General features: G+C 47.7%; 1 protein-coding gene across 4 annotated transcripts; it reads right to left on the bottom strand.

Moving 5' to 3' along the window:
- Positions 1-18,524: 18,524 nt before the first annotated feature.
- Positions 18,525-478,356, bottom strand: DDX42 (DEAD-box helicase 42). 4 transcript variants are annotated; one of them, XM_069634107.1, is made up of 20 exons: positions 478,236-478,354; positions 460,229-460,299; positions 459,724-459,798; positions 431,344-431,568; positions 399,283-399,433; positions 375,429-375,490; positions 352,899-352,935; positions 349,152-349,304; positions 322,164-322,268; positions 287,350-287,469; positions 283,910-284,086; positions 283,312-283,440; positions 267,777-267,876; positions 254,756-254,803; positions 233,274-233,371; positions 161,536-161,812; positions 131,983-132,209; positions 68,462-68,572; positions 67,917-68,018; positions 18,525-22,520 (listed from the first exon to the last, which is right to left on the bottom strand). In XM_069634107.1, exons 3-20 carry the CDS (start codon positions 459,780-459,782, stop codon positions 21,771-21,773), a joined length of 2,931 nt encoding a protein of 976 aa, XP_069490208.1. In that variant the 5' UTR covers positions 459,783-459,798; positions 460,229-460,299; positions 478,236-478,354; the 3' UTR covers positions 18,525-21,770. The 4 variants fall into 4 exon arrangements, with proteins under 4 accessions (XP_069490208.1, XP_069490207.1, XP_069490209.1 ...); XM_069634106.1 differs by having other exon boundaries at positions 21,626-22,520; positions 460,225-460,299; XM_069634108.1 differs by lacking the exon at positions 459,724-459,798 and having other exon boundaries at positions 21,626-22,520; positions 460,225-460,299.
- Between the last annotated feature and the right edge of the window lie 98,360 nt (positions 478,357-576,716).

Below are 576,716 nucleotides of genomic sequence, written 5' to 3' on the forward strand. Positions count from 1 at the left end.
CCCGAGGTTGATGCACCTCTGGAATTGGGGCCTCTGCCTCTATTCTTTCCGCGCTTCTGACCCCTCTGGGGGTAGTAAGTGGGGCTTGCAGCCGGTTGACTTGAGTTGAAGTTGCCCGTGCCAAAATTATTTTGAGCGGCGCTGGCTTGTCCTCGAAAGGACCGCCGAGAATTGCTGCCCCTCTCTGAAGAGGGTTTTTGGGAAATCTGGTGCAGCGACGTAATAGTCTCATGCTCCTTCTTGGCTGTCTCCAACGCATCGTCTACCGCCTACCGAAGAGGTTGGCCTCTTCTATGGGTTTGTTGATGATGGATGCATGGGTCTCAGGCCTGAAACCCGACGTGCGCAGCCACGCGTCTCTCTTTAGGAGAGTACCCTGTGCGAGAGACCTGCCTGCTGTCTCTGCGGAATCCAGGGTATTCTTTACAACATTTTGATTGGCAAGTTTGCCCTCCGAGACAATGGCGAGAAGCTTGGCTCTGGTTGGTTCCGGAACCTCCTAAAGGCCTTCCTGGAGTAGGTTCTATTGGGCGTCGACGTAGCTTGCTAGTAGAACAATTTACTTTCTTACCTGGTAACGTTCTTTCGATGGGATGGTCCGACGACGTATTCCATATCTATGACATGTAATCACCACAGCTGTGCTGCTTCGGAAACTTTTTCGGCGTCTGCGTCGATGACATCGATGCGCCGTCGTCGAGGACTCCTCCGACGTCTGACGTCATCCGATGTGATAAGTAGGACGCACGACGCCCATAGCCTCAGTTGTAGTTTTTTCCCCCAGAACGTGCGACATAAGTCAACTGCCAGTCAGACACAAAGCCTTGCGGAACGTAAGCTGCAATCGCAAAAGAAATTCTGCAGCGGGGAAGGCCGGGCGGGAGCGATATGGAATACGTCGTCGGACCATCCCATCGAAAGAACATTACCAGGTAAGAAAGTAACTTGTTCTTCGAGGGGATTGGGTCCTCCGACGTATTCCATATCTATGACAGACTCCCAAAGCAGTACCAAAGCAAGGAGGAGGGAAAGAATTTAGAATCAAAATGTAGAATAGCCAATCAAATAGCAGAGCAAAGGACCGCCTTGCCAAAGGCCAGATCCTGTGCTCGGATGGAATCAAGGGAATAGTGACGTACAAATGTATGTACTGAAGCCCAGGTGGCTGCATCACAGATGTTGCGAATAGGAACACCCCTCTGCAGGGCAGTAGACGCAGCCATACCCCTGGTAGAATGGGCCCGCAAGCCAGCCGGTGGGTCCTTACCCGCCAAACGGTAGCACTCCGAGATGGCCAAAATAATCCAGCGAGACAAAGTCTGTTTCGTCACAGCTTGCCCCAAACGCTTTCCAGCGTAACCAATAAAGAGTTGATCATCCACTCTGACCCGGGACATGCGTGAAACATAAAAGCTTAAAGCTCTCCTAGGATCAAGCCTATGGAGCCTCTCCTCTTCCTTACCAGGATGCGGAGGAGGATAGAATGCCGGAAGAACAACCTTCTGGGCCAAATGAAATTCCGTCACTACCTTCGGAAGAAAAGAAGGACGAACTCTAAGGACAACCCTGTCCTTGTGAAATACAGTGAAGGGAGGCTTAACTGAAAGTGCCTGTAACTCACTCACTCTGCGAGCGGAAGTAACCGCAACTAAAAACACAGTTTTCAGAGTTAACAGCCTCAAAGGGCAAGAATGTAAAGGCTCAAACGGAGCACCCATAAGAAACTTAAGAACCAGGTTTAAATCCCAACCGGGCACCAGGAAAGGTGACGGAGGGAACACATTAGTGAGCCCTTTCAGGAACTGTGAAATCAAAGGGATTTTAAAGTAAGAACACTCTTCAGACGAGCGCTTAAAGATGGACAGCGCCGCCAGGTAACCCTTAACGGTACCCACTTGCAAGCCCCTGTGGGCCAAAGAAAGTAAAAAGGACAGAACCATGGGGATGTCACATGCAAAAGGATCCACATTCTGAACTCTGCACCAGTCGCAGAACTTACGCCAACGGCAACGGTACAGAGACTTTGTTGCCGGCCTTCGGGCCGAAAGCAACACCTCCATCACGTCCTCAGGGAGGTCCCAATCCTTATACCTCAACCTTTCAGAAGCCAAGCGTGAAGGTTGAGGGATCTGACCTCTGGATGGAGAACCTGACCCCCCTCCCGTGAGAGCAGATCGTCTCGGTAGGGAATACGACGTGGAGGGCAGAAGGATAAGTCAAGAAGGTCCGGGTACCACGTCCTCCGAGCCCACGCCGGGGCAATGAGGATCATCCGGGAACCGAACTTCCGTAACCTCCGCAGCACTTGCGGGATGACGGGGACTGGAGGAAACGCGTACAGCAGCGGGAATGACCACTCCACCACGAACGCGTCTCCTAAGGCTCCTTCTGGAGGAAATTCCCGCGAGCAAAACCTTTCGCACTTCCGGTTGACACTGGAGGCGAAGAGATCCACTTGAGGGGTCCCCCAAAGGGTGAAGATCTCCAGGAGAATTCTCCTGAGCCAACTCCCACTCGTGAGAGATCGCGCTCTGCCTGCTCAGAGCGTCCGCCGTCACGTTTTCGGCTCCGGCCAGATGAACTGCCGAGATCGAAACTTCCTGCTGGATGGCCCAGAACTCGAGCTGCATCGCCTCTCTGCACAGAGGAAGTGACCCTGCCCCCCCCCTTTTTGTTGAGGTAGTGCATGGCCACTGTGTTGTCCGTCAGGATCAGGACATTCTTCCCTCGCACAGACGGCAGAAAAGCCTTCAGGGCTAGCCTGACGGCCCTCAGCTCCAACAGATTGATATGGAGTCTGGACTCCGACGGAGACCAACGACCGCTGACTGTCAGCCCGTTGGCATGAGCTCCCCATTCCGTGAGGGATGCATCCGTCACGATCGTCACCTCCGGCCAGGGAAGCCAAAATGGAGCCCCCTTCATCAAGTTGCCTTCGACGGCCCACCACAGAAGGTCCCGGGCGACCGAGGACGGCACCTGAATCGAGTCCGACATCCTGCCGGAGGACTGCGACCATTGCGTCTTGAGTGCCCACTGCAAAGATCTCATCCGCAGGCGAGCCTCTGGCACCAGAAGAATGCAGGATGCCATGAGGCCGAGCAACCTCAAGAACTCGAACGCTGGGAGCGTCTGGGCATGCTGAAACTTGTGACCATCTGCTGAATGTGAAGAGCCCTCACCTGGGGAGGAAAACACTGCCCCAGGGAAGTGTCGAGCACTGCTCCGATGTACTGGAGCCGCTGTGTTGGCGTTAAATGGGACTTCTTTAAATTGAGGGAGAAGCCCAGCCTGTGAAGGGAGCGACAGGTGATCGATAGATGATCCAGGACTTGCTCGGGAGAGCTCCCCCTGATCAACCAATCGTCCAGGTAGGGGTAGACGTGAATCCCCCCTTGCCTGAGATGCGCTGCCACCACCACCATGAGCTTGGTGAAAACCCTCGGGGCGGAGATCAATCCGAACGGCAGGACCCGAAACTGAAAGTGCGAGTCGCCAACCGCGAACCTCAGGTACTTCTTGTGCTTGGGATGGATCGGCACATGGAAGTAAGCATCCTTGAGGTCGAGTGACACCAACCAGTCCTGAAGCTGAAGGGCCTGGAGGACTTGAGAGAGAGTAACCATCTTGAACTTGTCCTTCCTGAGGAGTTTGTTCAAACCGCGCAAGTCCATGATGGGTCTCAATCCCCCGTCTTTCTTCGAAACCAAAAAATAAGGGGAATACCATCCCTTGTTCCTCTCCGCTACAGGCACCAGTTCTATGGCGCCTTTCTCCAGCAGGGCTTGAATTTCCTGCGCAAGGAGCGAATCCGGACTCTGCAAAGAGAGGTTCCCCGGTGGATTGTCGCGAGGCCTGTGCCGAAAAGGAAGACAGTAGCCGTGGGTTATGATCTCCAGAACCCACACATCTGAAGTAATGGCTTGCCACTCTACAAGATGCTGCGCCAGCCTTCCCCCAACCGGCGAACCATGGGACATGGCCTCACGACTGAGTGGGAGCGGCTGCGGCGTTACCTGAGGGCAAAGAGGCAACTGCCCGAGCGGCCTTGGCACCACGGGTACCCTGTCGTCCACCACTGGTACCCCTGCGTTGGCCTCTTTGACTGCCAGCTCCTCTCGCTTTATTGAAGGATGAGTAATAGCGAAAGGAACCACCCCTCCACTGCTGTCCCCTAGGACGAAAAGGCGGAGGTTGGCGAACCGCAGCGCCCAACGACTTTGCTGCAGCTTTTGAGGTCTGCAACCTCTCAAGGCTCTCGTCAGCCTTGCTGCCAAAAAGGTGTTCACCATCAAAGGGCATGTTGAGGAGCCGGGACTGCACATCAGGAGCAAACCCCGACTTCCGCAACCACGCAAACCTGCGTATCACGGTGCTCGCCGCCATGGACCTACTGAGGCATTCAGCCAAGTCCAGACCCGACTGAACGGACTCGCACATGGCATCCTTACCATCCTGGACCATAGCAAGGAAACCATCCCGTTCATCCCCTTCGGGAATATGTTCAGCCGCTAACGCAACACAGTTCCACAGAGTGTGCGTGAAACGTGACAAGGCACAAATGGAGTTGGCCGCCTGAAGCGCCATACCACCAGAAGAAAACACTTTCTTCGCCCAGCCATCAAAACGTTTGTCGTCCCTATCGGGAGGGATGGTAGGGTACGACGCCTGCTTTGCCGGGGCCGTGGCCGCCTGCACCACCAAACTTTCCGGAGTGGGGTGCCTGGTCAAGTAGCAGGGGTCGCTACTGGCTGGACGGTATTTACGCGACAAGGATCTGCCCACCGCCGGGAGACTCTCCGGAGCAGTCCAAGCCGCCGCCACCCTTCTCTGTAAAGCCATATGGAACGGCAGTACCGGGTCAGTTGGGGGACCAACATCAAGGATGTCCGTCAGATCATCCTGCACAAACTCCCCTGGGGGAGCAGACCATCCCAGATACTCAGACACCCTAGCCATAAGGCGCCGGTACGAGGAATCGGCATGGGAGCCAGGCTCAGGCCTACAAAATTCCACCTCCGGAGAGGTGTCCAGTCCACTGGCATCATGCAGTGACTGCCTCAAATCGTCAAACTGACTATGGCCCGAGACAATTTCATCTGGCACCTGACTAGGAACCAGGCCATCAGAATCCTCATCCGCCTCCGAAATATATTCCAGGTGGCGAAAAGGCACCTGAGAGTGCTTGCTCTTAACCAGAGCCTTCCTAGGGGGTACACCCGTGAAACGGGGCACCTCGACACGAAAGGCGTCGATGGCGTCGAGCGAATCAGCGCCGACGCCGAGAAAAACGGCAACGGCGCCTAGAGGATCGGCGTCGAGGAAATCGGCGTCGACGTCAGATGCAGCGCCTCCAGTATCGGCGGCGTCGACACAGCCCTCGAAGCCGGAGCCCCGAGCGTGTCCCTCGACGACCTGATCGTCGACGGCTTCGACGACGTCCTCGAAGCCGGAGCCTCGAGAAAGCCTGTCGACGCCCTCGACGCCTCAGACGTCGATGTCTTCCTCGAAGACTTCACAGGAGCACACGGTCTCAAACGCGTCGAGGACCGGGACCTGGAACGGGTACGGCGAGAACGAGCCTCCTTGTCCGAACGGGACCGCTCCCGTGACTCGTGCCGACCACTCTTGCGAGCGGCGTCTCTCGACCTCACACGGCCGACCCCACTCTGGGGCGCGGACGGCTGAGTACCCTGCGACTCAAGAATCGCCAACATTTTCTTCCCGAAGGAAGCCCACTCCTCCGGCGTCGCACAGCTGGCGGGGTAACCGACGTGCCGTGCAGAATCCTCGGAAGAGGACCGGGAAGGCGACCGGTGACGGCGCTTCCGAGAATGCCTCGAAGAGGCTGAGGAGTGGCGAGACCCACTCCTAGAAGAAGACCGACGAGACTTCCGACGATGACGCGGAGAGTCACCCCTCGAATCATCCGTCGAAAGCCCCGCCGACTTCGACTTCCGGGGCTTGGACACCCGACCTACCGACAACTTCTTACGTTCGTGTAAGGCTTTGGACGTGAGCGACTGGCAGTCGATACAGTCATCCGTGTCGTGGGCCTCCCCGAGGCAGCAGAGGCAGGCGTCATGCGAGTCAGTCACCGACATCTTGGACCCACACTCCCCGCACTTCTTAAAGCCCGGACGCGGGGTTGAAGACGAAGTGGAAGACATCGCCGAAGGACATTCACAAACGAACAGGTTCGAAGAACCAGAAAGAACAGAACTCCAAAGAGTCGAGGCTTAGAACCGAGAAACACGAAGCAACACGTTCGCGGAAAAAACAGAACTGAGGCTATGGGCGTCGTGCGTCCTACTTATCACATCGGATGACGTCGGAGGAGGTCCTCGACGACAGCGCATTGACGTCATCGACGCAGGACGCAGACGCCGAAAAAGTTTCCGAAGCAGCACAGCTGTGGTGATTACATGTCATAGATATGGAATACGTCGGAGGACCCAATCCCCTCAAAACGTCGTTTTATTGGCAACCTGGACGGTATAAGGAGCCGCCGACGTGACCCGTTTGCCGAAGGCATACAACCGTTTGGACTCCTTGTCCGGGGGTAACTCACCCGTGGCAAGGGGAACCCCTGCTCTCTTGCAAGTGTTGGTTACCACCAGCGAGTCTGGGATTGCGTGCCCTTTGATATAAAGCGGGTCGGTGGGGGAGGGCTGGAAAAGTTTTTCGACCCTTGGGTTCACAGCCCTAATCTGAGCGGGTGTGAGTAAGGAAGGGGCCAGCCGTCTCTTTACAGAGCTCAAGAGAGGGATAGACTGGCTTGCCGGAGGCTTGTCATTAATCATGTTTTCCGCAAAATCCTGTTCAGGCAATGCCTCAAGCGTGGCAATTTTAAAGAATTCCGCTGCTTTTTTCAACGTGTTGTTGAAAGCCATTTGATCATCCACCGGGGGAGCTTGTCGAACCAGTGTGGATGGGGGAGAGTCGAGGCAAACGATATCAGAATTGTGATCATCCTGCTGGGTGTCCTCCCAGTTGTCCGTTGCGCCTTGATCTTCGCCATAATTGTCCAGAAAAGAAGTCTCCTCTTCTGTATAGATGTCTCTATAAGTGTCCTTCTGGACATCTTCTTGATAATCAACATAGTGTTGAATATCTAGGTGTTGGGCAACTTGTGTTTGAGGGTTAGGGTCTACCCAAGCTTTTTTCGGCGGAGGTTGATCAGAAGCCCTGAAAACCTGCTCCAGTCGATCTATACCCCTCGAATTGCTCCGTGGTCCACTTGGATGACCCAAATGAACCCAACTGAGCAGGAACCGGGTCCTCCGCCCTAAGGCGTTGAGAGGATCTCCTCAGGGTGCTTGAGAGGGGTACCTGGCTCTCTTCGTAAGAGTCCTCGGGATCGTCTTCCAAAACCGTGGAAAACCTTTCGACGGATTGGCCCATAACTGTGGGCAAAACCGGTACTAGGCCCACCGCCGTAGCAATCCTATTGATGCTCTTACTGATAGTCACTGAATCTTTGGGAGACAACGCCTCCGATGATGGCTTCTCGGTTAGAGGCCTACTTGTAGTTTTTGGGCCTGCACGGGCCTTGGAAACCATGAAACTCGTTGAAGTTTCTTGTTCAGAAACTTCGGCGTGTGTAGTTTGGGGAGTAGCGCCTTTGTTATATTTGTTAAGCCCAGTCATGCGCTGCTGCGGATGCGGGGAAGGCTTCGGATCAGATCGATCCGATGGCGCTTTCGCCTTCTTCGACGAAGTTATCGATGAGGGCGCTTGGGTTGTGTGTTTTGTGCGGTGCGATTGTACGCCCCCGTCACCGGGTGTGGTCCCTGTAGCAAGACCGGAGTCGAGCCTGGAAGGGTCGGGGACGGGCGTGGCGGCTCTAGAATAGTCCGCCTCAAGGTCTACAACGTCCGTGTTGGACGTTTGGTCCTCCGATATACCGTCACTCTCGGCTGGTGTCGCGGCAGGGGAGGGAGGCTCCACGCGTGATATTCCGTACGCAGCCCACCGCTTCAACCGGCGCTCCTTAAGGGATTAGGTTTAGGAGTGTATACGCCGAACACCGCTTTAGTGCTCTAGGGGAAGACAAGCGACACAAAGTGTGCTTGTCTTTCCACGGATGTCTGACCCTTCACACAGGGCAGAATCTAAATGGAGTGCTTTCCATAGCAGAAATGAAGGGTGACCAGACCAAAAAGGAAAGCAGTGGAAAAGAGGAAAGACATAGCAGTATGGCAAACCCCGAGCCCACTCTCCCTACTGTGTAGGCCGGCCAGAAGGCCCGACCACGTGGAGGTCCGAACGCCGGATCTTAGGTGCCAGAACCCACAGCCGTAGATGGTTCCCCCGTAGTCTTCGTCGAAGATGTTCTTGATAGGCGAAGTGACTTAACGGGGATTAAACCGACAATTCGGTAAGATAAACAAAGTCTCATGAAGAGCTCCGCTATAGGGCGACCAGTTATCTGGGCGGAAAAAAACAATCTGAGGGACCTCGGCGCGTGAGGGATTTTGGGTACTACACACATCACGATAGGGATAGTGTTTCAGACACGCCTATGCCGACGTGCCCTTTCGGTCCCCCGAAAGACAAGATGCAATACTCCGCGGTTACCACCGGATGTCGGACCATATGCACAGCATGTGATTCTAAGCAGATTAACAAGCATCGGAAACTTTGATTTCTTTGAGATGGAAAGATGTCAGAATGTTAAATACGTTCTAGTGGTAGTTTGTGCATTTAGCAAATGGGTCAAAGCTTTCCCACTGAAAGATAACACTGCAATGTCAACAGCAAAAGTAATGCTAAAAGAGTACTTTCCCTGTTTTGGTTTACTAAGGGTAATCTGGTCGGACAATGGTTCACACTTTATAGCATCAGTCACCAAGCACGTGTGTGAGGGATTACAGATAAGAAAGAAAATGTCATTCTGCGAACCATTCGGGATTGACACAATGGTACCCTAAAAAAGAAGCTAGCAAAGATATGTGCACACAGCCAGCTAAAATGGCCTGAAGCCCTACCATTCGCCTTAATGTCAATGAGTACAACAGCCCCCAAAAAAGGGTCGAATCGAGTATCCATTTTTGGTAGATTATTGTAACCAGTTGACTCTAAACTAGCGTTTGATTCACAAACAGTTGCGAGAAGCGTTACCTGATTGATACCTGGGTCCTGCCACACCATTCGGCCTGGCTCTATGAAAGACTTCCGGCGAAAATCCAGCCTTGGAAAGGGCCACTCCAGGTCCTATTGGCCACCCAGACTGCTGTGCGTGTAGATAGGAAGAAACATTGGATACATGCAGCACATTTGAAACAAGTACCTTTGTCCTTGCCCTATGACAATGGGTAAAGGAGGGGTTTGCCGATTCAGAACACAAATACATCCCTCAACACATACCTTTCAGTGACGGAGAATGCACAAACCCACATTTTAAGCAGCCAGACGTTTAACCTTTGCCAACCACCGTCACATTGTTTGAGGATCACTGCGTGCACGGAGCGTCTAGATAGTCTTTGGAAATAGCTAGGGAAGGACTTCTTGCAAGTAGGAAAGTATGGTATTTTTAAAGTACTGCACCCACAAGAAACCAACAATATTCCCTCCATACCGCCCAAAGATGTCTGGAGGTAGAGGAGGGCAGGGAAAAAATAAATAAAAAGACTACAAGCAAGATCAGCCATGTGGTCAGGTGCCACCCATGGATGAACTTTTAAAGCCTACATCGGTGAGTCTTTAAAAACCTTTGTATTTTCTTGTTCAAAACATGCAACTATGCGTCACACCGTAATGGTTAACATTCCCCAAATCCCCCCCGCCCGCTTCCCCTCACTCCCTTTGTGACACAGGCACGGCTGTAATGTCTCCAGGCTATTTCTTTTCACATTGTTCTTCACCACAAATATGATAACATTAGTCTCTCTATCGCCCATGTGTGGCGCGGTATCTGCAGCTTTTTTTTTTAAATGTTGGGTGTCACTGCTATTTTGGGTGATGCAACTCAATTCTGTAACCTTACCAGTCCATGTGCCTATCTGGAGGATCATTTTCTTTGGCTCCACGGCATGGTGCCCTTTGGGTGCATTCTGTGTCGTGCCTTTTAGGTAGCCCTTAACCATTACCCTGCATTCCTCCTGCCCCCATCCACGTCAGAAACAACCTACCTGCTTCCTGCCCCCCCTCACATAACTCCCCCCACCTAAACTATCAAACTGCAGTGTGTTTGCGTATTGGGGCGTTGAGGGCAGCCCGTGTGCTCCCTTTGGCGGTGGTCATTTCCAGTCTAACCAAGGCCACCGGCCTATGTCCTCAACGTCCTAACGTGAGGACTTGTTGTAAATATCTTGTAGCTTACAATTGTAAAGGGTACAGCTTTAAAATCAAGGAGTGCTGTGGTGACACCTCCCCGCCCCACCACGGATCTGGTATGTTCAGTGTGAATTGTTCTGGGGCCTCAGAGGGGGTGGGCGCGTGGGCATGGTAAAAAAATAACGTTGAGCCATTATGCTGTACACAAAGCTTTGCAGGGTACATCATGGAGTAGCTTATATCCTTTTTCCGGAGCATGTTTTTGACCGGTTGGAAGGTTTTCTGTTGATCTTCAACTGCTGGGCTGAAGTCCAGGAAGAGTCGTACCGTGGAGCTTCCCGATCTCAGCTCTTTTTCCCTTGCTACCCTGGGTATAGTCTATCTCTGTAGCGGAAGATTCTGGCAATGTGTGGGCATTCTGGGGTTCCTGGGGGTGAGGTGGGTGCCGCCGGGCCAGTGATCGGTGAGCATGTTCTACAAGAAACATTTGACAGTGTCGGGTTCTCCAGGATGTCTACCAGGAGTTCTACATATTTTTTCATATCTTCTACTTGTGTGGACTCCGGAACCCTCATAATGCGAATGTTATACCTCCTAGAACGACCTTCCAAATCTTCACTCTTCGCCATTTCCCGTTTCACGGATTGTTGTAGGGTGGCCATCTCACTCTGCAGGGCTGCCATTTTATCCTCCCCCTCCCAGATTCTCTGTTCAGCTTCTGCCATACATCTTATCTATCTGCATTGCAGAAATGTCCACCTTGCATGTAAGCGCATTGATCTTCGCTCCCAGGCGGTCTGTTTTTTTTTTTTGTGCCAGTGTCTGGTTCAGAGCCAACACATCCACCTGCGCCGTTGGTGGTGTTCAGGGAGAGGGGGTGATTGGCTGTGCTTGTTCGTTGCGGGCAAATTGATCCATCTTCGCCTGCTTTTTGGGTTGACCATGTTGGGGCTGGCCAGCTAGGCGTCTAAGTGGCGTTATGTTATCTGGGCTGGACAGTGCGCTGGTCCCTGTCACTGATGGCGCAGGATGTGTTCCGGGCATTCCTGCTGCTGGGGACACTCTTGCAACCGGATCTAGGGTCGGTCCGCCTCCCCGGTGGGTTTATTTGTGTATTCTTTGTCTGTTTCCTAGTGGCTGACAACTTGTGATGTGGGATATGACCCAGGTGCATCCCTTGCACCCATGCAGCGTGCAGACTGACCCCCCCTCCTCCCCCTGATGAGTGGGCTGGTGTTCGAAGCCCGTCCCAGGCCCTTTGCAACAATGTAGTGTGTGTCCACAGTATCGGTTGTGCCCATGGACAAGGTTCTAGCCAGTATGGAGGGGGTGCCGAGGCAGGCGCCCATGTGTGTGCAGCCAGAGGTATACCCACTGCGGCCCACTCCCTCTGCCCCCCTCTACATCCACTATTCTCGCACAGATTTCTCAGCTCACCAGCCTGGGCTATCCGGCCCACTGGTCAGGTCTGTTTATCACTTGGGGAAGCCCCCTGCGGGTGATATATATATATACAGAAATGCCCAAATTGCTGGCAGGAGTGCAGTGTTGTCCTCAGCGGGCCGGGCAGCTTTATGGTGACCCAAGTATTTGGTCCAAACGTTGTGGTGCAGCTTTATGTGTGCTGTTTTACACACTGTCACGGGCTGGGCCCCAGGGGGAAGGTTTGGGCTTTCCTTTCCCAGCGCGTGGGGTTTTGTTTGGCTCCCTGGCACAAATGCCCTTTCCGCAACAATTGTTATAGGCGTCGAGGGGGGATGGTTCTTTCTGATCCCAGGCGGTCCCCCACCAAGCATATGTCCCACGGTGGCAAGGTTGCGGCTCAGAAGGGGGTGCTTCGCAGTGATATGGCCCACTGGAGCAGAGGCGGACCCATCCCTTGGTGGTAGGTCGTAGGGGGGGATGCAGGTGGGCAACCAGTCTTCAAGTCAGGGGAGGGGGCCTGCTCGGGCCCCCCCCCTCCTCATCCCCCAAGCGGGGCCTCACTCTCCGCCACGTCCCCACCAACATGAGTCACAGTAGAGGTTCAATACGGGCAGTCGCTGGGACAAGGAGGAAGCGGGGGGCATCCCAGCTGTCTCAGGAGGTATAAACCACCAAGCCCAGATCGCCGCTTCCACGAGGGGGGAGGTCGGGGCCCACGCTCACCACTGACATATGGCACCTATAAGAGCTCCACTCGCTGATCTCTGGCAGGTCCGTGCTTTTGTTTCAGGCAGGATCACCCCTAGGCTTTGATCAGATCGTTGCAGCATTTGGGGGTGTACCATCCACTTCAGCCACCACAGCCGATGCCAGCACGTCGCATGGAGGAGCTTGCTGTCCACGCTTTGGTATAGGGGGTGATTTGTAAGCTGCTGTCTCCGAACGCCAGGCTGCTCCTCCCCCACATGGGGATCAGGCACTTCCCAACGGTCCAAAAGTATTAGAGCTCAGAGGCTGCGATTCTGCTCGACAGTGCACCGGGTGCCACGACCACTCGCACAGCGATCCCACTACTTTTCATACTTGGTCAAGTGGCACGGATCAAGGATGTTGGAAAGGATTTATGTGCCATTGTCGGAGCCTCTCAGGCAGCAGCCATCTTTGTCAGCCGTGCAACAGCACCCCCTATATCAGTGAGTCTTAACAGACACTGAAAGACTATGCCTCGTTTTGGGGTACACAGAAGCGATGAAATGGAAAGTATTGCCACTGGAATGAGCAGGTCCAAAGGATTATGGTCAACTAGAGATAAATGTGTGATTATAGCTATTGTGGCATGCATCGTACTTATATTAATGCAGGTTTTAGGTTTTCTGGAGCACTCACACCCACTTGGCTCACTATTGCCCACGGTGAGCTCCACTACTAGGTCTCCTTTCTAAGTACACATATACACATTTCGTCCCCTTGAACCTAGAGTGGTATCTCAATAACACCTTCATAATACTAAATGATACTCGTGCAATACTGAACAAAACCAACTGTTGGGTATGTTCCCACCTTCCACAACACAGTGAGAAAGGGTTTGGTTGGTACATACATCCTCTCCCATTGTCGACTGCTTGCTATGCATCCTTTATGGCCATGTTTTTTGGTAGATGGAATGACAGTAGTACAGGGAACCTTGATGGAACAAATATAAATATGTTTGATCAGCAGGTGCTACCTTTGGGATGCTCAGTGTTTGCTAACAGGAGCACTACCAACACTGCCTCTACGAAACGCTCAGACTGGAATTCTAGGTCATACCAATCGATATTTTGAATGTCACCAGTAGGGAATAGGGAAGTAACTCCTCCAGCATACACAATTAACAAAAATCCTGCCACGGTACCCTTTTGTCTAAGGAAGGTTCTAGGTACATATGACAAATGTATGAATACTGCAGTTTTGGTGAGCGAAACAAGGCCCTTGTACATGGAGGATCAATTTACTTTGTCTGTGGGATGCAAGCATATCCATGGTTACCCAAATATTGGAAATTAACATGTTACTTAGGAATATTGTTACCAGGGGTTTACTTGACATCAACTTCAGAAATATTGAAACACCCTCCTAGGAGGGATATCTATGATGGTACAACTGGTCAAATATTAGGGGATGTGTCAAAAATGATCGTTCCCTTTTAGGGCCCGGCGATAAACTCCTGAGACATTAATATATATATACTTCTTACAAACTTCCTACACCCTGATTGATGTGACTTCAATCACAAGGATAGTAATGTCATTTATATATACTTTGCCGATTCGTAGGTTTGCAGGAAGGAAAAGGTTAAACAGGTTCTCAGTTAATGTGAGGACAACTAAATGATCCAATGAAATCTAGACAAGCCTTTCCCAGCAGTAACAGTTCACCACAAGCTACCACCTATGAGAGACAAACAATATCAAAATGGACTACAAGAGTATTCAGGGAGTCGGGACAACCAAAGTCAATATGACAACAGGCTATGGAGCTGAGGCACTTTTTAGATTAGAAACAGTCTCGCACAAATTTAGAGAGTTTGTACAAAATCACTTAAGCCAATGCAATTCCTAACTGAGAAAAGGACAGCTAAATGACAATGAGGTAAGTACTCCAAGTCTAAACAGTACCTCTGGTTTGAAGAAGACTGGTCCAGCTGGATTCTGTCTTGCTACAGCAGTGCAGACCCTGTGTTCCTGAGCCTCAGTCGGGGGGACAAGAGAGGACATCTGGAAGCCTCCTGCGGCGGTACGTGGGAGGTCGTTGGCAGCTACGGGCTCTTCAGTTCAGCTGCACTTTGCGGTTTCAGCACTTAGTAAACAGCACCATCACAGATACTGGTTGGGCTTCCTTCACTCTTTGGATCCTGCACTCTGGTGAGGGGACTCGAGCTCTGTTCATTCTGCTTCTGGAGGGTCCCTAGGAGACTCCTGGAGCTTCTTGCTGGATTTCAGACGTTTCACTCAACTACAGAAAACTCGATCCGTGGCACTCAGTTCTTGCAGCAATGAAGAAGTACAGCCAGTCGGGGAAGATGGTCCAGTGGAATCGTGTCAGGGTTAGTTGGTCCCATTAACTCAACGGGAGAAGTCCCTTCCGGAGATTCTCTGTCAAATTGAAAAAGGAGTTTCAGCACAGCAGCCAGGCTTCACTGGGCAATCCAATGGTCCAGGAGGATGCAGCAAACATTATTCACGGTTTCTTCGTCGGGTCTTTCACCCAGTGGTCGACTCTGCCACTAGTCCCAGAACCCTTGCCTTCTAAGCAAGTTTCTCCCATTCATGCACAGCCTAGGCTGTCAATCACAGCAGGGTGGCTGTCCTGCAAGGACAAACGGACAGCCAGCCTTTCCAGTGGTCCCTTACATCCTGCCTGTCCAGACACACTGGAGCTAGAGGCGGGATTCAGGAATGAAGCCCACCAAAGGAAAACCAAACAAGGGGCTCAAATCTGCCTCGCCGCACACAGTAAAACCCAAAAATGGTCACCCATGTGTGCTGTACTGCAGCTGAGTGTTTAGCCTGCGGTAGAAAAGCACAATAGTAGGAAACATTAAACCACTGCCACCAGCCATTTAAAGTAGTGAAGGTAACAAACATGTTACATGAGAATGTAGGAAAAGGGGCTACTAGATAACCCCTGAGCACTCCACATAAGATGGTGTGTGATGGACCAACAAAGAGAAAAGGTACGTAAAGTCAATTTCACTTTACTGTTCTCGGGAACGGTAGTTCACCAAAGAAAAGGCATTTAAACCTTATGAGAATCTAAAGGATTTCTCTGGGACACTGCCCTTAAGGTGCTGTATGTCGCCATACAAAATGTAGATGCCTATGGAGTTTGTCAGACTCCAAAAACAGTTAACACAAAACCCAAATCAGGTCAAAACATGCAAGCATGAGAAAAAGGTCTCACTCATGCCAAAGTTAAGATGAAAAAGTCCTAAGTCCAGCAAAAGAGGCGGGGGTCTCTAAAGTTGGAGAAATTTAGCATTAAAATGAAAATTCTCCTGAACAATGCTAATGTTAAAGCATATTGATACCGCACACTATGACCACCAGAGTGGTCCCCTGGCGCTCTGGCGGATCTGAAAGGAAAAGGGAGTGGGGTTGGTTAGTAGGACTGAGTGGGAGAACAGCAAGAGAGCTGTGATGTGCTGTTGGCAGCTTCAGTTTGCTTAACACCATTCGCGGAGTTTAAATGTGCTTTTCGGTTGGTTGCAGTCATATGCTGCTGTGCGAGACTGTTTTGTTGTTGCGGTGTAGTGAAGTGAGTGAAGTTTGTTGTGCTTGGCGGTATGGTTGTGTTTGGTTTGCGTATGAGGGGTCTATGCAGACGGGTGAGATTTTTCAGTAGGGTTGGTTAATGGCATCACTATTTAGATGTGGAGCATGTCAAATTTCCAAATTCTGTCTAGAAGTGACAAGATTATCTACTTCTAAGGCAAACCAGCACCCTAAATAATTTCAGAACTGACAGTGATCGCCCAGTGCTCTTTTCGACGACTGGGACGCTTGTGGAAGATTAAGGCATCAGAAAACCAGCTCCCCAACGCCAATTCAAAAATATCCATTATATCTAGTGCGTGCTTTGCTGGTTGGGAACTCAATCCATCACACCACATTGGAACATGCACCCGTCCAACGAAATAACCTAGCCACAAGCACTGCATTTTAAAAATAGTTGCACATTTTTAACAATCAAGTGCCCGTTTGAGGTTTATGTTTAGCATGGTGCAAATAATGCTATGGGCGACCATAGAAATACATACAAATGAAAGATTCACACTTCCAATCAAGAATGCAAAATAATTTACATAGATGCACATTGGGAGACGTAGACAGAGGTGCTTGGCCTACGATCGTCTCAACAGCTTCACATAATGCCCACTCATTTATGATATGATAGTTTATTTATATAGCGCCTATACACGTGTTTCCAAGCGCTTCAAGGCAAGGGAGGGAACAAGGGAAAATACAACCACATTCTTACAGGCCATGACCAGTAAGGATGTGAAATTAACTATCGTACTCGGCCTAATGACATTTCAGATATTGCAAGTACTAAGACATAGATAAGGAAGGGAGGGAGGGGGGAGAGTGGGAAGGAAATGGAAACAGACAGGCGACTACCATACTAGGCCTGATGACATTTCTGGTAGAGCCAGAGGAAAACAAAAGGTGAGGGAGAGGGGTGCAGAAAGGGAGGGGAGGAACAAAACAAGCGACTATCATACTAGGCGTGACAACATTTCAGATAGTGATGGAGGGACACTAAGGGGATGGAGGAGCGACAGACGAGGTTGCTATCATACTAAGTCCAGGGACAATTCTGATAGAGTAAGTGCATAGAAGAAAGTAAGGGAGAGGTGAGGGGAGGAGATAGGAAAAGGGAGAGGTGAGGGGAGGAGAGAACAGAGAGTAAGCAGTCAAAAAGAGTAGAGAAGCAAGAGGGGAGAGCGAATGCGAATAGAATTGCAGAAGTCAGTAGTAACACAATGTTGCAAGCCAGGATACAAGATGAAGATGGGAAGAGCATGATTCAGGGCCACTATGAGTGCAAAGATGCAAAGGAAGTCCAGCATGAGAATTGAGAAAGGGTGATGCACCGTGAATCAATGAAGTCCATAAAAGTAAAATCCAGCATTGGCCACAAGACGGTGAAACCAGAATGTATCAGGAAAGACTCCTGTGTGCAGGGAGGAGGTGGGGGCACAAGAGAACAACACGGGGGGACCAGAGAGGGTGGGGATGGCCTGTGGGGACAGAGGGTGTAAACACATGTTGGTGCATGCTTACCTGCTGTCTTAGCAGGGGGTCGGAGCCTGGATCCTCCTGGTCCGAACAGGTCCAAACAGGAATTGCCCTTCTCTTTGGACCCCGGGAGAGAGACGACCTTGATCCAAGAGTTAAGAGCAGGAAGGAAGAGGCAGGGCTAAGAAGGTGGGTAGTGCTTAGTCCAGGTGACCTAGATCCACTTACACCAGGTGACCTAGATCCACTTACAGCAGCTCCCCAGCTGCAAAGGAAAAGAGGCTGGAGGTCTCCTTAAGTAGGGAAAAGAGCGGCAACCAGGAAGGCACCAGGTGGGCGGGGCTTAGGCCAGGTGACCTAGATACACTTACACCTGCTCCCCAGCTACCTGATCCAACACGTCTACACGGCGCAAAACACAAACTGAATAGAAGTTTACGATTAGCCAACTCAATTGTACTCACTTGGCCAATTTCAGAAATGGTAAGTGACGCCTGCTTGCAACAGACACCCTAGGAGAAAAAGGTAAAACAAGGCTGCAGAGGTAACAGCTGTTTAGCGAGTTTAAGTAGCGTGGAGGTAGATGCGGGAACACAGTGTGCAGTATTGGTAGCCTCATGGACCGTGGACAAGCCCAACTTGGACTTTTTTGCCTCTATTTACAGACCCCAGTGTGTCCGGAACATTAAACGAGTCACACATTGCATGAGCATGTGACCCAGATTGAGCCAGGCAGAGGGGCGCTGGGAAGCCGGTGAAAATGGGGGACCCGGGAAGGTTGCAGGCTGCATCCCTCGCTCCTAAACCTGAGAAAGCACACTTTAATCCCCACCTGCGTGCAATTTCCCCAGCCCCGCAGCTGCTCAGCTTGTTTACCTTTCATCCAGTCCACCACTTGCGACAAGGTCCACTTAGTGACTAAAGTCAACAAAAGCCTTAGGTTTTGGGGTGAACAGAAAACTCAACTTCGCTTGGGATAATATGAACAGACGCATACATTTGGACGCATGCAATGCACAAAATACAGACACAAGGTAAGACTACTTGTAAAACATTTACTGAATCAAGCAGAAAATAGGCAATGCACTTTTGATTTAAAAATGTCAGTCACACAACCAAATAGAGCTTTTAGATTTGTTTTATATTAACAAGATGGGCAATGGTACTACTATTCAACATGAGCTTTCTTAATATCAGTGCACCACCCACTACAGCAAGAACAGAACAAAAACTATGTGCACTATATACTCAGGACAATCGGCAATAAAAAGCAATTCCTTTGAATAATTGCTTTCTTTTATTAGCTGTACACTCATCAGTTCGTTTAGAGAAATTGCACTACATAGTGAATTGCCTTTTCATAACTATTGCATGGGAGCTATTTTTTGCCAAATGGATAGACTCATTTCCAACTAACCAAAGCGGCAGTATGGCAAGTTTGACCTATCGTTTAGGAGAACCTCGGCACAACAATGATCCCTGGGGGAAGCGCCTTTAAACCACACAAACTATTTGGCTCGAGGAAGTAGCATGAGTCTTGGATTGCATCACAGTCTGCTCTTAGTAGTGAAAGACAATGATGAGATGGACAGAAACCACCACTTTAAATATGCACAATGGCTCCACAATACACATGAAAGTAACCAACAGAGATCTAAACCTGCATCTGCTTATGAGTGCGCCGGGCAAGAGCATACATTTTCATATACAATTGCAAAAAGTGAGTGAGCTCAGGAACACAAAGGGACCAACCACTGTCTAACAGAACACATCAATGGGAAAGAGCTGATACTATGAATACTCTTGCATCCATGAAAACTAGTTGAGCCTGGCAGGGATTTGGGGTCATAATATAGTGACCTACAAGTAGAAAGTGACAGGCGCATTCGAAAAACCCAACAGTCCAACTACACACCTAACTCCTCCATTATCTTAAAATGTTTTCATATTCGACAGAAAACAGTAAGGCTCTTTAATGTTAACCTCTAAAATGTATCACTTGAGAAGACATGCTTCTGCCACCTTTGCTTTGTCGTTAACAGGAGTCCTTTTGGATGAACTCTAAGCAGCTTGAGCAGAGCAAGATGGTGATGGACAAAGAAGAGAGTCGAGAACAACATTTTAACTAACGTAATGGCAACACATGCTTACTTAACCTGAGCTGCAAACCACTACCAAAGCAGCAAAGAGACATTTTGCACACTGTACCCACTATAAAGGTAAACAGCAATAGGTTGACCAGCAGACTAGCATGAAGTAATAGGTCTGTACTGTCTGCCAAGGTTTGAGAATGAGACAAAATTGCAATGCTAGTTTGTTAGATGTGAACAAAATGTGTTGGCTGGTCATAGGATGTCATACATCTACAGTAAAGAAACCTGTATGACCGTTAAAAGTGAGCATAACGTAGAAGCATTCCAAGTGAACAAAGATGCCAATATGGATGTGGGTCCAAATATTACTGTCTTCAGATTACATACAGGCTGTCTACCTACCAGTGTGTACGTACATGAGCGCATGTGTCTGTCTAATTTAGATAGCTGACATGGTGTGGAGTGCAGTTCAATAAGGACAGTCCTATGCGCCATTGCCTCAATTATTTCTTTTTTTTTTAATGTAATAACTAGTATTGCACATGGCCAAGTTTTAAGACCAGCCTGTCCATTCGTTCTTCTATTGGGGATTGCCTCTAGCATTAGCTTCATAAATGAATACTCCAGAATGTTTTTGCCTTGGACTGCAGGAATGTAATTTTGCCTTAGACTGTGGTACTGTCAACCTTCATCAGAAATTACAACTAAAATAGGGGCAGCTTAAAAATGAGAGGTTCCAGTAGGTGACGGGGAGAAAAAGCATACATTTGCAATGCAACACTGGCTTGATGCCATCACCAAGGACTCAATTTACCTGTTCCGTAATGGGCTTTGGTTGGTTGCGCAGTGATGGCCCAGGTGTCGGAAATGAACAAACAAGGGCAAGTAATGTAATTAGGATGCCATCAGACGAGTGGTATGAGTGAGGGTCATGACGCAAGGTGTCGTCTTTCGTCTCAGAAGATGGGGAGGAAGTCGTCATGCTCGGTCTGTTTTTCTTTAAATAAAACAGTTGAAGTATTGTCTATCAGACCAATAACAATCATGGCCTGGACTGAAGGATAGTATGTCCAATCTAACATGGTGTAGATGTTTGCCTCTTTGCTGGCACAGAGCAGTTTCAAGTACCTGCCACACAAGAACTAATCCTAGAACAAATCAACTACCTCCCATTCATCACTGTGGCCATAAAACACTTTTGCTGGTTTCATCCAGTTTGATTTCTGATCTTCTACAATGTAGAACCTTAATGAGATTGCAGGGAAAACCGTTTCCTGGAACCTCACAAGCAAGCCAAAGATGGAACATTCAGGATCGTACTCTTCCCTGCACCTACTCACTAAAGATGAGCAAAACATGTTAAGAGAACTTTAAGCATTGCATGAAGGTTTCTGTATGACAATTACACACAGACACGCATACATATCTGAATTAAGGAATTATCTGGAGGAAGCAAATAAATCTTCAAAGCAATAACTAATACATGGTTTCCCCATCAATTGTTTAACCTTACGTTTGAAGTGTGCACTCTGTCAGGTGGCATGGATGAAATGGAAGTCTGAGGAAATCGAGTGGCGCTATTAACAGAGGAGTGACGCTGAACACTAAGGCCCCATCTCAACATTAGAAAGTCAACGTGTGGACATTTATGCAGAGATGTTCATGTGTATTTACTGTATGGTAAATAAGGTTGGGAAATAATGCATCGCTTTGTTAGGAACCTCTGACTGTTGCCACTTGCGATCATTCCCCTAGGAGCAAAACTAGAAAATCGTTACATAGAAAAAGAACAGAACAATCTTTAACAGAGGCCAAGTCTGCTTCAAAAATGGCATCCAATGCTCTTGGGTATATATTTCAGCAATGGTCAGATTTCCAGTTTTTGGGGAGTCAACATAAGTGGCAACTGGTTAATTACATCTGTATACTGCCATGGTTTTCTTTTTATGTAGCTTTTTAAAAACATCAAATCAGAAGTGGTAGAAAAATTCGATCTTTCACATACAATTCGGGTTTAGCATGAAAAACAATTCCACAATTACCCCACATAATATACCTGCCCCCATTGCATCAGAGGAATGCCCAATTACTACATATCGGTCTCTCTGGTCAAACCACCAACAATAGTTACTTATGAACCATCAGTCAAGAAAAGTAAATCTACCATTTGACAAAATAACTTAATAAATGTGGTTTAGCTGTCCCATCGACTCTTCTTGCGTTTGGGCGCATCAGGAATGATGAAGTCTTCAGGTTTGCTGTCCCGTTTACTGCTGCCTCCATCCTTACGACTATCACCATTTCGACTTTCGCCACCACTTCGACCCTCGCTGCTGCTTCGGCCTTCACTACTACTTCGTCCTTCACCGTGCCTGCTGCTGGAATGGCGGCCCTCACTGTGTCGATGACCTTCTCTGTGACGACTGCTGCCGTCTCCATGACGGCTACTGTCTCCGTGACGGCCGCTGCTGTCCCCATGGCGACCACCATCGCTGTATCGCTGGCTGTCACGGCTACTTCGGCTCTCACTGTGTCGATCACGACTACTACCACTTTCTCGCCCATCACAGCTCATGTCCCGACCACTGCTGCTCTCTCGACCACTGTCTCGACCACCACTGCCTTCACGGGAGCTGTCCCGCCCTCCGCTGCCCTCACGAATACTGTCTCGATTATTGCCAACAGGATTCGGGATGGTGTAACCTGGAATGCCCATTGTTGGGTAGTTTGTCGGCACACTGCTCAAAGTCCCTGTACTAACAAACCCTGACATTGGCTTGGCTGCTTTTGCAACTGGGGTCGCTGGATTTGTTGGCGTCTGTCCAGGATGAGTTGGTATGGAACTTAAGCTGCCAGCACTGGTCCATCCAGTTGCATTGGTTGGAGTGTTTTCTGTTTTGGGGTTATTCATGCTGGCGGCAATGAAGTGTGTCTTGTACTGGGACTGTAAATAGAAAGAATAACCACAAATCACATTACGAAAATGAACATAATAGGAGAAAAACATTAATCTCTTCACAGACTATCAAAAAATATACCATTATACAAAAGAAAAGAAAAAGTTACTGGCATGTAAGGAATAACTTGCTTAACTGCAACTCCTGTTCTGCAACATTGGTATTTTTCAAAGATTCAAGTGCCGTGAAGATTCCCAGTCAGGCTGGGAATCTTCAGTAGAACAAGTTACTTACCAACTGGTGACGTTCTTTCGACTGGATGTTCCTCCAACGTATTCCACATCTTTGACATGTAATGTACACAGCGGTGCACTTCGGAAACTTTTTCAGCAGAGGGCATCCTGCGTCGATGAGGTCGGGTCAATGTCCCTCAAAGGCCTCCGTCGAGGGCGACGTCACTGGATAGTACAAATAGGACGCACGGCACCCGTAGCCTCAGTTACGTTTTTTTCCCTCAGAACGTGTTGCACCAGTCTCTTGCCTGCTTGACTGTACTTGTGGAAATGGAAGCTGCAATCGCATCGGAAATTCTCCAGAGGGGCAGGCATGGAGAGCGATGCGGAATACGTTGGAGGAACATCCAGTCGAAAGAACGTTACCAGTTGGCAAGCAACTTTTTCTTCGAATGGATTGTGTCCTCCAACATATTCCACATCTTTGACAGACTCCCAAAGCAGTACCAGTAAATGGAAGAGGGAAAAGAATTTAGAGTATGCAATTAGAGGGCTGTGGAAGTAGCCACGCCCCTAGTGGAATGAGCTCGCAACCCTTCAGGAGGGTCCTTACCCGCCAATCCGTAACACACTGTAATGGTGAAGATAATCCATCTGGACAAGGTCCGTTTGGTAACAGCCTGGCCCAATCGGTGTCCAGCATATCCTACAAAGAGTTGATCGTCCACTCTGACCCTGGACATCCTAGAAATGTAAAAGCTCAGACCTCTCCTAGGATCCAACCGATGGGAGTTGCTCCTCCTCCTTACCAGGATGAGGAGGAGGGTAGAAAGATGGAAGAACCACCTTTTGACTCGATATTCAGATACTACCTTAGGTACCCAAAGTACAACCCTGTCCTTATGAAACACAGTAAAGGTTGGCTTAGATTAAAGTGTCTGCAATTCACTCACTCTGCGAGCGGAAGTAACCGCAACCAGGAACACAGTCTTGAAGGACAGTAATCTCAAAGGACAAGAGTGCAAAAGGTTCAAACGGAGCACCCATGAGAAATTTCAAAACCAAATTGAAATCCCAAACTGGCACCTGGAAAGGAGCCGGCGCGAATACATTAGTCAGTCCTTCAAGAAACAGAGAAATCAAAGGAATCTTAAAGTAAGAACATTCTTCAGACGAGCGCTTAAAGATAGACAACGCCGCCAGGTAACCCTTAATGGTACCCAATGGAAGGCCCCTGTGGGCCAAAGAAAGTAAGACAAAACCATAGCAATGGAGCACTGAAAAAGATCAACATTGTGACCTCTGCACCAGTCGCAGAATTTAAGCCAACGGTACAGGGATTTTGTTGCAGGCCGTCTGGCCAAAAGCAACACCTCCATCATGTCATCCGGGAGGTCCCAATCCTTATACCTCAACCTTTCAGATACCAAGCGTGAAGGTTGAGAGTCTTCACCTCTGGTTGTAGATCCTGCCCCTGCGCGCGAGAGCTGATCCTCTTGGTAGTGAAGACGGTGTGGAGGTCAGATGGACATTTCTAGAAGGTCCGGGTACCACGCTCTCCTGGCCGAATGAGGATCATGTGGGAACCGAACCTCTGTAACCTCCACAACACTTAAGAATGAAGGGGACTGGAGGAAACGCGTATAGCAGTGGGAATCACCAATCCACCACAAACGCGTCTCCTAAGGGTTCTCTTGGCGGAAATTCCCTTGAGCAGAAACTCACGCACTTCCGGATGACACTGGTGGCGAAGATATCCACTTGTGGGGTTCCCCCAAAGGGTGAAAATCTCCTGAAGGACTTCCTGAGCCAACTCCCACTCGTGAGAGATCGTGTTCTGCCTGCTCAGCGCATCCACCGCTGCATTTTCGTCTCTTGCAAGATGAACTGCAGAGATCGAAATTCCCTGCTGGATGGCCCAGAACCATAGCTGCATTGCGTCTCTGCACAACGGGAGTGACCCTAGCCCCCCTTTTTTGTTGAGGTAATGCATGGCCACTGTGTTGTCCGTCATGATCAGGACACTCTTCCCCCGTATAGAGGGCAGAAAAGCCTTCAGGGCTAGCATGATGGTCCTCGGCTCTAACAGATTGATGTGGAGTCTGGACTCCGACGGAGACCAATGACCGCTGGTGGTCAAGTCGTTGGCATGAGTGCCCAATCCTGTGAGGGAAGCGTCCGACACTAGTTACCTCCTCCGGCCACGGTTGCCAAAACGGTTCCCCCCATATCAGGTTCCCTTCGTTGGCCCATCACAGAAGATCCTGGAAGAACGAGAGTGGAATCTGAACGGGATCAGACATCTTTCCTGAGAACTCTGACCACTGCATCTTGAGAACCCATTGCAGGGATCTCATCCGCAGCCTGGCCTCTGGCACCAGAGAAATGCAGGATGCCATGAGGCCGAGCAACCTTAAGAGTTCAAAAGCTGGGAGACTCTGGGCATGTTGAAACTTGTCCATCTTCTGCACAATGTGATGAGCCCTCACCTTGGGAGGTAAGCACTTCCAAGGACGTGTCTAACACAGCCCCGATGTACTCTAGCAGTTGGGAAGGTGTCATATGCGACTTCTTGAAATTCAGGGAGAAGCCCAGCCTGTGGAGGGTGAGACCGAGGCGATCCAACGCTTGCTTGGGAGAGCACGCCCGGATCAACAGGTCGTCCAGGTAGGGGTAGACGTGAATACCCCCCTCACCTGAGATACGCTGCCACCGCCACCATTAGCTTGGTGAAGACCCTCGGGCTGAGGTCAGTCCGAATGGCAGGACCCGCAACTGAAAGTGCAGGTCGCCAGCCACAAACCTCAGGTACTTTCTGTGCTTGGGATGAATCGACATATGAAAGTAAGCATCCTGTAGGTCCAGAGATACCAATCGATCCTGAAGTTGAAGGGCCTGGAGGACTTGAGAAAGAGTAACCATCTTGAACTTGTCCTTCCTGAGAAGTTTGTTCAACCAACACAAGTCCATGATGGGTCTCACCCCCCCGTCTTTTTTCGGGTTAAAAAAATAAGGGGAATGCCATACCTTGTTCCTCTCCGCTACAGGCACCAGTTCTATAGCGCATTTCTCCAGCAGGGTTAGGATTTCCTGTGCAAGGAGCTAATACGGAAGCTTCAAAGAGAGTTTCCCCGGTGGATTGACGCAAGGCCGCTGAAACAAGGGAAGACAGTAGCCGTGGGCAATGGTATCCAGCACCCACGCATCTGAAGTAATGCCTCGCCACTCTTCGAGATGCTGAGACAGTCTGCCCCCAACCGGCGAACCATGGGACATGGCCTCATGACTGCTTGGAAGCGCCGGCGGCAGTGCCTGAGGGCAAAGAGGCAGCTGCCTGAGCGGCTCTGGCAACACGATTTCCCCGACCAGCACGGGTACTTTTTTGCTGGCCCCTTTAACTGGTGGCCCCTCTCGTTCTACCAAAGGAGGAGTAGTAACGAAAAGAACCTCCCCCCATTGCGGTCCCCTAGGACAAAAAGACGAAGGTTGACGCACAGCTGCGCTTAAAGATTTAGCCGCAGCTTTCGAGGTCTGCAACCTCTCAAGGCTCTCGTCAGCCTTGCTGCAAAACAAATGTGCTCCATCAAAGGGCATGTTGAGAAGACGGGCCTGCACATCCGGAGCAAAACCCGACTTCCACAACCACGCAAATCTGCGTATAACGGTGCTCGCAGCCATGGATCAGCTAACACTGTCGGCCGTATCCAAACCCTACTGAAGGGATTCGCACATGGCATCCTTGCCGTCCTACACAAGAGCAAGGAACCCATCCCTTTCTTCCCCCTTGGGAATGCTCAGCCGCTACGGAAACAGTTCCACTGGGAGTGTGTGAACCTTGACAAGGCACAAGTGGAGTTGGCCGAAATTGAATGCCATGCTCCCGCCAGAAAATACCTTCCGGGCCCAACCGTCTAAGCGCTTTTTGCCGCTTTCTGGAGGGATGGTAGGGTACGCCGCCTGTCTCGAGGTGGCAGTAGCCGCCTGAACCACCAAACTCTCGGGAGTGGGGTGAGTCGATAAATAGCTGGGGTCGCTAACGGAAAGGCAGTATTTCTTTGTCAAAGATTTATTAACAGCCGGGAGAGATTCTGGGGACTGCCAAGCAGCTGCCACCCTTTTCTTTAAGGTGAGATGAAATGGTAAAACCGGGTCAGAGGACAGACCTTGATCTAAGAGGTCCGTAAGATCATCCTGCACAAAGTCTTCAGGAGTACTGGACCACCCCAGATACTCTGAGACCCTAGCCATGAGCCTCTTGTATGAAGACTCTGCATGAGTCCCAGGCTCAGGCCTACCAAATTCCACTTCCGCTGAAGTGTCCAACCCACTGGCATCATGGAGGGTGGGTCTGCCTCAACTCTTCCAATTGACTATGTCCAGAAAAAGGTGGAGCTTCATCAAGTTCACCAAAGTCCTCAAACTCAGACCTTTCTTCCTCTTCATAAATGTCAGCCAGAGGGAGTTGAAATCTAGGTCTGGTGACAGACGAGGGCCTGGTGTCCAAAACGGGCCTCACAGACTTTGCCGTAGCCTTCCTAGGAGGATCCACCACATTGCGGTACTCCAAAGGTAGATTGCGGGCAAAAATACCTGAAGGCGTCAAGAGCGCCGAAGGCTTCGATGTCGAAAGCGTCGACAACCTTGATGTCGTGAACGCTGATGGCTTCGGCGTCGACACCGGTGCCGACAGCGCCGTGGGCTGATACGATGGCAAAGTGTCTACGTCAGAGTCGGACGGACACAACGCCGGCATCGAACCCTCAGTAAGTTGCTGCGGGCTCACTGGGGACGAGGACCGAGACATAGAAGCACGTCTCTTGCGACTTTTCGAATCCTTGTCCATACGGGACCTCGAAGGCTCCCGATGCGAGTCGCGTCGTGGACCCAAGCCCGAAGACGTGCGAGCCACGGTACAAGACCGATCCTGGAAGGCGCAACCGGACCAGTGCCCTGCGATTGAAAAATCGCTAACATTTGTTCTTTAAACGCAGCCCATTCCTCCGGAGTCGAGGAATTCGTCGGGCATGCTACCTTCCTCGAAGCACCATTCTCCGAGGAAGACTGGGAAGGCGACCGGTGATGTTGCTTCCTACAGTGCCGGGACGAGGAAGAAGAATGGCAGATACCACTCCGGGACAGAGATCCCCGGGACTCCTTCCGACGTGGAGAGTCACCCCCTCGAGTCGTCGGTGGAAACCCCCTTGGATGATTTGGATTTCCGGGACTTAACAGGCTTAGAGCCCCTACCTACCTGGAGCTTCCCCTTCCGCAAGGCCGTGGCAGTCAGCGACTGGCAATTCGAGCAGTGGGCAGTGTCGTGCGACTCACCCAGGCACCACAAACAAATGCGATGCATGCCGGTGATCGACATTTTTGACTTGCAGTCCCGGCAGGTCTTGAAGCCAGACCGCGAAGTCGGAGGGGTCGAAGAAAAAGACATCTCAATGATAACACAAGGCATGCCGAGTTTCACAAAGCAACACATTGACAGAAAAAATGGAACTGAGGCTAAGGGTGCCGTGCGCCCTATTTGTACCATCCGGTGACGTCGCCCTCGAGGGACGTCGCCCTCGAGGGACATCGACCCGACGTCATCGACGCCCTCTGCTGAAAAAGTTCCCGGAGTGCACAGCTGTGGACATTACATGTCAAAGATGTGGAACACGTTGGAGGACACAATCCATTCGAAATAGCAGTTTGAACAAACTGAAACTGGGTCCCTTTTGTGCTCTAATATAGTCACATTTAGGTCATACTGTCCACAGCCAATAGGACCATGTCCCTTAGCTCCTCCCCTGTCGGTCATCTTCAAATTCTGGCAAGCTCACGTGAGTGGCAGTATGAGCCAAAAATAAATAAATAAATAAATAAAGCAGACGATAGAGGTGTAGGCAGATGGGTTGGATGTGAATCTATCAAAGGTACCAATGCTTGAGAACAGGAGTTACAGGTAACTTATTCCCTCTCCAGCATTGGATCTTTCATAGATTCACATGCTATGAATAGATTACAAAGTAGTATAAAAAAAAACAATAACTACGGGCAGAGGCGAGCTCCATAAATAAACTTACCACTGCATGTTAGGACAGTTTTACTAAAGAGCACCCCAAAGGACTGTATAAGAGTATCCGTGGGCAATATAGAAACTCCAAATATAAAGTCTGTACCACTCAAGGTAATGGTAGTGTGGCAGAGCAGCCGGTTTGTTAGGGAGAATTCTCAGAAATGTGCTAATTCCTCTCTACCTTAGAGACCCCCAGCACCTTTGCTGGATTTTGAGGACTTACTTTTTTTTTGTTTTAAACTTACATTTGTATTGAATTTTGTAAAGTACAAGCAGCTCAATTGCTGAGCAACAATAGAGGGAGTTCAAAAACAGTAATATATAAAATAGATGCATCAACAAATTACAAGAACGTCCATGAAGATTACACCTGCTTCTTAATTCCCCATATCCCTGTTTCCCACCCCCCGCCTAGGTTGAACACTATTAATAGTCCAAGGTCACATCACTCACCAGGGTCGGACTGGGACATGAAATAGGCCCGGTCACCCAAAAAAAAGTGGTCCATGCCTCGCCTCAAAAAATTGGCCCACTCCTCGCCTCACAACCCTTGACCTCTGATGACATCACCAGAAGGGATGCCATTTGACCCCACCACAAAGTGACTTCCCGGGAGCGATGAAACACGACCTTTCACTCCTTGACAAAACAGGAAGTGGCATCAAATAGCATTGTTCCTAAGTACAGTAAATTACTGTGAATTCAAGCAGATGTCCAGAGCTAAATGATGTTATGTTAGCACTTACGCTTAAGCTGTTTTTAATAGAACAAATGTGCAAACAATATCACCCAACCTGTGTTGGTACTCATCTATCGACCTAAGAAGGATGAACGGCTTTTTGAAAAGAATTTTATTTTTATTTTTTAAACAAAATATTTCTTCCAAACCGGCTCAGGCATGGCCAGAAACCAGCCCCCACTCCCCAGGGACGATTTAGGCCCGGCCACGGCCTGAAAGGCAGAGGGGCCAATCCAACCCTGTCACTCACTAGTAAGGGTGCTGCTTACGAAAATGTTCCAAACATTGAACGAACATGAGGCGAACAGTTTATCTGGTTGGCAAAAGTAATGGCAGTTTTCTAGGTTTAACAGGATGTTGTCAGTGTCCTGATATGGTCAAGGTGTCTCAGGGTGGTTCAAGGTATGTGACACAAAACTCTGTGCAGGCCACTTCTGTTGCGATACGGTCTCCATGAAGGGCAGCCATCAAGCTGTCCATGTGAAATGACATGCATTACCGTAAAAGCATTTCTGATTGTATCTGCTTAGATTCACATGCTGTGCATATGGTCTGACATCCAGTGGTAACCGCGGAGTATTGCATCTGGTCTTTCAGGGACCGAAAGGGGACGTCGGCATAGGCGTGTCTGAAACACTATCCCTATCGTGACGTGTGTAGTACCCAAAATCCCTCACGCGCCGAGGTCCCTCAGATTGTATTTTTTCTGCCATGAGGAAGCCCAAGGCTAGTGAGTGAGTACATGAAGAGAGAAAGTAGTAAGAAGTCTATGTTCCTTCCACCCCGAGCGGGGAGGCAGGGAGGGCGCATGTGAATCTAAGCAGATACAATCATTAGAAATGCTTTTACGGTAAGTAATGCATGTCTTCTGATGCTTGTTAATCTGCTTAGAATCACATGCTGTGCATAGACTAGCGAGCAGTGGCCAGAGTTGGAGGTGGGTTGTGAGAAGGAACAGTAGAAAAAAGATGTCTTAGTACTGCTTGTCCCACCTGAGAATCAGACCTAGAATGAGTGTCTAGGCAATAGTGTTTTGTAAAGGTATGTACAGAACTCCAGGTTGCCGCTTTGCAAATGGACTCTAGGGGAACATTTGCAATGAATGCTATGGATGCCTCAGTGCCTCGAGTAGAATGTGCTCTAGGCTTGAAGTGCAGTTCTCTCTTTGCAAGAGTGTAACATAGTGTGATGCATTTGACAATTCACCTTGATATTGCCGATTTAGAGACAGGGTCCCCTTCTCTACCTGCTGCCACTGAAACAAAGAATTGTTTAGTTTTCCTTAGTGGTTTAGTTCTATCCATGTAGAACATGACTGCCCTGCGCACATCTAGTGTGTGAAGGCTTCTTTCGGCCATGTTAGTAGGTCTCTGGAAGAACGTGGGTAGTTCGATTGACTGGTTCACATGGAACTTGGAAATAAATTTCGGCGCAAATCTGGGATGTGTGCGCAGAACTACCTCATCTTTGTGGACTGTAACAAAGGGGTCCAAAACCGAGGGGGCCTGTAGTTCGCCAACTCTTCTGATAGAAGTGATAGCTACTAGAAAGGCTGTCTTGTAAATCAGGTCTTTCAGACTAGCTTTATGCATAGGCTCAAAAGGGGTCCCATGAGCCTAATTAAAACCACATTTAGATCCCACTCAGGGGCTGGGTGAGTGATAGGGGATAAATTCTTTTAACCCCTTCCATAAAGGCTTTAATCACAGGTATTTTCCACCACGACACCTTCTGCTGTGACGTGGTGTAGGCTGACAACGCCGCGTGGTGAACCTTTAAGGAATTGAAGACTAACCCGGAGACCAACAGATGGGTTAGATATAACACAATGTGTAAAGGCGAGCAATCGGTGGGATTGACGCCTTTGGAACTGCACCAGATGACAAAACGTTTCCATTTGCTGGCATAGCAATAACGTGTGTTAGGCTTTCTTGCCTCCCTCAGTATTTCCATGCATCTTTGAGGGAGTTGCAGATGTCCAAACTCTATGACCTCAGGAGCCAGGCCGCTAAGTTCAGAGTTTGTGGGCATGGGTGCAGAGTCTCCCCCTGTCCTGAGACATGTTGTACGGGCAGGGCAGCTTGACTGGTGGGGAGAGGGACATTTCCATCAGGTGCGCGAACCAAGGTTGGCGGGCCCACATTGGAGCCTCCAGAATCATGGCGACTGGTTCCTGGTGCATCTTGTGTACTATCTTGTTCAGAAGGGGAGTCGGGGGGGGGGGGGGGTCGTAGACAAATTTCCCCGACCAAGTTATCCAGAGACCGTTCCCCCTTGGATCGGTTCTGGGGGTAACTGGAGGCGTAATCTTGGCATTGGGCATTCTCCTGAGTAGTGAACAGGTCGATCTCTGGAAACCCCCATTCTGCAAAGACGTTGGATTCAGTGTCTTTGTGCAGTCACCATTCGTACTCTTCTGGCAGAGGAAAATCTCTGCTGAGTACGTCTGCCAGAAGATTGAGTTCCCCTGGAACATGTTGGGATATCAGGAACATCTTGTGTTTGAGAGCCCATATCCAGATGTTTTGGGACAGCTTGGATAGCCCTGGAGAGTGAGTGCCCACCTGTTTGTTCAGGTAATACATTGTTGTTGTGCTGTCGGTTAGGACCAGCACTGTCTTCCCTTGCAGTTGCTCCTGAAAGGCTTTCAATGCTTTGAACACTGCTAGTAGCTCCAGTAGGTTTATATGGTTGGACGCTACCTGAGAGGACCACACACCGTGCGCTGTCTGTTAAAGCAGGTGAGCACCCCCCCACCCCGTGAGAGATGCGTCTGTCATGAGAGTGGCTTCCACTGCAGAGGTGGTGAAGGTTTTCCCCTTCAAGAGGTTCTCCCTTGACCACCACTGCAGAGAGAATGAGGGCTGGCGAGACAACTAACAGATCTTCCCATTGTCCGCTGGCCTGACACCACTGGCTGTTGAGCCACTCTTGCATGGGACGCATTCGCAGCCGCGCGTGGGGAACCAAGTATATGCATGACGCCATCATCCCTAGCAAACGCATAGCTTTGCGTACCGTCACCTCTCGTCTGGCTACATACTGAGGAACCTGAGAGAGCATGTTCTGAACCCTCTCGCTGGAAGGGAAGACTAGACCGTCTTCCGTACGAATTAGAGCCCCCAGGAACTGTTTTACTTGGCTGGGGACTAAGCTGGATTTCTTTTCGTTGATAGAAAATCCCGGGCTGAACAGTAGGTCTACTATTTTTTGGGTGTTCGAAAAACAAACGAACGAGTCCCCCGTGATGAGCCAACGTTGAGTTAAGGGTAAACTGGAACTGAAAGTCTGCACAGGTGTGCCACTGCCAGGACCTTCACCCTTGGCGCCGAGGCTATGCCGAAGGGAAGTACCTTGAACTGGTAGTGTTTGTCCTGAATCACGAACCTTAGGAATTTTCTGTGCGCTGGCAGAATTGAAATATGAAAGTATGCATCTTTCATATCCAATGTCATGAAATCCCCCTGTTTTAGCAATGTGATCAGCTCTTGCAGTGTTACCATGCAAAACTTCTGGGGCTTTAAGAACTTGTTCGCTGGGCGCAGGTCTCGAACAGGACGCATGGCGAGATCCTTTTTGGGTACAAGGAAGTACACTGAATAGATACCCTTGTTTACCTGAAGAATCGGGACGGCTTCTATGGAATCCTTTTCCCAGCAGTGCTTCCACCTCTCGGATCAGGATCTGCAGATGTTCCGGTGGAAGGCGTCAATGTTTCGGCGGTCTGAACTGTGGAGGTCGGGCGAATTCCACGCCGTGGGCGACCGTCTTTAAGACCCACTGGTCTGAAGTTATCCCCTCCCATGGCTTGTGTAAAGATGTTAATCGCCCCCCGACCGGGGAGACATGGGAGGGGACCTGGACTTGGTGGTCATTTCTGACCCGAAGTTGACGCTCCTCTGCTATTGGAGCCTCTGCCTCTATTCTTTCCGCGCTTCTGACCCCTCTGGGGGTAGTAAGTGGGGCTTGCAGCCGGTTGACTTGAAGTTGCCCGTGCCGAAATTGTTTTGAGCGGCACGGGCTTGTCCTCGAAAGGACCGCCGAGAATTACTGCCCCTCTGTGAAGAGGGTTTCTGGGAAATTTGGTGCAGCAACTTAATAGTCTCGTGCTCCTTCTTGGCTGTCTCCAACGCATCGTCTACCGCCTTCCCGAAGAGGTTGGCCTCTTCGATGGGTTTGTTGATAATGGATGCCTGGGTCTCAGGCCCGAAGCCCGACGTGCGCAGCCACGCGTGCCTCTTCAGGAGAGTACCCTGTGCGAGAGACCTGCCTGCTGTCTCTGCGGTGCCCAGGGTATTCTTTACCACATTCTGATTGGCAAGTTTGCCCTCCGAGACAATGGCGAGAAGCTTGGCTCTGGTTGGTTCCGGAACCTCTTGAAGGCCTTCCTGGAGTAGGTTCCATCGAGCGTCGACGTAGCTTGCTAGTAACGTCGTGTTATTGGCAATCCGGACGGTATAGGCCGCCGCCGACACAACCCGTTTGCCTACGGCATACAACCTTTTGGACTCCTTGTCCGGGGGTGACTCTCCCGTGGCAAGGGGAACCCCTGCTCTCTTGCGAGTCTTGGTCACCACCAGCGAGTCTGGGATTGCGTGTCCTTAGATATAAAGCGGGTCGGTGGGGGAGGGTCGGAAAAGTTTTTCGACCCTTGGGTTCACAGCCCTAGTCTGAGCAGGTGTGAGTAAGGAAGGGGCCAGCCGTCTCTTTACAGAGCTCAAGAGAGGGATAGACTGGCTTGCCGGAGGCTTTTCATTAATAATGTCCTCCACGAAATCTTGTTTGGGCAAGGCTTAAAGCGTGGCAATTTTAAAGAATTCCGCTGCTTTTTTCCAACATGTTGTTGAAAGCCATTTGATCATCCACCGGGGAAGCTTTTCGAATCGGGGTGGATGGGGGAGAAACGAGGCAAACGATAGAGTTGTGATCGTCCTGCTGGGTGTCCTCCCAGTTGTCCGTTGCCCTTTGATCTTCCCCATAGTTGTCCAGAAAAGAGGACTCTTCTTCTGTATAGATGTCTCTATACGTGTCCATCTCGACATCTTGATAGTCAACTTGGTGTTGGACATCTAGGTGTTGGACATCTTGTGTCTGAGGGTTAGGGTCTACCCAAGCTTTTTTCGGCAGAGGTTGATAAGCCCTAAAAAACTGCTCCAGCCGATCCATACACCCCTCGAATTGCTCCGTGGTCCACTTGGATGACCCAAATGGACCTAGCTGAGTAGGAACCGTGTTCTCCGCCCTAAGGCGTTGAGAGGATCTCCTCAGGGTGCTTGAGAGGGGTACCTGGCTTTCTTTGTAAGAGTCTTCGGGATCGTCTTCCAAAGCCGTGGAAACATTTTCGGCGGATTGGCCCATAACTGTGGGCGGAGCCGGAACTGGGCCCACTGCCGTAGCAATCTTATTGATGCTCTTACGGATAGTCACTGAATCTTCGGGAGACAACGCCTCCGATGATGCGTCGGCAGAGGAAATGCGTTTCGCGGCTCCAGAAGGGCCAGCGGATGGCTTCTCGGGTAGAGGCCTACTTGTAGTTTTCGGGCCTGTACGGGCCTTGGAACCCTTGGAATCCGTCGAAGTTTCTTGTTCTGAAACTTCGGCGCGTGTAGTTTGGGGAGTAGCACCCTTGCTATATTTGTTCTGCCCAGTCGTCATGCGCTGCTGCGGCTGCAGGGAAGGCTTCGGACCTGACCGATCAGTGGGCACCGCCGTTGGCGCTTTCGCCTTCTTCGACGATGTCGAGGACGGCGTTTGGGTTGTGTGCTTGGTGCAGTGCGATTGTACGCCCCAGTCGCCGGGTGTGTTCCCTGTAGCAAGACCGAACTCGAGCCTAGAAGGGTCGGGGACGGGCGTGGCGGCCCTAGAAGTGTCCGCCTCAAGGTCTATAACGTCCGCATTGGACGTTTGGTCATCCGACATGCCCCCTCACTTTTGGCTGGTGTTGCGGCAGGGGAAGGAGGCTCCACGCGTTACATGCCGTACGCAGCCCACCACTTTAACCAGCGCTCCCTAAGGGTGTTAGGTTTAAGGAGTTTACACGCTGAACACCGCCTTTCGTGGTGCTCTAGGGGGGAGACAAGCGTTACACAAGGTGTGCTCGTCTTTCCACGGATATCAGAATCTAAATGGAGTCCTTTCCATAGCAGAAGGGAAGGGTGACCAGACCAAAAGGGAAAGCAGTGGAAAAGAGGAAAGACATAACAGTATGGCAAACCCCGAGCCCACTCTCCCTACTGTGTAGGCCGGCCAGAAGGCCAGACCACGTGGAAGTCCGAACAACGGATCTTAGGCGCCGGAACCCACAGCCGTAGACGATTCCCCCAGAGTCTTCGTCGAAGATGTTCTTGATGGGCAAAGTGACTTAACAGGGAATAAAACCGACAATTCGGTAAGATAAACAATGTCTCATGAAGAGCTCTGCTATAGGGCGACCAGTTATCTGGGCGTAAAAAAACAATCTGAGGGACCTCGGCGCGCGAGGGATTTTGGGTACTACACACGTCGCGATAGGGATAGAGTTTCAGACACGCCTATGCCGACGTCCCCTTTCGGTCCCCGAAAGACAAGATGCAATACTCCGCGGTTACCACTGGATGTCGGACCATATGCACAGCATGTGATTCTAAGCAGATTAACAAGCATCAGAAATGTTCATTGCTAAAGCGATCCATTCTGATTTTGTTGGTAGAAATTCTCTCTTCCAGGAGGTGGCGAGACAGGCTCTCGCGGCCAGGAGTAAGCCGCTGTTCATTTTCTGGAGTTGGGTGACCTTGTCATCTTGCTCTTCTAAGCCAAACAGGACCATTAGAGGAGTCTTGTCCCAATGTACGTCACCTAGGTCCCTGATCCAGCTAAGGACTTCGTCCCAGTAGGTCTGTGGAGCTGGGCAGCTCCACCACATATGCCAAACGTCAGCCTTGGATCCACATTTGCGCCAGCAATGTGGGTCTACACACCGATACATTTTCGCTAACCGCACAGGGTCATATTGCCACCTGTGGAGGAGCTTGACACCATGGAGTTTGTATTGACAGGCTATGGATGTTTTCGCAGTTCTGTGCAGATTTGTGACCACATATTAGGAGGCAGCTCTCGCCCTTGATCGGGTTCCCATTTTCTTTTCAGGTTTTCAATTGAGGGATTGTTTACCTCCAGCAGCGTGATATACATGGCTCGTATTATACCACTGTGGGTCGTGCGCTTGTCCAGTATTTTCTCTAACGGAGGGAGTTCTCTTTGAAGCTCGTCCTTCCATTTCCTGTTCGTCATGATCCCTTTAAGTTGAAGATATAGGAATACAGGAAGTGGTTTCAGGCCTAAGGCCTCTTCGAGTTCTTGTATAGTTAAGAACTTCTCTCCTCTCCAGAGTTGACCTGCTCTTTCCAAACCTGCTTTGCACCAGGCTTGGAAGCGTTCTGGTTCAGGAAAATCTTCTCGGATACCCGGTACCCAAATGTGACCTAAAAGGTGAGCGCGACATTGTGACGCCGTTCATTCCTTTGCCTCGTTTCCACACGTACCATAAGGTGCCTAAAATGGGATGTTCCCGTATTCTTCGGGGGAGCTTCTGTCTGGGTACCTATAGACATTCCCCTACGGTTGCGGGCCAGAGATGATGGTTATCCAAGGCCACCCACTGCAGGTCTTTTCTTTGTTGGAGATGAGGAACCATGATTTGCAATTGGGCGGCTTTGTAATATAGTTGTATGTCAGGGAGTGCAACTCCACCGATGTCTTTTCGAAATTTTAAAAGCACGTAGGGGATTCTCGATTTATTTTTCCACAGGAATGCGAGCAATGAACGTTTCATCGTCGTGAAGAACGGGTTTGGGAGGTGGATTGGTAGCATCTGGAAAAGGAACAGCAGTTTAGGTAGAACTACCATCTTAAAGGCGTTGAGATGTCCCTGCCATGAAATTGTTAGTTTCTCACAGAGTTTTACATCTAGCTCTATTAGCTCAAGTAATGGGGGAAGGTTGGCCTCGTACAGGTCTTCAAGGGTGCGGGTGACATTAATGCCCAGGTATCTCAGAGTCGTCGTGCTGGTTTTCATGCCCAAGGGTCCGAATCGGGCCAGTGTGGCATCTCTGCCTCTGTCTAAAGGGAGGATAATTGATTTTCCAGTGTTTATTTTGAGGACAGCCAGTTGACCATATGCTCCAATCTCTTCTATGGCCGCTGGTATCGATGTGAGGGGATTGGTGAGGTGCAGGAGTATGTTGTCTGCGTATAGGGCGAGTTTGTATGTTTGACTTCCTACCGTGATTCCTTCTACCAACGCATTCCTCCTCAACTTTACGGCAAGCGGCTCCAGTGAAAGGACAAAAAGTATGGAAGACAGGGGGCAGCCCTGCCTGGTCCCTCTTTGCAGATCAAACCATCTTGAGTAACCTCCTTTCACTGCCACACATGTTTTCGGAGCAGAATAGATCGGCTGTATTCCACGGTGAGGATTTGGGCCTAGACCTATCTTTACCAACACCCTGTCCAGGAAGGACCAGTTTACCCTATCAAATGCCTTCTCGGCATCCAACGAAAGACACGTCGGGTCCCATCTCATTCCTCATTGTGTCAGCACCTTTTTCGGCCCATGATGAAGCCCACTGGGTCAGGGTGCACCGAAGCCGGTAGATGTTCTAATCTGGCAGCGATGACTCTGGTATATATCTTTGCATCAATATTAAGAAGAGGTATCGGGCGAGAAGAGCTGCAGTGTTTCGGGTTTCTTCCCTGGTGAAGACAGTTAGGAGGGCCTGTGCGAATGATGGAGGCGCTCTGCCCGTTACCATTATTCTATTGAATAATGTCGCCAGGAATGGGGCAAGGTGTTTAGAGAAGGTCTTATAAAAGCCTAGGGTGTAACCATCGTCGCCAGGGGCTTTACCGAGTTTCAAGCGCCTGATTGCAATTATGACCTCTGCCGTAATTGGGGTCTCGAGGGCCATGGTGTCAGCAGCCGATAATGACGGGAGATGGGAGTCTGCAATGTATGTTTGTATATTTTGGGTGGAGGGTATTTCGGTGTTTGAGTAAAGGCCTTTGTAAAAGGTCGCAAATGCCTCCTGTATCTCCTGGGGCGTGTGGATGTTCTTTGAGGGATGTTCAATGTCTAGATTTTCTACTTCTATTTCTTCAATCCATCGCTCAGCTGTTTCCGTAGTCGCGCTGCCAAGATAGCATCTGCTTTGTCTCCTTTTTCGTAGAATATTTGTTTAAGGAATTGCAGTTGGCGTACTACTTTCCCTTCTTCCAGAGCTTTTAGTTCTTCCCTTGGTCTTCTCGCTTCGGCCAGATGCTTTTGCCTCTGTGGGCCTCGACTGGGTGAGCCCTTCCGCCTCCCTTATTTTGTGCCTGAGATTTGATTCTAAGAGAGATCTTTCTCTTTTCTTCTGAGCTCCTTCTTTAATGAGGGCGCCCCTACACAAGGCCTTGGCAGCTTCCCAAATGGTCTCTTTAGAAATGTCTGGCGTGTCGTTCGTTATGAAGTATTGTTCGATCTCATGTTCAAGCTCTGATTTAAAGATTGGGTCCTTCCATAGGTGTTCGTTGCATCTCCACTTCGAATTGCAGAGCGGAAGGTCCTCCCAGTGTAGGTCTATTGTAACCATATCGTGGTCTGACCCAAGTGATTGGATGAATGCTGGAGTCAGGTATGACATCCAACAAACAGACACGTAGATGTAATCAATTCTAGTAAGTGTTGTGCTGCGTGGAATAAAAGGTAAATGCCTTTTTATCCTGGATGGAGGCACCTCCAGCTGTCTTTCAGTCCATAAAGCTCGAGGGTTTTGTGAATCTCTGCTATTTACTCTTTCCGTGAGTCAGGTTGTGCACAGAGATGTGTCCGTCTTTCTCAGTGTTCATCCAGGTGTTGAAGTCTCCACCTAGCACCAATATCCTTGCGCTTGGTTAATTATTCTTTCCGTGGTCCTTTGCAGAAATCTATTTTGACGTTGATTTGGGGCGTAGATAGTTGCAAGGGTGACCTGCTTACCTCCAATCATTCCGGAGACTAGGAGGGCTCTGCCATCTACGTCAGACCAGGATTCCATGATTTTCATGTGCAACCCTCTGCCTATCAGGATCCCAAAACCGGCTCTCCTGATAATATTCGAGCTCCAGTATGTGTGTCCGACGAGAGTACTAGGTAGATTGCGCTCTTCCCCTCTTTGGAACCTGGTCTCTTGTAGTAACAGGACATACATTTTTGATCGCTTGAGTTCCCTTGAGACGAGGGATCTCTTTGTTGGCGAGTTTAACCCCTTGACATTGATGGTGCATATTCGAAGGGTGCTGACCCTATGGGAGTTGTCTGATCCTGCCATTAGTTGTTGTGAAAGTGTTCACTTATTGGAGCACGTCGTTCGTGCGAAGTAAGAACAAAGCCTTCAAGTGTGAAAGTGAGCATTTCCGTGGTTGTGTACCTTAGAAGAGTGATGGTTGGACTCTGAGTTAGTCTTCCGTTTTCCCCCTCCCCTCCCTCCACCCCCTCCATCCCCTGAATTCCTTTCCCTGAAGGTGCCCGGTCTTCCTCTGTAGTGAGTTTTCGATGAATCCGAGCCACCGATGGGGTTTTCTGGCCTGACCCCCCCTATTTTGTATCACTTTGTGGGATGCCCCCATTTAGCCTATCAGTGTTTTCTGAGTGAGCTGGAGCATCTTATCGAGAGTTTGTAAGTGATCGAAGATTGTTCGGTTGTCTTGAGAGAGTATCTCTATTTCTGAAGAACTAAGCCCGAGGTCTTGGTATACTGTAATCTGTGCAGTGTCTAGACGTATGGCCCTCTTCACTCTGGCTCTCCAGTATACTAGACTTATTGGGTAATTGTGGAAGCGAACCAGTTTCGATTGTGGGCCCCCCTTGGGTCCGCCTGCTCTGTGCAATCTCTCGAGCTTAGTGGAGTCAATGGAATTGTCATCGAAGAGGAACGTGAGCACCCTGTGGATGGCATTTTTCAGATCACTTTCTGCTTCGCCTTTGACTTCAGGAATTCCAAAGAAGCAAAGTTTGTTTGGCCTTTCTCGATTCTCAGTCACCCATTTTAAGTAGCATGTCGGCTTCTCTGCGTTCCATCTCCGCTAGTCGTACATCCATCTGCATATCCATGTGCCAAGGGACGATTGATTATGTTCTAAGTCTTTAAGTCTATCCTCCATCAGGTCAATTCTGTTAATTTTGTCCAACTTGTTGGTTATATCTGCGCATTCCTCTTATTTCTTCAAGTAAGGCAGCAATGTCACCTCTTGTTGCCGTGGAGTCGTTACCACTGGATGCCGTTTTAGTCGCGGCAATTAGGATGTCATTTTTGCTGTCTTGTTGAAATACAAATTTGGCTTACTGGATCTTGAGGTTCATCGGCCACGGGGCTCAGTCACCATCTACCCACAAATTCAACGGTTGTTCACCTTCATGTCCCACAGGTGTTGTCCCGGGGATAGGTGGTCATTGGGCAGACGGTACGGGGTCCGACTGTAGCGTTGTTGACTTGGTTAATCTGTATGCTGGGGTTGTACGTGAGAGGCGGGCACACACCTCTATTCGTTGTCTACAGCCCCTACGTTCGCCTCCTCTGCTGTACAGGCTCTTGTCACTCTTGGTACGGTGGGCCACTGTGTTGCTGGGGGGTCAACTGTGGCGATGGGTGGTCGTTGCACCAGGGTCCGGAGGAGAGGGGGGGGGGGGGGGGGGGGTGCCTCCCACTGGGAAATGAGGCAAGTAGATGGTATGATCGCACTGGTGAGGGGCAGGCACTCACGCCTCTTCGGGGGTCACACAAACTTATTGTCTAGGCATGAGCCGACGTGATGTCTCCTACCTTCATACAACAGTTATCTGCTGCATTCAGAGCGATAATTGACAATATTGCGGCAAGGGTCCATAACACAGTTGTTCCAATGGTTGGTCAACAATATTGTTTGTGCGTGGTAATGAAATTCAGTGTCATGGGGCTCAGGGTTGTTCAGATTGTTTCAACAAGCAATGCAGGGTTCATATCCCTTGCACCTCACTTCCGTTTGTCTGTTTCCGCGATGTCAGTCAGCTCCCTTCACCGGGATTGCGTGGAGCTTTTCGTACAACCTGTTTGATGCGCGTCTCAGGTGCAGGCTTCAATGATAGTGCGCCGGCGTACCCTCTCCCGTGTGTTCTCGCCTCGGTGCAAGTCCTCTAGTTGGGCAGGTGGCTTGGTACGTGGTGCGGCCCACTGGATATGTTGATAGCTGTGCGTTGGGGGAGGAATCTGTCCTCCCTCCAAGAGCAGGGCCGTTGTTGTGGTACGTGTCCCACTCCCGCGTCCTGCTGTAGGAGTGCCGGCCTGTAGGAGACCACGGCTTTAGGGTGACACAAAGTCGCCTTAATATTGCACCTGTGAGCGGTGTGGGTCCGATGTGCCTCGTTTCATTCACTGTCACAGGAGTGGTGGGCCCTAATACCGGAGACAACCGTAGGATGCGGGCCTCATGAATTGTACCTGCGTGGCTGTTAGGGCTGGGAGGGCCTTCCTCTTTCGCGTCCAGCCCGTTTGGCTCTCGTGGGCTCAGGAGTCCTTCCCTCACCCAGACCAGGAAGGGGCTGAGGTGTTAGGACCGAAGCCCGCCCGTGCGTGGGTGGGTGTGCGGCGGGGATCGGTTTTAGAGTGCAGGGGGGGGCGTATCTAGGGCTGCAGGGTCCGCAACTCGGCCCGCGTTCAGAACACGCTCCATTCACAGTGTTCTGGCTCCGGTGCCGTTTCTCACTTAATACTGCCCCAATTTGGATCAGGTTTTTCACCCTGTGATGCTGTGGCTGTTCTGGCACCTGATTAACTGGTCAGAGTTCTTCCATAGGGGGCAAATGGGGGCACAATCATGTATTTGGGGGCCAACGACATGGAGAGGTTTTAGAGTGCTTTCTCCATCCGTGGGCCCCCTGGGGGCCGTCCGAGGACTTGCATGTTTTACCTGGACAGAGAGACCCTTTTCCCCCCCACTCATGTATTTTTGCTATGACTTGAGCACCGTGTTTTCTTTTGGTTGTGGAGCCTGACAAACTCCATAGGCATCATCTTTTCAGTGTACCACAGGGAAGTCTTTCAGATTTTCCAAAAGGTTTAAATACCTTCTCTTGGATAAACTACGGTTTCCAAGAGAAGTGAAATTGACTTTACTTACATTGCAACTTTCTAGACCCAGCACACGCTAATTTACAATAGGGTGATGGAGGGGTTACTTAGTATCCCCTTTGCCTAGTTTCTCGTGTGACATTTTTATTTACCCTTTCCTTGATGAATGGATGGTGGTAGTGGTTTACTTTTAACTACCGTGGTGTGCTTTTACCGTGGGCTGCGTTCGCAGCTGCAGTTAAGCACCCATGGGTGTCATTTTTGACAAAATGGCCCTGGTCTTCTTTTTTCACCATTCCTTTATGAAAAGGTTCTTCTCTGCGTGCCAAACCAGGTTTGGTCCCTTTGTTCGTTTGTGGCAGGATTCACGAGTGAAGCCCACCTCTGGCTCTAGTATGTCTGGCGGGGGCAGGAAGTGAGGGAGGTGCAAGCAACTCCCTGTGCTTAATCCCCTTGGTTACAGGAATACACCCAAAGGTGATTGGCAGGCTGAAGCTCCGAATTCGCCTCGACTAGAGAAGCTCTGCAAGGACGACTTCTCCCCTTGAGTTGGTGGGACCATTCAACTCCAAAGTAAGACACCTAGGCATCCTCTCGAAGGTGGTTGTATTTCCAATGCAGGTACTGCTGGAACCTGAGAGGAACACCAGATTGTGTGCATTGCTTTTAAGTTGGCCAAGAGCTCCAGGAAGATTCTCTTGACTCCCAGGAAGCAGGGCTGGCCAAGCCTGAGCCACCCCAACATGGGCTGGAACCCAGATGCAAGGAAAGCCCATCTCGACAGCCAAGAATCTGCAGTGTTGCTCTTTGCTGAGTTGCGAGAAGCTGAAACCGCGAAGTGCCACTGAATAGTAGTTGGTCCTTTTCTGTCGCCGGCCGTCCCGTTGCAGTGCAGGAGTCCTACAGACGTCCTCCCTCTTGTCCCCACAACTGAGGCCCAGGAATACAGGATCTGCAGAGCTGCACAGGAACATAAGCCAGCTGGAACCATTTCTTTTAACCAATGGTCCTGTACAGTCCAAGAGAACTTATCTCTTGTTGTGTAGCCTCGCTTGTTCTCAGAGGAGACTGGTCATGGTTGCTTCTGTAGAGTTGCTATCAGCTTCTTTATCTCATAAGCCTTATCAGCTTGTGGCCCTACTTTGATTTCTTCTTTTCTACAAAGACTTCTAAAACATTGTGCAAGACTTACCTACCTGCAAGAATTGCTTCAGCACACCTAGACTTTTGACCAATTGACTTTGGCCTGGCCTGGCCCCTTGAATTACTCTTCTTCCCTCCGAGTTTGTGTTTTGTCTTCGTTGCAGGAAGAGGTTAACTTACTTTGCATTGGGGGTTACAAAAAGTACTTACCTGCTTTAGAATATTTGTGAGTTTTATTCTAATAACCTTTTTCTTTGACATACTCCCAAGTATTGCTCTAAATGCAACAGTGATATATTAATGTCCACAGTGTCCTAGCTATTTAAGTCACCTGAGGGTGTAGGAATTGTCTGTGTGCCATTCCAAATGGGTATTTGCTGATTTGGAGAAACAAAGAGCTTATTTTGGAGTGTATTTGTGAGTTACTATTATATTGCCCCTTCTGAAGAAGGCTTACTCAAACTGATTGTTGAATTCATAATTGTTTAATCAAGAAACCTTGTAAGAGTTTATTTGAATATTTGTCACTGTGAATCTCGGTGTAACACCCCTACTGCTCACATTGACCCCTCTTCAGAGAAGCCTGGCTGCTCATCCCGCTACCAACCTGTGTAGTACAGACTTCTACCAAAGGTTGGGTTCCTATTGCCAGGTGGTCAGGGTCGTTGTAGTGCACCCAAAGGGTACTGCAAACAATCTTGCCCAAGACGGTTTATCTTAGTTGAGAGAAAGGGCTGCAGGAAGGTACAAAGCATGTAGCACACATAGGGTCCAAAGAAACACTTATACACTGATATATTGTAAAAATAATTGTTTATTGTATATATACACACAGGCAAAAGAGGATTCTTTAGACAGGTGAGTACTATTATAATTGAACATTATAAAAACCAACATAATGCTACTGGTAAGTAAACCATAGCATAGAACACTTAAAATGGCAGTATGCAATTCAAAGTGAGTAAACACCTATTTGTAGTACACTAACACTCTGCTTCAGGAATAATTCGGTTAACCCAACAATGATACTTTCTAGAAGAGTGGAACACAATTAAAAAAGGTAAGCAATAAATGTGCTCTACTTTTGAGAATGGCAGTATGTACTACAAAGGTGAGTAATAACTTTAACATTCTATTTCAGGAATAAACAGATACGTGCTTAACTTGCTATGTGTTGGTGCTGTAAGTACTTTCCTGCGCACAAATGCCTTATGCTTTAGCAGTCCTTCCCTAATCTAGGGCATGAGAGAGGCAGAAGGGGACACATGTGGTCCAGTGGCCAACAGTAAGCAGAATAAGAACATACAAACTAGATAAGAGTCCCAGAGCATATCTTCTTAGAACAAGTAATTACAGCACTTTAGAGTCGATAAAAGGGTTTACAGACTTAGTGAAAGGCTCCCTGCATGCCTCCCAGTGTTAGGCCGGGGTGAACGGTATGGGCGAACTCGCAACTACACAAATTAGCACCCTAGCAACACAGGAACGACACAACTAGTATTAACACAAGCAACACAGTACCCCAGCAGTGGAGATGTTGTTGCCGACAGATGCCTTCACGATGCAGCATATACAGGACCCGATCTGTGGAGTCTTGGTCTTCAGACAAATGAAAGGACACTGGATGGGAAATTGCAGCAGCAGCAGCCAAGAAGAAAGGCTCACAGCAAAGTATTCATCAGTGCTTCTTGTGGCTCTGATTTTGGCACCCTTTTCAAGGCACCAGATTAAGATTGGTTGTCTGATCGGTTCTCCTCGCTTTCTTGGTCCAGCATCTGGTGATGGGACTTCAAGGAGTGGAGTCTTACTTCTGGAGGTCTAGGAGGAGTCCACTGAAGTTTCAGCAAGATTAGTTCTTCGGAAAACTACGCACAGCACTCAGCCTCGAGGTTCCAGGGTATTCGCGGTTTGCAGCCCAGGAAGGTCACAGCTCGTCATGGGATGGCATGAAATGCAGGTCTTCTTAGAACCGATTGGTTCCACCAGTCCAAGGGTCGGAGTGGTCTTTGGGACTCCTGTCGCATGGATGAAAAGGGCAGCACAGACAGTGGTTACTCAGCAGGCATCTCTGGTCGCTAGAAGTAGCTACTTGAGTCTTCTCTTCTTCCTCAAAGTATTCAGGTCCAGTGGTCGACTTGTCTTCTGCTTCTAGATCCAGGCCATTTATCCAGGACCCCAGCCAATGAGCAGTGATGGTCCATTCAAACCTTGGTGGGTGGCTGTCCTTCCAGAACAGCCAGCCTCCCAATTGAAACTGGTTCCAGGTAGGCATGCCAGAAGACCAAGGACTGCAGAGTTTCAGACTCCTTCCTCGTTTCCTGTCTTCACAAACACTCTGGACCCTCAGAGGGCTTCACAAAGGAGTCCCGCTGAAGACAAAACCTGCCGTCCTGGGTGGGGGAGGTCCTGAAGAACCAAGACCGAACAAGCACAAAAGAAATGGCCAAAAAAAACAGTCACCATTTCGGGACAACAATGATATATGGCATTTATAACGCGCCTATACACAAGTGTTTCAAGGCCCGACGAGGCAAGGGGAGGACAGACAAGGATCCTTCTAGGCCAAGTGTCATTCAGATCGCGCAAGTGCGTGGCATGGGGGAAGGGACAGTGCAGTACACGAGAATAGATAACAAGTAAAAGTAACGGCCAGCAAGTGGCAAGGGTAAGTGCAGACATCAGGTGTCAGGTGCTGTTGGGGAGACTAGGGATACATAAACAGTCCCCAAGTGCGGGGGTTGCCAGACAGGCAGTGCAGGTATGTGAGACTGGCGGGGGAGGGACCTGGGCCTGATATCAGAGGGTGGCCAGTTAACCAGTGCCGATCCGGTTACAGCCAGGTGGTCAGCAGGGGAGAGGAGGAGAAAAAGAAGAAGCAAAGAGAAAGGTTTTGAGGTGCTTTCGGAAACGGAGATGGTTCTCAAGTTTAAGGGAGGCAGGGAGGCTGTTCCGGAGTTCCGGAGCGGAGAAGAAAGAGATCACCAACTCGCTGCTTCGAGAAGGGACTGACCCTGAGGGAGTTGGAGGCGGATGAGCGAACAGCTCGAGAAGGAAGATATTTAGGAAGAAAGAGTTAAAGGTATTGAGGCGCTGTGCCCCAGAAGGCCTTGTGGACAATGCATAGGATTTTGAACTTAATCCTCCCAGCCACTGGGAGCCAGTGCAGAGATTTCAGTCCTGGGGAGATACGATCCCTGGGCTTGAGGCCAAGGACAAATCTTGCAGTCCTGTTCTGGATGAGTTGCAAAGGGCAGAGAGTAGAGGCAGGCAGATTTAGAAAGAGGCTGTTGCAGTAATCCAGCCTAGAGAGAACCAGAGCTCTGGAGACTGAGCTTCTGAGGGAAGGAGAGTAAGGAACAAGTTACTTACCTGTAACTGTTGTTCTCCAGCATGGGTCTGGCATGGATTCACATGCTCACGAATATTCCCCGTCGTCAGGCCGGGAATCCTCGGTATAGAAAAAAAAACCAGTAATAGTTTCGTTTCTGATCTGTCTTTCTTAGTAGTAACCAATCACTGGTCTCTGGGTCATACTGCCCCCAGCCAATGACTGCCCTCTCCCTAAACCCCGCCTCTGGCAGCCATCCTCAGATTTGGTAGCACGTGAAGTGGCAGTATGACCAAGTGAAGAGCCGCAGAGGGGTAGGCGGGAGGGTTTGCATGTGAATCCATGCCAGACCCATGCTGGACAACAACAGTTACAGGTAAGTAACTTGTTCCTTCTCCAGCATGGGGTCTGGCATGGATTCACATGCTCATGAATAAGAGAATGCATAGCAGTACCCACAGGCACAACCACGGGAGGTGGCAACAGGCTCAACATTAAGCAATACAACAACTCAACATTAAGCATCTCTTACCTCCTCACCAGGCTCACCTTAGGCGAACAGGTTGCACAGCACTGCTTGGCCGACCCTGGGCTCCTCCCTGGAGTCCCGATCGACGCAGTAGAATCTTGTGAAGGTGTGCGTCGACCTCCACGTCGCAGCCCTGCAGACGTCCAGCAGGGGCACACCAGACAGGAACGCCGTGGTAGCAGCGATCGCTCTGGTCGAATGGGCTCTCGGACGGCCGGGCAGCAGTCGGTTTGCCAACCGGTGACAGTGCATGATGCAGCCGGAGAGCCATCTGGAAATGGAAGTCTTCGAGAGAGCCTTCCCTTGATTCACAGTCCCAAAGTTCACAAACAGCTGTGACGTCTTCCGAAAACTCTTTGTGCGGTCCACATAGAACTTCAGCGCTCTAGCTACATCCAGCGAGCGCAAAGTCCTCTCGGCCGGCGACGAAAGCGACGGGAAGAAAACTGGCAACACCAAGGGCTCGTTGAGGTGGAAGTCCGACGGCACTTTGGGCATAAAGGAGGGGTGCGTCCTCAGCACCACCCTTGTGTCATGAAAAGTCAAGTATGGAGGCTTGCAAGATAGAGCCTGGATCTCTCCCACTCGTCGTGCGGAGGTGATGGCCACGAGGAAAGCGGTCTTCCCTGACAGGAACTTCAAAGGCGCCAAATGCATAGTCTCGAATGGGGCCCCCATGAGTCTGGTCAGCACCACATTAAGCTCCCACGCCGGGGCAGGAGCCTTCACCGGCGGGAATTATCGGAATAGTCCCTTCATGAATTCTTTCACCAGGCGATGTGACCACAAGGACGCCCGTCCCGTAGTCCTGGTATATCGGGAGATTGCAGCCAGATGTATTTTGATGGAGGCGTGAGCCAGTCCAGCTTTGGCCAGCGACAGTAGGTACGGCAGTACTTGAGGGGCCGTAATCAGCAGAGGGTTAATCTTCTGTGCACAGCACCAGACAGAGAACCTCTTCCATTTATGTCCTCAGCACTTTAGAGTTGAGGACGCCCTGGCCTTTGCAAGAACCTCTCTGCAGTCGGCCGGGATGTCGTACCCTCCAAACTCTAGTGCTGCAGGTGCCAGGCCTGTAAGTTCAGCGACTCCGGGTTGTGGTGAAGAATGGCGCCTCCTTCTCTGGAAAGGTCTGCGTCCGTCGGCAGCTTGATTGGTGTGGACGTTGACAAGTCCAGAAGGTCCGGGGACCAGATCTGTCTCGGCCACGCCGGTGCGACGAGGATCATCCTGCACCGGGACCTCTTGAGCTGGTCGATGAGCCGGAGCAGCAACAGCAGCGGAGGGAACGCATAAATAAATAGGCCGTCCCAGGGGAACGAGAAAGCATCACCCATGCTCCTCGGCTGGGGGAACCTGTTGGCGAACCTCCGGCACTTGGAATTCGTCGCGAAGAGATCGATTTTGGGGTTCGCCCCATCGTCGGAAGAGTCGATCCACTTGATCCTGGCGTAGTTCCCACTCGTGGCACGAGCGCAGCTCCCTGCTGAGTGAGTCGGCGATCATGTTTTTTATTCCTGCCAGATGAAGAGGCACCAGGAACATCCGTTGGGGGACGGCCCAATGCCACAGCTCCTGGGCTTCATTGGATAGGGCCGGGGACCTGGTTCCGCCCTGCTTCCGGATGTAGAACATCGTGGTGGCGTAGTCGGTGAAGATCCTCACCACCTTGTCCTTGAGGGATGGAAGAAAGGACCCGAGGGCCCAGAACACTGTACAGAGCTCCAAGATGTTGATGTGGAGTGACTTCTCCTCTGGGAGCCAAAGGCCTCTCGCGTGAAGATCTCCGGAGTGCGCTCCCCAACCTTCCAGGGAGGCGTCCGTCGTCACTGTCACCTGGTGAGCTGGGGTCTGAAAGTCCGTGCACGCCGACAGATGGGAGCGGGTACCCCACCACCGGATCGCCTGACGGAACGTCTCGTTGAGGGATCCTGTCATCGAAGCTGCCACGTCGACTGGACCCAGCGGGCGTCAAGGAACTCTTGTAAGGGGCGCATCCGAAGCCTGCAAAGGCGCACCAGATAAATGCAGGAGGACATCATCCCGAGGAGGGACTTGATAGATCTTACCCTGGCTATGTCCGTGGCCAGCAGACGCTGTACCTTGCCCAGAATGGTTCTGGTCCTTTCCTCCGACGGCGAGGCCAGCCGCGCCACTGTGTCGAGCTTGGCTCCCAGAAACAGGGCGACTTGCGACGGAACCAGGTGGGATTTTGGAAAGTTGATGGAGAATCCCAGGTCCGTGAGCAGCTGGACAGTCTTCGCAGTGTGCTCCACGGCGAGCTCCCTTGTCCTTGCCCGGATGAGCCAGTCGTCCAGGTAGGGGTAGACGTGGATCCACTGCAGGCGCAGCCGCGACACCACCGGTGCGAGGCACTTGGTGAACACCCTGGGTGCCGACTTCAATCCGAACGGGAGGGCCTTGAACTGGTAGTGCCGCCCTTTGACCACGAACCTGAGGAACTTTCGGTGTCTTTTTAGAATGGGGATCTGGAAGTACGCATCCTCCAAGTCCAACAACGACAGGAACTCGCCCTGCTCCAGCTGTCCCAGCATGTGCTGGAGGGTGACCATATGGAACTTCTGTGCCTTGATGTACTTGTTCAGTAGTCGCAGGTCCAGGATGGGGCGCCATCCTCCCGTCTTCTTTTTTACGAGGAAGTACCTTGAGTAAACTCCGGAGTCCCGAAAGCCTCTTTGGGACGAGCTCGATGGCACCCTTCTTGAGCATCGCCCTTACTTCCAACAGTAGTTGAGGGACATGATTTTCCTTCCTGGCCACGGGAGGAACGTGAGGGCACTTCCTCTGAAACTCGAGGGCATGCCCTTGGGCCAGTGCGTCCAGCACCCAACGGTCGGTGGAGATGAACTCCCACACGCTGATGAACCTCGCCAGCCGGCCTCCAACCGGGGTGGTCGGTTCAATCTTGTTTGGAGGCCGCCTTGCCTCCTTGACCTCCCTGTCGACGACGACGGGCACCACCTGACTTGCCGCGTCCCTTCTAGGCTTCCTGGGACGAAGATCTCACCGCTTGGCGGTACGTGGAGGAGCCACTGCCGGATCCCTTGGAGGCACCTTGTCTGCCTCCGGAGCTCCGAAAGGACGGCCGTCGTTGGAGCACTCCCAGTGCCCGGGCAGTCTGTGTCTGTCTTGATGGCCTGAAGGGACTCATCAACCGCCTTCCCAAACAGGTTGTTCCCGTCGAAGGGCATGTCCAAAACCTTGGTTTGTACGTCCTGGCGGAAATCCGTGGCCTTGAGCCTTCCTCGTTGTCTCAAGCAAACGCTGTTGCCCAACTGACGGAACCCGGTGTCGGCGATGTCCGTTGCCACCGTGATGGCGTGGTCCGAAGCAATCTCCCCTTCCTGTAGAATTTCAAAGGCCTCAGCCCTTTTGGCGTCCGGAAGTCCGTCCAACAGAAGGGCGATTTTGAACCACAAATCCCGGTCTTAGCGGGCTACGATAGCCAGGGCATTGGCCGCCTTGATAGTCGTCGCTGCGGATGAGATGATCCGTCGTCCCATCGTGTCCAGCTTCCTGCCCTCGCCGTCCAGCGGGGAAGTTGATGTCCAGGCCGATGCACCCCCAGCTTTCTTCTTTGCCGCCGCCGAGACGAGCGAATCTGGGGTAGGTTGCGCCCGAAGGCACAAGGGGGCAGCGTCGGGGACCCGGTACTTCTTTTCGTACCGGTCCCTCTTTGCCGGCGCCGTGGCAGGGTTCTTGAGGAGGGCAAGCCCCTCATCCCAGATGTCATCAAGAAGCGGTACGGCGAGGACCGTCTTCCTTTTAGCCTTGCGCCGTTGGTAAAGGGACCCTTCCTTCTCTTCTGGGCAGAGCTGGAAGAGCTCGGATGCCCTGGAAATCATGGCATGAAAGGATCCAATCTCGTTGGGCGGGGACGCCCGAGCAGGGGGCGACTGGGGACACGTCCCGTCGTCGCCTCCATTGTCGTCTGTACCTGTCGTAGCCATGTCCGTGCCCGTCTCATCCCCGTGGGTAGTAGACCAGGGGGAAGGAAGAGCAGGTAGCAGAGGTGGGCGAGGTGGCGTAGAATGCGTCCTCCTCCTCTTATGCGGTGGACTTTCCGAAGGTCCTGGCTCCGGTTCCCCCGTCGGGTCTGGCTCAGGTACCTCCGTCAGGGGGAGGGGCAACCTTGTCCTCATCTCCGAGCATAAGGACTGAATCGCTGACAAAATGGCCACCGAAGTGTCCTGCGGCACCGGAAACGACGGGCGCAAGGGCTCTTGAGGAGCCTCGTCGGCGACAGTCGCTCTTGTCGTCACCCTCGCCGTCGCCCTCCCGATGGGCTGGGCCTCTTCCACGACTTCGATGAGCTCTTCAGAGGTTGTGTCCGTATCCACGATGGCCACCAGCCCCTCCCCCCCCTTTTCCAACGAGGACTTCGTGGGGGTCTTCTCAATGGGCCTGAAAGACTACTCCCTCCGCGGTGGCAGGGAGACTCCGGGTCCTGAGGTCGCCTCCACTGGTGTAGCCTCCACAGGCTGAGCCAGGGCCGCAGCGACATCCTCAATCGAGGTCTTAGAAGGGTGAATTAAGGCCAACGTCACCTTCTGTACGCCTGGGGCCTTCACCTTGTGGGGAGGTTCCGAGCCACGCTCCGCCTCTGCCGGAATCTTCGAGATCGTCCAGGGCCTCTCCAGAAGCTTCGCCGGGTTCTCGGACTTCCTCTTACCCGAGCCAGAGCGTTGGCTCGTGGTTGATGGCGCTGGGGAGGACGCGCCCTGCCTGGCAGCCAAGGAGCCCGACCGTTCGGCGCTCCCGCTGCCCTCGGACTTGCAGTGCTTAGCCTTTCGTTGGGCCCCCGTCGTCGGGGCGCCCTCACAGGACTTAGAAGACCGCTCGGACTTCTTTTTCTTCTTCTCGCCTGACAGGCTCTTCCCTTCCAGCCAGTTGGCGGGACGGAGGTGATCCTTCATGGTCCGCTCCGACATGTTCCCACAAAACGCAGTCCTTCTCCGTGTGCATCTTGTCCTCATGGAGACAGAGGCATAACGAATGCTCGTCCTCCTTGAAAACATTCTGAAGCTGGCATCCAGGCCTGAACAGCTTCCCGGGCGTCGAGCATCCTTTCTCCTGGGCCATGTCCGGGGTAGGCCTCGGAACTTCTGGAATCCCCCAAAAGCGGATGGAGCCTCCCTCTCTGGCGAGGAGATTCACGTCTGTCGGCAGTTTGACTGGGGGGGGTGGTGGTGAGGGAGGGTGACGCTGACATGTCCAGAAGGTCTGGGAACCAGATCTGCCTCGGCCATGCCGGTGCGACGAGGATCATCCTGCACCAGGACCGTCTGAGTGGGTTGATGAGTCGCAGTTGCAGCGGCAACGGGGGGGAACGCATACAGGAATAGGTCGTCCCAAGGGAATGAGAAGGCATCGACCATGCTCCCCGGCTGGGGAAACCTGTGGGCGAACAACCGGCACTTGGTGTTCGTCACCGTCGTGAATAGGTCGATCTGGGGATTGCCCCAACGTTGGAAAAGTAGATCCACTTGATCCTGACGCAGTTCCCACTCATGGCACGAGCGCAGCTACCTGCGGAGCAAGTCAGCGATGGTGTTCTTTATTCCTGCCAGATGGAAGGGTACCAGAAACATCCCTTGGGCGATGGCCCAGTGCCACAGATCCTGGGCTTCCTTGGATAGGGCTGGAGATCTGGGGCCTCCCTGCTTCTGGATGTAGAACATTGTGGTGGTGTTGTCGGTGAAGATCCTTACCACCTTGCCCTTGAGGGATGGGAGGAACGACCTGAGGGCCCAGAACACGGCGCGGAGCTCCAGGACATTGATGTGTAATGAACTCTCCTCCGGGAGCCACAGGCCTCTTGCGTGGAGATCTCTGGTGTGCGCTCCTCATCCCTCCAGGGAGGCTTCCGTCGTCAGAGTCTCCTGATGCGCCGGGGCCTGGAAGTCCATACCCGCCACCAGATCCGGTGGTGGGGCAGCCGCGCGCATCCCTTGGTGGAAGGTATCGTTGAGCGAGATCCTTTCTTCGAAGCTGCCGCAGCCTGCGTCCAACAGGCGTCGAGGAACTCGTGCAGCGGACGCATCCGCAACCTGCACAGACGCATGAGGTAGATGCATGAGGACCTCATGCCGAGCAGGGACTTGATGGACATCACCCTGGCCACGTCCATGGTCGACAGCCGCTGCACCTTGCCGAGGATGGCCTTCGTCCTTTCCTCCGACGAAGAAGCCACTCGCGCCACTGTGTCGAGCCTGGCTCCCATGAACAGGGCGACTTGCAACGGTACCAAGTGGGATTTCACGAAGTTGATCGAGAATCCCAGATCCGTGAGCCCACTCCAGAGCCCCGGAGCCTCTTTGGGACTAGCTTGATGGCTCCTTTCTTCAGCATCACCCTTGCTTCCAGCAGCAGTTGAGGGACTTGGTTTTCCTTCCTGGCCACGGGTGGCATGCAGGGGCACTTTTTTAGAAACTCGAGAGTGTGCCCGCGGGCCAGGGCATCCAGCACCCATCGGTCAGTGGAGATGGACTCCCACACGCTGACTAACTTCGCCAGCTGGCCTCCCACCGGGGTGCTCCAGTGGGGGCCCCCCCGACGCTACAGCCGGTTCAGTCCTGCTTGGTAGCAGCCTTGCCGACGAGATCCTCCTGACTTGCTGCGTCCTCTGTAGGCCTCCTGCGAAGAGGAGCGGGCCGCCTGGCGATACGTTGAGGAGCCACCGCCGAATCCTTTGGGAGGCACCTTGCTTGCCTCTGGAGTTCCAAAAGGGCGACCGTCGTTGCAGAACCCCCAAGGCCCAAGCCGTCTCCGTGTCGGCCTTGATGGCTTGCAGAGACTCGTCCACTGTCTTGCCAAACAGGTTGTTCCCGTCGAAAGGCATGTCCAGCACTCTGGTCTGCACGTCTTGGTGGAAATCGGTTGCCTTAAGCCAACCACGCCGGCGAAGGCAAACCCCGTTGACCATCTGGCGAAAACCGGTGTCGGCAATGTCCGTGGCCACTGTTATGGCGTGGTCCGACGCTATGTCGCCTTCCTGTAGGATCTCTTGTCGTCCGGGAGGAAGTCCAGCAGGGGAGCGATCTTAAACCACAGCTCCCTGTCGTAGCGGAACAAAAGAGTTGATGGCTGGAAGGTTTAGAATAAATCTTGACCTCTGGCATTGCTCTGGGCAACCCTCCAGACCATCGTTCTTCGCCTGCCAAGCCATTACAAAAGGGGAAAAACCATATGCAAATCAGGCTTGGTCCCACCCCCAAAGGGGTAGTCCAGCCCGAACTGCTAGGTCACATCCCTTTTGCACGAGACCACAAGCATCCCCAGACATGTTTCAGCCTTGTTGGGCAGACGTGGGTCCCGTGCCTGCTGGGCCTAGAGACCCAAGCTACTCCTCACTGATGAGCCCCAACAAGGGTGAAACATGTTTGGGGATGCTTGTGGTCTCGTGCAGAAGGGATGTGACCTAGCAGTTCGTCCTGGACTTCCCCTTTTGGGGTGGGGCCAGGCCTGATTTGCATATGGTCTTTCCCCTTCTGTAATGGCTTGGCAGGCGAAGAACGATGTTCTGGAGGGTTGCCCTGAGCAATGCCAGTGGTTAAGATTCAGTCTAAACCTTCCAGCCATCACCTCTTTGTTTTTGCCCTGTCGTAGCGGGCCATGATCACGAGGGCATTGTCCGCTTTAATCGTCGTCGCCGCCGCCGAGATGACCCGCCGTCCAGTTTCTTCCCCTCGCCGCCCGGCGGGAAGGTTGAAGTTGAAGCCGTCGCCCCCGCCGCTTTCTTCTTGGCTGCCGCGGAGACGACCGAATCCAGGGTCGGCTGCGCCCCAAGGAACATGGGGACGGAATCCGGCACCCGGTACTACTACTTGTACTGGTCTCTCTTGGGAGGAGTCGTGGACGGGTTCTTCAGGAGCGACCGCCCCTCGTCCCAGATGTCATCAAGTAGTGGGACCGAGAGGACAGTCTTCCTCTTGGCTTCACGCCGTTGATAGAAGAAACATTCCTTCTTCTATTCTTCAGGGCACCGCTGAAAGAGCTCGGATGCGCTGGCGATCATGGCGTGGAAGGAGCCAATTTCATCGGGTGGGGAGGCCCGAGGAGGTGGTGATGGAAGGCCCATCCAGTCGTCGCCACCGTCGTCATCCGTCCCCGTCGTGGCCATCTCCGTTCCTGTGTCATCCCTCGGATCAGGAGAAGGCGAAGAAGGCGAAGAAGGCTGGAAGGTGATTTCTCCTCCGCTTGCCTGGAGGGCTTCCCGACGATCCAGGCTCTGCTGGGTCGTCCGTTGGGGGTAAGGGCAACCTTGTCCTTCTCTCCGTACACAAGGCCTGGATCGCCATCAAGATTGCTCCCGAGTTGTCTTGTGACCCAGGTACCGGGCGCGACGGTTGGGGAGTGGAATCCTCCACCTCTACTGGCTCCTCGTCGGCACCACCGTCGTTTTCTTCGTCCACCTCGTCGGGATCCTTCCCGTGGGACCGGACCTCCTCGAACTTCTTGTTCAGTATCTTCGCGACTCCAGCCAGCTCCTTTGTGTCCGTGATGGCCGCTGCCCGCCCCCTCTTTTTCCACCCGGGGTTTCACGGGGGTCTTATCAATGGGCTGAAAAGAGGATTCCCTCTGCGGTGGCAGGGAAACTCTAGGCCCAGAGGTCGCCTCCACTGGGGTAGCCTCCACAGGCTCTGCCAGGGCCGCCGTGACTCCCTCTACAGAGGCCTTAGCCAGGTGAATCAGGGCCTTTGTGACTTTGGGCGTGCTTGAGGCCTTCTGCTTGGGGGGGGAGGGTCACCGCCTCCCCCCCCCCTCGGCTGTCTGTCGGGATCAACCGGGTCTTCTCCCGAAGCTAGCTTACCCAGGTTCTCCGATTTCCTCTTCCCCGAGCCAGAGTGTTGGCTCGTGATTGATGGCGTTGGTGATAATGCGCCCTGCCTGGCAGCCGAGGAGCCCGACCGATCGGTGCTCCCGTAGCCTGCAGACTCACGGTGCTTTGCCTTTTGTTGGGCCCTCGTCGCAGGAGCGCCCTCAAAGGTCTTATAAGACCGCTCAGACTTCTTCTCACTCACTGCTGGGCTCTTGCCCTCCAGACAGTTGGTGAGGCGGACACGCCGATCCTTCATGGTCCGTTCGACATGTTCTTGCAAAACACACAGTCCTTCACCACGTATGTTTTGTCTTCGTGAAGACAGTAGAGGCATCTGGAATGCTCATCCTCCTTGAAAACATTCTGCAATCCGCATCCAGGGCAGCTCCTGAACAGCTTGGATCCTGGCGTAGCTTTTCCCTTCGTCTTGGGCCATGTCCACGCGGGGTAGGCCTCAAGATCTTCCGGAATCCTCCAAGAAGCAAAACTCTACGAGAACTTCGCCATTGAGGGGCGTAGAAAATTCCAAAACGGGTCCCCGTTGACGGGAGTAGAAACAGAGCTTGAGGTTCGATTGACCAAAATAATGAGATTAAACTCTTTGAAAAATCGCAAAACGCAGTAAAAGCGCGAGAGCTATAGCACGAGGACTCCCAACACTTGAACGTGCGGTAAAAAAATCTGAAGATGGCTGCCAGATGAGGGGCTTAGGTAGAGGGCAGTCATTGGCTGGGTGCAGTATGACCCAGAGACCAGTGATTGGTTATTAGGAGAAAGACCGTCCAGAATCGAAACTGAAACTGATTTTTTCTTTACTGAGGATTCCCAGCCTGACAACAGGGAATATTCATGAGCATGTGAATCCATGCCAGACCCCATGCTGGAGAACTAAAAAATAATAAAAAGCCAATCTCCGGGCTATTATTCATATCACTTGTTCATTGGCTCTCTGAAGACTTTCAACTTGTCCAAAAACAAAATAATGCAAATATCTTATTGGTGCCATCATGCATTATCGACCACCATTCTTCTGCACATCGGGCTGGGTATTTGTCCAATTCTGTACCCATAGGTCTCGCTCTTTCATCTCATCCTAGGGCAGAAAAGAACTATATGTCTCAGCTTCTTCTTGGGAATTACAGAATCTACAGATAGAATTTTTTTTCTCAGCATCCTTAATATCATAGCAATCATTTCTTCTGTCCAGTGTATTCCGTCTAAACTTTAAAAACGTTGCTCTAATCCTATAAGGGAACTTCACAATGTATTCAGTCAGCACATTAAATTTTTTTGTTTTGCTTCAACAGGCGCATTTCTCATTCTTGTATGTTGGATTCTTTTGTCATTAGTTTCGATCCAATCTTGCTCATATTGTGTTTTTTTTACTGCATTCGGATTACACATTAGGCATTCTTTATCGGTGTTCAGCTGCTCTAGAATATCTTCAAAGGCGATTTTCCACTTGTTTATAAGGCTGACTCGGAATTTACAACATTGTTTAAGATCTTAAATTGCTGAATGTTATCGCCTCCTATCTCCTTTCAGTAGAGAGCGAATGAATTCCATATCACTATAGCATTAATAGAAGATAAGCTGATATCATATCCCATGCACGCTGTTGGAAAACCTTTTGGTAGTTGTAGAATCCTCCTCCAGATCACATGTTCGCATTGTGACCAGATCTCATAATCGCAACCAAGCAAGATCTTTGCTCCATAAATTAATACTGGAATAATTGTATTCCTATAAAAAGCGGACTACTGGAAGAAGCAAATAATTTCCATTTTTGTCAAGCTAGTCAGCTTGTGCAGCAAGCTGGTTGCATTTGGAGGCAATTTTATGCCCCATAGGTTCACGGTTAATACTTGAATTCATTGTAATTCCAAAGTATTTTGCTTCCTTAACAAGGTTCAAGATCTCCTTTCCCAACCTCCACAACGTTTTTCGCGCTTGTTTTCCTTCTCGATCCTTGTAGATTTTTAAGAACCAATATCTCAGATTTCTTCACATTAATCTCCAGTCTATTTTTTTCCAATATAATTTTTCAAGCTATTGATCTTTCTTTAGATGCCAAAAGGCGTCATGTCTAGGAGCATAATATCGTCTGCATATATCATTATGTTAACGTATCATTGCTTTTCGGTGGAAAGGAATGGACTTCTTCTATGGCCCTGCTAACATCTGAAATGAAGTTAAAGAGCGTAGCTCCTAGTGGACACCCTTGGTTCACGCCTCGCATTGATTTTATAGGAGATGTTACATGTCCCATTAGATCTAGACAAATTTGTATAGACCTCTCTGAATAAAGAGCTTTTATGGAAGCAATTAGACTTGGACAGCCTTTGTTGATCATTTTGGCCCATAGAAACTCCCTGTCTACACCATCAAAGGCATGGGACCAAGTCAATGAATGCAACGTATATGGGCGTCTTTTTCCGTATAGCTTCCATTTATAAAATATTCAAAACAAACAGATTTAAACTACAGCCCACGCCCTTGACGAAGCCTGTTTGCCTCATATCGGCAACACCAGCCTACTTGATCCAAGCTATTAGTTGTGATAGAAGTTGGGTGGCAAAGATTTTGCACACTACATCCAGTAGCACTATGGGCCTATAATTATTTGCCTCTAATCTTGAGCCCTTTTTAAAAATAGGCACAATTATGGCACGTTTCCATGTTTTAGATTCTAACAAAAGCAGATCTCATTCCTTCAAAGGTTTTCACCCTCTAACCCTTAACCCAACCATCTAAGTTCTTTAAACACTCACATACCCAGGTAGCCCAAGGGGTACCATTTGTCTTTTAGAGGGTCCTAAACCGCTTAAGGTACTGGGAAGGAGATTTCCCAAATCTGGCTATTAATGCCAGCTTCGCAGATTCATAATCCTCTCTCTCAATGGCACCGAACTCCAATACATCATCACAGCCATTCAGGGGGAGCCTAGACATGAGACAATGGATTACATCATTCCCACTGATTCCTTGAAGACCATAGGTGTATTCAAATATACCCAGCCAATCCAATGAAAAAGTTAATCTTACCTGGTAACGTTCTTTCGATGGGATGGTCCGACGACTTATTCCATATCTATGACAGTAATCACCACAGCTGTGCTGCTTCGGAAAATCTTTCGGCGTCTGCGTCCTGCGTCGATGACGTCGATACACCGCCCTGAAGGACCTCCTCCAACGGCCAACGTCAATGGATGCTATAAGTAGGACGCACGACGCCCGTAGCCTCCATTGTAGTTTTTTCCCCAGAATGTGTGGCACCAGTCTTCTGCCAGTCTGACCACACAAAGCCTTGCGAAAACGTAAGCTGCAATCACGTAAGAAATTCTGTAGCGGGGAAGGCAGGGAGGGAGCGATATGGAATACGTGGGACCATCCCATCTAAAGAGCGTTACCAGGTAAGAGTAACTTGTTCTTCGAGGGGATTGGGTCCTCTGACGTATTCCATATCTATGACAGACTCCCAAAGGAGTACCAATGCAAGGAGGGGGGAAAAGAATTTAGAAAACAAATTTAGAATGCCCAATCAAATTACGGAGTAAAGGACCGCCTTGCCAAAGGCCAGATCCTGCCCCCGGATGGAATCGAGGCATTAGTGACGTACAAAAGTATGTACCGAAGCCCAGGTGGCTGCATCACAGATGTTACGAATAGGAACACCCCTCTGTAGGGCAGTAGAGGCAGCCATACCCCTGGTAGAATGGGCCTGAAAGCCGACCGGTGGGTCCTTACCCGCCAAGCGGTAACACTCAGCCAAAATAATCCAGCAAGACAAAGTCTGTTTCGTCACAGCTTGTCCCAAACACTTTCCAGCGTAACCAATGAAGAGTTGATCGTCCACTCTGACCCGGGACATGCGTGAAATATAAAAGCTCAACACTCTCCTAGGATCAAGCCTATGAAGAGACTCCAATTCCTTACCAGGATGTGGAGGAGGATAAAACGCCGGAAGAACAACCTTCTGGCCTAAATGAAATTCCGACACCACCTCGGAAGAAAGGAAGGACGAACTCCAAGGACAACCCTGTCCTTATGAAACACAGTGAAGGATGGCTTAACTGAAAGTGCCTGTAAGTCACTCACTCTGCGAGCAAAAGTGACCGCAACCAAAAATACAGTTTTAAGAGTTAACAGTCTCAAAGGGCATGAATGCAAAGGCTCAAACGGAGCACCCACCAGAAACTTGAGAACAAGGTTCAAATCCCAACTGGGCAACTGGAAAGGTGACGGAGGGAACACATTAGTGAGTCCTTTCAGAAACTGAGAAATTAAAGGAATTTTAAAATAAGAACACTCCAGACGAGCGCTTAAATATGGACAGCGCCACCAGGTAACCTTTAATGGTACCCACTTGAAGGCCCCTATGGGCCAAAGAAAGCAAAAAATACAGAACCATGGGAATGTCACATGCAAAAGGATCCACATTCTTAACCCTGCACCAGTCGCAGAATTTACGGCAACGGTACAGGGGTTTTGTTGCAGGCCGTCTGGCCCAGAGCAACACCTCCATCACGTCTTCAGGGAGGTCCCAATCCTTATACCTCAACCTTTCAGAAACCAAGCGTGAAGGTTGAGGGATCTGACCTCTGGATGGCTAACCAGACACCCCTCCCGTGAGAGCAGATCGTCTCGGTAGGGAAGACGACGTGGAGGGCAGATGGACAAGTCGAGAAGGTCCGGGTACTACGTCCTCCGGGCCCACACCGGAGCAATGAGGATCACCCGGGAACCGAACCTCCGTAACCTCTGCAGTACTTGCGGGATGACGGGGACTGGAGGAAACGCGTACAGCAGTGGGAATGACCACTCCACCACGAACGCGTCTCCTAAGGCTCCTTTTGGAGGAAATTCCCACGAGCAGAACCCCTCGCACTTCCGGTTGACACTGGAGGCGAAGAGATCCACTTGAGGGGTCCCCCAAAGAGCGAAAATCTCCAGGAGAATCTCCTGAGCCAATTCCCCACTCGTGAGAGATCGCGCTCTGCCTGCTCAGAGCGTCCAGCGTCTCGTTTTCGTCTTCGGCCAGATGAACTGCAGAGATCAAAACTTCCTGCTGGATTGCCCAGAACCAGAGCTGCATCGCCTCCTTGCATAGAGGAAGTGACCCTGCTTCCCCCCCCCCCTTTTTGTTGAGGTAGTGCTTGGCCACTGTGTTGTCCAACAGGATCAGGACATTCTTTCCTCGCACATTCGGCAGAAAAGCCATCAGGGCTAGCCTGACGGCCCTCAGCTCCAACAGATTGATATGGAGTCTGGACTCCGACGGAGACCACGACCGCTGACTGTCAACTCGTTGGCATGATCTCCCCAGATGCGTCCGTCACGATCGTCACCTCCAGCCAGGGCAGCCAAAATGGAGCTCCCCTCATCAGATTGCCTTTGTTGGCCCACCACAGAAGGTCCCGGGCGACCGAAGACGGCACCTGAACAGGGTCCGACATCCTGCCGGAGGACTGAGACCGCTGGAGCTTGAGTGCCCATTGCAAAGATCTCATCCGCAACCTGGCCTCTGGCACCAGAAGAATGCAGGATGCCATGAGGCCGAGCAGTCCCAAGAACTCGAACGCTGGGAGAGTCTGGGCAAGTTGAAACTTGTGCACCATCTGCTGAATGTGATGAGCCCTCACCTGGGGAGGAAAACACTGCCCCAGGGACATGTCGAGCACCGCTCCGATGTACTGGAGCCTACGAGTTGGTGTCAAATGGGACTTCTTTAAGTTGAGTGAGAAGCCCAGCTTGTGGAGAGAGTGGCAGGTGACTTAGATGATCCAGGACTTGCTCGGGAGAGTGCGCCCTGATCAACCAATCCTCCATGTAGGGGTAGACGTGAATCCCCCTTTCCTGAGATGCGCTGCCACCACTACCATGAGGTCAAGCCGAACGGCAGGACCCGAAACAAAGTGCGAGTCACCAACCGCGAACCTCAGGTACTTCTTGTGCTTTGGATGGATCGGCACATGAAAATAAGCGTCCTTGAGGTCGAGAGACATCAACCAGTCCTGAAGTTGAAGGGCCTGGAGGACTTGAGAGAGAGTAACCATCTTCAACTTGTCCTTCCTGAGGAGTTTGTTCAAACCGAGCAAGTCCATGATGGGTCTCCATCCCCCGTCTTTCTTGGAAATCAAAAAATAAGGGGAATACCATCCCTTGTTCCTCGCTGCTACAGGCACCAGTTCTATGGCGCCTTTCTCCAGCAGGGATTGAATATCCTGCGCAAGGAGCGGATCCGGACTCTTCAAAGAGAGATTCCCCGGTGGATTGTCTTGAGGCCTCTGCCGGAAAGGAAGACAGTAGCCGTGGGCTATTATCTCCAGAACCCACACATCTGAAGTAATGGCGCGCCACTCTGCAAGATGCTGCGCCAGCCTTCCCCCCAACCGGAGAACCATGGGACATGGCCTCATGACTGAGCTGAAGCGGCTGCGCATTGCCTGAGGGCAAAGAGGCAAAAGCCCGAGCGGCCTTGGCACCTCGAGTACCTTGTTTTCCACCTCTGGCACTCCTACGGTGGCCCCTTTGACTGGCAGCTCCTCTCACTTTACCAAAGGATGAGTAATAACGAAAGGAACCTCCCCTCCATTGCTGTCCCCTAGGACGAAAAGGCAGAGTTTGTCGAACTGCAGCGCCCAATGACTTTGCTGCAGCTTTTGAGGTCTGCAACCTCTCAAGGCTCTCGTCAACCTTGCTGCCAAAAAGATGTTCCCCGTCAAAGGGCATGTTGAGGAGCCGGGCCTGCACATCGGGAGCAAACCCCGACTTCCGCAACCACGCAAACCAGCGTATCACGGTGCTCGCCGCCATGGACAGGCTTACGCAATCTGCCATGTCCAAACCCGACTGAACAGCCTCACACATGGCATCCTTGCCATCCTGAACCATGGCAAGGAAACCATCCCGTTCGTCCCCTTCGGGAATATGTTCAACTGCCAAGGAAACAGTTCCACAGAGTGTGCGTGAAATGAGACAAGGCACATATGGAGTTGGCCGCCTGAAGCGCCATACCCCCTGCAGAAAACACTTTCTTCGCCCAGCCGTCAAAAACGCTTGTCGTCCCCATCAGGAGGGATGGTAGGGTACGACGCCTGCTTTGCCGGGGCCGTAGCCGCCTGCACCACCAAACTCTCCAGAGTAGGGTGCTTGGACAAGTAGCAGGGGTCACTACTGGCTGGGCGATATTTTCGCGGCTAAGACTTGCTCACTGCCGGGAGACTCTCCGGAGCAGTCCAAGCCGCCGCCACCCTCCTCTGTAGAGCCATATGAAATGGCAGTACCGGGTCAGTCGGTGGACCAATGTCGAGGATATCCGTAAGGTCATCCTGAACAGACTCCCCTGGGGGAGCAGACCATCCTAAGTACTCGGTGACCCTTGATATAAGGCGCCAGTACGAAGAATCGGCATGAGAGCCATGCTCAGGCCTACAAAACTCCACCTCCGGAGAGGTGTCCAGCCCACTAGCATCATGCAGGGACTGCCTCAGGTCCTCAAACTGGCTATGGCCCGAGAGAATCTTGTCTGGCACCGTGTCAGGCACCATGCCATCATCAGAGCCCTCATCCACCTCTGAAATGAACTCCAGATGGCGGTAAGAAGGCACAGAACTGGAACCAAAGCCATGCTTGACCTTGGCCAGAGCCTTTCTAGGTGGTTCCCCCGAGCCACGGGGTACCCCCGTCGACACAGCCTCGAAAGGCATCGAGGGAACCGGCGTCGACGACAGACGCGGCGCCGACAGCATCGACGGCGTCGACACAGGCCTCGAAGACGGAGCCCCGAGCGTGTCCTTCGACACCCTGGGCGCCGACAACTTCCTTGGAGGCGGAGCCCCGAGAGAGTCAGTCGACGACCTCGGAGCCACAGGCGTCGATGTCTTCCTCGAAGACCTCACAGGTTCAAGCGGTCTCGAAGCGCGTCGAGGACCGGGACCTGGACCGGGCATGCCGAGGACAATTTCCCTTGTCCGAGCGGGACCTTTCCCGCGAATCATGACCACCTGAGTCCGAAGGCGTGCGAGCGGTGTCTCGGCTGATCACAACCGACCCCACTCGAAGGTGTGGACGGACCAGTGCCCTGCGATTCAAGAATCACCAACATTTTCTTCCCGAAGAAAGCCCATTCCTCCGGTGTTGCATGCTTGGTGGGGTAAGCGACCCGCCGATGGGCGGCGTCCTCGGATGAGGACGGGGAAGGCGACCGATGACGGCGCTTCCGGGAATGCCTCAAAGAGGCAGAGGAGTGACGAGACCGACTCCGGGACCGAGACCCACTGGACTTCCGACGACGACGCAGAGAGTCGCCCCTCGAGTCGTCCGTCGAAAGCCCTGCAGACCTAGACTTCCGGGGCTTGGACACCTTACCTACCGATAACTTCTTGCGCACCTGCAAGGCTTTCGACGTGAGCGACTGGCAGTCGACACAATCATCTGTGTCATGGGCCTCCCCGAGGCACCAGAGGCAGGCGTTGTGCGAGTCTGTGACCGACATCTTGGACCCACAGTCCCTGCACTTCTTAAAGCCCGGACGCGGTGTGGAAGACTAGGTAGACATCTTCACAAAGAAATCTTTCACAAACACCAAACAGGTTCGAAGAACAGAGAAAACAAACTCCAAAGAGTCGAGGCGCGCCGAGATTCCCCAAGCGAACATATTCGTGGAAAAAACGGAACTGAGGCTACGGGCGTCGTGCGTCCTACTTATAACATCCAGTGACGTCGGCGGAGGTCCTCGAGGGCGGCGTATCGACGTCATCGACGCAGGACGCCGAAAGATTTTCCAAAGCAGCACAGCTGTGGTGATTACGGTCATAGATATGGAATACGTCGGAGGACCCAATCCCCTCGAAACATCAAGTTTTGATTCATACATACTCACTGCTTCTCTGGGCAGTGAGAGGCCTCTTGGGACTTGCAGACCTAGAGGACCCTGGAAAGGAAGTAGATTCAAGAGACAGTCTTTTCATATCTATTTCATGTTGCATTTCCAACTCCCTGAGTTTGATGTCTTGATGTTTGGCTTCAGCGTTTAACTTTTTGAACTCCAACTCTAATCTCATTGTCTCAAGAGAAACATTCGGGGCTCAATGATGGATCTTGTGGTGTTCCAATGGAAATAGATGGAGACAAACAAGCAGGCCGTGGCAAAGAGGAGCTCTCTTCCTGATACTCCTCTACCTCCTCTTGCAGATTGGAGTTCGACTCTAAACTGTCATCCTCATCATCATTTTCCACATTACTTGGGATAGTAGGTATAACATGCCTACTACCCAAACTTTGGTGATTCTACAACCTTGCAATTAATTCACATGTCTTTCCTTTTACAGGCAGACTCCTGACTTTGCACATATCTTTCGGTTGATCTACTTTCAGAACAGTCAGGGCTGCCTCGCTGAAGTTATCCATATTTGGCATGTTACAATTGCTTGACATTTTGATGGAGCTTAGCCTTGTGGCTGGTTTAGTTGGACACAGGTACAGCAAATAGTCCATGTAACCACTCTACACAAAACCTCACCGCCTGCCACCAGCCATTTAAAGTAGCGAAGGTAACATACAAAAATGTTACATCAGTAAGTAGGACAAGGGGCTACTAAGTAACCCCCCCAGCACTCCACATAAGATGGTGTGTACTTTACCTACAAAGAGAAAAGGTAAGTACAGTCAATTTCACTTTACTACTCTTGGGAACAGTAGTTCACCCAATAGAAGGTATTTAAACCTTATGAGAAATCCAAAGGACTTCTCTGTGACACTGCACTGAAGGTGCTGTGTGTCACAATACACAATTAGATGCCTATGGAGTTTGTCAGACTCCAAAAACAAAAAAACAAAAAAAAACAGTCCAAATCAGATCAAAAACCCACGAGAGTGAGAAAAGGGTCTCACTCACTCCAGGATAAAAATTAAAAGTCCAGCAAACGACCTGGGGGTCTCCAAGGTCGAAGGGAATTACCACAGAATTGAGAATTCTCCCTAAAAGCCAGGCCTTCTCAGGATCATTCCACGTGTCATCCGCACGGCTTTGCAGGATACTTGGCTCCTCATCAGATCTCTGAAACACGGTTGCAGGACCTCTCTTATCCCAAATTGAGGTGAGCACCGAAACTCAGCCCAAACAAAAGATCTGCCCCAGTAGTGGTCCAATCAGGAACCACTGTTGGTGAAACGCGTGCATATACTCCAGACATACTGAAACCAGTTTGTGTATTAGGACCAGCCAGTCCCAAGCCAGTTCCTAGCTTACAACATATGGCATGCACTAGCCTGATAAAAGGAAGGCTTCCCCAGGCAAGTTCATGACTATAAAAGGAATTTCCTGACCTTGCAAAGCAGGAAGGCGGCCAACAAACAAAACGGCCAAAAGAGCAAGCAAAAGCATTGTGGCAAAACCATGTTAGGACACTGGCCATAGTTAGTGACAATAATGCAGAAAACGCGAGCGTTAACAAAAGTACAGTCAATATTGTGAAAAGGTAACTGCTGCCACTAGCTTGTTTTAGGCACATTTAAAATAACCAAAAATCCCTTTGAAGGTAATCGAGGGTGATGCAAAAGTATCCCAATTGCACTGTATTGGAAGATGCTATGTGCAATAGTAAAAAGTTACCCATAACAGAAACAGTCTGAAGGACTAGTCAGTTTCCACATAACAAGTGAACAAAAAGGCCAGTGACGTGAAGCTGAACCAATAGGGACAAAGGGCAAAAACGAAATGGTTGAGGGTCCATAAAATATGGAGGGAAAGTTGCTAAAAGAGAAAACTTTCCTATCCCTTTGGAGTAGAGAAAACTTTCCTATTCCTTTGGAGTAGAGAATTGGGCTGGGAAAGGTAACTGCTGAGGTGGTTCCTCCAGGGCTTCCTTTGAGTATCAACGAAGAGTGGAGCTTTGAAGAACCGCCTTTGAGATCTTAATTAGTACTTTTTGTTGTCCAAATCAGACAAGGGACCATGTCGTGCTCAGGGCCCGGTAACCTTGAACAGGTTTGCTGGCCACCTCTTTCCTTGTGGATAAAGGTGAACACCTTTGCTTTTCATTCTGGAAGTGCCTTTGAATGAATCGAATGACATGACGTGCAGTCCTACGTGTTGTGGCCTTCACCTAGGCAGTAAAGACCTATACAGCACAGGTCAGAAATGCACATCTGTCGCCACAGTCTTGAATCGAGGACTTCTATTAGACACGAAAGAAACACTTAATGAGAACCAAAGTGGGTGTTCCTAATAGCAAGCAGAGTGTGCAGAACAAAGGAACTGAGGTCACTGTGCCTCTATATATACAGCAGCAACATGTGTTGCCCGGGGCATGGAAAGAAGAAGTCCATTAGAACCAAGGATACTTTTACATTTGGGGATCATCTCATGCTGAAAGGCCAGAAGGTATTTCTTTATTAAAACCAATAACTGATATAATGTGCGGAAAAGCATATTGAAACAGCAAGCTATAAGCATCACAAACCTGAAAGGCTGCCTTCATGGCTGAGAGACGGTCTCCCATTGCTCCGGTTGAAGGTTTGTATGCCTCATAGTTACTCATCACTGTGTTGCTAATACCTCGCTCCTAGAAAAAAAGACCATTTTTTTTTTCAAAGAGGGTCAAAGACAAAGCAACTGAACAGATCACACAGTACCTGCAAGAGTGTTTGCTAAAAATGAAAATGTTCCGATAACATATGCAGGTAATTAACTGCACAAAACCCATTATCCAAATATTACATCCACTATGAAGACCAGGCAGTTGCAAGTGCTCAACAACCTAGAAACCCATAGGCTCATTTAATCTGACAGCAAGAATTGGATTGACTCCTTAGCTATTAAGTGCTCGCTGGGAGCTCATACTGCCTCAGGAGCTTTAACACTCAGATCCGAGCTGAACCATGGTTTCAACCAATGGAAGGTTTGTACTGAGCAAAGCATCAGGTTGTGATAAAGTGTCAGAGAATGATGGCATGAGGTGAGTTCAGGATAGGATTTTTTATAAAACCTTTAAAATCTTTTACTTACAGATGTGTCAGCTCCAAGTCCCGGCCTCTCTCTGTAGCCCAAGCCCCCTCCTCCAATGTTCAGCTTCTTGCCCTTTCCACCTTTGAAACGGGATTTGCGAAACCAGGCATTCTATAGTTCAAAAACAAAAAGGATCAAAAATATAAAAACACTTCATTTAGAAAAATGTCATGTTAATAGATCTATAGAGACAAGATAATTGACAATATGCGGGGAAGAAAAAAAAAAGTCACCGAATGGACTACTGTACATCCAGTCCAGAATCGCCCTTTCCTGCATAGTGTATGCGGGTCCCCTATTGGGATGGAATTGAAGTCTTATACAACGCAAGAGTACTTTCCACTTTAAACTGTGAAGGCTCGATGGGCACAGCATCAGGGCGTAGAACCTCACTGCAAGCCCTGTTTCAGTCCCAGCCGCAAGTCCCCCTCGTATCTGGAGGCCTAAGCAAACTTATTTATGGGGACTGGATGGAGAGTGAAGGAGGAAAGGGACTTATGGGCTAAGAGAATAATAGACACTATAATAGTGGCGGGTATAGCAGTAAGGCGTGACTTCTGGATATACGGTGTTTGTGCAATGGTACATTGAGTAACACCCATAGCACCCCAATCCAATTAGACAGTAGCACACTGGTTTATTAGCCCTCCACACACTCTAAGCAATGAAAATCACAGCTAAGCAGTACTACTAAACTCAATACTATAAGACATGCATTACTCACTGTAATAGCATTTCTGATGATTGTATCTGCTTAGATTCACATGCTGTGCATATGGTCCGACATCCAGTGGTCACCGCGGAGTATTGCATCTTGTCTTTCGAGGATCGAAAGGGGACGTCGGCATAGGCGTGTCCGTAAACGCGCCGAGGTCCCTCCGATTGTATTTTTTCGGCCATGAGGGAGCCCAAGGCTATAGTGAGTGAGTACATAAAGAGAAAAGTAGTAATATGTCTATGTTCCTTCCACCCCGAGCGGGGATGTAGGGAGGGCGCATGTGAATCTAAGCAGATACAATCATCAGAAATGCTATTACGGTGAGTAATGCATGTCTTCTGATACTTGTTAATCTGCTTAGAATCACATGCTGTGCATAGACTAGCGAGCAGTACCCGGAGCGGGTGGTGGGTTGTGAGAAGGAACAGTAGAGAAAAGATGTCTTAGTACTGCTTGTCCCACCTGAGTCAGACCTAGAATGAGTATCTAGGCAACAGTGTTTCGTAAAAGTGTGTACAGAACTCCAGGTTGCCACTTTGCAAATGGACTCGAGGGGAACATTTGCAATGAATGCTATGGATGCCCCAGTGCCCCGAGTAGAATGTGCTCTAGGCTTGAAGGGCAATTCTCTCTTAGTAAGAGAGAAACAGTGTGATGCATTTGACAATCCACCTGGAGATAGCTGATTTAGAGACAGGATCCCCTTCTCTACAAGCTGCCACTGAAACGAAGAATTGTTTAGTCTTCCTCAGTGGTTTAGTTCTTTCCAGGTAACATGACTGCCCTGCGCACATCTAGTGTGTGTAGGCTTCTTTCGGCTATGCTGGTAGGGTTCTGGAAGAAAGTGGGAAGTTCGAGGACTGGTTCACATGGAACTTTGAGATTAATTTAGGCGCAAACCTAGAATGTGTGCACAGAACTACCTTATCTTTGTGAATTGTAACAAAAGGGTCTAGCACAGAGTGCTTGAAGTTCGCTAACCCTTCTGATAGAAGTGATAGCCACTAGGAAGGCTGTTTTATAGGTCTGGTCTTTCAGACTTGCTTTATGCATGGGCTCAAAGGGAGATCCCATGACTCTGGTTAAAACCACATTTAGATCCCATCTAGGAGTTGGGTGAGAACTAGGAGGATAAATCCTCTTAACCCCTTCCATAAAGGCTTTCATCACTGGTATTTTCCACCATGACACTTTTTGTTGTGATGTGGGGTAGGCTGACAGAGCAGCCAGATGAACCTTTAGGGAATTGAAGACTAACCCAGTGTCCAACAGATGGGTTAGGTATAGCACAATGTGTGTGGGTGAGCAATCGATGGGATTGACGCCCTTGGAATTGCACCAGATAACAAAACGTTTCCATTTTCTGGCATAGCAATGTGTATTTGGTTTCCTAGCTTCCCCGAGTATGTCTATGCACCTCTGAGGGAGTTGTAGGTGACCAAACTATGACCTCAGGAGCCATGCTGCTAAATTGCTGCATAATAGCCGTTTTGGTGGCTATCTACGGTACTCCTACCATATGACGCTTTCCGTGCACTGCTGTACTGATTGATACCCTGGACTGTTATTAATGCATTTGAACTTGTGCCTTTCTGCATTTTAATCTACTGCCTTTTTGGCTCCCTCTGCCAAAATCTAGTCAGGGTACAGATACCTAGATACCTAAACACATTACTACCGCGGTTACTGCTGCCTTACTTTCTATGCACGCCACTGCATCTACAGTGTTCATTGTTATTATTGTTTAACATTGTGTGCAATTGCCTACAACAGCACCTCTACCTCAACCACCCTTTTTGTAGATTTGGTAGGCATCTGCTTCTAGACTATTAGGCCAACATGCCCTCCTCCCCCACTATTCTATTTGCAAGAATACTGCCCACCCTACTCTACCTCACATGCCACACCGGTGGGATAGTACCCAATTACACCACCGCCTCCCTCCACCACCCCAATCTTCACAACACCATGACTACGCCGTCCACTGCTCACCACAACAACCCTTACCTCAACAACCCAGCCCTATGGCTCCAACACTTTCCTTTCAGACCCTCACCAAACATACCATGTTCCATCACCCTGAGAAATGCCAGACTTGGCACGCGACTCACGCACGCCTCCCATCACTCTGTGTAACGCTCACCTGGTTCCCACGGGGGCGCTGGTCTAGTCTGGATTGCTGTGGCCTCTTCTAGCGTGATGCGCAGGACCCGGAACACCGATTGGACAGGACCTCCAAATCGTGCTTGCCTGGCCCGTAGGAATATCCTTCTGCAGATGAGAAAGGGGATTAACAGTCTGCAGAATAGTGTGCTAGCTCCCCCCTTTCCCCCTTCGTTCCTCTCTAACTTCCTTCAAACCCCGGTTTAAGCTCACCTTATGGTTTGGAAGGATGAACTCTCCATCCTGCTTCTGGTGCAGGGGCGCGCGTTCGTCCAGTTACTTCACTGGTTTTCAGAATGGCGCTGGCAAAATCCACTTCACTTTCCTGAGCGATGCACCGTAAGTATGAAAGTTCAAAGTTCAAGTGAGGCCCCCTTTATGTTGTCTTTCTAACCTGTGATCTGTCCTTTATTTCAGGTGCAGAATGAAGGCGATGCGTCGAGGGGTTAAACTGCCGAGGTGAGTAGTGATGAGGGCGATCCCTCTAAATATCCTTATTCCCCAGAAATGTCTCTTGTCCTTTCCCCATAGGGGCCGGGGTACGGTACCTGCCAACGGGGCGGCGCCGACCCGAAATGTGGAAGAAAAGCCAGTAAGTATTATGGCTGTTAATCAGGCTTTCCTTCTGTGTTCCTTCTGCTCACCTTTTGTTTCTTCCTCTCTCCCCTAGGTGCAGAGATGTGGCGTCCGATGCTGACAGCCGCGATAGAGCCGGGAGATGTCTCGAGGACAGGTGAGTGAAGCGTGGCGCTGCAGCGAGCAACGGGATGCTTTTAAATGTAAGTCTTTCTTCAGGGATGCTGGCGAGAAGATTCCGGATGCAGGTAAGAAGTTTGAAATAGTCCTTGGTTTTCACCTTTCTCTTCTCTTCCTTCCTTGCAGGTCTTCCAGGTTCGAGGCGGGCGTGGCTGGAGTCCAGGAGCAGGAGCAGACACGGTGAGCGTTAAGCTGCAGGAAGCAGAACAACGCGAAGCATGAGCTGCTGTCTGGGCGTAGCTTAAATAGCCTCCAAAGAAGTCCCAGGTATGTATCCTTCCCCAACTAGGTATGTATCCTTCCCTGGCCACACCCGAGTGAAAAAATAGTCCCTATGAAAAAATAGTCCCTTTCAGGTCTCAGGGAGGCCTGAAGCGTGCAGCATGGTCTGCATCAGGTAAGTGCACAAAACACCTCCCTTTATGAGCCTGGCGCCTATGGCGCCAGGACTGAGTCCAAAGAGCCCCTATAAGGGGCCGCTGGGCTTTTACCCGAGGGCATGATGCCTGCTTCCGGGGGTGCTGGGCCTGGCCTGGTGCTGCGGGGGTAGGCATCATGACACACTGTGCATCTTAACAGCCTCTGACCTCCACCGCATCCACACACTTGAAAAACCCATCATCACCTCACCCCAGCCTCCCTAACACTAGCAATATTAAGGGTGCATTAATCAATGTCAGGTCACTCACGGTTACCCTCGACCTCGACTTTATGGCTATCACCGAAACTTGGCTTCATGCAGCCTCTGGCCCACTTCTCTCCCTTGCCATCCCTCCAGGTTACAACACTATCAGACACGATCGTAACTCTAACCAGTCCAAAGGTGGTGGCATTGCCATCATCCATAAAAATGCTCTAAACTTCCACCTCTCCTCTGATAGTATTACTGGCACGCCTGTGTCGACGCCCAATTTCGAGTTTCGAAAAACAAACTGTAATACTCCGCAGCTTCCACTAGATGTCGGCCTATGCACAGCATGTGATCTAAGCAGATTCCACAAGCCTCAGAAATATATATATATAGGACAATGCATTCCTTACCGTAAAAGCATTTCTGATGGTTGTATCTGCTTAGATTCACATGCTGTGCATAGGTCCGACATCCAGTGGTCACTGCAGAGTATTGCATTTTGTTTTCCGTAGTCGAAAAGGGGACGTCGACAAGGCGTGTCTGTAACACTATCCCTATAGTGACATGCGGTGTACCCACAATCCCTCACGCGTCAAGGTCCCTCTGTTTGTATTTTGTCTGCCCTGAGGGAGCCTTCTAGATGTGAGTGAGTACAGAAAAGAGAGATAAAAGGATGTCTATGTTTCTTCCATCCGAGTGGGGAGGAAGGGCGGGCGCATGTGAATCTAAGCAGATACAACCATCAGAAATGCTTTTACGGTAAGTAATGCATTGTCTTCTGATGTTTGTTAATCTGTTTAGAACCACATGCTGTGCATAGACTAGAGAGCAGTACGTGGAGTTGGAGGTGGGTTGTGCGAAGGAACAGTAGAGAAAAGGTGTCTTAATACTGCTTGTCCCACCTGGGAATCAGCTCTAGAGTGGGCATCTAAACAGTAATGTTTTGTAAAGGCATGTACAGAACTCCAGGTTGCCGCTTTGCAGATGGACTCAAGGGGAACATTTGCAATGAATGCTATGGATGCCCCAGTGCCACGAGTAGAGTGTGCTCTTGGCTTGAAGGGTAGTTCTCTCTTAACAAGAGTATAACAGTGATGCATTGAACAATCCATCTAGATATAGTGGACTTTGATACTGCATCTCCTTCTCTTCCTGCTGCCACCGAGACAAAGAACTGATTAGTCTTTCTCAGTGGTCTAGTTCTTTCCATATAAAACATAACAGCTCTGCGCACATCAAGTGTATGCAGGCTCTTTTCTCCTAGATTTGAAGGATTTTGAAAGAACGTTGGTAGTTCTATTGACTGGTTGACATGGAATTTCGAGATGAATTTTGGTGCAAACCTTGGGTGTGCGCGTAGAACCACCTTATCTCTGTGAACCGTTACAAAGGGGTCTAGAACAGAAAGAGCCTGTAGTTCACTTACTCTCCTAATGGAGGTGATAGCTATTAGAAAAGCAGTCTTAAGAGTGAGGTCTTGAAGAGTTGCCTTGTGCATGGGTTCAAAGGGTGAACCCATGAGCCTGGGGAGTACCACATTTAGGTCCCAGCCGGGAGCTGGGTTTGCTATTGGAGGGTGTATCCTTTTTACCCCTCCAATGAAGGCTTTGATAACTGGGACTTTCCACCATGACACTGAGTTGGGAAGTGGTGTATGCAGAAAGTGCTCCTAGGTGGACTTTAATAGAATTGAATACTAGACCCGAGACCAGCAAATGGGTCAGGTACAGGACAATTTGTGTGGGAGAGCAGTCAACAGGGTTGATGCTTCTTCCTCTACACCAGATGACAAATCTCTTCCATTTGCTGGAATAACAGTGACGAGTGTTAGGTTTTCTAGCTTCCCTGAGGATGTCCATGCACCTTTATGGAAGTTATAAATGTCCTAATTCTATGACCTCAGGAGCCAGGCTGCTAAGTTCAAGGTTTGAGGGCATGGATGCAGTGTCCTGCCCTTGTCCTGTGACAGCATGTTGTACGGGCCTGGCAGTTTCACTGGTGGAGACAGACATCTCCATCAGATGAGCGAACCATGGTTTCCGGGCCCACATAGGAGCCACTAGTATCATGGTGGCTTGTTCCCGGTGCATCTTGTGCACAATCTTGTTGAGAAGGGGAGTCGAGGGAAAAGCGTAAACAAATTTCCCTGACCATGGAATCATTAGACCGTTCCCCTTGGACTGGTTCTGAGGGTACCTGGAGGCGTAATACTGGCATTGTGAGTTCTCCAGAGTTGCGAACAGGTCTATTTCTGGGCAACCCCACTGTGTGAAGACGTTGAGGATGATGTCTTCGTGTAACCGCCATTCTACTCTTCGGGCAGGGGGGAAATCTCTGCTGAGTTCGTCTGCTAGCAGATTGAGTTCCCCTGGTACATGTTGTGACAGTAGGAACATGTGTCTGAGAGCCCACTTCCAGATGTTCTGGGACAGCTTGGACCGTCCTGGAGAGTGGGTTCCCCCTTGCTTGTTGAGGTAGTACATGGCTGTGGTGCTGTCCGTGAGGACCATCACCGTCTTTCCTTATAGGTGTTCCTGGAAGGCTTTCAGTGCCTTGAACACCGCCAGTAACTCCAGTAGATTTATGTGCTTGGATGCTACGCTCGGAGTCCACACTCTGTGAGCAGTCTGATGGGATAGGTGAGCCCCCCCATCCTGTGAGGGATGAGTCTGTGGTTAGAGTGGCTTCCACTGCGGGTGTGGCAAAAGGTTTCCCTATTAGCAGGTTTTCCTTTGTCCACCAACGTAGCGAGAGAACCAAGGCCTGCAAGACCACCACTAGATCGTCCCATTGTCCGCTGGCCTGACACCACTGGCTGTTGAGCCACTCTTGCATTGGGCGCATGCGCAGGCGCGTGTGAGGTACCAAATAAATACATGACACCATCATTCCTAGCAAGCGCATTGCTTTGCGTACCGTCACCTCTCGACCTGCCACATATCGGGGGATCTGAAACAGCATGTTTTGGACCCTCTCGATGGAGGGGAAGACGAGGCCGTCCTTTGTTCGAATTAGAGCCCCTAGGAATTGTTTGATCTGGCTGGGGTCTAAGCTGGACTTCTTCTCGTTGATGGAGAAGCCCAGTTGGAACAAAAGGTCTACAGTCTTTTGGGTATTGGAGAAGCATGTTTCGTAAGAATCCCCTGTTATGAGCCAATCGCCGAGGTAAGGGTATACTGGGATGGACAACATGCGCAGATGTGCCGCTGCCACTGTCAGTACTTTCGTGAATACCCTTGGTGCTGATGCTATCCCGAAGGGTAGCACTCTGAACTGGTAGTGTTTGTTCCCCATCATGAACCTGAGGTATTTTCTGTGCGCTGGCAACATTAAAATATGAAAGTATGCATCTTTCATGTCCAGTGTTGTCATGTAATCCCGTGATAGCAAGGGGATTACTTCCTGTAAGGTTACCATGCAAAACTTTTGGGGTTTGACAAATTTGTTCGCTGGGCGCAGATCTAATACAGGGCGCATGGTTAGGTCCTTTTTGGGTACAAGGAAGTACACTGAATAAATACCTTTCGTTACCCGAGATAGAGGCACAACCTCTATAGCTCCTTTTTCCAGTAGCTGTTCCACTTCCTGTAGAAGGATGGCGAGGTGTTCTGGTGTTATGCGTCGTCCCCGTGGGGGTTTGTATGTTGGGGAACTGTTGAATTCTATACAGTAGCCGCAGGCTATGGTTGATAGTACCCAACAGTCTGATGTTATTCTCTCCCATGCTGGAAGAAACGATGTTAACCGGCCCCCGACCGGCGATGCATGGGAAGGGACCCGAATCTTCGGGTCATTTGCTGTTATTGGCCTGGGAGCCTCTAGGGGTAGAGGCTCCACCTCTCCCCTTGCCACGGCGTTGGCCTCTGATTGTACTGGCCACTATTACCCTGGTTAGAGGACCAGTTGTTGGCACAGTATTGTTGTTGTTGTTGATTCTGCTGCTGGCGTTGGTCACGAAAAAAGCGCTTATTGACATAGCCGCGTCTGTTAGGGGGCCTAGAAATCTGGTCAAGGGTCTTGATCGTGTCAAAATCCTTTTTAGTATTTTCTAGGGCCTCATCAACTGCCTTACCAAAGAAATAGGTATCCTCTATAGGTTTGTTGATCAGGGAAGCCTGTGTTTCAGGTTTAAGCCCCGAATTGCGCAGCCAGACATGGCGTTTGAGGAGTATCCCTTGGACTAGGGAACGCCCAGCAGTCTCTGCAGCATCTAAAGTGTTTTTAACGATGCTTTGGTTCACTAGTGTCCCTTCTGTGATTGTGGCCAGAAGGCGTGTACGCAGGGGTTCTGGTGCCTCTTCAGCGTCACTACGTAGCTTGCTCCACTGTGCATCTGCGTAGCTTGCTAGTAAAGAGTTATTAGCGATCCTTGCTGAGAAAGCGGCGGAAGCTGTGATTCTTTTCCCCAGGGCATACAGCTTTTTCCCCTCCTTGTCTGGAGGTGCCTTGCTGGTGGACAGTGGCACCCCTGCCCTCTTCCTTGTATAAGTTACTACAAGGGAGTCTGGTACGGAGTGGCCCCTGACGTACAAAGGGTCAGAAGGAGATGGACTGAAGAGTTTTTCTATTCGAGGGTTGACCCCTCTGACCAAAGCAGGAGTGGATAGAGAAGGGGCGATTCTTTTTACTGAAGCATTGAGTGGAATGGTTTGACAGACAGGGGGGTTCTCCTTAATTACTTTTTCCACAAAGTCAATGTCAGGAGAGGTCTCCCCTGAGTCTAATTCGAAATGCGCTGCTGCTTTGCACAACAGTGCATTAAACGTAGGCTGGTCATTTATAGGAGATGTGTTCCTAATAGGCAAGTCTTTGGGAGGAGTTAGGGTTATGGCATCAGGGTAAGAGTATGCTGATGGGGACTGTCAGGGGTGTGAGGTAACTACCTCTAGTTCTTCTCCGAAGCCCCCTGCACCTGTATCTGGATCTTCTTGAAAACCCTCCTCTTCTAGGTTTCGTTCTTCCTCTACACACCCAAAAATTCATCCTCTTCCTGAAAATGTTGTTCCTCTTCAGTGAGGTCATACACATCTAATTCCTCATGTGAAGGATTAAACAGCCTAGGAAATTTGACCCTGGGGTCCTCCTGGGGTTCTTCTCTTGGTCTTTTGGGTGTTGGTAGGTTTTGGTGTTCCATAAACCTTTCCATTTTCTCCATACAGAAATGGAGCCTCTCCAGAGTTTCATGGGGTACCCCTGAGTAGTCTAGTAGAGGAGGGGGGGTGGGGGGAGGATCTAACTTCGACATGGCATAGGCCGCCCACCTCTTGACTCTACGTTCTTTTAGAGTTTTGGGTTTTAAAAGTTGACAAGCCGCGCTGCCGTCTTCTTTATGATCGAGGGGCAAGCAACGATTACAGCGTTTATGCTTGTCCTTCCAGGTGTACTTGCCCTTGCAGCACGAGCAAAACCTAAAGGGTGTCCCTCTCCATAGCTGAGGCAATAATTTGTGGTGTTAACAACCCAGAGGGAAAGGGAAGGGAAAAGGAAAGGCATTCTCGAAGAGAAACAAGATAGTTCCACCCCCACTCTCCCTACTGTATGTTGGCCGGCGAGGCCAGGCCATGTGTTCGGCAGCGCCGAAGGATCTCCTCTGTCTCGTCTCCTCCGTCGAAGATCTTGTTCGGCGGGGAAACAGCTACGTCGGGGGGGGGGGGGGATCTATGTGTTAATGTAATAAGTCAGGACCAAGGTCCAGGAAATATGTTTTGCAATGTCCCTCGAGGAGCTCTGCGTAAAGGCGACCAAAAGCTGGGCGGAAAAAAACAATCTGAGGGACCTCGACGCGTGAGGGATTGTGGGTACACTGCACGTCACTATAGGGATAGTGTTACAGACATGCCTTGTCGACGTCCCCTTTTCGACTACGAAAAACAAAATGCAATACTCCGCAGTGACCACTGGATGTCAGACCTATGCACAGCATGCGATTCTAAGCAGATTAACAAACATCAGAAATATATATATATTCTGCTTGTCCTCTCATTGCTATTATTATACCTGTAAATTCTGTATTATACTTGTAAACTTTGTAATTATGGTTCTGTCTGTTTTTCTTATGTTGTAACTAAGTGATGTGCCCGGTTGCCCCTGGGCCTGGTGCGCTATACAAATAAAATCAATACAAATTCAGAATTTTTGGGTATGGGTGTAGGGTCTCCCCCCTGTCCCGAGACATGTTGTACGGGCAGCGCATCTTGACTGGTGGGGAGAGGGACATTTCCATCAGGTGAGCGAACCAGGGTTGGCGAGCCCACATGGGGGCCACCAGTATTATGGTAACTGGTTCCTGGTGCATCTTGTGCACTATCTTGTTGAGAAGGGGAGTCAGGGGCGTAGACAAATTTCCCTGACCATGTTATCCACAGACCGTTTCCCTGTGAATCGGTTCTGGGGGTACCTGGAGGCGTAGTCTTGGCATTGGGCGTTCTGAGTTGTGAACAGGTCGATCTCTGGGAAGACCCACTCTGCGAAGACGTTGGACACTGTCTTCGTGCAGCCAACATTCAAAATTTTTCGGGCAGAGGAAAATCTCTGCTGAGTACGTCTGCCAGAAGATTGAGTTCCCCTGGAACATGTTGGGACAACAGAAACATCTTGTGTTTGAGAGCCCATATCCAAATGTTTTGGGACAGCTTGGATAGCCCTGGAGAGTGAGTGCCCCCCTGTTTGTTTAGGTAGTACATAGCTGTAGTGCTGTCCGTTAGAATCAGCACGGTCTTCCCTTGCAGTTGCACCTGAAAGGCTTTCAAAGCCTTGAACACCGCTAATAACTCCAGTAGGTTTATATGGTTGGACGCTACTTGAGGGGGACCAAACTCTGTGTGCAGTCTGCTGAAGCAGATGAGCTCCCCACCTTGTGAGAGATGCGTCTGTAGTGAGTGTCTTACACTGCAAGGGTGGTGAAGGTCGTCCCCTTCAAGAGGTTTTCTCTTGAACACCACTGCAGAGAGAGAACGAGGGCTGGCGAAACAACTATTAGATCTTCCCATTGTCCGCTAGCCTGACACCACTGGCTGTTGAGCCACTCTTGCATGGGACGCATGCGCAGCCGCGCGTGGGGAACCAAGTATATGCATGACGCCATCATTCCTAGCAAGCGCATGGCCTTGCGCACGGTCACCTCCCGACTGGCTACATATTGAGGGATCTGAAAAAGCATGTTCTGAACCCTCTCGGAGGGGAAACGAAACCGTCCTTTGTCCGAATTAGAGCTCCCAGAAATAGTTTTATTTGACTGGGGACTAAACTGGATTTCTTTTTCTTGATTGAGAAACCCAGACTGAAGGAGATCTATTGTTTTTTGGGTGTTCGAAAAACATGCGTCCAACGAGTCCCTTGTAATGAGCCAGTCGTCGAGGTAAGGGTAAATTGGGACTGATTGCGCAGGTGTGCTGCTGCCACTGCCAGGACTTTGATAAACACCCCCGGCACCGAGGCGATGCCGAAGGGGAGCACCTTGAATTGGTAATGCCTGTCCTGTATCATAAACCTTAGGTATTTTCTGTGATCTGGCAACATTGAAATATGAAAGTATGCATCTTTCTGTCATGACCTTATCCCCACCGAGTGTTCACGGGGCCCTAAAGACTATTCGGTCCCCCTCAGATCCCTTGGAGCCAGTCCTGGCGTTGTTGGCATCGGAGGCACATGCTAGGACAGGGTTTCAATGGGCAATGGACAAGCATGGCCGCCCCCATGAGGAACTGCATTCGGCCGTCTAGGATCCAGGGCGGGGCTCGCCCCGAAGGCACCTGGGATACCTGCTGGCTATTTAAACCACGCCCGATGAGAGGCACATGCTTCGCGTTATTCTGCTCTAGCAGCGTGGCATTCACTGGGTCCTGCTCAGCATCCTGGCATGCAAGAGCGAGTAAAAGGCAAGAAGCATTGCCATCCTTACCTGTTCAGCGGCATATCTCCGGCAACCGGAATCGTCCAACGCTCACCATCTTCCTCAGGCACCATCTCAGACATTGTGTGAGCTTCTTACCAGTCCGTGAGGAAGGCCATCTTCTCCAAGACATTTTCCGCCCCCTTGGGTTCTGGAGAACCACTCATCTTCTATTCTTCTCGAGCTGCAAAACAATAACACAGGTTAGCCATTTGCAAGGATGCTCGCAGCGCCGCTTGGCATTTCGTCTTACCTTCTCGAACCCAGCTTTGGCATCCATCTCAGACTGACATCTGCAAGAAAAGGGGATGACGGTTGTTTGTGATTAAATCACTAAAGACATTATCCTCATCTTCATCTTCAAAGACTGACCTGAAAATACGGAGTCGCAGCCGGTCTGGACTCCGGCCCTCGCCAGTGAAGAAACTCGGCGGAATGGTGCCATTGACGACGCGCCCCTGCCCAGCGCGGCAGGATGGAGAGCGCATCCTTATAGAAATCAAGGCGAGACGTCCCAGGGGAACGGGAGGCGGGTTGCCAGGGAAAGAACAGTTAAACTTCACCTCCTGTCTTCTAGAGCCGACCCTCGACAGCATGAACTCCAGGGAAGGGGAAGGGACCAAAGAGCATCCCGGCCAGTCGAGAGGCGTCCCCGTGGATAAAAGGTGAGCGTTACACTTTCATGTCCAATGTTGCCATGTAGTCCCCTTGTCTCAGCAATGGAATTACCTCCTGCAGTGTTACCATGCGAAACTTCTGGGGTTTTATAAACTTGTTCGCTGGACGCAGGTCTAGAACAGGGCGCATGTGAGATCCTTTTTGGGTACAAGGAAGTACACTGACTAAATACCCTTGTTTACCTGAAGAATAGGGATGGCTTCTATGGCGTCCTTTCCCAGCAGTGCTTCCACCTCTTGATTCAGGATCTCCAGATGGTCTGGTGAAAGGCACCGTGAGTGCGGCGGTCTGAATTGTGGAGGTCGGGCGAATTCCACGTAGTAACCGTCTTTATGACCCACTGGTCTGAAGTTATCCCCTCCCATGCCATGAGGAAAGAGGTTAATCGCCCCCCCGACCGGGGTGACATGGGAGGGGACCTGGACCATTTCTGACTAGAGGCTGTGACTCCTCTGGGATTGGGGCCTCTGCCGCGTTTCTGATCCCTTGAAGGGTAGTATGCGGGGCTTCCAGATGTTTGTCCTGTGTTGAAGCTACCCGTGCCATAGTTGTTTTGGCCAGCACGGGCTTGCCCTCGAACGGACCGCCGAGAGTTATTACCCCCCTGGGAGGAGGGTTTCTGCGTAATTTGTTGCATACTTTAGGGTCTCATGCTCCTTCTTGGCCGTTTCCAAAGCCTCATCCACCGCTTTCCCGAAGAGGTTAGACTCCTCAATGGGTTTATTAATGAGGGAGGCCTGAGTTTCAGGTTTAAACCCTGATGTACGCAGCCAAGCATGTCTTTTCAGTAGGGTTACCTTGGGCCAGGGACCTGCCCGCAGTTTCCGCAGCGTCCAGAGCGTTTTTGATGACATGCTGGTTAACTTGTCTTCCCTCCATTACAATGGAGAGGGGTTTTGACTTGGTGGGTTCAGGAACCTCTAGGAGGCCTTCCTGGAGCTAGTTACATTGGGCGTCGGCATAGCTTGCCGATAGTGTTGCATTAGCAGCAATCCGCGTAGTATATGCGGCCGCCGACGTGACACGTTTGCCAAGGGCATACAGTCGCTTGGATTCCTTATCCGACGGTGACTCCCCTGTGGCAAGAGGTACCCCTGTACTTTTCCGAGTGGTAGTCACTACCAATTAATCTGGGACAGCGTGTCCTGATGTATTGAGGGTCGGAAGGGGAGGGGCGAATATTTTTTCGACTATTGGGTTCACCGCCCGAGTTTGAGCTGGTGACACCAATGAGGGGGCCACCCTTCTCTTTATAGAATTAAGGAGGGCCATGGCCTGGCTAGATGGAGGTTTTTCCTTAAGGATATCCTCTACAAAATCCTGCTCAGGTACAGCCTCTTGAGTGGAAATTTTAAAGTATTCAGCTGCTTTTTTCCAACATGGAGTTGAATGCCAATTGGTCATTACAGGAGAGGCCTGGCGAGCCGGGGTGGACAGAGGAGAATCCAGGCACAAAACATCAGTGTCCTGATCTTGCAGTGTCCATGGGTCTTGACCTTCCTGCTGGGTTTCTTCCCAGTTGTCCGTAGTATCCTGTTCTTCCTCATAACTTTGTAGGAATGAAGCTTCCTCCTCTTCATTATAAATGTCCCTATATGAGTCCATGTGGACACTTCCTGCTGAAAGGTAGAAGATTGATCTTCTTGAATTTGGAGGTTAGGGTCTACCCGAGCCCTTTTCGGGGGGAGGATGATCAGAAAAGCTGATAATCTTCTCCAGCCGATACATACATCCTTCAAACTTCTCTGTAGTCCATTTAGTGGACCCAAATGGGCAGAAGACCGGTGTTCTCCGCCCTACGACATCGAAAAGAGTCTCTTAGGGTGTCGGAAAGAGGTTCTTGACTATCTGTATACTCATCGTAAGAATCGGGATCCCAATCCGTCAAATCTTTTTCTGCGGCTTGTCCCAAAGGCGGAACCGGGTTAAGACCCACCGCCGCAGTAATTCTTTCGATGCTGCCTTCGATAGTTGCTGAATCAGCTTGAGACAGAGGTTTCGATGGTTTATTGGTGGTGTAGTACCTTCCGCGGCACTAGAGGGCCTAGCGGTTGGTTTTTCAGGTAGAGGCCTAGCCGTAGTTTTCGGGCCTACTGCGGCCTTCGGGACCGAAGCGTCAGATTCCGCGCTTCGGCGTGTAATATTTTTGGAGCAGCGCCCTTACTTGATTTAGATTGCCCAGTCGCAAGACGCTGCTGCGGATGCGAGGAAGGCTTTGGATCTGAACGATCCGAGGGAACCGGCAACATTTTCGGCAGCCCTGTTGGCGCTTTCACCTTTTTCGACATTACTGGACGTGGTGGGGAAGGTCTTTGCGTCCACACTATTGAAAGCATTAAACCACTGGGTACAGCAAAGTGGACGTCGTGATCCTTGGCAATCGGGTTTTGTGAAGGGGAGAGGCACAGCACTCAACATTTTCCTTATTAACTTATTGAAAGCCAGAACACAAAGGAACAAAAACCAAGGAATCTACATCGCATTTGTAGACTTGTCGAAAGCTTTCGACACCATAAAAAGAGCTAAACTATGGAAGAAAATGGAAAACTGGGAATGTCCGCAGTCACTGGTGGAGAACATCAAGGACTTGTACACGGACACAAGCATCAGAGTCAGACTGGATACAGCGGGTACACTAACAGACGAAATTCAGATAAAAATGGGCTTAAAGCAAGGATGCCCGCTGGCACCGGAACTGTACAACCTGTTCACATCAGATCTGGAAGATTCATTTGAGTCCACCTGCTGCTTTCCACCAAAAATAGCAGGAACGCCGATTGGGAGACTGCTTTACGCAGACGATATTGTCCTGATGGACCAAACCCAAATCGGCTTGCAAAGACAGCTTACATCATTACAGTCGTATGTGGACTCAAATGACCTGGTTATAAACCCAGAAAAATCAAGAATTCTGAAGTTAGGCCCAGGAGGTAATAAAGCCAGAAGGAAAAAACTAGGATGGAAGTCGAAGCATTCACGTACTTAGGAGTCTGTATAGACAACACGAAGAACAATACGCCAAGAATAGCTGGGCTAAAAAGAAAAGCAACCAATCTAGCTGCCCAAGGGAGAATTCTGCGTAAAAGATACTGCAGATTTACCTTATCACCTCTAATAGCCTTTTATAGGATGAAAGTGGTGCCAATACTAACATATGGGGTAGAATCACCAATCCCCTTACAAGCTCAAACATGGTCAATCCTGGAGGGTCTGTTTTGGAGGAAAGCTTTACAGCTGCCTAAATCAGCCCCAATACAGCAGATAAGAAGAGAGCTGGCTCTGACATCACTCAAAACAATAGTGGTATGGAAAACACTAAGTTTTTATCGGAAATGTCTTGAGGCAAACACTACGGGTGGATTTGGGGTGTTGAAAAAAGCCCTAAAAGATCAATCCGATGTAATCCTAACAGACTGGCAAAAGTCATGTAGAGGGATCCTAGTAAACCTCAGCGAGTCAGAGGATGACTTATGGATTAACCCAGACAAAACTAAAAAGAAACTATACATGGCAGATTGGATCGAAACCCAAGAGGATAACTGTAAATATGAAGGTTACGAAGACTTTTGGGCCCAGCCACGAAAACTGAATCAGATCCCGAGCTATCAGACTTTATTCCCCAATTGGTACTTCCGAGACCTTTTCCTGAGATTCAGATTGAACATTTTACCAACAGGAGAAATATTACAAAGAAGAAAAAGGCTGGACATCAGGGAAAGCTGCAGAATGTGCAAAAAAAAAAAAAAGGAGATAGAATCTCTGAAACACCTCATACTACAGTGTACCGGTTTAAGGAAAGAGCGAGAGCAGTGCTTGGGGGACATCCTTAGAAGCTACACGACAAGGAATGTCGATGAGTGGTGGAGGACTCTTGTAGAAGGAGAAAACATGAAAACATTAGCACTCATAAAATTAGTGATTTTAATCCTTAAGAAACCAGAGGAGATCAACAACATAACCCAGGACTAATAAGATGCTACCAAGCACTGCTACTAAGATACTGTATACCAAACGAAGAATCATGATGAAAGAACGGACATGCTCAGGTTAAAGGTTTCAAATAAGGAAACCACACAATCTGTTTAAATAAAATAAAAAAATAAACATTTCGACAAAGACGCCGAAAACGGTGTAGGGGTTGTTTGCTTAGTGTGATGTGCTTGTACACCCCCTGTCGCCGGGTGTTGTCCCTGTAGAGAGACCAGAGTCGGGCCTTAAAGGGTCAGGGACAGGCGCGGCGGACCCAGAAGTGTCCGCCTCGAGGTCTATAACATCTGCAACGGATGTTTGGTCAACCGAAGTACCGCCGTCCCTTTCAGCGGGTGTGGTGGTAGGGCGGGGGGGGTTTCACCCGCAACATACCGTACGCGGCCCACCGCTTTACACGGTGCTCCTTAAGGGTCTTAGGCCACAGGAGTTTGCAGGCCGCAAACCGCTTCTCGTCGTGCTCTAGGGGAGACAGGCATTACACGTCTTGTGTTCATCCTTCCAAGGATATCTGATCTACACTTAGGACAGAATCTAAAAGCAGTCCTATCCATAACTAAAGGGAAGGATGACCAGACCGAAAGGGAAAAGGAGGAAAGACATACCGACAATATGGCCACCCCGACTCCACTCTCCCTACTGTATAGGTCAGCCAGAGGGCCCGACCATGTGGAAAATCTGACCGCTGGATTTTAGGCGCCGAAATCCACAGCCGTAGACTAATCCCACGTAGTCTTCGCCGAAGATGTTCTTGGTGAGCGAAATGACTTAACGGGGAATAACCGACAAGTCGGTAAGATAAACAATGTCTCTTGTAAGAGCTCTGCTATAGGGCGACCAGTTATCTGGGTGGAAAAAAACAATCTGAGGGACCTCAGCGCGTGAGGGATTTTGGGTACACTACACGTCACGATAGGGATAGTGTTACGGACACGCCTATGCCGACGTCCCCTTTCGGTCCCCGAAAGACAAGATGCAATACTCTCTGGTTACCACTGGATGTCAGACCATATGCACAGCATGTGATTCTAAGCAGATTAACAAGCATCAGAAACCTATATACATTCACTCTTGGTGCTTGTTAGGAAAAGATCATTTTTTGCAACCTTCCCTGTAAGGTTTTCAATGGCACCCCATTCTTTCTGCTTTGTTTTTCATCCTAACCTGACTTTTTGAAGGCGAAGAAAGCATTCAGCTACACTTCCCTTGCCTTTTTGCTCCTTTGTTATTTGACAATTGACTAGTCCTTCAGACTACCAGTACTAGGAAACTGTTTCCCTTTCGAACCAATGTATTTTTTATTGCACACAGCACCTTATTGTGCAGTACAATGAGGATACTTTTGCATCAGCTTAACATTTTACACTTGGGATTTGGTTACTTTTATATGTGCCTAAAGACCAGCTGGTGGCAACAGTTACATTTTTATTGGTTTTCCTAGGTTTTCCTAGGTTTCCTGTGCACATGTGCGTTTTATGCATATGGTTACTGCTAGGGATAATTTTCATTTCTGTTCCCATTTCCTTTAACCTTAGAGACCCCCCAGCTCTTTTGCTGGACTCAGGGCTTTTTAATTTTGACTCAAGTGAGTGGGACTTTCTTCTCACTCATGTGTTTTCCAGACCATGATTTCCTGTGTTTTACTGTTTTATGCAGTCTGGTGAACTCGATAGGCATCTGCTTTTTGCATTGTGACACACACCACCTTTTGTGCAGTGCCGCCGAGAAGTCCCTTGGACTTCTCTTAATGTTTAACTACATTTTCTTGGGTGAACTACTGTTCCCAAGAATATTAAGATGACCCCGGTCTTACTTACCTTTACTTTTATGGGTTCAGCACACCACCCTATGAGGAGTGTTGGGGGTTATATAGTAGTTCCTTTAACCCATTCTTCGTGTAACATTTGGTTACACCAACTCACTTGAATGGCTGGTGGCAGTGGTTTCTTTTTTACTACCTGGTGACCTGTATCTGCGGGGTGATACCTCAGCGGTAGTGCAGCACCAAAGGGTAACCATTTTCACAAAATGATCCAGTCTTTTTTTTGCCATTTCTTGCTAGTTAGTTTCCTCTGGGCTTTTAGTCTGTTTTCATCAGGTTTGAGTCCTTCGTGTGTTTTGCCTTTGGCGGGCTTCAGCCCTGAAGCCCGTCTAGGCTTCATTGTGTCTGGAAAGGCAGGAAGTCAGGGAGGGTCCCGAAACCTCCCTGTCCTTTGCCTCTAGGTGTGGCCGAGTGAAACCAGTTCCAATTGGCCGGCTGAACATTGACAGCATAGGGCTGTGAATGAATGGGAATGTGCATAAAAAGCCAGGTTTTTGGGACTAACAGCAGAGTCAACCACTGGAGGACAACATCAGAAGCGTGGTAGAACAACATCTGAAGCAGAAGATGAGAGAAGATGCCAGCAGCACCCTCTTAGACCGCTATGTGCCCGGTGAAGCACTGCAACTGTCCTGACCCTGTTTTCAAATCAACAGGGAAAAACTTGTAAAGTACTTCCTCTGTTAGGCTGGTCGACCAACTAGCCTTGAGAAACTATTTTGGCACCACCCCCAACTTACTGTGACTTTCCAAGGTTGCAGAAGCCCAATACCCGGGGTACCTCGACCACCTGCGAGTGCATTGTCTTCCGAAGTCCGAATCAGGCCAGGATCTTCATGGGCACCCAGAGGACCATACAGAAGCAAGAAATCCACATCCAGAGTCCCCTCATCAGAGTCCAGGACCGAGGGATCAAGAAAATCCTAACCAGAGCTTTTTTTTCTTCTTTGGCGCCGAGAAAAATATGGCAAAACCACAAAGCCGCTGAATCGATGGCAAACCATTGCTGCACAGTCCCTCTGTCGAGTGCTGCCACAAGAGCCTGTCAGACGTCCGCTCTTTCATCACCACGTCCAAGGACCAGGAACAAGGGTCTGCTGCATTGTATCCAGCTAGAACGTCATTTCAAAGGTACTGTAGGGCTTGGGATACATCATCCTTTTACCATTTGGGGTGCCTCCCATCTTTGGGAGTGCGATTTAACCCTACACTAAGTTGACCTAAACTTTCCTGAACTGGCCTTACAGCTTGTGCTTTCTACGGGTCACTCCTCTGGAGTTGCTGTGATCTCTTTTTGAACACCGACTATTTAAGAAGAGCATCAGAACGTTGACGTTGCCCATTGACTTTGGCTGTCCTGGCTCCCGAAAGATAATAGACTGCCTGCATCGCTATCGCTATAGAAGAATCTAACTGTTCTTATAACCGATCAGTCTGTTCTGATCTAGCTGTAACCATTCCTTCCTTAAAATATCTCAATACTGCAAAGGTGTTACCAATTTGAAGTCCAGGAGGTTGGAGCAGGCTGCTCTTCATGGTTTCTTCTTCGGATGTTTCTTCCAGTGGTTCACTCTGCCTCTAGTCCCAAAACCCTCGCCTTTTATGCTAGGTTACCATTCATTCACAGCCTAGGCTGTAAATCACACAGCAGGGTGGCGGCTGTCCTTCCCGGACAGCCAGCCGGTCAATCAGGACTGGTTTCGTGCAGGCATACCTAGAGACAAAGGACAGGGGATTTTCGGGATCCTCCCTCACTTCCTGCCTTTCCAGACAGACTGGAGCCAAAGGCAAAATAGACAAAGGGCTCAAATCTGCCTCAACGCACAGAGTAAAAGCCAAGAAAGAACTCACAAATGGAAAATGGTGGAAAAAGAAGACGGGCCATTTTGACAAAATGGTTACCCATGGGTGCAGTACTGCAGTTGAGGGTTCAGCCTGCGGTAAAAAAACATTGGAAGTATAATGTAAACCATTGCCATCAGCCATTTAAATTAGTGAGGGTAACAAAAAATGTTAGGTGAGAAAGTAGGATAAGGGGCTAGTAGGTAACCCCCCCACTACTCCACATAAGATGGAGTCTGCTGGACCTACAAAGAGAAAAAGGTAAGCAAAGTCAATTTCACTTTGCTATTCTTCGGAACTGTAGTTCAAAGAAAAGGTATTTAACCTTAAGAAAAATCCAAAGGTTTTCTCAGTCACACTGCACTGAGGGTGTTGTGTGTCACTGTACAAAAAGATGATGCCTATAGCATGTCAGACTCCAAAAACAGTGAAAACAAAATCCTAATCAGGAAAAATCAAATGGAACAAGTTACTTAACTGTAACTATTGTTGTCCAGCATGGGATTCACATGCTTATGAATATTCCCTGTTGTTATGCTGGGAATCCTCAGTAAAAGAAAAAACAGTTTCACTTTCACTTACAAACTATTTCTCCTCTAAACCAATCACTGAACTCTGGGTCATAATGCCCCCAGCCAATGACTGCCGTCTTCCTAAACTCCTCCTCTGGCAGCCATATTCAGATTTGGTAAGCACGTAAACTGGCAGTACAACCAAGAAGAGCCGCAGAGGGGTAGTAGGGAGGGGTTGCATGGGAATCCATGCCAAACCCATGCTACAGAACAATATAGTTACAAGTAATTAACTTTTTCTGTCTCCAGCACGGGGTCTGGCATGGATTCACATGCTCATGAATAAAAAATACATAGCAGTACAACATTACACAACCACGGGAGGTGGCAAGGCTGAACAGAAGCAATTACTCTTAGCTTGGGAACAGGCTCACCTTCAAGTAAACAGGTTGCGTAGCACTGCTTGACCGATCCTGGACTCCCTGTCGACGCAGTATAATCTTGTGAAGGTGTGCATGGACCTTCACGTAACAGCCCTGCAGATGTCCAGCAGGGGCACACCAGACAGGAACGCTGTTGTTGCAGCGAACACTTTGGTGGAATGGGCTCTCGGGCAGCGGTCGGTTTGCCAACCGGTGACCGTGTGTGATACAGCTGCAGAGCCACCTTGAAATGGAAGCCTTGGGCAAGGCCTTCCCATGGCTCACAGGGCCAAAGTTCACAAACAGTTGAGACGACTTCAGAAATGTTTGCGTGCCACCTAGAGCTTCAGATCATGAGCACCTTCATAGAGGCGTGAACCAGCCCTGCCAAGGCCTAGTATGGAAGAATCTACTGGGCTGTGAACCTCAGGGGGGCAGAAGGGAGATCTGCAACCGGCACCACGTAGCGAAACGCTTCCACTTGTGCCTGTAGCACTTAAGAGTCGATGATGCTCTGGTCTTGGCAAGGACCGCCTTGCCTTCCGCCGGCAACTCGTATCCTCCGAACTCTAGGGCTGCAGGAGGCAAGCCCTCAAGTTCGGAGATCCTGGGTCATCATGCAGGATTGCGCCTCCTTAAGCAGATCCACGACTACTGGCAGCTTGACCAGAAGCGAAAATGACAGACTGAGAAGGACCGGGTACCAAACCTGCCTCGGCCATGCCAGGGCGATGACTATCATCATGCATCAGCACTGTTTGAGCTGATTGATTACTTGCAGCATGAGCAGCAGTGGAGGGAACGCGGATGGGAACAGGCCTTCCCACAGGAAGGAGAAGGCGTCCCATGTTCAATGGCTGGTGGAACCTCGCTGTCGCAAACAGATCGATATGGGGTGTGCCCCACTTGAGGAAGATTCAGTCCACCTGATCCTGCCGGAGTTCCTACTCGTAGCAGGAGCGCAACTCCCTGCTGAGGAAGTCAGTGATGGTGTCCGACTCCCGCCAGGTGAAAGAGGGTAAGGAACATCTCTTGGTTGATGGCACAGTGCCACAAGTCCTGCGCCACTCTGGAGAACGCTGGGGATCGGGTGGCCCCTGCTTTCTGATGTAGGACATTGTGGTGGTGTTGTCCGTGAAAATCCTCACCACTCTGCCCTTCAGGGATGGGAGGAATGACTTGAGGGCCCCGAACACTGCCTGCAGCTCCAGGATATTGATGTGGAGATCCTCCTCCTCCGGCAGACACAGGCATCTCGCATGCTTATGTCCGGTGTAGGCTCCCAGCCTTCCAGGGAAGCGTCTATGGGGACCTTGTCTCCTGGTATGGTCTTCTGAAATGGATGCCACACCACCTCATCGCCCGAAAGAACTTGTTGGGAGGAATCTCGTCTGTGAAGATTCCGGACACTTGCATCCAGCGGGCACCCAGGAACTCTTGAAGAGGTTGCATCTGTAACCTGCAGAGCCAGATAAGTTAGATGCACGACAACATGCAGAGCAGCGACTTGATGGACCGCACCGTGGCGGTCTTCAGCAACAACAGCCGCTGTACATTCCCCAGAATGGCTGCTACCCTATCGCCCGAGGGCGATGCCACGCAGGAGACAGTGTCGAGCCTGGCTCCCAGGAACAGTGCGTTCTGCAATGAAATCAAGCAGAACCTTGGATAATTCATGGAAATCCCCACATCCGCCAGCAGCTGGACAGTCCTTTCCATGTGTTCGACAGCTACTTCCCTGGTCTTCGCCCAGATGAGCCAGTCGAGATACGGGTACACATGTATCCCCTGTAGACGTAGATGGGCCGCCAATGGTGCTAGGCACTTCGTAAACACCCTGGGTGCTGACTTCAGGACGAAAGGGAGGGCCTTGAATTGGTAGCATCTTCCTTGCACCATGAAGCGTAGTTGGCAGAGCACGTGCTGCAATGTGACCATCCTGAATTTCTGTGACTCAAGGTACTATTTGAGACGCTGCGGGTCTAGAATGGGCATCCAGCCCCCGTTCTTCTCGACTAAGAAGCATCTGGAGTAGACTGAGTCATCGTGGAACTAGCTCTATCGCCCCTTTTCCTAGTATGGCCTGGTACCTCCTGCAGGAGCTGAAGGATGTGCTGCTCCTGCTGGGTCACCGAGACATATGCGGAGAATTTAGCTGAAACTCCAGGGTAGGTCCGTGTACAAGAGCGTCAGCACCCATTTGTCAGTGGAGTTCTTATTCCACTTGCTGATGAATCCCTGCCAGCCGGCCTCCCACCCAGGTGGGTGGGGGCCCGACATCCTGGCCGGTTCAGTCTTGCTTCGGCGCCGGCTTTCCGCCTTGGGGTTGTTAGGCAAAGTTTGTATGCAGTACCCTTTGGGACCACTACACACAACTAGGACTACAACTACAGGTGTAAGCAAAAACCAACCTTTGGTATAAGTCTCTACTACACCGTTTTGTGGTAGCGTTGCTGAGCAGCCAGGCTCATCTCAAGAGGGGAATGTGAACTGTAAGGATATTACACAGTCCTACAAATACAATTATCCAAATAAACAGACTCCAGGTTTCTTGGTAACACACTTATTAATGTATTAGTCAGTTATAAAACATTCCCTAGAAGGAGGCAATCTATATCACACACAAATCAGACCTTCACACTATCAGATTGAGGCATTTAAACTACTTTGAAGGAGGAGCAAAATGGCATTCAGAACATTTGAAGTAGGAGCAAAAAGGCATAGGTTGCTAAAACAAAGATTACAGTTACTCTTAGACAGTGCAGATAGTTTGAGTTTGCCAGAGGAGTCAATTCAATAGGTTAGGCCAAAGTCAATAGACAGACGTCTTGTATAGGATAGGCAGTTCTGGTAGTTAAACGGAAAAGTCTTTGCAAGAGTTCTCAGAAGTAGTTCGTAAAAGAAAGATTTGTATGTTGGGTCACAAGCTGACTAGGCCTGCAAGTTGCCAAATTTTCAAGCACTTTCGCAGTGAGCGGTAAGTTCTCTCGGTCTGGTTTTCACAGTACCTTACAATGAAAAAAACGATGCAGCTGAAAACTTCTGTTCCTGGCAGTTCCTGCAGACCTCGCCATTAACGAGCCTCAGTTGTGGGGACAAGAGGGAGGACGTCAGGGGACCACTGCACTGGGACCAGTAAAAAAAACCTGGCAAAGACATCTTTAATTCCGGTAGCTGTAGACAAGCACACAAACGGGTGTCCCTCTCCCTGGTTATTCGGTTTCCAGCAGCACTCTGAGGAAATACAACCAGCTCCGAGAATGGTATCCAGGTGGCTTACGGGTCGAGTTGATTTGTCCCACTAACTCAAAAGGGAGAAGTCGTCCTTGAAGGGCTTCTCTGTCGAGATGAACTTGGCGATTCGGACGAGCAGCAGGGCTTCACTGGGCAAACCAATGGTTCAGGAGTTGCAGCAGCCGTCCTCTTCCAGCTCGTCGTCGGTTCTTTCATTCCAGTGGTCGACTCTGCCTTCCAAGCCAAGTGACTCCCCTTTTATCCAGTTTCCTCACATTCATTCCTGCCTAGCTGCCACTCGCCCGGTAGGGTGGCTGTCCTTGCCGGACAGTCAGCCAGCCAATCACGCCAGAGTGCATTTGGGTCTCCTAGGAGACTAAGCACCGGGAGTTTCGTGCACCTCCCTCACTTCCTGCCCACCCCATACACTCAGGTACCAGAGGCGGTCTTCAGTCCTGAACAAAGGTGTAGGAACAAAGGCACCAAACCTGGTTTGGAGAACAGAGAAACTCTGGAAGGACCTTTCCAAAAAGAAATGGTGAAAAAAGAAAACAGACCTGTTTAAACAAAGGGGCTCAGACGCCATCTTGAAAAACATGGCTCCTGCGATTTAACACTACCGGTGTTCGCGGTCGGGAAAAATCATGGTAGTTCATTGTAAAACCACTGCCACCAGCCATTTCGAGAGGAAAGGGTAGCATTTGACTGCTACATGAGTTTCTAGACATAGGGGATACTAGGTACATCTCCAGCACTCTGTTGTAAGAGAGGGTGTGCTGTGTCTAGGAATTTGGAAAGACTAGTAAAATCAATTTCTCTTTACTTTCTAAGGGAAACAGTAGTTTATCCCAGAGAAGGTATTTAAAGCTTGGGGCAGCCTACAAGGCTTCCCCTGTGTCACTGCACTGAGGGTGCTGTGCGACACACATGAAAAGATGCCGCCTATGGAGTTGTCTAAAACTCCATAATCAAAGAACACAAGAGTAAAACACATTCAAAATACATGAGTGGGGGGAAAAAAGGCTCACACTCTCCAGGTTAAAAAAAGTCACAAAATCCAGCCAAGTTGCTGGGGGTCTCTAAGGTGAAGGGAATTAGCACATTTATGAAAATTCTCCACAACAGGGGGCGACAACTGCGCTAGCCACTTCCACCGAAAGCCTTTGAACGGCCTCTGTAGGCATCCTGGTATGTGCAAAGCAAAGGCTGACAGTATCACAAGGAACCTCCACCGAAACCCTTGCTCGACTTTCCGCCGGAAAGGTAGGGCAGTGTTGTTGAGAGCCCGAGGCATGAGCTCTCTCCATCAGTCTTGATGGCTTGTAAGGACTTGTCGGCGGATTTTCCGAAGAGGTTGTCCCCAAAGTGCATATCAAGTACCCTCAATTGGACCTCCTGGTGGAAATTGGTGGCCTTCAGCGACACTGTTCCCCCATCTGTTGGAAACCTGTTCCTGCGATTTCCAGGGTCACTGAAGGCATGGTTCGACCACTTCCCATCCTGGAGAAGGGAGATTACCTCCACCCACTTGTCGTCGGGTAGGAATTCCAGAATCGAGGCCCCGTCAGATCTGGCCAGGATCGCCAGTGCGTTAGCCGCTTAAACTGTCGATGCCGCGGAATAGATGACCCTTCTCCCCATAGCGTCCTACTTCTTCCCCTCACTTTCCGTAGGGACGGACGACGATGAGGGATTAGATGACATCTTCCTCAGAGCCGCCGACAGTCCAGCGACTATTGCGCACCCTGTACTTTTTCTCCAGCCGATCCCACTTGGCCGGAGCCATGGCCAGGTTCCTCAACAGGGCCAGGCCTTCCTCCCAAACGTCCTCCAGGAGAGGCACTGCCATGATGTTTTTCTTTTGGCTTTGCGCCTCTGATAAAGGAAACCTGTCTTTTTGGTCTCCTCAGGCGTTATCTGGAAGAGCTTGGATGCTCTGGTGACCATGGCATGAAATGACCCCACCTTATCTGGTGGCGATGCTCTCGGCTGAGGCGATCCGCCCGCCACGACGATGTCATCGTCAGTCATCGCTGGGGCAGTGTCTGTGTTGCTCATGGGGGGAGGTACGTGGCACGGGTGTGGCGGTTGATGTGGCAGTGTTGGGTAGCGCATCATCTTTTTCGCTGGAGGCTGATCTGGGGCCATCAGGACCGGAGGCATCCTTTTCTGAATTTCCAACCCCAACGTGTGCAGGGTGGAAAGGATGTCCAGCGATGCATCTCTCGGCAGAGTTGGGGCGGTAGGTCTACTAAGCCCTGCGTCTATTGCTGTGGTTGCCGTTACCGCCGCCGTCCCCCACGTCTTCCTGGATCATGTGTATGGACGCCTGGTCTTCCTCGTCCGAAGAAGAAACATCTGTGCCTTGGATTATAGCCTTCCCAGAGGTCTCCTTGCCCAGTCACCCCCTTTTTTGCATCCTAAGGGGTCGTATTCGGGCTTAGCAATGGCATCCTCTTTTCTATTGTCAGCTCCACCACCCCAGCCCAGGCCTCCTGCCTCGGCGTTAGGAATACTCTGGGCGCAGTCAGGGTTACCTTCACAGGGTCAGCCCCTTTAGCCTTCGAGAGCGCGGCTGCCACATCTCGATCGTCGAGTCCTGCGCCACATGGGCCTTCATTGGCAGGTTGGCTGCCTTTTCTTGCACCATAGGGGTCTCTGGATTCTCCCGCAGCTTAGCCAGGTTGGCTGATTTCCTCTGAGCAGGATCGATGGCTGGAGATGGCGGCAGATCGCTCCCTGCCCATCGTGGCACCCGCTTGCACAGCACCCCCGACGGAAACATACTTGCGGTGATTGACCTTGTCTTGGGCCCCCACGGATGGGGCTATGAGGGAGAATTCTCAGAAATGTGCTAATTCCTCTCTACATCAGAGACCCCCAGCAACTTTGCTGGATTTTGAGGACTTCATTTTTAACCTGGAGAAAGGGAGACCCCTTTTTCCCACCCTGCTGGGTGACTGAAAGCTAGGCTGGAATGAATAGGAGAAACCTGCATAAAAGGCAAGGCTTTTTGGCTTGTAAGGCAGAGTCGACCACTGGACAAAGAAATCTGAAGAACTTGAAGGACGCCTGTTGTAACTCCTGGACCGTTGATTTGCCCGGTGAAGCCGTGCTGCTACTCCAAATTCGTATCGACAGAGAAGCCCCTGCAAGGACAACTTCTCCCTTTAAGTTTGTAGGACCAATCAACTCCAAAGTAAGCCACCTGGACATCCTCTATGAGCTGGTTGCAATTCCACTGCAGTTGCTGCTGGAAGCGAATAGCCAGGGAGAGGAACACCAGATCGTGTGTGTGTTGATTTTAAGCTGGCCAAGCGCTACAGGAAGATCCTCCGGACTCCCAGGAAGCAGTACTGACCGAGCCTGAGCCCCAACAGAGTGCGGTACCACAGACGCAAGGAAAGCCCATCTAGACAGCCAGGAACCGCAGAGTTGCTATTTGAGGTAGACACAAGGAGCTGAGACACTGAAGTGCCACTTGTTTGAAGATTGCTGGTTGCAAAAAGTGACTGTCCCATTGCAGTGCAAGAGTCCCCAGACGTCCTCCCTCTTCTCCCCACGACTGAGGCCCAGGAACAGCAGGATCTGCAGAGCTGCACAGGAACAGACGTGATCTGCTGCACTTTTCGTCAACATAAAGGTACTGTAAAGTCTGAGAGAACGTACCTCTTGTTGTGCTACCTTGCTTGTCCTCGGAGACTTGTCTCGGTTGCTCTTGTAGAATTGCTTGCAGCTTCTCTACCTCACAAGCCTAATCAGCTTGTGGCCCTACTTTGATTTCTTCTACTCTACAAAGACTTTTTACACATTGTGAAAGACTTTCTACTTCTGCAAGAAGTGCTTCAGCTAACTGACTTTTGCTAACTTAACATTGGCTGGCCTGGCTCCCTGAATGATTCTTCTCTTTCTTGCTTATGTGTTTTGCCTTCCTTCCAGGAAAGGGTTAACTGATTTTGCATTGGGGGGTTATTTTGAAAGTGCTTACCTGCTTAAAGATAACTGTGTGAATGACATGCATTACTTACAACCATCAGAAATGATATTACAGTATCTGCTTAGATTCACATGCTGTGCATATAGTCCGACATCCAGTGATAACATCATAGTATTGCATCTTATCTTTCGGGGACCGAAAGGGGACGTCAGCATAGGCAGATCTTTAACACTATCCCTAACATGACGTGTAGTGTACCCAAAATCCCTCACGCACCGCAAGGTCCCTCCGATTGCATTTTTTCTGCCATGACTGAGTCCAAGGATATAGTGAGTGAGTACATAAAGAGAGAAAGTAGTAAGAAGTCTATGTTCCTTCAATCCCGAGCGGGGAAGTAGGGAGGGCGCATGGGAATCTAAGCAGATACAGCCATCAGAAGAACAAGTTACTTTCTTGCCTGGTAACATTCTTTCGATGGGATGTTCCGACGACGTATTCCACATCTATGACAGGTAATCACCACAGCTGTGCTGCTTTGGAAAATGTTTGCCGCCTGTGTCGATGACGTAGATACGCTGTCCTCTAGGGCCTCTGTCGAGCCGATGTCACTGGATGTTATAAGTAGGATGCATAACGCCCTTAGCCTCAGTTGTAGTTTTTTACCAGAACGTGTTGCACCAATCTTCTGCCAGAAAGACTACAGAAAGCCTTGCGGAAACGAAAGCTGCATTCGCATAAGAAATTCTGTAGAGGGGCAGGTAGGGAGGGAGCAATGTGGAATATGTCGTCTGAACATCCCATCGAAAGAACGTTACCAGGTAAGAAAGTAACTTGTTCTTCGAAGGGATTGGTTCCTCCGACGTATTACACATCTATGACAGACTCCCAAAGCAGTACCAACGTAAGGAGGTGGGAAGGAATTTAGAATTTTAGAACGCCCAATTAAATTGCAGAATAGAGGACCGCCTTGCCTAAGGCCAGATCTTGCCCATGGACAGAATCCAAGGAGTAGTGTTTGACAAAAGTATGGACAGAGGCCCATGTGACTGCTTCACAAATGTTAGGAATGGGAACACCCCTCTGCAGGGCAGTAGAGGCAGCCACACCCCTAGTAGAATGAGCCAATAAGCCCACCAGAGGGTCTTTCCCCGCAAAGCAGTAACATTCAGAAATTGTCAAGATAATCCATCTAGACAAAGTCTATTCAGTAACGGCTTGTCCCAAACGCCTTCCAGCGTATCCTATAAAGAGCTGATCGTCCACTCTGACCGGGGACATGCGTGAGATGTAGAAACTTAAAGCTCTCCTAGGATCAAACCTATGGTGCCTCTCCTCTTCCTTACCAGGATGTGGAGGAGGATAGAATGCCGGAAGAACATTCTGGCTTAAATTAATACGGAACACTGAAGGGTGGCTTAACGGATAGTGCCTGCAACTAACTCTGCGAGCGGAAGTGACCGCAACCAAAGACAATGCATTACTTACCGTAAAAGCATTTCTGATGGTTGTATCTGCTTAGATTCACATGCTGTGCATAGGTCCGACATCCAGTGGTCACTGCGGAGTATTGCATTTTGTTTTTCGTAGTCGAAAAGGGACGTCGACAAGGCGTGTCTGAAATATTATCCCTATAGTGAAGTGCGTTGTACCCACAATCCCTCACGCGTCGAGGTCCCTCTGTTTGTATTTTTCTGCCCTGAGGGAGCCTTCTAGACGTGAGACGTGAGTGAGTACAGAAAAGAGAGATATAAAAGGAAGTCTATGTTCCTTCCATCCGAGCGGGGAGGAAGGGTGGGCGCATGTGAATCTAAGCAGATACAACCATCAGAAATGCTTTTACGGTAAGTAATGCATTGTCTTCTGATGTTTGTTAATCTGCTTAGAATCACATGCTGTGCATAGACTAGCGAGCAGTACCCGGAGTTGGCGGTGGGTTATGAGAAGGAACAGTAGAGAAAAGATGTCTTAATACTGCCTGTCCCACCTGGGAGTCAGATCTCGAGTGTGCATCTAGACAGTAGTGTTTTGTAAAGGTGTGCACAGAACTCCAGGTAGCCGCTTTGCAGATGGACTCAAGGGGAACATTTGCAATGAATGCTATGGACGCCCCCGTGCCTCGAGTAGAGTGTGCTCTTGGCTTAAAGGGCAGTTCTCTCTAAGCAAGAGTATAGCAGAGAGTGATGCATTGAACAATCCATCTAGAAATAGTATACTTTGAAACTGCATCCCCTTCTCTTCCTGCTGCCACCGAGACGAAGAACTGATTAGTCTTCCTCAGTGGTTTGGTTCTTTCCATGTAGAACATGACCGCTCTGCGCACATCTAGTGTGTGCAGAGTTTTTTCTCCCAAGTTGGAAGGATTTTGAAAGAACGTTGGCAGTTCTATAGACTGGTTTACGTGGAATTTCGAGATGAATTTCGGAGCAAACCTTGGGTGCGTGCGTAGAACCATCTTATCTCTGAACGGTAACGAAGGGGTCTAGAGCAGAAAGAGCCTGTAGTTAACTTACTCTCCTGATGGAGGTGATAGCTATTAGAAAAGCAGTCTTAAGAGTGAGGTGTTTAAGAGATGCTTTGTGCATGGATTCGAATGGTGAGCCCATGAGTCTGGTAAGTACCACGTTAAGGTCCCATCCGGGAGCTGGGTCAGCTATCGGGGGGTGTATTCTCTTTACTCCCTCCATGAAGGCCTTTATAACAGGGATCTTCCACCACGACACTTTGAGTTGGGAAGTGGTGTATGCAGAAAGTGCCGCTAGGTGGACTTTAATGGAATTGAACACTAGACCTGAATCCAATAAGTGGGTCAGGTATAGAACAATATGTGTGGGAGAGCAGTCAATCGGGTTGATGCTTTTTCCTCTGCACAAGATGACAAATCTCTTCCACTTGCTAGAATAGCAGTGGCGAGTGTTAGGTTTTCTGGCTTCCCTGAGGATGTCCATGCATCTCTGCGGGAGCTGTAGATGTCCGAATTCTATGATCTCAGGAGCCAAGCTGCTAAGTTCATGTTCTGGGGGCATGGATGCAGAGTCCTGCCATTGTCTTGTGACAGCATGTTGTACGGGCAGGGGAGTTTCACTGGGGGAGATAGAGACATCTCCATCAATTGAGCGAACCATGGCTGTCGGGCCCACATTGGGGCCACCAGTATCATGGTCACTTGTTCCTGGTGCATCTTGTGCACCACCTTGTTGAGAAGGGGAGTCGGGAGGAATTTTAGAACCAGGTTCAAATCCCAACCGGGCACCTGGAAAGGTGATGGCGGGAACACAATAGTTGGCCCTTTGAGAAACTGGGAAATCAAAAAGGAATCTTAAAATAAGAACACTACTCAGACGAGCGCTTAAATATGGACAGCGCCGCCAGGTAACCTTTAATGGTACCCACTTGCAGGCCCTTGTGGGCTAATGAAAAAAAAAAAGAACCACAGGACTGGCAAATGAAAAAGGATCCACATTCTTAACCCTGCACCAGTCGCAGAACTTTCTCCAACGGCACAGGGACTTTGTTGCCGGCCTTCTGCCGAAAGCAACACCTCCATCATGCCTTCAGGAAGGTCCCAATCCTTATACCTCAACCTTTCAGAAGCCAAGGATGAAGGTAGAGGGACGACCTCTGGATTGAGAACCTGACCCCCCCACCCCCTCCCGTGAGAGCAGATCGTCTCGGTAGGGAAGACGGCGTGGAGGGCAGATGGACAGGTCGAGAAGGTCAGAGTACCACGTTCTCCTGGCCCATGCCGGAGCAATGAGGATCATTCGGGAACCGAACCTCCGTAACCTCCGCAGCACTTGCGGAATGACGGGGACTGGAGGACACTCGTTTAGCAATGGGAAGGACCACTCCACTACGAATGCGTCCCTTAAGGCTCCTCTTGGAAGAAATTCCTGCGAGCAGAATCTTTCGCACTTCCAGTTGACACTGGTGGTGAAGAGATCCACTTGTGGGGTTAACCAAAGGGCGAAGATCTCCAGGAGAATTCCTGAGCCAGCTCCCACTCATGAGAGACCATGCTCTGTCTGCTCCGAGCGTCCGCCGCCACGTTTTCGTCTCTGGCCTGATGAACTGCCGAAATCAAAATTTCCTGCTGGATGGCCCAAAACCAGAGCTGCATCGCCCCTCTGCACAGAGGGAGAGACCCTGCCCCCAACATTTTTGTTGAGGTAGTGCCTGGCCACTGTATTGTCCGTCAGAATCAGGACATTCTTCCCTCGGCTAGCCTGAAGGCCCTCAGCTCCAACAGATTGATATGGAGCCTGGACTCCGACAGAGACCAACGACTGCTGACTGTCAACTCGTTGGCATGAGCTCCCCATCCCGTGAGGGATGCGTCCGTCACGATCGTCACCCCCGGCCAGGGTAGCCAAAACCGAGCCCCCTTCATCAGATTGCCTTCGACAGCCCACCACAGAAGATCCTGGACGACAGAGGGCAGCACCTGAACAGGGTCCGACATCCACTGCAGCTTGAGAGCCCATTGCAGAGATCTCATCCGCAACCTGGCCTCGGGCACCAGAAGAATGCAGGATGCCATGAGGCCGAGCAACCTCAAGAACTCTAACGCCAGGAGACTCTGGGCATGTCGAAACTTGTGCACCATCTGCAGAATGTGATGAGCCCTCACCTGGGGAGGCGAACACGGCCCCAGGGATGTGTCGAGCACTGCTACAATGTACTGGAGCCGCTGGGCAGGTGTCAAATAGGACTTCAAGTTGAGGGATAAGCCCAGCTTGTGGAGGGAGTGGCAGGTGACTGACAGATGATCCAGGACTTGCTCGGGAGAGCGCACCCTGATCAACCAATCGATCAGGTAGTGGTAGACGTGAAACCCCCTTTCCTGAGATACGCTGCCACCACCACCACGAGCTTGGTGAAGACCCTCGGGCGGAGGTCAATCCGAACGGCAGGACCCGAAACTGAAAATGCGAGTCACCAACCGCGAACCTCAGGAACTTCTTGTGCTTAGGATGAATCAGCACATGAAAGTAAGCGTCCTTGATGTCGAGAGACACCAACCAGTCCTGAAGTTTAAGGGCCCGGAGGACGAGAGATAGTAACCATCTTGACCTTGTCCTTCCTGGGGAGCTTGTTCAAACCACGCAAGTCCATGATGGGTCTCAATCCCCCCTGTCTTTTCGGGATCAAAAAATATGGGGAATACCATCCCTTGTTGCTCTCCGCTACAGGCACCAGTTCTATGGCGCTTTTCTCCAGCATGGATTTGATTCCCTGCGCAAAGAGCGGATCCGGACTCTTCAAAGAGAGATTCCCTGGTGGATTGTTGCAAGGCCGGAAAGGAAGACGACAGCTGTGGGCTATGATCTCCAGAACCCACACATCTGAAGTAATGGCACGCCATTTTGCAAGATGCTGCGCCAGCCTTCCCCCAACCGGCGAACCATGGGACATGGCCTCATGACTGAGCTGAAGCAGCTGCGGCAGTGCCTGAGGGCAAAGAGGCAACTGCCCGAGTGGCCTTGGCACCTAGAGTATCTTGTTTTCCACCTCTGGTACTCCTACGGTTGCCCTTTTGACTTGGAGCTCCCCTCGATCTACCAAAGGAAGAGTAGCATCGAAAGGAACCTCCCCTCCATTGCTGTCCCCTAGGACGAAAAGGCGGAGGTTGGCGAATTGCAGCGCTCAACGACTTTGCTGCAGCTTTGGAGGTCTGCAACCTCTCAAGGCTCTTGTCAGCCTTGCTGCCAAAAAAAATTGTTCACCATCAAAGGGCATGTTGAGAAGCCGGACTAGTAAGTCAGGCGCAAACCCCGACTTCCGCAACCACGCAAATCTGCGCATCACAGTGCTCGCCGCCATGGACCGGCTGACAGTCTGCCATGTCCAGACCCAACTGAATGGATTCACACATGGCATCCTTGCCATACTGAACGAGAGCAAGAAAACCATCCCGTTACTCCCCTTCTGGAATATGTTCAGCCACCAAAGAGACAATTCCAAGAGTGTGAGTGAAATGTGCTAAGGCACACACGGAGTTGGCTGCCTGTAAAGCCATACCCCCTGAAGAAAACACTTTCTTCGCCCAGCCATCAAAACGTTTGTTGTCCGTATCAGGAGGGATGGTAGGGTATGACGCCTGTTTGCTGGGGTCGTAGCCGCCTGCACCACCAAATTCTCCGGAGTGGGGTGCGTAGTGAAGTAGCAGGGGTCGCAACTGGCTGGACGGTATTTTTTCGGCAACAACTTGCTCACTGCCGGGAGACTCTCCGGAGCAGTCCAAGCCGCCACCACCCTTCTCTCTAAAGCCATATGAAATGGCAGCACCGGGTCAGTGGGCGGACCTTGGTGAAGGATATCCGTCAGGTCATCCTGCAGAAAATCCACTTGTGGCGCAGACCACCCCCAAGTACTCGTCACTCTCGACATGAGTCGCCTGTACGAAGATTCAGCATGCGTACCAGGCTCAGGCCTGCCAAACTCAACCTCCGGGAAGGTATCAAGACCACTGGTGTTGTGTAAAGACTGACGCAGGTCTTCCAACTGGCTATGACCAGATAGCAGGTCATCAGGAACCTCATCAGGAACCAAACCTTCCTCAGACCCTTCATCCACCTCAGAGATGTTATCCAGAGGCTGGAATAAATTCCTGGATGAGGGCACAGAAAAAGGCTCAAATACAGGCCTGATTGACTTCTTCAGGGCCTTCCTCGGAGTTTCCACCGATGCATGGGGTACCTCTGGTAAAGCCTCCATAAAAGGCATCGACACAATCTGCGTCAAGCGTGGCTCTGATGGCTTCGACACAGGCGTCGAGGGCAGTGCCCCGAGCATATCCTTCGACGGCCTTGGCGCCGATGGCATCAATGACTTCCTCAGAGGTGGAGCCTCGAGAGTGTCCCTCGACAGGCAAGGCGCCGATGGCGTTGACGTCTTCTTAGAAGACCTCACAGGTTCAACCGGTCGAGGGCGTCAAGGACCGGGACCTGGAGTAGGCATGGCTAGAGCGATCTTCCTTGTCCGACCAGGACCTCGAAGGTTCCTGGTGATCGCGCCGACCGCCCGAGCCTGAAGGCGTGTGAACGGTGGTTCTAGCACATTCAATGCCGGCTTCTTTCGAAGGCACGGACGGTACGTAGCCCTGCGATTGGAAAATCGCCATCATCTCTGTACGAAATGTGTCCCATTCCGCAGGAGAGGAATGCTTGCTGGGACAAGCAACTCGCCGACGGGTGGAGTCCTCAGACGAGGACAGGGAAGGCGACCGGTGACGCCGCTTCCGGGAGTACCTCGAAGATGCAGAGGAATGGCGGGAACCACTCTGGGATCGAGACCCCCTGGACTTATGCCGACGACACGGAGAGTCGCCCCTCGAATCGTCAGTCGAAAGCCCAGCGGATTTCGACTTTCGGGGTTTGGAAACCTTACCTACCGACAGCAGCTTCTTTCGCTCCTGCAAGGCCTTAGACGTCAAAGACTGGCATTCGTCACAGTCATCGGTAGCGTGGTCCTTGCCAAGGCACCAGAGGCAGACGTCGTGCGGGTCCGTAAGTGACCTTTGGAACCGCAGTCCCGCCACTTCTTGAATCCCGACCCCGGGGAAGAAGTCGACTTGATAACTTCACAAACCAAGTTCGAAGAAACGATAGAAGCAGAAGAACCGAGGCGCTCCGAGATCTACGAAGCGCATACGTTTGCAGAAAAAACGGAACTGAGGCTAAGGGCGCCATGCGTCCTACTTATAACATCCGGTGACGTCGGCTCGACAGAGGCCCTCGTGGACAGCGTATCGACGTCATTGACGCAGGTGCCGAAAAGATTCCGAAGCAGCACAGCTGTGGTGATTACCTGTCAGATGTGGAATACGTCGGAGAAACCAATCCCTTCGAAATGCTATTACAGTAAGTAATGCATGTCTTCTGATGCTTGTTAATCTGCTTAGAATCACATGCTGTGCATAGACTAGCAAGCAGTACCCTGAGTTGGAGGTGGGTTGTGAGAAGGAACAGTAGAGAAAAGATGTCTTAGTACTGCTTGTCCCACGAGAGTCAGACCTAGAATGAGTGTCTAGGCAATAGTGTTTTGTAAAGGTGTGTCCGAACTCTAGGTTGCCGCTTTGCAAATGGACTCAAAGGCAACATTTAAAATGAAAGCTATGGATGCCCCAGTGCCTCGAGTAGAATGTGCTCAAGTCTTGAAGGGCAGTTCTCTCTTAGCAAGAGATAAACAGTGTTATGCATTTGACAATCCACCTTGAGATAGCTGATTCAGAAACGGGATCCGCCTCTCTACCATCTGCCACTGAAACCGTAAAATTGGTTTGTTTTCCTCAGTGGTTTAATTCTCTGAAGGAAGAACATGACTGCCCTGCGCACATCTGGTGTGTGTAGGCTTTTTTCGGCCATGCTAGTGGGATTCTGAAAAAGGTAGGTAGTTCAATCGAATGGTTCACATGGAACTTCGATATGAATTTATGCGCAAATCTGGGGTGCATGCGCAGAACTACCTTACCCCTGTGGACTGTGACAAAAGGGTCCAGAACAGAAAGTGCCTGTAGTTCGCCAACCCTTCTGATAGAAGTGATAGCCACTAGGAAGGCCATTTTATAAGTCAGGTCTTTTAGACTTGCTTTATGCATAGGCTCAAAGGGAGCTCCCATGAGCCTGGTCAAAACCACATTTAGGTCCAACACAGGAGCTGGGTGAGAAATGGGAGGATAAATCCTCTTAACCCCTTCCATAAAGACCTTAATTACCGGTATCTTCCACCACAACACTTTTTGTTGTGATGTGGTGTAGGCCGAAAGTGCAGCCAGATGAACCTTTAGGGAATTGAAGACCAACCCAGAGTTTAACAGATGGGTTAGGTATAGCACAATGTTTTTGGGTGAGCAATCGATGGGATTGACACCCTTGGAATTACACCAGATGACAAAACGTTTCCATTTGCTGGCATAGCAATACTGTGTGTTTGGTTTCCTAGCTTCCCGAGTATGTCCATGCACCTCTGAGGGAGTTGAAGGTGTCCAAACTATGACCTCAGGAGCCAAGCTGCTAAATTCAGAGTTTGTGGGCATGGGTGTAAGGTCTCCCTCCTGTCCTGAGACAACATGCTGTACGGGCAGGGTAGTTTCACTGGTGGGGAGAAGGGCATTTCTATCCGGTGAGCGAACCAGGGTTGGCGGGCCCACATAGGGGCCACCAATATCATGGTAACTGGTTCCTGGTGCATCTTGGGCACTATCTTGTTGAGATGGGGAATCAGGGGGTGGGGGGGGGGGTGGTCAGACAAATTTCCCTGACCATGTAATCCAGAGACTGTTCCGCTTGGAGTGGTTTTGGGGGTACCTGGAGGCGTAGTCTTGGCATTGGGCGTTCTCCTGAGTTGCGAACAGGTCGATCTCTGGGAAGCCCAATTCTGCAAAAACATAGGACACAATGTCCTCGTGCAGATGCCATTCGTATTCTTCGGGAAGAGGAAAATCTCTGCTGAGCACGTTTTCCAGAAGATTGAGTTCCCCTGCAACATGTTGGGACAATACAAACATCTTGTGTCTGAGAGACCATATCCAAATGTTTTGGGACAGCTTGGATAGCCTGGAGAGTGAGTGGCCCCCGGTTTGTTCAGGTAATACATGGCTGTAGTGCTGTCCGTTAGAACCAGCACTGTCTTCCCTTGCAGCTGCATCTGAAAGGCCTTTAGTGCCTTGAATACTGCTAATAGCTGCAGTTAATGTATATGGTTGGCTGCTACCTGAGGGGACCACACTCCATGTGCTGTCTGCTGAAGCAGGTGAACTCCCCACCCCGTGAGAGATGCGTCTGTCGTGAGAATGGCTTCCACTGCAGGGGTGGTGAAGGTTTTCCCCTTCAAGAGGTTTTCTCTTGACCACCACTGCAGAGAGAGCACAAGGGCTGGTGAGACAACTACCAGATCTTCCCATTGTCCGCTGGCCTGACACCACTGGCTGTTGAGCCACTCTTGCATGGGACGCATGCGCAGCCGCGCGTGGGGAACCAAGTATATGCATGACGCCATCATTCCTAACGTGCACATGGCTTTGTGCACCGTCACCTCCCGACTGGCTACATATTGAGGAATCTGAAAAAGCATGTTCTGAACCCTCTCGTTGGAGGGGAAGACGAGACCGTCTTCCGTCTGAATTAGAGGTCCCAGAAATTGTTTTGTTTGACTGGGGACTAGACTGGATTTCTTCTCGTTGACCGAGAAACCCAGAGTGAAGAGAAGATCTACTGTTTTTTGGGTGTTCGAAAAACACCTGTTGTAAGAGTCCCGTGATGAGCCAGTCGTCGAGGTAAGGATAAACTGGGACAGATAGTCTGCGCAGGTGTGCTGCAGCCACTGCCACAACCTAGGTAAACACCCTTGGCGCTGAGGCGATGCCGAAGGAGAGTAACGAATTGGTAATGCCTGTCCTCTTATGAACCTTAGATATATCCTGTGCAGTAGCAACATTGAAATATGAAAGTATGCATCTTTCATGTCCAATGTTGCCATGTAGTCCCCCTGTTTCAGAAGTGGGATAACTTCCTGTAGTGTTACCATGCAAAACTTCTGGGGTTTTATGAACTTGTTCGCTGGGCGCAGGTCTAGAACAGGGCGCATGGTAAGGTCCTTTTTGGGTACAAGGAAGTACACTGAATAAATACCTAGTTTACCTGAAGAATAGGGACGGCTTCTATGGCGTCCTTTCCCAGCAGCGCTTCCACCTCATGATTCAGGATCTCCAGATGGTCCGGTGAAAGGCGCTGTGAGCGCGATGGTCTGAATTGTGGAGGTCGGGTGAATTCCATGCAGTACCCGTGGGTGACCGTCTTTATGACCCACTGGTCTGAAGTTATCCCCTCCCATGACGTGATGAAATAACCAGGTTACTCACTGTAGTGACCACCTTACTCCTAGTCCATAGACGCCTTTCCTCCATACTTATGGGACATTCCTCCGTCCTGTGTGATGGGACCGGAGCACTTTGTAAAGCATCAAAACATCTTTGCAAAACATTTTTTGTCCTTCCTCTCCTACGCGGGGTACCATACGCGGCAGTAACCCTGCCCATCTCATCTCTGCCCCGCGCATCGCCCATCACCGCTTTTCCATCGCCAGGTCAGAGACCTTTAAGCAATAACAGAGGAACCTTATTAGAGGGGACGGCAGGCAGGCGTATGGAGGAAAGGGGACTATGGACTAGGAGTAAGGTGGTCACTATGGTGAGTAACCTGGTTATACTCCTACGTCCCGTCCCCTTTCCTCCATACTTATGGGAGATTCCCAAGCACTCCTTACAAGAACTAGTGGTGGATGGAAAACCCATTACTGAAAAAGTTCAACACAGCCTGACCAAACTGAGCGTCAGATCTAGAGCTTAGGTCGAGACCATAATGCTTACAAAAAGCCGACGGAGAGGCCCATGTAGCCCTTTTTGCAATGGTCTCCCAGGGGAAATATTTCTGAAAGGCAACCGCAGCTGCCTTGCCCCACACCAGGTGTGCATGAATACCTTTGGGAGGCTGCAACCCTTGGACACAGTGTAAGACTGATGCAAAACCGCAATCCATCTGGAGAAAGTCGCCTTAGAAGCCTGTCTACCTTGAGGATTACCAAAGGTCACAAGTAGTTAAGCGCTCCTAAATTCCGATGTTCTGTCTCAATAGAACTTAAGAGCCCTTCTAACATCCAAACAATGCAGAACCCTTTCCACGTCTGAAGCAGGGTTCGGAAAGAAGACCGGCACGGAGATTGACTGATTCAGATGGAAATCAGAGACCACCTTCGGCAGGAAGGAAGGATTTGTCCGTAGAACCACCTTATCCTTGTGGAAAATCAAAAACGGATGCTCCACTGACAAAGCCTGGAGCTCACTCACACGCCTTGCTGAAGTAACAGCAACCAAAAAAGACACCTTCCACAAAAGATGATTAAGGTCCACCGTGGCTATTGGTTCAAAGGGTTTATGGCACAACACCGTAAGGACCGCGTTCAGATCCCACGTCGGGTGCGGTTTATGAACCGGGGATAAAGGTGCATCAAACCTGCGAAATGTCTCCTAATCACTGGATTAGACAGAGAATAAGAGCATTGGTCTGGATAGGTAGGCGGATACCGCCGAAAGATACTTTCTGCATGACAAAACGTGAATACCCGACTCTGGTAGGTGAGATACGAAGGACAGCACAGTGTCAATCGTAGCCGTCCCTAGGTCTATCTGTTTATCTAAGCACCAATGACAGAACCTAAGCCATTTGCTCTTGTACTGAGACCTGGTCGAGGGTTTCCTGGCTGCCTGAATAATGTGCATGTTATCAGCAGTCAGGATGAGATGTTCCAAGGACCTGAACGATTGTGGGGAGGGGTGCCACAGCTGCTGATCGCCCTGGAGAAGCAGACCAGGAGTCACTGGTAGCCTGATCGTTGCACACGCTGACAGGTGTGGAAGTTCTGAGAACCAGAACTTGGCCAGCCACCATGGGGCTATGTGCAGAAGCAAACAGTTCACCATGTTCTTTAGCTTGCAAATCGTCTGAGAAATTAGAGGCAGAGGCGGGAAAGCATAGGCCCTCATGTTGTGCCAAGGAAACTCAAGTGTGTCCCCCAGAGAGGAGGCTCCCAGGCCGTTCCTTGAGGCATACAGGGGAAGCTTCTTGTTTGACGACGTCGCGAAGAGGTCCACCTCCGGTGTGCCCCAACGCAGGAAACTCCATGAGAGGATCTCTGCCTTCAGCTCCCATTCGTAGCTGACCATCGTCTGCCGTAATGTTCAGCTGGCCCGGGATGTGGACTGCTACCAGCCAGACACCATGACGAATCGCCCACTCCCAAATCTGGATGACAGGTCCACAAGCGGGGGAGACTTGGTGCCTCCTTGCTTGTTGATGTAATACAGTAATACACTGACACCACATTGTCCGTGCGGATACGGACCACTTTGTTGGCAATGACCGGTCTGAACGCTTTGAGCGCCAGGAAAATCGCCAGGAGCTCCAGATCTATATGAAGGAACTTGTCCTGAGGCGACCAAAGGTCAGAGACCTGAAGATCCAATGTCGCAGCCCACCCCAGTAGGGAGGAGTCCTTCGTGACCGTCACCATCGGGGTTGGGTCCTGAAAACCTGCACCCACCGACAGGTTGCTGAGACACGACCACCACTCCAGGTCCGTCCTCATGGAAGCCGGAATCAAAATCAACTTGGAGTCCGGATCCACAGCCTGACACCAGGAACTCCAAAGATCCATCTGAGTCCGCCTCATCTTGAGACGAGCGAGAGGTAGAGCCAAAACGCACGAGGCCATGAGGCCCAGAAGCCTCTGGAACCACCAGGCCGACATGCTCTCCGAATGCGCACACATCTGACACATGGCCAACAGATGCGCCATTCTGTCCCCGGTCAGGTAAACCCTGCAGTCGTGTTCCAGCGAAAACCCAGGAAAATCAAGTCCTGAGAGACCGTCATGGAAGATTTACGCCAGTTCACCGACAGCCCGAGATAGAACAAGATCTGGAGGAGAGACTGAAGATTGCACGCGGCTTTCAGCAGGCAAGGGCTGCGCAGGAGCCAATGGTCTAAGTACGGATACACATGGATACCCTGCAGACGAAGATGGGCCGCGATCACCGTCATCTTCGTAAAGACACGCGGTGCCGAGCTGAGGCCAAAAGGAAGCACTCGGAACTGGAAATGCTCCTCTCAAACAGAGAAACGGAGTTATCTCCTGTGTGGATTCCAGATCAGTATATGCATGTACACATCCTGAAGGTCCACCACGCTAAGCCAATCGCCCATCTGTAAAGAGGACTGTATCTGGCTGGGCGTGATAATCTTGAATTTCTCTTGGGGTAGGAAAAGATTGAACTGGGAAAGGTCTAGGATGGTGCGCAGGCCAGCCTGGTTGGGTTTGGGCACCCTAAACAGTCAGGAGTAGAAGCCCTCCCCTCGCTCCCCTTGGGGAACGGGTTCTACTGCTCTGAGGTCCAGCAACTTCTGAACCTCTGCTCAGAGGGAGGGCGACCCAGACTGCTGTAAAGGAGGGTTGAAGGGTGGGGTATGGGATAGAAGTAAGCGGAAGCCCACCCGAGTGACTGACGAGCCCCACCGGTCTTCAGTGATGGTCTGCCACGCCTCCCAATGAGACGCAATTCATCCTCCCACCGGGGTCTTGTGCGAGCACAGAGAACCTTCATTTGGCAGGTTTTTCGGTGGCGTTACCACCTGAACTTGAGGAGGAGGCTGAGGAACGGGAGAAAAAAAAAAAAAAAGAGTCTGTTGCTGCCTCCGGCGGGAACTCCCTGAAGGGGTATCCACTCTGCGGGATTTCCGATCTAGAAACCCCCTGAAACCAGAGGAAGGCCGGCTTTGTGACAACAGTCTCTGGGTCCTAAAAGGGGTTTTAACCAGGATGGACAAGGACTTGGCTGTCTGGGTGCTGTCCTTTGTTTTGGTCAGCTCCACATCCGTAGAGGAATGAAAAAGCTCCTTACCGTCAAACGGCAGGTCCAACACTTTGTCCTGCATCTCCTTTGAGAACTTGGTGGCGTGCAACCAAGCCTGCCGAGAGGTATAAACCCCAAGCATAAGACCTCGAGCCAAAGTGTCAACGTGATGAGCCGCGGCCTCCAGCAGATCCTGGGTCTTCCCTGGCATCCGACAATCTCGCCTTATAAGTCCTCCAGCTTCTCGACCGGAATTAAGTCCTTGAACTCCGACAGACCTTTCCACATCTTCATATTCGCCCCCGCTAACACCAGTTCTGCATTAGCCTGCCGTAGCTGCAGGGCAGAGTTTGCGAAAATCTTCCTCCCAAGGGAGTCGAGGAGCTTGTCCTCTTTCCCCAGGACCTGAGTAGCCATTGTAAAAGCGGATGCTGCAGTCCTGGACTGTAAAGTGGCTGCAGCCACCACCATGCGGGGGGGGGGGGGGGGTGGGAGTGTGGGGAGTGGGAGGACAAGATGCTAGGGCCACTTCTTCCGAAGAATGCAGCCTGTAGCACACGTCAATTTTCTTATTGACGAAAAGTCCAGAGTGTGGTTTCTCCCAGACTCTACGAACCTCAGCCAAAACATCCTTCTGCAAGAACAGGCCGGTACGCTGCGAAGGAAACAAGGTGAACGCCCGAAAGCACACCCTGCTGCGGAACGGGTGCCTCGGGCACTGGAACATACAATAGACATGTCCAGCAAACGGTCGTGAAAGGCTCTAATAGAGCGGGGCTGGTCTTCGCTGTCCTGATCGCCCTGCGCATCATCCGACAGATCAGGATCCTGCTGAACCACGTTGGGCACCGCCTTGTCCACCGGGGACAACGGAGGCAAGGGCGGATGGGTAGGGGGAGGCATCGCAGGCAAAGGCGGCGCCGGCAGAATCACAGGAGGCGCGAGTGGCGCCGCAGGCGGCATATCTCCCTAAAAAGACCCTTGAAATACTCTCATGGGGTCGGTACACATGAGTACCTGAAATTTGCCGGAAAAAGCGTCCTCCGGAGAAAGCTTTGGAGCCGACGGAGAAGGCCTCTCATGAGGGGGATAGTTCTAGGGATGCAGAGGGGGGGGTTGCCAAGCAGGCCCATCCCCAGCCCAGAGGTGACCACATAAATCAAGGGTGCCGAACAATTCGGAAAGTCTAGCTTAAAACAACATAGACAGACTACTACGCGATCGCTAGCGAGAGCCAGAGAGGAGGAAAAAAAAAAGGAAGAAATTCTTCCACAGATGCAAGTGTGTCCAGTCCCAAACGAGCAGAGAAAAGGACCGATGGGCGATGCGCGGGCAGAGCTGAGATGGGCGGGGTTACGGCCGCATGCGGTACCCTGTGTAGAAAGAGAGGAAGGACAAAATGTTTTGCAAATATTTTTTGATGCTTTACAAAGTGCTCCGGTCCCGTCCCACAGGACGGAGGAATGTCCCATAAGTATGGAGGAAAGGGGACGGGACGTAGGAGAGGATGTCAATCGGACACCCGACCAGGGTGACATGGGAGGGGACCTGGATCTGGTGGTCATTTGTGACCAGAGGCTGCGGCTCCTCTAGGATTGGGGCCTCTACCTCTGCCTTTGCCTCATTGCTGACCCCTTGAAGGGTAGTATGCAGGACTTCCTGAAGTTTGTCCTGTGTTGAAATTCCCCGTTTCATAGTTTTGACCTGCATGGGACTGCCCTCGAAAGGACCGCCGAGAGTTATTACCTCTCTAGGGTGAAGGTTTTTGTGTGATCTGTTGCAGAGTCTTAAGAGTCTCATGCTCTTTCTTGGCTGTTTCCATGGCCTCATCAACCGCTTTCCTGAAGAGGTGAACTTCCTCAATAGGCTTATTGAAGATAGAGGCTTGCGTTTCGGTTTAAACCCTGAAGTACGCAGTCAAGCGTGTCTTTTTAGTAGGGTCCCTTGGGCCAGAGACCTGCCTGCTGTTTCAGCCGTGTCCACGGCGTTTTTAATAACATTCTGGTTCACTTGTCTTCCCTCGACTACAATAGAGAGAAGCTTGGATTTGACCGGTTATGGAACCTCTTGGAGGCCTTCCTGGAGCAGGTTCCACTGAGCGTCAGCATAGCTTGCAAATAGCGTGGTATTATTTGCTATCTGCGTAGTGTATGCGGCAGCCTAGGTGACTTGTTTGCCTAGAGCATACAGCTTCTTGGATTCCTTGTCCGGAGGTGCCTCCCCCGTGGCCAGGGGTACCCTGCCCTTTTACGTGTGGTAGCCACTACCGGAGAGTCGGGAATGGCGTGCCCTCTAATGCATAGAGGGTCGGAAGTAGACAGGCAAAACATTTTTCCACTCTTGGGTTCACTGCCCGGGTTTGAGCTGGTGATACAAAGGAGGGAGCCAAACTTCTCTTGATGGAATTAAGGAGGGGAATGGCTTGGCTAGATGGAGGTTTTTCCTTAAGGACATCCTCTACAAAATCCTGCTGAGGCACCGCCTCTTGAGTAGAGATCTGAAAATGTTCAGCTGCCTTTTTCAACAGAGTTGAAGGCCATCTGGTCATCCACAGGTGAGGCCTGGTGAGCCAGGGTGGATGGAGGGGCATCCAGACACAAAACAGTGTCCTGCTCTTGATGTGGCAGTGTCCATGGGTCTGTTCCCTCCTGCTGGGTTTCTTCCCAATTCTGAGGCATAATGCGGTTCCTCTTCATAATTCTGTAGAAATGAAGCTTCTTCCTCTTCATTGTAAATGTCCCTATAGGTGTCCATGTGGGCAATGTCTTCATGCTGGACTGGGGCAGAAGGATGATTTTCCTGTTAGTGAGAAGACATTTGAGGTTTAGGTTCTCCACGAGAACATTTCGGGGATGGATAATCAGAAAAACTGATAATTCTCTCCAGCCAATCCATACACCCTGCAAATTTCTCTAGTCCATTTGGAGGACCCAGAAGGCCCTACGGGATTAAAGTGTTGTCTTCTGCCCTACGGCGCCGAAAAGAGGCTCTTGGCTATCTTCATAAGTATCCTGAGAATCGGGGTCCGAAACCGCATACGAAGATTTTTCCGCGGCTTGCCCCAGCGCCCCCGTAATCCTCTCGATGCTGTCTTTGATAATCGCTGAATCGGCGTGAGATAATCGCTCCGATGGTCTATCGGTAGGTATATTACCTTCCACGGCGTTAGAGGGCCTAGCGTTCGGTTTTTCGACTAGAGGCCTAGTCATAGCTTTCGGGGCTACCACAGCCTTCGGGACCGTCGCAGCGTTGGATTTCCACGCTTCGACGTGTGAGGTTTTTGGAGTAGCGCCCTTACTTGTTTTAGATTGCACAGTGGCAAGACGTTGCTGTGGATTCAGGGAAGGCTTTGGATCTGCGCGATCCGAGGAAACCGTCGAAATTTTCAACAGCCCTGTTGGCGCGCTCACCTTTTTCGACGAGGACGTTGAAACCGGTGTAGGGGTTGTATGCTTAGTGTGATGCGTTTGTATGCCCCTGTCGGCGGGTGTTGTCCCTGAAGAGAGACCAGAGTCAGGCCGTAAAGGAACGGGGACGGGCGTGGCGGATCCAGAAATGTCCGCCTCGAAGTCTATTACATCCGCAAAAGAGGTTTGGTCATCTGAGGTGCCCCTGTCACTCAGCGGGTGTGGCGGTGGGGGAAGGGTGTTCCACCCGCGACATACCTTAAGCAGCCCACCGCTTTACACAGCGCTCCTTAAGGGTCTTAGGCCAAAGAAGTTTGCAGTCCGCACACCGCTTTTTGTCATGATCTAAGGGGAGACAGGCGTTGCACGTCCTGTGTTCGTTCTTCCAAGGATATCTGCCCCTACACTTAGGGCAGAATCTAAAACTAGTCCTTTCCATAGCCAAAGGGGAAGATGACCAGACCAAAAGGGTGAAGAGGGGAAAGGAGGAAAGACATACCGACAATATGGCCACCCCAACCCCACTCTCCCTACTGTAAGGTCAGTCAGAGGGCCCGACCAAGTGGAAAGTCCGGCCGCCGGATCTTAGGCGCCGAAATCCTCCGCCGTAGAGGAATCCCCCACAGTCTTCATCAAAGATGTTCTTGTGACTGAAGTGACTTAACGGGGAATAACTGACAAGTCGGTATAAGATAAAGAATGTTTCTTCTGAAAGAGCTCCGCTATAGGGCGACCAGTTATCTAGGCGGAGAAAAACTATCTGAGGGACCTCGTCGCATGAGGGATTTTAAGTACACTACACGTCACGTTAGGGATAGAGTTATAGACATGCCTATGCCAACGTCCCCTTTCGGTCCCCGAAAGATAAGATGCAATACTCTGCGGTTACCACTGGATGTCAGACTATGTGCACAGCATGCGATTCTAAATAGATTAACAAGCATCAGAAACCTGTTTTATTCTGAACTCTTTTCTTTGACACTACTCAAGAATATTCTAAATGCAAAAGTGATGATATATGGTCAACAACACCCTAACTATTGAGGTCACCTGAGGGTGTAAGTAGTGCCTATATGCCATCTGTTAGGGAGAATTCTCAAAAATGTGCCAATTCCCCTTCACCTTAGAGACCCCCAGCAACTTTGCTGGATTTTGAGGATTTGATTTTTTTTACCTGGAGAGTGACCCTTTTTCCCAATCTCTCATGTGTTTTGAAATGCGTTTTTACTTGTGTTTTCCTTGGTTATGGAGTTTTAGACACCTCCATAGGCATCATCTTTTCATTTGTGTCACACAGCACCCTCCGTGCAGTGGCACAGGGAAACCTTTCAGGCTTTTCCAAGGTTTAAAGACTTTCTCTGGGATAAACTACTCTTTTCCACAGCAAGTAAAGTGAAGGAACAAGTTACTTACCTGTAACTGTTGTTCTCCAGCATGGGTCTGGCATGGATTCACATGCTCATGAATATTCCCCGTCGTCAGGCTGGGAATCCTCGGTAACGAAAAAACCAGTATCAGTTTCGTTTCTGATCTGTCTTTCGTAGTAGTAACCAATCACTGGTCTCTGCGTCATACTGACCACAGCCAATGACTGCCCTCTACCCAAGCCCCGCCTCTGGCAGCCATCTTCAGATTTGGAAGCACGTGAAGTGGCAGTATGACCAAGTGAAGAGCCGCAGAGGGGCAGGCGGAAGGGTTCGCATGTGAATCCATGCCAGACCCATGCTGGAGAACAACAGTTACAGGTAAGTAACTTGTTCCTTCTCCAGCATGGGGTCTGGCATGGATTCACATGCTCGTGAATAAAGAATACATAGCAGTACCCACATGCACAACCACAGGAGGTGGCAAAGGCTCAACATTAAGCATCACATCAAACTCAACATTAAGCAATCTTACCTCCTCACCAGGCTCACCTCAGGCGAACAGGTTGCGCAGCACTGCTTGGCCGACCCTGGACTCCTCCCTGGAATCCCGATCGACGCAGTAGAATTTCGTGAAGGTGTGCGTCGACCTACACGTAGCAGCCCTGCAAATGTCCAGCAGGGGCACACCAGATAGGAACGCCGTGGTAGCTGCGATCGCTCTGGTGGAATGTGCTCTCGGACGGCCAGGCAGCGGTCGGTTTGCCAACCGGTGACAGTACATGATACAGCCGGAGAGCCATCTGGAAATGGAAGCCTTCGAGAGAGCCTTCCCCTGATTGACAGGTCCAAAGTTCACAAAGAGTTGTGACGTCTTCCGAAAACACTTCGTGCGGTCCACGTAGAACTTCAGCGCTCTAGCCACATCCAGCGAGTGCAAAGTCCTCTCAGCCAGCGACGAAGGCGACGGGAAAAACACAGGCAACACCAAGGGTTCGTTGAGATGGAAGTCCGACGGCACCTTGGGCATGAAGGAGGGGTGCGTCCTGAGCACCACCCCCGTGTCGTGAAAAGTCAAGTACGGGGCCTTGCAGGAAAGGGCCTGGATCTCTCCTACCCGTCGTGCGGAGGTGATGGCCACAAGAAACGCTGTTTTCCACGACAGGAACTTCAACGGGGCCGAGTGCAGAGGCTCGAACGGAGGTCCCATGAGCTTGGTCAGCACCACGTTGAGCTCCCACGCCGGGGCCGGAGCCTTCACCGGCGGGAACGATCTGAACAGTCCCTTCATGAACTCTTTCACCAGACGATGAGACCACAAGGACGTCCGCCCCCTGGTTCTAGTGTACCGGGAGATCGCAGCAAGATGAATCTTGATGGACACGTGTGCCAGTCCAGCTTTGGCCAGCGTCAACAGGTCCGCAGTACTTGGGGAGCCGTAATCCTTAGAGGGTTAATCTTCTGTGCGTGGCACCAGACAGAGAACCTCTTCCATTTGTGTCCGTAGCATTTAAGAGTCGAGGACGCCCTGGCCTTTGCAAGAACCTCTCTGCAGTCGGCCGGTATGTCGTATCCTCCAAACTCTAGCGCTGCAGGAGCCAGGCCTGCAAGTTCAGCGATTTCGGGTCGTGGTGGAGGATGGCGCCTCCTTCCCTGGAGAGTAGATCCGCGTCCACCGGCAGCTTGATTGGCGGGGACGCTGACAAGTCCAGAAGGTCCGGGAACCATATCTGCCTCGGCCACGCAGGTGCGACGAGGATCATCCTGCACCGTGACCTCTTGAGCTGGTTGACGAGCCGGATTAGCAGTGGCAAAGGAGGGAACGCATAGAGGAACAGGCCCTCCCAGGGGAACGAGAAAGCATCGCCCATGCTCCTCGCCTGGGGAAACCTGCTGGCGAACCTCCGGCACTTGGAGTTCGTCGCCGTCGCGAACAGGTCGATCTGGGGTGTGCCCCACCGTCGGAAGAGGCGATCCACTAGATCCTGCCGTAGTTCCCACTCGTGGCACGAGCGCAGCTCCCTGCTGAGTGAGTCGGCGATGGTGTTTTTTATCCCTGCCAGATGAAACGGCACCAGAAACATCCTTTGGGCGACGGCCCAATGCCACAGGTCCTGCGCCTCCTTGGACAGTGCTGGGGACCTGTTTCCTGATGTAAAACATGGTGGTGGTGTTGTCGGTGAAGATCCTCACCACCTTGCCCTTGAGGGACGGAAGGAAGGACCTGAGGGCCCAGAACACTGCACGGAGCTCCAGGACGTTGATATGGAGGGACTTCTCCGTCGGGAGCCAAAGGCCTCTCGCGTGCAGATTTTCGGTGTGCGCTCTCCACCCTTCCAGGGAGGCATCCGTGGTCACTGTCTCCTGGTGGTCTGGGGTCTGGAAGTCCATGCCCGCCGTCAGATGCGTGCGAGTGCCCCACCACCGGATCGCTCGGCGGAAACTCTTGTCGAGTGTGATCCTCTCCTCGAAGCCGCCCGTCGTTTGGATCCAGCGCGCGTCCAGGAACTCCTGCAACGGGCGCATCCGGAGCCTGCACATGGGAATGAGGTAGATGCAGGAAGACATCATTCCGAGGAGGGACTTGATGGACCTCACCTTGGCCGCGTCGGAAACCAACATCCGCTGTACCTTGCCCAGGATGGACCTGGTCCTTTCCTCCGACGGGGAGGCCAGAAGGGACACTGCATCGAGCTTCGCTCCCAGAAACAGTGCGTTTTGCGCGGGTACCAGGTGGGACTTGGCGTAGTTCACGGAGAATCCCAGGTCCGTGAGAAGTTGGACGGTCCTTGCCGTGTGCTCCACGGCGAGCTCCCTCGTCTTGGCTCGGATGAGCCAGTCGTCCAGGTAGGGGTAGACGTGGATCCCCTCTCGGCGCAGCTGCGCCGCCACTGGTGCAAGGCACTTGGTGAATACCCTGGGTGCCGACCGTAGACCGAAGGGAAGGGCTCTGAACTGGTAGTGACGCCCTTGGACCACGAACCTGAGGAATTTTCGGTGCCCCTTTAGGATGGGAATATGGAAGTAGGCATCCTCCAAATCCAACGACGACAGGAAGTCGCCCTCCTCCAGCTGACCCAGGACGTGCTGGAGGGTGACCATCCGGAACTTCTGAGCCTTGATGAACTTGTTCAGCCGTCGTAGGTCTAGGATGGGGCGCCATCCTCCCGTCTTCTTCTTCACGAGGAAGTATCTTGAGTAAACTCCGGAGCCCCGAAGCCTCCTTGGGACGAGTTCGATGGCGCCCTTCCTTAGCATCGCCCTTACCTCCCGGAGAAGCTGAGGGACGTGAAGCTCTTTCCTGGCCACAGGGGGGACGCGCGGGCACCTTCTTTGAAACTCGAGCGCATGGCCCTGGGCTAGGGCGTCCAGCACCCAACGGTCGGTGGAGATGGACTCCCACACGCTGACGAAGCTCGCCAGCCGGCCTCCCACCGGGGTGCTTTGGTGGGGGCCCGACCCCACGGCCGGTTCAATCCTGCTTAGACGAGGCTTTGCCGCCTTGACCTCCTTGGCGACGACGGCGGGGTCCGCCTGACTTTCCTCGTCCCCTGTAAGCTTCTTGAGACGACGAACGGGCCGCTTGACGGTAGGTGGAAAATCCGCCGCCGGAACCTTTGGAGGCGCCCTTGCCTCCGCCGCTCCGAAAGGGCGGCCGCCGTTGCTGGAGAACCCCGAGAGCCCTAGCTGTCTCCGTGTCCGCTTTAATGGCTTGAAGGGAATCGTCCACTGTTTTCCCAAACAGGTTGTTCCCATCGAACGGCATGTCCAGGACTCTGGTCTGTACGTCTTGACGGAAGTCAGTAGCCTTGAGCCATCCACGCCGCCTAAGACACACGCCGTTGCCCAACTGGCGAAATCCAGTGTCGGCGATGTCCGTCGCAATAGTGATGGCGTGGTCCGACGCCACCTCACCTTCCTGCAAGATCTCCAGGGCATCCGCCCTCTTGTCGTCCGGTGGAAGTCCAGCAGGGGAGCCAGCTTGTACCACAGCTCCCTGTCGGCTATCGTAGCCCGGTACAAGGCGTTAGCCGCCTTAATCGTCGTCGCTGCAGACGAGATGACCCTGCACCCCATCGTGTCCAATTTCTTTCCCTCGCCGTCCGGCGGGGAAGTCGACGTGGAGGCCGCGACCCCCCCCCCCGCTTTCTTCCTGGCCGCCGCGGAGACGACGGAGTCCGGGGTAGGCTGCGCCCGGAGGCACAAGGGGGCCGCGTCCGGGACCCGGTACTTCTTCTCGTACCGGTCTCTTCTAGCCGGCGTCGTGGATGGGTTCTTGAGGAGGGCGAGGCCCTCATCCCAATTATCGTCCAGTAGAGGTACCGCGAGGACCGTCTTCCTCTTGGCCTCGCGCCGCTGATAAAGGAAACCTTCCTTCTTCTTCTCCTCAGGGTAGAGCTGGAAGAGCTCGGATGCCCTGGCGATCATGGAGTGAAAAGATCCAATCTCGTCGGGCGGGGAAGCCCGGGTGGGAGGAGACGACGGCAGATCCTCGTCGTACACCTCGTCGTCCGTACCCGTTGCGGCCGCGTCAGTCCCCGTATCATCCCCTCGAGTCATGGACGGGGAGAAGGGCTGAACGGGGCGCGACGGCTGAAAAGGAGGTGGAGGGTGAATCCTTCTTTTCTTAGGAGGGGGGCTGCCCGAAGGGCCTGGTTCCGGGTCCACCGACGGGAGTGGTTCCTCCACTGGTAACGGCAGTCTCGTCCTTATCTCTGAGCATAAGGACTGTATAGCCAACAAAATGGCCGCCGAGTTGTCTTGTGGCACTGGCAGAGGGGAATCCGACGGGCGGTCAGGGGCCCCGTCGGTACCCTCGACGATGTCGTCGTCTCCTGCGTCGGGATCCCTCGCGACGGGCTGGTCTTCTTCCACGCTAACGCCGTGGCTTAAGACCTCGATCAGTTCTTCCTCAGAGGTGGAGTCCGAATCCACGGCGACCTCCTGCCCCCCCTTTTTCTTCTCCGTCGGAGGTTTCACGGGGGTCCTGTCGATGGGCATAAAAGAGGACTCCGTCCGCGGTGGCAGGGAGACTCTGAGCCCCGAGGTCGCCACCACCGGCGTAGCCTCCACAGGCTGAGCCAGGGCCGCCGCGACTGTCTCGATAGAGGCCTTGGCCGGATGGATTAAGGCTTTCACCACCCTTGGTGCGCTCACCGCCTTCTCCTTGAGGGGGGGGGGGGGACACTGCCTCGCCTCCCCTCCGCCTTCGAGCTCGACCGGGGTCTCTCCAGTAGCTTCGCCGGGTGCTCGGCCTTCCTCTTACCCAACCCAGAGCGTTGGCTCGTGGTTGATGGTGCCGGGGAGGGTGCGCCCTGCCTGGTGCCCGTAGAGCCCGACCGTTCGGCGCTCCCGGTGCCAGCGGACTCGCGGTGCTTGGCCTTATGTTGGACCCCCGTCGCCGGGGCGTCCTCAAAGGTCTTAGAAGACCGCTCAGATTTCTTCTTCTTCTCCTCGCCGGACGGGCTCTTCCCTTCCAGCCAGTTGGCGAGACGTTGATGGCGGTCCTTCATGGTCCGCTCCGACATGTTGCCGCAAAACGCACAGTCCTTCTCCACATGCGTCTTGTCTTCATGTAGGCAGTAAAGAAAAAAGGAGTGTTCATCTTCCTTAAAGACATTCTGCAGCTGGCATCCAGGGCAGACCCTGAACAGCTTTCCGGGCGTCGAGCTTCCCTTCTCCTGGGCCATGACCGAGATGGGCCTGAGAAACTTCTGGAGTCCTCCAAAAGCGTAGCTCGACGAATCTTCACCCTTGAGGGGCGTAGAACAATCCGACACGGGTCCCCGTTGATCGGATGGAGAGTCGGTGGAGCTTGAGGCTCTTTTGACCGAAAAAAACGAAGTTTTTGAGAAAAAACATGAAAAAAATAGCACTAACGCTCGAGAGCAATAGCACGAGGATCCCAACACATGAACGTGCGGTAAAAATCTGAAGATGGCTGCCAGAGGCGGGGCTTAGGTAGAGGGCAGTCATTGGCTGTGGTCAGTATGACGCAGAGACCAGTGATTGGTTACTACTACGAAAGACAGATCAGAAACGAAACTGATACTGTTTTTTTCTTTACCGAGGATTCCCAGCCTGACGACGGGGAATATTCATGAGCATGTGAATCCATGCCAGACCCCATGCTGGAGAAATAGACTTTACTAGTCTTTAAATTCCTAGACCCAGCACACACCTATCTTACAATAGAGTGCTGGAGGGGTTACTTAGTATCCCCTGTGTCTAGATACTCATGTAGAAGTCAAATGCTACCCTTTCCTTTCAAAATGGCTGGTGGCAGAAGTTTTACAACAAAATACCATGATTTTTCCAGACAGCGAACACCGGTAGCATTGAATCGCGGTAGACCTGTTTTTCAAGATGGTGTCTGAGTCCCGTTTGTGTATACGGATCTCTGTCTTTTTTCGCCATTTCGTTTTTGGGAAGGTCCTACTAGAGTTTCTCTGTGCACCAAACTATGTTTGGTTCCTTTCAGGACTGAAAACCGCCCGGTCTTTTTTTGCCATTTATTTGTGGAAAGGTCCTTCTTGACTTTTGCTCTGCGTGCCAAACCAGGTTTGGTCTTTGTTCATTCGTCTTTGGCGGGCTTCAAGATTGAAGACCGCCTGTGGCGCCCGAGTGTCTGGGGTGGGCAGGAAGTGAGGGAGGTGCCCAAAATTCCCTGTGCTTAGTCTCCTAAGAGCCCCAATTGCACTCTGTGGTGACCGGCTGGCTGACTGTCCGGCAAGGACAGCAACCCTGCTGGGTGAGTGACAGCTAGGCTGGAATGAATGGGAGAGAACTGAATAAAAAGGCAAGTCTCTTGGCTTGGAAGGCAGAGTCTACCGCTGGAACTAAAGAACCGAAGACGAACTTGAAGAGGACGGCTGCTGCAACTCCTGGACCGTTGGTTTGCCCGGTGAAGCCCTGCTGCAGGTCCGAATCGCCAAGTTCACCTCGACAGAGAAGCCCTGCAAGGACTTCTCCCTTTGAGTTGGTGAACAGTAAACCACCTGGATACCTATCTCGTAGCTGGTAGCATCTTCCTCAGAGTGCTGCAGGAAACCGTATAACCAGGGAGAGGGACACCAGCTTGTGTGCGTTACTTACAGCCACCAGAATTAAAGTTTACCAGTTGCAAGCTTTTTGACCAGTTCCAGTGCAGGAGTCCCCCGACGTCCTCCCTCTTGTCCCCACGACTGAGGCCCAGGAACAGAAGTCACCTGCCGCATTTTTTTTCTTCATTGAAAGGTACTGTGAAACGAGAGAGTAATTACCTTTCGCAGTGAAAGTGCTTGAAACTTCTGAGAACTTGAGAAGAGACTTTACAGTTTTCTTACCAGAACCACTTAATCCTATCCAAGACTTCAGCCCACAGACTTTGGCCTAGCCTATTCAATTTAATTGACTCTTCTGGTGAACTCCAAGTATTTGCACTGCCTAAGAATAATTGTAACCTTTCATTTTCTAATAATCTTTGCCTTTTACTCCTCTTGAAAAGTATTCTGAAATAGTATTGAAGTATATTTGTGTGTTATATAATTGCCTCCTTCTTATGAAGGATTTATATAACTGACAGATAAATTAATAAGTATAATTTGTTGTAGGGAACTTTTTTGGGTAAATCACTCTTAGACCTCCGCGACTTGAGATCTATACACCAAATTCGGTGGTGTCGCAATGGTGTGTGCAGAAAAACCGGAGACAAAGAGTTCCCCCACTCCGATTGTAAAAAAGACTCGGGGACTGCACACATCTATTAATTGCGCCACAATTGAATTTCACAGTTTTGGACACTTGGTCGTAAAATAGAAAAAAATGTTTTTATTTTTTTTTTTATATTTTTATTTGTTGATGGCCCTTATTGATTACACGTGTTTCGGCACACTCCTAGTGCCTTCCTCAGATCAGGGCAATGTCAATTTACTAGATATTAATGATACAACATAGAATTAGAAATTTAGCAAATAGAAAATTATAAACGTTACAATTACAGAAAAACACAAAGCATATTGGATTCATATGTTTCGCAAATTCCCCAAACCAAAATTAAAAAATAAAAAATAAAAAATATAAAATAAAGAAGCATGACAAATTGAGACATTAATTTATAACCATAAGCAACATTAATTGAATGCACAGACCCATTTGTAAACAAAACCAAAAATAGTTGACACGTACCAGTCAGAAGTTGAAAAATCAATTGGAGGAGTGTGGAGGTGGGAGTGAGGGGTAGTTGAAAATATAGGGAAAAAAGAAAAAATGAGAGTATTTGAGTCCATGGTCGAAATCACGGAGTTGCATTGGTTCACTTATTCGAAAAGTCCCAAATGGGTAAATCTAGCTTACCCATCCACTGATTTGACAGCTACAAATAACGTGATTGGTGGCTGAGTCCCATCAGACTCCAAACGATTTCTAAGGGAACCGAAGTAAAACATCCGAGTCACTGCGCTGTATTCATACATTATTATTCTATTCAAACATGCATTCATATGTACAAATTCCTCTAGTACGTATTTCGCCTAACATTAACATAGGTTTCCCTTCAAGATATCTAAACTGGCTCCCATTCAACGTGGCGTTTCCGCACGGCAGTGCGATCTGAACGGTCTTCAAGTTGTTACCCAAGTAATATCACATTTTATCATTGTGTGCATTAACGATAAAGAGCTTATACGGGTGAAGATATCAACCGAAGTTTGGAACGCGGACCCTTTGTTGATTGGTGCGTTATTATGTGGGCTGAGCAGACCCCTAGGGCTTACCTTACAAGTTCAATTTTACTGCATCACGCGTCGGGTTCCTAAGATGGCGGACGCCATTCTATGTTATTTATATATGTTACCATAGTAATGGTATTTGGTCCTACTTCTGTTTCCGTACTATGACAGCTGTCGGCCATATTTTAGTGGTAAGGGCCTAATTATCTATGGCAGGTTTGTGCGTGTTCATATACCATTTTGAATTAAAATGAAAACAGTCCTAAGCTGGAGTATAGGCCCCATTATTTATGGTCTCTCTCAAAACTTGTTACATATGGATCTAGTCCAATATCACATCTCGAGGAGTGTTATCTCCTCCAGGTGCATGCTGGGAGAAGAAGTCCCTCTAAATTTCTACGGCAGAGCGGGTCTGGGGATAACACCCGCAAACCTTTTTATTTTGCTGTATTCTGGCCTGCTTCTCAGGCGCTTATCTCTGATCTATACAATACCGAACACAAATTTTCAAAATTCTCCCAAAGAACATTTTTTTAAACATTATTTATAGAAAGTATGACATTTCTTTGTCTGTGTTGAGGCCGTTTTCTACGCTTCTGAAGAAATTGATGAGTTTGGCCTCCTCTTGACGTAACAATAGTTCCTGGTTGCCTCCTCTGCATCCCAATGTCACTTTTTTGAGCCCGATGAATTTGATGTGTTGTTTGTTGTCCATCTGGTGGACGCGCTGCCAGTGGTCCGCTAGAGGTAAATTCTTGTCCTGGCTCCCAATCACTGCCAGGTGTTCCCTGATCCTGAAGCGGAGTTCACGAATCGTACTGCCAATATAGATTTTCTTGCAAGTGCAAATGATGGCATATATAACATGCTTACTTTTGCAGTTTATCTGTTCTCGTATCTTGATTTGAGGTCCATTGCCTGCCTTGAAGATGTTTGTCATAGGTGTGGCATATTTGCACATTGTACATGTGCCACACTTTCTAAAGCCTGGGCTGGATTCTTTTAACCAGGTCCCAGTTGTCTCCTCCCTTTCTTCTGGTAGTAATGACGGACTGAGGCTCTGTTTCAGGGTTTTGGCTCGTCTATAGATCAATGACGGGTGGTCATGTATATAAGACTCGATGTGAGGGTCCAATTTAAGTAAATGCCAGTATTTTTTAAGAGATCTCTTGATAACATAGTTGTTTGCGCAGTATGTAGTAATGAATCGCACTTTATCTGACGGATTAGGTTTCACCTGTTGCGTTAGGGTTTGTGTCCTTGGAATTTTTTGTGCTTTGTTATAGGCCGTTTCAATACACTTCCTTGGATAGCCCCTGGCTTGAAATCTCCTGGATAAAGTTTCACACTCTTCATTAAAGTAAGATAATTCATTACAGTTCCTCTTGGCCCTAATGTACTCCCCTTTAGGGATATTCCTGATTACCGGTTCATAGTGGCAACTCGTTGCATATAATGTGGAGTTTACTTCTGTCTCTTTCCGATATGTTCTGGTTTTGAGGTGTTCTCCCGAAACATAAACATTCAGGTCCAAGAAATTGATCTCGGTCTTACTGCTAATTCCTGTGAACTCGATGCCTAGCTGGTTATTGTTGATTTGGAGTCTGAACGTTTCCAGCTCCTGTGGTGTGCCATTCCATATTAACAAGACGTCATCAATGTACCGGGTCCATTTGATGACGTGTCTGTTATACGCCTCTGTAGTGTAAATTAATAAGTCCTCAAACATGCCCATTACTAGATTTGCTAGTGCTGGTGCATATTTGACCCCCATGGCAACCCCCCGTTTCTGTTTGTATATAGTGTTGTTGAAGGTAAAGATGCTATTATCTAGGGTGGCCATGAGCATTTCTTTTAGCATGCAAACGAATGAAAAGTGTGATGCCGATTCATTCTTAAAAATATAGTCAACAGTATCAAGTGCCAAATCATGTCCAATTGACGTATATAAGGCCTTGACATCCCACGTGGCAAGATGGTATGTAGGCTGCCATTGGATGTTCTCAACAATATGTAATGCAGAAGTTGTGTCTTTTAGGTAGGCTTTTACCAATTTAATTTTAGGCCTTAGTATATGATCTATGTATTCCGATAGTGGTTCTGTGGCCCAACCTATTCCACTCAAGATTGGCCTTCCTTCCGGAATAGTAGAAAAGTCTTTGTGCACCTTGGGAAGGAAATAAATAGTTGGTAATGTCGGTTTCGGGATGAACAGAAATCTTTTCTCCTCGTCTGTGATGGCACCGACAGGGCCTCATCACAGACGAGGAGAAAAGATTTCTGTTCATCCCGAAACCGACATTACCAACTATTTATTTCCTTCCCAAGGTGCACAAAGACTTTTCTACTATTCCGGAAGGAAGGCCAATCTTGAGTGGAATAGGTTGGGCCACAGAACCACTATCGGAATACATAGATCATATACTAAGGCCTAAAGTTAAATTGGTAAAAGCCTACCTAAAAGACACAACTTCTGCATTACATATTGTTGAGAACATCCAATGGCAGCCTACATACCATCTTGCCACGTGGGATGTCAAGGCCTTATATACGTCAATTGGACATAATTTGGCACTTGATACTGTTGACTATATTTTTAAGAATGAATCGGCATCACACTTTTCATTCGTTTGCATGCTAAAAGAAATGCTCATGGCCACCCTAGATAATAGCATCTTTACCTTCAACAACACTATATACAAACAGAAACGGGGGGTTGCCATGGGGGTCAAATATGCACCAGCACTAGCAAATCTAGTAATGGGCATGTTTGAGGACTTATTAATTTACACTACAGAGGCGTATAACAGACACGTCATCAAATGGACCCGGTACATTGATGACGTCTTGTTAATATGGAATGGCACACCACAGGAGCTGGAAACGTTCAGACTCCAAATCAACAATAACCAGCTAGGCATCGAGTTCACAGGAATTAGCAGTAAGACAGAGATCAATTTCTTGGACCTGAATGTTTATGTTTCGGGAGAACACCTCAAAACCAGAACATATCGGAAAGAGACAGAAGTAAACTCCACATTATATGCAATGAGTTCCCTAAAGGGGAGTACATTAGGGCCAAGAGGAACTGTAATGAATTATCTTACTTTAATGAAGAGTGTGAAACTTTATCCAGGAGATTTCAAGCCAGGGGCTATCCAAGGAAGTGTATTGAAACGGCCTATAACAAAGCACAAAAAATTCCAAGGACACAAACCCTAACGCAACAGGTGAAACCTAATCCGTCAGATAAAGTGCGATTCATTACTACATACTGCGCAAACAACTATGTTATCAAGAGATCTCTTAGAAAATACTGGCATTTACTTAAATTGGACCCTCACATCGAGTCTTATATACATGACCACCCGTCATTGATCTATAGACGAGCCAAAACCCTGAAACAGAACCTCAGTCCGTCATTACTACCAGAAGAAAGGGAGGAGACAACTGGGACCTGGTTAAAAGAATCCAGCCCAGGCTTTAGAAAGTGTGGCACATGTACAATGTGCAAATATGCCACACCTATGACAAACATCTTCAAGGCAGGCAATGGACCTCAAATCAAGATACGAGAACAGATAAACTGCAAAAGTAAGCATGTTATATATGCCATCATTTGCACTTGCAAGAAAATCTATATTGGCAGTACGATTCGTGAACTCCGCTTCAGGATCAGGGAACACCTGGCAGTGATTGGGAGCCAGGACAAGAATTTACCTCTAGCGGACCACTGGCAGCGCGTCCACCAGATGGACAACAAACAACACATCAAATTCATCGGGCTCAAAAAAGTGACATTGGGATGCAGAGGAGGCAACCAGGAACTATTGTTACGTCAAGAGGAGGCCAAACTCATCAATTTCTTCAGAAGCGTAGAAAACGGCCTCAACACAGACAAAGAAATGTCATACTTTCTATAAATAATGTTTAAAAAAATGTTCTTTGGGAGAATTTTGAAAATTTGTGTTCGGTATTGTATAGATCAGAGATAAGCGCCTGAGAAGCAGGCCAGAATACAGCAAAATAAAAAGGTTTGCGGGTGTTATCCCCAGACCCGCTCTGCCGTAGAAATTTAGAGGGACTACTTCTCCCAGCATGCACCTGGAGGAGATAACACTCCTCGAGATGTGATATTGGACTAGATCCATATGTAACAAGTTTTGAGAGAGACCATAAATAATGGGGCCTATACTCCAGCTTAGGACTGTTTTCATTTTAATTCAAAATGGTATATGAACACGCACAAACCTGCCATAGATAATTAGGCCCTTACCACTAAAATATGGCCGACAGCTGTCATAGTACGGAAACAGAAGTAGGACCAAATACCATTACTATGGTAACATATATAAATAACATAGAATGGCGTCCGCCATCTTAGGAACCCGACGCGTGATGCAGTAAAATTGAACTTGTAAGGTAAGCCCTAGGGGTCTGCTCAGCCCACATAATAACGCACCAATCAACAAAGGGTCCGCGTTCCAAACTTCGGTTGATATCTTCACCCGTATAAGCTCTTTATCGTTAATGCACACAATGATAAAATGTGATATTACTTGGGTAACAACTTGAAGACCGTTCAGATCGCACTGCCGTGCGGAAACGCCACGTTGAATGGGAGCCAGTTTAGATATCTTGAAGGGAAACCTATGTTAATGTTAGGCGAAATACGTACTAGAGGAATTTGCACATATGAATGCATGTTTGAATAGAATAATAATGTATGAATACAGCGCAGTGACTCGGATGTTTTACTTCGGTTCCCTTAGAAATCGTTTGGAGTCTGATGGGACTCAGCCACCAATCACGTTATTTGTAGCTGTCAAATCAGTGGATGGGTAAGCTAGATTTACCCATTTGGGACTTTTCGAATAAGTGAACCAATGCAACTCCGTGATTTCGACCATGGACTCAAATACTCTCATTTTTTCTTTTTTCCCTATATTTTCAACTACCCCTCACTCCCACCTCCACACTCCTCCAATTGATTTTTCAACTTCTGACTGGTATGTGTCAACTATTTTTGGTTTTGTTTACAAATGGGTCTGTGCATTCAATTAATGTTGCTTATGGTTATAAATTAATGTCTCAATTTGTCATGCTTCTTTATTTTTTATTTTTTAATTTTGGTTTGGGGAATTTGCGAAACATGAATCCAATATGCTTTGTGTTTTTCTGTAATTGTAACGTTTATAATTTTCTATTTGCTAAATTTCTAATTCTATGTTGTATCATTAATATCTAGTAAATTGACATTGCCCTGATCTGAGGAAGGCACTAGGAGTGTGCCGAAACACGTGTAATCAATAAGGGCCATCAACAAATAAAAATATTAAAAAAAAAATAAAAACATTTTTTTCTATTTTACGACCAAGTGTCCAAAACTGTGAAATTCAATTGTGGCGCAATTAATAGATGTGTGCAGTCCCCGAGTAAATTAATAAGTAGTTATCAAAGAAACCTTGAGTGTAAGTTTATTTGAACACCTGTAAGTTATTGTAGACCTCTGTGTAATATCATTACTGCTCACATTCCCCTCTTGAGATAAACCTGGCTGCTCAGCTCCGCTACCAAAACTGTGTAGTACAGACTTATACCATTATACCAAAGGTTGGGTTGCTTACACATGCAGTCATAGTTGTGTGTAGTGGTCCCAGAGGGTATTGCATACAAACTCTGTCTAACAGGACCAGACAGTCCCAGCCCGCTTCCTGAGCCCATACACACATAGCCTGCGTAAACAGTAGCTTTACCGGGCAAATTCATGACCATAAAAGGTAATTGGTGACCTGAGAAGGCAAAAAGGCCAAAGAACAATGAGCCAACTAAAAATATAGCGAAAATGATAAAAAAAGTAACTGTTGCCATCAGCTTGTCTTTAAGCACATATAAAAGTAACCGAAAATCCCTTTGGTGCAAGACTACGGTGATACAAAAGTAAGATGTGTGCTGAGATGCTGTGTGCAATATGAAAAAGTGAACCAAACAAAAAAGTCAAAAGACAAAAACCGACAGTCAAAAGAAGTCAATATATCCATAACAAGTGAGCAAAAAGGCCAGTGAAATGAAGTTGAAGGCTTCGCTCATCTGCAAAAAGTCAGGATAAGGTGTAAAACAATAGCAAAACGTTTGGAGGGCAAAAATATGGAGGGAAAGTTGGCTAAAAGAATTCTGGATGCAGTGGTTTGGCTCTCAGACAGAGCCGGGAGCGTTGATCCTGAGCTCAGCAGCATTGCGCAGGCCACCTGCCAACCACATACTTGTGGTCCTGCATCCAGGAAGCAGTGTTTCTGCACAGCTGCCGCTATGCACATTGTTCTAGCAGATTGGTTTCAAGTCAGCTCTCCTTCCCCTAGTCCAGGGAGGGGCATGAGATTATTTATATGAAATGTCTATGTGCGAGTTAGTCACATTGGTCCTGGAATTGTGGCTTAAAGGAGGGGCCAGCAACCAGCAATTCTGTCTACTCCAATATATGCTGACAATATAGGGGTCATGGGAACTAAGGGAGATCTTACAGTTTTACTTGAGTCTGTCCCAGTCAGATCCCTCTTGCTCAAACCCCTAGGGAGGGTTTTGCGCAGCAGGCTCACCTCTTTAGTCTCATTTTAGGCGGCTCTCCCTTGGGAAGACAGGATGAATTAGTTGGATTTTCCTCACACCACCGTAACAGGAGTTTTAACAACTCTTCAAAAAGTACAAAGACCCTCACCCAGAAACAATTAAATCAAACCTGTTCTGAAGGAAAATGGGAGTCAAAATTCAAATCAAAAGAAAAGGTACAGGCAGAGGAGGGACGCCTCATCGGGTAAAAAGGGGCCTATCCACCTAACAAGCAGACAACAGGAATCTGATCATGGAGAACTAATCAACAAGCCTACAACTTCCATGATGGTTAAAGATTAGCTCAGTAGCTATACTATTTAATGGAGGCAAATTAATTGGATAAAGAGCTCAAATTTTCATGCAAACTGTTTATGTAAATATTCGACCACTTGAAAAAATGAATTGGCGAAAAGAATTTAAAATGTTCACTTCTTACCTGCATAGCGAGGTCCATGAGCTCTTTTGAAACATACTGATTAGCTCCTTCCAGGTTTCGCACGAGGTCACCAGCAAAGTTAGCATCCTTCGGGGTGAGTAAAGTGTAAGCAAGACCTTTCTCACCAGCTCTTCCAGTTCTTCCAATTCGGTGAGTGTGTGTGTCGATGTCCCGGGCCACGTCATAGTTAATCACAGTCTTTATTGAAGGGATATCCAGACCACGAGCTGAAACATGCATCCATTTGTCAATAAACAGTCGAAAACCACCAGGTGTATTTTATAAATCTGGCAAAAGGGTGTTCTCCATTAAGTTTAAAGTTACATAAACAACTATTAAAGAGATTGTTCCACAGCGCTTTGGCGAGTTATGTAAAACCATCTAAACTAATGGCAAAACAGGGTTCTAACCAAATACCCAGACCTCTATAAATGTAGCTGTAAATTAGCCAGGTATAACTCAGAGAAAGGCTATTTATGAAGTACAGTTATTCCCAACAGATCACCCAAACAATAGACTGACATATAAGGTCACATTTTTCAACATAAAACAAATCGTCAGTGAACACCCCCAAACCAGTCTTAAACTAAATGTTATGCCCGCTTGTGGTAAGCACGATACAAGGTTAAGGGGTGGGAAGAAAAGGGAATTGCAGAAAATAAATACTGATATTAAATCATAATCAGGACCCGAAATGTCACACAGAAAGTAGTCCCAACACATTCTTATAACTATACTATATAGTAACAAATGATTCAAATGCACACCATACATTAAATGGTGCACCCATTTAATCACCCGTTAGGCAAGATTTGGTGCAGTACCCTTTGGGTGCACTACAACCTTGACCTCCTGACAATAGGAACCCAACCTTTGGTATAAGTCTGTACAAGTCTGTACTACACAGGTTGGTAGTGTGGCTGAGCAGCCAGGCCTATCTCAAGAGGGGTCAATGTGAGCAGCACAGTGGTTACACAGAGATTCACAGTGACAAGTATGCAAATAAACACTTACGCTCAAGGTTTCTTGATTAAACAATTATTAATTTAACAGTCAGTTTGAATAAGTCTTCTTCGGAAGGGGCAATATAATAGTAACACAAATACACTCCAAAATACACACTCTTAAGTTTCTCTAAATCAGCAAATGCCCATTTGGGATGGCACACATACACTTCCTACACCCTCAGGTGACTGAAATAGCTAGGACACTGTGGACATTAATGTATCAATGGTACATTTAGAGCAATACTGAGATGAGTGTCAAAGTAAAGAGGTTTCAGAATAAGACAAGAAATTGCAAATATTCTGAAGCAGGGAAGTACTTTTGAACCCTCCAATGCAAAGTAAGTTAACCCTTTCCTGGAAGGAAGGTAAAAAAAACACATTCAGAGCGGAAGTTAGGCAAAGTTTGTATGCAGTAGCCTTTGGGACCACTACACACAACTAGGAATACAGGTGTAAGCAAAACCAACCTTCGGTAGAAGTCTGTACTACACAGTTTTGTGGTAGCGTTGCTGAGCAGCCAGGCGCATCTCAAGAGGGGAATGTGAGCTGTAAGGATGTTACACAGAGGTCTACAATCGCAAGTATTCAAACAAACTCTTACACTCAAGGTTTCTTGGTAAAACACTAATGTTTTTAACAGTCAGTTATAAAACATTCACTAGAAGGAGGCAATCTATATTACACACAAATATACTGCAGTACTTTATACTGTACATTTTTGAGGCATTTAAACTACTTTGAAGGAGGAGCAAAATGGCATTCAGAGCATTTGAAGTCGGAGCAAAAAGGCATAGGTTGATAAAACGAAGATTACAGTTCCTCTTAGACAGTGCAAATAGTTTAAGTTCGTCAGAGGAGTCAATTCAATGCAATAGCTTAGGCCAAAGTCAATGTGCTAATGTCTTGTATAGGATAGGCAGTTCTGGTAGTTAAACGGAAAAGACTTTGCAAAAGTAGTTTGTAAAAGAAAGATTTGAATGTTGGGTCACAAGCCGACTAGGCCTGTAAATTGCCAAAGTTTCAAGCACTTTCGCAGTGAGTAAATTCTCTCGGTCGGTTTTTCACAGTACCTTACAATGAAGAAAAAGATGCAGCTGAAGGCTTCTGTTCGTGGCAGTTCCTGCAGATCTCGCTGTTCCTGAGCCTCAGTCGTGGGGACAAGAGGGAGGACTCCTGCACTGCACTGGACTGGCCCAAAAGCTGGCAAAGACATCTTCAATCCTGGTAGCTGTAGATAAGCAAACAAACTGGTGTCCCTCTGCCTGGTTATTCGGTTCCCTGCAGCACTCTGAGGAAATACAACCAGCTCTGAGAACGGTATCCAGGTGGCTTACAGGTCGAGTTGATTGGTCTCTCAAAGTCAAAGGGAGAAGGCCTACTTAAAGGGCTTCTCTGTCGAGATGAACTTGGCGATTCGGACCTGCAGCAGGGCTTCACCGGGCAAACCAACAGTCCAGGAGTTGCAGCAGCCGTCCTCTTCCAGCTCGTCGTCGGCTCTTACGTTCCAGTGGTCGACTTTGCCTTCCAAGCCAAGAGACTTGCTTTTTATCCAGTTTACTCCCATTATTCCAGCCTAGTTGCCACTCACCCAGTAGGGTGGCTGTCCTTGTTGGACAGTCAGCCAGCCAATCACCACAGAGTGCATTTGGGTTTCCTAGGAGACTAAGCACAGGGAGTTTGGGCACCTCCCTCACTTCCTGCCCACCCCAGACACTCAGGCGCCAGAGGCAGTCTTCAGTCCTGAAGCCTGCCAAAGGCGTAGGGACAAAGGGACCAAACCTGGTTTGGCACACAGAGAAACTCTAGAAGCACCTTTCCAAGAAGAAATGGCAAAAAAAGAAGACGGGAACTAGTTTAAACAAAGGGGGCTCAGACGCCATCTTGATAAACATGGCTCCTGTGATTTAATGCTACCGGTGTTCACGGTCGGAAAAATCATGGTAGTTTGTTGTAAAACCACTGGCACCAGCCATTTCGAGAGGAAAGGGTAGCATTTGACTGCTACATGAGTTTCTAGACACAGGGGATACCAAGTAACCCTTCCCGCACTCTATAGTAAGATAGGGTGTGCTGGGTCTAGGAATTTGAAAAGACTAGTAAAGTCAATTTTACTTTACTTTCTCTGGGAAACAGTAGTGTATCCCAGAGAAGGTATTTAAACCTTGGGAAAGCCTGAAAAGGTTTCCCTGTGCCACATGAAAAGATAATGCCTATGGAGTTGGTTAGACTCATGACTGAGGCCCAGGAACAGCGAGATCTGCAGGAACTGCCAGGAACAGAGGTCTTCAGCTACATCTTTTTCTTCATTTGTAGGGTACTGTGAAACGAGACAGAACACTTTGCGGCGAAAGTGCTTGAAACTTTCCCAACTTGCAGGCCTAATCAGCTTGTGATCCAACATATGATTCTTTCTTTTACAAACTACTTCTGAGAACTTTGGCAAAGATGTTTCCGTTCAACTACCAAAACTGCTTTATCCTCTACAATACTTTAGCCCATTGACTTTGGTCTGATCTATTGCATTGAATTAACGCCTCTGGTGAACTCAAAATATTTGCACTGTCCAATAGTAACTAATCTTTTTATTAACCTATGCCTTTTTTGCTCCTCCTTCAAAGTAGTTTAAATGCCTCAGAAACGTACAGTGTAAAGTACTAAAGTATATTTGTGTGTAATATAGATTGCCTCCTTCTAGTGAATGTTTTATAACGGACTGAAATAAATTAATAAGTATTTTACCAAGAAACCTTGAGTATAAGTTTATTTGAATACTTTGATTGTGGAACTCTGTAACAATATTACAGCTCACATTCCCCTCTTGAGATAAGCCTGGCTGCTCAGCAAGGCTACCACAAAACTGTGTCGTACAGACTTAAACCAAAGGTTGGTTTTGCTTACACCTGTAGTCCTAGTTGTGTGTAGTCCCAAAGGGTACTGCATACAAACTTTGCCTAACAGGTTGGATCTTACTAAATCTGAATCGGCAGGTCAATTGAAAAACTAGTCGTTGGTGAGTGGATGGCAAGAAATTGGCTTAAGCTCAACAGTGAAAAAACGGAGGTGTTGGTGGTGGGGACGGCTACTCCCTCCTTGTTTTGGACCCCAGAGATTTGGCCGGAGAGTCTTGGCCCTTTCTCCCCGGTTTCTTCGGTGAAAAACCTACTTGTTTAAATCTCAGCCTCTTTCTATGGCCGACCAGGTCTCTCTTGTATGTCAAAAAGCAAGTTTCAAGCTACGGACTCTTGAAGAAAATCCTACCTTGTATTCCCGCTAAGTTGCACGCCCCGGTTTCTTCGTCAGTCATTAGCAATATTGATGATAGTAATGCCCTCTACTTGGCCCTTCCAGAACATCTTTGCGGCGCCTCCAGCTGCTGCAACATTCGGCTGGTAGGGCTGTTATTCGCCCTCCCTGGGGTGTCCATATAACCCCGTTGTTGCAGCATCTCCATTGGCTCCCTGTTGAGCAATGTATTCGGTTCAAACACTGTGCATAGTGCACAAGGCCTATGGATTAGATGCCGAATTTCTTCAGAATAAATTTGGTCTCTATATACATTCCAGGCCTCTTCATTCACAAGATCGGAAGACTATACAGCCCACGAGGGTCAGGCTTGCTCGTATGGGTGGGTGCGATTTCTCGGTGGCTGCTGCAAAAGCCTGGAACCAGCTTCCTTTCCTTCTGCGTAGCACTGAATCCCACTCATTAATCCGTCAAGCCCTGAAGACGTTCCTGTTTTAGTTATTTTCCTGTGGATTGGACAGACCTCCCTTAGCTTAGCGCCAAGATGTCTTTGGGCTTATGATGCGCTGTACAAGTTTTATTAAGATAAGATTGTTTCCTTCCCTAACCTTTTCCTATTTGCCACAACTTCAGTATTACCACTTAAGTGTGAAAAGTGATCTATTAATGTCCACAGTGTCCTAGCAATTGAAGTCACCTTAGGGAGTAGGAAAATATGTGTGCCATCCCAAAAAGGTATCTACTTTATTTAACTGAAGGAGTGTATGTTGAAGTGTATTTTTACTGTTGCCAATTGCTCCCTTCTAAAGAATGTAAAGAATGTTTCTTTTAAAACCGACTTAAATTATTGAATCAAGAAACCTTGAGTACAAGTTTTATTTTAATACTTGTCACTGTGAAACTATGTTGCAACCCTACAGCTCACATTGACCCCTGCTGAGATGAGCCTGGCTGCTCAGTCACTCTACCAACGTGTGTAGTACAGACTTCTATGAAAGGTTGGGTTACCTATTGCCAAGAGGACAAGGCTTGTGTAGTCTCCCACAGGGTTACTACACACAATCTTGCCTAACACTGCGTGATCTCCCCTCTAGATAGTCATTGTTGGCCTCCACCCGCTTCATTGATTGTTGTAGTGCTGCAACCTCCATCTGCAGAGATGTCACCCTGTCCTCATTCTCCTCATTCTCCCCAATACGTTGCTCAGCCTTGGTCATGCGGCCACATAGTTTATCTATTTGAATGGCTGAGGATTCCACCCTGCATGTCAGCGTATCACTTTTAGCAACCAGGTTGTCTGTATTATTTTGAAGGGTGAGCAAAGTTTGATTCAAGGTGGCCACGTCTATGGTGGTTGAGGTAACGGCCGTGGCAGGTGGAGGGGAGGCCTGGTCCTGAAGTGCAAATTGGTCCATTTTAGCCTCGTTACCCATAGTGTTGCCCAGTGGGTGCTCAGAAGCAGCCAGGGGGGGGGCAGGGAGCAACCTCAGCTAGGATATTTATGAAGGTAGGAGTAGAGGCGGCTCAGCTCCCAGCCAGTACCAATTCAATCAGTGCAGATCCCGGCTCATGCAGGGGCAGCCTCAAGGGCTCAGGTAGCAGGCCACTGGGTGCCACATTCAAGGGGAGGGGGAAGCCCAGAAAGCGAGGCTAGAGGCCGTCTCAGCCTGTCTTTGCCGCATCACGGCCGCTCGGCACGACATTATGCCTGTCGGACTTCAACTCCACAGAACTTCTACACCCTGGTAAGCAACTACCGTACCCAGACCTGTATCCCGTATCCTTATTCTGTTCTAACTCGTATCCACCACATCATCTCCACTCGCGAGCCATGTACTATATACAACCACCCATCATTGCGCTGTGCAAAGCCTAGCTGCCCACTATGCGCATATGACTGTTCTTCATCTACGTAGCTTGCCCCTACTATTGCTCCAACCCACGATGCGATCATCAGCCTCCGCCTACCTAATCTCGCACTTGCCCAGCCCACTCACCTCTGAATTAGCCCGCTGAATTCACCACTGAACCAGTCTATTGGTCCAAACACTAAACGATTCCACTGTGCTATCACAGACTCTTGCCTATTTGTTTAACACTGAACTTGCCTACTGTGGCTAACAATGAACGAACCCACTGTGCCCTTCTCTGATTTCGCCTACTGTGTTTGCACTACGAACCTGCCTATTGTGCCTACTACTGACTTCTGCATAAATGCTTAAACATTGAATTTGCCGATTGTGCTTAACACTGAACTAGCCGATTGTGCTTATTACTGATCACTGTGCCTAATACTGTCTTCTGCATATCTGTTAAACATTTAACTGCCATTGTGTCTAATACTGAACTAGCCCACAGTGCTCATCACTGTTCTCTGCCTATTCGTTTAACAATGAACCTGCCTATTGTCTTTAACTCTGAACTAGCCCACTGTGTTTCTCACCGATATCTGCTGACAATTTGCACCAGACTGCTCTCTGCCCTCTAACACAACTAGTCCACTACGCCGACTCCACATGCCCAAAGATTACTGTAGGTACCGCCATTAGTATATTGCCCATATTGTCACTTCTTTGACCGCACTATATGCAGCCCACTGTATTAATTTTACATCAGTCTATGCCCAACCAGCTTACCCTACAAGTCTGCCCTAGCCCTTGCCTATGCTTGACTAGCCAATCGGCGTGCACTCATACAGGCCTACTCAAATTTTGCTCACTAGAAATACCCAGATGACACTCCTACTGATTGTTCTACCACTAATTTACAAACAGATCACAACTACAACAATGCCCCAGGACAGGCATTCGCCCCGTCCTCTACCCGACAGGAACAACAGACTGAGCCAGAGTACCATGTCTCTATGAACCCAAGATCAGTTTTAACATGAATCCCTGCCTTAGCTACAACAAAACTGCCCCAGGCAGCGAATTGGCACCCAGGCCATACCATGAGACCTGGCCCAGAACCCCAAACCCCATCTCCCACCTTCCCCCTCAAACTCAAAACTACAACCCAAACTTGCTCCCACCAGACCACAGGAGCCAAAAAACATGACCACTATCCCTGGAGCCTTAATGCTAGAACGCTAGTGGCACATGCCACTGAAATAGCAGACCCATTATCCACAGATGACCATGACATACTAGCTGTCACCAAATTGTTGCTGCATGACGCAGCAAGCTCAGCCCTTACAATAGCAATACCTGATAATGACCAAATATTTAGAGTAGATGGATCCAAGGCCAGAGGCCGCGGCCTTGCCATTATCGCAAAAGCCAACCTCGCTATAAGACTCCTGACTCCACCTCCACTCAAGTCCTGTGAACTGCTTATTGCCAAATTGCCTATATCCAATTGCCGAACCCTAACCATCTACCCGATATACAGACCTCCAGGGCCCATCAGCACCTTTGAAGAGGACATATCCAGCCTTCTTGCCAATAACAAAAGACTACTCGCAAATATTAATATTGGGTGATTTTAACCTTGGATTTAATGATCCAGAGGACAAACATGCTCAGGCAATAGCGACTATCCTCTCAGATCATGGACTGACCCAAAAAGTGCATATAACCACCATCAAAGGAAGGACCTTAGACTGGGTGGCTGACATGAATTGAGAAACTTCCATCATTAAAGTAACCCCGCAATTGTGGACTGACCACCATCTGATAGATATCTCATTAGCATTAAAAAAAAATAGCCATAGATAAAGTCATGGCACCACCTCTACCTACCAGGAGCAAAAAGAATCTCACATCAGACAACTTACTACCACATCTGCTTCCATCCCTCAACTCTCTGCCAAGCGACTCGGACCCCAACTTCCATATTGAGGTTTTCTATAATACCATGTCTAAGACTTTAGACATTATTGCACCGCTCAAACTGCGTAAAAGCAAACAGCGTGCACACCTCAATGCCTGGTTTACATCCCACCTCAAAGATCTCAGACTTAAAAACCTAAAATGAGAAGCCCTTTGGCGCCACACCCCATCGGAGCTGCAGCTTACTCAATTTGCAAATAACTACAAAAAAAATAATTTGCACAAAAAAAGACCCCTACAATGAAAGAATATCCAATGCCAAACCCAACACTAAGGAACTCTCTGGGAACTGTAATCCCCCATTCCTCCCCAGACAACGTACCCAAGGACAAACTTTGGTGCACCAGCATCCAGGATTCCCTAACCAACAAAATAACCTCACACCAAAACAAGATTGCCAACAAAAAAGCCGCCATGCTTCCTACCGAGTCGCAATCCACCAGCCCCAGTGAATCCTACAACCATCTAGAACCATTCAGTTTCACCAAAGTATCCATCCAGGAAACCAAAAAATTATTCTGTCCCTGAAACCATCCAACTGCTAGGGCAACAACTGTCCCGCTCAAATAATCAAAGATGCAGCACGAGACCCATCGTCTTTCATCTCAAAACTAATCAATGCCTCTTTCACAACGAACACTATGCCAAGCAACCTAAAAGACTTGGGCCTTGCCTCCACTAAAAAAAAAAGAAAAAAAACCTCTGGACCCTTCCATTCCAACTAACTACAGGCCCATAACTACGGTGGCCTTCCTTCTCAAAATAATCAAGTAGTATACTTGGCTACAGCTTTAATCGACTTAAAAACACAAATTGATGAGCTCAATGGCAAAGGGAAAACTGCCATGCTGCTCCTCCTTGACTTATTGGCGGCTCACTTCAAACACCTAGCATTGGCGGCTCACCTCGAGGGACGCAATAGCACGGGTCCAGTCCTTCTTAGATAACAGAAGGATTTGTTTTTTCCCCCGTCGGCATCGGCAGACCCTATCCAGACCAGGTGGCGTTCCACAAGGCTCATATGCATCGCCAATCATGTACAATATATATAGAACAAGCACTCGAGGTAAAGGGTACCCGTTCCTCCTGCTTAAACTACGACAATCTTGAATGACACGAGGTGCATTTTTAATTCACAGGCAGCATACAGGCAGTCACTCAGCTAGTGTTACTGGTGTGCCCCTTTTTAACAATATCACACGGGCTCGTGGTTTTTCTGTCACGTATGACAACAGATTAGTAAACAACAACATTTTTGTTGTCTTTTTGTTGCAGCATATACATTACGTATGCAACCAGAGTTTAAGGACTCCATCTTCTTTTGGCAAACCTAGAGACGCCATTCCAAATTATCTGCCCTGAGACTCCAAAACACTTGCAACAGGTATGTTATGGCACCACTATGTGCAGTGGCAGCTATTCCCACGCACAGACGATTTTATCTAAACACACTCCCCTCTCCCTTTTATGTTCCCACAGTTTCTACTGATATTACGAGCCACGGGTGGAATTTCTTCCCACAACACTCCGCAATACAAGTCCTGAGGAAAGCTATAGGACACTACATCATCTACACGTGTTGTTGTCCGTAGCTGGAAACACATTTGAGTGTCGACTGACTCGATATGTGCATGTTTCAGTAACATTGCACTCTTAGTTACTATGTATTAATTTTGTCTCACTGTTACATTATATGATGACACAATATAATGAACAAGCACTTGAAATTTAGATGTATATGTGTATATGTTAATAAAAGTATGTTATCCCCTATGTGTAAATAAACCATGTTGTACACTTGACAGTAAATCTGTGCTCTATTACATAAAAAATATACAGGTTTTATGTAATAGAATCTGTTACATCCATAGTTCTGCCACACCTGTAATTATCTCAGAGGAAGAGGTAGCCTGAATCCACCCCCCTTTTTTGCTATATATCCTTCCTCCAGATCGAGGCCCCTCTATAAATACAAAAGAGGACCCCCCCTTTCCCCTTTTACAATCCTAGTTTGGACAACCGTACGGTTGGTGGAAAAAATAATTACGAATATCCAATGGAGAATGTAAACATAGTATCATTCACAGACGATTTATATCGGAAATTATTGGAAAAACCCTCGCTGTTGCGACACACACCACAAACAGCACCAGCAGAAAAGGAAGCCTCTACCATAGACACAGAGACCCTACTGCAAAAAAAGAAAAAACTGGTACGCACAGAATCGCATGGACTTCTTATGTTAGAGTATTTAAAAAATGGAGTCATCCCAGAAGGATTACAAATAAAGAATATACCAAGAGTCTTTTTAGATAACCCTAAATTCCAGGCAAAATTCAGCGTCGTAGGGAACAAATGTTCGAGAGATTGGATAATACTAATAATAGAAACGGCAGAAGGAGGCACAAAAACAGACAGAGGAACTAAAAACACTTGAAGCTAAGATCATTGCAGAGTCAGTTATTCCTGACATCCAGTCTCAACTGGAAAAAATAGAAGAAGAAATAAAAAAATTCAAAGAGTTCACTCTGGACAAGAAAATTTGGAAACTTAAAAAGGATATTCAGAATTACCAAGAAGAGAAAACATATCCATATCTTGTCCCAGGCTTCTTTCAACAGCAAAATTCAGGCAATCTCCCCAGAGGGGGTAATCAACAACGATTCCCCAAAAAATACGTATCCTTTTCAAATTCTTCAAACAGCAGTGGATCAGACTCCTCTATAAGTGGCCCATCTACATCAGGTACAGGTCAAAAAAGAGGACAGTTTTTTCAAGGACGTGGGAAACAAGGACGAACACGCCAACAGGGTTATCACGGAATGAGAACACGTCAAAGGATGCCACCACCCCCACAGCAAAATTGGTAATACCCATCTTTAATTTAAGTGATTACATCCTTACTCCCGATGACATCAATATACTTAGCAAAGGGCTGAGTTTTGTACCTACCAATAGAGCAGACCGTTTTTCCACAGAGGTGGAAATAAGAAAGTTCTTTAGAATGATACGTCTGAAGTATTTCTTTCGAAACTCAAAACAAGATAAACCTTCAGACCCCACTACCACGGGACTAAAACCAAAATCCACCTTTACGCCTACCTCATCTATGATGTGCCCAGAAATACTTGCCTTTGAGAATAAAGTCCTAAGAGAAATGGAAACTATTTTCAAAACAAAAAACCATCAAAGAGACAATCTCACTAAAGAAGAAAGAAATGCATTGAAACACCTAGAAGAACAGCAAGCCTTCTGTATAAAACCAGCAGATAAGGGAGGCGGAATAGTACTATGGGGTACCAAACTATATGAAGATGAATTACAAAAACATCTCCAAGACACACGGTTCTATAAAAAATTGGAAAGAAACCCAACAGAACGCCTAATGGATGAGATCAAAAGCTTGATGATTTTTGCAGAATCCCAGGGATGGATTGATGCAGACGAGAAATCTTTCCTTACTAAAGAACATCCGACTACCCCGGCTTTCTATTGTATCCCAAAAATACACAAAAATACTACGAAACCCCCGGGAAGACCTATAGTTTCTGGAATAGGCTCGTTTCTGGAGCCTTTATCTATATACACTGATGTGTTCCTACGACCTTTTGTTAAAAAAATGAAATCATATATACAAGATACCACAGCAATGATACACCATCTCAACAGAATCAAAACAGAACCAGACGACATTCTAGTCACGTTTGACGTGGAAGCGCTCTACACCAGCATTCCACAGAGAGAATGTCTACAAATACTGAAAGTCTATTTAGACACAAGATCAGACCAAACAACACCAACATCTTTCATATTGGAATGTATACGGATAGCACTCGCTGAGAATTTCTTCATGTGCCAAGGAAAGTTTTTTCAGCAAATAAGAGGGACCAGTATGGGCTCCACTTTTGCCCCGGACTTAGCAAACCTTTATATGGACCACCTAGAAATCAACAACATCTATAATGAAGACAACAGATACAAAAAAAAAATAATCGGATGGGTCAGATACATCGATGATGTCTTCACCATCTGGAGAGGCACCCAACAACAGCTAGAAGAGTTCCACATATGGCTCAACACCATAGATTCATGTATTAAATTCACCATACATTCAGACAAATTCAGTATTCCTTTTTTAGACCTCAATATCCAGACCACCAATGAGGGAGCTCTGATGACTAGCCTGTACAAAAAACCAACAGACAAGAACACACTGCTTAACTTCAGAAGCTTCCATCCCCAAGCTCTCAGAGAGAACCTGCCATATGGTCAGTTCTTAAGGATACGCAGAAATTGCACAACTCTATCAGACTATGACCTTAATGGAAAAGAACTTGAGTCTCGTTTAAAAGCAAGAGGATACCCGTCTCAAATCATCAGAAAAGCCCGTAAAACGGCAAGGAATACCAACAGGGACAACTGTCTCACAAAAAACCCTAGAGTGGAACATACCGACAAAATGACATGTGTCACTACATTTTCACCCATAAGTAACAATATCCGAAAAACTGTCCTATCCAATTGGAACCTCTTAATAACAGATGACTTCAGTCCGGAAAAACCAAGATTTGCACTTAAACGGAGCCACAACCTGAGAGACCGGCTAGTCCATACGTACCCAGATACATCCCAGATACCTCGACAAGCAAGCCTGTGGAATTTACCCCCTGTGATTGGACATTTCAGATGTGGAAAATGCTCAGTGTGCAGCCAAACGAAAGACCAAAAAGAAATCTTACTAAATGGGTTCAAATGGCAATATAAATCATTTTCAAACTGTCGGACAAAATGGAGCATTTATGTCATACGCTGCCCCTGTAACCTCCTCTACGTAGGTAAGAGTAAACGGGAGGTTAGACAACGCATTTGTGAGCATAGATCCTGCCTAAAAAATGCGGTTGAGGATAAGCCAATGGTAGCACATTTCAGTAAATTAAAACATAAACACACAGAATTCCAGTGGTCCATCATTCAAACCATTAGTGAAAAAGAACGAGGAGACAGAGATCTGGCACTGAAAAAACTGGAACAAAAATGGATCCACAGATTGGACACAGTGAGAAACGGACTCAATGTCTGTATAGAATGGAATCTGTTCTTCTGATGTCATCCCCCTTTTTCCTACTTTTGCCATCCTTTACAACTATATAGCTCTCCTCTACACATCCCTTAGACGCCTCATTGAGTAAATGGGCCCGAAATTTAAAAAATAGTCTAATAGCCGTTGTCCAATAAGCTATATTTACGTGTCTGCATTCATGCCACACAAGACATCCTTGTAATTTTTTCAACTATAACATGAGACTTAAATGCTTTTTGTCTAACTGTGCGTAAAAGTATGCTTGTACTAAAGTATTAACACAAGACATTATTGCATCAGCACATGAACGACACTCCGCACAGCGCATGTACTTAGCAGTACACGAGGTGTTTAGCGCTGACTAATCCAACAATCTGGGTGTTTTTACATCTGGCAATCACGCATCCACGACATCTACTGGGTCTTCACAGTAAACAGACTACACAAACTATGTCATATTAAAATTGTGGTCCCCAGTTACGACCTTTTTATGAAAATACTGTTCTTAACAAAATAAGAAAAATTTGAAAATGTGTTACTACAAGTGTTTTTGAAATGTTTGTGGATATGCTGGCAAAATTGTATTCACACAAAAAATGTGTTTCTATATTTAGGTTTCACATTGTTAGACAACAAGGTTTTCTTCGAAAAATTAGCACTTCCGGTATCAAACACAAGGATGTATGCCTTTCAGCCTGACACGAACATGCCGGCAAGCGTCCATTCCCATTTGTGTTGGTGCGCATGCACAGCAGCAGTAACACTCATCACATGCGCAGATCCTTTTGCTTGTTAAATTCCAGCACGTCCCCCTGCACACTACCACGCATGTGCATTGGACGTCCGGAGGTTCCTGCAGGCAGTACAGCCCTACGGTAGAAGGTACGATACATCCCCGTATTTATACTTGAACAAGCACTCGAGGTAAAGGGTACCCGTTCCTCCTGCTTAAACTACGACAATCTTGAATGACACGAGGTGCATTTTTAATTCACAGTCAGCATACAGGCAGTCACTCAGCTAGTGTTACTGGTGTGCCCCTTTTTAACAATATCACACGGGCTCGTGGTTTTTCTGTCACGTATGACAACAGATTAGTAAACAACAACTTTTTTGTTGTCTTTTTGTTGCAGCATATACATTACGTATGCAACCAGAGATTAAGGACTCCATCTTCTTTTGGCAAACCTAGAGACGCCATTCCAAATTATCTGCCCTGAGACTCCAAAACACTTGCAACAGGTATGTTATGGCACCACTATGTGCAGTGGCAGCTATTCCCACGCACAGACGATTTTATCTAAACACACTCCCCTCTCCCTTTTATGTTCCCACGGTTTCTACTGATATTACGAGCCACGGGTGGAATTTCTTCCCACAACACTCCGCAATACAAGTCCTGAGGAAAGCTATAGGACACTACATCATCTACACGTGTTGTTGTCCGTAGCTGGAAACACATTTGAGTGTCGACTGACTTGATATGTGCATGTTTCAGTAACATTGCACTCTTAGTTACTATGTATTAATTTTGTCTCACTGTTACATTATATGAGGACACAATATAATGAACAAGCACTTGAAATTTAGATGTATATGTGTATAGTATGTTATCCCCTATGTGTAAATAAACCATGTTGTACACTTGACAGTAAATCTGTGCTCTATTATATAAAAAATATACAGGTTTTATGTAATAGAATCTGTTACATCCATAGTTCTGCCACACCTGTAATTATCTCAGAGGAAGAGGTAGCCTGAATCCACCCCCCTTTTTTGCAATATATTTACCAAGCCTCTAATTCGACAAATTGGACAGACTGGGTGTCACCTACACAAATTACGCAGACGACACCCAGCTCCTCCTTCCCCTGTCAGGCAATTTCGTCAAGGATAAGGCTTTAGTAAATAAAATATACCTAATTCAGGCATGGATGGCCTCCCACGGCCTCTGCCTGAACGACAACAAAACAAAAATCCTAATTCTTGGGTCCCCTGCCAACCTAAAAAAACTAAACTCAAACTACTCTGCCTTTAACATAAACGGCAACACAATCAAGTTAGTAAAGGAAGTAAAAACACTAGGTTTTTACCTCAACTCCACCTTATCATTAAGGAAACAGGTAAACTCCATGGCATTGTCTACTGCCTAAACCTGCAAGATCATCAGGGCTTGCAAACCATTCTTATCCAAAGCAAGCTGCATCATCCTCGCCAACGCCATAATAATGTCAAAATTGGATTACTGCAACGCCCTATCTCTAAGGCGTTGCAGTAGGGCGTACCAAATGCATCCTAGACAAAATCCAAATTCTACAAAATAATGCCTTTAGAACGGCCCTGAATATACCCAACAGAGAACAGGTCTCTAAACTTAAGAGATCACCGTTGGCTAAAGATAAATGACAGGATCCTACTCAAAACAGTCTTGCTGACATTCGAATGTCACAACGCAGCACCCCCATACCAAACAGAGAATGGTCAGGAGAAATTCTACCCGCCCCTCTAGAATGACCAACGCCTTTTGCTTGGAGATGAGAATGCATTACTTACCGTAAAAGCATTTCTGATGGTTGTATCTGCTTAGATTCACATGCTGTGCATAGGTCCGACATCCAGTGGTCACTGCGGAGTATTGCATTTTGTTTTTCGTAGTCGAAAAGGGGACGTCGACAAGGCGTGTCTGAAACACTATCCCTATAGTGACGTGCGTTGTACCCACAATCCCTCACGCGTCGAGGTCCCTCTGTTTGTATTTTTCTGCCCTGAGGGAGCCTTCTAGACGTGAGTGAGTACAGAAAAGAGAGAGATATATAAAGGAAGTCTATGTTCCTTCCATCCGAGCGGGGAGGAAGGGGGGGCGCATGTGAATCTAAGCAGATACAACCATCAGAAATGCTTTTACGGTAAGTAATGCATTATCTTCTGATGTTTGTTAATCTGCTTAGAATCACATGCTGTGCATAGACTAGCGAGCAGTACCCGGAGTTGGCGGTGGGTTATGAGAAGGAACAGTAGAGAAAAGGTGTCGTAATACTGCCTGTCCCACCTGGGAGTCAGATCTAGAGTGTGTATCTAGACAGTAGTGTTTTGTAAAGGTGTGCACCGAACTCCAGGTAGCCGCTTTGCAGATGGACTCAAGGGGAACATTTGCAATGAATGCTATGGATGCCCCCGTGCCTCGAGTAGAGTGTGCTCTTGGCCTAAAGGGCAGTTCTCTCTTAGCAAGAGTATAGCAGAGAGTGATGCATTGAACAATCCATCTAGAAATAGTGGATTTTGAAACCGCATCTCCTTCTCTTCCTGCTGCCACCGAGACGAAGAACTGATTAGTCTTCCTCAGTGGTCTGGTTCTTTCCATGTAGAACATGACCGTCTGCGTACATCTAGTGTGTGCAGAGTCCTTTCTCCCAAATTGGAAGGATTTTGAAAGAACGTTGGTAGTTCTATAGATTGGTTTACGTGGAATTTAGAAATAAATTTCGGAGCAAACCTAGGGTGAGTGCGTAGAACCACTTTATCTTTGTGAACTGTAACGAAGGGGTCTAGAATAGAAAGAGCCTGAAGTTCACTTACTCTCCTGATGGAGGTGATAGCTATTAAAAAAGCAGTCTTAAGCGTGAGGTGTTTAAGAGATGCTTTGTGCATGGGTTCGAATGGAGAGCCCATGAGTCTGGTAAGTACCACATTAAGGTCCCATCCGGGAGCTGGGTCAGCTATCGGGGGGTGTATTCTCTTTACTCCCTCCATGAAGGCTTTTATAACAGGGATCCTCCACCACGACACTTTGAGTTGGGAAGTGGTGTATGCAGAAAGTGCAGCTAGGTGGACTTTAATGGAGTTAAACACTAGACCTGAATCCAATAGGTGGGTCAGGTATAGGACCACATGTGTGGGAGAGCAGTCAATAGGGTTGATGCTTTTAATCCTGCACCAGATGACAAATCTTTTCCACCTGCTAGAATAGCAGTGGCGAGTGTTCGGTTTTCTGGCTTCCCTGAGGATGTCCATGCATCTTTGCGGGAGTTGGAGATGTCCGAACTCTATGATCTCAGGAGCCAAGCTGCTAAGTTCATGTTCTGGGGGCATGGATGCAGAGTCCTGCCCTTGTCCTGAGACAGCATGTTGTACGGGCAGGGGAGTTTTACTGGGGGGGATAGAGACATCTCCATCAAGTGAGCGAACCATGGTTGTCGTGCCCACATTGGGGCCACTAGTATCATGGTCACTTGTTCCTGGTGCATCTTGTGCACCACTTTGTTGAGAAGGGGAGTCGGGGGAAAAGCGTAAACAAATTTCCCTGACCATTGCATCGACAGACCGTTCCCCTTGGATTGGTTCTGGGGGTACCTGGAGGCGTAACTTAGGCATTGTGAGTTTTCCAGGGTTGCGAACAGGTCTATTTCTGGGAATCCCCATTGTGTGAAGACGTCGAAGACGATGTCTTCGTGCAGGCGCCATTCGTACTCTTCGGGCAGGGGGAAATCTCTGCTGAGACTGTCTGCCAGCAGATTGAGTTCCCCGGGTACATGTAGTGATAGTAGGAACATGTCCTGTTTGAGAGCCCACTTCCATATATTCTGGGCCAGTTTGGACAGGCCTGGAGAGTGGGTGCCCCCTTGCTTGTTGATGTAGTACATGGCTGTAGTGCTGTCTGTAAGGACCATTACCGTTTTGCCTTGTAGGTGTTCCTGGAAGGCTCTTAGCGCCTTGAACACAGCTAGTAGCTCCAGTAGATTTATGTGTTTGGATGCTACGTTCGGAGTCCACACTCCGTGAGCAGTCTGATGGGATAGGTGCGCCCCCCATCCTGTGAGGGATGCGTCTGTGGTTAGAGTGGCTTCCGCCGCGGGTGTGGCAAAGGGTTTCCCTTTTTCCATGTTTTCCTTTGTCCACCACCGTAGCGAGAGAACCAAGGCTTGCGAGACCACAACTAGATCCTCCCATAGTCCGCTGGCCTGACACCACTGGCTGTTGAGCCACTCTTGCATTGGGCGCATGCGCAGGCGCGCGTGAGGTACCAAATAAATACACGACGCCATCATTCCTAGCAAGCGCATTGCTTTGCGTACCGTCACCTCTCGACCGGTCACATATTGAGGGATTTGAAACAGCATGTTTTGGACCCTCTCTTTGGAGGGGAAGACGAGGCCGTCCTTTGTTTGAATTAGAGCCCCTAGGAATTGCTTGATTTGACTGGGGTCTAAACTGGACTTCTTTTTGTTGATGGAGAAGCCCAACTGGAACAAAAGGTCTACCGTCTTTTGGGTATTGGAGAAGCATGTTTCGTAAGAATCCCCTGTTATGAGCCAGTCGTCGAGGTAAGGGTAAACTGGGATGGACAACCTGCGCAGGTGGGCCGCTGCCACTGCCAGCACCTTCGTGAATACCCTTGGTGCTGATGCTATTCCGAAGGGTAGCACTTTGAACTGGTAGTGTTTGCCCTCTATCATGAACCTGAGGTATTTTCTGTGCGCTGGCAACATTAAAATATGAAAGTATGCATCTTTCATGTCTAATGTTGTCATGTAATCTCCCTGAGAAAGCAGTGGGATCACTTCCTGTAAGGTTACCATACAAAACTTTTGGGGTTTGATAAACTTGTTCGCTGGGCGCAGATCTAATACAGGGCGCATGGTTAGATCCTTTTTGGGTACAAGGAAGTACACTGAATAAATACCTTTGTTACCTGAGATAGAGGCACGACCTCTATGGCTCCTTTTTCCAGCAGTTGTTGTACTTCTTGGAGAAGGATGGCAAGATGTTCCGGTGTCATGCGACGTCCCCTCTGGGGTCTGTAAGATGGGGAACTGTTGAATTCGATACAGTATCCGTGGGCTACGGTGGAAAGTACCCAACGGTCTGACGTTATCTCCTCCCATGCAGGAAGAAAGGATGTTATCCGGCCCCCGACCGGTGTTGAATGGGAGGGGACGCGAATCTTCGCGTCACTTGGAGATTTTGGGGGCTTGGGAGCCTCTGGGGGTGGATCCCCGACCTCTCCCCTTACCCCGGCGTTGGCCTCTTTGGCTGTACTGCCCACTATTGGTCTGGTAATTGGTGGCAGGGTATTGTTGATGCTGACTTTGTTGTTGTTGTTGGCATTGGCCACGAAAAAAGCGTTTGTTGCCATAGCCGCGTCTGGTAGTGGGCTTAGAGATTTGGTCAAGAGTCTTGATAGTATCGAACTCTTTTTTCGCCATCTCTAGAGCTTCATCCACCGCTTTTCCGAATAGGTTAGAGTCTTCCACAGGTTTATTTATTAAAGACGCCTGTGTCTCTGGTTTAAACCCTGAGTTGCGCAGCCATACATGGCGTTTTAGGAGTATTCCCTGCACCAGGGAACGTCCCGCTGTTTCTGCCGCGTCCAGAGAGTTTTTTACAATGCTCTGGTTGACCTGGGTTCCTTCGCCAATAGTTGAAAGTAGGCGTGTACGTAAAGGCTCCGGTGCTTCCTCGGCGTCCTTGCGCAGTTTGGCCCACTGCGCGTCTGCATAGCTAGCAAGCAAAGAATTGTTGTTCGCAATTCTTGCTGAGAAGGCAGCCGAGGAAGTTACTCTTTTTGCAAGGGCATATAGCCTTTTGCCCTCCTTGTCAGGGGGTGCCTCACTGGTGGAAAGTGGTACCCCTGCCCTCTTTCTAGTATTAGATGCTACTAGGGAATCCGGAATGGAATGTCCCCTAATGTAGAGCGGGTCTGAGGGAGAAGGAGTGAAAAGTTTTTCAATTCTTGGATTGACCCCTTTGATCAATGCGGGAGTGGCCAGCGAAGGGATGATTCTTCTCTTCACTGAAGCTAGGAGGGGAATGGTCTGGCTGACCGGGGGTTTCTCTTTAATTACTTTTTCCACAAAGTCTAATTCTGGAGAGAGCTCCCCAGTGTCCAGTTCGAAATGTGCTGCTGCTCTGCGCAACAGTGCATTGAAAGTGGGCTGATCGTCAATCGGAGACGTGTTCCTAACCGGTGAATTGTCAGGAGGATTTAGGTTTAGGACATCAGTGTCGGAATACACTGATGGGGATTGCCAGGGGTGCGAAGGTCCTTCTTCAGTGTCTTCTCGGAAGCCTTCTTCTATAATGTCTGGCGTGTCTTCCAGACATTCCTCCCGGTTCTGTCCTACTTGATCGTCTATGAAATCATCCTCCTCCTCCAAGTATACTTCCTCCCCAGTGAGGTCGTATACGTTATGGAAGTCTGAGGCTGTGTCCACCTGGGGATCGACTAGCCTCGGATTTTTGGCCCTGGGGTCCTCCTGAGGCCCTTCTCTAGTCCTCTTGGGAGTTTGAGAGGTCTGGGTATTCATAAATCTTTCCATCCTCTCCATACAGAGGTGGAGTCTTTCCATGGTTTCATGGGGTACCCCAGAGCGGTCTGGCGGGGGAAAATTAAAGTCATCTAACTGGAAACGGCTCGACCTCTCCCAAAGCGTCGAGGAAAGTGTCCCGTCGCCCTCCGAAAAACCTTCAGGTGTGCTGGGTGACCCCCCGACTGAAGGGGGTAGTCCCTGCCTTTCTTCGGGCTCTTTCGGCGTGTCTTTCGACTTATGCGTAGCACTCGACGTGTTCTTCGGCGTACGCTTCTGGGCGTCGGCTACAGCGATCCTCGCTAAGCTTTCGGCGACTCGTTTGTCGGCGACTCGTTTGTCGGCGGAAGCTTGCGTTTTCGACGCTATGGGTGTCGAACGCTCTACGGCGGTATGCGCCTTCTGTTGATGCGCGCCGGCCGATGGTTTGGGGGCGGCGCCCTTATTTGCCGAAAGGCCAGTCGCTGGTCGCGGCTGCGGTTGCGAGAGGGGCTTCGAACCCGAACGGTCCGAGGAGGCCGCCGGTGGAACCTGCGTCTCCTTGGGCGCCGAAGCTCTTTTCGTCTTAGACGAAGAAGAGCCGTGGGTTGTGTGCTTATGTGAGTCTTTGTGTGCGTCAGTGTCGCCGGGGTGTTCATCCCCATAAGCAGGGCGTGAGCCGAGCCCGTCGGGGCCGGGGACAGACGACGAAGCGCGCAAGCGCTCCTTAGAGGGGGTTTCGACTTCCGTAGCGGAGGTCGTGTTATCGCGTTCCTCGTCACTGTCGGTGGTAGCAGCGGCGGGTGAACCTTCGGCCTTCGACATCGCGTAGGCCGCCCACCTTTTAACCCTACGGTCTTTTAGAGTTTTAGGCTTAAGAAGCCGACAAGCCGCGCAACCTTCCTCCTTATGATCGAGGGGCAAGCAGCGGTTACACCGTGAATGCTTGTCCTTCCAAGTAAATTTGCCTTTGCAAAGCGGGCAAAACCTAAATGGTGTCCTCTCCATAGCCGAGGCAATAAATCGCGATAAGCACCCCAAGGGAAAGGAAGGGGAAAGGGAAAGGCATTCTCAGAAAAGACCCAGAGATGTCCCACGACCCCACTCTCCCTACTGTATATGGCCTGCGAGGCCAGGCCACGTGTTCGGCAGCGCCGAAGGATTTCCTCCGCTCGACCCTCCGTCGAAGATTCTTTTCGGCGGAGAACAGCTTACAACTGCGTTGAGGGAGGGATTATTAATATTATGAGAAAAAACGACCAAAGGTCGAGGAGTTGCAATGTCTCTCGAGGAGCTCCGCGTGAAGGCGACCAGAAGCTGGGCGGAAAAAAACAATCTGAGGGACCTCGACGCGTGAGGGATTGTGGGTACAACGCACGTCACTATAGGGATAGTGTTTCAGACACGCCTTGTCGACGTCCCCTTTTCGACTACGAAAAACAAAATGCAATACTCCGCAGTGACCACTGGATGTCGGACCTATGCACAGCATGTGATTCTAAGCAGATTAACAAACATCAGAAACCTAGATTCAAGCTAAAGAAATCTTGAGGAAATAGTTTCCCTGTAAAAGCCGCCCAGTCCTGGAACGCACTACCCCCAGCCCTTAGAGCTGAACAATCCTACCTCAGCTTTAGGCGCGATACACTGCACTGGCTGCGCTCCAATGACATGAGCCATACGGGTCTTAACCCTGATGTATATACTTAGATATCTGCTTTATGTAACCCATTTTACCTTTTTGCAGTATTTCTTTGTATATTTCTTGCTGTCTACTGTATCTTTTATCGTGTAACCTAAGCTTTAAGTATTCCTGTACTCCGTGTGCCCAGTTACCTACGGGTTCGGAGCGCCCTAAAATCAATAAACAAACATACAAACAAACCCCACACAAGGGCAGTCCAGGGGAATGCCCGAGGATAGGTAAGTTGGGGTATTACCGCGCACCGCGCACCGCAAACCGCAGCATGAGCACGCCCAGGAGACCACAGTGCTGCGTGTGCAGTTGTTAGGCTACGTGCTGCTCCCTGTGGAGGCCCCACATCACTCCACGGGCCAGTAGATATAGGAAGGAGCCCTCGTGATGAGTGGGTGCCTGAATCGAGAGAGATAGTCGAGTGAAAGGCTCCGAGTTCCACCTGGGATGGGCAGTCGGAGAGAAAGGAGGTTAACCACGCCAGAGACTGATCTGCGATTCCCAGGGTGTCACAGAGACGTGCTATCTGGATGTTGTGATTAACCATGTCGAAGGCAGAGCAGAGGTCAAGGAGAATGAGGACAGGGGGAGTGTTAGTGTCAAGGTTTTCACAGTTGTTCAGAAGAGCAGTTTCCGTGCCTCTGGATGCTCTAAAGCCAGGCGGATGACCATGGAAGCCAACAGATTCAGTGTAGTGGGTCAGCTGAGAGATCGCTAGCTTCTCTAGGAATTTGCCCAGGAAAGGAGTGATCGAGACAGTATAGTAGTTTGTCGGAATGGGGTGGTCAGCAGAGGGTTTATTGAGCAAAGGGTGCACAAGGGAGTGCTTAAGAGCAGTTGGGAAAATTCCAGTGGAGGAGAGATTGCAGAGATTAGCCAAGGCTGGGGCAAGGAAATCAATATTGTTCTTAATGGTTTTGGAGGGGCGGGGGTCAACCTGTTTGGATGAAGCATTCATAGACTGGATTTGTCTGGCAGCAACCTCATCGGGTGAGAGAAGAGGGGGAGAGGGGGCCAAGGGAGGCTCCGGTGTTGGTGTATGCTGTGATATGGAAGAGAGGGCGGAAAGGATGTCTTGCGTTTTTGTAATGAAGTGTGCAGCCAGGGCCGAGCAAAGGTCCTGGATGGGTGTGACAGAAGAGGCTGCAGCAGGAATAGCCAGTTCCTTATGGACTTTGAAAAGTTCGGCTGTGTTGCTCGATGCCACAGAGATGCAAGCTTGAATAAAGACTTTTTGGAGCAGATGCAGTCTCGATATTGGCTTTGAAGGAGGCGCAGGCCCGTTTGTCGGATGGTTTGCCAGACGAATTCCATTTCTGCTCAGCAGCCCTAGATTTGCGTTTAAGGGATGTTGCTGGATACAAGGCTTGTCAGGCAGCTGCCATCTTGTAGCTGCACAACAGCACCACCTCCCTGGCTGAAACCAGTTCTAACTGGGCGCCTGGCTGTCCCAGAGGACAGCCAATCCCATGTGATTGACAGCTGCATGCCAGTGAATTAATGAAATTCCGCATAAAAGGCAAGGATGTTTTGACTACAGACAGTCAACCACTGGATCAAGGCATCCGATGAGGAGAGACGCCAGCAGCACCTTCCGGGACCGAAAAAGCATCAGTGAAGCCTTGCAGCTGTGCTGACCCCGTTTTCACATACGACGTGGAAGATCTGCCAAGGACAACTTCCTCCCATAGGCTTGTGGGAACAACTAGTCTCGAGGCCGTTTCATTTTGGCTCAACCCCCAACTTGCTGCGATCTTCCTGGGTTGCATTATCCCCGATACCCGGGGTACCTGGACCATCATTGAGTGCATCATCTTCTGAAGAACAATTCCATATGAAACTTCACAGGCATCCGTGGGGTCTACAGAAGCAGGAATACTTCATCAAAAGTCCCCTCTCAGGAGTTCAGCAATGAGTCACTGAGGAAAATCCAACCCGGAATATTCATTCCTTTTTGGGACTGAGAAAAAGGGGCCAAAATCATAAAGCTGCATAAGTTAGTGGAATCCGTTGCTGCCGAGTCAGTCTCCTGGGTGCTGCCGCAGAAGCCTGCCAAAGGTCCCCCCCTTTCGTCACCACGACCAAGGAACAGGAATCAGGATCTGCATCACTGCATCAGGAAGGAAACCAGCTGCAACAATATCTTCAATTTTAAGGTACTGTGGGACTTGGGGTGTAACTACCTTGTGCCATTTTCAGTGCTTTCTGGCTTGGGAAGTGCCGTTTTCACACATCTATAGTTGACCTGAACTTACTTGTGCAGGCCTTGCAGCTTGTGCACCATCAGGTAGGCCCCTCTTGAGCTCTTGTGATTCTTAAAGAACTGACAGTTTGGTGAATATTTTCTTTGAAGACCCGCATCAGAACTAGAACCATCCACTTGACTTTGGTTATCCAGATTCCCTGAAGACTCTTCTTGTCAACCCTATTGGCTTTGGCAGTGCTGGTTCCTCCAAAGGTTTTAAATTGTGTAACACTTTTTTCTGCAAGGAAATAGACTACCTACATACCGCTGGGAGAAAATAATATTTTAAGTTCTACTGGAAATCCCATCCCTATTGTGCCTATATGTTGGAAGCCGGAAATTGCAACATGCACAATGCCGATAATGGTACCTATACCACAAAGAATCCTCAAAATAAGGTATACATTGAGAAAGACCTATATGATGTACCTGCGGAGAGAAGACAGCCTCTTAAATGAGGTTCTTGAAGTATAAAGATGAAAGAGGAGATTGGTGACGTCGCACGAAGAAAAGACGCACCAAGAGGAGATGCCAAGAAAAAAACAAAATGGACCTGATAGAACGTGATTTTGAAAGAAAGACTCTAGTACCATTTCATGTGCGGAATTAAGTTTGCACGTGCGAATAACACTGAAGAAAATATAAGTCTAACTGTACAGATGCTGCAACGCAAGTAGACTAAGTAACCATGAAAGCTAGCTATACATAGTGAATAGATTGCAGGCGGTGCCGCCAATATATGGGATACATTACTCACCGTAATCGTATTTCTGATGCTTGTATCTGCTTAGATTCACATGCTGTGCATAGGTCGACATCTAGTGGAAGCTGCAGAGTATTAGTTTGTTGATTGAAACTCGAAAAGGGACGTCTAACAGGGCGTGCCAGTAATACTATCCCTAGTGTGAAGTCCCTTGTAGCCATGATGCCTCACGCGTGTAGGACCCTCAGATTGTATTTTTTCTGACATGAGTTAGAATGAGGAGTAGTGTGGGTACAGAGTATCCAAGCAGGTAAGATAGATAAGACTACAAGCATCCATACGCCTCCTCTCAGAGGGGAGGAAGCGTGGGCGCATGTGAATCTAAGCAGATACAAGCATTAGAAATACGATTACGGTGAGTAATGTATCCCTTCTGAGGCTTGTGGAATCTGCTTAGATCACATGCTGTGCATAGATTAGCAAGCAGTGTTCGAAGAAGAAGGTGGGATGTGAGAAGGGTCATGAGCAAACAAATGTCTTAGAACCGCTTGTCCCACTTGTGCATCTGTCTTGGAATGAGTGTCAATGCAGTAGTTTTGAGTAAAGGTGGGAACAGAGCTCCATGTAGCTTCTTTGCAAATACTGTCTAAGGGGACATTTGCAATGAAAGCCAGAGTGGCTCCAGTACCTCTTGTGGAGTGGGCCCTTGGAGTAAAAGGCAGTGTTTTATCTGAAAGGGAATAGCACAGTTGGATACATCTGACTATCCACCTAGAGATGGCATTTTTAGAGATGCAATCTCCTTCTCTGCATGGCCCTATGGAGACGAACAGTTGATCTGTCTCCCTTAGCGGTCTGGTCTTATCTACGTAGTCTAGGACCGCCCTCCTCACATCTAGTGTGTGGAGTTTAACCTCAGAGCTTTTGGGTTCCTGAAGGAAAGCCGGTAGCTCAATAGACTGGTTAACATGGACTTTGGAAATGAACATAGGTGAGAACCTAGGTTGAGTGCGTAAAACCAGTTTGTCCTTATGTATAGTAAAGAAAGGATCCTGCACTGAGAGCTTGGCTTTCACTGACCCTTCTGATGGAAGTGATGGCTACTAAGAAGGCAGTTTTAGAAGTCAGGTGTTTGAGACTAGACTTGTGCATGGGCTCAAAGGGTGGTCCCATGAGCTTAGCGAGTACCACATTAAGGTCCCAACCTGGCGGTGGGTTAGAAAGTGGAGGGTGGAGTCTCTTTACCCCTTCCATAAAAGCTTTGACTACTGGTACCTTCCACCATGACACCTTGTTATGGGAAGTGGTGTAGGCTGACAAAGCTTCCAGGTGTACTTTAGCGAGTTAAACACGAACCCTGCATCCAGTAAGTGGAGCATATAGGTTAGAACATTGTACTCCTTCTAATCAACGGGGCTGATTTGCTTATTCTGGCACCAAATTACGAATCGTTTCCATTTATCATAGTAACAGTGCCTTGTGTTCGGTTTGACTCTTTCAAGATATCCATACATCTCTGCAGTAAATTGAGATGTCCGAACTCTGACTTCAGGAGCCAAGCTGCCAAGTTCATCGAGTTGGGCTGAGGATGCACTGTTAGCACCTTGTGCTGGGAGAGTAGGTTGTACCGGCACGATAGTTTGATGGGGGTTGCACACCACCAGTTTGCGCAGGTGTGGATACCATGGTTGTCGCGCCCACATAGGAGCAACCAGGATGAGCGTAATCGGTAACCTGTGGATCTTGTTCACCACTTTCCTCATCAGAGGGGTTGGTGGAAAAGCGTAGGCAAATATCACTGACCAATTCATCCATAAGGCGTTCCCCTTGGAGCCTGGCTGGGGGAACCGGGATGCAAAATTTGGGCATTGCATGTTTTTGCTTGTGGCGAACGGGAACGCCCAGAGGACAAAGATTCGTTGGACCGCTCTTGTGGTGTCGTCCGGTGCAGATTGCGTGACACGCGTGTCAGGTCTCAGCCGGGGCTGATGTGCTCAGTAGTGGTAGAACGTGTAGCGCTTTTGCCGCCGGGTGTTGTCCCCACAACGTGGCCACCGGCCAGTCCTTTGCGGTCAGGGGCCTGCGAACGGGTGTCCGAAGTCAACCCTCTGCCCTCGTCGTCCGATTCGGCGGAGTTGCTGCCATCGCTGAATGTCCCCTCCATGTCCATGGCCTCTAGTTGCCTGGCATAGTGGGCCCAGCGCTTAGTTGAGCGGTCCATAAGGGTCTTCGGCTTGAAGAGCTTGCAAGCTCCACGGGTAGCCTCGGGGTGGTCTCGTGGGAGACCAGGATTGCATGTAAGGTGCTTATCCACCCAGGGAAACGTCCTATTACATTTAGGGCAGAACTTGCATGGCGTACTCGCCATATGGTACAATATGGCAGCGGGGCGAATATGTATATGAAAAAAGGGGGGATAGAGAACTTATGACCACCCCCCGCTCTGCGTACTGTATAAGGCAGAGGCCAGAGGCCTTCCAAGGACCGGAGTCCGCCATGGCAGTTCTCGACGGTTGATTTCTCTGATCTTCACCGGCGTCGGTGGAAGGGGTGGGGAATATTAATGTTAAAGTACAAAACGGCTTAGCGCCGAAGAACTCCGCAACATGCAGAAGACTAGTATGGCGGAAAAAAACTATCCGAGGGTCCTACACGCGTGTAGGATCATGGGTACAGGGGACGTCACACTAGGGATAGTATTACTGGCACGTCCTGTTCGACGCCCCTTTTCGAGTTTCGAATATGTGGGAAGACTCGAGAAGGCTTGTCTGGCCCAGTGTCAAGGGTTGAGGCAGCCAAGAAACTGGTTATCCATTCGAGAAGATGCAATGAACGTGAGCAGCGAGGCGAGCGCCTGTTGAGGTGCAATGGAAAAACACTAGGCGTGCCAGGTTTTATTCATTTGATAGTATTAATTACTAAGAAGGAGCTAAAACATGGTCTCCTGTCACATGGGGTAGATGGAAATAGACATTGGGCAAGCTACATCGAGATTGAAGATAAGAATGTGCTCGCACTCCCTTCTATTCTCAGACGCGGTGATGCTTTGCAAGGCCAAGTTCAAAGACAAATCGAATGGCAGACAGCAGGAGAGATGATGGGTGAATTGGTGGGGTGGCATGGTCAAGCCCACCCACAAGAAACTGGGGTACCAGCTTGCATGCTGCTAGCGAGCAGAATATTCCAGAAGAGTACCAGCGTGCCAACCAATTATAGAGGGCCACGTAGCAAAGGGCCCTATAAGTATGAAAGCCAATGAAACAGTGTATTTGATGACAATGAAGATGACTTGCACTAGGAATGGGCATAGTTGTACACCAGACTATAGAGACCTATCCCCCATTGAAAGTATACCTAGATGTTCCCAGTAGACGAACCACAATCCCAGATAGGTTTTCCTAGTTTGCCACGTCTTATGACGTCAATGACAAGTTTTTGTTATAAAAGTATTGTTTAATGTAAAACGTTGAGAGATATGCTATGAGGCGTCCATTGATGTCCGTTGTACTCCCTGTTTTAGACAACTGATATTAAAACAGTTAGGTTAAGAAGACCGGGCACCATTTTAGCAAAGATGGCTGGATGCCATTTGAAAAAGATGGCTGCTGCAGTTAATTTACCGGAGCCACGAACGGTCGCGGTAAATGCAAACCAAGTTAGTTAAATGGAACACACTGCCACCAGCCAGTCAATTGAGGAGGGTAACATGGAAAATGTTACATGGGCATTTAAACACAGGGGATTCCAAGCAACCCCTCCAGCACACTATTGTAAGATAGGGTGTGCTGGGTCTAGCAAGTACAATGCTAAGTAAAGTCAATTTCACTTTACTGCTCTGGGAAACAGTAGTTGATCCCAGAGAAGGTATTTAAACCTTGGGAAATCTGGAAGACTTCCCTGTGGCACTGCACTGAAGGTACTTTGTGACATAATTGTAAAAGAGGATGCCTTTGGAGTTGGTTAGACTCCATAACCAAAAAAAAGAAACAGTATATAAAATCACATTAAAATACATGAGTGGGAAAAAAGGGTCACATTCTCTTCAGGTAAAAAATCCAGGCCTCAAAATACAGCAAAGTTGCTGGGGGTCTCTAAGGTGGAAGGAATTGGCACTTTTGAGAATTCTTCCTAACAAACATGTACACAAAAAAGGGTTGCAGTTAAAGAGGGACTTCAAAAGTAGTCGCTCTCACCACATTAATACGTGAGAAATACTAGAAAGCGGGAGAGGTAAAAAAGCCATTAGGGGGTCCGATGAAATGGACAGCAAAACCCCCAACAAATAGAATTCTGCCATAACATCCTCAAGTTTTCTATTGAATGGTGCAAAATGTATACCAAAAAGCTTAAACAGTGAGCGATGTGTACATCTAAATAAAAGATAGAATCTTTTGCAAACAGCTGCCACTTTAAATTCAGACTAATCAAAAATAGTGCAGTAGTTGAAAACGTAGCCATTACTTTACCTGCTACATCTGTTGCCACTAAGAGAGGAATGCTCTTTTTCTTGAAATCGGAAATAACCTTATTTCTTTCACTTTGGTCCATATCTCCATGCAGAAGGCCGAGAGGATGGTCTTCAAGCTTTAGGTTAGTGGCCAACTCTTCTGCATTTGCCTTTTTAGTGACAAAAAGGAGAACACTACCAGTCGAGGTGAACTCCACAAGACGTCTGGTTAACCAGGCCCACTTATCAGATCCTGAAGGTAGGATCTCTACTATTTGAGTGATATCTTCATTAGCCTAAACAGGAGGAAGAAATTAATACAAATCAGAACAGGAGAACGCCAGACTTCTGTAACATTTTTCGAATCACAAACCTACTTCTGTCCAAACACTAGCACAATGCAACTACAAACAATTAACGCCATAACTGGATTCAATAAACATTTTCAAGTATAGGAGTGAAGGTGAAATGTCATAAAACCTTATTTGGAAGGAATTTAATGTGCTTACTGTTGTGATAAGATTTCCAAATTAAACTAGTGGTTGATTTGGGGGGGGGTGGAGGGGGACAACCTATTACAGAGAACAGGTGTGACAAACATCTAGCAAAATCCAATCAAGGTAAGGTAGCAGAGTGTCAAGGATTAGTCCGATGAGGTGTTAAGATGGATTTCCAAAAATCAGTCCTTTGGGGAGGATTTCAGGAGGCCACCCCATATATGGTAAACAGGGAATGCCCAGCGGTTAGCCAAAACCCAATCAAGGTAGGTGGATGAGCAGTTAAGACTTAGTCACAGGAAAAGTGAGAGAGTGGTCTAGGGCTAAAATGAGTACACAGAACACCACAAATAATTCAACTTAGTCATTAAGTATATGAAAATACAATTATTTGTTAGGCCTTTCTAAATACATTAAGCATACAAATCACAGAAGTACAGCGGAGTATTCCATCTCGTCTTTCGAGGATCGAAAGGGGACGGCGAAATGGGCATGCCTGTAACACTATCCCCAACATGTCGTGTAGTGTACCCAAAATCCCTCACGCATCAAGGTCCCTCCGATTGTATTTTTTCTGCCGTGAGGGAGCCTTATGACTATCAGGAGTGAGTACAGAAAAGAGAGAAGTAGTAGTAAGATATCTATGTTCCTTCCACCCGAGCACGGTGGAAGGGTGGGCCAATGTGAATCTAAGCAGATACAATCATCAGAAATGCTATTACGGTAGGTAATGCATGTCTTCTGATGCTTGTTAATCGGTTTAGAATCACATGCTGTGCATAGACTAGCGAGCAGTACCCAGAGTTAGAGGTGGGATGTGAGAAGGAACAATAGTGAAAAGATGTCTTAGTACTGCTTGTCCCACCTGAGAATCATACCTAGAGCGAGTGTCAAGGCAATACTGTTTTGTAAAGGTGTGTACAGAACCCCAGGTTGGTGCTTTGCAAATGGACTTGAGGAACATTTGCAATTAATGCTATGGAAGCCCCAGTGCCTCGCCTAGAGTGTGCTTTAGGCTTGAAGGGCAGATCTCTCTTGGCAAGAGTATAGCAGTGTGTGATGCAATTGACAATCCACCTACAGACGGCCGATTTAGAGACAGGATCCCCTTCTCTACCAGCTCCCACTGAAACGAAAAACGGGTTCGTTTTCCTTCGTGGTTTAGTTCTTTCCAGGTAGTACATGACTGCCCTGCACACATCCAGTGTGTCTAGGCATCTTTCCACCGCGTTATTGGGGTTCTGGAAGAAAGTTGGTAGTTCTATTGACCTGTATGTTAGGCAAAGTTTGTACGCAGTACCCTTTGGGACCACTACACACAAATAGGACTACAGGTGTAAGCAAAACCAAACTTTGGTATAAGTCTGTACTACACAGTTTTGGTAGTGGAGCTGAGCAGCCAGGCTTATATCAAGAGGGGAATGTGAGCAGTAATGATGTTACATATAGGTCTACAATCACAAGTGTTCAAGTAAACTTACACTCAAGGTTTCTTTGATAAACACTTAATAATTTATCTGTCAGTTATAAAACATTCATAAGGAGGCTAAGTAATCGGACACAAATATACTTCAATACTATTTCAGAATACTTTTCAAGAGGAGAAACAGGCAAAGATTATTAGAACATGAAAGGTTACAATTATTCTTAGACAATGCAAACACTGAGTTGACCAGAAGCGTCAATTCAATTCAATAGGCTAGGCCAAAGTCAATGGACTAAAGTCTTGGATAGGATAAAGTGGTTCTGGTAAGTAAACGATAAAGTCTCTGCAAAGGTCCTCAGAAATAGTTTGGAAAAAGAAGAATCATATGTTTGGGTCACAATCCGATTAGGCCTGCGATTTGCAAAAGCTTCAAGCACTTTCACTGCGAGAGGCAAGTACTCAGTCTCCTGCAGATCTCGCTTTTCCTCGGCCTCAGTCGTGGGGACAAGACAGAGGATGTCAGGGGACTCCTGCACTGCACTGGGACTGGTCAAAAAGCTGGCACTTGGACATCTTCAATTCCGGTGGCTGTGAGTAAAGCACACAAACTGGTGTCCCTCTCCCTGGTTATATGGATTCCTGCAGCACTCTGAGGAAAATGTAACCAGCTCCAAGATTGGGATCCAGCTGGCTTACTGTCGAGTTGATTGGTCCCACCAACTCAAAGGGAGAAGTCATCCTTGCAGGGGCTTCTCGTCGAGGTTAAGGAACAAGTTACTTACCCATAACTGTTTTTCTGCAGCATGGGTCTGGCATGGATTCACATGCTCATGAATATTCCCGGTCGTCAGGCTGGGAATCCTCGGTAAAGAAAAAAAATCAGTTTCACTTCTGAACTGTCCTTCTCCTAACAACCAATCACTGGTCTCTGGGTCATACTGCGCCAGCCAACGACTGCCCTCTACCTAAGCCCCTCCTCAGGCAGCCATCTTCAGATTTGGTAGCATGTAAAGTGGCAGTAGGACCAATAGAAGAGCCGCAGAGGGGTAGGCAGCAGGGTTCGCATGTGAATCCATGCCAGGCCCATGCTGGAGATCAACGGATACAGGTAAGTAACTTGTTCCTTCTCCAGCATGGGGTCTGGCATGGATTCACATGCTCATGAATAAAGAACACATAGCAGTACACACATGCACAACCACGGGAGGTGGCAAGGCTCAACATCAAGCACTTTAACATCTCAACATTAAGCATCTCTTACACCTCCTCACCAGGCTCACCTTCAAGCGAACAGGTTGTGCAGCACTGCTTAGCCGACTCTTGACTCCTCCCTGGAATCCCGGTCGACGCAGTATAATCTCGTGAAGTTGTGCGTCGAACTCCAGGTAGCAGCCCTGCAGATGTCCAGCAGGGGCACACCAGAGAGGAATGCCGTAGTTGCAGCAATCGCTCTGGTCGAATGGGCCCTCGGACGGCCAGGCAACAGTCGGTTTGCCAACCGTTGACAATGCGTGATGCAGCCGGAGAGCCACCTGGAAATGAAAGCTTTGGCGAGGGCCTTCCCTTGGTTCACAGGGCCAAAGTTCACAAACAGCTGTGACGTCTTCCGAAAACTCTTCGTGCGGTCCACGTAGAACTTCAGCGCTCTAGCCACATCCCGCGAGTGCAAAGTCCTCTCAGCCCGCGACAAAGGCAACTGGAAGAAAACAGGTAACACCATGGGCTCGTTGGGATGAAAGTCCGATGGCAACTTGGGCATGAAAGAGGGATGTGTCCGTAGCACTAACCTCGCCTCGTGAAAAGTTAAGTACGGAGGTTTACAAGAGAGGGCCTCTGGATCTCTCCCACTCGTCGTGCAGAGTTGATGGCCACAAGAAACTCTTCCACGATAAGAATTTTGGTGGCGCCGAATAGATAGACTCGAACGGTGGACCCATGAGCCTAGTCAGTACCACATTGAGCTCCCACGCCGGGGACTTCACCAGCTGGAACAAAACGGAAAAGTCATTTGATGAACTCCTTGATAAGGTGGTGTGACCACAGCGACGACCGCCCCAGAGTTCCGGTGTAGCGGGAGATAGACGCCAGATGAACCTTGATGGAAGCAGACAGCAAATACAGCAGCACCCGAGGAGCCGTAATCCGTAGAGGGTCTATCTTCTGTGCACGGCACCAGACGGTGAACCTCTTCCACTTATGTCCATAGCATTTCAGTGTAGATTAAGCCCTAGCCTTGGCAATTGCCTCCTTTCAGTCCGCCGGGATCTCGTATCCTCCAAACTCTAGCGCTGCAGGAGCCAGGCTTGCAAGTTCAGCAACCCTGGGTCGTGATGCAGGATTGTGCCTCCTTCTCTGGCGAGAAGATCTGAGACCACCGGAAGCTTGACTGGAGGGGACGCTGACAAGTCCAGAAGGTCCGGGTACCATATCTATCTCAGCCACACCGGTGCAACGAGGATCATCCTGCACCGGGACCGTCTGAGTTGATTGATGAGTCACAGAAGCAACGGCAACAGTGGGGAACGCCTAGAGAAACAGGCCATCCCAAGGGAATGAGAACGCGTCCCCCATGCTCCCCAGCTGGGGAAACCTGCTGGCGAACCTCCGAAACGGGTTTGTCTCAAACAAATCGATGTGGCGATTATTGCCCCATCATTGGAACAGAAGATTCACTTGGTCCTGCCAAAGCTCCCACTCGTGGCACGAGCGCAGCTCCCTACTGAGGGAATCAGCAATGTTCTTCACTCCTGCCAGATGAAACGGGAGGAACATCCCCTGGGCAACGGCCCAGTGCCATATGTTTTGGGCCTCTCTGGAGAGCGCTGGGGGATCTGCTGCACCCCTGCTTCTGGAAGTAGAACATCATGGTGGTATTGTCCATGAAGACCCGTATCACCTTGTCTTTGAGGGACGGAAGGAAAGACTTTAGGGCCACAACACTGTCCGTAGCTCCAGAACGTTGATATGCAATGACTTCTCCAGTAGCCAGAGGCTTCTTGCGTGAAGATTTCCGGTCTGCGCCCCATCCTTCTAAGGAGGAGTCTGTTGTGACATTCTCCTGATGAGGGGATCTGCGCCTGCCGACAGATCTGCGCGGATTCCCCTCCACCGTATCGCTCAACGGAAATCCTCGCCAAAAGAGATCTTGTCCTCAAAGCTTCCCGATACCTGGATAGAACAGGAGTTAAGGAACTCTTGCAGTGGCCGCACCTGCAGCCTGCACAGCCGAATGAGGTATATGCATGACATCATGCCGAGAAGGGACTTGAGGGACCTCACCCGTGCTATCTTACAGGGCCAACAGCTGTTGTACCTTGCCCAGGATGGCCGCTATCCTCTCCTCCAACGGAGACGCCAGGCATGACACTGGTTGAGTCGAGACCCCAGAAACAGTGCGTCTTGCGATAGCACCAAGCCAGACTTCGCATAGTTCACCGAGAACCCTAGCTCCGTCAGCAGCCGGACTGTCTCCACCGTGTGTGCGACAGTAGTCCCCCTCGATTTTGCTCAGATGAGCCAGACGTCCAGATAGGGGTAAACGTGGATCCCTCGTAGACGCAGCAGTGCCGCCACTGGCGCCAGGCACTTGGTGAAAACCTTGGCACCGACTTCAATCCGAAGGGAAGGGGCTTGACTGATAATGTTGCCCTTGAACCACGAAGCGCAGAAATTTGCAGTGCGCCTTGTGGGTGGGGATGTGAAAGCAGGCATCTTCCAAGTCCCGCGACAATTGGAAATCCCCTTCTTCCAGCAGTTTTAGCACGTGCTGAAGGGTGACAATCCAAAACTTCTGTGATCTGATGTAGTTGTTCAGGTCGCAGAGGTCTAGGATGGGTCTTCAGCCACCAGTCTTCTTGACGTGGAAGTACTGAGAGTAAACTCTGGAGCCTCTTTGGAACAAGCTCTATTGCGCCCTTCTTCAGCGTGGCCCGCACCTCCAGCAGCAGCTGAGAGACGTGGTTTTCCTTCCTGTCCACAGGTGGTATCCAAGGACACTTTCCAGTTCACCAGCTGCCCTCCCACCGTGGTGCCAGGGTGGGGGGCCAACGTCACAGCGGTTCATTCTTGCTTTGCTGCAGAGGCGTCGCTTTGGGGACCTTGGCGACAACAGCAACCTCCTCCGGACTTGCTGCGGCCCCTGCAGGCCTCCTGGGCCGAATAGCGGGAAGGTTGACGGTAAAACGATGAGCTCCCGCCAAAGCCCTTGAAGGAACGTTGGGATTTTCCTCCGGAGGTCCTCAAAGGACGGCCGTCGCTGTTGCAGCGTGCCCAAGGCACGAGCCGTCTCAGTATCCGCCTTGATGGCCTGAAGGGACTCGTCCACAGTCTTACTGAACAAATTATCCCTGTCGAAGGGCATGTCCAATACCCTCGACTGCACCTCCTGGCGAAAGTTGGTGGCCTTCAACCATCCCTGCCAAAGGCAAACGCTGTTGCCCATTAGGCAGAATCCTGTGTCAGCAATATCTGTGGCCACTGTAATGGCATGGTCCGATGCCACCTCGCCCTCCTGCAGGATCTCCAACGCTTCCACCCTCTTGTCATCGGGAAGTAAGTCCAGGAGGTGAGCGATCTTGAACCAGAGCTCCATGTCGTAGCGTGCCACAAGGGCGTTGGCCACCTTGATGGTCGTCGCTGCCGATGAGACGACTCGCCGTCCCATGGCATCCAATTCTTCCCCTCGCCGTCCAGGGGGGTGGGGGGTGTTCACTGACGCATCCGAGGCAGAGGATTTCTTCCTCGCCGCCGCCGAGACTACTGAATCCGGAGAAGGCTGGGACCTCAAACATTTGGGTGCAGAGTCCGGCACCATGTACTTCTTTTCGTACCGGTCCTTCGCCGAGGTCGAGGACGGGTTCTTCATAAGGGACAGACCCTTGTCCCAAATGTCCAACAGGGGAATAGACAGCACGGTCTTCCTCTTTGCCTCACGGCACTGGTACAGGAAACCCTCTTCTTTTCCTCAGGGTCAGCTGAAAAAGGTCCGAGGCCCTAGAGATCATGGCATGGAACAAGCCGATCGTCGGGCGGTGAGGCTCTGGGCGGCGGAGACGGGAGGTCTCCTAACCCGCTGTTGTCTGTGCCGTTGTTGCCGTGTCCGTACCCTCCCTCAGATGAGGACTGGGGGCGGGGGTTGCGCCACGGGTGAAAAGGCAGTGGAGGGTGAACTCTCCTTCTTGGCAGGGGGTTTACCTGATGGCCCCGGTGCCGCAGGATCTTCCAGTACGGCGGGATCCTCCACCAGCAGAAGGGCCATCCTCGTCCGAATCTCCGAACACAAGGTATGGAGTGCCTGGAGGATGTCCACCCAAATGTCAGCCGGGGGTTGAGGTGGTTGCTGAGGTGGCGGAAGTGGGAGTGCCGGAGGCGGTAGTGTAGGGTTCTCCCAACTCCTCCACGGCCTGCTCCTCGTCGGTCTCGTCGACGTTGCCCTCGTCAGGATCCCTCCCGTAGGCCTTGGCCTCGACAAATTTCTTCTCCAAAATGGTCTGGAGTGTAGAAAGCTCCTCCTCAGAGGAGATGCCCGTGCCCTGCAGGACCACCATGCCCCCCTTCTTTTCGATCATGGGAGACTGTTTCGAGGAGATGATGGGCATCACCTTCTCTGGTGTCTTCTCCATGGGCTGGAACGACCATTCCCTCCTGGCAGGAAAACTCTCGCCTTGGGGTCCGTACCCCGCGGCCTTCGCTAGGGACTTCAATGGAAGGCTTCGCTGGTTGAACCTGGCCCTGCACAACCTTGGTCGAGCTAGGGGCCTGCACCTTGGGTGGGGAGGGTCAGTGCCCCGCACCCCCTTGGCCTTCTCTAGAACCTTACCCGGGTGGTCTGACTTCCTCTTCTTTGCCGAACCGGAGCGTTGGCTTGTGGTTGAAGGTGCAGTAGATGCTGTGTCTGCCCTGGCCACCAGGGTGCCCTTTACAACAGCGCTCCCGGTGCCCGTGGACTCGCAGTGCTTTGCCTTCTGTTGGGCCCCCATCGCCAGGGGGCACTCAAAAGATCTTAGAAGACCACTCAGACTTCTTGTGGCTGGGGGAGGCATGCTGCAGAGACCCACCCGCAGAAGGGGCCTTGGCCTGGAGCCACTCGGTGAGGCGCCTGCGCCGGTCCTTCACAGTGCGGGGGGACCATATCCTGGCAAAACAGTCATCCTCCAAATGTGTTTGGTCTGAATGCAGGCAGTAGAGGCACACGGAGTGCCCATTGTCCAAGTAGATGTTCCGTAGGCCGCATCTTGGACAAATCCTGAACAGAGGCGTTGAGTCTTCCTTCTCTGCCATATCCACGCGGGGTAGGCCTGAAGAAGCTTCTGGAATCCTTCTAAAATGTGCCAATTCCTTCCACCATAGAGACCCCCAGCAACTTTGCTGTATTTTGAGGACTTCATTTTTTTTTACCTGGAGAGTGTGTGACCCTTTTTTGCCACTCTCACGTGTATTTTAATGTGATTTTCTACACTGTTACTTTTGCTTATGGAGCCTGACAAACTCCACAGGCATCAACTTTTACAATTGTGTCACAAAGCACCTTCAGTGCAGTGACACAGGGAAGTCTTCCAGATTTCCATGGTTTAGAAATCTTCTCTGGGTTAAGCTACGGTTTCCCAGAGCAGTAAAGTGAAACTGACTATACTTCTAGACCCAGCAAACACTATCTTACAATAGAGTGCAGGAGAGCTACTTAGTATCCCCTTTGTCCAGCTTCTTATGTAACATGTTTTATGTTACCCTTTCCTCACTGAATGGCTGGTGGCAGTGGTTTTCGTTTTGAACTACTGTGGTTTGCATTTACCATTCGCGGCTCTGGTAAAGCAACCGCGGGAGCCATCTTTTTCAAAATGGCGCAGAGCCATCTTTGATAGAACGGCCCCTGGTCGTCTTTTTTTTTCGCCACGTTTTTGTGGAAAGGTCCTTATAGAGATTTGTAGGACTCTAAGAGGATCTGAAAGCATTTGCCCTTGCTAAGAATATTGGTGATCTGTTGTGTTCTAATAACCTTTGCCTTTTACCAACTTTTAAGATACAAACAGTAAGATATCAATGTCCCCAGCACCCTTGTTATTGAAGACACCTGTGGGTGTAGGTTGTGTCTGTGGGCCATCCCAAAAGGGTCTTGTCGGATTCAGAAACTCAGCGTACAGTATTGAAGTGTATTTGTGTGTTACTATTATATTGCTCCCTTCTAAAAAGGCTTTATAACTGACTGATAAATTAATAATTATTTATACAAGAAGCCTTGAGTGCAAGTTTATTTGAATACCTGTAACTGTGAATCTTTGTGTAACTCCACTACTGCTCACATTTCCCCTCTTCAGATGAGCCTGGTTGCTCAACACGCTACCACAACTGTGTAGTACAAGTTTATACCAAAGGTTGGGTTGCCAATACCTGTAGTCATAGTTGTTTGTAGTGTTCCCAAAGGGTACTGCATTCAAACTTTGCCTAACACATAGGTTCAAAGGGAGACCTGTTCGGGAGAATTCTCAGAAATTTGCTAATTCCCTCCACCTTAGTGACCCCCCAGCAACTTTGATGGATTTTGAGGACTTGATTTTTTTAAACTGGAGAGAGCGAGACCCATTTTCCCCACTCTCCCATGTATTTTAATGCGATTTCTGAGCTTCTGAGTGTTTCTTTTGGTTGTGGAGACTGACAAACTCCATAGGCATCTTTTGCATTGTGTCACGCAGCACCTTCAGTGCAGTGGCACAGGGAAGTCTGTCAGATTTCCCTAAGGTTTAAATACCTTCTCTGGGATAAACTACTGTTTCCCAGAGCAGTAAGGTGAAATTGACTTTACTTATATTTGTAACTTTCCAGACCCAGCACACACTCTCTTACAACAGGGTGCCTGAGGGGTTACCTAGTATCCCCTTTGTTTAGCTTCTTACGTAACATGTTTTATATTACCCTTTCCTCACTGAATGGCTGGTGGCAGTGGTTTAGTTTTAACTACCCTGGTGTGCATTTACTGCGGGCTGCATTCGCAGCTGCAGTAAAGCACCCAAGGGTGCCATCTTTGTCACAATGGCCCGGTCGTCTTTTTTTGCCATTTCTTTGTGGAAAGGCACTTCTTGAGATTTACTCTGTGCGCCAAACCCAGTTTGATCCCATTGCTTTGCCTTTGGCAGGATTCACGAGTGAAGCCTGCCTCTGGCTCCAGGGTATCTGGGGTAGGCAGGAAGTGAAGGAGGTGGCTGAAACTCCCTGTGCTTCGTCTCCTAGGAGACCCAAATGCACTCTGTATTGATTGGCCGGCTGGCTGTACGGCAAGGACAGCCACTCTGCTGGGTGATTGACAGCTAGCCTGGAATGAATGGGAGAGAACTGAATAAAAGGTGATGTTTGTGGCTTGGAAGCCAGAGTCGACCACTGGACGAAGGAACCGAAGAAAACCTTGAAGGACGCCTGCTGCAACTCCTGGACCGTTGGCTTGCCCGGTGAAGCCCTGCTGCTGTGCTGAAAGTCCAAATTCGTATCGGAAGAGAAGCTCTTGCAAGGACGGCTTCTCCCCTTGAGTTGGTGGGACCAATCAACTCCAAAGTAAGCCACCTGGACATCCATCTCGGAGCTGGTTGAATTTCCACAGAGTTGCTGCTGGAAACCATATAGCCAGGGAGAGGAACACCAGATTGTGTGCATTGCTTTTAAGCTGGCCTAGAGCTTTAGGAAGATCCTCCAGACTCCAAGGAAGCAGGACTGGCCGAGCCTGATCCCCCTCAGAGTGCGGGACCCCAAAAGCAAGGAAAGCCCATCTCGACAGCTAGGAACCGCGGTGTTGCTATTTGCGGTAGAAGCGAGGAGCTGAAACACTGAACAGCGACTGATCTGAAGATTGCTGGTTGCGAGCTGTGATCGTCCCATTGCAGTGCAGGAGTCCCTAGAAGTTCTTCCTCTTGTCCCCACGACTGAGGCCCAGGAACAGTGAGATCTACACAGGAACAGAAGTCATCTGCTGCACCTTTTCCTCAATTCAAAGGTACTGTACAAAGTCTGAGAGAACTTACCTCTTGCAGTAGAGTTGCTTGCATCTTCTACCCCTCACAAGTCTAACGGCTTGTGGTCCTACATTTGATTCTTCTTTTCTTCAAAGACTTCTAAAACATTGTGCAAAGATGTCTTTACTTACCCACCAGAAGTCATTCATCCTATATAAGACTTTTCCCATTGACTTTGGCCTAGCCTGTTATACTGAATGACTCTGCTGTGGGGATCCAAATGTATTTGCATGCTTAAGAATATTTGTGGTCTCTTGTTGTTCTAATAACCCTTTTCTTTTACCAACTTATAACAGTATTCTAAATGCAAACAGTAAGATTTAATGTTCCCAGCACCCTAGTTATTGAAGTCACCTGAGGGTGCAGGTCGTGTCTGTGGCCTATCCCAAAAGGGTCTTTACTGATTTAGAAACTAAGTGTACAGTAGTGAAGTGTATGTGTGTTACTATTATATTGCTCCCTTCTGAAGAAGGCTTATTCTAACTGACTGATAAATTAATAATTGTTTATTCAAGAAACCTTGTGTGTAAGAGTTCATTTGAATACTTGTCACGGTGAATCTCTGTGCAACTCCCCTACAGCTCACATTGACCCCTCTTGCGGTAAGCCTGGCTGCTCAAGACGCTACCAAAACTGTATAGTACAAGCTTATACCAAAGGTTGCGTTTCCTACACCTGCAGTCGGAGTTGTTTTTAGTGTTCCAAGAGGGTACTGCATACAAACTTTGCCTAACAGCATGTTCCGTAGGATTCCCCTGTTATGAGCCAGTCGTCCAGGTAAGGGTAGAACGGGAAGGATTGTCTGCACAGGTGCACTGCTGCCACCGCCAGTACCCTCGTAAACACCCTTGGCGTTGAGGCGATGACGAAGGGGAGTACTTTGAATTGCTAGTGCTTGTCCCTCTATCATGAATCTTAGGTATTTTCTGTGCGCTGGCAACATTGAAATATGAAAGTATGCATCTTTCATGTCCAGTGTCGCCATGTAATCCCCGTTTCAGCAGCAGGATTACCTCTTGTAAAGTGACCATACGAAACTTTTGAGGTTTGACAAATTTGTTCGCTGAGCGCAAGTCTAGCACTGGGCGCATAGTGAGATCCTTTATGGGTACAAGGAAGTACACTGCATACATACCCTTGTTTACCTGTAGAATCGGGCCCACTTCTATGGCCCCCTTTTCTTGAAGGATCTCCACCTCTTGCAGTAGGATGCGCAGGTGTTCGAGTCAGGCATCTTGATTTTGATCATCTGAATTGGGGTGGTCGGCAAAATTCTATGCAGTACCTGTGGGCTACGGTCTTCAGTACCCACTGGTCTGTTACCCCTTCCCATGCTTGAAGGAAAGATGTTAAGATGCCCCCTGACCAGGGTGGCATTGGAGGGGACCTGGATCCGAAGGTCATTTCTGACCCGATGCCAGGGAGCCCTTAGGGGTGGAGCCTCGGTCTCTACCCTTTCCACATCGCTGTCCTTTAGGTGGCTAGGTGGTGGTGGTGGTGATATTGGATCCTTGACCTGAATTCCAGTTTATTCCAGAACTACACTGGTTTAGAAGGACCAGCGAGAGCCGCCCCCTCGCTGTTGCAAAGGTTTCTGGGTAATCTGTTTAAGGGACTTGAGTGTCTCATGTTCTTTCTTGGCTGTTTCAAGTGCGTCATCCACTGCCTTGCCGAACAAGTTGGTTTCTTCAACAGGCTTGTTTATCAAGGCAGCCTGGGTCTCCGGCTTAAACCCAGAGTTCCTCAGCCAAGCATGTCGCTTGAGCAAGGTACCTTGTGCCAGGGTTCTACACACTGTTTCAGCAGCATCTAAAGTGTTCTTAAGTACATTCTGATTCACTTGCTTGCCTTCTGATACAATGGCAAGTAACTTAGCCCATAATGGTTCCGGTACTTCTTGAAGGCCTTCTTGAAGTAGGTTCCACTGGACGTCTGCATAGCTAGCCAACAGGATGGTGTTATTGGCTATACGAGTGGAAAATGCAGCAGCAGTTGTGACCCTCTTCCCCAGTGCATAGAGCATGGACTCCTTATCTGACGGTGCCTCTACTGTAGACAGGGGTACACCCACCCATTTCCTAGTTGTGGCAACTACTAAATAATCTAGAGTGGCATGGCCCTTAATGTAAGCAGGGTCGGTAGGAGAAGGACGGAACAACTTCTCCAACCTAGGGTTCACTGCTCTGACCTGGTGTCAACAATGAGGGTGCCAATCTTCTCTTGATAAAGTTCAACAAAGGAATAGCCTGGCTGGCAGGAAGCTTCTCTTTGAGGATGTCCTCCATAAAAGTCCGGCAAAGCTTCTTGTGTGGCAATCTGAAAATGTTGAGCCGCCTTTTTGAAGATGTTGTTAAACGCCATTTGATTTTCCACAGGGGGAGGCTTGACGGACAGGGGTGGAGGTGGGGGTGGGGGGTATCCACACACAGGGCGTATGGGTCTGGGGTGGGAGTAGGGGGACGCCCAAGGTTGATCCACACCTGGCGGCTGTCTTCCCAATTGTCCATAGGATCTGCAGAGTCATCCATATTGTAATCGTCCCCGAAGAGGGCATCATCTTGCACATAAGTATCCACAGGGACCTCACCATCAGTGAGGTCATAGGTATATTCTTCATAAGGATCGTCAAAAGTCACTCGAAACTTGGCCATAGGTCCTCCCGAGGCGTCTTGGGAGCAAACTTTTCAGAATAAGAGACATTTCTCTAGTCTGTCCATACACCCCTCAAACTTCTCCTTGGTCCATGAGGATGAACCAGAGGGGCAATTGCAGTGCCACCGGGGCCTTAAGCAGTGACTGCGCTGTCTCCTGTAGTGTCTCGACAGCCGCATGTGTTTTAGTGCCAGCGCCCTTTACTTTAGATTGCCCAGTCACAGGCAGCTGCTGCGGTTAAGGCTGCCGATCATGACAATAAGCGGACCCCGTTGAAGCATTCGACGGGTCAGTTAACGCTTCGACTTTGCCACCATAGCAGAACCTTGGGTTGTGTTTAGTGTTTGAATCTTGTGCGCCCCTGTCGCCGGGTTTCTTCCCCATAGCATGACTTGCATCGTGCATGTCGGGGTCGGGTACGGGCGCTGTGGACCGATAACTATCCGCCGGAAGGTCATTGGCCTCCGAAATTGAGTCTCCAAGCCGCCTCGTTGTGGTTGAGGGCAAGACAGTTGTTGCACAGACGGTGCTAGTCTTTATACAGATATTTGGCCCTACACAAGGGGCAAAATCTAAAATTGTGTCTTGTCCGTAGTGCAAGACAAATACAGTGATGACAAAACACAGGGAACAAAGAGGGTGAAGGCATACTTGAAAGAATATGTCCACCACGGCCCCACTCTGGACAGCAGCGACGCCGGATCAACAAGACGTTGAAATGTCGCAGCAGTCTTCGGCGATGCACAGGATCCAACTGTCGAAGTGATTTAAGGGAATAAACGACCAAAGTTGATAACAATAACGCAATCTCCGTTTAAGAGCTTCGCATTAGGGCTACCAGTTATCTGGGCGGAAAAAAACAATCTGAGGGACCTCGACGCGTGAGGGATCTTGGATACACTACACGTGACATTAGGGATAGTGTTACAGGCATCCTCGAAAGACCAGATGCAAATACTCTGCGGTTGCTTACCACTGGATGTCGGACCATAGCAGATTAACAAACATCAGAAATTTAAATACTATTTTCATTTAGTGCCTGGCCACAACTGTGTGATTATTTTTTGCATGAAAAAACAGTGCTTAGAGAAGTCTTGCCTAATTGTAAAGTACTTGGGGTGAGGGGTGCAGGAAGGCGCTAGCTCGTCCCCAACATTCCCCCCCTTTCGTTACTTCTACAGTGACAAACTCATTCCCCACCCGACATAACCCCAGAAATATTAGTTTGAGTTTTGCCTTTTATTGTATGGCAAGGTGTTTCAGATCCCCAATTGATACCATCATCTTTGCACTATTAGGGACTATAGGAACACACCGGAGACCCAATTGGCGCGTGCAGAAGAGGACCAAGAAAAATACAATCACATGCACCAGTAGTTTTACTGCTGCCCGCAGCCATGATGGGAACCAATCAAAGGCAAGCGATAGCCAATCTGTGTTCTGAAGTCCACCTTCTTTCTTCATTTGAACACCTAGATTGTGCATCGCCTTGATGACATGGAATAGTGACCCAGTCTCTGCATCCTCCAGGTGTATAAAAGTGCAGCAGCTGATTGTACACCAGGAGCCAAAAAAGATGAAAAAGAAAGTGATGAGCTAAAAGGCCGGTACTCTTCGGGTATTCCTCAGTAGTGCGGAAGAGTATTTGAAGACAGTTTGAGCTCTTCTTTCTTCCCAGCCGTTGAAATCTCTTTTTCTGACAGCATACCAAATTCTTGTGTGATCTGCAAGCTTCTTTAGGTGCTAGAGTGGCTGTTGGCACCTTGACAGGCGTTCTTACAGGATTACTAGCAGCAGTGAGTGCAGGGTGGCCAGTGAACGCTTGCCTCTCCAAGATGGTAGGAGGTGCAGGTAGGCTCGTTGGCCACAAACCCAGCTGTAATCCATCACTGCTGCCGTACCTTTCGTCACATCAGGGACCACCAGGAACTATTTCTTCATTGAGTCTATGGCTCTATGTATTCGCACTGGCTTCTTCACTGTAGAAATCCGTGTCAACCATGCAATGTGTTGGGACCATATTTGAGCCTCCATAGTCTCTACTTGGGCTATTGCTTCTCCGTTGTACTCGATCAGTCCATCTGCCTGGCACGTCACTGTGGTGCCCTGCCATTTGTCGTCATTTGAGTAACCTCCCAAGGAAATATATGGTACTTTTAGACACTGGCGGTTTCTCGTGTTGCCATTGCAGCCGGGTATAGATCAATGCTCCTCAACTGCATGCTGTGTCCTTGGAATGTGCCCTTTATACTCCATAGTGCAAGATGTAAAAGGCATTGTGCCTCTGTAATTGGTACTGGTTGTCGAACTAAAACCTTAGGAGCCCCTGATGTGTGCGGGATAAGTGCACACACGTAACAGCTTTCATTGATTATATTACTTTCTGCAATGTGCATATCAGAGTACCAGCTATTCAATGTTTCTAAATGTTGGATGTCAGAAATAGTGTCAAAGCCCAACCCATTATATAAAATCATACGTCATTCATACTTAGTTTAATTAGTCTAAGAAAACGTGTAGGGTTGTCGGGCAAAAAGGGAGCCTTTTTGCATTTATTTTTTTATAGATTTATTAACATTATTTTCCAACTGTCCACCCCCCCTTCATATGGCCACACCATATAACAGATATATCTTCGCATCCACTCCAACAACCACGACCAGTGTCATACAAAACAATATCATACTTTATATAATATATAGTTTCTAGAACAAATTACTTTGGTCTTAATCTTATCCCTACATAATAGAGGTCGGTCAACCATCTTTGCTTATTCCTGGAGAGGAGAAAAAAAGGTTATCAAAAGAAAGAGTGCAAGGGACAGAGAGAAAAGGAGGAGAGAAGAAAAAAAGAAGGAAAGAGCAAGGGAGCTTGTGTGAGGGGAAGAGAAAGAAAAAGAGAAAGGAAGGCAAGAGGGGGAGGGAGGGAGAGAGACCCTTTTTCCACCAAGGCCGACTGGGTTCTGGACCTTCAAAAAATGTAAAATTCAAAACAAAAAATAAAAGGATAAAAAAGAAAAAAGAAAATTAAAAAGAAAAAATAATTAAAAAAAAAAATCAGGCATGTACCACTGCACACCACCCTGGCATGGATCCTCAAAAAATGTCTCTTCTTTGGCTATGCCCCAACTAAACTTTGCCTTGTCTCAGGTGCTCTTCACAAATCCGAGATATGCACCCACTATCGAACGCCTTCTTACGGATGGCGAGAGGATTACAGACCACCCCATACGAACCTTCAAACCTGGGTCTGATCAGTTCCCCAGGTAGTAATTAACCAGTTGGAATGTGGGCAATGCTGTGTATGAAACCATGGTCTCGCTTTCTACAGGGGTAGTCACTATTTCTCCACCACTTTACTGCACGCCACTACCGCCCCTGTGTGCTTCCGTCCCGTCCCCTGGTCAATTATTTATGACCCATCAACATGTCCCCTTCCGTCAATGCATGAGCTGTTCAGCAGAGTGGGAGAATAAATAAAACTCCTGTATATAATCCATAGTTGCTAAAACAGGGGCCGTGCAAATAGCTTAAGTACTCAAATTGTCTAGTCATTTTGTCAGTCAATTCCAATTTACTTTTAAGTCCTCTGTCCTTCCGTGAGACTTTGTAACAGTGGCCTTGTGTAGACTGCATAATCTAGGATCCATGCCCTACAATAATTACATAAGCCCAAAAAACTACTACATTTCCTTCACAGTACTGGGCCTAGGGGCAGCGTGTACTGTCGCCACTATCTGGTAATATTTTTCCCCATTACAGCATGTAGTAGGCCCTATGTATATATGCTGCCTGACTGCCACCTCGCCTATTGCATCTAGGCCTTATGTATGTATGCTGCCCGACTGCCACCTCGCCTACTGCATTTAGTAGGACCTATGTATATATGCTGCCTGACTGCCACCTTGCCAATTGCATTTTGTATGCCCTATGTATATATGCTGCCCGACTACCACCTTGCCAATTGCATTTTGTATGCCCAATGCTTCGTTGCCTCTGTATAGCTGCAGTCTGACTCATCTAGCCAATTGCATTTAGCAGGCCCTAAGCTTAGTTGCGGTCTATACTGCCTCCATTGCCACCTAGTCAATTACATTCTGTATGCCCATTGCTTAGCTGCGGTCAATCTGCCACTTTCACTTTGCTTGTCCTTTGCTTCCCACATTGGAGCCTAACATACCACATTGGAGCCTAACAAAGCATATTACTGCCGCTCTGTCTGTCTGTATTACTGACATTATGCTGGTCTCCCTCTACCAGCCACGGCTTCCCCAGGTTGGTATCAGTTACATGCTGCAACTAAGTACTACTCATTAGCCATACCCGACCCAGTTAGTAGCCTGATAGAACGCATACGGCACGCATAGCTTCAATATCATATCATAATATGCAGCTTGTCCACTGTTGGGTAAGATTTCCACAGAGCTGGTAAATCTTCCTTTCCTGGTTCAACTCCAGAACTTTTTGCTTTTCTAGTGGGATATTTTTCATTAAGAACTCTGAGTGGGAACCTTTTTCCACACTCACCTAATCTTTAACTCTTTTTATGGGTGTCATTTTTAAGACTCTTCATAGTGTCTTTTTAAAGTTATCATGTCTAACAACTTATTGGCAATAAGTGCATGTTTTTGCTGGGTATTTAACTTTCTTGTGCTAACCTTGGGTCAACTACAGATCTCCAGGGTGGAAAGGATCTTTGGATCCCTTTTACATTTTATTCTGTGAAAGCAGCACACCCCAACGAGATACAATGTATCCCCTTTCACATTAAAACTAACTATTCTGTTACAGTGACAAGTTTACCTTTAATGGCTGGTGGCAGGGATACCTTTTACTAATTTGGTGCACCTTTACCGCGGGCTGTGATCACAGCTGTAGTAAAGGCACCTAAGGGTCCTCATTTTACCAAAATGGCCCCGTCTTTTTCTGCCATTTTAGTGTTTGTCGTTTCTTGTTCATTCCCCTGACATCCAGGGTGGGAAATTACTTTGTTTGAGTTTTGTCTTTGGTGGGAGACACCCCGCCCAGGCTCCAGTCAGTCTGCAAGCACAGGAAGTGGGGGAGGAGTCCAAAACTTTCCCTCCTTTGTCTTAGGCCTTCCTTCAACTGGGCCAAATCCCAGTGGGGGGTTGGCTGTCCTGATTGGACAGCCAGACGCCCCTTTCTAGTAAAATGCGGGGAGAGAATGCAGAGGTTGTGTTGCAGTTCCTGATAAATACTGGAAACCTGGAAGCTGAAATCATGTCGACCACTGTAACAGAAAACCGAAGAGGATGACGAAGGGAAAGCGGCAGGAATGATTTCCAGCGGCCGGAGAGCCTGCTGTGTAACCGGAGCCTGCTGCAGCCCTGCTTTCCGATCGACCTGGTGTCTCCGAAAACGACGACCCGAACCCAGAGCATGGCGAGACCCACTAGACTCAAGAAGACCTGCATTTTGAGCCATCCCACGGGTTTCTGCGACCTTGCGTTCTTGCAATACCCCAATACCCTGGGACCTCCAGCCACTGTGCGGTGCACGGTCTTCCGAATTCCGCTGAAACCTCGTGGGCATCCTGGTGTATCTCCAGAGACACGAATCGAGTCCAAAAAGTCCCCTCACAAGAGTGCTTGACCTTTTAAACGACAAGAATTCAACTGCGATTTCCTGTCTTCTTCTTCTGTGCTCCTTGAAAAGGCGCCAGAACCGCATTCAGCCGCGAGAGAAATCTTGCCTGGATCCTTCTTCATCGATTCCTGCTGCAAAGTCCCTTCTGAGGTCTTGTGTTCAGTCTCCAGGACAAGGAATCCACTGACCGGGTATTTGGCTGCAGTCCCTGAAGTTCTCCTGCTGCAATCTCTTCATTGCTGAGGTACTGTGTTGGCTTGGGTATATACTTACCTTAAGCCTGTTGGGATTTCTGTGTAGGCCTGGGGTGTTTTCTGTGATTGGGAGGTCCCTCGTCCAGTACACCCAGTCCCACTGCTAGAATCCTGCTGGGGTGTCTTCTGTGAAGCCCCTGGACCCTCTTCTAATCCTAGCGGTAAAGTACTCACCTGTTTGCCAGTTTTCCTAAGGAAACAGACTTTTGCTACTAAAGAACTTATTCTAACACTGCCTGTTGGTCACTAGTCCTAGTGACCCCCCCTTCTGCCACTGAGAACACTCATGCTTTAAGGGAAAGACTTTGAAGGGATTAGGACATCTGCCTAGAAAAGAAATCAAGTGTTTTTACTTACTTGTAAAGAGTTGGTGGGTAACTGTAATTCTAAGAGTTAACAGTTACAAAAGTTCTTACTGATCTTGAATGTGTGATGCACTATTCTTAAAAGTATGGTTAACATCTTTCCTTCCTTAGCCACTGTTTTACCAGTCTAAAAGAAAGTAGATGTGAAGGTATTTTACTCTCCTGTGATTAGGTTGTGCCTCTTTACAAAAGTAATGTGTTGTTTTCACCAGATTATTCCTGTAAGGTAATTGTATGAGTGTCCTCCAACTGTTGGTATCACCAGGTTAGTCCTGTTAGGATAACTGTATGAGTGTCCCCCAACTGGGTCTTGCTTCCCCTGACTTGCTGCTAGCCTGTCCTTAATAAGTCTACATTAGGTTGTTGCCTACCTAGAATAAATAACTATTCAGTAAAGTGTGACGTTGGGTTTTACTTTCCCCTTCATTGTGAAGTTAAAGTATGTGGGTTTTACTTACCTTGTGTTAGCTGTGTGCCATCCAAAACAAGTTACCAGAGTTATTGCTTACCTCAATCTGGGGTTCCCTGATTTCCAAAACATTTGTAATTGTATGTTACATCCTTAGGTTTTACTCATCTGGTATAACTGTTATGACAAAAGTAGTTATAGGTTTTTACTGCACCTAGAATAAGTGTTTCACTATTCACCAAAAGTATACTGTCCAGTTGACTGTATGTGATTTGTTCCAAGAGTCACTGTACAACTGGAAGGACCTACTGTCTTTGTATTACCAAAAGTAATCTAAAAGTAACCATTGGTCTTTTACTCCCAAAGAATAGGCTTGACCTATACTAAATGTGTAGAACAAGGTTTTGACTTCCCTAGAACTACTGTTAGGTGTTCCAAATAAGTTCTATACTGGGGTCTGTGTACTTTCAAGTATAGTGTGTTTTATATTGTGATTTTATATAATGTGTTAATACTTACTTAACCCCTAGATTTATCTGGGCGTACTTGTATTTAAATAAATCCTTTATTGTTACAATACATAGTGTTTCAGTGTTTCTTTGGATCATTTGTATTACAATTTCACTTGTACTGTATCTACTGCACTCTCTCCCTCCTAAGATAAGCCTGGCTGCACCGTCTACGCTACCCCGAACTCAGGTGGTACAGCCTTATACTAAGAGTGGAGTCTTGTACTGCCTCAGTAGAATGGTTTTGCTAGGCCCTTAATTGGACTTCAGAAAAACTGTCCCAACATCCACCACCAGATCGTTATTCCTCTCCTTAGCAGCTGTACAATACTACAGCAAAAGCGGTAGCTGCTCCAAACAGGTTAGTAAACACAAGCCAGTAAAGACAAAGGCCATGACGTCTCCCACTAAGATTAAACCCACACATGTTCTCCCACCATGCAAGTTTACACTTCCTCACACGTCCATTAAACCAACCTTTATTCTTACCAGTTTTAAACTTAAGTACCAAGCCTCTTAATATCGACCGACTCTGCCCTACTAAAGCAGCGGAAACATCACCCAGCCAATGGATTACTCCATATGCCTCTAAACCTACACCCAATCAGCCCTGCCCTACTGAAATCAGAACAGTAGGCTTGGCTGTAGACTTGCTAGTCACCTCTCTTCCCAGGCCAAACACACTGTTGACTCAAGTACCCCTCGGGGAACCAACACCTCTATACCCAAGGCTAGTTATAAGACAACTACAAGAAAGAACCTACCATACTGCCCCACTGCTGTAGCTCAGGCACCAAAGGCGTGCTACTAAATGCCAGAACTATGGACGCTCAGGCCACAGACATTGCTGATCTAATCAAAAACAGAGACCTAGATTTCCTAGCCATATCAGACACTTGGCTACATGCTGCAGCTGGCCCGTCCTTGTTACTGTCCATACCGGACACATACACCATCGCGAGAGCAGACCGAACAAACTCGAAAGGGAGAGGTATCGCTCTTATACTGAAGTCTCACTTATGGTTCAGAGCAGCCATATCCCCTACCGTAAAGTTGTGCAAACTTCTCACGGTCAAACTAACTACCTCCACCTCAAGTACTTTAACAGTACACCTAATCTATAGACCACCGGGCCCCATTGGATCCTTCGAGGAAGATATCATGACCATATTTTCAGAAACCAAATGCACCTCGCAAATCCTACTGTTAGGCGATTTCACTCTGGGCTTCCTTGACCCAAACGACCTACATGCCAAGACCCTAGCTGAGACCCTTACTGAAATAGGCCGCACGCAAAGAATCAACCAGCCTACCCACGAGTAAGGCAGAATACTTGATTGGGTAGCAGATTTAGATTGCGAGGCAGCAATTACATCTGTTGAACCTCAATCATGGTCAGACGATCATTTAGTCTCATTCACACTTGCCAAAAACCAGTAACCAAATCCACCCCAATAGCTCCACCTGTGCTCACCAGAAATAAAAAGGAACATAACAGCCGAGAAGCTCTTGCCCATCCTACTCCCCTTACTGAACGCGGCTCCAGAATCTCTAGACCCTGCTGCACTAGTAGACCTTTATAATTTGTCTATTACACAAGCATTAGACATCATCGCTCCCCTTAAAATGCGCATAGGCAAACCCAGATCCCACCTTAACTCGTGGTTCACACCTCAGCTAAAAGCGGTTCGAGCAGAGATAAGAAAATTGGCTTGTGGAAAAATGTGCCCTCCAAAAGGAACAAGTTACTTACCTGTAACGGTTATTCTCCAGCATGGGTCTGGCATGGATTCACATGCTCATGAATATTCCCCGTCGTCAGGCTGGGAATCCTCGGTAAAGAAAAAAAAAAAACCAGTATCAGTTTCGTTTCTGATCTGTCTTTCGTAGTAATAACCAAACACTGGTCTCTGCGTCATACTGACCACAGCCAATGACTGCCCTCTACCTAAGCACCGCCTCTGGCAGCCATCTTCAGATTTGGAAGCACGTGAAGTGGCAGTATGACCAAGTGAAGAGCCGCAGAGGGGTAGGCGGGAGGGTTAGCATGTGAATCCATGCCAGACCCATGCTGGAGAAGAGAATGCATTACTTACCGTAAAAGCATTTCTGATGGTTGTATCTGCTTAGATTCACATGATGTGCATAGGTCCGACATCCAGTGGTCACTGCGGAGTATTGCATTTTGTTTTTCGTAGTCGAAAAGGGGAGGTCGACAAGGCGTGTCTGAAACACTATCCCTATAGTGACGTGCGTTGTACCCACAATCCCTCACGCGTCGAGGTCCCTCAGATTGTTTTTTTCCGCCCAGCTTCTGGTCGCCTTCACGCGGAGCTCCTCGAGAGACATTGCAACTCCTCGACCTTTGGTCGTTTTTTCTCATAATATTAATAATCCCTCCCTCGACGCAGTTGTAAGCTGTTCTCCGCCGAAAAGAATCTTCGACGGAGGGTCGAGCGGAGGAAATCCTTCGGCGCTCCCGAACACGTGGCCTGGCCTCGCAGGCCATATACAGTAGGGAGAGTGGGGTCGTGGGACATCTCTGGGTCTTTTCTGAGAATGCCTTTCCCTTTCCCTTGGGGTGCTTATCGCGATTTATTGCCTCGGCTATGGAGAGGACACCATTTAGGTTTTGCCCGCTTTGCAAAGGCAAATTTACTTGGAAGGACAAGCATTCACGGTGTAACCGCTGCTTGCCCCTCGATCACAAGGAGGAAGGTTGCGCGGCTTGTCGGCTTCTTAAGCCTAAAACTCTAAAAGACCGTAGGGTTAAAAGGTGGGCGGCCTACGCGATGTCGAAGGCCGAAGGTTCACCCGCCGCTGCTACCACCGACAGTGACGAGGAACGCGATAACACGACCTCCGCTACGGAAGTCGAAACCCCCTCTAAGGAGCGCTTGCGCGCTTCGTCTGTCCCCGGCCCCGACGGGCTCGGCTCACGCCCTGCTTATGGGGATGAACACCCCGGCGACACTGACGCACACAAAGACTCACATAAGCACACAACCCACGGCTCTTCTTCGTCTAAGACAAAAAGAGCTTCGGCGCCCAAGGAGACGCAGGTTCCACCGGCGGCCTCCTCGGACCGTTCGGGTTCGAAGCCCCTCTCGCAACCGCAGCCGCGACCAGCGACTGGGCTTTCGGCAAATAAGGGCGCCGCCCCCAAACCATCGGCCGGCGCGCATCAACAGAAGGCGCATACCGCCGTAGAGCGTTCGACACCCATAGCGTCGAAAACGCAAGCTTCCGCCGACAAACGAGTCGCCGACAAACGAGTCGCCGAAAGCTTGGCGAGGATCGCTGTAGCCGACGCCCAGAAGCGTACGCCGAAGAACACGTCGAGTGCTACGCATAAGTCGAAAGACACGCCGAAAGAGCCCGAAGAAAGGCAGGGACTACCCCCTTCAGTCGGGGGGTCACCCAGCACACCTGAAGGTTTTTCGGAGGGCGACGAAACACTTTCCTCGACGCTTTGGGAGAGGTCGAGCCGTTTCCAGTTAGATGACTCTAATTTTCCCCCGCCAGACCGCTCTGGGGTACCCCATGAAACCATGGAAAGACTCCACCTCTGTATGGAGAGGATGGAAAGATTTATGAATACCCAGACCTCTCAAACTCCCAAGAGGACTAGAGAAGGGCCTCAGGAGGACCCCAGGGCCAAAAATCCGAGGCTAGTCGATCCCCAGGTGGACACAGCCTCAGACTTCCATAACGTATACGACCTCACTGGGGAGGAAGTATACTTGGAGGAGGAGGATGATTTCATAGACGATCAAGTAGGACAGAACCGGGAGGAATGTCTGGAAGACACGCCAGACATTATAGAAGAAGGCTTCCAAGAAGACACTGAAGAAGGACCTTCGCACCCCTGGCAATCCCCATCAGTGTATTCCGACACTGATGTCGTAAACCTAAATCCTCCTGACAATTCACCGGTTAGGAACACGTCTCCGATTGACGATCAGCCCACTTTCAATGCACTGTTGCGCAGAGCAGCAGCACATTTCGAACTGGACACTGGGGAGCAAAGTAACTTGTTCCTTCTCCAGCATGGGGTCTGGCATGGATTCACATGCTCATGAATAAAGAATACATAGCAGTACACACATGGACAACCACGGGAGGTGGCAAAGGCTCAACATTAAGCATTACATCAAACTAAAGATTAAGCATCTTACCTCCTCACCAGGCTCACCTCAGGCGAACAGGTTGCGCAGCACTGCTTGGCCGACCCTGGACGCCTCCCTGGAATCCCGATCGACGCAGTAGAATTTCGTGAAGGTGTGCGTCGACCTCCACGTAGCAGCCCTACATATGTCCAGCAGGGGCACACCAGAAAGGAACGCCGTGGTAGCTGCGATCGCTCTGGTGGAATGGGCTCTCGGACGGCCAGGCAGCGGTCGGTTTGCCAACCGGTGACAGTACATGATACAGCCGGAGAGCCATCTGGAAATGGAAGCCTTCGAGAGAGCCTTCCCCTGATTGACAGGTCCAAAGTTCACAAAGAGTTGCGACGTCTTCCGAAAACACTTCGTGCGGTCCACGTAGAACTTCAGCGCTCTAGCCACATCCAGCGAGTGCAAAGTCCTCTCAGCCGGCGACGAAGGCGACGGGAAGAACACAGGCAACACCAAGGGTTCGTTGAGATGGAAGTCCGACGGTACCTTGGGCATGAAGGAGGGGTGCGTCCTGAGCACTACCCTTGTGTCGTGAAAAGTCAAGTACGGGGCCTTGCAGGAAAGGGCCTGGATCTCTCCCACCCGTCGTGCGGAGGTGATGGCCACAAGAAACGCTGTTTTCCACGACAGAAACTTCAACGGGGCCGAGTGCAGAGGCTCGAACGGAGGTCCCATGAGCTTGGTCAGCACCACGTTGAGCTCCAACGCCGGGGCCGGAGCCTTCACCGGCGGGAACGATCTGAACAGTCCCTTCATGAACTCTTTCACCAGACGATGAGACCACAAGGACGTCCGCCCCGTGGTTCTGGTGTATCGGGAGATCGCAGCAAGATGAATCTTGATGGACGCGTGTGCCAGTCCAGCTTTGGCCAGCGTCAGCAGGTACGGCAGTACCTGGGGAGCCGTAATCCGTAGAGGGTTAATCTTCTGTGCGTGGCACCAGACAGAGAACCTCTTCCATTTGTGTCCGTAGCATTTAAGAGTCGAGGACGCCCTGGCCTTTGCAAGAACCTCTCTGCAGTCGGCCGGTATGTCGTATTCTCCAAACTCTAGCGCTGCAGGAGCCAGGCCTGCAAGTTCAGCGATTTCGGGTCGTGGTGGAGGATGGCGCCTCCTTCCCTGGAGAGTAGATCCGCGTCCACCGGCAGCTTGATTGGCGGGGACGCTGACAAGTCCAGAAGGTCCGGGAACCATATCTGCCTCGGCCACGCAGGTGCGACGAGGATCATCCTGCACCGTGACCTCTTGAGCTGGTTGACGAGCCGGATTAGCAGTGGCAAAGGAGGGAACGCATAGAGGAACAGGCCCTCCCAGGGGAACGAGAAAGCATCGCCCATGCTCCTCGCCTGGGGAAACCTGCTGGCGAACCTCCGGCACTTGGAGTTCGTCGCCGTCGCGAACAGGTCGATCTGGGGTGTGCCCCACCGTCGGAAGAGGCGATCCACTAGATCCTGCCGTAGTTCCCACTCGTGGCACGAGCGCAGCTCCCTGCTGAGTGAGTCGGCGATGGTGTTTTTTATCCCTGCCAGATGAAACGGCACCAGAAACATCCTTTGGGCGACGGCCCAATGCCACAGGTCCTGCGCCTCCTTGGACAGTGCTGGGGACCTGGTTCCACCCCGTTTCCTGATGTAAAACATGGTGGTGGTGTTGTCTGTGAAGATCCTCACCACCTTGCCCTTGAGGGACAGAAGGAAGGACCTGAGGGCCCAGAACACTGCACGGAGCTCCAGGACGTTGATATGGAGGGACTTCTCCGTCGGGAGCCAAAGGCCTCTCGCGTGCAGATTTTCAGTGTGCGCTCCCCACCCTTCCAGGGAGGCATCCGTGGTCACTGTCTCCTGGTGGTCTGGGGTCTGGAAGTCCATGCCCGCCGTCAGATGCGCGCGGGTGCCCCACCACCGGACCGCTCGGCGGAAACTCTCGTCGAGTGTGATCCTCTCCTCGAAGCCGCCCGTCGTTTGGATCCAGCGCGCGTCCAGGAACTCCTGCAACGGGCGCATCCGGAGCCTGCACATGGGAATGAGGTAGATGCAAGAAGACATCATTCCGAGGAGGGACTTGATGGACCTCACCTTGGCCGCGTCGGAAACCAACATCCGCTGTACCTTGCCCAGGATGGACCTGGTCCTTTCCTCCGACGGGGAGGCCAGAAGGGACACTGTGTTGAGCTTCGCTCCCAGAAACAGTGCGTTTTGCGCGGGTACCAGGTGGGACTTGGCGTAGTTCACGGAGAATCCCAGGTCCGTGAGAAGTTGGAGGGTCCACGGCGAGCTCCCTCGTCTTGGCTCGGATGAGCCAGTCGTCCAGGTAGGGGTAGACGTGGATCCCCTCGCGGCGCAGCTGCGCCGCCACCGGTGCAAGGCACTTGGTGAATACCCTGGGTGCCGACCGTAGTCCAAAGGGGAGGGCTTTGAACTGGTAGTGACGCCCTTGGACCACAAACCTGAGGAATTTTCGGTGCCCCTTTAGGATGGGAATATGGAAGTAGGCATCCTCCAAATCCAACGACGACAGGAAGTCTCCTTCCTCCAGCTGACCCAGGACGTGCTGGAGGGTGACCATCCGGAACTTCTGCGCCTTGATGAACTTGTTCAGACGTCGCAGGTCTAGGATGGGGCGCCATCCTCCCGTCATCTTCTTCACGAGGAAGTATCTCGAGTAAACTCCGGAGCCCCGAAGCCTCTTTGGGACGAGTTCGATGGCGCCCTTCCCGAGCATCGCCTTTACCTCCAGGAGAAGCTGAGGGACGTGAAGCTCCTTCCTGGCCACGGGGGGGACGCGTGGGCACCTTCTTTGAAACTCGAGCGCGTGGCCCCGGGCTAAGGCGTCCAGCACCCAACGGTCGGTGGAGATGGACTCCCACACGCTGACGAAGCTCGCCAGCCGGCCTCCCACCGGGGTGCTTCGGTGGGGGCCCGACCCCACGGCCGGTTCAATCCTGTTTCGACGAGGCTTTGCCGCCTTGACCTCCTTGGCGACGACGGCGGGGTCCGCCAGACTTGCCTCGTCCTCTGTAGGCCTCCTGAGACGACGAGCGGGCCGCTTGACGGTAGGTGGAGAAACCGCCGCCGGAACCTTTGGAGGCGCCCTTGCCTCCGCTGCTCCGAAAGGGCGTCCGTCGTTGCTGCAGAACCCCAAGGGCCCGGGCCGTCTCAGTGTCCGCTTTAATGGCCTGAAGGGAATCGTCCACTGTTTTCCCAAACAGGTTGTTCCCATCGAACGGCATGTCCAGGACTCTGGTCTGTACGTCTTGACGGAAGTCCGTAGCCTTGAGCCATCCACGCCGCCTAAGGCACACGCCGTTGCCCAACTGGCGAAACCCAGTGTCGGCGATGTCCGTCGCAATAGTGATGGCGTGGTCCGACGCCACCTCACCTTCCTGTAGGATCTCCAGGGCATCCGCCCTCTTGTCGTCCGGTAGGAAGTCCAGCAGGGGAGACAGTTTGTACCATAGCTCCCTGTCGTAGCGGGCCACGATAGCCAAGGCGTTGGCCGCTTTAATCGTCGTCGCTGCAGACGAGATGACCCTGCGTCCCATAGCGTCCAATTTCTTTCCCTCGCCGTCCGGTGGGGAAGTCGATGTGGAGGCCGCACCCCCCCCCGCTTTCTTCCTGGCCGCCGCGGAGAAGACGGAGTCCGGGGTAGGCTGCGCCCAGAGGCACAGGGGGGCCGCGTCCGGGACCCGGTACTTCTTCTCGTACCGGTCTCTTCTAGCTGGCGTCGTGGAAGGGTTCTTGAGGAGGGCGAGGCCCTCATCCCAAATGTCGTCCAGTAGAGGCACCGCGAGGACCGTCTTCCTCTTGGCCGCGCGCCGTTGGTAAAGGAATCCTTCCTTTTTCTTCTCCTCAGGGCAGAGTTGGAAAAGCTCGGATGCCCTGGCGATCATGGAGTGGAACGATCCAATCTCGTCGGGCGGAGAAGCCCTGGTGGGAGGTGATGACGGTAGATCCTCGTCGTATACCTCGTCGTCCGTACCCGTCGCTGCCCTGTCAGTCCCCGTATCATCCCCTCGGGTGGACGGGGAGGAGGGCTGGACGGGGCGCGACGGCTGAAAAGGAGGTGGAGGGTGAATCCTTTTCTTGGGCGGGGGAACACCAGAAGGTCCCGGTTCAGGATCCCCCGACGGGAGAGGTTCCTCCGTCGGCAACGGTAGTCTCGTCCTTATCTCTGAGCATAAGGACTGTATAGCCAACAAAATGGCCGCCGAGTTGTCTTGCGGCGCTGGCAGAGGGGAATCCGACGGGCGATCAGGGGCCCCGTCGGCACCCTCGATGTCGTCGTCACCTGCGTCGGGATCCATCCCGACGGGCCGGTCTTCTTCCACGCCAAGGCCGTGGCTTAAGACCTCGATCAGCTCTTCCTCCGAGGTTGAAGCCGAATCTACGACGACGCCCTGCCCCCCCTTTTTCTTCCCCGCCGGGGATTTCACGGGGGTCCTATCGATGGGCACAAAAGAGGACTCCCTCCGAGGTGGCAGGGAGAGACTGAGCCCCGAGGTCGCCACCACTGGTGTAGCCTCCACAGGCTGAGCCAGGGCCGCCGCGACAGTTTCGATAGAGGGCTTGGCCGGATGGATTAAGGCCTTCACCACCTTAGGTGCGCTCACCGCCTTATCCTTGAGGGGGGGGGGCACTGCCTCGCTCCCCCTCCGATGGGGCCTTCGAGCTCGACCGGGGCCTCTCCAGGAGCTTCGCCGGGTGCTCGCCCTTCCTCTTACCCGACCCAGAGCGTTGGCTCGTGGCTGAAGGTGCCGGGGAGGGTGCGCCCTGCCTGGCGCCCGTAGAGCCAGACCGTTCGGCGCTCCCGGTGCCAGCGGACTGACGGTGCTTGGCCTTGTGTTGGACTCCCGTCGCCGGGGCGTCCTCAAAGGTCTTAGAAGACCGCTCGGATTTCTTCCTCTTCTTCTCGCCTGACGGGCTCTTCCCTTCCAGCCAGTTGGCGAGAAGTTGATGGCGGTCCTTCATGGTCCGCTCCGACATATTGCCGCAAAACGCACAGTCCTTCTCCACGTGCGTCTTGTCCTCATGTAAGCAGTAGAGACAAAAGGAGTGTTCGTCCTCAAAGACGTTCTGCAGCTGGCATCCAGGGCAGACCCTGAACAGCTTTCCGGGCGTCGAGCTTCCCTTCTCCTGGGCCATGTCCGGGCCTGAGAAGCTACTGGAGTCCTCCAAAAGCGTAGCTCGACGAAATCTTCACCCTTGAGGGGCGCAGACGAATCCGACACGGGTCCCCGTTGATCGGATGGAGAGTCGGTGGAGCTTGAGGCTCTTTTGACCGAAAAAACGAAGTTTTTGAGAAAAAACGTGAAAAAATAGCACTAACGCTCGAGAGCAATAGCACGAGGATCCCAACACATGAACATGCGGTAAAAATCTGAAGATGGCTGCCAGAGGCGGTGCTTAGGTAGAGGGCAGTCATTGGCTGTGGTCAGTATGACGCAGAGACCAGTGATTGGTTATTACTACGAAAGACAGATCAGAAACGAAACTGATACTGGTTTTTTTTTTTTCTTTACCGAGGATTCCCAGCCTGACGACGGGGAATATTCATGAGCATGTGAATCCATGCCAGACCCCATGCTGGAGAAAAAATATAAACACAACCTGAATGAAATTACCTCAAAGTACAAATTGGAAATATTACTGCCTAAAGCGAAACGTACGAGAGGATAAACAAAGCTAGTTCCAGCACCAAGGAACTCTGTGATCCAGAGGGACATGGAATTCCCTATTCTCCCAGAGAACACGTGTACCAAGGATAAAGTATGGTGTACAAACATACAAAATGCCCTGTCCAACGAAATTGGCCTCCTCCAAAAGAAAATTGAAGCCAAGAAACTCACCTGTCAAAACAAGAGAAGACAACCCGCAAAAATACTCCAACAAATCTGTACAGGAATTCAAATTCTCTCTGGTCACTACACAAGAGGTAGAACACATCGCCTTGCTTAAACGATCGAAAATGCCAGGGAGACACTTGCCAAGCTCAAATTATCAAAGAAGCTGCCAGAGACCTAGCACCTTTTATCACAAAACTGATGGATGCCCCATTCCGTGCCTCCAATGTCCACACTAATCTCAAGGATTCTTGGATACTACCTCTACTAAAGAAATCATCTTTGGACCCAACCATCCCTACCAACTACATGCCTATTACCACTGTCCCGTTTTTATTCAAAATAATCGACAAAGCTGCACTCCAGATCCAGCGATACCTTGAATCCAATAACCTATTAGGACTAAGACAATCAGGCTTTAGACAGACCTCTTCACGGTACAGAAACTGCCCCGATTGATTTAAAAATGCAAATCGACCAACTCAAAGACAGAATGTGCCTCATTACTCCTACTGGATCTTTCGGCCGCATTTGATCTGGTCAATCAAATCAAAGTGCTTTGCAAACACCTGTCCATAGCTGCCAATTTCTCCCAGGAAGCCATCAAATGGATTCAATCTTTTCTCAACAGGTCATTGAGAGTCTTCTCGCCCTCAGCCGCCGCTGACCCATCTCCTATCACATGCGGTGTCCCGCAAGGCTCGTGCATCTCACTGACCATATACAATATATTTACGAAGCCACCGTTCGATGATCTGGATCACCTGGGTGTGACATACACAAACTATGCAGATGACACCCAGATACTCTTACCCCTCTCGGGTGATTACGACACAGACGCAGCTCTAGTCAATGGAATATACTCAATCATTCAGGCCTTAATGGCTGCCTATGCCTGAATGACGACAAAACCAGAGAGCCTGATCCTAGGTGCCCAGACCAACCTCATCAAATTGGGAAGCCAATTCACCTCGTTTAACATTCATGGCATCAACACCAAAGACACTAAAACGCTGGGATTCTACACAGACAACCTTGAACATGCACAAACAAGTCAATGCAACGGCCCCGGCAAACATGTACACGTGCAAGCTGATACGGGCTTGCAAACCCTTCTCATCTTCCAACAGCTGCATCACACTAGCGAGAGCCCTAATCTGGTCTAAACTCGATTACTGTACTGCCCTCTACGCAGGCGCTGAACAAATTCTGAACAAGTTAAACATTTTAAAAAACAATGCCCTAAGAACACCACTTAGCATCCCGAAGAGAGAACACATCTCCGAGGTTAGAAGACTACACAATTGGCTTTCCATCAAAGATGGGATCCAACTCAAAATTGTCTCCATCACTTATAAATGTCTAAACACTGCATTGCAGTACCTAAAAGATAAAATAAAAAGTCTCTTCTCGTCCCACCAGCTCTGCAAACTTGCATTGCAGTTCCGAGATTCAACCTGAAAAAAGCTGGGGGCTCAAGCTTTCCTGTCCAGGCCTCCCATTTCTGGAATGCCCTCCCCATTCACCTGCGAATGGACCAGTTGTTCCCTATGTTCAGAAAAAACACCAAAAAGTGGTTAATCTCGAATGACATCTGACTTCTGCTTGCTCTTCACTTCCTATGCTCTTTACTCTATTTGGATTGTATTTACCTCTCTTAGAACTGAAACACTTGCATTCCTCTGCAATGCACCCAGATACCTATGGGTTGAGTGCGCAATACAAATAAACAAACATACTTGTGCTGGCACATAACGCATGTCCTCTTAAAAAAATAAAAATGGCTGGGTCCCCACTGTCATCAGGGGGCACTGTACCTTCCTATACTGCACCATGATATCACAGGGGATGCAGATTCCCAAAATAATCTCCCCATTTTGCTCATTGTCCATCTCATAAGGAACAAGTTACTTACCTGTAACTGTTGTTCTCCAACATGGGTCTGGCATGGATTCACATGCTCATGAATATTCCCCGTCGTCAGGCTGGGAATCCTCGGTAAAGAAAAAATCAGTATCCGTTTCGTTTCTGATCAGTCTTTCTTAGTAGTAACCAATCCCTGGTTTCTGGGTCATACTGCCCCCAGCCAATGACTGCCCTCTCCCTAAGCCCTGCCCCTGGCAGCCATCCTCAGATTTGGTAGCACGTAAAGTGGCAGTATGACCAAGTGAAGAGCCGCAGAGGGGAAGGAGGGAGGGTTCGCATGTGAATCCATGCCAGACCCATGCTGGAGAACAACAGTTACAGGTAAGTAACTTGTTCTTTCTCCAGCACGGGGTCTGGCATGGATTCACATGCTCATGAATATAAGAATACATAGCAGTACACACATGCACAACCACGGGAGGTGGCAAGGCTCAACATTAAGCATTACATAAAACTCAACATTAAGCATCTCTTACCTCCTCACCAGGCTCACCTTAAGCAAACAGGTTGCACAGCACTGCCTGGCCGACTCCTCCCTGGAATCCCAGTCGACGCAGTAGAATCTTGTGAAGGTGTGCGTCGACCACCACGTAGCAGCCCTGCAGATGTCCGGCAGGGGCACACCAGACAAGTAAGCCGTGGTAGCAGCGATCGCTCTGGTCGAATGGGCTCTCGGACGGCCGGGCAACGGTCGGTTTGCCAACCGATGACAGTGCATGATGCAGCCGGAGAGCCATCTGGAAATGGAAGCCTTCGAGAGAGCCTTCCCTTGGTTCACAGGTCCAAAGTTCACAAACAGCTGTGATGTCTTCCGAAAACTCTTTGTTCAGTCCACGTAGAACTTCAGCGCTCTAGCTACATCCAGCGAGTGCAAAGTCCTCTCAGCCGGCGACGAAGGCAACGGGAAAAAGACTGGTAACACCAAGGGCTCGTTGAGATGGAAGTCCGACGGCACCTTGGGCATGAAGGAGGGGTGTGTCCTCAGCACCACCCTCGTCTCGTGGAAAGTCAAGTATGGAGGTTTGCAGGAAAGGGCCTGAATCTCTCCCACGCATCGCGCAGAGGTGATGGCCACAAGAAACGCTGTCTTCCACAACAGGAACTTCAACGGAGCCGAATGCGAGGGCTCGAATGGCAGCCCCATGAGCCTGGTCAGCATCACGTTGAGCTCACACGCCGGGGCTGGAGCCTTCACCGGCAGGAACGATCGAAACAGTCCTTTCATAAACTCCTTCACAAGGCGATGAGACCACAAGGACGACCGTCCTGCAGTTCTGGTGTATCAGGAAATCGCTGCCAGATGCATCTTGATGGAAGCATGAGCTAGTCCAGCTTTGACCAGCGACAGTAAGTACGGTAGCACTTGAGGGGCAGTAATCCATAGAGGGTTAATCTTCTGTGCACAGCACCAGACACAGAACCTCTTCCACTTGTGTCCGTAGCACGAGAGTGGAGGACGACCTGGCCTTTGCAAGAACCTCTCTGCATTCGGCCGGGATATCGTACCCTCCAAACTCTACTGCTGCAAGAGCCAGGCCTGCAAGATCAGCGACTCCACGTCGTGATGAAGAATGGCGCCTCCTTCTCTGGAGAGAAGATCTGCATCCGTCAGCAGTTTGACTGGTGGGGACGCTGACAAGTCCAGAAGGTCCGGGAACCAGATCTGTCTTGGCCACATCGGTGCGACGACGATCATCCTGCACCGGGACCTCTTGAGCTGGTTGATGAGCCTGAGCAGCAACGGCAACGGAGGGGACCCAACAGGAACAGGCCGTCCCAGGGGAACGAGAAAGCATCGGCCATGCTCCTCGGCTGGGCGAACCTCTGCCACTTTGAGTTCATTGCCGTCGCGAACAGGTCAATTTGGGGTTTGCCCCATTGCCGGAAGAGTTGACCCACTTGATCCTGGTGTCGTTCCCACTCGTGGCACGAGCGCAGCTCCCTGCTGAGTGAGTCGGCGATGGTGTTTTTTTATCCCTGCTAGATGAAAAGGCACCAGATCCCCTGGGCAACGGCCCAGTGCCACAGATCCTGGGCTTCCTTGGACAGGGCTGGGGATCTGGTTCCTCCCTGTTTCCGGATGTAGAACATCGTGGTGGTGTTGTCGGTGAAGATCCTCACCACCTTGCCCTTGAGGGACGGGAGGAATGACTTGAGGGCCCAGAACATGGCTCGGAGCTCAAGTATATTGATGTGGAGCGGCCTCTCCTCCGGGAGCCACAGGCCTCTTGCGTGAAGATCTCCGGTGTGCGCTCCCCACCCCTCCAGGGAGGCATCCGTCGTCACCGTCGCCTGGTATGCTAGGGTCTGAAAGTCTGTGCCCGCCGCGAGATGCGCGCGGGTGCCCCACCATTGGATTGCCTGGCAGAATACTTTGTTGAGCGAGATCTTGTCCTCGAAGCTGCCCGTCGCTTGCATCCAACGTGCGTCGAGGAACTCCTGCAGAGGGCGCATCCGAAGCCTGCACAGGCGCACCAGATAGATGCAAGAGGACATCATCCCGAGCAGGGACTTGATGGACCTCACTCTGGCCACGTTCGTGGCCAGCAAACGCTGTACCTTGCCCAGGATGGCCTGCGTTCTTTCCTCCGACGGCGAGGCCAATCGCGCCACCGTATGGAGCTCGTCTCCCAGAAACAGCGCGACCTGCGACGGAACCAGGTGGGATTTGGGGAAGTTGATGGAGAATCCAAGGTTCATGAGCAGCTGGACGGTCTTCGCTGTGTGTTCGACGGCGAGATCCCTTGTCCCTGCTCGGATGAGCCAGTCGTCCAGGTAGGGGTAGACGTGGATCCCCTGCAGGCGCAGCCGCGCCGCTACTGGTGCTAGGTACTTGGTGAATACCCTGGGCACAGACTTCAATGCGAACGGGAGGGCCTTGAACTGGCAGTGCCGTCCCTGGACTACGAACCTGAGAAACTTTCGGTGACCTCTTAGGATGGGGATGTGAAAGTACGCATCCTCCAAATCCAACGACGATAGGAAGTCGCCTTCCTCCAGCTGGGCCAGCACGTGGTGGAGGGTGACCATCCGGAACTTCTGTGCCTTGATACATTTGTTTAGCCGACGCAGGTCCAGGATGGGACGCCAACCTCCTGTCTTCTTCCCGACGAGGAAGTATCTTGAGTATACTGCAGAGCCTCTTTGGGACGAGCTTGATGGCTCTCTTGAGCATCACCCTTACCTCTAACAACAGTTGAGGGACGTGATTTTCCTTCCTGGCCACTGGAGGAATTTGGGGGCACTTCTTTAGGAATTCCAGAGTGTACCCGTGGGCCAGGGCATCCAGCACCCAACGGTCGGTGGAGATGGACTCCCACACGCTAACTTCGCCAGCCGGCCTCCCACTGGGGTGCTTCGGTGGGGGCCCGACGCAACGGCCGGTTCAGTCTTGTTTAGAAGCAGCCTTGCCACCTTGGCCTCCGTGGCGACGACGGCGAGATCCACCCGACTTGCCTCGTCCACCTGTAGGCTTCTTGCGACGAGGAACAGGCCGCTTGACGGTAGGTCGAGGAGCCGCCGCCGAATCCTTTGGAGGCACCTTGCTTGCCTCCGGAGTTCCGAAAGGGCGGCCGCCGTTGCTGCAGAACTCCCAAGGCCCGAGCCGTCTCCATGTCAGTCTTGATGGCCTGCAGCGACTCATCCACTGTCTTTCCAAACAGATTGTTCCCATCGAAGGGCATGTCCAAAACCTTGGCTTCACATCCTGGCGGAAATCTGTCGCCTTGAGCCACCCCCGCAGTCGAAGGCCAGCGCTGTTGCCCAACTGGAGGAAACCGGTGTCGGCAATGTCTGTGGCCACAGTTATGGCGTGGTCCGAAGCCAACCTCACCCTCCTGTAGGATCACCAGGGCCTCTGCCCTCTTGTCGTCCGGGAGGAAGTCAAACAGGGGCGAACTTGTACCACAATTCCCTGTCGTAGGTGGCCACAATCGCTAGGGCGTTGGCCGCCTTAATCGTCGTCGCCGCCAATGAGATGACCTGTCGTCCCATGGCGTCCAGCTTCTTTCCCTCGCCGTCCGGTGGGGAAGTTGAAGATTAAGCCAATGCCACCACCACCCCCCCCCCCGCTTTCTTCTTGGCCGCTGCAGAGACCACCGAATCCGGGGTCGGCTGTGCCCCAAGGCACAACGGGGTGGCATCGGGGACCCAGTACTACTTCTCGTACCGGTCCCTCTTGGCAGGTGTCATGGACGGGTTCTTGAGGAGGGCAAGTCCCTCGTCCCAGATGTCATCCAGCAATGCACCGCGAGGACCGTCTTCCTCTTGGCCTTGCGCAGTTGGTAGAGGAAGCCTTCCTTCTCTTCGGGGCAGAGCTGAAAATGCTCGGATGCCCTGGCAATCATGGCGTGGAAGGAGCCAATCTCGTCGGACGGGGACGCCTGAGGGATCGGAGACGGAAGGTCAGTCCCGTCACCTGTCCCCGGCGTGGCCGTGTCGTCCCTCGGGATCAGGGAAGGCGACAGGCTGAGAAGGGCTTAAGGGACACTGGATGAATTTTCTTGTTTGGAGGGCTTCCCGACGGACCCGGTTCAGCTGGGTCGTCCGTCGGGGGTAGCGGCAGTCTCGTCCTTATCTCCGTGCATAAGGCTTGGATTGCCGTCAAAATGGCTGCCGAGTTGTCCTGCGGCTCGGGCTGCGAAGGGCACAATGGTTGCTCCTCATCCACGGGAACCTCGTCGTCATTGCCACCGTCGCTCGCGTCGTCCCCCTCGTCGGGATTCCTCCTGTAGGACCGGGCCTCTTCCAAATTCTCAGTCAGTTCCTCCTCGGAGGTTGTGTCCGTGTCAGTAATGGCCAACGCGCCCCCCCCCTTTTTCCACTGGGGTCTTCACAGGGGTCTTCTCAATGGGCTTAAAAGAGGATTCCCTTCGCGGAGGCAGGGAAACTCTGGGCCCAGAGGTCACCTCCACTGGGAAGGCCTCCACAAGCTTTGCCAGGGCCGCAGCGACTCCCTCGATAGAGGCCTTAGCCAGGTGAATCAAGGCCTTCACCACCTTGGGCGCGCTTGAGGCCTTCACCTTAGGGGGAGGGTCACTGCCGTGCTCCCCTTTGGCTGGTTCCTTCGAGATCGACCGGGGCCTCTCCAGAAGCTTAGCCGGGTTCTCGGATTTTCTCTTCCCTGAGCCAGAGCGTTGCCTCGTGGTTGATGGCGTCTGAAGGTGCGCCCTGCCTGGCAGCCGCAGAGACCGACCGTTCGGCGCTCCCGGGGCCTGCGGACTCGCAGTGCTTTGCCTTCTGCTGGGATCGCCGGGGCACCCTCACAGGACTTAGAAGACCGCTCGGACTTCTTCTCACCTGCTGGGCTCTTGCCTTCCAGCCAGTTTGAGAGACGGTTCCGACGATCCCTCATAGTCCGATCTGACATGTTCATGCAAAACGCACAGTCCTTCTCCATGTGCGTTTTGTCCTCGTGGAGGCAGTAAAGGCATTTCGAATGCTCGTCGTCCTTGAACACATTTTGTAGGTTGCATCCCGGGCAGATCCTGAACAGTTTGCCGGGAGTCTAGCTTCCCTTCTCCTGGGCCATGGTCCTCTCGTCCGCAAGGTAGGCCTCAGAAACTTCTGGAATCCTCCAAGAAGCGTAGCTCGACGAAAACTTCACCCTTGAGGTGCGTAGATAAATCCGAAACGGGTCCCCATTGATCGGATGTAGAAACTGTGGAGCTTGAGGCTCGATTAAACCGAAAAATTAGATAAATCTCCTTGAAAAAGCGCAAAACGCAACAAAATCGAGAACTCCCAACACTTGAACGTGCAGTAAAAATCTGAGGATGGCTGCAAGGGGCGGGGCTTAGGGAGAGGGCAGTCATTGGCTGGGGGCAGTATGACCCAGAGACCAGTGATTGGTTACTACTAAGAAAGAGATCAGAAACGAAACTGATACTGATTTTTTCTTTATCGAGGATTCCCAGCCTGACGGCGGGGAATATTCATGAGCATGTGAATCCATGCCAGACCCCATGCTGGAGAAGCCATTTTCTTCAATTATACTGTAGGGTCTACACATAGGACTGTGTGCCACTCGCACCCGTCGTGGTCTGTTCCAATCAGGACTACTCTTTTGTCTGATACTACTAGTCCTTATAAATCTAATGACAATATTGTCCCTGCCACCATCTAGGTGGAACCATGGGTTGGAAAACGAAATCTGTAGACACTCGCCAACACTTTCTCGCAATTTGAAGCACTGCTTTTACTAATGCCTTAATACCATATAAAAGATATCTGGGACCACAGGAACCCCACGGACTGCCGACTCCCTCCCCATTACCGCCAACACCACAACAGCACAATACCGTTAATTACCTGGATATCCTATTCAACAAGAGCAGTCTAGCTCTGTCTGCGGCGTTACCGGATGCCAATTCTATAGTACCCACTTACTTCCTACCACAATGGCCACCACAACCTCACAATCACTGACACAATCCCTATGTCATTTACTGATACCATTGATCTCTCACCTCTTCAATGGATCCAACGCTTTGCCACCCGAACAACTGCTAATCAACCTTGCGCGTAATAACTAGAAACCCGAGACCAAGATCTAGATTCACTCAACCTCACACCGATACACAGACCAGCAAAACCTTAACCAAGTCTATTACGGCTATTCCTACTGGCAAAACTAGAAAGAATACTGCCAATAAGGATACCCATTCCTCTACTACCAACACTGATGGCTGCACCATCCTCACCAATCATCTCACGCCTATCAACGGTGCCCTTATCAACGCAAGGTCACCGACAGCTCACGCCTTAGAAGAGGCCGACCTTATCACCACCAACCAACTAATCTTCCTAGCCATCACAGAGACCTGGCTGCATGCTGCAGCTGGCCCATCTCTGGCATTAGCTGTCCAACACAACTACACCATCACAAGATATGACAGAATCTTCCAAAGGTGGTGGTGGTGGTGTCGCCATCAGTAAAATTGACCTAGGAATCGGAGCCCTCCCACAGCTCCCATTCCCTTCAGCTGAACTGCCTCCATCTGCTACTCATACCCTAAAGATCCATCTTGTCTATAGACCACCTGGCCCCATCTCCACATTTAAGAAGATTTGCAACAACTCCTCGCCACCGACATCAAATCTGGCTCACAAATACTACTGATAGGTGATCTTAACCTAGGCCTCCTAGACCCCAAGGACAGCCTTGCCACATCACTAGCTAACACAATCTCAGAATTAGGCTTCTAATTCTGGACTTGATTGCCGACCTTAATTGTGAAACCAACACCCTTACCAATACGCCATGTGCGTGGACTGACCATCATGCCATCACATTCACCATTCAGCCTCGCTCGCATCTCAACTAGAGTCCTGGCTCCCCTGGCATTAACAAGAAAAAAATATAAAAAATATAACAATTGAAAACTTATTACCTTTACTTCAACCTATCCTAAACTACTCAGACGAATACCGACCAATCCACCTGTATGGATTTCTACAATCAAACACTGTCAAGACAGACACCATAGCCCCTCTGAAATGAAGGAAAGGTAAGCCCCAAGGTCATCTTAACAACTGGTTCATCCCCAGCCTAAAAATTCTACTTGACAGTAAAAGAAAGGTAGCATCTGCCTGGATAAATCACCCCTCAGCCTCTAATAGAGCTACCTTCTTAAAAGCGGCAAAGGGATATAAACTAGCGATCATTCAAACGAAAAGCGAAATCTACAATAATAGAATTGCCAATGCTTTATCTGGCTCAAAAGAATTATTCAAGATCCTTAGAGAGCTTGAATCACCTACTCCCCCTACCAAGTGCTGCGCTAAAGATCAAGATTGTTGCAACAAAATCCAAGCAGCCTTATTTAATAAAATTTCACAACTTCAAACTAAAAATTAAATGAAAAAACATATCAGCTAAGACGCTAGACTACCTAAGTCTCAACACCTAGCAGAGAATCCCTGCAGCCTCTTCAAATTCTTCCCACTATCCATTTCAGAAGTGAAAAATGTTAGGCAGAATTGTATGCAGTACCCTCTAGGACCACCACACACAATTAGGACTACAGGTGTAAGCCAAACCAACCTTTGGTAGAAGTCTGTACCACACAGTTTTTGGTAGCGAGCTGAGCAGCCACTCATCTCAAGAGTGAATGTGAGCAGTACAAGTCATTACACAGAGGACTTTCAATCACAGTGGCTCAAGTAGACACATACTCAAGGTTTCTTGGTAAAACACTAATGTATTACACAATCATTTAGAAAACATTACACTAGAAGGAGGCAACTTATTATATACCAATACACTTCAATACAAAACTAAGATTTTGAGACAGTTTGAGCTCCACCTGAAATAGGAGCCAAATAGCAGTTCAGTTACTTAGAAGTGAGCAAAAAAGGCATAAGGTAAGTAGAATAGATCACATATACTTGTTAGACAGTGCAAATAGTTTCAGTTCACCAGAAGAGTTCAATTCAAGTCAATAGGCCGTGGCCACAGTCAATGGGCTAGTGTTCTGGATAGGAAAGAGCAGTTCTGGTATCAAACGGTAAAGTCTTTGTAAAAGTACTCAGAGTAGTTTAGGCGAATAAGAATCATTTGTTTGGTCACAAGCTGTTTAGGCCTGCGAATTGGGAAAGTTTCACAAACTTTCACTGCGAGAGTGGTCTTTTCTCAATCGGGTTGGAACAGTAACTTAGTATGAAGAAACAAATGCAGTGGAAGTCATTGGTTCCTGCAGATCTCACTGTTACTGAGCCTCAGTCGTGGGGACAAGAGGGAGGACGTCAAGGGACTCCTGCACTGCATGGGATCGGCAGAAAACGCAAACAAAATGGAGTCACTTCAGTTCGAGTAGCTGTTTTTCAAGCACACACGCTGGTGTCCTTCCCCCCTGGTTAATTCTAACCAGCTTCCAGAATGGTATCCAGGTGGCTTACGAGTTGATTGGTCCCACCAACTGAAAGGAAGCAGTCGTCCTAGAAGGGGCTTCTCTGTCGAGATGAACTTGGAAATTTGGACCTGCAGCAGGGCTTCACCAGGCAAACCAACGGTCCAGGAGTTGCAGCGGCCGTCCCCTTCCAGTTCGTCTTCGGTTCTTTCGTTCGTGGTCAACTGCTTTCCAGTCCAAAAGACTCGCCTTTTAAAATGTTCTTTCCCTTTCATTCCAACCTAGCTGCCACTCACCCAGCAGGGTGGCTGTCCTTGCCGGACAGTGAGCCAGCCAATCACGCCAAAGTGCATTTGGGTCTCCTAGGAGACCAAGCACAGGGAGTTTCGGGCACCTGCCTCACTTCCTGCCCACCCCAGACACTCAGGTGCCAGAGGCAGCCTTCAGTCCTAAAGGCCGCCAAAGGCATACGAATAAAAGGGACCCAAACTGGTTTGGCGCGCAGAGAAACTCTAGAAGGACCGTTCCAAAAAGAAATAGCGAAAAAAGAAGACCGGACCTGTTTAAACAAAGGGGCTTAAGGCGCCATCTAGAAAAACAAGGCTCCTGCGATTTTTAGCTACTGGTGTTCGCGGTCGGGAAAAATCATTGTAGTTTGTTCTAAAACCACTGCCACCAGCCTTTTCAATAGGAAAGGGTAGCATTTGACTGCTACATGAGTATTTAGACACAGGGGATACTATTTAACCCCTCCAGCACTCCATTGTAAGATGGTGTGTGCTGGTCTAAGAATTTGGAAAGACTACTAAAGTCAGTTTCACTTTACATTCTCTGGGAAACAGTAGTTTATCCAAGAGAAGGTGTTTAAACCTTTGGGAAATCTAAAAAGACATCCCTGTGTCACTGCACTGAGGGTGTTGTGTAACACGCATGAAAAGATGATGCCTATGGAGTTATCAAAAACTCCATAATCAAATAAGTGTAAAACACACATCAAAATACATGAGTGTGGGGGAAAAAAGGCTCACTCTTTCCAGGCAAGAAAATCAAGTTCTAAAAATCCAGCAAAGTTGCTGGGCTCTCTAAGGTGAAGGGAATTGGGGAGAATTCTCATAAGTGTGCTAACAGAAAACAATCACTAGCCTAAAACCTTCCCGTTGCCAAGGTGACATATGTCCAGCGACTGTCATTAAAGAGGCAGCTAAAGCATTTGCACCAGCCATCACATCCTTCATAAACTGCTCTTTTGAATCCAGAACAGTTCCTACCAACTTCAAAGATGCCTGGGTCCTGCCGCTCTTTAAAAAAAAAAAAAACCTCGACCCAGCCATTCCTAGAAACTATATACCTTTCACCACTGTGCTGTTCTTACTGTAAATTCTCGACAGGGTAGCCTATCTCCAAATACACACTCATTTGGAAACAATCTGCTGGGCCTACGACAATCAGGGTTCAGGCCAAGACACAGCACTGAAACTGCACTCAGATTTTAAAACACAAATTGATGATCAAATAGACAAAGGAAACATCACGCTCCTCCTACTGCTAGATCTATCAGCCACATTTGAGCTTGTAAGTCATGAAGTCTTCTGTAACCACCTAGCCTCTTCAGCCTACTTCTCTAAAGAAGCCACAGCATGGATTAAATCCTTTCTAGAAAACAGAGCGATGAGAGTTCTTCCCTACCTCCTCAGCTGACCCAGCCCCGGTGACATGTGGTGTACCACAAGGATCATGTGCGTCACCAACGCTCTACAATATGTTTACCAAGCCATTGTTTGATCTGGACCGTTTGGGTGTCACCTACACGAATTAGGCAGAAGACACCAAAATCCTCATCCCGAACTCTGGCAATCATGACGACTCTAAACTACTGAATAAGATCTACCTCATCATTCAGGCATGGATGGCCACACATGGCCTTTGCCTCAATGAGAAGACCGAACTATTACTAACTCGCCATCAAGCCAAACTAAATAAACTCGACACTACTTTCAATTCCTTCCATATTGATGGTATCAACATCCCCGTCAGCAAATGCGTCAGGACGTTGGGCGTCCATCTCGAAACCTCATTAACGCTGACGAAACAAGTGAACGCCTCAGCCTCCGCTATGGCCTACACTTACAAATTAATAACGCCTGCAGACACTTCATCTCACCTACAAGCTGTTCCACCGTAGCTAGAGCGCTGGTGCTATCCAAATTCGATTACTGCAAAGCGCTCTACCTAGGAACTAGCAAAAGAAATTGAAAAAAAAAATTCAGCAGCCTTCAACATACCTCATTCTCACCACATCTCCGAATCCAGACAGTGCAGGTTGGCTGTCCATCAAAAACAGAATCTCCCTCAAAACATGGACCCTTATGAGTAAGTGACTAAAAAATTCAGCACCTAATTACCTGGTCCACAGATTCACCAAAAGCCAATCATCCAGTCCCACCAGATCAGCCCAACTACATTCCCTAAAAGTCCTGAGGTATAATCCTCAGAAATCTGGAGGCAATAGTTTCCCTGTATTAGCGTCCAAACTTTGGAACTCCACGGCCACAGCCCTTAGAACTATACCATAGTTTTCTCAATTCAAGATTAGTGTCAAAAGCTGGCTTGCCTCATCCGAAATGAATTAATCCCCCCCCCCCACCCCCAAGATATAATTGTGGAGCGACTCCTTCCGCGTACACATGTATTATATGCTGTCCATGTAAATAATCTTTATTACATCCTATTCATGTAAAATGCCTATGATGTAAATATTATCTGTAAACATTTTGTGTTATGTATATGCCTATGAAACCTGTAACTGTACAAATGTAACTGCCATGACGCACCCAGATACCCGAAGGTTTGGTGCGCTACACAAATAAAAACAAACATTGCATTGATTATTACCATTGCTCGAGCCACACACATCCTTGGAGTGGAACACACTACCCCTTGGTCTGTGAATGATATAGTTATATTTAGTTTACTGAGCAGCTCCCTACCCGACAAGTTCACAGGGGAACACTCTGGATATAACAAGGGGGCTCGTACTACCCCCCCTCCCAATTTTATATCCAGCTCCTCAGTGTATGGCAGCGTAGAAATAGCCCCAGAGAATCCCTGCGTATAAAGAGTTTTACCCGATAATGGAAAGTTCCCCTCCATGATGCATGATTTAGTTGCACCTGTATCTAACATACAATATAAATTGCCTGTTTCCCATTTCCTCTTCCACCAAGAGTTTCTCTTCAGGGTGTGAGGTTATCAATGGGATTGGACATGTGAGTGCTCTCTGTGGGCTATCCTAATCAGAATATGCATTTGTCACGGGGAATGAAAAAGGGCCGCCCCGCCATTGCAACTACTTGGAATTGGGCGCGTGTTCCCCCCTGCCATCCTGTTAAACTGTATTCCTTCACCCTGCTGTAGTTGTTGCCCTTGCCCGTCGGTCCCATAAGGTAACTGATTTGAATCCCCTCGCCAAAATTCCTGTTGTCCCATTCCTTGAGGCCCCTGGAATCCCTGCCCTGGAGGTGATGGCCCAGGCCTGTTCCTGCATTCCCTTTGCGAAATGCCCCCATTTCCTGCAATACCAGCACAGTGATGTTCCCAATCCTCCTCCGCGAGGCCCTATCCTCCCAAGGACTCCTGCTCTCGCTCCTCGAAATCCTCCTTTTCACCTTGCTCCTTCATTCTGCCCCCCACCCCATTCTGTGTCCTCCACCTCGTAGTGCTGCAATTGTGGCTTTCCCAATTTGGTGAGCATCTCCTGTCCTTTCCTCACTGGGCTGGTAACGTCACTGGTGTTTGGATGACAACCTTACTTAGTTTCTTTTACAAGCAAAGAAACGTGCTGGAGGTAGATCTCGGTCTTCGGCTGGGGCCTCAAGACCTTACTCTTTACTTTTGCCTTTGCCCCGCTTCTCCCCTGCTGATCTGCCTTCTCCCTCGGCACTGTTCACCTGGCCACCCTCTGTCCTTCAAGCCCAGGTACCCGCTCACCCTGCCACCCTCTTGCACTGCCTCCGGGCCACCCCTTACACTGGGGCCTCTACCTGTACCCATACAGTTCCCCACCCACTTTTCTTCTGCACTAATCAGATACACCCTATCTGACTATATCTAGCACCTTTGCCTCTTACAGGTTGCACTACCACTGCTAACACCCTATATTATTTATTTACTTACTATTTATTGTGTTCTCTCCTATGCTCTGCATTTTCTCCCTTTTTCCCTTCCCCATGCACTTTCCCCCTTTCCGTTCCCCATGCACTTGCACATTTTCAATGTCACTGGGCCTAGTAAGACTGTTTTTGCTTCGCCCCTGTTCCCCTCGCTTCACCTGGTCGCGCTCTGAAATACCTGTGTATGAGCGCGATATAAATAAGACATGCATTACTTCCCGTAATAGCATTTCTGATTGTATCTGCTTAGATTCACATGCTGTGCATATGGTCTGACATCCAGTGTTAACCGCAGAGTATTGCATCTTGTCTTTCGGGGACGTCAGCATAGGCGTGTCTGTAACACTATCCCTATCGTGACGTGTAGTGTAGTGTACCCAAAAATCTCACGCGCTGAGGTCCCTTTTTCAGCCATGAGGGAACCCAAGGCTATTGTGAGTGAGTACATGAAGAGAGAAAGTAGTAAGACGTCTATGTTCCTTCCACCCCGAGCGGGGAGGTAGGGAGGGCGCATGTGAATCTAAATGCAACATTTTTGAGGCTTTATGAACTTGTTCGCTGGGCGCAGGTCTAGAACAGGGCGCATGGTTAGGTCCTTTTGGGTACAAGGAAGTACACTGAATAAATACCCTTGTTTATCTGAAGAATAGGGACGGCTTCTATGGCGTACTTTCCCAGCAGCGCTGCCACCTCTTGATTCAGGATCTCCAGATGGTCCGGTAAAAGGTGCCGTGAGCATGGTGGTCTGAATTGTGGAGGTCGGGCAAATTCCATGCAGTCCCCTTGGGCGACCGTCTTTATGACCCACTGGTCTGAAGTTATCCCCTCCCATGCCGTGAGGAAAGAGGTTAATCGCCCCCCGACCGGGGTGACATGGGAGGGGATGTGGATCTGATGGTCCTTTCTGACCAGAGGCCGCAGCTCCTCTAGGATTGGGGGCTCTACCTCTGGCTTTGCCACGTCACTGACCCCTTGGGTGGGTAGTAAGCTGGGCTTCCAGATGCTTGTCCTGTACTGAAATTTCCCATGCTATAGTTCTGGCTTGCACGGGACTGCCCTCGAAAGGACAGCCAAGAGTTACTTCCTCTCTGGGGGGACAGTCTCAGTGATTTGCTGCAGGGATTTAAGAGTTTCATGCTCTTTTTTGGCTGTTTTCTAGGGCCTCTTGGACCGCCTTTGCGAAGAGGTTAGCTTCTTCAATCGGCTTATTGATGAGCGAAGCCTGTGTTTCGGGCTTAAACCCTGAGGTGTGCAGCCAAACGTGTCTTTTGTAAGGTTCCTTGGGCCAGGGACCAGCCTGCTGATTCGGCCCTGTCGAGAGTGTTTTTTGATCACATTCTGGTTCACATCCCTTCCTTTGGCCACTATGGAGAGCAGTTTGGACTTAACGTGTTCTGGGACCTCCTGGAGGCCTTCCTGGAGTAGGTTCCACTGAGCGTCAGCATAACTCGCCAACAGCGTAGTATTTGCTATATGCAGCAGCCGAGCTGACTCGCTTGCCCAATGCATACAGCCTCTTGGATCCCCTATCCGGAGGTGCTTCACCCGTGGCAAGGGGTACTCCTGCCCGTTTCTGGGTGGTAGTCACTACCAGAGAATCGGGGGTAGCATGCCCTTTAATGTATAGGGGGTCCGAAGGCGCTGGTTGAAATAACTTTTCAACTCTTGGGTTCACTGCCCGAGTTTGCGCTGGTGACACAAGAGAGGGAGCCAAACTTCTCTTAATAGAATTAAGGAGGGGGAATGGCCAGGCTAGAGCGAGGTTTCTCCATAAGAATATCCTCTACAAAGTCCTGTTCAGGTACAGCCTCTTGTGTAGAAATCTGAAAATGCTCAGCTGCCTTCTTTAACATGGTATTGAAGACCATCTGATCATCTACAGATGAGGCCTGGCGAGCTGGGGTGGACGGAGCGGAATCCAGGCACAATACATCAGTGTCCTGATCTTGCTGGGGGAACGTCCATGGGTCCGTCTCCACCTGCTGGGTTTCTGCCCAATTGTCTGTGGCATCCGCCTGGTCCTCCTCATAATTCATTATAAATGTCTCTAAGTGTCCATCTGGACAATGTCTTCATGCTGGACAGGGACAGAAGGCTGATCTTGTAGATGTGTCGATTGAAGATTGGGCTCTCCACGAGATCTTTTCGGGGAAGGATGCTCAGAAAAACTAAATTCTTTCCAGGCCGTCCATACACCCTTCAAATTTCTGCCTTGTCCATTTAGAGGACCCAGAAGGGCCTACGGGTGGAAAAACGTCATCTTCCGCCCGATAGCATCGAAAATGGTCTCTTAGGGTGTTAGAAAGAGGCTCTTGACTGTCTAGTAATCATGAGAATCTGGATGCCATGGCATATCCGCGGCCTGTCCCATGCTTTTCAGAGGAACGGGAATAAGCCCAACCGCCGAAGTAATTCTCTCAATGCTTTCTTCGATAATCACCGAATCCGCATGATACAAAGGTTCCGAAGAACTAGCGTTAGATTTATTGCCTTCTGCAGCGTTAGAGGGCCTAGCAGTCGTTTTTTTAGACTTGAGGCCTAGTTGTGATTTTTGGCCCTACCGCAGCCTTCGAGACCGTCTTAGCGTCAGATTTCGGCGCTTCAACATGTGCACCTGATTTAGGGGTAGCACCCTTGTTTGATTTAAAATGCCCAGTCGCAAGACGCTGCTGCGGATGCTGGGAAGGCTTTGGATCTGTCGATCCGAGGAATCCGCAGACATTTTCGACTGTCTTGTTAGCGCTTTCACCTTTTTCGACGTACCCGTCGAAATAAGTGTAGGGGTTGTGTGCTTAGTGATTTTATGCAAATGTATGCCCCTGTCGCTGGTGTTGTCCCTGAAGAGAGACCAGAGTCAGGCCTTGAAGGGTCGGGGACGGACGTGGCAGACCCAGAAGTGTCCGCCTCAAGGTCTATCACATCCGCAACGGATGCTTGGTCATCAGAAGTCCCCCTGTCACTTTCGGCAGGTGTGGCAGTGGGGGAATGGGGGGTCCACTCGCGACATACTGTATGCAGCCCACCGTTTTACCTGGCACTCCATAAGGGTCTCAGGCCGAAGGAGTTTACACGCCGCACACCGCTTCTCGCTGCGATCTAAGGGGAGACAGGCGTTGCACGTACTGTGCTAATCTTTCCAAGGATATCTGACCCTACACTTAGAGCAGAACCTAAAAGGAGTCATTTCCATAGGAAAAGGGAAAGATGACCAGATCTAAAGGTTAAAGAGGGGGAAAGAGGAAAGACATACCGAAAATATGGCCACCCCGACACCACTCTTCCTACTGTAAAGGTCGGCCGGAGGGCGCGACCACATGGAAGTTGCGGCCGCCGGATCTTAGGCGCCGAAATCCACCGCCGTAGACTATTCCCCTGCCGCCTTCGTCAAAGTTGTTCTTGTCAAAGTGACGTAATGGGGAAACTGACAAGTCGGTTAAAGATAAACAATGGCTCTTATGTAAGAACTCCGCTATAGGGCGATCAATTATCTGGGCGGAAAAAAACAATCTGAGGGACCTTGGCGCGTGAGGGATTTTGGGTACACTACACGTCACGATAGGGATAGTGTTACAGACACGCCTATGCAGACGTCCCCCTTCGGTCCCCGAAAATCAAGATGCAATACTCTGCAGTTACCACTGGATGTCGGACCATATGCACAGCATGTGATTCTAAGCAGATTAACAAGCATCAGAAAATATAAGATTTGCGTTGTCCGTTTGTGGCTTCTGGGCCGTCTCCCTGTTAGCGAGAATTCTCAGGAATGTGTCAATTCCCTCCACCTTAGAGACCCCCAGCAACTCTGCTGGATTTTGAGTACTTGATTTTTTTTTAACCCGGAGAGACTGACCCTTTTTTCCCACTCTCTCAAGTATTTTAATGTGATTGTGTACACTGTTTCTTTTGGTTGTGGAGTCTGACAAACTCCATAAGCATCTTTTACATTGTGTCACACAGCCCCTTCAGTGCAGTGACACAGGGAAGTCTTCCAGATTTCCTAAAGGTTTAACTACCTTCTCTGGGATAAACTGTTTCCCAGAGCAGTAAAGTGAAATTGACTTTACTTACCATTGTAACTTTCTAGACCCAGCAACACTATCTTACAATAGAATGCTGGAGGGGTTACCTAGTATCCCCTTTGTCCAGCTTCTCATGTAACATTTTTTAGGTTACCCTTTTCTCACTGAATGGCTGGTGGCAGTGGTTTCGTTTGAATTACCATGGTGTGTATTTACCGCAGGCTGAGTTCAAAGCTACAGTAAAGCACCCATGGGAGCTATCTTTATCAAAATAGCCCCCAGTCTTTTTTCGCCAGGTCTTTGTAGGAAGGTCCTTCTAGGGAGAGTTTCTCTGCACGCCAAACCAGTTTTGGTCCCTTTGTTAATTGATTTGTGTGGTTGTGAAGGTTGGGCTTGAGGTTGTTCGGCAGCAAGGCAGACTAGAGTCTAGAGAAGCTGCAGTGCTCCAACCTCAAATAAACAACCCAATTCAGGCTCCTCTTCCTGGAAGGGTCGTCCTATTTGTTTATATTCCTCGTTTGGAAAGGGAAGAGGACAAAGGGTACAGAAAAGATTCCCTCGTGGTGGATGAGGAAGGGGTGTTAAAATCAATCCCAGCAGCGGCATCTTTACCTTCAACCGCTGCTGCAGCCGCCTCTAAGACACTCGGAGGCCTTGACCCACAAAACCACGGTGGGAGGATGAATCTATCAGCATCTGAATAAATGGCGGGGCATTACTTCAGATGCTTGTGCACTGGAAACAGTAGCCCAGGTTGACTGCCTTCCTTTTCAAAGAAGGCCTCAGAATCACCCACCCCTCATCATCAACCATTACCTGCAATACCTTCCTTTGCATCTCTAGTGTATACTGACTAAACGTATCATGCACTTCTATTGGGGTAATGGTGACGTCCGTAATCCATCTAAGCGCCTCTCGCGTACACATTTTCATCTCTTCATTAACATGTTTTAACAGCGGCAAAAATCGCTGCTGGACATATGGCACTACCTGCGGTTTCTCTCTTTTTATCTCTTCAGTCAATTGATCAAGCTCACTTCTAAACACAAATAGCCGGCCTACATGTTATTGTATTTCTGACACACTATCCCGCATACGAGAAAACATTTAGATTCCGAAAACTCCTGCGGTGCCAATGTACCAGTCAATTTTTTCCATTCCTCATCCAGATACTCCCCCATGCATTCTAACAATAGCTGTTCGCCAAGCCTCAGTCATACATGGAACTCTGCACAGATTCCTCATCGTTGCCTTCATTATACATCTCTGCCCACTCTTTCAGCTGCTCTTTCTTGTCTCTGCTAACCGTTCTATGAGTTACTCTGGTGCTTTCTTTCAGCGGAGGCCCCACCTCTGTAGAACTGCCTCCTGCGGCGGCTGCTAACTCACGCTGTCGGCAGTGGAGGAAATTGGGTCACGTGTACAGGGGGAGCTGGTGCAGATGGAACAACAGGAGTGGGGGGGGTGGCAACAGAGGTGGAAGAGCAATGGGTAGAGGTGCAATAGGGTCAGTACTAGCTTGAGGACGTTAATTTCTTCTTTCATTCAAACTTTTGTCTATTCCATCAGCTCATCTGATGTATGCAAATCTTGTTGGATATATTTTTTGTACCCCTAATTGAAAGGCACTGTCCATTCTTCTTAGATCCTCTCACTTTAAGCTCATCAAGTTCTAGCCCTTTCACTGTATTTGATTTGTGCCTACATGCATTTTTCTCCCTACTTCTCAGACGGAGGTTTCCTTCCTTCTCCATTCTCTTGCAACATTGAATGCTGGACGTGCTTTCTTGCGTAGCAATACTGAATCTAAGTGTTCTATTTGTTCTAATTCAAAAGTCCCCTCGTTAGGCCACTGCAAGTCTGATTCATCTCTGGTCTGCTTATGCCAAATTGTGTTAAACATTATTGCCCCTATTCCATACTTCACATACATTTCGAATGCTGGCGCCCCTACAGGTGGTGCAACCTGGCCAGTTTCCAAAGATTGTCTACCGCAGTGGAAAAATCCCACTAGACGGGAAGACAATTTCACAGGCATAATTGATCTTTACTCGTACCTTACCCTGGGCGTTTGATCTTGCAAGAGCAACACTCAATCAAAATCAGGGCGATTAAGAATCGGGGCACCACTCACCTGATCAATCAGTTTTGTCACTCAAGATGCAATTTGTCCATATACAGACGCAACCAAGAATCGTCGTGACTGCGTATCTTGCTCAATCTACCTCGTTTTTGGACCCTCGCCTCGATGCCCTCTGGACGCTGCTCGTCGATCAGGGACCGGCTGTGTACAGATCTGCAAAGGAGTCTCATCACTTTTACAGGGGCGCCCCGAACACCTTTCGATCCACACTCTATTCGTGTTCGCCTTCTTCAAACTTAACTTATACGATGGAGCAAAGGGGGAGGGTCCCTATTCGGGCTGGAGAGTTTAACCCTGCTAGAGAAAGGTGCAATAGAACATATACCTGTGGCGGGGAGGAACAAGGGTTGGTATTTGTTAGGCAAAGTTTGAATGCAGTACCCTTTGAACACTAGAAAACAACTAGGACTACAGGTATAGGCAACCCAACCTTTGGTATAAACTTGTGCTACACAGTTTTGGTAGCGTGTTGAGCAGCCAGGCTTATCGCAAGAGGGGACCTGTAACACACAATCTGGTGTCCTCTCCCTGGCTATAAGGTTCCTGCAGCAACTCTGAGGAAATTCAACTAGATGGGTGTCCAGGTGGCTTACTTTGGAGTTGATTGGTCCCACCAACTCAATCCTTGCAAGGGATTCTCTGTCGATGCGAACTTGGCAAGTAGTCACTGCAGCAGGGCTTCACCGGGCAAACCGACGGTCCAGGAGTTGCAGCAGCCGTCCTCTTCAAGCTGCTCTTCGGTTGCTTCGTCCAATGGTCGACTGCCTTCCAAGCCAAGAGACTCGCCTTTTATTCAACGCTTTCCCATTCATTCCAGCCTAGCTGTCACTCACCCAGCAGGGTGGCTGTCCTTGTCTGACAGTCAGCCAGCCAATCGTCAGAGTGCATTTGGGTTTGCTAGGAGACTAGGCACAGGGAGTTTGGGGCACCTCCCTCACCATCCCCTCACTTCCTGCCTACCCCAGACACTCTGGAGCCAGAGGCGGTTTTCACTCCTGAAGCCCGCCAAAAGCGAATGAACAAAGCGCAGATCTGGTTCGGCACACGGAGAAAGACTCAAAAAGGACCTTACCTCAAAGAAATGGCGAGAAAAAGACTGGGAACCATTTTAACAAAGGAGGCTCAGGCGCCATCTTGAAAAACATGGCTCCGGGGATTTAACATTACTGCAGCTGCGAACAGTTTGCGGTAAATCATGGTAGTTCATTGTAAAGCAACTGCCACCAGCCATTCTGTGGGGAAAGGGTAACATTTGAATGCTACATGAGTAACTAGACACAGGGGGTCCTAAGTAACCCCTCCAGCACTCTATTGTAAGATAGGGTGTGCTGGGTCTTGAATTTTACAGGACAAAGTGAAGTTAATTTCACTCCACTGTTCTGGGAAACCGTAGTTGATCCCAGAGAAGGTATTTAAACCGTGGGAAATCTGAAAGACTTCCCTGGGTCATTGCACTGAAGGTGCTTTGTGACAATTGGAAAAGATGATGCCTATGGAGTTGTTTGGACTCCATAAACAAAATAAAACTGTATAATCTCACAGCAAACTACATGAGAGAGTGGGAAAAAGGCTCACACACTCTCCAGGTAAAAAAATGAAGTCCTAAAAAGCGAGCAAAGTCGACTGGTCTCTAAGGTAGAGGGAAATTAGCACATTTTTGAGAATTCTCCCTAACAGTTCGTCAACACCCTCAACACCGATCCACGGAAGAAATGACTTTAGGGCCCAGTGCACCGTCCTCAACTCGAGCACATTGATGTGGAACATAGTCTCCATCCGAGACAACAGGCCCTGCACCTGCGAGCCGTCGAGGTGCGCACCCCACCCTACCTGGGAGGCGTCTGCCACAATCATATACTGGAACTCCGGCTCCAGCAAGGGCATTCTCCTCACAAGATTGGCTGTGCACGCCCACCAGTGAAGGGCATCCAACAGGCTTTTGTCGACCCCCAACTTGTCTGACCAAAATCCTCAACTTTGCGAGCATCTGTCCGCGAGGAACTCTTCCAACGGCCTCATGAAGAGGCGGCATTGGGCAGAAGAGGGATACACGATGCCAAGGCCCCCAACAGCAACATGTAACCTCGGACTGATACAGCTGTGCCCTCTTTCTACTCGCTTGCTTTGGCCGGCAACTTTTGCACCCGCTCGCTGGAAGGCTTCACCAGATTTGGCCGGGTAAGAAACTGCGCCCCAAGAAACACAAACTCCCTGGATGGCGTCAAAAATGATTTCTCCAAGTTGACGGCGAATCCCAGCCGTTGCAAAAGCTGCATGGTCGCCACCAGACTCTCGTGCCCTTCCCTGCGACAAACCCCTCACCAACCAATCGTCCAGGTAGGGGTGCACAGGATGACCTTCCCGCCAGAGGAGGGCCGCCACCAGCACCAGACATTTTGTGAACATCCTGGGGGACGGCTTCAGCCCAAACTGGAGGAGCCGAACCAGATAGTGTTTCTCTCCGACCACAAAACGCAGGAACTTGCGGTGCATCCGCTGCATAGTGATGTGAAAATAGGAGTCTTGCAGATCCAACAAAGCCAGGAACTCGCCCGACTACACCGAACGGGTGACATCTTGGAGGGTGAGCATCTTGAACTTCAGGCATTGCAGAGACATGTTCAACGCCCGAAGATCCAGAATAGGCCTTCACTTGATGTTAGGCTTTTTCACAACGAAGTACCGGCAGTAAACCCGCTGGCCCCGCTCCGCCACCGGAACTCGTTCCATTGCATCTTTCTCTAGCATGAGAACGACCTCCTGCCGCAGGATTGGAAGATGCGACTGCAATGCACACCGGCAGGATAGGGGCCAGAGGACGCTGGAACTCCCAACGAGTGGCCCAGACGCACCGTGCCTAGCACCCAGCAATCTGAGGTTTTCTCCACTCGTCGACGTGGATGGCGACCCTGCCCCCCCCCAGCAGATTGTCCATATGGCAGTCACTGTTGAGGTTTAGTTTGACTCCCTTTAGACTCAGAGGAGTGCAAACTCTTTTTCGCTGAGTCTGGAAATCCCGGCCTTTCTGCCACGACTATACAGACCACCATACCCTTGAGAGGAGTAGCTAGAGCGCCCGTAACCACAATCTCTGATGGAAGCAAACCGTGCATTTCCTGAGGCTCAACGGGATAGCCCGAAAGGAGCGAAAAGAGCACCCACTCTGCAAGGAACGCAAAGATTTTGCGGTTTCCGTATCCTCCTTCATTCCTTTTAGGGCTTCATCGATTCTCACCGAACAAGTGTTCACCCTTCACAGGGTTTGTCGATTACCTTATATTGTACCTCCGGGCGGAAGTCAGTGCACTTCAACCAGGCCTAGCGCTGAAGCACAACCCCATTGTTAATCTGTTTAAAACCTGACTCTGCAATGGAGTGCTGTGGATGGAGGCCTCCTTTCCCCTCACGCAACAAAAGCATTGCTTCCTTTTGGTGTTGCTCCGGCAGATGTTCAAGAATTGGGGCCAGCCAATGCCACATTTCACAATCATATCTGGCCATAATCGCCGAGGAATTTGCAGCCTTTACTGTCTTAGCCCCGACCGTCAAGACCTTTCCAAAAGCGTCCTGCTTCCTGGCCTCACTGTGCGGAGGCGCAACGCATTTATGTTGAATCCTGGCCTTCCGGCTGGCAGCCACCGACACCATAGACTCAGGCGTGGGCTGCGACACCAAGAATCTAGGGGTAGACTCTGGTGCTTTGAATTTCTTTTCAAGGCGACCCTTCACAGCCGGTTTTCAAAACGGGTGGCGCATCGTGCACAGGCCCTCCTGCCACACGTAGTTGAGAATTGGCACAGAGAAGACTACCTTCCTCCGCTTGCCCATATGGTCGAAGAGGAAGCAGTCCTTCCGTTACTCTTCAGGCACCAGTCCACACACCAGACATGCTTTCGACATCATGGCGTGGAACGCCCCAATATCATCGAGATGTCAAGGTTGCTACGGGGCTGCTCCACCTCCGCGTCCGTGTCCCATGCGTCATCCGTCGGCGACGATACAGTAGAAAGGGTGTCCCGCGGAACATTCAGGGTCTGATTCAGGTAGTTTGCCTTCTTCTGGATGAGATCATGGACGGCCCAAACCCACCGGCAATGGCAAACGTGCCGGAGGACACTTCCTAGGAGCCTCGCCAGACAACACCTCGACCACCGGTACTCCCGGATTCAGAGGAGGGGGCAACCTCGCATCCAACTGCCCCAACAAAGAGTGAAGCGTAGACAGCACTTGCAATGACAGCAGAGATTGCGGGTTAACCAGCGGATAACCGGGCGACACAGCCCACATTCCACTCGACGTCGAAGGCCTCACACTCTGCAGACCAAAGCAGACGGGTCAAACACCTGCTCCTCCTCCACTTCCGAAGAAACAGAAAATGTAGTCGGATCCTGCTGCAAAATGTTCTCAGGGAGGGTAGACTAAAAGGCGGCAGACTGCCATGCCCCACCCGTCGACAACAGCCTTTCCGATTCCATCTGCGTGGACGATAACAGACCACTATCCGTCAGTGTCGTGGAGAGCGACGACGACCCCACCATAGACGACGGGATTGTAGACTGCAGCACTACCGTCCACGATGGAGTAAACGTTGACTAGTTTGTCAGAACCACGTCCCCTAGTTTCGATTTCACTGGAGACCCGGATTTTATGGAAGAACCGGACTGGTGCTTCAAAGACTTCCAGATGGATGAAGACCTGTGATGGTCCCTGGATGACGAGTGCTTTGACCAAGACTCCTTTGGCTTTGCCAAGACTTTCTCCGACACTGAAGCCTTCTCAGGCCTAGCACCAAACCCCCTAGAGTGGTCCGACCAACCATGCGTGGACAACGAATAGCCAATCTCCTTCGACTGCTGCGGCCTCGACGAATACTTACTGCCTTTCCCCACCTCCGACTAAGGCAATGAGGCCCGATACTTCTTTGCCGGAAGTTCAGCCGACGCCGCTCAGCGATGGTCCGTGGACTTCTCCGCTCTTGCCAAAGACTGACTCCCCCGGGCCGAACTCACCTCAGAAGCCGGGTACGTGCCCTCATTAAGCAAACATATGAGCCGCTGATTACGGTCCTTCAAGGTCTTCTGCGAAAACTCCTGACATATCTCGCAGGTATCCGCTGGGTGATGGGGGTAGAGACAGTCCATATGACCATCCCCCTTCGTACACCTTCAAGCCGCAGGTAGAACAAGGCCAAAGAGGAGACTTCTTCAGGGCTACAGAGGACATCCTAGCCCACGATACCAAACGCACGTGCAAAACACGAAGAAACAAGGTGATCCCAACAGTTTGGAGATGGATGAAATCTGAAGGGAAGCCGCGGGGCTATTTATACTAGACGTCGTATTGGTGGGGCCTAAAACACCCAAAAAGGATGTTGATAGGACACTAAAGTGTCAAAGTTCTCCATAGGAAAATGGTGAGTTAAAGTTAGAGGTTCCCCAGCCTGACGACAGGGAAATATTCACAGCATGTGAATCCAGGAAAGACCCAATGCTGGAGAAATGCATTATCGTACAACCTGGTGAAAACGGCATGAGGGTACAATTATCGATTATGCGATAACCTTGTCTTTTCTCTTTCTAACGTTGCTACAAATGCAACCGCAAACCAACAAAAGTGAAAGTGACCTTTGAAGGTCATCTAGTATTCCTACGTGTTCTACTGTAAACGTCTGAAGCATTTAAAGTGGTTCTGGTGTAAATATAACATACATATATTTTATATAAATAGATGTGCAAGTGCTTCTTTGTTGTGCCTGTCTAAGATTCAGAGTACTTGCATACAGCTCACATCTTCCTTTCAAGATAAGCCTGACTCCTCTGCCACACTACCAGGGTCCTGAGCTAGTACAGACTGATACCAAGAGTTGGGGATCTACAAACCACTGGGATAGCTTACTAAAGTCTTACTGCCAGTAGGACAACTTCAGAGGCATAAGCAGTAAACATGAATGAGCCAACTAAAAATATAGCAAAAATGTATCAAAAATTGTACTGCTGCCCCCAGCTGGACATTAGGCACATTTAAAAGTAAGAGGGACCACAAATCCCTTTGGTGCAAGTCTAGGGTGATACAAAAGTATGCCCATTACACTGCATTATAAGATGTGTGGAATATGAAATTGTTACCTAAACAGATAACATGTCCAAAGACAAAAAGTAAGACGTGCATTACTCACCGTAATAGCATCTGATGATTGTATCTGCTTAGATTCACATGCTGTGCATATGGTCCGACATGCAGTGGTAACCACAGAGTATTGCACCTTGTCTTTCGGGGACCGAAAGCGGACGTCGGCATAGGCGTGTCTGTAACACTATCCCTATCGTGACGTGTGTAGTACCCAAAATCCCTCACGCGCCGAGGTCCCTACGATTGTATTTTTTCTGCCATGGGGAACCCAAGGCTATATTGAGTGAGTACATAAATAGAGAAAGTAGTAAGAAGTCTATGTTCCTTCCACCCAGAGCGGGGAGGTAGGGAGGGCGCATGTGAATCTAAGCAGATACAATCATCAGAAATGCTATTACGGTGAGTAATGCATGTCTTCTGATGATTGTTAATTTGCTTAGAATCACATGCTGTGCATAGACTAGCGAGCAGTACCCGGAGTTGGAGGTGGGTTGTGAGAAGGAACAGTAGAGAAAAGATGTCTTAGTACTGCTTGTCCCACCTGAGTCAGACCTAGAATGAGTGTCTAGGCAATAGTGTTTTGTAAAGGTGTGTACAGAACTCCAGGTTGCCGCTTTGCAAATGGACTCTAGGGGAACATTTGCAATTAATGGTATGGATGCCCCAGTGCCTCGAGTAGAATGTGCTCTAGGCTTGAAGGGCAGTTCTCTCTTAGCAAGAGTAACAGTGTGATGCATTTGACAATCCACCTCGAGATAGCCGATTTAGAGACAGGATCCCCTTCTCTACCAGCTGCCACTGAAACAAAGAATTGTTTAGTCTTCCTTAGTGGTTTAGTTCTTTCCAGGTAAAACATGACTGCCCTGCGCACGACTAGTGTGTGCAGGATTCTTTCGGCCATGTTAGAAGGGTTCTGGAAGGAAGTGGGTAGTTCGACTGACTGGTTCACATGGAACTTCTAAATGAATTTAGGCGCAAACCTGAGATGTGTGCGCAGAACTACCTTATCTTTGTGGACTGTAACAAAGGGGTCTAAAACAGAAAGAGCCTGTAGTTCGCCAACCCTTCTGATAGAAGTGATAGCCACTAGGCAGGCTGTCTTACAAGTCAGGTCTTTCAGACTTGCTTTATGCATAGGCTCGAAGGGAGCTCCTATGAGTGGTCAAAACCACATTCAGATCCCATCCAGGGGCTGGGTGAGAGATGGGAGGATAAATCCTCTTAACCCCTTCCATAAAGGCTTTAATTACTGGTATTTTCCACCATGATACTTTTTGTTGTGATATGGTGTAGGCTGACAGAGCAGCCAGATGAACATTTAGGGAATTGAAGACTAACCCAGAGTCCAACAGGTGGGTTAGGTACAACACAATGTGTGAGGGTGAGCAATCGATGGGATTGACGCGGTTGGAATTGCACCAGATGACACGACGTTTCCATTTGCTGGCATAGCAATAATGTGTATTCGGTTTTCTCCCTTCCTTAAGTATGACCATGCATCTCTGAGGGAGTTGCAGGTGTCCAAATTCTATGATCTCAGGAGCCAGGCTGCTAAGTTCAGAGTTTGTGGCCATGGCTGTAGGGTCTCCCCACTGTCCTGAGACAAAATGTTGTATGGGCAGCGCAGCTTGACTGGTGGGGAGAGGGACATTTCTATCAGGTGCACGAACCAGGGTTGGTGGGCCCACATGGGGGCTACCAGTATCATGGTAACTGGTTCCTGGTGCATCTTATACACTCTCTTGTAGTGAAGGTGAATCGGGAGGGAGGGTGAGGGAGGTGCGGGAGGGGGGTTTGGTGAAGCGTAGACAAATTTCCCCAACCAAGTTATCTACAGACTGTTCCCCCCCCCCCCCCCCCGGATCGGTTCTGGGGGTACCTGGAGGCGTAGTCTTGCCATTGGGCGTTCCCCTGAGTAGTGAAGAAAACGATTTCTGGGAAACCCCATTCTGCGAAGACGTTGGACACAATGTCTTCGTGCAGTGCCATTCGTATTCTTCTGGCAGAGGAAAATCTCTGCTGAGTACATCTACCAGCCGATTGAGTTCCCCTGGAACATGTTGGGACAACAAAAACATCTTGTGTTTGAGAGCCCATATCCAAATGTTTTGGGACAGCAGCCCTGGAGAGTGAGTGCCCCCCCTGTTTGTTCAGGTAGTACATTGCTGTAGTGCTGTCGGTTAGGACCAGCACTGTCTTCCCTTGTAGTTGCACCTGAAAGGCTTTCAATGCTTTGAACACTGCTAGTAGCTCCAGTAAGTTTATATGGTTGGACACTACTTGAGGGGACCACACTCCGTGTGCTGTCTGCTGAAGCAGGTGAGCCCCCCACCCCGCGAGAGATGCGTCTGTCGTGAGAGTAGCTTGCACTGCAGGGGTGGTGAAGGTCTTCCCCGTCAAGAGGTTTTCTCTTGACCACCACTGCAGCGAGAGAACGAGGGCTGGCAAGACAACTAACCGATCTTCCCATTGTCCGCTGGCCGGACACCACTGGCTCTTGAGCCACTCTTGCATGGGACGCATGCACAGCCATGCGTGGGGAATCAAGTATATACATGACGCCATCACCCCTTGCAAGCGCATCGCTTAGCGTACTGTCACCTCCCGACTGGCTTCATAATGAGGAATCTAAGAGAGCATGTTCTGAACCCTCTCGCTGGAGGGGAAGACAAGGCCGTCTTCCGTCCAAATTAGTGCTCCCAGAAATTGTTTTACTTGGCTGGGGACTAAGCTGGATTTCTTTTCGTTGATTGAAAAGCCAAGGCTGAAGAGGAGATCTACTATTTTTTGGGTGTTCGAAAAACAAGCGAACCAGTCCCCTGTAATGAGCCAGTTGTGGAGGTAAGGGTAAACTGGGACTGATAGTCTGCGCAGGTGTGCTGCTGCCACTACCAGGACTTTGGTAAACACCCTTGGCGCCTAGGCGATTCCGAAGGAGAGTACCTTGAATTGGTAGTGTTTGTCCTGGATCATGAACCTTAAGTATTTTCTGTGCGCTGGCAATATTGAAATACGAAAGTATGATATTATATGATATGGCATTTGTAATGCGCCTATACACAAGTGTTTCAAGGCGCGACGCGGCAGGGATGGGGGAACAAGGGGAAGACCGACAACAATCCTACTAGGCCAGGTATTATTCAGACCGCGCAAGTGCCGGGGTAGGGGAAGGGAAAAGTGCAAGGGGAGGGGGAAGTGCAGTACAAGTAAGTAGAATAAAAATAAATAAATAGGGCCAGCTGGTGGCAAGTGCAAGGTAAGTGCAGACAAGTGCTGGGAAGGGGGGCTGTAGGGATACAGAGACAGTCCTGCAGTGCAGGGGATGCCAGGGAGGCAGTGCAAGTGGAGAGTGGCTGGGCCGAGGACCGAGGTCGGTGAGAGTGGCCCAGTTGCAGATTCAGTGCAATTTCAGTGTAGAATTTAGCAGGGAGAGGGACAGAGAAGGCAGAAGCAAAGAGGAAGGTTTTGAGGTGCTTCCGGAACCGGAGATGGTTCTCAAGTTTCAGGGAGGCTGTTCCAGAGGGAGGCCCCTGCCGCGGAGAGAGGTCTACCCCCAGCTCGTTGTTTTGAGAAGCGGCTGACCCTGAGGGAGTTGGAGACGGATGAGCGAAGGGCTCGGGAAGGAAGATATTTAGGAAAAGAGAGTTGAAGGTATTTTGGCCCCAGGCCCCAGAAGGCCTTGTGGATAATGCAAAGGGTTTTGAACTTAATCCTCGCAGCCACTGGGAGCCAGTGTAGAGATTTCAGTCCTGGAGAGATACGGTCCCTGGGCTTGAGGCCAAGGACAAGTCTCGCAGTTCTGTTCTGGATGAGTTGCAGAGGGCGGAGAGTGGAGGCAGGCAGATTAAGATAGAGGCTGTTACAGTAGTCCAGCTTCGAGAGAACCAGGGCTCGGGAGATAGTGAGCTTCTGGGGGAAGGAGAGTAAGGGAAGAATACCTCTGAGGAGGTGCAGCTGGTAGTGTGACTTCTTAGAGACGTCAGATATGTGAGGAGAGAAGGAGAGTGTAGAGTCGAAGATGACCCCGAGGTTTTTAGCCTTGCAGGTAGGAGCAGGAAGAGTGCCAAGAGAGGACGGCCAGAGAGCTGCAGGGAAGGAGGCAGTGGGTGTGCCAATGAGTAGAATCTCAGTCTTACTGGCATTAAGGCAGAGGTCATTGGTGGCACACCATTCCTGGATAGCAGACAGTCAGATGCGGGAAGGAGAGGAGGAGGCCGAGGGTAGCCTGAAAATGAGCTGGGTATCGTCCGCATAGCACTGAAAGTTGGGGCAGAGGGCGGCGATGCAGTGGGCAAGGATTGACAGATACTGGTTGAAAAGCCATGGAGAGAGATTAGATCCCTGGGGAACACCATAGAAGACGACGTCAGAGAGGAAGGACCCAAGTTGGACCTGGGAGGGTCGATTGGAAAGGAAAGAAGTCAGCCACGCCAGAGCCTGACCAGTGATACCCAGGTTATCACGGAGACTGTTGAGCAGGATGGCATGGTTGACAGTATCAAAGGCAGAAGAGAGATCGAGCAAAATGAGAACACAAGAGTCAAGGTTGGAGAGCAAGTCTTCACAGATGTTCAGGAGAGCAGTTTCCGTGCTTCTGGCAGCTCTGAAGCCAGACTGATGGTCATGAAGGCTACCAACAGATTCAGCATGGAGGTTAAGCTGGGAGATGGCCAGTTTCTCCAGGAGCTTGCCCAGGAAGGGAGTGATGGAGATTGGGCGATAGTTAGACGGGCAGGAGGGGTCGGAAGAGGGTTTCTTAAGAAGAGGGTGCACAAGGGAGTGCTTGAGGGGGGGATGGGAAGACTCCAGAGGCGAAGGAGTGGTTGCAAAAGTCAGCCAGGGCGGGAGCCAGGGAGTCGATGTGGTCCTTGATAGTTTGAGGAACAGGGGTGAACCTGTTTAGACGAGACAATTATAGATCGGACTTGTCTGGAGACCTCGTCAGCAGAAAAAAGGGGAAAGGCAGAGGAGGGAGGAGGGGTGGCTGCAGAAGGGCCAGAGGAAGAGCCGGGAATAGAGGGAGGGAGGTGATAGGAGGAGAGTGAGGACAGGATGTCCTGAGTTTTAGAGATGAAGTGAGAGGCCAGTGCCGTGCAGAGGGCCTGGGAGGGGACAGGAGAGGTAGAGACTGCAGCAGGGTTGGCAAGCTCCTTGCAGATTTTAAAGAGTTCAGCCGAGTTGTTAGATGCCGCAGCGATGCGGGCTTGGATAAGGGCTCTCTTCTTGATGAGAACGAGAGACAGCATTGTCTTTGGAGCAGGCGGCAGGCCAGTTTGTCAGAGGATGAACACAAAGCACACCATTTCCTCTCTGCCACCCTGCACTTGCGTTTAAGGGTGACGAGATCCGAGTCATACCAGGAGTTACATTTGGCTTTGGGCTTCAGGCGGATTCTCATGACAGGGGCAAGGATATCAAGAGTATCAGATATAGCCGAGTGGAGCATGGAGAGGGCTGTGTCAGGGTGGGAGTCAGCCGAAGGGGGAGGGGGAGGCGAGAAGGTGGAGCGAAAGCCTCAACTGACACGCTATGCATCTTTCATGTCCTATGTTGCCATGAAGTCCCCCTGTTTCAACAATGGGATCACCTCCTGCAGTGTCCATGCGAAACTTCTGGGGTTTTATTAACTTGTTCGCTGGGCGCAGATCTACAACAGGACGCATGGTGCGATCCTTTTTGGGTACAAGGAAGTACACTGAATAAATACCCTTGTTTTCCTGAAGAATAGGGACGGCTTCTATGGCGTCCTTTCCCAGCAGTGCTTCCACCTCTTGGATCAGGATCTCCAGATGGTCCAATCACGCAATAACCGTGGGCGACCGTCTTTAAGACCCACTGGTCGGAAGTTATCCCCTCCAATGCCTTGAGGAAAGATGTTAATCGCCCCCTGACTGGGGAGGAATGGGGGGGGGGGACCTGGACTTGGCTGTCATTTCTGACCAGAGGCTGTGGCTCCTCTGGGATTGGGGCCTCTGCCTCTACCTTTGCTGCGTTTCGGACTCTTGAGGGGTAGTACGTAGGGCTTCCAGATGATTGATTTATGTTGAAGTTACCCGTGCTGTAGTAGTTCTGACCAGCACAGGCTTGCCCTCGAAAGGACCGCAGAGAATTATTACCCCTCTGGGAGGAGGGTTTCTGCGTAATTTGGTGCAAGGACCTTATAGTCTTGTGCTCCTTCTTGGCCGTCTCCAACGCTTCATCCACTGCTTTCCCGAAGAGGTTAGTCTCCTCAATGGGTTTATTAATGAGGGAGGCCCGAGTCTCAGGTCTGAAGCCCAATGTACGCAGCCAGGCGTGTCTTTTCAGAAGAGTACCTGCCTGCTGTTTCTGCAGTGTCGAAGGTGTTCTTCCAGTGTTCCCTCTGAAACAATGGCGAGAAGCTTTGTTCTGGCGGGTTCAGGAACCTCCTGGAGGCCTTCTTGGAGTACGTTCCATTGGGCATCAGCATAGTTTGCTAATAACACAGTATTATTAGCAACCCGAATGGTGTATGCAGCTTCTGATGTGACACGTTTGCCCAGGGCATACAACCTTTTAAACTTCTTGTCCGGTGGTGATTCTCCCGTGGCAAGGGGTACCCCTGCCCTCTTTCGAGTGGTAGTCACTACCAGCGAGTCTGGGATGGCGTGCCCTTTGATATACAGAGGGTCGGTAGGAGAAGGCCAAAATAATTTTTCGACTCTCGGGTTCACTGCCCGTGTCTGACCAGGTGTGACCAATGATGGAGCTACCCGTCTCTTAGAGTTAAGGAGGGGGATGGATTGACTCGCCAGAGGTTTTTCCTTGATAATATCCTCCACGAAATCCTGCTCAGGAACCGCCTCTTGAGTGGCATTTTTGAAGTATTCAGCTGCTTTTTTCAACATGGAGTTTAAAGCCATTTGGTCATCCACAGGGGAGGCCTGGCGAGCCGGGGTGGACGGAGGAGAGTAGTCACAAAATATCAGTGTCCTGATCTTGCTGTGTCCAAGGGTCTTGACCTTCCTGCTCGGTTTCCTCCCAGTTGTCCGTCATATCCTGCTGATCTTCCTCAGTTTGAGAAAAGAAGCTTCTTCTTCATTATAGATGTCTCTATATGTGTCCATATGGACCACGTCTTGTTGGAAAACAGGAGACTGAACTTCTTGAATTTGGGGGTTAGGGTCTACCCGAGCCCATTTCGGGGGAGGATGATCAGAAGAACAAATAATCTGTTCCAGCCGATCCATGTAACCCTCAAATTTTTCCATGGTCCACTTAGAGGACCCAAACGGGCCCAAACGAGAAGAAACAACGCTCTCCGCATTGTGGCGTCGCAAGGAACCTCTCAAGGTGGCGGAGAGGGGCTCTTGACTATCTTCGTAAGTCATCGGAATCGAGGATCAAATCAGTCGAAATCTTTTCCGCGGCTTGGCCCATAACTTTAAGCGGAACCGGAGTAAGGCCCACCGCCGCTGCGATTCTTCCAATGCTACTCTAGATAGTCGCAGAATCGTCAGGGGACAAAGTCTCTGATAATTTGTCGGTAGTAGAAAATCTGTCCTCGGCACCAGGAGGCCTAGCTGTCGGTTTTCCTGGTAGAGGCCTAGCCGTAGTTTTCGGGCCTACTGAGGCCTTGGAAATCGTCGAAGCGTGGGCTCCCGAACTTCGACGCGTGTGGGTTTAAGAGTAGCGCCCTTGGTTTGTTTTGGATTGCCCAGTCGCAATACGCTGCTGCGGATGCGGGAAAGGCTTCGGATCTGAGCGATCCGAGGGAACCGGCAAAGTTTTCGGCGGCCCCGCTGGCGCTTTCACCTTTTTCGACGAAGACGTCGAAATTGGCATAGGGGTTGTGTGCTTAGTGCGATGTGCTTGTACGCCCCTGTCGCCGGGTGTAGTCCCTGTAGCAAGACCAGAGTCGAGCCTGGAAGTGTCCGCCTCAAGGTCTATAACATCTGTGTTGGACGTTTGGTCATCTGAAGTACCCGTCACTTTCGGCTGGCGTGGCGGTGGAGGAAGGGGGGTGGGGGGGGGGTGGGGGTCCACGCGTGACATACCGTACACGGCACACCGCTTTACACGGCGCTCCTTCAGTGTCTTAGGCCAAAGGAGTTTGCACGCCGCTTCTCGTCGTGCTCTAGGGAAAGACAGGCGTTACACATCCTGTGTTCGTCCTTCCAAGCATATCTGACCCTACACTTAGGGAAGAATCTAAAAGGAGTCCTTTCCATAGCATAAGGGAAGGATGACCAGACTGAAAGGGAAAAGAGGGGAAAGGAGGAAAGACATACTAAACAATATGGCCACCACAACCCCACTCTCCTACTGTATAGGTCGGCCAGAGGCCAGACCACGTGGAAAATCCGGCCGCCGGATCTTAGGTGCCGAAATCCACAGCCGTAGACGATTCCCCCGTAGTCTTCGTTGAAGATGTTCGTATTGGCGAAGTGACTTAACGGGGAATAATCGACAATTCGGTAAAGATAAACAATGTCTCTAAGAGCTCCGCTATAGGGCGACCAATTATCTGGGCGGAAAAAAACAATCTGAGGGACCTCGGCACGTGAGGGATTTTGGGTACTACACATGTCACGATACGGATAGTGTTACAGACACGCCTATGCCGACGTCCCCTTTCGGTCCCCGAAAGACAAGATGCAATACTCTGCGGTTACCACTGGATGTCGGACCATATGCACAGCATGTGATTCTAAGCAGATTAACAAGCATCAGAAACAGTTGACTAGTACTGACAATCTGAATGAAGGACTAGTCAGTTCCCCATATCAAATTGAGCAAAAAGGCCAGTGAAGCAAAGCTGAAGGCTTCACTTCTCTGCAAAAAGTCAACACAGAGGGTAAAACAAAAGCAACATGTTTGGGGGCCATAGAATATGGAGGAAAAATTGCATCAGAGGAACTTACCCAACAGTGGGCTCAAACACAGTGGTGGTCTTTGTGTGGGGGATGGCATAGTTTGAAGCCACCAGTCTTGCTGATACGAAAGCAAAACCTTTGTTTCCTATGCAGGCTCTAGCCCATTTACAACTGGCCTTGCACCGTTGTACTGGGGCAGACATGCCTAGGTTTTAAAATCAAAGAATTAGATCTCTCTGTGTACGTGTGTGTGAGACTAAGTGTGCTATGTTCATTTGTAATGTTGCATCACCATCTAGCAGAATATTCAAAAACATAGTTTTATATGTGTTTAAGAACATTTCCCGTGATTTCTTTGTTAAGAAAAGGTTCCAAAATAAACCTAAAATGTTTGGCTTATTTTGCACACCTCAAGTCAGCGTACCTGTGATGAAAGTTAGTACTGCGAAGGACTTCCAACCTGCCAGCATCCTGGTCTGAATCACTTAAAACGCTATAAAAACACATCTCTGCAGAATGTTTGGAATGTGCATACAGCTCCAATTAATTTGTATTTGTTTTATTTGTATAGCGCACCTGGCCCACAGACATCTGGGCACATATCGTAGGTTACATTGACATAATCAGACAGCAAGAACAGTAGAACACACAAACACAACAAAATACTTACAGGATATACATTGCAATATAATTACAGAATACTTTACAATGTATATACAAAGAGAATGCAGGGTAATTGGAGCGTGAATCTGGAAGGTGAGTTTAATGTTGAAGAGGTGGGTAATGGTTATGAGTATCTTGAGCCAAGAAGCATAGTTTAGCTTTGCTCTTGAAGGAGTGGAAGGAAGTTTCTGATCGAAATGGGTGGGGAAGCGAGTTCCACAGTTTGGGGCAAGGACCGGGAAGCTGGCGCCCCCAGCTGTCTGAAGTTTGAATCTAGGTAGCGAGAGGCAGTGTGCTTGGGCTGCCCTGAGGGCGGCTGGAGGTGTGGGGGCTCCAATGGCTGGCCAAGTAGCTGGGTGCCTGATTGAGCAAACATTTATACGTGAGCGCAAGGGTTTTGAAGGAGACTCTTTGGGCTACTGAGAGCCAGTGAAGGCTGCGTCTAGTGTTTGATATATGCTGGTCCTGGGAATATTTAAAGTAGCCCTAATGGCATTGTTTTGGGTGACCTGGAGCTTGTTGAGATTGTGTTGACTCGTTCCTAAGTACAGCGCATTGCAATAGTCCAATTTGGGCATGACCAGGGTTCTTGTAAGGATGGTACAATTAGCCGTGGACAGGAAGGGACGGTAGGCTGTGATGAGTTTGCACATGTAAGCGGACGCTGAACTGACGGAATTGGTTTGTCTAGCAAGAGATAAGGTGGAATCAAGATAGATGCCAAGAGTTTTAGTATCATTTGAAACCTTAATGATGTTGCCATCAGTGATAAACAATTTGAAGAGAGGGTCAAGTCTGAGTCGGTGCTGAGAGCCCAGGATGAGGAGCTCTGTCTTCTTATCATTCAGACAGAGCTCGTGTTGAGCCATCCACTCCTGGATGACTTGATAATCATTTAAGGCTTTGGTATCAACTAGGTGATCTCTGGTGATAGGGATTAGTATCTGGGTGTCATCTGCATAGTTGGTGTAGATGACACTCAGTCAAAAATATGGCTTTGTAAACACGTTGTAGAGCGTAGGTGAAACGCAGGATCCTTAGGGGACCCCACATAGTACTGGAGATGGTTCAGCAGAAGCAGCAGAGGCGAAGACCCTCAGATCTATTGGCAAAGAAGGATCTAATTCAAGTAGTGGCATTGTCCGAAAATTGGGCTGCTGATTTAAGGTGCTGGCAGAGAATTTAATGGTTCACCAAGTCAAAAGCTGCCGAGAGATCTAGCAGTAATAAGATGGCTAACTTTCCGTTGTCTTTCAGGTCCTCAATTTGAGTTTTAAGGTCGATGAGGACAGTTTCGGTTCCGTGCTTGGGACGGAAGCCCGATTGTCTGAGCCCTAGAAGTTTATTGGATACCAGGTAGTGCTGGATCTGCAGATGTTAAATATTTGTACTGCGCAATACCACCACCGGAGTGATCCTCTGGCGCTCTGGTGGTTCTGAAAGAAAGGAGGGGTGGGGAGTTGGTGGGGACGAGCTGGAGAAGTGCAAGAGAGCAGTGATGTGCTGTTGGCAGCATATAAGCCGTTCGGTCCAGGATTTTGAGCAGAAATGAGACGGTGGTGATAGGCCTTTAGTTTGTAGGGATGCTCGGGTCTAAGGATGGTTTTTTGAGAAGGGGGATAACCCAGGCATCCTTGAGGTTGTCTGGGATGATGCCAGTGCTGAATGAGGTATATATGAGGGCAGTGATGAAAAGGGCTAAATCAAGGGTAGCCTCCTTGATGGGAGCTGGGCATGTGTCGCCCTGGCAATTGGAGGGTTTAAGTTTGCTCATTTTTTCAACCTCTGAGATAGAGGAGAAAAGCTGAATGGTTGAGGAGTGTGCTCTATCCGGGAAGTTATTCCAATGGGAGAATTAGGCTGTGAATCAGTCTGAAGGCTGCTTTTTCTGGAGTTGATTTGAGATTGGAGTGTTGTGATTTTGTTGAGGAGTGCCTTTTGTATGTTATCACACCATGTACTGTCTTTGCTACAGGTGTCAGGCGGGGTGGTAGGAGATTCAAGTTCTTTAAAGATCTTGAAGAGCTCTTTGGTACTTATAATAAGCAGAATATGCTTATTATAAGTAGAGCCTAATCTGAGGTTCCATGTCTTAAAATCGTGGCAAAAATGGCATTGAATACAAAATATTGCGGCAAAAATGCAGTAGTTTTGCCGCCACAATCATGTAAAGGATGCAGGGGACACCCCTGCAACCACCGGACCCATTATACCATTTAAAGGGAGCAGGCGTGTCCCCCGCTCCCCTTAAATGGTTTAATGGGGTACACCTTTACCGGGTCAAACCACAGCATTTTTGCTGCGATTTTTTTGCCGTCGATATTTTTGCCGCAATTTTATTACCCGATACCATAGGGCGCATGGTTGGTTGGGGGTGGGTTTGGCAGTAAAGCGTACCAGCCATAGGACAGGGGCGTTGAGGTAAAGGTTTGGGTGTGGTGTCATGGGCATAGTTGAGGTGCTCAAGATGTGCTGCGTGCTAGTGGGAGGGCAGGAAATAGGGGAGTGTGTACTCCAATATGGTGGCAAATTAGAACGGTAATTAGAGCAGTAACTGACTAAACATAGCGAGACTGGTAAAGGATTTCTCAATAAAGGTGTGTTGGGTTGGTAGAGCAATGCAATAGTGGGTAAGTGTAGAAACCACAAGAGTTGATAAGCAGACTAGGAGGAGAGCGCAGCAAACTAAGTCAGAGGTGTACATTATGGGGTATAAATTAGACAGATGGCCAAGCAGTATGAATCGAGTAGAGCCAGCAGGGGTGTACGACTAATAGTTACAATGTGCAGTGTACATGATTAATAGCATGCAGGTCATAAATTAAAAAGATAATGACCGGGGGTCACCAGTCATTGTTGGTACACACGGGAGACAAAATGTAAACTAAAGTACAATGCAGATAGCAGTCTAATCAGTCTGTACAGGCAAAGTGCAGCGGAAAACCTGGAAGAGGAGACGAATCCTGTCTATTAATAATGTAAATAGGTCTTCGGTTTGGCAGAAGGTAATGAGAAAATACCATCAAACGAGATACAGAGTACAGACATGCATCATGATACAGCAAAGCTACAATATGTGGGATACCATGTGCTAGCAATCATAGGAGAGCAAGTCTAGCACATAGCCAGTGGAGTGCATATCAAGCAGGGAGTCAGAGTGCGCGCAGACACGGATATGAATATGAGCGACTCTGGTGGGGCTCGTGCACGGATAGCATTAGTCAATATACAATTTAGGGTGTGACAGTTAACCATTGCACTCGGTCAGTCACAATAAGCAACGCATTAAATACAGGCGTAACGCAGCACAAGTGTTTGATAGTACATGTGATTACTGGCGTTTACCTGCTTGCAGCGCATAACGCAGTGGTGAGGAAAAGGGTTCTGGAGCAGCAGACTAGTCAAGCAATGCGGTATCAGGTCCAGTGGGAAGCCGCATCAACTGTCTCTGAAAGAGTTACGTGGCCGGCGGCAAATATTTGGGCAGAGTGAGTGGGCCACTGCCTGCGGCAGTGACAGGCAAGGCCAGGCACTGGGCCTTGGTCACTGGGCCTTTGAAAGCGAGGCAGGCTCGCGCATTCCGGTTTCGGCGCTCCTAGGATGTAGGAGGTGCCGGCCTATCGTGCTGAGGGAGGTTGCCTGGCAACCACAATACACCAAAATAGCAATCAGGCCGCCATTTGCAGGAGACAGAATCTTGTGCAGTTTGTTGAGAACGGGTGATCTGAAAAGTGCAAAAGGCTCAGAATAAGAGCGCACAATGGAGATGATGCCTCGAGTAGACGCTCTCCACACTGCAGGTCTTACCCTGGACAATGGGTACAGCAGCTGACTAGCTGCAGCAGATGATGTTGCGCTCCTCCTGAAGCCGATTGTAGCAGGGACATGGGGGGGACTCCTGCTACAGCTGCTGCTGTAGTGTAATTGACATGACTGTGCATCATGTTAGGCTATTAAAATGGTTATGCAATAAATGCACACACTTCTGTTTTGCTGAACAGGTCAAATAGTGACGTTTCCAGAATAAAGATAAAATGTTTATGCATATTTGAATTACTTGCACAGCTCAAAATGCACATGGAGCAATACTGATGGTTTACCACAGCGGTTCTAGCCGATGAGACTTTAATACTGCAATTTTGAATGCATAGATTATGTCAAGAACAGAAAAAAAAACATGTTCTAAGCTAAGAATGGGGCACTAAACCATCTCTTTACAGAACAACATTTGCCTTCGACCTATTCCTCCCCCCCCCGCCCCCTCGACACCCTGGTGGATATCTTTTGAGATTACCTCGCCGATATCTCCTTGCACCACACGGATTGGGTCAATCAGAATGTCTCTGGCCAACTTCTCAATCTTCTTACGGAAAGTCGCACTGAACAGAAGTGCTAAGAAACAGAAGTCTGATTAAACACACTGGAACAAGATGTTAAAGAAATAAATAAGATGGCACAGGATTTAGGGCACAAGACTAGATTGGCGAATACATCATACTTTATTCGGTGAAAGCCGTAAAGTGCACAATAGTGCAACTCTTACACAATATTAATCACTAGCAAGAACAACAAATGTTTAAAACCTAAGCCTTGGCAATAAAAGCATTATAAGTAGTGTTTCTGGATGTTTCAGTCAAATCAGAAATAACCATGCAAAAATCCCGAGAGGTTTTTATTTCTCTTCCAGAACACATCGGTTTGGGTGAAGCGGTGTGCCTCCGAGCATTTTCATTGTTCCTGGCATAGGGAAGCCTGCAGCGAGGGCCAAAAATGAGGGGGCCATTAAAGAAGATCAGCATTGGTCCGATTGGCTGTGTGCGTGTCTCGGTTTAGAGAGGGGTTTTGGGGATAATGTTCATGTCTTGTGCCAATTCCCCTCAACCTGAGAGACCCCCAGCACTTTTACTGGACTTCCAGGATTTTATATTTTATTTTTATTTGTTCTTGTGAGAACAACTTTTTCCCACTCTTGCATTCTTTTTGCTCCGACTTGGGAAGCCTGTTTTACTGCTACTGTAATTCTTTTTACTTTAATGGAGTCTTGCTTTCCTCCATGCATTTCATTACAGGAATATGCAAGTGATCGTTGCAGCACAGCACCCTTTGGCATTTCCTTTTTTTAAAAAAGATTTTGCATGAGGACTACTGTTCAAGGATAGTAAGATACTTTTTATCGTACTTACCTTTTCTTTTGTGGAATAACACACCAACGAATGTGGGGTTGTTAGGCAAGATTGCATGCAGTACCCTGTGGAACACTGCACCAGCCTTGTCCTCTTGGAAATAGTTAAAGCAATGACGGGGAATATTCATGAACATGTGAATCCATGCCAGATCCCATGCTGGAGAACCATGGTTAACAAGTTTCTCAAACAGGTAAGCACTTTTAAACCCCTCCCAACCCCCCCCCCCATGCAATGTAGATTAACCCTATCCCAGCTATACAAGTAAAGAAGGTATGACTTTTTGGAGGGACAGATCAAAACACAAAGTCAGGTTAGAAGGGTCTTTAGGGAGCCAGGACAGCCAATGTTAATTGAGCAAAGTCTAGGGGAGCTGAGGCACTTCTAGAAGGTAAGTAAAACATCTTGCACAATGTTAGAGAGCTTTGTAGAAAAAGAATTCACTGTTGGGCAACAAGCTGGTAGGCTTGTGAGGGGCAAAGCTGTAAGCAACTCTGAAAAGAACAAGTTACTCTCTTACCTGGTAACATTCTTTCAATGGGATGGTCCGACGACGTATTCCATATCTAAGACAGATAATGTCCACAGCTGTGCCGCTTCGGAAACTTTTCGGCGTCTGCGTCCTGCGTCGATGAACCGTCCCCGAGGACCTCAGACGGCCGACGTCACCCGATGTGATAAGTAGGACGCACGACGCCCGTAGCCTCAGTTGTAGTTTTTTCCCCCCCAGAACGTGTGACACCAGTTTTCTGCCAGTCAGACACACAAGGCCTTGCGGAACGCAAGCTGCAATCGCATAAGAAATTCTGCAGCGGGGAAGGTAGGGAGGGAGCGATATGGAATACGTCGTCGGACCATCCCATCGAAAGAACGTTACCAGGTAAGAGAGTAACTTGTTCTTCGAGGGGATTGGGTCCTCTGACGTATTCCATATCTATGACAGACTCCCAAAGCAGTACCAAGCAAGGAGGTGGGAAAAGAATTTAGAACACAAATTTAGCATGCCCAATCAAATTGCGGAATAAAGGACTGCCTTGCCAAAGGCCAGATCCTGCCCTCGGATGGAATCGAGGGAGAAGTGACCTACAAAGGTATGTACCGAAGCCCAGGTGACTGCATCACAGATGTGACGAATAGGAACACCCCTCTGTAGGGCAGTAGACGCAGCCACTCCCCTGGTAGAATGGGCCCGCAAGCCAGCCGGAGGGTCCTTACCTGCCAAGCGGTAACACTCAGAGATAGCTAAAATGATCCAACGAGACAAAGTCTGTTTCGTCACAGCTTGTCCCGAACGCTTTTCAGCGTAACCAATGAAAAGTTGATCGTCCACTCTGACCAGGGACATGCGCGAAATATAAAAGCTCAACGCTCTCCTAGAATCAAGCCTATGGAGCCTCTCCTCTTCCTTACCAGGAAGTGGAGGAGAGTAGAATGCCAGAAGAACCACCTTCTGGCTCAAATGAAATTCCGAAACCACCTTCGGAAGGAAGGACGAACTCGAAGGACAACCCTGTCCTTATGAAACACAGTGAAGCGTGGCTTAACTGAAAGTGCCTGTAACTCACTCACTCTGCGAGCGGAAGTAACCGCAACCAAAAACACAGTTTTAAGAGTTAACAGTCTCAAAGGGCAAGAATGCAAAGGCTCAAACGGAGCACCCATAAGAAACTTAAGAACAAGGTTCAAATCCCAACCGGGCACCAGAAAAGGTGACGGAGGAAACACATTAGTGAGCCCTTTTAAAAACTGAGAAATTAAAGGAATCTTAAAATAGGAACATTCTTCGGACGAGCGCTTAAATATGGAGAGCGCCGCCAGGTAACCTTTAATGGTACCCACTTGCAAGCCCCTGTGGGCCAAGGAAAGCAAAAAAGACAGAACCATGGGAATGTCACACTCAAAAGGATCCACATTCTTAACTCTGCACCAGTCGCAGAATTTACGGCAACGGCACGGAGACTTTGTTGCCGGCCCCCTGGCCGAGAGCAACTCCTCCAACAAGTCTTCAGGGAGGTCCCAATCCTTATACCTCAACCTTTCAGAAACCAAGCGTGAAGGTTGAGGGATCTGACCTCTGGATGGAGAACCTGACCCACCTCCCGTGAGAGCAGATCGTCTCGGTAGGGAAGACGATGGAGGGCAGATGGACAAGTCGAGAAGGTCCGGGTAACACGTCCTCAGAGCCCACGCCGGAGCAATGAGGATCATCCGGGAACCGAACCTCCGTAACCTCTGCAGTACTTGCGGGATGACGGGGACTGGAGGAAACACGTACAGCAGTGGGAACGACCACTCCACCACAAACGCGTCTCCTAATGCTCCTTTTGGAGGAAATTCCCACGAGCAGAACCCCTCGCACTTCCGGTTGACACTGGAGGCGAAGAGATCCACTTGAGGGGTCCCCCAAAGGGCAAAGATCTCCAGGAGAATCTCCTGAGCCAGCTCCCACTCGTGAGAGATCGTGCTCTGCCTGCTCAGAGTGTCCGCCGTCTCGTTGTCGCCCCCGGCCAGATGAACAGCCGAGATCGAAACTTCCTGCTGGATGGCCCAGAACTCGTGCTGCATCGCCTCCCTGCACAGAGGAAGTGGCCCTGCCCCCCACTTTTTGTTGAGGTAGTGCATGGCCACCGTGTTGTCCATTAGGATCAGGACACTCTTTCCTCGCACAGTCGGCAGAAAAGCCTTCAGGGCTAGCCTGACGGCCCTCAGCTCCAACAGATTGATATGGAGTCTGGACTTCGACGGAGACCAACGACCGCTGACTGTCAACTCGTTGGCATGAGCTCCCCATCCCGTGAGGGATGCGTCCGTCACGATCGTCACCTCCGGCCAGGGAAGCCAAAACAGGGCCCCCTTCATCAGATTGCCTTCGACAGCCCACCACAGAAGGTCCTGGGTGACAGGGCGGCACCTGAACAGGGTCCGACATCCTGCCGGAAGATTGCAACCACTGCTTCTTGAGTGCCCACTGCAAAGATCTCATCCGCAGACGAGCCTCTGGTACCAGAAGAATGCAGGATGCCATGAGGCCGAGCAACCTCAAGAACTCTAACGCCGGGAGCGTCTGGGCAAGTTGAAACTTGTGCACCATCTGCTGAATGTGAAGAGCCCTCACTTGGGGAGGAAAACACAGCCCCAGGGGTGTGTCGAGCACTGCTCCGATGTACTGGAGCCGCTGTGTTGGCGTCAAATGGGACTTCTTTAAATTGAGGGAGAAGCCCAGCTTGTGAAGGGAGTGGCAGGTGGCGGACGGATGATCCAGGGCTTGCTCGGGAGATCTCCCCCTGATCAACCAATCATCCAGGTAGGGGTAGACGTGAATCCCCCTTTCCTGAGATGCGCTGCCACCACCACCACGAGCTTGGTGAAAACCCTCGGGGCGGAGGTCAATCCGAACGGCAGGACCCGAAACTGAAAGTGACAATGATGATTGGCTGTTCTCCATTGTGCAGATCAAGCGTAAACTAAAAAGGCTAATTAGTGAGCAAGATAAAGAGCAGATGACAGTGAATTTGGGTGAAAAAGTAAATAGTGGTCCCTTTCTAAAACACTTGATGTCCAGAGATGGTATACCCACCTAACAATATGCATTTCCAGAAAGCATAACGATTAGGTGGTATCTACAGTTTAAATTTAACATCTGTAATACTCTAGACATAGTAGGTCCAAAAAACGGTATCCACAAGGATAGTCGATATTGTAGATTATGTGGGAATATACAATAGAAACTGCCTACCACATAATATGTGAATGTGAGAGTATTGAGGGAATACGCAGAAAATACCTGATGAAATATAACAATGATACATCCACGTGCAAAATGTCTGAAATATGGACTAGTCTTATGAATGGAAAAGACAAATTTAATATTTTATATGAAGTTTTGTGAAAATGTTTGAGATTTTAACTGAATTATCAAATGGTGTTTTAAAATTTTTATAGTGATATTTTTTTAAGTACTAAAGTTAAAGCGTATGAAAGATAACATGAATTGTGATAAAGATGTGATTTTATGTACAATGTAAAACTAATGTTATATGCATATAAAAAATAAAAGAAAAAAAAAAAAGAAAGTGTGAGTCGCCAACCGCGAACCTCAGGTACTTCTTGTGCTTTTGATGGATCGGCACATGGAAGTAAGCGTCCTTGAGGTCTAGAGACACCAACCAGTCCTGAAGTTGAAGGGCCTGGAGGACTTGAGAGAGTAACCATCTTGAACTTGTCCTTCCTGAGGAGTTTGTTCAAACCGCGCAAGTCCATGATGGGTCTCAATCCCCCGTCTTTCTTCGAAATCAAAAGTGGAATACAAACCCTTGTTCTTCTCCGCTACAGGCACCAGTTCTATGGCGCCTTTCTCCAGCAGGGCTTGAATTTCCTGCGCAAGGAGCGGATCCGGACTCTTCAAAGAGAGGTTCCCAGGTGGATTGTCGTGAGGCCTCTGCCGAAAGGGAAGACAGTAGCCGTGGGTTATGATCTCCAGAACCCACACATCTGAAGTAATGGCACGCCACTCTACAAGATGCTGCGCCAGCCTTCCCCAACTGGCGAACCATGGGACCTGGCCTCATGACTGAGTGGTACCGGCTGCGGCGTTGCCTGAGGGCAAAGAGGCAACTGCCCGAGCGGCCTTGGCACCTAGAGTACCCCGTTTTCCACCTCTGGCACTTACGGTGACCCCTTTGACTGACAGCTCCTCTCGCTTTACTGAAGGATGAATAATAGCGAAAAGAACCACCCCTCCATTGTGCCCTAGGATGAAAAGGTGGAGGTTGTCGAACTGCAGCGCCCAACAACTTTGCTGCAGCTTTGGAGGTCTGCAACCTCTCAAGGCTCTCGTCAGCCTTGCTGCCAAAAAGATGTTCACCGTCAAAGGGCATGTTGAGGAGCCGGGACTGCACATCAGGAGCGAACCCCGACTTCCGCAACCACACAAACCTGTGTATTATGGTGCTCGCAGCCATGGACCTGCTGACACAATCTGTCATGTCCAAACTCGACTGAACGGCCTCACACATGGCATCCTTGCCATCCTGAACCATAGCAAGGAAACCATCCCGTTCGTCCCCTTCGGGAATATGTTCAGCCGCTAATGCAACACAGTTCCACAGAGTGTGTGTAAAAAGAGACAAGGCACATACGGAGTTGGCCGCCTGAAGCGCCATACCCACTGAAGAAAACACCTTTGCCCAGCCATCAAAATGATTGTCGTCCCTATCCGGAGGGATGGTAGGATACGACGCCTGCTTTGCCGGGGCCGGGGCCGTAGCCGCCTGCACCACCAAACTCTCCCGAGTGGGGTGCCTGGACAAGTAGCAGGCGTCGCTACTGGCTGGACAGTATTCTCACGACAAAGACTTGCCCACTGCCGGGAGACTCTCTGGAGCAGTCCAAGCCGCCGCCGCCGCCCTTCTCTGCAGAGCCATATGAAACGGCAGTACCGGGTCAGTGGGGGGGGGGGGGGGACCAAGATCAAGGATGTCCGTGAGATCATCCTGAACAAACTCCCCTGGCGGAGCCGACCATCCCAAGTACTCGGTGACCCGAGACATAAGGCGCCGGTACGAAGAATCGGCATGAGTGCCAGGCTCCGGTCTACAAAACTCCACCTCGAGAGGTGTCCAGTCCACTGGCATCATGCAGTGACTGCCTCAGGTCATCAAATTGGCTATGGCCCGAGAGAAGCTCATCAGGCACCAGAACCAAACCCTCATCAGAGCCCTCATCACTCTCTGGAATGAACTCCAGGCGGTGAGAGGAAGACACCTGGGGACCAAAGTTATGCCTGACCTTAGCCAGAGCCTTTCTAGGGGCTACCCCAGTGCCACGGGGCCCCTCTGACACCACCGCCTCGAAAGGCGTCGAGGACGCCGAACAAGTTGGCGCCGGCGTCCACAGAATCGATGTCGAGCGAATCGGCATCGACGTCAGCGACACAGGCCTCGAAGCCAGGGCTCAGAGAGTGTCCTTTGACGACCTAGGCGCCAACGACCCCCTCCTCGAAAGCGGAGCCTCGAGAGAGGTCGCCAACGACCTCGGCGCCACAGGCGTCGACGTCTTCCTCGAAGACGGCACAGGATCACGCGGTCTCGAGCGTATCGAGGACCGGGACCTGGAACGGGCATGGCTAGAACTGTTACCCTTGTCCGAGCGGGACCTCTCCCGCGTACCGTGCCGGCCACCCGAGCCCGAAGGCATGCGAGCAGTGTCTCTCGATCGATCACGAGCGACCCCACTCGGAGGCGCAGACGGACCGGTGCCCTGCGATTCAAGAATTGCCAACATCTTCCTCCCGAAGGAAGCCCATTCCTCCGGTGTCGCTTGCATGGTGGGATAAGCGACCCGCCGACGGGCAGAGTCCTCGGAAGAGGACGAGGAAGGCGACCGATGCCGGCGCTTCCGGGAATGCCTCGAAGAGGCAGAGGAGTGGTGAGACCGACTCCTGGAAGGAGACCCACTGGACCTCCGACGATGACGCAGAGAGTCGCCTCTCGAATCATCCGTTGTAAGCCCCGCAGACCTCGACTTCCTGGGCTTAGACACCCTACCTACTGACAACTTCTTGCGCTCCCGCAAGGCCGTGGCCGTGAGCGACTGGCAGTCGACACAGTCGTCCGTGTCGTGGGCCTCCCCGAAGCACCAGAGGCAGGCGTCGTGCGAGTCCGTTACCGACATCTTGGACCCACAGTACCCGCATTTCTTGAAGCTCGGATGCGGGGTTGAAGACGAGGTAGACATCGTCACGAACAGGTTTTCGCAAAAACCGAACAGGTTCAAAGAACCGAGAAGAATACAACAAACTCCAAAGAGTCGAGGGGTACCGAGATTCACAAAGCGAACACGTTCGCGGAAAAAACGGAGCTGAGGCTACGGGCGTCGTGCATCCTACTTATCACATCGGGTGATGTCGGCCATCGGAGGAGGTCCTCGGGGACGGCGCATCGACGCAGAAAATTTTCCGAAGCAGCACAGCTGTGGACATTATCCGTCAGAGATATGGAATACGTCGGAGGACCCAATCCCCTCGAAAGGCAAGTCTCAACTGAGAGCTAGCAATGCTACACAACAAGAGGCAAGTACCCCTTAGTTCACAGTACCTTTGGTCTGAAGAAATTGATTCCAGCTGGCTTCTGTTCCTGTTGTAGCATGGCAGATCCTGTTGTTCCCGGGCCTCAGTCGTGGGGACAAGAGGGAGGACGTCTGGGGACTTCTGCACTACGATTCGAAAGTCGTTGGCAGCAATGGCCAAACTTCAGATCAGCAGCACTTTGCGGTTTCAACTTCTCGCGAACAGCACCACTGTGTTTCTCGGATACCTTGTGGGGTTTCCTTGCTTCTGGGGTCCAGCACTCTGTAGAGGTGGCTCAGGGTTTTTAGTCCTGCTTCGAGGGAGAGCGGAGGATCTTCCTGGAGCTCGGGTCTTACTTAAATGATGCACTATTCTGGTGGTCCTCTCCCCGGCACTCGGTGCCTGGAGCAGCTGGAGTACAGCCAGCAATGAGAGGATTTCCAGATTAGTTCGACTTGGGGTTGATTGGTCCCACCAACCGAAGGGGAGAAGTCGTCCTTTAAAGGGCTTCTCTAGTCGAGGAGAATTCTGAGCTTCAGCACTTCAGCAGGGCGTAAAGTGCACATGTGTTTTTTGAATTTTGATGAATTTTTTAATGATGTATGTGATGTTTTGAATAAAAATTGTTCTTAAAAATTGTTGAATTTGGCTACGAGAGAGATGTTGGGAGTAAGAAACCAATTTCCTTTTGTAAAGGCTCACCTTGTCTACAGCAGATAGGGGTAGCTGATTTGTTCCATTTTATCTGCCCACTATAAAAGGAGACAATCCTCCCAGTACAGCCTTTGCTTACCTGGCTCTTGCCCTTCCAGCTGGGAAGCTGCCTGTTGGCGAAGTCCTTCAAGAGTAGGACACTCTTTGACCTCTGCTGAAGTCTGCCCGAGAGGGTCCAACTTCTGCAAGAAACGTCTGCAACTCAGGATGGTCTTTAGGATCCAGATCTCCAACATAGGGAAGGGCTTCTTCCAGCTGTTTCACCAGTAGCTGATTCACCATTCTGTGGTTGTTCTTCACACTGCGCCTCAGCTGGTGGAGGGATCACAGGTGTGACCTTGGATGGTCCTCTTGCGAACGTCCTTGTTTTATGCACAGTGGTGGCACCTTCTTTCCCGAGACCTTGGGTTTCCCCTTTGTCTCCTTTGTCCTAGAAGTAGAAGGGTGTCCTTCCTGTGGACTGAAAGTTATACGTTCTTCTGTAACTTCCCACTCAGAGTCATCTCAAGTTGCCACTCTGGCAAATCTAGTCTGCTCCTCCTTCCTTTTAATGGGAGGTCTGGGGGCGCTTGATACAACTCCAAAAGTCTAAGTCATTCCCCAACAGGACTCTCCCAGGCACCTCACTTTGTACACTGGCGGCAATCCTTGCAGTCATATTATTGCACTAGATGAGAGCTGGTAGTATAGGAACCATCTGGAGTGGGCCTCCAGCAAGCTTAGTGGGACTTTGGGTGCATTAGCAACATCCTCAGGTTAGAAAAAACTTCCATCCACTACTGTAATGCTGGCCCCAGTGTCTCTAATGGCAGGGGTCTCCTGACCATTTACAAGTACACTGTCCTTGTAGTATTATTGTGTGTAATCTGGAATAGTTATACACATCTACATTCTGCTGTTACCACAGACCCAGGGACACTAAAGAAACACTGGCCGAGACTCCAATGGGTTATTCAGGCAATAGTTGAAAGTTACCACTTGCCATATGAACTTCTTCCTCAGGGATGAAGGCTAAGGAGGCAGTGTGGACCCCTGAAGGTTACCCCTTGCATCTGGGATCCCCTTTTGCATGGTCAGTTGACCCACAAGACAAGCATACCATTTACCAAATGTTCTTTGGAATGGGGGCTTCTACTGACCGCCCTCTGGTTTAGTGTTAGGCAGAATTGCATGCAGTACCCTCTGGGACCACCACATACAATTAGGACTACATGTGTAAGCAAAACCAACCTTTGGTATAAGTCTGTACTACACAGTGTTTGGTAGCGAGCTGAGCAGCCAGGCTTACCTCAAGAGGAAACGTGTGCAGTAAACAATGTTATACCGAGGTCATACAATCACAGTGCTTCAAATAGACACTCAAGGTTTCTTGGAAATACACTTATTCATTTATTACACAGTCTTTTAGAAAACATTCACTAGAAAGAGGCAACTTAATATCACACACAAACGCACTTCAATACCAAACCAATAAGTTTGAGTAAATTAGGCTCCCCTGAAATAGGAGCAAAATGGCATTTGTCACTTTAAATACGAGTAAAAGGGCACAAGTTAATAAAATAGACCACAAATACTTTTAGGCAGTGCAAATAGTTTTAGTTCACTAGAGGACTCGATTCAGTTCAATGGGCCTAGGCCAAAGTCAATGGACTAGTGTTTTTGGTATGAAAAAGCAGCGCTTGTAGTAAACGGTAAAGTCTTTGCCAAAGTTCTCAGTAGTTTGTACGAAAAAGAATCATATGTTGGGTCACAAGCTGATTAGGCCTGCAAGTTGCGAAAGTTTCGCGAACTTCCACCGCGAGCGTCAAGTTCTCTCAATCGGGTTGGCACAGTACCTTAATATGAAGAAAAGATGCAGCTGATGGTTCCTGGCAGTTCCTGTAGATCTCACTGTTCCTGAGCCTCAGTCGTGGGGACAAGAGGGAGGACGTCAGGGGACTCCTGCACTGCACGGAAACGGGTCAAACAAGCTGGCAAAACGGAAGATCTTTGGTTTGAGTAGCTGTAGTCAAGCACACAAGCTGGTGTCCTTCCCCCCTGGTTAATCCTAACCAGCTCAGAGAATGGTATCCAGTTGGCTTACGAGTTGATTGGTCCCACCAACTCAAAGGAAAAAGTCGTTCTTGAAAGTGTTAGGGAGAATTCTCAAAAATGTGCTAATTTGACTTGAAAAAGGGTAGCATTTGACTGCTACATGAGTTTCTAGACACAGGGGATACTAGGTAACCCCTCCAGCACTCTAAAGTAAGATAGGGTGTGCTGGGTCTAGGAATTTGAAAAGTCTAGTAAAGTCAATTTCACTTTACTTTCTCTGGAAAACAGTAGTTTATCCCAGAGAAGGTATTTAAACCTTGGGACAGAAAAAAAGATGCCGCCTATGGAGTTGTCTAAAACCCCATAACCAAAAGAAAAGCACAGAAAACAAACGGAATTAAAAAGTTCAAAGTCACAAGGTTTAGCAAAAGAGCTGGAGTTGGGAGGAATTGGCACATTTATGAGAATTCTCCCTAACAAAAGGCAATTTAACTTCACTATTCTTGGGTACTGTAGTTCACCCATGAAAAGGCAGTTAAACCTTAAGAAACCTGAAGGTGCTGTGTGTCACCATACAAAATGCAGATGCCCGCGGAGACTGCAAAAACAGTGAAAACACAAAATCCCAAAAGGTAAAAAAACATGAATGAGAAAAAGGGCTCACTCACTCCAGGTGTTGGGTAAGATTTTCATAGAAATTGTAAATCTTCCTGACTTTTTGCTTTACTAGTGGGATATTTTACTTTAATACCTGGTGGCAGTGATACCTTGTTTTCATTTGGTGCACTTTTACCGCAGTTTGTGCACACAGCTGCAGTAAAGGCACCCAAGTTCTCATTTTACCAAAATGGCCCAGCCTTCATTTTTCGCAATGTTAGTGTTTCTTGTCCTTTCTTGTTCTTTCCATCGACATGAACGGTGGGAAATTCCTTTGTGTGATTCTTATCTTCGGTGTGAGTCCCCTGAACCACAGCCCTTTGTCTTCCTCCTAGCCCGAATGCTTACAAATCCTAGAGGGGAGTGGCTGTCCTGATTTGACAACCAGACCACCCCTTCGTGTAAAATGCAGGGAGAGAATGCAGAAGTTGAGCTGTAGTTCTTGTTAAATAATGTGAACCTGGAAGCTGAAGAGCAGTCGACCACTCTAACTGAAACCAAAGAGGATGAAGGAAAAGCGGCAGAGACGATTTCTAGCGTCCGGGGAGCCTGCTGTTTAACCTCAGCCTGATGTAGCCCTTCCTTTCAATCGACCTGGGGACTCCAATAACGACGACCTCGACCAAGAGCCTGATGAGACCCACCAGAATCAAGAAGACCTGTATTTTGAGCCATCCCCTGCGTTGCTGCAATACCCCAATACCCGTGGACCTCGAGCCACTGTGCGGTGCATGGTCTTCCGAATTCCGAATCTCGCTGAAGCTTTGTGGGCATCCTGGTGGCTCTCCAGCTACACCATTAGAGTCCGAAAATTCCCCTCAACAGAACCTTTGTAACAGAGAATTCAACCGCAATTTTCGTCTTCTTCTGTGCTCCCTGAAAACCACATTCAGCAGCGAAGAAAACTTTGCCAAGAGCCTTCATCGATCCCTGCTGCAAAGTCCCTTCTGATGTCTTCTTTTCAGTCACCACGACAAGGAATCCACTGACCAGGTATTTGGCTGCAGACCCTGGAGTCCTCCTGCTGCAAAATCATCAATGCTGAGGTACTATGTTGGCTTGGGTATGTACTTACCTCAGGTCTGTTAGGATTTCTGTGTAGCTGTGGGGTGTTTTCTGTGATGGGGAGGACACCCATCCAGTGTACCCAGTGCCACTGCTAGAATCTTGCTAGGGTGTCTTCTGTGAAGCCCCTGGACCCTCTTCTAACTCAGAAGTAGAGTACACACCCGTTTGCCCAGTCTTTCTACTCAAGAACCTATCCTGACACTGCCCGTTGGACACTAGATCCTAGTGACCACCCCCCAGCCCTCTTTTTCCACTCAGAACACTCAAGCTCCAAGAATAAGGGAAAGACTTAAGGGATAGGGCCTTTTGCCTAGAAAATAAACGTTTTTAAAAGTTACTTGTAAAATAGTTGGTTTGCAACTAACTCCAAGAATGAATGGTTACAAATGTTCTTACTTACCTTGGATGTGTGATGCACTATTCTTAAAAGTATGGTTAACATCTTTCTTTCCTTAGAAACTGTTTTGCCATTCTAATAAAATAGATGTGAAGGTATATTACTCACCTGTGATTAGGCTGTGCCTCTTCCCAAAAGTAATATGTTGATATCACCAGATTAGTCCTGTTAGGATAATTGTATGAGTGTCCCCCAACTGGGTCTTGTTTCACCTGACTTTTGCTGTTAGCCTGTCCCAAATAAATCTGTATTAGGTTGTGGCCTACCTAAAATAACTGAGTCATTCAGCAAAGTGTAACATTAGTGTTTACTTTCCCTGTGCTATCTAACCGAGAGGCTGTGTTTCTAACTGTCCCTTCCTTAAATCCTACATCAGTCACTTGTATAGTTGGTAAAGATCTAACCTGACTCCTGAGATTAAAAGAAAAGTATATGGGCTTTACTTAACTTGAGTTCACTGTGTGCTATCCCAAAAATAAGTTACACAAGTTACTGCTCATCTCAATCTGTGTTTCACTGATCTCAAAAGCACCTGTAATTGAATATTACATCCTTCGGTTCTACTCACCTAGTATAACTTATCACAAAAGTAGTTACAGGTTACTGTACCTAGAAAAGGCGTTCCACTATTCACCAAAAGTATATTGTCCAGTTGACTGATTAGGTGATTTGTACTGAGAGTCACTGTACAACTGGTAGGGTCTACTGCCCTTGCATTACTGAATGTAATTGTGAAAGGAACCATTGGTTTTTACTCCCCCAATAATAGGTGTGAAAAGTCGACCACTGGAACCGAAACCGAACAAGATGGAAGAAAAGCAGCTGAGACAAGTTCCAGCGACCGGAGAGCCTGCTGTGTAACCGGAGCCTGCTGTAGCCCTTCCTTCCAATCGACCTGGGGACACCGAAAACTACAACCTCAACCCAGAGCCTGGTGAGACCCACTAGACTCAAGAATACCTGCATTTTGAGCCGTCCCACGCATTGCTGCGACATTGTGTTGTTGCAATACCCTGGGACCTCGAGCTGCTGTGCAGTGCACTGTCTTCTGAATTCGAATCGTGCAGAAACTTCGTGGGCATTCTGGTGGATCTCCAGAGATACGAATCGAGTCCAATAAGTACCCTCAACAGAGTGCTGGACCTTTGCAACGACGAGAATTCAACCGCGATTTTCTGTCTTCTTCTGTGCTCCTTGAAAAGGCACCAAATGCGCAGAACCGCATTCAGCCACAAGGGAAACCTTGCCTAGAGCCTTCATCGATCCCTGCTGGAAAGTCCCTGCTGAGGTCTTGTTTTCAGTCACCACGACAAGGAATCCACTGACCGGTTATTTGGCTGCAGACCCTGAAGTTCTCCTGCTTCAAAATCTTCTTCAATGCTGATGTATTGTGTTGGCTTGGGTATGCACTTAACTTAAGCCCGTTAGGATTTCTGTGCAGCTGTGGGTTTTCTGTAATGGGGAGGCCTGGTGGGGAGGCCTCTCATCCAGTGCACCCAGTCCCACTGCTAGAATCCCGCTAGGGTGTCTTCTGCAATGCTCCTGGACCTTCTTCTAACCCTAGAAGTAAAGTACTCACCTTTTTGCCCAGTTTTCCTAAGGAACTCTGCTACTTAAGAACCTATTTTGACACTGCCTGTTGGTCACTAGTCTTAGTGAGCCCCCTTCTGCCACTGAGAACACTCAAGAACACTCAAGGGAAGACTTTGAAGGGATTGGGACTTCTGCATAGAAAAGAAAATAAGTGTTTAAAAGTGACTTACTTCTAAAGAGTTGGTTGGTAACTAATTCTAAGAGTGAACAGTTACAAAAGTTCTTACTGACCTTGAATGTGTGATGCACTATTCTTAAAGTATGGTTAACGTCTTTTCTTCCTTAGCAACTGTTTTGCCACTCTAATAGAAAGTAGATGTGAAGGTACTTTACTCCCCTGTTATTAGGTTGTGCCTCTTCCCAAAAGTAAAGCCTGGGAATCCTCGGTAAAGAAAAAAAATCAGTTTCAGTTTGATTTCTGAACTGTCTTTCTCCTAACAATCACTGAGCTCTGTGTCATACTGCCCCCAGCCAATGACTGCCCTCTACCTAAGCCTCCCCTCTGGCAACCATCTTCAGATTTGGTAGCACGTAAAGTGGCAGTAGGACCAAGAAAAGAGCAGCAGATGGGTAGGCGGGAGGGTTCGCATGTGAATCCATGCCAGACCCATGCTGGAGAACAACAGTTACAGGTAACCTCCAGCATGGATTCACATGCTAATCAATTAAGAATACATAGCAGTACCCACATGCACAACCACGGGAGGTGGCAAAGGCTTAACGTAAGCATCTCTTACCTCCTCACCAGGCTCACCTTCAAGCCAAAAGGTTTGTGAAGCACTGCTTGGCCGACTCTGGACTATGCCCTGGAATCCCTGTCGACGCAGTAAAATCTCATGAAGGTGTGCGTCGAAGGCCACGTAGCAGCCCTGCAGATGTCCAGCAGAGACGGACAGGAACGCCGTAGTTGCAGCAATCACTTGTCGCGTCGTCTCTCAGACGGCCAGGCAACGGTCGGTTTGCCAACCGGTGACAATGGGTGATGCAGCCGGAGAGCCACCTGGAAATGAAAGCCTTGGCGAGGGCCTTCCCATGGTTCACAGGGCCAAAGTTCACGAAAAGTTGTGACGTCTTCCAGAAACTCAGTCCACATAAAACTTCAGCGCTCTAGCCACATCCAGCGAGTGCAAAGTCCTCTCGGCCGGCGACGAAGGTGCCGGAAAAAAACACAGGCAACACCAAGGGCTTGTTTAAATGAAAGTCTGACGGCACCTTGGGCATAAAGGAGGGTTGGTCCGCAGCACCACCCTTGTGTCGAGAAAAGTCAAATAAGTTGGCTTACAGGACAGGGCCTGAATCTCACCCACTCATCGTACAGATGTGATTGCCACGAAGAAAAGCCGTCTTCCACGATAAGAACTGGATGGAGGGCCCATGAGCCTAGTCAGCACGACATTGAGCTTCCAGGCCGTGGCCGGAGCCTTCACCGGCGGGAACGAACAGAACAGACCTTTAACAAGCTGCTTAACCAGACGGTGTGACCATAACGACGACCGTCCCGGAGAGCTGGTGTAGCGGGAGATGGCCACCAGATGCACTTTGGAGGTATGGGCCAGTCCTACTTTGGCCAACAACAGCAAATACGGCAGCACCTGCGGAGCCGTGACTCGTAGAGGGTCGATCAGTGTACGGCACCAAATGGTGAACCTCGTCCATTTATGTCCGTAGCATTTAAGGAGTAGATGCCCTGGCAAGCACCTCCTTGCAATCCGCTGGGAGGTTGTAACATCCAAACGAACGCTGCAGGAGCCAGGCCATCAGGTTCAGCGATCCAGGTTCGTAATGCAGAATTGCGCTTCCTTCTCTGGCTAGAAGATCTGCTGTTCGGGAGAATTCTCATAAATGTGCCAATTCCCTTCACCTTAGAGACCCCCAGCAACTTTGCTGGATTTTTGAGGACTTTCCCACTCTCTGGTGTGTTTTGAAACATGTTTTACTCTTGTTCTTTTGGTTATAGAGTTTAACCAACTCCTTAGGCATCATCTTTTCATTTGTGTCACACAGCAGCCTTAGTACAGTGGCACCGGGAAGCCTTTTTAGGCTTTCCCAGGGTTTAAATACCTTCTCTGGGATAAACTACCGTTTCCCAGAGTAAGTAAAGTGAAATTGACTTTACTAGTCTTTTAAAAATCTTAGACCCAGCACACCCTATTTTACAATAGAGTGCTGGAGGGGTTACTTAGTATCCCGTGTCTATATACTGATATAGCAGTCAAATGCTACCCTTTCCTCTCAGAATGGAACAAACTACCATAATTTTTCCCGACCACAAACTATTCGTAGCTCCGGTAGCGTTAAAATCGTGGGAGCCATGAATGTCAAGATGGCGTCTCAGCCCCCTCTGTAAAAACAGGTCCCGGTCTTCTTTTCTCGCCATTTCCTTTTGGAAAGGTCCTTCTAGAGTTTTGCTCTGCAAGCCAAACCAGGTTTGGTCTCTTTGTTCATTCGCCCGAGTGTCTGGGGTGGGCAGGAAGTGAGGGAGGTGCCCGAAACTCCCTGTACTTAGTCTCCTAGGAGACCCAAATGCACTCTGTGGTGATTGGCTGGCTGGCTGGCTGTCCGGCAAGGACAGCCACCCTGCTGGGTCAGTGACAGCTAGGCTGGAATGAATGGGAGAACTGAATAAAAGGAGATTCTCTTGGCTTGGAAGGCAGAGTCGACCACTGGAACAAAATAACCGAAGACGAGCTTGAAGAGGACAGCTGCTGCAACTCCTGGACCGTTGGCAATTCGGACCTGCAGCAGGGCTTCACCGGGCAAACCAAATTCACCTCGACAGAGAAGCCCTGCAAGGATGACTTCTCCCTTTGAGTTGGTGGGACCAATCAACTCAACAGCAAGCAAGGTTGCATCTTCCTCAGAGTGCTGCTGGAAACCGAAAAACCAGGGAGGGACACCAGCTTGTGTGCGTTACTTACAGCCACCGGAATTGATGCCAGCTTTTTCGACCAGTCCCAGTGCAGGAGCCGCTAGACGTCCTGCCTCTTGTCTCCACGACTGAGACACAGGAACAGCGAGATCTGCAGAATCTGCCAGGAACAGAAGTCATCAACTGCATCTTTTTCTTCATTGAAAGGTACTGTGAAACGAGGCAGAGTACTTACCTCTTGCGGTGAAGGTGCTTGAAACTTTTGCAACTTGCAGGCCTAATACGCTCGTGACCCAACATATGATTCTTCTTTTTACAAACTACTTGCAAGAACTTGTGTAGACTTTACTGTTTACTTACCAGAACCGCTTTATCCTATCCAAGACTTTAGCCCATTGACTTTGGCCTAACCTATTGTATTGCATCGACTCTTCTGGTGAACTCAAAGTATATGCACTAAGAATAATTGTAACCTTTCATGTACTAATCTTCTCCTTTTACTCCTCTTGAAAAGTATTCTGAAATAGTATTGAAGTATATTTGTGTGTGATTATATTGCCTCCTTCTAATAAATATTTTATAACTGAAATTAATAAGTATTTATCAAAGAATCCTTCAGTGTAAGAGTTTACTTGAACACTCAGGATTGTAGACCTCTGTAACATCATTACTGCTCACTTTCCACTCTTGAGATAAGCCTGGCTGCTCAGCTCTGCTACCAAAAACTGTAGTACAGACTTATTAGGTTTAGTAAGCAAACCAACCAAAGGTTGGTTTGCTTACACCTGTAGCCCTAGTTGTGTGTACTGGTCCCAAAGGGTACTGCATACAAACTCTGCCTAACACGGGCTTTGAATTGGTAGTGCTTCCCTTGCACCACGAAACGCAGGAACTTGCGGTGCCCCATGGGGATGTGGAAGTATGCATCGTCTAAGTCCAGCGACGACAGGAAGTCCCCCTCTACCAGCTGCCTCAGCACATGCTGAAGAGTGACCATGCAGAATTTTTGGGACTTTATGTACTTGTTCAGTCGACGAAGGTTGAAAATGGGCCTCCAGCCCCCGGTCGTCTTTCCAATGAGAAAGTACATTAAGTACACTCAGGAGCCCCAGAGCCTCTTTGGTACAAGCTCTATCGCACCTTTCTTCAGCATGGCAAGCACAGCAACAGCTGAGGGACGTTTTCCTGCCGGGCCACTGGTGGTATTCTGGGACACTTCCGTTGAAATGCGAGGCTGTGTCCGTGGGTGAGAGCGTCCAACACCCAACGGTCGGTGGAGATGGTCTTCCAAACGCTGACGAAGTTCGCCAGCCGGCCTCCCACCGGGGTGCACGGTTGGGGGCTCGACGCCACGGCCGGTTTAATCCTGCTTGGACGTTGAAGGGCCACCTTGGGGACCCTGGCGACGTCGTCCTCTGAAAGACTTGGAGCAGCCAGTGTTCGTCTCCTGGCCGAAGAGCGGGAGGGTTGGTGGTATGAAGAGGATCCCCGCCAAACCCCTTGGAGGATCCTTGGGACTTCCTGCCTGAGGTCCGAAAGGACGGCTTCCGTTGCTGAAGAGTGCCCAAAGCATGTGCAGTCTCCATGTCCGTCTTTATGGTTGGAGAAACTCATCCACAGCCTTCCCGAACAAATTGTCCCAGTCGAAGGGCATGTCCCACACCTTCAACTTACATTCTGCCTAAAGTTGGTGGCCTTGAGCCAGCCACGACGAAGGCAAGAGCTGTTGCCCATTTTACGGAATCCCGCATCAGCAATGTACATGGCCACCGTGATGGCATGATCTGACGCCACCTCGCCTTCCTGCAGGATCTCCAACGCTTCCAACCTCTTGTCGGGATGGGAGCGATCTTGAACCACAACTCCCAGTTGTAACGAGCCACGATGGTGAGGGCGTTGATGGCCTTCATGGTAGTCGCTGCTGAATAGATGAGCCGTCGTCCAATGGCATCTAACTTCTTGCCCTCGCTGTCCGGTGGGGTGGCAGCCGCTTTGGCCGAACCACCAGAGGACTTCTTCCAGGCTGCCGCAGACACTACAGAATCCAGGGAAGGCCAGGCCCATGAGCACTTAGGTGCGGAGTCCAGCACCCTGTACCTCGAGGCAATCCCTCTTCGCCGGAGCCGTGGAAGGGTTCTTCATGAGCGCCAAACCCTCGTCCCAAATGTCATCCAGGAGTGGGACCGAGAGGATGGTCTTCCTCTTCGCTGATATAAGCCCTCCTTTTCCTCCATAGCAAGCTGGAAAAGTTCCGACGCCCTAGAAATCATTGAGTGGAACAAGCAATCTCGTCCGGCAGCTAAGATCTGGGTGGTGTTGACGGGAGGTCCCCTAAACCGCCGTTGTCGTCCGTGCCTGGATCCGTCTCATCCCTTGGGGGTCGGGGGGGCTGGGGGTTTGGAGGGGCGAAGTGTGGAGAGGAGGTGGAGGGTGCACTTTTCTTGGCCGGGGTACCCCAGTGGGGGTGTCAGCCGTCGCTGCAGGCAGGGCCACTGGCGCGATAAGCATCCTCGTCTGGATCTCTGATACCAGCGTATGCAGTGCCAAAAGGATGTCCACTGAGAGGTCTCAAGGAGGTACCGGAGGTGGGGTGGCAGCTGAGGTGCAGACGGAATGCGTCACTGGGGCACTGGCTGGGAGCCCAGGCCATCGTCGCCTTGCTGCTCTTCGACGACGGCGAGTACACCGTCAAGGCTCTCGTCCTAGGGCCTGCTTCCTACGTTTCCCTCCTCCTGTATGGTTTGCAGACCTGTGAGCTCCTCCTCAGATGAGATATCCGTACCCTGGAGGGCCACCGCACCCCCCCTTTTTGTTTCCAGCGGTGAAGGTCCCGAGGAGACGACTGGCATCTTCTCTGGGGTCTTCTCAATGGTACGGAACGCAACCTCCCTCCTGGGAGGAAGGGACACCCTGGCCTTAGAGGTTGTGGTCCTGCGGGGTTGTCAAGGCAGCCTTCGCCAGAGACGCTGCCACCCCCTCGATGGAAGGCTGGATGTTCGGTGGGTGCACCTGGGACTTCACGGTCAGAGCCAGAGCCTTGTCCTGCTTGACCTTCTCCTTAGGGGGAGGGTCCGAGTCCCACTCCCCCTTGGATTTCTCCGGTATGACGGACTTGGGCCACTCCTTGAGCTTGCCTGCATGGTCCGACTTCCTCTTGGCCGCAGATCCTGAGCGTTGACTGGTGACGGAGGCTGGAGATGTCGAACGCGCCCTGACTGCGGAGGAGCCCATCGTAATGGCGCTCCCGGTGGCAGTGGGCACGGTGCGTAGCCTTCTGTACGACCCCTGTGGGAGGGGCACCCTCAAAGGACTTAGAAGCCTGCTCAGCCTTCTTGGAACCTGGAGAGGCATGGTGCAGGGACCCACCCAGAGCAGAGGCTTTGGCCTGTAGCCACTCGTTCAGCCGCCTGTGCCGATCCTTCATCTTGCGAGGGACTATCTCCTGGCAAAACACACAATCCTCCTCCTTGTGCGGGTACAGGCAATAGAGGCACTCGGAATGCTGGTCGTCCGAAAAGACATTCTGCCAGCCGCAGCAAATCCTGAACAGGGGAGTTGAATCCTTTTCCTCCGACATGGTCCACGCGGCATAGGCCTGAGAATCTTCTGGAAGCCTCCATGAAGAAACTAGCCGAAATCCATAATATGGGTCCCCGTTAATTGGAAGGTTAATCGATGGAGCACAAGGCATGAACGACTGTCAAAAAACGCAATAAAAGCTCGAGAGCTAAACACGAGAACTCCCAACACTTGAACGTGCGGTAAAAATCTGAAGGAGAGGTCTCAAGGAGGAGGCTTAGTTAGAGGGCAGTCATTGGCAGGGGGCAGTATGACCCAGAGCTCAGTGATTGTTAGGAGAAAGACAGTTCAGAAATGAAACAGTTTTTTTCTTTACCGAGGATTCCCAGCCTGACGACAGGGAATAATCATGAGCATATGAATCCATACCAGACCCCATGCTGGAGAAAGGATATTTGACCTAATCTACAGTAATAAAACATGTATTAAAGTTACTGTCAGATGGAAGCATCGAGTTGAGGAAACACTAAAAACTGATGTCAAAAAGGCAACCTTGAGAAAAGAAAGCATTATAAGTTAAGCACGAGAAATTAGTGAACAGTTTTTGGGATGCTAGAGCACAAGATGGAGGAATATAATTGCTCAATTTATAAGAACACAAATAATTTGAACATACTTTGCCTGTCTGGACGCACATGGTTTGCAATCAAGCGGACCTGGTACTCTGTTAAGAAGTTGGAGAGAAACATAAGTTAGGTGGCCTTTCATCAGTGACATGAACAATTGTAAGATGTAGATTTTGGTGCAATAGGAATTCCATATACAAAATAGTAATCACAATACATGTTTACATAACTTCTTGGGGTTTTATTGCTGCAAACAGCGACTGGGGTGCATTTGACAAATGCAATATTGTGCCAGCTGATAACAGAAAATAAACATGCAACATTTTTTTGTTGATGTTAAAGTTCTTCTTAGTTTTAGATCCCTTACTCCTATCCCAAACTTTCAAAAGTTCAAGAATTTCAGTTTCATTCTCTGATGTGGCAAATAATTCCCCTAAACTGACGATATGAGGGTTTTACTAGAACATCACTGGTGTGGGGTTTAAAGAGGCCAATTGTTTTTGAGGACCACTACTAGTGTAGTGTTCCGAGAAGCCAATCTTGGTGGACCTGCAATGGTTTACCACAAAAGTCTCTTGGTAATGAGGCGGAGTAAGGCTTAGAATACATAGATTAGGGGCGTGGTGAACACATAATTAACATACACAAATGGTAGTGTTGCATGGTTAGGCACCTGACCCAGTCAAGAGTGGATGGGGACTGTTAGGTAAGAATTGATGCAGTCCAACTGGTGTGGGACTACACAAGACATCTATTGGTATTGGGTATACCACCTTTTAATATAGGTCTGTACTACACACGTTGGTAGTGTGACAGAGCAGCCAGGCTCATCTTAAAATACACAGAGATATTAAAGCATTCTTTAAAAAGCAGCAACTGATAGTAACATTAATCCCAAATTAGGATTCAATTAAAAACAAAATAAAGCAGGTGAGTAATTATTTCATAAGTTATACATTTTCCAGCACACTGAGGGACGTCATTTGAGGTCAGTAATAACACTTATTTTGTATCATCTTTACAGTATCGAGTTAGAAGGTAGGGAAATGTTAGTTAAATCAGAGCACGCTGGTATTCTAGACAAAACGATTCTCCCAGAGGGATGCAAGCAGCCTTATCAGAGCAATGATAGTGTTCAACAATTAGAACCTGTAAGGTAATAAGCACTGCCAAAGCCAATAGGTTACGAAAAGGGCCTATAGGGAGCCAGAACAGCAAAAGTCAACGGGCCAGTTCAAAGTGCTGCTGTTCTCTTAGAAAATATTGTAGTAGTTCAAATAGAAAATCACAGCAACTCAACAGGAGTCACCTTGAAGAAGCACAATCTGCAAGTCTAGTGCAAGTGTGTGGAGGTCAAATCTAAAGGTGGTAAATTAGAACTCCCCAAGGTAGAAAGCGCCCCAAATGGTTGATGTACCCCAACTCCAAAGTACCTGTGAACTGAAGAATTTGTTCCAGCTGGAAGCATTCTTGTTGCAGTGCAGCAGAGTGTTAGGGAGAATTCTCATTTATGTGGTCATTCCCTTCAACCTTAAGAGACCCACAGCTCTTTTGCTGAACTTTAGTACTTTTTAATTTCAACCCTGGAGTGAGACCTTTTTCGCTGTCAAGCAAGATTGTAGGCAGTACCCTTTGGGTGCACTACAACAACCTTGACCTCCTGGCAATAGGAACCCAACCGTTGGTATAAATCTGTACTACACAGGTTGGTAGTGTGGCTGAGAAGCCAAGCTCATCTCAAGAGCGGTTGATTTGAGCAGTAGGGTGGTTACACAGAGTTTCACAGTGACAAGTATCCAAATAAACAACACAGGAGTAAGCCTTCTTCAGAAGGGGCAATATAATAGTTACACAAATACACTGCAAAATACACACCTAGTTTCTCTGAATCAGCAAGTACCCATTTGGGATGGCACACAGACACTTCCTACACCCTCAGGTGACTTAAATAGTTAGGACACTGGACATTCATACATCACTGGTACACGTAGAGCAATACTGAAGTTGGTTTCAAAGAAAAGAATAAGACTAAAGATCACACAAATATTCTGAAGCAGTTAAGTACTTTAGAACCCCCCAATGAAAAGTAAGTTCACACTTTCCTGGAAGGAAGGTAAAAAGACAAAATCAGAGGGGAGACGAGTCATTCAGGGAGCCAGGCCAGCCAATGTCAATTGGGCAAAAGTTTAGGTGAGCTGAAGCACTTCTTACAGGCAAGTAAAAGTCTTGCAGTATGTTTTAGAAGTCTTTGTAGAAAAAGTAGAATCAATTAGGGCCACAAGCTTGGAGTCTTGGGAGAAGTAGAAGATGCAAGCAACTCTACAGAAGCAACCAAGACAAGTCTCAAATGAGAACAAGTAAGGCGACAAGAGGCGAGTTCTCTTGGACTGCACAGTACCTTTGGTTTGAAGAAATGGTTCCAGCTGGCTTCTGTTCCTGTGTGGCTCTGCAGATCCTTTTGTTCCTGGGCCTCAGTCGTGGGGACAAGAGGGAGGACATCTGGGGACTCCTCAAACACAACGGAACGGTCAGCAACAGCCAAACTTCAATTCAGTGGCACTTCAGTGTTTCAGCTCCTCGTGTCTGGCAGCCATTAACACTGCGGTTCTCTGATACCACTTCAGACTTTCCTTGCTTCTGAGGTCCAGCACTCTGTTGTGGTGGCTCGACTTGGTCAGTCCTACATCAGGGAAATTTGGAGGATTTTCCTAGTGCTTGGGTCAGACATAAAAGCGATCCACTCGATTTGGTGTTCCTCTCCCTGGCACTTCGGTTCCAGCAGCAGTAGTACAGCCAGCTTCGGGATGATGTCCAAACGAGTTCACTTTGGAGAAGATTGGTCCCACCAACTCAAGGGGATAAGTCGTCCTTGCAGGGCTTCTCTAGTCGAAGTGAATTCGGAGCTTCAGCACAGCAGCAGGGCTTCACCCAGGCAAATCAACGGTCCAAAAGTTGCAGCAGGCGTCTCTTTCAATGTCTCCTTCGGATTCCTTTGCCCAGTGGTCAACTGCCTTCCAAGCCAAAAAGCCTCGCCTTTTATGCAGGTTTCTCCCATTCATTCCAGCCTAGCTGTCAATCACACCGCAGGGTGGCTGTCCATGCCAGACAGCCAGTTGGCCAATCACCTTTGGGTGCATTTCTGTAACAAAGGGGATTAAGCACAGGGAGTTTCGGGAACCTCCTTCACTACCTGCCCCTTCCAGACATACTGGAGCCAAAGGTGGGCTTCACTCGTGAATCCCGCCAAAGACAAAAACAAACAAAGGGACCAAACCCGGTTTGGCACGCAGAATAAATCTCAAGAAATCTCCAACAAGAAATGGCAAAAAAAGAAGACAGGTGCCCATTCTGTCAAAATGGCCTATGGGTGCTTTACTGCAGCTGTGAATGCAGCCTGCGGTAAAAACTCCCAATGGTAGTTAAAAGTAAACCACTGCCAACAGTCATTAAATGTAGAATGGGTAACAAAAATGTTACATGAGAAACTAGACAAAGGGGATACTAAGTAACCCCTCCAGTACCCTATTGTATGATAGTGTGTGCTGGGTCTAGAAAGTTACAAATGTAAGTAAAGTCAGAGAAGGTATTTAAACCTTTGGGAAATCTAGAAGACATCCCTGTGCCACTGCACTGAAGGTGCAATGTGTCACAATGTTAAAAGATGATGCCTATGGAGTTTGTCACACTCCATACAAAAGAAACACAGAAAATACCTAGAATTAAAAGTACAAAGTCCCAAAGTTCAGCAAAAGAGCTGGAGGTCTCCAAGGTGGGAGGAATTTAGCACTAAACTGAAAATTCTCCCTAACATTCGCCCTCTCATGTGTTTTGACCTGATTTGGATTATGTGTTTCCAATGTTTTTTGGATGCTGACAAACTCCATAGGCATCTACTTTTTGTATGGTGACACAGCACCTTCATTGCAGTGTCAGAGAAATCCTCTAGATTTCTCATAAGGTTTAAATACCTTTTCTTGTGTCAACTACTATTCCCAAGAATAGTAAAGTGAAACTGATTTTACTTACCTTCTCTCTTTGTAGGTCCAGCATACACCACTGTATATGGAGTGCTGGGGTGTTACATAGTAGCCCTTTCTCCTACATTCTCATGTAACATTTTTATGTTACCCTCACTACATTAAACACCTGGTGGCAGTAGTTACATTTTTCCTGCCATTGGGATTTTCTACCACACACTGAACAATCAGCACAGTACAGCACACATGGGTGACCATTGTCAAAATGGTCCTGGCCTTTTTTTTGCCATTTTCTGTTTGAGAGTTCTTTCTGTGCGTCGAGGCAGATACGAGCCCTTTGTTTTGCCTTTGGCGGGCTTCAGCCCTGATACGAGCCCTTTGTTTTGCCTTTGGCGGGCTTCAGCCCTGAAGGCCGCTGTTAGGCAATATTGTATGTAGTAACCCTGTGGGAGACTACACCAGCCTTGTCCTTTTGGCAATAGATAACCCAACTATTGGTATAGGTCTGTACTATACAACTTGGTAGAGTGAGCAGCCAGACTTATCTCAAGAGGGGCAAATGTGAGCTGTAGAGGTGCAACATAGAGGTTCATAAATGCAAGTATTCAAATAACACATAGTGAAGTTTTTATAGTAAAGTTATTTAACAGTCCGTTTTAAATAAGCCTTCTTTAGAAAGGGCAAGAAGTATCTGGAGTAAACTCCGGCGCCCCGGAGTCGTTTTGAACATGATCGATAGCCCCTTTTCCTAGCATGGCCCGTACCTCCTGCAGGAGCTGAGTGAGGTGCTGCTCCTGCCGGACACCGTGGTATCTGCAGACACTTATGCTGGAATTTTAGAGTGTCTGTGGGCGAGAGCATCCAGCACCCATCAGTCGGTCGAGATCTTCCATTCGCGACAAAGCCCGCTAGCCAGCCTCCCACTGGGGTGCATGGGTAAGGGCCCCGACGTCCTGGCCGGTTCAGTCCTGCTTCGGGGCCTGCATGCCGCCTTGGGAGTGACGATGGTGGCCACCTCTGAAAGCCTTGGAACGACCCCTGTAGGCCACTTGGGTCGTGGAACAGAAGGGTAGATGGTAAGAGGACGATCTGCCACCGAAACCCTTTTGACAATCTGCCTTTTAAAAGCACAAATGGAAGGGCGGTGTTGCTGAAGCATGTCTAGGGCCAAGGCTGTTTGTCGTTCTTCATTGCTTGCAACAAGTCATTGACAGTCTTCCCAAAGAGATTGTCCCCAAACGGCATGTCCAGGACCCTCATCTGAACTTCCTGGTAAAAGTTGGTGGCTTTCAACTAGCCACGGCGAAAGACAGGGTTTACCATCTGCTGGAACCCTGTGTGTGCGATGTCCAGGGCCAGGGTGAAGGCATGGTGCAATGCCACTTCGCCCTCCTGGAGGATCTCCAGCAACTCAAACCGCTTGTAGTCGGGGAGGAATTCCAGCAACAGGGCCATCTTGTACCAGAGCTCCCTGTTCTGTCATGTCTCTTCTTTGTATTTCTTCCGCGGAAGCTGCGGAACCCCACAGTTCCTCGCCGACGGCTCTGTCTCCTACTGATATATTCATTTCCTGCATAGTCTGCGCGGGTATTCTGCTGCTACTGCCAGGACCTTTGTAAACACCTGTGGTCCCGAGGCAATGCCGAAAGGGAGTACCTTGAATTGATAGTGCCTGTCCTCTATCATGAACCTTAGATATTTTCTGTGCGCTGGCAACATTGAAATATGAAAGTATGCATCTTTCATGTCCAATGTTGCCATGTAATCCCTGTTTCAACTGTGGGATTACTTCCTGCAGGGTTACCATACGAAACTTTGGACGTTTGACAAACTTGTTCGCTGGCGCAAGTCTGACACAGGGAGCATGGTGAGGTCCTTTTTGAGTACAAGGAAGTACACTGAATAAATACCCTAGTTTACCTGAAGAATAGGGACAGCTTCTAGGGCATCCTTTCCCAGAAGTGCCTCTACTTCTTGTGTTAGGATTCGCAGATGGTCTGGCGTCAGGCGTCGTGCTCTGGGCGGTCTGAATTGTGGGGGTCAGGCGAATTCCACACAGTACCCGTGGGCGACCGTTTTAGAACCCACTGGTCTGATGTAATCCCCTCTATTTTGAAAGGAAAGATGTTAAGCGACCCCCCCCCCCCTCCGACTGGGTGACATGGCAGGGGACTTGGATCCGTAGGTCATTTCTGACCGGAGCCTGTGACGCACCTGGAATTGGAGCCTCTGCTGTGCCGCTGACCCCTATGTGGATAGTTGGCAGGGGTGCTGGATGCTCGTCCTGAGTTCCAGTTGTTTCCCGTATTGTATACGTTTTGTGTGCAACGGGATTGGCCTCGAAAGGACCGCCAGGACCCACTTCCCCTTTGCGGGGGAGGATATTTGTGTAATCTGTTGCAGGGACTTAAGAGTCTCGTGCTCCTACACACAACTAGGACTACAGGTGTAAGCAAACCAACCTTTGGTATACGTCTGTACTACACAGTTTTGTTAGCGTTGCTGAGCAGCCAGGCTTATCTCAAGAGGGGAATGTGAGCTGTAATGATGTTACAGAGGTCTACAATCACAAGTATTGAAATAAACTCTTACACTCAAGGTTTCTTGGTAAAACGCTTATTAATTTATTTCAGTCAGTTATAAAACATTCTCTAGGAGGCAATCTATATTACACAAATATACGTCAGTACTTTATACTGTACGTTTCTGAGGCATTTAAACCACTTTGAAGGAGGAGCAAAATGGCATAGGTTAATAAAAATAAAAATTACAGTTACTCTTAGAGAGTGCAAATACTTTGGGTTCACCAAAGGGGTTAATTCAATGCAATAGGTCAGGACAAAGTCAATGGGCTAAAGTCTTGGGGAATGAAGCAGTTCTGGTAGTTGAACGGAAAAGTCTTTGCCAAAGTTCTCAGAAGTAGTTCTTAAGAGAAAGAATCATGTTGGGTCACAAGCTGATTAAGCCTACAAATTGGGAAAGTTTCAAGCATTTTCACTGCGAGAGGCAAGTACTCAGTCGCATTTCACAGTACCTTACAAATGAAGAGAAAGGTGCAGCTGAAGACTTCTGATCCTGGCAGTTCCTGCATATCTCGCTGTTCCTGAGCCTCAGTCGTGGGAACAAGAGGGAGGACGTCAGGGGACTCCTGCACTGCGGGGGGGACAGTTCACAAAGCTGCCAAATCTTCGATTCTGGTAGCTGTCGTCAAGCACACAAACTGGTGTCCTCCTCCCTGGTTATTCGGTGTCCTGCAGCACGCTGAGGAAAATGCAACCAGCTCCGAGAACGGTGTCCAGGTGGCTTACGAGTTGATTGGTCCCACTAACTCAAAGGGAGAAGTCGACATTGAAGGGCTTCTCTGTCGAGATGAACTTGGCGATTCGGACCTGCAGCAGGGCTTCACTAGGCAAACCAACAGTCCAGGAGTTGCAGCAGCTGTCCTCTTCCAGCTAGTCTTCGGTTCTTTCGTTCCAGTGGTCGACTCTGCCTTCAAAGCCAAGAGACTCCCTTTATCAGGTTTCTTCCCATTCATTCCAGCCTAGCTGCCACTCACCCAGCAGGATGGCTGTCCTTGCCGGTCAGTCAGCCAGCCAATTACGCCAGAGTGCATTTGGGTCTCCTAGGAGACCAAGCACAGGGAGTTTCGGGCACCTCCCTAACTTCCTGCCCACCCCAGACACTCGGGCAGCAGAGGCGGTCTTCAGTCCTGAAGCATGGCAAAGCCGTAGAAACAAAGGGACCAAACCTGGTTTGGCGAGCAGAGACAAACTCTAGAAGGCCCTTTTCAAAAAGAAATTGAGAAAAAAAGACCAGGACCTGTTTAAACAAAGGGGGCTCAGACACCATCTTGAAAAACATGGCTGCTGTGATTTTTAGCTACCGGTGTTCGCCATCAGGAAAAATCATGGTAGTTTGTTGTAAAACCACTGCCACCAGCCATTTCGATAGAAAAGGGTAGCATTTATTTATTTGCATTTTTAAAGCGCTCTCACAGCCCACGGGCATCGAGGCGCCTTTACAGGAATTGTTTTGTCTTAGTTACGAATTTATAACGCGCTTAAATACCCAGAGGTTTGTAAGCGCGGACCCGTGGATCAAACCTGTGTTGCTTAGCATGGTCTTGCTTCCAAGGCAAGCACGTTGCCGCTGAGTTATCCTCCCGGGACAATTTTGACTGCTACATGAGTTTCTAGACGTAGGGGATACTAGGTAACCCCTCCAGCACGCTATTATAAGATGGGGTTTGCTGGGTCCAGGAATTTGAAAAGACTAGTAAAGTCAATTTCACTTTACTTTCTCTGGGAAACAGTTAATCCCAGTGAAGGTGTTTAAACCTTGGGAGAGCCTAAAAGGTTTCCCTGTACCACTGCACTGAGGGTGCTGTGTGACACACAAAAAAAGATGCCTATTGAGTGGTTTAAAACTCCACAATCAAAAGAAATAAACACGGAAAACGAACAGAATTAAAAAGTACAGAGTCCCAAAGAGCTGGGGGTCTCTAAGGTAGAGAGGAATTAGCAAATTTTCAGAATTCTCCCTAACACTCGTCCCCCCCAGACTAAGGGACAGGAGTATCTAATCCAGAGGCGTTGCTAGGGGGGGCTAAGGGGGCTATTGCCCCTGGTCTTTTGGCTGTAGCCCCGGATAGAATCTCAGGAGCTCCAGCCAAAAGGATAGCTAGCCCCTGGTCCCAACAGTTCCAACATTAGCGCAGCCCCGGGTCTTTTCCAGACCTAGCAACACCCCTGATCTAATCCCCATCAGTATGGATCTCCTATTGCAAGTCGGTTAAATGGCCTGCTGAGTACACCAGCACCCTTTTGTAACCCTTGCTATGGCACTTTCTATCAGTTTTCATCTGTAAGCTATATGACCTACAAACCCTGTTTGGTACATCTTTCTTATTTGATGTATAGGGGATCTGATTTAAAAGTCCCTCAGAAGTTTTACCAACCTCTGAACCTACAATAGGCTTTTTCAAGGGGTCCTTAGAAAGGAATCCCTTAGACCTAGAGGGGCCTCCATGGTTCCTCACCATCTCTCACAAGAGCAGGTTGGGTCTCGGGTATCTTGGTTGGAGGGACTCTGGTCGAGCAAGGTACATGCCTCCACTTCCTCTGAGATCTGGCCTTACCTGTTTTAGATGTTTCCTCCTAACATTAGGACTTACACTGGAGTCTTCAGTAGAAGTTCCAACAGTCTTAAGGTGTTTAGCCTTAGACCCACTTTTCCTAGTTTTCCACCAGTTTTGAGAATTGCCAGTTCTCATAGTCCTATAGAGGGGTCCAATTTGTCTATCCACCTCTTACTCAGAAGCAGGGTGGGTCAGAGACTGCACAACTGGATGGGCAATGATGGAGCTTGGCTGGGGCTCCCATTTCCCTACTATTCTAGCCTCAGATTTGCCTTGGTTAGATGTCAACTTACTAACACAAGGGCTTACAGTGGGGGTCTATGTAGAGGTTCCCACAGGCTCAGAGTGGTCTCTTAAGGTTGCCTCTCTAGCCAATTTGGTTCTGTTCCCTCATACTGGGAAGCCTGGGGGAACTGTACACTACTGCTAGTGTTTAAGTCATTCCCCAACAGGACTCTGCCAGGGACCTCATTCTGAATACTGACAGGAATCCTCACTGTCATATTATTACACTGAATGAGAGCTGGTAGAACTGGAACCAATTGGACAGGGCCTCCAGCAAATCAAGTGGGACCTTTGGGTGCCCTAGCAACATCCTCAGGCTTGAAAAAGCTTTCATCCACTACAGTTCTGCTGGTCCCAGTGTCTCTCGTGGCAGGAGTGACGTGGCCATTTACAAGAACACTGTCCATTTAATACCCATTAGAGTTCTCTGGAATGGAGTTCTACGCATCCATATTCTGTTTCTTACCCAGACCAAGGGGCTCTAAGTATACATTGGCTTGAACACCCAAGGGTTCTTCAGCCAATAGGTAAAAGTGGGCACTAGCCATTTGCACTTCACCCTCAGGGTTGAAGGCTAAGGAGGCAGTGCTGACCCCTGCAGGTTTACCGGGGCATCTCCTTTCACATGGTCTACAGACCCAAAGACATAGCATTTACCAAATGCTCTCTGGAATGGGGGTTTCTGCTGACCTCCCTCTGGTTGGACACCAGAGGATTCACTAGACCTGAAGCCCGCCAAAGGCAAAAACAAACAAAAGGGTTAAACCTGGTTTCGCGCAGAGTAAAACCCAAGAAAGACCTCACTAACAAGAAATGGTGAAAAAAGAAGACGGGGGCCATTTTGACACAATGGTCACCCATGGGTGCTATACTGCAGCTGATTCAGCCTGTGATAAAAAAGCACAATGGTAGGAAAAAGTAAACCACTGCCACCAGCCATTTAATGTAGTGAGGTTAACATACAAATGTTACATGCAAATGTAGGAAAAGGGGCTACTAGGTAACCCCCCCAGCACTCCACATAAGATGGTGTGCGCTGGACCCACAAAGAGAAAAGGTAAGTGAAGTCAATTTCTCTTCACTGTTCTTGGGAACAGTAGATCACACAAGAAAAGGTATTTAAACCTAATGAGAAATCGAAGGGATTTCTCTGACACTGCAGTGTAGGTGTTGTGTGACAACATACAAAAAGTAGTAGTAGTAGAGTTTGTCAGACTCCAAAAACAGTGGAACACAATCCAAATCAGGTAAAAACACGAGTGAGAAAAAAGGGTCTCACTCACTCCAGGGTTAAAATTAAAAAGTTCTAAAGTCCAACAAAAGAGCTGGGGTTCTCCAAGGTTGAAAGGAATTAGCACAGAAATGAGAATTCTCCATAACACTCACAAGCGAGGGAGATTTAACACTAAAATGAAAATCGTACTCAACACCCTGCATTGTACTGTCTCTGAATGCCTTTCTGCAGTCCAAAATTGGATGCTGTAAAATGTTCTTCACCCCAATCCCTTCGAAAACAGGATCTAATCTTCCCTTCTACTAGGATTCCTCCTACTATTACTACCTCCTCGCTTTCCTTCCCTCCCCCTTCCTTTCACACCTCTTTTTCATCCACTCCACACAGCTGTTCCACTGCCTGATCCTGTCTCTAAGCTCTTCCACATGCACCGTGCTCGACCCTCTTCATGCAAAGCTTCATCTTTCCGGTGTAGTTTTCTCTTGTTTTGACGGTTGCTCAGCTCTTCTTGGTCTTCCTGCCTCTCATCTTCCCCCTCTTCACTCTGTCTACAATGTCAGGGTCCCATATTATTCACACTCAAGACATTCCAGTTTCAGACATTCATCTCTCAGATAACTTCTGTGAGGGTAGGAATTCAGGCTGGGCACTAAGGGTTGTACGTGCTGGGGTTATGGCTTGGAACAGTGTGTTGGAGATTTCCTTAATGTTTTCTTCAGGAAGCCTTTGTCAGCCCAAGGCAAGATGGGGGCTCTGAACCGAGGCAGCGATTGGCTGTGGCTGGGAGTGAGGTAGTTTGGAATTCTTTAGAGAGTTCTAAACTGCCTTTCATCCTAGTTACCAGAGTAGGTCGCAGTCTAAGTAGCTCCAGAATCTAAAGCAGGAAATCAAAGAGTTAAAGAAGAATCCTAGTCTCTGAAGAAGGAAGCGTCTAGTGCAGGTCTTCTGTGAAGAAAGTGGGAGTCAGGTGAATCCAGTTCAGAGCTGGAGATCCAGTGAAGTAACCCAGAAGAAGGAAGCTAAGTGAACTCTATTTATAGAACTCAAAAGTAAATGTAACAATATTTGCAGCGTTTAAGGCAACTAAGCTGTAAGCGTACAGCAGCATAATTTGAGTGCAAGTTGTACATAGTTTTTCAACCAAATCTTCGGTACACGGTCTTCAGAGCGCTTGTCTGCGGATTGCTGGGAAAGCTGACAGACAAGTTTACAAGTAAGCTTAACGTTTCTCTCACTCTAACAGAGTCCCTGAACAGAGCAAAAGAAGCCAGCAGCAGATTCCATTTTGTTCAGATGTACGGGAACTCAAGTGTCCGAATGGCAAAAGAAGGGCTTGTACCCATTTATGCGTAGCATAGCAAAGATAGACAATTACCCGAGTGAGAGGTTTCCTGAGAGACAAATTCATTTAGAAAAACCCTGTGGAGGCTGCTAGTTTTGGAATTGTTTCTTAAGGAACAGTGATGCTACAGAAGGAAAGTTAGAAAACATTGTACATAGTTAAAAGATGCAAAGAAAGTGAAAATAAAAGAAAAGACTCAGAGTACTCAGTGACTGGAAGAAAGGACAGCCCAAGCAAGTAATAAAGAAGCTTCAAGCTGGCATTTCTTCAGTCTTCACAGTATAGGAAGCCTATCAGCTAACTAAGCATAGGCTGCAGGTATGAGGGGAGGATTTGGGAGGGAGGAACTACTGGAGGGGATGTTGAATTGGCACAGTCTAAGTAATGTATGTGATTAACTTTTAGGCATCTTTGGCACATACTGGTCCAGTGGTGATTGGGTCCAGAAGTAGTCCAGGAAGAAACCTGTGTGCGTTATTTTCTCCATCTCCCCTTTCCCCTTGAGTTTTCCAGTTCAGCAGTTGTGATTAAGGACTGTTGGATTGGTAGGCTAAGGGGGTCTGGTGGGCCATCGTCACTCCTGCAGGAATTCAGAGACTGGACTGGACATCATAACTGTTAGTCTTTTCTTTCTCTGCTCAATCCTCTATGCTCGAAATGTCTTCTCCCTTTCGAATACAGTCTATTCATTTCCTCTCAATTGTCTTCAAGTGTATCGTGTGTCCTCCTCCCCGTTACTACCCACTTCTGACTTTATTCTCCTGCATTTGCCCTCTGCTCCCAGAATCAGTTTCCTGTTTCTAAAACTCTTTGTGAGTCCTCTCGTGTCTGCTCCTTTTCCCCGTTTGCTCCCAGACAATGGAACGCTCTCCATCTCTATTCGGCGATCTCTGTATTTTTCAGACCAGTCTTAAAAACCCATCTTCAATCCGCTCTTCCCAATTATTTGTCCGCCCTCTCCGGTTCAGATTTACCTCAAAATGTATAGTTCACTTTGATTGTACAGTTTTAATTTTTGTACTAGCGCTTTTGGCTTAAAGCGGTATATAAATTAAATACAAATGCAAAACAGTGAGCGCTGTGTGCCTACACCTACCAAAGCCCATGTCAAACATTCGATCAGCTTCATCAAATACAAGGTAGGTGACTCTCTGCAAGTTGGTGGCCTTTTTCTTCACATGGTCAATCAATCGACCCTATGAGAAAAGAAATTCAAGAAGGTAAAATGTAGGTACAAATGTAGGTAGTCAATCATACATTCAACGTTCTATAGATTAAACAGTAATTCATCCACAGAATGGCCTGGATTTAAGTTACTTACCAGTAACGGTAGTTCTCCAGCGTTAACTTTCATAGATGTTAGGACAGTTTTTCTGAAGTCCAACTAAGGGCTTAGTAAAACCATTCAACTGAGATAGTACAAGACTCCATTCTTAGTATAAGGCTGTACCACCTGAATATATGGTAGCGTAGACACAGCAGCCATGTTTATTTTAGGAGGGAGAGAAGGTTGTAGAAAAGTACATAGAACCTGTAGTGTACCAAGGATTCAATAGAAACACTTACAACCAGAAATATATTATACAAAATACAAAGTTTATCATGACTACAAGTAGGCCAAGTTAAGTCTTGTGTACATACTGGTCATAGCCATACACACATTAATAAAAACACAATGCTTAAAAAGGTACACAGACCAAAGCATACACCCTCTTCAGAATACCCAACAGTAATTCTAGGGTAGTCAGACCTTCTACACATTTAGTATAGGACACATCAATTCATGAGGAGTAAAGGCAAAAGTTACTTTTAGATTACTTTACAGCAAGTCAAGGGTAGTAGACCCTGTCAGTTATGCAGTGACACCCAGTTAAGGAATCACATAATCAACCACCCCTGTTACCAGGTTACTTTTCTGAATAGTGGAATACAGATTCAAGGAACAGTATATACCTATGACTACATTTATGATAAAACAGTTCTACTAGCTGAGTAAGACCTTTTGGTCTAATATTCAATGACAGTTACTTTTCAGGTCAGTGTAACACGGAATAAGGTAAGCAATAACTTTCTAACTTATTTTAGGATGGCACACAGCTATTCAAGCTAAGTAAAACCTATATACCTTTTAAAGGAGCTATCAGCAACTTAAAGGTAGGTAAAAACCTAAGACTTGTTTTAGAATCGGTATAAAACAGACCAAGGAAAACAAAAGCCAGTTGGTGAACTTGGACACTAATATTCTGAAAGAAATAGTTAAGCATTACTTTTGGGAAAAGGCACAACCAATTTGCAGGCGAGTAAAACAACCATACATATACTTACTTTTCAGAATGGCAAAACACACATTCAAGCTAAGTAGTATTAGGGGTGCTTTCCTAAAGTCCTACTGGCAGTAAGTCTTTAATAAGCTATCCCAGTGGTTTGCAGATCCCCCAAATCTTAGGATCAGTCAGTACTAGCTTAGGACCTTGGTAGTGTGGTTGAGCAGTCATTAAGAGGAAGATGTGAGCTGTAGGCAAGTACTCTGAAAATTAGACAGGCACAGCAAAGAAGCACTTGCACATATATTTCTATAAAATATATAGATTATACTTACACAAGAATCACTTTAAATACTTCAGAGGGTAATGAAAGAACACTTACTACATAATACACTTCAAAGGGCACTTCCGCTTTTGTGTTTGTTTGCGGTTACATTGTAGCAATGTTAGAAAGGGAAAGGCAAGGTTATTGTATCATTGGTAATTGCACACTCATGCAGTGGTTTTCAACATGTTATGTATTTACTCCACAAACACATTTAGAAAATTCACCCAAAGGGAGGAAAATAAGCGGTTAGTGCAACATGAGCTTAGTTCAAGGTTCTAGAGTCGGTTTCTTCGCCTGACAAGTGTTTTAAATCCAAAAATGCAACACTAGCTAAAAAACAGTTCGGAGAGGGCTTGAAGTCTTGACAAACCGCGAATAATGAAGAATTCCTGCAGACTTCTTCCAGTGTCTAAAGTCACTGAAGCAGTAAGTTAGCAACTAACAAACGAGACCTTAAAACGGACTTGAAAAGGGGACACAAGCAGTTTGGGTTAAAGGTAAGCAAGGGGTTGCCCTGGACACCTCTATGTGCAGTCCAACGCTCTGGAGCGACTTCTTTGAATCAGGTAAGCAATACCCTTTTCCCCACAGTACCTTGAGTTTGAAGAAAGTGTTCGTGTTGGCTCCTCTACAATGTGGCAAGCTCGGGAGCCCGACGCCTGGATACCTTTGTCTGGTGACAAAAGGCAGGACAATGGATGGGGTCTTCCAGCAGCAGTCTCGAGGGTGGACCTGCAGCATGCCTTTAAGTAACTTCTTGTTTCACTCTACAGTGTTGGCACCTTTTCACCAGCACCAACAAAGGACAGATCACCTTGTCATTCTTCTTCGCTTCCTGCAGCCACACTCTGGTAAGTGGGGTCTGGGCAAGTTGGATCAGATCTCTGAAGTGTCCTTGCGATCTCAGAACAGATTTGGATGGATTTGAACTTTCCACAACGATGCACTCGAAATGGGCAGCAGCGCTCCTGATATTGGGGTTCCGTAGCTCTGGAAACTCCTAGGACCTCAGGAGATGGCTTGTTTCAAAGTTGGTCTTGGGACTGGATGTACCAAACAGCCAAAAGGGAAAGAGTCGCCCTCTTCGGAGCTAGTCTGTCGCATTGAAAATGGCGTCAGGACAGCATTGGTCGCTTCACAGTGTTGCAAAGGGTCTGCAGGAGTCTCTGGTCGTCTTCTTCTTTGGTTACTTGTTTCCTGTGGTCGACTTCCTTTACACTCCAGAAGCCTCACCTTTTATACAGTTCCAGCACACACTCCTCTCCAGCCTTTTACAGGAAGGGGCATTTGGCTGTCCAATCAGGACAGCAGACATCCTGTGGAAGCTAGCCCTATTCAGGCACTCTGGCAGACAAAGGACAGGGGGGTGGAAGACTTCTCCCACTTCCTGCCTGCCCAGACACTCGGGAGCATAGGCAGGGGATACCTACTGGTTCCCGGCAAAGGCAAAACCCACACACAGATCTTAGAGGAAGGGCTAACAAAGAACAACCATGCTAGTAAATGAGAAAAAAGTAGTGAGGCCTCAAGTTGGTATTTGGGTAACCCTATTGTGCACTACCGAGGATATGGACATAGCCTGTGGTATAAAAAATACACAATAGTTGGTAGAACACGTCCACTGCCAGCAGCCATAACGACGTGTTTGTCTATGTAACTAAAAAGTCACAGGAGCAGAGAAGGGGATAATAAGTAAGTGTTGTATGCCAACCTCAGACTATAAAGTTTTGGGAGAGAGACTAAGTAGCTCTCTATCCATCCTTATGAACTGTAGTTAACTGTTAGGCAAGATTGTATGCAGTACCCTTTGGGACACTACACCAACCTTGTCCTCCTGGCAATAGGTAACCCAACCTTTAGTATAAGTCTGTACCACACAGGTTGGTAGTGTGGCTGAGCAGCCAGGCTCATCTCAAGAGGGGTCAATGTGAGCAGTAGGGCTTTTACAGAGATTCACAGGGACAAGTATTCAAATACTTGAAACACGTGTATGAGCGCGATACAAATAACATTAAAAATAAGTTCTTACACTCAAGGTTTCGTGATTAAATAATTAGTAATTTATTTAACGGTCAGTTGAATAAGCCTTCTTCAGAAGGGAGCAATATAGGAGTAACAAATATACACTTCAAAATACACCCTCTTAGTTTCTCTGAATCAGCAAGCATCCATTTGGGATGGCACACAGATGGTTCCTACACCATGAGGCGTCTTAAATAACTAGGACACTGTGGACATTAATATATCACTTGTATATTTAGAGCAATACAGAGTTTGGTGTCGGACAAGGTTTTGGAAATACAAAGATTACACAAATATTCTGAAGCAGGTAAGTACTTTTGAACCCCCCACCCCCTCCCATGCAAAGTAAATTAACCCTTTCCTGGAGGAAAGGTAAAGCACAAAGTCAGTGGTAAGAAGAGTCTTTCAGGGAGCCAGGCCAGCCAATGTTAATTGAGCAAAAGTCTAGGTGAGCTGAATCACTTCTTGCAGGTAAGTAAAAGTCTTACAAAATGTTTTTAAAGTCTTTGTAGAAAAAATAGAATCACTGTATGGCCACAAGCTGGAGGCTTGTGAGGGGTAAAGCTGCAAGCAACTCTGCAAAAGCAACCAAGACAAGTCTCAACTGAGAACAAGCAAGACTACACAACAAGAGATAAGTCCCCTTAGTTTTACAGTACCTTTGGTTAGAAGAAATTGGTTCCAGCTGGCTTCTGTTCCTGTGTAGGTCTGCAGATCCTGTTCCTGGGCCTCAGTCGTGGGGACAAGAGGAAGGACGTCTGGGGACTCCTGCACTACAAATTGAAGGTTGGCGGCAGCAATGGGCAAACTTCAGATCAGCGGCACTTTGCGGTTTGAGCTCCTTGCGGCTCTCGCAAATAGCACCACTGCGGACACCACTATGGACTTTCTTCGCATCTGGGGGGTCCACACTCTTGAGGTGGATCAGGCTTGTTCAGTCCTGCTTCATGGGAGTCTGGAGGATCTTACTGGAGCTCAGGTCCGACTTAAGGACACTCACTCGATTCTGGTGTTCCTCTCCCTGGCACTTCGGATCCTGCAGCAGCAACGGAAGTTCAGCCAGCACCGTGAGGATTTCCAGATGAGCTCATTTTGGGATCAATTGATCCCACCAATCCAAGGGGAAAAGTTGTCCTTTGCAGGGCTTTTCTAGTCTAGCACTGCAGCAGGGCTTCACCATGACAAACCAACAGTCCAGGAGTTGCAGCAGGTGTCTCTTCAAAGTTATTCTTCAGATTCCTTCATCCAGTGGTTGACTGCCTTACAAACCAAAAGCCTTGCCTTTTATGCAGAGTTCTCCCATTCATTCCAGCCTAGTTGTCAATTACACAGCAGGGTGGCTGTCCTCCAAGGACATCCAGCCGGCCAATCACCTTTGGGTGCATTCCTGTAACCAAGGGGATTAAGCACAGGGAGTTTCTGGCACCCCCCTCACTTCCTGCCCCTGCCAGACATACTGGAGCCAGAGGCGGTCTTCACTGGTGAATCCCACCAAAGACAAAACTAACAAAGACCAAACCTGGTTTGGCACGCAGAGTAAATCTCAAGATGGACCTTTCCAACAAGAAATGGCGAAAAAAGGGGGCCATTTTGATAAAATGGGCACCCATGGGTGTCTTAATGCAGCTGCAATTTCAGCACGCAGTAAAAACACACAATGGTTGTAAAAAGTAAACCACTGCTACCAGCCATTAATTGTAGAAAGGGTAACAAAAATGTTACATGAGAAACTGGACAAAGGAGATACTAAGTAACCCCTCCAGCACCCTATGGTAATATAGTGTGTGCTGGGTCTAGAAAGTTACATAATGTAAGTCAAGTCAATTTCACTTCACTGCTCTTGGAAAATCTAAGAGACCTCCCTGTGCCACTGCATTGAAGGGCTGTGTGTCACAATGCAAAGATGATGCCTATGGATTTTGTCAGACTCCAAAGTCAAAAGAAACAGTGTCCAATTCACAGAAAAATACGAGAGAGTGGGAAAAAGGTTGCACTCCAGCAAAAGAGCTAAAGTGCTAGGGAGAGGAACACGAGAATTGATTGAGTGTATTTAAGTCGGACCTGAGCTCCATGATGATCCTCCGGATTCTCAGGAAGCAGGCCTGACCAAGCCTGAGCCACCTCAACAGATTGCTGGACCCCAGATGCGAGGAAAGTCCAGAGTGGTATCCGAGAACCACTGGGTTGCTATTTGCTATAGACGCGAGGAACTGAAATTGCAAAGTGCCGCTGAATTGACTGCCACTGACCTTCCCATTCCAGTGCAGGAGTCCCCAGACGTCCTCCCTCTTGTCCCCACGACTGGGGCCCATGAACACAAGGATCTGCAGAGCTGTACAGGAACAGAAGCCAGCTGGAACCATTTCTTCCAACCAAAAGGTACTGTAAAGTCTATGAGAATGTAACTCTTGTTGTGTAGCCCTACTTGCTCTCAGTTGAGACTTGTCTTGGTTGGCCTTGCAGAGTTGCTGATAGCTTTCCCCCTCACAAGCCTCCCAGCTTGTGACCCTTCAAGTGAATCGTATTTCTACAAACTTTTCTAAAAACATTGTGCAAGACTTACTTACCTGCAAAGAAGATCTTCAGTTCCCCTAGACTTTGCTCAACTCACATTGGCTGTCCTGGCTCCCCGAGAGACTCTTCTTACCTTTGACTCTGTGCCTTTACCTTTCACACAGGAAAGGGTTACATTTACTTGACATTGTAAGGTTTAAAAAGTACTCAGTTTATTAATTATTTGTTAGCCTTTGTTTTATTCCTATCTCTAACCTTAGCACCATACTCAGTATTGCTCGAAATTTAGCAGTAATAAATCAATGTCCACAGTGCCCTATCTATTTAAGTAACCTGAGGTTGTAGGAAGTGTCTATGTGTCATCCCCAATGGGTATTGTCTGATTTAGAGAAGTTTTGAAGTGTATTATAATTGTTACATGTTTTACTCCCTTCTGAAGAAGGCGTATATAACTGACTGTTAAATAAATCAATAATTGTTTAATCAAGAAACCGAGTGTGTTCATTTGAATAACTGTCAATGTGAAACTCTGTTACAACTCTACTGCTCACACTGACCCTTCTTGAGATAAGAAACATAGGAAACACAGACTACCACCTTCTCCTGTATTTTACCAGCATTTAGACCACAAACAGTAAAACAAATATCATGTATCATCAGGTATCAACAAGACTCTAAACCTCTTCGGTTATTTGCAGGAAACTTTGGATGATTTATTTCACAACATGGTTTCCTTACTGCAAAATCTGATGTCTAAAAACACAAGTCACATCATAATTTTCACAGATACAAAACATTCTTCATGGGTTAGTGTACAAAACACAGACGGACTATGGTAATTACCACCCAACTCCCTTGAAATTGAACCTACCGTATGGACAGTTCCTAAAATTAGAATTGCTCAAGTATCCAACAATTCGAAATATATGCAACCGACCTGACAGAGCGATTGGAACAAGTGTACCCACGAAAAAATGTATTAAAAAAATGCAGGGAAATGAGCTAAGATTACCTCATGAGAAATCAATCTGACAAAACAAACTAAGGCCAATCATGATAAAATCACATGTGTTGCGACAAAGTCCAATTAGCAATGCAATCAAGAAGAGCATATTGAAACACTGGCCCCTGGTAAAGACTCCGGACTTCAACGCTTTAAGACCAAGATTTGCTTTTTAAAAAAAAAATAAACAGCAACCTTAAACAAATGCTGGTGCATACCTACAAAGATTAATAAAATGTGAGAAATAACCAAACCACCCTGTGGGCCCTCCCCCCAGTAGTAGGACATTTTAAATGTGGGCAATGCTCAGTATGCAACCTGATGGCCAACATTAAAAGTATTGACTTGTACAACACCAAATGGAACTTGAAGGAATTTGCGAACTGCAAGACTACTTGGGCGGTATATATCATGAGATGCCCTTTTATCCATTGGTATATAGGCAAAACAAGAAGACCTGTGCGTCAACGCATATGTGAACACCGGTCGGGTTTAAAAAAAAACAAGATACCGGACAAACCCCTGGTAGATCATTATGCAAACAAGCAGTACATATACACAGACATGAAATGGTTTGTGATACAGACTGTTAAAGAAAAAACCTGAGGGGGCGATAGGGACCTGGCACTCAAGAGGTTGGAACAGAAATGGTTCCAGATATTGGATACTGTAAAAAAAAAATGTTCTGAATGGAGTCTGTTCTTTTAGATCACAACCTCAGATAGGACTCATTGCACTAAACTAGGACATCTAAAGCACAGGGAAAAGGCAGTAGTCCCCAATGCAAGATCTTGCACCCATGAGGATATCCATCACGTTTATCATTAGGAAAACAGAGCACAATACACTAAGGGAAAAGTACACCGATTTATTTTGTGGAGTAGGTCTTCGAAACCAAGGTGTTAACTAATGATGTACCAGAATACAAACGAAACCAGTTACTTTTACAAAAGGGTAACTTGATGCGTTTGTTGCTATAAATGAACAATATGAACCTATGTATGGTTTGTAAAAGCAAAGTCAAAGTACAAATCACCATCAAACCCATATGCTTAAAGAATGTGGCTGTTTTTTTGTATTGTAACACAAAGCCAGAAATAAGCCCTCTTATGTGCGGATATATGCATTATAAGAAATATATGCAGTACCATGTATATATGGCTAGACAGCGTGTGGGGCATGTAGAATCATCAACACCCTATGTGCGATGTCCATTAGCCCGTAACACAAATACATTTAAGTAGGACACAATGTGAGGAAGCCAGAACTAGCATCTCACATAACTAAGCATTGGAAATTTGGCTCATTAAAATAAGACGCGATTAAAATCTAAATAAAAATGTTGTGTATATAAAATGAAACATGTCTGTAAACCAGAAATACAATTGGTAAAGTGCAAGATATGAAACGTCTTGTATCAGCTATCCTCCACTTTGAACCTCCATAGGAGGAAGTTACGATGTGATCAGCTTTAGTCCCATTTCTTGCTCTAATAATTAACATGGAGCAGCAACTGTTAGGGAGAATTCTCAGAAATGTGCCAATTCCCGCCACCTTAGAGACCCCCAGCAACTTTGCTGGATTTTGAGGACTTGATCTATTTTTACCTGGAGAGAGTGTGACCCTTTTTTCCCACTCATGTATTTTAATATGATTTTATACACTGTTTCTTTTGGTTGCGGAGTCTGACAAACTCCATAGGCATCTTTTACATTTTGTCACACAGCACCTTCAGTGCAGTGGCACAGGGAAGTCTTTCAGATTTCCCAAAGGTTTAATACATCCTCTTGTATAAACTACTGTTTCCAAGAGCAGTAAAGTGAAATTGACTTTTCTTACCATTGTAACTTTTAGACCCAGCACACCCCATCTTACAATAGAGTGCTGGAGGGGTTACCTAGTATAAACTTTGTTTAGCTTCTCATGTAACATTTTGTATGTTACACTTTTCGCACTGAATGGCTGTTGGCAGTGGTTTTGTTTGAACTACCATGGTGCCTTTACCACAGGCTGCGTTTGCAGCTACAGTAAAGCACCCACGGCAGCCATCTTTGTCAAAATAGTCCTTCTAGAGATTTGCTCTGCGCGCCAACTCAGGTTTGGTCTCCTTGTTCATTTCGCCTTTAACGGGATTCAAGAGTGAAGCCTGCCTCTGGCTCCAGAGTGTTTGGGGTAGGCAGGAAGTGAGGGATGTGCCCGAAACCCTCTGTGCTTAGTTTCCTAGGAGAACCAAATGCACTCTGTGATGATTGGTCGGCTGACTGTCCGGCAAGGACAGCCACCCTGCTGGGTGAGGGACAGCTAGGCTGGAATGAATGGGTGAGAACGGAATAAAAGTGGAGTCTTTTGGCTTGGAAGGCAGAGTCGACCACTGGACGAAGGAACAGAAGAACTTAAAGAGGACGCCTGCTGCAACTCATGGACCGTTGGTTTGCCCGGTGAAGCCCTGCTGCAGTGCCGAATCACCAAGTTCGCATTGACAGAGAAGCCCCTGCAAGGACAACTTCTCCCCTTGAGTTGGTGGGACCAATCAACTCCAAAGTAATCCACCTGGACACCCATCTCAGAGCTAGTTGAAATTCCTCAGAGTTGCTGCAGGAAACTGTAGCGCCAGGGAGAGGGACACCGGATTGCGTGCATTGCTTGTAAGCTGGCCTAAAGCTTTTGGAAGATTGTCCAGACTTCCACGAAGCAGGACCGACAAAACCCAACTCCCCCTCAGATGAGTGCGGGACCTCAGATGTGAGGAAAGTCCACCTTGAGAACCAGGAACCACGCTTACTGCTATTTGCTGTACCGCAAGGACCTGAAACGTGAAACAGCCACTGAAAGTAAAGTTTGCCGGTTGCCAGCTTTGACCGTTGCAGTGCAGGAGTCCCCCGATGTCCTCCCTCTTGTCCCCACGACTGAGGCCCAGGAACAGTGAGATCTGCAGAGCTGCAAAGGAACAGAAGTCTTCAGTATTAGTGCTAGGGTTTGGGTAAACAGGGTCCTGTCAGCTTCCTATAAATTATTCAAAGGTACTCGTCAAGGGTGTCCTTTATCGCCCTACCTTTTTAATTTAGCTCTGGAACCATTTTTGATTTATATTCGACAATCTCAGTCTTTTAGGGTTTAAGATAGGAAAAATTGAAGTTAAGGTGTTGGCTTACGCTGATGATGCTACGATCATCCTTGGTAATCCTGAAACGGGTGGAAATATTCTATGAGGTATGGTTCAAGTGGGTAGGCTCTCGGAGCACACAATCAAATGGGAAAAACAATGGTATTTCCAGTCTGAGATACTCCTGTACTTGATCAGTTGTTGAACTGGAATTGTAAATGGGAAAGTAGATCTGTGAAATATTTGGGTGTGTACCTCACTAGACATATGAAAACGATGATTGGGTTTAATGTTGATAAAGTCATTGAAGCTTTTTGGAAGGACATTCGTAAATGGGAAAGACTACCATTGACTATTTGGGCAAAAGTTAACGCCATTAAGATGGTACTCTTACCCAAGGTTGTATACATTATCCAGTCTCTTCCATTAAAATTTGCGAAAAAGGCTCTTGGTCGGGTAGATAAAGTATTTCAGGAATTTTTATGGCGTGCTGGGAAGAGACCCAAAACACTGAGGTATCTTATGATCCAGGGGACATCTGAAGGTGGTTTTGGATATCCCATGCTCGAAAATTATTACAATGGCTTTTTGTTAAAAGAAATCGCCTATTTACTTCTCTATGAATGGTCCAGTGGGTCCACTTTGGGCTTGAATTTAGGAGCATAAATTGAGACCTTTTTGCATTGAAAGTTTATACTCCTTTGGTACGTTGCCTAGGCAAGTGGCTAATTTACAATCTGTGATGGTTACTAAGGATACCATCATCTCCTTGGTTACTGGTGGAGGGCAAAAGCTTTATTTATATAAGGAAGCTTCCATCTGGCAGAATCCAGGTTTGCAGATTAATAATAGGATGTTGTGTTGGAGAAGCTGGATTAACAGGGGCATATTGTTGATAGAAGATATTTGGTATGAAGGGGGTATGCCGTCTTGAGGATTTGAAGGATAAATTTGGTTTACATCAAAGGGAATTGCAAAAGGTATAATTTGTTGAGTGCTTGAATATCGGAGAGGAGTCCGATGATTGACTTGCCTCTGATGCAGAGACTTGGTGTAATTTTCTTTATACTGCTCCACATAGGGTATCTAGATTTTTTAAACTCTTTCCGACTGAAAGTCGTTCCTTAGTATTATGGGATAAGTTGAGATGTGCATGGTCTGAAGAACTTGGAGAGGTTATATCTCTGACGGAGTGTGAAAGTATGTGGAAGGTTCCGATTAGGGCAAAGGCTGATTTGAATTTGCGCTTCATTCACCGGAGGACTTTAGGGCACCTTTTTTGGACCCTGGATAGGGTGTGTAAATTGGGACTTTGTAATAATGATAAGTGCTGGGGTTGTTTGAAGGAAAGGGGTACTATGTTACACATGTTATGGGATTGCGAGAAAGTAATGGGGTTTTTTAATGAAATCTTGGATAGGGTTGATATGGTATTGAGATTGCTTTTCCTAGGAATCCATTAGCTGTGATAATTAAGTCTTTGAGCTGTGTTCGGCATCTTGAAGAATATCTAATGTTGTGTTGGATTAATAAGGTCCTTTTGGTTGCCGTTAGATTAATATTGCTTGTCTGGAAGACTAGGAAAAAGCCACGCGTGGAAGATTGGTTAGTTCAGGTGCAAATTCTTTCACGTTTTGAGAAATTGAAATGAGGTAAATTACATAGAGAAGAAGTCTATAATGAACAATGGAGTAAATTCAATGAGTTTTATGCCTGATGCTGCGTCAGAATGTTTTTTTTACTTTGTTTTTATCTTCAGGTGGTGGGAGGGTTGATGTTTGTGTCTTCTATGTTGTATTTTGTTGGTAAAATTAAAAATTGTGTTTTTGATAATAGATTAGCAGTGAATTGACAATCAGAGAACATGTTCATTTACTTTGTTCGTTTTTCTGTATTTGACTTAATGTAATCACTACATTTTGTACTCAGTTTGCTCTGATTGTTTTGCTTATGGTTGTCTTTTCTGAACTGTAATTGTTTTGTTGAACTAAATAGTAGAAAAAAAGTCTTCAGCTGCATCTTTTCTTCTTTACCACAGTACTGTAAAATAAGTCTAAGAAAACTTGCCTCTTACTATGGAAGTGCTTGTAACTTCTGCAACTCACAAGCCTAATCAGCTTGTGGCCCTACAATTGATTCTTTTCATCAAAGACTTCTAAGAACTTGTGCACCAGACTTTTCCATTACTTACCTGAATTGCTTTCTCCTATCCAAGACTTTTGCCCATTGACTTTGGCTTAGCCTATTGAATTGAATGACTCTTCAGGTGAACTCTAAAAGTAATTGCCCTGCTCAGGGATATTTGTAATTTCTTGTGTTCTAATAACCTTTGCCGTTTACAAACTTTAAGAGTATTCTGAATGCCAACAGTAAGATATTAATGTCCCCAGCAGCCTAGTTACTGAAGTCACCTCTGGGTGTAGGTTGTGTCTGTGGGCCATCCCAAAAGGGTCTTGTCTGATTCAGAACTTCAGTGTACAGTATTGAGGTACATGTGTGTTACTGTTCTATTGCTCCCTTCTGAAGAAGGCTTTATAACTGACTGATAAATTATTAATTGTTTATGCAAGAAACCTTGAGTTTAAGAGTTCATTTGAGTAACTGTGAATCTTTGTGTAACTCCACTACTGCTCACATTTCCCCTCTTGAGATAATCCTGGCTGCTCAACACGCTACCAAAACTGTAGTACAAGCCTATACCAAAGGTTGGGTTGCCTATACCTGTAGTCATTTATTTATTTATTTATTCGCATTTGTTAAGCGCACAGGCAGCCCAGAGGGCATCGTGGCGCTTGTTACAGATATGAACATGACTTGTTATACATACAGAAAAGTCATTACTTAATTGCAAGAGAAAAGTAGTAGCTACAGGAGAGGAGGAGAAGAGAGGAGGAGGAGAGGGTCAGAAGACAGGACGTTGAAGGAGTTAGTTGAACAAGGTGGTTTTCAGTTTTTTTCGGAAGGCAGCGAGAGAGGTTTCTGCTCTGAGCGTGCTAGGTAATGCGTTCCATAGCTTAGGGGCGATGTAGGGGAAGCTTATTCCACCTGCTTTAGCTCGTTTGATGCGTGGGACCCTAAGTTGGTTGGTGTGGCATTGTCCCGTTGGTCTAGTGGAGTGAGATCTGACTAGCGTGTCAGACAGGTATGAAGGTGCAGACAGGCTAATACATTTGTGTGCGGTGGTAAGTATTTTGAATGTAATGCACTCTAGGTAGCCAGTGTGCTTCCCTTCTGGTTTGCGCGATGTGGTCACTTTTAGGTATATTGAGGGCTGCTCTTAGTGCATTATTTTGTGTTTGGAGTTTATTGAGATTGGAGTTGGAGGTGCCAGCCAATAGCACATTACAATAATCTAGTTTGGCTCCAATGGTGGCTCTGGCAGTGGATAGGCAATTATCTTTAGTTAGGAAAGGTTTGATTGCATTAATGTGCTCAGGGCGGAGGCAGAGACAATGGAGTTGACTTGCTTGTCCATGGAGAGTGATGCGTCAATGTGGACTCCTAGTGTTTTAACAGAAGGTAGAACTGGGATGACACAATTGTCTATGCAGAAGTTGGTGAAGAGTGGGTCGAGGTTCGTGAGAGTGGATTTTTGGCCAAGGATGAGAATTTCGGTCTTATCTCCGTTAAGACAGACTGTTTGTGGCCATCCATGCTTGGATGGTGGCGTATATATTCTGGAGGGTGGCTGCGTCCTGGTGGTAGAGTCCTGTGAGCGGGAGGAGTACTTGGGTATCGTCAGCGCAGTTGGTGTATGTGATCCCAAGTGCGTCCAGTTTATCAAAGAGAGGTTTGGTAAAAAGATTATAGAGCGTGGGAGCCGTACATGAGCCCTGAGGGACTCCATACCTGATGGTGGTAGGCTCTGCGTTGGCTGTATTGGAAAACACTTTCATCACTCTACCTTCGAGGAAGGAGGTGATCCAATTTGTGGCTTGTTCGGAAAAATGTGCGGCCTGGGTGAGATGGTTCGTGAGGATGGCGTGATCGACTAAATCAAATGCCGCCGAGAGGTCTAGGAGGAGCAGAAGGGCCGGCTTGCCTTTATTTAAGATCAGGGTAATTTGATTCTTCAGATCTAGTAAGGCGGTTTCAGTGCCATGACCTTTGCGGAATCCGCACTGCCTTTTACCTAGGACAGAGTTGTTTTCCAGGTAGGCCTGTATCTGCATGTGTGCAGCTTTATCTAGGATTTTTAGGAGAAATGGAACCGTAGTAATGGGGCGATAATTATTAGGTTGGGAAGGGTCCAGGGTTGGTTTCTTTAAGAGTGGGCGCACCCATGCCTCTTTAAGGCTGTCAGGGACTTTGCCCGTCTTGAATGAGGCGTTAATGAATGCTGTGATGATTGGTGCGAGGGGTGTCGCACATTATTTAATGATGTTGGGAGGGCATATATCTCCTTTGCATTGAGATGGTTTGAGCTGTTTGAGGATGTGGAGAGTATCCGACTCGGTGATTGGAGAGAAATCGAATTTGGAGGTGTGCTTATCTTTGGCGGTATTGACGGAGAGGGTCCATGAGTTGGAGTGAAACGATTTTTTTTCTTTTTTGTTTTCAAGAGGGGCTGCGGCGTTGATGGCATGGGTGAGGGTGTCTTTGAAGATCTCTGCTACAATGCTGGGGTCGGAGGAGAACGGGGGTGCTAGGCAAGGGATGTTGAGAAGGGGACGTATATTGTCTGCTGTACGTTTTTTGGCACTTCTGGCTAGCATGGCCGGTGCTGGTATAAGAGGTATGGAGTAGGAGGATATGGGGATGCAGAATTGAAGGCAGTTGTGATCAGACCATGGAAGGGCTGTGTTGGAGTTGTTTGTAGTGTTCCCAGAGGGTACTGCATTCAAACTTTGCCCAACACACTGTAACTAGAAAGATACAGGCAAAGTGAGAAAGGGGATACAATGCGTCTCCTCAGCACTCCACATAAGGCTGTGTGTGCTGATCTCAAAAGAAAAGCATAGGTATGATAAAATGCATCACCCTGTCCTAGGTAAAGTTTATCACAAGGAAAATGAAAAGGGCAGCTCAAGGAGCGCTGAGCAACACTGCACACAAAGTTGACATGTACTGCAATAATAAATTGCAGATGCCTTAAAATTTGGAGCAAAGCATGACTTCAAAAAGATACGAGAATTACTTCCAGAAAGGAAACTCTACCCAACCCCCAATTACAAACTGCTGTACATTTCAAGCATAAGTAAGAGGATATAAAACTCAATTTAAGGAGTAAGCAAAACTGAGTGCTCTTGTTATAGACTATGTACTTTGGGGCTTAGAGAGCTACTGGCCACAAATACAATGTGTAGCAAAATGTCAACTGGTCAATACCATTGACAATCAGTGACCTTTCAAATAGTTTGAAACCTCTGCTAGACCAATCTCACACTATATACTTACAGGTGTGCAGACAACAATCTCTGCCCCTTCCTGCAGAGCCTTGGCCTGTTCCCACATGCTTCCACCTCCGTAGACCGCAACAGAGCGCAGATTGTAAGCTTTTCCAAACCTCTTGCATTCAGAATGTATCTGTAAATTAAGTTAAAGTCATTAACAAGTAGATTTGGAGGGTTGGTGGAAATATATTACCAGTACTTAAATCTGATAAAGCAAAGAAGGATACAAGTCAGTATTAGGCACATTTCCACAATAAAATATTTGGCACTGGTAATACTTAAGGTTCCAAAACATGGCTTAGCAATACCCTCTCCCACCATGACACTGTAGAGAGAAGCCCATGACAGGAGACACTCAGCAGTCTTGTTCAAAGGAGCACACCCAGCGCAAACAATTATGAACAAAAGTAAACAATTTTATTCTGCATGTTTTGTTTTTTCAATGTGTGTTGTGAGTCAGTCAATGCATATGCCACAATTTAACATACTGCATTTTTCATAGGACAAGGTTGTGATCCATCAGCACTCGCCACAAATATTCAGCTAACAGATAGGTGAGAAATATCACAGGACATTGTATGCAGAATAAATATTTTTATCACCTGCTGGCACAGCTCTCTGGTTGGGCACACAATCACGGCAATTGGTCCATCTCCCACTTCAAGCTCTTTCTGATCCATAATGTGCACCAATATAGGCCAGATAAATGCTGCAGTTTTTCCGCTGCCAGTCTTTGCAATGCCGATAATGTCTCTGCCACTTAGTGCAACCGGGATTCCCTTTGCATTAAAATCAAAACGGTGAAAGAGCACCACAAATCAGATCCATAAAGTTTGTGCATTAAAGTGCATTAATCTTGCAGAAAGCTGAAAAGGTCTGTACATAATTGGTGAACAGAGCTTGCAAGAAAGATTATGTACGGAACAAATTGGATGACGTGGCACAATGACCAAAACATAACTCAAAAAACGCTCATTACAAATAAAATCAGTATTCAGAAACCTGAGCAGAGAACTACCAGGTGCACTGCAGGCAGGTATCTGCATACAATCACTGGCAATAGATTCCACTCAACCTTTGAATCTCATGCAGGAAACTTAACACCTTTCTCATGTTCTACCCTACTCAGGTGATGCCCTTCAACAGAACTCTCCTTCAAAGAACTGTTTTGCCATGTCACCCAAACCACTCAATTATGTGATCCTCCTGCACTACCATATGCGCCTTTTAACAGCCAAATGTGCTCCACTCACAGAAACCCTGCTTATTGCAACCTCGTGCTAAATACCACCAGTATTGCCCCTTTATCTGCCTTTACGAGATTGTGAATCATATACATATTACTCCAGGCTTCTATGCTTTACTTGGAAATATTTGATAGATTGTCCAGTTTGTGTTTAGAACTGCAAAAGAACATCCTGCCCCGACCCACTACATTTGCATAGAGTAAACGGTTGGCGATCGGCTAATTTGCTCATTAAAGCATAGCGGGAGGGTCGCCACGGTTATAAGGGTTGGCATCATGCACTTGTTTCAACAAGTCATTCCATCTTTTTTTTTTTTTTAAGTATAGTTATATCATCGAATTTTCATCAACCTCTAATTTCAAAGCACACATACATCATGTAACTAATTACTTTTCAATTTTAATCCAAAAATACAACTGGAAAAGGGAGAGTGGAGCTAGCTATTAAGCGTGGACCTAGTTTTGGGAAGCAAATGGAATGCTTTTATAACCGTAAGGGGAAGAACACTGAGGGACGCAAAGACAGAAGTGGGGCGCTACCAGGGGAGGGGGGGCAATTGGCAGCAAGGGATCTACAAGCAACCAGGAGGGGTGGGGGTTGTGGAATGCAGATAACAGTCTCAGGGAGGCTGGGAAGTGCACAGTGTGTGGACATAGGAGTTAAGGAGGAACCATTCCTTGAAACAGTCTTCAGCCCTTTCCTGAACTGTACAAATGATGGGGCAAGTCAGATGTTGACAGAGAGGCGGTTCCAGAGTCTTGGGCATAGACAGAGAAGACCTGTCTTCTGGTTCTTTCGTCCCTGCACCGTCGTAATGTAATTCAAGTCTGCACATTTTCTATTTGCTGGTGGATCGCAGGCCTCGAGAGATGCAAAGTTTCTCAGTGAGGTAGCTTGGGGGCTACAGGATGACAGCCGTGTAGATGATTCCCCAGGATTTGAAGACTATACAGGCTTGGAGTGGGAGCCAGCAGAGTTTGTAGGGCGCGGTGATGAGGTCGAATTTGCAGAGTCCTCCAATGAGTCTTGCTGCAGCATGCAGGAAACATTTCAGAGGTGCCAGGGTAGTCAATGGAAGGCCTTCCCCAAAAGGCATTGCCACCATGCAGGTGGGAAGAGGACCAAGGCGTGGACAGACTGAAGATCGCAGGGCACAGCATGGATCCTTGCCGGACTACACAGGTGATTGGTAGAGTTGGTGATCTGGAGGAATCCATTTTTAACAACTGTTGGGAATTCGTAAGGTAGGATTTGAACCAGCTGAAGACGACCCATTGATCCCCATGCAGCGATGTAGATTGCCGGAGAGTATCTGGTGGTCTGGTCTACTGTGTCAAATGCTGCTGAGGGGTCAAAGATAACTAGGTTGCAAGGATGACCATCATCAAGGATTGTAATGGTATTGATCACCTTGACTGCAGCTGTTTCTGTGCTGCATCCAAGTCTGAAGCCAGAATGGTAGGATTGAAGGTTATTGGCATCAAAAGGTTGTAGGAGTTGCATGGATACTGCTTTCGCAATGATCTTACCTAGGAAGGGAAGATAGGGGATGGGGCAGTAGTTGCTGAGATCGTAAGGGTCCATTATTGGTTTCTTAAGAAGCAGGAGGATTTGTCTGGTGTTCAGGTCGAGGGAAGGTGCCTTGAGTTAGGAAGCTGTTGATTGTCAGGTAAGGGAGGAATGTTTCAGTTGGAAGGGTCTACAGTACGGAAGCAGGGAGGATTTTGCCCGCATACTATGTGGCCTTGAGGGATGCTAAGGAGGCAATGAGATCTTCCATAATTAGGGTCATGAAAATTGTCCATGTAGTTGTGGTTTCGAAAGATGGGATGTGTGGTGTCCCGTCAGTTGTGGTGTTGGAGTCTGTGCTGGCACAACGTTGATTTTGTAGCGAAAGAGTTGATGGCGGTGGATTTGGCGATGGTGTGCTATAGGTGGGTCGTCCAGAGGGTTGATGCAGTGCTTGTTGGCTTTGAAGAGGGCTCTGTTATCATTGTAGGCCTTGGCTATGGTGTTTTGATAGGAGTTGGTTTGTTGAGGTATGTCCTGCCAAAAAACTAGAGCTTTATCAAGTTTGAGTAGGTAAGTAAAGGTATGGTGGGGAATCATTCAGACAAGCCCACCAAAAAGTGAAAATGATTTCACAACATTACTATTGATGTAGTGGAGACAGAATGAATGAAATTACAAAATAGCATGTTGATGAAAACGCGTGGAATCCATCATGCTATGTTTTAAGCATGACACTTTAATGTAGACCTGGCTGAGGGTTGTTCCAATGACATGCATCTATACCCTCCCACAATAATAGATCTTCAAGAGGGTGTGAAGTCCACATTTAAGGGAATAAAAAATACAAAAAAAATGGTTAGCGAGATTAGACCCTTCAATGGTCGAAAAACTCAAGCACAATTGGCAGTGCTCTTTAAAAGAATTCTGGTTTTTAAAATAAACTAGTAGATTTGTATTTCACAGATACTCTATTCTTTGGTGCCAAACTATACATATTATCGAAATACAAGTTAAAAACATCCCTCATTCATTTACAACTCAGATTTCATTTGAGTGATGGTCGGGAAGGGTACGTTCCAAGGTGCACTTTTTAACACTAGCATGGGGAGTTAAATAAACTGAGCTTTCAAACCTTTCAATAGAACTGTTCTTGGGTAGCAGTTTGAACTTGGGTTTAAGACCAGCCTAAATTGCTTGCAAAGTGAAAAACGATAAGCACCTTAAGGAAGTACAACACACTTGAACTGGAAGCTAAATAAAACAAGCAATAAGATGGCCCTCACCTGGCACTGTATGGGAGTAGGCTGCGTATACTCAGACTTGCGGATCTGATGCATAAGTTGCTCATCAAATCCAAAATGAGCAAAGCTGCTGCAAGGCTTGGGAGGCGCTGCACCGGATACCTGCAAATGTGGAAAACAAGACCAAAACCGAAGCTAAGTAAATACTGGGGGAGGACTACAATGAACGATACAATGAATGTGCAGGACTTAGTTTTTTTTTTAAAGATGGAGGCAAGTTACTTTCCTGCCTCTTACAATAGCCATCTAGTATAGTTTTCATCTGCATCCTTGGGCAAATTGTCAAGGGATGAGGGCCTTGGAACATGCCATTTTTAATTCCATCATTAAGGAAAGTCTAAGAGTTGCTATCCAAATACAAGAATAAGAAATCAATAAGGAAAGTTACTTACTTCTAATGCTAGTTCTCCATCCAGGTTTTAATCAATATTTATTGTTAGGTAAGATTTTCATAGCAACCCCAGGACCTTTTGCTTTGACTAGGTTAACTATTTGACCTTGTCCCTAGGTGAATGGGGATAGTTTTCCACCCTCACCTAGTCATTCTTTAAGGGTGACCTTTATATGTCTCTCCATAGTGTATGTTTAGTTTCCTACAACTTTTGGGCTTCAGCTGGATTACCCCTGTGGGCAACCCAGTTTATGTCTCCTTCATGTACTTCGGTGAACTACAGTTCCCAAGTACTAAAGAGGGATTTTCATCCCCTTACATTTTATATAGTGAGCCAGCACACTACCTTATGTGGAGTTCTGGAGAGATACAATGTATCCCCCTTCTTACTTAACTAGTAAAATTTTGTAACAAATAAAACAAAGCAGTAATGGCTGGAAAGTTTAGAATTCCCTTCTGCACGAGACCACAAGCATCCCCAAACATGTTCCCGCCTTGTTGGGCCTCATCAGTGAGTAGTAGCTTGGGTCTCTAGGCCCAGAAGGCATGGGACCCACGTCTGGGCATAGCCATCCCACTCGGGGTGACAGAGGCACAGCTCCACCTCACTGATGAGGCCCGACTAGGCCGAAACACGAGTCTGGGGTTGCTGTTGGTACTCTTGCTCAGAGGAGAATTGCCTACAATTTCGGTGCTGGACTACCTACAGGTGGGACAAAGACTGATGTGTATAGACATTTTTCCTCTGTGAAAAGCATAGTCTAAAGCGTGGTTGAGACCCTCCCGCGGGCTACCCACCCAAGAACAGGTCAATGAGCCGTGTTTGTGCCGGTAGAGGTTTTACCAGACCTCTTCATACAATTGCGAGTTATACATGAATGGCTGGTGGCAGTGGTTTTACCTTTATGACTTAGTCTTTATTACTCGCAGGCTGTTAATTCAACTTCGGTAATGCACAGAAGGGCCAAAATTATTCTAAAATGGTACACCTTGTTTTTCACCATTTCTTGTGTGCTTGCCGTTTGAGGTCTTCCAGGTTAGGGAGCATTTTCATTTCTGTGCAAATTGCCTTTAACCTTAGAGACCCCCAGCTCTTTTGCTGGTTTCATTGCTTTGTAATTCTTACTCTTGTGTGAGAATTTTTCCCCACCCCCTCATGTGTTTTTATGACAAGGAGTATTGTTTTTTTTTACTTTTTAATGGAGTCTGGAAAACTGCTTTTTGCATATTCTGCTCCTTTTGTGCAGTGCCACTGAAAGGTCCCTTGGACTTCACTGATGTTTAAATCATTGTTCCGAAGAATAGTAAGATGACTTTTGTCTTACTTTTCTTTTGTGGGTCCAGCAGAGACCACCCCATGTCGAGTGCTGGGGGGTTACCATAGTAACTCCTTATCCCACCTCTCATGTAACTTGTTACACTAACTAGAATGGCAGGCAGTGAACTTCCCTGTCCTTTGTCTCTAGGTGTGCCTGAGTGAAACGGGTTCCGAGTAGCTGGCTGGCTGTTCCACCCTGCTGGGTGATTGACATCCCTAGGGCTGTGAATGAAGGAACCTGCTTAAAAAGGCAAGGCTTTTGGGACGGGAGGCAGAGTCGACCACTGGAGGACAAAATCCAACGAAGGAGACGTGAAGAGACTGTTGGGCAAGATATGATGCAGTAACCCTGTGGGAGACTAAACCAGTCTTATCCTCTTGGTATTAGGCAACCCACCTGTTGGTATAGGTCTAAACTACTGTTAGGGAGTATTCTCAGAAATCCCCTTCTACCTTCGAGACCCCCAGCTCTTTTTGCTGGACTTTAGCGCTTTTAATTTCTAACGTGGAGAGAGCGAGACCTTTTTCCTTACTCATGTTTTTTTCTGCGATTTAGACTTTCTTTTGACTTTGGAGTCTGACAAACTCCATAGGCATCATCTTTACATTGTGACACACAGCATCTTCAGTGCAGTGACACAGGGAAGTTTCTTAGATTCCCCGGTTTAAATACCTTCTCTTGGTGAAACTACTGTTTGTGAAATTGACTTTACTTACATTGTGTAACTTTCTAGACCCAGCACACGCAATCTTACAATAGGGTGCTGGAGGGGTTACTTAGTATCCCCTCTGTTAGGCAAGATTGTATGCAGTACCCTATTGGAGACTGCACCAGCCCTGCCGTCCTGGCAATAGGCAACCCAACCTTTGATATAAGTATGTACTACACAGGTTGGTAGTGTAGCTAAGCAACCAGGCTTATCTCAAGAGGGGTCAATGTGAGCAGTAAAGGTTGTTAAACAGAAATTCACATTGACAAGTATTCAAATAAACTTACACTCAAGGTTTCTTGATTAAACATTTATTAATTTAACAGTCTGTAGAATAAGCCTTCTTTAGAAGTGAACAATCATATTACAAAATATACTTCAATAAATATACACTCCGTTTCACTAAATAAGTTCATACCTATTGAGGATGGCACACACATTTCCTACACCCTCCTCAGGGGACTTAAATAAATAGGACACTGTGGACATTGATTTATCACTGGCACATTTAGAGCAATCATGAGTGCGAGATCAAAAGGGAAGGTTTCAGAGGGAGAAAACAATGATAAGTACTTTTAAAACCCTCCAATGCAAAGTAAAGTAACCTTTTCCTGGAGGAAAGGTAAAGCACAAAATCGGAGGTAAGAAGAGTCTTTCAGGGAGCTAGGCCAGCCAATGTTAAGTTAGCAAAAGTCTAGGTGAGTTGAAGCACTTGTTGCAGGTAGGTAAAAAGTCCTGCACAATGTTTTAGAAATGTTTGTAGAAAATGAAATCACTGTAGGGCCACAAGCTGCGAGGCTTGTGAGGGGCAAAGCTGCAAGCAACTCTACAAGGGCAACCAACACAAGTCAACTGAGAACAAGCAAGGCTACACGACAAGAGGAAAGTCCTTAGGTTTACAGTACCTTTAGTTAGAGAAAACCTGCTTCCAGTTGGCTTCTGTTCCTGTGTAGGTCTGCAGATCCTGTGTTCCTGGGCCTCAGGCATGGGGAAGACGTCTGGGGACTCCTGCACTACGAATGGAAGGTCAGCGGCAGCAAACTTCAGATCAGCAGCACTTCGCGATTTCAGCTCCTCGTGTCTCTCGCAAACAGCACCACTGCGGTTCTCGGATACCTTAATGGACTTTCCTCGCATCTGGGGTCCAGCAGTCTGTTGAGATGGCTCAGGCTTGGTCAGTCCTGCTTCTTGGGAGTCCGGAGGATCTTCCTGGAGCTCGGGTCGGACTTAAAAGCGATGCACTCGATCTGGTGTTCCTCTGCCTGCCACTTCGATGCATGCAGCAACAATGGAAGTACAGCCAGCTCGAAGAGGATGTCCAGACGAGTTCACTTTGGGGTTGATTGGTTCCACCAACCTAAGGGGAGAAGTCATCCGTTACAGGGCTTCTCAAGTCGAGGCGCATTCCAAGTTTCAGCAATGCAGCAGGGCTTCACAGGGCCAACCAATGGTCCATGAGTTGCAGCAAGCTTCTCTTCCAAGTTCTTCGAATTCCTTCGTCCATCGGTCGATTCTGCCTTCGAAGCAAAAAGCCTCACCTTTTATGCAGGTTTCTCTCATTCATTTGCAGACTAGCTGTCAATCACACAGCAGGGTGGCTTGTCCTCCGAGGACAGCCAGCCAGCCAATCACCTTTGGGCGCATTCCTGTAACCAAGGAGATTAAGCATAGGGAGTTTCAGGCACCGCCCTCATTTCCGGCCCCTGCCAGACACACTGGAGACAGTGGCGGGCTTCACCAGTGAATCCTGCCAAAGAAAAGGGACCAAACCTGGTTTGGCGTGCAGAGTAAATCTCAAGAAAGCCCTTTCCAACAAGAATTGGCGAAAAAATAAGACCGGGCCATTTTGACAAAGTGGGAACCCATGGGTGTTTTGCTGCAGCTGCAATTGCAGCCCATGGTAAAAAAACACAATGGTAGGAAAAAGTTAACCACTGCCACCAGCCATTAATTGTAGAAAGAGTAACAAAAATGTTCAATGAGAAAGTAGACAAAGGGGACGCCAAGTATCCCATCCAGCACCCTATGGTAAGATGGTGCGTGCTGGGTCTAGAAAGTTATAAAATGTAAGTAAAGTCAATTTCACTTCACTGCTCTTGGAAACAGTTTCACCAAGAGAAGGTGTTTAAACCTTTAGGAAATCTAAGAGACTTCCCGGTGTCACTGCACTGAAGGTGCTGTGTGTCATAATGTAAAGATGATGCCTATGGAGTTGGACAGACTCCAAAGTCAAACGAAAAACCGAATAAATCACAGAAAAATATGAGAGAGTGGGGAAAAAAGGTCTCAATCTCTCCAGGTTAGAAATTAAAAGTCAGTAAATCCAGCAAAAATAGCTGGGGGTCTCTAAGGTAGAAGGGAATTAGCACATTTCTGAGAATTCTCCCTAAAACCCTGTTAGGCAAGATTGTATGCAGTACCCTTTGGGTGCACTACAACAACCCTGACCTCCTGACAATAGGAACCCAACCTTTGGTATAAGTCTGTACTACACAGGTCGGTAGCGTGTTGAGCAGCCAGGCTTATATCAAGAAGGGTCAATGTGAGCTGTAGGGGAATTACACAGATTCAGTGACAAGTATTCAAATACACTTACACACAAGGTTTCTTGATAAAACAATTATTAATTTAACAGTCAGTTATAATAAGCCTTCAGAAGTGAGCAATATAAAGCAACACACAAATACACTTAAAAAAATACACACTCTTAGTTATCTAAATCGGCAATTATGTATTTTTTATTTATTCATATTTTTATAGCGCACAACAGCTCAAGGGCATTGTGGCGCTGTTACATAAATACATTGCTGGTTACAAGGAAGGGTTTAGTAGTTACATAGATATTTACATTTACCGTTCAACTTGGAGATATATAGGTAAGGCAGGTAGTATGGCCAGAAATCTGGCCAACTTCACTCTAGCATCAGCAGGCTCACCGGAATTCAACCTTCTCTGACATGGAGTCCTTACAAAAAAGATAGGTGGTTGATCACGAGGGCATGTTTTGATTCTCTTCGGCTGCAGGGAAACACTTATAATTGGAAAGGTTTTCCCAATCATGCAGGCTGCCCGGTTTGTGGCTACCCACACGAGGACCTTCCGCATTTGTTTTTTTTCTCTACAGGGTATGTTGGTATACGCAGAATGACTTTTGTTCCTGCCCTTAAGAAAACAGCAATCCACTCGTATAGGGCTGAACTTGTGTTTCTCTTGAGTGCCGATACGGTCTTTACATCCTGGGCTCTTTTGATCTCCTTAAAAAGAGCGATGTATTTTAGAAAGTTTATTAAAACTGCAAGGCGGTGGAAGCTAGTGCTATGAATTATATAACACTTTGTATAATGGGTTAACTGTTCGAGTTCTTTTTCCTGCCTGATTTTCATTTTTCAATTTTAATCTGGCCACCCAACATGTAATTAAGTGACAGTCAATTTTTAATTGTACTTTGTCTAATGTAATGTCCACTGACTTTTTATATCTTTTATATAATCATAATTTTGATATGCGCACAACAGTACTTTTGTCGTTTAATGGAATTTTTTTATATTTCCGAATAAACTTGTTTGATTATGGATTTGCATTTAGGTTCAACAAGGGGGACAAAGAGCATAGCAAAAAATAGCAGAAGGCATGTACATTGCGGAAGGATGGACTGCAGAGTGGTGGTGAAGGGAGGGTTATGTGAATAGTGCGGTTTTGAGGGATTTGCGGAGGGCAAGTAGAGAGGGTTCCGGTCTTAGTGCATTGAGGGGGGCATTCCACAGTTTTGGCGCAATGTGTGGGAAGCCAATGCCGCCAGCGTTGGCTCTTACTATGGAGGGTACACAGAGTTGGTTGGCATAGTGGGTTCTAGAAGGGCGGGCAGAGATGTTTTTGGATATTGTTTCAGAGAGGTAGGATGGGCGGAGAGATTGATGCATTTGTTGATCCTTTCCTTGACTGGGAGCCAGTGGGTTTCGCGTCTGACCTGTGATAGACGCACAGGCACTACCTACACCTTCAGGTGACTTCAATAGCCAGGGTGCTGTTGGCAGTAATATATTACTGTTGCATTTAGAATATTCTTGGGAGTAGTGTTAAAAAGGAGAGTTCAGAATAAAACAAGTATGACATGCATTACTTACCGTAAAAGCATTTCTGATGGTTGCATCAGCTTCGATTCACATGCTGGGCATATAGTCCGACATCCAGTGGTCACCGCAGAGTATTGCATCTTGTTTTTCGAAAGTCGAAAAGGGGACGTCGACAAGGCGTGTCTATAACACTATCCCTATAGTGACATGTAGTGTACCCAAAATCCCTCACGCGTCGAGGTCTCTCAGATTGTATTTTTTCTGCCATGAGGGAGCCTTATGACTAACATGAGTGAGTACAGAAAAGAGAGAAAGTAATAAGACGTCTATGTTCCTTCCGTCCGAGCGGGGTGGAAGGGTGGGTGCATGTGAATCTAAGCAGATACAACCATCAGAAATGCTTTTACGGTAAGTAATGCATGTCTTCTGATGTTTGTTAATCTGCTTAGAATCACATGCTGTGCATAGACTAGCGAGCAGTACCCGGAGTTGGGTTGTGAGAAGGATCAGTAGAGAAAACATGTCTTAGTACTGGTTGTCCCACCTGGGAATCAGATCTAGAATGAGCATCTAGACAATAGTGTTTTGTAAAGGTGTGTACAGAACTCCAGGTTGCCGCTTTGCAAATGGACTCAAGGGGAACATTTGCAATGAATGCTATGGATGCCCCAGTGCCTCGAGGAGTGTGCTCTAGGCTTGAAGGGCAGTTCTCTCTTAGCAAGAGTGTAACAGAGTGATGCACTGGACAATCCATCTAGAGATAGTGAATTTGGAAACTGCATATCCTTCTCTTCCTGCCGTCACAGACAAAGAACGGATTAGTCTTTCTTAGTGGACGAGTTCTTTCCATATAAAACATGACTGCCCTGCGCACATCAAGCGTGTGCAGGCTCTTCTCTCCCAAGTTTGAAGGGTTTTGAAAGAACGTTGGTAGTTCTATAGACTGGTTGACAGAAAACTTTGAAATGAATTTAGGTGCAAACCCAGGGTGTGTGCGTAGAACCACCTTATCTTTGTGAACTACAAAGGGGTCTAAGATAAGACACTTGTAGTTCACTCACTCTCCTGATGAGGTGATAGCTATTAAGAAAGCAGTCTTAAGAGTGAGATCCTTAAGGCTCGCTCTATGCATGGGCTCGAAGGGGGGGGGGGGGGGACCATTAGCCTGGTTAACACTACGTTCAGGTCCCATCCGGGAGCTGGGGCTAGGTTAGATATATGAGGGTGAATTTTTTCACTCCCTCCATGAAGGCTTTAATAACTGGAACTTTCCACCATGACACCTTATGTTGAGACGTAGTGTAGGCGGAGAGTGCGGTAAGTGAGTCAGGTATAAAACAATATGTGTGGGAGAGCAGTCAACAGGGTTGATGCTCTTTGAGTTACACCAGATGACAAACCGTTTCCACTTACTGGAGTAGCAGTAACGAGTGTTCGGTTTCCTTGCCTCCCTGAGAATTTCCATGCATATCTGAGGTAGCTGCAAATGTCCAAATTCTAAGACCTCAGGAGCCAGGCTGCCAAGTTCTGGGTCTGTGGGCATGGGTGCAGCGTCAGGCCCATGTCCTGCGACATGTTGTACGGGCATGGTAGTTTCACTGGAGGAGATCGTGACATCTCCATCAGATGAGCGAACCAGGGTTGGTGGGCCAACATGGGGGCCACCAGTATCATTGTAACTGGTTCCTGGTGCACTATCTTGTTGAGAAGGGGAGTCATGGGAAAAGCATAGACAAATTTCCCTGACCATGTTATCCAGAGTCAGTTTCCCTTGGAGCGGTTCTGGGGGTACCTGGAGGCGTAATCTTGGCAATGGGTGTTCTCTAGAGTTGCAAACAAGTCGATCTCTGGGAAGCCCCATTCTGCAAAAACGTTGGAGACGATGTCTCTGTGTAATCGCCATTCGTACTCTGTGGGTAGTGGGAAGTCTCTGCTGAGTCCGTCTGCCAGAAGATTGAGTTCCCCTGGAACATGTTGTGGTAACAGGAACATGTGTTTGAGAGCCCACTTCCATATGTTTTGGGACAGCTTAGACAGTCCTGGAGAGAGTGCCCCCCCCCTGCTTGTTCAGGTAGTACATGGCCGTGGTGCAGTCCGTGAGGATCAGCACCCTTTTTCCTTGTATATGTGTTTGGAAGGCTTTTAGTACTTTGAACACCGCCAACAATTCCAGCAGGTTTATGTGGTTGGACGCCACACTGGAGTCGAAACTCTGTGCGCAGTCTGATGGGACAGGTGAGGGCCCCCCCCCCATCCTGTGAGGGATGTGTCTGTGGTTAGAGTGGCCTCCACTGCGGGGGTGGTGAAGGATTTCCCCTTCACAAGGTTCTCCCTCGACCACCACCGCAGCAAGAGAACCAGGGCTTGTGAGACAACCACTAGATCATCCCATTGTCCGCTGGCCTGACACTGCTCGCTGTTAAGCCACTCTTGCATTGGGCGCATGCGCAGGCACGCGTGAGGAACCAAGTAACTACAGGATGCCATCATTCCTAGCAACCGCATGGCTTTGCGCACCGTCACCTCTCGACGGCTACATATTGCGATATCTGAAACAGCATGTTTTGGACTCTCTCGAAGGGGAAGACGAGGCCGTCCCTTGTTTGAATTAGAGCCCCTATGAATTGTTTGACTTGGCTGGGGTCTAGACTGGACTTCTTCTCGTTGATGGAGAAGCCCAGGTGGAACAAGAGGTCTATAGTCTTTTGGGTATTTGAGAAGCATGTTTCGTAAGAATCCCCGGTTATGAGCCAGTCGTCGAGATAAGGATAAACCGGAATGGACAACCTGCGCAGATATGCTGCTAACAGTACCTTTGTGAATACCCTTGGCGCTGAGGCTATGCCGAAGGGTAGCATTTTGAACTGATAGTGTTTGCCTTCTATCATGAACCTGAGGTATTTCCTGTGCGCTGAGATCATCGAAATATGCAAGTATGCATTGTTAATGTCCAGTGTTGCCATGTAACACTCCTGTGTGAGCAGGGGGATTACCTCCTTCAAAGTCACCATATGAAATTTTTGAGGTTTTACAAATTTGTTCGCTGGGCGCAGATCTAATACAGGGCGCATGGTTAGATCCTTTTTGGGTACAAGGAAGTACACTGAATAACTACCCTCCTTTACCTGCGACAGAGGCACAACCTCTATGGCTCCTTTTTGCAGCAGCGATTCTACTTCCAGAAGAAGGATGAGAAGGTGTTCTGATGCGAGTCGTCTTCCCTTTAGAGGTCTGAATGTCGGGTACCGGCTATTGTTGACAGTACCAAACGATCTGTGGTAATCCACTCCCATGGACGGAGAAAAGATGTTAAGCGGCCCCAGACCCGGGAGGCTTGGGAGGGGAGCTGAATTTTTGGGTCATTTAGTGACCGTGGCCGGGGAGCTTCTAGGTGTAGGGCCCCGACCCCTTCCTTTGCCACGACGTTGGCCTCTCTGGGCATACGGCGTGTTGTAACAACTGGTTCCTTGAGGGGAGGGCCAGTTGCTGCCAGAGGTATACTGTTGCTGAGGTTGGCGTTGGCCACGAAAAAGGCACCTATTGCCATATCCGCGCCTATTGGATGGTCTTGTGATCTGGTCCAGGGTCTTCAAGATTTCATGCTCCTTTTTCGCTGTTTACAGGGCATCATCAACTGCCTTTCCAAGCAAGTTGGAGTCCTCTAGGGGTTTGTTAATGAGGGACGCCTGGGTCTCTGGCTTGAACCCTGAATTCATAAGCCATGCATGTCTTTTAAGGAGTACGCCCTCGACCAAGTAACGGCCAGCCGTTTCTGCAGCATCTAGAGTATTTCTAATGATTCTCTGGTTCACTTGAGTGCCTTCGGTAACAGTGGCCAAGAGACCGGTGCGAAAAGGCTCAGGGACATCTTGTAGGCCTTCACGCAACAGGCCCCCATTGGGCCTCAGCATAACTAGCCAACAGGGTAGTATTGTTGGCAATACACGTAGCGAAAGCCGCCGAGGACGTAATCCTCTTTCCGAGTGCATAGAGCTTCTTCCCCCTTCTTATCAGGGGGTGCTTCGCTGGTGGACAGAGGAACCCCTGCCCTTTTCCTCGTGGTGGGCACCACCAGAGAGTCTGGGGTGGAGTGACCTCTAATAGAGGGTCAGAGGGGGAAGGGCTAAAGAGCTTCTCAATATGTGGGTTAACCCCCCCTGACTAAGGCTGGAGTAGTCAAAGAGGGAGCGAGGCGCCTTTTGATGGAGGAGAGGAGAGGAATGGCCTGGCTAGCTGGTGGCTTTTCCTTGATTTTCTCTGCGAAATCAACCTCGGGGACAGTCTCCCCAGTATCGATCTGAAAGTGTGCTGCCGCCTTGCGTAGCATAGCATTAAACGTGGGCTGATCGTCCACAGGCGAAGGCTCCCTAACAGGAGTAGTCTGTGGAGAGGGCAAATCCAAAGCATCAGGGTCAGATGACGCCCCAGGGGAGTGCCATGGCTGTGGTTCACACATCGGGGTCTACTCCAAAGCCCGCTACAGTATCTTGTAGGTCCTCAGGATCCATGAAGTGATCATTGTCCTCGTTGTCAACAAGAGGGTCGTCGTCAGTTAGGTTATGTGTACTTTTCCTCTTCCTGGGGGTTCAAAGGTCTTGGAACCTCGGCTTGAGGGCCCCAAGGGCTTTCATCCATTGGCCTTTTAGGTGTGGTCTTGCTTAGAAAAAGAAACAAACCTATCCAACCTGCCCATACAGGTCTCAAATCTCTCCATGGTCCAATGGGAAGACCCAGAATGGTCCCGGGGCGGAAAAACCTGTTCCTCTGCCTCCAGACGTCAAGATCTTTCCCACAAAGTGGAGGAAATCCCCCCATCGCCCACCGAGAAGCCTTCTCGTGGGCTAGGCGGCACAGGAGTGCTTCTGAGTCTCTCCTTCGACCTAGGGGAGGGTTCCAGCACTCCTGTCGCACCTTCGCTAGTGTCATGGGTATCAGGCAGGTAGTTGGGGCAAGCTGGGTGGGGGCTTGGCAGGCCTGGCATAGGCACACAAAGAACCCATAGCAAATCCCTCATTTCATTGATTCCTAGTGTTTGTAGTAACTTCCTGGTTACCACTTCCTGTTGCCAAACAGGAAGTGCATGATCATTCATGAGCTCTATAGTGTTTGGGTGTGGCTGGCTATATAAGCCACACCCAAGATTCTTCCAGTGCTTCGTGTTGCTTACTGTGAGCTGTATCAACACACTTCCTGTCCTCTGGATCAGCCTGCTTCTGCTTACCTGCTCCGGATCATCCTGCTTCTGCTTACCCGCTCCGGATCATCCTGCTTCTGCTTTACCCGCTACGGATCATCCTGCTTCTGCTTTACCCGCTACGGATCATCCTGCTTCTGCTTTACCCGCTCCGGATCATCCTGCTTCTGCTTTACCCGCTCCGGATCATTCTGCTATAGCTTACCTGGTTCTTCCTCCACGCCGCAGCTATCTCCAATCACCTGTAAGAACAAAGAAGAACTGCGTTAACAAGCGCACATCAGGAACGCTGCACATACTCACTAAATCTTCCCGCGATGCTGGATTCCAGGTTAGTTGTACGAGCGCACAAACCCCTGTTAAAGAAAGAAGAGACATTATTCATTGCGCTCGCCCCAATAACGCGCACACTTATTTCACTGCGCAGCCTCCGTGCAAACTTACCTAACCACCAAGTCTCCAGTAGCGCTGAACCTGAGGCGCTAATTCCACAATTTCTCCTGCAAGGGAAAGGGAGAGACATTACCAGGCACGCTCGAATTGAAGGCGCTGCGCAAACCTACCAGCAGCTAGCTTCTACACACAGTGCTACTCACCCACAAAAATACCGGCAAACAAAGAAAATACGGACAATTTTGGACACTCAACATTCTCCGCGCAATGTTCACTTGTGGGAAGGAATTTCTAGCCAGTGAAGAAACTGGCGCCTTGAACTCTTGGCCTCGCTGTGAAGGCATAAAACAGCATTTGGCATCTGAACTCCGCCGACAGACATTGGCACCAATCACAGGAGTGAATCGCACCCCTGCAAATGCAGGTTGGAGTGCATACCCTACTAAAGATCAAGGTATTACTCCGGGTGAAACAGGGGAAGTGAAGACTCGTGGTCAAGGGAGGCTCGTCCATCGCTCCTGCAGACACACAGATGAGTGACAGCTAGGTCTCGGCGTCTCGTTGACCTTCTCCGGAGGCTTCGGCGATTCCCTCACCAGCCATTTGAGCATCTTCGGAGACGAACCTCGCAATCCTCTCGGGGACCATCCTCCCATCTGGGAGCTCATCGTGAGGAGTTGTTTTCGGCGCAGCCGGAACCTCGCCGTCGATGGACGCCTTCTTGCGATGTGTCTCGATGGATGATACTTTAGGGGTAGCACCCTTTGTATTCGACGGCCCGTCGCTAGGCGCAAATGCAGCTGCGGCGACGGCTGCCGACCCTTATGGTCGGCGGGGACGGCCAGCTGTGTCGGCGACCCGTTGGCGCAGAGGCCTTCTTCGACTTACTCTAAGAATGGCCGGGGCTTGTGTGTTTTGTGACATGTAATTGTTAGTCAGCATCGCCAGGGGGTACATCCCCCAAAATAAGGCCAGAGCTGTGCCTGTCGGGGCCTGGGACAGACGCCACGGAGTGGGAGCGCTCCGTTGGGAGGGGGTGGGGGGGGTCAACAACCTCCGCTACGGAGGTCAAGTCATCACCATCACCCTCGTCACATTCAGCGGCCGCAGCAGCGGGTGAGGAATCAGCCTTCGACATCCCGTAGGCTGCCCACCTTTTAACCCTGCGTTCCTTCAGAGTTTTCGGGCGAAGGAGCTTGCAGGCCGTGCAACCAGCTTCGTCGTGCTCAAGGTGCAAGCAGCGGTTACACTGCCTGTTCCTGTCGGGCCACGGGAATTTGCCTTTACAGATTGGGCAAAATCTAAAAGGAGTCCTCTCCATAGCGGAGGACATAAGTGATAACGACCCGGAAGGGAAAGGGGGGCGGGGGGGGGGGGGGGGAGGCATTCAAGTATGAGAGAAATGTCCACCCCGACCCCACTCTCCCTGTGTAGGCCAGCGAGGCCGGGCCACGTGGTCGGCAGCGCCGATGGGATCACTGTCCGTTGAAAACCACCGTCCGAAGATCTGATCTCGGCGGAGATGTGGAAGGGCCGTCGAAAGAGGGCTGGAGGTGATGCTAGTTAACAATTAAACAAGAAAAACACCAAGGGTCGAGGGGACAATGGCAATGTCTTCCCGAGTGTAACTTCAACCTCCGTGAATTACTAAACCAACCCAACAGAGAGCCTGAAAAGGTCTTTCTTAACAATCAACAAACAAACGAGGCAGTCTGGGAATAGTTCCTACCTTGTCATAGAGACAGGTGCACGATGGGGGCTGCGCTGATCCTGATGAAATAAAGGATCCTCCTGGAACCCCCTGCGCGGTGAGCACTACAAAGGCTACCCCCGAAGGGAATACCAGGGTAACCCTCGAGGGGGGGAAAAACCCTGAGCTGAGATGCTGGGGAGCGTGGATGAAAGTTCTCCTTCCCTCCGGAATGTTCGGAATAATTCCTGCTTTCCGGTACCAATGTTGAAAGCTTGTTCTAATTAGCCCAGCTGTAGATGAATTTTAAGAACAATATTAGCTAAGGAATAGAACAGAAAAAGGAAAATAAAGATTACAGAAAAGCTCCCCTGCCCTTACCAAAGTGCTGAATCCGAATGGTAATTTAATGATGAAGGCAGAGCAAAGAGTCAGTGTTCCTGGAGCCTTCAAATACTATGAGGAAATGAAAAAGGAAGCGTAGATGGTAACTGAGTTAGCCCCAAGAAATATCAGATAGAAATAAGGGAAGAAAGGGTTTCTCCACCTGCAAGAGATGAAGGCTGCGTGACCTTGTCCATAGAATGGGGAGTGAGCACCAGATGACAGGATTCTGGGAGTCGTAGTTCGAGAAAGAGAGTGGCTCTCAAAACAAATACGGCTTCCTAAATGAAAATGAACCAACAACATAAACCTATCAAACCCTTCGTCAACAGTCAAAACGAGAATAAACTACTAATGACAAGTTATGCCTACCCGAACACTCTGTAACTGGGATAATGAAGGATGGCAAAGAGTTTAAACAGAAGGAGGATCGAAAGAGGTCACCGTTCCAAAGCTGAGTTCCTAGCGGAATACAAGAGAAAAGGGTAACAGTGACGCAAGTTTGCAAGGATCCAAAGGGTAAATAGAAGCACAAAGAGCACAAAGAGCGATTCAAAAAAGATCCTGTAGCGTACTCGCGGAGCGTCTGACAACCTCTAATCGAGTAGTGACACTACGTGAAATCCGCTCTCTATTCTTTTATCGGATCTTCTTCAGTGGGCGTCGCTACGTCCCCCTGACGTCCTACTACTTCCTGTGGTAACGTTGTGACCGTAATCACAACTAGACCGTCAACACTTCTTGCAGCTGATGCCGTCTCAGAAAAGCTAAAGGTACGATCATCACACACATCTCGGAATGTTATGGAAGAAACCATTACAACGAGCTCCGCGTAAGGCGACCAGTATTCTGGGCGGAAAAAAAACAATCTGAGGGACCTCGACGCGTGAGGGATTTTGGGTACACTACACGTCACTATAGCGATAGTGTTACAAACACGCCTTGTCGACGTCCCCTTTTCGACTTTCGAAAAACAAGATGCAATACTCCGCTGTGACCACTGGATGTCGGACTATATGCACAGCATGTGATTCTAAGCAGATTAACAAACATCAGAATCACAGTTATTCTTAAGTAGGTAAGTACTTTCAAATCCACCCCCCAATGCAAAGTCAGTTAACCCTTTCCTGGAAGGAAGGCAAAACACATAAGCAGACGAGAGAAGAGTGATTCAGGGAGCCAGGCCAACCGATGTTAAGTTAGCAAAAGTCAAGGTGAACTGAAGCACTTCTTGCAGGTAAGTAGAAAGTCTTTTCCAATGTTTAAAATGTTTTGGTAGAATAGAAGAAATCAAAGTAGGGCCAGAAGCTAGTTAGGCTTGTGAGGTAAAGAAGCTGTAAAGCAACTCTACAAGAGCAACCGAGACAAGTCTCCAACGAGGACAAGCGAAGTAGCACAACAAGAGGTAAGTTCCCTCAGACTTTACAGTATCTTTAGGTTGAAGGAAAGTGCAGATGGCTTCTGTTCCTGTTCAGCTCTGCAGACCCTGGTATTCCTGTGCCTCAGTCGTGGGGACAAGGAGGAGGACTTCTGGGGACTCCTGCACTACAATTGGACGGTCACCGCTTGCAACCAGCAATCTTCAAACAAGTGGCACTTCGGTGTTTCAGCTCCTCGTGTCTACCGCAAATAGCAACACTGCAGTTCCTGGCTGTCGCAATAGGATTTCCTTGCATCTAGGGTTCCGCACTCTGTTGAGGGGCTCTGGCTCGGTCAGTCCTGCTTCCTGGGAGTCCAGAGGATCTTCCTAGAGCTCTTGGCCAGCTTAAAAGCAACACACACAATCTGGTGTTCCTCTCCCGGGCTATTCGGTTCCAGTAGCAACTGCAGTGGAATTTCAACGAGCTCCGAGAAGACGTCCAGGTGCCTTATTTGGGAGTTGATTGGTCTTACCAACTCAAAGGGAGAAGTCGACCTTGCAGGGGATTCTGTCGATACAAATTTGGAGATTCAGCAAAGCAGCAGGGCTTCACCAGGCAAACCAACGGTCAGAGTTGCAACAGGCATCCTCTTCAACAAGTTCTTCGGTTCCTTCGTCCAGTGGTCGACTCTGCCTTCCAAGCCAAAAAGCCTTGCCTTTTATGCAGCTTTCTCCCATTCATTCCAGTCCAGCTGTCAGTCACCCAGCAGGGTGGCTGTCCTTGCCGGAGAGCCAGCCGGCCAATCACCTAAGAGTGCATTCCCGTCTCCCAGGAGACTAAGCAAAGGGAATTCCGGGCACCTACCCTGCTTCCCGCCAGACACAGGCTTCACTCTTGAATCCCACCAAAGGCAAAATGAACAAAAGGGACCAAACCTGGTTTGGCGTGCAGAGTACATCTCAAGGAGGACCTTTCCACAAAGAAATGGTGAAGAAAAAAAAAAAAAAGACAGGGCCGTTTTGCCAAAAATGGCACCCATTGGTGCTTTGCTGTGGCTGCGAACGCAGCCCGCAGTAAAAACACAATGGTAGTTAAAAGTAAACCACTGCCACCAGCCATTCAGTGAGGAAAGGGTAACAATTGTTACATGAGAAGCTAGACAAAGGGGATACTAGGTAACCCCTCCAGCACCCCATTCTAAGATAGTTTATGCTGGGTCTAGAAAGTAAAGTCAATTTCACTTTCCTGCTCTGCGAACCAGTAGTTTATCCCAGAGAAGGTATTTAAACCTTTGGGAAATCTGGAAGACTTCCCTGGGCCACTGCACTGAAGGTGCAGTGTGACAAAATGTAAAAGATGATGCCTATGGAGTTTGTCAGACTCCATAACCAAAAGAAACAGATCAAAGTTACATTAAAATACATGAGAAAGTAGGAAAAAAGGGTCTCTCACTCTCCAGGTAAAAAAAAAAAAAAATCAAGTCCTCAAAATCCAGCAAAGTTTCTGGGGGTCTCTAAGGTAGAGGGAATTGGCACATTTCTGAAAATTCTCCCTAACAGCACCCAAAGGTGATTGGCCAGCTGGCTGCCCTTGGAGGACAGCCACCCTGCTGTTTGATTGACAGTTAGGCTGGGATGAATGGGAGAAACCTGCATAAAAGGCGAGGCTTTTTGGCTTGGAAGGCAGAGTCGACCAGTGGACGAAGGAATCTGAAGAAGAACTTCTAAGAGACGGCTGCTGAAACTCCTGGAAAGTTGGTTTACCCGGTGAAGCCCTTCTGCTGAAGCTCCGAATTCGTTTCGACTAGAGAAGCCCTCAAGGATGACTTCTCTTCTTGGGTTGGTAGGACCAATCAACCCCAAAGTAAACTCCTTTGGACATCCTCTCGGAGGTGGCTGTACTTCTGTACTTCCACTGCTGGAACCGAAGTGCCAGGGAGAGGAACACCAAACCGAGTGGATCGCTTTTAAGTCGGACCCGAGCACCAAGAAAATCCTCCAGACTTCCCTGAAGCAGGACTGACCAGGCCTGAGCCACCTCAAAGTGCTGGACCCCAGATGCAAGGAAAGTCTGAAGTGGTACCAAGAACAGCAGTGTTGCAATTTGCTGTCAGATGCAAGGAGCTGAAACCATGAAGTGCCGCTGAATTAAAGTTTGCCCATTGCTGCCGCTGACCTTACCATTGCAGTGCACAAGTCCCCAGACGTGGTCCCTCTCGTCCCCACGACGGAGGCCCAGGAACACCAGGATCTGCAGAGATGTACAGGAACAGAAGCAGGCTGCAACCCTTTCTTCTAATCAAAATGTACTGTAAAACTAAGAGGACCTACCTCTTGTGTAGCCTTACTTGCTCTCAGTCGAGACTCGTCTTGGTTGGCCTTGCAGAGTTGCTTACAGTTTTGCCCCTCGAAAACCTCCCAGTTTGTGGCCCTTCGAGTGAATCTTATTTCTACAAACTTTTCTAAAAACATTGTGCAAGACTTTTAATTGCCTGCAAAGAAGATCTTCAGCTCCCCTAGACTTTGCTCAACTAACATTAGCTGTCCTGGCTCCCTGAGAGACTCTCGTTACCTCTGACTCGGTTTTTACCTTTGCCCCAGGAATTTACTTGACATTGGAAGATTTTAAAAGTCCTTACTTGTTTATGAATTATTTGTTAACCTTTGTTTTATTCCCATATCTAACCTTTGCACCAAACTCGGTATTGCTCTAAATGTACCAGTCATAATCAATGTCCACAGTGTCCTAGTCACCTGAAGGTGTAGGAAGCGTCTGTGTGCCATCCCCAATGGGTGTCATCTGATTTAGAGAAAGTGTGTTTTGAAGTATAATTGTTACATGTTTTTCTTCCTTCTGAAGAAAGCTTATATACCGGACTGTTAAATGATTAATGGTTTAATCAAGAAACCTTGAGTTTAAGTGTTTATTTGAATAACTGTCACTGAAACTCTGTTAGAACCCTACTGTTCACATTAACCACTCTTGGGATAAGCCTGGCTGCTCAGCCACACTACTAACCTATGCAGTACAGACGTATACCAAAGGTTGGGTTCGTATTACCAGGCGGTCAAGGTTGCGCTAGTCTTCCAAAGGATACTGCACACAATCTTGCCTAACACTGGTGGCAGGAGGTGAGGATCTATTGTAGAGTTGTTACAATGAGTGTTTGCTTTACTTTCGTTCAACTACAAACCTTCCCAAGGCTAAGCTCCACTAGAATAGCAATTGTAACATACCTGGTATGAATAACTTCAAACAGGAAGCCCTGATCATTTTAACAATAGAACTGAAAGAAATGTCTAGGATCAGGAATCTCTGTTAAAGGAAAGAAATTAATTGATTACCAGGTTGTTAGATCACCAAAGGTTGGATAGTAGGCCTGTAACTCATAGTAGTCTAGAAAATGTGGAAATTGATAATGAGGATGATTTTGAGTCTAACTCTAATGTCTTATGAGAGTTAGAGGGGAGTCCCAGGATGGGAGCCCCTCATTGTCTCAGCAAGCCCTTTTGCCTCAACCTTCCTCCATAGGGGCCCCAATAAGGTCCATCACTGTGTCCAGAATATGTGTCGCTTGAGAAAATGAGGCTTGAATTGGAATTTAAAAGGTTGCAAGCTCAAGCTGAAGCCAAACATCAGGACATCAAACTCAGGGAATTGGAAATGCAACATGCTCTTGAAATGAAAAGATTGTCTCTTGAAAATGTTTCCCTCTCAGAGTCCTCTAGATCTTCCAGTCCCAAGATGCCTCACCTGCCCAAAGAAGCAGGGAATATGTATGATGTGAAACTTGATATTTCGGATTGTTTGGGTGCTTTTGAATACCATGATGGGCGTCAGGGTCTCACAGGGAATCAGTTGATTCTTTGGCTTTTGTCTAGGCTCCCCCAGGTTGCAACTGATGCTGTAATGGAGGTGGGGGAACTTGAAAGAGCAGAGTATGAGAATCTGAAGCTGGCTTTGATAGTCAGATTTGGGAAAACTCCTTCCCAGTACCTTAAGAGGTTTAGAACCCTCAACAAGACTGGTGGTACCCCTTTGACTACCTGGGTGTGTGAATGTTTGAAAAACAGATGGATTGGTTAACAGTTACAAACTAACTACCTTTGAAGGAATGAGAAATTGTTTTTGTTGGAACCTTCTTTTGATGCCTGCTCTCCTGAGCTGAGACAGCACTTGGCTGACTCGAGAGAGATCTATCCCAAGATAGCAAAGACTGATGACTTGAAGGTTTACAACAGGGCCCCTCACAATGAACCTGGGGCCAATCACAAAAAGGATAAAGAGAAGCAGCACAAGAAAGATGACAAAGAATACTAAATCCATCCACCGACAAGAGGGCCACAAACATAAGTAGGGTAAGCCATTGGGGAAACCAGGTCAGTCTAGTGAAAGCTCTGGTGCTAAACCAGAGGGAGGTCAGCATAAGCCCCCATTCCAGAAAACATTTGGAAAAGGTTATGCTTGCACGTCAACTAACCATGTGAAAGGGGATCCCAGATGTAAGGGTAAACCTTCAGCGGTCCAAACTGCCTCCTTAGCCTTCACCCCCGAGGGAGAAGTTCATATGGCAAGTAGAAACTCATCTATTGGCTGAAGACTCCATTGGAGTCTCGGACAGATTTTCTTTCTTCTGGGTCTGTGGGAACAGCAGAATGTAGATGTGTATAACTATTTCAGATAACACAAAATAATATTACAAGGACAGTGTACATGTAAATGGTCAGGAGACCCTTGACTTTAGAGACACTGGGGCCAGCATTACAATATTGGATGAAACACTTTTCAAACCTGAGGATGTTGCTGAGGCACCCAAAGGCCCCATTAAGCCTACTGGAGGCCCTGTCCAGATGGTTCCAATACTACCAGCTCTCATCCAGTGCAACAATATGACTAAGAATACCGGTCAGTGTACAGAATGAGGTGCCTGGGAGAGTGCTGTTGGGGAATGACTTAAAAGCTCTTGGAGTTGTATCAAGCATCCCCAGGCCTTCTAGTAAAAGGAAGCAGGAGCAGACTAGACTGGTCAGAGAGCAAACTTTGGACGACTCTCTGTGGGTAGTTACAGAATTACCTCTAACTTCCAGTCCACAGGAAGGGCACCCTTCTAATTCCAGGACAAGGAGAGACACAAAGGGGGAAACCCCAGGTCTCAGGAAGATCAACAAGTTACTTACCAGCAACGTTCCTTCGACTGGATGTTCCTCCAACGCATTTACACATCTTTGACATGTAATGTCCACAGCTGTGCTACTTCGGAAATCTTTCGGCAGAGGGAGTCCTGCGTCAATGGCGTCGGGTTCGATGTCCCTCTAAGGCCTCTGTTGAGGGCAACGTCACCGGATGTTATAAATAGGACGCGCAGCGCCCATAGCCTCAGTTTATGTTTTTTCCTCCATAACGTGTGACCTGCTCGTACACAATGTCTGCTTGACTGCACAAAGCCTTGAGGGAACGGAAGCTGCAATAGCATAGGAAATTCTCCAGAGGGGCAGGCCGGGAGGGTGATGTGGAATACGTAGGAGGAACATCCAGTCAAAAGAACGTTACCAGCTGGTAAGTAACTTGTTCTTCGAATGGATTGTGTCTTTCAACGTATTCCACATCTTCCCAGACTCCCAAAGCAGTACCAGAAAATGGAGGAGGGAAAATTTAGAATACCCAATCAGATGGCAGAATAAAGGACCGCTTTACCGAAGGCCATATCTTGACCATGGAGCGTATCCAGAGAGTAATGTTTGACAAAGGTGTGGATAGAAGCCAATGTAGCTGCGTCACAAATATTCTTAATAGGAACTCCCCGCTGCATGGCAGTGGAAGTAGCCACGCCCCTAGTGGAGTGAGCTCGCAAGCCCTCAGGAGGGTCCTTGTCGCCAATCTGTAACATCCATTAATTGGGAGGATAATGCACCTGGACAAGGTCTGTTTGGTAACAGCCTGGCCCAATCGGTGTCCAGCGTACCCCACAAAGAGTTGATCGTCCACTCTGACTCTAGACATCCTAGAAATATAAAAGCTCCGAGCTCTCATAGGGTCCAACCTATGGAGTCGCTCCTCTTCCTTACCAGGATGAGGAGGATAGAAAGCAAGTACCACTTTGTCTTAAATGAACACTACCTTAGGAAGAAAGGATGGACGTATCCTCAGTACAACCCCATCCTTGTTGAACACTGTAAAGGGTGGCTTAGATGAAAGTGCCTGCAATTCACTCACTCTGCGAGAAGATGTAACCGCAACCAAGAAAACCGTCTTGAAAGACAACAGTCTCAAAGGACAGGAGTGCAAAGGTTCAAACGGAGCACCCATCAGGAAATTCGAGTCCAAATTCAAATCCCATACCGGCACCTGAAACGGGGACAGTGGGAACACATTAGTGAGCCCTTTAAAAAAGATTGGGACATCAAAAGGAATCTTAAAATAAGAACATTCTTCAGACGAGTGTGGAAGGGTGGGAAGACATGCGAGAGATCGTGCTCTACCTGCTCAGAGCATCCACCGTGGCATTCTCCTCTCCAGCCAGATGAACTGCTGAGAGTGAAATTCCTTACTGGATTGCCCAGAACCAGAGCTGCATTCCCTCTCTGCACAACGGGAGAGACCCTAACCCCCCCCCTTTTTTTGTGGAGGTAATGCCTGGCCACTGTGTTGCCCATCATGATCAAGACACTCTTCCCCCCCGCACAGACGGCAGAAAAGCCTTAAGGGCCAGCCAGCTGAGACTCAGCTCCAACAGGTTGATGGGGAGTTTGGACTCCGACGGAGACCAATGACCGCTGGCAATCAGATCGTCGGCATGATCCCCCAATCCAGTAAAGCGTCCGTCACCTCCGGCCAAGGTCGCCACAATGGTTCCCCCTTCATCAGATTCCCTTCGCTGGCCCACCACATAAGATCCTGTGGGACACAGAGCGGAACATGAACGGGATCCGACATCTTGCCTGAGAATAGGGACCACTGCATTTTAAGGACCCATTGCAGGGATCTCATCCGCAGTCTGGCCTCTGGCACCAGAAAAATTCAGGAAGCCATGAGGCCGAGCAACCTTAAGAATACCAAAGCCGGAAGACTCTGGGCATGTTGAAATGTGTCCACCATCTGTACAATGTGATAAGCCCTCACCTTAGGAGACGAATACTTTCCCAAGGACGTGTACAACACAGCCCCAATGTACTGGAGCTGTTGAGGTGTCGTCAGATGGGACTTCTTGAAATTGAGGGAGAAGCCCAGCTTGTGGAGGGAGCGGCAGGTGAGACCAAGATGATGCAGAGCTTGCTCGGGAGAACGTGCTCTGTTTAGCCAGTCGTCCAGGTAGGGGTAGACGTGAATCCCCCCCCCCCTTCGCGGAGATACGCTGCAACCACCACCATTAGCTTGTTGAAGACCTTCAGCGAGAAGGTCAATCCGAATGGCAGGACCCGAAACTGAAAGTGCAAACTGCCAGCCGCAAACCTCAGGTAATTTCTGTGCTTTGGATGAATCAGCAAATGATTGCAAGCATCCTATTGGTCCGGAGACACCAACCAATCTGGAAGTCGAAGGGCCTGAAGGACCCGAGAAAGAGTGATCTTGAACTTGTCCTTCCTGAGGAACTTGTTCAACCAACGCAGTCCAAGATGGGTCTCAGTCCCCAGTCTTTCTTTGGAATCAAAAAAAGAGGGGAATACCATCCTTTGTTCCTCTCCGCTACATGCACTAGTTCTATAGCGCCTTTCTCCAGCAGGATCAAGATTTCCTGCACAAGGAGTGGATCCGAAAGCTTCAGAGAGTGTGTGCCCGATGGATTGTCAGGAGGCCGCTTTAGGAAGGGAAGGCAGTAGCCGTGGGCTATTGTCTCCAGAACCCACGCATCCGAAGTAATAGCTCGCCATTCTTCGAGATGCTGAGACAGTCTGCCCCAACCGGGGAACAATGGAACATGGCCTCATAACTGTTTTGGAACGGCTTTTGCTTCGCCTGAAGGCAAAGAGGCTGCTGCTTGAGCGGCTTTGGCACCTCTATTTGCCCGACCACCACAGGTACTTTTTTGTTGACCCCTTTGATTGGCAGCTCTTAGCGTCCTCCCAAAAGAGGAGTAGCAACGAAAGGAACCTCCCCTCCATTGTTGTCCCCCAAGACAATAAGGCGGAGGTTGACACACTGCTGCACTCAAAAGATTTAGCAGCAGCTTTGGAGGTCTGCAACCTCAAGGCTCTGCCAAACAAATTAGAGCCATCAAAGGGCACGCTCAGAAGACAGGCCTATACATCTGGAGCAAAAACCTGACTTCCGCAAACCTGCGTATAACTGTGCTCACAGCCATGGACCGGCTAACACTGCCGGCTGTGTCCAATCCAGACTGAAGGGATCCACACATGGCATCCTTGCCATCCTGGACAAGAGCAAGGAACCAATCCCTTTCTTCCCCCTCGGGAATATGCTCAGCCGCTAGAGAGTCGCAATTCCACAGTGTGTGTGAAAATCTAGCCAAGGCACAAGTGGAGTTGGCAGACTTCAGCACCATACTCCCCGCAGAAAACACCTTGCGTGCCCAACCATCGAAGCGCTGGTCCCCATCAGGGGGGATGGTAGGGTACGCCGCCTGCCTCGAGGTGGCCGTAGCCGCCTGAACCACCAAACTCTCGGGAGTGGGGTGAATGGATAGGTAGCTGGGATCGCTACTGGAAGGGTGGTATTTTTTAGTGAACGACTTGTTAACCGCCAGAAGAGACTACAGGGTCTGCCAAGCAGCCTCCACCCTTTTTGCAAAATCAAATTAAAAGGCAACACTGGGTCAGTGGACGGATCATGATCCAAAACATTAGTCAAATCATCCTGAACAAAGGTCTCCCGAGGACTAGACCAACCAAGATACTCACACATCCTAGCCTTGAGTCTCCTATTAGTGGACTCAGCATGAGCCCCAGGCTCAGGCCTGCCAAACTCCCGCTCAGGAGAAGTGTCCAAGCCACTGGCATCATGTAGGGATTGACGCAAGTCTTCCAACTGACTGTCTCCAGAAAAGACAGGAGCCACATCAGGCTCAACAGTGTCAAATTCCAAATCAGACCTCTCCTCATCCTCATAGATATCATCCAAAGGAAGAAAGAACTCCTGCCTAGTGACAGGAGTGGGTCTTGATTCCTTAACAGGCTTCACAGACTTGGAATTAGCCTTCCTAGGAGGATCCACAACAGCAGGCTTCGGCATTGACAGCACCGAGGGCCAACATGAAGGCAAAGCATCGACCTCCGTATACGACGGACACATCGCTGACAGTCGACGCCGACCTCGAGCCCTTACCATATTTCTGCGGTTTCACCAGGGACAAAGACCGAGACCTAGCTCTAGCACGTCTCTGGCTATCAACCTGAAACTTGTCCGAATGGGACCTAGACGGTTCCCGATGAGGACCGCACCGAGGACCCGGGGCCGAAGGCGCGCGGGAATCGGACGAAGATCATTCCCTGCCGACTTCTTCCGAAGGCAAAGACAGAACTGTGCCCTGGGATTGAAAAATCACCAGCCATCTGCTCCCTGAAGGCCTCCCATTCCTACGGAGTTGAGGAGCAAGCCACTTTCCTTGCGGTGCCATCCTCCGACGAGGACGGGTAAGGCGACTGGTGACGCCACTTCCGGGAGTGCCTAGACGAGGACGAGTGGCAGGACCCACTCCAGGATTGAGATCCCCGGGACTCCTTTCGACAAAGAGTCACCCCTCAAATAGTCGGACATCCCTTTTGCAGATTTTTGGGTCTTACTGGGTTTAGTACCCCGACCTACCAGTAACCTCCCCTTACGCTCCCGCAAGGCCTTAGCAGTCAGCGGCTGGCATTTCGAACAGTCATCGGTGTCATGACTATTGCCCAGACACCAAACAAACAAATGCAGTGTGGTCCATAATCGACATCTTAGACTTACAGTCCTGGCAAGTCTTAAAGCCAGACGGAGGGGTAGACTAAGAAGACATTCTCGAAGAATACACAAGGCGTGCTGAGTTCTCGAAGCAAACACGTTTGTGAAAAAAACAGAACTGAGGCTATGGGCGCCATGAGTTATTTATAACATTTGGTGATGTCACCCTCGACGGAGGCCTTAGAGGGACATCGACCCGACGCAAGACACCCTCTGCCGAAAAATGTCCAACTTAGCACAGCTGTGGACATTACATGTCAAAGATGTGGAATACGTTGGAGAGCACAATCCATTCATAATATACTTCAGTACTTTACACGGTACGGGTCTGAGGCATTTAAACTACTTTGAATGCCATTTTGCTCCTCCTTCAGAGTACATTGAAGTAGGAGCAAAAAGGCATAGGTTAATAAAAAAAGAATATTACAGATACTCTTAAACAGTGCAAATAGTTTGAGTTCACCAGCAGAGCCAATTCAATGCAATAGGGTAGGCAAAAGTCAATGGGCTATAGTCTTGTATCGGATGAAGCAGTTCTGGTAGTTAAACGGAAAAGCCTTTGCCAAAGTTCTCAGAAGTATTTTGTGAAAAAAAAAAAAAAATGTTTCATATGTTGGGTTACAAGTTGACTAGGCCTGCAAGTTGCCAAAGTTTCAAGCACTTTCGCAGTGAGAAGTAAGTTCTCTCGGTCGGGTTTTTACAGTACCTTACAATGAAGAAAAAGATGCAGCTGAAGACTTGTTCCTGCAGATCTCTTTTCCTGGGTATCAGTCGTGGGGACAAGAGGGATGACGTCGGATGACTCCAGCACTGCACTGGGACTGGTCACAAAGCTGGCAACTGGCAAATGTTCGGTTCTGGTAGCTGTAGTAAAGCACACAAACTGGTGTCCCTCTCCATGGTTATTCGGTTTCCTGCAGCACTCTGAGGAAAATACAACCAGCTCCGAGCATGGTATCCAGGTGGCTTAAAGGTCGAGTTGATTGGACCCACCAACTCAAAGGGAGACGTCCTTGTAAGGCTTCTCTGTCGAGATGAACTTGGCGATTCGAACCTGCAGCAGGGCTTCACCAGGCAAACCAACGGTCCAGGAGTTGCAGCAGCCGTCCTCTTCAAGCTCATCTTCAGATTTCTTTCGTTCCAGTGGTCGACTACCTTCCAAGCCAAGAGACTCATCTTTTATTCAGTTCTCTCCCATTCATTCCAGCCTAGCTGTCACTCACCCAGCAGGGTGGCTTTCCTTGCCGGACAGTCAGCCAGCCAATCACGCCAGAGTGCATTTAGGTCTCCTAGGAGACCAAGCACAGGGAGTTTCTGGCACCTCCCTCACATCCTGCTAAGACTTGCCAGGACTGTAAGTCTAAGATGTCGATTATGGACCACACCGCATTTGTTTGTTTGGTGTCTGGGCAATAGTCATGACACCGATGACTGTTCGAAATGCCAGTGCTAAGGCCTTGCGGGAGCGTAAGGGGAGGTTTCTGGTAGGTCGGGGTACTAAACCCAGTAAGACCCAAAAATCTGCAAAAGGGATGTCCGACGATTTGAGGGGTGACTCTTTGTCGAAAGGAGTCCCGGGGATCTCAATCCTGGAGTGGGTCCTGCCACTCGTCCTCGTCTAGGCACTCCCGGAAGTGGCGTCACCAGTCGCCTTACCCGTCCTCGTCAGAGGATGGCACCGCGAGGAAAGTGGCTTGCTCCTCGACTCCGTAGGAATGGGAGGCCTTCAGGGAGCAGATGGCTGATGATTTTTCAATCCCAGGGCACAGTTCTGTCATTGCCTTCGGAAGAAGCCGGCAGGGAATGATCTTCGTCCGATGCCCGCGCGCCTTCGGCCCCGGGTCCTCGGTGCGGTCCTCATCGGGAACCGTCTAGGTCCCATTCGGACAAGTTTCAGGTTGATAGCCAGAGACGTGCTAGAGCTAGGTCTCGGTCTTTGTCCCCGGTGAAACCGCAGAAATATGGTAAGGGCCCGCCAAAGGCTTAGGAACAAAGGGACCAAACCTGGTTTGGTGCGCAGAGACAAACTCTAGAAGGACCTTTCCCAAAAAAGAAATGGCGAAAAAAGACTGGGGCCTGTTTAAACAAAGGGGGCTCAGACGCCATCTTGAAAAACATGGCTCCTGCAATTTAACGCTACCGGTGTTCGCGATTGGGGGGTGGGGGGGGAAATATCAGGTTAGTTGATTGTAAAACCACTGCCACCAGCCATTTCGCTAGGAAAGGGTAGCATTTCACTGCTACATGAGTTTCTAGACATAGGGGATACTAGGTAACCCCTCCAGCACTCTATAGTAAGATAGGGTGTGCTGGGTCTAGGAATTTAAAAAGACTAGTAAAGTCAATTTCACTTTACTTACTCTGGAAAACAGTAGTTCATCCCATGTAGGTATTTAAACCTTGGGACAGTACACCGATTAAATACCCTTGTTTACCTGTAGAAGAGGGACGACTTATATGGCACCCTTTTCCTGCAGGATCTCGACCTCTTACAGTAAAATGAGTAGGTGTTCCGGCATCAGGCGTCTTGATTTTGGCTGTCTGAATTGAGGTTGTCGGCAAAATTCTATGCAGTACCCGTGGGCGACAGTCTTGAGCACCCACTTGTCTGTTATCCCCTCCCATGCATGAAGGAAAGATGTTAAACGTCAACCGACCGCGGAGGCATGGGAGGGGACCTGGATCCGAGGGTCATTTCTGACCTGAGGCCAGGGAGCCTTTGGGAATGGAATTCCGGCCTCTATGCTTTCCACGGCGTTGTCCTCTAGGTGGATATGTGGTGGTGGTGTTGGATCCTGAACCATACTGGTTTTGAGGGGAGCAAGATTGCCAGCAAAAGGAGCGACGAGAACTGCCCCCCTTTGTTGTGAAGGCCATCGGGTAATCCGGTTTAAGCTTTTGAGTCTCATGCTCCTTAGCTGTCTCAAGCACTTCGTCCACAGCCTTGGCAGAAAAGTTGGTCTCCTCAACCGGCTTGTTTATTAAGGCTGCTTGGTTTTCAGGCTTAAAACCAGAGTTCCTAACACAGGCGTGCCGTTTGAGTAGTGTACCCTGGACTAAGGTTCTTCCCGCTGTTTCAGCAGCGTCTAGATTGCTTTTCAGAATGTTGTGGATGATTTGCTTGCTTTCCGATACAATTGCGAGCAGTTTAGCCTGCATTGGTTCTGGGACCTCTTGAAGGCCCTCCTGCAACAAATTCCAAGAGAGTGGTGTTGGCCATTCGGGTGGAGAATGCTGCAGCAGTCGTGACCCTTTTTCCCAGTCCATACAACTTTTTGCCCTCCTTGTCAGGTTGTGCCTCCCCTGCAGACTGGGAGACACCTGCTCTCTTCCTCGTAGTCTTAACTACCAGGGAATCTGGAGTGGCATGCCCTATAATATAAAGGGGGTCAGTAGGAGAAGGGCAAAATAACTTCTCTACCCTGGGATTAACCACCCTGGTTTGGTCTGGAGTTGTTAATGCAGGCGCTAGACGTCTTTTAATAGAGTTCTGTAAGGGAACGGCCTGACTGGCAGGAGGCTTTTCCTTCAGTATGTCCTCTACAAAGTCGGAATCCTGCCCAGCCTCTTGTGTGGTGATTTGAAAATGTTCAGCCGCCTTCTTTAAGATGGTGTTAAACGCCATTTGATCATTCACAGGTGAAGCCCGACGGGCTGGTAGGAGGTGAATCCATACACAGAGCGTCAGGGTCCTGGGTAATAGGGGTGTTAGGCAGAGTTTGTATGCAGTACCCTTTGGGACCACTACACACAACTAAGACTGCAGGTGTAAGCAAACCAACCTTTGGTACAAGTCTGTACTACACAGTTTTGGTAGCGGAGCAGCCAGGCTGATCTCAAGGAGGGGAATGTGACCAGTAATGATGTTACACAGAGGTCTAAAATCACAAGTGTTCAAGTAAACCCTTACACTCAAGGTTTCTTTGATAAATACTTATTAATTTATTCATCTGTCAGTTATAAAGCATAAGAAGGAGGCAATATAATCACACACAAATATACTTCAATACCATTTCGGAATACTTTTCAAGATTAGTAAAAGGCGAAGATTATTAGAACCTGAAAGGTTACAATTAATCTTAGACAGTGCAAATACTTTGTGTTCACTCACCAGACGAGTCAATTCAATAAGCTAAACCAAAGTCAATAGGCTAAAGTCTTGGATAGGATAAAGCGGTTCTGGTCAGTAAACGGTAAGTTCTTGGAAGTAGTTTGTAAAAAGAAGAATTATATGTTGGGTCGCAAGCTAAATTAGGCCTGCGAGTTGCAAGAGTTTCACAAACTTTCACTGCAAGAGGTAAGTACTCTCAGTCTTGTTTCACAGTACCTTTCAATGAAGAAAAAGATGCAGCTGATGACTTCTGTTCCTGGCAGTTCCTGCAGATCTCTCTGTTCCTGTGCCTCAGTTGTGGGGACAAGTGGGAGGACGTCAGGGCACTCCTGCACTGCACTGGGACTGGTCGAAAAAGCTGGCAATGGCAAACTTCAATTCCGGTGGCTGTAAGTAACGCACCCAAGTGGTGCCCCCCTCCCCAGTTATACAGTTTCCTGCAGGACTCTGATGAAGATGGCACCAGCTCCGAGATAGGTATCCAGGTACTGTTGAGTTGATTGGTCCCACCAACTGAAAGGGAGAAGTCGTCCTTGCAGGGATTCTCCGTCGAGGTGAACTTGGCGATTTGGATCTGCAGCAGAGCTTCGCCAGGCAAACCAATGGTCCAGTAGTTGCAGCAGCTGTCCTCTTAAAGCTCATCTTTGGTTCTTCCGTTCCAGTGGTCGACTCTGCCTTCCAAGCCAAGAGACTAGCCTTTTATTCAGTTCTCTCACATTCATTCCAGCCTAGCTGTCACTCACCCAGCAGGGTGGCTGTCCTTGCCGGACAGTCAGCCAGCCAATCACCACAGAGTGCATTTGGGCCTCATAGGAGACCAAGCACAGGGAGTTTCGGGCACCTCCCTCACTTCCTGCCCACCCCATACACTCGGGCGCCAGAGGCGGTCTTCACTCCTGAAGCCCGCCAAAGGCGAATGAACAAAGAGACCAAACCTGGTTTGGCACGCAGAGCAAAACTCTAGAAGGACCTTTCCACAAAGAAATGGCGAAAAAAGAAGACCGGGAACTGTTTTTACAGAGGGGGCTCAGACACCATCTTGAAAAACATGGCTCACACGATTTAACGCTACCGGAGCTATGAATAGTTTGCGGTCAGGAAAAATCATGGTAGTTTGTTTAAAACCACTGCCACCAGCCATTCTGAGAGGAAAGGGTAGAATATGACTGTTACATGAGTATCTAGACACAGGGGATACTAAGTAACCCACCCAGCACTATTGTAAAATAGGGTGTGCTGGGTCTAGGAATTTACAAGACTAGTTAAGTCAATTTACTTTACTTAGTCTGGGAAACAGTTTATCCCAGAGAAGTTATTTAAACCATGGGAAAGCCTAAAAAGGTTTCCCTGTGCCACTGCACTAAGGGTGCTGTCTGACACAAATGAAAAGATGCCTATGGAGTTGTTTAGACTCCATAATTCAAAATGAAACCAACACAGAAAACACATTGAAGTCCCAAAGTTCAGCAAAAGAGATGGAGGGCTCTAAGGTGGGAGGAATTTGCAAATTTGAGAATTCTCCCTAACAAGGGGATGAGGTTGATTATCAACTGGATGGCTGTCTTCCCAATTGTCCATGGGATCAGCAGCTTCATCCACAGGGTCCCCAAAGGTCTCATCCTGTATATAGGTATTGATAGGCACCTTGTCATCTGTAAGGTTATGTTCCTGAGGATCCTCAAAAGGTCCTCGAAACATAGGCGTAAAAGGAAGTTCCACACAAGGCCTCTTTGGAGAAAACCTCTGTGAATTCAACACATTTCTCCAGTCTGTCTATACACCCCTCAAACTTCTCTCTGGTCCATGATGTTGAACCAGTACAGGGGAGAAATGGGATCTTCTTGACGAATTTCCTCTGTAGAACGTCGAGATTTTCCTTCTAAAGTCCTGGCTAAAGACACAGGACTTTCAGAGTACTCTTCGAGTCTCTGGGCATAGTGGCGGGTCTTCAGGGCCTTCTTTTTTTTGTTGCGACAGTTCCTTTTGTTTAACTGCCGAAGCGGCCCCCGCGATACTATCGCTGATGCTCGGGGCTTCAGGGAGGTGTGGCGGTAGTGCCGGCGGCTGCGCGGTGGATTTTTGCGCCACTGGGGCCTTAGGCGGTGTCAGAGCCTTTTTCTGAAGCGTCTCGACGACCGTGTGCGATTTGGTGCTAGCACCCTTACTTTTGGATTGCCCGGATGCATGCCGCTGATGGGGTTGGGGTGAGGGCTGGCGATCATGAGGATCAGCAGGCAACACCGAAATATAGGATGTGTCCCTTGGCACTTTGGAGCGCTTCGACTTAACCGCCGAAGAACCATCAAGGGTTGTGTGTTTAGTGTGGGAAACTGGTGCGTCCCCGTCAACTTTCTGCGGTAAGGTCAAGGTCCTCCGAAACAGAGCCTTGGTCATTGCTAATCCCTTCATCACACTCGGTGGCTGTGGTATTACTTTCCACTGCGACATACTGTAGGCCACCCACCACTTCAAACGGCGTACCTTAAGAGTGTGAGGCCGTAGGAGTTTACAGGCCGCCTCGTTGTGGTCGAGGGGAAGACAATTGTTGCACCGACAGTGCTGGTCTTTCCACAGGTATTTTGCCTTACAGAAAGGGCAAAATCGAAATGGAGTCCTGTCCATAGCGCAGGACAGCTAGCGACGACAAACCCAAGGGAACAAAGGGGGAAAAGGAAAGGCATTCTTGAAAATAATATGGACCACCCCGACCCCACTCTCCCTACTGTAAAGGCCAGCAAGAAGGCCTGGCCACATGGTCGGCAGCGCCAACCGGATCAACATCCATTGAATTTCCGGCGCCAGCAGTCTTCAGCGGTGGCACAGGAATAACCAGCCATCGAAGGGAATGACAATAAGAATAAACGGCCAAAGGTCGAGAGATATAACAATAACGCAGTTTTTATGAAGTGCTCTCCATTAGGGTGACCAGATAGCTGGGTGGAAAAAACTATTTGAGGGTCCTGGACACGTGAGAGATTTTGGGTACACTACACGTCACGTTAGGGATAGTGTCACAAGCACACCCATGTCTACGTCCCCTTTCAATTCTCGAAAGTGTCAGGATCCCATGGCACATTTACAGATGTTCAAAGAGACATTACACTAGAAAACTTTCATTAAGGAGAGTTATATAGAAGGTGCCTATTACCCCAAGCCAAGATGGAGGTTCAGTTCAGCAACAGTGATTGGAGGAGAAGAATTGTGAGGTAGTTTGGAACATTGGCCAGAATTCTAAACTGCCTTTCATTACAGTTTGCATAGAGGAAGGTTGCAGTTTTTATAGTTCTCATGATATATAGTCTAAGTAATTATAGTAATCCTTTTTGAGAAGAATTTCTAGTGAGAATAATTACTACAGCAAAATCCTTTAAGAAGAAGTCACTGTTGTAATTCAAGAACAACTTACAGATGAAGCAAGATAAGTTTTTAAAGTGAAATTTTCATACCTTTGGCTTAACTCAATGAGAAGTTTATTTTCTAAGAACTAAGAAACTGTACTTATCTGCATTTTTTAAATGAACTATTACTTGTACTCTACTGCGCGTGTAACTTATGAAAGAAAAAAATGTACATTTATTTTTTCCCCTCGCGGATGCGTGTGCGGAAAATTATAGTAAAGTGTTTGTTTTGTATCGTGTATTTAAGATAGGATTATTTAGAGCGCAATATTTAGTATTGTATTAGTTTAATTAACTTTTGGATATCATATACATGTGTAATTCTACTTCTATTGTGTAGTATTTATTAGATTGCACGCGCGTCTCTTTCATATTTGTTTTAACGTTTGAGTTCAGTTCGAGTAAAGGACCCGCTTGCGTAAGTTGCATACGTCCCGATTTTAGTGTTCTTCACTTCCTGGTTTGGCATACTAGCGTTTTCTAGTGGCGTCGTGTCAGAGTTCCGGCATTTTCTGTGTATTCGTTTCCTAGTGTGGAGCGGCTGAGCGTCCTAACATGTAGCCAGTTACTTCCCGAGAGCGCGGTTCTATTTTTGCTTCGTGTCTCAGTTTTCAACTCCATTCTGATTGCGTGTAACGTCGTGTTCTTCAGATCAGCTGTTATTTTGTTTGCAGTGCGTCGAGTCATCAAATTCCTTCGGAGCATCGGAAGTCTACAGAAGTGAACTAAATATATATGCAGATACATTTTTTCCTTCAAAAGAGTACAAATAAGTAAGAAAGCTGAAAGTAATTCTATCAGAAGAGCTTTTATATTGTAGTGACTCATGAACTTTTATTTGAACAAATATTCTTCCATATTTTGTTTTATCTGCAAAGAAAAAGAAAAGTGAAAAGACTACAATTGACTAAATAAAATCTTCATCAGAAGGTTATTAGATCTTCAATCTTCAAGCAAGTTAATTCTGATTTACAGCAACATTTAAGCCAAGGGAAAACCAAAGTTTTCAAGAAGAATATTGAATTACACTTTATAGATATTTAATTGAAGAAAATAAGTATCTTAAAACTATTCATGGCTATCAGCAATCAAGCATAGGCAGCAGGTACAAGATCATAGTTTATAATCATATAAATAGAAGTACATACAGAATAGAGTAATATTAATCGGTGTATTCTTGTGCTTAGATTTCACACACATACTCATGAAACTTCATCAATCCAGTTCCAGAGAGTAAACCATCTACTGAGTCCAATTATTCTGGGAGCCTGTATCGTGTCTTGAGAACCAGTGAAGATCTGCATTTGTTATTTTCTCCTTTATTCCCCTTTCTCCTTGGGTTTGCCAGTATTTTTTTAAAAAAAGACTATTGAGCAGGCACATCAAGGGGGTCTGGTGGGCCAGCATCACTCCTGCAAGAAGATTCAAGACTGGACCGGACATTGAAAGACAAGATGCAATACTCAGCAGTTACCACTGGATGTCGGACTATATGCACAGCATGTGATTCTATGCAGACTAACAAGCATCAGTACTGTATTTACTGACGGCAGCTCAAGTGGCAGCTTAAGGAGCCGTGTGCTGCAATAACAAAACACAGATGCCTCAAAGAGATTGAGGAAAGCAGACTCCATCAAGAAAAGGCAAAAAAGGATTTCCAGAGTCGCAGAAAAATAATGAGCAAGGAAAAAGGTTCCCTTCACTGAGGAGAGTTAAATAAAATCCAATAGTTCAGAAAAAACTGCTGGGGGACTCACTAAGTGGGGAGAATCTCACACAAGATGCACATTCTACGCAACAGTATGCACAACAAATAAACTCCCAGAAAGAAAAAAAGGCAGCAAAGTAGCAAGCATCATGATTATGACATGATTTTGCTTACCCTCAAGTTAAGTTTTTGGTGCAGCTCGTGAACCTGCTGCGGAGTGAGTGTGCTGATTTCCTCATGTTCTTCATAGAAATTCTTCTCAAATGGAGGGTAAGCAATCTGCAGTAGGGGCAAATGCAAGGTTATCTCTGTTCAACTAACCATGGTTTGTAATTCAGAGGCGCGCAGTTTGTCAATATGCTCTTATTGAACTTTCCTGAATGAACGCACCACACAAACACGCATGTTAGCAGACACTTGGTTGCACGCTAGGAGTAAACAAAAAAGAAAGTGCACCCAACAATGTCAAACAATGTAAAACTAGGCCAAATCGTTATTACAACCACATCAGGTTTAAGCAAAATGTGTTTGGTCTGTTTTCTCTTGCTCAGACAATTTGAAAACAAAAAAAAGGTGAACAAATATTGCATCAGCGCACCATTGATCTTTGTTACTACAGGTTTTCATGCAATCCCACCTGTACCTTCAGATCAGTGGCCTTCAAACTGTGGGCCTGGTCACCCTAGAAGGGCCAAGAGTATATCTGCAGGAGGAGAAGGGGTGTTCCATGGAAAACGGGAAAGAGGCGCCTTTGGAACCGAAGACTGGGGCTACTTTTAATAGTGACATTTAGGGGAGGTGGGGTAACCAACATTTAGCAGGACAAAGCATTAAACAAGTTTGGAAAACACTGTTGGTTAAGATTTTCAGATTAATGGTAAATCTTCCTGACCTGCGTCAACCCCAGAACCTTTTGCTTTACTGGTGGATTATTTTTCCTTATACCTCAGTGAGTGGGAATCCTTTTCCACACTCTCAGAATCTTACTCTTTTTATGGGTATCATTTTTAAGACTCTCCATTAGGTCTTTTAAAAGTTATCCTCTTTGACAAACTTTTGGCAATAAGTGCCTATTGTTGCTGGGTTGCCCTAGGGGATGCCCTTTTAACTTTCTCTGGCTAATCATGAGAAAACTATAGTTCCCAAGGGTAGAAAGGATCTTTGGATCCCAGGTACATGTTATTTGGTGAAACCAGCACACCCCCCCACCTTATGTGGAGTGCTGGGGAGATACGGAGTATACCCCCTCTCATTTTAAATGCAACCTTTATGTTCAAGGAAGTGACACCTTTTATTAATTTGGTGCACCTATACCGCGGCCTGTGTGCACAGGCCCGGTATAGGTACGCGTAGCCAGTTTAGTGTTCCTTGTTCTTTCATGTTCCTTCCCCTGACATGCAGGTCAGGAAATTCCTTCGTGTGCATTTCATCTGTGGACACCCCGCCCAGGTTCCAGAGTGTCTGATGGCAGAAAGCGAGGGAGGAGTCAAAAACTCTGTAGCCCTAGTCTTCCAGCATGAATGCGAGATTCCAGCTCAAACTGGAAGGCTGGCTGTCCTGAAAGGATTGCCCACCCCAAAAGTTTGAATGTTGCAAGGTTGTTTGTTTGACTAGTTTCCTGCATAAAAGTCTGATCCTGAAAACTGAAGAGGTAGTTGACCACTGGAGCCAAAACCGAAGGATGATTAAGGAAAAGCGGCTGAGATTACCAGCAACTGGAGAGCCTGATGTGTAACCATGGCCCTTCCTTCCAATCGACCAGGGGACTCCTGCAACGGCGACCCAGAGTCTGGTGAGACCCACTAGTCTCAAGAAAACCTGTATTATGAGCCATCCTATGCCATGCTGCGTCCTTGCGGGGCTGCAACACCCCTATACACTGGGACCTCGAGCCATTGTGCAGTGCACAGTCTTCCGAATCTCGCTGAAAGTTTGTGGGCAACCTGCTGGATCTCTGGAGACACAAATAATGTCCAAAAAGTCCCCTCGCCCAAGTGCTGGAACTTTGTAACGACGAGAATCCAACCAGCCATATTCTGTCTTCTTCTGTGCTCCTGAAAAGGCACCAAATCCACAGAGCTGCATCCCGCCATGAAGAAAAGCTTGCCTAGAGCCTTGCCGATTGATGCCTGCAGCAAAGTCCTGTTTTCAGTCACCATGACAAGGAATCCACCAACTGGGTTTTTGGCTGCAGATCCTGAAGTCATACTGCTGCAAAATCTTCTGTGCTGCGGTACTGTGCTGGCTTGGGTATTCACTTACCTTAAGACTCTTGTAATTCCTGTGTAGTTTTGGGGTGTTTTCTGTGATTGGGTGGCCTCTCATCCAGTTGACCCAGGCCCCTGCTGGAATCCTCCTGGGGTGTCTTCTGTGAAGCCCCAGGACCCTCAACTAACTAAAGTAAAATACTCACCTGTTTCAACAGTCTTCCTTAGGAACTCTGACTTATGTTACTTAAGAACCTATACTGACACTGCCTGTTGGACACTTGACCCTAGTGACCCTCTTTCAGTCACTGAGAACACTCATGATCCAAGAGTTGGTTGGTAACTAAGAGTGAACAGTCACAAAAGTTATCTACCTTAGAAATGTTCTGCCATTCTGAAAATTATATACAAGGTTATTTTACTCATTTGTGAATTGGTTGTGCCTTTTCACCAAAAGTAATGCTGTTGGCTTCACCCAACAATTTCTTTCAGAAAATGTGTGCACGTTTCCCCAACTAGCTCTTGCTTCCCCAGCCTGTCCACAATAAGTCTGCATTAGGTATTAACTACCTAGAATAACTGAGTCATTCATAAAGTGTAACACTGGATTTTGCTTTCCCAGGTCAGTTTTAGACAGACGCAAAAAGAGTCTTAGGTTTACACCTGCCTTTAAGTTGGGTATAGCTCCTGTATAAAGTGTATAGGTTTACCTACCTTGAGTATACCTATTATCCTACAATAGGTTAGTTATTGCTTCCCTTAGTCTGAACTGAAAAGCAACTGTAATTGAATATTACACCCCACAGTCCAACTCCACAAGAATAACGGTTAACCTGAATAGGTTGTATAGGTTTATATTGTTCCTAGAGTCTGTGTTCCACACTAGATTAGAAAAGTATATTGTCCAGTTGAAATTACTACGATTTTCTGCTGAGCGTCACGGTACACCCGTTATGGTCTACCACCCTGGTATTACTGAAAGTAATCTAAATGTAACTATTGGTTTCGACTTCCCTAGAACTATTATGTGTCCCAAATTAGGTTATATACTTTGTTCTGTGCACCTTCAAGCATAGTGTTACGTTTTAGTTCCGCCAGTGTTTATCTGGGCCTACTTGTATTTAAATAAACCATTTATTTTTACAATACATACTGTTTCCTTGGGCCATTTGTATTACAATTTCAAATTGTACTGAATCTACAGGTCTCTCTCCCTCCCAAGATAAGCCTGGCTGCTTGGTCTACTCTACCCTAAACTCAGGTGGTACAGCCTTATACTGAGAGTAGAGTATTGTACTTCCTCAGTTGAATGGTTTTACTGAGCCCTTATGACAGTTTTTCTGAAGTCCAACTAACACACTATTTGAGTATATGGAAATATTTCGAAGCATAGCTAATGCCCAAATCCCTGTTTTCACTGCTGCAGGCCAAGGGCCTAGTATGGAAGCCCATTGTGGAGGAAAATAAAATATGCGTTTTGATGGGATTTAATACAATCCTGCCTGTTTGAAGTGCGTGTGAAAGGTGTTTCGGTTTCTCAGATCACCATTTCTCTTGCCTGCAGGAAATAATCTATCCTTGCAAGTCAGGTTGGGAGCAAATTAATTTCGCTTTGAATTCAGATTGGAAATCCTGCCACTCAAATTGCAATCACTTTCCTGTGATTTAGTGGAATATACCCAAAGCACTCACAGGGATAAACCTAGTTTTTGTAACAATGGCAAAGTTAGTTTAACACCTGAAATTTGGTCCACCTCATTTCCTTGCTCACCGTTAGGGAGAAATCTCATTTATGTGCCAATTCCCTTCAACCCTAGATACCACCAGCACTTTTGCTGGACTTTAGGACATTTAATTTTTATCCTGCAGGGAGCGAGACCTTTTTTTCACTCATGTATTTTTGATCTGATTTGGACTCGGTTTCTTTGTTTTTGGAGTCTGAAAAACTCCATAGGCATCTACCACCTGTATTGTGATACACAGCACCTTCAGTGCAGTGTCACAGAGAAGCCCTTTGGATTTCTCATAAGGTTAAAATACCTTCTCTTGGGTGTACTGTTCCCAAGAGTAGTAAAGTGAAATTGACTTTACTTGCATTTATCCTATGTAGGCCCAACACACCCAATCTTATGCGTAGTTTCACAGGGGGTTACTTTGTAGCCCTTTTTCCTACTTATTCGTGTAACTTTTTTTTATGTTACCCTCAATACTTTTAATGGCTGGTGGCAGTGGTTTTATTTTCCTACCATTGTACATTCTTTCCGCAAGCTGAATCCTCAACTGCAGTATAGCACCCATGGGCATCTAAGCTCCAAAGACATTGAAGCTCACATCCCTACACTAACCACCAAAACCTTCATCAAGCCCAAAAATACCACGATCACCAGCAACTCCAGGACGTCACACAAGAAAGACACTAACAGGGACTCTTCCACACGCTTTGAAAGACGCTGCCTACAGCAGCAACCTCACCAAGCCTAAGCTGGTCATCAAAGGCGCCCTTATCAACGCCAGGTTACTATCAGCCCATGCCCTAGACGTGGCAGACCTCATCACTTCCAATCAATTAGATTTCCTGGCCATCACTGAGACCTGGCTGCATGCAGCAGCAGGCCCATCCCTTGTACTAGCCATTACTGACAAATACACCACCATAGGATTAGACAAAGAATCCTCCAAAGAGGATGGTGTTGCCTACATTAGCAAAACTGACCTCGGCCTCAGAGCCCTCTGTTAGGGAGAATTCTCATAAATGTGCTAATTCCCTTCACCTTAGAGGCCCCTAGCAACTTTGCTAGATTTTGAGGACTTGATTTTTTTTACCTGGAAAGAGTGAGCCTTTTTTCCCCACTCATGTATTTTAATGTATTACTCTTGTGTTCTTTGATTATGGAGTTTTAGACAACTCCATAGGCATCATCTTTCATGTGTGTCATACAGCACCCTCAGTGCAGTGACACAGGGTAGCCTTTTTAGGCTGTCCCAAGGTTTAAATACCTTCTCTGGGATAAACTACGGTTTCCCAGAGAATGTAAAGTTAAATTGTCTTTACTAGTATTTTTAAATTCCTAGACCCAGCAAACACTATCTTCCAATAGAGTGCTGGAGGGGTTACCTAGTACCCCCTATGTCTAGAAACTCATGTAGCAGTCAAATGCTACCCCTTTCCTATCGAAATGGCTGGTGGCAGTGGTTTTACAACGAACTACCATGATTTTTCCCGGCCACGAACACCGGTAGCTAAAAATAGCGGAAGCCATGTTTTTCAAGATGGTGTCTGAGTCCCGTTTGTGTATACGGATCTCTGTCTTTTTTCGCCATTTCGTTTTTGGGAAGGTCCTACTAGAGTTTCTCTGTGCACCAAACTATGTTTGGTCCCTTTCAGGACTGGAAACCGCCTCGGGAGACGGTGTCTGGGGTGGGCAGGAAGTGAGGGAGGTGCCTGAAACTCCCTCTGCTTAGTCTCCTAGGAGTCCCAAATGCACTCTGGTGTGATTGGCTGGCTGACTGACTGGCAAGGACAGCCACCCTGCTGGGTGGGTGGCATCTAGGCTGGAATGGATGGGAGAAAACTGTTTAAAAGGAGAGTCTCTTGGACTGAAAGGCAGAGTCGACCACTGGAACGAAAGAACCGAAGACCGAGCTGGAAGAGGACGGCTGCTGCAACTACTGGACCGTTGGTTTGCCCGGTGGAGCCCTGCTGCAGGTCTGAATCACCAAGTTCACCTCGACAGAGAAGCCCTTCAAGGACGACTTCTTCCTTTGAGTTGATGGGACCAATCAACTCGTAAGCCACCTGGACACCATTCTCGGAGCTGGTTGTATTTTCCTCAGAGTGCTGCAGGAAACCGAATAACCAGGGAGGACACCAGCTTGTGCGCTTTACGACAGCTACCGGAATCGAAGATTTGCCAGCTCTGTGACCAGTCCATGTGCAGGAGTCCCGACGTCCTACCTCTTGTCCCCATGACTGAGGCTCAGGAACAGCGAGATCTGCAGGAACTGCCAGGAACAGAAGTCTTCAGCTGCATCGTTTTCTTCAATATAAAGGTACTGTGAAAACCTGACCGAGAGAACTTACCTCTCACTGCGAAAGTGCATACAACTTTGGCAACTTGCAGGCCTAGTCATCTTGTGACCCGACAAATGAACCTTTTTCTTCCGTGAACTAATTCCAAGAACCGTGGCAAAGACTTTTCCGTTTAAATACCAGAACAGTTTTTACCTATACAAGACACTAGCCCATTGACTTTGGCCTACCTATTGCATTGAATCAACTCCTCTGGTGAACTCAAACTATTTGCACTTATTCGTTTTATTAATTTATGCCTTTTTGCTCCTACTTCAAAGTAGTGTAAATGTTTCAGAACCGGTTAGTGTGAAGTATTGTATATTTGTGTGAGATTTATTGCCTCCTTTTAGTGAAGGTTTTCTAACTGACTGTAAATAAATTAAGAAGTGTTTTACCAAGAAACCTTGAGTTTAAGTGTTTATCTGAACACTTGTGATTGTAGACCTCTGTGTAACATCCTTACAAGCTCACATTCTCTCTTAAGATAAGACTGGCTGCTGAGCTTGCTAACAAAAACTGTGTGGTACAGACATACCAAAGGTTGGTTTTGCTTACACCTGTAGTCCTAGTTGTGTGTAGTGGTCTCAAAGGGTACTGCACACACACTTTGCCTAACACCCTCCCACACTTTCCTTTCCCCACTGGCGAACTCCTCTGTGAAACTCCCTCTAGCGGCGGCCTCTTACACCCTTAGGATTCATCTAATCTATAGACCCACCCGGCCTGATCTACACATTCAAGGACGATCTGCAATTACTCCTCGCCACAAATACCAAACCAGGATCACAAATTCTTCTCCTGGGAGATCTTAACATTGGCTTCCTTGACCACAAGGACAACTAAGCCCTGTCGCTAGCCAATACTATAACGGAACTAATATTCTCCCACCGCATTAACAAACCAACCCACAACAATGGCAGAATCCTCGATTGGATTACGGACTTAATTGCGAAACCACCATCCTCAGCAACTCACCATGTGCTTGGACTGAACACCATCCGATTACATTCACCATTCAGCCCTGCTCACGCTCCCAGTCCACCAACTTCCTAGCTGTGCCCGCCATAACTAGAAATAATAAAAATATCACACCTGGAAACTTACTTCCACCAATACAACCTCTGTTAAACTACTCCAAGAAGTCTACCTTTGTGGACCTCTAAAACCACACGCTCCTCCAAGCCATTGACACGACTGCCCCCCTAAAATCAGGGAAAGCCAAGCCTCAAGCCCACCTCAATAATTGGTTCACCTCGAACCTCAAAACTTCACGCGACAATAAAAGAAAGGCTGAATCGGCCTGGAAAAACCTACCCTCCAAATGGACTAGAGACGACTCAATAAAATCGGCTAAGGCTTACAAATCAGCCATCCTCCAAAAGAAGAGTGAAATCTATAATAATAGAATCCACAATGCTAAATCTGGGTCCAAAGAACTCTCGAATATCCTCAGAGAGCTGGAAACACCCACCCCTCCTCCCGAGTCCTGTGCTAAAGAGAAAGAGTGGTGCACTAAGATTCAAGATGCACTACTGGATAAAAGCTCTAAGCTACAAGCCAAGATCGAACTTTAAAAAAACTTAGCATTAACACAGACGGAAGACCTATTAAGTCTCATAGCCCTGCACACACCCTGGGCAACCGTTTAAAATTCTTTATCACTGAAGTGGAAAACATCACAAGCCTAAAGCCTTCCCGCTGCCAAGCCGACATTTATTTCTTTGCATTTGTAAAGCGCCAAATGTCCTAGGCCATCGTGGCGCTGTTAAAAAGGCTTACTTAGTTACCCAAGTGCTTGTGAGAAATCTTGGTTACAAAAGTGCAAGCAAAGACATACAAAATGCCTGACCCCCTATTAAGGGGCGGCAGCAGCATACAATGCAGAAATGTCAATATAGGTCGCACATACATGATGCACAACCCCATCTTGAAGGGCAGCAGCCCTGCGGCCGTCATCAAAGAGACAGCTAAAGATCTGGCACCAGCCATCACAGCCTTCATCAACTCTTCCTTTGAAACAAACAGTGCCTACCAACCTCAATGATGCCTGGGTTCTCCCCTTCTAAAGAAAAACAACCTTGATCCCAATGTGCCCACTAACTATAGGCCTATCACTACAGTGCCATTTCTGTGAAAATTCTCGACAAAGCACCCTATGTCCAAATACAGGCCTATCTGGAAACAAAACCTCCTAGGTCTGCGGCAATCAGTATTCCGGCCAAGACACGGCACGGAAACGTTACAACGAAAAATGCAAATTGCCAAGCAAATTGACAAAGGCAACATACCACTCCTCCCGCTCCTAGATCTATCAGCCGCTTTTGATCTGGTCAGACACGAAGTCCTTTAACCACCTCTGAAGAAGCCATCAAGTGGACCCAATCCTTAGAAAACAGAACGATTTTCTCACCCCTCTCCTCTGCTGATCCGGCCACGGTGACCTGCAGAGTACCACAAGGCTCTTGCGTGTCACCAACACTATATATCATTCACTAAGCCATTATTTGACGATCGGCACCACTTGAGGGTCACCTACACTAATTATGCAGAGGGCACCCAAGTACTAATCCTGATTTCTGGTAACCATGACAGACTCAAAACTGCTAAATAAAATCTACCTCATCATTCAGGCATTGATGGCCACCCATGGCCTCTGCCTCAATGATGAGAAGACGGAACTCCTAAACTGGCTCACAAGCCAACCTCAACAAACTTGCAACCACCTTCAACTCCTCTGTAATGATGAAATTAACATCCCGGTCTCCAAAGTAGTCAAAACCCTAGGTGTCTTATCTTGACTCCTCTTTAACTCTGACTAAACAAGTAAACGTTGTAGCCTCTGCCACAGCCTATACTTGCAAATTAATAAATGCCTGCAGGCGTTTTCTCTCCACTACTAGCTGCTCCGCCATAGCCAGAACACTGATCCTCTCCAAACTGGGTTATTATAACGCACTTTAGATTTCTTTTGCTGGTTCCAAGGTAAACAAACTTCAAGTCCTGCAAAACAACGATATCAGAGCTGCCTTTAAAATACCACACTCCCACCACATATTGGAGACTAGGAGCCATGCTGAACGGCTGTCTATTAACAGAATCTCCCTGAAAACACTAACCCTTACACATAAATGCCTCACAAACTCAGCACCCAATTACCTGGTCTGTAGATTCACACAAAAAAAAAAAAACCCAGGCCTACTAGATCTACCCGGCCTCCAAGTCCCTAGGTACAACCGCCAGAAATCTGGAGGCGCTAGCTTCCCAGTCTTAGCCTCTAAACTGTGGAACACCACACCTAACGCCATCAGAATCGCTCCTACCCTCCCCCTATCCAGAAGAAATGCCAAAAATTGGCTTGTCACCAAGGAATAAACTGAAGACAAACATTTCACTTGCTGCCCCCTTCCTGAATGTACATAGTTTCCTGGCTCATTTCTTACTTGTCCTATGCTGTAAAGTGCATATTAATGCCTTTGCCACTTTTCTTCCTGTAACCTGCATTCATATCTTGTACAAATGTAACTGGATTATGCGCCCAGATACCCAAGGGTTCGGTGCGCTATACAAATAAACTAAACTATGGGTGACCATTGTGTCAAAATGGCCCCAGTCTTCTTTTTGCCATTTCTTGTTAGTAAGGTATTTCTTGGCGTTTACTCTGCGCGTCAAACCAGGTTTAACCCTGTTTGTTTTGCCTTTGGCAGGCTTCAGTACTGAAACCAGTCTCTGGCTCCAGTGTGTCTGGAAGGGCAGGAAGCGAGGGAGGTGCCTGAAACTCCCTGTCTCTAGTCTCCTTGGTTACCTGAATGCACCCAGTGCTGATTGGCTGGCTGTCCTTGCAGGAATCGAGTGGGGAGTCCAAAACTCTGCAGACCTTTTGTCTTCCACCTTGCCTGAAAGGGAACAACTACCAGTGGCGGGCTGGCTGTCTTGATTGGACAGTCAGACCGCCCTCTGCTGTAAAATTCAGGTAGTCCTGATAAATACTCCAACACTGGAAGCTGCTGACAAGTCGACCACTGGACCTAAATTCGAAGATGAAGAAGAAAAGGCAGTTGAGATGATTTTCAGCGACCGGAGAATCTGCTGTGTAATCGGAACCTGCTGTAGCCCTTCCTAACAAGCAACCTGGGGACTCTGAAAACAACAACCCAGAGCCTGGTGAGATCCACTATACTCAAGACATTCTTTTTGAGCCATGCCACGTCGTGCTGACCTTGCGGGGCTGCAATACACCAATACTCTGGTATCTCGAGTCTGTGTGCAGTGCACGGGCTTCCAGACTCCGAATCGAGCTGGAACTGTAGTGGCATCCTGCTGGAACTCCAGAGACACTATTTGAGTCCATAAAGTCCCCTCATCAGAGTGCTGCACCTTGCAAACGACGAGAATCCGGCCAGCGATATTCAGTCTTCTGGCTCCTGAAAAGGGTGCCAAAACCAGAGCTGCATCCAGCCAGGAAGAAACTTGTGCCTGGAGCCTTCTCTGCTGATCCCTGCTGCAAATTCCCTTACCAAGTCCTGTCTTCATGACAAAGGACTATTGACAGGGTTTTTGGCTGCACATCCTGAAGTCTTCCTGCTGCAACTCTTCTTCAGTGCTGAAGTACTGTGTTGGCTGGCGGATTTACTTACCTTGATATGATATTTTATTTCTATCAAGCTCGTACACAATGTTTCAGAGCACAACAAGGCAAGGGAGGGAAACAGGGGAGAACAAAACAGTGATCTTACTAGGCCCAGTGACATTGAGAACGCGCAAGTGCATGGGAGAGGGGGAAGGGGAAAAGTGCATGGAAAGGGGGGAGGAGGAAGTGGAAAGAGCGAAGCAAAGGAGAAACAGATAAATAATAAATAAAGGCAACAAAGAGTGGTAGTGCAGTAAGCAATTTGCAAGTGCTAGGTTTAAGGGAGCAGACCTGCTGAAATGTACAGCTTGTGTGATTTCTGTAAAGCTTTTGGCTGTTTTCTGTGACTGGGAGTCCTTTCATCCAGTTCACCCATGCCCACTACTGGAATCCTCCTATGGCGTCTTCTCAGAAGTCCCGGGACCCTAACTTTAAAGTGAACTACTTGTTTGAACAGTCTGCCACAGGAACTCTGAGTTCAGCAGAAGCCTATCTCACCCTGCCTACAGTTCATTCCTAGACCACCAAGGTCCCTCTTCTGCCCCTGAGTGAACTCATGCAATAGAATAGGGAAGGACTGCATACGTAAAGGATTCTGTCTTAAGTATAACACGCTTTAAAAGTACTTACTTGTGAAAGAGTTAGTTGCTAACTAGTGAGCAGTTACAAAAGTACTTACCGGCCTTGAATATATGTTGTGCCATTCTGAAAAGTATATGACATGCATTACTTACCGTAATATTTCGGATGATTGCATCTGCTTAGATTCACATGCTGTGCATATAGTCCAACATCTAGTGGTAACCGCGCATTTTGTCTTTCGAAGATCAAAAGGGGACGTCGATATGGGCATGCCTATAACACCATCAATAACGTGACATGTAGTGTACCCAAAATCCCTCACAGGTCAAGGTCCCTCCAATTGTATTTTTTCTATCGTGATGGAGCCTTACGATTATCGTGAGTGAGTATAGATAGAAGTGGTAGAATGATGTCTATGTTCCTTCCATCCAAGTGGGGTGGAAGGGTGGGCGCATGTGAATCTAAGCAGAAATGCTATTACGGTAAGTAGTACAGGCCTTCTGATGCTTGTTACTCTGCTTGGAATCCCATGCTGTGCACAGACTAGCGAGCAGTACCCAGAGGTGGGATGTGAGTAGGAACACTAGTGAAAAGATGTCTTGGTACTGCTTGTCCCACTTGAGAATCAGACCTAGAGTGTGTCTAGGCAATAGTGTTTTGTAAAGGTGTGTACAGAATTCCACTTTGCAAATGGACTTGAGAGGAACATTTGCAATGAATGCTATGGATGCCCCAGTGCCTCGCAGAGAGTGTGCTCTAAGCTTGAAGGGATCTCTCTTAGCAAGAGTGTAGCAGAGTGTGATGCAACTGACAATCCACCTAGAGATGGCAGATTTAGAGACAGGATCCCGTTCTCTACCAGCTGCCACTGAAACGAAAAACTGGTTCATTTTCCCTAGTGGTTTTGTTCTTTTCAGATAGTACCTGACTGCCCTGTGCACATCCAGTCTGTGTAGGCTTCTTTCCGCCACATTAGTGGGGTACTGGAGGAACGTTGGTAATTCGATAGATTGGTTCACACGGAACTGTGTAAAGAACCACCATCTCTGAATTGTGACAAAAGGGTCTAGAATAGAAAGGGCCTGCATTTCACTGACTCCTTATAGAAGTGACAGCCACTCGGTAGGCGGTCTTGTAAGTAAGAGCTTTGAGGCTTGCTTTATGCATAGGTTCGAAGGGAGACCCCATAAGTCTGGTTAATACCACATTTAGGTCCCATCCGGGAGCCGGGTTAGAAATGGGGGGGCAAATTCTCTTATCCCCTTCCATGAAAGCTTTAATAACTCATTTTCGACCACAACACTTTCCGTTGGGACATGGTTTAGGCTGAGAGTGCAGCTAAGTGAACCTTCAGGGAATTAAAAACCAGACCTGAGTCTAGTAGACGAGTGAGTACAGATAGATAGAAGTGGTAGAATGATGTCTATGTTCCTTCCATCCAAGTGGGGTGGAAGGGTGGGCGCATGTGAATCTAAGCAGAAATGCTATTACGGTAAGTAGATTATGAATTACAACGGGATTGATGATTTATGAATTACACCAGATGAAGAAGCGTTTCCATTTATTGGAGTAGCAATGTCTGGTGTTAGGCTTTCTTGCTTCCCTAAGAATATCCATGCACCTCTGAGGAAGTTGCAGATGCCCAAACTATCACCTCAGGAGCCAGGCCACTAAGTTTAGAGTCTGCAGGCAAGGGTGAAGTGTTTCCCCCCGTCCTGAGATAGCATGTTGTATGGGCAAGGTAGTTTCAGAGGGGAGAGTGACATCTCCATCAGATGGGAGAACCAGGGTTGGCAGGCCCACAAATAGTAACATTTCCCTGACTATGTTATCCAGAGACCGTTCCCCTTGGATCGATTGAGGGTATCTGGGGGGCGTAATCTGGGCATTGTTAGGCAGAATTGCATGCAGTACCCTCTGGAACCACCACATACAATTAGAACTACAGGTGTAAGCAAAACCAACCTTTGGTATAAATGTGTACTACACAGTTTGTGGTAGCGAGCTGAGTAGCCAGGCTTATCTCAGGAGGGAATGTGAGCAGTACAAGGATGTTACACAGAGGTCTTACAATCACAATGGTTCAAGTAGACACTTACACTCAAGGTTTCTTGGTAAAACCTATTCATTTATTACACAGTCGTTTAGAAATATTATACATAAATATACTTCAATACCAAACCAATACGTTTAAGTAAATTAGGCTCCCCGAAATAGGAGCAAAATGGCATTTCAGTTACTTTAAATGGGAGTGAAAAGGCACACGTTAATAGAATACATCGCAAATACTTTCTTAGGCAGTGCAAATAGTTTCAGTTCACTACAGGACTCGATTCAGTTCAATAGGCCTAGGCCAAAGTCAATGGGCTAGTGTCTTGGATAGGAAAGAGCAGTTCTTGAAGTAAACAGTAAAGTCTTTGCCAATGTTCTCAAAAGTAGTTTGTACGAAAAAGAATCATATTGGGTCACAAGCTGATTAGGCCTGCGAATTTGGAAAGTTTCACGAACTTTCACCGCGAGAGGCAAGTTCGCTCAAGCGGGTTGGCACAGTACCTTAGCATGAAGAAAAAGATAGATACAGCTCAAGACGTTGGTTCCTGCCAGTTCCTGCAGATCTCACTGATCCTGAGCCTGAGTCGTGGGGACAAGAAGGACGACGTCTGGGGACTACTGCACTGCAAGGGGACGGGTCAAACAAGCTAGCAAAATGGAAGATCTTCAGTTCAAGTAGCTGTCGTCAAGCACACAAGCTAGTGTCCTTCCCTCCTGGTTAATCCTAACCAGTTCCGAGAATGGTATCCAGGTGGCTTACGAGTTGATTGGTCCCACCAACTCAAAAGGAAGATCTCTTCCTTGACGGGGCTCCTCTGTCGAGATGAACTTGGCGATTCGGACCTGCAGCATGGCTTCACTGGGCAAACCAACGGTCCAGGAGTTGCAGCTGCAGTCCTCTTCCAGCTCGTCTTCGGTTCTTTCGTTCCAGTGGTCGAGACTGCTTTTCAGTCCAAAAGACTAGCCTTTTAAAACGTTTTCTCCCTTTCATTCCAGCCTAGCTGTCACTCACCCACAGAGTGGCTGTCCTTGCCGGACAGTCAGCCCACCAATCACGCCAGAATGCATTTGGATCTCCTAGGAGACTAAGCACAGGGAGTTTCGGGCACCTCCCTCACTTCCTGCCCACCCCAGACACTCTGACACCAGAGGCATTCTTCACTCCTGAAGTCCACCAAAGGCATAGAAACAAAGGGACCAAACCTAGTTTGGCGTGCAGAGACAAACTCTAGAAGGACCTTTCCAAAAAGAAAATGGTGAAAAAAGAAGACCGGGACCTGTTTAAACAAAGGGGCTTCAGACGCCATCTTGAAAAATATGGCTCCCGCGATTTTTAGCTACTGGTGTTCGCGGTCGGGAAAAATCATGGTAGTTTGTTGTAAAACCACTGCCACCAGCCATTTCGATAGGAAAGGGTAGCATTTCACTGCTACATGAGTTTCTAGACATAGGGGATACTAGGTAACCCCTCCAGCATTCTATAGGAAGATGTTGTGTGCTGGGTCTAGGAATGTAAAAAGACTAGTAAAGTCAATTTAACCTTAGATTCTCTGGGAAACAGTTTATTTAAACCTTTGGGAAGTCTAAAAAGACATCCCTGCATCAGGGTGCTGTGTAACACACATGACAAGTTGCCTATTGAGTTACTTAAAACTCCATAATCAAAGAACACAAGAGTAAAACACACATCAAAATAAATGAGTGGGGAAAAAAGGCTCACACTCTTTCCAGGAAAAAAAAATCAAGTCCTCAAAATCCAGGAAAGTTACTGGGGGTCTCTAAGGTGAAGGGAATTGGCACATTTATGAGAATTCTCCCCAACAGGCATTACGAGTTCTCTAGAGTTACGAACAAGTCGCTCTCTGGGAAGCCCCATTCTGTGAAAACGTTGAAGACTATGTCTTCGTGTAGTGCCATTCGTACTCCAAGGGCAATGGAAGGTCTCTGCTGAGCACGTCTGCCAGAAGATTGCGTTCCCTCGAACGTGTTGTGACAATAGAAACATCTTGTGTTTCAGAGCCCATTTCCAAATGTTCCGACACAGTTTGGACAGCCCTGGAGAGCGAGTGGCCCATTGCTTGTTCAGGTAGTACATTGACGTGGTGCTGTCTGTGAGGATCAGCACTGTTTTTCCCTGCAACTGTGTCTGAAAAGCCTTCAGTACTTTGAATACTGCTACCACCACCAACAGGTTTATATGGTTGGATGCTACTGCTGGGTCCCAAACGCTGTGCACCGTCTGTTGAAGGAGGTGGGCCCCCAACCCTGTGAGGGATGCATCCATCAGGACAGTGGCTTCTACTGCGGGGGTGAAGGCTTCCCACTTCAAGGTTTTCTTTTGACCACCATTGCAGAGAGAACGAGGGCGTCTGAGACAACCACTGGATTGTCCCATTGTCCGCTGCCCTGACACCACTGGCTGTGGAGCCACTCTTGCATGGGGCGCATGCGCAAACGTGCGTGAGGGACCAGGTAAATGCAGGATGACATCATCCCCAACAGTCGCATGGCCTTGCGCACCGTCACCTCTCGACTGGCTACCTACTGAGGGATCTGAAAAAACATGTTTTGAACCCTCTCGTTGGAAGGGAAGACAAGGCCGTCTTCTGTCTGAATTAGAGCTCCCAGAAACTGCTGGACTTGGCTGGGGTCTAGGCTGGATTTCTTCGTTTATGGAGAATCCCAGACTGAATAAGAGGTCTATTGTCTTTTGAGTGTTCGACACGGATGTTCCGTATAAGTCCTCCGTTATAAGCCAGTCGTCAAGGTAAGGATATACTGGGTTGGATTGCCTGCGCAGGCGTGCTGCTGCAACTGCCAGTACCTTTGTAAATACCCTTGGGGCTGAGGCAATGCCGAAGGGAAGGACCTTGTACTGATAGGGTTTGTCCTTTATCATGAACCTTGGGTATTTCCTGTGTGCCGGCAACATTGAAATGGGAAAGTATGCATCGTTCATGTCCAATGTTGCCATATAATCCCCCTGCGTTAGTAGAGGAATTACCTCTTGCAATGTTACCATTCAAAACTTTAGTGGTTTGACAAATGTGTTTGCTGGGTGCAAGTCTAGCACAGGGCGCATGGTGAGATCCTTTTTGGGTACAAGGAAGTACACTGAATAAATACCCTAATTTAACTGTAGAACGGGGACAACTTGAATTGCGCCCTTTTCCTGCAGGATCTCGACCTCTTGCAGTAGGATCTTCGGGTCTTCCGGTGTTAGGCGCCTGGATCTTGGAGGTCTTTATCGAGGTGGCTGGCTGAACTCGATACACTAACCTTGGGTGACATTCTTGAGCACCCACTGGTCTGTTGTAATCCCCTCTGGATTTGAGAGTCATTTCTGACTGGAGGCCGGAGAGCCTCTGGGGGTGGCGTTGCGACCTTCCTTTCCCACACCATTGTCCTCTGGGTGGATGTGGGTTTGCGGAGGCAGACCCCTGTCCTGAGGACCAATTGTTGCCTGAGCCATATTGGTTGTGTGGGTAAGAAGAAAAGGATTGCCCACGAAAGGACCAGCAAGAACTTCCCCGTCTTTTGAAAGGGTCTCTGGGTGATATGATTCACAGTTTTTAAAGTCTCGTGTTCCTTCTTGGCCGTTTCCAGTGCCTCATCAACAGCCTTGCCAAGTACGTTCAAGTCTTCCACCGGTTTGTTGATTAACGTAGCCTGTGACTCTGGTTTGAATCCAGAGCTTTTTCAACCAGGCGTGGAGTTTCAAAAGGGTACCATGGGACAAGGTGCTCTCTGCCGTCTCAGCAGCATCCAAGGTGTTCTTGAGGATGTTGTGGTTTACTTGCTTACCCTCTGATACAATTGTAAGCAGACAAGAACACGCTGGTTCAGCTGCTTCCTGTAGGCCCACATGCAGCAGGTTCCATTGGACATCAGAATAGCTGGCCAACAATGTGGTGCTGTTGGCTATGCGGGTAGAACATGCTGCCGCAGTAGTGATTTTTTCCCCAGAGCATACCATTTTTTACATTCTTTGTCCGGTGGTGCCTCACCTGTGGACAAGGGGACCCCTGCCCTTTTCCTTGTCGTAACCACAAGAGAATCCGGGGGTGGCATTGCTCTTAATATATAGGGGGTCAGAGGGTGATGGGCGAAAAAGTTTTCCCACCCGAGGGTTCACAGCCCTGGTTTGAGAGGGTGCTAAGGAAAGGGTGATGCACCGCTTAATGGAATTAAGTAAAGGTATAGCCTGGCTGGCAGGCATCTTCTTTAATATATCCTCCATGAAATCTGTACCTAACGCCGCCTCTTGCGTGGCTATCTGGAAGTGTTCCGCTGCCTTTTTCAGAATGGCGTTAAACGCCATCTGGTCACCTATAGGTGATGCCCGATGCAGAGGGTGGGAAGTGGGGGGGGGGGGGTGGTCCACAGATATGGTATCAGGGTCCGTCCAGGGTATGGGTCGGGGACTACCAAGGCTGGTCATCAGCCTGCTGGTAATCCCCAGATCCGAAGTCTGATCAGTGGTATCCACAAAGGGAACAATCTCCTACAAATAAGTGGCAAGTGGCTCTTGATCTGTAAGGGCAAAGACCTCCTGATGAAGAGGGCAGGATGTCTTTTGAAATTTAGTCACTACAGGATAAAGGTAGTCTTCACTAGGCCTTTTAGGGGGTCAACCTCTCAGAAGTCCACAAATTTAGGCAACCTGATAAGGTCTGGGGACTTTCAGAATAACCCTCCCGCTCTTCCAGGCGTTTAGACGTGTCTTTCGATGTATCTTTAGACCTGTCCCTTTGTTTACTGTCCACCGAAACAATCTTAGCGAGACTCGCTGATGTTCCCCATTACCGGGAGGGGTTTAGGCTGTTTAGACGGTTGCGCTATAGACTCAACGCAACCAAAGCTTTATGCGGCGGCGCACTCTTAGGAGGAGTCTTGACGCCTTTTGAGTTTTGGTGCTGGCGCCCTTAGTCGTAGACTGGCCGGACAGGGGGGGTGGGGGGGCTGAAGATCGCGTGACTCAGCAGGTGCCGTCGAGGAACTAGACGTACCCGTTGGCGACTGATCCGCCGAGGCGGTACCAGAAGTTGTGTGTTTGGTCCTATGGGTAGCGTGTGAATCCCTGTTGCCTGGTTGTACCTTCCCCATAGCAGGACTATCGTCGTGCTTGGTGGGGACGGATGTCGTGGAGTGCTCTCAAGCGCTCCGATGTGAGGTCAATGGCAGCCGGATCGGAGCCATGGCCGTCGCTTGGCTCCTCATCACTTTCGGCCATGTGGCGGCAGAGGGAACTACACTCGGCCTGTGACATGGTGTAGGCCGCCCACCGCTTCACTCAACGCTTCTTGATAGTCTTAAAACGAAGGAGCTTGCAGTACTTACAGGATTGAGGGGAAGACACTTATTGCACCTCCGGTGCTAGTCTTTCCAGGGGTATTTTCCCTTACAGGAAGGGCAAAGTTTAAATGGTGCACTGTCCATAGCTCAGGTGTTTGAAAGCGAAAGCAAAACCAAAAGGGCAAAAAGGGGAGAAGGAAAGACATTCTTGAAAAGAATAGAAAACCCCAGACTCCACTCTCCCTACTGTATAGGCTGGCCAGAAGGCCCAGCCATGCGGTCGGCAGCGCCGACCAGACACCAGCCATTGAAGTCTGTTCTTTGCTGTCTTCGGCGGTGGTTTAGGAAGTAATTGTCAAAGAGGGGATGGTTAATATATATATATAAACGACCGCAGGTCGGGAAATGTAACAATTTAGCAATAAGTAGGAGCTCCGCATAAGGCGACCAGCTAGTTGGGCGGAAGAAAACAATCTGAGGGACCTCAACAGGTGAGGGATTTTGGGTACACTACACTTCACGTTAGGGATAGTGTTACAGGCACGCCCATGTCGACATCCTCGAAAGACAAGATACAATACTCGGCGGTTACCACTAGATGTAGGCTATATGCACAGCATGTGATTCTAAGTAGATTAACAAGCAGCAGAAGTAAGGTTATTTTACTCACCTGTGAATTGGTAATGCCTCTTTCTGAAAAGTAATGCTGTTGGCTTCACTATTTCTATTCAGAGAACAGGTGTACGAGTTTCCCCAACTGGGTCTTGCTGTATAGCCTGTTTAAAGTTTGCCTTCGGTTTTACCTACCTAGAATAACAATGAGTCATTCATAAAGTGTAACATTATGTTTTGTTTCGCTGGTCGGTCTTGTACAGATGCTGAAACAGTCTTAGGTTTAGAACTACCTTTAAGTTGCTGATAGTTCCTTTAAAAAGTAAAGAGGTTTTACTTACCTTGAGTTAGCTGTGTGCCATCCTAGAATAAGTGAAAAAGTAATTGCTTACATCTGCTTTCCACTGATCTGAAAAGCAACGCAATAGCTTATTACACCATTATGTTGTACCTGCATATAATAGCTGTGTGCCATTCTTAAAGTGTTCTGTAAGTGTAGCTGACCTTGGTCTGCCTGGTGCAATCCTAAATTAGTGTAGAGTTCTTGCTTATCTTGGACTGCGTTCCACTGAGCTGAAAAGCGACTTAATTGTATTGCACACAAAAAGGTCTTACACACCTCGAATATCTGTCATCATAAATGTAGTTATAAGTATATACTGTTCCTTGAATGAGTGTTCCACTATTCAGAAAAGTATCCTGGTAACAAGGTTGGTTGATTATGTGATTCGGAGTGTCACTGCATAACAGAGCGTCTACTACCCTTGAATTACTGTAGTGTAATCTGAAAGAAACTAATGGTTTTACTCCCCATGAATAGGTGTGCCCTATACTAAATGTGTATAAGGTCTGACTTACCTAGACATACTGTTAGTGTTCTGAGCAAGGTCTATGCTTTGGTCTGTGTGCTTTAAAGCATAGTATTGTGTTTTTATAATCATGGTTATATATAATGTGATGGTACTCATTTCCCCCATCCCCCCCCCCCCCAAGATGACTCTGGGCCTACTTGCATTTAATAAACCATTTATTTTTTTACAATCAGTGTTTCAGTGTACCTTTGAACATGTGTACTACAATTTCTTTGTACTGATTCTACAAACCTCTCTCCCTACTAAGACAAGCATGGCTGCTCGGTCTACGCTACCATATACTCAGGTGGTACAGACTAAGTGTTGGGTTCTGTACTGTCTCAGTTGAATGGTTGTAAACCCTTAGACTTCAGAAAGATTATCCCCAACAATGACCAGTAAGCCCCCTGGAATTTTTTCGTTGCTTTTATGGATTTTGGTCTTTATTTTTCCTCCAAGACAGGCTTATGCCAAAGCCTGAAGAGTGGTGTGCTAAACTGGATTTCCAAAATCAACCGGTGGGTGAATTGTGGGAGGCCACCCTATTATTGTAAACAGGGAGGCACCGAGTACCAGCCAAACTCAATTAAGTTAAGGTAGAAGGATCTGCAAGGCTTAGTTTCAGGAGGGTTACAAGAGGTGTCTAGGGCAAAAATGAGTCCACACAGAATACCAATAATTCCAGTTAAACAGGTAAGTACATAAATATACAATGATATATTAAGCTTTTGAAACAAATACACACTAAGCAAGCAAAACCTCTGAAATATTGTAACAAACTTACTATAAAAAAAACACTATTAGAAGTTAAAAAAAGATGTGATTCAATAACCAGTGAAAGACAGGAAAGTACTTGGATGCATGAAATTTAGTAGACGCTTTACTGTATACATTTCCAAAGAGAAGAATAAGTTAGATATGTTGCCAAGTGCATACCTGTTTGGTAGTGTAAGTGTAATATTCCTGAAACTGAACAACTTATACAGTGGCCAGGTTCAATTGTAACAGTGTTGGTATAACTATACTATTCCTGAGACAGAAGAAAATGGTGGATTATTACCAATAGGGTCTGCTTACCTTATACTGTCATTCTAAAGGTCTACTGATGTAACAGTGTTGGTATAACTATAGTAATCCGCATTAGTAGACCTTCAGAATGACAGTATGGAACAAGTTACTTACCTGTAACTGTTCTCCAGCATGGGTCTGGCATGGATTCACATGCTCGTGAATATTACCAGTCAGGCTGGGAATACTCAGTGAAAGAAAAAAACTGTTTGAGTTTCGTTTTTAAACTGTCTTTCTCCTATAAACCAATCACTGAGCTCTGGGTCATACTGCCCCCAGCCATTGACTGCCCTCTACCTAAGCCCCTCCTCTGGCAGCCATCTTCAGATTTGGTAGCACGTAAAGTGACAGTATGATCAACAGAAGAGCCGCAGAGGGGCAGGCGGGAGGGTTCGCATGTGAATCCATGCCAGACCCATGCTGGAGAAAAGTTACAGGTAAGCAACTTGTTCCTTCTCCAGCCTGGGGTCTGGCATGGATTCACATGGTCATGAATAAAGAATACATAGCAGTACATACATGCACAACCACGGGAGGTGGCAAGGCTCAACAGAAGAAATCTTGTACCTCCTCACCAGGCTCACCTTTAAGCAAACAGGTTGCGCAGCACTACTTGGCCAACTCTTGACTCCTCCCTGGAATCCCTGCCGACGCAGTAGTATTTCCTGAAGGTGTGCGTCAACCTCCACGTAGCAGCCCTGCAAAAGTCCAACAGGGGCACACCAGACAGGAACGCCGTTGTAGCAGCGATCGCTCAGGTAGAATGGGCTCTCGGACGGCCAGGCAGCGGTCAGTTTGCCAACTGGTGACAGTGAGTGATACAGCCGGAGAGCCACCTGGAAATGGAAGCCTTGGACAGGGCCTTCCCATATTTCGCAGGACCAAAGTTCACAAAAAGCTGTGAAGTTTTCCAGAAACAAATTTGTGCTGGCCACAGAAAACTTCAGCGCTCTAGCCACATCCAGCGACTGCAACAATTCTTTCAGCCGGCAACAAAGGCATCGGAGAAAACACAGGTAATACAGAGGGCTTTTTGAGATGATATTCCGACAACCTTAGGCACGAAGGAGGGGTGCGACCACAGCACCACCCTCGTCTTGTGAAAAGTCAAGTAAGGCTGCTTGCATGACACAGAGCCTGGATCTCACCTGTTCATCTTTTAGAGGTGATGGCCACGAGGAATGCTTTCTTCCACAACAGAAACTTGAGCAAAGCTGAATGCATAGGTTTGAATGGAGACCCCATGAGCCTAGTCAGCACCACATTGAGTTCCCACGCCGAGGCCGGAGCCTTCACCCGCAGGAACGAGTGGAACAGTCCCTTGATGAACTCCTTAACTAGACAGTGCGACAACAGTGAATCTGGTTTAGCGGGAGATAACCGCCAGCTGTACCTTGATGCAAGTATGAGCCAGTCCCGATTTAGCCAATGACAGTAAACACGGAAGTACTTGAGGGGCCTCTGACCCTCAGAGGGTTGATATACTGTGACTGGCACCAAGTCCCAAAGCGCTTCCATTTGTGTCCATAGCACTTCATAGTAGATGATGCCCTGGCCTTGGTGAGTACCTCCTTGGAGTCTGCCGGAAGATCGTGCCCCCAAACTAATACTGCAGGAGCCAGGCCTTCAGGTTCAGCGACCCCGGGTCGTGATGCAGAATTGTGCCTTCTTCCCTGGCGAGAAGATCCACGGCCACTGGCAGCTTGACTGGAGGGGACGCTGACATGATGAGAAGGTCTGGGTACCAGATCTGCCTCGGCCACGCTCGTGCGACGAGGATCATCCCGCACCGGTACCGCCTGAATTAATTGAAGACTCGAAGTAGTAACAGCAACAGGGGGAACGCATACAGAAATAGGCCTGCCCAAGGGAATGAGAATGCGTCCCCCTTGCTCCCTGGCAGGGGGAAATCTGCTGGCGAAACTAACACTTGTGTTCATCGCCGCAAACAGATTGATCTGGGTACTGCCCCATCTGAGGAAAAGGTTGTCCAATTGGTCCTAGCAAAGCTCCCACTCATGGCAAGAGCGCAGCTCCCTGCTGAGAGGCGGCGACTGTTCTGCCAGGTGAAACAATGAGGAACATTCTCTGGGCGACGGCCAAGTGCCATAAATCCCATGCATCTTTGGAGAGCGCTGGGGATCTGATGCCCCCGTTTCCAGATGTAAAACATTGTGCTGGTATTGTCCATGAAGACCCACACCACCTTGCCCTTGAGGTACGTCAGAAACGACTTAAGGGCCCAAAACACTGCTCATAGTTCCAGAAGTTGATGTGTAGCATCTTCTCTCCTCCGGTAGCCACAGGCCTCTGGCATGAAGATGTCTGGTGTGGGCTCCCACCACCGAGAATCCTTCAGGAGCAGACGAATAGCCCGCCAGATCCCCCCAATCCAGTACTCCCAACAGTAAATTGAAACAACTATTGAGTTGACCAGGCAGGGGGACAAAGGGAAATGGAGAAAATAAATTGGCAGGATTCTTCTGTTTCCCTTTAACTGCAGACGACTCTGCTCAAAGGAACCCCTGTAAATAATGCAGTATAATTAGCATTAACCATAACACTTTTGCCCTGATATTTGTACATTCTCTTTTCTGAACTGTCCTTACCTGTCTGCCTCAGCAAACTGCTTAGAGGCAATTTTAAAAGATGAAGTTCTCAATTTGCTTGACAACGAACTGGAAACTATGTGCCTTCTGACTTTTCAGTCAAACTTTGCTTAGTAACTTCTAAAACCTCTCTTCCCTATTATTGGCTTAAGGAAACTATCTGCAACTAGCCTTTCCTATTTGTGCTGCGTTTCCTAACACTTGCTTCTACTGACTGACTTTACCTTGGCTAGACTATTTTCCTGCATACTGCTTGGTTCTTAGGAAATTCACTGGCTTTTAATATTTTCCTTGTAATAATGCTGCCTTGCTGCTTCCGGTCTCTCATAACGTTGCTGCTCAGTCGGTCTCTAATCCTGTGTACATTTACATCTATTACCAATGTATTTCTTACAGAACTTCTCTTGTAACCTTTGTATTGATAAATGGAAACGTAAAATATTTACAAAGACTCACTCTCGGTATCGATCCTCGGTTTGAATGAGCACACGCATAGCTGATTTGCCGCCACGCCTGCCTGAAGAGAACTGGTCTCCGATTCCAAACAAGGAAACGCACGCATAAGCAGGGAATGCACTGCGCTTAATGAAAGGTTTCTCACACAAACTGTGCACTCCGGTTTCTTCTCCCAGATCCTCTCAGCAATGTATTTTTGCTGTGCAACACTGCAGACTTCGGAGCTCTGCACGTGACTCATTTCCTGCATTCAGCACGCAAGGACCTACACCACACGGTCCTTTCCTCTAATGCATGTAACTAATACAATGTGCACTAAATAGCATTGCAATGCTTAAAACACATGTCTGCCCAAAGTAAGCGCACACCTTAGCAATTAACTCAACTTATAGTATATTTACAGGTCCAAAGAATTACATGAAATCATACAATTAAACTGATGCTTTTCTTCTGACTTCTTGAACACTGTAGCTCTCATCAATACTGTAAATGCAATTTCTCAGGGTTCTAAAAGTGGAAACAAGTTCCTTTAACTGTCATTTATCAGGAATGAAGTCTTGGGCTCTTTCAGATGTCGATTTCTTCCTGGAGTGTGGTTTCTTTATTTGGATTTTTGTAGTCTAAGGGGCTCTTGAGCACTGTGACCACTCCTTAACAGGTCTTGAATGTAATGCAGTTTAGAACCTCTCCAGAGGTTCCAAACTACTTCACAATTGACTTCTGCCCATCACTGCTGAGCAGGAAGTTCACCATCTTGGATTGGGACAATGGCAGCTGGCTATTATGGTTAAGGAAATCTTGTGAACTCGACCTAACACCTTCTAATGCCTCCCGTTACCCAGGGACCTGACAGTAGCGTCTTCTCCGGTAGCCACAGCCTCCTGGCTTGAAGATGTCCGGTGAGGGCTTCCCATCCTTCCAGGGAAGCATCCATCGTGACTGTCTCCTGGTACGGGGACTCTGGAAATCCTTGCCTCCGGCGATATTGGAGTGCACAGCCCACCACCTTATTGCTCGACGGAACTCCTTGTCAAGCGCAACCCTGTCCTGGAAGCCTCAGGACACATGGACCCAACGGGCGTTGAGGAACTCCTGCAGAGGGCGCATCCGCAACCTGCATAGCCGAATCAGATACATGCATGACAATATCATGTTAAGGAGTATTCTCAGAAATGTGTCAATTCCCTTCTGCCTTAGAGACCTGCAGCACTTTTTGCTGGACTTTTTAAAATTCTAACCTGGAGAGAGAGAACTTTTCCCCACTCTCGCATGTATTTTTTCATTGATTTGAGCACTGTTTCTCTTTTGACTTTGGAGGCTGACAAACTCCATAGGCATCATCTTTACATTGTGTCACACAGCACCTTCACTGCAGTGGCACATGGAAGTCTCTTAGATTTCCCAAAGATTTAAATACCTTCTAGGATAAACTGTTTCCAAGAGCAGTGAAGTGAAATTGAATTTACTTAAATTCTGTTTCTTTCTAGACCCAGCACACACTATCTTACCATATGGTGCTGGATGGATTACTTAGTATCCCCCTTGTCTAGTTTCTCATGTAACATTTTTATGTTACTCTTTCTACAATTAATAACTGGTGGCAGTGGTTTACTTTTTACTACATTTGCGTGTTTCAACTGCAAGCTGCGCTCCCAGCTGAAGTAAATCACCCATGGGTGCCCATTTCGTCAAAATGGACCCAGTCTTCTTTTTTCGCCATTTCGTGTTGGAAAGGTCTTTCATGAGATTTACTGTGCGCGCCAAATCAGGTTTGGTCTCTGTCCGTTTTATCTTTGGCGGAATTCACAAGTGAAGCCCGCCTCTGGCTCCAGTACGTCTGGCAGGGGCAGGAAGTGAGGAGGTGCCCGAAACACCCTGTGCTTAACCCCCTTGGTTACAGGAATGCACCCAAAGGTGATTGGCCGGCTGGCTGGCTGGCCGGCCGGCTAGGACAGCCACCCTGCTGTGCGATTGACAGCTAGGCTGGAATGAATGGGAGAAACCTGCATAGAAGGCAAGGCTTTTTGGCTTGGAAGGCAGAGTCGATCTTGCCTAAAACCTGTGTCCGCAATGTCCAGTGCCACCGTGATGGCATGGTCCGACGCCACCTCGCCTTCCTGGAGGATCTCCAAAGCGTCAACCCATTTGTCATCGTTAGGCAAAGTTTGAATGCAGCACCCTCTGGGAACACTACAAACAACTATGACTTCAGGTATAGGCAACCCAACCTTTGGTATAAGCTTGTACGACACAGTTTTGGTAGCGTGTTGAGCAGCCAGGCTCATCTCAAGAGGGGAAATATGAGTAGTAGTGGAGTTACAAAGATTCACAGTTACAGGTATTCAAATAAACTCCTACACTCAAGGTTTCTTGCATAAACAATTATTGTATCTGTTATAAAGCCTTCTTTAGAAGGGAGCAATATAATAGTAACACAAATACACACATGTGAATCCCTGCCAGACCCTATACTGGACAAGTAATTCAAGGTAAGCAGACCCTATTGGTAATAACCAACAGTGTTCTTGTCTCAGGAATACTATAGTTATACCAACACTGTTACAAGTATTCCTGGCCACTTGAATACAGGATTCCATTTAAAAATAAATACACTTACACTACTACCTAACAGGTAAGCACTTTGCAACATATGTAACTTATTCTTCTTTCCAAATGGATACAGTTACACTAAGATTACTATGTTCCCATAAACAATCAAAAATGCAGACACCTCTGAATGATCCATAGGAGGCAGTGGGTCAATGATTTTCTTTACTGTTGTGGCAATTGGGTTGCCGTCGCTGTCATAGTCATACATATCCTCCTCTTCATCTGGCAGCAAACCAGCAGTTGGGTTTTCAGCCATATAGCGAAAGTAAGCTTCCTGTGGGAAAACAGAGGTGAGAGTGCACAATAACCCATGGAGGACAGTTTCCTGCTCAGGAGCCAATTTTTTTGAAGGATTGAAATACCCAGAGTGGAAAACAAACCGACAAGTGGCCACTGTTTTATTATGGCTAAAGAAGCAGGTCCCCCCGCCTCAACCCTCCATACCCCAAAACATGCATGCAATGGTGTTAAAAAATAAAATTAAAACAAAAAAGTAAAAAAACCCAGGAGTTGGGGTGGCTTCAATCTACAGACTATTTCATGCAGTTTTACTTTAGCACGTTTTCATATTCCAGAGTTGGGGAATTTGTATTATTGATTCATATATATTGAAATTAATGTGTGCGACCTAATGGTTCTTAAATACCTACATCTGCATAACATCCCAACACTTAAAAACGGCCATCCGGTTGCATAGCCAGTGATCAAGAGACATTTTCTACCATTTCAGCAGCGTTAAATTTGTGCATCTGTACAGGGAGCAGCACGCACTTCAAACTGCTTAGCTGTGGTTACATTTCAGAACTGTGCAAATGGGGCGGAGTTAACTCCTTCCTTCTGGGAGCTGGAATTAAACCCATGAGAAGAACTGCTTGTATATGCATGCAAAGATGGAAGGTTATTTAAAATAGGCAGAAATCTGCAGGTTAAGATCCTTATATTGAGAATTAATCTATTGCTACTCTCTAGCGATCTCTCAAAAACAGATCAACAGGAATTGTAAGTATGCTGCTACTGCAGTAGCTTTACAACCAAAACAATTATTTTTTTGTCATTAATATTCTTAGATTTGCTTCTTGTACAAGATAAATATAAGGAGTAGCCGTACAGCATGAGTCATTTTTTAATACATTATCCTTTTGACAAATGGTACGGCACCTTAGTTAACCAAGGCACTTGTAATTATACGGAACATTTCTGCTGCATAAAAAATAGAGTAGATCAGCATCATTAGAGCTGTTCGGAAATTTTTAAATAGTAATTTCCTAATATGTTGAATGCTTTACATACTGTGATGAATGCTATGTAACAAAAGTAGATATTTTATGAATTAGTTTGAATATTTGCGTAATGCCCTAATGGAAATTATGTTATTTCCTAATAAAGATGATTTAATTTATATACATATCAAGCCAAATAACATTGAATGGTCTTGACTGCCATCTATTGTCCCACGCCCCACATTTCCCAAAAGGAAATGTGAAGGGAGCACTACAGCCAAAGTGCTTATGAAGTACAATGCAGCAGCAACATTACAAAAATGTGGCAAACAGTGCAACACATATATGCCTGGCTGCCCAAGACAAGGATATTAACAGCATTGTTTAAGTGTACTTTCTCAAAAAACAATTTTATTTAGGGGAAACAGGTTATGTTTTTTCCGTTTATACAGATGCTTTATGAGTGTGCTCCCACAGTGGGAATGACAATGCGAGCAGCTTGCTCTACAGAAAAGTCAATGTTTTCTCAGAAAATACCCTGCAAAATCTGATGACTGAAATGGTTTATCAGGATGAATGGCTTGCACGAGGAATTCAATCGAAACTAAAGCAACATGCAAATGACAGACATTCCTGAATATATCTGAAATTGGGTCATTTCACTTCAACCCATTTTCTGAATAAAAAAATGTTTTGCACCAAATCTCCCAAATTGATTCCACAGAATTAATAAGCCATAAAGTGAAAGTGCAAATAATGCTTTCTAATTGTACTCAGGCTTTGGGCAGGGGAAAGATAAACCATAAAGTGGAAGTACAAATAATGCTTTCTAATTTTACTCATGCCTGGGGCAGAGGAAAGATGAGCAAGATACAAAATATCTATATCAAATATTTTCTCAGAAAATGTCATTCAGTAGAATATGCTAAATTTGCTGATTTTTAATGTTGCATAGCTCATTTTTTAAAATGTTTTTTAATGGACTAAATAGAGTTTAAAGCATGCTAAATGAAGGGTTCTTGTTAAGTCTGGATAAAAAAGCAAACCTATTTTTTAAAAGTGGTTACCAAATCAAGTACTTTTTTACTACTTTGAAAACAAATGTATTAATCATTAAAATAAGTGATAACTTAGGGTGAAAAGTGTATTACATTTACAAGTTAGATCACTTCTTTAACCGTTGAAAAAGTACAGTACAATATTGAGACAAGTGAACTTTTTACAAGATTTCGTTCTGCAAATTTGCCAGATGCTTAATGGGAGAACTAATTTAAGTTCATGAAGTGTAAAAACCTATGAATCCGACCCAATTTCGTGCCAAGAAGTTCAATTTTACCAATGTTTTTAAACTATTCCATAAATTCATAGCTGCAGGAACCAATGTACAGATAAGAAATTAACTTCTCAACCATATCCGATGGATCTGCTTGTACACCTGCATTTCAATGCAATGTGGATCTATATCCTGGCCGCGAAGGTGGCCCCAGTATCACACAGTGTGATGGTTTCTTGACCCACGTTTCCACCACCTTGCAAACAAATTATTTTTGTTGACTGCTGGTATGAAAGTGGTGAACGCATGGTGCTTTTTTAAAAAATATGGGGGAAAACATTACTTGGATTAACTTTAGGACAGATCACTGTACTGATCTAAAATCAGGGGTCAAAAAGGGATGGGTTGAACAAGGTAATATAGGAACATCTACAGACAGACCAAGGCTCCATATGTAGAAGAAAAGCACCTGACCGTTTCCCACACACTCCTACAGATTTCCAAACCATTTGGAAGCAGACCTGAACAATGCTGAATGACAATTTAAATGGTTTTCAGCAACTGGCTTTTTAGCTCTTACATCAGCTGCCAGATTATTCCTTCTAAAATGGAAAAAGTCATCTTTGCTGACAGCCAATGTGAACACTTGCAGGCTAATTAAGGTGTGGATTATTTCATTTTTAATATGATCTAACACACTGTCGGCTAGAATGTGTGGGGGCCTTTGCTGCCTAAACATGGAAAGTTTGAGAGAGACCTTAACTTATACAACTTCACTTTTTAAATTGGTTTAAGAGTAGAGTGATTCATTTCTGGCAATAGGCTCCTTTTACAATCCCAGCAAGACCAGTTTTCTGTTGAAGTCATCCACGAAAAGCACATGCATGGAGTCATGGATATGGTGGAACGGGTTATCCTACAGAAAGTCAGGAACTACACCTGAACATCACAAGACTAACTTGTCAAAGTGACGTTGATATGTTGGGCATTGAGGTGGTGTTATTTCTAGCCTTGCTGATTTATGAACAGTCCCATCTATGGGCTTTCATGCGCGATTTTAACTAATGAGGAGTTCACAGCAATGAAAGCGTCTTTAGGTGGCCCTATGAAAGGTTGCAAAGAGTGTAAGACTGGAACCAGAGAAGAGCATGTGGTGCCGCCTAATGTGTTATTTAGGGCAAGGAGCACTATGTTGGAGTTGCACGGTCCCTAATTATTTTGGCATTACTTACAATATGAAGTCAGAAAACCCATACATGAACTAAGTTGTTCATTTAAAACCAGTTGTGTCAATTATATTATACTTTTTCCAACTTGGTTGGCTCAGGGGAAGATTATAAACAATATATGAAAAAAAGACTGCATTCAAACTCACTTGGTCATCTTCCTCTTCAATGTCATCTCGAATACCCCTGGAAAAACAAGCGGAGAAACAAACTTCCCTGCAAATGTTCCACAAACCCATCTTCGTACTCGCAAAGGGCATGGGGCTCCCCATTTTAGGGGAAGACCCAGCACCAGAGATAACAAGTAGCAGAATAAACATGAAAGAGTGCATGCACAAGAGCAAAAATATCACTCACCTGTAAAAATAGTTCTCCAGCGTGGGAACGGTCTAGTGTCTTATTGCGAATAAGACAATATAGCATCTCCAGATCAATCCTATTCTACTCGCTACAGGTGGTCTCCTCATTTTGTTCAGCCCAATAGAATGTTAAATGATTCTGAAATGTTCACCCACTTTGGTCATCTCACTTTTCTTTGAGCATTAAGTAACAATTTGAATGTGTTTGAAGCATGGACAATTTGAATAAAAAATAACAGATGCTACACATGGGAATTGGAAGACACTTTAAACATTCATGGATTCTGACCACACAAAATCACTTCATCTACTGACATATATGCATTCAAAAAGTCACCTTAGTGAATTGCCAAAAATAAAACCTTCCGAATAATCATTTAAAAAATAAAAAGGAGAAACAATTCAGACACAAACCTGAGGAAACCACACTGGCCAAGGTGATTGTGAGCTACCTGTTCTAAAAAGGGAGCAACCCAGCAATTCTGATACTCTTCTGTTGTTGGATGATGCCAACACTGCAGCACACAACATAGCTTTATCACTGCAAGAATGACCAAGGACTACAGGCACTCCTCTGAACTGGAGCCACCACCAGCTAGCAAACACCAGACATCAGGATTACCAAACTGTACTCCAACAGCTTCATGAAAAATGTGCTCATGAACTGGAGTGCAGAATATTAACTCCTGCGCGCACACACCCTGCTCCTCACAGCCCTTATCTAAGCAAACAACATATCCCGCCACATTGATTTTGGACTGTAATCCAGTCTGACACCACATTTTTAGTGAGCTGAAATGTGAAAACCCAGGGAAAAATTGTCAGCTCCTTTTCAGTTAAGCAAGATAATGAATGTGTAAGACAAAGAAAGACTGCCATCTGTGATAATAGGCCGAGTTCTACAAATAAGCAGTCTTTCCAGAATTAGCTTGACCTCTTTGGGGAGTGCGATACACCAAGCCCTGAACATCAGAATAAGACCAGCCTCCGCACCTTTAAACGGACACAGTGGTGTGACATTGCTAAAGTAAGCAAAGTGGGAGGCGGGGGAAGGGAATACAATTCATACACACCCCGGGTCTAAATGATGTGTAGTAAGAGGATTCTAGCAGGCAGATTGGTGGCTCAGAGCATAGATTTCCCCATCAGGGTGCGCTTGGCACAAGAAATGTTCTTGAAGGCTCTACCCCAGCCAATTCTGAGCTGGGTCTCATTGCTTAGGATTGTCTAGTTTGGCTCATCCTGGCTTGATGATGGAGCCCTATTGCACTTGCCATGCTGACCACAGAGACAATGGTAGTTTGAGGGTGTTTGGAGGAACCATGGGATACAGGATTGTGTTCCTGTGCGGAGGATTGCCTATTTGGGTAATTCCGGTTCTACATAATAAAACTATGTGCTGATAAAAGACTTGGTTGCAAGCACGCCCCAGAGAGCAGATGGGGTGTGAGGTAATTATAGTGAACCCATGCAATACAGGACTTCGGCTCTGTGCCGAGTAGCTGCTAGTTTGGTTATTTGTATAGAGCTTGAGTTCTAAAACCTTTGGTAGCCATAAAGGCTGCATACACCCTATATAGTGATACAGGACTGTGGCTCTATGCAGAGGAGTTGTTCGTCGGGCTATTCCTGTTCCTCCGGAGTAGAGCTATGGTTTGAAGCTCTATTACTTTGCAAACTAACTGTTGGAGGCACCATAGAGCATGTAGGTTTCCGTCTGGAGACTAGAGCCATAACCCTGCACGTTCATGTGTGTAAGACAATTGGCTGACCCCAATACTGGTTGCAGAAGACTGCTGGATGCAAGAGCTCCGTCTGAGGCAGATGGCCATCTACCAAGCTCAGGAATCCTTGGCCTGACTGCCGTATGGTGTACGGACAGGTGGTGAAATTAACAATTCTCTGAAAGCAATGGCCAAAATTGGAAGTCAAGATCCAAACTTACCCCTAGCAGTACATTGGCAAAGGAACCATCAGATGGACGCTAAAACCAATATCCAATTCATTGGCCTACAATATGTTAATTTGAATAAGAGAGGTGGAGACAGAATTCGAGCACTGAGACAAGCGGAAGCAAGAATAATTTGTTTTTTTCAACAAAACCATGCTTGGTTTAAATTTGGATACTGAAATTGCATCTTTTTTTATAGAACTTTAAACGTATTTAAGTTGCCTTATTGTATTTGGTTTTGTGATATAGATATATATAGATATATATATATATATATATATATATATATATATATGGGATACATTACTCACCGTAATCGTATTTCTGATGCTTGTATCTGCTTAGATTCACATGCTGTGCATAGGCCGACATCTAGTGGAAGCTGCGGAGTATTACAGTTTGTTTTTCGAAAGTTGAAAATGGGCGTCGACACAGGCGTGCCAGTAATACTATCCCTAGTGTGACGTCCACTGTACCCAAGATCCCTCACGCGTCTAGGATCCTCAGATTGTATTTTTTCTGACATGAGGAAGCATGAGGAGTAGCGTGAGTACAGATAATCCAAGCAGATAGACAGAAAGGTAAGACTACAAGCAATGATGCGCCTTCTCTCGGAGGGGAGGAAGGGTGGGTCGCATGTGAATCTAAGCAGATACAAGCATCAGAAATACGATTACGGTGAGTAATGTATCCCTTCTGAGGCTTGTGGAATCTGCTTAGATCACATGCTGTGCATAGATTAGCGAGCAGTACCAGAAGAAGGAGGTGGGATGTGAGAAGGGTCATGAGCAAACAGGTGTCTTAGAACCGCTTGTCCCACTTGTGTATCTGTCTTGGAATGAGTGTCAATGCAGTAATGCTGAGTAAAAGTGTGAATAGAGCTCCAAGTAGCTGCTTTGCAAATGGTGTCGAGGGGAACATTTGCAATGAAAGCCAGAGTGGCACCAATGCCTCTAGTAGAGTGGGCCCTTGGCGTAAAAGGCAGAGTCTTTTCAGAAAGAGAGTAACACAGCTGTATACAGTTGATAATCCACTTCGAGATAGCGCCCTTAGAGACGCGATCCCCCTCTCTGCCTGTAGCTACGGAGACAAACAGTTGATCTGTTTTCCTTAGCGGTCTGGTTTTATTTACATAGTATAGGACCGCCCTACGCACATCTAGGGTGTGTAGTTTCACCTCAGCCGAGCTTTGCGGGTTTTGGAAGAAAGCCGGAGCTCGATGGACTGGTTTACATGGAACTTGGATATGAATTTAGGTGAGAACCTAGGGTGTGTGCGTAAAACCAGTTTGTCCTTGTGGATAGTAAAGAAAGGATCCTGCACTGACAGAGCCTGAATTTCACTGACCCTTCTTATGGAGGTAATGGCTACTAAGAAGGCCGTTTTATAAGTCAGGTGTTTGAGACTACTTTTATGCATGGGTTCGAATGGGGGTCCCATGAGCTTAGCTAGCACCACGTTGAGGTCCCATCCTGGCGGTGGGTTCGAAATAGGAGGGTGAAGTCTCTTTACTCCTTCCATGAAGGCTTTAACCACTGGTACTTTCCACCACGAGACCTTGTTATGGGATGTGGTGTAAGCCGAGAGGGCTGCCAGGTGTACTTTCAGCGAGTTAAAAAACCAACCCTGCATCCAGCAGGTGGAGCATGTATGTCACAACGTTGGAAGGAGTGCAATCAACCGGGTTGATTTGTTTATTCTGGCACCAGATAACGAATCTTTTCCACTTATCAAAGTAACAGTGCCTTGTATTTGGTTTCCTGGACTCCTTTAGAATGTCCATACACCTCTGTGGTAATTTGAGATGTCCAAACTCTATGACATCAGGAGCCATGCTGCTAGGTTCATAGAGTTGGGTTCCTGATGCACTGTTTGACCCTGTTGCTGGGACAGTAGGTTGTACCAGGCTGGGAGTCTGATGGGCTCGCACACCGCCATCCTGCGTAGGTGTGGAAACCATGGTTGTCTCGCCCACATGGGAGCAACTAGGATGAGCGTCATCGATTCCTTGTTCATTTTGTACACCACCTTCCTGATGAGAGGAGTTGGTGGAAAAGCGTACGCAAACATCCCTGACCAGTTCATCCACAGGGCATTCCCTTGGGAGTCCGGCTGGGGGAACCTGGATGCAAATCCTGGGCATTGTTTGTTTTCGCTTGTGGCGAATAGGTCTATAGTGGGGAACCCCACTGAGAGAAGAGATCTTCTACTACGTTTCTGTGAAGGACCCATTCGTGTTCTTCTGGGAGGGAGTCTCTGCTTAGAGCATCCGCTAGGGAATTGAGCTCCCCTGGAACATGTTGTGATGACAGGAAGATGTTCCGTCTGAGTGCCCATATCCATATTTTCTGGGCAAGCTTGGACAGATTTGGCGAACGAGTCCCCCCTTGCTTGTTCAGATAGAACATGGCTGTCGTGCTGTCCGTCCTGATCTGCACCGACAAGTTCAGTAGATGGGGCTCGAACGCCTTTAGCGCTCGGAATACTGCCAGAAGCTCTAGCAGATTGATGTGGTTCTTGGCTACTGAGTGAGACCAGAGACCCTGAGCTGTGTGGTGGAGATGGTGAGCTCCCCACCCAGTCAGGCATGCATCTGTAGTCACCACGGCTTGTACTTCGGGATCGTAAAAGGGTTTCCCCTTTGCGAGATTCTCTCTTGTCCACCAGTGTAGGCTCTGTACGAGTGTTGGCGAAACGACCACTACATCGTCCCACTGACCACTTGCCTGAGACCACTGTTTCGCCAACCATTCCTGCATGGGACGCATGCGCAGACGCGCGTGGGGGACCAGGTAAATGCATGACGCCATCATGCCCAGTAACCGCATAGCTTTGCGTACTGTTATCTGTTGACCTGACTGATAATGCGGAATTTGCCGAAGTATATTCCGAATTCTCTCTTCCGAAGGGAAGGTAAATCCTTTCTGAGTATCTAGGATAGCTCCTAGAAACTGTTTTGAGGTGCTTGGCACCAGACTTGACTTTTTCTCGTTGATAGAGAAGCCTAATTCGTGGAGGAGGTCGATAGTCCTCTGAATGTTTGACCTGCAAATTCCTGGGGTTTCCCCCGTTATGAGCCAGTCGTCCAGATAAGGGTACACCGGGATTGCCTCCCTGCGTAGGTGTGCAGCTGCCACCGCCAGTACCTTGGTGAATACCCTTGGTGCTGAAGCTATCCCGAAGGGCAGTACCTTGAATTGGTAGTGGCGACTGTCCACCTTGAAGCGCAAGTACTTTCTGTGCGCTGGGAGCATGGAAATATGAAAATAAGCATCTTTCATATCCAAGGTTGCCATGTAATCCCCCTTTTTTAGGAGGGGGATTACCTCTTGTAGCGTGGTCATACGGAATTTTTGGGGCTTGACATACTTGTTGGCAGGCCGTAAGTCCAATACTGGGCGCATTGTCAAATCTTTCTTTGGCACAAGGAAGTAAGTTGAATAGATACCCTTGTTTACCTGGTGTCCTGGGACGAGTTCTATCGCGTCCTTTTCTAGCAGAATGGCGATCTCCTCGAGAAGGATCCTTTGATGCTCTAGTGAGTGCACTCTTTGTCGTGGAGGATGGTTCCGGGGACGCTGCAGTAGTTCTATACAATATCCTGCGGATACTGTTGACAGCACCCATCTGTCTGAGGTGATCCCTTCCCAAGCTTGGGTGAAGGTGGAAATGCGTCCCCCTACTGGGGTTGCGTGACAAGGGACCCTGAACTGAGCGTCACTGTTTTGGCGGAGGCGTGCCACCTCCCTTGTTGGGGCTGCCTCTGCCTCTTCCACGACCTCTCTTGTTACCCCTGCCGTAACTCTGGGTAGACTGCTGGTTGTTATTCCATTGTGTACCCTGTCCCTGGGCATAGTTGCCTCTTTGTGAATTTTGGCCGCGTGGGCGACGAAAATTACTGTTCCCCCTCTGGTTAGGGGGTTTGTTGGTAAGCTGGCCAAGGGATTTGAGAGTCTCATATTCATCTTTGGCATTTTTAAGTGCGTCTTCGACCGCTTTCCCAAACAATAGGTCGGGTTCCACTGGCTTGTCTATTAAAGAAGCCTGGGTTTCTGTCTTGAATCCCGACTGCCGTAACCACGCATGTCTCTTGATAACAGTACCTTCTGCTATCAATCTCCCTGCGTTGTCAGCGGCGTCGAAAGTTGCTTTTAAAATGCAACCAGACACGGCTCTCCCCTCTGCCGAGATCCGAGCCAGCTGGCCCTTTAACGGTTCTGGAGCAGAGGCAATGAGCGCCGCGACTTCTTCCCATTGATGGCAATTGTAACTAGCCAACAGGGTGGTGGAATTCGCAATCCTTGCTTGGTAGGCGGACGTTGAGGCTACCTTCCTGCCAAACCCGTAAAGTTTTTTGCTCTCCTTGTCGGGAGGAGCTTCTGATGAAGATAAGGGCGTGCCAGCCCTTTTTCTAGTGTTGGTAACCACTAGGGAATCTGGTTTAAGATGTCCCCTTATATACAGAGGGTCAGACTGGGCTGCCCGGAAAATCTTTTCAATTCTGGGGTTGACAGCTCTGGTGAGGTTAGGATTCACCAGGGAAGGATCTATTCTTCGTTGGATGGATTTGAGGATAGGGATGGTCTGAGCGACCGGTCTCCTTTCTCCTACAAACTCCTCCGCGAAGTCCCTTTCCTCCTGTACACCGTGGGTGTCGATGTGGAAATGTTCCGCTGCTCGAGCGAGAACCTCGTTAAGGAGGGGCTGGTTATCAACTGGAGAGTCGGTAACTGGGGCTTCGCTTTGTACTGGGGAATCTACTCTGTAAATTTCCTGCTCATTTTCTCCCTCCTCCAGGTCCTCATCCTCTGCATAGTAATCTGTCCCGGTTTGTTCTTCCATAATTTCAAACTCCTGGTCCTCTTCAGGGAAAACTTGTCCCTGGTAACTGGGGAGTGGAGTAGAATATGGAGTGGAGTAAGGCTGAACCTCGAAGGGTTCAGGTCTTTCGAACCGGGGCTTTTTACTTAGCGGGATAGGATCGGAGGAGCCTGAGGGTGTGGCCCCTTGAGGGTTATATGAAAGAAAATGTTCTGGGTTCTTATCATAAAAATCAGCCAAGGAAGACATCCTAGACATAACCCTGTCTATGTCTTCACTGGACCATTCCCTGGAACAGGGTATTACTTTAGTAGGTGATGATTTATGGGACTTTTCAAGGGTAGACTTGTGTTTGCTTGTCTGCATAGGGTGAGAGGATGGCTTTACAGGAGTGGAAGGCTGTGCTTTCCGCTGTTTCCCCCCCTCCCCGTGCGTGGAAAAATGTTTTCCCTGTCCCTTGGAGGCCCCAGAGACTTTCGACGCCTGGCGCCGAGGGTCTGGAGAGGTATCTGTGTGCTTTCGTGGGGCCTCACTGGTGTTAACCGCGGTCTCGGTATCTTGGAGCGCGGCCTGGGGGTGGAAGTCGTCTTCGTCTCCCGACGATCGAACTTCCGTTAATGTGTGTAGCGAGGCACTCTTGGCAAGAGTGGATGATTGCCTTGCGTCGTGAGGTGATCTCGATCGAGAGCGCCCAGAGGACACCGAGTCGGACCGTTCTTTTTGTGCCTCTTTCCGGGAAGTTGACGTCGTCGAGGTCCGGTTGGTCTTAGTGTGTTTAGTGTGTGTTAGGTGTGTAGCGCTTGCGTCGCCGGGGGTCTTCCCCATAGCCGCCCTGCCGGACGACCTTCCGAGGTCGGGGACCTGCGCTCGCCGGCTGTCTTTCGACGCCGTAATGCCCTCGCCGTCCGAAAGTACGGCGTTGCTGCCATCGCTGAAGGCGCCCTCCGCTGCCATGGCCTCCTGCCTGGCGTGGTGGGCCCAACGCTTTGTCGAACGGTCCTTAAGTGTCTTAGGTTTAAACCTACTACACGCTCTGCAGTTCGCTTCGGGGTGATCCCTCGGCAAGCAGAGATTGCACGTGGCGTGCCTGTCGACCCAAGGGTATTTGCGATTGCACTTGGGGCAGAATTGAAAAGGGGTACCCTCCATACGCACCTTAAGGCAGCGGGCTGCTAAGTGTAGGAATATATAAAATGTAACTATATATCAAGAGTGAAGAGTATGTACCACCCCCCACTCTCCCTACTTGTAAGGGCCGAGGCCAGCGGCCTACTAGGCCCGGGCCGAGGCCAGCGGCCTTCCGAGGCCCAGATCCGTCGTGCAGCAGTCGACGGTCGATGACTTCTCCAGCCGTCGTCGAGGTCGAGGGTCGACGTTGGGGTGGGGAAGGGAATGAATAAGAATTATAATTATAATAACAGCAAAAGTATGGCTAAGGCCAGGGAACTCCGCAAGATGCTTCCGACCAGTATGGCGGAAAAAAACAATCTGAGGATCCTAGACGCGTGAGGGATCTTGGGTACAGTGGACGTCACACTAGGGATAGTATTACTGGCACGCCTGTGTCGACGCCCATTTTCGACTTTCGAAAAACAAACTGTAATACTCCGCAGCTTCCACTAGATGTCGGCCTATGCACAGCATGTGATCTAAGCAGATTCCACAAGCCTCAGAAATACATATATATGTGATGATTTACTGCAATGTGCTTACTCTACTTATTATATGCCAAATAATTTAATTTTTTCACCTTTACCCCTTCCTTTGCACTGGATCTGAAAAAGTTTGTTGCGTCAAAAACATTTATATGCCAATGATGCTCCAATACCATTTGCTTACTTTATTTTGTCTCATTTTTTATCTGTTTTTTTTCTATTTTGTATTGGACCAGAAATGGTTTATTTTGTGTTAAATAATTATGAGTTACACGAAGGATAAATAATTTTGTCTTTACATAATGCTTATTTGCCACCGACACTCTCCAATGTTCTTGGAATAACCATTTGCATTAAAGGGATGGTCTAGTAAAACATTTTAGTTAAAAAATAGATAGGCCACATAAAAAAAAAAAATACTAGCATTCTCCGTTTTAAAACTTCCTATGTAAAATTTTGAGCTATTCAAGCTCAAAATTCGCAAAAGCAAGCACATGGGCGCAGCCATTTTGTGAAATGGAGGCCCTCCTGTGCTGGCTTTTGCGGCACTAATGAAGGAAAAGCCAGCCAGCTGTAGTAAATAAAGGCTACCGCTGGGTGGCTTTCCCTTCATTAGTGCTGTAGGTGGAGGACGGGGACCGGAGACCAGAGCAGGAAAGCTGCAGCTGAATCTCGGTAAGTGCTATTTATATTACAAAAAATAAGCACTAGCTGCGTTTTTTTGTCTAAGTTTTCCGGGCTGGAGGAGCCCGGAAAACTTAGAAATAAAACCGCAGCTTTAAAAACGTATTTATGTTTGAGGTCGCTTTTGAAGCGACCGCAAACAAATACAACGTTATTGTGTTGGAAAACGCTGCGGTTTTTCTTTCCAAGTTTCTCAGGCTCCTCCGGCTCGGAGGAGCCTGAGAAACTTGGAAAGAAAAACCGCAGCGTTTTCCAACACAACCCCGTTGTTTCTGCCTGATCTGCTTTACCATTTGGGGCTCTCGGGCTCCCCACGGGGAGCCCGAGAGCCCCAAATGGGAAAGCAGATTTAGGCAGACAACTCAGCATTTAGCATTTCCCATTTGGGTCTCTCGGGCTCCCCCCTGGGAGCACCGGAGACCCAATGTGATAGCCACAGCAGGCAGAAACACACGCGGTTGTGTTGGAAAGAAAAAACGCAACGTTTTCCAACACAATAACGTTGTATTTATGTTTGCGGTCGCTTCAAAGGCGACCGCAAACATAAATACGTTTTTAAAGCTGCGGTTTTATTTCTAGGTTTTCCGGGCTCCTCCAGCCCGGAAAACTTAGAAAAAAAACCGCAGCTAGTGCTTATTTTTTGTAAAATAAATAAATAGCACTTACCGAGATTCAGCTGCAGCTTTCCTGCTCTGGTCTCCGGTCCCCGTCCTCCGCCTACAGCACTAATGAAGGGAAAGCCAGCCAGCGGTAGCCTTTGTTTACTACAGCTGACTGGCTTTTCCTTCATTAGTGCCGCAAAAGCAAAAGCCAGCACAGGAGGGCCTCCATTTCACAAAATGGCTGCGCCCCTGTGCTTGCTTTTGTAAATTTTGAGCTTGAATAGCTCAAAATTTTACATAGGAAGTTTTAAAACGGAGAATGCTAGTATTTTTTTTTTTATATGTGGCCTATCTATTTTTTAAATAAAAATGTTTACTAGACCATACCTTTAAGTATACAATGGAATGTACATGCTCTCACGCTACAGAAATATGTAAGTTAGAATAATTTGGATACCTTAGGTAAACAATACAACAGAGGAGTTTAATGGGTATATACCTTTAAGGCAGTCATTCATGCAGACTAAGTACTGAGACATGTCGCTTGGACTAGCCTGATGGGAATATGTAAATGTGAAATACTCTGCCAACCAATTTATAACATAATAATTTGGACATCTTTGAAAATGTGAAACCTGTCTCAGAACGCAGTTTGCTTAATATGACCTGTTTTCGTGCTATATTGAGCACTCATACGTGTGCAACCACGGGCAGATTTGGAGCTCTGTGCTGGGATTTTCAGTCCGCGCACCGGTTACTTAGCAACGAAAGCCAAGCAGTGGACTTGGTGTCGTGTCGCCATGGGAACTGAATAAATAGTCCCAAAATGGCGGCCGGCTTCTGTGTACGAAGCCAACACAAGTGATTCCAGTTCTGCTTAGAAGGTGAGTGGTGTTCGCTGCCCTCGCGCAGTGATGTATCGTTTTACTCTGGCCTTTGGGCCCAGTTAATTTCTCGCCATGAACTTTAGAAATGTCCGATATAAGATCACAACACGAGTGAATATAGAGCGATGGTTTCTAACCAAACAAATTACTATGTTGTCGCACATTTGAAACGTTCGTTAATACATAATAACTTATGCATCTAATACGAAGTTATTCAAATAGATAGCTTCTACTCCATTAGAAGATGCTTACTCACAGCATTTGAAGCCTAATTAGCACACTAACAGGATACGATTTTCTAACAGTGTCACAAGTATAAGAGTGGTTAAGATGAACATACCTGGATAGTAATCTCTATTCTTATGGACTGAGACTAAAATAAGGTATAAGATTAGTGCTTAATACTTATACATAATAAATGGGACATGTGCACAATGGTCTGCCCCTATAAAATATCATTTTCATAATACAAATATTTGATGCAGGATTTGGAACTAAAAATACAATTTGTTTTGACAATAGATTATATATAAATGGGATTTGGCCCAACATATTTCTATCGCAAGAGGAGATACTCACACCCCGGTGTGGGTAAATTAGCTTATTCAGAAGCTTTTGTTCCAATTACAAACTCAAGCCTGAGACAAACCGTGACTAACTGATTACCCATCTCTTGTCTCTGTATTTGTGTTTGTCTTTTCCCCCTTACCTCCCCTTTTTCTCTCTTTGCCCCATTAACATCATATATGTATGTCCTGTTTGCTATTTATTTATTTGTAATGATGCCAATTATTTCTCTATTTTTTTGTTGATTATGATGTTTCTCTTAATTGATCATGGGGATTTGTTGTTTTTAACTGGATGTTGCAACACATGATACTGTCCATTTGTTTTGTTGGTTTGGCATCACAAATACTTGACTCTTATTTAATATTGCGTATTTTCCCTTCATAAATGTCTGTCATTATTAGTATGACCGCACTAGCCCTGAATTGAGAAAGGCCACATGGGGCCGAAACACGTGTTATCACTATAAGGGCGAACGTTAAATATTGGATGTTCGTAAATTGGAAAATTAATAAAATTCAACCTTAAAGGGCGCATTGTCCTGGATTTATTCTTATGTCTTTGACATACTTGTATCTTAGACTGCAGTGTGTTCCTCCATTTTTATTTAGGTAGAACATGGCAGTGGTGCTGTTTGTGAGGGCTTGTACTGTCTGACATAGTAGATGCTGCTGGAAAGATTACAGAGCATTGAGAAGTGCTAGAAGATCTACAAGGTTGATGTGGTTTTGGGCTGTGGTGTGCGACCATTGCCCATGAGCTGTGTGGTGAAGGAAATGGGCTCTCAATCCGGAGAGTGAGGCATCCATCGTTAGTCTCGCTTGAACTGGTAGATTGCAAAAAGGTTTTCCTTTCAATAAATTGTCTTTGCAGTCACCAGTGAAGAGCCTTTACCAGGGTTAGCTAAACAGCTAGATTGTCCCATGGTCCGCTTGCCTGAGACCGTCGTTTTGTTAACCACCCATGCATTGAGTGCATGCATCGTTGCATGTCTGGAACTAGGTAGATGCATGAGGTCATCATAACGAGTAGGTGTATTGCTTTGCATATTGTTATCTGGCGACCGGCTAAATAGTGAGTAATTAGTAGCAGCAGGTTCTGAACTCGTTTGAGGGGGAAGACTAGACCTTCTCTTGCATTTATAATTGCACCCAGGAATGGTTTTGTTTGATGACTGGGTATGAGACTTGATTTCTTCTCGATGTAGAGACCCAATTGGAACAGAAGGTTGAGTGTTCACTGGGTGTTGAATTTGCAAATTTGAGTGGTCTCCCCTGTTATCAGCTAGTCGTCCAGGTAAGGGTACACTGGGATGAGACTCTGCGTAGGTGCACCGCCACTACTGCTAGTACTTATGGCAACACTCTTGAAGGCAAGGCTATGCCGAAGGGGAGCACTTTGAATTGGTACTGTTCTCCAGCTATCTGAAGTGAAGGTGTTTTCTGTGCGCTGGGAACATTGAAATATGAAAGTATGCATCTTTCATGTCCAATGTTGCCATGAAGTTGCCCTGCTTTAGAAGGGGAATCAATTCCTGAAAAGCTGTCATGCAACATGTTTGTGGCTTGACATATGTGTTTGCTGGGTGCAGGTCTAGTACTGGACGCATTGTTAGGTCTTTCTTTAGCACAAGGAAGTAGGTTGAATAAATACCCTGGTTTACCAGGTCTATGGCGTCATTTTCCAGCAGTGTTTCCACCTCCTTCAGTAATATGAGTTTTTCCTCTTGTGTCGATTTTCTTTGTTTCGGCGGGTGGTTGGATGGTCTTTTTAAAAGTTATATACAGTATCCCCCAGGCCACAGAGGATAACACCCACATGTCTGAGGTTATCCCCCTCCCATGCGTGGGTGACGTGCAAGATGCAACCTCCTACTGGAGTGGCATGGGAGGGGGCATGGAGCAGCATAATTGTTTGGGAGGGGTGGACCCACTTGCAGAGGAAGCACTACCTCTGCTCCTTGATCTTTTATAGTCTATTTGAAAATTGGTGGTGGAGGAGTGTCCCTGCGAGGTGCCCCATGATGTAGATTGGCTACCTTGCCCCTAACTGGAGCAGTGTGGGCCCTGCCCACGGAACTGTTTTGTTTTGAAAGACCCCCCCTCTGCACAAACTACTTGTTGGACAGTTGCCCAAGAGATTTTACTGTCTCATACTTCTCATTGCCGCTTTTAAGGGCATCCTCAGCCGCTTTACCGAACAGTGCATTTGGTTTAATAGGCATGTTGAGTAACGTGGCTTGCGTTTCAAGTTTAAAACTGGATTACCTAAGCCAGGCATGACGCTTAATGAGCATGCCTTCAGCTATGATAAGGCCTGCGTGGTCTGCAGCATCCAGGTTACTCAGGATGCAGTTTGGCCACCTGCTTGCCTTCGGTTTCAGTCTTCAGGAGCTGAGATTTTTAGGGGCTCTGGGACTGTCAATTGTAGTAGTAGTTTGCCCCACTTATGGCAACTGTAGCTAGCCAGGGTAGTATTGTTGGCTATCATAGTTTGATAGGCAGCCACCTTTCTGCCAAAAGTGTAAATCTTTTTACTCTATCTGGTGGAGCCTCTGCAGAGGCTAGGAGGTGTGCTTGCCCTTTTTCTAGTTGTAGTAACCACCAGGGAGTCGGATTTCAGCTGACCCCTGATCTATAGAGGGTCAGTAGGGGCCAGTCTGAACACTTTCACGATGCAGGGATTGGCGACTCAACTAAGGTTTGGCATTAGGAGAGGATGTTGAATGAGTCTCTGAATAGATTGCAGCAGGGAAATAAATTGGGTTGCCGACTTCTCATCTCCAGGAATGTCTCAGGCAAAGTCTTTATCAACTTGGGCCTCCTGGGTGACTATGTTGAAATGTCTGGAGGAGCAGCTCATACTGGAGTTGGATGTCGACTGGGGACTTCGCCACTGGTTGCTCTTGATGGTCTGGTGATTGGATGACAGACGTCATCGTGATATTGGTCTTAGTCACCCTGGTCACAGTCATGTTGGTCCCCTTATTCTCCTTGAGAGTCAGGATTGAGTGAACCTGAGGTGTCTGTTAGAGAGAAGTCTCATTTCTGTGCTAATTCCCTTCAACGTTAGAGACACCCAGCTCTCTTGCTGGACTCAGACTTAATTTTCATCCTGGATTGAGTGAGACCTTTTTCCTCACTCATGTAATTTTGATCTGATCTGGACTGTTTCTTTTGTTTTGGAGTCTGACAAACTCCATAGGCATCTATGTTGTGTATGGACACAAATCACCCTCAGTGCAGCGTCACAGAAGTCCTTTGGATTTCTCATAGGGTTTGAACACCTTCTCTTGGGTGAACTACTGTTCTCAAGAGTAGTAAAGTGAAATTGACTTTACTTACCCATTTTTCCTATGTAGGTCCAGTACACCCCATCAATGTGGAAGTACTGGGGGTTAGACGACCTGTTTCCTACTTACTCATGTAACATTTTTTATGTTACCCCCCACTACTTGTAATGGTTGGTGGCAGCGGTTTAATTTTCCTACCATTGTGCGATTTTACCGCAGGCTTAAACCTCAGCAGCAATATAGCACTCGGCTCCAGTGTATCTGGCAGGGCAGGAAGCAAGAGGTGTCCGAAAATCCCTGTGCTTAGTCTCCTTGGTTACCTGTATGCAGCCAATTCTGATTGGCTGGCTGTCCTTGCAGGATAGCCACCCTGCTGTGTGAGTGACAGCTAAGCTGTGCATGAATGGGAAAAACTTGCATAAAAGGCAAGGTCTCTTGAACAGAAGGCAGAGTCAACCACTGGACGAAAACAGACAAAGTAAACTGGAAGAGTAGCTTGCTGCACCCTGCTGGAGCGTTGAACTACCCAGTGAAACCCTGCTGGAGTGCTGAAGCTCCAACTCCAGACTGGAACTGACAAATTCTTCCCTTGGGTTGGTGGGACCAACTGACCCCAAGATGAACTGTGCTGGTAGACCTTTCCCTGCTGGCTGTACTTCTTTGCTGCTGCTGGAACAGATTGCCAGGAGCCAGGAAACGCAGAATAGAGTGCATCGTCTTTAATCCGGACCAGAGCTCCAGGAAGATCCTGAGGACCCTCCTGAAGCAGGGTGACCCAGGCCTGACCCACCTCAGAGTGCTGAACCCCAGAAGCAAGGGAAGCCCATCAAGTATCAAAGAACCGCAGTGGTGCTATTTGCCAGTAGCTGAAACCGCGAAGTGCCGTTGATGTGAAGAGAGTCCATAGCCGCCGCTGACCTTCAAACTTCCTCCCTCTTGTCCCCACGACTGATGCCTAAGAACCCAGGATCTGCAAGACTGCAACCAGAACTGAAGCCAGGAGGATCCTCTTCTTCAAACCTAAGGTATTGTCTTGACTAAGGGGTACTTACCTCTTGTATCTGTAGCATGTTTGTTCTCACTGGAGACTTGCAGTAGCTACTTTTTGCTGAGTTGATTCCAGCTCTGCATTTCACAAGCCTAACAGCTTGTGGCCCCAATGGGGATTCTTTTTCTACAAACTCTCTTAAAACATTGTGCAAGACTTTTGCGCTATCTGAAGAAGTGCCTCGGCTCCCTAGACATTGTTCAAATTAGCTTTGGCGGTCCTGGCTCCCTGCACGCTCTTCTGACCCATTGACTCTCTTTGGTTTTAACTGTCCCTCATAGGCGGTGCACACGTTTAACTTTTATTGCTGGGAAAGGTCTAACTTAGACTTCATTGGGAGTGTGTAAAGTATTCACATGCTCCGAGAACCTGTTAACCTTTTTCCTTCCCCAACCTTTGAATTGTATTAAGGGTAAAAAGTGATACATCAATGCCAACAGTGTCCTAGTGATTGAAGTCACCTCAGGGTGCAAGAAGTGGGTGTGTGGCATCCCAAAATGGATCTACTTGCTTATCTTAAATGTGAGGAAGTGTTATGAAGTGTATTTTTATATTATTGCATCTTGCCCTTTTTAAAAAGGCTCATTTAAAACCAACCGTTAATTATTTTACTAGAAAAGTAGAAGTGTTATTTGGATACTTGCAATTGTGAATCTCAGTGTTACATCTCTACAGCTCACATGTACCTATCTTGAGAAGTCTGGCTGCTCAGTCACTACCAACTTGTGTAGTACAGACCTATACCATTAGGCGGGTTACCCATTACCCAGAGGACATGGCTAGTGTAGTCTCCCATAGGGTTACTGCATCCAATCTGGCCTAACAGTATACAAAACATAAGTCTTGAGAGGAGAGGAGAGGAGAGCTGAGGGGTAGCCTGGGTGGAGGTGCTGGGATGAAAATTGTCCAGTCGTGATTTCTTGGCTGCTGGTTCATCCCTAGCTACACCTGTATGTGATTGGCCCTGAAGGTTAAATAGTTCTGCATGGTGCCGATCCATGAAGTCTACAAAAGGACATTTTCCTCACAATACCCTTTACTCCCTGGGGAGTGTCCTGTAGGGGTGTAAGCTCCTTGTGGTGCATGGTCCCTGAAAGTGTGTCTAAGGGGGTAGGGGTGTCCTTCGATTGAGAGGCATCACTATCTTGGGAAGTGGAGGGCTTAGACAGTAGAGGTGTCGACTTTTTAGTTAAGTTTGAAGCGGGCCCGGGACGTGTTTAAGGGAGGTCTGATTTTTGATGTAATGCAAGGAGCCGAAGTGCCTTTCCACGCATGCCTTTTGGCGTGTGAAAGGGTGTCAGTTGTATGCGCAGTCTCAGAAACCGACTTGTGTGTCTGTTTCTGAAGCCTGTCATGGCAGAGGGGGACAGGGATGTTTGAGGACCTTTTCTTTGACACTGTGTGGCTTTCAATGGTCGACAGCGCGGTCGGTCAGCCGTGGGATGTTTGCTTGGTGTGAAGTGTGCGTTAGGTAAGATTTTCATAGTAATGATAAATCTTCCTGACCTGCATCAACCCCAGAACTTTTTTGCTTTACTAGTGGATTATTTGTCCTTATACCTCAGAGAATGGGAACCTTTTTCCACACTCAGTCTTTTACTCTTTATGGTGTCATTTTTTTAGACTCTCCGTGGTGCCTTTTTAATGTTATCCTCTGACAACTTTTGGCACATACTGCCTGTTGATGGGTTGCCCCTTGGGGTCCCCTTTTAACTTTCTCTGACTAACCTTGTGAGAACTATAGTTCAAGGATAGAAAAGATCTTTGGATCCCTTTTACATTTTACATTAGGTGAAACCAGCATACCCCACCTTATGTGGAGTGCTGAGGAGATGCAATGAATCTCCTTTTCACACTAAAACACCAGCACACGCCCCCTTATGTGGAATGGTGGGGAGATGGAATGCATCCCCTTTTCACACTAAAACTGTAACCATTCTGTTACAGGGACAAGCTTACCTTCAATGGCTGGTGGCAGTGATACCATTTACTAATTTGGTGCTCCTTCACAGTGGACTGTTTGCATATTTTTATCAAAATGGGAGTCTTCTTTTTTTTGCCATTTTAGTGTTTCTTGTCCTTCCTTCTCCTAACATCCAGGGCGGGAAATTCTTTTGCGCCATTATCTTCGGCAGGAGTCCCATGGACTCCCCACCCAGGCTCCAGTCTGTCTGAAGGCAGGAAGCGAGGGAGGAGTCCAAAACTCCACAGCCCTTTGTCTTCCTCCTTGCCTGAAAGGTGACAAATCCAAGTGGGGGGGTGAAGGAGGGGTACGTCGGAGGGGTCTTGGCTGGCGGTCCTGATTGGACAACCAGACCGCCCCTAGTAGTAAAATGCAGGAAGAGAATACAGAAGTTGTGCTGTAGTTCCTGTTAAATACACTGAATCTGGAAGCTGAAGACAAGTCGACCACTGGAACCAAAACCAAAGAGGATGAAGGAAAAGCAGCCGAGACGATTTCCAGCAACTGCTGTGTCTGCAGCTGTAAAGACAGCCCGCAGTAAGGTGCACCAATTTAATACACAGTATCACTGCCACCAGCCATTGAAAGTAAGCTTGTCCCTGTAACAGAATGGTTACAGTTTAAGTGTGAAAGGGGATGCATTCCATCTCCCCACCATTCCACATAAGGGGGTGTGTGCTGGTTTCACCTTACAAGATGTAAAAGGGATCCAAAGATCCTTTCTACCATTGGTAACTTTAGTTCTCTAAAGGTTAGCCAGAGAAAGTTAAAAGGGGAGCCCCGTAGGGCAACCCAGCAACAAGCAGCACTTATTGCCAAAAAGTTGTTAAAAAGGATAACTTTAGACACTATGGAGAGTCTAAAAAATGACACCCATAAAAAGAGTAAAAGATTCTGCGAGTGTGGAAAAAGGTTCCCACTGAGAGGTATAAAAGCAAAAACTTCTGGGGTTGACCCAGGTCAGGAAGATTTACCATTTCTATGAAAATCTTACCCAATACTCTGCGTGCTTAATGGAGTCAGTGGCTCACATGCGAGAGTGTCGAATTCCATACACCCTCAGCGTCACTTAGGACGCAGACACTGCCATCACTGAAAGCTCCCTCGACGTCAATCGAGGCCTCGGCCTGTATGGCGTGGGCAGCCAGTGTTTAGTTCTACGGTCCTTCAATGTCTTTGGGCAAAAGAGCTTGCAGTTCTTTTCCGAGTGATCCTGTGGAAAACACTGGTTACACACCATGCGAGTGTCTACCCAGGGGTACTTTCTATTGCAGGAGGGGCAGAATTTAAAAAAGGTGCATTTTCCATGATTAGTGGAAAAGGCAGCACGGCAAAGAGAAGGAAATGAGGGGGAGAGATTAGGCATTCTCTAAAAGGATAAGAAAGTATGCCCATCACAGTAGGGAGTGTGGACGGAGGCCAGAGGTCCTGTCAGGCCTGTGTAGGTCTCGGTCAGTGTCCGTCAAAACGATTGTTCGGTCGTCTACGATGGCAGCTTTTGCAGTGGGCGATGGGCAGCTAGTGAAAGAATAGTAACAAAGTCAAAACTTTTTCTAGTCAAAGGAATCAGCCTGAAGAACTTTGCAAATTAGCATCCGACTACGATGGTGGGAAAAAAAAACAATCTGAGGGACCTCGACGCATGAAGGACCATGGGTACAATGGACGTCACACTAGGGATAGTATTACCGACACACCCAGTCGACGTCCCTTTGAGTTTCCAAAACAAATAATGTAATATTCTAAAACTACGCGCCACTGGCTGTTCAAAGAATTTAGGATATTTAGTGAGCAAGTGGCTGCTCACAGCAAAGATCCTGGGTGTATCATAAATCGGGCATTCATTAGACCAGTAGAAGTAACAATGGGTCCACAACATACTTGGCATTGCCATGACCAAATTCAGATTTTCCAACTTTGAGCAGAAATCAATTCCGGTGCAAGCCATACATGTCTAAGTCTCACAATCGACTTCTTCACCAGGCAAAACTCCCACCAGCTCCTGATTAACTTCCTCACTAGGCAAAGATTGAGTGCCATTAGCCGGAAGACACACCAATTCACGCACAGCACCAACTGGTTCAATTGAAAACTCAAGTGTATTGTCATACCATATAAACAATGAGGGAGAAACTCCCTAGTATAATGTAACTATGGTGACTAAATGCAATCTCAATGGCATGAGAAATACGGTCAAAATGTGTAAGATGTAAAGCATGGGCAATTGTCCAAACACAACTACAGCAATAAGAGAAGAAAAGAAAAAAAAGACATGACTTCCAAGGGCAGCATAGTTAGGAACCTTTTACATTCATATAGGCTGAAACAAAATGCAATGACCTCCTATTGTGCAGAGGAAAATGTGTAACTGGAGAGCTGCCTCTAACATCAGAGGGCATTTAAGCAAGCGACAATGGAAGATCCCACACTGGAGAACTGAAATTACAAACGTATATCAACAGTACAATATGACATGTCAAGTAGCGTGCAAGAAACTAGTTCACAAAGTGTTGAGATTAACTTGCACCTTGGTAAAATCATATGACAAATCCTAACAGACTGAACTTTCATTTTCAAAATGTAATTGTGAAGGAAGTCGTCATGCCCTGCGTTTGAGACTTTTTGGAATGGGAACATAATTCTATAAGGAAACGGACACCTGCTTCAAATACCTAATGTAATTTGATGTTTAACAGGCTAGCAGCCATTTGAAGATTTGCACTGGGTTTACACTGAATTAGAATTGCTTCTTTACCACTGTCTTCACAACACCTAAAACATGTTCTTGCCAATCAATGTGTTTAACAACGAAGTCGGCTTACATGATAGCATGAAAACAGTGGATTACTACCAGCTGTATGGTCAATACAAAGAAAGTATGCAATAACTTAGCAACAGAGCCCTGCTGTCAGAATAGCCAGTTTAAAAATCTTGCTTTGTAGCAATGGCACAGCAAAGATGTGCTCCAATTTGTGTACCTGGATATAGAATAAACCCACGTAGGAAATATACTTCAACAAGTTTTAATATGGGTCTATGTGGTTTCAGCGACAATACATACAATCTGGCATTTCTTTGTCAATGATTCCATTATGGCTTTTTCTTTTACATAAGGCACCCACATATAACCCTTCCAACTCCCATTGGTTTCCCCACCACTCTATACCGTCTATCTGTCCACCCATACCGCTCTATTTTACCCCCACGATAAAACCCACCACAAAGTAATTTACCACTTTGTAATTTTGGTAGATGAAACCCTTGTATACATTCACCTTTGTGCATCCCAATTAATTGGAAGAGGATTTGGCTTCCCAGCAGATGCCTTGCCTGCTCAGTCCACCCCTCTACTGCTGCAGTTCCTACTATGCTCAATCATTGCTCAAGACATGTCTGTACTGCATTTCCCTTCCTCAAAGAAGTACCACCTTTCAATGATCGGTTTCTCCCTCCCCCCTCCGCCCCAAACCGGGTAGGTGGTTCCTAATAATGTGCTGATTAAGGACTCTTAAGTAGGTCGCTCACAGTATGATCCGAGTGACCGGATCTCTCCTTAGGTCCCATTTCCTCATCTGCCTGCCTAGGTCACCTCAGCTGTGTGCCATATTTATCTTTGGAAGATTCTAAACTAGCTGCTCATTATTATTAAGAAGTTCTGGTTCGACATGGTCATCTGCATGTCCTAGACCACCCATTCCCTGCCCCTCTCCACAACTACTCATATGGTGTGTTTGACTCAGGCATTGCTTTTGCTCGACATGTTTGCACGGCTTTGGCTTATTGCCCAAATGAATTTCCCTGTTATATGGATATGCAAATGCCATCTGGGTGTATTGCCCTGTGAGTAAACGAAAGTAGCAGCACAGATAACTTGTTTAAAAAAAAAAAATAAAAAAAAAGGTATGCAGGAACTAAAGAGAATCTGCTTCAGATGACTAACAAAAATGGAGAACTAGAAGAAAAAGAAGGTATACACAGGAGTGTGTCTGGGAAACGAGTTCTAGCAGAATTTAGGAGCTAGGTCGTGAAATGGAGGCCTAGTGGATGGTAGGCAAAAGAGGGCTGCTAGATAGGTGTTGCCTGCAGGCCAACAGAAAGAAAATAGATGTATTTAAGGGGATATGGAACTGTGACAGATGAGACATGTAGAAAGCAGGTCTGCAAAAGAGCTTGTAAAAAGCAGAACGCCTCCTCGACTTAATGCTGCCAGGCAGCAAAGTGCTTGAGGGGACATAACTCAGCAGGATCTATTCCGGAAAAGATCAGGTAGAGTGAGTTTTAATGACAGAACTACAAGTATAAAAGCAGGTACACACTGAAAGATAGAAATGTATTTACAATTCAGCTTGTGCACATTGGCCGCAGGAAGGTTCCTAACTATATCTAAACTATTCTCTCAAAGAACTGTTGCTCTGATGAGCACTGCATGTTCACGGCTTGGACAACTTCTACGTGTATTAGAGGTTGCAATGGTGAAAAGCATTATGGGGCAAACAGTTGCACTTAATACGTCAAATAAGATCGCGTGCTCGAGCATGGATGTCAAAGGTCATTCCAGGAACACGTAACAAGTTAGCTCATTAAATGGCCTTTAGAAACATTGCGCTGTGTTGGTTGATGCAGTCTCACATTTAATGCAGTACTTTGTCTAGTTCTAATAGTGTAAGACTAGGCAGGTAAAGCAGACAAACACACCGTAATTTTATTACAACTTCACAAGATGTTTATGATGCACATTTCAAAGCAGATCAGCGTTTATCCCTACGCCATACTGAAGTCTATCAACTTTAAAGCTGCATAGAATATACACCAGTGCCCACCATGTTTTCATGAGCTTTAAGAAAACTTACTTGGAGTTTTTGATTTCCTTGTCTTTCTCCTCGAGCCGTTTCATGTCTCTGGCCGCTTGATCCTAAACAAACATTTGTATTTATTGGTTAGTAGAACACTGCGCTTCAGACTAACATGCACAGCGAATGCATACAGTAGTTAGGTCAATCCATAAACCAGACAAAGGACCTAGGGGTAGTGCTATAGTAACAATCGAAAACTAAAATTAGTAATGGGAAAAAGGTTGACTTTAATTGTGGGGAAGTAATGATTCAGGCGTCAATGTGTTGGGGGTAATCAGCTGGGTGCATTTCCCTGGAGGATGAGTTGGCAATTAAGGGCCGATTTGAATGCATAGATGTTCACAACAGAATTTCCCTTTTGGGGACTTCATGGCTATTTTTTATGTCCCTTAAACTTTTCGCTTTTCCCCCATTTTTATTTTTGGATCACCAACCTATTTTGGTGGTCAGAAAGACTTCTACTTACATCCCCCCTGCCATTACAACTATTGTTTATTATTAATTGGTCATTTATAAAGCACTTAATACCCAGAAATGCCTAAGCGTGTACCCAGGGATCAAATCTGTGTTGCTCTGCATACTCTTGCTTCCAAGGCAAGCATGTTGCTCCTGAGCGATCCTCCCAAGACACATTAAGTATACGGTCCTGGGTCACTCGTATGGCTCCTATTCCCACAGGTGCATCTTAAACACCCCAGTGGCGGCCATGTGTGATTTTATTAGCTTGCAATGGATTTAAGGAGTAGGTTGGTGGCAGCTATAACAGCTTTCTTTTCATCAAGGGTGTAATCCATTGTATTTCAACCCTAAACAAGGGGGCTGTACAGAAACTGCCTTGACATTGGTCTTTTTGAAGTCCGGCGGTGGGGAGTTACAGTAGTAGGGAGAAAGTATGGCAGCATGATGAAGCACACATGGTGGGCAGGGAATAGAAAGGTTGAGAGGGTTGCCAGAATGAGGGGTGTTGGGGAGAATTCTCAGAAATGTTCTAATTCCTCTCTACCTTAGAGACCCCCAGCACCTTCGCTGGATTTTAGGACTTTTAATTGTTAACCTTTTAAACCCCAAAGGCATCATCTTTTAAATTGTGTCACACAGCACCTTCAATGCAGTGGCACAGGGAAGTCCTAGATTTCCCCAAGGTTTACATACCTTCTCTTGGATAAACTACTGTTTCCAAGAGCAGTGAAGTGAAATTGACTGACTTTCTAGACCCAGCACACACCATCTTACAATGGGGTGTTGGATGGGTTACTTCGTATCCCCTTTGTCTAGATCCTAATGTAACATTTTTGTGTTACTCTTTCCTTTAACTACTGTGGTGTGCTTTTATCGCTGGCTGCATTCGCAGCTACAGTAAAAGCACCCAAGGGTGCCATTTTTGTCAAAATGGCCCCAGTCTTTTTTCACGATTACTTTGTGGAAAGGTCCTTCTTGAGATTTACTCAGCGCGCCAAACCAGGTTTGGCCCCTTTGTTTTGTCTTTGGAGGGATTTACGAGTGAAGGCTGGCGCTGGCTCCAGGGTGCCTGGCGGGGGCAGGAAGCGAGGGAGGTGCCCGAAACTCCCTGTGCTTAGTCTCCTAGGAGATAGGAATGCACTCATAGGTGATTGGCCTGCTGGCTGTCCGGCAAGGACAGCCACCCTGCTGGGTGACTGACAGCTAGGCTGGAATGTATAGGAGGAACCTACATAAAAAGGCAAGGCTTTTTGGCTTGGAAGGCAGAGTCTACCACTGGACCAAGGAATCCTAAGAAGAACTTGGAAGAGAGGCCTGCTGCAACTCCGGATAGTTGGTTTGCCCGGTGAAGCCCTGCTGCTGTGCTGAAGCTCCGAATTCGCGTCGACTAGAGAAGCCTTGCAAGGACGACTTCTCCCCTTGAGTTAGTGGAACCAATCAACTCCAAAGTAAGCCACCTGGACATCCTCTCGAAGCTGGTTGCATCTCCACTGCAGTTGCTGCTGGAAACCCAAGAGCCAGGGAGAGGACAACAAGATTGTGTGTGTGTTGCTTTAAAGTTGGCCAAGAGCTCCAGGAAGATCCTCCGGACTCCCAGGAAGCAGGACTGACCGAGCCTGAGCCACCTCAACAGAGTGCTGGACCCCAGATGCAAGGAAAGCCCATCTAAACAGAGTCCGCAGTGATGTTATTTGCTGAGACGCAAGGAGCTGAAACCGCGAAGTACCACTGAATAGAAGTTGGTCCTTTTCTGTCGCCGACTGTCCCATTGCAGTGCAGTAGTCCTCCAGACGTCCTCCCTCTTGCCCCCACGACTGAGGCACACGAACACAGGATCTGCAGAGCTGCACAGGAACAGAAGCCAGCTGGAACAGTTTTTCTTCTAACCAAAGGTACCGTAAAGTCTAAGAGAACTTACCTCTTGTTATGTAACCTCACTTGTTCTAAGTGGAGACTTGTCTTGGTTGCTTCTGTAGAGTTGCTAACAGCTGCATTACCTCACAAGCCTAATCAGCTTGTGACCCTACTTTGATTTCTTCTTTTCTACACAGACTTCTAAAACACTGTGCAAGACTTTTACCTACCTGCGAGAATTACTTCAGCTCACCTAGACTTTCGCCCAATTGACTTTGGCCTGGTCTGGCTCCCTGAATGACTCTTCCCTCCAACCTTGTTTTTGTCTTCCTTCCAAGAAGGGGTTAACTTACTTTGCATTGGGGGTTACCAAAAAACATACCTTCTTCAGAATATTTTTCATGAGATCTCTTGTTTTATTCTAATAATCTTTTTCTTTGACCTACTAAGTATTGCTCTAAATGCAACAGTGATATATTAATGTCCACAGTGACCTAGCTATTTAAGTCACCTGAGGGGGTAGGAACTGTGTGTGCCATCCCAAATGGGTATTTGCTGATTTAGGGAAACTAAGAGTGCATTTTGGAGTCTATGTGTGCGTTACTATTATATTGCCCCTTCTGAAGGAACAAGTTACTTACCTGTAACTGTTGTTCTCCAGCATGGGTCTGGCATGGATTCACATGCTCATGAATATTCCCCGTCGTCAGGCTGGGAATCCTCGGTAAAGAAAAAATCAGTATCAGTTTCGTTTCTGATCTGTCTTTCGTAGTAGCAACCAATCACTGATCTCTGCGTCATACTGACCACAGCCAATGACTGCCCTCTACCTAAGCCCCGCCTCTGGCAGCCATCTTCAGATTTGGTAACACGTGAAGTGGCAGTATGACCAAGTGAAGAGCCGCAGAGGGGTAGGCGGGAGGGTTCGTATGTGAATCCATGCCAGACCCATGCTGGAGAACAACAGTTACAGGTAAGTAACTTGTTCCTTCTCCAGCATGGGGTCTGGCATGGATTTACATGCTCATGAATATAAGAATAGATAGCAGTACACAGATGCACAACCACGGGAGGTGGCAAAAGGCTCAACATTAAGCAATACAACAACTCAACATTAAGCATCTCTTACCTCCTCACCAGGCTCACCTTAAGCGAACAGGTTGCGCAGCACTGCTTGGCCGACCCTGGACTCCTCCCTGGAATCCCGATCGACGCAGTAGAATATCGTGAAGGTGTGCGTCAACCTCCACGTAGCAGCCCTGCAGATGTCCAGCAGGGGAACACCAGATAAGACCGCCGTAGTAGCAGCGATCGCTCTGGTCGAATGGGCTCTCGGACAGCCTGGCAGCGGTCGGTTAGCCAACCGGTGACAGTGCAAGATGCAGCCGGAGAGCCATCTGGAAATAGAAGACTTCGAGAGAGCCTTCCCTTGATTCACAGGTCCAAAGTTCACGAACAGCTGTGATGTCCTCCGGAAACTCTTCGTGCGGTCCACGTAGAACTTCAGTGCTCTAGCCACATCCATCGAGTGCAAAGTCCTCTCGGCCGGCGACGAAGGAGATGGGAAGAAAACAGGTAACACCAAGGGCTTGTTAAGATGGAAGTCCGACGGCACCTTGGGAATAAAGGAGGGGTGCGTCCTAAGCACCACCCTCGAGGCATGGAAAGTCAAGTACGGTGCTTTGCAGGATAGGGCCTGGATCTCTCCCACTCGTCGTGCGGAGGTAATGGCCACCAGGAACGAAGTCTTCCACGACACAAACTTCATAAGTGCGGAGTGCATCGGCTCGAATGGGGGCCCCCATGAGCCTGGTCAGCACCACGTTAAGTTCCCACGCCGGGGCCGGGGCCTTCACCGGCGGGAACGACCGGAACAGCCCTTTCATAAACTCTTACCAGTCGATGGGACCACAGGGACGTCCGTCCTGTGGTTCTGGTATATCTGGAGATCGCCGCCAGATGAATCTTAATGGAGGCATGGGCTAGCCCAGCCTTTGCCAGCGATAGCAGGTACGGCAGCACTTGAGGGGCCGTAATCCGTAGGGGGTTGATCTTCTGTGCTCGGCACCAGATAGAGAACCTCTTCCACTTATGACCGTAGCATTTGAGAGTCAAGGACGCCCTGGCCTTTGCAAGAACCTCTCTGCAAATCAGCCGGTATATCGTAGCCTCCAAACTGTAGCGCTGCAGGAGCCAGGCCTGCAGGTTCAGCAACGCCGGGTCGTGGTGGAAGATGGCGCCTCCTTCTCTGGAGAGAAGGTCCGCGTCCGCCGACAGCTTGATGCGAGGGGACGTTGACAAGTCCAGAAGGTCCGGGAACCAGATCTGCCTCGGCCACGCCGGTGCGACGAGGATCATCCTGCACCGGGACCTCTTGAGCTGGCTGATGAGTCGAAGCAGCAACGGCAACGGAGGGAACGCATACAGGTATAGGGAGTCCCAGGGGAACGAGAATGCATCGCCCATGCTTCTCGGCTGGGGAAACCTGCTGGCGAACCTCTTGCACTTCGAGTTCGTCGCTGTTGCGAACAGGTCGATTTGGGGTTTGCCCCATCGTCGGAAAAGTAGATCCACCTGATCCTGGCTCAGTTCCCACTCGTGACACGCGTGCAGCTCCCTGCTGAGCGAGTCAGCGATGGTGTTGCTTTCTCCTGCCAGGTGGAAGGGAACCAGGAACATCCCCTGGGCGACCGCCCAGTGCCACAGTTCCTGTGCCTCCGTGGATAGGGCTGGGGATCTGGTGCCTCCCTGCTTCCGTATGTAAAACATTGTCGTGGTGTTGTCCGTGAAGATCCGCAACGCCTTGCCCTTGAGCGACGGGAGGAACGATTTGAGAGCCCAGAACACGGCTCGGAGTTCCAGGACGTTGATGTGCAGGAGCCTCTCCTCCGGGAGCCAGAGGCCTCTTGCGTGGAGATCTCCGGTGTGGGCGCCCCAACCTTCCAGGGAGGCGTCCGTCGTCACCGTCTCCTGGTACGCCGGCGTCTGAAAGTCCTTGCCCGCCGTGAGGTGCGCTTGAACGCCCCACCACTGAATCGCCCGCCAGAACACCTCGTTGAGGGGGACCCCGTCTTCGAAGGTGCCCGTCGCCTGCATCCAACGGGCGTCGAGAAATTCTTGAAGAGGGCGCATCCGTAGTCTGCAGAGGCGCACCAGGTAGATGCAAGAGGACATCATCCCCAGGAGGGACTGGATGGACCTCACCCTGGCCACGTCCGTGGCAAGCAGGCGCTGCACTTTGCCTAGAATGGTCTTCGTCCGATCTTCCGACGGGGCCGCCAGGCGCCTCACTGTATCGAGCTTCGCTCCCAGAAACAGGGCCACCTGCGACGGCACCAGGTAGGACTTTGGGTAGTTTATGGCGAATCCCAGGTTTGTGAGTAGCTGGACGGTCCTCGCAGTGTGTTCGACGGCGAGTTCCCTCGTCCTTGAGCGGATGAGCCAGTCGTCCAGATAGGGGTAGACGTGAATCCCCTGCAGGCGCAGCCACGCCGCCACTGGTGCTAGGCACTTGGTGAAGACCCTGAGGGTCGACTTCAATCCGAACGGCAGTGCTCTGAATTGGTAGTGGCGTCCCTGGACGACGAACCTGAGAAACTTTCGGTGACTTTTGAGGATGGGAACGTGGAAGTATGCATCCTCCAGGTCCAACGACGATAGAAAGTTGCCTTCCTCCAGCTGTCCCAGTACGTGCTGGAGGGTGACCATCCTGAACTTTTGTGATCTGATGTATTTGTTCAAACGACGAAGGTCCAGGATGGGGCGCCAGCCGCCCGTCTTCTTCCTGACGAGGAAGTACCTTGAGTATACCCCGGGGCCCCGGAGCCTCTTTGGGACAAGCTTGATGGCGCCTTTCCTGAGCATCGCCCGTACTTCCAACAGCAGTTGCGGGACGTGATTTTCCTTCCTGGCCACAGGTGGAACGTGAGGGGACTTCTTCAGGAATTCGATAGAGTGTCCTCTTGCCAGGGTATCCAGCACCCAACGGTCGGTGGAGATGGACTTCCACACGCCGACAAAGTTCGTCAGCCGGCCTCCCACCGGGGTGCTTCGGTGGGGGCCCGAGACCACGGCCGGTTCAGTCCTGCTTGGAGGTGGTGGCCTTGCCGCCCTGGCCACCTTGCCGACGGCAGCGAGGCGCTCCCTGCTTGCCGCGACCCCTGTAGGCCTCCTGAGACGAGGAACGTGCCGCCTGGCGGTAGGACGAGCCACCGCTGGATCCCTTTCTGCCTCTGGAGCGCCGAAAGGGCCGTCGTTGCTGAAGGGTTCCTAGGGCGCGGGCCGTCTCCGTGTCAGTTTTTATGGCTTCGAGGGATTCGTCCACCGCCTTCCCGAACAAGTTGCTGCCGTCGAACGGCGTGTCCAATACCCTGGTCTGGACGTCCTGACGGAAGTCGGTCGCCCGGAGCCAACCCCGTCGTCGTAGGCAAACACCGTTGCCCAGCTGGCGGACCCGGTATTGGCAATATCGGTTGCCACCGTTATGGCGTGGTCCGACGCCACCTCGCCCTCTTGCAGTATTTCCAGAGCCTCGGACCTCTTGTCGTCCGGCAGGAAGTCCAATATGGGGGCCAGCTTAAACCAGAGCTCCCTGTCGTAACGGGCCACGATCGCCAGGGCGTTGGCCGCTTTGATCGTCGTCGACGAAACGACCCGCCACCCCATGGCGTCCAACTTCTTTCCCTCGCCGTCCAGCTGGGAATTCGACGTCGAGGCTCCTGACCCCGCCGATTTCTTCTTCGCCGCCGCCGAGACGACCGAGTCTGGCGCTGGCTGGGCCCTGAGGCACAGGGGAGCGGTTTTGGGGACCCAGTACTTCTTCTCGTACCGGTCCCGTTTGGCTGGTGCCGTGGAGGGGTTCTTAAGAACCGACAGGCCCTCCTCCCAGATGTCATCGATTAGGGGCACCGCGATGACCGTCTTCCTCTTGGCCTCCCGGCGCTGATAGAGGAAACCTTCCTTTTTCTGCTCCTCCGGGCAGAGCTGGAACAATTCGGACGCCCTGGCGATCATGGCGTGGAATGAGCCAATCTCGTCGGGTGGCGAGGCCCGTGCGACGGGAGACGTGAGACCTGTTCCGTCGTCGTCACCCTCAGAACCCGTCGTCGAGCCCAACGCACCGTCATCTCCAGACTCGTGGGAGGATGAGGAGGGAACTGTAGGCCTTACGGGGGCGAGCGGAGGAGAGGGTTGGGTCCTCCGTCGTTTGTTCTGAGGACTTCCCGACGGGCCAGGTTGAGGGTCATCCGGTCTGGGCCGTGGGAATCTCGTCCTTATCTCAGAGCATAAGGACTGGATGGCAGACAAAATGGCCGCCGAGCCATCCTGAGGCCTAGGATCCGGCTGCGCCGGAAGGGAAGGCCGCTCTTCCTCACCATCGTCGTCTTCCTCGGTTATCTCCCGAGGATCTTCCTGACTGGATTGAACCTTCTCGAATTGGACTTGGAGGTTCCTCACGGCCTCGGTCAGTTCCTCCTCCGAGGCGGACTCCGAGCTCGAGGAGGGCACCCTGCCCCCCCTCGCTTCTTCCATCATGGCAGCCACGACGATGGGCTGAAAAGAGGATTCCCTCCTTGGCGGCAGGGAAACTCTAGTCCCGGAGGCGGTCTCCGCTGGAGGTGTCTCTGCCGGCTTGGCCAGAGTCACCGCGATAGCCTCGATAGAGGCCTTCGCCTGCTGGGTAGGGGCCTTGACCACCTTAGGTGCGTCCCGGGCCCTCTCCTTCGGGGGAGGGGCGACGCCTCGCTCCCCCTCTTCCGAGATCGGACGGGGCTTCTCCCGAAGCTTACCCGGGGTCTCGGACTTTCTCTTCCCCGAACCGGAGCGTTGGCTCGTGGTTGACGGTGCCGGGGAAGGTGCACCCTGCCTGGCGACCGAAGAGCCCGACCTTTCGGCGCTCCCGGAGCCAGCGGACTCGCGGCGCTTGGCCTGGTGTTGGGCCCCCGTCGCCGGGGCGCCTGCACAGGATTTAGAAGCTTGCTTGGACCCTTTCTTCTTCTCACCCGTCGAGCCCTTCTACAACCAGCTTGCGAGACGGGATCGACGGTCCCTCATGGTCCGCTCCGACAAGTTCTTGCAGAACTGGCAGTCCTTCTCTATATGAGTCTTGTCCCCATGAAGACAGTAGTGGCATTGCGAATGTTCGTCTCCCTTAAAAACATTCTGCAGCCCGCATCCAGGGCAGCTGCAAAACAGCTTGGGACCGGGTGACGAACTCCTGGGCCATCTCGAAGTAGGCCGCGAATCTTCTGGAATCCTCCAAGAAGTTGATTAGACGAAATCTTCAGCCTTGAGGGGCGTAGGAAAATCCCGCAACGGGTAGCCGTTAACGGGAGTAGAAACGGTGGAGCTTGAGGCTCGATTAACTGAAAAAATGTGAAAATTCACCTGAAAAAGCGCGAAACACGCAGTAAAAGCTCGAGAGCTAAGCACGAGGACTCCCAACACTTGAACGTGCAGTAAAAATCTGAAGATGGCTGCCAGAGCCGGGGCTTAGGTAGAGGGCAGTCATTGGCTGTTGTCAGTATGACGCAGAGATCAGTGATTGGTTACTACTACGAAAGACAGATCAGAAACGAAACTGATACTGATTTTTTTCTTTACCGAGGATTCCCAGCCTGAAGACGGGGAATATTCATGAGCATGTGAATCCATGCCAGACCCCATGCTGGAGAAGAAGGCTTACTCAAACCGACTGATAAATAATCATTGTTTAAATCAAGAAACTTTGTAAGAGTTTATTTGAATACTCGTCACTGTGAATCTGTAACTCCCCTACTGCTCACATTGACCCCTCTTTGATATAAGCCTGGTGTTCATCACACTACCAACCTGTGTAGTACAGACTTCTACCCAAGGTTGGGTTCCTATTGCCAGGTGGTCAGGGTTGTTGTAGTAAGGGGTAAGGAACAAGTTACTTACCTGTAACTGTTGTTCTCCAGCATGGGTCTGGCATGGATTCACATGCTCATGAATATTCCCCGTCGTCAGGCTGGGAATCCTCGGTAAAGAAAAAACCAGTATCAGTTTCGTTTCTGATCTGTCTTTCGTAGTAATAACCAATCACTGGTCTCTGCGTCATACTGACCACAGCCAATGACTGCCCTCTACCTAAGCACCGCCTCTGGCAGCCATCTTCAGATTTGGAAGCACGTGAAGTGGCAGTATGACCAAGTGAAGAGCCGCAGAGGGGTAGGCGGGAGGGTTCGCATGTGAATCCATGCCAGACCCATGCTGGAGAACAACAGTTACAGGTAAGTAACTTGTTCCTTCTCCAGCATGGGGTCTGGCATGGATTCACATGCTCATGAATAAAGAATACATAGCAGTACACACATGCACAACCACGGGAGGTGGCAAAGGCTCAACATTAAGCATTACATCAAACTCAACATTAAGCATCTTACCTCCTCACCAGGCTCACCTCAGGCGAACAGGTTGCGCAGCACTGCTTGGCCGACCCTGGACTCCTCCCTGGAATCCCGATCGACGCAGTAGAACTTTGTGAAGGTGTGCGTCGACCTCCACGTAGCAGCCCTGCATATGTCCAGCAGGGGCACACCAGAAAAGAACGCTGTGGTAGCTGCGATCGCTCTGGTGGAATGGGCTCTCGGACGGCCAGGCAGCGGTCGGTTTGCCAACCGATGACAGTACATGATACAGCCGGAGAGCCATCTGGAAATGGAAGCCTTCGAGAGAGCCTTCCCCTGATTGACAGGTCCAAAGTTCACAAAGAGTTGTGACGTCTTCCGAAAAACCTTCGTGCGGTCCACGTAGAACTTCAGCGCTCTAGCTACATCCAGCGAGTGCAAAGTCCTCTCAGCCGGCGACGAAGGCGACGGGAAGAACACAGTTAACACCAAGGGTTCGTTGAGATGGAAGTCAGACGGTACCTTGGGCATGAAGGAGGGGTGCGTCCTGAGCACTACCCTCGTGTCGTGGAAAGTCAAGTACGGGGCCTTGCAGGAAAGGGCCTGGATCTCTCCCACTCGTCGTGCGGAGGTGATGGCCACAAGAAAAGCTGTTTTCCACGATAGAAACTTCAACGGGGCCGAGTGCAGAGGCTCGAACGGAGGTCCCATGAGCTTGGTCAGCACCACGTTGAGCTCCCACGCCGGGGCCGGAGCCTTCACCGGCGGGAACGATCTGAACAGTCCCTTCATGAACTCTTTCACCAGACGATGAGACCACAAGGACGTCCGCCCCGTGGTTCTGGTGTATCGGGAGATCGCAGCAAGATGAATCTTGATGGACGCGTGTGCCAGACCAGCTTTGGCCAGCGTCAGCAGGTACGGCAGTACTTGGGGGGCCGTAATCCGTAGAGGGTTAATCTTCTGTGCGTGGCACCAGACAGAGAACCTCTTCCATTTGTGTCCGTAGCATTTAAGAGTCGAGGACGCCCTGGCCTTTGCAAGAACCTCTCTGCAATCGGCCGGTATGTCGTATCCTCCAAACTCTAGCGCTGCAGGAGCCAGGCCTGCAAGTTCAGCGACTTCGGGTCGTGGTGGAGGATGGCGCCTCCTTCCCTGTAGAGTAGATCCGCGTCCGCCGGCAGCTTGATCGGCGGGGACGCTGACAAGTCCAGAAGGTCCGGGAACCATATCTGCCTCGGCCACGCAGGTGCGACGAGGATCATCCTGCACCGTGACCTCTTGAGCTGGTTGACGAGCCGGATTAGCAGAGGCAAGGGAGGGAACGCGTAGAGGAACAGGCCCTCCCAGGGGGAACGAGAAAGCATCGCCCATGCTCCTCGTCTGGGGAAACCTGCTGGCGAACCTCCGGCACTTGGTGTTCGTCGCCGTCGCGAACAGGTCGATCTGGGGTGTGCCCCACCGTCGGAAGAGGCGATCCACCAGATCCTGCCGTAGTTCCCACTCGTGGCACGAGCGCAGCTCCCTGCTGAGTGAGTCGGCGATGGTGTTTTTTATCCCTGCCAGATGAAACGGCACCAGAAAAATCCCTTGGGCAACGGCCCAATGCCACAGGTCCTGCGCCTCCTTGGACAGCGCTGGGGACCTGGTTCCGCCCTGTTTCCTGATGTAAAACATGGTGGTGGTGTTGTCCGTGAAGATCCTCACCACCTTGCCCTTGAGGGACGGAAGGAAGGACCTGAGGGCCCAAAACACTGCACGGAGCTCCAGGACGTTGATATGCAGGGACTTCTCCGTCGGGAGCCAGAGTCCCCTTGCGTGCAGATTTTCGGTGTGCGCTCCCCACCCTTCCAGGGAGGCATCCGTGGTCACAGTCTCCTGGTGGGCTGGGGTCTGGAAGTCCATGCCCGCCGTCAGATGCGCGCGGGTGCCCCACCACCGTATCGCTCGTCGGAAACTCTCGTCGAGCTTGATCCTTTCCTCGAAGCTGCCCATCGTCTGGATCCAGCGCGCATCCAGGAATTCTTGCAACGGGCGCATCCGGAGCCTGCACATGGGAATGAGGTAGATGCAGGAAGACATCATCCCGAGGAGGGACTTGATGGACCTCACTTTGGCCGCGTCGGCCACCAACATCCGTTGCACCTTGCCCAAGATGGTCCTGGTCCTCTCCTCCGACGGGGAGGCCAGAAGGGACACTGTGTCGAGCCTGGCTCCCAGAAACAGTGCGACTTGCGCGGGCACCAGGTGGGATTTGGCGTAGTTCACGGAGAATCCCAGGTCCGTGAGGAGTTGGACGGTCCTTGCCATGTGGACCACTGCGAGCTCCCTCGTCTTGGCGCGGATGAGCCAGTCGTCCAGATAGGGGTAGACGTGAATCCCCTCGCGGCGCAGCTGCGCCGCCACCGGTGCGAGGCACTTGGTGAATACCCTGGGTGCCGACCGTAGTCCGAAGGGAAGGGCTTTGAACTGGTAATGACGCCATTGGACCACGAATCTGAGGAATTTGCGGTGCCCCTTTAGGATGGGAATGTGGAAGTAGGCATCCTCCAAATCCAACGACGATAGGAAGTCTCCTTCCTCCAGCTGACACAGGACGTGCTGGAGGGTGACCATCCGGAACTTCTGCGCCTTGATGAACTTGTTCAGACGTCGCAGGTCTAGGATGGGGCGCCATCCTCCCGTCTTCTTCTTCACGAGGAAGTATCTCGAGTAGACTCCGGAGCCCCGAAGCCTCTTTGGGACGAGTTCGATGGCGCCCTTTCTGAGCATCGCCTTTACCTCCAGGAGAAGTTGAGGGACGTGAAGTTCTTTCCTGGCCACGGGGGGGACGCGCGGGCACCTTCTTTGAAACTCGAGCGCGTGGCCCCGGGCCAGGGTGTCCAGCACCCAACGGTCGGTGGAGATGGACTCCCACACGCTGACGAAGCCTGCCAGCCGGCCTCCCACCGGGGTGCTTCGGTGGGGGCCCGACCCCACGGCCGGTTCAATACTGCTTGGACGCGGCCTTGCCGCCTTGACCTCCTTGGCGACGACGGCGGGGTCCGCTAGACTTGCCTCGTCCTCTGTAGGCCTCTTGCGACGACGAGCGGGCCGCTTGACGGTAGGAAGCGAAACCGCCGCCGGAACCTTTGGAGGCGCCCTTGCCTCCGCCGCTCCGAAAGGGCGTCCGTCGTTGCAGGACTCCAAGGGCCCGGGCCGTCTCAGTATCCGCCTTGATGGCCTGAAGGGAATCGTCCACTGTCTTCCCAAACAGGTTGTTCCTGTCGAAGGGCATGTCCAGGACTCTGGTCTGGACGTCCTGCCGGAAATCCGTAGCTTTGAGCCATCCGCGACGTCGAAGGCAAACGCCGTTGCCCAGCTGGCGGAACCCGGTGTCGGCGATGTCCGTCGCCACGGTGATGGCGTGGTCCGAGGCCACCTCACCTTCCTGCAGGATCTCCAGGGCCTCCGCCCTCTTGTCGTCCGGCAGAAAATCCAGTAGGGGAGCTATCTTGTACCAGAGCTCCCTGTCATAGCGGGCCACGATAGCCAAGGCTTTGGCTGCTTTAATCGTCGTCGCTGCCGACGAGATGACTCTACGTCCCATAGCATCCAATTTCTTTCCCTCGCCGTCCGGCGGGGAAGTCGATGTGGAGGCCGCACCCCCCCCCGCTTTCTTCCTGGCTGCCGCGGAGACGACAGAGTCCGGGGTAGGCTGCGCCCGGAGGCACAGGGGGGCCGTGTCCGGGACCCGGTACTTCTTCTCGTACCGGTCTCTTCTAGCTGGCGTCGTGGAAGGGTTCTTGAGGAGGGAAAGGCCCTCATCCCAAATGTCGTCCAACAGAGGCACTGAGAGGACCGTCTTCCTCTTGGCCTCGCGCCGCTGATAAAGGAAGCCTTCCTTTTTCTTCTCCTCAGGGCAGAGTTGGAAAAGCTCGGAAGCCCTGGAGATCATGGAGTGGAAAGATCCGATCTCGTCGGGCGGAGAAGCCCTGGTGGGAGGCGACGACGGAATATCCTCGTCGTATGCCTCGTCGTCCGTACCCGTCGCTGCCGTGTCAGTCCCCGTATCATCCCCTCGGGTGGACGGGGAGGAGGGCTGGAAGGGGCGCGACGGTTGAAAAGGAGGTGGTGGATGGATCCTTCTTTTCTTGGTAAGGGGAACACCAGAAGGTCCCGGTTCTGGATCCCCCGACGGGAGAGGTTCCTCCGTCGGTAACGGTAGCCTCGTCCTTATCTCGGAGCATAAGGACTGTATGGCCAACAAAATGGCCGCCGAGTTGTCTTGCGGCGCTGGCAGAGGGGAATCCGACGGGCGAGTAGGGGCCCTGTCGGTATCCTCGACGATGTTGTCGTCGTCACCTGCGTCGGGGTCCATTCCGACGGCTGGCCTTCTTCCACGCCTAGGCCGTGGCTTAAGACCTCAATCAGCTCCTCTTCTGAGGTTGAGGCAGAGTCTCCGACGACGACGCCCTGTCACCCCCTTCTTCCCCACGGACGGTTTCACGGGGGTCCTATCGATGGGCACAAAGGAAGACTCCCTCCGAGGAGGCAGGGAGATTCTGGGCCCTGAGGTCGCCACCACTGGTGCAGCCACCACAGGCTGAGCCAGGGCCGCCGCGACCGTTTCGATAGAGGGCTTGGTCGGATGGATCAAAGCCTTCACCACCTTAGGTGCGCTCACCGCCTTATCCTTGAGGGAGGGGGCACTGCCACGCTCCTCCTCTGCCTTAGAGCTCGACCGGGGCCTCTCCAGGAGCTTCGCCGGGTGCTCGGCCTTCCTCTTACCCGACCCAGAGCGTTGGCTCGTGGTTGATGGTGCCGGGGAGGGTGCGCCCTGCCTGGCGCCCGTAGAGCCCGACCGTTCGGCGCTCCCGGTGCCAGCGGACTCGCGGTGCTTGGCCTTATGTTGGGCCCCCGTCGCCGGGGCGCCCTCAAAGGTCTTAGAAGACCGCTCGGATTTCTTCTTCTTCTCGCCAGACGGGCTCTTACCCTCCAGCCAGTTGGCGAGACGTTGATGGCGGTCCTTCATGGTCCGTTCCGACATGTTGCCGCAAAACGCACAGTCCTTCTCCACGTGCGTCTTGTCCTCATGAAGGCAGTAAAGGCAGAAAGAGTGTTCGTCCTCCTTGAAGACGTTCTGCAGCTGGCATCCAGGGCAGACCCTGAACAGCTTTCCGGGCGTCGAGCTTCCCTTCTCCTGGGCCATCTCCGAGACCGGGCCTGAGAAGCTTCTGGATTCCTCCGAAGTGTAGCTCGACGAATCTTCACCCTTGAGGGGCACAGATGAATCCGACACGGGTCCCCGTTGATCGGATGTAGGATCGGTGGAGCTTGAGGCTCTTTGAACGAAAGAATCGAAGTTTTTTGTGAAAAAAGCGCGAAAAATAGCACTAACGCTCGAGAGCAATAGCACGAGGATCCCAACACATGAACGTGCGGTAAAAATCTGAAGATGGCTGCCAGAGGCGGTGCTTAGGTAGAGGGCAGTCATTGGCTGTGGTCAGTATGACGCAGAGACCAGTGATTGGTTATTACTACGAAAGACAGATCAGAAACGAAACTGATACTGGTTTTTTCTTTACCGGGGATTCCCAGCCTGACGACGGGGAATATTCATGAGCATGTGAATCCATGCCAGACCCCATGCTGGAGAAGGGGGTATGCATAACGTAACAAAAAGTGGGCTTGTGGCAGGTGCAATTTAGTTTTGAATTCATCAAGCAAGTTTGATGCATTATTAACCCTTTAACATTAGAGGTCTCCAGCTCGAATCTGGGGTCTTTTTGATTTTTAACCTCCCGAGTGAGTGGTGCCTTTTGCTACTCACCCATGTGAGTTTTCTGACTTGTATTTTTAACTGTTGAATGGCTTCTGGTAAACTCCTTAGGCATCTGCTATTTGCATAGTGACAGCACCCTCTTTGCAGTGCCACTGAAAAGTCCCTTGGACTTCTCTTAATGTTGAAATACATTTTCTTATGTGAACTACCGTTCCAAAAAATAGTGAGATACCTTTAATCTTATCTCCTTTTCTTTGCCATTTCTTGTTGGTTTGTCCCTTCTGGGCTTTTACTCCATTGTTTAAACTAGGTTCGGGTCCTTTGTGTGTTTTTGCCTTTGGCGGGTTTCAGCCCTGAAGCCTCTAGTGTATCTGGAAAGGCAGGAAGTGAGGGAGGGTCCTGAAACATCACTGTCCTTTGTTTCTAGGTGTGCCTGATTGAAACCTTGAAACCAGTTCTGACTAGCCAGCTGGTTGTCCTGGAAGACAGCCTCTGCCCCCCCCCCGCTCCCCAAGTGATTGACAGCCCCAAGGCTGTAAATGAATGGGAGTTTGCATAAAAGGCGAGGCTGTTGGGACTACAGGCAGAGTCGACCACTGGAACATCATATCCGAAGAGTATGAGCAGAGATGCCAGCAGCACCCTGCAGGGCCGCAGAAGTGCCTGTGAAGCCTTGCAGCTGCGCTGACCCAGTTTTTGTTTTGACAGGGAAGATCCGTGCAGAATGACTTCCTCCTTTGGGCTTGCGGGACCAACCAGCCACGAGTCCCGCTTCATTTTGGCTCATCTCTCGACTTGCAGCACCTTTCCTAGGCTGCAGAACCCCAATGCCCAGAGACACCTGACCATCATTGAGTGCATCATCTTCCAGAGAACGAATCTGGCCAAAACTTGGTGGGCACCTTCAAGGACCTCCAGAAGCAGCACATTTTCGTCCAGAGTCCCCTCACCAGAGTCCGGGGCTGGGCGACCAAGGAAAATCCAACCAGACTTTTTTGTTCTTTCTATGCGCTAAGAAAAAGGCACCAAAACCACAAAGCCGCTGAACAGTGTGGCATCGATTGCTGCCGAGTCCCTCTCCACAGTGCTGCCGCAGAAGCCCGCCAGACGTGCTGCCGCAGAAGCCCGCCAGACGTCACCACGACCAAGAACCAGGAACAAGGGTCTGCATCAGTAAGGCATCCAGCTGGAACCTCTTCAATTCTAAAGGTACTGTGGGGCTTGGGTTATAACTACCTTTTGCCAATTGTGGTGCTTCCTGGCTTGGGTAGTACTATGTTCACCCATCTAGAGTTGACCTCAACTCACCTGTGCAAGCCTTCCAGCTTGTACTCCAACAGGTAGGCTCCACCGATTTTTCTAAGAACTCCCGACGGTTAAACATTTTCTAAGAAAAGCTGCAACAGAACTGGAACTGCCCCATTGACTTTAGCTGTCCTGGTTTCCTATAGGCTCCTCTTCTGAACCCTCTTGCCTTTGGCAGTGCTTGTTCCCTTACAGGTTTCAATTGTTGACACTTATTGCAGGGATAAAAGGCAGCCTACATTCCCCTGGCAAAAACTATCTATTGAACCAGTTGAAAGAGTGTTCTCTTTAACCATTTTCCCTCCCAAACCCAATTTTGTAATGGTGAACCAAAACAAGTGCCAATACTGACCTTGATTGATGTGCTGGAACATGTTAGCATAGAAGGAAATGACTATGCCTACATTTTTTTTGTTTAAATGAATTCCATTAAGTGTTAATATTATTTCTGCTTTTTAAAGAATGCTTAATTTACCTTGTTTATATAGAAATAAATACATTTAATGTAACGGCGCAAGTGTTTATTTGATGCCTTGTGTTTACCAATTTCATTGTGCTACTCTACAGCTCACATTACCCCTCCTAAGATAAGCCGTGGCTGCTCAGCCACTCTACCGTCTTGTGTAGTACAGGCCTGTGTTAAGAGGTGGGTCACTAATGCAAAGAGATGAGGCTTGTGAAGTCCCACACAGGTTGGACTGTGCCCCATCTTTCTTAATGTTAGAACCTTTGTTCTTTGACTGCGCAATGTTGTAGCCTTTTCATCAAGTTGATAGCTGCTTGCTTCCCTTAACAGGAGCAAATCGACAACTTGGGACTTTATAAATCCTGTGATCTAGCCATTTGTTGTATTTTTTATTTATAAAGCGCTTATACACAAAAATGAGTGCTTCAAGGCGATTCAAGACGTGAGGGGAATATGCGATACAATCATTCATAAGGCCTTGGAAATTTCAAATTGATATACAATAAGAAGCATACTAGGCATGATGACATTTCTGCAAATTCAAGTGCTACCAGGTAGTTGGGTGGGTGGGGTTTTGAGAGGGGGTACAGGCATTACTGACACCAATGCAAGTGCGCGACCAGCGGTTAGGATAGGAAGGGATATGAGTAGGTTATTGTGACTTTATGATGTGCCACTAACAAGAGTGTTTCAGGTGCACAATGCAGGGAGCGGGGGGGAGGTTTGGGGAGGGGTGGGGCTGATGGAGAAGAGACAAGGATCAGACAGTTATCGAACTTACTGGGTAAGGTGCATTCAAATTGTGCAAGTGCCAGCCAGGAAGTGCTAGGGATGGGCGAAGGGAATTGCGCCTGGTCCAGGAGGGCCGGGTTAGTGCGGAGGGTTGTCTCTTAGGGTTGCAAGTAGTGCAGGGGCCCGGAGGCAAGTGCAGGGACTGGTGTGGATGCCTGGAACCTGTAAGGTTATGAGACGAGTCAGGTGACCAGTCAGCAAGCTGCGCAGAAGGTGATAGGTAGAAAGCGGAGGATAGCAGGGGAGAGATAGAGAGAAGGCGGAGGAGAAGAGGAAGGTCTTGAGATGTTTGAAGTATTTAAAGAGATCCGGCTTGAGATGGAGAGAGGCAGGGAGACTGTTCCAGAGGGAGGCCCCTGCAGAGGATAAAGATCTACCCCCCCACCCCAAAGTCTCTGCCTGGAAAAACTGCTCACTCTCAGAGTTGGAGGAGGATGGGCGGAGTGCTCTAGATGGAGTGTATTTGGGGAGAGTGTTGTAAATAGTGCAGGCTCCAACCCAAGAAAGCCTTTTGAACTATGCAGAGCAGAGGGTCTTGTACTGTATCCTTGCAGCCACAGGGAGCCAGTGGAGGGATTTCAGTGCCAGAGAGATGCAGTCCCTGGGCATGAGGCCAAGGACAAGTCTCGCGGTTCTGTTCTAGATGAGTTGTAAAGGTCTGAGTGTAGCGATAAGGAGATTAAGAAAGGGGCTGTTAAAGTAGTCAAGTTTAGAGAGAACCAGAGCTTTGGAGACAATGAGTATCTTGGGGGAAAGTGAGAAAAGGTAGGATACCTCGGAGGAGGTGAAGCTGGTAGTGAGATTTTTTGGATACATCTGAGATGTGTGAGGAGAATGACAGAGTGGAATCGAAGATGACCCCCATGTTTTTAGCTTCAATGGTGGGTTAGGGTGCAGGGCCAAGGGAGGCCGGCTGGAGTGAGTGGGAAACTGGAACAGGGGTCCCACTGAGAACAATCGGTCTTACTGGCATTAAGGCAGAGATTGTTAGCTGCACACCAGGACTGAATTGCGGACAGACAAATGAGCGAGGAAGAAGAAGCAGAGGGTAGCTTGAAGGAGAGCCGAGTGTCATCCGCATAACACAAAGTTGGATGAGATCAAGTGGGCCAAGGCGGCAATGTAGATATTGAAGAACCAGGGGGGGGGTGGGGGGGGGGAGAATCGATTAGATCCCTGAGGAACCCCGCAAGTAGAGAGAGTGATAGTGGAAAGGGCCCTAGTTCCACCTGGGATGGACTGTCAGAGCAAGGAGGTAAGCCACGCGGGGCCTTATCACTGATGTCTAGGGTATCACAGAGATGATGGATCAGGGTGTAATGGTTCACCGTGTCGAATGCAGAGGAGAGGTCAAGGAGAATGAGGACAGAGGGAGAATGAGAGTCAAGATTTGAGAGCAGGTCTTCACGGGTGTTCAGGAGAGCAGTTTCCGTGCCTGTGGATGCTTTGAAGCCAGACTGATGATCATGGAGACGACCAACACGAGTGATAGAAATAGGGCAATAGTTTGCCGGGTAGAGTGGTCAACAGGTTTTTTGAGTAGTGGGCGCACCAGAGTGTTGAGAGAGGAGGGGAAACTCCAAAGGCGAAAGAGAGGTTGCAGAGGTCTGCCAAGGCTAGAGTGTCAATGTTGTCCTTGATAGTTTTGGAGGGGCATGGATCCACCTGTTTGGAGGAAGCCTTCATAGACTGGACTAGCCTAGTGACTTCCTTAGGTTTAACTGGGGGAAACAGGCAAGGGGGGGTGGGTGGGAGGAGAGCGAGAGGCAGAAGAGGGCTCTGAGGATGTTGGTGCATGTGTTGGTGAAGGAGTGAGATGGGAAAGGATGTCCAGGGTTTTGTTGGTGAAATGTGCTGCCAATGCCATGCTGAGGGCCTGGGTGGGCCCAGTGCCAGATGAGGCTACAGAAGTTTTGCCAATTCCTAGCAGACTTGAAAAGTTTGGCCGTGTTAGATGCCGCAGAGATGCAGGCTTGAATATGGACTTTTTTTTGGGGGGCCGGATGTAGAGTCTACATTGCGTTTGGTGAAGGTTACAGGCCAGTTTGTCAGAAGGTGCACCCAAGGTCACCTATTTTTGTTCTGCTGCTCTAAACTTGCGTTTGGGGTCAGCCAGCCAGATCAGAGTCGTACCAGAAATTGCACTTTTTTGGAGGCTTCATGCGCACCCTAATGACTGGGGCAAGGATGTCAAGAGTGTTGGAAATGGAGAGATACAAAGGCAGCCATTGTCACTTTTCATGGTATGGGGGTCCTTGAATACGGAAGGCAGTGTGGCGAGTGCCAGTGTTAGAGGCGACGAGAGTGTAAGGTGGGAAGAGAGAGGAGCGTGATCGTTCCAGGAGAGTGTTGTAGTAAGAGGGGTAGAGAGAGGGATGTGTGTGATTCACTGTATACATCAAATTTTGAAATATGTTTAAACAGTCGGGTACATCCACACAGTATATGTATTGGACTGTCCATGGCTAAGGACTGGTTTAACAAGTCCAAACCAACATAAACCTTGCATGGCTGGGCTCATAATGAGCCCATGTTTGAAAAATTGCCAAATTAGCCCTTCCTCATGGTTTTCCTAAACATAGGAATGGCCCAAAAACAAAAATAGGCGAGAGCAGGATTTAGGTACATTGGGTTAATAATGCAGCAAACTTGCTTGCACGCTTGGTGAATCCAAAACTAAAAATTGCACCTGCCACAAGCTTACTTTCCGTTACGCTATTCATACCCCCTTACCCCTCATTCTGGCAACACTCTCAACCTTTCTCTTCCCTGCCCACCAGTCTTGGGGAGATGTGCTCTATGCAAATCATACGCTCTCCCCCTGGATTTCCAGGGATATTTTTCATGGACTTGAGGAGAGTGAACATTTTACTGTTTTAGGGACACATGATCCTCTTTTTAAGGATCAAGTGAAGGGAGAGCTCTCCCTTTGTATTGGCCTCCATGATTTTCCTATAACAGCCCCTGCCCGGACCTCCGCCTTATGTGGTGTGCCATCAGGAACCCCTAGTGATCCCTTTGTAATGTTTTTGGTGCAAAGGGTAGCTCACAGGCCTACCATTGCACGGTTAGCAAGGTTATTCACAACCCCTGTTGAACAAAGATAGTCTCTTAAGTATTATTGGATATTTATAATGCGCCTATTCAACACATGGCGTTTAAAGAGCCACCAAAGTACCATTGACCAAGCAGCAAAGTCATCCTAAGAATGAAAGGGGCAGAATAACACCAATTACCTTTGAATAAAGTATGCCTTTGTGTAGAGTGAAACATATTTTATCATTTAACTGTGTGGGTGTTTTTACTTACTCCATTACACAACAGTGCTGCCCCTTCCATCTACTGTCAGCCTTGCTGGTTGGTGACTTTGAAAAACCTTCTTAACAAACGAGCATTCACCGAATACGTAAAAATGTTTTAAGCAGTTGACGGGGGATGTACACAATTGTAGTGTTAATACTCAAGGAAAACAAGACCCAAAAGATTGTCCTTACAGATGAATGTGTTAAATGGCAAATTGGAATGAAGCACCATGAAATGGTAGGAAACTTCATTCTCTACAATTTCACACAAAAAAAATTGACCGTCACACAATCCTAGTATGAACTGTTCCTTGGGTGCATGCAATCACTTGTGAATGAGTCAGTTCGGATGTGTGCTAAGCAATGTGGGGAATACCTTCTACAGTTTTAAGAGCTGAAAGTTTTACAAATGTCAGCTGCCTGTACTGGATTGTAGGAACTCATTTAGTAAGATTGACATGTAGAGCAGGTACCTAACTTAATTGAACGCTCTCTGTACCCGACCTGCTCTCCAAAATATAGTAGTGATGGCACAGAAATTACTTCTTGAGGAGTCATGCATCAGTGATTACAATAGTACAGCAATACAATGGAGTTTCATATTGTACCAACACCCCAGACGAAATCGTCAAAGATGTAGCCTGGTGTGTCAGTATTCAATCAGCCATGCTAAACAAAATCAATCCCCTTAAAAATAAAATTTAAAAAAAGATTACGATTACTGTAAAGCCCTACCTCTTCATCCTGGGCCTAAGCAAACCTATTCTACTCCCATTCCTACTAACTCCACGAAACCAGTCTTCACCTTCAATGACATCACTGAATTAGACGCAAGGAACCTCCTCAAAAAACTCAAACCATCTATGTGTAAAGGGGACATAAGTCCTCCTAAGATCATCAAGGACTGCGCAGACAGTCTCTCACCGCTCCTGACCGCTTTCATTAATGCTTCCTTCCGAACAGGCATTATCCCAGACAGCCTCAAGGAGGCCTGGGTCCGACCCCTTCTAAAAAAAGCCTACTCTCGACCCTCTACAACCAATTAACTACCGACCTATAACCACTGTGCCCTTCCTCCTTAAGATATTGGACAAAGCTGCCCATAGCCGAATCCAACACTTCCTTGAAACCAACGCTAGCCTCGGGACTAGGCAATCTGGTTTCTGAAAAGGACACGGCACGGAAATAGCCCTGGTGGACTTAAAGAATCAGATCACCCAAATCATGGACAAAGGCAAGCCATCCCTATTGTTACTCTTAGACCTCTCAGCCGCTTTCGATCTGGTGGACCACAAGACCCTCACGTCACACCTTACACACTCAGCTAACTTCTCTAAAGAAGCAGCTCTTTGGGTCACCTCCTTCCTTGAAGGCAGAGCAATGAAGGTATTCTCTAAAATAGCTAACGCTACCCCCACCATCATCCACTGCGGAGTCCCACAGGGCTCTTGCAAAGCACCCACACTATACAACTTGTTCACAAAGCCTCTCTTCGACAAACGACGCACTTGGTATTGCGTACACAAACTACGCTGACGATACTCAGGTACTCTTACCTCTCTCTGGCTCATATGATATGATAAAGACGCCGAGGCACTCGACACAATATACACCACCATCCAGGCCTGGATGGCTGTCAATGGCCTCTGCCTCAATGAGGATAAGAACAAAATAATTATACTAGGTCAAAGAAATACTCTAGCCGAACTTGATAAATTGTACTCCAACTTCACCATTGATAATACTATCAACCCGGTGTCTACATCTGTCAAGACCCTAGGGGTCTACATAGACTCCACGCTATCCATGACTAGACAGGTCAGCGCTATCACATCCTCATCCGCACACACCACCAAGCTCATAAACGCCATAAAACCTTACCTATCCAAATCTAATTGTGTATCAATAGCCAGAGCAACTAGACTATTGCAATGCCCTACTAGCTGGTACAGCCAAAACAAATCTAAACAGATTACAAGTCACATAAGACAATGCTCTTCGTGCAGCTTTAAGCATCCCGAAAAGGGAGCATATTTCCCAGGCCAGACAATCGGCTCAATGGCTCCCAGTCAAACAGCAAATCACTTTCAAAATCCTCAAACTCGCGCATGAATGCCTCTCCCTCTCCGCACCGTATCAGAGACACTTCGCAAATCCTCCTCTACAAGATCCACCAGGACACAATACACCAACCTACTCCACATCCCACAAATCAATAGGGCTAAAACTGGCGGGCTAGGCTTTCTTACATTGCCGCCAAATCCTGGAACGCACTACCCACAGATATGCAGAAAACTCGCTCCTTGCCTTCAGAAGAAAACTCAAAATCTCACAATCTGTACTTTAAATTGCAACTGTTCATTTTGAACTAGAACTATAAATTGTCTGTAATAATAGCCAGCATATTGCAAATGTTAATTTATCTGTAACTAAGAATTGTCTGTAACAAGCGCCACGATGCCCCTGGGCTGTTGCGAGCTCTACAAATCCGAATAAAATAAATAAAAGTAATACATGGGCAGATGAGAAAACCACTTGCCTCCACCTCAGCCATGAATGCTTCAAGGGGGTCTTCCTCACTGTCAGAATCTGCCAGTTTCGATTTAAACTGGAGGCGTGTTGGTGAATTCTCTGCAGGAATGTATGGTAAATCCATATTATTGGAATCTTCCTCCTCATCTTCAAAATAGCTGCAACAAAAGAAAAGTTTATAACGTGGCACATCTGAAAACCCAACATGCACGCTCAACTGCCGTTTCTTGATTAACTGAGGACACATTTCTTTTAGGAATGCAACAGCTCACAAAAAAATTATTAACAAAACAGCTCAAATCTAGTACAGACAATGGCCGGGAGAAACAGTTTATGAAGGGACTAAATTGGTGATAAGGGGCATACTCTGGTTGAATATTCGAGAATATTTTTTGATCCTCTAAATTTAGAGTTTAGTTAGTCCGATCCACACCACTGTTGTAGGGCTCTGCAGTAGATTGAATGACTCCTTATCAGGTAAACATGGCATAGCAGTCAAGCTCTACTCTCAAAAAGGGAGCAGAGTGGAGAAAGGAAATACAGTAAGGCAACGCACACAGGGCAAGCATGAGAAAATATTTTCTCTAGATAGACTAGCAAAAATTGGAATACAATTTTAAAAGTGATGACTGTTGCACCTATTTCAGGAGCCCAGGAACATCCACCTCACTTGGTTGAAAATACTTGTTTAAGCATACTAGGATAAATACACAAACAAAAATGAATTCGTAGAAAAATATGATCTTTATATGGATAAGGCAAAAATGGAACATCACTACAGTTGCAGGTAGGAAAAACATTGTGCAATTAGTTTACCTTACAATGGCTTAAAGTCTTGGTTCGCGGCCGTTCAAGGAAGCCTTACAGAGGATGAAGGGGGACTTTTAGAAAAGTGTTTATTGAGGTTGATGGCCTGCATTTCTCTTTGTTGCCTCAAAGTGGCAGTGTTATTTAATACACTTTTGTAAGTACTGCAGTTTTACTTGCTGTCGTGTTTCTCAAGGTCATGGTTTCTGTTCAATTCAAAGGAAGATGCACCAGCTTCAGACAATCACAAGTTTCTTCAACTATTTAATTGCTGGAAAGACCACCAGAGAAATGCGCTTTTCTTGCTTTACTAAACACGATTAACTGTTTAACTCTTATTACATTGCTGGATGAATTCTGAAGATTGTTATTTTAAAGGTGTAAGGGTGTCCCCAATTACGCTCACACCAGAATAAATACACCCCTATAGGGAAGTAAGGCCAAGAGTCTATCTTGTAAGGATAACAAATGTAACCTTACAGAACATGAGCATGATAGCAAAGAACTCTGCTCCCTGAACAGTCTTCTGTCCCTCATCCGTTCCTTTCTGCTGCCACAGTGATGCCAGGCAGGGGTGTATATACTACTGGCTTGCTGCAGTTGTGTCACTAGATAGGGGCCATGGCTCCATCCCAAACCAGTCACCTTCCATACAAGGGATGCCCCAAAGTCTTCCTTTATTCATCGTCAGCGATTTCTGTTAGAACATGCTACTCAATATATTGCTACCTTACATAGAAACATTGCAGCCCTGCAGACTTTTACAAACCTTGAGGCCTAGCCCCAGGAAAAACCAAACAATTTGTATACACAATTGTCATTCATTCCATCCATATTTCACTCACTCTACTCATGGTTTTATCTGGTCCTATAATCTCCTTTAAACATTATTTTCATAATTCTGCATTGTGTGCATGAGCATGTCAATCCCCTATTCATAGACCATTGACGGATAGTAAACAGCTGGTGAGTCACTGTGTGCTGCGAACACCGCAAAGCCTGTAGGCTGCATTCTTTCCAGGAAGAGGGCGAGTTTTTGACTCATACCGTACTAAGATTTTACAAATGCATAGGATTTGATATTACACATCTATACAGCTAATAGTTAATTGTGCTTTATATTTTAAACAATAACTACCTTTGCCCATGTCGGTGTAAGTGATTATATTTGCATGAAAAAGCCTTCCCAGTGCCCATATTGCCTAAAAGAAGTCAAAAGAAGTCTCGCCTAATTCTAAAGCGCTTGGGGGTGCGGGACGACCCTAGTTCCTTCCCAACATTGCCCCCTTTCATTACTTCTACATTAACACCCTCATCCCCACCCAACATATCTACAACCCCAGAAATACTAGTTTGAGTTTTGCTGTTTATTGTATGGCACAGGGTTTTAGATTCCCCCAATTGATGATATCTTTGCACTATTAGGAACTATATTGACACATCATCGGAGACCCAATTGGCACGTGCAGAAGAGGACCAAGAAGAATATGATCACAGGCACCAGTAGTTTTACTGCTGCCCCCATCCATGACGGGACACAATCAAAGGCAAGCGATAGGCAATCTGTGTTCTGAACTCCACCTTATTTCTTCATTTGAACACTTAGATTGTGCACCGCCTCGATGACGTGGGATAGTGACCTATTCGCAGCATCCTCTGGGGATACAAGAGTGCAGCAGCTGCTTCCTAACTTTTTACACATTCCTCCTGCTATGGCTGTTAGCAAATCCAGCATGTAGCGGTTCTGCATAGTCATGAGTCTCAGGGCACGCAGCTCAACTTTGATGGCGTTGAACCCATTTCCTGTGTCATTGGCCAGCTGGACTAGCTCCCATCAGACTATCTGCACCCACTTGACATTAGCAGCTGCTTGTACCCCAGGAGCCTGAAAAGAAAGTCTCTGCTGAGCTAAAAAGTAGATACTCGTCAGGTATTCCTTTGAGCAGTGCGGAAGAGTCCTTTGAGACAGTTTGAGCTCTTCTTTCTTGCCCGCTGTTGAGATCGTCCTTTTTCTGTCAGCATACCAAATTCTTGTGTGAGCTGCAAGTTTCTTTCTGCTTCTTTAGGTGCTAGAGTGGCTGTTGGCGCCTTGACAGGAATTTCTTCTCCCATCGGGTGTTCTTCTGGGATAACTAGTAGCACCAAGTGCATGGTGGCCAGTGAACACGTGCCCCTCAAGATGTTGATAGGTGGGATATCCTGGACTGAGAGGGCAGGAAGAAGGCCAAACTACAATACGGCCAAAGAACAAGCGAAAAACCTTTCAAAAGCACACAAGTAAAATGTTACAAAAATTGTAAAAGTATCACTGCTGCCACTAGCATGTCGTATGCACATATAAAAAGTAACCAAAAACCCAACAGCTATAAAGTTACAAGGATGCTAATCATGCTAATTGCACTCTACTATAAGATGGTGTGTGCAATGGTAAAAATACAAGAATTCCAAAAAGGGAAAAAAAAGAACAAGTTTCTTAGTACTGACAGTCTTAAGGACTGGTCAGTTTTCCCATAACAATGAGAAAAAGGCAAGAGAAGTAAAGCCTTCAGCTTACTTCCCTTCAAACAATACAGATTAAAAAACAAAGCAAAAAGAAGGGTCTACCATAGAAATCAAAGGAGGGAAAGATGCAAAAAGAAACTTTCCTAACACTCGGGGATAAAGTAGTTCCAGTGATGGATGTTTGTTTTAGGGCAGTGGTGAACGAAGATCTCTCTTTTGGCAAATTTCCCTCCATAGTTTCTATGGACCCCCGATCAATTTAGCTTTGTGAACCTGTTCTGCCTTTTTGAGGGAAAGGTAAAGCCTTCAGGTTACCCTGCTAGGTGACCTCGGCATCTGGTTCGACACCCCCCCTCAAACCTCATGACCCGCCCTCTTAGACAACTTAGAAGCCCTCAACATGGCCCAAATTGTATCAGCCCACACCCACATAGCAGGGCAAACCCTTGACGCTGTATAGAGCTCCACGAATTTGATCTCCCCACCTTTAACCCACGCCCGCAGTAAGGACAGACCACTCTGCCATCTTCTCTCGACTTCCCCATCCCCCACCCCTCGTCATCTGACCCTTTCTCCCCCCCATCCCCGATCCCCTCTGTAACAAGGTCAGTGTCTCCCCAGACCTAGCCAAGCCCCTGCTCTCCTCCCACCCCACTCTCGCTCCCCTAGGAGGAACATCCATCCAACGCTTCGACTGATGGCTCTCTGATGCCCTCTCCCCCCACACCCCTCACCCCTTTCAGAATCCTCCCACCCTCCCAAAAAGCAGGGCTTTCTCCCAAGTGGTTCACACCCGCCTTCAAAACCTTCAACCATTGCCTGGAATGTAAATGGCAGGCTGGCCAGTTTCCCTTTAACAAAGCCAACCTAGCCCAGCAGATCAAGGCCGAAGTAAGGAAAGCCAAAAGATCCTTCTATGGTTCTCGAATCGCCCTCAACCCCAGCAGGGAAGTCCACAAGATCACATCAGAATACAAAGCCCCTCTCTGCTCTTCCCCCGTTAGGCAAGATTGTATGCAGTACCCTTTGGGTGCACTACAACAACCCTGACCTCCTAGCAACAGGAACCCAACCTTTGGTATAAGTCTGTACTACAAAGGGTTGTTAGCGTGTTGAGCAGCCAGGCTTATCTCAAGAAGGGTCAATGTGAGCTGTAGGGGAGTTACAGATTCACAGTGACAAGTATTCAAATAAACACACAAGGTTTCTTGAATACACAATTATTAATGTATGTATCAGTCAGTTAGTTAGTTAGAATAAGCCTTCTTCAGAAGGGAGCAATATAAAAGTGACAAATAAACTCCAAAACTACACACTTAGTTTCTAAATCAGTAAAGACCCTTTTGGGATAGCCCACAGTCACAACCTACACCCCCATGTGACTTCAATAATTAGGGTGCTGGGGACATTAATATCATACTGTTGCATTTAGAATACTCTTAGAACTTGGTCAAAGAAAAAGGTTATTAGAACAAACAAGAGACCACAAATATTCAGCAGGAAAATACTTTTGGATCCCCTAAGAGTCATCATTCAGTATAACAGGTAAAGCCAAAGTCAATGGGCAAAAGTCTATATGGGCTGAAGCACTTCTGGTAGTTAAGTAAGAAAGGTCTTTGCACAATGTTTTAGAAGTCTTTGAAGAAAAAGAAGAATCAATGTAGGGCCACAACTCTTTAGGCTTGCGAGTAGTAGAAGATGCAAGCAACTCTACAATAAGAGTTAAGTTCCTTCAGACTTTACAGTACCTTTGCATTGAAGAAAAAGTGCAGCAGAGGACTTCTGTTCCTGAGCAGCTCTTCGGATCTCAACTGTTCCTGGGCCTCAGTCATGGGGACAAGAGGGAGGACTTCTGGGAACTCCTGCACTGCAATGGGACGGTCACTGCTCGCAACCGGCAATCTTCAAACAAGTGGCACTTCTGTGTTTCAGCTCCTCGCAACAACCGCAAACAGCAATACTCCGGTTTCTGGCTGTCGAGATTGACTTTCCTTGCTTTTGGGGTCCTGCACTGTTGAGTGGGCTCAGGCTCCTGGGAGTCGAAAGGATCTTCCTGGAGCTCTTGGCCAACTTAAAAGCAACGCACACAATCTGGTGTTCCTCTCCCTGACTATTTGGTTTCCAGCAGCAACTCGGGAAATTCAATTAGCTCTGAGATGTCCAGGTGGCTTACTTTGGAGTGGATTGGTCCCACCAACTCAAAGGGAGAAGTAGTCCTTGCAGGGGCTTCTCTGTCGATATGAATTTGGAGTTTCAGCACAGCAGCAGGTGGCCTCTTCAAGTTCTTCTTCGGTTCCTTCGTCCAGTGGTCAACTGCCTTCCAAGCCAAAAGCCTCGCCTTTTATTCAGTTCTCTCCCATTCATTCCAGCCTAGCTGTCAGTCAACCAGCAGAGTGGCTGTCCTTGCCGGACAGTCAGCCGTCCAATCACGACAGAGTGCATTTGGGTATGATATGGCATTTATAACGCGCCTATGCACAAGTGTTACAAGGCGCAACGAGGCAAGGAGGGGTAACAAAGGGAGGACAGAACGATTCTACTAGGTCAGGTGTCATTCAGATTGCGCAAGTGCATGGAAAGGGGGGAAGGGAAGAGTGCGCGGGGGGAAGGGAGAGGGAAAGTGCAGTACATGGGAAGTGGAATAAATAAGAAACACATAAAACAGCCAGCTGGTGGCAAGTGCAAGGAAGTGCAGACATAAGTGCTGGAAGGGGGACTGAAGGAATACAGAACAAACGGTCCCCAGGTGCAGGGGTTGCTAGGGTGGCAGTGCAGGTGGGCAGTTGACGGGGCCTGGGCCAGAGATCAAAAAAGGGTGGCCAGGTAACCAGTGCAATTTCAGTCAGGAATTCAGCAAGGGAGGGGAGGAGAGAAGGCAGAAGCAGAGAGGAAGGATTTGAGGTGTTTCCGGAACCAGAGATGGTTCTCCTCGAATTTCAGGGCGGCAGGAAGGCTGTTCCAGAGAGAGGCCCCTGCCTAAGAGTGATCTGCCACCAACTCGTTGCTTGGAGAAGCGACTGACCCTGAGGGAGTTGGAGACAGATGAGCGAAGAGCTTGAGAAGGAAGAGAGAGTTGAAGGTATTGCAGCCCCAGACCCCAGAAGGCCTTGTGTACAATGCAGAGGGTTTTGAATTTAATCCTCGCAGCCACTGTGAGCCAGTGCAGAGATTCCAGTCCTGGGGAGATACGATCCCTGGGCTTGAGGCCAAGGACCAGTCTCGCAGTCCTGTTCTGGATAAGTTGCAGAGGGCGGAGAGTGGAGGCAGGAAGATTTAGATAGAGGCTGTTACAGTAGTCCAGCTTGGAGAGGACCAGGGCTCTGGAGACAGTGAGCTTCTGGGGAGGGGGGGGGAGGAGAGGAAAGGAAGAATACCTCTAAGGAGGTGCAGCTGGTAGTGTGACTTCTTAGAGACGTCATAGATGTGAGGGGAGAAGGAGAGTGCAGAGTCGAAGCGGACCCCCAAGGTTTTTAGCCTTGCATGTGGGAGGAGGGCCAAGGGAGGCCAGCCAGAGAGCTGCAGGGAAGGAGGGAGTGGGTGTGCCGATGAGTAGAATCTCAGTCTTACTGGCATTAAGGCAGAGGTTGTTAGTGGCACACCATTCATGGATAGCAGACAGACAGTCAGATGAGGGAAGGAGAGGAGGAGGCGGCCGAGGGTAGCCTGAAAATGAGCTGGGTACCATCCGCGTAGCACTGAAAGTTGGGACAGAGTGGCGATGCGGTGGGCAAGGAGTGCCAGGTATTGGTTGAACAGCAAGGGAGAGAGGTTAGATTCCTGGGGGACACCACAGGTAGAGAAAAAGATGTCGGAGAGGAAGGACCCAAGTTGGATCTGGGAGGGTCAGTCGGAGAGGAAAGAAGTCAGCCATGCCAGAGACTGACCAGTGATACCCAGGTTATCACGGAGACGGTTGAGCAGGATGGCATGGTTGACAGTGTCAAAGGCAGAAGAGAGATCAAGCAGGATGAGAACACAGGGGGCGCTATAGTCCAGGTTGGAGAGCAGGTCTTCAAGGATGTTCAGGAGAGCAGTTTCTGTGCTTCTGGCAGCTCTGAAGCCAGATTGATGGTCATGAAGACAACCAACAGATTCGGTATGGAGATTGAGCTGGGAGATGGCCAGTTTCTCCAGGAGCTTGCCCAGGAAGGGAGTTATGGAGATTGGGCGACAGTTAGCCGGGCAGGAGGGGTCGGCAGAGGGTTTAAGAGGGTGCATACAGGAGTGCTTCAGGGGGGGGATTCCAGTGGCGAAGGAGTGATTGCAGAAATCCGCCAGGGCAGGAGCCAGAGTCTCGATGTAATCCTTGATAGTTTTGGAGGAACAGAGGTGAAATTGTTTTGAAGAGACTTTCATAGATCGGACTTGTCTAGAAACCTCGTCTAGAGAGAAAAGAGGAAAGGTAGAGAAGGAAGGAGGTGGGGTGGCTGCAGAAGGGCCAGAGGAAGAGCATGGAATAGCGGGAGGGGGGTGAGAGGAGGAGAGTGAGGACAGGATGTCCTGAGTTTTAGAAATTAAGTGAGAAGCCAGTGTCGTGCAGAGGGCCTGGGAAGGGACAGGAGAGGTAGATACTGCAGCAGGATTGGCCAGTTCCTTGCAGATTTTAAAGAGTTCAGCCGAGTTGTTAGATGTCACAGAGACGCGGGCTTGGATATGAGCTCTCTTCTTGGTGAGGACGGAGAGCCGGTATTGCCTTTGCAGCAGGCGGCAGGCCAGTTTGTCAGAGGATGAACTTTAAGCACGCCATTTCCTCTCGGCAACCCTACACTTGTGTTTTAGGGTGACAAGGTCTGAGTCATACCATGAGTTGCACTTGGCTTTGGGCTTCAGGCGGATTCTCATGACAGAGGCAAGGATATCAAGAGTATCGGATATAGCAGAGTGGAGCGTGGAGAGGGCTGGGTCAGGGTGTGAGTCAGCCAGGGGGGAGGAGATGGTGGGTGAGAAGGTGGTGGCGAAAGCCTTAACTGACACGAGCTTCATGGGTCGGGTAACCGAGAAGGTGGGTGGCAGTGTCGGAGGTGGCTTGGCCTGCGGGGTAGGGAGGGTGAAGTGGGAGGATAGGAGAAAGTGGTCACTCCAGGAGAGAGGAGTGGAGAGAGGGACAGAGGGGGGGAAGGTCTGAACAGATCAGAACATCGAGAGTGTGCCCTGCAGAGAGAGTCGGGCCAGAGGGGAGAATGGTGAGTGAGAGAGAGTCGCAGAGGTCACGAAAGAGTTCAGAGGGTGGAAGGAGGCATCCAGGTGGATGTTGAAGTCTCCAAGAAGGAGGAGTTGAGTGGTTGAGGCCAGGAGTGAGGAGGAGAGGTCCACCCACTCAGAGGAAGGAAGAAATCTGACCAGGTGGCCGATAGATAGTAGCCACAGTGAGGGAATGGCTAGGCGAGAGAGAGCCTGCAGACTAGGCATTCGAAAGAGGAGTAGGCCTGCGTAGGAATGATGCCACAGGACACCACAAATAATCTCCAGAAACAATCGCAACATCACCATAGAAAACCTTAGATCACTCCTCACGCCTATCTCCAAAACCAACCTCTCTACCCACAACAACCACCCTGCCACCTTGGTTGACCTTTATAACACCACGATGGAACTAGCCCTCAATCAGATAGCTCCACTCAAACAACGTAAAGCCAAACCCATGGCCCATACCAACAAATGGTTCTCAGCAGAACTGAAGGCTCTCCGTAACATCAAAAGAGCTGCAGAATCTAGCTGGAGAAAAGCTCCCTCTCCTTCCTTTAAAGACAATTTCTCGACAGCTGCCTCCACCTACAAATCTGCTATCTTAAACGCCAAAAGATATCTACAACACGAACACTCAATGCTAAATCCAGCACAAAAAGAACTATTCTCTATACTAAGAGAACTTGAATCACCATTACCACCCACAGAGAACTGTACTAAAGACAAGGCCTGGTGTAACAATATCCAGCTAACCCTCTCTAACAAAATCGCCCTTCTATAAGCAAAGATTGAAGCCAAAAAAGCCAACCTCAATAGCAAAAAAGACCTCGCCTTTCCCAACTGTCCACCTTTTCACTTCTCCCCAGTCACTGAGGAGGAAGTAATTAAGATAATCGCTAGCCTTAAACCATCTAATTGTAAAGGCGACTTGTGCCCCGCATCCGTCATCAAGAACGGAGCCAAAGACCTAGCTCCTCTCATCACTTCATTGATCAATTCTTCCTTCAAGAATTCAGTGGTCCCCAATAATCTCAAAGCGTGGGTCCCCCCCTTCTCAAAAAACCCAATCTAGATCCTAACATAACCACAAATTACAGACCTATCACAACAGTCCCTTTTCTCCTCAAAATATTAGACAGAGTAGCCCATCTCCAAATACAACATTTGGAAGAAAATAACCTCCTAGGCTTGCGACAATCCGGCTTTAGACCTAGGCACGGGACAGAAACCGCCCTCCTGGATCTAAAAATCCAAATGGATGAAGCCAAAGATAAGGGCAATCTGGCCATTTTCCTCCTGTTGGATCTCTCCGCTGCCTTCGATCTGGTTGACCACCAGATCCTTACTCAACACCTCTCTTCGGCTGCCGCATTCTCCCAGAATGCTACCAATTGGATTCAGTCATTTCTGAATGATAGATCGACTAGGGTCTTCGCCCCTTCAGCGGCTGCTGATCCTATCTCAATCCAATGTGGAGTCCCCCAAGGTTCCTGTATCTCTCCCACACTCTACAACATCTTCACTAAGCTTCTCTTTGACCGTCTTGACGATCTGGATGTCAGCTACACCAATTACGCTGACACCCAGGTCCTCATCACACTCACTGGTTGCTATGAAGAAGATATTGCAAAGCTAAACGAAGTCTACCTAGAAATTCAAGCCTGGATGGCCACACATAGTCTTTGCCTCAATGATAAGACGGAACTGCTTATCGTAGGAACCCAGGCCCGCCTCAACAAATTTGACTCCAGATACCAATCCTTCACCATTGTTGGCAACATTATAAAAGTATCCAAAGAGGTCAAAACCTTAGGTGTCTATCTCGACTCCACTCGCTCACTAAAAAAAACAAATAAATGCCACCATCTCATCTACCCCTTACACCAATAAACTTATCAATGCCTGCAGACCCCTATCCTCCTCCAGTTGTCTCACCTTAGCTAGAGCACTGATATCGTCTAAACTAGACTATTTTAACACACTCTTCCTGGGCACCACTACAAAAAATCTGAACAGACTCCAGATTCTACAAAATAACGCCTTACGATACGCTCTTAAGCTCCCGCGCAAGGCCCACATCTCCACAGCCAGCAAAGAAGCCCACTGGCTCCCCATCCGCGACAGAAGTTAAGTTAAGAACCCTGGTCATTACACACAAGTGCCTGTCACTGACTGCCCCACGCTACCTATCTGACAAATTCTCTAGACATAGCACTTCCAGACCCACCAGAACTCCCTATCTGCACCAACTAAAGATACCCACATTTAATCTAAAAACAGCAGGAGGCTCCAGTTTCCCTGTCCTGGCAGCTCAATGCTGGAATACCCTCCCTCTCGCTATCAGATCGGAAGCTTCCTTCTGGCCATTTAGAGCCATGGTGAAATCCTGGTTCTCCACCTAACACGTGGCCACTCATTTACACACATCCTGTCTCTACTCATTTCTACCGTATGACTTACCATATCCTGAAACGGACCACCATGTAACCCGGTCCTCATGCTCGATTGTATTTGCTACTCTCATTGTACCCTCTTGTGTAACATTGAATGTATGCACCCTCTTTCTGTCGTGCAACGATGTGTCTTGTACAGAGGGGTGGTCCTGTCCTCAAATATTTAAACTACACTTGATTTTTGTAGTTGCAATTCTGACACTTCTCCAAATTAGTGTTAATGCATCTACCACAGTATGCAATATTGGAGGAAAGTTCAAATCCATAAACTGGAAAAACAGTTGTAGTGTCCTTTATTAATTAGGCCACATGTAAACACATTGGAAATTCGGTGTAGGAAACTCAAAATTATACATCGAAAAATAGGTAAATTGAACATAAACCTGGTCACCAGTTTAGTGAATAGTGTAAATGGAACAACATATATTGTAAATATTTAGTGCATATTACAAAGACATTCCATTTACAGTGGTGGCAGGTTGTCACTAGATATGGACTGTTTTTGTCCGTGCAGTCCAGTATTCTAAAGTGACTTATTTGAAAATATACTTAAGATTCAACAAGTTGGTACAGTGTGTTAAAAGGCCTTTTAGCAGACCCTATTTTTAGGTTTCTTTAAGCTATGAGCCTGGTGATGTGCAAATATTGTATGTTACTGTGATAATACACTGTCCAACTGGCAAATATGATGTAATATTGCAACACTGGACACAGGAAACACTACACAGCACCAGTACAGCTGTGTGCAGTCAACACACTGTACCCAACTTGTTGAATATTGAATCTTAAGTTGCAAGAGTTACTCTCCATCTGTGGTTCACTGATCTCAAAAGCACCTGTAATTGAATATTACATCCTTAGGTTTTACGATGATCACCGGATGGTCCTGTTATTATATAATACGATTTGCAATGCCATAAATCATACAAGAGTGGCCGTATTGTATTTGAAAAAAACGGGTCTGACTTCAAATTTGGTTTTGTTACCACGTCTTGTACGTGCTAGGATCTTGAGCAAAGGTTCCTGTATTAAAAGTGAAAATGAGTGATTGAAAATAGAAGTAAGGAAAATTCATTGCACCCATTACTCTTTTTCAGATGGCATGTTATGCCATTTAATGACCTGCTGCGGCCATTGAAATGAAATAAACTGTTTCCTCACGAGCCTCATAAGGAATTTAAGGTTAGTGAAATTGTACACCACACCGAGAACAAAGTTCATATGCTCAGTTTTAGATAGTCAAACAATTTTTAATTTTTAAATTTTAGAATTTGGTGATTCAATGACCAACATGCACTGTGCTGACCTATGATTAGCCTGTGCTTGTACTCAGCGTCCTGAAGACGGGCTCAGCAGACTGACTTCAACAGATTTTCGTAATCACGTTAAGTTTTTGGGACCTAGAAACACAAATGTGTGTCGACCAAGCTAAGGAGAAATGATATTGAGGGTTTTCTATTAAAAATGTCCCGTGCATCCCTAACTAACCTCACACATTGGTCAAAAGGTCTAGATCAGATTGAGACATTTGTTGTGCTTACGCTTTAACAAACAAGTTATGTCCGCTGGAAATGTCATATCATGCACTTTTAAGATTTTTGTTTTTGTACACATTTGATATATGAAGATTAAAATATGTTAACTGTAGAGCATTTGTCTGTCTAAATTGAAAATGGCAGTTCATCGGTGTTAAGTGTGAACTCTCGCACCTTGTGTTTGCGAAGGAGGGTAGCTGTATTGTGGAATCCCCTTTATATACTGGAGTCCAGAGTCGGGCAGGCGGTGCTGCGGAACCTGTTCGCTTGTAGGTGAGGCTGGTGAGGAAGTAAGAGATGCTTAATGTTGAGCCTTGCCACCTCCAGTGGTTGTGCGTGTGTGTACTGCTATGTATTCTTTATTCATGAGCATGTGAATCAATGCCAGACCCCATGCTGGAGGTTACCTGTAACTGTTGTTCTCCAGCATGGGTCTGGCATGGATTCACATGTGAACCCTCCTGCCTACCCCTCTGCGGCTCTTTTCTTGTTCCTACTGACACTTTACTTGCTACCAAATCTGAAGATGGCTGCCAGAGGAGGGGCTTAGGTAGAGAGCAGAATGACCCAGAGTCCAGTGAACGGTTGTTGGGAGAAAGACAGTTCAGAAGTGAAACAAACTTTTTTTTTACCGAGGATTCCCAGCCTGACAGGGAATATTCATGAGCATGTGAATCCAAGCTATACCCATGCTGGAGAACAGTTACAGGTAAGTAACTTGTTCCTTCTTCCCAACACCTCCCATGCTTCCCATGCTTCCCATGCTTCCCCATTGGGGCAATTTGCATACTTTACCCACGCATGGGAGGGCATTCCCTCGGACCAGTGGGTGATCAAGACAGTAAGCAGAGGCCATTGTATTGAGTTTCTCCATCCATCCCGATGCCACCCACCGAAAAGTAGAACTTTCATCAGAACATATCCACATCCTCATGGAAGAAGTACAGACCCTGCTGCAGAAGGGAGCAATCCAGGTTGTCACTTATCTTCAGTTAAACAAGGGTATTTATTCTATATACTCCCTTGTACCCAAAAAGGATCTAACCATGTGCCCTGTATTAGACCTGCGTCCTGCAAACAAGTATGTCAAACCTCTAAAGTTCAGGATGACAACTCTGCTGGAAGTAATCCTGTTGCTAATGCAAGGGGATTACATGGCCACCTTAGATATGAGAGATGAATGTTGCCAGCGCCCCAAAAGTATCTCAGGTTGAAGATTGAGAACACTCACTATCATTTCAAAGTACTTCCCTTTGGCATTGTCCCAGCCTTGAGGGTTTTTACCAAGGGACTGGCAGTTGCGGCAGCTCACGTGCACAGGCAGTACATCCCATTATACCCTTATCGGTACATATGAAATTGTAATACAAAGGGTCCAAAGAAACACTGAAACACTTTGTATTGTAAAAATAAAGGATTTATTTAAATACAGGTAGGCCCAGATAAATCTAGGGGTAAGTAAGCACTAACACATTATATGAAATCACAATATAAAAACATCACTTTATGCTTGAAGATACACAGACCAAAGTATACAACTTATTTGGAACACCTGACAGTAGTTCTAGGAAGTCAAAACCTTTTCATACAGTCCGTATAGGTCACACCTATTCTTGGGAGTAAAAAAAAACAATGGTTACTCTCACAATTACATTCAGTAATGCAAGGGCAGTAAACCCCCGCCAGTTATACACGGACTCAGTACAAATCACTTAATCTGTCAACTGGACAATTTACTTTTCGTGAATAGTGGAACACTTATTCCAGGTACTGTAAAAACCTATAACTACTTTTGGGATAACACACAGTTATACTAGGTGAGTAAAACCTAGTTTTGTTGGGAAAAGGGATATCGAATTGCGGCAATAATATCGACACACGTTCAGAACTTTCACACGTGGGGTATAGCTGGCGCTGCAAGTCCATTCGCGGTTGTTGGATACGAAATTCCCTGTCATCACCAAGTAAGTGGACGCATGATTGGGTTAATCTATTTAACACAACGTGTTTAACAGACAACACGGAAGTAAGATACTATAAAAGCTGATTGCCGGCATCCGTTTGTTCTTATGTTTAACAGATGCAAATAAAAGATCAGTGTGGCCCCACCCAACAACGCTGCTACTACTAAAAAGTAAAGACACATGAGGGTGTCACTAACAATTTCCAGGTAAATAATGGACACTTGGGGCACTTTGCTGTTGCGCTAAGGTGCTGGAATGACAAACTGCATCCACAATAAGGTGGTTTATTGTTAAGATGGTTGAGTATCCAAAGTGATTATTTATCCAAAGTTCACTTCTTTTGGATAAATAATCCCTTTGGATACTCAACCATGAAACGGACTCATCTATATTTTTTTGACTAAGCATTATACATTTTGGATACCTATTCATATCGCTTTGAGCTTTGAACTTTGAATAACTACGTACCGAAATTAGGCCCCAAAGAGAGCGGCTGTGTGACCTAGTATTGCTACTTGGTCTTTAGCTTCTGTTGTATTTTTTAAGTCAGGGTGTCTCCAGACTTATCACAGCCAGCTCCTTTAGAACTACTATTTTGAACATCCAACTTTTCTTCTTTTTACATGGATACTAATGTTTAGAGTAATTTTTGAATTTTGTGGTGCCCACTCATTTCTCCGTTTGATAGTTCACTGAAAACACCAGCTCCGTCAGCAGCTCGACAGTCTTCACCGTGTGTGAGACGGCAATCTCCCTAGATTTCGCTCGGATGAGCCATTCATCCAGGTAGGGGAAACGTGGATCCTTGTAGACGCAGCCGTGCCACCACTGGTGCCAGGCAATTGATGAAAACCCTTGGCGCCAACTTAAATCCAAAGGGAAGGGCCTTGAACTGGTAATGTTGCCCTTGAACAACGAAGCGCAGAAACTTGCAGTATCCCTTGTGGATGTGAAAGTAGGCCTCCTCCAAGTCCAGCGACGATTTAAAAAAAAAAAACAAAAAAACAATCGCTTTCTTCCAGCTGTCCTAGCACATGATGAAGGGTGACCATCCGAAACTTCTGGGATTTTATGTACTTGTTCAGACGGCAGAGGTCTAGGATGGGCCTCCAACCGCCTGTCTTCTTGACGAGGAAGTACCGAGAGTACACCCCGGAGCCTCTTTGGAACTAGCTCTATCGCGCCCTTCATCAGCATGGCCCGCACCTCCATCAGAAGCTGAGGGACGTCGTTTTACTGCCTGGCTACTGGTGGTATGCGAGGAAAAGGTCATTGGAATTCCAGGGTGTGTTCGTGGGCCAGCGCGTCCAGCACCCAACCGTCGGGGGCCCAATGTCACAGCCGGTTCAATCTTGCTTTGCTGTGGAGCCGCTGCCTTGGGGACCTGGTCGACGACGGCGACCAGCCGCAGACTGGCTGCGGCTCCTGTAGGCCTCCTGGGCCGAAGAGCGGGACGGTTGACGTTAGGACGAAGAGCTTCCACCGAAGCCTTTGGAGGAACCTTGGGGTTTACCACCGGAAGTCTGAAAGGACGGCCGTCGTTGCTGCAGCGTGTCCATGGCACGAGCTGTCTCAGTGTCCGCCTTGATGGCCTGAAGAGACTAGTCCATAGTCTTGCGAAATAAATTGTCCCCAAAGGGCATGTCAAATACCCTCGACTGCACATCCTGGCGAAAGTTAGTGGCTCTTAACCAACCTTGCAGATGAAGGCAAATGCTGTTGCCCATTTAGCGGAATCTCGTATAGGCAATGTCTGTGGCCACTGATGGCATGGTCCGATACCACCTCGCCCTCATGCAGGATCTCCAACGCTTCGGCTCTCTTGTCATCGGGAAGGAAGTCCAGGAGGCGAGAGATTTTAAACCAAAGATCCCAGTCGTACAGCGCCGCAAGGGCGTTGGCTGTCTTGATGGTTGTCGCTGATGTGATGACTCGTCCCATGGAGTCCAACTTCTTCCCCTCGCTGTCCGGGGGGTGGGGGGAGGGAAGGTCGTTGACCCAGAAGAGCCAGAAGATTTTTTCCTTGCCGCCGAGACCACCGAATCCAGGGAAGGCTAGGACTTCAAATACTTGGGTACAGAGTCCGGCACCCTGTACTTTTCGTACCGGTCCCTCTTCGCCGAGGCCAAGGACGGGTTGCGTTGGTACAGAAGACCCCTCTTCCTCGGGGGTCAGTTGAAACAGGTCCGAGGCCCTAGAGATCATGGCATGGAACGAGTATCTCGTCGGGTGGTGAGGATCTGGGCAGCGGAGATGGGAGGTCTCCTAACCCACCGTGTCTGGGTCCGTATCCTCACTCGGTGCAGAGTGGGTTGGGGGGGCTGAACTTTCCTCTTCTTGGCAGGGGGCACGCCCGATGGCCCTGATGCTGCAGGATCTTCTGGTGACGCGGGATCTTCTGGTGACGCGGGATCTTCCGTCGGCGGAAGGGGCATCCTCCTCCGAATCTACGAGTACAAGGTGTGAAGTGCCTGGAGAATGTCCACCGAAATGTCCTCTGGGGGGTTGAGGTGGTTGCTGAGGTGGCGGAAGTGGGAGCGACTGAGGCAGCGGTCTAGGGTTCTCCAAATCCACCACGCCCTGCTCCTCCTCGGTCTCGTCCCCACTCTCGACGTCTCCCTCGTCGGGGTCCTTTCCATAGGACTTGGCCTCAACAAACTTCTTTTCCAAAATGATCTGAGAGTAGACAGCTCCTTCTCAGATGTCTGTACCCTGCAGGACTACTGTGTCCCCCACCCCCCCCTTCTCTGCGACCAGGGGAGACTGTTTCTGGGAGATGATGGGCATCGCTTTCTCCGGTGTCTTCTCTATGGGCTGTAAAGACGATTCCCTCCTGGCAAGCAGCGAAAACCCTTGCCTTGTGGGCCGCACCCTGCAAACCCACGGCCTTCGCTAGGGACGCCACCACTCCTTTAATGGAAGGCTTTGCCGGGTGAATCTGGGCCTGCACGACCTTGGTCGAGCTGGAGGCCTTCACCTTGGGTGGGGGGGGGGGGTCAGAGGGGAGGGTCAGCACCCCCTCCCCCTTGGCCTTCTCAGACTGGCACATCCGGGTGGTCGGACTTCCTCCTTTGCCGAACCTGAGTATTGGCTCGTGATAAAGGTGCTGGACACACTGAGCTTGCCCTGGCCGCTGGGGAGCCTGTCGCAACAGCGCTACGGGTGCCCGTGGACTCCCCGGTGCTTCACCTTATGTTGGGTCGCCGGAGCGCCCTCAAAAGTCTTAGAAGACTACTCAGTTTTCTTCTTGTGGCTGGGGCAGGCATGCTGCCAAGACTCACCCGTAGCAGGGGCCTTGGCCTGGAGCCACCCGGTGAGACGCATGCGCCGATACTTCCCGGTGCAGGGGGAGGGGGAGGGGGGCTGGGGGACCATCTCCTTGCAAAACACACAAGCCAGACCCCATGCTGGAGAATGAAGAATACACAGCAGTACATAATTACACAACCACGGGAGGGGGCAAGGCTCAACAGAAGCAATTACTCTTACCTCCTCATCAGGCTCACCTTCAAGCGAACTGGTTGCACAGCACTGCTTGGCCAACTCTGGACTCCTCCATGTAATCGCTGTTTACAGTAGAATTTCGTGAAGGTGTGTGTCGACCTCCACGTAGCAGCCCTGCAAATGTCCAGCAGGGGCACACCAGACAGGAACGCCGTTGTAGGAGCGATCACTCTGGTAGAATGGGCTCTCGGAGTGCCAGGCAGCGGAAGGTTTGCCAACCGGTGACAACGAAACAGCTGCAGAGCCACCTGGAAAGAGGGCCTTCCCATGGTTCACAGGACCAAAGTTCACAAAAAGCTGAGAAGTCTTCCGGAAACTCCTAGTGAGGGCCACATAAAACTTCAGCGCTCGGGCCACATCCAACGAGTGCAAAGTCCTTTCAGCCGGCAACAAGGGTGTCGGAAAAAACACAGGCAACACCTAGAGTTTGTTGAGATGAAATTCAGACGGAACCTTGGGCATGGAGGGGTGCGTCCGCAGCACCACCCTCGTCTCATGGAAAGTCAAGTAAGGCTGCTTGCAAGACAGGGCCTGGATCTCACCTACTCATCTCGCAGAGGTGATGGCCACAAGGAAAGCTTTCTTCCACAACAGAAACATGAGTGGGGCGGGCCGGAGCCTTCAGTGGCAGGAATAAGCGGAACCGTCCCTTGAACTCTGACTAGACGGTGCGAACACAGAAGACCGCCGGAGAGACCTGGTGTAGCGGGAGATAGCCGCCAGATGCACCTTGATGGAGGTGTGCACCAGCCCCAATTTAGCCAATGACAGTAAATACGGAAGTACCTGAGGGGCCGTGACCCTCAGAGGGTTGATCTCTTGTGACTGGCACCAAGCCGCAAAACGCTTCCATTTGTGTCCGTAGCACTTCAAAGTAGACTACACCTTGGCAAGTACCTCCCTGCAGTCTGCCTGAAGATCGTAGCCACCGAACTCCAATGCTGCAGGAGCCAGGCCTTCAGGTTCAGAAAGTGTGGGTCGTGGTGCAGAATTGCACTTCCTTCCCTGGCGAGAAGATCCACGACCACTGGCAGCTTGACTGGAGGGGATGCTGACATGCTTTACTTTCCCGAATTTATACCGCACAGCCATGAACCCTTAGGCATTAGGGCACAGACGCAAAACAAACAGAAAAAAAGGGATCCTAATTAACCCTTTAATGCCAGCGACGAGCCGGCTCGTCGGTAAAAACCGCTCCAGGTTGCCACTGACGAGCCGGCTCGTCGCTGGCACTTAAGGGGTTAATGAGGGGGGGAAATGTTGGCGGGTTTGGGCGGTGAATACCGCGATTTTAAAAAAAAGCCATTGGCACTGGGGGGAACCTCAATGGCACTTAAGAGGTTAAGAAGCGAAACAGGCAGCCAAGATCAGCGCAGGTCTATGAAAATAGCCAAGTGTCAGGGATGTCATTTCACCAAAATGCCAGGCGTGGCGGAAGTGACATCACACAACCCTTGACATCACAGGAAGTGATGTCATTTGGCCCCACCCTGAAGTGATAATGCGGGAAGCGATGGAACACGACCTTTCACCAATTGACAAATCAGAAGTGGAATCACATAGCATTGTACACTACGAACAATATGGTTATGATATCGCTATAATGTGATGTACCTTTCATACAAGAATGGATCGCCATATGTATCATTAAGACCAGTGTGTATAGGCGCATATTACCAAATTACGGTGAATGCAAGCAGACGTCCATAACCAAATGATGATGTGTTATTATACAGCACTAACGCTTAAGCGTTTTATATAGAAAAAATATACACACAATATCACCCAACCTGTGTTGGTACTCATTTATCGACATCAGAAGAATGAAAGGCTGAGTTGAGGCATTTAAGAACAGACTAAATCAGTGACTCACCCCCTGAAGTGTGCCTGAAATAAACCTTTAATGAGTCTAGCAATTATTGTATAGATTTCCAGAAAGACACATTTGGTATTCTTATTCTTTCTTATTTAGGGTCATTGCTGAAAGTGTTAGACTTGTGGCACTGGGGCCTCCTGAACAACAAAGCCAGCCACTCCAGAAGTAGAGAGTCACATGGTGCTGCCCACAGCCTAGGAGCTTGCATTACACACACCCAAAAAAAAAAAAAAAAAAAAACCAAAAAAAAAAAAAAAATGCACTTTCCTTTTTTTCCAGAGGTCGCAAGGGAGAGGTCGCAGTTGCGACCTCTGGTGACCCCTAAATGACGTCCATGCCAAGTCTTCAGTTTTTTCTTAAAGCTAGTAAGCAATACTTGATCCCGAAGATCTGGGGGGGGGGGGGGGTTTGCAGGAGCGTTCCAGGCCATAGGGGTTGCAATAGAAAAGGCTCCTTTAGCCATCTTCTTAGACTTGCCTCTAGGTATAGTCATTAGGTTCTAAAGGCTAGACCTAAGAGACCGGCTATTTGACTTGATAGAAATCAGATCTTCTAAGTACTTCGGCATTAAGCCAAATCTGCATTTCATGGTTATTGTAAATAACCAAAAGTGAATTAGAGAGGCTATGGGGAGCCAGTGAAAAGACCTCCTTGCTTGTGAAACATGGTCGCAGCGGTTTAATCCAATCACTATTCTTTACAGCCCCATTTTGCACCACTTGAAGTCTGTTAATGCCAACTTTGCTGGTCCCAATAAGAAGGCTACCACAATAGTCCAGCTTGGATCCCATAATAGCTCTAGCTAGGGTCTCAGCGTTTGCTTGGGAAATAAAGGGGCACAGAGGAGCAAGTAATTTTATGTAGTAAATTGCCAAGGAGACTAGACTTCTCACGTGAGCTTTCATATTTAAGTGCTGATCCAACACCACACCCAAGGTCTTCACTTTCTTCTGTGGTTTGATGATCACATCGCCTAGGTGAAATTCCAAATAATGTGGCCCCAGCTTCTTGATCATGGATTGCGTACCAACTATGATTAGTTCTGTTTTTTGCCCGTTAAGGGCGAGGTTGTTTTCAATGATCCATTTTTTTACTAGAGAATAAACTCTCAAGTTCCTCCTCGTCAGAAGAATGGGAGCCTGCCAAAGGGACGACACACTGGGTGCCGTCGGCATAGTTGGTAAACAACACTCCCTCCCATTCGAAGGTATCAAAGAACGGGGTAATATAGATGTTATAAATACAGGGGGACAGGCAGGCCCCCTCAGGAAATCCAAACACCAATACAGGATAAGCTGCTGCCTCCACTACAAAAGACACAGCTGATTTGATTATTAAGAAACAAAATGGTCCATTGAACTGCCTCCGGCAAGAAATTTGCTACTTCCCCTAGCCTGTCGGTATGCTGAGAAGGTCCGGGTACCAGATCTGCCACGGCTGCGCTGGTGTGACGAGGATCATCCTGCACCAGTACCGTCTAAGTTGACTGATGACTCGAAAGAGTATCAGCAACGGAGGGAAAGCGTACAGAAACAGGTCTCCCCAGGGGAATGAGTGTGTCCCCCATGCTCCACTGCTGGCGAACCTCACGCACTTGGTGTTCATCGCTATCGCAAAAAGATAGGTTTGGGGACTGCCCCATTTGAGGAAAAGGTTGTCCACTTGATCCTGCCGAAGCTCCCACTCGTGGCAAGAGCACAGTTCCCGGCTGAGAGAATCAACAACAGTGTTATTTACTCCTGCCAGGTGAAACAGGATGAGGAACATCCCCTGGGCAACGGGCCAGTGCCACAAGTACTGCGCCTCTTTGGAGACAGCTGGGATCTGGTGCCCCCCTGCTTCCGGATGTAAACAATGCAGTGTTATTGTCCGTGAAGATGTTCACCACTTTGCCCTTGAGGGACGGCCGAAACGATCTGAGGGCCCAAAACACTGCCCGTGACGTGTAGAGTCTTCTCTTCTGGCAGCCATAGACCTCCTGGCACGAAGACATCCGGTGTGGGCTCCCCATTCTTACAGGGAAGCGTCCATCGTGACCATCTCCTGGTACGGGGGATCTGGAAGTCGGTGCCTCCTGTCATGTTGGAGCGCATGTCCCACCACCTTATTGCTCAACGAAACTCCTCGTAGAATGCGATTTTGTCCTGAAGCATCCAGACACCTGGACCCAACGGTCGTCAAGGAATTCCTGTAGTGGGCACATCCGGAATCTGCAGTGCCGAATCAGGTATGACATGCCGAGCAGCCTCCGACTGACGCTAGGCAGGACACTGTAGAGCCTGGATCCCAGGAACAGCGCGTCTTGCGATGGAGTCAAGCAGGACTTTGCATAAATCACTGAGATCCCTTGGTCCGTCAGCAGTCTGACGGTCTTCGTCGTCCAGGTAAGGATACATATGGATCCCTTGCAGTCGTAGATGGGTCGCCACCGGAGCCAGGCACTTGGTAAAGACTCTGGGAGCAGACTTCAGCCCGAAGGGGAGAGCCTTGAACTGGTAATGCATCCCTTGAACGAAGTGCAGAAACGTACGATGTCCTTTGTGTATGGGGACGTGGAAGTGCGCATCCTCTAGATCCAATGACGACAAAGTCTCCCTCCTACAGCTGGCCGTGATGCAGCGTGACCATCCTGAACTTCTGGGACTGTATGTACTTGAGTCGTCGTAGGTCGAGATTGAGCCTCAAACCTGCGGGCTTCTTTCTTACAAAGAAGTACCTTGAGTAAACTCTGGGGCCCCAGATTCGCTTTGGAACCAGCTCTATTGCCCCCTTTTTTTTTTTAAACCTTGCCTGAACTTCCAGCAGCAGCTGAGGGATGTGTAGTTCCCGTTGGGCCATCAGTGGTATTCGCGGACACTTCCGTTGAAATTCTAAAGTGTGTCCGTGGGCGAGAGAGTCCAGCACCCATCAATCAGTGGAGATGGTCTTCCACACGCTGCTGAAGTCAGCCAGCCGGCCTCCCACTGGGGTACAGGGGTGGGGGGGCAGACCCCTTGGACAGTTCAGTCCTGCTTGGAGGTCGGCGCGCCACCCTGGGAGCCTAGACGATGCCAGCGGCCACCTCCGAAGCCCTTGGAGCGACCGCTGTTTGCTTCCTGGGTCAAGGAACGGGAGGGTTGGCAGTAAAAGGATGAGGCCCCGCAGAAACGCTTCGAAGACCTGCTAGACTTCCCTACTGAGGAATAAAAGGACGGCTGGTGTTGTTGCAGGGTGCCCGTGTCGGTCTTGATGGTCTCTAGGGATTCATTGGCAGCCTTCCCGAACAGGTTGTCTGTCGAACGGCATGTCCAGAACCCTCGTCTGGACGTCTTGTCTAAAGGTGGTGGCGTTATTTGCATGTTTAAAGAATCCATAGAAATGAATCCGGAAATCAAAGGTTTAAGACTAAGCAATTCATATGAATAACACTTCACAGACTTTAAGGACTTACCAAACTGAAAGTACATTTGGAGTTACCATTCTGGTAAATAGTTGGCTCAGGTGAGAGTTCTTCAATGGAGATTGCCATTGTTATATGTGCAGCATTATTTTATTCTACTTTTCGAAACTATTTTAATGGGTTTTGATAATTACGTTTATTGCAGACCACAGCATAGAGGGATTTTCCCTTGCTGCTACAGGACCTGCTTTTGCGCTTGATGTTTTGACTAGATATGGAAATTACACGGCTATTAGAATAAGCGACTGGACCCAAATATCAGTGTGCTAAGCATGCTTTGGAAGTTCACTTTACTGGTAGCACTTTACCATTAGTGAATGCACCACTAACCATGAGGCAGTGCGCACAGGGGTTTTGTCTCGGCTTAGTATTACTTATGCACGCCTAAATCATTCACATGGATCACTATGTGCTAGATAGAATGGGTTCACATTTTATTTTTACCAATTAGATGCATTGACTTTGACATGCCTAATAACAGCACGAGTACATTTGCTCGACCTATAGAAATTTGAAATTTTAACTGAACCATGCAGTATTATGCATTTTGTGTTATAATTAATGTCCCCCTTCCTTTTATTTTATTTTTCCTAAACTCTCATTGGTTCTCCACGTACCTTTCCACTACTCTACTCCATCCCTGACCTGATGAGTGACAACATTTGGTATGTTTTGTTCTATTTCCAACCATTAGAACAATAATTTAACATGTATAATTTGATAGTGTGAAATTGATATTTATACCCCAATTTCGAATCACATAATGCTATGTGAATGTTATACAATAACAAATTGTAATTTGCTTGCATTCAATGTTGACTACAGCCTTGAGAACTACCAGTGAGGTCGAAACACGTGTCAGCTGATCAGAAACCAAAGAAAAATAATAAATAACCATCAATATCTGAAATTGTGTCATATATAACAAGTTTTCAATTTCAGTGGATTTTGTATAAACATTGGGGGTTTAAGAGGATGAGATACCGTCCCAACCCCAATAATCCTTTGTCTAATTAATCAAACCTTTGTGGGAAGTTTGTGGGACTTTGGCCAACTCGCTGCCACCCATGCCTTGGATTATTTGTGTTTTTCGCACTACTACTAATTCTAGTACTTTTATTATTTTTGAGAGTGGTAATTAGCACCCAACCAATAGATCGATCCCACAACCCAGTCCTTCTTGCTTAATCAGTTACAACATGGCATTTGCATCGTACATTAACATACAAGTTAATCAGTTACAGATATCTTATAGGTTTTAGGTAGTTACAAGCATCTTCGGTACATCTTAGGCTTCTTAATCAGTCTTGGGCATCTTAGGCACATCTTAGGCTATTTTTGACCAGTTTACATCAGTCATGGTATCTTGGGCAGTGGCGTGGGTATGACAGGACAAGTGTGAACCTCAGCATAGGACGAGGAGAAAATGTGTTAGGCAGTGGGTAATATAGAGTAAGGTATGCTATGTTCATTTTACTATGGAAATGTGTTGAATAGCCAGGTTTTAAGTTCTTTCTTTAACTTGGGTAAGGAGGTTTTGTTGCTGAGGTGGGTGGGAAGCGAGTTCCAGATGCGGGCAGAAGCTACGGGTAAACTGGCCTTGCCGGCTCTGGAGGTAGTGAAGCATGGGATATGGAGGTGTGTGTTGGCGCTAGATCTGAGTATTCTAGGTGTCGTTTTGCAAGAGATGCTTCGATTGAGATAGCTGGGGGCCATGTCAGAAATGCATTTATGGGTAATGGTGAGTTTTGTGGAAACTTCTCGCTTGTACTGGGAGGCAGTGAGCGTCTCTTCTATGTTGAGAGATGTGCTCTCTTTTGTTAATGCCCAGAGCTGCTCCAGGGGCTTTGTTTTATAGGAGTTTAAGTTTAGATAAGTTGTTTGAGGTGCCTAGCAATAGAACATTGCAGTAGTCAATTTTTGTTAGGATGAGGGCTCTAGCGAGTGTCAGACAATTTACAGTGGAGATTAAGTGTCTGCTTAGTGTGATGAGCTTGGCTGTATAAGCCGTGGAGGAGGCAAGCGCGCTAATATGGTTGTTGATGGTGAGATTGGAGTCAAGGTATACTCCTAGGGTTTTAACTTTGTGAGAAATGGGGGTACCATCTATAGCTATGGCGGTGGAGTTTAGTCTGGCTGGGGTGCCGACTATGATGATCTCAGTTTTTTCTCCGTTAAGGCAGAGACTATTGTTGGCCATCTAGATTTGGAAGAGGGAGTACATTTTATTGATGCAAGCTGTGTCATGTTCGAGGTTGCCTGTGATGGGAATAAGAATTTTCATGTCAGCGAAGTTCGTGTAAATTACTCCCAGGGCGTCTAGTGCCATGAATATTGTGTGGGCGTTCTAGAGCGTAGGGGAGAGGCAGGATCCTTGCGGTACTCAGAGTTACAGGGATGGGGTCGGCTGCTTCTTCCCCTAAGGTGACTCTGGAGGTGCGGTTGGATAGGAAGGGTTTTATCCAAGTAGTGGATTTATTGGAGAAGTGGAAGTTTGTAGCGAGGGTTTGGCATAACTTACCATGGTCGACTAAGTCAAACGCCGCAGAGAGGTCAAAGAGTAGTAGGATGCCCAGTTTACCAGAGTCCCTAATAGAGTCCATGTGTTTTTTAGGTCTAGGAGGGCAGTCTCAGTACTGTGACTGGGGCAGAATCCCGATTGGCTGTCCCTTAGCCGATGGCTGTGTTCTAGGTGGGTTTGGACTTGGGTGTATACTATTTTGTCTATGATTTTGAGGAGAAATGGCACTGTAGTTATGGGCCTGTAATTTGTTGGGATTGCTGGGTCTAGTTAAGGTTTTTTGAGTAGGGGCGTGACCAAAGCGCCTTTAATAGATGCTGGTATTTCACTAGAGTTGAAAGATTTGTTAACAAATTTGGTGGTAATAATAATAATAATAATAATAATAATAATAATAATAATAATAATAATAATAGGTGCTAGTGTGGTGGCGCAGTCCGACTACTTTGGCAGGGAAACTGTCTCCTTTACGGTTGTATGGCTTGAGAGAGGCTATTGTTTTGAGGACCTGGTCCTCAGTAACTTCGGGTATATCAGATCTTGTGGTGTCTAGTGGGTGGGGTGGAATGGTTGTGCGCTCAAGGAGCTTCTTTTGCGAGGCTATTTTGCTTTGAGTGTATTCACTTTAGAGGATAATGCATCCTGAATAGTGGTACACCAGGCTTTGCTAATAGTCATGGGGCTGGTGGGTTGGATGGGGGATTCTAGTTCTCTAATGACAGTGAATAATTCAATAATTATTGTGTTACAGGCCGTATTGGAAATACGATTATTGAGCGATACGGCTTTATGAGAGTATACCCTCGTTTTGTACAATTTGGATAGTTGTTGCAATTGGATACAGAGCTCAGGGTAATTATTTTTTCCTGGTTAAATGTCTTAGGGCTCTTTTTTGGCTTCCGAGTTCTACGAGTTCATCGTTGAACCAGGGGGAGCTGCTTTTGGACTTGGGCAGTTTGGTTGTAAGAGGGGCTACTTCAATTGCGCTTATAAGACATTGATTCGCAACACTCTGTGCTGATGTCTAGTGCTTTGGCATTTAGCAAACTGTTGAGTAACGGATTTAAGTTCTCGGGGGTGAGTTTGTGTGCATTTCTAACCTGAATGGGGACTGGACTACATGGTTTAGCTGTTGGGTCTATGTCTAAGTTTATGTTGAATTTGATTAAGTAGTGGTTAGTCCATTGCATTTTGAGGATGTCTACTAAGGTTACTGCGGTACTCAATGTGAGTATCCAGTCGAGAATTCTACCTTTAGAGTGAGTAGGGGAGTTCACTATTTGGGAGAATTGCATCTCACAGAATGCCTTGTGGCAGGCTGTTGCTTTGCTGTCCATGGGGTCGTTATAGCCTAGATTAAGGTCTCCTAGGAGGATATACTTGGGTTATTTGAAGCACTTGGCGCTCTGTATACTATTAGTAAGTTGATTGTTTCCTTGGGGCTGACGGCTCGTTTGAAAGCGAGTGCTGTTTAGCCAGTAGGCTATTCCATTTTACATTCCCTAAATTGTAGTGCAGTTTTGTGGATAATAGCTACTCCTCCACCTATGGCAACCGATCGATCCGCTCTAAGGAGGGTGTATTCGGACTGGATGGCTAGTGCAATCTGTGGACCTGAGGCAGTATGCAGCCATGTTTCGGTGCGCACCAAGAAGTCAAGTTTAGATTCTAGTATGCAATTGTGTGCGTCTATTGCATGGGTCCCAAGGGATCTGACATTTAGTAGGGCTCCTAACAGAGGCTGACTCTGTTTGAGCGAACTTAAGGGCAAGGTCGCATGGGTCCGGGAGGGGGTCAGGGTCGCTGCAGTGTTAGGAGTGATTTGCAGGATCTCATTGGAGTTGCTGGACAATTGGGAGTTGATGTCGGGTGTCTCCTGATTCACGTGTAGCCTGGTGGTAAGAGTGAAAAGAGGAGAGGCAGGTTGGTTTTTAACGTGGAGGTGTTGTTGGTGGCGAGCTGAGAGTCTATTGTTTCTTTTTGCTGTAGTGGGAGGTAGTTTTGACTATGTTATGTGTAGTTCTGGTGGAGAGACCAGCGTAATCTGCCCAGTAGTGGCAGGGAGTGCCGAGGTGTGCTTGGGAATGCTGGAGAACTGGGAAGGAATGGTGTGGGGCAGGGCAAGGGGTGGTGTCTGGGCAGTGTAAACAGGCCAGGCCTGTTTTATGGAAGATCAATACACCATTAGAGCAGACCGAGTTATCAATGGGCGTGGTTGCTGGGTGACTTGGAGTTGCAGTGCAGGGGCTGGTATTGTGGGTGCCGTTGGGCATAGTTTGGTGGAATGAAGCACTGTATAGTGGAAGGAGGGGGGCAGAGGGTGGGGCAGATAGATAGGAATGGGGCTGGGGCTCTTGTGTGTGGGTGCCCAGTCCTAGTGCAATGTGTCTTGTTAGTCTGCAGGGTGGCGCGTGTAGTTGCATCAGAACAGGTGCTCTGGCGAGGTGCATGTGGTTCTAAGGAGACGCACTAGTAGCGCCACGGGTATGCCTAATGGTTGCAGTGGCTTGCTGATGAGGATGCTGATGGATAGGATGGTCGGATGAGGGCAGGTAGCAGAGTATTGTAGACTGGCGATGCAGTTTGGTAATTGGCGTGGTAACAGACTGCTAGTAAGGTCGATAAGCCAGGGGATACTTATACAGGCAACTAAGCTAATTCAGAATTCGACAATGGGCTAGAGAACATCATTAGTAATATTTAAGTTCATGAATGGGCTCTGGGTAATAAAACGCAGAGTGGCTGGTTTGGTTGAAGGCTGAGGTGCAACAAACATTGGCTAATGTAAAATTGGGCAGTAGAAACACTTCAGAAAACATGGGCTAGTACACAGGTAGACCAAGAGCCAGGGAAGCACAGCATGGAAATGGGCCAATACGATTTTGGTCTAATTTAGGAATTAAGCATTATGCTAATGAACATGGACTAATGCAGGATTGGGCAGTGGAAACATCATAAAGATTGGGCTAGTACACAACTAGACCGTAAGCCAGCGACATGCAACATGAAAATAGGCAAATACAATTTTGGTCTAAATTCGGAATTTGGCAGTATGCTAATGAGCCTCATGAACATGGCCTAATACAGGATTGGGCAGTGAAAACACATCATAATTTTTCACTAGTGTACAAGTAGACCATGAGCCAGAGGAGCACATCATAAAATAGGGGAATACAATTTTGTGCAGTGGGCCTGAGAAGCGCCCTACACGTCGGCTGGATCAAAGGATGTGTGAATGCCTTGAACAAGGGGTTACGTTAGCGACTGGGATAAACAAGCCACGAGGGGTCATTCGAGGCGGAAGTTAACAATGATTGTACCATTAGAATAGTGGACAGATCAATTTGTAATCAATGCGTAGCTAACAGTTCAGAAGTACTTTGAGCTAGTATTCAACGTACAAGAGCGGTGTTTTACACAAATAACTTAGTCCAGAATTTGAATTTCAGGCACGGTGGGACCAAATGTTTCTTACCCCGTCACAGGACAGACATCTGTAGCTGGGGTAAATGGTGCCACTCATAGTTGTATACGGATCCTGGTAGCTTAACCTCGGTGCAAAGCAGCGAACATTTTCAGCTGGGCACGCGCTTTGTCGTAGTGGAGTCGCCGCGGAGATAATAAAGGAGTGCAGGAGACTATGGCTCGCAATACGCATGGATGAGCACACAGGACAAATATAGTAATATTCGTGATGAAATTAGGTGCAATGGCAATCAGAGTGGAAGTGCAAGGGTAGGGGCTTGAAGGCACTGGGTAATTATGCCAGCAAGCTTACCTTTAGGTCCTCTCAGGGATGATGATGCACTTGGTGCTGCTCCAGCAGCACGGGCACCGCCAGTGAGCTCCTGCTCAGGCGGTGGGTCGGGTGAAGATATACAAATACAGTTACTTGTTTAGGCCTTAGACAACTCTTAACAATGAAAAACCACAGTTAAGTAACACTGACACATTCATTACTATTATATACATAATTCCGTTTGAAATACAGTTAGAATGATATTAAGATACTGTAAGCATAGTAAACCAAGTGAATAAAGAAACAGAACCAGGTATGTAATCAACAAGTGGAGGACTAATCGGCTGAATATAAAGGATTTGGTAAACCCCATACAATACTTTAGAAATAAGGTACCATCCTTACAAAGTCCTTCCAAACTATAAATGCAGGGGGCCTAGTGCACTTAAAGTGACAAGTCCAAATAAATGTATTTTAAAGCAGCTAGGACTCCATTTAATAAGTTGAAAAAAGTTGGCCTGAGCCAACCGGTAGATTGCAAGTCCCTACAAGTTCAATAAGAAGAAGAAAGTCTTTCAACCTCTCTCCCAATCCATTCACCTTAGTGTAGAGTGAGGGAAGAATATCTGACCAGAACACCACCGTTCAAGACTAGGCGAGAGCTAGGGCTAGGAGGTTACCCCCACAGAATCCTGGGGAGAGGGAGAGGGCAGAATAGGTACATTTACTAAACCCCTGTACCGGATACACTCTGGGACCACTGTAGCCCCTTCTCGATCCTTGCCTTGGTTAAGTTGGAGCAGGTCCAGGAGCCTTGGGACCAAAGGTTACTTTAAGTGTCAGGTTTTTGGGCCTGGCCAATTAGTGGTTTCAGGATCTGTTGGACTGTTACTGGACACTGGGAAGCTGGACTCACAGACTACGGTCAACCTCTGAGCATTCCCAGAGTGCGATGCAAGTGGCAAATATTAATGGCCACTTAAAGAAAATGCCGGAAGTCGACCCTTGTGGTGTAAACAAAGAAGCTTGTCCACCAAGACCCTCTTCATGGTGGAGAGCTCCAACTTTTGGGAAATGCTTTGTGCCATAAAATGAGGACCTGCAGCATCCCAAGCTTTAACTCACAAAGACAACTGGTTCAGAGAAGTAGCTTAAGAGGACGTCCAACCAGACCCACAAGAGGATTCCGGGCCTCTGCTCAAAGGTTCAACCGTTTGAGGCACTTGGAGGTCAGGACTGGTTGTTCCCACTGGTCGAGGGATTCAAGCACTGATGAAGGTCTTCAGATATCTGCCGATAACAGGGCTTCACCAGCCGAGTGAAGAAAGGGCTGCTGGAAGGCTCCAATGCAGACGTCTGTGTCTTCAGCTGGCTGCTCGGCCTCTTAGGAGCATTGGCTCCAGCAATGATCTGGGCAATGGCTGCAGGAGTCTCCTTTTGGCCAGAATCCAGGCTGGAGTTGCCCCCAGCCCACAAATGGCAAAGAACTGCACCATTCACACTTGACCATCTGCTTTCCAATACTTGCCAGCCTATGGCCACTACCTTTGCCCCTCAACAGACACTTTGGGCACGAATGTGGATGGGGTCTAGACAGCCCCAGCCCCCACATCTCGCCACAAACAGACGAAAATTTGCCCGCGAAAGGGCTTACCATATTGGGAAGATCAGGCCACTCCAGAGCAGAAAGAAGGTGAAACTATAACATGTACAAAGGGCAGGCAAAAATGTGGCATAGCCAGTTTAAAGTATATGGTACTGCAAATGGCATTAAGCTGTAAAATGCAGAAGTGTACAAGACTATAAGGAAGAAAACAATACAAAAAGTATCCGCTGCCACCAGCCCATCCAGTACAGATCATGTAAATAACTCCAAAGTTACTAAAAACAAAGTTAAAAGACACAATGTCTCGGCCACACTGCACAGAAGGTGTTGGATAAAAATGGGGAATTTTACTTTGGAGGACAGATTTCTTCTGCGCGGATAGCTATAGGGACTATCAGTGCCGCCAAAACAGATGCGCGTAGCAAGGTAAGAGTGGTGAAAAGCCTTTACTTCCAGCCAAAAGTCAAGAAAGGTCCTAAACAAAAAGCAAAAAGGTAAGGCGTCCTTTTAAAGTCAATGGAGGGAAAGCAGCAGAATGAAAACTATTTCCGAACAACCATATATATCCCTGCCTACCTTTGAACCTGAGGGATTAGGCCAAACAAAACGAGTTGCTCACAAATAAGAGGGCTTAACCCACAAGGTTGCCATTTCAGCCACTATAATGGACTAACGGCAACCTCAGAGTAACAACAAAAAGGTGATTAGAAAACCTAAAATATATTTAGAAAATTAACACTACCAGCAAATTAACAGGTTTTTTAATTTTGTTACAGACATCAAACTATCAATGTACAGGGCCCATTTAGCAAAGTCCCTATGTTTCAAATCCCACACTAAGAAAAAAATACTGGAGGAGAGTGACAGTGTTGCAGTCCCATCATAGGCAGCGAACGCTGAACTAAGAAGAGCACAGAAAAAGATCTGGTACTTACGCATTCTCCTCATCGAAGTTTGCTCGCTTTGAGCCAATCTTGTAGAACGAAGGAAGCTGTGGAGGTCCACCTTTACCATAGCCCCCAATGGAAGTGGAACCAAAGGCATTGTGAACCGGTGTAGGGAGTTTTGGTTCCTCCTTCTTTCCCGTTGCAATCGCAAAACCACCAAAACCAAACCCCCGTTTAGTGCCAGGGCCACCTTTGTTCCAGTTCATGTCAGATCTGTCAATGTAAAATATACAGTTACAAGTGCCAGCATATACAAAAATGAAATTCCCATTTACCATTACACTGCATTCTCCCTCATATTTTAAAGGATGAAACGCGTCAGATGGATTTAAAACGTTTGATTGGGCACTTAAAACAAAGGTGCTGTCGTTGGAACTAGTTAAGGCAATGGGGGAAAAGTAAGGGTTTGTGAATTCACTAATCTAGTAAACCTTTTTCAATTCCTTTCACTCATGACAAGTCACATCTTGGAAAGTCATAATAGGGTCAACAGCTGTTACTTTGGAAACAACTTGAATGAGCCAACAAACAAATGCAACCACTGTTTGCCAATGTTGTAAAATGCTGGACACTTCTGAATAGGAGTTGATGGATCCAAGGCATTTGCCCCCTTCCCCCCCCCCCCGAGCCCCCCCAAGATAGAGCCAACCCCTTTGGGTCTAGGGAGGTGAACCCGCTAGGTTTAACCTCCTCTAGGGGACAGGTAAAGTGGGGTAGGTTAGGACTGGATTTCTATACTCTGGCCTGGTGGCCATATACGAGGCCAACCTAGTTTGTGACAGGGACAACTCTGGGAGCTAGAGCCAAACCAGTTCAAGTAGCAACGGAGAGTGGTCAAGGGTAAGGCTCAGGAAGGGCTGAGCCTGGTCAGGGGACCACAATGAGTCGAAGGTAAGTAATCAAAGATTAAAATTATACATGTTATAAAAACACTATTTTTATGGCCAAGCAAACACCATACAAATGACTATAAGCAGTTTGTAATACATCACAAACTAATAATGAAATACAAATATATAACCACAGCAACCAGTGTAATAAAACCACAATGCCACCACCCCATAACACTGAAAGGAAAGGTATGGTTATATTTGTAATCGCGAATCCACAAGAGAAACAACTAACTTTATAAAGTTCAATGCCAAGTTCACTGGGGCCTTCTGCCCTGAAAGTTCACCAAGTTAAAAGTAGTTCTGTAAGGCAGGAAAAGTTAGGAGGAGGGTGTTTTGTGGTCAGGAAAAAAGTTCCAGAAGTGAGGTGTCTATGCTATTATTTTGTGGTCCCCGAGTGTCGAGCCCGTAGTGCTGCCCCCTCCATTTTGTGCCTTATTTTCGTAGTAAATTCAGGCCCCCAGCGCAGCTCTCAGGCCATTTGATTGCCGTTGTAGCTCCCTCCTCCAGTCCCTCCCTCCCTCCTCCCCCGATTGGTCCATTCTCTGTATCTTACAACCTTTCAGGGCAGCGCTCTGCCCGTGCAACCCCCGCGGCAAAGGACCCGAGGCAAAGGACCCGAGGCAAAGGACGGCACCTGCAGAGAAAACCTCATACTGTGTTGGTACGTGTTAACCTGGGATGCCTGCAGCCATCAACCGACAAGGTAGGTGAGGGTCTGAACAGTGGGTGTCCCGCAATTACTATCCGCTGTAAACTGTTGAGTCCGACTATAGTTAGTTAAGGCCCTTAGTCAAACTTTGCATCTAGATAGACTGTTCTCCCTAGCCATATTTACTGTACTGCCTCCGTGTTAGGCCCCGCTCTCCCTCTATCCAGGTGTCCCAAATCTAGGCGCTACTATTGCATTTACTGATATTGCATTTACTGTTGTGCTCTCGTGTTAAGCCCTTTCTCCCTTTATCCAGGTGTCCCAAACCTAGGTCCTATTGCACTATTATTGCACTTACTGCTATTGCATTAACCCTCACTACATTGGCTGCTATCTTAGTCTTCGGTGCATCGACCCAGATACCTTATGTCCTAGCCCTCTGTATCTGCAGCTACCCTCTGACCCCCACATTAATCACCTGCTGCACCAGTCCATCCCACAACCATGACTGACTTCCCCAACCTGAAGGAGATACCACGACAACTAAGACCGCCTCTCCGTCCCCACAACCGTGCCCCTTCTGCTCCCCCCCTCCCCCGACGACCACCAACCAAAGCACCCTACCCGGTTTATGCCCTCAGTACTAGCGCCTTCATTCACAAATCCCTGCTGCATGCCACTTCACCCGCCATCTCCGACCTCTCCACAACACCCATACACTCTGATCCCCCTCGCACTCCCCCCCCCCCCAATCACCATACCTCTTCTAACTAAGATCAGAGGAGCGCTCTGGCGCACCACATACCACCTGCCCCCTAGCCACATCCCACACACCTCAATTCTCATCCATCGAGTACCCCTCACCCACCATTCCTACACCCCATGAGCCACCCACCAGCACAGCGGCATTGGTGAGGTCATGCAGGAACTTCCCCACCCCTCCCAGACTCCCCCCCCCCCCCCCCAACGTCAGCCCTCCCCGCCCCTGCCTTTCTCCCGCAACCACTACCATGGCCCCCTCCCTTGGCACCCAAGCTCGCCCCCCCCTCCCCCTACTCCGAAATAGTCAAAAACCTTGGCTGCACTATGGACTCAGGCTTAACCCTCTCCCATCAGATCAATAATAGATCAAAATCCTGCTACTACCACCTCAAGCTCCTAAAACGCAATTTCCCTTACCTCACCTACCACAACAGACTTGCCGCTATTATGTCCATTGTTATGTCGAGACTGGACTATGCCAACTCCTTACATCTCGGTACACTGCAAACCAATTTAAACTCCAAAGTGCCCAAAACTCTACCGCCAGACACCTTCTTGGACTGGGACAGGGATCACATCGCCACAGCTCTCCACTCCCTTCACGGACTCCCTGTTGGACAAAGGGCCACTAATAAAAACCCATGCATTACCCGACCGAGCAGTGCACAAGAACGGCCTAGCATACCTGCAAGAGAAGATTACATCCTACCACCCATCATGCACCCTAAGGTCAAGCACTGCCGCCCTCTTACTAGTGATTCCAGCCTCCAATTCAACCAGGATTGGAGGCTCCGCCTACTCATCCTTGGCCAACTATGTGGAAACTCCCTCCCTCCTCACATTCAACATAACCAAGACTGCACTGCCTTCCGTAAAGCTCTAAAAACCTGGCTTTTTCCGTAAACCAATTATTAGGACTGTCTAGGGCCGCCGAAACCCAGCAAAATCTAGGATTTAGGAGTTCAATGACATTAAATTGGAAAGTAATTAAAGCCGGCCAACAAGTGTTCCTATGGATACCGAGGGAAGGGACCACAGAAATAGACCAATAAGACATTAAGGTCGGAATTAGGAACTGCGAAGCCAAAGTTGGCAGTCTTAGTGGCCTGCAGGGTCTAGGATATGCATCTGCTGACTCTCTGCTTCCAGATTCTACTACACAGACCTAGCAGCCTCTCGTGCCATTAAGTTGATCATACCCATTTGCTCCCTACCTTGCCCGACTACATAAGATACGAACCCACCCAAGGCACTAAACAATTGGGTTCTACAAGGCCTCTGTCCAGCCTGTCCTTTAGCACCACTGTCTCGGTAGGACTACGTTGCTGTGAGATATGTCCCAACCTATAACCAGTATCCTGCCAAGACCTACCCTGAAACCCACCATAAACCACACCAGGCTCCCTGAAAGTGCTGAGCCTAAGAATAATGAACCGCTGACCGTGCAAATCATAACTTACTCCGGTCCAACCTGTGAATCTACCTCAGAGTACCGCTACCGCAAAACACGAGGACGACCACTGCAAAGCTCATCCAGACTTAGAAAGTAACCAGGAACAGTGGGCTCCGATATCATCCACTCCAGACACTCACCTCTCCTACCGCTATGCTCACTCTCCATGTTACACCAACAGACAATAGAGTGCAGCTATACCCCTCGATCAATTTCGGCCTAGCTGCACACATACAAACAATTCTCCATGAACACCTCATCAGCAGTTAAAACGCAGCTATAGCCCAGGAAGAAAAAAAAATTAAAAATAAAAACCCTTGGCCTAGCTGCACACAAAAGTCCTACACAGGCCCAATACCTCCACAAGGCAAGCTCGGAGACCAACCGACTACACAAACTCTTGATCTCACTACCACCGCACCTACTGTTAGGATTCAGTCGCCATTGCGCACATCACACTGGCTGCGCACATACTGAGTGCACCCAAGCACTGTATTCTACCCTACTCTCTCGACTGACCTGGGCTACGGTCCCCAAAGGCGGTCAACCCACAAATGCTTTAAGATCATACCAATGATATATAGCGAGCTATATATAAGCCAAAAAACATACAATGAAACTGTCCCCAGCTGTCGGAGTGTGCGTGTGAACAGGCAACGGCAAAGCCAAACTATTGATGTTTTAAGTCAGGAACATTTTTAAGGGGATGATGGTTGGGGGGTCAGGGGGTTCAGGTTAGTATAACTGTAACTCACCCCCCGTACTAGGTTTTTATAGGGACTTGGCAAGTCTTCAGAGGGTCGGTGGTCCCGTTTCACGCAGTTTTTCAGATGTAGTGCCCAGAAGTTGCAGGTTCAAGTGAATCCCCGGTCGACCACAGAAGCTGGTGCAACAAGTTCTTGTTGAAGAATGCAGCTCACTCAGGTGCATACCTCCTCACAGCACACAACTGGATGTGGGAAAGCCGTTTCTGGCGATTGTCACCGGTGCAGAGCGACCGAGAGGACACAGTTGCTGCAGTCAAAGTCAGCCTCGTATCTCGGGTCCCTTGGATGTTAGAAGACTGAAGGTTTGCAGAGGTTACTTCTCTTGGATAAGCTGTGGATCCCCAAAGTTTCAGGCCAAAACGCAGAACGGCGGTGTCTGCAGCACGGTAGACCAAAACACAAGCTTGTCAGCCACAGATTGGCTCAGGGGCACACCCGAAGGCTCTGGTTTGCAGGACACCAAACAGACGTCTTCAATGTATGTTCCCTGCACTGCCACGGTCGAAGCTCCAACGAAGGAAGTTGCTCGCCAAGCCTTCTTTAGACAGGTTTAGTGTCACTCAACTCGTCTTCAGCAATGCAGGATACTTGGCTCCTTGCGGGATTTCTTCCAGGATCTGAGGCATGGCAGTAGGACTCATCGTCTTTTGCAAAGTCAGGTGATGTTCAGACTCAGCCCTCCAATGGCACGATCTGCCCCACTCACGCACACCAGCAGTGGTCCAATTGAGGACCACTGTGGGTCTCATGCAAGCATGCACACTAGACATTCAGGCACCAGTATGTGGATTGGGAACAGACAGTCGCAGCCCACTTCCTGGGAACACACACATGGCCCTGCACTAGCCCGCGAAATGGGGAGTGCTGGAAATGGACTCAGATACTCGCACTTAGATAGGGATTGACTTCTAAAGTCTAAGGCCTCTGGGAAATTAATGCAACGCTTACCTGCTCTGTGTTGGTTTTGATTGATTCATTCTTTCCTGAAGCAGTGATTCTGAGTTTAATTGCCAAAGTACATTTACACCTACCAGTATTATCATTCTGGGATTGTTGGTTGAGGAGTATTTTTGCTAACCTGAAGAAACTTTCCCTTGCCTGCATTCGATCTGAAGGTTTACACTTGAATTGAATTACAACTGCAAATGTCCTACGGTATAAGTAGGAAAGTCTAATTTACCTTAACTGAAAAGTGAACTAAACATTGTCTAGTATGTTGAATAAATAAGAATATTTATATATAGCTGCAAGTGAGTTAATGTCTTCTTGGTTGCTTGTGTGCTCAAATGCCTTTTTACTCTACTAAAGCTCTTCTCCCTCCTAGACTAAAACTGGCTGCTCAGCCATTACTACCAAACCTTTTGGATAGTTCAGGCCCCTACTAAACGTTGGAGCCATGTATACTGAAAGGAGTCTTCTACAGGCCTACCATAGGTGAACTTTAACCCCAACAACTTCCAATGATCTTAGGATAGTAAACTACAGTTGTAGTCGCATTAGAATAGCTTCTTCAGTTACAAATCACATAGTAAAACCATCTGAAACATATGCAAACTTGTCTAAACTATTATAGCTGTTATTAGTACCCAGCTATTGGGCAGTTTTTCTGAAGTTCAACTAAGGGCTTCACAAAACCATACAACTGAGACAGTACAAAACTTCACTCTTAGTAGAAGGCTGTAGCAACTGAAAATTTGGTAGCGCAGACAGAGCAGCCAGGCTCATCTTAGGAGGGAGTGATGGCTGTAAGAAAGTACAAAGAACCTGTAGCATAGAAATGGTTCAAAAGAAACAATTACAACCAGAAGTATTATACAAAATAAGGTTGATTATAAAAATCAAATAGGCCAAGGTAAATGTTGGTTGTTAAGTACTCTGTCATAGAGTCAAACACAATGCTGAAAGTACACAGACCAAAGCAAAGAAAGTTATTCTGAAACATAACAGTACTACTAGGCAAGTCAGACCTACCCATACACATTTAGAATATAACACAACTGTTCAGAGGGAGTAAAACCACAAGTTACTTTTAGATTACCATCAGTAATTCAAGGGTAGTAGACCCGGTCAGTCATGCAGTGACACTCAGATAAGAAATCACTTAGTAAGCCAACCCGGTTACCAGGATACTTTTCTGAATAGTAGAACACAAATTCATGCAACAGTATAAAACCTATAACTACATTCAGGATAACAGTTTTACCAGGGTGAGTAAGACCTAATGTGGTAAACTATTCCAGTTGCTTTACAGATCAGTGGAAGACAGATTAAGGTAAGCTTATTTTAGGATGGCACAAGGCAGACCAAGGTTAGTAAAACCCACAATATACTTATTATGAATTGCCATTGCACACAGCTATGCAAGGTAAGTAACCCAAGGGAGACTTATTCTAGACAGGCTACACAGCAGGTCAAGGGAAGCAAGACCCAGTTTGTAACAGCATTACTTTTGGGAAGTGGGGCAACCAATTTACAGGTGAGTAAAATAACCTTTTATATACTTTTAAGAATGGCTGAACACATTCAAAGTAAATCAGAACTTTAACTGCTCATATTTCAGAGGGACAGTTACCCAAACAAGTCTATTACAAGTAAGTTACTTTTAAACATGTGTTGCATTTACTAGGCAAAATGCCCAAATTGTCCAAGTCCTTTCCTATTCTTGGAACATGAGTGTTCTCAGTGGCAGGAGGGAGTCACTGGGTGTTAGGGAGAATTTCAACTTCTGTGCCAAGCTCCGAACAGAACGACTTCTCTCCTTGGGTTAGTGGGACCAACTAACCCAAAGAGGAACTCCAATGGACCACCATCCCCCTACTTCAGGTGCTGCGAGAGCCCAATGCCCAGGGTAGAGTGCCCATAGTCGAGTGCAACGTCTGCCGTGGAACGAATCCTGCAAGAAATTCCAGGAGCCACCAAAGGATCCTCCAGAAGCAGGACCTCCAGATCCAGACTCCCATCACCAGAGTGCAGGACCAAAGGAGTGAAGGTCCAACCGGTGTCCGTGATCCACTTCGGTTAGGGAGTATTCTCATTTCTGTGCTAATTCCCCTTCAACCTTGGAGATCCCCAGCTCTTTTGCTGGACTTTTGAACTTTTTAATGTTTATCCTGGAGAAAGTGAAACCTTTTTCTCACTGTCATTTATTTTGATCTAATTTGGATTCTGTATTTTCTTTGTTTTTGGAGTCTGACAAACTCCATACGCATCTACCTTTTGTATGGTGACACTGCACCTTCAGTGCAGTGTCCCTGAGAAATCTTTTAGATTGCTCTTAAGGTTTAAATACCTTCTCTTGGGTGAACTACTGTTCCCAAGAGTAGTTTATGAAATTGACTTTACTTACCCTTTTCCTATGTAGGTCCAGCACACCCCACCTTATGTGGAGGGCTGGGGGTTACTTAGTAGCCCCTTTTCCTACTTTCTCATGTAACATTTTTTATGTTACCCACATTACTTTAAATGGCTGGTGGCAGTGGTTTAATGTTCCTACCATTGTGCTTTTCTACCGCAGGCTGGAGCCTCAGCTGCAGTATAGCACCCATGGATGACTAAATGGCCCGTCTTCGTTTTTCGCCATTTCTGGTTTGTGAGGTCTTTCTTAGGTTTTACTCGCCAAACAAGGTTTAACACTTTTGTTCACTTTGCCTTTGACGGGCTTCAGTATTGAAACCGGTCTCTGGCTCCAGTATGTCTGGCAGGGCAGGATGCGAGGTAGGTGACCGAAACTCCATCCTTAGTCACCTTGGTTACCTGAATGCATCCAGTCATGATTGGCTAGCTGGCTTTCCTTGCAGGACAGCCACCCTGCTGTGTGAGTGACAGCTAGGCTGTGCATGAATGAGAAAACCTGCATAAAAAGTCAAGGCTTCTTGAACTGAAGACAGAGTCGACCACTGGAAGAAACATCCGAAGGGTACCGTGAAGAGAAGGTTGCTGCATCATCCTGAGCCGTTCAACTGCCCGGTGAAGCGCTACTGCTGTGCTTCACAAATCGACTAGAGATGCTCCAGAGAGGACGACTTCTTCCCTTGGGTTAGTGGAACCAACTAACCACAACAAACTTTGCTGGAAGACCCTTCCCCAACTGGCTGTACTTCTTTTCTGCAGCTGGAACCGAGTGCCAGGGGTCAAGAAATCCTTAGTAGAGTGCAATGTTTTTAAGCCGGACCGAAGCTACAAGAAGATCCCGAGGCCCTTCCCGAAACAGGACAACCCAAGCGCGAGTCACGTCCCCAGAGTGCTGGACTCAAGGAGTGAAGGAAGCCCATCTAGTGTCCAAGATCTGCAGTGGTGCCATTTACTGGTAGCTGAAACTGCCACTGGCACTCTGTTCCTGCAGCAGCAAAGTAGTACAGCCAGTCGGGGAAGATGGTCCAGTGTAAATAATCTCGGGGTTAGTTGGTACCATTAACCCAAGGGAAGATGTTGTCTATTCCGGAGCTTATCTTGTCGATCAGAAAAAGAAGTTTCAGCACAGTGGCAGGGCTTCAACAGGCAATTCAGAGGTCCAAGAGGATACAGCAAGCTTTGTTCACGGTTTTGTTTGAGGTTCTTCCCAGTGGTTGACTCTGCTTTTAGCCCCAAAACACTCCTTTTAAGCAGGTTTGTCCCATTCCTGCACAGCCTAGGCTGTCACTCACCAGCCAATCAGGACTGGTTGCATTCAGGTACTCCTAGAGACAAAGGACAGGGGAATTTCGGGAACATCCTTCACTTCCTGCCCTTCCAGACACACAGAGCCAGAGACAGGTTTCAGGACTGAAGACCGCCAAAGGCAAAAACGAACAAAGGGCTCAAACCTGGCATCTGACAAACTCCATAGGCATCTACTTTTGTATTGCGACACAGAGTACTTTCAGTGCAGTGTCACAGAGGAGTCCCTTGGATTTCTCCTAAGGTTTGAATACCTTCTCTTGGGCGAACTACTGTTCCCAAGAGTAGAATAGTGAAATTGACTTTACTTACCTGTTTTTCCTATGTAGGTCCAGCACACCCCATTTTATGTGAAGTGCTGGGGGTTACTTAGGAGCCCCTTTTCCTAATTACTCATGTAACATTGTTTGTTACCTTCACTTCTTTTAATGGCGGGTGGCATGGGTTTAATTTTCCTACCATTGTGCATTTCTACCGCAGGCTGAAACCTCTGCTGCAGTACTGCACCCACGGGTGCCCATTTTGTCAAAGTGGCCAGGTCGTCTTTTTTTGCCATTTCTTGCTTCCGAGGTCTTTTTTTGGGGGGTTTACTCTGCACACCAAACCAGGTTTAACCCCTTTGTTTTACCTTTGGCGGGCTTCAGTGCTAAAACCCACCTCTTGTTTCAGTGTGTCAGGCAGGGCCGGAAGCGAGGGAGGTGCCTGAAAAGCCCTATACTTAGCGTCCTTGGTTACCTGAATGCACCCATTGGATGAATGGGAGAAACCTGCATAAAAAAGGCAAGGCTTCTGGAACCAAAGACAGTCACCCACTGGACGAAACATCCAAAAGAATCATGAAGAGAAGTGTGCTGCATCCTCCTGGACCGTTGAACTGCAAGGTGAAACGCTGCTGCAGGGCTGAAGCTCCAATTCCGAATAGACTAGAGAAGCCCCTGAATGGACAACTTCTTCCCTTTGGTTGGTGGGACCAAATAACCCCAAGACGAACTTTGCTGGAGGACCTTCCCCAACTGGCTGCACTTCTTTGCTGCTGCTGGAACAGAGTGCTAGGGGTCGAAGAAATCTGTAGTCGAGTGCATAGTCTTTAAGTCGGACCGAAGATCCCAAGGGCCCTCCCGAAGCAGGACGACCCAAGCCAGAGTCACCTCACCAGTGTGCTGGACTCCAGAAGCAAGGGAAGCCCATCAAGTGTCCAAGATCCGCAGTGGTGGTATTTGCCTGTAGCTGAAACAGCGAAGTTCTGCTGAACGGAGAAGAGCACGTAGCTGCTGCAGACCTTCAAACTGCAGTGCAGGAGTCCTCCAGACGTCCTCCCTCTTGTCCCCACAAAAGGCCCAGGAACTGCAACCAGAACAGAAGCCAGCTGGATCCTCTTCTTCAAACCTATGTTACTGTCTTGACTAAGGGGTACTTACCTCTTATCTGTAGCTTGCATTATCTCAGTTAAGACTTGCAGTAGCTGCTTTTTTCAGAGTTGATATCAGCTCTGCCCTTCACAAGCCTAACAGCTTGTGGCTCAGTGATTTTATTACAAACTCTCTAAACTTTGTGCAAGACTTTTGAGCTATCTAAAGAAGTGTTCCATAGACAATTGTTCAAATTGACATGGGCTGTCCTGGCTCCCTGTAGACTCTTCCGACTCATTGACTTGGATTCCAACTGTCCCTCATAGGTGGTGCATAATGTTAACTTGTATTGCTGGGAAAGATCTAATCTAGACTTCATCGGGAGATTGAAAAGTATTCACAAGCTCTGATAACCCGTTAACCTTTTTCCTTCCCCAACCTTTACTTTTTCCACAACCATAGAGGTTTACCAAGTACAAAATTGATATATAAATGACAATACTGTCCTATCAATTGAAGTCAACTTAGGGTGTAGGAAGTGTGTGTGTGAGGCATCTCTAAAGAGTATCCACTTGCTTAACCTAATTCTGATAAAGTATTTTGAAGTGCATTTCTATTGTTGCATATTGCCCTTTATAAAGAAGGCTTACTTAAAACGGACCTTTAAATAATTATTTTACTAGAAAACCTTGAGTGTATGTTATTTGGATACTTGTAATTGTGAATCTCAGTGTTACATCTCTACAGCTCACATTTACCCCACTTGAGAGAAGTCTGGCTGCTCAGTCACTCTACCACCTTGTGTAGTACATTCCTATAGCAATAGGTGGGTTACCTAATACCAATAGGACAAGGCTGGTGTAGTTCCCCACAGGGTTACTGCATCCATATCTTGCCTAACAGGCTACGAGCAACACAAATATTATTAACTCCAAGATTGTTTTAGAACTGCACTAAGCAGATCAGGGAAAGCAAAACTGAATGGTACACTTTACGAATGACAATACGTTATTCAAGGTAGGTAAACCCTATTGGTAAGCTTGTACCAACAGTACCAATAGACATTACTTTTCAAGTGACTACTTAAATAGTAGTGGCTTGCCCCGACACTTGTTACAGTAAAAAGGTATGTCATTAAGTAGCTGAACACCCCTTCAAAAAGTAAGTATAAACTCCCAAGACTGTTTTAGATCTGGGAAAGCAAAACTCAATGGGACACTAAGAAAGACGCAATGTATTTCAAAGTAGGTAAAACCCTTTGGGTAAGCTTTTACACTCATTCAGTTCAAAATAATAAAACAGTACCAACACTTCTTACTTTTCAGAAGGGGGAAACACCAAAATAAGTAAAATAACATACTTTTTAAAGGGGGAGAGTACAACTAAAAAGGTAAGTATACTTCAAATGGATTGTGTCCGGCCACGTATTCCTCATTTTATGATAATCGTATCCCAGCTTCAGCAAATAATTTCACCAGGGGGCGCGGTGTTCGAGACAGCGGAGTCGAAGTCCCTCGAGGGCTGCCGTCGGGCGTCAACGTCATCTGCTGTATAAAGGGCTCGAGCAGCGCCCGTTACCTCAGTTCCGTTTTTCCAATGCAGCTGCTTCGTGTTAAGCACGGCGCATCTGAATTTTCTTCGACAAAGTCCTAGTCTTCAAATCCCTCTGCACCCAAGACAGGTTTCAAAAAATGTCTAAAGTGTGGCAGGAAAAGGTCTATAACCGACCCCCATCAGAATTGCCTCTGGTGCCTCAGCACAGACCATCAGGTTGACGAGTGTGCGACCTCTCAAGCCACGTCCAGTAAGGCTCTTAGGGAACACAGAGGTAAGCTGGCGGTGGGGGAGGAGAAATACAAGTCTTCTAAAAGAAAAGGATTCGGATAAATCTGGGACAAAATCTCGTCACGAGTCGAGAAGGTCGAGATCGGCGAGTCGCTCGGGGAAATCTTCCTAGTCTTCGACTAAAAAGTCAAAGAAGCGACATCACAGGTCTTCTTTGTCCTCTTCTTCTGAGAGGAAAGTAAGTTACCCTTCAAAGCAGGATTCCCCCAGAAAAATGTGAGGGCTTCGATGCTCAAAATATTCGAGAAAGCAGGCCAGACCCCCTCAAAGATGCCGCATGGTGATCATGCCTCTACTCACTCTAAAAGAGAGGAAAATCAAGATCTGAACACTCAGGGGTTGAAAAAGAAATCGAGAGTGTCTTGAAGGGAAAGCTCCCCGACGCCTAGCACTAAATCAAAGCCTCCGTGCATAGATCAGGGCTACTGGAATCAACATCGACGTCAAAGACAAAGCTCAACTCGACACCGTCGACAACCTTAGCGTCGAGACCAATAACTAAAATAACGTCGACACCTTTGGCTGTATTGGAGCCTTCTTCGACAGCATCGAAGCCTCCTTCGACACAGTCGAAACCAGCGTCTTCCCTATCGACGCCTTTATCGAGGTCTTCTCTAATACCAAGGCCCAAGTCAACGCCATTTTCCATGCCTAGACAAGTTCCACCTTGGTTGCCTGAAAAGGCTTGCCACCCTCAAACTAGACATGAATTTTTTACATCCATGTCATCTATATACGAGGGACATTCCTCTAAAGAGGATGTCACTCCAGCTGGAGGTAGATTTGGGGCCAGAGGTGTCCCTGAAGAACTAGTTGACCCACAATAAAAAATAACAGACCTTTATGATTGCCTACAAAATGCCAGTGGCTTCGAGACTTCACTTGAAGTGGATTTTGAAAGACCAGACCCTACAGATCATGGTGATCCCAGTTATAGAAATCTTATGGGAAGGGTCATTGACTTTATGGGTTGGAAAGCAGCTTCCCTGGATTTTGACCATGATGACATGACTGACATCCTGAGTGAGTCCCTTAAAAGATCCTGTTTTACCATTCCATAAAGCTTTAAAAAAAAGGTTAATGGTAAATTGGAATAATCCCGATTCGATTCCAGCAGTAAATAAAAAACTGGTACCAAAATACAGGCCAGCCTTATCAGACCGAGTATTTATCCAAGCATCCCTCTCCCGAAAGTCTTGTACTTCCAAGCTGCTACCTCCACTAGGCAATCAGCTTACCCATCAATACCACCAGACAGGGACGATAAAAAAAGTTGATGCTTGGGCCCAGAAAGCTGATCGTGCAGTTCTAGATTACTTAACATGCCCTTTGACGACATGAGGTTGTTTGGCAGCAAGGCGGATGAGCGCTTGGAGAGATACTGCAGAACTCGAAAGTGGCAGCAAATTCACTCAGCGCCGCTATAAGGCAACCTCAACAACACTCGTACGCCCCTTTCGCTTTTATTCCTCTTTTGGAAGAGGGAGGGGGCAAGAAGTCAGTGGCCAACAGAGAAAACCTTTTCGGGTGGAAAATGGAGAGGGGCTAGATCAGCCACAGCAGCGGCTACTACCTTCCTCAGCCGCTGCAAAGCCACTTTGAGGTCTTATCCCACAAAACTCCGGTGGGAGGCAGAATCACTCGGCATCTGGACAAATGGCGGGGTGTTACGTTAGATGCCTAGGCACTAGAAATAGTGGCCGATGGTTACAGTCTTCCTTTTCATCAAAGACCTTAAGATCATCCACCAGGAACCAACTCTGTAAAAATTCCAGACCCGCTCCTTGTGCAGGAGATTTTAACCCTGCTAGAGAAAGGTGCAATAGAACATGTACCTGTAGCGCAGAGGAACAAGGGCTGGTGCTCCCCCTACTTTCTCATCCCCAAAAAGGATGGAGGATTGAGACCCATCTTGGACTTGAGAAGCTTGAACAAGTTCCTCAGGAATGACTAGTTCAAGATGGTGACCCGTTCTCAGATCCTTCAGGCTCTTCAGCTTCAGGACTGGCTGGTTTCATTGGGCCTTCAGGATTCTTACTTTCATGTGCCAATCCATCTCAAGCACAGAAAGTACCAGAGGTTCGCAATTGGTGGTTCTCATGATCAGTTTCGAGTTCTACCATTTGGGCTAACCTCCGCTTGAGGGTTTTCACCAAACTGATGGCAGTGGTAGCAGCGAGTATCAGAAGGGGGATTCACATCTACCCTTATCTGGACTATTGGCTAATAAGGGCGAGTTCATCCGAACAAGCCCAGGAACATCTGGCCTTGACCTGCCACTTCTTACACAGTCTGGGCTTCTCCCTCAATTACAAGAAGTCGCAAATGATTCTAAGCCAAAAACTACAATTCATCAGAGCGATCACTTCCTCAGGGATCGCCTCGCCTCCCGAGGAGAGAGCTCACCACATTCTGCAGATGGTAATGAAGTTTCAAAATGCCCAACATCTACCGGCATTCGACTTTCTAAGGTTGCTAAACCTCATGGCATCCTGCATTTTTCTGGTGCCAGATTGAGGATGAGATCCCTTCAGTGGGCCCTCAGTGCTCAATGGTCCAAGTTCTCAGGGGAGATGTCAGATCTTCTACAAGTCCCAACCAAAGTGGCTCAAGATCTTCTATGGTGGGCTTGCAAGGAGAATATCCTCAAGGGGGAACCTTTTTGGCAACCATGGCCGGAGATAACGATAGTGACGGATGCCTCACTGACAGATTGAGGAGCCCACACCAACGATCTGACAATCAGCGGTCGTTGGTCTCCATCGGTGTCCAAACTACACATCAACCTTTTGGAGCTGAGAGCAATCAGACTAGCACTGAAGGCTTTTGTGCCCTTTGTACAGGGAAAGAATGTCCTGATCATGACAGACAACACAGTGGCCATGTACTACCTCAACAATAGAGGAGGTGTAGGATCACTCCCACTGTGCAGTGAAGCAATGCAGCTCTGGTTCTGGGCAATGGAAGAAGGAATCTCTATAGCGGCAGTTCACCTAGCCGTAGAGCTAAACACGGCGACAGACGCTCTGAGCAGGCAGAGCACAGTCTCACACTAATGTCCTTCATGAGATAGTCGCCCTTTGGGGAACCCCTCAAATAGATCTGTTCATGACTGGGGCCAACCGGAAGAGCGAACTGTAGTGCTCATGGGAATTTCCCCCAAGAGGAGCTCTAGGGGACGCGTTCGTAGTGGACTGGGTATTTCAACTTCATTACGCATTTCCTCCAGTCCCCGTGATTCCTCGCGTAATCAGGAGGTTGAGAAAGTTCAGGAAAACCATGATCCTAATTGCCCCGGATTGGGCCAGGAGGACGTGGTACCCGGACCTTCTGGACATGTCCATCTGCCCTCCAATACGTCTTCCATAAAGAGGATCTTCTCTCGCAAGAGGAAGGTCGGTGTCTCCATCCAGGTCAAGACACTCAGCCTTAGCCTTCACGCATGGTTTCTGAGAGGCTACGATATAAAGGATTGGGATCTCCCAGATGACGTAATGGAGATTTTGCTTTCGGCCAGAAGTCCAGCAACAAAATCCCTATATCCGTGTCGTTGGAACAAGTTCAGTAACTGGTGCAGGGATAAGAATGTGGATCCATTCCTTTGTAATACTACAACAGTACTTTATTTTCTCTTACACACTGCCAATTTGGGGCTCCAAGTTGGAATGATAAAAGGTTACTTGGCAGTGCTATCGATGTTTAAGCGCTCCACGGAAGAGGTGCCCCATTTTAAAATGCCTTTAGTCATTCAATTCTTGAATGACATCTGGGACTTAAATCTAGTTTTAAATTGTTTCATGTGTGCTCCTTTCGAGCCTTTACACTCTTGTCCATCAAGACTGCTCACTCTTAAGTCAATTCTGTTAGTGGCTATAACATCAGTCCGCAGGATGAGTTGCAGGCACTGTCTTGTAAGCCTCCTCACAGCATTTTCCATAGGGACAAGGTTATTTAAAAAAAAAAGTCAAACCATCTTTCTTGCCTAAAATAGTGTCTGATTTTCATCTGTCACAAAAGATGGTCTGCCTTCCTTTTATCCTCCACCTCACACTAGTAAGGTAGAAGAAAGGTTGCATAGACCGGACCCAAAAAGGGCTCTCAGTTTCTAGATTTCCAGATTGGCAAATCTCTGACAATGTGACCAACTATTTGTTGGATATACTGGGCACAAATTGGGCCTTGCAGTACCTAAAAGTCTATCCAGATGGATAATTCTAGCAATCTCTGAATGCTATAAACTAGCTGGGAAAGAGCCTCCGGATGGATTAAGGGCTCATTCAACCAGAGGCATGGCAACTTCCACGGCCCTTCAGAGGGGTGTCCCCATGCAGAATATTTGTGCTGCGGCCACTTGGTCGTCAATGCACACCTTTGTAAAGCATTACTGCTTGGACTCTACTTCATACCAAGGAGGACTATTTGCAAAAGCTGTCCTTCATTCAGTCCATAATTAAAATTTCTAGTACTCCCACCTCCAAAATTACCACTGCTATGGGAGTCTAACATAAGATGAGGAATACGTGGGAGGACACAATCCATTTGAAGAACAAGTTACTTACCAACTGTAACGTTCTTTTTCGATTGGATGTTCCTCCCAAGTATTCCTCATCGACCGTCCCAACCTACCCCTCCGTACAGTTTACGCCAGTTGCACTCTGACTTCCTTAAGAGCCTGAAGACTTAAAGCCTGATCAACTGATGCGACCATGAACACCGTAAAAACAGAACTAAGGTAACGGGCGCTGCTCGAGCCCTTTATACAGCGGATGACGCAGACGGCAGCCCTCGAGGGACTTCGACTCTGCGGTCTCGAACACAGCGCCCACTGGTGAAAAATATTTCTGAAGCAGCTGAAGCTGGGAATACGCTCATTATAAGATGAGGAATACGTAGGAGGAACATGAAATCGAAAGAACGTTACAGTTGGTAAGTAACTTGTTCATTTAAGGACACTTGGTAACTTCTTTCACAGAGATAGTTACCACACTAACTTCTTTAGCAACTACGCACACTTTTACAATGGTTATACTTTCAAGACCGAATCCTTATCTTATAGAGTGCTTCCCTAGTCTATAGCATGTGTTTTCTAAGTGGGAGCCCAGTGGTCTAGGAGCTACCTTTAGGCAGGTCAGGAGAGGGTTCAGTTGCAGGAAAGTCAAAGTTCCAGAGGAGAACTTCTTAAACAAGTAGATATTCACATTAGAATTAGAAGTTGAAATGGTTTATGGACTTCTTAGAAGGCTCCCTCTATGTGTTCCAGCGTTAGGCTTGGGAAAACTCCAAACCATGCGAATCACCCATTCAGCATCAGAGGATTCACATACGACTTAAGTTAAGTATTGCCCACACCCACACAGTACCTCAGAAGAAAAAGAGCTTCAGAGTGGATGCCTTCAGGATGCAGCAGCACAGGATCAAGTCCCTGTATTCTTGATCTGGAGACGAAAGAAATGGATGCTGCATGGGTACTTGCAGCAGCAGTCGTCAGAGGAGGTTTCCAGCTAAGGTTTCTTCACAGATTCTCGCAGCTCTGTGGATTTCCTTCCCTTTTACAGAAGCCGGATTAACGAATATCGCTGGTCGAATTCTCTTCCCTCCCTCGGTCCTGCACGCTGGTGAGGGAAAGTCAGGGATTTGAAGCAAGTCTCTGGAGGTCCAGTCGGAGTCCAAAATTTCAGCTGGATTCGCACTTCGGAAGACCATGCACTCTGGTTTGAGGTCCCAGGGTATTCACGTTTTGAAGGCCAGCATGGTCACAGCACATCGACAGGTGGCTCATTTTGCAGGTCTTGAAGACTAGTAGATCTCACCACCCTCTGGGTAGGAGTCATCTCGAGATTGAAAGGAAGGGTTGCATCAGGCTCTGGTAACACAGCATGCTCTGCATTCGCTGGAAATTGCTACAGACATCTTTTCTTCATCTTCTTCGGATTTGGTTCCAGTGGTCGACTTGTCAGGTGTTTCTAGGTTCATAGTATTTATCAGGAACTACAGCACAACTTCTGCAAACTCTCCCTACAATTTACCGAAAGGGGTGGTCTGGCTGTTCGATCAGGAACCCCCCCCCCCCTTCTACCTCCCATTGGGAACGGTTTCCTTTCAGGCAAGGTGAAAGACAAAGGGCTGCAGAGGTTTGGACTTCACAGACACTCTGGAGACTAGGCAGGGAATACAAAGGATTTCCGTTGAAGACAAAACTTCAACTGAGCTTGTTCCCGCCTATAATAGCAGGGGAAGACCTCAAACAAGCAAACGGGAAATGGCAGGGAAAAAAAAGCACACCATTCTAGCAGAACGGTGTCCCTTCTATGCATTACTGAGGTGGATTTAACAACCTGCGAGTAATAAGACTAAAACGTCACTAAGGTAAAAACACTGCCACCAGCAATTCAAGTAAACTTGCCATTGTAACAAAAATTTTACAGGTGAGAAAGGACATACACATTGTATCCCCCCCAGCACTCCACATAGGGTGGGGGGGTGCTGGCTCACTATATAAAATGTAAGGGGATGCACATCCCTCTCCACCCCTTGTGAACAGTAGTTCACCGAAATTACAGAGGGGAGCCCCTAGGGGGCAGCCCAGCCTAAGCCCAAACAATATAGGAAATTATAACTCCAATCACACACTATGGAGACATAAAAAGGTCACACAAAAGAGTTAAAAAAACAGGCGAGAGGAGGAGAAAGATTACCATTCCTCTAGGGACAAGGGAAAATAATTAAGAAGTCCAAGCAAAACGTTATGGGGTTGACAGGTCAGGAAATTATGCACCTTCATGAAAATCTTCCCTAACAGTGACCACCGTGGAAATTCCTGAAATTGATGGCCTGAAATTGATGGCCTTCTGTATCCATGTCTTGGTTCTGTTGGAGGAAGCTCGGGGGTCGAGTGGTCAATTCTGGCGTTTAGGTTTTCGGGTCTGGCAAGATCATGGCTCCAAGCTCCACTGGACCGGTACTGGACACTGACTTCCAGACGACCACTCATCTACGAACTCAACACTCATGACGCGAGACCCCCAGCACTTTTTACTGGACTTCTGGACCTTTTTCTTGTTCTCCTGAATGAGGGGAGTCTTTCCTCCTCATTCATTTTTTTTCCCCTGACCATGAGAACCCAGTTCACTTTGTTTTTACTTGGAGTCATGGTTTCCTCCATACTTTTTAAAGGCATCAGTGTTTCACTTTTGCAGCACATAGTACCCTATTTACAGTGCTGCTCTCCTTTTTATATTATTTTATGTTCCTTGAGACTACTGTTCAACATCAGATAAAAAGTATCCTTCTAAACTCCCTGCACTGTTCTAGTCCATTTGGCTTACTGTCCCTCATAGGTGATAACTTGGTTTTTAACCATTATTGCTCGAAAAGGTTTTTATCTAGACTTCATTGGAAGATTTAAGTGCTCACGTGCTCCGAGAACCTGGTTAACCTTTTTCCTCCCCTTAACCGTTCCTTTCTGCAAAACCTCAGAATCTACAAAGTGTACTAGTGATATATAAATGCCATTACCGTCCTAGTTAGTGAAGTCACCTCAGGGTGCAGGAAGTGTGCAAGAAGCATCTCTAAAGAGTACCTACTAGCTTTGTGTTAATTCTGGAAAAGTATATTTGATCGTTACACATTTTGCCCTTTTTAAAGAATGCGTATTTAAAAACTACTGTTAAATATTACTTGGCTACTTGCATTTGTAGGTTTCATTGCTACAGCTCACAGTTACCCCTCTTGAGATAAGCCTGGCTGCTCAGTCACACTATCAACTTGTATGGTTACCGATTACCAAGAGGACAAGTGTTGTCTAGTCTCCCACAGGGTTAGTATATTAATTCTTGCCTAACAGGGGTGTTGTAAAGCTTTTTAGCGTTTTAACCCAGCTCATGAGGAAAAAAAAAAAAAAAAAAAAAAAAAAAAAAAAAAAAAAGGTACAGATTGCCCATTAGGAGTTGAGTGAGAGGTGAGCGCTGGAGCCAACGGAGGAGTGGGCGAGGTTAGAAACAGGAGAGTCCTAGTATAAAAAGGAAGCAAGTGAAAATCAGAGGGCAGTTTACAGGGCAGAGGTCAGGCAGTGTGGAGGAAGACAAGCAGGCGGAGGACGGACGAGTGAAGTGCTGAGGAGTTGGTGGTAGAATTGCAGCAGAGTGAAGGTGACGTCTTTGTGAGAAAAAGTGGTACCCGTCTGGTCTGTGAGAGTGAAGAAGTGAACAAGAGAATGAAGCAGTGAACAAATGTGTGTGAGGGTAGTAGGCAGAGGTAGTGGGTGTTGGGGCACAGTGAGGTAGTCGAGGGGAATGCAGTGCCAAGAGAGAAGCGAGGGGGTGAGAATAGTGAGTATTGGGAAGTCCCATGCATTTTTACCCAATGCAAGTCACCGAACACACGTATTCAAGATGAAAAATCATTTTATCGATCAATTAAGGAAAACAGGATATAAATCGCAATTAAACGTGTGAATTCAATCAGCCGATTGAATAATAGAATATACACTACTTTTGCAGCTGCCTTAGAGTTAAGTAAGGCGTTTTGAAGGTAGCGTGGATTACTGAACGAAGTTTCTCTCACAGCGGAAGTAGGTCTTTTCTATTCTCATATTGCAAACAACGCAGGAACGAAGTGGGATTTTGAAACTCATTTCTCATTCAACACCATTGGTAAGGCAAATGTTGATATTGGTTATTCAGTGTTTGCATAACATTCTATAAAAACAAAATTGAATGCAGGCTTCCCCCACGGTAGTGGGTGATGGTGGGTGCAAGGGGCTAGGCAACAAAGCGTTTTAACAATATCAGGATGGAATGTCGTGTACATCAGAGAGGGGGTGGTAAGGATTAAATGCTTCATCTTTTTAAAAAATAGATATGACTAATACTGCAGCCAAGAGGCTACCTAGTAGGTGTAACATTCCTGTGAGAGCACCGAATTGTTGCACTGTTTCCTTGAGACACTCCAAGGCATCTCTGAAGTGCGTTTTATCGTTTGTTTTTAGTGGAGATTATCTGTGATATTTCAAGTTTATGGAACATTTTAAAGTGCCACAAAGTAAGTGGTGGAAGCTGTTGTGCCATCCTTCCATTGAGTGAGGTTTTGGACATTCCCTTAAGTGCCACCTCAAAGCAGTTCCATAACAATATGGCAAATCGCGATGGCTTTCGATGCCCTGTTCTTGACGCCCATATCCATGGCTGAGGAAATGTTCTTTTTTCATTCTGGATAAAGTGGCTTCCATTTTCTGGGGCAGAGATGGTAAATTTTCTTTTTCTGAAATGAAGTGTAAAGGTGGGCACTACGATGCGACTCATAGTAAATAATCAAAATTCTTTTATTCATGAGAAGCTTTCGCCTGGAGCAATTCAGTTATGAGGAGGTCCTGTGGCATAAGGACCATATTGAAATGAGCAAAAAGATAGTTAATATACTCTATCAAAAATTGGTGCTCTCAGTTAACCCTAAAGAGGGCAGCACATTTAGGTAATCCGCTTTGTGACCATTTATTGAGATATTTGCAATGAAGTATTACCATAGAAAGGAATTGTGCTTCAAGGAAATGTTTATTCACATCCCTTAACGTAGTTCTTTTTTTGGAATATGTTCATATCATATTCAATGAGGCTGCGCCAAAATTGGCTCAGATAGTATGTACAGATGCCAATGCATTTCGGTTAATGAAACCTTCATCAGGGCGGTACATTCACTAAAAGATCCATCAACATTTCAATATATAATTGTGAACCATCAAGTAATGACAGTTTCAATTGAAAAAAATTCAAACACATACCAGGTCCAAGTGTCCCAAAACGAAGATAATGTGGATAAAGGAGAAAAAAGAAGAAACAAACAAGCACATTGTAAATGACTAAGCATTCATAAATTCCAACTAATTAGCAATTACAAAACTAAAAAGTAAGCAAAATATTTTCATACCTTAAGTATCTAATGTTTCTCCAACTTAAGTGAGAAGCAACGGTTTGCAGTGCGGGCTCCTGTCAAACCCACAGGAAAGCTCATCAGTCAAATGCACCATTGTTAACAGCCGTAAGTACGGAGAGAACGAAGTCAGTCTTACCCGACAAAAAATGCTGTCAATGGAAGCTGCATTCGCAAGAGCACGCGCGCGAATGTCAAGCCTCTGTATTTAAATGTTCCCATGGTGACCAATCCCATTGAGTATTTGAGAACCATATCGCTGTACACCCGTGTGCCTGCTTAAATAACATTTTCTTTACAGCTATATCCGCTCGCACTCTACCTTGTTTAGATATTAGTGTTTCCACACTACCATGGTGACGGTCCCGCCTCCCGTGATGTCACAGGGGTGGGACCCAAGGCGTACGTGCCTCGCCACGACACCGTTTGGTCACCATGGGAACATTTAAATACAGAGGCTTGACATTCTTGCGTGTGCTCGTGCGAATGCAGCTTCCATTGACACCGCGGTTTTTGTCGGGTAAGACCGACTTCGTTCTCTCCGTACTTACGGCTGTTAACAATGGTGCATTTGACTGATTAGCTTTCCTGTGGGTTTTACAGGAGCCCGCACTGCAAACCGTTGCTTCTCACTTAAGGTGGAGAAACATTAGATACTTAAGGTATGAAAATATTTTGCTTACTTTAGTTTTTAATTGCTAATTAGTTGGAATTTATGAATGCTTTGTCATTTACAATGTGCTTGTTTCTTTCTTCTTTTTTCTCCTTTATCCACATTATCTTCATTTTGGGACACTTGGACTTGGTATGTGATTGAATTTTTTTCAATTGAAACTATGTGATCACTTGATGGTTCACAATTATTTATTGAAATGTTGATAGATCTTTGAGTGAATGTACCTCCCTGATGAAGGTTTCATTAACCGAAATGCATTGGCATCTGTACATACTATCTGAGCCAATTTTGGCGCAGCCTCATTGAATATGATATGAACATATTCCAAAAAAAGAACTATGTTAAGGGATGTGAATAAACATTTCCTTGAAGCACAATTCCTTTCTATGGTGATAATTTATTGCAAATCTCAATAAATGGTCACGAAGCGGATTCACCTAAATGTGCTGCACTCTTTAGGGTTACCTGAGAGCACCAGTTTTTGATAGAGCTAAATTCTCTTTTCTGCCCACTCTTTACATGTTTTTCTATGTAATAGTACAGGATCCAGAAGCAGCCCCGCTAAATGAAAGGGCAAGTCACCCAGACCTCACCAATTCTTAAAAATGCCACAAGTCCTGCAGGTTCCTTAAGTTTACTACCTGACCTAACAAATGCACTTGCCCCGAATAAGAGGTGACAAAAAAGAAAATGTGCAAGTGCTTTCTGTGAGGTCCACCATATGCATATTTTTGACAGAATGCGGACAACCAGAAGCCAGCCTCACAGTTTGCATTAAATGTTTAATAAAAGTTTGAAACACCCCCTTATTCACCAGCAAGGAAGAGTACCATTAAAATGGTACTGGCCCTTTATAAAATCTGACCGGCTATGCGAGTTGGTGAGAGAGCCGAGTCTTCGCACATATTGTAAATGTATCACATGCGTTGGTCTCCAGTTAAACTTGTGTATTTTGGGTTACGTTTGGTTTCTCCAACCGTATCTGAATCCTTTGTAATAGCTCTCGCTCTGCAATTATGACTGTAGTAATCTTTACAGTTATAGAATGTTGTTCCTTAAAACTCCTTCTGCTTATTAAAAAATATTTCACTTTTACAAATGTGGTAGTTTGCCTCGCTGCGATAAGATACTCCATATTTCTTTGGTTTCTACAGTGGCCTCTTGGTTGCATAAGTTCGACCTCATTTACAAACATTACCCCTTAAATCCTCACCTTGTAAATAGGAATATTAGACTTAATATAGCCGATTTAGACTTAATATAGCCGATGGTCTAACGTTCCTCGTTTCTTTCCCTTCAGAAAAGTGTTCTGAGGAACAGTGTCAGCAGTGCACCTAATGGTGAAATTCTACTGGTAGAGTGAGTGGGGCACCATATCCCTGGGTAAGGAAGGAGAAGAACGCCGATGTGAGAAGTGAGTTAGGGAAAGGTGAGAGAGAGAGTGGAATATTGGAGGGACAGGAGAGAGGGATGGAAGGTGAGTGTGAGAGAGACAAACACTGGAGTAGAGTAGGTGACTGAAGGAAGAGGAGATAATCCAAGGGAAAGGAGAGCAAGAGGCGCGAGAGAGAGAAAGGACCTGCAACTGACACAAAGAAACCATCACCTCTGTTGAACACGATGGGAATATGTACACTTTAAAAAGGAAGGCAGATAAAGCATTTGCCCTTAAGCCCTCACCTAAGCAAGCCAATCACTAGTGAGGTCACATGGAATTTAGGAATGCCTGGGCTAGGGAGGAAAAGTCCATGGGAGACTAGAGAGAAACCCACTAGTGTAATTTCTTACCACTGCCATCTGCATGTTCTCACATTAAACTCGGTAAACTTTAAGCTGTTTTTGAAAATCCAACATTAGCACCCAAAGTGGGGAGACAACAAATTGGGTTACTTGGATCGGGCTGAATCCCACGATTTCAGCACACGTTCCAAGTAGCGCAACAACTGCTTCCCTACTCAGCCATCGTCGTCCTGCCACCCTACTCTCTAGTCAGTTTCCTTCCCCTGCCCGCCTCCCTCATTGAACAAAAACATTGCTATCGGTCCGAGTTTGCTAACGGCAATAATAACGGGTTTGGTGGGTTTCACCGGGCTGGTAACAGCACCGGGCACGGTGTTAATGCCCTAGGTTTGCTTGGGCCTATTAACTTTGGCCCCAGGCCGTTACCAGCCTTTGAAGCCCACCAAACCAGTTCTTGCCATATTAAAAAAACCTTTAATCTTCCTAGGGACTGCAGGTTTAGACCATCTGCGACACATGGTGTCATCATGGGATAATTCGGGCCCGATATATAGGCCACCTACAAGGGAGACACCACCTACTTGGAGAAAGAATTGAGAACAAGGGGGCGCAAGAGCAGACGCCAGACCTAGATACCCCAGCAGGGTACTGAAATAGGAGAAGAACTGAGTCCTGGGTAAGACCTTCCATGCACTGAACAATAAGGCACACATTCAAAGATCCCCAAGAAAAAAGCTTTAAAAGGTTCACAGACCCTACAACTACTGGGTCCCTCCGAACAGGCCATGGTTGAGACAGGATAAGCCTTCCGATGAACAACTTTAGGTATTTCACTGCACCACAAAGAACCCGGACAATGCCATCCTACCAGTCATTTCCTGAGGTCAACCCAGCCAAGCAACATAGTAACGTTCGGGTCTTGCTGATCATCATCTTCCCGACCCCTATCCTGCTTCAGAAGGGGGCTAGTTAGCCGGTTTGGGTGGGATACCCTGTGGTCCGAGCAAGACCCAGAGAGGGAAAGGAAAGCACCTCCAAAGATTGCCTGGGACCACCATGGAATCAACTCCGTCACTGAGGGTGCAACAACTTCCTGGCAAGAGGGACCTTGATAGGTTCATGGAGGGCTTGGCACAGGACATGCCTCCATGAGTTGAAGTAGCAATCGTGGTGGGCTGTTGGAGTGACATGGGTTAGCCACAAGACAAATGCCAGCTACAATGATCACTACATCCATGGGAAGCACTTTGGGAATAAGCCAGAGGTTGGATAAGGAGGGCTCACCCCTCGTTCCCCCGATCAATCATTAGAACCAGTTTGGAACCAATAAACTGGTCTCACCAGGAAGGTGAGCACCCAGGCTAGTATCAAGGGGAAAGGAAAGACCAGGCTATACATGCTGAATCCTGGAACTGGGTTACTGATGGTTGACTTCACAGGGTGAAAATAGGAAGGAGGACCCTGCCCCAAAGAGAATATACTGGGGTAAAAGGGGCGGCAGGGGATTGGGGTGGAAGACTCAGCAGAAGGCCAAAAGCTTGCATTGAGAACATCCACCAGAAACCGAAAGGACTCAACCTCAGGAAAGGGCCACTCCAGGAAAACAAGAGCCCAGATCACACAGTCTTTCAAAGGAAAATGTCTCAAAGGAAGCGAAGGAGCCCTCCAAGGAGGATATTGAACAACTCTTCTAGCAATGGCCCGAAGAGAACTTGGTTGTCCTCGCCCCCCACTTCTGGAGAAAAGTGAAGGCCAGTCAGAGGAAATGCTCTGTGTGGTCTGTGGAAAGAGGGGGCCCATTGAAGATCCATGTTCGCTTCTCAGGTACCAGAATTCAGACATTACCCACATAGCGAAGCCAATGCCACAGGGAAGGGGCAGGAGAAGAACTGCTAAGGAGACTCCTACCATCAACTATACACATGGGGAGACCTGCTAAAAGAAACCTTCCGGGTGCTGGCCCAGATCTAGCATATACCAGTCTGAGCCCTTTTAGACTCTGGCAGCACCAACAATGCCATACAGCCGGAGCTTCTATCCCCACCCACCTCCCATGTAGAGAACAACATGGCTACTTGCTGTCTTCACAGTAAGTGGTTAACTAACAGCACTGCACGAGTCCCAGTCCACGTGGGGGATACGATCAGAACACCAGGGCGATTGGATTCCTGAATCTCGCTAAGGATGTGTTTATGTGAAGCAAAATTCCACGAATGGATCGTGTCCTTAAGGCACAAAATCCAGAGCCATATGGCACCATTTCATAACCTACAGGTTGAACCAAGCGACCAGAACAGACTGCAGGAACAGGGGGCATATTCCTTATTGTCCCAAAAGGCCTCCAGCTCAAGTTCCAACGATAGCATGCAGCAGAAGTGTTGGGGAGGAGATAAGCGCCAAAACAACTTCCGGGGAAAGGTAATTAGCTGGCAGCTTCTGAGAAAGGGTGGTGGTATGGGACAGTGCTAGTACTAGGCCTATCAAATGGTGAAAGCTGGAGATGGGAGGCCCAGTCTGAGAGCCCCCTCATTTGCCATGCATGTTAATGGTGGCACCTTCGGTCGTAAAATGCCTCCCAGCCCTTTTTCTGCCCAGTGTTCTTTTTCTTCTTTTCTACAAACACAACTTCCAGTGCTCGCCTGAGAGCAACCAAGAAAACCCACAGTGGAACCAAACAAAGTGGAAAAACAGAAATATTATAATAATACGGAATACGCTATAGAGGCAAACTCAGAAAGCAGAAAATCATTGGCACAATTGGTGGCCTTCCGTTTTCTCATAAGAGTATTTCAAGAGTAGCATAGAAGTGTGTCAGGGTCCTTCTTGGAACGCTATCAGAAAATAATTATGGTTATTCTAGGTGATGTGCATTGCTCAGTAACATTCTTATAATACAATATAATGAAAGGAACATTAGAAATTAATACTGTAGAAGAAAAAAATAAAAAGAACCGTAGACCCTGAAGCCTGGTTCTCGGCTCCCTTACAATCTCCATCAGAATCCCAGCACAACGAGAGAGTGCTCCCATGTCCCCTCCATCCCTCATGGCAAACACAGGCCAAGCGCCTTCTGTGACGCAGAACTTACTGCTGGACACATGCCTGACAATAGAATGCCAGGCTGGTTGCCACCTCAAGGAAAGCTTCTGTTGTGGTTCAAAATCGGCTTTTAACCATAAAAAAACAAACAGCCCCCTTTCAAAAGAGATGCATTTTCCCCTCTGGTTGCACTGCTCTCAACAACAAATTGAAAGTCTTCCTAACGCATACCTTAGAACGCTACTCTGGTCCACAGAGGAGGAGCGCATTAAAGACCGGATGCACAGAGCAAGAGCCAAAGGAAGCCGAGGGCGGACGAAGGAGGGGGGTGTGGCGAGGGAGAAGGGGGTTTGCACCTGCCAGAGAGAAAGAGGGGATGCGCACCCGCCAGAGGGCCCACACGAGCACGCAAAGAGTAGGCACGAGAACACAAGAGTGTACGAGAGCAGAGCATAAGAACAAGAGCGATTTACAGAGCACTAGATCGGTGTATGATATACCTGATACAGCTAGTGAACCTATAGAATCCATCACCACCAAATCAGTGTTACCCATAACATGAATAAATTGTGACAGCTTTAACAACCTCTACTTCCTAGTAATTTCTTTCCTTACCTTTTATGACTTTCTTTTCGTTCGCCGTCTGCATTTTCTCTTGATCCCCGTCTATCCATTTTTCTTTTTTAGTTTCTATATAATTGGGGAAATAATGGAGGTTTCGTGGACTTTTGTTATAATTCGAGACTGATGAGATTAAGCCTTTGCAGTAGGGATGAATGCATACATACAGGCTCTTTCTTTCAGCGTATCCAAACTTGTGTATTTGTAATTGATTACTTTAACATTAGCCATTAATAAAACATCTCAAGCTGTAGGTCAGGTTTTTAAAACATTTTAATGTAAAATAAGATTTCTTAAATGGACCTCGAAGATCAGACCTCAAGGAAACGTACAACATTGCATTGTTGCAATACTTAAGCTTATCAATAAAAGCCATCATGTGAATCACAGCAAACACTGGACATAATGCAGGTAAAAAAAACAAATAATCAAAGGCTCTTTTGCCCAGCCTGATTTTGGGATGCTTTTTCAACTTCCAAAGATCAAGTCACTTACATACTTTGCAGTGGGTGTGCAGCACGGAATCGCAGAGTTCAGGAGTAGTTACTTCAGTTTCCAAGTTGGAAAGCACTAGCACAAAAAAAATAATAAATAAATAAATAAATAAATAAATAAAAACCCCACAAAAACAAGCTAGATTATATTACCTGTACTTATTGAGACAAGAAAATCGAAATCAACTTCAAATACAAGGCTCTCTCATAGTAACCCCATCCTCTTTTCATCAAGGCCTTAGTTACTGTGCCCACAGGCCCTGCTCCGTTTTGATAACATAACGAAGAAGAAATGAAAGGCTCAAACAAAAAGGGCAATTTCCATTGGAGTCACAGAAACCGCAACAATCGTAAATTCTGGTAAGTCATGGCCCCAAAACATCTTAAATATTTGTATTTAAAGGAGATGGTCAGAACCCCCCCCCACCAGAATGGGGTACTTTGAGGCTAACCCGCAGGGGGAATTATTTGTCTTCCCATTCATGGCAGAGGCCGAAGAAAGCCTACTTGGAAAAGGAATCATTTGTCATTAGACATTATAAGATCCCTTTAGTTATTGTTGGGAACTAAACACTTTTTTCAAGAAAATACACGTGAAAGACTTTTTGCAGAATACACCTTTTCCATCTACGAACAACATGGGCCAGAGATGTCCCTCTACCTTTGAAGCCCCTTAAAACAGCTATTCGGCTGAATCCAAAGTCTTTAAATACAGTTTTTCAAGACGTGTCACGGCTAGAAAAATAAACCCACATCGAGACAACATTACGAAACGAGAACATACAGCTTTAAAATCGCTATCCAACAACTCCCAATTGATCATTAAGCCAGCAGATACAAGTGGAGCAATTGTGGTGATGGATCGCACAAAATATGAAATATAATATCTACTCCAACTTAATGATCGATTCACTTACGTTGAGATTAAAGAGGACCCCAAAACCGAAATATCTTTACAAAGCATCAGCATGTGAACACGGAATCATTTCGGAATAAGGGTTTTGAATAAAAAAGTAACCAATAATGCCAATTTTCTTTACGCCACCTCCAAAAAAGAAAATCAGTATAACCTGCCCGGTTGTCCAAGAGTTTTAGGTTCCGGAGCCTTGTCCAAGTTTGCAGACTTCTATTTAAAACAACATACACCAAAGATGAAGAGTTACCTTAAAGACATTACTCATCTCATGAGCACCATTGAAGATAGACACTATTTCGGCATAAGAAAAAAAGACAAAAAAAAAGTGTATGTTGCTGAACAGCGCAGTGACCCTTCAAATGAGAATAATCTAGTCGAAAACAACAATGAATAGGAGTTCCAATTCAGTATAGAGTCCAAATATGTTCCAAGCAAAAGATTTGATTTTGCTTGGAACATATTTGGACTCATTATTATCGACTAGATTATCATCATTTGAAAGGTCACTGCGCTGTTTAGCAACATACACACTTTTTTCTTATGCTCATATTAGGAGGCCCAGGGGGACCTCGTATGCTGCTGCTGCTGCACTTGACCATTTGTTAAACAAGGAAGGCTAGCGCATCCCAACACGTTACTCCCCACAGTTACCCACTTACACTATTTCGGCATAACCTAATGCTAATTTTAGCTATACAATCCTTGAATACCCTTACCCCACAAAACACAGAACTACCATGTAATCAATCACCTGGACAACCATTTTCGGACTGAGAATTTGAGAACCTTTATCCTCTGGTGTATCGAGATGGCCCTGAAATTACTTTTCTGTGATGAATTCCATCATCAAACTAAGCGCAGAGCTAAGGGGGCTACAGTAACACCCAACGTAATATGTTGAAAACTTTGAAGAAAAATGTATTGCATCGAGAACCGATACATTCATAACCAGACTTTGTGGCGTCCGTTCATTGATTACATTATAATCTGAGAAGGCACGAGACACAGGCATTGAACTTTGTAGACTACAGGGTTCGAAATTGAGATTGAGCAAGTGTTAAAACCAGCTCTTGGGTGCCGAGTATCACCCAGTAGGCAGGAGCTACCACAGGGTAACCAGGAACTACCAGAGATGCTCCAACTTTTTGTTCATTTTGTATGAACCATTGTGTTTAAATGTGTATTACATGTGTTCCAATACTTCATTAACATTCGAGCTCCCAGTTGCCTCCGGATTAGGTGCGCTTTACAAATGACAAAATAAATACATACTCAAAGTTAATGTCACATTTACATGTTTGGAAGGCACCAGTTTGCCCTGGGAGCCAAAAGTAGCTCCTCGTGGCGGTTGGCTTTAAGCTAGACAGGCTCTAGTATGTTAAAAGCACGAGCTAAATAGCTCCCCTCAATTTCAAAACCTGGACTGCAAGGCATAAACTATGCAGTGTTGCATAGCAATTTGCTATCCAATTCTGTAGGTTTGCTGATTAAATTGACACTTGTTTAGCAAAGTTAGCCATTTAAGTTACCCTGTTCAACCCAAAATCCTCTCCTTCTCTCAAGGCTCTCGCCACCGTCTTCTCTGTTCACTACAAGTTCAAAGTGCAATAGTAATCATCGCCTTCAAAAGTACCAAACGCCTTTGTGGGAGTACAATGCAATATTTCTTTTCTTTTGCAAACAATTGAAAACTAGAAGTAATCTGGATGATAGTTTTATTAATACAATTATATCCTCTCTGGCAAAGACCAGTGTGTGTAACTCATGCAATTCCATTCCTAACAGTTGTTGCATAATGCAGAACTACAGTATTGCTTCTTTAAAACACTGCATTGTCTCCATGGTGTACAGTAAAGTTTAGGTTAGTGTATCTAAATCTCAGTGTCAACTAGATTTTATTTTGTTGGGGAAGATGCATCACATTGATGAGTGAACACTTTGAAAATGTACATGATCACACGGCCAACTGCTTTTAATGGCAAATCTAGTTCTGTGACCTGTCCTGCTGGGTGCATTTATCTGTGTAACTGGTGCTCAACACATGTCTGGTTTTATACCAGTTACCCTGAAAGTGAGATGTCAGCAAACTACAACACTCCATCTAGTTTAACCCGTTCTCTGCCCGATACACCTACTACTCTGCTTAGTCTCTTACTTACTTTCCTCTTACATAAATGAATACACAAGGCTAACTAGATGCTTACGCAAAAGGAGGATCAATAGTTCCATCCAGACTGTACATCGACACATCTACTGCAATATGACACAATGTAGTTAACCTCCAGAGCTCACTTTGCTCTATGATTATGATTGCAATATACATTAGCACCTTCGGGAGAGAGCTGGCTAAACTGTTTTCGGAGACTTTTAATCAAATCTATTTATGTCCATTCATGTAGCTAACCTTTTACAGACACTTAGCCAGAGCTCGCAAAGTCCACTCACCCACTTGCATAGTCCAGTAGATTTTATGAAGGGAGAGTACCATTTGCAGGGGAGGTCTGAAAAATGTATGTAACATTTACAGTAAATGTGAAAGATGTTTCACTGTGCATAGCTGGCTTCTTGGTAGCAGCAGTGTGCCAAACAATATATGGGTGTGTGGTGACATGCACAACGTTAGAGAAAGCTCATTTACATTTTGTCACCCGTTGTTGCTATGGGCAGAGTGCTTTTCTTTTAGGTCAAGTAGGTAAACTAAATTACTTAACCTGCAGGTCTAGTGGAATTGTAAAGAATTTACAAGGCCTGATTTGTTTCACTAATATCTTATTTCAGCGGTACACAAAAATGCTCTACTGATGCTCATTTGATGCTTTGGATCCAAATAACTTCCAGTGACAAGAAAAATAAGTACAACATCAAATGTGTGTGTTTGCTAATAAAGAACATTTTAATTAGCAAACCCTGCTAATCCATTTTTGAAAACTTATTTATACCTTGGGACTGGTTAAACAACCGTGATCCACATCTAAAATTCACCAGCCACATCCAGCCCATGGAAATGGATTTCTGCGATAGATTACCATTTTCTGAAATAACGATACACTGCATGCAAGACCTTACACTAACCCAGTTGCCTGCAACTCATTACTGAGATCAGATGGCTTTCATCCACCGATTGCATACCACTCGCCATGGGCACTCTTGCATCATTGCAACAGCAAAAACAATTTAGAGAAACCAAACTGGTATCCTTTCATGTAAACTTTCCGCTAAAGGCTACCCCAAAAAAAATATTTAGGCAATCAAAACATTGCGCCAGTAACAACCGTATGACCCTCTTGGAAAAGCACAATAAGATGCCTTGTATAGTTTGTGCTAACACTTAGTTTAACTGATCATATAAATCAGAGTTCGAAATTGCTGGGAGCCATTCAGCTCCTGCTTCTACCCTATGAGAGCCCGTTTAGCTTATAACTAACAGTTACCAGGAGCTACATTTGGCTACTAGGGCAACTGTTGCCTTATAACTGAGTGTTTGAGAATTTAAATAAAGAAGAATTGGAACACATTAAAATATAACAAAATGGGCAAAAAGGTAAAGTGTACATCTCATGTGGAGGTTGGATTTCCACTGCACTGTGTACTCGCTCCTGGTTCCCCAGCAGTAGCTCCTGCCTACTGGGTGATGTCTGGCGCCCAGGAGCTAGTTTTAGCTCCTGCGCCTACAATCTAAATTTCGAACCCTGTAAATTGAAGCTTCAAAAAAAATGGCTGCTCACAATTAGATGTGACTTTATTTGCCTTCAAGAGGAGCAAAAACCTGAAAGCTGCCCTACCACACACCAATACAACCATTAAAAAGAATCCACCAAAACAGACTTCAATCTTTGGAATTACCACCCATTAGTGGGCCCCATCCATGCAGATCATGTGTTAGGCGCAGACACACAAGTAACAGCAAAAGGGTGGACGTATGACTTAAGAGACCAATTGTAACAAGTAGAATTGTTAATCCTGTAAAATGTCCTTATACATTGGTATGACGATGCAAAGTGTGAGGACTACAATCACCGAAAAACTCAGCTGGATTCAAACAAAAAATACCCATGGTGGAACACTTTCTAATGCATGGACATACAGAAGATATTAGATGGACCATCCTCACTGCACCGGCTTACCTAGGGTCAATGCTTCATCTTCAAGAATATGTTACCTTGAATTCAATCATTTCTTAACAAAGGATTTATTCCTGGAAGTAAATCTATTATGTTTTGTTTACCCTTTCCCACAAAAATGTTGGTCGTCCTCATTCTCTCCATTGAGCTGAAACCTTGTAATTTTTATCTTTTCTTTAGATATTCATTTTCAGTGTAAAACCATAAATGTACAGCACGACAAAAAAACAAAATTATACAAAATACATCCTAAATGCATAACAATACACATATATAAAAATCCATTATAATAAAAATTGAAACATTGGACCTTTGCTTTATAAAATGTTGCGATGCGACCTTTGTCCTCAAGAAGACAGGGAGTGTATATACTTGCAGCCCCCTGCAATAGTTATAACTAGCATACAGGGGTCTAATCAGCATGCAAATTATTTAACCATTATCCACAATTGGGCCTTAGTGGCAACATAACCCCAATATTTACAGTCTAAAGGGGGGAAGGTACTCCTATCCACCGCACATCAACACTCTAAAAAACTTCTTGCAGGATGGACTGTATTACTTGTGTACATTTTTGGGACCTTACCAACCATGCTCGAAGGATGTATTTGGACACTCTAAAAACGGTGTCCATGTCATTCAAGCTTTTACACAGGTCTAAAGCTTCAAGTGTGGTACGCATACCTACTGTTCTTAGGATGGGCATGAGAGTGTTCTCGGTCCTCACGTTGCCGTACATAAAAACATAAAATGGACTCCTGTCTCCTCAAAGTACAACAATGTGGACACAGCCCTCCAAGTTCCCTTCTCCCCACTGTGCTGTAAACGTGGCCAACTTCAATGTCCCCAGATGAAAGTTAATGTACAATGCACGCAAGTATGGCAGATTGATAAAAAGCGAGACATTCCTCAAAGACAAATTCTTTTAAGCCTCAAGTAACTGGGGGTTGATTACAATTTACTACAACATGGCAAAATATTCCCTCATATTTTGATTCTAGTAAGCACTGTTTATTGATCTGGGCAGGCCATGGCCACAACTCCTGCACAGTCAAGTCGCTCAGGCCTTTTTTAACGTGGGCAATCCATGGCAGATTGATACTATCTTCCAGGCTCAGTAGATGCATTTAATCCTTCTTAAAGTCCAAATGACCTGGAGTCTGCCATAGCCGCACCCAGTATAGAATAGGTTTTGTTGCAGCAATTTCATCAATAGGGCAAAAATTAATTTCTAGATGTAATAAGGCATTAGGCGTGTCTTGCGGTAAGAGAAAAAGCGACTACGAATTTGTTTTCAACAGTAGCCAGCATCTTTACATTTGCGAGCCCCCACAGTTCTGCCTCAAAAGGGTAGTTGCTTTGGCATGCTTTGCATATAAATCCAGGGCAGGTGTTATTGCCCCCCAACCAGGTCTATTAAAGGATTGCCGGATCCCATCACTATATTTCTCTTGGGTGGCCACAGATTTTGCCACCTTATTGGTCCAATAACCATTTTCGGGGTAGCGTACCCCAAGGTAATCGTACATTACAAATTGCTCCACAGCAATGCTCTCTAACCGGCTTCTAGTTTTTTGAGCTTCCCAAATTTGGCCTTAAAAACCAGGGTCTAACTTTTTTCTCTATTCGAACTGAGACTCCCCACACTTTTTCCACGAAGGACGCCAGAGATCATCTCATCCCCACAGGGGTGGTAGATAGAATCACAGCGTCATCCGCGAAGAAAAGAGTAGGGTAACTATTTCGGGGGGTTTCTGCCTTCCACAAGAGAGTATTAATGACCTCCACTATGTAGATACAGAATATGGGGGCCCAAGAGACACCCTTGACGGACTCCTTTGGTTACATCGAACTGGGTAGTGACTTCTCCTCCCAAGCCAACAAGGAAAACTGCATTGTTGTTCCGATATAGGGACTGGACGATGCTAACCAGGCTTTTGGGCAGGTTTCTTTTGGCAAGTACTTGCCAAAGGAAATCTAGTAACAGTCGAATGCTGTCCTCAAGTCCACAAACTGTGGGTACAATTTATTATAATTTGTTTTTATATATTTTTTTTTTGGAGAACATACTTCTGAATACGGACAAAAATGGAGGGGGGGGGTGCTGGTCAGTTGTGCCCTTACCGGACTGAAAGCATGCCTGTAATGTAACAATCTAATTTTTCCTGACCCAGAACTGTACATGCGCCAAAATCACTTAAGCAAAAATGTTGCCTGAGCTGACCAGCAGAGATACAAGGCATTCGTTTGCTGGGTGCTCCACCCCCCCCCCTGCTTTTTGTAGATGGGCACTATCATGGCCATACGCCAAGAATCTGGGACAGTTCACTTTGGCACATGCTTTGAAAAGTCTCCAAGGACCGGGCCCAGACCAGTGGTGGTTCTTTTATCTATTGGCGCCTTGTCAGGTCCTGCTGCCTTACCTGCCTTGTGTGCTTTAATGGCCAATTCCACATCTACCATAGTGAACAATGGCCCAATCTCTATGGCCAAGTATGGCGAGTGCATTGGTCCTAGTATTTCTTGGTCCTGCCCGCCCCCCCCCCATATTATGCATAGAAGAGATTTAGCCAGGCCCTCGCTGTAATACTGCATTGCATGCTAACATCCCGTTTGACCTTGTTACCCCGACACCAGTTTCCAAAAGGCAACACTATGCAAGGCAGTCGCATTTATGCTTAAAATAGCCTTTTTTTAGTTTTGTGATCCTCATATATTTGGACCTCTTTATATGAAGTAGGTCACCATCAATTGGGGTCCCTGTTCCAGTACGCCCATCAGGGCTCGTTTTGCAAAGATATATTCTTGACCATACCACCCACTCTGCCTTGATCAATTCCCTATGCTTGACTAGGTTACTGGAGTAAGTGAAAAAGGGAATAATATTCTCATATATGTCCTTGTAATCATGAATAATCTCCCCATCTTGACCCTCATCCGCACAAATGTTCTCAATGTGGGGCACTATATGCGTCGTAGAGGAAGGGTCTAAAAATCACTCTGATCCAATTTTTCTTGGTAATGGATAAGGCCTGATGGGGCAATACGTGCCCGTGCTGATCCAGTTAAGGGACCGAGAGCAACAGTCAGGGGCCTGCGGTCACTTTCATACTTTTACATGATCTATTTCCTCCCAAACAACGGCCGATATAAAAACATAAAATCAAAAGTTGAACCCCTAGGTCCAATACATGTGTTGCTTGCCGGTTGATCACTTGCAAGACACCCATTGTATGCTCTTAGCTCCAGGCCATACAGGATTCTAATGGTATCATAATTTATGTGTTTTCTTAGGTCGGGAGGATACTAGATGCAGATCTTCCAAGCCTCATCTTGATCTTCCCATATCCCTTCAAGCTCCTGCAATGGTTCCAATGGCATGTTAAAATCCCCTGGGCATGTATGTGGAAGACCTGAAAACCTTGCAGTGCCACCACTTGCATAGCCCACGTTTCCTGAAGGAGTACAAGCTGGAATTGTCTGATAAAGTATTTGTTCTCACCATTTTGGACTAGTTTTAAGAGGCCTGCTATGTTCCAAGAGAGCACATTTTCGAGATGTGCTTGATCGGCCATCATATTCCCAAATATATGTCAGACTACACCCTTCAACTTCCAGGGCCAGGCTAGCAACGGGAACCAAGGCACCATCTTGGAAAGGCCAGTAACACCGCTCAGCATCTGCTATGGAACAATGGTGATCCGGTCTGAGCTTGACATAGTAAACACCACGAAGGCAAGGGACCAATGGCGCCAGTAGTGTCATGTACCCGGGTAAGTTGACAGATGCTAAGTCGAGCACAGCAAAACCAAAAGGTATCCCCAACAAAACTATTCAATAAGGCCTCAAAATGTGCACTCGCCACTGGCTAGTGATAATGGCCTCTTGGCGAGTAAGGGCCCAGCATTAAACAGTGACTAGGAGCTACCACTGGGGAATGAGGAGCTAGTTCATCGCAAATCAGACTTTTGTGTAAGATGCAAACATATCATTTTGACCATTATTTATGACCCCTTATGCTTTAAATATTATATAGATGTTCATTTATATAGATTGTCCCAAATGCACATAGTTAAATTCACATAGGGGTGTGTGTCTAGCATCAGCTGGCCTGGGGAGCCAAAAGTAGCTCCTGGTAGCTGTTGTCAGGCTCACCAGTGTGATGAATCTGATGATTTCATCACTCCTTTCCCAGAGGTAGCCTCTACCCGTGTGGCATGGGGATGGCAGCTGCTACCTGATCCCGACCCGGGGTTGGTTGGGGGGGGGGGTATGGGGCTTAATGCAAGGGAGGAGGCGACCCTCAGGGCAAAGGTCAGGCATCATACGAGACATGGTATACCCCCCCCTTTTCCTTTTAGAGATATCTCCTCCATTCCTCATGCCTTGGTGGCATATTGCGATAATCCCCTTCAACAACCAGCAAAGCCTGGTGACGGTATCCTTCAATATTCTGTAGCAAACCTAATGACAAAGACTGAGATGAGAAAGAAGACTACCCAGACTGAGATGAGAAAGAAGACTACCCAAATGAAGATTACTAGGCTGAACCAGAAGGAGCACTCTAGTGCTATGAGGAAGTGGATTGGCTCCGAACAACTCCCTTACTTGAAGCTGGAGTTCAAAGATGAAACAGCTGAGAGCAACAGAGAGATCCGACCGGCTAGCCACTGCCGGGGAAGCCAAGCGGTCAGGTGGACAGGCGAGAAAGGAGACGCGGAAGAACTGCAACGATTTCCCAGCTCCGGTTGGAAATCCAGGAGGCGGCGAGTGAGGCAGAGAAGCGGCACGAAGAAAGGAGGGAGGCGGCGTCTGGACCAGAGACGCTTTCCCGCAGGCAGGAAAGACATGAAGCGGGGCAAAGTAAGACCTTTGCACCGGCAAGGGAAGCAGGAACAACGTGCAGACTGCCATCAGCCGCAGAGATGCACAGCTCAAAGTAGAGAGAGGACGCGGAAGCAGAGAAGGACACCAGCGGGGTCGGAGAAGCCAAGGGAACCATCCTAAAGCCAGTGAGCACACAGTGGCAGGTCGGGCCGCAGGAGGCAGCTCGAGAAGGCAGTCACTGAATGAATTGGGAGGCACATTTTCTACGGCTTACATCACAAACTGATGATCATAGTTACAGTATTTGGGGAGATACTAACACAACAATGATGAGAAGCTAACTTGGGGCTGGCGTGGGTGTTGTGGGGGGGGGGGGGGAGAGACCAATGCCCCCTTCTAACTGAATGAGAAAGATTTTAACAAAGCCCTGGCAAGAGAGTATACCAGGCAAATGGCGGATCCGAGTTTCTCACCCATAAGGAACTGTACAAGGGAACCTGCAGGAGAGTATACCAGCTGCTCTGCGAGTCTGGGACCCGCACCCAAATTGTGTAAAGGAACTGTATAAGAAGACCTGCCAGGAGTATACCAGGTGTGTTGCAAGTCTCTGGCCTGGATCCAAGCTGTGGTATCTTGAAAAGAGAATCTCAGGGAAGATTTAGGCCCTTAAGATTTTGAATTTCATTGAATGTGTAAAGGACCTGTGGAAGCGAGTAATTTCCCCTGGACTGGATTGCAACACAAGAGGAAGGGGATTATCCTCTTGGGCTACAAAGAACTTAGTTATTCTTTTGATCTTTTGTTTTGGTGGAGAGAAACCTGGGGAAGGGAGTAATTCCCTGGAACTGTGAACATTATCCATTTGGAACTTTTGTTGGATGTATACCCTTTTGTTGAACGTGAACACGTGTGCACTTTCCAAGCCAAAGGCAACACACTTAACATCCTCGTTTTGAATGTACGGGCTAGGATAGGATTTCGGATACAGGACATTTTTGCTTTGGACATCTTGACACAGGACAGTCCCTTTGTTTTTGGTTGAAGAAGGGAAATACATCCTAGATTACGGACAGTGAGGCATTTTCCAACCCCTTCATTATTTAATAAAAGTTCATACCAATCACCATGAGTTCTCAGATTCCGTGTCTCGTTCCTGGTTCCTCACAGCAGGCTCTTCTAAAATACAAGCAGGAGCCAAATAGCTCCCAGCTCCCCTCAATTACGAACCCTGCCTAGGTCTATGTGGAGAAACGAAAGGGGTGAGGGACATTTAATGGCTTGTATGGGAGCTTGCAACTTCAAACGTCATATCTTATTTAGTGGCCTTGTCCATACTGGATGGGCCAAAGGCATAATCGCTCCATTACATAAAAGAGGTAACCACCTTTAGCCAAGTAACTGATGACTCTGCAATGTGTGGGGGGGGGGTGGGGTGTGGCACAATAGCCACCCTGTAGCATCCCCAACGAAAGAATACATACATTCCTCCTGGAGAAAAATATCCCAGAACAGAAGCCCATGTATACACCTTACCATAGCTCCAGCTTCTACCCTAGGAGAGACTTGCTAGCTTAAAACCAACAGTTACCAGGAGCTACCTTATAAACATGCATACAACACCTCACTTCTCCAGATGTTTGAGGTGGGAGTATTGTACTACCCATTTTAAACTTTGACAGTAAATGTGATTTTATTGGGAGTACAAAACTGCATGGAAAACAATTGTGCGGCAGCAGCCCATATCGGGATAGAAAAGCATGCTTCCCTCACGATTGTATGACGGCACACCGTGCCTTATCTGTTAAACAAGTTCTCACCAATGGAACAGATGAGCACTAACATTGTGAGCTGCCCCTGCATGCAAAGCATAGGTCCAACAGCAGCATTAGCCAATTAACATTTGACTGAAACAGGACAGGCTAACTAGAAAAGGTGGCGCTCAGACTTCGCACACAATCAGACCAACAGCAATACAAGCAGTCATCATTTAGAACAAGTGAAGTAGATCAGTGCAAGGTGCAGCAAGGGTAGAAGATACCGACACATAGAACAGATAAGGAATAGTCTCTGCAGTAGACGTCCCCTCACATAGAACAGTTGCAACATTGGAGGGCAGTCTGCAGTCCTAAAGCCCAATATAGAAAAGATGTGTCATGGACACCAGCAGACCATGTATTCTCACAAGGAACAGAATCGCTGGGGGCCTAACAGTACAAGATGACCTTAGATAAGTAATCGGCCACAGCAGTAGAAGTTACAATCACAGAGTAGGGACTGCATTGGATGGAGCAGTGCAAGCACCCTCGCACTGAACAGGTAAATGAAAGGCCTCAGAAATGCAAGCTAGACTTGCACTGAAAGGGAACAGAATAGGCCTCATCAGGCCAAATTCCCATCGCAAATAACTTGCACAGTAGGGGCTAGGCACAGCAAGCTCCAAGAGTAGTGTGAGGCGTCATGAGTGAAACTCGGACAGAGGTGGGCCATGATTTTGGTTAAAGACTTATTGAAAATAAAAGGGGTTGGGAAAAAGCCTCTCTGGCCCTGCACGAAGAGGAATTTTGCTTCCAAAATCTAAGCATCTGTAGTAGTCAGAATGTCCAAAACAAAAAAAACTTGTGTCCAAAGTTATATTCTGACCCTCACGCTATAAACTAAATTCTACGGTGAAGATGGCAATGTCTTGAAAAGTGTTCAAAAGGAAGAATAAATATCTCCAATACAAAGGTTTCTCAAGGATAAAGATCCTTGCTCCAGAGGGTGGCTCCCTTCACCTGGATTTCGCTTTACTTTCGTAAGTAAAGAGTTCCTTGTGCCTGACCACCAACAACACTTGGCACACAAAACTGTCTGGTTTTTCACTTTTGTCTCTTCCGGGATACCTGGTATACAGGGTCAGACTGGACACGAAACAGACCGGACCCCAAAAAAAGTGGCCCAACTCTCGCTGCACAACCCTTGACCTCTGATGACATCACCAGAAGTGATGTCATTTGACCCCCACCCCAAAGTGACATCCCGGGAAGTAATGAAACACACTTTTCACCCCTTGACAAAACAGGAAGTGGCATCAAATAGCATTGTTCCCAAGTACACTAAATTACTGTGAATCCGAGCAGATGTCCAAGGCCAAATGATAATATGCTGTTGTATAGCACTTACACTTAAGCTTTTTAATAGAGCAAATATGCATACAATATCACCCAACTTGTGTTCGTACTCATTTAATCGACCTAAGAAGGATGAAAGGCTTTTTGAAGAAAAAAATAAAAATTAAAAAAAAAAAAAGGAAGAAAACTATTTTTTTCCCCATCCAGCCCAGGCATGGCCATAAACCGGCCCCCACCCCCCAAGGACAATTTCGGCCCGGCCCCGGGGCAAATACGACCCTGCTGATATACTCTCCTACCGGGATGGTTCTGCTCATCTCCTTGTTGGCACAATCCTTTTCCTATTCCTGATATTACTTCTCAGGACCTCTTAACATTTCTTGTAATTACCTGGTATACTCTCCTGCCAGGGATTCTTGCATTCAAACACTTGCAATTGCCTGGTAAATTCTACTTGCACATTTACTTCGTTTGATAATGTATCTGCTTGATATATTATCCTGTGTGGGTTTCCCATATACTTGTACTGAATACATTAACATACTTTTAGGGTTTTCACTCACAGTTCATTTCCCCTTTTGACAATAAGCTTGCTCTTTCTCCCTCTGCTGCTTTATTTACAATTACTTACATTTGGCTAAGCCGCCAATACGTCCCAGTGTCCCTGCTGTCTCTGGGTGGACTCACTGGTTCTTCTTATCATTCCTAGTTTCTCCCACGGTCAGCCGGTGACAGTTTGTTGGTTCCTTCTTGAGACCGCTTCCTCTCGGCATTCCCATTACTCTCAGCTTCCTTTGGGCTGGTCTACTTCGGTCCAGGTTCCGATGAGTTACATGGTGCTTTCTAACACCTGCGAACACCCAGGAGTCGATAGTCTGCTCGTGTACCCTTAGCGTGTCCTCTTTGCGTGGCATCTTCTTTCTTCTTGGCTCCACCACACTGGTCTCAGCCTTTCAGTCTCTCCATCCGCACACAGAGGTGCAGCTCTCTCCCACCAGCAGCACACAGACTGTTTCTGCTCCTTAAATTTCCCAGTCACAGGTGTGTGTATGCAACAACTAGAGTGCTCCTTGTGCTTGAGGCCTCCTTCACCCGGCATTGCTCGGTTACTCTTCTTTGTCCCAGTATTTTGGTGATTCTGGGAAAGGAAGTCTATTCTTGACAATGTGCACAATAAAGTTGGGCAAAGAGTCTTAAAAGTTTAAGGGCAAGTCAGTCCTGGGTGATATGTAGGTGGAACTGGAAAAGGCGTTTTCATGCGTTTCACAAGGCAGATCAGAGTAGGATGGTTGGCCTATGGGTCTTGGGAAAAGGTCTTTGCTGCCCTTTATAGGAGCACGAGGAGACGTATGACAATAGGCCATGAGGGCATTAGGTATGGGAGAGTTATCCCCAAGGGAAAATGGGGGATACCATGTCTCATCCAATAAAGTCATCTCCCCGAAGGCCCCCCCCCCCCCATGTGATCCTCCCTCATATAACTGCCCCAAGGGTTAGGATCAGGTAGAGGCTGCCATCCCCTGGCCACATGGGAGGGGGTCACCACCGGGAAAACAGGGATGACTCCATCGGATTAATCACAGTATGAATAGCATAACAGAAGGGGGAGCACCGCCCAGATAGTACAGGAGCAGTTAATTTCCTCTGCAATTCAAGCTCCTGATAGATATAACTATAGCATTGATAGCGACTAGTTCAAATACAAAAATTCCACGTGGAGTCTGATGGGTTAAAAAATGGCCATGACAAACCACCAGGACCAAGTGGTGGTAACAGTAAGCAAGTTTGCCGGTCATTTTGTTGATTTACCGCTGAATGACCACCAAAGGTGTAATGAGGCGGTCTATCTAATCTCATGGTCAAATGTTGACTAGCTGAGTTACCCTTACATCCATCAGAGATCAGTAAACTGACTATCGACTGAACTAATAATCATAGTGCTTAGAAGTTGACGGAATCCCCCATGAAAAGATACATACAAATTTGAAATAAGATTGCTGCTACAGGGACTCATGTTGCTGAGTTTGACACTCATCCTTGAGCAACGGCTTTGCTGCTGCTGACCATTTGTAGCACATGGACGTCAAGTTCAGGTTTAATGGACTTTTAAACTAGGACATTACATACTCATGCATGCCCAGATAAAATGTTGAGATGGGACCATTTTACACATTGTTTTAATAGAGTGTAGATTAAATTGTAAGAGTAAAAATAATTTTCCTCAGCAAGAGTTGAAAGTATGGGACATGCAACCAGAACGTTACTAAACTTGAAAAAGAATAGGACAAATAACCAAAACAGTTGTGTAACAAAGATGTCTGCCTTAAAACAAATTACACTTGTTTAAAAACTTCTCCCAAACATTAAAGTGTAGGAACACACCACATAGATGCACCTTGACGATAACACAACATATGAAGTTCGGAAAAATAAGTTTGAGCAATGCAAGCATGCTTTCAATGAAAAAGCATAATATGCTTGGTAAAATGATACTTTCCAATTGTAATGAAGTATTCCACCTTATTACTGCTATGATCCTAAAATTCTAGGAACATAAGTATGCATGCATAATGCTCCTCTCCATAAACATGTATAGACACAGAAGTTGAACATAAAGAAACCATTCCTCATCTCATTGCATGCTATTTCTGAAAGAAGCTCCTTCACGGCCAGCAACTTCATACATGCAGATAAGAAGTAGAAGACATTTACATATAAAAGATCAGACATTATGGGCAAAATGTTTAAGTGTGAATCTCACGTGCAGGTTAGATTTGCAGTGTTCCATGTACTCGCTCCTGGTTCCTCAACGGTAGCTCCTGCCTATAGGGTGAAGGCTGAGCAAAAACAAGGAGTGATGACTGGAAGGTTTACAATGAATTCTAACCTCTGGCATTGCTCTGGGCAACCCCTCCAGACCATTATTCTTTGCCTGACAAGCCATCACAGAGGGGGAAAGACCATATGCAAATCAGGCTTGGTCCCACCGCACATGTGGCCCAACAATGCCCAAACATGTTTGGGGATGCTTGTGGTCTCATGCAGAAGGGATGTGACCAGGCAGTTTGTGCTGGACTGCCCCTTTTGGCATGGTAATTGAAAACCTTCCAACCATCACTTCTTGTTTAGCTGTACTGGGTGAAGGCTTTCACCCAAGAGCTGGTTTTATAGCTCCTGTTCATCAAATCTTAATTTCGAACCATGCCATACACACTAAAACAAAGCGTGTGCACAAAATCTCAAAAGAAATAACATTTGCCTGCTTTGTGAACTTCCAAAATGCATTTGACTCCAAGGATATCCCTGAAGCTCCATGAAACTGGCAATCGGGAGGCAGATGGCAAACGGGGAGATAAGACAGAACAAACAAAGTGTACTCCTAGCCCAAATGCACCGTGAAAATAAAGTTGGAACACTCTTTAAAAAAGGAGAAGGGAGTTCAAGATAGATGTGGCCTGCTCCCCCATTCTATTAATTTGATAATAAGTCAGAAAAACTTCTCTCTCAATGTATGTACAGTTGGCATTAATACGCTTGAGGCTTGGCAGCCCAAGCCTCAGTGTTGAAAAGAAGCATCGCAAGCAGGTGGGAAAATTAACCTTTTGTCCTTAACTTATGTTTAATGGCCTTCGGACGGTAGCGGGTGGAGATGGGATGCCGAAGCTCAGGATGTGACCTGGGTGGGACAAAGGCTCGCTGGACACAGCTACTAGAAGCAGCCAGGTTAGCCAACCGATCTATATTTTCCAGGGCTTTTCAGAATGTATAGATTGTGTTTTGCATCCCTAACACACCATCTCCTGGATAGAAAAAGCCCAACTTTGTTTTGGGTCTGATCAAAGTCTTTCAAGCTCTCACGTGTGTGTGAAAGTTGGAGCTCAGACCTGCTCTTACCGGGGCCTTTGAATCATCTTAATATTTTGCTGTGTTAATAGAGCATTATAATGACAGCAATTAGACGTGGGTGGGAGGGAGGCTTTAAGCAGGAACTTTTTGTCCCCTAACAAAAGTGTATGGTGGGTGATGGGGAAAAGGAAGGGTCCATAATGCTACATACTGTGTGAAATGACTGGCTTTAAAGCCTAAGAGAGATTTGTTTATGCTCATGTTACTTTGCATGGTGTTACAACAACCTACCATGCACGTTGGGGAAAATAAAGACATACTTGTTTAACTCAACATATTTCGATGACGAGTTATACAGTGGATGGTTAGTTTATTATAAAAGGCTACTTTATTATATAATGTGTCTTCTTTACAATGAATTGCTATAAACAAATTATGTAAGCACATGAAACCCACACCAAAACCGTAATATGTATAGCAACTCAACCTGGGAAGATATGTAGTCAAGTGCTTAAATTGCCCGCATCCCGGTTTCTCTAATTAACCAAGGTGTGTGATCTTGAGTAAATCATTTAATCTGCGATTTATAGGGAGTCCATGTACGTTTTTAGTAACTCCATAGGGCACGTCATAAAGATTGCAAAATACCGCCTTAGTCAAACACATGGACAACGAAACAAAAAACACTAAAATCGGACGCTACAGCAATAGGTATGAACCAGTCACCGAACACATGAGCTACGACAGAAATTCACCTAAGATTTGGCAATGCTCGTTTATTCGTGGCAATAAACCAGTATTACGTTGTATTGCTCTGGTGTGCAGCTTTGCAAACCTGCTACACCATGCTTCACGAAAACTGTCCACGTTCCAGAGACTGCAATAAACGTCACATGTTTGGGGGCGTGGGTTACTACAGACTGCGCCGAAACATTTTTGCAAAAACACGTCCCTGGTTCAGCCACACATTTAATCGAAGGCACATATTCAAAAGAAGCTTCAAATTAGAACATGATCTCGAAGGTCCGATATTCCCTAGAAGTTCACGCACTCTAATTACCGGGCCTTGTTTTTACTGCTACGCAAACCACCCACAGATTTCCCTCCCCCGCTACTGAGGATCTCTCCGTTCATTATGTATCAACCCCAAGTTGCCACCCCTTCTTCATTGCCAGCATAGTGACTCCGGTACCTGCTCCCAGTTGCCTCCACCCACATACACTCCTTCTGCAGAGGTTGATTTGCCCCCACAGGAGGCGACTCAACAACAGCAAACTGAGATGGCGGACAGGCGTGATTCGATGACGTAACCAACGTGTCACGTGATGCACTCAACGACGTCTGTGCAGTAGTCCCATTGACACAGAAGACGGAATCCGAAAACGGAAAGAGATTAAAAAAAAAAAAAACACACACGTCTCTGCTACCTGAAGTGCCCACGCTCCAAAGGATAGCATCAGCGCCATTTTAGTAAAGTATCATGCCCAGCTAATTGTAACACGTAGCGCTGCAGACATACTCCTGTAGGCTACTATATGATAACAGTGAAGGGTGCTGCATTAAGAGTGCAGGTTTCTGAAGACCCGTTTGCTTACCGGCCTTCTTTTTTTGTTTTGTTATATGTTTGTTATTAGGATTATATTGTTTTGTTGTATATTAGGAACTCGAACGTGTTCGGGATGGTGTCACAGATTTTCTTTTTTCCTTTTTAATTTCCCTCACATAAACAAATACATGTGTTGGTATGCAAAAGAAGGGGGGTTCTTGGAGTCTCTCTACCAGCATGAATACAGCCCATTGACCTGTTCTTGGGTGGATGCCCCCAGGGAGAGTCTCAACCAAGTCTTTAGCTCACTGTCCCTTTCACAGAGGAGCAATATCCCTGCATATCAGTCTTTGGCCTGCCCAGGAGCAGTTCAGCACTGAAATGCCAGGCAATTCTCCTCTGAACAAGAGTATCAACAGCAACCCCAGACACTTCTGCAATATCCACCAACTACAAAGCCATAGCTCTCAACCATGTGTGTCGCAAAGACGTGTGAAAACGCCCGATTTTATTTTTGGCGGGTGAGAGGCCCATTGAAACGAATGGGCATGCTCGAGGCTTGGCGGGTGAGTCATCTGTTTTCAATGGCGGGTGACACATGCCAGCGTGTGAGTTGAGAGCTATGACAGCAGAGATCATCAGGACTAAACAAGAAACATATAATGAAAGGATTCGGAATGCCAGTTCCAGTACTAAGGAACTATTTACAATTCTGAGGGAACTTGAATCACCTATAGTCACCGACGACTCCCACCCTAAAAACCAAGAATGGTGCGCTGACATTCAAAATACTCTTGCCAACAAAATTGCCACATTACATAACAAAATAGTAACCAAAAGGCTCAACATCAGCAGCTTAGAGACAGCCCAAAAACCTCAAAAAAACACTGACCTTAATACACTATAAGATTTCAAATTTGCCCAGGTTACCGCTTCAGAGGTCGAAAAAATCATTGCTTCCTTGAAACCCTCGAGATGCCAAGGCGACATTTTCCCGGCACAAATAATTAAAGATGCAGCTAGAGACCTTGCCCCATTCATTACTGAATTAATAAACGCCTCTTTTAGAACATACCAGGTACCCTCCATCCTCAAAAACGCATGGGTTCTACCCTTACTCAAGAAAGCTACACTTGACTCTACTATTCCAACTAATTACAGGCCTATAACAACTGTACCCTTCCTACTTAAAATAATTGATAAAGCCGTATACATTCAAATTCAGCACTATCTAGAGGCTAATAACCTCCTAGGGCTCAGACAATCTGGCTTCAGGCCTCTGCATGGAACAGAAACTGCATTAATCTATCTGAAAATGCAAATAGATCAATTGAAAGATAACAGACAATGGGCCTCATTACGATTGTGGCGGTAAGGCAACAACGGCGCCGGTAGTGCTAGCGGCGCCGTTACCATGCCGCCACACTACGAGTTCTGCTGGTCAGACCAGGCGTGCAGAGCGGGACCCGCGAGCAAAACTGGATGGTAGTAACGGTACCGTTATGAACGATGCCGCCGCTACCATCCTCCCCATTCCCATTGATGGGAATGGGGAAGTTCCGGGTCCCACGCAAGGGGAATTACCGGGCCCGCCGAAGTCGGAATGACCCGGTAATTCCCCTTTCGCGGGAACCCGGAGCCAGACCCGAGTTTGGGGTAGCCATGCCGGTTCTACCGGCATGGCTACCTCCAACCTCGTAATGAGGCCCAATGTGCTCTACTCTTCTTGCTAGACCTCTCAGCCACTTTTGATCTGGTGGACCATACCATACTCTTTGATCACCTGTCATCAGCGGTACATTTCTCACAAGAGGCTGCAGACTGGATCAAATCCTTTCTAAGCAATAGATCGATGAGTGTCTTCTCACCATCCGATGCTGCAGACCCAGTCACTATTACGTGTGGAGTGCCACAAGGCTTGTGTGTCTCCCCTACTGTGTACAATGGCCCTCATTACAACACCGGCGCTAAACCATGGCGCTATAAGCACCATGGTTGGTGCCGGTGTTGTAACAGGTCCGCCATGGTTCAATGGGGAATTACCACCCCATTCCAAGGTTGGCGGGGCGGTAATTCCCCATCGAACCATGGCCCTTCCCCATTCCCATTTTCGCCATATAGGGCTCTATGGGAATGGGGAAGGCACTAAGTACGGTACCGCAAATTGCGGTACCGTACTTAGCACCAAGGTCCCTTTGCGGGTCCCTACTTTAACGGCTGGTGTAGACCAGCCGTTAAGGTCGGGTCCCGCAAAGGGACCTCGTAGTAAGGCACTAAGTGTTTAACGGCGCTGCAGCCTTTTACGGCACCGTTAAACACTTAGCGCCAGGGTCGTAATGAGGCCCAATGTCTTTACAAAGCCTCTATTTGACAAACTGCACCATTTGGGTGTCATCTACAGGAACTATGCAGATGACAGCCAGATACTTATACCCCTATCCGGAAACTAAGACCCGGACCTGGCCCTATTAAACAAAATATACCTCATCATTCAAACATGGATGGCAGCCCACAGCCTCTGCTTGAATGATGAGAAGGCGGAAATTCTAATCATAGGTGCCCCCACGAACATCAACAAACTAGACACCCAGTATGTATCCTTCAACATAGATGGTAATATCATTAAAACTGCCAAGAAAACCAAAACTTTAGGCTTCTACCTAAATTCCACCCTGAACCTTAGAAAACAAATCAATGTGACGGCATTGGCTACTGCTTACACATGTTAGCGTATACACGTCTGTAAACCTTTCCTGTCTACTAACAGTGCATCATACTAGCAAGAGCATTGATCTTGTCAAAACTTGATTACTGCAACACACTGTATACAGGTGCAAATAAACAAGTATTGAACAAACTTCAAACTCTACAAAATAACACTGAGAACAGCCTTGAGCATCCCAAGAAGAGCTCATATCTCTGAAACTTGAAGGAACCACAAATGGCTTTCCATCAAGGACAGGATTTACTACAAATTAGTTTTCATTACTTATAAATGCCTTAACAATGCTGCACCTCAGTATCTGAAAGATAAAATAATCATGAAAACCTCATGCAGACCAATGAGATCAGCTAACTCCTAATGTATCTCAGTTCCACGATTCAACCTGAAAAGAGCTGGCAGCATCAGCTACTCTATTCAAGCAGCCCTTGCCTGCAATCATCTCCCACTTCATCTACGCACCAACCAAACCTTCCATTGCTTTAGGTCTACAACCAAAAAGTGGCTGTACATGAATGACACTACCCACCCGACCGTTTAGAGCACCAGAACTCACTTACACATCCTTTTCTTTTGAGAGAGCACTTATCGCATGTATCCCTTTATTCCGCTAATGCATCTGCCCTACCATTCTGATAATATTTTCCTGTGTTAAATGTCACCTACATCTGTATGTATATATTTTATTTCTTATGTACTCTTTGCTGTTTCGTCCTGACTACTTTGTATGTAACAATTGTGATTCTAAGCTGTCTTGTAACGCGCCCAGAAACCTCAGGGTGTGATGCACTTTATAAATCAATAAAACAAACAAACAAATGTGTTTCGGCCTGGTCTTTGCATATTAAGTAACTTTGGGTTTCACCCTAAATTGCCAGGGGAATACAAATGTGGACCCCTTGATCACTGTTCTTAGAGAGGCACAGCTCTACCTCCCTGACTAGGCCGAAACACGTGTCTGGGGTTGCTGGTGGTACTCTTGTTCATAGGAGAATTGCCTAGAATTTTGGGGCTGGACTGCCCCTGGGCAGGACAAAGACTGATATGCAGGGATATTTCTACTCTGTGAAAGGGACAATGAGCTAAAGACTTGGTTGAGTCTCTCCCGGGGGCCACCCACCCAAGAACAGGTCAATGGGCCGTGTTCGTGCCAGACAGGGCCTCCCAGAAACCCCCTGTTTTACATGTGTTGGTACATACAGTTGTGGTGGACATATCAAATAACAAATTGACCCATTCGAATCAACCCTTTGTCAAGCAGAGTACCCATCCATCCATTCTCGCTAACTCTGCACCTCCCGCCTCTTTCTCGATTAACTCCTTGGTTTCTAATGTTCCTGAATCGCCCCTTCTCAGGGTGGCCGCAAGTCTGGTGTTGTCATTAGTTCATTAAGCATGAACCCCCCAGTCCATCCCAGTCCCCTCTTCCCCATCCAAAGTATCCCATCCCCTCAAATCCCATAGCTCTTAACAAACCCACTTTTGGCGGGTGTCAACCACCTTGCAAGCAGCTGACTCCCCCGCCAAGCCCTGTATACACCCATTCACGTATATGGGCTGTCATCTACCAAAAACAAAATCTGGTGTTTTCACCCGCCTTGGCGACACAAAAGGTTAGGAGCTATGAAAATCTCTGCTTCGGCCGTCCCCCAGCAATGCATATCGGTTCCCCAGGACTGCTCTGAGGGTCCACCTGGGTGCTTCCAAGAAATCACAATCTTGCGCTTGGCCAAGATTAGTCAAAAGATGACAACTTGTTTCCTTGTTCTGGCCGTTTCCCTCCTGGTATCAGCAGCCATGGACATAACTCTGGGGTGCATTCGTATGCACTGTATGTCCAAGAATTCCCTTTTGCGACCACCTCCACTCAAAATGCTCTAATCATCACAGGTCATATGCCAGAATCCAGCTGATGCTCCCCCACAATGAGGACAACAGTGTGGATGTTGTGGGCTAATCGCGTGGAGCATAGACGGAGACATACACTCTATGCAAGAAATGATACTGAATTAAACGAAACCTCGCATTTCTAGATAACTTCTTGACCTGTTCCCAAACACAAGTTTTCCTCTAAGATCTCACATCCCATGTCCTTTCCCACTTTTCTTTGACCCCCAACACCGGTCTCTATTTCTGTTCCCTTATGCCCTTATACAAGGCCAAGATAGCTCCTCTGCTCCCGCCCACACCCAACACCTGTTGTCACAAGGGATTCATCACTGGCTCCTCAGGAGTCTTACTCCATAAATCAGCTAATCGTTTCACCAGCCTAGCATTCCCTTCCCCCCTGAAGCACTCTCTTGTGCACCCTCTTCTCAAGAAAACCTCAGCCGACCCCTCTTGCCCGGCTAACTATCCCGCGATCTCCATCACTCCTTTCCTGGGCAAACTCCTGGAAAAGCTGGCCATCTCCCAGCTTAATCTTCACACTGAATCTGTTGGTTGTCTCCATGACCCATCAGTCTGGATTCAGAGCAGCCGGAAGCACGGAAACTGCTGTCCTGAACATCCGTGAAGACCTGCTCTCTAACCTTGATTCTAACCATCCCTCTGTCCCCATCTTACTCGATCTCTCTTCTGCCTTTGACACAGTCAACCATGCCATCCCACTCAATCGTCTCCGTGATAACCTGGGTATCACCGATCAGACCCTGGCCTTGCTGACGTTGTTCCTCTCTGATCGACCCCCCCAGGTACAACTTGGGTCCTTCCTTTCCTCTATCTCACTCTCTACTTGTGGTGTTCCCCAGGGGTTTAACCTCTCTCCCTGGCTGTTCAACCAATACCTGGCACCTCTCGGCCACCCCATTGCCGCTCTCTGCTCCAACTTTCAGTGCTATGCAGATGACACTCAGCTCATTTTCAGACTTCCCTCTACCCATCTCTTCTCCTTGTCTCATCCCTGACTGTCTGTCTGTCTGCTTTCCAGGAGTGGTGTGCCGCCAACAATCTCTGCCTCAATGCCAGTAAAACAGAGATTCTCCTCTACCCACCTCTTCTTCTTGTCTCATCTCTGACTGTCTGTCTGCTATCTAGGAGTGGTGTGCCGCCAACGATCTCTGCCTTAATGCCAGTAAGACAGAGATTCTCCTCATCGGCACACTTGCACCCTCCTTTCCTGACACTCTCTGGCTGGCCTCTCTTGGCACTCTTCCTGCTCCCACCTGTGAGGCTAAAAACCTCAGGGTCATCTTCGACTACACCCTCTCCATTTCTCCTCACATCTCTGACGTCTCTACGAAGTCAAACTACCAACTGCACCTCCTCAGAGGTATTCTTCCTTTCCTCTCCTTCCCCCTGAAGCTCACTGTCTCTAGAGCTCTAGTTCTCTCTAGGCTGGACTACTGCAACAACCTCTTTCTAAATCTGCCTGCTTCTACTCTCCGCCCTCTGCAACTCATCCAGAACAGGACAGCGAGACTTGTTCTTGGCCTCAAGCCCAGTGATCATATCTCTCCAGCACTGAAATCTCTGCATTGGCTCCCAGGGGCTGCAAGGATTAAGTTCAAGACCCTCTACATTGTCAACAAGGCCTTCTGGGTCCTAGGTCCTCAATACCTCCAAATCTGTCTTCGTAAATACCTTCCTACTCAAGCTCTTCACTCCTCCAACTCCCACAGGGACAGTCGCTTCTCCAAGCAACAAGTTGGTAGATCTCTTTCTTCGGCTGGGGCCTCCCTCTCGAACAGCTCCCTGCCTCTCTGAAACTTGAGGAGAACGATCTCTGGTTCCAGAATCACCTCAAGACCTTCCTCTTTGCTTCTGCTTTCTCTCTTCCTCTCCCCTGCTGATTTCCTCTCTGATACTGCACTGGTCACCTGGTTACACTCTGATTTCGGGCCCAGGTCCCTGCCCGCCCTGTTGCACACCCGCGCTGCCTGCCGTCAACCCTTGCACTTGGATCTATATCTGTAACCCTACAGTCCCCCTAACTGCACTTTTGGACACCTGCTCTCTGCACTTACCCTTACACGAGCCACCTGCTGGCCGCACTTCTTGTTATTATTTTGATCCCATGTACAGCACTCTCCCCCCCTCCACTGCACTTGCACAATCTCAATGTCACTTGGCCTAGTAAGATCGTTGTCTCTGTCCTCCCTCTGCTCCCCCTTCCTTGCCTCGTCGCTCCTTGAAACACTTGTGTGTAGGCGCGTTACAAATGCCATATCATATAATATCCCAAAAAGGCTCCCATGGGCATATCATACTGTTGTCTCCACTGTTCAAACATCAGTAACTTCCCCTCTGTATAGAGATCTCCTACCCTGGTGCATCCCCTCCCATATATCTTGGCCACATCTAAATTTGTTATTATCTCCTGTATAGCTGGGTCGAACCCCAGTGGCAAAGTCAGGCTATACATCTGCAACCTAGTACATTTCCTCTCACGATCTCTCCAAATCCCCCTCGGAACCACACATATTGTACCTGCTGCGCCTCCACATTGGGTCCCATAGCAGTTCAATTCCTTCCCTATTGTTTGGAAACCTCTGTAGGAGCCTTTTTAAATCCCCCTCCGGTCAGTCTTGCCAATGAGTAACTGACTGTAATTGAGCTGCCATGAAGTAAGCTTCCAAATCCGGCAGTGTGAGCCCACCATCTGCATGTGACCTGCGTAATGTGTCTACGACCTGTACCCCACAATAATTCCCCAATCTTTACGTCCAACATTTTGAAGATTCTTTTTATCCTATACCATATGTTTGTAAAAAAAATAATAAATAATAAAGTAATTTAGGTAGCACCACCATCTTACACAAAGCGATTTTTCCCATCAACAATAGTTGCACGGTCTTCCAAGACTCCACCGAATCGCTTATGCCCGTTAGTGCCCTCTCTGTATTATAGATAAATGTATCCTCCATCTCATGAAAAACAGTAACACCCAAGTAGCGGAAAGACTCTAATTCCCATTGCACCTCCCAATGTTGGAGCAACTCCCTCGGATGCCCCCGCAGCCTTCCCAGCAGGAACAGGAGAGATTTCTCCTTATTTCCCAAAAAACAGGAGATTTGTCTGAAGTTGTGCAGTACCTCTAATATTATTGGAATATTCTCTCTGGGGTTGCTGATGTATAACAATGCATCATCTGCATATAAAGATATGTTATGAACTACGCCCCTGACTCTGATCCCGGTCATATATTTTTTAAAATACACTGCCACAGGTTCCAAGGCCATGGAGAACAACAGTGCTGAGACCGGACAGCCCTGTCTGGTGCCCTGTTCTAATGTCCATTGTGGAGAAATCGAGCCCCCTGTTTTGACTCTTGCCTGTGGGCTATTATATAGTAAATGGATCAATTTTTGTATACCAGGCCCCAGTCCAAATGCAAGTAACACCTTAAATAGCCAAGGCCATTCCACTGAGTCAAAAGCCTTGGTTGCGTCCAAGGCCATTATGGTCAGTTCTTCTTTGGAGCCCTGTACCTGCTGCATTATGTAGTGTACCCTCCTTATATTCATTGATGTGTTTCTCCTGACCACAAACCCAGACTGGTGAGGGTGAATGAGGGCCAGAACCACGACCGCTAATCTGGATGCCAACACCGCCCCCAGAATTTTGGTATCCACGTTTATTAGAGAGATAGGTCTATAGGAGTCACAATAATTTGGATACTTATGGGGCTTCAACAATACTGTAATTAGTACCTCCCTCATGGTGCGCGGTAGAATTCCCCTAACATATGCCGTCTCATACACTCATTTTAATAGGGGATCAATATGTCGGCGTACTCAGACTGAGATATATGTGGCCGGTCGAGTATGTCAGTTTGTTTGTTTGTTTTATGTGTTGTATAGATATATATGTGGGGAAGAAATAACAGAGGAATTAAGAGACGTGAAAAGGAAAACACGAGATTTAAGAGTTAATTATTTAATTGTTCAAATTGAATTGATGGTATTTAGTGGATAAGTAGTAAAACGTGATATAAAGGGTTTGGAGCTGCTGCGATTGGTGCACACTCATATTGTATTATTTGTCTGAAAAACGTATTTTTGAAAAAGTGCAAAGTGTAAAGGTGAGCATTGACAGACAAGTGTGACGAGTCAAAATGGAGGATATTACTCCACTTACACATCTATGCAAGCAGTTTCCGAAACATGCACAAAAGCTTAAACAGTACAGTGTGGAATGGGTTAAGGGCATGGCAGATAAAATGTTCATGCCATGGCCACAAGGGGGATTACTTTCAAAGACAGTTGTGCAACACATGACGACATATTTGCATGCAGCATACACAGGAAAAAAGTTACATAAAAGGCTCTGGAAAATGTACCAGGAGGAAAGAGAAGAGCTGCCTCCTGAAGACTGGATACTTAACGTATGCAAAGAGGGGGGTGAGGAGCCTTCTGCCCCCCCTCCTCGCCACGCCTGAAGTGAAAGGCGATAGTACAAAAGATGACAGTGTGTACCCATTAAGAGAACTTAAGGTAGCGGCAGGGTACAGCAATCCGGCGTATGAGTTGCCTGCGCATAGCAGCGACGAGGGTACAGAGAAAATTCCTGAAAGATATGTGATCTCTAAAGTCCGGAGGGACAAAGAGAGAAAAGACAAGGAGAGAAGTGAATGACAAAGTAATCCTTAGATATAGGAAGAGAAATAAAGAGATTGAAGGGAGAAAAAGATAAGGCTGATGAGGTAGCGCTCCTACAGAACAAATGGATGGGTGGCCAGATTTTGCTCATACTTGATGGTAAAAGCATTGAGGAAGTAAGGCAGAGAGATGAACAAGACAAAAAAGATAGAGACAGAAAGGAACGATTGAAAGAAGATTGGGCAAGAAAGAAGGATAGAATCAGGATGAACAACTGAAAATGCAGGGAAGGGCAGAAGAACAGAGAAAATATGAAAACAGACAGAGGGCAATCAAAGAATGAGAAAGGTTAGAAAGAGAGAGGAACAGGAAGAACACAAATTAAGGGATAAAAGGATACAAAGACGTAGAGTTTAAGAAATACGAAGGGCAAATGAGAGAAGAGATATGAAAAGAAAGGAAGAAGAAAGGGTGAGAGAAGAAGCAAGGAAGCGAAGAGAGCTTGATGATGAAATAGAACAAAAAAGAAGGCAGAGACACGTGCCATTGAGCGTGTGGAAAATTAATTCATGGATCCTAATCCAGTAGTGGCGTGAGAAAATATAGAAGAATTCTTCCCAGCACATGATCCAATGCCAGGTCCGCCTAGAGCAAATCTAGAGGATGAGTTTGACTCTAGAAGCATTGGGGACACAATCGATAAAGTCTATCATGATATGAAGACTAAAAAAAGAACTGAAAGGAAAAAGTAAAAATGATTGACTCGAAAGTACGCAGTTGTACGATAGAGAGGGAGGCTTGTGTAGTTTTGAGCCTAAAGAATAGTCTTTAAACAGACTAACTCTGAATAGAGACGAAGAGGAGGGAAGCCATACAAGTTGGGGACAGGATATGTCATGTGGGATGTTTTAACCCACTAGTCAATGCCCTGCAACATCATCGTGCGCTGTTTGCATCAGAAACATCAGAATGGCCGGCGGAAAGCATTATACGTGCTAAATTCCGCCCAGAAGTGTGCAGGAAAACCTGAAAAATAGGCCGCCATACCACTTTTGCCTATGTCAGTGGTAACACAGAAGATCACTGCCAAAACCTATCATTGGGCTACCCACAGAGTAACATGAAACTACTTGAAAAAGCAATGCTGCCTTGCAAGGGAAACACAAACTGTTTTAAAAATCAGTTTTTCCTCGGCTGTTAAAAGTGCAAAAATCATGGTTCTCAAACATCACAGGAGATCCAACATTCTTGTTGGGTGTTAAATATCACTTTATCAAAGAATTCACCTAAGCACAATGTCAGCAGAAACATATTTTATCAGAAGAAAATCCACATTTAAAGATGCTTGCTTGGAAACATATGTTAAAAATGGGCGTAGTACTGCCGCTCGCCTGTGTCAGAAGCTGGCTTTTACTTAACCTGTCATTTTAAACTTCTACATTAAAATCAAAGTATGCAAAAGAAGAGACTTCCTATCAAAAGCAATAGAGGTGGATACAATTCAAAACTATATTTTAAAAAGACTGGAACTAAGAGATTTGTGGATATATTTGGCAAAAATGTAATTTGTATTTTAGGAAAAGACTATTTTAAACATTGTTTTAAAAGTGAGTAAAGTTAGCCACACTAAGCTTCAAAGACATTCCACACCTTCTACCCAACAAAGGAATCTTCCCCCCTGCTCTGCTGAGAAACTGGCAGGGAGGTGTGAAAGGAACTGGGAGGGGGACTTTGGCCTGTTGCTCTGCTAGGAGACAAAAGGCTCCCTTGACTGAAAAGAAAATGTTAATTCGGGCCTCAAGCGGAGCCAGACTGAAATGTGGATCTGGAACTGAAGAGAATATATGTTTGAGAAAAAGACTTATAGAAAACTGTGCTAAACTTGGAAAAATCTGGAATTTATAGATTGTTAAAATGAAAATTCTGCTCACAAGTAGAAACTACTCTGGAATGTGTGCGATGTTCAGAGACTGAACCACGAAAATGTTAAGATTGTAGCAATTGTGATAATGTTAGGAATATGAAAATTTACAGGAATATGCCCAGAGGGTATGCGCATGTATGTGGAAAAATTTGTACAGATCTGACACTGGGTAACCGACTAAAAGCGCAAAAAATTGTCATTTGTGAACTGAAACTCTTAAGAACATGGGACTTGAACAGATACGTGCTTTATTTAATTTGGGATGTAAAGATGTAGTATTAATGAGTTGGTGATATTATAAATATGCTTTTTGTGAAAAATAAGATATACTGTACAGAAACAAAGGGGAGGGTTTTCCCCCTGGACCATAAACATGACACATCATGACACACTGTTCCTTCTCAAATCAGGAGAGAGGGAATACTTGGACCAATCAGTTTCCTAGAGGGTGGGCATAGTATAATCAGCCTATCCACCCCCTTGGGAAATAAATACATAGGGACTGTTGAGGGCACAGGGACACACACACATTCACCCATCAACTGATTTTACTGGCGGAGCGCTCTGCAGGCAGAACCCAGATCAAGACTCCAGAACCCAGATCAAGACTCCAGAACTCTGAAAGCAGAATGCCCAATCCAAAAATCTGAACCCTTCTCAGCTGGCCTTTAAAATCTTGCAACCTGATTTTAACCCCAAACTTCCAAGGGGCACAACCAATTCAACAGCCGGGCTGTGCTGTTTTTCTGCTTCTTGCCAAGAACCTTGCTAAATCCAGAGATCAAAACCAGTAGAGCAGAGCTGTAACCCAGAACCAACCCGTCAGATCCAGTCCAAGAGTGCCTTGCTGAGTGCAGAACCAAGTGCCTGAATCCTGTCCGGTGGCAAGCAGATTCCAGTTCAAACCCTTGACCAGATCCCTGACGGGCATATTCTGAAACCATAGTTGTCAGTATTTAGCATAGAACTGTCCATAGCCAATCGTTTACCAATCCAACCCATTCCAACATATCCAGACTGCATTGTGGAATCTCTTTTGTCTGTCCTGAATCCTTCTTTCATCCATATAATCCTGTGATAATTGTAGTGATAATCATCTTTGTGCTAATATATACTTTCTGAAGAAAAGCAAGTGTTGCAGCGGACAAAGATCAGACAGAGGCGCCTCTGGATTGGTGGCTGTACCGTTGGTATCTCGCATCTTCATAGCCTCCCTTAGCGTTAAGAAATCCTTCTTTGTAATCTTCAACAGCGCATCTCTCATTTGAAATCTTGACTCTTTTCTAAAAAAATCGACCTTTGCTAAAACCCTCATAACTTCTGAACCGTACATGATAGGAACTGAATTTAAGTGTCATCCTGAAGCTAACATCCTCAGCTTTCAAACAAATCCAAAACCGCATTCGAACTCCTTATAGTTTGTTTCATTCCATATAAAATAGCTATTTCTTGCATTTAACTTCTGAATTCAGTTTCCTATCAGTCATTCAAACATCATTGCTAGTGTCTACCTGGAACTATCCAAAGCAGCTCCCACTCGCTCTGAATCCATTTTAGAGAATTAAAGTCATTTTTAGCATTTTTCCCATTCATTACAAGCCACATTCAAAATCATTTGACATGTTTAAAATCAGTCCTGTTCCTCTCTAAGCTTGCTGGGGAACTGGGATTGAAACTGCATTTGCTGATTGTATATTCCTGAAACCTGTGTTCCCTCATTCCATCTCTTCATACTGCATATTAGGGGGGATTGAGTAGTACCAGGGGGAAATAGTGATTACATTGCATTTGATTGAATTCATATTAAGTTTATTTTTGTGCTGCATTAATCTCATATCATTGCATTTCATTGCACTCACACTAAGTCTTATCCTATGCTACATTATTCTTTTCATCCAGACTCCTATTGATTAAAGAGATTGTTGATTACTGTAATATTACCCAACGCTGATCAATGTATAAATATTAATAGTATGATATCCAGATATTGTTCATAATTCATAAAAGTGTGATATATATATATTGTTCAAATCCATCAAATAAATCTTTTGACTTTGCAAAAAAACCTACTTCTTGGTTCAGTGAGTGTTACACATTGCAGGAGGTGGTCTCTGGGGGCTCGTAACCGCTTGTACGGTATGCTTCACAGTACGACTTCTAGGAGTAATGCTCAAGGTGACCTCCGAGCGGAGGGTAGAAGTTTAGTCTTTTCACGTCTCCCTGAGACGCTCATGACCGCTCACGTGATCCTTTATCCGGAACGAGTGCCGACAGCTCTTCGCGTCGCTTCTGTTTCTACTGACGCTCTGTGAGTTTGTTACTAGACTTTCTACTACCCACTAGTTCTTCAAACTTCTCCGCTTTACTAACTCTGTACTTTCTTACTTCCCAGATCTCGTCACCAGCTCTCCCCTTCGAATCTAGCTTTTCTAGCGTTCGGATCTACCCGCCAAGCCCTTATCTCCGTCGGCTATGCAAATGCTCTAGCCCTGGCTTCGTCATTTCTTTGGCACCCGCTAGGTGTAAGTGCTTTTATATCACGGTCTCTCCCTTCTCTCGACTTTGGCACTTACCTGATTGTGTATTGTAGAGCTCCCGCCTTCCAGTCGTATCTCTCCTGAGACCAAAGACCAATCATCCAACTCTCGAGTCCCGCCATCTCTGGTGAAAGAACTCTTTATTCAACCTTCCGCTATACTATTCAGATTCCATCCTTCTCAGAAATACTCTTACCATATTCTTTTGTGCATCCAGAAGAAGCCTTCCCACCTGCCATCCACTGCCACGAATCGAGGACAGTTCTGCATCCATCCCGATCCACGAAGCTCCCGTACTCGACCAGGGTTTTCTTCCCTCTCGAGGGTTTCCCTGGCAGCCCTGTTCTTTCCCCTGGTTACTCCCATTCCAGGTCGGAGAGGGCAGGGCAGTTACAAGGGAGCTTTCACTGCAGCATTTCATTGTTCCCTAACGGACCATTCGATCTTCCAAGGTGAGATTGTTAAAACGTTGTTACTTCAGTTGGGAGAATTAACAGTAAGCGACGCCTAAAATACTGACAGACGAAATCCCTATGGAACAACAAATGCAGCAACTAATGGCCACAATGCAGGCCATGTCCTTAGAGGTGCAGTCATTAAAACAGGACAACGTACAACTGCGACAACAAGTCGCTAGAGCATTCTCGGACACTCCCCCATCTACTTTACACACAGTCATGTATGATGGCAATCCATTTAAACTCAAAGAATTTCTCGACAGTTGTATGGTCCAATTTACAATCAAACCTCGCTTTTCCCCTACTGATAAAGATAAAGTGGGGTTTGTAATTTCTCATCTATCGGGCCCTGCATTAGCATGGGCTACGCCTTTAGTGACATCAAACAATGCTATCCTTGATTCTTACCCAGCTTTCACTAATGGTCTAAAGACTATGTTTGGCAGAAAATAAATCTCTGTAGCCACACAAGAAAGGCTCCTCGACCTGAAACAGGGGAATAAGGATTTATTAGGATATAGTACACAATTTAAACAGTTGTCTTCCGAACTAGGAGGGCCAGATGAGGGTCTTCTCACCCTTTTTCGCAGGGGGTTAACTGATGAACTCAAAGACGAGATATCTAAAGTTCCTCGCCCGGCTAATCTGGCCGATATGATAACTCTTACCATGCAAATTGAATACCGTTTACAAGAACGTTCCTATGAAAGAAAGAAGAATAAGGGAACACAACCACATATTGATTACCTTCCGGTAGGGAGAAAACCACACGTCCAAACTGAAGAGCCTATACAGATCGGGCAGTAAGGGGACCACTATCCGCTACTCAAAGAGATAGAAGAAAGACTCTTGGACTCTGCATGTATTGTGGGTTCTCCTTACATGTTTTGAAGGACTGTCATCTTGTTCCCCCACGGTGCACCCCAAACCCGAAGTCTGGAAACTTCAAGGCCCTTCCGCAAGGGGAAGAACGGTAGTGCCTCCGAATACAATTTCCCCATATCGAATGGGAATGTCTCTTGACACTGCAACTAGCCAGACTATGGTGGTGGTGTCTTTATCCATGATACTTCCTGAACAAGTACTGCCAGGCATTCCCGCCTTAATTGATTGTGGAGCCCCAGGGAATTTTCTGGACAATGATTGGGCTACAAAACATGGGATAACACATGTATCCAAAACCGTCGTAACTCCCATCCAAGGAGTGGATGGAAGTCCTTTGAGTTCTGGTCCTATTAAGGAACAGACCAGGCCGATTACCTGCATGGTTGCCAACCATAAAGAGACTCTGGTGTTCGATCTTATTAAAGCGGCAAATTTCCCTATCATCTTGGGTCTTCTGTGGTTACAACTCCACAATCCGTTCATCAATTGGTCAGCTGGAACTCTTTTCCTGGGGTCTGAGTACTGCGTTCATCATTGCCTATCGCAAGAGTCAGTAGGCATTCATATCCCTACGGAAGCAACAAATCTCCCAGCAGTATCCACCATAAATCAACTAGAGATTATTCCTCAATGTCATCGGAAGTTCCAGTCAGTTTTTGAGAATCCCGTTTTTCCTACCTTACCTCCGCATAGGAGGGACGATTGTCATATTGACCTACTTCCTGAACAACCTATTCCTTTTGGTAGAATGTATGTTCTTTCCCAAAAAGAAAAGGCAGTACTGAAAGAATACCTCCAAGCCAATTTACGTAATGGTCTGATCTCTGAATCAGTCTCTCCAGCGGGCGCTTCTCTTTTCTTTATTCCCAAAAAGGATTCTGATGAACTCCGTCCCTGTATTGACTACAGAGGTCTTAATAAAATTACTATACCCGACAAGTACCCCATGCCCCTTATAACTGATATCATCGAGGCAGTCCGGGAGGCTTCCCTTTACACGAAACTCGATCTTAGAGGAGCTTACCACCTCATTCGTATAGCGCCAGGGGACGAGTGGAAAACAGCCTTCCGTACACCTTTTGGGCACTACGAATACCACGTTATGCCATTTGGGCTGGTCAATGCACCGGCAGTGTTCCAACGATTCATGGACCATCTGCCGACATCTTGTTCCATTTTGTTATCATATACTTGGATGATATTCTGGTGTATTCCATCAATCCAGAAGACCATATTAAACGTGTTAATACTGTTCTTGATCGCCTCCAGTCTAACCACCTCTACTGTAAAGCCACAATGTGTGTATTCCATCAGGAACAAGTAATTTACTTAGGATGTGTGCTATCGTCCCAGGGCATATCTATGGATCCAAAGAAAGTGTCAGCAGTTTTGGATTGGCCAACTCCTTCCTGTATTAAAGACATTCAGCGATTTTTAGGATTCGCAAACTTCTACCGGAAATGTATTCCCTGCTTTTCGGAAATCATTCTGCCCATTACACGACTACTAAAGAAGAGTGTCTCCTTTTCCTGGAACAAATCTGCCCAAAACGCCTTTCAAACGCTGAAAGAGTTGTTTACTTCCGCTTCAATTTTGATCACCCCTGATCAGACCAAACCATTTATCGTGGAGACTGATGCCTTTCAATATGCATTAGGAGCCGTACTCTTGCAACTCTCAGATCAGGGGGAAGAAAGACCAGTGGCATATTTGTCTAAAACATTTAACACTGCAGAACAGAACTATTCAGTTCTTGAGAAGGAACTCTTAGCTATTAGGAGGGCCTTTAAAGAATGGAGACATCTGCTGTTGGGATCTTCCTTTCCAATCAAGGTTCGCACCGATCATCAAAATCTTAGAGTACTCCAGAATGCCCAAACCACAAACAGTAGGCAGGCCCGCTGGGCATACCTTTTTCTTCCCTTCTGGATCGAATTCACCTTCCATCCTGGCAAAGATAATTTGAGGGCAGATGCTCTTTCCCGAAAGGATTCCCATACATCCAACTTCAGTACAGAAAAGATGTTTCCCAATGCTAGATTTATCGCAGTCCTAACTGATTTTCTCCAAGAAGTACGAACAGCCACTATTCAGAACAAATCATTATGTGAGAATATTGCCTCCAACCATCATCTCTCTGAAGAAAAGGACTATTATTTCCATGGAACCCAAGTCCTGATTCCCATTCCTTCATTACAACAGGAAGTTTGACAGATGTGTCACGACTCACGAGCAGCTGGTCATCGGGGATTTCTATCAACCATGGAGTTAATACAACGACATTTCTGGTGGCCAGGGATAAGGACTGATGTCCGATATTACGTTGCAGCATGCAAAATTTGTTCCCAAGCTAAGACTCCACGAATGCCCCCTTTAGTATTATTCTCAAAGATGCCTATTCCAGACCGACCATGGCAGATCATATCCACCGATTTTGTGTCGGATTTACCTCCTTCTGAGAATAAGACCACCATCATGGTCACCATCGATTATTTCACCAAACTAGCGCATTTCACCCCGTTAGGTAAACTGCCTGGAGCAGCCATAATGGCCAAAGTCTTTCTCTCAGAAATGTTTTCTCGACATGGACTCCCGCAAACTATTGTATCGGATCGAGGTCCTCAATATACTTCACTTTTCTGGCAGAAGGTTTGTCACATCTTGGGAATTAAGCAAGCCCTAAGTTCAGGATACCATCCTCAAACCAACGGGCAAACTGAATGTTTAAACCAGACTTTGGAAGGCTATTTGAGATGCTTCGTATCGGCTGCCCAGGACAATTGGGTCGAATTGCTCCTCTTTGCGGAATTCGCCTACAATAATGCTAGACACTCTGCCCTTCACACCAGTCCTTTTCATTGTTCCTATGGTTATCACCCTTCATTTGTACCTATCGTGACTATTCCTGCTTCCAGCTGCCCTGGGGTAGACAGTCTCATCTCACACATTCAGGAAGGCCAGAAGCTAGCTAAGCTATCTCTGCAAAAGGCTCAAGACCGGGCTAAGAAGAACGCAGATCGACACTGACGAGAAGCCCCAAAACTTACCATAGGAGACTCTGTTTGGCTGGCATCCCGATTCCTTCCTCGTCCTCTTGTCCCGTCAAACTGTCTCCCAAATACTTTGGACCTTTTAAGGTCTTATCCTGGGTACGGTCAGCCGCTGTCAAACTCGCCCTACCGGCTTCTTGGTCTAGAATACATCCAGTGTTTCATTTATCACAAATCAAGATGGCCATTCCGGATCGTTTTCAGCGGACGAGGGTGACTCCACCGCCTCCTATCCTTACTGATACTGGGTCTGAATTTGAGGTGGCCAGTATTTGTGACTCCCGATATAGGAGGGGTAGATTGCAATTCTTGGTTGATTGGAAGGGCTATTCTCCTGCAGAAAGATCCTGGGAACCCGCCTCTGGGGTTCATGCTCCCAGATTGATTCGGAGGTTCTTTCGGCTTAATCCAGGGAAACCAGGGTCTCCCCCCAGAAGAAGGGGACATACTGTTACACATTGCAGGAGGTCCTCTCTGTGGGCTCGTAACCGCTTGTGCGGTACGCTTCACAGTACGACTTCCAGGAGTAATGCTCAAGGTGATCTCCGAGCGGAGGGTAGCAGTTTAGTCTTTTCACGTCTCCCTGAGACGCTCATGACCGCTCATGTGATTCTTTATCCGGAACGAGTGCCGACAGCTCTTCGCGTCGCTTCTGTTTCTACTGACGCTCCGTGAGTTTGTTACTAGATTTTCTACTACCCACTAGTTCTTCAAACTTCTCCGCTTTACTAACTCTGTACTTTCTTACTTCCCAGATCTCGTCACCAGCTCTCCCCTTCGAATCTATCTTTTCTAGCGTTCGGATCTACCCGCCAAGCCCTTATCTCCGTCGGCTATACAAATGCTCTAGCCCCGGCTTAGTCATTTCTTTGGCTCCCGCTAGGAGTAAGTGCTTTTATATCACGGTCTTTCCATTCTCTCGACTTTGGCACTTAGCTGATTGTGTATTGTAGAGCTCACGCCACCAGTCGTATCTCTCCTGAGACCAAAGACCGATCATCCAACTCTCGAGTCCCGCCATCTCTGGTGAGAGAACTCTTTATTCAACCTTCCGCTATACTATTCAGATTCCATCCTTCTCAGAAATACTCTTACCATATTCTTTTGTGCATCCAGAAGAAGCCTTCCCGCCTGCCATCCACTGCCACGAATCGAGTACAGTTCTGCATCCATCCCGATCCACGAAGCTCCTGGACTCGACCAGGGTTTTCTTCCCTCTCGAGGGTTTCCCTGGCAGCCCTGTTCTTTCCCCTGGTTACTCCCATTCCGGGTCGGAGAGGGCAGGGCAGTTACAAGGGAGCTTTCACTGCAGCATTTGATTGTTCCCTAACGGACCATTCGATCTGTCAAGGTGAGATTGTTAAAACTTTGTTACTTCAGTTGGGAGAATTAACAGTAAGCGACGCCTAAAATACTGACAGACGAAATCCCTATGGAACAACAAATGCAGCAACTAATGGCCGCAATGCAGGCCATGTCCTTAGAGGTGCAGTCATTAAAACAGGACAACGTACAACTGCGACAACAAGTCGCTAGAGCATTCTCGGACACTCCCTCATCTACTTTACACACAGTCATGTATGATGGCGATCCATATAAACTCAAAGAATTTCTCGACAGTTGTACGGTCCAATTTACATTCAAACCTCGCTTTTCCCCTACTGACAAAGATAAAGTGGGGTTTGTAATTTCTCATCTATCGGGCCCTGCATTAGCATGGGCTACGCCTTTAGTGACGTCAAACAATGCTATCCTTGATTCTTACCCAGCTTTCACTAATGGTCTAAAGACTATGTTTGGCAGAAAATAAATCTCTGTAGCCACACAAGAAAGGCTCCTCGACCTGAAACAGGGGAATAAGGATTTATTAGGATATATTACACAATTTAAACAGTTGTCCTCCGAACTAGGAGGGCCAGATGAGGGTCTTCTCACCCTTTTTCGCAGGGGGTTAACTGATGAACTCAAAGACGAGATATCTAAAGTTCCTCGTCCGGCTAATCTGGCCGATATGATAACTCTTACCATGCAAATTGAATACCGTTTACAAGAACGTTCCTATGAAAGAAAGAAGAATAAGGGAACACAACCACATATTGATTACCCTCCGGTAGGGAGTAAACCACACGTCCAAACTGAAGAGCCTATGCAGTTCGGGCAGTAAGGGGACCACTATCCGCTACTGAAAGAGAGAGAAGAAAGACTCTTGGACTCTGCATGTATTGTGGGTCCTCCTTACATGTTTTGAAGGACTGTCATCTTGTTCCCCCATGGCGCACCCCAAACCCGAAGTCGGGAAACTTCAAGGCCCTACCGCAAGAGGAAGAACGGTAGTGGCTCCGAATCCAATTTCCCCATATCGAATGGGAATGTCTCTTGACACTGCAACTAGCCAGACTCTGGTGTCGGTGTCTTTATCCATGATACTTCCTGAACAAGTACTGCCAGGCATTCCCGCCTTAATTGATTGTGGAGCCCCAGGGAATTTTCTGGACAATGATTGGGCTACAAAACATGGGATAACACATGTATCCAAAACCGTCGTAACTCCCATCCAAGGAGTGGATGGAAGTCCTTTGAGTTCTGGTCCTATTAAGGAACAGACCGGGCCGATTAACTGCATGGTTGCCAACCATAAAGAGACTCTGGTGTTCAATCTTATTAAAGCAGCACATTTCCCTATCATCTTGGGTCTTCTGTGGTTACAACTCCACAATCCGTTCATCAATTGGTCAGCTGGAACTCTATTCCTGGGGTCTGAGTACTGCGTTCATCATTGCCTATCGCAAGAGTCAGTAGGCATTCATATCCCTACGGAAGCAACGAATCTCCCAGCAGTATCCACCATAAATCAACTAGAGATTATTCCTCAATGTCATCGGAAGTTCCAGTCAGTTTTTGAGAATCCCGTTTTTCCTACCTTACCTCCGCATAGGAGGGACGACTGTCATATTGACCTACTTCCTGAACAACCTATTCCTTTTGGTAGAATGTATGTTCTTTCCCAAAAAGAAAAGGCAGTACTGAAAGAATACCTCCAAGCCAACTTACGTAATGGCCTGATCTCTGAATCAGTCTCTCCAGCGGGCGCTTCTCTTTTCTTTATTCCCAAAAAAGATTCTGATGAACTCCGTCCCTGTATTGACTACCGAGGTCTTAATAAAATTACTATACCCGACAAGTACCCCATGCCCCTTATAACTGATACCATCGAGGCAGTCCGGGGGGCTTCCCTTTACACGAAACTCGATCTTAGAGGAGCTTACCACCTCATTCGTATAACGCCAGGGGATGAGTGGAAAACAGCCTTCCATACACCTTTTGGGCACTACGAATACCACGTTCTGCCATTTGGGCTGGTCAATGCACCAACAACGATTCATGGACCATCTGCCGACATCTTGATCCATTTTGTTATCAGATACTTGGATGATATTCTGGTGTATTCCATCAATCCAGAAGACCATATTAAACGTGTTAATACTGTTCTTGATCGCCTCCAGTCTAACCACCTCTACTGTAAAGTCACAATGTGTGTATTCCATCAGGAACAAGTAACTTACTTAGGATTTGTGCTATCGTCCCAGGGCATATCTATGGATCTAAAGAAAGTGTCAGCAGTTTTGGATTGGCCAACTCCTTCCTGTATTAAAGACATTCAGCGATTTTTAGGATTCGCAAACTTCTACCGGAAATGTATTCCCTGCTTTTCGGAAATCATTCTGCCCATTACACGACTACTAAAGAAGAGTGTCTCCTTTTCCTGGAACAAATCTGCCCAAAACGCCTTTCAAACGCTGAAAGAGTTGTTTACTTCTGCTTCAATTTTGATCACCCCTGATCAGACCAAACCATTTATCATGGAGACTGATGCCTTTCAATATGCATTAGGAGCCGTACTCTTGCAACTCTCAGATCAGGGGGAAGAAAGACCAGTGGCATATTTGTCTAAAACATTTAACACTGCAGAACAGAACTATTCAGTTCTTGAGAAGGAACTCCTAGCTATTAAGAGGGCCTTTAAAGAATGGAGACATCTGCTGTTGGGATCTTCCTTTCCAATCAAGGTTCGCACCGATCATCAAAATCTTAGAGTACTTCAGAATGCCCAAACCACAAACAGTAGGCAGGCCCGATGGGCATACCTTTTTCTTCCTTTCTGGATCGAATTCACCTTCCATCCTGGCAAACATAATTTGAGGGCAGATGCTCTTTCCCGAAAGGATTCCCATACATCCAACTTCAGTACAGAAAAGATGTTTCCCAATGCTAGATTTATCGCAGTCCTAACTGATTTTCTCCAAGAAGTACGAACAGCCACTATTCAGAACAAATGATTATGTGAGAATATTGCCTCCAACCATCATCTCACTGAAGAAAAGGACTATTATTTCCATGGAACCCAAGTCCTGATTCCCATTCCTTCATTACAACAGGAAGTTTTACAGATGTGTCATGACTCACGAGCAGCTGGTCATCGGGGATTTCTATCAACCATGGAGTTAATACAACGACATTTCTGGTGGCCAGGGATAAGGACTGATGTCCGATATTACGTTGCAGCATGCAATATTTGTTCCCAAGCTAAGACTCCACGAATGCCCCCTTTAGTATTATTCTCAAAGATGTCTATTCCAGACCGACCATGGCAGATCATATCCACCGATTTTGTGTCGGATTTACCTCCTTCTGAGAATAAGACCACCATCATGGTCACCATCGATTATTTCACCAAACTAGCGCATTTCACCCCGTTAGGTAAACTGCCTGGAGCAGCCATAATGGCCAAAGTCTTTCTCTCAGAAATGTTTTCTCGACATGGACTCCCGCAAACTATTGTATCGGATCGAGGTCCTCAATATACTTCACTTTTCTGGCAGAAGGTTTGTCACATCTTGGGAATTAAGCAAGCCCTAAATTCAGGATACCATCCTCAAACCAACGGGCAAACTGAATGTTTAAACCAGACTTTGGAAGGCTATTTGAGATGCTTCGTATCGGCTGCCCAGGACAATTGGGTCGAATTGCTCCTCTTTGCGGAATTCGCCTACAATAATGCTAGACACTCTGCCCTTCACACCAGTCCTTTTCATTGTTCCTATGGTTATCACCCTTCATTTGTACCTACCGTGACTATTCCTGCTTCCAGCTGCCCTGGGGTAGACAGTCTCATCTCAGACATTCAGGAAGGCCAGAAGCTAGCTAAGCTATCTCTGCAAAAGGCTCAAGACCGGGCTAAGAAGAACGCAGATCGACACCGACGAGAAGCCCCAAAACTTACCATAGGAGACTGTGTTTGGCTGGCATCCTGATTCCTTCCTCGTCATCTTGTCCCGTCAAACTGTCTCCCAAATACTTTGGACCTTTTAAGGTCTTATCTTGGGTAGGGTCAGCCGCTGTCAAACTCGCCCTACCGGCTTCTTGGTCTCGAATATATCCAGTGTTTCATTTATCATAAATCAAGATGGTCATTCCGGATAGTTTTCAGCGGACGAGGGTGACTCCACCGTCTCCTATCCTTACTGATACTGGGTCTGAATTTGAGGTGGCCAATATTTGTGACTCCCGATATAGGAGGGGTAGATTACAATTCTTGGTTGATTGGAAGGGCTATTCTCCTGCAGAAAGATCCTGGGAACCTGCCTCTGGGGTTCATGCTCCCAGATTGATTCGGAGGTTCTTTCGGCTTCATCCAGGGAAACCAGGGTCTCCCCCCAGAAGAAGGGGACATACTGTTACACATCGCAGGAGGTCCTCCCTGTGGACTCGTAACCGCTTGTGCGGTACGCTTCACAGTACGACTTCCAGGAGTAATGCTCAAGGTGATCTCCGAGCGGAGGGTAGCAGTCTAGTCTTTTCACGTCTCCCTGAGACGCTCATGACCGCTCACGTAATCCTTTATCCGGAACGAGAGCCGACAGCTCTTTGCGTCGCTTCTGTTTCTACTGACGCTCCGTGAGTTCGTTACTAGACTTTCTACTACCCACTAGTTCTTCAAACTTCTTCGCTTTACTAACTCTGTACTTTCTTACTTCCCAGATCTCGTAACCAGCTCTCCCCTTAGAATCTAGCTTTTCTAGCGTGCGGATCTACCCGCCAAGCCCTTATCTCCGTCGGCTATGCAAATGCTATAGCCCCGGCTTCGTCATTTCTTTGGCACCCGCTAGGAGTAAGTGCTTTTATATCAGGGTCTTTCCCTTCTCTCGACTTTGGCACTTACCCAATTGTGTATTGGAGAGCTCCCGCCTTTCAGTCGTCTCTCTCCTGAGACCAAAGACCGATCATCCAACTCTCGAGTCCCGCCGTCTCTGGTGAAAGAACTCTTTATTCAACCTTCCGCTATACTATTCAGATTCCATCCTTCTCTGAAATACTCTTACCATATTATTTTGTGCATCCAGAAGAAGCCTTACCGCCTGCCATCCACTACCACGAATCGAGGACAATTCTGCATCCATCTCGATCCACGAAGCTCCCGGACTAGACCAGGGTTTTCTTGCCTCTCGAGGGTTTCCCTGGCAGCCCTGTTCTTTCCCCTGGTTACTCCCATTCCGGGTCGGAGAGGGCAGGGCAGTTACAGGGGAGCTTTCACTGCAGCATTTGATTGTTCCCTAACGGACCATTCGATCTGTCAAGGTGAGATTGTTAAAACTTTGTTACTTCAGTTGGGAGAATTAACAGTGAGACTGGGGGGATTCAAAGAGAGGGGCGTGATATAAGGGTACATCGTTCAGAAATAAAAGAACCTTTGACATAAAAATATATAATTAAGGGTTCTAGCTGGGCATCTCACGCCAGGCATTGACTTAGGTGGAGTGCTGGTTCGAAACCCCTTACAGTCAGACGAAGACAGAGGAACCTTCCGTGAGGAGGAGGGAGGTAACGCATGTGGTCCCGACGGATGTTTTCCAGTGGATAGAGAAGTAAGATGGTCAGATCTTGATCTATCCAAATTGAGGGTGTCAGAATCTCTGGCGCTACTAGATCGACCTAGGGGAGATCCCATAGTGAGAGGCGGGATTTGCCACCTTATGTGAGCAGGTTAAGATCGCTGCCAGGAAGGAAGCAGTGTGGAACCATTGTCCCTGCTAAGGACAGACAGACTATGGGGGATGAATGTGAGTTTGGAATATCACAGTTTCCTTTGTTAGAAAAAGGAGGAGTCAGACCACAATATATACCATAGCCAGAGATGGATAAGGACAATTTAAAGTGCAAACTTCTGAGTGTAACTTCTGGCGCTGGGAAATGGATACATGAGTTAGAAAAAATGACAGGTGGAAACACGTTAGCCATTAAAGGTCTACTAGCCGCTATGCTTGGGGGGAGAGTAGACGATGTTTGATCAAGAACAGGATACTCAAGTGTCACTATGCAGATCACAGCTCACGATGGAGCACCATTTAATAACTGTACAGCAACAGTCTGGAAAGCGGTCAGAGTGCTATATCCGGACACATCAGATATGGGAGCTATAATGACGAAAAAGATCCTGCAAGGGGATGATCCTCTTGTTTACATTCAAAATTTCCAAGAGCAGTGGTCTTTGTAAACTCGCGAGCCTTGGGGGAAATCTATACCTGTGTTTTATCACATACTATGCCAAGGCCTGCCAGAATCAGTACAGAAGCAGCTAAAAAAATTGGTAGGCATGGAAGCGAAACCATGGTCGGACATACAGCTGACCATTGCGCACTGTTGCAGCTTATTGCAGGAGAAGAATCGAAAGAAAGGTGATGCTAGGAAGGGCGAAGAAGCTAAATTAGTGCAGAAAAATTGTCAAAATACACAATTGAAGGGGCAATGTTGACTAGCGAAGAAGGGTTGAGCTCACAGCAACCAGCAGGTATGCCACAGGTGAATAACCAAAGGCAGTACGATCAAAGTAATAATGGATTCGTACAACGAGGTAGGGCAGGTTTCTGAGGAAGAAGGTTTCAGAATAGTCAAGGAGGCTTCCAGAATAATCAGAGAAATTTCCAGAATAACCAAGGTGGGTTTCAAAACAAGCAGAATGATAGTCACGGCATGCAGTAAGGGAAACTTAGGAGATCTCCTGTATGTTGGACATGTGGTATGTCAGGACACCATGCACGCATGTGTAGAAGCCAAGGAATCGTGCCAAATGGGCAATTCTTAAGAGGGGGGACCACATACCCACCTGCATACACTCAACTGAATGGAGAGGGGTTCGCCCAAAATCAGACAGTACAGCAAACACAAGCACATAGAATGCAACCAGGTTTGCAAACATAGCAGACAATAATTAATCCGCAGCAAGGACAGTCACAGCATTCACCCATGCAGATACAGCAGGGCACAAGCACAGTAGAGTTAATTACTCCTAGGATAGGGGGTGTCACTGTCGAAGGAGGAAATCCTTTCACAGATACGGGGATAAGCATGTACCCACAATAGGACAGCTCACTGGGAGACTTGATGTGTTCAATACTATCAGTGACACCCAATCCTCAAGAGGAGCCGAGGGTTGACGTCTATGTAGGAGGCAAATCTTTTTCTTTTTTAGTAGACACAGGGGCAACACGCTCATGTATACGAGAGGGGAAATTTACATTATCTGGGAATACCATGAATGCTCAAGGTTTCACAGGAGCTACAAGTAGAGTTCCTTTGACTGAAAAATTGCCAGTCTCTATAGGAGAATGTGACACATCTGTACCATTATTATATTCGAGACAGACGCCTGTCAATATACTAGGTCGAGATTTAATGACAAAATTGAAAATGACGATTTTGTTCAATGATGAAGGAATAGTATGTTCAACACCAGAAATGCATTATTTGAACGGGAGTTAATTTATTATGGCATTCACAGGATAAATGGCCATACGAAGAATCCCGCTTGAACCAGAGGTTTTTTACTATGAGGTATGTATTTTGTTAACATGGCTACCAGGTTTAGTGGGTAAAACTATGAAAATACCTGATGAGTTTTTATTCAGGCCAAAGATACCTATGGATGAAGAGGGAGGACAAGTCTTTCCCTTAGAATTACAAGCAGCCATAGTGAGTTGAGAAATGGCTTTGCTTGATGGAACTGATTATGAACGAAGACGATGGTGCACAGTTATTGCCATTGGGGAACGTTATAGATTGACTGACGTCACTGACAAGGATATATTTTGAGACCATCTGTCAGATGACGAAGTAGAATTTGAAATGAGTATTACTTATTGGGTGAGAGCAATCAAACGTGAGGTTCCTCAGAAAATGATGCTAACATTGAAACGTCCAGAGTTTTTCGATGAAGATATGGCAAAGGTGCCAGATTCCTTATGGCCAACACGCCCCTATGACGTAGGCCTATTGAAAAGGGCTGGAGAAGTTAAGATTAAATTGAAACCAGGAGCAATTTTACCTCGAGCACAACAGTATCCCATGTCCCAAGAGGCAGACGAAGATATTTTGAAGACGATATCCACGATGATGGAACAAGGTATTTTAGTGACGTCAGAATCACCATGTATTACGTCAGTGTGCCCTATCAAAAAATCTAAGGGGGGGTTGTGGTGATTAATTCAGGATTTACACCCAATTAATCAGATTGTAGAGGCCGAGTTTCCTCTAGTTCCTAATCCTGTGACAATCTACTGTAGTATCCCTGTTGAGGCACGATATTTCACAGTGATTGACTTGAAAAATACACTTTTCTCAATCCCATTGCATAAGGATTCTCAGGATCTGATGTCATTTACATTTTGTCAGACTAAGTTAAAAAGCACGAGATTGCCTCAGCGGTACTGTGAGTCTCCATCGATTTTCAATAGAGTCCTGCAGATGGACTTAAGCAATATTGATTTGTAAAGTGTTGTGTTGCAATACGTGGATGACATATTGTTCTGCAGCAGCTCGTAGGAAGAGTGCAGATGTGACTCTGTTCAGCTGATGATTATTCTTGCAGAGAAACGATATAAAGTAGATAAGGAGAAATTGCAGTATTGTTAAGAGGAAGTGCTATACATAGGTCAGCAAATTTCGCATGAAGGAAAGAAAGTTATTCCTGAGAGAGCAGATGCTATTTTGAAAACAACAAAGCCACATATGATAAAGCACATGCAAAGATTATTGGGACTATGCAATTATGTGAGAGGATGGGTCTTTGATTACAGTTAATATATAAGGCCCTTGTTGCAGGCTCTGAAAAAAGCACAGGCAACCCAGGAAAACCTTGTCTGTATTGGGGAAATGAAGGAAGGGTTTGATGAGTTGAAAAAGGCGATTTGTACAGCTCCAGTTTTAGGGATTCCCAATTATGCTGAGGAATTCTTATTTTCCGCATACGAATGGCACAGTCATGACGGCAGTACTCACACAAGAACCATGTTGGGGTACAAACTTCTAGCATATTACAGTGCGATTTTGGACCCAGTAATGAGGGGTCACTTTCCCCGCGAACAATCTTTGGCAGCCGCCGCATTCGCCATTGAGAAGGCTGCTAGCATAGTAATGGGATGTTCCATGATGTTATTTGTTGAACATGCTTTGTTTGCCATTTTGGAAAAACCGAAAGGTACGTTGACTTCTCAAAGGGCTTCTGCCTACGAGGTAGCCATATCGAATCAGCAATTAAAACAGTCAGATGCAGAATAGTAAACCCTGCCATGTTTATAGTAGAACCACTAGCAGAAGGCGAGCATGCATACGATTGCTCAAACTATGAGGAATTCTATGAGGAGATCCCAAGGGTAAAGGAAAATGCTTTTGCAGCATTTATTCTCTTTATTGGCAGTTCTTCTAGAATCGATCAAAATGCTGGACAGAGATATACAGGTGCCGCTGTGGTGAAGCACAAGGCTAATGGAGAGTTTGAAGTATTGATAAGTGCACGACTACCATCTCACTTTTTGGCACAAGCTGCAGAATTAGTGGCATTGATTGTCACGCTCGAGAATCACGCAGACCAGGAAGTAACAGTGTACAGGGACTCCGCCTACGTGATTTCGATGGTACATGCAGGGCTAGCACGTTGGAAAAGGAGGTGCTACCTCAGAGCGGATAGCACTCCAGTGTTCAGAAGGCATGGACGAAAAAAAAAGGAAGACATCATCGATCTATTAAAAAATAGTATTTTAAATGCACCAAAGATCAAATTTGGGGTCTTCTGTCACGTGGATGGATGAAGTTGGACAGACATGGCAAACCACACATACGCAGAAGGGCAGAGCGTGCCTCTACTCCCATGTATTCTCCAGAGCAAGGAACATTTCCAAGGCCAAGTTCAAAGCCTTAATTGACGTACAGACCACTGAGGTGATGACAGATCATATGCTAATTGGTGGGAAGCTATGGTTATGACCAGCTCACCAGCACCTGGAAATCCAGCCTGCGTGTTGCTAACGTGGGTGGAAAAGTACTGACAGATGTAAGAGTGCCAACCAATTGTAGGGGGCCGCGTAATTAAGGGTCCTATAGTTTGTGTAACCAATGGTACATCGTATATTTAGTGATGTTTATAGTGACCTGTTTGAGTGGAGGGCTTAGTAGTTCCACCTGATGTTAAGAAGCCTATCAGTTTCTTAGACTAGTATGGAACGTATACTTAGATGTTCCTTCTAACCTATCACATTTGCCACTAGGTTTTGTAGTTTGCCACGTAGGATGACGTTAGCAAATACTTAGGTTAACATCATCAATGATGAGTTTTTACTATAAGTATGATGGTCTTTTTTTACTTGTTTATTTTAAACCAGCGCATAGATGATAGTAAGATTACAGACAGACTTCCAATCAACTTTAGTTCCATACTCAAGCATCCCCCTGATCGCTCCCTCCCTCTAACTCCCCTCAATCGTTATCACGGTCTAGAGCACCCAGAGTGAGGACTGGTTCCAGAAGGTTCTGGTCGTAATCTAGCACGGGTGACCAAATGTTTGCAAAGTGGTGGAGGAGGTGTTAGCTGCTGTGACTTTCTCCGCTATTAAGATGTCCCAGAGTTTTAGCCACCATAGAATCATTAGGGGGCCCTCTGGGGATTTCCAGGTGCTTGCTACTGTGATTTTAGCGGCTAGGAGGAGTTGTGTTAAGAGGGCCGCCTTCCTGCCAGATCTCGGGTAAATACCTGGGATTGGGACTCCCAATAAGATGGATTCTGGTTCCAACGGTATCGCCACCTGAGTAATGTCGGCTATATTGGCCGTGCATTGGGACCAAAACTTCTTTATCACTGGGCATGACCACCACATATGCTGGTAGGAGCCTGGGAGGCCACAGCGTTGCCAACATAAGGGGTCCAGGGCTTGGTTGAAGTGGTGCAGGTGCTGCAGTGGGTAGTACCATCGTAGTAGTAGTTTATGTGCGCACTCCTGGTTGGTGATGCAGAAGGAGGACGAGTGTGTCATTGACCAAATGTCCACCCAGGTCTGGTCCTCTATTGGGTACCCCAGGTCCGCCTCCCATTGTGGCATGTAGGAGGCTCTAGCGGCGAGAAAGTCTACCTGTAATAACCTGTAGAGGGCCGAAATTCTTCCCCAGGCCAGCGGGTCTGCTACAGTAAGCTCGAGGGGGCTAAGGGCTCATGTAGCCATCAAGCGGGTCAGAGGGTGGGAGCACCAATGCCGTAGTTGTGAATAAGTGAATCTATCCGTTTCCGCTAGTCGTAACGTACTCTTGCATTGCTCGAAGGTACACTTGTGTACGAGCGCGATAGAAATAAAATATCAATCAATCAATCCTCAAAGAGCTGACCTAGGGAGCTAAGGCCATCTGCAATCCAGTTCTTAAAGTGCTTGGGGCAAGCTCCCGATGTGAAGGCTGGGTTGTGAAACACTGGGGCCGATGGGCTCAGATCTCTCAGGATGTCTCTACACTTACGAGCCCGGTCCCATGCTCTTAAGGTGTGTTTCATGGAGGACAGGATGCCTGGCCATGTCCTGCGTAGGGGAGCAGGAAGGTGTAGTACGAAGCGCAGGGGGAGGGGCAGACGAGACTGTTCAATCTCTGTCCATTTTGGGCGTCTTGAGCTGATGGCCCAGGCCTGAGTGTGGGCTATCTGTGCTGCTATCTGGTACTTCTGGAGGTCGGGGACTTCTAAGCCTCCCAGTTTAGGGCTGTTCATCATGGTTCTCTGGGGGATCTGTGACTTTTTACCCTTCCAGATAAAGTGAAATACTTTCCTTTTTAGGTGCTGGAGCGGGGCCCGTGGCATTGTGATGGGGAGGGAAGTGCAGGCGTAAAGGAATTATGGGAGGAGATTAATTTTGCAAGCCGTGATACGACCTAGAAGCGAAATCTCTTGCGAGAGTCAGCGGTCGAGGTCCTTCTCTAGGTCCTTAAAGAGTGGGGGGGAAGTTTGCCCGATAGGTGCCTTCTGGGTGGGCAGGGATCTGGACCCCCAGGTAAGGAATGGATTTCACGCTCAGTTGGATCGAGCATCAGGATCTGAAGGACTCCCGGTCCCCTGGTTCCAGACCGATTCCCATAGCTGTCGATTTCTCAAAGTTGATGGTAAATCCTGATACCCTCCCGAATCTATGAATCTCTGCCAGGGCAGACCCCAGTGAAGCAGAAGTGTCCGTTATGGATAGCAACACGTCATCCACATAAAGTGCGATCTTGTGTTGGGAGGGGCCTACTTGGAGTCCTTTGACCCGAGGGTTAAGGCAGAATTGCTGGGCTAGGGGTTCCATGACTAGGGCAAAGAGTAGGGGGAAGAGGGGGCATCCCTGTCTGGTTGCACAGGTCAGAGGGATTGGATCGGATAAAAGTCCATTGACCCTTAGTAGGGTTTTCAGGGCTTGGTAGTTAGCTAGAATTAGTCTTTGGAGGGTGGGCCCAAAATTGAAGGACTCAAGGGTGAGTCGCAGGAATGCCCAATCCATTTTATCGAAAGCCTTGGTTGCGTCCAGGGCCAGCAAGGCTAACTTCTGCGAATCCTTATTCGCGACGTCAAACAAGTTGAGGACCCTGCCGATGTTGTCTGCGGTTGATCTATGCATTATGAATCCCATCTGATCCGGGTCTATGATTTCCAGGAGTACCCCTGCCAACCTGTTTGCTAGGACCTTCGAGTATATGTTAGCGTCAAAGTTCAGAAGTGAGATGGGCCTATATGAGGTGTTATCCCTGGGGTCTTTTCCCGGTTTGAGGGCAAGGACTGTAATCGATTCCTGAATCGAGGGGGTGATAGTTCCAGAAGTAACGAAGGAGTTAAAAAGAGTTGTCATGGGGGTCAACAGTTGGGGGCGAAAGGTGTTATAGAATCGGGACGTGTACCCATCTGTCATGATCAGAAAATTGGAGTTAAAAAGAGTTGCCTTGGGGGTCACGCAGGCCCAGGATGGTATTTTGTTTCTTAGCCTTGGCGAGTTTTTCCACCAGGAGTTTGTTTGCCTTATTACTTTTGGCATAGTAGCCTTGCTTTGTTTTAACTAGTAGTTGGGCCGTGTCCTAGGCGTAGTGTGCCTCAAGCCTTTTCCGGGCCGCCTTTAGAACCCGGTGGGTTCTCGGGGACCAGCTTTTGGCTTTACAAACTGCTTCCGCCTCTTGAACTTCATCCTCAAGCATCTGGCGGGTCTGTCAGCTGCGTTTGGGAAAGGCTGCTCCTTGAGAAATTAGTTCTCCTCTCACCACCGCCTTCATTGCGTCTCATGTATAGGCCGGGGAGGTATCCTCATTCCTGTTTTCCATAAAGAAAGTCTTGATTGATTTTGCTATGGAGTCCCTCAATGGTACATCCCCAAGAATAGGGTCATATAGGGTCCATCTCCGTCTTGGGGAAGGGTCAGGGTCATGGGCTCGGAGCTTCAAGGTGACTGGGGCGTGATCGTAGAGCACCCTAGGACCTATCATTACTTTGTCCGCGAAGACCAAGACTGGGGGGGAGGCCTGAAGGAGGTCGATGCGGGAGTACATTCTGTGAACATATGAGTAAAAAGAATAGTTTAACTCATCGGGATCCAGGACCCTCCACGTGTCCACCACATGAAGGGTTCTAAACAGTTGAAGAAGGCTCTCTGCCTGCTTGAAGTCTTTGCGAGCAGGAGGGTGTGATTTGTCTTTGAGCGGGTTCGGGACTCCATTGAAGTCTCCTCCAATAATGGTTTGGCCTTCGATGAAATGCAGGAGGGTTCCCTCTAAGGCTGTATAGAACTCTCCTTGGTTGTCATTCGGAGCGTAGATCGAGATGAGTGAGTAAAACTGACCATAGATCAAGCATTTGATTGCCACGAAACAACCCTCGGGGCAGAGCACAGTGTCTAAGATTTGTGGGCTGAGGCCCTTTGCAAAGAGGACAGCAGTTCTGCCTTTCTTAGTCCCGTTCAACGCCTGAAATTGCAGTGGGAAGTCAGCCAGAATTAAGTGTTTCTCTTGGAGGAAAACGACTTAGGCTTCCTCATTCTGCAAGCGCCGCAGCGTGGATTTCCTTTTTGGGGGGAGTTCAGGCCCCTGATGTTTAGAGTCAGGAATTTCAGTTTTCGGTGTGGAGGGGGTACCTCCCGGGCTTCTGCAGGCTCTCGGGACGGAGCTTGGGGGTGGGAGGGATGGAGCTCAGCCATCATCTGGAAGCTTGCTGAAGGTGCGGTCCTTCTGTGGCTGAGTTTTGTACCTTCTCCAACGGGAGGGTAAACTTATGGTGGTTCGGGAGGCCGATTTTTTTAGCTCGGTAACTCCAATGGCCAACAGGGCCATACCTGTCCTTTCAGCCAACGGGGCCTGGACAGTAACAAGAAACTGAATTTGCCTCCAAGGGCAATTTGATGGCATACGCCTTGGAGAAGGGCATGGGTCACTCGGGGCCCGCAGCATTCATGTTTTTGTTTCCGGTTCCATCGTTTATCTTTTCGGGGAGCGAATCACAGCAGCTTTACTTCACATTTTGATGTCTCTGCACCTTTGACCAGGTTGGGAGTCTCTGCTAAGGGGGGGATTGGTTTAGCTCCTCCGGAGGGCGATGTGGACTGAGGGAGGGTGAGCCTCTAGGGGAGACCGGGTGCAGGATAGTAGCAGCGTCCTCCAGATGACTGATTCTGCGTTGGGTTCTCTGATCGGTGAAGTGCAGAGCGGTGGGGAAGTGCCACCGATAGCGGACCTGCTGGTCTTGCAGAAATAGGGTTAAGGGCAGAAGGGATCTCCTCTTCTGTAGTGTCACTAGTGGAGTAGAAGTGGACCCTTGTTATCACGACAGGGGGGAGTCTGATTCTACCCTCGTCTTGGGTGCAGCCTGTGGGTATGATCTAGTATGAGTTGGGCCTTATCAAGGTGCGGTAGCAAAGATTGAAAGAAGTTTCCCACATATTCGGCTAGTTCTTTGTCCAGCACTGCTGAGGGGACCCCACGGATCCAGAGGTTGTTCCGTCGGGCTCTATTTTCCAGCTCCTCCTGTTTAAATTCCAGCACCTCGCTCCTGTCCTGCAGGGCCCGGATCGAGCGTTGCATTTCTAACAACGTCGCGTTGTGACTCTGGGTTAGGTCTTCGACCTCTCCCAGTCTTTGTTCAGCTTCCATGACTCTCTGATCCGTTCGTTCCAGCTTTGTGGTGAGCTATGAAATGCAGGATCTGAACTCTGCTTTGATATCTAGCATGAAGGACTGAATGTTTTCTTTAGTTGCCAATCTCCCCTGCTCTTCTGAGGTCTTCTGTGGCATGAGCTTGGGGGGATCCGATTTCTTTCATTTGTCCGTCACCAGCAGCATGGTAGAAATGTCTGAGCTTTTGGGAGGTTTGAGGTGTTTAGCCATTGCTCTCAGTCTCTGTTTCGGGAACCCTTCTGTCGGCTCCGGCAGGCCAGTGAAAATGAGTATATCCCTAAGGTGAGCATCACTAGGGCCTCCGAATGAGAACCACAGTTATCAGCCCATCTCGTATGGAGGAGCAAGACAGCAGGAGTCGGGAGCTGTGTTTAGGAGAGTTGTCTCTCGGGCGAAGTAGGAACATGGGTTACTGCCCGGGTTTCTGGCAAAGTCTTTCATGTTGCAGGGGACGGGTGAGGGGGCGTGAAGAGAAATACCTGTCTTGGTCTCACCAGCTGTTGGGAGCTCGTCTTGGGCAGCTTAGTACATGATCCCCCAATCTTCAGGGTCCCAAAGGGCAGATTCATGGCAGCTAGGGTGGGGGGGGGGGTGTCTCTTCTTGCTGCTGGCCAGCTGCGGGCGGAAGGATTAGTGCCTCTCCCAGCTAGCAGGCGCTGGGCCTCGGATCATCAATGAAGAGAGGGGAGTGGACCGGGGCGCCCCAGGAATCTGCAGGTAGGGAGAGCCTCTCCAAGAGCTGACCACAGAGGAGGAACCTTTATCGGCGGCAACCGCCCAGTTAGGGTTGTGGTATGGCTGGGAATTGCTGCTGATCTAGAGTGCTGCAGGGCTAACGAGGTCCACCAGCGCAGAGGAGGGCCGGGAACCGACCAGAGAGCAGAGGGAATAACTCTCAGAATGCTGTGGCCCGAGGCAGGTGAGGCCGTGGATTAAGCTGGGGCACTGCTGTGGCTGCGGGTGGCTTCTTCCGGGAATCCGGAGACCGGACTCAACACCCTGCAGTCTGCACGGGACCCCCCAGGCCGAGGTGGAGTGGCCCCTCTCCGCTTTTGCTGGGGTTTATCAGCTGTCCTGCACCCCTATCCCTCAGGACACCGGGGAAGGGGTCTCACGAGTGCCTGTGGGGGCTACTGGGGGAGCGGAGAGCGTGGTGGGGTTGGGAGGGGGGAGGGGTCTCCTTGATTTCGGGCCTGCGGGTCTGAGTGAACCGGGTGTCTGATCCACATCTGATCTGCAGCACGCACCTCTCACTCCAGATAAAACTGTTGCTTAGTCCGATCGTCTGGTCTCCGGGAGGCTCGGGAGAATTCAGGCCGGGGCTGCCTCGGGATTTGATAGTTGGTCTGGAACTCTAGGGGCGCTGTCTCTCAGCTGCCACCTTCTTGCATCGCGGGGTGGGCCGGTAGCCCCACCACGCAGCGCCGAATTTCACTGCCGTTGTCTGACCCCATTTGCCGGCTCCCGAGCCAGCCCGGTGTCGGTGCGCCGTGTGCACTGGAGTCGATGGGACCACGCGAACCCCAAGTGCCGCTCCTCCCTGGCGTTTTCTCTCAGGGGGGTTTGGGGGCCACCTGCTTCCCTGCTCTGGAGCAGTCTGAAGGTTAGGGTTTGGAAGGCTCAGAGCCAAGCTCACCGCCCCTCGAGTGTCTCTCTCCGTCGGGCTGTAGCTCGGGTTCCTCCGTCCGCCATCTTAGATGTAATACGGCATGCCAGGGAGCTCGGTTCACCTGCTCTGTTTCGGGGCTCCACGGTATTTCAAGAGTCTGTTCTGCCTTTGATGCATTCTCCGGATCTTGCCACGGCTGTCGCTGCAGTGCTAGCTTCAGTTGGGTAGCGGAAGGCTTATTTTATTGCTGTGTGCTGCGGGTCCTGAACGGAGGCCATCAGAGGAGCTGCCACATAGCTGGCGCTCCTGGCCACGCCCCCAGTATGATGTTTTTTATGAAGCAAATTGAGAAACCATGCTATGAGACGTCCGTTGTACTCCTTGTTTTGGATAATTGATATTAAAACAGTCAACTTTGCCAACTTCCTGAGTCGTTTTGATTATTGATGTTTTACTATCTTCTGCATCCCCATTCAACTCAAAGCATTGCTACCTCATCTTAAAGAGCTGGTTCGGCTGTCCCGGTTCATAGAGGTCCTGTTAGACTCTGGGTCTGATATTTCCATATTTGAATGCAGCCACTAGGCACTGTTGGAACATACAAAGGCATACAGAAATGCACAAATAGCTACACCCACTGGGCAGACATTAGGAAATAATTAAGTGCATTTTGTAATCATTCAGCTGGAAGGTGAACATCGCAAAGAGATTGAAGCACTGTTTTGGCCACAGTAACATATCCAATATAAAGGACTTTTAGCATTTCAAGATTGGCCACCATTGTATGTGAGACAATAACCAAGAGGTGAAGAGGTAGTGATGCCTGCCTTTTCAAAAGAAGTGAGTGGGGAACTAGTGCAAAAATATGCACAAGACTGGGCAGCGCTGGCAGTAGTGCAGCTGTTTAAAAATCATGTAGGGCATGATCTGGAATGCAGAGCGCGTGTGATTCCAGTACTGAAACCACCCCCACCACAGAGGCAGTATCCAGTCAAGCCACAACCAGTTGCCCACATGCAAACCCCAGTGGACCAACTAATGGACCATGGGGTGATTTTAAAGCAAGCAAGCCCACATAACAGTCCGGTGCTCCCCGTTTTGAAACCTGATGGTACTTATTGTTTTATTTTGGATTTATTAATTTTTAATGCACATTGTAAGGCAGAGGCAGTCCCAAACCAATACAGTTCCGGTCCTCTAGCCAATTTATAAAGATGCAAATATAAAACAAACCTTGGTCCAGGCAATGGGTATTTCACACAACCTTTAAGTGTAGAAAGCCAGAAATACACTGCTTAACTTTTAAGGGAACGCATTTCCAATTCACTAGAATAATGCTGGGGTATAAGAATTCACCCAGCACATTCTCAAGTAGAATACAGAGTTTGTTTGCAGACATTCATAACTGTTGGCAATATGTAGATGATATTTACATCACCCATGAGAATCTCAAAAAGCACTTGCAACAAGTAGACATAGTCATTCACACGTTTTCATTCCCAGACAGATCTCCTACTGGATCACTATGCCCCCCCTGCTCTTGTATATCAGGGCCTTTGTGCATGGTGTTACTCCTAATTTACTCCTATGGACACACTAACATAAGACACAAAGAAAACACATGAATCGATTCAACAATAGAAACACTTTTATTCATACACAGCAATGCATGATGCAAACACTACTATAATGCAAATCTCGAATTTGCACCTTTTATGCTTTTGGTGCAAACCTACAATGCAATGCAATAACTATAAGCCTTACAGGCTTCTAATACAAGCAATCTAATAGCAGCTCCAATCCACACCATTCCTCTCCAATCCACACCATACTTCACACTCTCTCTCTAAGACAATCCATTTCTGATTACCCCATCTATCATGTCAGCCAAAGCTCTGTGTGAGTGTCTGTCCTAATTCCCCATGCACGTGTCCTATCAATACTCCCCTTTTGCTCTGTGTTGCTCTGTCTCTCCTCTCCAGCTAACTCTGCAACCAGCCAGTCAGTCAGGGCCTCTCCTTGGCCTCTCTCTGTCAGATCGATCTCATCAGCTCTCATCAGAATGCTTCCCCAATGTCATCCAAACGTCTCTCCTATGCCACCGCCAAACATCTCTCTTCCATCTCAAAGTCAGCTCCCTCGATCTCAGAACTACATCTCCAACTACATCCCATAGAGCAGACCAGCAGAGAGCAGCATTCCAAATCTCAGAGCCTCACCTCTCATTATACTGTTCAATGATGTAAATACATATCCATGGTTACATGTCTCTCTAAGCTAAAATGCCTCTCTGTCTATCTATCTGTCAGCATTTCTAAATCTGAGCAGCGTCTAAAAGTCTGTTATGCATGTCTTGTACTTTTCAATCACTGCGTGTTCTGGTCCTCATGACATTTGTCATCATATCTATACCATATCTATCAGTGCTTCTGTTATCATACCATACATCTCTCTCCATATTCCTCCATTCAAATCCCTCTATCCTTGCATGTCTCTGTCTGCAAAGGTCCTCTCGCTTTCTGCTGCTGCCTGCCCCCACCTTTTCTGTCAGCGAAGCACAACCCAGGCTGATAATACCTTGCCCTTCTCCGTGTCTCTACTAAGGCAAAAGTCACGTCTAATCTCTGTCTGCTAAGAAACTGTTTACGCATTCCTCGTTCACACTAACTCATAACTTCCTCAGTGCCGCAGTGCTTCTGTTCTGTCTCAATGGAATGGCTTCATTCTTTCTCTAGTGCTTACTCTCTCTCTCGCAAACCCAAGCGCTATCTATAATGCAGACTTCATGCATATTCTAAGTGCACACTCATGCATGTCTCTACATGAATACATAATACATAACAACATATCTCTACATGTGTCTACATGTCTCTATAAATATAACATGTGTCTCTACATGGCACTTCAAATATAACAGGCCTCATTCTTTAGCAAATGCAAATGGCTACATATATGTGGATAGTCTAATGTCACTACTTCATGTCACTACTAATCAGAATGATTGATGGATAACTGGATCCCTAAATGGATAATGATTCTCTAACAATGGGTAATGATTCTCTAATGATAACAAACCAGGCTTCTCCATACAATCTGGTTTTACAACATTGGCTGCAAAAGGGTATCTGATTAATTTCAACAATCAAGAATAGCTCATTGTGGCACTACGCATGCGCACCTGACGCATGCGGACCTAACTGCCTCGGCTCCCGGCGGCCGCTACAAATATCCTGCAAGAACTCCCGTTAAAGTGTACTATTTCCACCCCAGCTGCGCCCCGGGGGTAGCGGATGCAGTAGAGAACCAGTGCCCGCAACCCCGAAGAAAATCGGAGTAGGAGACGTGAGATCCTTCCCGAAGTCGGCAGACGGACGAGGCGCGGCCATTGAGGCCCTGATGCAGCGCCCGCCCCCTCCACGACACGGCGTGCACTGGGAGCCCTCCCTGAGAAGGCACACAGAGACAACCCGACTCCAAGAACCGGTGCCCTACAGATACCGCTGGAGACCCACGGCGATCTCCCCCGCCGACCCGACACTGGCAGTGGGCGAATCCTCAAGGCACTTCTCCTGGCCCGTCGGCGAGGTGAGCGGGTGAGGCTCCACGGCTCGAAGGCCCGCACAACTGTCTACCTATGCTGCCCGTCTTCCCCCCCCCCCAACCAGCAGGACAGCGGCACCGGGGTCGAGCTGCAGCAGGACAAGGAGAACCGGGGGCTGCGCTCCTCCGTGGACCGGATATACGCTGCCAACAAACTATATTAAGGGGCAGCCGGCGCACGGACACACGACGGGCCCCTGCGCTGCTTGGGCACACCCACTTGGCATACGCTAGCCCTTTTCCAAACCCTACATCCACCCCTTGGATGAACACTTGAAGCGGCTGTGCCCGCGCTGCACGGGCTGATCAACCGCGACATGGGGAAGGAAAAGACCAAGCGTCAAACACTGCAAAGCAAAATGGACCTCTACACCGTGGAGGCCCCTCCACGCCGCAGATCTCAGCCCCCAGAAGATAAAGGGGCCGGCGATGAACCGCAGGACCCCCCAATTTCCTTGACGGACCTCATGAGAGCGATTGGGGAATCGAGGACATCACTGGAACTTAAAATAGGTGGTATATCCACTGAGGTGTCCCTTATACGCCAAGACCTTCGCAATCTATCGGCCAGGGCTGGTGAGGCGGAACAGAGAGTGTCAGACACAGAAGACATGGTACACCGCTTGGAGCAACAACTTGCCGCGATCACCCAAAAAATTGCCCAACTGGAATACCGTGCTGAGGACAGCGAAGGGAGAGCGTGGCGCAATAACCTCAGGATCCTCAGAATCCCGGAGAAGGAGGAAGGCCCCAGCGCTGAACTGTTCCTAGAGGATTGGCTAATTCATGTCTTTGCCCCCAAAAAAGTATCCAAATTCTTCTCCATAGAAAGTGCACCTAGAACGATAATTGCACGCCTGCTGAACTACCGTGATCGAGATGCGATCCTACAAATGGCAAGGGCCTCCGGCCCGATTACATACAACGGCTATAGGGTCGGATTCTACCCCGACTACACCAAGGAAGTCCAAAAGGCCCGCCAATCTTTTGACTCGGTCAAGAAGAAACTTCAGTCGCTTTCTAACAAATATGCTTTATTTTTCCCGGCATCGCTCAAAGTCCACTATGAGGGCACCACTCATCTATTTTACACTCCCAAAGAAGCATTGGACTGGCTGGAAACCCAAGTTCTCACGGATTCCAGAACGAGGCGCACACCACCGGGCCCACCCACACAGAGGCCCCCGGCCCGAGCGGCTCTCGCCCCCTCGATCTCCAGCCAATGCAGACAACGACATGACGGGGACCCCCACGGAAAAGGGGTAAGGCCCACGCAGTGGGGGGGACTAATCTGCAATGTATTAACATGGAAGCGCTCACCTAGCGGCCGCCGCTCCTAATGCGACACAGGCGTTAGCGCAGTCATGGTTATCCCGAGGAAGTTTACCAAGTTATAAGTTAAATGTTTGGGCGACAGGTGCTCCCAGTTGGGGGGGAAGTACAGGGCGGGGGCCGTTTTGGGGATCTAAGGAACCATGGGACAAGAAGGCTTGAAACCGACAAACGCAGGCAAGGAAAGCAAACACTGTCTTTGGCCAGGACCGTGGACGCCATTATCAGCCAGTCAGCAGGCACCTCAATGCGAGGCAACCCTCGGATGTCTCCCTTGGAAGGAAACCACCATATGTCCCGAGAAAAAGCGCAATTGCCACTGATACTTCCAGATGTCCCAACAAGAAGACTCACGCAGATAGATTGAATTCCAACAAGGTAACCATACTGTCCTGGAACGTCAATGGCCTCAGCTCCAGTATAAAGCGAAGCTTGGTGCTCCACTACCTAAACAGACACTCGCCAGACATTGCCCTCCTAAATGAAACACATTTGATAGGCACATAAGCCAACTTTTTCAAAAGATCCAATTATTCGCATACCTACCATGCCGGGTTCACGAAAGGTGCCAGGGGCACGATGATACTCGTTCACAAACGAGTTCCCCTCCAGGTAAGGAAGATCAGGACCGCCCCCGAGGCTATTATGTACTGTTGCTAGCTGATATCTGGGGCGAGAAATGGGGCCTGGCAGCAATCTATGCCCCCCCACGCTGGCGAAAGAACTACTCTCCGAACTAAAGAGCTTGCTCCTGGAAGAAGAGGCTGATATTTGGGTGATTGGAGGGGACTTTAATGAAGTAATGGACACCACAGTCGATAGATCCTATAGGAGACCTGGAACCCGCCCCACCTCCACACCGCTCGCCGCGTTCGCCGAGGCCTTGGGTCTGACGGACACATGGCGTTCGCTTCATAACAACGAGGCTGGCTTTTCCTTCTATTCGGGCGTCCACAAATCGTTCTCCAGGATCGATTATGCCTTTATCCCCCGCAACATAAATCACAGGCTTCTCGACGCTGAATTCCTTGCAAGAGGAATTTCGGACCACTCTCCGCTCCTCCTAACCATGAAAACTTCCTGCCACCACCCAGACTGTAACTGGCCCTAAACGCATACTATCTCCGCCTCCCCGAAATCGCTGAGGAGCTTGAAAATAAGACAACGGAATATTTTGAACTCAATGAAGGCTCCGTGGACTGCCCGATCTCGATCTGGGAGGCGTACAAGACGGTCCTCCGGGGGGAAGCTATCTCAGCGGTTTCCGCCTATCAACAACATCAAGTCCAGAAGGTCAGAGAAGCAGAAGCACGAGTCCTGGAGTGTGAACGGCAAGTCTTAATACATGGCACCCAAGAAGCAAAGGAGGCGATGCTCACGGCGCAAGACGCCCTTAGCAACCTATCCCTAGATAATGCACGAACTGCCCACCAATTAGTCCGAAGCCAAATATATGAACGGGGCGACAAAGCTAACAAAACTCTGGCCTGGTTAGAGAGACGCGAACAAAGCAGGGGACATGTACGGGCCGTTAGATCTCCAGATGGAACACTGCTGACAGAAGACTCTGACATTGTCGAGGCATTCGCCGACTACTACAAAAATCTCTACACCCCACCCACTGAGAACCCGCCAGTTGAACCCTCACGCTACCTCGACCGAATCGAGATTCCGATACTCCCACAGCACCAATCAGATCTCCTGAATGCCGACATCACCGACACCGAGGTGCAAGAGGTGCTGGCACAGCTCCAGTCCGGGAAAACGCCAGGCCCCAACGGGTTCCCAACGGAAACGTGGAAATGCCTTGGTGGCACACTATCTACCCACATGCGCCGCATGTTCCTACGCAGCAGAGAGCTCGGAGCACTCCCCCCAGACCTCAGGAAGGCATGCATCGTAGTCATACACTGGAAAATCCCCAGAGGAATGTGCCTCCTACCGCCCGATATCCCTGATCAACGGCGAGGCCAAGGTCCTCGCCAGAACACTTGCCAATAGACTACTGCAGGTGATTGAGACCCTCGTCCACCCGGACCAATGTGGATTCATGCCCAACAAATCAACTCGAATGAACTTACGTAGAGTCCAATTGGCGCTGAGCAGAGCGAAAGAAATACCAGCCCCACTCGCCCTCCTGGCGGTGGACTTTGAAAAGGCGTTTGACTCTGTGGGGTGGGAAGCTCTGTGGGCGATCATGGCTAGGATGAACCTGGGGCAGACATTTATATCATGGGTAAACTTCTTTATGCATCCCCGGAGGCCACAGTGAGGGTGAACGGCAGGTCTTCCAAATCATTTCCCTTGGGTAGGGGCACGAGGCAGGGGTGCCCGCTATCCCCACTCCTCTTCCTCCTGGCCATTGAACCGCTAGCAATTGAGCTTAGAGCCAATACCAACTGGATCGGTTTCGTTTGGCCGGAAGGGGGAGAGGACCGCCTTTCGCTCCATGCGGATGACCTTCTTATATACCCGAGTAACCCGTGCATCTCATGCCCGGCTGTCTCCCTCATTCTCAGGGAATATCAGAATGTTGCGGGCCTAAAGATCAATGATGCCAAAACCATCTTTTTCCCGATTCAGGGGGGAGAGTCTGCGTTCCCGGAGACCTGCCCATACATGTCTCTATTAAGGAATTTAAATACCTGGGCATACGGCTTGACCCGACGCTCGAGGAGTATCCCCGACTTAATCTACAACCAGTAATTGAGCGGTTCACCAGAGACACCCCCCATTGGCAATCACTTCCCCTATCGCTAATGGGTAGAGCCGCGCTATTTAAAATGATGACCCTCCCCAGGCTGCTGTATGTCCTTCAGAACGCCCCACTCCTCATCCCCCGAGAAACCTTCACACTCATTGACAAGTACCTACGCACACTGCTATGGGGCGGGAAACAATCCCGGATCGCCCTTGATACGCTCCAGAGATCAGTATGGGAGGGAGGCATCGGTTTACCCTGCATACGCACCTATTACCTGGCGACACAGATAGGAGTGGTAAATGACTGGATGCACGCAGACCCCACATTGCCACACATCCGTATCGAACTGGAGATCATGGCCCCGTTACCACCGCTGGAAATCCTGTACGCCACCCATGACCAACTCCCGGCGCTGCCCAAAATGACCCACCATATACGTCGCGCCTGGCGAGACGCACACAAACTAATCGGCTGGAAAGGACAGCCAACACTATCACAACCCATATGGCACAATGCGCTCCTCCCGGAAATAGTGAGAATGGGCTCCTTTGGTCACTGGCATGCAAAAGGAATACACACACTAGCACAGGTGATACAAGGGTGTCGCCTCCTGGGCTTTGAGACCATCCGAGAACAATTCGACCTGGCACCCATTGACCGGTTTCGGCACGCGCAACTAGCCCACGCTATCCGCACCCAATTCCCTCACATGACAATCATACCCCCCTGCTCCCCCATCGAGACCAATATCATTGCGCAACGCATCTCCTCTAAGGTCACCTCCACTCTTTACCAGGCCCTTAACTCCTTTGGGGCTACACAGCTAGACGGGCTCAAAGCAAAGTGGGAAAGGGACGTAGGTCATATTGAACCTGAAAATTGGGTTGATGCATTAATGTCTCCTAGAAAAATTGGTATAGAATCCAAGCTTAGGCTAATACAGTTGAGAATCCTCCATCGCTCATACCACTCACGTGCTGTAATGGCCAGATGGGGTGGACTAGAAGACGGGACATGCGTTTGATGCAAAAATGAACCTGCCACCTTCTACCATATGATATGGGACTGTCGGGTGTTACAGGCCTTCTGGGAGGACTGTATTAGTACAATCTCTGCTGCCCTGGCGACACCAATCCCCAGGGATCCCAAAATGGTACTCTTAGGCATCTGGGGTGAAGTAGACCTGTCATAATATGAGAAAATGTTTCTGGCAATTGCGTTGGGGGCAGGCAAAAGACTTATTGCAGCTAATTGGGGATCTGCCGACCCACTGTGCCTGAACCGCTGGAGTAACGAGCTGGAAAGGTGCGCAGCTTCAGAGCGCCGGATTTATAATGCACGGGGCTGCTCCCGTAAATTTGAAAAAATCTGGGGTAAATGGCTAGATGCTCACTGAGATCCGCTGGTGGGGATAGACCAATATCACTGTTACCATTGGTTACCTGCCTTGTTTTGTTATTGTCTCACGGTCCTCGGCCTTATGGGTCTCTCCTAACTGCTATTAATGCTATGCTGTCTTTATCCTATGTATGCCGATGTTCCATGTTTGTTTTTCTATGTTTTGTTGTTCAAACTCAATAAAGAGAGTTATAAAAAAAAAGAATAGCTCATTGTGAGATTACCTTCTTAGGATTCACTCTTTCAGATGAGGGCAGAGGCTTGTCAGCAGATTTTCTTGAGAAGTGTGCCAGTATACAGCCGCCTAACACATTTAGGCAATTGCAGACAATTTTAGAGCTTTTGAATTTTGGCAGATCTTTTTAAATAGTTTTAATTAATTATTTCCATAACCACAACCAACAAAACCAAAACAGCGATTACATTTTCATGTGATTCACAATTGCTTCATACTGTTCGCTTTTAACTCCCACACTCCAACCCCTTCCCCTTTGCCTGTTCGTTCCCTAACTTTTATTAATTCTACCACACTGTCCCCGACTTCCTCTTGTGTACCTTAGGTGGCACCATCCGTTTCCTGTTGATCAAACAATGTCACAGTCAATGCAATCCATTGGAGAATGTCAGTTCCAAATTCTTGTCTTTGTACCCCCAGCGCTTTTTCCCACCCCCCCTTTCTGCCATTGACCGCTTCCTCAGGTCCTCCCACCATCTATCAATGCTGGGCTCTGTGGCGGCTTTCCATCACATTGCTATGCTACGTTTAGCTAGTATGTAAATGAGGTCCTTCATCTTTGCCATGGTTTTCTGTTTAGCATTTCTCTTAAACAGGCCCAACATGCAGGCCTCCAGGGATTGGATATCCAAAGAGATGCCCCCTCAAGCTACTTTACTCACCACTCTCCCCCAGAAGGCCTGAATCACTCGACAACCCCAGAACATATGAATCTATCCTGCATTCTCTTCATTACATCTTGGGCACACCTGGCTCTTGGCTCCTTTAAAATTTCGCTATCGCTGCAGGTGTGAGGTATGCCCTTTGTGTAATGTACAATTGTATTAGCTGTAGCCTGGCATTCCTAGACACTTTTCCGTGGTATAGAGCGATCTTTTTCCATTCATTTTTTTCAAATGTTCTCCCCAAGTCTTCCTCCCACCTACCCTTGCATTTCAGTTGTGCTCTCAAGGAACAAACGTTCAATACTTTGTAGATTATAGAAATAGCGTGCCCACCGTCAGAGATGTTTATGAGCGTTTCTATGTCTTCACATACAAGAATCTCCTCTGTGACGGCTGGCCACCTGTCTTTTATAGTACGTAATATAGTCCTGTGTAGCAGGAATTGGCCCTCATGTTTGTTCCTGTTCTCCCTCAGCCCTGCAAAATCGTGCCATCCCTTATTGTTCCTGAAATCTCCTATTGTCGCTATCCCACTTGCCTCACAGTGTGTCCTCACTCTCTTCCTATGTCTATGCATTTCTTTTTTGTCAAAATATTTTTATTGAAATGTCGTACAAACATGAAATTCATCGAGTAATCTATCATAGAAATAAAATAGCAGTCATAACAGATAATCAACGCTTCGACAATTCATTTTCATTGTTACAATTCATCCGTTCTATATAACTTCATCATTATAACGCTCATAAGGGAAGGGTTGGCTGAACATGACTTGAAAACTACAGGGAGAAAAGAAAAAGGTCCACAATACCTATAAGTGCAATCAACCGTTTTAACCTCTATAAAAGCCACATAAGGTCAGACTTCCGCGTGTATGTTGTTCCACGTCCATATCTAGAGTTTGTCATGGTTTCAAAAGGTATTTAAGCAGTTTTGGCTGAAAACACATGTGCTCCTTTTCAACTACGTGTTCCAGGAATGGTCCCCAGATTCTAGAGAACATGGATGTCTTGCCTTATATTGTGGCCGTTAACTTCTCCATACCAAGTAGCTCCCAGATCTTTAGCCACCAGTAGGCTATGTGGGGGAACCTCTGTGTCTTTCCAGAACCGGGCTCGAGTGAGACGGGCTGCCATAAGCAAGTGAGTTATCTGATCTGCTCTAGGACCTGACTGCGGATATGACCCATCCTCTGGAGTATCGCCCAGCAGCATTATAAGAGGGTCCATGGGGAGGAGAACTCCACAGATGTCCTTAATCCTTGATCTAATTTCAAGCCAGAAAGACTGGATGGTCGGGCAGTGTCACCACAGATGGCCCAAGTCCCCTCTCCCTCCGCATCCATGCCAGCAAGTGTTGGGGTAGTCAGGATGAATCGCATGTAGTTTCTGCAGTGAAAAGTACCAGCGAAAACATATTTTAAGCGCACATTCTCTTACTGTCGTACACCTAGACGATTTATGAGCTCTACCCCAGATCCTTTGCCAGGACTCCTGGGCAACGTCTATCAACAGATTCCTCTCCCATGCTAGCATGTAGGGCAGTTTTTCATCCACCGAATCCTCTTCTAAGAGGCGGTACCACGTGGTTACCCTGCGAGTATGTTGGCCTTCCACCGCCGTTAGCTCCAACCCCGTAGGGGGCCTAGTGGCTACCCTTTTAACATTTGGGTTAGTTATCCAGTGGCGAAGCTGAATATATCTAAACCTCTCGGTTTCTGGGAGATTGAATTTATCTTTGCATTGCGCAAAAGTCAGGGGGGAGTTGTCCATATAGAGTTCACCCAGCCTTAGGGGGTTCTCCCTTGACCAAAGGAAGTATGAGTTGGGTTGAAGCCCAGGAGTAAAGGCCAGATTCTGTGTTACGGGAGACAGTGGGCCCAGGCCCGGCGAAAACCCTTTCTGCGCACAGGATCTATCCCAAGAGCGAGGTGCAGTTTTTGTGGAGGGAAGGAGGGATCCTCTATCGGTACGCACCTCCCATGGGATAAAGGGCAGATGGCCCAGGGGTATATCAGTGGAATGCTGCTCGATGTCCTGCCACTTAGGGGGTTCTGTTGGATGGGAGCAGCTCAGGATGACAGCTAGCTGAGCAGCGCAATAGTATCGAGCGACCGAGGGAAGTCCCAATCCACCTGTCAGTCTCCCTCGGGTTAGGAGCCTGCGTTGGATACGCAGAGTTTTGTGCTGCCAGACAAAGCGGCCTATTTCTTTCTGAAGGTCTAAAAGGTCTCAGTCCGGGATCAATATGGGGAGTGCCTAGAATGTATATAAAGCCTAAGGAGTAGGACCATTTTAATAGTGCTGATGTGCCCCAACCAAGATATTTCTTGTGATGACCACCTGAGTAGGGATTCTTTAGATTCTTTCAATAGGGTGGGGACGTTGGCCTTCAGCAGACCCGCAAAGGTCGGGGTTAAGTGTATTCCAAGATATGTGATAGTTGTGCTCTTCCAATTAAGAGGATACATATCCTGTAGGGAATTCAGGGTGTCAGAGGTTTCTGACAGGTTTAGTCCCATTGATTTGGCCATATTTATTGAGAAACCTGAGATCATTGCGAATTGGGCAAGGAGGTCCATAAGGGGAGGGATTGAGGTCCGGGCCTCTCTCAGGAAGCAGAGGACGTCATCCGCGTATAACACGACTTTATGACATTGTTTTCCTACCTCGAATCCCTTAATCATCGGGTGGAGATGGATGTGGTGGGCTAGGGGTTCCATAGCTAACGCGAATACTAATGGGGATAGGGGGCAACCTTGTCTGGTTCCTTTACCCAAGGGAATTTGGGCCGTCCATTGCGAGTTCATTCGTATTTGGGTTGAAGGGATCTGGAAATTTGACAGGATTAGTCTAGAGAATTTCGGGCCAAATCCAAAGCCATTCAACACTAGTTTCAAGTAGTCCCAGGACATGCTGTCAAATGCCCTATGGGCGTCTAAGGACAGGAGCGATAAAGGGTCAGTGGTTGCGGGGGCGAGGGAGATCAAGTTTATTACCCTGCGGATATTACCATGTGCCGAGCGACCCAGGATGAACCCAGTCTGATCTCTATCTATGATGGATGGCAAGATCTCCCCTAGGCACTGGGCTATAATTCTGCTAAATAATTTAGCATCAGTATTGAGCAAATCTATAGAGGGGTATGAAGTACACTCAGTTGGGTCCTTCCCAGGCTTTAGGATTAGGGTCGTAGAGGACGCAGCCATTGGCTGTGTGACAGAACCTGTTTCCCATAAGTGATTAAATAGTTCTGTAAGGTGGGGCGTAAGGTCAGAAAAAAAGGTTTTATAAAATGTATTTGTAGTGTCGTCTGGGCCAGGGGTCTTACCCAAGAGGAGGGCTTTGATAGCCATTTCGACTTCCTGTGAGGTTATCGGGTCTTCCAAGGGCTCTCGCAGGGCCTGTGGAAGTTGTGGGAGATTTGCTCTTACTATAAAGTCTGTGGAGTCTTGTGAGTTCGCCAAGTGGGGGAGGCTTGTTCTGTGAAAAATTTCTCGATGATCTGGAGTTTGCCCTCTTCTGTATGGATACACCTGCCCGCCTCATCTTGCAAGGCATCTATCCTGTTTTGTCTATTCTGTTTCTTTAGTTTAGCCGCTAGTAGTTTATTAGCTTTGTTCCCCTTCGTGTAAAAGTATTGCTTAGTGAGCATCATGGAGGAGGCCGCCTTTCCCATGTGGTGTGCCTCCAGAGCCCTCTTAGCCACCCGCGAGTCTCTCAAGGAGCGTTGCAAGCCCTTTGCTTTATGTATCTCCTCAAGCCTACGGGCTTCATTCTCTAGCTGCACTTGCAATAGTTTAATGGCTTTCCCTCTCTGTGCTGCCTGCTCAATCAAGTGTCCCCTGATGACTGCTTTACTCGCATCCCATAGTGTGCCCCGGGTAATGTCGCCTGTATCGTTCTCATTGTAGTATAATTCCAAAGTCTCCCTTATATGGGTACGTATTAATGGGTCTTCTAGTAAGAAGTCATTCAGCCTCCAGGGGGGCTTTTGAGGTGGGATCGCCCGGAATGGGGAGATCATTAGCCTCACCGGTTCATGATCCGAGAGCCTCTGGGAGGATCTCTACCTCTTTCACCAAAGGGGTTAGTGAGTCAGAAATAAGAAACATATCTAAGCTGGAGAATCCCCCATGCACTGCTGAGAAGTAAGTGTAGTCTTGCTCATTTTGGTGGCAATAACGCCAGATCTCAATGAGGAAATGCTCCCGTAGTAGCGTGGTAAGGGCCCTGAAGTTGCTCTTATCGACAGCCGTTGGCGGTAAGGTTTTATCTACCAGGGGATTTATCACGGCATTGAAATCTCCCCCCAAGAGTATTTCCCCCTCTGCATGGTCAAATAAAGCTTTAGATAATTTTGCAAAGAATATGGGCCTCATTACGAGTCCGGCGGTAACCGAGGTGGTAATTACCTTTCTGCCTCCGTGATTCCCGGAATTACCGGGGCATTACAAACCCGGTTTCCCGGGAATCACAGAGGCGGAATGGTGTTAATCCCCATTCCCATTGTGCCCTATGGGACTCAATGGGAATGGGGATCATGGAAACACCGGCAGCATCTCGTAATGCTGCCGGTGTTTCCTCATCCGCCTGCAGGCGGGCAGTGTTAAACCCGCCAGATCAAACCTGGCGGGAACATCACCTCCCGCCTGCAGGAGTCGGGATCAGGCGGTCCGGAAACAACGGTGGCGGCGGGTTTACCGCCACCGTTATTTCCGGACAGCCTGATTTGTAATGAGGCCCTATGTCTTGTTTGGCATTCGGGGTAAATATTGAGACCAATGTGATTTTGCGCCTGTCTAGTATGGCTACCACTAGCAGGAACCGCCCCTCCTCATCTCGGACCACCTCCAATGTCTTAAAAGGAGTATCTTTGCGAACCAAGATGGCGACGCCTTGTTTTTTAAGACCGCTGGAAGCAAAGAATTTTGTGGGGTACAGCTTATTATTAAGGTGAGGTTCATCAGCAGGGCATAAATGAGTTTCCTGAAGGAATAAGAGTGTTGCCTGTAGGGTTGCTAGTCTGTGAAACAATGCTTTACGCTTTATGGGGGAGTTTAGGCCTTGCACATTGAGAGTAACACATGTAACATTCGGTGCCGCCATCTCAGGCTCGGTCCGACCTCCGTGCCCCGTTTGGAAGCATTCATTCGTCCTCATTACAGCGCTTTGTAGGTGTAATCCAACAGAAGTGGTCGGAAGGAGACCTCCCGCAAAATCTGCCACTGTGGCGTTGGGTATGGGTATTGCATGGTCTCTGGGGTCAGAATTTGGGTTTATCAAGACCGTAAGGAGGGGGAAGACAAAAAAAGGAAACAAAAGACATATGTAATACAAAGAAATAATCAGAACAGATTGGGATAAATAACATCCTTGAGAATCTAACCATCATTGATCCCCAAGTTAATTTTTGCCAACCAGTAAACATTTCGGGCGCAATCTGCTCCGGCGCCCAAATCTGCTAAGTAAAATTAACTTCAACAGCCCTTAGTCACCCTGGATCTAACTTTCCGGAGTTACAGGGAACTGGTGTGCCCCGCTGAGTGGGCGATGCCTGAAATCAAATTGAAAAAGGAAGCATGGCTGCAGACCAGCGCCCCCAAATCATTCATCCCGAGGGCTTCACGTCCAGCGGAATACACCATGGTGAGTGTATACAAGGAAAAAACCATTTATCCGCAAGAAGAGCAACATTAGTTCAGGTAATTTTCTGGATCAGCCATTCACAAGATTATCTCCCTCCGGCTCCGGGGAGATCTCAGATGCGTCTCGCTCTTCAGCTCCTCCCATGACTCTCGTTTCCTGCTGCGAGGTTGGTTCTAGATGGCGCCACCCGCGGGGCTTTCTCCGCTTATCTCTTGGCGTGGGGCTGCAGGTCAGCTTGGTCAGGTCCCGGGTGCAAGAGTCCGAGGGGTTTGTCTTAGATGTCTCCGCCATCAAGGCCCTGGCTTCCTCCTCTGAGGAGATTATATAGTGTTGGTTCTGGATGTCAAAAAGTAGTTTACATGGGTAGCCTCAACGATATCGGATCTGTTTAGATCTCAGCCAGGCCGTCACATTGTATAGCTGTCTTCTGCTAGCTAAGGTATATGGAGAAATATCCTGAAAGAGCTGGACCGTCGCTGCTTGGCACCCCCGATCAAGCCCCAGGGCCAGGTCTCCTCAGCAGCGGGTCGTGCGGGATCTCAAATTAGGCAGCACGGGTGTCAGATTCATAGGCAGCGCCGCCGGGGAAAAGGCCGAACTCCACTATGTGCCCCGATCGGAGCTCCACCCTGCCTTCTATTCTCCTCCTCCAGGCGGGGGGGAGCCACGGTGTTCACGCTCCATGTTGCGCGACACCGCAGGGGCAAAGCGAGGGATGTTGAGATATTCCTCCCTTCTCCCCACTGCACGTGAGCTGCTCGTCAGGGCTGGGGTGTCCCAGGTCTGGCTAGGCGTCCCGCTGGCCGCAGGGGCACATCGTAGTGTTGAAGTCAGTAACGGTTAGGGCCGCCATCATATGCCGCCATTTTCTCACCAGCCGCGCGGAACTTTTCAGGAAGAGTTGTCGGCTCCCACGGGGCATCCAGGGTCCCAGCCCGCTCCCTGCTAGCGCCGCACCTTACGGCATCTCCAAGGGGTGGACATTGGGCGTAAAGTCCTGATTTAATGCATAGGTTGGTCTTGATTTGGGCGCCTGGCTACGGAGCTCACAGCAAACACAGCCGCATGGCGTGTCGCTTAGCCACGCCCTCATGTCTATGCATTTCTAACACCACTGCTGCCAAAGGCTTCTTTGGCAATATTGGATCTCCCATTCCCATGAAACTACATGTCTTCCGCCATACCTGTATCCCCAACTTGACTAAATGAGGGTAACTACCCCGCTCATTCTGTGAAATCCAAATTAGGTTCCTGAGGAATAGTCTTTGTAATGCAGGTTGTAAGAGAAATGTGTCCCCAGTAGGGTTGTCTGCCATCCAGTGCACCACATACGCATCTGGCATGCCAGGAAGTATAGCTCAAAGTTCGGAATCTTCAGTCCCCCCCTGTGCGTATGGCCTCTGTAAGACATGCAGTGCCACTCAATGCCTCCCCCTTGCCAGAGGAAGCTCTGCATGCTTTGTCTAGTTCTGTGAAAATCTTCTTAGGGAGAGTATATGTGACATTTCCAAAGAGGTGCATTATCCTTGGCAATGTCACAATTTTTAATAATGCTGCCCTGCCTACCATCGACAGGGGTAGCTTGCCCCAAAACTCCATTGATTTGTTCAAGCCCGCCTTGACTGTGTTAACTTAATGTTCCTGCTTAGGGCCGCGGTATGTATTCAGCCCCGGGTATTTAAAGGAGTCCTAATTCCACGGCAAGGGTAGGACCGGCAGTTCTGCCTCTCTAAGTTTCGCCATCTCTGCCATTGGGAATAGGCAAGACTTGCTCTTGTTTATTCAGATCCCCGTTAGCGTACCGAAATTGTCCAGCACCTCCAACACATATGGCAGCTTTACTTCTGTGTCCCTGAGGTACAGTAACATATCGTCCGCATACATCAACACTAGGGGCCTCATTACGACCCTGGAGGTAACCATGGCCCTGTTAGCGCCATGGTTGCCTCCAAAACCTTACCGATTCCGCCATGGTGAATGGAGCAATTACCGCCCCATTCCAAGGTTGGCGGGGGCGGTAATTCCCCATTCACCATGGCCCTTCCCCATTCCCATTTTAGGCCCCATAGGGCTCAATGGGAATGGGGAAGGCGGTAATAACGGTACTGCAAATTGCGCAAGGGGACTTCAGACCTTCAGAGGTCTGAAGTCCCTTTGTGGGTCCCGACCAGCCGTTAAGGGAGGACCCGCAAAGGGAACTCATAATAGGGCGGTAAGGGATTACCGGTACCGGTAATCCCTTACCGCCCGGGTCGTAATGAGGCCCTATATGTCGCACCCCATCTATCTATATGCCTCCGTCACTATATTCATGTCTCAAGAGTGCTGCAATGGGTTCTGCAGCCAGTATGTATAGCATTGGGGACAGCGGACACCCCTGTCTCGTCCCTTTCTGCAGTTCCATAAATCGGAGAACGTGGAGTCCATCCTAACCCTGCCCATCGGCTGAGTATATAACAATTTCACCCACTTCATGTACTTTGGACCTATTCCCATCTTTACCCTGGTGGCATATAACCAGTCCCAATGGACAGAATTAAACCCCTTGGTGGTGTCCAATGAGGCAACATCGCACTGCTGCGCCCTGTTATTCGTACAGAAGATGACATGGTGCAATCTTCTCAAATTCCTCCCAGGAACATAACCTGTTTGGTCTCAATGGCATAGCATCGGTATCACCTTCCAAAGCCTTTTCACTAGGAGTGTGGTCAGGATCTTGCTATCTTGATTTAATAGGGACAGCGGTCTATAAGAGCTACAATCTGTGTCTTCCTTGTTCGGTTTGAGGAGTGGAATTATCACAGCTTCTCGCAAGCTTCCCGGGAGACTGCCCAGCTCATATGCCTCATTGTACACCCTGGTGCCAATGTATTCACATAAGCCTTATAAAACTCCCCCGGTAACCCATCCATACCAGGGTCTTTTCCGGAGGATAATGTTCTAATGGTGGCTAAGACTTCAACTAGGATGCTCTTCTGCTGCTCGTCTAACCTCAGCAGTGTGATTAGGGCTAGTGCATCCTGTATTTCCTCGTCTCGTGCCCCATGCGGGTCAGTGTACAGATCCTTGAAAAACCTTGTTTATACCGTGTATACCTTGTGTTTTATCCTCCTCCCGTTCTGTGTTCCGGATGGTGTGTTTCAGAGACCTTGCTTTCCTACACTTATATAACTAGGCTAACATTCTCCCAGGTTTATCTCCTTGCGCATTATTTTATACTTAGTGTCGGACCGATCAATAGTGGGATTCAAGGTACAATTAAAGTCACCACCCAACATAACGGTTCCCACCCTGTAGGGGCCAAACCGCGCATACAATGACCTAAAAATACAGTGATGTCATGATTGGGCGCATAAGTGTTGACTATGCATACCTCCCGATTTTCCAGCATGCCGTGTAATATAGCCACCCTCCCATCATCTTCAGTCTTAGTACCCAATCTCTTGAATGGAATAGTGAGGTTAACCCAAATTAAGACCCCTCTAGCCTAAGTTGAGTACGTAGAGCCCACCATCACCCCTCATGAGCCTCCCAACTTCTTAAGTTTGTGTGCATTCAGATGCGTTTCCTGCAGCAAAGCTATCCCAACCTTTTGGGCCTCATTACAAGTGTACCGGTCCGTTAACAACAGTGCCGGTAAGCTACCAGCACCGTTGTTACCAGACCGGCACACTAAAAGTCTGCAAGCGGCTGCCATCCCGCCCGAAATGTCTAACTGGCAGGCAGAACGGCAGCCGCTCGCAGACTTTCCGGGGAAGCACCAGCACCGTTATTACCAGTGACAGTGCTTCCCTCGTCCCCATTACCATTACCATTGAGTCCTATGGGATTCAAATGGGAATGGGGATTTACATTTTTCAGGTCGGAAAAATGCACGAGTCCGGCCGCAGCCTGCCGATTTTACCGGCAAGGCTACCGCCAGACTCGTAATTGGGCCCTTTGTCTTCTCAAGTAAGCAAATACCCTCAGCCGTTTAACATGGCTATTCAGCCCTCAGACAGGCCTGTTCCCCATTCTCACCCAGACAGTGTATAGCATTTTCTCTGTTGCGACACGCTTCCCTCCTTTCCTCCCCATCCTCCCGCGTCCCCCTCTCCCTCCATTTCCAACATATAACAAACCTCCCCCCAACTGTAACTACCCAGCAATGCACTGCATTCTTAGACACGACCCGCTTCCGCTTCTCAGAACACCCAGTAAAACGGGGCTCCTAGTAACCAGCAGGTGGGTACAATATTCTACCCTGTAAATGAACAAAAGGATATGGGGTGGTAGGTGGTATCCTCCCTTGCAAGTCGTTGCTCCTGCTCCTAGCTGCCTGTCTTGCCGTCAGAGTTATCATCACTTCCCGAGGTAGGTAGTCTCACATTAGTCCGACATGGCAAGTCCTCCAGCATTACTATGTACAATCTGTCCCAGACTTCTCTTAGCTGCCGCCAGGCATCACTCCTCTTCGCTCCTGCGCTCACTCCTCGAGTGGTGGGATCTTAGCATTGTCCATCCAGTCATGTGCATCCGATGGTGTCTCGAAAAACAAGGCCTTCCCGTTGTGAATTATTTTCAACTTGGCAGAGTATATCAGCATATATTTAAGTCCAGCTTTTTTAAGTCTCACTTTCGTGGCGATGATTTGTGTGTGACTTTTTTGTACCTGAAAGGTATAGTCCGGGTATATGGCCAGCTTTTCAGAGGCCCTGTGTATAGCCCCCGTTCCTGGAGAATGCAAGGATCTTTTCTCTATCCTTATAGTTGAGGACCTTCGCTATTATGTGCCTCGGTGGGGCACCTGGTGGCTGCTTCCTCACCAGGGAGTGGTGAGCCTGTTCGATGATGAACCCCTGAGTCAAATTCCCAGCCCCCAGCTCCTGTAGCAGTAGATTTTCAACATAGTTGGTAGGGTCGGTTCCTTCCGTCCCCTCTGGTAGGCCAACGATCCTAATGTTGTTCCGCTGCACCCTAACTTCTGCGTCCTCTGTTCTGTCCTCCAACAGCTTCAACTTTTGTCTCAGTATTTCTACTTCCTTCGACATCTGCTTCCTATCAGTGGTGTTCTCTTCCACCTACTTCTCCAACTTGGATGTGCGATCTGCTAATCCACCGACATCTTGCCGCAACAGGCCAACATCAACCCTCACTTCGTCAATCTTTGCTTCTATCGTGGCCTGTTAAGCTGCTATTGCGTTTAGGATCAACTGGTTACCGTGATCTGCTTCTTCCCCTTGCCTCTGGGTTTGTTTTTGCTCACCACGCTTGTCAGTGTCCTCCTCCATTCCCACTGGTCCCTTCATGAAGGCTTCCATGGTGGCCTGCTTGCCTTTTGCTTTGTTGCTTTTTCCTGCCATCAGTTCCATTCTGGCTCGCTCCCCCTCACCACTTCAGGACCGTTTTAGATTGCGGCTTGTTAGGTTCTGCTCCTCGGGTGCCACTTCGGAGACCGCACTGGGCGTACTTGCTGTTCGTATCCTCTTCTCCCAGTCGAAATCCCTCTGACCAGCCTCACTGTCGCTGTATTCAGAGCGTGTCTACCTTCCTGCCCAGGCGTCCGGCAAGTGCGGCTGGCTTTTCCTTCATTAGTGCCGCAAAAGCAAAAGCCAGCACAGGCGGGCATTCATTTCACAAAATGGATGCGCCCATGTGCTTGCTTTTTCAATTTTTGAGCTTGAATTGCTCAAAATTTTACATAGGAACTTTAAAAAAAAAGTTCCAGTATATTAGTTTTATTATTGGCCATCTTTTTGGGCAATAAAAAATTTTGGGCGAACCATTCCTTTAATTATTACTGTCTTCCCCCCTCCTCCCGCTTTAACTCAAGCTTCCACTTCAGTTCTTTGGCCTTCCCTTCTCTTAGGGTTAATCCCCTTCGCCATTCTCGGACGTGTCATATTCACTGGAATTGGCATGGGAGAATCCCGACAATGTGGCTACCATTTGTCTCCATGCTATCAGAGGTCCCACTTCATTCTCCTCCCCTTTGCTAGCTGCCTCATACCATACTACTGTCTCAGCGTCTGCCCATTTCAGGAGATCTTTCCACCATACCTCTAATCTGGGTCTATGGCCATCCTTCCAGCTCATAGCTATTCTCCTTTTGGTTAGAATGTAGGCCAGGTCCTCGAGTTTGCACAGGTTGCGTGGTCTGATGAATCCCCCCATCATGCATGCCCACACGGATTCCACATCTAGCTCGATTCCCTTTTCAGATAGTCGTAGCTTAATTTCCTCCCAGAATTTTCCCACCTCCGGGCACGCCCAGAACATATGGATCATCCCAGCATCCACCTCCCCGCACTTGGGGCATTTTTGTACTTCAGTACTCCCAAATCTGGCGATCTTCCGGGGGGGTCATATACACCCTACGGGTGACTTATAACTGAATCTGCTATACCCTTGCATTCCTAGACACCTTTTTATGATATCTCTGAGCTCTTTCCCACTGCGCGTCTTGCATAGGTTCTCCTGCTTCCTCCTCGCTGTACCGTCTCAATTGGAGCAACTCCTTACCCACTCTAGACATCACCAGTTCATAAATCCGGGATATTTTGTGCCCTCCCTCTGAGATACCATACATTGTTTCTATGGCAGTATCAGGTAGTTCTGCTAGTGCTATTTCGGACCAGTTTCCTTCACCCGTTTAACTATTCTAGTATATGTGATATATTGCCCCGTATGTACCCCAGTTTTGTCCACTATCGTTTTGAAGTCCAGTGCCTTCCCCTCTTGCCATGTATCTCCCAGGGTCACTAGGCCTACCGGCTCCCAGTGTTTGCAGATCCCTTTCCTCAGTTGCTCATCTACCCTGCGTAGCGCCATAAGTGGCGCCTGCGGGGAGCATGGGGTAGGGTTTCCCATAGCTCAGCACGCTTTGCGCCATGTCTTCCAGCCCAGTTCCAGCAATCTCGATCGCCCATGCAACTCTAGTTTGGGTAGCCATATCAGTTATTTTAGGAAATAAGGGTCACATTCACCCCTCAGCAATCTACCCCACGTTCTATCTTTTTCCCCTTTTACTGTCGAAGACTTCAGAAACTGCAAGGATTTTACATAGACCTCTGCATGACCACTTCGACCTCCGTTTAAACAATTGATGCAATCAACATTCTTCACAACACCAATGCTCCTTAGTACTTGTAGTTTTACTTTGATCCTCTTGGCATCTCTCAAAGTTCACACGCAACACCAATACTTCTTGGTACTGTAGTCTTATTTTTGCCCTCTTGGCCTCTCTCAAAGTTCACATGCAACACCAATGCCTCTTGGTATTTGTAGTTTTACTTTTGCCCTTTTGGCATCTTTCAAAGTTTGTGTCCTCTTTAGTTTTGCCCTCGATGGCACTTGTCAAAGTTTATATAGATTGCTTTCACTCAATCAACTCTTGCAGTTACTTTTTTTTATCTTTGTTTCCCACTTTCCATTGCTCAGAACATTTCACAGAGACTTTCGAATGTGCGACTTCGCTTTGCAGGACAACTCCGTCACTTTGTATACTTTGCTCAGCATTTAATCATTGCTCTCTTTATTACTTGTTTGATCGGCACACAAGCAACCTTCAATTCTTGTTACATCGTTCTCTTTTGCTTTAAACACAAACCAGGCTTTTGTTTGCCTTCAATAATTCACCAATCATGTTAATTGGACTTCTATCTTCAATGCTTTTCCTCGTAGCAGTCAAGGCCGTTACCAACACCTCCTCTGCTCCTCCTCAACTCTGTTGTTCACCCGGGAGGGTAGCGGGCCACCTGAAAGCACTTTGAAGGTTTCACTTTCCTGCTCACTCATATTCGGTCATGGAACGCTTACGGCTTCCCAAAAGGATGGAATTCTCGCCTGTCTTTCTCGCGTTCTCTGCAGCAGCCGATCAGCCCCTTAGCCTTCCAACTTCCATTGCCTGGTTCGCATCAGCCCTGGAAGAGCTGTTCCTTCTCGCATCCAGCCTCGCTCAGAGTGTGCCTGTGCGTGCCACCTTTTATCCTGAAAGGGAGTGTTAACAAGTGGCAGGTGTATGTAATTTGTATTACATGCCTGACTCTGCCTGTTCTCATTAGAGGGATAGAGTCATTGCAAGTCAGTAAAGGTAATCCTCCTGGCCTCATTCGTCATCTTCCTCAGATCAGTAGTGTTGTCAATGTGAAATGGGGAGGAATAATGGGCGTGGTAGTTTCCCATAAAATAAACAGGGATAGGGGTTAGATGGGCTAGGATAAAAGGCGAATGTCATGTCTCACCATCATAATGTTAAAGTTAATGTTAAAGGATATTTATACCGCGCACTATCACCACCAGAGTGGTCCCCTGGTGCTCTGGTGGCTCTGAAAAGTGAAGGGGGGTGAGTTAGTCGGAAGAAGCAGGAAAAGTGCAAGAGAGCAGTGCTGTGCCGTTGGCAGCCTCAACCCGGTTAACACTGTTTGCTGGGCTTGTGGTGTTTTCCGGTCAGTAGCTGTTGTGTGCTATTGTGCGGGTCTATGAGTGGTTTGTTTTGTTGTTGCAGTGTAGTAAAGTTTGTGCGGTTTGTTGTGCTATAGGGTTGTGATTGTGTTTGGTTAGAGTTTGAGAGGTGTATGCAGAGGGTGAAATTGTTAGTGGATTCGTTATTAGCATCGCTGTCTAGAAGCGGTGTGCTAAATTTCCACGTTCTTTCTAGGTGTGGTGTGTGAACATCTCTGCATTTCTATCTGGATCCGGCGCCGGACGATAATCACAATCCCTTCCATATATGACGCCCACCAATATTCACAGCTGTGCCCAAATTTGGCCCCTGCCCACCTTTGGAGCCTGTCTATATGTGAGGCGGGCAAGTGTTCACGATTCCATCCAAATCTGACCTCAATAGCATTCACAACGCAGTACAGAAGCGGCATCGGTCAGCAATCGCTACTCCATCCAGATGTGGCAGTGGTCGGCATTCACAATCATAAAGATGCTCATGCAGGCTGCCACTCACAGCCCCATCCAAGCGTGGCACATGCCAACACTCGCAACTACTTCCAGGCGCGGCACCTGCCATCATTCACAACTCCGTCCAGGCCCAGCGCTTGCCAACGTCCACAACTCCATCGAAAAGTGGCAACTGCTAACATTCACAATTCCATCGAAGTATGGCACTTGGTAGCGTTCATGGAGTGGGTGAGGTTGTTGGATGGATTTGGACGGGGATGCTAATTTCAGTCCTTATGGGGTTGTCGCTTGTGTCTTATTCCACCTAGTGTTGTCTCTCTTGTTATTGTAAGGGTTTCCCTTAGTCGGTTCTGGGTGTTGTCTGTGTCACCCTAAATTCTGTCAACTTGTTCTTTGTGTTTCCTGTTTGATTGTTTACTTTCAATTTGATTCTGCGGTGTTGAAGAGCCAGGTATTTAGTAGTTCCCTGAATTGTAGGTGGTGTTCAGTGTTTCTTATTTCTTTCGGGATGTTGTTCCAGTTTTTTGCGGCCAGTGGGAGAAGGAGGAGCCCCCTAATTTTTTCTTGATGTACGGTTTTGGTTCCAGGCCGGATTTCATTGCTTGATCCGAGGAGTCTCGTCGGTTTGTAGATTGTTATTTTCTTTTGTAGGAATTCAGCTCCCTGTCCGCTGATTGCCCTGTGTGTTATGCACATTGTTTTGAAGGTGATGCAATATTTGACTGGGAGCCAGCGTACTATTTATAGTGATGGAGTGATGTGATCTCTTCTGAATAGTTTGAGGAGGAGTCTGGCTGCTGCATTTTGGATGCGTTGTTTCTTCAGGAGGTATTCTGGCATCCCGAGGTAGAGTCTGTTTGCGTAGTCGATTCTTGACTTGATGAGGGCCACGATTGCGAGTGTTTTGTAGGTGAAGGAGAGGAAAGATAAGATTCTTCTTGTTGTGTGTGAAGGAGGAAAAAGCATTTCTTGATTATTGCGTTTATTTGTGGTTCTAAGGTTAGGGTGTTGTCCATCAGGACTCCCAGATTTTTTACTACCTTAGATGGTGTGGGCGCGGTTCCCGTTTCCGTCAGCCAGGGAATGTAGATGTTGTTCTTTTGGTTTTTGGATATAATAATGATTTCTGTCTTTCCTGGATTGATTTTGAAGTTGTTGGCGTTCATCTAGTTGAAGACTTCTTTTAGACACTCAATTGGGGTTGAGTGATCGGGTTGAGTGTCTTCGAATTTTTAGATGATTTGAGTGTCGTCTGCGTAGTTGTAGCATGTAATTTTGTGTGTGTTGAAGATTCTGATTATTGGAGTCTGGTAGATGTTGAAGTATAGTGGTGATAGTGAGGATCCCTGTGGTACTCCACAGTTGTTAACTCGTGGAGTAGATTTGAAGGGCTTTATCCATATGGTTTCTGTTCTGTCTGCTAGGAATGATTTAATCCAGAGTAGTGCCATGTCTGTTATACCTATATCTTCCAATCTTTTGGTTAGGGTGTCATGGCTTACTTTGTCGAAGGCTGCGGAGAGGTCGAGCAGAATCAGAGTTGAGGTTGTGTTTGTTTTTAGGGCGTCCCAGATGGATAGTAGTGCCGATTCTGTTCCTCTTGCAGGTCTGAAACTGACTTGTGCTTGGTCTAGCAAGTGGCGTTTTTCTACATGTTCTTGGGTTAATTTGTATACATATGTTTCTCTGAGTTTTGCAGTGTAGGTAATGTTTGAAATCGCTCTGTAGTTGTAGAGGTCTTCCATGTCGCCAATTGTGTTTTTTAAAAGTGGTTTGATATATGCTGCTTTGAAGGATCGTGGTCCAGTTCCTGTTTTGAGTGAAAGATTTAGGAGGTTTCTGTAGTGTTCTGATCGAGTTCCTTGTGCGAGAATTGATTTGTAGATGTCAGGTGGGCAGGGATCCATGGGTGATCTGATCCCGCTTTCTTGCTGTGTTTTACCAGATTGGTGAATGCCTCTGCTGATATTTCAGGAAAGTTTTGGAGTTTGTGCTGTGGCTCTTCGTTAGATCTGGTTGGTTGAGTGTTATGGTTGGTTGGTCTGTTTTGTATGATTTTTCGGATGTCGTTGATTTTGTTCTTGAAATGGTCTGCCAGATCGTTGCAAAGCTTCTCTGAGGGGGTTGGAGTGTTGTCGCAACTAGGTGGGTTTTTCATTTCTTTTATGATGTTGAACATTTCTTTTTGTGTGTTGTTGGTATTGGTGATTTTGTCACCATAATGCCTTCTCTTCGCCTTTTGAATTTCCTTCTTGTATGCGCAGATTTGTTTCTGTAACAATGTTTTCTTGTCTTGGTTGTATTCTTTCCTCCATTCCAATTCCATCTTCTTGTTCATGGTGCTTAGTAGTGGAGTGAACCATTTTAACATTGCTCTTTTTTTTGAGGGGGTAAATGGTTTTTCCGGGGCGATGTCTCCAATTGTATCAGCAATCCATTTGTGAAGTAGCTCCGCTTTCCCGTCTAGGTCTGCCAGCTCCAGTTCTGTAGTTAAAGGTTTGGTCATCTCCAGTTGTTCCATTAGGTTGCTTGTTTTGATGGTGGGGGGTTGGATGGGGACTTGAGTTGGTAGTGTGATCACGAATGGGATGATCGGTGGTGCTGTGGTGATATGTTTTTCCTTGGTAAAGATTGCGTCAAGGGTGTGTCCTGGCGAGTGTGTTGCCCCTTTGACCAATTGTTGTAGTTTCATGGTTGTTAGCTACCCAATTAGTGAGTTTTGGGAGTTGGCATGTTGTTCTTTGAACCAAATGTTGAAGTCCCCCAGGATTATTAGATGTTTGTGTTCGATGGCTATGTTGGTGATGGCTTCTATGAAGTTGTCAACAAAGGTTGCGTCGTATGTCAGTGGTCTGTAAACCAGAATTGATGTGATGTTTGTTTTTGGATTCGCTGATGGGTGTATTGATGATGTTAAGAGGTTTGTCTGTTTTTATTTTCAGGTGTCCTTTGAATGCTATTGCGAGGCCTCCTCCTTTTTTATTTTTCCTGTTTACCTGAAGGCAGGGGAGTTGCTAGGTCTGGAAAAGACCCGGGGCTAAGCTGATGTCGGAACTGTTGGGACTGGGGGCTAGCTAGTCTATTGGCTGTAGCTCCTGAGATTCTATCAGGGGCTACAACCAAAAGATCAGGGGCTATGGCCCCCTTAGCCCCCCCTAGCAACGCCGCTGCCTGAAGGCATTTGAAGTTGGTGGGGAGGCAGCTTTGGAGTGCGATTTTGTAGTTGTCATCCAGCCATGTTTCTGTTATGAATAGGGTGTCAATGCTGTTGTCGCAGAGAAGGTCAAAGATCTCTGTTGAGTGTTTTGGTTTGTGTTTTAATGTCAGTGTTGTCTTCTGACTGGTGTGGCGATTTTCATCCAGGTCAATCTCTTGTTGAGGTGTTGGTACAGTTGTGTCTGTGTCGTTGAAAAGTTATTCTAGGTTCAGTCTTGGGTTTCTATTTTCATCAGGTTCCTCTTCTAAATTTTGTGGCTGTCAAGTGGAAGGTACTCTTGTTTTGGTGATGTAAGGTGTTAGTGCACCGATTGCGTTCTTGCTATTTCGGTCCGTTCTTCTTCTGCGTGGTTGTGTTTGGTTGTCTGTTGTTGATTTGTATGTTGGGTTGGCTCGTTCTGGTGACTGGTTATTTGCAAGATATGGAGTTAGGTAGAGATATTTCTCTCGTCTATCAGCATTTGTTCTGTTGTCGTTCCTGTCTGTGGGAGTGTGTTCTGCAGCTGTGAGTCTTCGGTGGCGTTTAGTTGTGTTTGTTCTTTGTGCTCTTTGTCTTTGTCTTTCGTTTAGTCCAGTTCGTTTGCGTGGCATTTTGAGCTTGAGCATTTTTGTTTCTTTTTTTTCCTATGTTCGTTGATGCAGAGTTGTTCTTTGCTTTGGTCCGGCTGTCTTGTGGTGTTGTTCTGGGTGTGGGGGAGTGGGGGATTGTCCTGTACAAGTCTGGGATGCTCAGTCTGTTGGGTGGACTAGTCAGGTGATATTGCTAGGTAGTTTAGTCACTGTCTCGTGTTAGGTAGGGGTGGTTTACTAGGATTATATAGCTGGGATATGCCAGTGGGTGTCCTTAATGTGGGTCTCCCTGAAAGAGGCTTACTGCAGTAAACAAACTCTGTGGTGTAAGGAAGGCTATAGCTAATAACTACAGAATTGTCGTAATGGGCACAACTGATAATTACTGCGTCATCTCACGAGGCGCAAGCCAATAATCACGGTACCACTCCACCGTGATGCTCTCTAGATGTGAGTTGGTCAATATGTGCCAATCTCCAGAGTTAGTGCTCAGTCTAATGATCAATTACAGTATTATCCTGCGGAAGAAGGCAATAATCGCAGTACTGTCATGGGGCGGGGGGGCATGGGGGAGCAAGCTAGTAGTCACATTACCATTCTGGAGGGCAAGCTAGTAAATACAATGCTATTCTGTAATGGAGGTTTCTAGATGTGAATCAGGTCAATGTGTGCTAATCTCTAAGGGTAGAGGCAGTTTTACAATAGGACACGGCTTGGTCTGAGAGTCCTGCACAGTGGGGGAGAGGCTCATAGCCAACAATACAAATTGAAGAGCAGACAGTTCAGTTTGAAAGTAGGCCACAGCTAGGCTTTAGAGTCCTGTATAGTGGGAGAGAGGCCCACAGCCAACAATGCAAATTGAATACCAGACAATGCAGTTTGAAATTATGGCACAGCTAGATTTGAGAGTCCTGTGTAGTGGGAGAGAGGACTACAGCTAACAATGCAAATTGAATACCAGACAATACAGTTTGAAATTAAGGCACAGATAGAGTTGAGGGTCCTGTATAGTGGGAGAGAGGCCTACAGCTAACAATGCAGTTTGGAAATAGGACACATCTAGATTTGAGGGTCCTTTATAGTGGGAGAATGGCCTACAGCTAACAGTGCAGTTTGGAAATAGGACACAGCTAGATTTGAGGGTCCTGTATAGTGGTAGAGAGGCCCAAAGCTAACAATGCAAATTGAATACCAGACAATACAGTTTGAAATCTAGGCACAGATAGATTTGAGGGTCCTGTATAGTGGGAGAGAGGCCTACAGCTAACATTGCAAATTGAATACCAGACACTGCAGTTTGAAATTCAAACACAGATAGATTTGAGGGTCCTGTATAGTGGGAGAGAGGCCTACAGCTAACAATGCAGTTTGGAAATAGGACACAGCTAGATTTGAGGGTCCTGTATAGCGGGAGAGAGGCCTACAGCTAACAGTTCAGTTTGGAACTAGGAAACAGCTAGATTTTAGGGTCCTGTGTAGTGGTAGAGAGGCCTACAGCTAACAATGCAATTTGGAAATAGGACACAGCTAGATTTGAGGGTCCTGTATAGTGGAAGAGAGGCCTACAGCTAACAGTGCAGCTTGCAAATAGGACCAAGCTAGATTTGAGGGTCCTGTATGGTGAGAGAGAGGCCTACAGCTAACAATGCAAATTGAATACCAGACAATGCAGTTTGAAATTCAGGCACAGTCAGATTTGAGGGTCCCGTATAGTGGTAGAGAGGCCTACAGCTAACAGTACAGTTTGGAAATAGGACACAGTTAGATTTTTTTTTTATTATTTTTTTTTTGTGTATGTTCCAAAATGGAACTTTACAAAATTCTTGTGCCTGTATTCTTCAAGTCCTAGGATGCCTCAGCCAAGCATTTTCAATGTTTCTTGGATGATCTTCACCAGGGCAAATTGCCATGTTGTTCTATCGCCTCCAATCAGTCTGAGTCACCATTGATCGGCATCGAAGTGACCGTTTGCCCAGGAAAAGTCGATGTATGCTGATCTTATCGCTTGGTTCCTTGGGCAGGCCATTAGTAAGTGGCGTATGGTTTCCTTTTCTGCGCCACAAAGACGGCACTCACTACTGGCTGAAATACCTCGGATTTGGCGAATCTCGTTTGTTTCAATTAGATTTAGTCTTATCCTGAGAAAGTAATTCCTGGATGATCTATTTGGAATTTTTTTAATGTATCTCTGAAGTTCATTTACTTTGCACAGAGTATGTGGAAGATGAACTACAAGTTTGTTGGCTGTTACTTCCGCTTGGGTGTATGACCAGTCGAGATTTTCGAGTTTTTCGCACACCCTGACCGGATTCGAGATCAGGTCATCTTCTGAGCATGCGACTGAGGCCAATAAGGATAAATTATCCTCTTTCCAGTTAGTCAACATTTTCACTGAATCCGTTTTCATTTCTTAGCCTATCATTGTGTAGATGTTCTGGTCGACTTGAGAGATACACTTTCGGTAAAGCAGCACCGAGTTGATGTTTACCGTGCCTGCTAGAGAAAGAAGACTGAGTTCGCGTCGGATGGCCGGCATTGAAGTTGAGTTAGGTAAGCACAAGACCTTTTTCCAGAAGTTGCCTTCTAACTTTGTCCAGAGTTTTTTTGGGATTTGTGGCATTGCTTCTGCTCCGTATGTAATAGAAGGCACTACTTTTTTCTTGTAGAATTCAATTACCGGGATTGTCGAGAATTTTCCGAATTTTAGGTCGATGGCTTTGCCTTGAGCCGCTAACTTTTTGGTTTTTGATTTCTGGCTTTCTTGCATTGCACTTTCGTGACAAGAACTGTCTAAGGTCACACCCAGGTATTTGAATTCTTTTGTTCTTTCAATCTCTATACTTTCCAGGTTCCACTTGTATTTGTCTGATCTTTTAGGTGCTGGTTCCAGGATTAACATTTTTGTTTTGTCTTTATTGATTTGTAGATTGTTTTCCATTGTGTAATGTAGAACATTTGTTAACTGTCTCTGCAGTCCTATCTGGGTCTGATCAAACAGGACGAGATCGTCGGCGTACATGAGTCGGCTGATTTGTACCTTGGCCAGTTTTGGTGGAAAGGTTTTTGTAAGGTCTTCTGTTTCGCCAAAGTCGCCCATGTACGCTAGAAATAACTCAGGGGCAAGAGGGCACCCTTGTTTAACCCCCCTGCCCGTGGGAATTTCTGCAGAGACTTGTCCTTGCGGGGTTAGTCGCACTCTGAGAGAGGTGTTTGTATGCAGGGCTTTTAGCAGCAGGAGGATCTCCTTAGGACATTTCCATTCTTCGAGTTTTGACCAAAGTCGGGACCTGTCTACCAGGTCAAAGGCCTGGGAAAGGTCAACGAAGGCCATAAAACACCTTGGTTTTCCTTCCAGAAGCTTGCTCTTTAAAATGCTGATGACTAAGATGTTTGCCGATGTGCCAACGTTTTTTTTAAAGCCTGTTTGGAATCTGTCGTGGCATGGGGCTAGTTTTGCCCAAGTTTGTAGTCTTTTCAACAGTAAGGCCCCGAAAACCTTTCCGATACAATCTAAAAGTGCGATTGGTCGGAAGTTTGAAGGATTGCACACGTCCCTCTTTTTGTAGATTGGGACGATGGTCGCTTTAGTCCACGAAGGTGGAATCGATTTCGATTTTGCACATCTAACAAAGACCTTTTTTAGGAGGTTTGACCACTCTGTGGGCTTTTTTTTAGGTCCATGTTGGAGATCCCGTCTGGACCGACCGCTCGAGAGTTTTTTAGTTTTTTTAAAGTCTTGAGGATTTCTTCTTGATCGTCAAGGTGTAACCAACTTGAGGGGTCATTTTTTGTGCAGCCGTCGTCCTTCTTTTTTGGGTATTCAAAAAGAATTGTAAAGTGGTCGATCCATTTTTGCTCACCCATTGAGTTAATGATGGAATTTTTCTTCGATGGGGTTGTGGATTTTATGAGGGACCAGAATTCCCTGGCTTTGTTGCCACAGATCACTTTCAGGACTTTTTCCGAATCTTGCTGGTACAGGAGAGAGCGATGGTTTTTTACCCAGTTTCCGTAGTTTCTGGGTGCTTCTGACAGTTTTTTTTCCTGTTGGCTGGGCGATGTTTGCTTCAGTTGTCTCTTAACTCTTCGGAATTCCCGTCTTTAGAGGCCAACTGGGCATCATATCTGTGTTTATGCATGGTGCCGGGGGTTTGAGATGTCTTCTTTTTTTTAGAAAAAGCCACGAGTAGAGGCACATAGTCTGGTTCGGGGTTTTCTTCTGACAAACCCTCTTCAGAGTATCTCTGTGTGAGCATCCTTACTGCCGAAGTTGAAAGTTTTAGGCGGTTTCCCTGATTGTTTACTTCGATGCTATAAGGCTCGTCGTTTGCTCTCCGGAATTTGGTCGACCAGGTTGTTATTAGCTGGTTATGGTCACTGGGTGTTGTTTTGCGGACCTTGAAGGTTGTTACAATTTCTAAAAAGGGGCAGGAGGCATAGATGTAGTCAATTGTAGCTCTCGACGTTCCCTGTTCCCATGTCGGCAAGTGGTCTTTCTCTTTAAAGACCGTGTCGAGGTTTAGCATATGTCGTGAGGACATCAACTTGCGCCAAAGATTTCCTCTCAGAACTGCTGCTGTGTTTTTCCCCTCTGTCGCACCAGATTTTTTGGATGTTATGTTGAGGTCTCCACAGATTATAAGATATGAAACCTGGCGTGTTGACTGGATTTCATCTATTATTTCTTCCATCATATGGGTGAAGTGTTTTGGATCTATGGTCGCTGGGTTCCAATAGGTATTTAAGATTGCTATTTCTGTGCTTTGTGCCTTTTCAGGGTCTTCGAGTTCAATGAGAACTATCAGTATAGATAGGTTTGTGAGCAGAGTTTCTTTCATTTTCATTCCTGCACCATTTCTGCAAGCCACAAGTAGTCCGGATGATGGACTGCCTAATAGGCCTTTTTTTGCAGGAGTGAGGACTAGGTCATAGCCATCCAAAATGGGTTTATCTATGAGCCATGTTTCTTGTAGGCAGATCACATGAAATGAAGCTAGGTCAGCGTCATTCTGGGTCGTCAAATGTGTATATCCACGAGTATTCCAAGAGCAAAATTTTAGGACAGTACGAGGCGGGTCGGCTGGCAAGATGTCATTGCCGTGGCTCTGCCGACCTTCGTATTGCTATTTATTCAAGTTTTTTGAGAGGGCTCTTGGGAGCCAAGACCAAATTTCCTTTTGATTGTGAAGTTTCCCGCGCTTTCATTAGGTCTGGATTGTATGTTTGCGGCTCCCTAGACGTTCGTTTTTTTGGAGGTTCTTTGTTCACTGATTTCTGTGGGGTTTTGTTTGAGCTTGTATCCGTGTTTTTTCCACTTGTTGAGTTCCTCTCACTTCTTCTTTGAGAATTGGCCGCCACCTCGTACGATTTCTTTGTGTAAGAGTAGTCCTCACTCTTGTTTCTTGTTGAGCCTGTACTTGCAATCTTCGCTGTGGCATTGACCTGTATTTCTCTGCGCTCACCGGTTGACGTCGAGTTTCCAGTCACCCTGTAGCCGAATTTAGATAATTCCTCTGCTTCTTCGATTATTCGGGACTGTATTTTCTTTGAGGCGATGTACAGGTACGTTTTTGCTCTATGATTTGAGTGGTAGGGATCCACTAGTTTCAGGTCCTCTGATTTGATCTGTCGAAGTGCTGGAATGAAGCCAAAGAGGGTTAAAACTCCTCTTCTGTTAAGGATTACTTCGTCATGATTTTCTGACCCATGTTCTATTTTTAAAGACCAGGCGGTCTTTTTGGTGGAGTTTTTGATTTATAGTGGACCCTTCGAAGGGGCTCCTTTGCCCGAATTTGGTGTTCTTTTGAGCTCTCTTTGCTTAAGGCTTGCCGCAAGTCCTCCCTGCTTGAATGTCTGCCCCATTTTCTGGGTTTGTGCTGGTGCTCCGATTTTGGGGTGCCCCGATTTGGCGAAGGCAACTCTGTCCTTGAGAAAAATGATACTTTCCTATGTCCAGCATTGGTTTGGTTGGTTTTTGGGAGCTGGTGAAGAATGGTTCTTCTTTCTTCCATGGTACGAAAAGGTGGGCTCTTTAGTTGGCAAGACGGGGGACTAGGCGGCGCCTTTTCTTTGACTTTTTCTTTTCTGGTGAGCATGCTGCTTGTTAGATCCTTCTCTAGATGTTCACTAATATTCATTAGCTGATCATCAGCCAGGAAGTCTTCTACTGTTTTTGGGGATTATTTACTTCCTGTGTCGTTTGGAATCTGGAAGACAAGGGTAGAGCCCTGGAGTGTAGAGGGACGGCCCTTTTTGGTTTGGTTCTTTTTTTGCTTCTGCGGTATGGGTCCTGAATCTGACTTGTCCATTTTTTTTTCTGTCGATGTTCCATTTTGTGCACAAATTATCGGATAAGCCTGGTCTTTTTCGATGAGTTGGGTTTGGTTTCCATGCGATCTCAGTGATGATTCTTTTTCATTAGATTGGGTTTGGTTTCCATTCGGTCTTGGTGGTGTTTCTTCACTGATGTGTGTGACTTCACTTTGATCGTAGATCACAGCGCCATTTTCAGTTGAAGTCAGGGACTCACTGGCCACTGGAATGGCTGTCGATGATGGGATTGGTAAACTTTGTGTTTGTGTTGAAGTAGAGGTCCTCTCTTGGTCATACGGAATTTCCGCCTTTGATTGTTCTTTTAAAGATAAGGTGTTTGTTTTTAGGCGCTCGTCTAGGGCAGTAATGTAGCCTTCCAGAAAGATCAATTTTGTGTACATCATTGCCTGCATGGTGGTATGATCTTTCAGATTTTCGCTGATAGATTCATATAACTTTGTGAAAGGCGCCAAGGCTATCGAAACTGCAGACAAGATTGATTTAAAGTCTAGTTTCTTTTTTGCCAGAGAGTCGTTTGGAGCGCCTGATAGATTTTTGTTTGGATTTTGCTCGTTTGCTGTCGACTTTCTTGCTGAGGTGTTATTGAAATAGTCTATAGAGTCTCGCCGGTCCCGACTTGATTTGTCTCTTTGTATTTATCTCGGGTCCCCTCCTTGGGATTGGCCTCCCATCCGCTTTCTGTTGCCATGATTTTGGTTTGGCTCGGGACTGTTTGGTGGTGGAAAGGCCACAGGAGTTTTATCTTCATTGGCCTTTTCGGAAGGGGATAGGGGACTTTGAAGGGTTGGTTTCAGTAGAGCCTCTGAGGATATTTCTGGGTAAATGGGCAGGTTCTTTTCCTGGGCAAGAAGGTTTTCCCCAGTCGGTGGAAAATTCCCCACAGGTGAGGTGGGGGCACTGGGTGTCACGTCTGCACTCTTTTCATGTTGGTTCGCTGAGATTTTCGGGGGAATTTGTTGATAGACCACATCCACATCTGGAGCAGGACCTTGTGGCAGGGAGGATAAGTCCAGCATTGGAGCACCCGACGCAGGTGGCAAGTGCTCAGATGTTAGTAAAGCTTGTGGCTCGTGGGGGGTCAAAGGTTTCAGGGGGGTGCTAGTGGGAAAGTCAGTTTTCCTGGTTTTCTGAGGTGGTTGGCAGGAGTTAATTGCTTCTAATATCTCAGCATCTGTGAGATTGTCTTGGGCACCCCTAACCCGTGGGGCAAAGGCGTTAAAGAAATCCGTTACCAGGTTAACTACTGGAGTTTTACCTGGTTCCAGCACCCATCATTTCTTTATTGTTCTTGCCCCTGAATTTACACTGTTCCGGGACTGTTGGATCGACGTTTTCTTTTTCTGAGTGTTGGACTTTGTATTCACCTTTGCCTACTGTCTATGTTTTTTCCCCTTCTTTGGTGATGCCGTCTGGCTCCGACGTCGTTTCTTTTTATTGCTCGTGGTTTCCAGCATTGAAATATGTGGAATGTCTTTTTCCTGGACCTTTTCCTGGTGTGCAAAAAAGGGGTCAGCCTCATGAAGCTGCGATAGCTTTTTTGGCGCTTTAGACTTAACTGGCGTCTTTTCACACACATGTTTCTCTGAATATGTGTGAACTATGGCGGTAATTTAAACTTTATTTCCTTCTTCCATTGCTGTTTGAAGCACTTTTATTGATGTTGGGGTAGGTGGCAACCTTTCTGTGGTTGCCGGGTCTAAGGGGGGTTTTCGTGTGGGTGGCACTCCCATGGGGTCTCTAGGAGTCGACAGGATCAAAATCGATCGGTCCTCAACGCCACCCTCCCCGCATCGAGTTCGTCACTCGTTGAAGCTCCGGTGTTGGGCCGGCAGTTACCTCCCATCGTCGGCGTGCCCGCGCCCCTCTCCTCTAGCTCACCGCGCCCGCCCTTCCCTCCGGAGGGACTAGGGAGCTGGAGCTGGAGTGTAATTCCATGTACTACTCACGGCTCTCTGATAGAGGCTGACTCTATTGATGTCCACCAACTCTCTAAGGAAAGCCAAGATGCCCTAAAATTGCCTATAAATTCATTATTGCCACCATGTAACAATGCTACCAACAACGCCACGATAAAGTCCTCAGCCATCAACACAACCTCATTGAAAGCGATCTCAGTTATGAAAACTGAGATTAAAGATCCTACAATGGGCTATGTTGAGAGTACCATACCTTCACTTCTATCTAAACGGTAAAATAAAAAAAACAATGTGCCATTAAAAAACGAAGTAACAGATATGGACTTACAAAACGTAGTTACGCCTGTTAAACTGCCTGGCGTTAGATTGGATTTAGCCAAATATTTCCCAGTATGTGGCAGAATTCGTACTACTCGCCACCATGATACTGCATGCAACACTTCTGGCACCACACCTAGAACTTATAGTGAAATTTGTGCTTCAAATCCCACTGTTACTTCTATTGGCATGGATGTTTCTGATTGTCATAACGTGACAGACTCAAAGGCCTTGGCAAACCATCATATCACCCATTCCTTGGTACCCACATCAGTGGTAGCACAACCACTTCCTTCATGTCCGATTTTGATTGTTGACAATGGTCCTTCCCTATCTTCATTTAAAACTCCTATTACATTAAATAGTCTTAGCATTGACACCAATAACACTGATCCCTCTAACTCTGATAGACCAGTGATAGTGGTTAATGGACAAGGCAAAGTAAATGCTACTATGTCATTGTCCACGAGTGTACCTTCTCTGATAGCAAAATCTGATCATGATTCTCATAATGTACAACCAGCATTTGAACGTAGCTGTATTATGGTACACGGTCCAGCATTGCATAGATCAGTTCCAGAATCTAACTTTCCCGCTATGCCAAAGTATCAAACCACCCTGGTTACTTTAAGGAAGGAACCCAACGAGGTACCTAATTGTTCTCTTGTAGCTAATGAACTAATAAACTCAATTTTGCCTAACCAGCATAAATCAGTGTCTTTTGCTGATACTTTCACTGATCCGCACACCAAAACATTTGATCATCCATCCCACAAATTAGCTAAAACCATTGGGGAAAAGCATTACCTTGTAGGGTTTGAAGGAAAGCCCGACCTCCTTGGGGATAATCGTATTAATCGATCTTTTCTTCTAACGCTGTTTAATCGTATTCCACAGCTACGGATGTTTAAATCTGAGGACATACTAAGGGTATCCTTGGCTTCGGAAAATAACTATCGTGCAGCGTGTCATCTATCCTCGGATTCCATTTTAAAATATCTATGGTTAAACAGTGAAAGTATAAATGATGAAGGCTTGACCTTAATCCCAATGGAGAATGAACAAGAAGCAATTGAATTTGTTCAGCATAAACATTCCTTAATACCTGATAATGATTCAATTCTTGATACTAACGGAGAGACAAATGGAGCCATCAGTGACTTACTTACTAGAGTGGGTAGTTTACGGGGTATACCGTGGATAGCCCCTATGTTCAATTCCATCCTTAAATCTAATGAAGCCCATTCTTCATCGTAGCCGGCATGGAACTCCGGCCTAACCTTTCTATCTTGGAATTCATGTGGCTATCACAATCTTTTGAAATGGCACGCAATGATTGATGGTGCTCATCATCCTTCGATCATCATGATCCAAGAAACGATGAAAACTACTACTTTAACATTGTCAGACTATACCACCCATTGCATTCCGGCTACGCGATCCTCTGCTGGTCGTCCGTCTGGAGGCATTTTGATAGCAGTGGATAATGCTTTAGGGCTTGGTTCTAATATTGTTTGGAAAGCACATATTTTTGTTGCGGTTCTCTTAAGGACAAACTTTGATCAGTTTAATCATTTAATTTTAATTAATATGTACTGGAATCCAGCCTTTGTCTCTATAGATGAAATGATCAACTCAGTTGAGAATTGTCTTGAACATGTAACTTCTGAATTCAAAAATACGGAAATCATTTTCTGTGGTGACTTCAATTGTGACTGCAGGTCACCTCCCAAGCGCAAAGGCTCCAAATGCAATAGTTTATCAATAAAGAGAGGAACCATATGGAGAACTTTTCTGAGAGATTGGGATCTTGATATTATTATACCTACTGATACAAGACTCTAAAGTTTCAACTATTGATTTTATATTTGTAACTCAAAATTTACTCCGTATATCTCTCCTGTTAATAATTACACCATTGCCCTTTGGAGACCACGCTCAAATTTTTGGTAAATTGAAATTGAACTGCCCTTTTCTCGCGGTTGATTTATCAACCACGTTATGTGAAATTGATCGCCCTTATCTTTCCATAAAATGGAATTCAGCGACTTGTACCCGATTTGTGCAATATGTAACAACGGCTATTGCCAATCGCTCTATTCTTGATGAATCTTCTATTCACGTAATAGAGTCAAATTATGATGAAGTAATTAAGATGGCTCTAATGTATTTCAGTAAAACTAAAGAAAATGCTATAACACATCGACACTCATTTGATCCTCTGTGTAAAGTTCAGAAGCGGGAAAGAAATAAAGCCCTCAGAGCTTTAGCAAAAGATCATAGGTTATCATATGAAGCAGGTTTATTGCAGCGGAAAAGTATCATTGCTTCTTATAAGCAAAAACTGAAACATATACGATTACTAAGATACAACGAAATTAACTGTAATCTTATTAGAGCCATTATTACTCATGATACTCGGACGATCTGGCGAACCCTAAAAAATGATCAGAGACAAGATCTGTCTCTTCAAATGAATGCTATTTCTGAGTTGAAATGGCAAACTTATATTAATCACAAGTTTCAGATGCTCGAACAGTTTAGAAATATGACTTTCATATTACCGAGTTATTAAAACCTTCAACATCTAAAATGGTCGATCGCTGATATTAAATGGGCCATCTCTAAACTTAAATATTCTAAATCAGCGGGCCCGGATAGTTTTCCCCCATGTCTATATAAAACCGATCCGGATTTATGGACTAGGATTTTGTACACCAAGTACCAGTCTATTCACAACTCAGGCATTATCCCGGCCTCTTGGCTTTCGGCTAATATCATACCGATTTTTAAAAAAGGTGATCCTTCCCAGCCTCAGAATTACAGGCCTATAATTAATACGGAAGCGAAATTATTTGCGACACTTCTTCTTTATGACCTTGAAAAATTTATTGAGCTTCATGAGCTTTATTCTATATGCCAAACTGGCTTTAGAAATGGGATGAGTACTTCTCTCAATGCCATGATAATGGCATTTACTATCGCTGGAGCAAAGCAAAAATCTACTAATCCTGTCTATATTGCGCTCATTGATATGACTTCTGCTTTCGATACGGTGATTAGGAACCTGTTATGGGGCAAATTAAGAGAAATGGGTATACCGTTAGTGCTAATTTATTGGTTTATAGCCCTCCATACCGCTACTTCCTACAGAATTAAACTTACTTCTGAAGGTCGGACTACTAAACCAATCAGCACTGAAATTGGCCTAAAACAGGGTTGCAATTTAGCTGCCACCTTTTTTAACTTATATCTTGCAGATCTTGGAAAAGGATGAGATGAGAAAAATCTCTTCTCTGTAAAAATAGGCCTTATGCGCTTAAAATGGCTCGCCTGTGCGGATGATATCATCCTCTTTGATCCAACTCCAGGCGGCCTGCAAGCTAAATTACACCTTTTTGAGGAATTTGCCATATCTCATAATTTATCTCCCAATCCTGCTAAAACCGCAGTAATGAAATTTGGCGTCCATAAAAACACTGGAAATGCCAAATGGCATATTATGCAAACTACTATTCCCTCAATCACTGATACCATTTATTTAGGGTATTATTTAACAGAAAAAAATTCTATTAAAATGTGGACTGAGCTATTCAATTCGAAGATTCGCCCATTGGTCTCGCAATTAAAAATCATATTCTCGAAATACTGTAAGTTCTCATTATCTCCACTCATCGAATTTCTTACATTGAAAATTGAAAGTGTCTTGCTTTATTCATTGGACATCTGTCTAAATGATATGGGAACTATTTTAGACCAAATACAAGGGTCAATTCTGAAGCGGGCCATGCATCTTCCAATGTCCTTACCCAACTCAGTTTTAAAACTGCCTTATTGCCTTATCGACTCGTTGGAAATGGCGGCTTCTGTCAAATTATGCAAAGATTATTTACCCTAAACCTAATTCTCTGTATATTGATATGAAGCAATCCATTGAAGTTAGACCCACGCCCGCCATGACTCACTATTCATCTAGAATACACGACATCTTGAATGATGTCAAGATCACTATAGAAGATGTCCATACTAGACCTGCCTTTGCTAAAAAAAAACTATTTGACTTGGACTGGCTGACTACTATTGATCAGATTGGATCATATAAACTCTACACAGAATACCACCTTTTCATAAAAAAACATTTACCGCGATATGATTATATCAATATATTTCCATGTAACCATGTCCGTGATGCTTTTATACGATTCAAATTTAATTTGCTTTATACCAAAGAACGTACCGCAAACTGGGCTGGTACCAAGATGCAAAGTGGAAATAAGTCCTGTAGATTTCCCACTTGTGATGAAACAACAGAAACACTCCAGCATTTGATTCTATATTGTCCTCACTTCAAAGATCAAAGAGCCGTTCTTCTTTCAGATTTTGTAAATATTAATTATACTGATTCTATACCCTTTCTATGGGCTCGAATGATGCAAGGCAATCACAATCCGCTTATTTATGCTTTAGTGCGATTTTGTGATTTGATAGAGAAAGAATTAAAAATTTACACCGATTCTAACATTATCAATATTGACATGTAATTTGATGCCATTTTCCTTTATTCCTTTTCCATTGACTTTTGTATCAATTTTTTTTAATCTTTGTTATCTTTGGCATCCCTCTTTTACTTAAACAAAACAGTTATTTGTTATTACATGTCTTTACCCTTTATTCATTTGTTATATGAAAGGATGTTTTTATGTATTATGATGTATATTGTATGTTTATATGTTGTTTATATTTTGTAAAGGCCCTCTTATTTTTGTAACAGAGCCATATACAAATAAAAAATAAAATAAACTAGGGAGCTGGAGCGGGGAGGAGGAGGCAGTGGGAGCCGGCAAAATGCTCGATGGTATTCCTGCGGGTTGCGGCGACCGCCCGGGGTCTGCGAGTCCTCTTCCAAAGCTCCGCGGTCCCCGGCTAGCTGCTCCTCCAGGACACCGGCTTCAAACGAAGATGAGGTCGGTACATTCATTTTTCCTTCCACTTTCAAGCTGCAAGTGTCTTTTTGTTTTTTGGGAAGCTGGGGAAAACGCTCTCTCTCAGAAGGGCGCATTCCCAGTTTGTGAATGTTTGTTGTAGTACGAACACAGGCACTACATAGTAGGCGCCCTTCTTCCAAGTCCTGAGCCTGAACCTCTTGTTCCAAGGGCTTATTGGAGTCGGCAGTCTTGGCAGTCATGACAGTCAAGACTGCAAGACTGCCACTCTTCGCCGCTCCGCGGAGGAAATGGCGTTTTGTAGAGAGGTTGGAAACAGTAGGGACACGCCTCCAGGCGTGAACACAGGAACGCAGGAAACTGGAGTCAACGAGGTAAACTGCAGGACTGCCACTCTTCGCCACTCCGCGTCCGCTCTGCAGAGGAAATGGGGTTTTGTAGAGAGGTTGGAAACAGTAAGGACACGCCTCCAGGCGTGAACGCAGGAACGCAGGAAACTGGAGTCAACGAGGTAAGCTGCAAGACTGCCACTCTTCGCCACTCCGCGTCCGCACCGTGGAGGAAATGGCATTTTGTAGAGAGGTTGGAAACAGTAGGGACACACCTCCAGGCGTGAACGCAGGAAACTGGAGTCAACGAGGTAAGCTGCAAGACTGCCACTCTTCGCCACTCCGCGGAGGAAATTGCGTTTTGTAGAGAGGTTGGAAACAGTAGGGACACGCCTCCAGGCGTGAACGCAGGAATGCAGGAAACTGGAGTCAACGAGGTAAGCTGCAAGACTGCCACTCCTAGCCACTCTGCGTCCGCTCCGTGGAGGAAATGGCGTTTTGTAGAGAGGTTGGAAACAGTAGGGACACTCCTCCAGGCGTGAATGCAGAAACGCAGGAAACTGGAGTCGACGAGGTAAGCTGCAAGACTGCCACTCTTCGCCACTCCGCGTCCACTCCGCGGAGGAAATAGCGTTTTGTAGAGAGGTTGGAAACAGTAGGGACACGCCTCCAGGCGTGAACGCAGGAACGCAGGAAACTGGAGTCAATGAGGTAAGCTGCAAGACTGCCACTCTTCGCCACTCCACGTCCGGGAGGAAATCAGTTAGATTTGAAGGTCCTGTATAGTGGGATAGAGGTCTACAGCTAACAATGCAAATTAAATACCAGACAATGCAGTTTGAAATTCAGGCACAGCTAGATTTGAGGGTCCTGTACAGTGGGGGAGAGGCCTACCGCTAAAAATGCAGTTTGGAAATAGGACACAGCTAGATGTGACAGTCCTGTATAGTGGGAGAGAGGCCTACAGCTAACAATGCAAATTGAATACCAGACACTGCAGTCCGATAGATTTGAGGGTCTTGTATAGTGGGTGAGAGGCCTACAGCTAACAATGCAGTTTGGAAATAGGACACAGCTAGATTTGAGGGTCCTGTATAGTGGGAGACAGGCCTACAGCTGACAGTGCAGTTTGGAAATAGGACACAGCTAGATTTGAGGGTCCTGTATAGTGGGAGAGAGGCCTACAGCTAACAATGCAAATTGAATACCAGTCAATGCAGTTTGAAATTCAGGCACAGCTAGATTTGAGTTTCCTGTATAGTGGGAGCGAGGCCTACAGCTAACAATGCAAAGTGAATACGAGACAATGCAGTTTGAAATTCAGGCACAGTCAGATTTGAGTGTCCTGTATAGTGGGAGAGAGGCCTACAGCTAACAGTACAGTTTGGAAATAGGACACAGTTAGATTTGAGGGTCCTGTATAGTGGGATAGAGGCCTACAACTAACAGTGCAAACTAAATACCAGACAATGCAGTTTGAAATTCAGGCACAGCTAGATTTTAGGATCCTGTATAGTGAGAGAGAGGCCTACAGCTAACAATGCAGTTTGGAAATAGGACACAGCTAGATTTGAGGGTCCTGTATAGTGGGAGAGAGGCCTACAGCTAACAGTGCAGTTGGGAAATAGGACACAGCTAGATGTGAGAGACCTGTATAGTGGGAGAGAGGCCTACAGCTAACAATGCAAATTGAATGCCAGACACTGCAGTTGGATAGATTTGAGGGTCTTGTATAGTGGGAGAGAGGCCTACAGCTAACAATGCAGTTTGGAAATAGGACACAGCTAGATTTGAGGGTCCTGTATAGTGGGAGAGAGGTCTACAGCTAACGGTGTAGTTTGGAAATAGGACACAGCTAGATTTGAGGGTCCTGTATAGGGGGAGAGAGGCCAACAGCTAACGATGCAAATTGAATACCAGACAATGCAGTTTGAAATTCAGGCACAGCTAGATTTGAGTGTCCTGTTTAGCGGGAGCGAGGCTTACAGCTAACAATGCAAATTGAATACCAGACAATGCAGTTTGAAATTCAGGCACAGATAGATTTGAGGGTCCTGTATAGTGGGAGAGAGGCTTACAGCTAAAAATGCAGTTTGGAAATAGGACACAGTTAGATTTGAGGGTCCTGTGAGGTTGGAGGAAGGAAGCGGTGGAATTAATCGCAGTATTATCGTACTGGTGGAGGTAAGTTTGAAGGTGGACAGGCTTCTAGGCCACTCCTAGCGTACTGGTCCTAGTAGCTGCTGGCTGACTCTGCCTGTTGTCATTAGAGGGATAGAGCCATTGCAAGTTAGTAGAGGTAATCCTCCTGGCCTCATTCCTCATCTTCCTCAGCTCAGTAGTGTTGTCAATGTGAAGTGGGGAGAAATTATGGGAGTTGTAGTTTCTCATAAAATAAGCAGGGATAGGGGTTAGATGGGTTAGGGGAAAAAGGGGAATATGATGTCTCACCATCAGGTTCTTCATCCCCACTCTGCAAGGACCGCCTACACAGGAGATCCTCCCTTGTTTGTCCACCTCCAGGGTTGGCATCCAAAAGCGATGGCCTTTCCCTGGCCACCTGACTACGGGATCCCCAGGACTAGGCTGTGAAACGCCCTTTGGTTTTTTCACAGTGGCGACTGAAATTGATGCCGGTCCTCAGGGGGTCACATGGGCTTGAGATTTCATGTGCAGAGGTCACTCAGCGGAAAGCTAACCTTTTGGTAAATTTCCCCACTGTAAAGCGGTCAGCGGTCGCAGGCAAGCACCGGATTGCTGAGGGGCCATGGTGGCTTTGAAAGTGATAGACGCAGACCCTGGGAAGCTGCACAGGAGAGGTTGACAGGCTGTGCAGGAGAACTTAAGCAAAAGAGATGGAGGCAGCGAGAACGCCCGCTGTCCAAATCCAGACACTTTTCTGAATACCGAACTGATGTAAAGAAGAGGAGGTCCAACAACAAGACATGTTATTCCCCTTTTCCTTGTGAGAGGCAACCTCCCCCTTGTGAGAAACCTGAAGGTGTATCACCCGCTAGTCCCTGGGGATCTGTCATCCAGGTGGCCTGAACAGGGCCATCGCTTTTGGATCCAGTTTCTGGGGGTGGATTAGTGCAGGAGGATCACCTGGATGGGGGGCCTTCGGGAGTGGAAGTGGGGCACCAGAGGGTGAGACGCAGTATCCCCTTCCCAATAACACCTTTCCCCCATCCTATCAGATAGGATACCTAGGAACTCAACACCCCCCCTTTTCCGACACAAACACTTTCTCACAGGCAGTTCACCATGAGCGACAACGGACTAACACCTGAGCCATATACCTGACATGTCACAACACAAGGGTCAGGCAGAGTCAGGCCATTACCGATAATTACACACACGACTTCCATCACACTTCCCCACATGGATAACAATCGGAGCACAAAAGCACACTCTGAGCAAACCAAAACACACAAGGAAGCAGCAGTTCCGAGATGGCAGTTTAATACGAGGAGAAAGACGGCAAGACCAGATAGAGTTGCAAGGAGGAAATTGCCCTTGGCCTTTTCGGAGGAAAACCGCTACTTTCACGAGCCCACGAGAATAAGAAACATAAGAACGGGAATTAAAGCTGAAGAAAGGTGCATTATTGTCAGGAATTTGGGGTGGTGGAGGCGGAAGAGCTGTCAGGGTCTTAAAAGAGCTTAAGAACGTTATATGGCTAGGAAAAAACGACCTTTCCCAGCAGCCTCTTTGGCATTTCATAGTCCTTGCCGTGCATGCGTTTGGCCAGCTCACTATAATTAGTAACAGCTTATCAAGGGCCAACGGCGCACGGGAGGTGTGGCTTATTCTATTTCCTGAGGCAAAGCCATGCCGGAGGTTTGTGCCGCATTTTCCAAGCGGGTACTTTGAATGTGGGAACAGCATTGCACTGCGGACTCACGCGGTTCCCATGCCGCTCTTCCTTCGTTCCTGAATCTACACGGGGAACGAGAGGCGGCGAAGCAGCAGCGCACCGAGGACTCGCGCAGTTGCCGTACCACTCCTCGTTCAGACCTGCATTGACACGGGGAGCGTGAGGAGGCAGAGTATTTACCCTCGCTAATATCACGGCGTCATCATCCTCCGTCCGGGAAGGCTTGCGAGCTTCCCGGACGCTCAGATAAGTGCTTGCCGAGTCTTGTCTTTTTCTTGTTTTCATGTTGGGGCAATGTTCAAAACATAGAGAAAGGGACTTTCATTGGGCATTGTGTATGGGCAGAACTTTTTGTGTTAACCTCAGACCCTTGGTCCTACATGTTCTATGTATGTAAACGTTGCTAATGCTTGCCCAGAGGGCCATGTGTTATGTTTTTCATGTTGGGATAATCTCCCATGAGTTTGTTTCATTTTGTGCTTGCATATATCTAGTCTATGTCATGCTATTACTACCAGTGCCTGTATCAAGGGGCTACTAGGGAGTGCAAATACGATAAAAGGGTACTTTAGTGGCCTGTATTAAGGGGACATTATTGGTGACCTATATGTGTGTTATGTTTCATGGTATACTATCTGATATTAGGCAGTGTAGGGTTTTTTCCTGTTACTTCCCCTGTCCTATCCACCTTAGGTGTTTCCTAACCCTCTATCCGGTTTTCCTGACATTCCCTTTCCCGTCCACAACCTCTCCCTAACCCTCTTCCCCCCACTGGCTGCCACGTGGTATCCTGTGTTTTGTATATCAGGTATCTGTGCCAACCACTGGTGGAGGGTCGACTTCATTCGGCTTCTGTGGTTCGGGGAAGCGTGTCGACACACCTTCCTCCAATATTGTGTTTGTGACGAAGGTACCTGGAGCTCTACCGCATTGATAGCCGAGGCGGTGAGGAGCGATTGCTGCCATGATACTGTCCTTGGCACCTACAGAAAAGCAGCGCCTGTAAAGTCAGCACAGCAAGTGAGTCAGAGAGACTGATAGCAGACAAGATCTCTGTTAGGTAACCAACTGAGAGTGTAAAATTGTGAACTGTGACATCAAAGTGGTCCTGCAACAGGTCAAGCCAAACCCTGTGCACATTTGAAAGTCTTCGATAGCTAATACGAACTGTAATTGATCTGAGCCCGCTGAGGGAGACTAATTGTGAAAAGGGGATCTGAGCCTGACTGAAGGGGATCCGGGGTGAACCATGAGTCACCAGAGAAAAGATATATGAACTGTAATGGTCTGATCCGGGGTGAGCGAGACTAATTGTGAAAAGGGGATCTGAGCCTGACTGAGGGAGATCCGGGGTAAACTGTGAGTCACCCAAGAAAGGATTGTGGAAGCAAAAGGGATCTGAGCCCTGCTGAGGGGGATCCAGGGTGAAGAGTGAATCACCCTATGGTAATTCTTGGAAAGGAACTTTTCATTTGTTTGATACATCAGGCCCTCTGAAGCAAGAGACTTTTGATAACTCAAGAGACTTGGGCATAGAAGGCCCAGATGCTTGTAATGGAACTATGTCCTCATGCCGAAGAAGCCCAAGAGTCTGCTATGCTCGAGTGAACCGCCTTGTCCCGTTCTAAAAACGTGGGGAAGGGAGGCCCATGGCCTGAACATTCTGACTTGTCATTTTGTGAACACTTCTTTCTTTTTCATGAACATTACCACACACTGTTTGTAACTTAGAGGTAAGGATTGGCAATAGAGTTTTAGTATAGGACCTTTTATTTTGACAAGACTCCACTAGGACTGCATTCTTATTATAGGATGGTCATAGCTTGCTCCCATCTTAGATTTAGGTTTAGATAGGCATTTATCACACCCTTTATAAAGTTCAATAAACATCCTTGAACTGTGGTCACTTCTGTCTGTCTTACTTTGATACCATGCCTTCCTTACACATGGTGGCAGAAGTGGGATGTGACTCACGAAAGAATCAATAGGCTTCGATATCTGTAGCAGTGGAGAGGCTACTATCCCTCCAGGGAAAAGAGGAATTATTCACATAGACTTAGTTTTGATATCCCCTCCTGGGTGTTATATAACATCGGCCCCAAAATCTGGCCTGGAAGTTCAATATAGACATTCTAGCAGGCGTAATCAATCCCGATTTTCAGGGAGACATAAAGGTTCGCTTACAGAACCATGGCGAGATCCCATTTGAAGTACATCGTGAAGACAAAATTGCCCAAGGGATTCTTGAAAAAGCTTTATTTCCCCATTTTAAAGAAGGTGAACCTGAAGAAACCGAGAGGTACCTTAGGCTTTGGGGAAGCTGATGAAACATCGAGCACTGAAGAAAAAAGGGGCAAAGAACCTACCACCTATCCCGACCTAGCCGTCGCCCAGCGAAATGACACAGCCCTTGCTGACACATGTTTACAAGCAATTGCAATTCCCGAAGCAGAGACTGTAGAGAAGGGAAGCCCTTTCTTTTTCTTAAAGCAAGGATTGATATATAGAAAAGAAACATCCACAGGAGGCTTCAGTAAAACCCAGTTGGTAATCCCCAAAACCCACGGAAAGATCATTCTCGAGATTGCACATTCCCATCTGACTCTTAGGACCATCCAAAACCCAGGCACACATCAGGGGGAAGTTTTACTGGCCGGGTATCCATGCTGATATAAAAACCTTTAGTTAGACATGTGAAATATGTCAGAAACCCAGTACTCACACCCAATTGCCTGCCCATTTGAATCCTTTGCCAATCACAGAAGTCCCTTTTTCAAGAATTGGGATGGACATCATTGGACCTTTAGAAACATCTAGACTGGGCAACAAATATGTCCTCATAATTGTCGACTACGTGACCAGATACCCTGAAGAATTCCCTATGCGTAATAACACCACTCAGCAAATTCTAAAGCACCTCCTACCGTATTTTTCCAGGGTTGGCTTTCCTAAGGAAATCCTAATGGATCAAGGCTCAAATTCTATGAGCAAGCTCATGGTAGAAGTCAAGGAACTACTCCATATTAGCACCTTACGTATTTCAGTGTACCATCCCCAAACAGATGGTTTAGTAGAGAGATTCAATAAAATGCTTACAATGATCCTAAGAAAGTTGTTAGATAAGGATGGGAAGGACTGGGACCGTATATATGATCCCCTGGGCATTGTTTGCAGTGAGAAAAACTCATGAGGCATCTACTGGATTCTCTCCTTTTGAGCTACTCTATGGTAGACAACCTAGAGATATCCTGGACATGCTCTGGGAGTTCTGGGAAGAACGAGAAGAGGCACCCATTCCCCTTTCGCTGACGGTTACCAAACTGTGAGAACATATGAGACTTGTTCGCAATCTAGTTTATACTCATATGGAAAAGGCCCAAATCCAGCAAAAATCTTCCTATGACAAAAAGGTGAGCTTAAGACTGTTTTCCGTTGGACTAAAAGTATTGGTCTTCTTGGCCAACTCAGAAAACAAGCTCATCTCTAGGTGGCATGGGCCATATGAAATACTGGAACAAACAGGAACCTGTACGTATAAGGTAGCACAACCAGACAGGAAACAGAAGGTCCATCTATATCATGTAAATCTCTTAAAAGAGTGGAAGGAAAACCTGTCTGCCACCAATGCCACAATACTATCTTGTTTGGTGCCGGAAGAGGTAGACAACTTTGAATTAATTCCCCGAGAGTTATCTAGTCAACAACAAGAAGATTAAAAAGATGTAATTATCTCATTCCCCAATGTATTCTCTGAGAAACCAGGAAGAGTGAAAGGCATCCATCCCTACATTAGAACACCTAAAGGAAAAGTGGTTAATATGAAATCATATAGACTCCCGGACAGAGGAGAGATAATCGCAGAGTACGATTTAGGGGTACCTCATTTAGTTATAGTGACAGCAGCAGTAAGGAGGCACAAGGACCCTATCTAAGATGGAAAACAATGGGAAGACGAGACCTCAGAGGAGGACGGGTTAGAACCAGGCCAAATAGCAATCGTAGAGGCTATACTGGACGTGACCAACATTTTTTAGAACAGGACCCACGGAATTGGGACATAGAACCGAGGGTCATGAGGAGCATGAGAGCCCTGTGGTGAACTTGTCAAACCACACATTAACAAAGGAGGAACATGTAATTTTGGAAAGAGGTCTGGGTTTTGTGACAAGTAACAAACATAATGGTTTTGTATTTAGACAGGAGTTCAGTGCCCTAATGAGAGAAATACATCTAAAACATTTTTTTAAGGATAAAGATCCAATTGAGAAGGAAGAAGACAGTGGTCTATGCAATAAATCAACCTTCATTCCACCAATACAAACTCCAAGTCCCGAAGTATGAGTGTTTGAAAACCGTGTATTGAATGACATTGCTAAGATGGAGGAGAGCAGTAAAGAGAAGAGTTGGTAGCAGAACGTTAGCAGGTCTGAAAACCCTTTCTATCAGACAAACCTAAAACCATGTATACCAGAGGACAGACAATTAAACAGAAAGTGAGCCCATCTTTTTTGGATATTAAACAAGACAGTACTAAGAAAAATTGGCTCAATGCAAAATCAGGTTTTTTTAAATGTGGGAATTGCAATCAGCGCAGATATGCTTATGCGAACTGTGAGTTATTTACTGATCCCAATGGCAGAAATATTCAGATCAATGGATTTATTAATTGCAAGACTTGTTATGTGGTTTAAGATATCATTTGTGTTTGTGGAAAGCTGTATGTTGGCAGCACCATTAGACAATTGCGGATTAGGATTAGGGAACATTTGGCAAGTTTAAAGAATGTTGATCCTAAATCAACACTGGCCATACATTGGCAAGAACAGCATCAGCTAAGCAATCAGGAGGTTATACGATTCATTGGACTCTTTGGAGCCACAAGTGGTAAAAGAGGTGGCAATTTAAAACTTAAATTACATTCCAAGATGGCCACGATGATGTGAACACAGCGGCCATCGAGCTCCTGTCCTGAAGCCCTTGTACCTTGAGTCCAGGTCCTCCCCAGGCAGCGTTTTTTTTGAGGTGATAAGGTCCGGGAGCAGTTGGAAGCCTTCAGCGGTGAAGAGGAGGCGAGGCAGAGTCGGGGGGCTGTCGGCCCCGTGAGTGCTGGTGGAGGCGATCTGTGGCCGGCGCTGTTGCCGGGTGCCTGGCGGTACGGTTCGTGTCGCCAGGCTGCAAGAGAGGTGTTGGATCCGGGAGCAGTTGTGGCCCTTCAGCGTTGAAGAGGAGGTGAGGCGGAGTCGGGGGGCTGTCGGCCCCGGGAGTGCTGGTGGAGGCGATCTGCGGCCGGTGCTGTTGCCGGGGGCCCAGCGGTGTGGTCTGTGTCACCGGGCCGCGGGGGAGGCGTTGGATGCCCAGCCGTAAACCGGCTTGAGCTGTGAGGACTGTGCGGAGCGGAGTGCCCAGCCTCCCGTCCTGGCGCCCCTGGTTGCTGTCAGCTCGCTGGGGCTGAAAGGTGGACCTGGAGGCTGGACCCCCGCACCATCGGTGAGGAGTGGAGGTCGGCGCGGGCGGCCGGCGCTGTCAAGCTTGGGACCCGTGTGCTCAGGAGGCCAGTGCTGCGTCGGGGACCGCATGCCCCCGCCGGTTTGTGGATCGTTGGGTCTGCACGAGGGGGGGAAGTATCCTGGACTGTGTGGGGCGGCCACCACAGTTGGCATACTCGGTGCAGGCAGGACGAGTGAAGGAGCGGAGTACCACAAAGCCATTAGGAGGAACAAGTTCCTGCATGCTCCGTGAGTTGGTCATCGGTGCCAGTTGTATCGATGTTCTGGTGTAAGAGTTAGGGACAGCTCTCAGCAAGTAGGCAGCGCATCTAGGTGATCTGGCTATACTCTATAAGGGGAGAAGCACCCTCGCTGCCTGTGCACGGTAGCTCCAGACTGGCTCTGCCTCACCTGGGCCCTCAATTAATTACTTGTGCTCTGCCGCATCCCCGGTGATTTCTGAGAGGATTAACTTTAGCCCTATGTTTCGGGTGGGATGCAGGAGGTGCTGGTAGGCTCCTGGATCAATTGCCCGCCACCCCCCGCGGGTCCGGCTCTTCATTTGGGCCCACTTTGGAAGTGGCACAACGGCACTATATCCCATATTTACAGCGCTGAGCCCGCTCGGCTACCAAAGAAGGGCAGTGGTGCGCACTGGACAGTATTGGGCACCCACAGTGAAGGAGATCTGGGAGCTCAGCATGTCACTCTTGGTGCCTGCTCGCCGGGCATCATGTCAAAGAATAAGCTTAAGGACTTGCAGGGAATGCTTTGTCTAAAATATGGTCTAAGGATGTTGAAGAGCCACAGGCAACACCAGCTAATGGCGCCCCCCCAGGGGAGGCCGCAACGGATCTGCCCTCTTCATTACATCAACAACTGGTTACTCAGCTCGCACTGGAGCTCCTGTTGGCGGACATGCTTGAGAAAATTACAGCGGCTGGCCATAAGCAAATGGACGTTCTTAGGGAGGACCTGGCAGAGGGCCTCCAGGAGATCAAAAGAGACATTAGCAAGATAGAAGAAAGGGTGGATACCAATGAGAGGGCGCTTCAGGACCTAGCTGAAGATGCAAGGAAGAGGACTCTCTCCTGGAGACATTGGCTACGGCTACTCAGAATCTCGAGCTTCAGGTGGAGGAATTGGAAAACAGGTCCAGGCGCTCGAATATTTGCATTAAATCCCTGCCGGAGGTCTCTCAGGAGCTAGACCTTCTCCAAAGGGTGAAGGGCATATTCGCGGACCTTCTGGACGAGTCTTGAGTCGAGGACGTTGCCTTTGATAGGATACATAGAGTGGGTCCCAAGCGAGCGGACCCGGGCACGAGACTCAGGGATGTCCTGGTGGCCCTGCATAGCTTCACTGTGAAGGAGCGAATTCTGGCTGCAGCGCGAAAAGCCGGTCATCTAACATATAATGGGACGGAGATTGCGCTATATCAGGACTTGGCGCAATCGACTTTATTCAAACGGCGACGAATGGGTCCGGTGCTGTCCCATTTAAGAGCCCAGGGCATTCGATATAGGTGGCTGCATCCCTTTGGCTTGGCGTTTGACTGGTAAGGGAAGTCGCGAAAGATCACCACCTGTGAGCAGGGTCTGGCCCTGTTGGGGGTGCAAGAGGACGCGCCGACATCTTCGACCCCGCCCGCATACCAGGCTCCCACCCACAGAGTGTGGGAATGGTCCACGGCCCGCTCTAAGAAATCAAAGAAGAACGGTAACAGATCATATCTGGGGGGCCCTCCGATGGGGGGCGAGCGTCAGCCGCAGACTTGATTGGGTACCTACAGGTGCAGGGTCCTGCAGGGGCCTTGCCTGTTGAAGCCTTAATCAGATGCCTGGGGAGGGCATAGAAGCACAAAGTTTGTTTTGTTATGGCCTTGTTCATCAGCATTGTTTGTAACGGCTGAGGGGGGAGGGTTTGGGGACTCACGTCTTGGAATAGGATTGGGAGATCCCACGTTGGAACAGTTGGGGGGCAATGCATGGGGTGACTCTCGAGGTTCAAATTCGAGGGGGGCTGAGGCCAGTCATCCCACATTGTTGGAGGGGGGAATAGGGGTGGAGGGAAGACCAGTGCTCCAGTAGCTATTAGCAGTGTTTTGCAGCACCACCAGAAGGGGAGCTTCGGGGGGGCTCATTGGCAAGCGCACCAAGATAAGTGGGAGAGTTGGCTCTTTTCTGTCAAGATAACATGTCTAATCAACGGGCTCTGAGGATTTTCTCCCTCAATGTGAACGGCCTTAATTCTCCATTCAAACGCAAGAAAGTAGAGCGCTACATTAGGCGCGAACTACCAGATATCGTCACGCTTCAAGAGACCCACATCTGCACTGCGGATCGGGGTAGGATCAGGTTATGGGGCTACTCCAGATTGTTACAATCTACTCAATCCGAAAAGAGAGCGGAGGTCCTGCTGGCCCTTAGAGACGGGCTGGAGCCAAGTATTGCAGTGTCTTTGATGTGGCAGGAACAGCCACTCACGGTAGCAACGGTATATGCCCCGAATGCGGCGCAAGATAGTTTCCTCCGAACCTCCCTGGGGAAGCTTGAGAAGTTCGCCAGGTATCCCATCATCCTTACGGGCGACTTTAACATTGCTTGGGACCCAGCGATCGGCGGGAGGGGCAGGTTCCTTGGGGGGTCCTTCGTGTGACCTGAATAAGAAATTCAGTGAGTTGACGTTGGTGGATGTGTGGTGAGAACTACAGGGGGAGGCAGGGGGGTATACTTTCTATTCTCATGCCCACCTGTCCTATTCCAGAATAGACTATGTGTGGCTGTCAGCCATTTTGCTGGGGAGAGACTTGGATATTTCGATGGGTGTCACTACTTTGTCTGACCATGCCCCCTTGACTCTATCCCTGAAAGCCTTAGGTAGACCATCGGGCCTGTGGAAATGGCGTTATCCTATTGCCATATTTAAGGATGAAGTATTGGTGCGCGAGTTGGAGGAGGAAATAGGGCATTTTTTCGCTGAGAATCCCGCGGGGGACACCTCCCCTCAGATTAGGTGGGACGCATTCAAAGCAACCATTAGAGGGGCCATAATAGCGATCAAGGCGAGAAGGGAAAGGGAACTGAGAATGGAGGGGGCGCGTCTAGAAGAGGCTCTTAAGGGAATAACTGCGAAAATGGGGACACATCAGACTCAGGCCACTAAAAAGGAGTATAGGGCGGTGCGGGCCCAGCTGGAATTAATTCCGTCACGAGCGGTGGAGCAGAGGCTTTTGCATCTCAGGCAGGAATTCTATATTAAAGCCAATAAGGCTGATCATCTGCTCGCGAGAATGCTAAGAAAGGAGCAGAAGGAGAAGACGATACTTCAAATTAACAAGGGGGGTGGCTCCACTAGCACTAACAACGAGGTTATTTTAGGGGAATTTGCCCGTTTTTACTCTTCCCTGTATGCTTCCGATACCCCGGCGCAGTTGCTCAAATCTCGTTACTTAGACAAGGTTACTCTTCCCTGAATTTTAAGAGAAGAGAGGGATGCATTGGAAGCACCTATCACGGTAGATGAGGTCAGGGATGCAATTAGAGCGCTCCCTAATCTTAAATCACCGGGTCCGGACGGGTATGTCGCAGAGTTTTACAAACGCCATAAGGAATTGTTGGCTTCTATTTTAACCTCGCTATTCAACCAGATAGGTCAGGATAGCACTATCACAAGGACTATGGAGGAGGCAAAAGTAGTTCTAATCCACAAAAAAGGGAAGGATCCATCCGAGTGCGCCTCCTATCGCCCCATAGCGTTAATGAATGTAGACTTGAAAATACACTCTAGGATCCTAGCTAACAGATTAGATTACCTTGTCCCTGCTCTGATCCACTCGGGCCAATCAGGGTTTGTAAGAGGAAGGCAGACCACCGAAAATGTCAGGCGGTTGGCCCACTTAATAGGAGAGGCTCACAAGAAGGAGGTCCATGCTCTTCTGATGGCAATTGACACAGAAAAGGCGTTTGATCGGGTGGAGTGGGGATTTCATTTTGCTACCATGCTTAAAATGGGTTTTGGGCCCAACTTTATGGGTAGGATCAGAGCCAATTATAGGAATCCGACCCTTAGATTGTCGATTAATGGGCAGCTCTCAGATCCAGTACAGGTGGAACGAGGCACTAAACAGGGGTGCCCTCTTTCCCCAATATTGTACGCCCTCCATTTGGAACCGTTTCTCGAAGCGGTGCGCTCCAATCCCCTCATAACAGGACTTCCCCTCGCTGGCGAAGAGCACAAGATCGCAGCATTCGCTGACGATCTGATTCTGTCCTTGACTTGCCCGGGTACGGCCATCCCGGCTATGGAGTCCGAGCTTGCGCAGTTTGGAAGAGTGGCAGGCCTAAAGATAAATCCTTCCAAAACGGAGATTCTCAATCTCACAGTCCCGTCCCCAGTGTCTTGCTCCTTACGGACCGGCTCTCCTTATAGGTGGGTGAGCAATTCAATTACTTACCTGGGAATAAAATTGACCGCAAGGGTGGAACAATTGTACCAGGCGAACTATCCCCCCCCCTCCTGGAGAAATTAAAAGGTCAGATGATAGATTGGGGGCCACTGGCGGTTTCCTGGTTAGGGCGTATCAACACCCTAAAAATGGTTGTCCTTCCCAAACTATTGTACTTCTTTGCAGCCCTTCCGGCACACGTTCCCCCGGCTTTTTTCAGGTCCTTAAGTAAGTTAGCCAGTAGATTTGTATGGGCTAATAGGTCACCTAGAGTGGCGGCCAACGTGATGAGAACTCCCACGGAGCGGGGAGGGTTGGGGTCACTGGACTTTGGAGTGTATTTTAGGGCGGGCCAGTTGAGGGTCCTTCGGGACTGGAAAAAAGACGATCAGCGGAAGGTTTGGATGGGGCTGTTCTGGGGGAGGATCTTGAAGGGGTCTTGTGGAAGCCGAAGCAGGACAGGCCTCATCGGTTGTAGTGCAGCGAAATTCTGGCCTTGGTGGCCCGCACCTGGGATGCGGCGGTGCAGCAGGCCCACTTAACGACGCACCCGTCCCCCTACACACCACTATTCTCCAATCTGCAGTTTACTCCGGGCCTCGTTTTTAGTGCATTCCAAGCCTGGCTTCAGGGGGGATGTAGAATGTTACGGGATATGTTTGGAGGGGGACAGCTAAAGCAATTTGAGCAGTGTAAGTTAGAGTTTGGTGTGGGGGAAAAGGAAAGGTTCCGCTATTGTCAACTCTGGCATTGGCTTAGTCATCCCACCGTTAAGCATGCGCCGACCCGACAGTTGACCCCTTTTGAATCATATCTTGGTAGGGAAACCGGGGACAAGCATTTGATTTCGGCACTATATAAGCATATGAAGGCAGGAGAGGATCCCGCAATCTGGTCATATATGAAAAATTGGGAGCTGGCTGCGGGGTCCCCAATTGTGGAGAATGACTGGGCTTGGCTGTGGAGGCAGATTCCTAAATTAACAAAATCTCTCCAATTAAGGGAGATGTGGCTAAAGTTGCTTACCCAGTGGCATTTAACTCCCGCCAGACTTCAGAGAATGTTCCCCAGAGCTTCTCCCCTTTGTTGAAGGCAGTGCGGAGCAGTGGGCACGTGGGCGCATATATGGTGGGAGTGTCCGCAAATTGAGAGCTACTGGGCGGGGATTGGGCTTGCGATAAATCAAGTTCTAGGGTTGGGCCAGAGGAGTATCACGGGTCTGGCGATACTGGGCTTGGGGGGTGCACTGGCCTCTATTAAATCTAAAGCGGGCCGTAAGCTTTATGTTATAATGATGATGGCGGGGGCAATGGTCTTAGCTCGCTGATGGGAAAAACAAGGATCCCCCGCAGGATGACGAATGGGTGGCAAAGATTTGGAGCTTGCTGGCAATGGCGTGGCTTACGTATTCTATCACCGGGGAGCCTTTAAGATTCAGAAAGGAATGGGCTTCTCTACTGTCTTATTTGATGGACGGGCCAAGGCAGCGGTGGTGCCCCTGAGGCATGAGACTTTTGGGGATCGTTACAGATGAGCCTGATGAGATGGACTTTTAGAGGTGCTTCTTGTTGGGGGGCCGGGCCAGCCTTTGGTCCATCAGTAGGTAGGGGAATGTCTCTCGGACGGGGTGCGCTTTTGCTCTGGTCTTCTCGGGGGGGGCTACGGGGGAGGGGAGGTTTTGGGTGTTCTTGTTGTTCTTGGTTGTTTCTGTTTTTTCTATCTTGTTGTTCTTGGTTGTTTCTGTTTTTTCTATCTTGAATTGCCAATAAAAACTTAAGTGAAAAAAAAAAATCAATTTACTCCAATTGGAGTGCAATTAATATGTTGTCTTAGATGTAATTTGCTGGACCTAAACAGTGATCATGAAATGCATGTTTTTCTGTGATTTCCCAGTGGTTAGGCTACCCCCACCGCTTTGGGGTCTTTGTTTTGAACAGAATTATTTGTGAAACTGGCTTTTTTGTACTATTGTTTGATATAACAAGGGAAACCATGCATCTTTTTTGGGAGCACGGCCATTTACAAAATATTAGCTAACGCAGATGAACTTCATTCTGGGTTCGATTGGACTCCCATTAAGCTAGAAAATGATATGGAATCACATTACGTACACTGGAATATTTTAATATTTGATGCAGTGGTCATTTGTATTTATACCTACAACCATTTTTGGCGTTTAACTATCTTTTGCAATTTTGTCAATTTTTTGGTTTCAGCTGTGGCTATTTTATAGCACACCACTTTTTCTTCACATTTTAGAATACATGCCAACATCAAACTAGAAGATAGTAAGTAGTGCGGGTAAGCACCAAGTTGATCGTGGCAACTTTCAGGAAGTGCCTTTTATATTCTTTACACACCGGGTCAACAACAAATATTCGAAAACAGGTGAGATTTAATATAAATGTGCAGTATTAGTATTTACACTAATATGAGATGGTATAACATGAAACAACTCGTTTTGAATCCAGTTCTGTGGGTGCGATTTCTCGCCGTCACCATAACCAGTACAATGAGGGACCCTGCAATAACTCAGACAGAAAAGAGCCAAGTAAACATTACTTTATTAATGCACAAGCATTCGCGAATGGGCTGCAAGTTCAAACGTCTCGCAAAGCAAGTCGTCGAAGTGCCGCGCCTTCCTCCACACATCGTGCTCTTTTATACTTTCCTGTTTACATTGCCTTGCACATAGAACACGTCCACCCCAGGGCGGATCTCCAGTTGGAGCTTATCTGAAGTATCCAGTTGGAGTTTAACGAACAACCATTGCACATTTGCTATCATGGTCTATCGTGGTTTCCTGTTATCCCGGTCTTCACATTCTTTCGTGCCCCTTTGTGCCCGTATCTCTGTGCTCGAGGCCATGCTTACTCATTCCTTCCCCCCACCCGTAATCTGCAGATAGTTTTAGCAGGCTCAGCATGCTTCGACATACAGTGACCAAACACAATTCTTCTGTTAAAAACAAGTTCTTGCCAGGTCAGCAGGTCTTAAACGCTGCCGTATAAAGAGAAGGCCTCTTCTTTTAGCAAAAGGTACATTCATTTAACGCATATGGTGATTAGTACAAACTCCAAGTGTGAGCACAACGTTACATATGCATGCGTACCTTCAATCCACCCTTTGCTCACACTTGAGCATCAATCTAAACAGTCCTAGCATAAGCAGATGGCAGGAAAGCAACATCATTACATAATGTATGTACCATAATCTTCTCCAGGCCTCCCATGTCAAACAATTCCTGTTGTACATGGCTTTTATCCATTGGATTTAGGCGCGTTATGCTGGAAGAACACATGGAAACACAGCATGACACACATACCGGGAAGCATTGGATGCAGAGACAAATTCCTACAACTATTGCCGCTAGAACCAGTATGGGCGTAAGGAGCTGCCACCCGATTTCTTTTAGGAGCTTCATCCACCAGCTATCTCCTGACCCTTCCTCCTGGTGGATACTATCCGCTATTTTATGTAGTTTGTTTATTCCATCTAAGATTCCTGTACTTTCTTCTGGTATGTAAACACAACATTGGGACCCCACCATGAAACAGACCCCGCCCCTTTCTGCAGTGAGTATGTCTAAGACATACCTATTCTGGAGAGCCACTAGCCGAATTGCTTTCATTTCATAAGTGATGTTTTCCATTAGGTCTGCGGATTCCTCGATTACGAACTCAAGGGCCCTGCTTAGCTTTTGGATTTCTTGACTGTTCATAAAGATGACCCCTGGAGGAACCAGGTCCCCCATCAGATCTATAAACGTTTCCCATCCTGTAGGTTGATACGTAGGAATTTTTGGGTTTACTGCTCGTTTATTTCTGCTGTGTATTTCTTTATGCAGAGTAGACGGGGCATGCACCATCACAGCCGGCATTATTCTGGCTATGTAACATACCCCAACAAAATCTTTCGCTAACCACAAATAAGCCCTCTTGTTACAGACGTAGGCATGTCCTTCTATCTGTAACAATCCCTTCGTGTAGTTATTTAGATTCACCATTTGACTGCACCCCGAGATCATTCTTTGATTACCTCTTGCGCTTCTCTTAAAACATATATTCTTTGGCCTAAACTCTTGTGTGATGGTGATAGGGGGAGGAGGTTCTCTTACTATCTGTACCATAGCAGGTGCAAGCCCGATTCCCTCAGTTTTGATTTTATAGCGTATCTTTTCCATTAGAAGGGTTTTGTTCTCTCCTCTAACATAACAAGCGGTATTCGGCATCATGTATTGCTGTGCTGACACTATTCTCATGTAAATTAATGTACACCCGGCATCCTCAGTAACTGGCGACGCGTACACTGGGATGCCTTCACTGCTATGTCGGGGCATGTGGGTGCAGATCCAGCAATCAGTTTTATTCACTACCCCATATGTTGTGTTTATTATCTTCACGTATTCATTTTTAGCATAGTCTTCCGGGTCGTGTTGGTCATAGGCATCTCGATTCCTGCTCTTGACCCGATCTATTCTCCCTGTTCCGTTTGACACGGGTAACAAGTTCTTTAATTCATATCTAGATGGATGTTCCAAATACCAGAATAATATGGCGAACGCTATTAATACTACTATCGAGCATACAAAAAATAAGATTTTGTTCCTTGTGGTGCAAAGTGGTGTTTTTCTCTTACCTTCTGTGTTTGGGGAGCATACATTTATCTGCTCAGGGATTAAACCAGCATATACGGGTGCAGACATAATTCAGTATGTGGCTCAATTATAGGTACGTATGCGTATCAGATGCAACCTAGCGATATAGCTGTATTCCCTATTTAAAGCACCAGTGTCCTTATTACTCTAATAGTGGTAGGTCTCACTGAAAACCTTCATCCGATCTGTCCCACGCCTCGTAGTGCCTGTCCCATGAGGGGAACGCCGGAGGCCCTCCAGGCTACAAGCCCGTTGTCTTCAGTAAGGCACAATCCTGCTAAAACCAACAAGAGAGTCCAAATGTTTATCTCCCTAATGATCAAAGTTCAAAACAGTGTCCTTACACGTTGCTTGGCACATACACGTCACGGGATCGGAGACGATGGGCACACCTACTAATGGCGTCTGGCAGTACTGTTGCAACCTGGGGTTGGTTGGTTCCCTTTTCTGGAGGAATCAGTAATGGAAGCGTCTTCTTGACGTGATTCACGTGGTACCAGTGCGATTTGCCATCAACTTTTACTGCAGTTTGTGTTGCGAGGAGCACCTGAAACGGGCCCTTCCATCAGGGTTGCAGTCCGCTGGTGCGATCGAAGGCTTTTATAACAACCCAGTCACCGGGCTGCACGTCGTGACCTTCTCCTATCAGAGGAGATGGAGCTACTGCGTTCACCTGTGCATTAATAGAAATCAGTCTATTAGTTAACCCAATACAGTACTGTTGTAATGCAGGCCATGCTTGCTCAGACAATTTCTTAGGTGATATGGGGGTCCCAATAATTGGTGGACGCCCCATAACAATTTCGAAAGGAGATAAACCATGTGTACGCTTAGGCATAGTACGCATACTCAATAATGCAATAGGCAATGCATCCGGCCATTTCAGTCCCGTTTCAGCACAAGCCTTTGCCAGTTTGTTCTTCAGTACCTTATTTGTGCCCTCTATAATCCCAGCTGATTGAGGATGAAAAACTGCATGGAAGCGTTGATCAATACCAAGGGCCTTGCAAACTTTGCGTACTACTTCACCAGTAAAATGAGTCCCATTGTCAGACCATAGATATCTGGGGACCGTATACAAGGGCACCCAGTGTTTCAATATGCATTGTGCTGTGGAGGTGGCACTATTGTCCCGCAGGGGATATGCTTCCACCCATCCTGAGAACCCAGATCTCATCACCAAACAGTAGGAATGTTTATTTACAGGCTCCAGCTGTATAAAGTCCATATACACCACCTCAAAAGGGCAGGTGGGTAACTTACTGTGGCCCGCCGGGGCTGGTACACCTTTCCCCACATTGTATAGAACACATATTTCACATTGTTTTGCCCATTGACGACAATACATT

Source organism: Ambystoma mexicanum, chromosome 13 (assembly GCF_040938575.1).
Source record: "Ambystoma mexicanum isolate Mex_15411 chromosome 13, UKY_AmexF1_1, whole genome shotgun sequence".
Classification (NCBI taxonomy): Eukaryota; Metazoa; Chordata; class Amphibia; order Caudata; family Ambystomatidae; genus Ambystoma; species Ambystoma mexicanum.

What these genes read in the sequence shown, in the direction of transcription:
- DDX42 (XM_069634107.1), bottom strand. Translation starts at nt 459,782, where the DNA reads ATGGATAGACGGGGATCAAGAGAAAATGCAGACGGCGAACGAAAAGAA. An exon ending in CATTCATGGCTGAGGTGGAG is followed by an intron (nt 375,491 to 399,282) that starts GCAAGTGGTTTT and finishes ATGTTTGTTTAG; the next exon opens with GATCAAGCGGCCAGAGACAT. An exon ending in CCATGAAGGCAGCCTTTCAG is followed by an intron (nt 22,521 to 67,916) that starts GTTTGTGATGCT and finishes TTCTATTTACAG; the next exon opens with TCCCAGTACAAGACACACTT.